The following is a 576,716-nucleotide window of genomic DNA, read 5'->3' on the forward strand; positions in this document are numbered from 1 at the left end:
TTTTTAATATAAAGATACAAAGATGCTATGTCAACATGGGTTGTGATATTTTATTTTATTCTCGAGACGGGGTCTCACTCTGTTGCCCAGGCTGGTTTCAAACTCCTGAGCTCAAGTGATCTGCCTACTTCCACCTCCCAAAGTGCTAGGACTAGAGGCATGAGCCACTACCCATCCTGGTTGTGATATTCTAATCTTAATGATTATAACTGACTGTATTCTTAATATGAGGAACACTGGGGAACTGGTTGTTTATTCCAAGTTGACATACTTACTCTTATTTAAGACTTGTAGTATACAGCTCACTCGCGGATGGCTTCTTTCTACTGTTGAGGTGAATCACCCTCTGAACAATACAATAGAAAATGAAAACTGACATCTCATTTTGTGATTCCATTTTTTTCCTTTATCTTTTAAATTTTAGTTTGGAAAGCCAAGTCATAGTAGTTAAAAATTATCACTGTAAAACTAGTTTGTTGACAAATGTTTTGCTGCCAAAATACTTGCATATTTGTGAGTTTTAAAATAAGCACATGCACACTTATTTAAATAAAAATTTTAATTGTAAGTAGTTTTTCAGAGTGATAGTTTTACATATGAGAAACTTTAAATCAACAATATCTACAGTATCAAATTTGATGACTTGAATGATGTATATTATTGTGTTTAAAATAATTTTATCTTCTATGACACTTTTTAGAAATCCAACTTACTACTTGTTAATTGATTTGAATATTAGATGAGTAGCCGTAGTATTTGTTCATTAGGTATCCTAAATCAATGGTCCCCAACCTTTTTGGCACCAGGGACCAGTTTTGTAGAAGACAACTTTTCCATGGATGATGGGGAGTGGGCAGTGGTTTCAGGATGAAACTGTTCTACTTAGATCATCAGGCATTAGATTCTCATAAAGAGCACACAACGTAGATCCCTCACATGCACAGTCCACAGTAGGGTTTGTGCTCCTATGAGAATCTAATGGTGCTGCTGATCTGACAGGAGCCGAAGTTCAGGCCGTATGCTTGTTTTCCAGCTGCTCACCTGCTGTGCGGCCTGGTTCCTAACAGTGTGGGTCCATGGCCCAGGCGTTGGGGACCCTTCCTCTAAATACAGAAAAATTAGAAATTATAATGTAGGCCAGTCTGAAAGATTAGTAATAGGTCTTGATGCTTTTTTGATGAACAGATAAGAGTATTTTTCTTACTGTTGTATATGGTTGTGATTTAATCATACAGGTGTTATATTGAGGTATTTTAAGATATTACATTCCACAGTAAAATTTAAGATGCTATAATTTTTTTGTACATACTGACATTTTTTAAGTATTACAACCAGTGGCTTCTTGGTCAACTATTTTGTAGTATGTCTAATCTATTTATGTTCACATATATTAAATCATTTATGAATTTTATTGAGCCTTAAATAAAAAGAAATATTTAAAGGTTTGATTATATCTAGGCTGATATAAATGTTTTCCTACTTTATTTTTAAATTTCTAAGAATCGAAATCAGATTTCTCGAAATCAGATTTCTATCTTTAATTCTTTTTTTTCATTTTTTCTAAGTTATGGCAATTGAATTTGTGGTAAGACTATAATCGTTTCTTTGAGATTTTCTACTTGGACAATCCTGTTTTCTGTGAATATAGTTTTATTTCAGCTCTTCCAGTCTGTATCCCTTTTGTTGTTTTGCTTTTGTTTTGCCTTATTGCACTAACTAGCACAGTGCATTGTTGAATAGGAATGAAATAATGGATATTCTTACCTTGTTTGTGGTATCTTAAAGGGAAAGTATTTAGTCTTTCATCATTAAGTATGAGTGTAGGTTTTTGTTGATGCCCTTTACTGAGTTGAGGCAGTTCCCTTCTAATCCTGGTTTGCCAGGAGTTTTGTTTGTTTTTCATGAATAGTTGGTGTATTTTATCAGAGGCTTTTCCTGCGTCTATTCAGTTGATCATAGGTTTTTAAAAAATTTATTCTGTTGAAATGCCTAATTATATTAGTTGATTTTCAAATATTAGATCAGCTTTAGTATCTGGGATAAATCCCATTTAATTGTGATGTATTATCTCTCTTTATAGTGTTGGATTTTATTTCCTGATGTTTTATTTAGGATCTATATATCCATAGTCATGAGAGATGTTGGTCTCTAGTTTTCATGTAATGCCTTTGCCTGGTTTTAGTACTGGCCTCATTTTGTTGAAGAAGGTTCTTTCCTATTCTACATTTGGGAAGAGTTTAGATTTGGTATTATTTTCTCTGTAAATGTTGTGTAGAATTTACCAATTTTACTACATGGGCCTGGAGATTCTTTTGTTGGAAGATCTTAAACTAAAATTTTAGTTTCTTTAATACACTTAGGACTATTCAGGTCATCTGTTTCTCCTAGGGTAAACTTTGGCTTGTGCCTTTCAAAGAATTTGTCCATTTTCTCTAAGTTACTGGATTTATGGGCAAGAGTTATTTGTATTCTTTTATTATCCTTTTAATGACTGTGGCCTCCATAGTGATATCCCATCTTTCCCTTTTCATATTTGTAAATTTTATCAGTCTGGCTAGAGGCTTATCAATTTAAAAAAAATTCCCCCAGTTTCCAGTTTCATTGATTTTTCTTTTTCTCTCTGTAGTTTTGTTCTCGGTTTCTTCTCTGTTCTATTGCTGTATAAGGAAACTTCCTTATACTTGCTTTGGGTTTGACTTGCTCTACATTTAATAGTTTCTTAATGTAGAAGCTTAGACTGATTTGAGACTTTACTTTATAATATAGGCATTTAATACTATAACTTCTAAACATTGCTTGGAAGAAATTTTGGTATGTTGTACTTTTATTTTCATTCAATACAAAATATTTTCCAATTTCCTCTTTGATCTATGGGTTATTTATAACTGTATTATTTAATTCAGAAATATCTGAAGATTTCCCAGATTTTGTTCTGTTACTGATTTCTAGTTTAACTGTTATGTTTCTAGATATACTTTACATAATTTAAAGTCTTTTAAATATGTTCAAGTCGCATTGTGGTTCAGAATGTGGTTATCTTGGTGAATGTCCCATGTACGATTGTAAACAATGTTTTAGGGGCCAGACACAGTGGCTCATACCTGTAATCCCAGCACTGTGGGAGACTAAGGTGGGCAGATTACTTGAGGTCAGGAGTTAGAGACCAGCCTGGCCAACATGATGAAACCCTGTCTCTATTAAAATACAAAAATTAGCCTGGCGTGGTGGCGCACACCTATAATCTCAGCTACTTGAGAGGCTGAGGCATGAGAATCACTTGAACCCAGAAGGTGGAGGTTGTCCTGAGCCGAGATGCCACTGTAGTCCAGCCTGGGTGAGGGAGTAACACCCATCTCAAAAAAAAAAAAAAAAGTTTTATTTTACTATTGTTGGGAGGAATATTCTATAAATATTAAGTTCATCAGGTTGGTTGATTTTCTTGGTTGCTTGATTTAAGCGTTCTATATCTTATTTTCTGCCTCCTTGTTCTTCATTGCTGACAGAGGAGTGTTCTGCATAGCTGAGAGTGGGGTGTTGAATTATGGCTCTTTTTCTACCATTTGTATCAACTTGTTTCATGCATTTTGAAGATCTCTTGTTAGATGCATATACATTTAGGATTATTACTTTTTCTTGAAGAATTGATCCCCTTAGCAACATGTGCTGCTTTATCCCTGATATTTCTTGTTCTACAGTTATTTGTCTGATATTAATTTAATTATTTCAGTTACGACTCAGGGTTTCTTTAGATTGATATTTGCAAGGTTTATATATTTTATTTTATTTTTATTTGTTTTTTATTTTTGAGACAGAGTCTTGCTCTGTCACCCACGCTGGAGTGCAGTGGTGCAATCTCATCTCACTGCAACCTCCACTTCCTGAGTTCAAGCACTTCTTATGCCTCAGCCTCCCAAGTAGCTGGTACTACAGGCATGTGCCACCATGCCTAATTTTGTATTTTTAGTAGAGATGGGTTTCACCATGTTGGCCAGGCTGGTCTCAAACTCCTGACCTCAAGTGATCCTCCTGCTTCAGCCTCCCAAAGAGCTGGAATTATAGCTGCGAGCCACCGCTCCTGGCCTCAAGGTTTATGTATTTTATCATTTTACTTTTAGCCTACTTGTAACCTTTTATTTAAAATATATTTCTTTCTTTGCTTTTTTTATTTGGATGGAGTCAGAAGTTTCGCTATGTTGCCCAGGCTGGTCTTGAACTCCTGGCCTCAAGCAATCCTCCTGCCTTGGCTTTCGGAAGTGTTAGGATTACGGCATTAGCCACGGTGGCAACCTAAACTGTGTTGTATAAACACTTTAGAATCGAATCTTGGATTATCTGACAATCTTTTAATTCAGGGATTCTCAACTCCTGGGCCATGGACTGGTGCCAGTCCTAGTCCATGTCAATGTCAGATCAGCAGCAGGCATTAGATACTCATAGGAGCAGGAACCCTGCCGGTACCTGTGAACCCTGGCTCATGTGGTGGCTCACTCCTGAAATCCCAACACTTTAGGAGGCTGAGATGGCAGCATCACTTGAGCCCAGGAGTTCAAGACCAGCCCAGGCAACATGGCAAAACCCCGTCTCTACAAAAATTAGCCTGGCATGGTGGCATGCACCTATAATCCCAGCTACTAGGGAGGCTGAGGTGGGAGGATTGCTTGAGCCCAGGAGGTCCAGGTAGCTGAGATTGCGCCACTGCACTCTAGCCTGTATGACAGAGTGAGACTCTGTCTTTTTTTTTTTTTTTTTTTTTTTTTTTAAGATTCTCATAGGAGCATGAACCCTATTATGAACTGTGCATGGAGTGATCTAGGTTGCCCAATCCTTATGAGAATCTAATTAATGCCTGATGATCTAGGGTGGAACAGTTTCATCCTCAAACCATACCGCTACCCCACCTTGTTCACCAGTGGAAAAAAGTGTCTTCCATAAAACTGGTCCCTGGTGCCAAAAATGTGGGGGACTGCTGTTTTAATTGCTGCATTTAGGGAATTTCCATTTAATGTAATTACTGATATGGGTAGATTAAAAAATCATCTTGCCAAGTGTTTCCTATTTGTTCTGCTACTTCTTTTTTTCTTGTAACCCTTTATTCTTTTGATTGACTTTTTTTTAATGAGGCCATTTTATTTCTACTATTGGATTATTATTTATAACTTAATTTTTTTAATAGGGCTTACAATATACATCTTTAATCACAGCTTATGTTCACATAATATGTACTGTACTCCAGTCTGTGGTTTGTGTTTTCATATTTCACTGGTGTCTTTGAAAGAGCAGAAGTTTTAAATTTCAAAAAAGTCCAATTTGTCAACTTTTATCAATTGTGCTTTTGTTGCCATGTGTAAGAAATCTTTGCTTAATCCAAAGTTGCAAAGTTTTTCTTCTCTTTTCTTCCTTTTAAAGAAGTTTTACTGTTTTTTTTTTTAAGTTTTATTGTTTTAGCTCTTAAATTTAAGTCTATTGTTCATTTTAATTTTAATGTATGGTGTGAGGTAGGAGTCTCTTCTTTTTTTTCATATGGCTATACAGTTATTTTCCTTGGCATCTTTTGTTCCATCAACATATAACAAAATAGGGATAGAGATAGGAGAGAAGGATCCAACTGGGGGCTTTGAGCCTTTCCTGCATCTGCCACTGTTTTCTCCAAGGAACAAGGATCACTTTCTTAGGATTCCTACCATGTCTGTATTTTTTTAATTTTTAAACTTTCTGTGAGATCCTTGGAGAAGAGCCTATGAATATGAATTCCCTTTGAGTCTGTGACCCTCAGGGTTTTTATAGATTCTTGTTAGCTTATAATAAACCTTTAGCAATTAGTTAAAAATTTTAGCTCACTTTTTCTTACCATTGTCCAGTATTATCTGTTTCAGGTAAGCAAGTGATTTTGACCCTTCTGTCCTTAGATTTTTGGATTAGTTGGCCCTGCAACCTCAGCTGTATAGTAAGTTCAAGAACCGTGGTGAATTTGCATATTGTCTGGTGTTTGTTGTTATTGTGAGGGTGGGAGCAGTGCTTTTTAAATCTTTCTACATTCTAAGCAGTAGCTGGAAATCTAGGTTCCTTTTTATTCTTGATACGAAATACTCATTTAGAATTAAAAGTATTGCATTTTCAAAAGAGGTTTTATTATGAAAAATTTCAAACATACACAAAAGTAGAGTAAATCATCAAAAGAACTCCCATGTACCTATCAACCACTACCTCATTTAAACAGTGACCAACTCAGGGCCATCAATACCCCATTGTTAAAATAAACTTTATTTACTTAAGAATATGTATTGCATATATGTTCATGTAAGTCTGCTTTTAAAAACATATTACACAAACATGTTTCTTTTTCTTATTTTGTTATTATATAGATCATATTCACACCTAGATGAAAAAATAGAACATTAGTATCTTAGAAGATCTCTATGTGACAACAGTTTCATCTACTCCTAGCTCTTTATCTTACCTCCAGAGGTTGCCATTATCCTGATTTTGCATTAATAATTCTCATGATTTAATTTTTTTTGTTTTTGATCTTCATTTAAATGGGATCATACTGTATATTCTGTTTTGCTTTTTTCACACAATATTATATTTTTTAGTTTCATCTACTTTGAGCCTACCACTGGTTAACTTTCACTGTTGTATAGCATTCTTGCATATGCAAATATAACACTTTATTTCTCTGTTTTCTCATTGGTACACTTTTGGATTGTGTCCTGTTTTCCATTACAATATAAAAATAGCTGTTTATGAACAATCCTGTACGTATCTCCTGGTACAGATATGCAAGAGTTTTTCCAGGGTGTTTACTTAAGAATGCAATCACTGGGTTGTCAGGTACATTTATATTTAACTTTACTAGATAATTCCAAATTTTTTGTTAATACTTGTGCCAGTATACACACTTACACTTGTTTATATCTTTGCCAACATTTGGGATTATTAGACTTAAATTTTTTCAAATATGGTTTTAATTAGTATTTTCCAGATTATTGAGCTGAGTATATTTTAACTTTAATTGGCTATTTTCTTTGTGTGTATGTGTGAAATAACTATTCATAATTGCTTTATCTGTTTTTCTGTTGGGTTGTTCTTCTGTTCTTAGTGATTTATGGGAATCCTATTGGTATTATAGATATTAACACCTAGTTGGTTATAAGTATTATAAATATCTGTTCTTAGTTTGTGGTCTGTCTTTTCACTCTTTTTATGGTGTCTTTGAATGTGCAGAAATTCTTAACTTTAATATAGTCAATGTGATGATCAGACAGCTTTTTGTGTCATGTTCAGGACATCCTTCCCAATTCTTACATATAAGTTAGAATTCAGTTTTAAACCTCTTGTGACTTATTTTTAGCCTATCAGGTAGACACAGTCTTGGTATCTAACATGGTTGTGGTGGACCGTAGTATCATAGAGCAGGTGATTGGAAACATAACCCATTGTATAGTGTTGAGCAAAATATTTATGTGTATTTTAGTGTTTCCATTTTAAGTTTGCCTACTTTACCAAGCAAGACCTTAAAAATCATGTATCAGAAGTAATATCAGCAAAGAATACTTTATGAGATTGCTGAGCACATACTTTTTATTGAAATTTATTGAGGAAGTCAATGGGAAACTGATATGCTGAGCACATACTTTTTATTGAAATTTGTTGAGGAAGTCAATGGGAAACTGATATAAGACGTATTGAGAAGGGTATAATTTTTAACTGCATGGTATTCCTATATAAAAGTTAGGAGAAAAAAAAAGTCCTTCAGGTTTTGGTTACTATGAAGAATTGTCCCACAAAACACCAGTCTCCATTTACCTACATCCTATGTTCTGTACAAGGATTTTTGATGACAATTTATGATGACTCTATTAAGTAACAGAATCTACCAAAAACAAAAACTGGGATTTTGATTGGATTTACATTGAATCTCAGGGTTGTTTTAGGGCGAATCATTATTTTTACAAAATTAAGTGTTTATATCCGTAAATGTGTCATGCTACTATGTTTAGGCTTTTTCTAATGTTCTTCATTAAAGTTTCATGATTATCTCCATGGAGATCTTGACCATCTGTTGTTGATTATGTTACTATGTACCTGTTCTCTCCATTTCTATTTATTATAAATGATGTTTAATTAAAATTTAAGATTTTTGCTGTAAAAAAATGTTCTTATGTATGGAATCCATCTAGTAAAATCCTTTTGAGCTCTCTTATTCTAATGTTCTAAGGATCCTTTGTAGTTTTCCATGAATGAAAGGTATAAACCCTAAATAATGGCAGTTTTATTTCTTTTTAATCTTTAAAATTTTTGCTTTCTGTTCTTGTTTTATTGTGGTCAGTAGGGCTTCTAAGTTAATGTTAAATTAAAATGAAAGATTATTTTCTTATAATGAGATAGAAATTGACATTTTAAAAATATTTTTTCTTTGAAAACATGGTAAATTTCTTTAAATTTTTTGTGTACTTCACTGAAGCTTTATATATTTTGCTGCATATAGATCTTAAACTTTTTTTTTTTACATTTGTGCCTACTTGTTTTATGGTTTTGAGGGAACATACGCAATTAAATCTCATTTTTTTCGTTTTATTTTAAAATTAATCATTGCTGGTGAATCAGAAAGCTTTGGTTTTTACATGCTGATCTTTAATCAAGCCACCTAACTGATCTCTTTGATTACATTACTTTTGGTACTTTTGGGTTTTCTAACGAGGAATAAGTCTTTTCCCATTCAATGTTATGCTGCTTCCCCTTTTCCTTCTCTTCCTTTTTGTTTCCTTCTTTTTTTCTTTTACTGCAGGGGCAAGATCTTGGTGCACAATTGAAAGATGGTGATAACAGACACCCTGTTCTCAGTAATAATGGAAATGCTTCTGGTATTTCACCATTCAGTATGGTGTATCAATAGGTTTTTAGTAAATGTCCTTTCGTCAGATTAAGGAAATTTCCTTCTATTTGTAAAGTGTTTGTTTTGGAATATTATGTGTCAGTGTGCTTTTGTCAAGAATGGAAATGAAATTCTATCAAACCGTTAATACTTTTAGAGTATTTATGAATGATTAAAAGATTTCTCCTATTTTATTTACTATTTTAATTATCTGTTATTTAATAATTTAATATTAGGAGATTTTATTTTTAGTTGACACATAATTTTACATATTTATGGGATACAGAGTGGTACTTCATGTATGCAATGTGTAATGATCAAATCAGAGTAATTAGCATATATTTTTTGTGCTGGAAGCATTCAAAGTCCTCTTTTCTAGCTATTTAAAAACGTACAATATTTTTAACTGTGATCACCCAGCAGTGCTACAGAACAATAGAACGTATTTCTCCTATCTAGCTGTAATTTTGTATCCATTAACCAACCTCTCCTGATTTTCCTTTACCCCATCCTTCCCAGCCTCTAATAACCATAATCCTACTCTTCACTTCTATGAGCTCATGTTTTTTTTTTTTTAGCTCCTGCATATGAGTGAGAACATGCAGTATTTATCTACATAGAAATGGTTGACTTATTTCACTTAACATAGTATTTTCCAGTTGTATCCATATTGCTGTGAGTTTCATTCTTTTTGTGGCTAAATAGTATTCTGCTATGTATATATACCACATTTTCTTTATCCATTTATCTGTTGATTAACATTTAGGTCGTTTCTATATCTTGGCTATTGTGAATAGTGTTGCATTAAAGATGGGGGAGTAGATATTTCATAGATATACTGATTTCCTTTCCTTTGGATAAATACCCATAGTGGGATTGCTGGATTATATGGTAGTTTTATTTTTAATTTCTTGAGAAACTTCCATACTGTGTTTCCTAATGACTGTACTTATTTACATTTCCACTGACAATGTATAAGAGGTCCCTTTTCTCTGTCTCTTCACCAGCATTTGTTATTTTTTGTCTTTTGGATAGTAACCATTACAACTGGGGTGAGATGATACCATATTGTGGTTTTGATTGACATTTTACTGGTGATTAGTGATTTTGAGCATTTTTTCGTATACGCGGCCATTTGTGTGTCTTTTGAGAAATATCTATTCATGTTCTTTACCTGTTCTTAAATTGTATTATTTGGCTTTTTTGTTTTTGTGCTGTTGAGTTCTTTGAGTTCCTTGTATATTCTGAATATTAGTCTCTTGTTGGATGAATAGTTTGCAAATATTTTCTTCCATTCTGTAAGTTGTCTCTTCCACTCTGTTGATTGTTTCCTTTGCTGAAGCTTCTTAATTGATTATTTTTGGATTTTTGCATATTGTTCATGAACAGCTTAGTTTAGTTTGTGTACGTGTCTGCTCCAGTTTTATCTCTCAAGTTTTGTGAGCCTTATACAATGTTAGGAAACTCCATCTTTTTCTATGCTCTAGAACAGTTCTTACAGAATATAGGGTTCTGTTTTTTGAAGTTCAATAGAACTTGTCCATAAAACTTAACTTCCCACTCTTAGAGTGTTTTAGACAGCCTGATTTGCTATTTTCTAGGTGCAATTAGATGACTTTTTTATCCTTTGGGTATTGTCTGGTCAAACTTTCTACTTCTTGAATCTATTTGATTCCTAGAAGATAATTCCTAGAAGATAATTATGTTATTTGAAAATTTTTTTAGATGATGCCTCATCCTATCAGCTTACTTTTTCTGTGTGTATGTGTGCTTCCTAAACCATATTTTGTATAAACATGTTGCTATTAATTAAAATTGGTTAATATGTTTTTGAGTATAGGCTATCTAAAGAATACCTCATGTGTAAAAGGTAAACATCTGCTATGTGCTTTAAATGTGAAACTCTAAAATTTTAAATATGCATATGTAAAACGTAACTCGTCAGCAGTAGATGGAACTTGTTTATTAGGAGTGTGAAGACACTGATAAGACAATGCAATCTTGAGCCACCTTAGTGTAAGCCATGTTTAAAAAGTGCCTTCCCCAGTTATCTCAAACACCTAACCTGTCACACCAGCAATGAAAAATTAAGCATTGCCTTTGCATCCTCATAGCTTACCTCCCACATATGAGTGAGAACATATGATGTTTGTTTTTCCATTCCTGAGTTACTTCACTTAGAATAATAGTCTCTGATTCCATCCAGGCTGCTGCAAATGCCATTATTTTGTTCCTTTTTATGGCTGAGTAGTATTCCATGATGTGTTTGTGTGTGTGTGTGTGTGTGTGTGTGTGTGTGTGTGAAAGAGAAAGAAACGTTTTATTCACTTACTGATTGATGAGCATTTGGACTGGTTTCATCTTTTTGCAGTTGCAATTTGTGCTGCTATAAACTTACATGTGCAAGTATCTTTTTCATATAATGATTTCTTTTCCTCTGAGTAGATACTTAGTAGTGGGATTGCTGGAACAAGCAATAGATCTACTTTTAGTTCTTTAAGGAATCTCCACACTGTTTTTCATAGTGGTTGTACTAGTTTATATTCCCACCAACAGTGTAAAAGCGTTCCCTTTTCACCACATCCCCACCAACGTCTATTATTTTTTTATTATGGCCATTCTTGCAGGTGTGAGGTGGTATCACATTGTGGTTTTGATTTGAATTTCCCTGATAATTAGTGATGTTGAGCATTTTTCCATATGATTGTTGGCCATTTGTATGTCTTCTTTTGAGAATTGTCTATACATGTCCTTAGCCTACTTTTTGATGAGATTATTTGCTTTTTTCTTGCTGATTTGAGTTTTTGTAGATTCTGGATATTAGTCCTTTGTTGAATGTATAGATTATGAAGATTTTCTCCCACTCTGTGGGTTGTCTGTTAACTCTGCTGATTATTTCTTTTGCTGTCCAGAATCTTTTTGATTTAATTAATTCCCATCTATTTATCTTTGTTTCATTGCATTTGCTTTTGGGTTCTTGATTTTGGGAATTTGGGGGAATGGGTTGGGGGTGGAGAGGGATAAAATACTACACATTGGGTACAGTGTATGCTGCTTGTGTGATGGGTGCACCAAAATCTTAGAATGACCACTAAATAACTTAAGTAACCAAACACCACCTGTTCGCCAAAAACTTATTGAAATAAAAAAATTTAAAAATGAACCAATCAAAAATAATAACTGCAACAACTTTTCAAGACATAGGCAATGTAATAAGATAGATAAATTTAAACAATTAAGTATTGAGCATCATACCACCTTTTCTGCATCTTCTCCAGAATGCACAAACCTATAATAACTGCAACAACTTTTCAAGACATAGGCAATGTAATAAGATAGATAAATTTAAACAATTAAGTATTGAGCATCATACCACCTTTTCTGCATCTTCTCCAGAATGCACAAACCTGGCTGAGATCTGTCATATGTAGGCTATATAGTGACAAGTTATCCCTAAATATTTTACATTTTTGATAAATGTAGATAGGTGGTGTTACAAATTTCAATTTCCATTTGTTTGTTGCTAGTATATAGAAATATAATTTTTATATATTGCTCTTGTATCCTGCAGTCTTGCTAAACTCACTTATTCTAGTATAACTAGACCAGTTACAGCATAACTATAGCTTCTTTGTAGATTCAGATTTTCTACCTACATGATAATGTCTGCAAACAAAGAATTTTACTTCTTTTCAATTTGACTGACTTTTCTTTTTTTCTTTTTCCCCTAGAACCTCTAGTACAACATTAATAGAACTGGTGAGAGAGTACATCCTTGCCTTGCTACTAGTAGCCTTATGGGGGAAACATTCACCCTTTCTGCTTTTGTAATATAGAAATTTAGTGCTGTAAGTAATTTTCTGTAAGTACAGCTTTAGCAATATCCCACAAATTTTGGTATATTTTGTTTCAGGTATATTTCACTCAGTTCAAAATACTTTCTAATTTCTCTTTTGATTTCTTCTTTGAACCCCATGTTATTCAGAAGTGTGTTACTTAGTTTCCAAATATTTGGAGTTTTTTTTTCTTTCTTTTTTTTCCTGTTGAGTTGTTGAGTTCCTTGTATATTCTGGGTATTAGTCTCTTGTTAGATGAATAGTTTCCAATTTTTTTTTCCCCAGTCTACAGGTTGTCTCTTCATTCTCTTGATTGTTTCCTTTGCTGAAGGGAAAGTAAACTGATTGTTACTGATTTCTAATTTAATTTCATTGTCAAAGAATAGTCTTAGTATAACATGAATAATTTTACATTTGAGACTTATTTTGTGGCCCAGAATATGGTCAATTTTATTTAATTAATTTATTTATTTATTTTGAGATGGAGTTTCACTCTTGTTACCCAGGCTGGAGTGCAATGGCGTGATCTCAGCTCACTGCTGGGTTCAAGCAGTTCTCCTGCCTCAGCCTCCTGAGTAGCTGGGACTACAGGTGTGCGCCACCATGCCCAGCTAATTTTTGTATTTTTAGTAGAGATGGGGTTTCACCATGTTGACCAAGATGGTCTCAATCTCTTGACTTCGCGGTCCACCCACCTTGGCCTCCCAAAGTGCTGGGATTATAGACGTGAGCCACCGCACCTGGCCGGTCAATTTTATTAAATGTTTCATGTGCAATAGAATAGAAAGTTTATTTTGCTCTTGTTGCATGTTATATTCTATCAATATCAATTAGTGAAAGTGTTGGATAATATCAAGTTGGTTGATATTGTAGCTGATTTTTCTGTCTACATGTTCAGTCAAGTATTGAGACAGATATTAAAATGTCTGACTATACTGGTGGGTTTGTCTGTTTCTCCTTGCTGTTCTATCAGGTTTTGCTTCATGTATTTTGATGCTTTCATATTAGGACCATAGATATTTAGGACTGTTCTTTCCTCTTGATTAACTGACCTCTTTATCATTATGAAATGATATTTTTATCCATAATAGTCTCTGTTCTGAAATGTACTTTGATAGCATAAATCCTCTAGCTTTCTTTGAATTAGTAGTAGTATATCATTGTCCATTTCTTTACATGTAACCTATTTGTGTCTTTGTATTTCAAAGTGAATTTCTTAGAAACAGCAAGTAGTTGAGTCTGTATACAATCTGACAATGTCTGCCTTTTAATTGGAGTGTTTAGACCATTTACAACTAATGTGATTATTGATATAAAGAAATTTTAATATACTGTCTTGCTGTGTTTTCTATTTACTCCATCTGTTTCTGTTTCCTTTTCTGTTTTTCTGCCTGCTTTTACTTTAAATGTTTATTTTTTATCTTAACATTTTTTGTTGGTTCACTAACTATAACTCTTTGTTTTGTTATTTAGTGATTGTTTTAGGACAACTTGTCTAACTCATTGCCTGTGGGCCACATGCAGCCCAGGATGGCTTTGAATGTGGCCCAACGTAAATTTGTAAACTTTCTTAAAACATTATGGTTTTTTTGCAACTTTTTTTTTAAGCTCATTAGCTACAGTTAGTGTATTTTATGTGTGGCCCAAGACAATACTTTTTCTTCCAGTGTGGCCCAGGAAAGCCAAAAGATTGCACACCCCTGTTTTAGGGTTTCTAGTATATATCTGTAACTTATAATGGCTTACCGTCAAGTGATATTATACCATTTCACATATAAGAAGTTTACAGAAGCATATTTTCATTTCCCTCCTTGCAGTTTTTGTGCTATTATTTTACTTCTATTTATGTTATATCCTCCACAATACATTGCTATTTTTGTTTAAACAATCAATTATTTTGTAATGATACCCTTTGTTTCTTTGTATAGATACACATTTCTATCTGGTAAAATTTTTCTTCTGTTGGAAGAACTTTCTTAATCTTTTTTTTTTTTTTGTAGTATGGGTTTACTGGTGATGAATACTTTTCTATTTTGTATATTTGAAAAAAGTATTTCACTTTTACTTTTGAAAGTTATTTATGTATCAAATTCTAGGTTGACAGTTCTTTTCCCCCCTTTGAGCGGTTTAAGCAATCCGCTCTACTGCCTTCTCTCTTCCATTATTTCTGTTGAGAAAACATCATCCTTATCTTAGTTTCTCTGTATGTAACATTTTTTCCCCCTCTAGATGCTTTTACAATTTTTTTTTTCTATCCCTGGATTTGAGCAATTTGATTGTGATTGTTTCCTCTTGTTATTAGGGTTTGTTGATCTTGGATTTGTGGATTTACACTATTCACTAATTTTGGGAAAATTTCGGCTGGTATTTCTTTAAATATTTTTTTCTGATATTCTCCCCCTCCTTCAGAGGCTCACAGTACATATGTATTAAACCATTTGGAATTGCCTCACATTTCATTAATAATGTGTTATCGTTGTTACTGTTTTCCTCCTTCTCCTTCTAGTCTTTTTTTCCCTTTTGTGTTTTAGTTTGGATAGTTTCTATTGCTATGTCACCAAGCTCACCTATCTTTTTTTATGCAGTATCTCATCTGCCATTAAACTCATTTTGTGTATTCTTCATCTCAGACATTATAGTTTTGTATCTAGAAATTTTTCAAGAACTTTTGTGTCTCTAACATATTCTTTCCTCTTGTGTTTTAAACATTTGGATATAGTTATAACAACAGTTTTATTGTCCTTGTGTGCTTATTCTAACATTTGTGTTGGTTCTGGATTGGTTTCTGTTGATTGATTTTTTTTTCTTATTACAAATTTTCCCTGCTTATTTGCATGCCTGATAATTTTTTATTTTATGCCAGGTATTGTGATTTTTTTTCTTTTAGGGGAGCTGTATATTTTTCTCTTCCCACAAATATTCTTTAACTTTGTATTGAAATGCAGTTAAGTTTCTAGAAAACACTTTAATCCTTTTGGGTCTTTTAAAATGTGTTAGTAGCAGAACAATATTTAGTCTAGAGCTAATTATTTTCTCTTCTGAGACAAGACCCTTTTAAACACAGATGATTTTTGGTGTAGTTAGATGTAATCCCATCCTAAATTGAGGAATATAGTGAATAAGTATCAATCACTTTCATACCATCCTAAAGTTGAAAAATCTTAAATTGAACCTTAGTAAACTGGGGACCTTCTGTATTCTATTTAACACCTTGTAAATTAAGAAACTTCTCAATCTCACTGGTACAAACAAGTACCATTCTTGCCCTTATGTGATCTCTCAGTATTACTCCCTTTAATCCTTTCAGGTGTCCTTTTCCTGGCCTCAGATAGTTTTCTCATATTCATGCACTGATCAGTCCTGATTCCCAGGGGACACCCACTGCTGATCTATGGAGTTTATCCTTACTACCCTGCCCTGCAAACTCAAGCTGCCTTTGTCTCCCTGGACTTTCCCCTCTACTTCTTTAACTTAGAGAGTCTACCAGGCCCTACTTGGGTTACCTTTCCCTATTCCCTGCCTGGTGTGATGTTAGTTAACATTTTGTATCAATTTGACTGGGTTAAGGGATACTACATAGCTGATAAGACATTGTTTCTGGGTGTGTCTGTGTCAGCATGTCCAGAAGATATCGGATTCAATAGCAAAGAAGATCCACCCTCACCAACGTGGGTGGGCATCATCCAACCTATTGAAGGCCTGGTTAGGACAAAAAGGTAGGGTCAAGGTAAATTAGGTCTCCCTTCTGGAGCTGATGCATCCATTTTCTCCTGCCCTCAAATATCAGAGTTCTAGCTCCTCAGACCTTTTGACTGGCACTTAACTAGTCCCTGTCCAAAACTATCCAGACTAATACACACAAAGCAAAGAAAGACTAGGAAAAGGAAGAGGATGAGAATACCACCACCAACAACAAATCTTCAATGTCACCAAACTGAGAGACAATCTCAACCTTCTAGGTCTTCAGACTCAGGCTGAGTTGCACCACTGGCTTTCCTGATTGTCTAGTTTGCAGTTGGCATATCATGGGACTTTTCAGCCTCTATGATTGCATGAGCCAATTCCCGTAATAAATCCCCTTTCATCTATTTTTACATACATTCATATTCTATTAGTAACAGAACCCTGAATAATATACCTGGAAAATTAAATAATCGGGGCTCTCATAGGATTCACTTTATTTCTCATCTTTCAGGAATCACTGCTTTTTGTTGCCTGCTGTCCAGTGTCTTGAAACCATTGTTCCATGTATTTTGTTTGGATTTTTAGGTATTTCAGGTGAACCAGAATTGAATATGAATACAATACTATATCTAGTCACCTGAAATACTTAAAAATATATACTCTCTATGACTCCATCTTAGCTGAAGCTGAAATTCTAATAAGATTTTAAGTTTCCAAGATTTGTTTTTGTTTTTTGTTTAATATGTACCCAGGAATCTCTGAAGATATTATTTAAATTTATTTTTGGTTGTATAATTCACTCTTTTTTTGATGATAATTTGTTGAGTTTGGGGTCTTTCTCTCATGGGCTTGGTTTTCTTTACATGTTGGACAGTTCTTAGTTGTCTGCTTATGTTTCTTTGCATTTGAGAATTAGTATACATTTCCCTGTGGATACTAGTTAAATTACTTACCCTGCTTCTTCTTGTTGTCTATGATGAGCATCTAAATAGAGTTTGGTGGCAGTTTGTCTTCCAGGTGTGATGTTTCTCATCTTTCTTTGGGTTAGTTGTTACTTGGGCACTACCCACAGCATTCTGACAGCAAATACTGCCTTTGGCTCCTTGCTCCTAAGCAAAAGCTGGGGGTTGAGGAAGTGTCCCATCAGCCCAGCTGCTCTGAATTATTTTTCACCTGAATGCCTGGGATCCCCTTATGTACTTTGTATAAGGTGCCACTGACTTCTGGAGTTGGACTCCCTTGCCATTTTTGTGATAAGTTTCTGCTACTACTTGGTTTCCTCCAAACTTATTTCTATGTAGATCTGTGTGCTTTTTGAAAATCGGCAGTTTGTCACAATTTCTGCCCCTCAGCCCTTTTTTTGTTGGTTTTTCCATTGTTGCTATGGACATATTATTTTTAAAATGTCTGTCTTTTTTGACATGGGGATAAGGAGATGTAGGCACATGTTCAATTATATAATGTTTTATTATATGATGATATACTCTAAGTCATTGACCAGCCATTATTAATTAAAATACTTATGTGGTATACAGTGTGTATAAATTATAATAAACATTCTTGAACATATATATTTAAATATTATGTAAATATTAATGTATGAAGCTCTAAAACATAGTTTTTTTATTTGTTTACATTCCATTTAAACACTAAAGATATATAATATTCATTTTATTCTCACATACAGGTTGATGAGGGTGTATTGGAGGAAAAAGTATTATTGATTTCAATTTGAAGAACAGTGTTTCGCCCCCTGACTCTTACCTTTCCCCATTAGTGAAGGAGAGTCAAAGACAATACCTAAAAAAAAAAAAAACCACAAAGAAAGTAACAAACCCTTTGAATTTACTAAGCATTTTGAAAACTTTACCAAATATGTCAAATTACTAAGATTATTAACTTAGGTGATGGATTAATTTATAATGAATATTTACAGCAGTGTCCCAAGTTTGGTGTTATATTCTAAGTACATTATTCAGTACTTTTCTGGTTTTCACACCCAAATATTTAATATGTGAAATTTCAATTATTATTGAGTAGAAATGTGTCGGTTCCAGAGGGGAGAGCATACTTATATCTCTCTGCTCCCAAATAACATGTGTAGTTAGTTAATGTTGAACATGTAATTGTTTTATTTTAGTTTAATCATACTTTCAAAGGAAATATCATTCACAGTTGTTTCTGGAGGATTAGTTCTTTATTGTTTTTTCATTAACTAAGGTTTAAAACTAAACAAAAGTTGTTTTAAAAATAGTAATGTGTAAAACAAAAACAAAAAAAAACCCCTCAATATAACTTAAACAAGAAAACTATTAATTTTATAGTGATTTTTTTCTTTAATTCAGAAATGTTGGCTTACCAAGTTTAATATAATACACTTTCATCAGTGCAATGTTTCTCTCCTATAAAACTAGAGATAATTAAAAATAAGACATTGAGTTTTTGTGTGTATGTGGTTTTTTTTTTAAGCTTTTTGTTGTACACATTAATTTGAACTCCTGGTCCTATTTACTTGTTTCTATTGAAAAAGTAAGTAATGTACTTAGGGATGCTATTGGGATCTTGTTCAACAAACGGAGAATCTAAAAGGCAAGATGGAAATGCCGTCTAGAAAAAACATACGAGAGAATCTTTATTGACCACACATGTAATCTCTAAGTGAAAGTTAATGAAATTTAAGCAATTAATGTATTTTTAAAATGTATAGGCTTTTAAATGGAAAAATTACTCTGTCTAGATGTTTATCATGATAAATAGTTGATGTTTTCAGTAGACTGGAAAATTAGTTAACAACCTGTAATATATTCCAGAATAAAAGGCCATCATTGTGTAAACACTAACACATATTCATATAATATAAATCCACTGAATCATTCATTGGCAGTCATTTGACATGATGTTAATAGTTTTTTCTAACTGAGTAGGCTTTCATTATCTGTTCCCTTGGAGAATTTAGAAGTGCTGAATTTCTCCTTGGACAGCATAGGAAGCATTGTTTTAGCAAGTTCTTCAATATCCATGTAGTCTTTATTTCTCAGTATCATATTCTTATTTCATCACTAAAACAATACCCTTGAGAGTTAAGTTCTAATCAGGTTTCATGTTTACAACCCCTGAAATGCTTATTTTCATTCATTCAGTAAACACCATTTATTTTCCAGGGACTGTGCCATGTAAGTACTCTGGATAAAGAACTGCTGACTAATTCACTGCCCCATATCTCCAGGAGCCTACTCGTTGAGCATATGGTAAATGCTTGACAAATAGTTATTGAGTGAACTTAGGTCATGGAAAAATCCCCAAATATTAAGAAATTAAATAAGATATGTCATCCAGGACCAAAGACAAAATCACAAAATAAATTAGAAAATATTTTGAATTTAGAAGTAATAAAAATACAATACAGTTGACCCTTGAACAGCAAAGCGGTTGTTCAGCGTATAGTCGAAAATCTATGTATAACTTTGTACTCCCCTAAAACTTAACTACTAATAGCCTACTCTTGATTAGAAGCCTTATCAATAATGTAAACAGTAGATTAACATGTATCCTGTATGTTCTATGCATTATATACTGTATTCTTACAGTAAAGTAAGCTAGAGAAAAGAAAATGGTATTAAGAAAATCATAAGGAAGAGAAAATATATTTACTATTCATTAAGAAGAAGTGGATCATCATAAAGATCTTCATCCTGTCTTCATGTTGAGTAGGCTGAGGAGGAAGGTAAGGAGGGGTTGGTGTTGGTGTCTCGGGGTGGCAGAGGCAGAAGAAAATTCACATGTAAGTGGACCTGTGATATTCAAACCCATGTTGTTCAAGGGTCAACTGTATATCCAGGTTTGTGGAATTCAACTAAAGCAAAATCTACAGAAAAAATTACAGTGTTAAATGCTTATATTAAAAAAGAACAGTCTACAATCAATGATCTCAGCTTCTACTTCCATAATCTGGAAAAAGAGCAGTTAAACTCTAAGTACTATGAAGGAAATAATAAAAAAAAACTGAAAATCAATAAAATGGGAAATGGATAAGAGAGAAAGCCCCAAATAACATAGAAAAGATGAACACAATAGAGAAAATTAATAAAACTCTCGCTAATTCCAAGATACTGGATGGTGGGAGATAAATAGGCTTTTAGGCAGATGGTTATGGAACAACAATATCATTATGGAAAAAATAAACTTTAACTCTTAACTATACACAAAAATTCACTCAAAATATTTTATAGATCTAAATGCAAAAAACAAAGCTCTAAAGCTTCTAAAAGAAAACATCGGGAAGAAACTTTTTGTGACCTTGGAGTAAACAAAGATTTTCTATGTAAACTTCAGAAATATTTATTTAAAAAAACATTGAAAATTGAACTTAATGAAAATTCAAAACTTTTGCTCTTCCAAAGAAAATACATTTAAAAAGGTTTACTATAGGGGAAAAGTTCTGCAATAGTTTAGCTGATAAAGGTCTTGTATCCAGAGCAACAAAGAACTCAGAAATTAATAAAAAGTCAACTAAAAAGACAAGGTTAGAAGATGAGCAGAAGACTTAAGCATTTTACAAAAAAAAAAAAAAAAATGCATGAATGACCCATAAATACATGAAAAAATCTTAATATTATTAGTCATCAGGGAAATGTAAATTAAATCACAGTGCAATGTCATCACACAGCTATTGAAATGACTAAAATTGAAAACTTTGATAATATGTGTTGAGAAGGACATGAAACAATTGAAATTCTCATACACTGCTAGTGGAAGTATATATTGGTGCAAGCACTTTAGAAAACTGGCTGTTTCATAAACATACATTTACTATATGATTCAGTTATTCTACACCTAAGTATTTACTCCAGAGGAATGAAGCCATGTCTATGGAAAGATTAATGCCTGGGTGTTTACAGTAGCGAATAATTCATAGTATCCCACAATTAGAAAAAAGTCCAAAAGTCAGTTTACAGGTGAGTAGATATATTGTGGAACCTTTCAACAATAGAACACTACTTAATAAAAAAAAAAGTAATCAACAACCGTTACTTGCAACAATCTGGGTGAATCCCTAAACCATTACATATGCTGTGGGTAAGAGGGCAGACATGAAAGCACATACTCTATACATATATAAATTTTAGAATACACAAAGTTAATCTATAATGAGAGTAGATCAAGGGTTGTCTGAGGTCACACTTTTTTTGTTGTTGGTTTTTTTTTCTGTATTAATGTATAAGGCACTTTGGGGGGTAATGGAAGAATTCTATATTTTGGTTTTGATGTTTATAAGTTGTACACATTTATCAAAACTCACCAAACTGCATTTTATTGTATGTAAATTATACCATAATAAAGTTGATTTAAAGAAATGAATTGGGTGACACTTTCTTCTGTTCTCTGAAATTTATATAAGGTAAACATAAGCCAATTTTTTTTTTTTACTTTTTTGTTTTTCCAGTTGTTACTGTTTAGTACCCCTCCATTCAGCCAGGGATAACAAACTCAATTCAGAAGCCAAATATGTAATTAATAGAATGAGACAGACAGAAAAGGAATAGCAGGGGCTGTGCCAAAGTGGATAATGCATCCCTCTACATAAAGGCATTAAAGTAAAAGAATTAAAACAACTTGCTGCCAAACCACCTTGTCTGTAGGCAATATTCAACTGGTTGGCCACCATTATGCATCCATTGACTTGTGACTTAAAACAGATACTACCATTTAGAGCAGCTCCTCAATGAGGAGGCAAGGAATATCTTAGGAATCTTTTTCAAATAACACTCAGTCCCTTTGCCATCTGCCCAATTGAGGACCACTAGTATACTATGTTAGTATCTAGAGCAAAATAATAATGATCAAGTTGATGGCACCATGTGGCTTTAGTTACTGGCCATTGCTAACAGTTTTCTTCTTGCCAGCAGAAAATGTTAATTTTGCTATGGATTTTAGCAAAACTACACTTGTGCACAATTGCATTATTAGAGAAATGACAAGAGATAATCATATGTAGCTCTCAAATGACCCATATTATAATGTCTAGTACTTGGGAGAAAATTCTGTTTTCTCATTTGTTATTCATTCATTTATTCATCCATTCAATAAATATTTAAATGTATGCAAAAATGAGTTCAAGATTTCTCTTCTCTGAAGATACTTAAAACTTAATATTGGGAGGGAGAAAAGCTAGCACTAGTATTCAGATGGCGAATGTTGCTGAGATGGGCTTAATGAAGGCTCTTAGGATCAGCTGGACTGCTAGCAAATGCTTCATTTCCTGTGGATTTCTTCCCTCACAAGCTGAGCAGAGCTTCGGCAGTTCTCACAACAGTTATCACCTGCTTGTTCGGTAGGTCTCAAGTTTTTTGGCATTTGTTGACTTGAAGGATTCATGGTATTAATCACAACTGAAGTTGTTATTTATCACCTGCTGGATGAGAAATAGTAATTTTGGCACGAGTGGGGCAGCAGGCCAGAGGTATCAAATTAAGTAAAACATCTAAACACTAGCAAGGATCATTTCTCTGATTAATGAATTGTTACAAGAAAAAGTGCTACTCATTATCTGGTCTTACCAATACAAAGTGGGGCATGTAAGAAGAAAAGTCCCAGCTTGCTCTGGCCAATTTTTCTGTTTATTTAATTCCTTTCTTTCTCTTCTCTTTTTGACTATGCACAGATTTGTGTTGCAGTCACACTATTTTTTTGTTTTGTTACCAAATAGAAATGAAGAAATATATTTTAATATTACACCAGAAAATATTTCTGGCTATTAAACAATGTTTTTAGTGACTTCTAAGAATTTGAAGTAATTTCAATAGGATAGGCAGATTACTTTTAATTTGTTGAATCACCTTCTCATATGTGTATAAATTACAATTTTTACTCTAAAGAGTCAATGTATTTTTCTTTTTCTACTTTAAACTGGATACTATTGCCAAATGGCTTGTTTTAGTAAGGGTAAATTTTCATTTCTACTTTTTTTTTCTTTGGCAATTCTGAATAAGAAAAACTCACTTTAACTCTGTCCCTTAGAGCAATTTTTGTCTTTCATAATGCTATCTAAGAACTTCTACCTCTAGTCATGATGAAGAATAACAAGGACTGGATTTATCCTCCTGCCTTAAACAATTGTAGAAATCAGACCAAATATATAAAACTGGTTTACGACATGAAACAATAGTCAGTTTAGGACAGTGATGCCTGCATGAAAAGAAACAAAATAAGCCCTCAATTACCCAGCTTCTGCTTAGAAGGCATTTCTAGGCTACTTCACAGGAAAGAGGAGAACCTGGGGAGAGCCTAGCAGTCTCCCTGAGTTGAGAATACAAGAATTCCAGGTCAAGAAGGCACGGTGGCTAGAATTCACAAAGCAAAGTACTGAAGAGAAGATAACTGCATATAGAGAGAACTCTGGAGACCTGTAGAAGGTTCTAGTCTTCAACTGAGTATTGATCATCACATGCATATAAAGAAACTTTACTAAGCCTGGGAAAGAACTATTGGAAAAGAGCAAGCAGAGCAAGACTTACAGTTCAGAGAGGGCTGAAAATAGTTTTTATTATCCTTAGAGTGAGAAGACCATCGGATACATGTGGCATTGAAGTTCTCAGAAGGGTATTCCCTCAGTATTGGGGCCCAGTTAGACCTAGACTAATGGCTGTCCAGACCTATCTAACAAAGCTTAAAAGCAAGCATCAAAATCAACATGGTAAAACCCTGTCTCTACTAAAAATACAAAAATTAGTGAGGCATGGTGGTGCATGCCTGTAGTCCCAGTTATTCAGGAGGATGAGGCAGGAGAATCACTTGAACTCAGGAGGCAGAGGTTGCAGTGAGCTGAGATGGCTGGTGCCACTGCACTCCCGCCTGGGCGACAGAGTGAGACTCTGTCTCAAATAAATAAATAAATAAATAAATAAATAAATAAAATTAATTCCAAGACTGCATTCCAGAACAAAGCCTTAAAATAGTTAAGGAACACAAAAATCTCCAGTACCCAGTAATTGCAAAATTCACAATGTCTGGAACCCAAGATAAAATTATCAAGTGTGCAAAGAAGCATGAGGAGAAAAATCAATCAGTAGAAATAGGCCCAGAAATGACATAGATTAGTAGACAAGGATGCTAAAACAGCTGTTATATAATAATATACTTTATATGTTCAAGAAGGTAGATACGGGAATGCTATCTAAAAAATTATTCTAGGTATATTGATATTACTAGAACTTTGAAAGTGTGCTAAGGACTACATAAATGCAAACAAGCCAGGATTAGTATGATTAACTTTTCAGAAGATGCATTTCAGTAAGTATAGAAAGGCTTGGTAAAAAATTTGTCATTGTATTTTCAAACAATAGGGGAAGGGAATTATCTTGAATAGCAAAATGCCAAATATCATATTTATGCTGTGTTTAAAATTATCTTATGATTTGTATTTATATATGTATATGCATATACATATATAAAGGAAAAAACAAAGCAAGGTCTGTATTCTTTGGATTTAGTATGCTATCAAAGCTCATAATATCTTTAATAATTACTATTGATTAAATATTTCTGCTTCAAGTGGTTTTCTAATAGGAGCTAGTGAACACCATCTCTGTATACACCTAATCAGAAAATAATATGCCAAATGAAAACTTGAGTTCTAAAATAGTCCAAGAGAAAGTTTACTTTAAACTCGTCCTTTGACAATAATTAATATATAGTAAAGTGAGTCAAAATTTATTAAATAATACATATCAAATTATATTCAGAGAACTCAATTGAGGGTAGTCAGGATATTTGTATATGGTCTTCTATTATAAGGCTGGAATGAAAATTTCAAATATAAAAGCCATCTGCTAACAAAACTCGACCAAAATGAATTCATTGCAAACAAATATTTACTGAACATCTTTTATACAGCATTTGTTCTGAAAGGCATGCAAAGGTAGATAAAGTCTCTACTCTCAAGAAGTCACTCTATATATGTGGGTAGATAAGCCAAAAATTTGTAAATATTTAAATGAGAGTGCAAAAAACAATTTAAGAAGGAACATAGGCCATGTTAAAAATGATGCTGAGTTTAAACATATGAAAAATTACTGACATTTAATGAAATCATTGTAGAAAGCTTCATCGAGAAGGTAAACAATTGCATTTAAAAGGTAGACAGGTAGACCGAACAGGGGAAGACTTTTAGAGGTCACTATATGAGTTATAATTGCCTAGCAAGTTAATGGACAGTAGATAAATCAATGTGATTGGGTCAGAAGGTTTCTGTAGAATAGCCACAGAAGATAAAGTTTTAAATACAAATTTGAACTAGATTACAAAGGGCTTTGAACACTCATCAGTAATTTGGACATTTAGGCAACATGCAGTTATCACAGATAAAATGTTGAACAAAAACTCCTCTGGACTTGGACTCCTGACTGCAGTTAGTGGCTGTGTACATGGTCTCGGGCAAGTCACCTTCTCCAAATCTGAGCCTCCTCATTTACAAAATGGAAATGTTAATACCTGTTCTGCCCACCTCACAGTCTTGCTGTGAAGATCAAACAAATTAATTAATGTGAAAGTGCTTTGTAGATTATAAAACACTCCACAAATCCAATGTATTATTTTCACTGGAGAAAAGAGTATGATATGATTAAATTGGCTGATGAGCAATTGATCAGGAAGTGATGTGTAGTGTGCCTCCTGTAGCTAGGAGTCAAAAATAGAAGGTCATTTCATTAATTTAAATTGATGTAATGAGTATGTGGATTAGGAAGGTCATAAAGAGGAAATAGAGGGGCAGATCTGAGAAAAATTTGGAAGGAAAAGCTAATGGGTGACAGCAGATTGGATGTGGTAAATGAAAAGGTAGGGTCCAAGATCTTGAGCCTCAACAGCTGAAAGGTATAGTTAGAAGAAAAGGAAATTGATGAGGGTTGACCTCATGGAGGCCAGTTTTGGATATTGAGTTGGGCATCCAAATGGAAGTGTCTATTAGACCAGCGGTCCTCAACCCCTGGCTACGGACCAGTACTGGTCTGTGACCTGTTAGGAACCAGGCCACACAGCAGGAGGTGAGCAGCAGACAAGCGATTGAAGCTTCATTTGTATTTACAGCCACTCCCCATTGCTCCTATTAACATCTAATCTCCACCTCCTGTCAGATCAGCAGTGGCATTAGATTCTCATAGGAGCATGAACCCTACTGTGAACTGTGCATGTGAGGAATCTAGGTTGTGTGCTCCTTATGAAAATCTAATGCCTGATAATCTGTCACTAGCTCCCATCACTCCCAGAAGGGACCATCTAGTTGTAGGAAAACAAGCTCAGGGCTCCTACTGATTCTACATTATGGTAAGTTGTAGAATTATTTCATTATATCTTTAACGTAATAATAATAGAAATAAAGTGCATAATAAATTTAATGCACTTGAATCATCCAAAACCATCCCTCTCTAACCACCCCTCCATCCCTGTCCATGGAAAAATTAAACCAGTCCTGGTGTCAAAAATGTTGGGGACCAGTAGACAGTTTTAAAAGGCATGGATTAGTATAACAAACCTGCATGATCTACACATATACCCCAGAACTTAAAGTACAATAATAAAAAATAAATAATGGTAATACAAATTATAGTAAAGTATAACTTTACTGTTGAAAGAAAAAAAGGCATGGATTTTTACAATTTAATTTAACAAATCTGCCGAATAATCTTCTGTGACCTAAGAAAGATCTTTAATAACCATGTTTTGTATTTTTAGGGTATAAGAGAACAAAAAGCCTGGGAATTGGGGAGGGATAAACTGGGTGTAGTTTAGCTCTGCCAACCTTGACATGCTTATTTAAAAACGTAAATTAAACTTGTCAGGATAAGCTCCTATGGGGCTGGCTGCTGGCCCAATCTTAAAAACTCTTCAACTATAAATTCACAAAATCCATCATGCTTGTTTTTCTGTAATTTTATTAAAAACATATGTATGTTTCCATTTTCTTTCCTCTTTTCATTAATAGAAAGAATTACAGGTAATCAGAAGTGGCAAATATTTATGGAAATTCCGTTAGCTGCCTGTTATTTTCAATTGAGGGTATTCAATTTCTGGAAATCATGTTGAGTCACTACTAAGATGGGCTTGATAGGTTCAGTTTTGCTTATTTCCATAAGCATTAACTGGGCCTAAGTGGAACATATTTTCATTTTGTAAGTTCATACACTTTTGTTTTATAAAATAATTTTTAGGAATTATTCAAAATTCACATATTGCTTTTTATTCAAATTAGGTAACTTTAGTCAGATTTTCAAAGTCCGTGTTTGGAAGAGGTTTTGTTTCTGTCTGAAGATGGCAAATGGTAGAGGATAAGAACTCAACATCACATGTCTTATTTGAGACCACCCACCCACTCATAGTTTAAAAAGGGAGGTTGGGGAGATATTTTTATGTCCATGTGAATTTTATAGGAAAACAAATCCATATGTTTCTGATGAGTCTACACTTAACTCATCAAAATATGGGTCTTTGTGCAAGCTATTTGATGTCTAAAAAGATCCCTTTGGGACAATCTTTAAACTTCTTAGTTATCCTCCTCTATTGCTCCCTCTTCTTCCCTGGTAAAAACAAAGGATTATAATAAGAGTGCATTATAATATGCTCTGCTTGAATCAAATGTCTAGATTTTGGAGAGCTCTTAAAAACAAACAAACAAACAAATGCTATCTCAGTAGTTTGAAATGATGTTTTAGGATCTCCCTCTTCTCTCCTATGAGTGTGCATGTATGCATGTGTGTATTGATATATATAAGAAAAAATCAATATAAGTGTTCTTAAAACTTTAGATCTAGAGAAGAGCTGCCTTGTAATGTCATTTTGCAGGGATGACAATTCCCTGGTCTGTATTAATGGCAAATCCCTAAAACTAATTACACCTAGTTGCAGGTGTAACCTTTTCTGTTTACAACTGGTGACAACAAATATGGCTTACAGTACATTCTCTTCCAAAGGAACAAAACATAGGTCATTTCTAAGGCATTTGGCACAGCAGTCAACCAGGGACAGCAAGGGTGCCCTTTGCTTTCCCCTTTATCAAAATATATTCATTCCAGTTTTCAAATTGCTGTTTTTGAGTCCTAAATCTCTACCCACACTAATTTCTGTGGGTCAGACTTTGACCCTGATTGGAACAAAATCTGGAGTCAGATATTCACACCGGAACGCCTCCACCTCCCCGCGTGTCAGAAGCCATATTGCTGCAAATGCTTCACACACCTTGGAGTGCGGCTTGTGGAACTGATGAGGTGAGAGCGCAGCACAGTGGCGCGGGCCTGGTAATCACGGGACTGAGGAAACACATACATCATCTGCCACACAGGTTGGCATTTCAAGTAAAAAACCTTCACACTGTGTAAGATGTTGGACAAATGATGGCCATATGCATGTTTGTCTGGGTGCAGATGGCTCTGCGTTCTCAGAGAGGAGAACGCTGAGCTCGGCTCTTTTTGCAGACGGTTTAATATTGGTGACACAGTTTATGTCCTCTGCAAAAACAATAATGGAGGAGAAGGTAACATAAATTATTTGCAAATCGTTTGACATATGCAGGGCATTGTCCTTGCAATAATCACCATCAGTCTGTCAGTTTAAGATACGAACCGTGCCACTGCCATGTTATATCACTGTGTTAAGCTTTCACATGTGGTAATTTTACAGATTTGTTCATTGGAGAACTGCTGCAACACAAATCAAATTGGATTATGTTTAGTCATGTACTGTATCGTGCACGTTGCTTAGATAAAAATAAAAAACGTATATTCCACAAGGTGGGGGATCTTGAGGCAGTCTTCCATTTCCTATCTTTGTGAGGTGATAGTTAAACAAAACTTCCCATCTATGCCATCACTCAACTTTAATTCACTTTTCAAGTTAGTGAGGTTATTTCTGAGAATGTTAACTTTGCTTTCTCATTATAAAGCCGTATAGAATGTGTATAAGATGAAAGTGATCTATGATAAGGATTTTTCTTAAGTATATTTTCTAATAAATTTAAGAAGTTAATGTATAACATTCAATGATATCTTATAGACACTTAAAAAATTTGTATATGGTATTACTGGATTTCTTTCTCAATTCCTCCAGAAAATGACTGTAAATGGTGATTAAATAGCAGACGATGTTGTCCCTTTTTCTAGTGTATGAACTTAATGCCATCTGGCATGTTTTACTTATCGAGTTCTTGATGCCAACTGATGTTGAAAGCTGGGTTTTACAGTTTAACCATACATAGCAAATGCTATAAATGCTTCTGAGTCATTGCTGTATCGCATATATTTGGACCAATTGATAAATGGACTTTAGAGACAGTTTGTCAATTTCCCAGAGTTTCCAAGAAAACTGTAAATTCTAAAACAGGGCATTTAGAAATTGAGTACAAAAATTTCAAGAGAGAAATATGATCTATTTTCATTTGGAAAAGTTACTTCCATTCAGTTCTATCAACAGAGCTGCATCTGCCTTCTGCCATTATGTAGCCCTTAAAACAAAGATTTATTACATTTCCATCTTTGAAATAACATCTTTTCTCACTGAAGGTAGACATTATCACAATGCTATTTTATATCTATACAGATAAGTGCAGTGAGGCAAGCATTTACAAATAGATTGTTTTAATCCATCTTAAATGATGCACTTAAAGGGTACATCAGGAATGTGACCTTAGGTGCAGATGATTTCAGAAAATCCTTAGAGTAGAATCAAATACAGATATTCTTTACTTAGCACCAAGGAAAAAATTAAATAAAAGTTTAAATTTGATGAAGATGCTGATAAAATCAAATATTGTATTTATAGGACTAAAGTGTAAAGATGGCAATCATTCTTTACTGTCTTCAAGCAAACTTAACCATTTTATTTTGAGGGTTGTTGTCTACATGTCGGTATGAGCTCTATACCTCTATGTTTAGCCTCTTATGGAATCTATTTAATTGGATGTCTCAGAAATACCTCAAATTCTACCTGTCCTTTCTAAACTACTGCTCCTCCAGTATTTCCGCCAACTCTTAAAATCATCATCTAATCAGTTGCTCCTTTGTTTGTATTCCTCTACAACTTTCATGCTAATTTCTCTTATAAAACACTTGCATATATTATAGTTAATTGTTTTAATTATTTATCTCTGCAATGAGACTGTTGAGTCTTTGAGACGCTGTAGGCACACAGCTGTTCAGTAAATTTCTGGTGATTTAAACTGAATCATCTTTAGCTCTCTTTTTCTCTTCATCCACATCTCATCATGTGCTGTCAGTTGTTCTCATTAGTCATCTCTAGAATTTATCTCCTCATCTTCATTCTGTTGCTGTTTCCCTAATTTCAGACCCTCAACTTCCTTCTCTTCTATTTTGCTTATTGTTCCCTCCAGACTGAGGTCTCCTGTTTCTGCCTTCTGCTTTAGCTGGGGGCATGTTTCCTCATGGCCCATGAACTGCTTTCTTCTTCCCGCTCCAGGGACCTCCTGGTCTTCTTATATTCCTGTTATTTATTCATTCATTTATTTCTCACTAAACAGGACTTATCAAATACTATCTCATTGCTAACCTCAATAGGGCTTTTGTGTTTTGCATAGACATTATTTTCATTGAGCTGTGGCTTTCACCAACTTTGATCTCTCTTATACATGCATCTATTTTTAGCACACATGTCTAGCTTTAGATTTCTTTATTTTGCTTTCAACTATTTACATATGGCAGTTTAAAAACCCTTTTATTATGAAAATTTTTAAATATACAAAAATCTAGAGAGAATAGTACAATGAACTCCCCTGTATCCATTGCCCAGCTTCAACAATAATGACCTCACAGACAACATTTTTTTTTTTTTTTTTTTTTTTTAGACAGGGTCTCACTCTGTCACCCAGACTGCAGGGCAGTGGCATGATTATAGTTCAATGCAACCTCGAACTCCTGGACTCAAGGGATCCTCTTGCCTCAGCCTTCTGAGTAGCTGGAGAACACACCACCATGCCTAGCTAATTTTTTGATTTTTAGTAGAGACAGGGTCTCACTTTGTTGTCCAGGCTGGTCTCGAACTCCTGGACTCTAAATGATCCTTCCACCTCAGTCTCCTAAAGTGTCGGGATTGCAGGCATGAGCCATCACAGTTAGCCCTCTTTCTATTTTTTTTTCTTTTTTCTCTCTCTTGGCATTTAGTTGTTGAAATAACAGTTCTTTTTCCTATTTCCTTTTCCGTAGTCTGGATTTGCTGATCATGTCTTCTTTCCCTTTGTTCACCAGTTTTCAAATTAATGGTTACCTAACATCTTCAAAGATGACTGAGTGTCTTTTTTCTTAGTATTGTTATGAATGCATGAACTTCAAAAAAATTGAGAAAGGAAATCAGTATATTTAAGAGATAACTGCACTCCCGTGTTTAGTGCAGCACTATTCAGAGTAGCCAAGATTTGGAAGCAACCTAATTGTCTATCAACAGACGAATGGATGAAGACAATGTGACACATGTGCCCAATGGAGTACTATTCAGCCATAAAAAGAATGAGATTCTGTCATTTGCAACAACATGGATGGAACTGGAGGTCATTATGTAAAATAAGCCAGGCACAGAAAGACAAACTTCACATGTTCTCACGCATTTGTGAGATCTAAAAATTAAAATGATTGAGAGATAGAGAGTAGCGTGATGGTTACCAGAGGCTGGGAAGGGTAGTAGCAGGGGATGGGGATGCATGGAGGAGAGTGAGGATGGTTAGTGGGCATGAAAATATAAGTAGATCTAGTATTTGATGGCACAGCTGGTGATTACGGTCAATGATAATTTATTGCACATTTAAAAATAACTAAAATGGTATTTAATATAATGGAAATGTTTGTAACACAAAGAAATGATAAATGCTTGAGGTGATGGATACATCTCAAAAGTTTTTAGTTATGTAATAAAGATTAAATCTGATTCAGATGTTGGTTTTGAGAGCATTAGAAAAGCATTGAAAATTTTGACATGTAAGTGAATTAATCATATTCAAATCTAGCATCTTCGTTTTCCCTTTGTTTTACTTACATTGTATAAAATAGAGTTGCACGTATAATGTATACATGGCATACTTTACATATATGCATACATATACCATATGTTAAAAACGTTATGACAAAAAATTTGTTAGTGTAGTCTATGTATTTATCTTTATAAATATGCCCAATTTTCTTATCTTCAGCCAGTGGGAGTGTCTTCAGTTTGGCTTCTGAGTCCTTTTGACTGGTATAATATTTGGTAGCTTTTGTTATGACCCATTTCATACATTTCCTTCCCTAGACTTGGAACCAGCTATATCTCCTAAGCGCTCTGGATCTTTCTAGAGGGAAGTGGTACTTAGAGGCCGTAATAGAGATGCTCATTGCTACTGGAGTTGATCATTGTTTCTAAGCATATAAATAGATTCATGTATATAAATGAAACACAAAGCATATTTAGAGAAGTCTAGCTTGTATCCCTGTCCAAAATATACCATATTCCTTATGTATTTATTTTCCTATTCTTCCTTCTATTGCAGAACAAGGCACCAATGAAAAATTGCATGTATATTTTTCCCCGTATTTTTGTAAATATACCTTTGGAATGCATCCTTAGAAGTGAGGTATACAAATTAAAGGATAAATGTGTATGTATATGCTGGCTCTTGTCAAATTCCCTATAGGTAGCCCAATTTTGCATTGTTACTAATAACTTGGCAGAGTCCCTTCCCCTCACAGCCTCAACAATGTTTTCTAACTCTTTGATATTTACTAATATTATAGATAAGAAATAGTATCTCAGTCTAGTTTTGAAAATCAGTTTTATTGAGATATAATTTACATATAGGAAGTGTAAATTTTAAGTATACAGTATTTAGGTTTTAAAAGAATGTATACAACTATCATCAAAATCAACATGCAGAGAATTTCTGCCATCCCCCAAAGTTCTTTATGACCCTTTGTAGTCAAACCTCAATGCCTACCCTACTCCTGGCTTGAAATAGCCACTAATGTAAAATCTCTTATTTACTTGGAAATTGTTCTGATGTGTAGCATGAGGAATACATCCATTTCATCCACATTTATCTTTTTACATATAACTCTCCAGTTATTCCAGTGCTACTTACTAAAAAGTCCATCTTTTTCTCCACTGACTTGACATGCTGCCTTCATCATATACTAGGTTTCCATATGCAATTGGGTTTGCTTCAGGGTTTTACGTTTTGTCTGATTGTTCTGTGTATTAAGCACAGTTGTGGTAGTTGAGGCACTGTGGTATATGTTATGCCAGGCAGGACCAGCTTCCCAATGTTGCTCTTTGATTTCCTGGATATTCTCGTTTGTTTATTCTCTCAGAATGAACTTTAAATCAACTCATTTAACTCCAGAAAGGAGTGCAGGATGAGTGGGAGGTACTTATTATTCAGAAGCTAAAAGTCTATAGAGAAAATTCTATTTCAGGAGCATTGTGAAGATTAAGTCTTCTGCAGCAGGTGTGGCAGGGAACAATAATTGGGATAAAGGTCATTTGGGAAGTTGGAACTGGACAGAGACATTGATGTTTTAGCAAACTGCTTAGAAAAACACAGAGAACAGACATCCAAAAATAACAATGAAAGAAATCATGATGTATCTTATTCTTTTTGTATTAATCTGATTTTATGTGTCCCATTGCAATTTTTAGAGTTGATTTGTACTAACTGGCATTTCTCATCACATAAAAGAAAAGGATTGTCTGATGCCCTTTCATATAGGAAAAGACCCACCTGATCCAATCTTAGTCAGATATGTGCACTAGACTGAGTAGCCACTAACGGTAATGGCCTGCTATAAGCCATCTGCCTTTGGTGTAGTGGGTGAGGCAGGGGGTGGAGGCAGATCACAATGCCTTAGCAAAAGCTCAGCCTTTGGAATTAATCAGATCTGGGCTCAAATCTTAGCACCACTACTTCCTAGTCATGTGACTTGGGGAAGTCAGTTTTGTCATTTGTAAAATGAGCATACTAATGTTTATCTCAGAGGTGCTGAGCTGGTTAAGTGTAACATAAATAGTAGTAGTCTCTCTTCTCTCATTCTTGTCTATTAATATTATCTTTCTTTGGTGTTTAATGCCCAGTTGACACATCCAGGAAGAATCACAAGTGTGGTCTTGGCTTTGTTTTTGTTTTTTTTTTGAGACAGAGTCTCACTGTGTCACCGAGGCTGGAGTGCAATGTCGTGAGCTCAGCTCACTGCAGCCTCCACCTCCTGGGTTCAAGCGATTCTCCTGCCTCAGCCTACCAAGTAGCTGGGACTGCAGGTGCCTGCCACCATGCCTGGCTAATTTTTGTATTTTTAGTAGAGATGGGGTTTCACTATGTTGGCCAGGCTAGTCTTGAACTCTTGGCCTCGTGATCTGCCTGCCTCGGCCTCCCAAAGTGCTGGGATTATATATGTGTGATCCCACCAGACCTGGCCAACTCTTGGCTTTTTAAAAAATTACTGTATTGATGAAGAAACTTTATTTAATTTACATTTTATTTTATTTAAAGTTGAAATGTTATAAGAAGAGAAAGAATGTGTTTGACTCTTTGACAAAATGGTATTTGAAACAAGAGCTAGGGAAGTAGAGAGTGGTGGGTAAGCCTCCTCCTTTCATAGTGAGAGCCTTCTTGAATACCTGAGTGGACCCAGGAATATCTGCTACTTTCCTCCCATAGATGCAAATGGAATCTTCCCTGGATGCAGACAAAGCCAGTATGCCATTTTGGAGATCTTAGAGCTGGAACCTCAAGCTAAGCTGGGGCTTGACTTCAGTTTTCTTAGATTCCAAATATAGAGATTTTTTTTTTTTTAAAGAACACTTACTTCAAATCTGATCTGATGAAATCCAAGCTAAAAGGCAGTCAACACGTTTTAGTAATATGTGTAACATGTTAATTCTTTTCCAAATAAATCCCATTGGAATCACTAATTCATCCATTTAACACAGCTTTCTGAGTACCTATTGGGTGAGTCAGGCACTGCCAGGCTGTAGGGGCATAAAAACCAATTCCAGTGAAGTTCTTGTGGTTATGTGATTTCTAGATAATTAGGGGGAGATTAGAAGTTAAATCTCAATTTTGTTTTGGAGTCGGTTTCTGATTTCCTGATGCATAATGGGAAATAATAGGATTCTAGGTATACTAAAGACCCTCAGAATGTCCAAGAAATATAGCAGATAGCCAAATAATTTCCTTAGACACAAAGATATTCCATGATTTGGAAATGAATTATACATGATGATATTTAATTGATTCCTCTTGGCATTTTTACTATAAATTAATTTCTTAATTTAAACAAATGCTTAATCAGAGGTGTTCTGTGCCCTTCACAGGCACCTATGTATAAAAAGATATATACATATTCTTCGTTCTCCGAGTTACTTATAATTTTATTATTTTAATTGGTGGGTTTAAAAAATAATTTGTTCAGATCAGTGCAATAATCCATGCTTTTCTGAGATTTATCCTATTGTAAGGAGCAAAACTCTCAAACATACATGTGGAGAGATACACCTAACCCCAAACACCACACAGCAAATAAACCAACTCAAAATTTTCCATCTCTAAGCATAAGGGCCTTATTGACAATCTCTTTCTTCCCTGTGTTAAAAATAAGTGAGGTGTATACTTAGCCCCTCGTCATTGTAGTCTCGTTAGAAATGCATCTAGACTCCCATTGAGGTGGCTTTCTTCCTGTTTCATAGAAGTTACTATAAAATGTGAAGTATCATGGTTTTGCATTATATTGACTCAAGGGAATTTAAAAAATAAAAGCATCAACTCACATGCAATGTCCTTCTACTTTAGGCAAGAACAAGATTATCACTGGGCTTTTCCCACTGTATCAAATCTACTGCTCTCTGCATAAGCACTAATGTCTCAGTGACATTGAACAGATGAATTATCTCAAATTTAGTTTCTCATCTGTAGATTAAATTGTGGTCTCCTTTTATGATGTGAGCTGATAGAGTTACCAGATAAAATATAAGATGCTCAGTTAAATTTGAATTTTAGATAAAAAATGAACATTTTTTAGCATAAGTATATCCCAAGTATTGCAGGAGTCATACCTATATTAAAAAAATTCATTCTGTATTTGAAATTCAAATTTAACTCATGTTCTGTATTGTTTATTGTAACTAAAATATCAAATTGTAAATTATAAGTTAATTTTATGATTAAATTATATTGTAAATTATAAATTCAAAATTGTATTGTAAATCGACAAGTTATAACCCTATATGTATATGGGGTAAAAGTGATGTTATGATATATGCATACAAAGTGAAATAATCAAATCAAGCTAATTAACATACCTATCACCTTAAATACTTATCACTTTTAGTGGTGAGAACATTTGACATTTACTCTCTTATTATTAATTTTGAGATATACAACAAACTATTATTAACTATAGTCATCATGCTGTGCAATAGACCTCAAAAAAAAAAAAACTTTTATGTCTAACTGAAGATGTTCTACATTTTTATTTGCTAAATCTAGCAACCTTAGTTATTGGGCTTCTTGGAAAGAGAACATTCTCACAATATTTGTACATACGTATGATGTTTAGTACAGAAGTGTGTCTAACCTATACTAACCTGTGTGTTTGTTTTAGGACAAGTGTTTTAGGACGTCAGTGGGTAAACCCTGTCTAGAGGCCTTGGTACATCCTACCTGTTCAGCAATTAGAACCTTTGGAATAATAAAATAAGATAAAGTATTCTGGGAATGAAAACACCCATAGGCTGCTTTCCTTTCTATCGCCCCCAGTCCACAGGGAGTCAGTCATTCTGAGCTGGATGACATGGCTACTTTCTGTTGTCTGGCTCAGTATGAGACTGGGTGTTTCCATTTCACCTCCAACAGGTCACAATTGAATCAAAGTTGCAAGTCCAAGTTCAATATTTGGCTTTTGTTAAATATTTTACAACTACTGATATTTCATGCCCAGAGTTTCATTTTATTGAAATTTGATGTCTGATTCTGTCTCTTTCATAGGAATTAAATCCACACACAAAGATTCAATTTGAAACTTGTTGTGAGGAATTCTCCCCCATAAGTCTGGGTATCCAGGACCACCAGCAATGGTATTGTTCTCCTATGTTGCTCCCATTGTAATAAGCTTACAATCCCAATCTTTAGATCTACTGCAAGTTTAATTGAAAGAAGCACTTCAGCACTAAGATCTAATTATTCAGTGAATTGAAGGAGAAGTAAGAAACTAACATTGATGTGTGTCTAGGGCCTACAAACATGCCCAATGAAGAAGTATGGATTTATTTATAATTTATTTTGAAAAGAGGCTTGAAATACAAAATGTTAAATCATGCAAAGAGGTTGATGTCTATAAATAAATCTGACATATTTTCTAGAGCATGATTCCCTTTTCCAAATAAGGGTCCACATCTACAAGTGTCCAGTCCTTAATTACATGGAGAAACAGAAGTGATAGACTGAATATATCCCATTCTTGGGCCAGCATCTGAGTAAGAGAATTACCATTATCAAAGGCCTACACGCTTATCACATGAGGGCAATATGTGTTTTAAAAATGGTGGGTTGTGTACAGGAGTGCCTCTGCTTAGTGATGGCTTCTTACCTGTCTGTGAAATTCATCTAATTCTTCTAAGAGGTCACTTGCCTATAGTAGACTGATTTTGGTCTTGATCAAATTGCTGGTAACCTTTACTGAATTGCAAACATGATTTCCACAATTGTTGCCCTTGTTTAGCATATGAAAAATTTTTGTCCAGAAGGAACTTCTCTTGGTCTTCTGTATCATCAAGAAAGAGGTCCTTCCACATCCACATGTTTCAGACAGTGGACTACATAGGGAATCAACATCTGTTATTGATTGATTTGTGATCTTTCCTCTGCCTTTTGTTGAAGGTTTTAGCAAGCAGCAAAATGACCAAAAAGCAAGGGATTAAATTTGACTCAGACTAATCAAAGTCTTACCCTTGTCCTAAACCTCTGGAGTTTGGGTTAGGGTTGTAAAACAGTTGTGTTTATGAATCTAGTTAATTGAGCTCTTAGTTAGAATGCTTTCACTTATTACAAACTATTGAAATGCAAGTGCATTTTAGAAGCATCTGTGTACTATATTCATTAAGCTGCATGTGTCTTCCACATGCTAGTGACATGCAAATCCAGGAAAGGCATTCTCCTTCCCAGAACTTGTGGTGGTTCCTAGGATGCTGAAGCCCCATAATTTTATTGATTCTGACTTTAAGTATTTCAAAGGCCATCAAGTTGAAATTTTGCAAAACAATTTCTATTCTAGATATATTTTTAAAAACTCTCTGTTTGATGTGCTTGGGATGCTATCTAAAATGAGAGTCAGGAATGTGAGAATCCATTACTGTGACAAGCAGACGAAGACCATGCTTTTTTAGGGGGGTTGTCTTGTATCAGCAAAGTCCTGGATAAGTTAAAGGCAGGAATGGGAATGTAGTGCAAGTTTCTCTCCCTTCCTCCAGCTATTTATGGTCGTGAGGCCTGAGGAAGGAAGTGGGTTTAGAGAAGGGATTTGGAGGGAGAGGGGAAGCGGACGCAGGGGGACAGCAGGAGCTGCAGCTACCATGTGGTGACTCTCTTGAATGGCTAATTGCCAGCTTCTGTCATGATTCTTGAGTGAAAGACCTTGAACAAACTTGTTTCTAGTGGCAGAAGTTGGGGAGAGAGCAGGGGACAATTTGAAGGAGGCTGCATAGGCCCTTGAAATACTGAGCTGGCCACAATCAAATATTAATGTTGGCTGGACATGATGGCTCACACGTGTAGTCCCAGCACTTTGGGAGGCCAAGATGGGAAGATCACTTGAACCCAGAAGTTTGAGACCAGCCTGGTCAGGATGGCAAAGCCCCATCTCTACAAAAAATACAAAAATTAGCCAGATGTGGTGGCACATACCCGTAGTCCCAGCTACTCGGGAGGCTGAGGTAGGAAAATCACTTGAGCCCAGGAGGTGGAGGTTGCAGTGAGCCATGATTGTACCACTGCACTCCAGCCTAGGTGATATCACCTTCTCAGTGAGTATAATATATATATTAAACTCTTTTGGTCTCCATAGGCTGGTGAGGCCAGTCAGTGGTCTGGGATGAGTAATATAACTTGTAAATAGCCCCGACCATCATGGGACATTCTAATTTATTGAACATCTTCTGTACTTTTCATCAGTATCATCCTTCAAAGGGATCCAAGCTATCTGGGGAACTGCTAATCATATGTGCAAGACACACTGCTGGCCAGGTGCACCTTTTTGTAAGAATATTATTGACTATAAGATTTTCAGCCTATCCTTTTAGAATAGTGTTTCCCAAATTTTCCAAAGCATAAAAACCATCTGAGTCATTTGTTAGCATACAAATTCCCAGGCCTGTCTCTTGGAGATTCCGATTCAGGAGGTGGGGAGGAGAGTGAGGCAGGGTGGTAAGTGGTGAGATGAGGTCTGAGGATCTGTATTTTTAACAAGCACTTCAGGGGATCTTTATGATCATCAAATTTAGGAGACATTTACTTTAGATGGGATTAATGTATAAAATGCCCTGGTTGACTGGATTTTGCCCAGAATATGATGCCTGGAATTTAATGAACAAGTACATCATGTTACCTTACTACTCTTCTCAATTTCATAGACTCTGGCACATTTTCCTCTTAGTTCTTATTAGGTAGGGGTTCAAATCTTTTAAGTCTTTTTTCCTGTGAAAACTGCTTCACCCACATTTCCAGCCATATGTGAATATTGAGTGTGAGGACCAGAATTGCACACAGTTTTTCAGATGTTGATGTATTAATTACCATTGTGTTCAGGAGGGTAAGAACAAGTCTTCACCTCTCTCCCCTCACCACTTCCAGACTGCATGTCTTCATCTCTGAATTCCAACCACATGGAAGAGCCTTCTTAGCACTCCATGGTCTGCCCATGGGCCTTTTTTCTTCCTTTGTGGAACACCAAATCCTCTCAACCCATCTACACCTACCAAACTCCCACCACTTTTTTTTTTTTGAGACAGTGTCTTGCTCTGTCGCCCAGGCTGGGGTGCAGTGGTGCGATCTTTGCTCAGTGCAAACCTTGGCCTCCCAGGTTCAAGCGATTCTCCTACTTCAGCCTCCTGACTAGCTGCAATTACAGGCACACACCACCACATCCAGCTAATTTTTGTATTTTTAATAGGTATGGGGTTTCACCCTGTTGACCAGGCTGGCCTCAAACTCCTGACCTCAAGTGATCTGCCCCCCTCAGCCTCCCAAAGTGCTGGGACTACAGGTGTGAACCACCACATTTGGGCCTCCCACCATCACTTCTTTTTTTTTTTTTCTCTCTCTCTCCACTTATTTCTTTATATTTAGGTTCATTTCTTGTTCTAAAGCATCAGTTTCCTCTTAAGTTTTTGGTTTTTTTTAACACAGTGAACTGACTAACAGCATTTTGATTTTGCAACCATTGCTTTAAACCCACTATGATAAACTATGCTATTGACCATGTCAGAAGGCAGATGAGATCTGACATTAGAAGGAGGTCTGTTTTGCTTCTTACAGTCACTCATTTATATATACATAATTTTACTTAAATTCTGGGGTACATGTGCAGATCTTGCCAGATTGTTACATAGGTATACACATGCCATGGTGGTTTTGCTGCCTCCATCCCCCCATCATCTACATTAGGTATTTCTCCTAATGTTATCCCTCCCCAATCTCTCCATTCCCTGCTATTCCTCCCCTAGCCCTCCATTCCCCAACAGACCCCAGTGTCTGATGTTCCCTTCCCTGTGTCCATGTGTTCTCATTGTTCAACACCCACTTATGAGTGAGAGCATGTGGTGTTTGGTTTTCTGTTCTTGTGTCAGTTTGCTGAGAATGATGGTTTCCAGATTCATCCATGTCCCTGCAAAGGACATAACTCATCCTTTTTAATGGCTATGTAGTATTCCGTGGTGTATATGTGCCACATTTTCTTTATCCAGTCTATCTTTGATAGGCATTTGGGTTGGCTCCAAGTCTTTGCTATTGCAAGCAGTGCCACAATGAACATATGTGTGCATGTGTCTTTATAATAGATCAATTTATAATCCTTTGGGTATATACCCAGTAATGGGATTTCTGGGTCAAATGGTATTTCTATTTCTAGATCCTTGAGGAATCGCCACACTGTCTTCCACAATGGTTGAACTAATTTACGCTCGCACCAACAGTGTGAAAGCATTCCTATTTCTCCACACCCTCTCCAGCATCTGTTGTCTCCAGATTTTTTAAAGATCGCCACTCTAACTGGCATGAGATGGTATCTTAATGTAGTTTTGATTTGTATTTCTCTAACAACCAGTGATGATGAGCATTTTTTCATATGTTTGTTGGCCACGTAAATGTCTTCTTTTGAAAAGTGTGTGTTCATATCTTTTGCCCACTTTTTGATGGGGTTGTTTTTTTTCTTGTATATTTGTTTTAGTTCTTTGTATATTCTGGATATTAGCCCTTTGTCAGATGGGTAGCTTGCAAAAATTTTTTGCCATTCTGTTGGTTGCTGGTTCGGTCTAATGATTGTTTCTTTTGCTCTGCAGAAGCTCTTAAGTTTAATTAGATCCAATTTGTCTATTTTGGCTTTTGTTGCCAATGCTTTTGGTGTTTTAGTCATGAAGTCCTTGCCTATGCCTATATCCTGAATGGTTTTGCTTAGATTTTCTTCTAGGGTTTTTATGGTGTTAGGTCTTATGTTTAAATCTTTAACCCACCTAGAGTTAATTTTTGTGTAAGGTGTAAGGAACTCCCACCACTTGTTTTAGCTTACTTGAGCCCAATCATCTGGGTATGTGTTCTTTTTCTGTATAGTATTATGTAGTTATGTCTGGGAGAATTTGTCACATTCCATCAATTTATTTGTCACCCTGTTAAATTTATAGCTCATAGCTTTGTATTTCCAACAGCAAGCACAGTGCATGCAACATAGTCTGTGTTCAGTACATATTTGTTGAAAGAATGAATGTTTATTTGTTACATTTTCTTGATGTCATCCAACATTCATGCACTTCTTTGTTGGCAGGAACATGGCAGGAGTAGTGCCTGCCGAAGAAGCCCTTGAACTCTAGGATGACTGAAAGCCCAGACCCTGCAGTTTCACAGGTACATTTTGTATGACCTCTCCTAAATGCTGACACTCATCTTTCAACTTATATCAAATCATAGTTGTGAGAGACCTTTTCCCTGTTCTGGCCCTTTCAGAGTTTCACATAGTGGATGTCTTGGCATCATCTGTGTTCTGGGAGCTTTCTCTTGTAGGATGTGTATAAAACATCAGATGGCCCCAATTCTGATCTCTATGGAAACTCTTTTTTTTCTCAGAAAGATGTTTATTTCTATTTGCTTTTTGTTTTTAGCTTCTATACTTCTCTATCTTTGAAGAAACAACAGGCTTTTAAGAATAGGTCTCTTAAACTCATTTAGAGCAATTTGGATATGAATGGTTACAAATAGGACATATTTTGTTGGATTGGAATGGGAGAAAAATCTATAAAAAATATATGGACAGGGACTCATAACAAATTAACATTATTTTGGGAACATATTTTATTTCAATTAATAAATTAAGACAGAGTCTCACTCTGTTGCCCAGACTGGAGTGCAGTGGTGTGAACGCCACTCACTGTAACCTCTGCCTCCCAGGTTCAAGAGATTCTTGAGTCTCACCCTCCTGAGTAGCTGGGATTACAGTGTGTACCACCATGCCTAGCTAATTTTTGTATTTTTTAGTAGAGACAGGGTTTCACCATGTTGGCCAGATTGGTTTCTAACCCCTGGTCTCAAGTGATCCATCTGTCTCAATCTCCCAAAATGCTGAGATTACAGGAGTGAGTCACTGCAGCCAGCCGAGAACCATATTTTTAAAACAAATGGATACTTTCACAATGTGTATGAAAATATCTATTAAGAACACATGTGAGCAAACTCAACTCAGAGTCCTTCTAAAGGCCTATTAGGTCCTATGTGGTCTGACCCTTGCTGCTTCTCTGAACACATCTCCTACCAAATTTCTGTCACCCACTTGGTCTAGCCAAATGAGCCTCTGTGCTTTCTTGTTCACTCAGCCTGAATAATTTTCTCACCTGTTTTCCTTCCATTTCTGCTGAAATATCACCTTCTCAGTGAGTTTTCCTTTGGCTATGCTATATAAAAACCCACCTCCCCAATTCTGTCTGGCAGTATTTAGCTCCCTCTTAGACTTTATTGTTCTCTAAAGCAATCATCACCTTCTGAGGTAACTTCCATGTATTTGTGCATTTGTTTCGTCTCTCTCCCCTGCTAGAAGGTAAACTTCAGAAAGGCTGAGGCTTGTCTGTCTTGTTTACTGCTATATATTCAGCACTTGGTCTAGTATCTGGCAACAGACTATGAGATCAATGAATATTTGTCATTTAATATTGAATTACATTTCTATCATATAGTATTTATAAAATCTGTATTATAACGAAAAATGAAATCATACTTAAGGAAAAGTGAAAAGTTACAGAATAATTACCTCTTAAACTATTGAGTTTTAAACAATTTCACTATTGAATTTTTAAAGTTTTTTGTGGACTATTTCATTTCAGTGCTATTAAGATCTTTATAAGATAAAGAAAATATTCATCGCAATTTATTATGGCGAAAAGTAGAAATAATATAGGAGTCCAACAATAAAGTTTTGCTTAATAAGCTAATGTATATCCATGCATTGTAGTCATATACAGTCATTAAAAATAATCTTACTATGATAAAATCCTTCTGATGTACTAAGTGTATAAATAAGATATAAATATGCAAAAAATGATTGGATTGGAAAGAAATGGAAAGAAACACGTCAAAATAATAATAAAACAGAGATACAGGTGGTTTCAGTGAACTGCCCAAGGTCACACCACTGTTGGCGGAGGAGCTGGGAATCAAATCTCAGCTGACTGCTCTGCCTTAGCATTGTCCAAACTGTGACTACTGCCTCTGTCTGCGTGGTGCTGTGCCCATCAGTCTCACCAGCACTGTTCCCTCCATCTCCTGAGCATCTCAGGGTGGGGGCTGGTGTCTGTAACCCCTGCACCTGCACATGTGTCAGCTCACCACGTAGTTTTAGATTTGAGTTACAGTCTAATAGAAGTTTGGATCTTATATATCTTCTCCCTGAGATAATAGGTTTAGATCTCAGCAGGCATAAATCGTCCTTTAGTTTGACCAGAAAAATAATAGCAATAGTAAATACTCTGCAGTGCTTTCAGTAATGACAATGAAAGAAGTCTACGAAGATTGAGTTGATTTTTTTTTTCTTTTCCAGAACTGGGACTACCGCTGTCGACTAATGTGGAGAGGATTTAGCTAAAATGCTGTCTATTAAAAAAAATCCCAACTGCTAAATTGTAAGTGTATTAGTTAATACTTTGGGCAACTCTTAGATTATGGCATCATTTCATTTGAGGGCAAGCTCAGATATAAAACATCTTCCAAATAATTATCATTGGAAGTTTATGTGGGTATTTAACCCACATACAGTGTTAGTAAATACAGCCCTAGACTAGAGTTTATAATCTCAGGAAAGTAGCTTACAAGATGGTCACCATTTATTCTTCTGTTTCCTTAAGCAGCTATCTTGATATCCAAGATGTCCTGTTTATAAACAGTTATCTAAGGGGCCAGGGAGCAAAGAGAGCTGTGTGATGGATTACCCTCAGCGGGCTGACTCTGCCTGTCGTTCTCACTGGCTGTAATTAAAAGACGGCTAAGTCAGAGGTCTGAGGCAGGGATGACAATAGGACAGCAGTCCCCAAAATAGCAGCAAAGGAAAATGGATGCCTTTGGGTGATTGCATGATGTCTGAATTAATGGCCAGGAAATGAGCGATTATTGCATACTTACAGCTAGGCTGTTTTATAAAGCTGTGGCATGCTCAAAGCCATATACTTGAACTTGGAGAAATTTAAGAGGAATTTGTTCAGTTATTGTTTTGCTGAATATAATGCATATCCAAGTAGTGCTTAAATAAGGAGAAAAACACTTTCTGTTACTGCTGTTTTAGTATCGATGTTTCTAAAATAAGCATAATCTTATGAAACTCATTTTGTAGACACATGTAGTCTCTAGCCGGTTGTTGACTTAGAGAAACAATTTTATTGCTACTGCTTCTGTTCCTGATTTATAATAATATTAGTTGGCATTTAAATAGCTGTCTTACTGTGGAAACAAAGCTGCTAAAATCTATCTCTTTCTTTTTTTTCTAAAAAAATATTCTCACAGCACTTTTATTTGGCAAATCGGTGACAAGCATCCTTATTTTACTGTGGCTTATTAGTTCAATAGGTTAAAGCATCACACAGAAGAGGCCACACTCCGGCGTTGGAGCCCCTTGCGGGGGTGAGCTCCCCCAGGCTGCACTCCTCACCCTGTCGCCATTTTGTAATGGTATCCATTCATCACAAGTGGAAACGGGTAAAAGGGTGAGGGTGGATTAGAGCAAATCCATCACCGCTACTGGAAACCCAACTGATTATGCCAGCCTTACAGCCTGAGGGCTGGGAGGGGTCCAGGGAGTAATATTATGCAAACAAAAGCATGGTGTGCAAATGGGAAAACTGAGGTATGGGTACATTATATTGCTGGATTTTTGTTTTAAAAATCCTTTTAATGAACTTTAAATCTATGTGATTTTTTCCGACTTTTTAGTCAGTTTGAATTTTTTAGACATAAGAACACTGGCCACCATCTAGCCTGCATCACAAATGGACACCTAATTATTTCTTAAACTATCATGTGTTCTAAAAATCCATCTCAAATTTAATAGTTCCAAAACAGATGTCAAATAAAACCTTGCTCACATATATCCTCTCACAGAGAATGGGCTACCTTAGAGGAGCCTAGAGGGAATAAAGAAGGAAAAAAAGACTGGAACATAACACCGACTTCAAAAGGCAGATGATTTTGGTTGAGGTAGGAGATGTTGTATTTGGCCTGGTTTTGTTTTGCGGGACAGTTATTCTTAGAGTGGCTGACCTTCCTCCTGTGGATTTCTTTTATCTGGGCTAAACTCCTCTGTTTTCTCCTCATTTATTTACTTATGTCCCACTGGTGGTGCCTCTGAGAGGCCCTGCCGCTTTCAGTCTTGCAGACTGTGCCATCAGATGCCCTCAAGGGGCCCTTGGTGCTGAGGTCCCCACCAAACGTTTCATATGTACCAAGCCCACAAGCAAATTAAATGGAATAGCTTTGTAGCTTTGAGAAGTCTGTTGCATCTTCATTCACTCAGTGCGGTGCTACTCTTTCTTCATAGCGTGTATTTGGTGAACAGTAACTGAGGGGAATAGGAAAGGCAGCCAAGGTCTGCAAATGCTATTTATATGCTTCCCTGACAAGAGCGATTTGGCTTCATCTTCCAAAGTGCTATATCCACAGATAACCAGAGTATGCTCTTACCGGTACAGGCAGCCTGCAACCTACATTTCTGGCTTATTTCCTATTTTTGAGTGGCCTCTGGGCCTGGTGTCACTTCTGTGGACACCGGCATTATCCAGCTCCATCTGTGTCCTAGTCAGGAAGCACATGATTTTCACTGTCTGAAGTTGCTCTTCCTTGGGACCTGCCTTCCCTGATTCCCCTGTTCCAGCTTCAGCCCCTCTACTTCATTGGAAAGGTAACATCTGGATTTATCCCCAGCACTTTTCCCACCCACACTCTCCATACCTTTTGATAGGAACAACAGCTTACTAATTATTTTGGGAGTTAGAAGACTGGAGAGGAGGCTTCTTATCTCAGGCTTTAAGGAGGTTGCTAGAGTCTAAGGCCACAGACCCTGGGTCAAGACTGCTTGGGTCAAACCCCAAATCCATTGCTTTTAACTGTGTGATATTAGATAAGTTACTTGACCTCTATGGCCTTCACCTTTTCATCTGTCAGTAGGAATAATGGTATCTACCTCACACGTCTGCAGTGAGGGTTCAGTCTATTGATATTTGTAAAGCACTTAGAACAGGTGGGCTAGAGTAAGTGCCATGTAAGTGTTACTCAAATAATGAGAAATCATTCCCCCTCAACTGCCTTGCCAGGAACTAAGCATCAGCTGCCCTCAGTTCCCAGCCCCTGGCAAAGGTGTAACTGCAGGGTTAGTACATTTTCCCTCCATGAGCCCTTGTAAAGCCTTGGCCCTGAAGTCTCACTGTGAACTTTGGGTCTGGGTCTGCCCAGCACAGGGCCCTGCTGGCTATGGGAGTTGTCAGGAGTGTGGGGGCTGAGTGTGTGCGCATGGTCTGTGACGTGTGGGGTATAGTGTTAAACTGGAATCTCTCTGGGATAAAACATATTTTGTATTCAAGGCAGAGATATTTTTAGAATGAGAGAAAGCAACTCAAGGGAACTAGAGAGAAACTGGAATAGAGTATGTGTGAAAGACAGGAAGACTCAAGAAATAAGGAAAAATTGGTTTTGAAGGAAATTTAGAGACCTTAGTTAACCTTCTCAGTATTAGCAACATGTACTCACTATATTTGTGACCCAAACATTTCCCTAATCTTGACTAATAAGCTTAAAGCAGTCCTTAAAGATGTGTGTGTCAAGGACACAGGACCAGCACCACCAGCTCCTGCAGGGCTCTGCAGTGTCGCAGCATCCCTCCAGACCTGCTCAGACCTTCTTGGAAACTCTTCATGTTCCTAATTAAACCTGCTCTTTACAAGTGCCAACAATGAAGAGCAAATAAATACACTTTTCCTAATCCATCTTATTGTCGTCTTTCACTTTTGTTTGGTGACTAGTTATGGGATGCATGAGGAAACTACTGTGTATATATTTTTAAATCATTTTGAAATGGTCCATATATTTAAATATAATTTCTGAATTCTGAAAAGACCAAGATTATTCTCCAATAGCCACAGGTCTCAGGCCTAATTTCTCTTAATTACTATAACTGTAGAAGTATTTGTTGCATGCAATTGCTGAATATATGGGCACATGTAACATCTATTGTATCATCAGATAAATGGGATTCTGAGCTGTTTTTTTTTTCTCCATTGGGTTTCAGGTACAGAGAAATGGATTGATAATAATTTTTGGTTTATGACACACTCTCATAGTTTTATGTTTTTTACTTGTTTATTGATACAATTTTATGAAGTAATATATAACAATGAAGTCACCATTCAGCAGAAAATCTCAGATGTTAAAAATAACCTACACCGAGCTTATGGTTTTCCTCATTCTATCACCCTGGCTCCACCCCTTGAGGGTGATCATCTAGAATTCTATGATGAATAATCATCTAAAACATTTATCCTTGGGTGGGGAAGGAGAAGAAAAAAACGTTCCCATGTTCCAAACAACTGGCCCAGAAATTTCTGAAACAAATCCACGTGCAAATTGGATACTGTCTGTACAGTCGGCATTGTTCAGGCCACTGAAGTATCTAGTCTGATCCCATTCATCTTGGCATAGAGGACTTTACAGGCCTGTGATGAAAAGGGTAGGGCGGGAGGAATTCCTTTGCCTTTTGATATTAAATGTTTGACAAAGAAATAATAATTGACTTTTTAAAGTATAGAATTAAGACATTTTATACTAGATTATTAGAACTGATGTTCATCTGTAGGCAAAGGCTATTAGTAGAAAAGTCTTCTATGAGAAGAGATTTCTCATTCACTATGTAAGGAAGCTTTGCCCCTTGTCCTTCAACTACTCTGAACCCTTCTAGTTGCTTCTTCTGGTAAGACTTCCGTATTCCCAGGTAAACACATGTGACTCTTTCTTGAGCCCGCAGTTTTCCTGATGACTTATTGCATAGCCACTGTGGCTAAGAGGATGTAGATCTCTTATACCACTCTCCAGACTTTCCCCATTGTGTTTGGTTAAATCCGTATTTCAGAGTTAATAAAATGGTGACTATCGATATGGTTGTCTGAGCCAGGAAGTATCCCATGGTTACCTTTCCTCTAGCCATGGCACTTTCACTTTTTCTGGAGTGACTAATTCCCTTGAGTTTCATTGGAATTTGTTTGCTCTGTACCCATTAATATGTCTTTGCATACTTCCTAATGGTCTCTCAGTACCATCTCCCTCCCGATAATCCATCTGATACTCTATCAGGCTCCCTCTCTGCCTGTCACCCTGGTGTTTTTCTCCCTCAAAACCTCTCTGGATCCTAGGCCTTCCTGCTTCTATCAGACCCAGCTGCCCTAGAGGCTCCTAATCCTGGGATCTTTCCTTGCCCCTTTCCTACATTCACCCCTTATTTTCTGAATGCACCTATATTCCTTTCTTATTTCACTATCTTGTTTCGTGAGGGAAAAAAAAAAAGCACTCCTGAGGAGAAAGGGCAGAGGAGGTAATTTAATTTGATATTCTGCATCTCTTAAAATATCTGTATTCTGCCCTCATATTGGAATGATAGTTTGGTTACAGGATTCAAAATTGAAAATGATCTTAATTGTCTTTTAGGTCCCAATGTAGCTTCTGAGAAGTCTAATGCCATTCTTATTCCTGATCCTTCATATGTAACGTGTCTCCCACTCTCCCATTTGAAAGTTATTACAATTTCTCTTTCTCCCCAGTGTTCTAAAATTTCCTGATGTGGACATTTTTCATTAATTATGCTAGGCTCTCACAGGGCCTTTCATTTTTCAGAAATATGTATTTCTGTTCTGGGGATCTTTCTTATATTATTTATTTGGTAATTTTCTCCCAACCATTTTCTCTTTTCCTTTTTTTTATTTTTTTGTCATTTCTATTTATCAGCTATTCCATACCCTGGATTGATACATGAATTTTCATTTTTGAGGGGTTTCTTTTGACTCTTTATTTTTCTTTCATTGTCTATTTCCTTAGGAGATTTTCTTAGATCCTTTTATTGCATTTTTTTTTTTTTTTTTTTTTTTTTGGCTATCAAACTTTTCTTCTTGGAACTCTTCATTGCTCATTACAAGTGCCGACAATGAAGATCAAATACATTTGCTTGTTCCCTTTTTAGAGCTTCTTCCTATTTCATGCAATATTTTCTCTTATCCTGCTGAGAATAGTAATTGTGTTTTGGGGGATGTTTTCTTCTGCCCTTTGCATTGTTTCTCTTACCTCTAAGATCCTTTCCTCCCTCCACCAAGTTTATTGGTTTAGATTTCTTTCCTTTATATTAGAAGAGTTTCTCAGATGTCTGGTACTTCTGTGCTATAAGATTATGATTAAAAAAGGTTATATTATTATTATTATTTTCTTTTTTTATTGCATTTTAGGTTTTGGGGTACATGTGAAGAACATGCAAGATTGTTTCATAGGTACACACATGGCAGTGTGATTTGCTGCCTTCCTCCCCATCACCTATATCTGGCATTTCTCCCCATGCTATCTCTCCCCAACTCCTCACCCCCGATTGTCCCTCTCCTATTTCCCCCCAACAGACCCCAGTGTGTGATGCTCCCCTCCCTGTGTCCATGTGTTCTCATTGTTCAACACTCGCCTATGAGTGAGAACGTGCAGTGTTTGATTTTCTGTTCTTGTGTCAGTTTGCTGAGATTGATGGTTTCCAGGTTCATCCATGTCCCTACCAAGGACACAAACTCATCGTTTTTTATGACTGCATAATATTCCATGGTGTATATGTGCCACATTTTCCCTGTCCAGTCTATAATCAATGGGCATTTGGGTTGGTTCCAGGCTTTGCTATTGTAAACTGTGCTGCAATGAACATTCGTGTGCATGTGTCCTTACAGTAGAAAGATTTATAATCCTTTGGATATATACGCAGTAATGGGATTGCTGGGTCAAGTGGAATTTCTATTTCTAGGTCCTTGAGGAATCACCACACTGTCTTCCACAATGGTTGAACTAATTTACACTCCCACCAACAGTGTGAAAGTTTATATTATTTGTAATATCTGTAACATTTTATTTTCTAAACAGAAATTATCTTTGGTTTTTCGATATGTTGGATAAAATATTTAAACAAAACAGAGGAATCGAAGTTTCGTCAGAATTCTACCTCCTACAGAAAACCACTATTAAAGAAAATCTGTCATGTTTTAACGCATGTATAAACATACATTTACATAAATAGAATCTTAACATACAGTGTTTGAAAATTGCCCTTTTCCACTATTTCTAGGCCATTAATATCTTTCCATTTCAATACATATATTATAACCTTTTTATTTTTTATTTTTATGTTTTGAAATAGAGTCTTGCTGTGTCATCTAGGTTGGAGTGCTGTGACACGATCTTGGCTCACTGCAGCCTTACCCCCGGGCTCAAGTGATCTTCATGCCCCAGTCTCTCAAAGTGTTGGAATGACAGGCATAAGCCACTGTGCCCGGCCTCCCTCACATTCTTAAATGGTTGTTTGTGTTACTTTTTCTTCCTTTAAACATCCTGAAGCTTAGACACAGCATCTGTACTTCTCAAAGACCACCACGGCTTCCTTTCACCAAACAACCATTCAGGTAACATACACTCAAAAGAGGAAACACTGATACTTAATTAACAAGAGAAAGTTGTGCATGATATCCTGTTTGCGCAGAGACAAAAGTCAGTCTTAAAATACAGCAAGTTGAAGTTGATGTTAAAAATGTATACTTTGACAGTGAGCACTTCTATATCTCTATGCATGAGATTACCTATGCTATTATAGTAAATAGGGCATTGAATGGGACATGATTAGGTGCAAGTTGTTCTGATTTGCACTAACACAAATGTGCATATTTTACAGTGAGAGATGACAATACAGATTCAAACAGGACCAAGCTATCTGCACTTTTGTTATAGTCCCATTGTTACTAATGCACAGTTGCACTTAAAAAATGAAAAACAAACAAAAGAAAAAAGGACAGGACACAATCACAAAATCACAAAGCCCAGCTGGGTAGAACTACTGTTGATCAGATTCTCTAGGCTGGGAGAGGGGCGCCTGTGCCAGCAGCATCCAAGGGATTCCTTTACGGACTAAGAGTTAGAACAACTTCCAGTTTCAGTGCCCCGTCATCTCACCAGGCAGTCTAGGCTGTGCCCCAGGTATAGTGCCCAGGGAAGTCTCTGGATTTCCATGATTGAATACCCCAACATAAGTACATTCATTTATTTAGGGGATATATATATACGATTACTTTATGTTACATGTACATTACATAAACCAAACAGAAAATTTACAAGATCTAAATTGTACTCATAAATAAAAAATTTGAATTTTCTATATGCACTATTTTGTAGTTATTCCTATTTTGCAGTGCACTGATCTAGAAAGAAGGTCCCATAGTCATCCATAAAATGAAAGGTCCTAGAATTTGCCTCTACAGCAAGTGAAGCTCTTGGTGAGAATAACAGGGTCTGGAGAAGCTTACGTGAATTATATTTTTCCCTTTTCAACAGCCATTGAGACCCCTCTGTATTATAGGTTGTCCTTCACTAATGGAAAACTCCTTAACTGGACACTAGGATAGAAACACAGCTTCCAGAAATGTGTTTCTCCTCTATGTGATTTGAAACTATTGTGCTGGCTATTTTTACGTTCTCAAAGTTCAGGATCAGAGATGGAATTTCCAGATTAGTTGCAGGTTCCCCCTTCTTTCTCCCCCCATCACACTTTTGTAACTGGATGTGCTTTAATTCAAAAGGAAACTTTTCAGACCATTAAGCTTCAATACAGTTTAATGCCTTTGGGCTGTGAGCTTGAAATCATAGAGATGCCTGAAAAAATGTTTTAAAATAAAATCTGAAACAAAAAGGCACTCTTTTTCTTTACTGCAAATTTGAGTTTTGTGATTTTCTGCCTTGTTTAAATAAAAAATCTTGCTCATGTCCATGCTGCAAAAGCCTCAATGAATGATGACCCAACCCAGCTTAGGGGTGGATGGGCCAAGTCTAAGGAGATTGGCTTGTCTTAGAGGGAGGAGGGCGGAGGGTAGTGACTCCTGCCTCTTCTGGCTTATACTTTTAAAATAATCCCAAATGACCAATTTGCATTCTAGGCCATAGTAACTCTTTTGCAGAATGAATAATATTTTCTTAAGCACTTTTGTCATTCACAGCCTGTTTTAAAAATGACTTAATGAGTAAAAATATGCTGTTTATAAGTCCCTACGTGCATATTTTTTAGAACGGCTAAAACAGTAGTTTTGTTTGCACACATATACTGCAATGGCCAAGAGGGATGTGACTGTGGTCAGACTCCCTCACAATGATTCATGAAGGAAAGTGCTATCTGCCTGCTCACCTTTTTTAGGATCAAATTGGAATTTAGCAATTGATTCACTTGAACTTGCACAGACCTTCAGCCTCACTTTTCAAATAGGGAAATTATGGTTTGCATACACGCCAAATGACTTGCTCCAGTGTAAGCCAAAGGCAGTGGGGCAATGAGGAACACAGTCAGGTTACTTGAAAAGGTAGCCAACATGTTGCCTATGAAGTATAGTGAAATCTCCATAGAAGAACTCTGGTCAGCAAGACAAGAAGTGGGCTCTTACTTCTAGACTGGGAACGGATTTGCCAAGCAAATTAATAATCCACAAAGAAAGTTTAGTGTACATACTATTTTAAGTCCGGGAAAACAACCAGTCATGTATAATTGGCGTGATAATTACAAATTATTTCTCTATTTGTTAGCCAGATCCCTAAATTATCAGTGCCTTGCTAGCTGTATGAGTTACGTGCAGTTTACAGAAATGAAACTACATTGATTTAAAATATTCTCGATTCACATTAGACTGAATGAAGTTCATGTAGCAAGAACCATTTGCTTCTTGTCCTAATATTAAGAATTAGCTTTGTTCATAAATTTGCTGGCATTTAAACTTTGTGGGGTTTGGAATACTTTTACTATTTAAAATTAACAATCATTCTACCTTTAAGTAGGAAACTGCTTTTAAAATCCATTTTCTACCAAGAAGAAACTTTAACTTTATTTTTAAACAGTATCTCCATGAGCCCAGGCAGAGATAAAATTTAACTGAAAAGTAAATTAGCTTCTAGGAATGGGCTATATCAAATCTTTAAGTGACAGTTTTAACATCTTATGTCCTTCTGAGTTAGATATTCCAGGAATAATCAAAAACCCTTGAAAAAACTTTAAAAAGATGTCCTTTGTTGCTTTTTAAATGAATGTGGTACTTTAGGCATTTCGGTAGAATGGCAGAGAACACCTCAGTATTTCTCAGTAGAAAGGAGGACCCAGTGATATTATACTTTATTATGATACCCTCAAATAAAAATGGAAAAATAACTAGGGGCTGTATACCCATACAATCCTTCAAATGCAGAGTCACTAATTGACTTGAGTTGTTTTAACAAATCTTCTGGCCCAAATTAATTCACATTAATCAGGCCTTGGCCACCAAAGACTGTCTAGAAGGATTTAGGAGATGTACTACTCAGGCCAGTCATGAGAGAATCAGAAGTCTTTTAAAGAGCTAAAGTTTTAAATTGTGAAGTATTGAAAGTGTGAAAACTCTTTTTTTTTTTTAAATTGGAAAACTGAAGTCTATCTAGAGCATGTCTTCTCAGCACAGAATAACATTGATTTGAGGGTTGGGAGTTCTTGATGATTAGTTTTCAAATAAGGACACCATTCTCTGCAATTGTGCATCAAGCCTGGTTTCATCTTCACCTTGAAAACTAGTTATTTTCATCCAGCAAAAAGCATTTCCTATGCAGTGGTAATATCACAATGAAATTTTATCATATGCCTCAGTAATATATAGTCATCAATGAATCTAACAAGGATAAAATTTTATAAGAAAGCCAATAAAAGAAAATGATTATATTGGTTACTAGAGCCAGCATCCAGAAATGAAAAATAGAAAGGAAAATATCACTTTGCATTGGACAGCATTTCAGTATATATAATATGCTAGGACCTTCTCTTCAAAGTTATTAGGTATCTAGCAGAAAAACAGGCAGCAAAGGGATAAAAATACTTCAGCCCTTTTTAAATGTCAAAAGCAACGTAAAAACCACTGTTTCATCCCTAATCTGTTGTCTGAATAAAGTACAGTTTTCTGTCCCACTGAAATGTTTATGTGTTTACGTCAAAATGTGCTGTGAGCCACTGTTTGGAGATGCATCTACACATGGGAAAAACTATTTAAATAGTGAAGTGAGAAAAAAAATCAATGAAGGAGTCTAGCAGATAGACATCTGGAAAACATGAGAAATGAATTATTGTTTAACCTCTGAGCATTGGGGCTCTTGTATTTATATGTCATCTGCTCAGTACTGTTTCTAGATGAAAGAATGAACTTGGTAAAGAATGATACATGTTACAAAGAAGAACAGAAAATACTTATGTTTGTAAAGCATAAGTAACACAAATGGAACTGTTATATGTAACACAGTTGAAACTCTCTTAAAAACCACTTCTCAATCCTTTGGCTATATGATTCCATCATAATCATCTCATTTTTTTTTTCTTCAAAATAGCATATTAGTTTGAAATTGTAAAACTTGAAATACTGTTTAACAAGTTTATTTGTCAGAGCAGAAGAACTTGAATGTTTAATATGTTTTATCATTAAACTTAGAATATGCATTAGCTATCATAACTGTAGCTGATTCTAAAATATGGATTTATTTTGATATCTTGATTCTATTAATTTTTGCCCCTTTAAAAAAATTTTTATAAATTGCCTTGTACAAGGCAAATCATTTTAAAGGGTTAAAATTAATAATAATAGCCTCTGACTCAATCTTCCCCTCCTCTGAGTCCTTTTCAATGGCAACCACTTTTAGCTCTTCCAACTTGTTCTTGTAGTATTTGTGAACATTATTTTGAAAAACATCCTTATGCCACTATTAAAAATCCTTCTTTTCAGCTTTAGATATTGTCTAGTAATATCTGGTAATCCTACTTGGGATGATGAGGGTCTGTTTTCTTCCACCTCTTTCCTCCATCTTCATTTTGCTTAGACCAATATTCAAAGTTTATGACTATGTAAATATTTTTCACAGCTGAGCCATATAATATGATACTATTTCCTGCATACTTTATTGGTCTCCCTGGAATTTCTAACTCTCCTTCTCTTTTTCATTTGCTTAGTTTTCTGTTTTTGTTCTAGTTTATCCCCAAGTCTTGGACAGAGTGGTACATTTTATCTGCCTTTAGTTAAACAAATCAGGTAACTTTTTTCTTAGGTACATCCCTCCAGAATCTATTTTTGCCTTTCTCTAGTCTAGACTAAGCTGTTTATTGTCCTAGAAGCTTCCTTTACTATCATTTTGTAGATTCCATTTGTCCTTCTCTGCACTGGATCCTTTGTTTCCTGGATCCCATACGTTTCAGGTTCTTGTTTTTCCCTTCTTTTGGGTAGTACGCCTCTATTCTATTAGCTTTCGAAATAAAAAATGCAGAGAAGATACTTTTTTTTTTGTCTTTGCATTTACAAAAATGATGTTATGCTATCCTAATATTTGATCATAGTTTGGCTGAGAATAGAATTCTACTATGTAAGTAATTTTCCCTCAATATTTTGAAGACATTGTTCCATTGTCTTCCAGTTTCTGATTTTGCTGTTAAGATTTTCTATGCCTTCCTTTGTAGGCGGCTGTTACAAAGCTTCCTGGGTTCCCTCTTTGTTTCTAGAGTTTTGAAATTTCATGATCATGAACTTTGATATTAGACTTTTTTCATTTGCTTTGCTGGGTACTTGAGCCCTCTTAATACATAAACGCATGTCTTTTTCTTCTGAGTGTTCTCTTCTGGCATCATTTCTTTGATGATTTCCTCTTCACCTCTTGCCCTAGTCTTCCTTTGTAAAGGTACTATTATTCAAAAGCTGGACTTCCTAAATGGATTACTTAAAATTTGCATCTGATTTCTCTCATGTTCATGTATTTATCATTTTTATTTGGTTTCTGGGATTTTTTTCTCAACTTTATATTCCAGTCTATTGGTTTTTTTTCTATGATTATAGTTTCCAAGAATTTACTCTTCTTTGAATATTTCTCTTAAAATAACATAATTTTGAGAATCTTATTTTTAATTTTTTTCTGATCATACATTGTTTCTGTTTTCTCCAAGTCAGATCTTTCTTTCCTCCCTCCCTTCCCTCCTTCCTTCTTCCTGCCTTCCCTGCCCTACCCTTCCCTTTCTCTCTTCCCCCTCCTTCCCTTCCCTTTCTCCCTCCCTCCTTTCTTCTCACCCTCCTTACCTTCTTCCCTCCCTCCCTCCCTTTCTTCCTTCCCTCCCTCCTTCCTTCCTTTTTATTCCTTGTTCCTTCCTTGTTTTCTATGTTAGAAGCATTTCTCACATGTCTAATAATCCTTGGCAGTCTGTTCATTTGTGGAATGAGTCTCTGTCATGTGATCTGGAAGCTGCGTGAGTGTGCCCAAATTCCCACTAGGCTTCACTCTTAGGTGACCTGACAGTATTCTTCTATTAGAGGAATGTCCAAGCTGTTTGTATGTATTGGTCTTTTCTTTAGCTTTGTCAGCTGTTCTCAGAGAGGAATCCTGCCTGGGAGCCATTAGCCAGGCCCCCAGCATACTGGATTCCACTGGGGAAAGGTACTGTTCCGTGTGTACACTTTCACTTAGTCCTTCAGTTTCCAGTAAGGAAATCCTATGCTCAGCCATGACCTGTGTTCCTGGATCCAAAGTCACTTGAATTCAACTTTCTGGAGGATTCTGGCAGGTTAGTAATAGTATATTGCCTAAAGCTGGCTGGAGAAGGAGATGTGTTGTATGTAACTGCCATAGGATACACTGCATATAGAATTTTAACCAATCCATTTGTTTTCAGTTCCCCCACAACCCCACTGCCAGAGGCGTCAAGTGCTCCATTTCCTAAGCCTTTTAGGGTTCTGTGGTGCAATATATTTGATTCCAGACTTTCCCCCACTGCTGGCTTCAGTTTCTGTTTTCTGACTCTGCCTAGAGAGTGATAACTTCTCTACTTGCTTCCAAAATGTTATTACTGTCATCTCCTCACTTATTCTCTTAATCCTTGTGAGTGAATACTTTTTCAAAATTATTTAATTACCACTTAAATGGTGATTTGGAAGGGCATAAATGCATCATTCTGACTACGTAGAAGGAAGTGACAACATCTATTACATCTACCATGTTTAAGCAGAAACATCCTTTTCCCTAACTCTTCATTTGTCCTTTTTATGTTAGATTTGCTCATTCTTGTTTCTTTTCAGGTTTCCTAGGGAGACTTCCTTAAAGCTCAGCCCTTTGTACTTCCTTCTCTTTGGTGTCTACTTTGAAGACCTCATAAATATAAACGTCTTTCTTATGCTATTTCCTTTAAAGACTGTATCCTCAATTTTATTTTTCATCTAACCTCAAATTCCATATTTCCATCTTCCCCATAGGGCAGGGACTAGGCGGTCCCGGTGCAAAGTTGAAGGAGGCCCTCACTTTCAGGGCTGTACTACCTGAGACCCTGAGAGTCAGCACCTTCTTGAGTTTGGCATCCTGGGCTTCTTACCCTCCCCACCCTAATCCCAGTCCTACTTCCTCCTACATAGTCGTTTTGGCTATCACAATGTCCCCTCTAACTCATTATGTCTGTATTAGTCCATTCTTGCATTGCTATAAAGAAATACCTGAGACTTGGTATTTGAAGAAAAGAGGTTAAATTGTTTCATGGTTCTGCGGGCTATGCAAGAAACGTAGTGGCATCTGCTTGGCTTCTGGAGAAGCCTCAGAAAACTTACAATAATGGCAGCAGGTGAAAGGGGAGCAGTCATTTGACATGGCAGGAGCAGGAGCAGGAGAGAGTGGGGAGGTGCCACAGACTTTTAAACAATCAGATCTCGTAAGAATTCACTGACTGTCATGAGAACAGCACCAAGAGGTTGGTGCTAAACCATTCATGTAGGATCTACTCCCATGATCCAATCACCTCCCGCCGGACCCCACCGCCAATATGGGGGATTACAATTTGACATGAGATTTGGTGGGGATTCTGATCCAAACCATATCAATATCTAAAGGCAACTTCACCATTTTTCTATTCACAATTCTTCCCTTTTTCCCCACCTCTATTTCTGGTTGTTTTCAATAGCACTACCATTCTCCCTGTCAGATTCATTTATCTCCTTTTCCAGTGCCCAATATACCAACTCTAAGTTTTACCTGTTTTCCTTTTGAAGTATGTTTTGACTGAGCACAGTGGCTCATGCCTGTAATCCCAGCACTTTGGGAGGCCAAAGTGGGCACATCACTCAATCTCAGGAGTTTGAGAGCAGCCTGACCAACATGGTGAAATCTTGTCTTTACGAAAAACATAAAAATTAGCCAGGTGTGGTAACACATGCCTGTAGTCCCAGCTACTCTGGAGGCTAACGTGGGAGAATCACTGGAATCCAGGAGGTCGAGGTTGCAGAGAGCTGAAGTCGTGCCACTGCAATCCAGCCTGGGTGACAGAATGAGACCCTGTCTCAAAGAAAAATTTAAAAAAGTATGTCTTTTATCTGTTCTGTCCTTTTCACATTTTTTTTTTTTCTAATTACTTCCAACAGAGATTTTGACTCTGAAAGCCTTGAACAGAAACTTTCCCTGCTTCAAAATTTCCTACATACTGTTTTCATCACCTCCCTCCTAGACACCTGTGTCTACTTCCTCCCCATTCAAATCTACCCATGCCTACCAGACTTTCAAAGCCCTCCATTACCCAACTCTACTTCACCTTGAACAAATTCATCTTTCTTTAAGGTTCAATACAAGTCATAACTCCTTCGTGAAGCTTTCAGTCACTATTCATTCCTTCACTGACTAGTCTGTTTAGTTTCCTCCTTTCAGTTCCTCTAGTACTAATTGTCCATTTCACACTTAATTTTACGCTGACTTGTGCCGTTCCATGCCTCACAGCCATCTTCCAATCGTTGGGCTGCAGCCAAGTCCCTCATCTTCCCACTCACAACTCACTTCTCCTTTTCTCACCTATCATTCTAGTTTCTGTCAGTGGCACTTCTTATCTCTAAGCCAGGTTCATGGATCTCCTTTACCTGCCCACCTGATACTCTGATTTAAAGTTCGATCAATTTCTCCTGTAAAATACCGCTCAGGATTGTGTGTCTGTCCCCTCCTCTGGAAGGTAAGCACCTGAAAGGCAGAATGCACATGTGAATATGGCTTCTTGCAGAGTTCTAAGCAAACAGCAGGTGTCCAATTTCTCCTTAACAAGTAAGAAAAGCTCCTCCAATATTTTATACAATAGTTACCCATGGGAAAGAAGGACTAATTTATCTCCTTATCAAAATGTATCATTTCCAAAGAAGAGGGTGTTGCAGGGTTATCCCAATCCCCTGTGGGAATTATCTTTCAGCATATATTTTAAAACTATTTGTACAATTAGATAAAATATTTAAAACTGAGTGCCAAAACTGTCTGTAACACTTAAACTTTATTCAAAGTATATCTCTGGTTACTATGATTATTACAAGGCTGCGCTGTGTTTTCCATAAAGGCTTATGTAATGAAAGACACCAAGAAACTTTCTAAACATCACCAAGTTTAACCCTATAGAATGTACTGACCCCAATAAGGTCTCTATAGCCCATTACCACTTCCCAGCTTCTTTCTCTCCTCCTTCTCTGTTTCCATGGTGAATGCCTATGGTTTCATCACTAAAACCAAGAAGTTTAAAAGCCTAGGGAGATCAAGCAACAATCACGATGATTTGCTGATAAATTTTCAGTCTTTCCAGAATCCTTAACTAGTAAGTCGTTCAGTTATTTCAACAAACAATAAACCTCTGCAAACTATAAAACTACCAGTTATTTGGGAAATGAGAAATTCAATTAGGAGACGGCAAATGGGGTTGAATTAGCACTTCTCTGGGAATATATGAGATCTGAATTTAGGCAGAGTCTCAGAGCTTTCTGGCCTTCACGGACATTTGATGGGGAAGAGTCAACAGATTATGGTTGTTTTCCTAATTGTTCAGGCCTGGACTTCACACTATTTAATTATCCAGTTTGGTCTTGCAGTGTTTGTGGTGGTGACCCAGTCATCATGAGATACCATCTCTGCATTCGCTCTTCTCAGCAGCTTTCTGACTATAATTAACAGGCAGATGCTGCTTTTGTCCTTAAGGCAACGCTGCTTCAATTTTATGTGCCTAGGAATCGCTGGGATCTTGTAAATATGTGGATACTGATTGGGTGGTTCTGCGTGGATCTGGAAGGGTGGTTCTAGGTGGGTCTGGAAAGTTGCATTTTGCAAAAGCTCCTACATGAGGCCAAATCTGCTTATTTAAGGAACACACTGGGCATAGTAAGGAGTTTGGAATATTCAGAAAAATGTATTCATGTTTCAAAGTATTCTTTTTAAGAATAAAAGTGCTGCAGGTTGCCACATTTCTGTATGCTGAATGTCCTTTTTTTTTTTTTTTTTTTGAGACAGAGTCTGGCTCTGTCACCCAGGCTGGAATGCAGTGGCATGATATCAGCTCACTGCAACCTCTGCCTCTTGGGTTCAACCAATTTTCCTGCCTTGGCCTTTTGAGTAGCTGGGATTACAGGTGCCCACCACCACGCCTGGCCAATTTTTTTTTGTATTTTTAGTAGAGATGGGGGTTTCACTATGTTGGCCAGGCTGGTCTCGAACTCCTGACCTCAAGTGATCCACCCACCTCAGCCTCTTAAAGTGCTGAAATTACAGGCATGAGCCACTGCACCAGGCCTGAATTGTCTGGATCTCTTACTGGTAATTACAGGCCTATGATTTTGCCCTTTATTTCCAACTCTTAGTGGCCTATGGGATGCCTTGTCTCATAATTGAAGAAGGCTGGCATTGCAGACAGGCAAGTTTTCTTTGAACTCATTGGGTCAGCAGCTGATCAGGGCTCCCAGGAAGCCAAAGGAGCTATTCACAGCCCCTTCAGATTCTGCTCATTTGGGGATTTGGGGTATTTCTAATGCTACCCAGCTCTAAGTAATTGGATCTTTATTTTTAAGAGTGCTGCTCTGAAGTACTTAGCTTTGAAGAATATTCAAGGGTCCCACTACTGGCCAGGAAGGCTGCACGTGGACTGCAGGACTCTCTGATTTATGGGGCTTCTCTCCTCCCTGTTCAGCAGGGAGTCACTTGCCAGATACTCAAACAGAAATATGACTCTTGGTGGTGATAAACATTCAGAGAAGAGAGCATGAAATGTGACTGAGCAAGGAACTGAAAAGGAAAATAACATTTTATTCACTGCACTATGGTCAGCCTCTATCTCCATGAGATCATGTGGAGGCCCTTCTTCTGGGTGATAGATACAAAAATACGAAGATCTGCATCACCAAGCACTGGTCAAGCAGGAGATTTTCACAATGGCTGTTTTTTGCCTGCTGCTTCAGAAGGGTTGATTCATTTTAAGATACAGAGAAGATGGCGATATCTCCCTTTACAAGTGAATTTTATTTTATTTTGTTCTTTCTTTTCTAGGACCAGGTTGAGTAGTCTTGTGCTGAAGTTGAAAGACATTTTATCTGAACTGATAATTGTCTATATCAAAAGGGATATAGACAAATTTCTCCTCTATTTTCAGTTTGCTAAATTTTTGTCACAAATGGGTGTTGATTTTTGTCAATTTTTTTTTTTACATAAATTGATAAGATCATATGGTTTTTCTTCTTTAGCTGGTTGATTTGTTGGATTATATTGATTGATTTTTGAATAATGAATTAGTTTTACATACTTGGAATAAATCTTACCTCACTGTGATACATAATTTAAAAAATATATTGCTGGATTCAATTTGCTAAAATTTTGTTGATTTTATATCTAAGTTCATGAGAGATTTTTATCCATAGTTTCCCTTTTTCTGTGCTGTTTGTCTGCTTTTGGTATTAGGGTAATGTTGGTCTCATAAAATAAGGTGTTCTCTCCTCTTCTATTCTCTGAAAAAGATAATATAAAATTAGTGCTAATTTTTAACATGTAAGGTAGAATTCTCCAGTGAAACTATCCAGGCCCAGGAATTTCTTTTCTGGAAACTTTTAAAGTATGTGTGCAATTTTTTTCATGGTTATAGGACAATTCAGATTATTTATTTCATCTTGGGTGAGATTTTGTAGTTTGTTATTTTCCAGGATTTGGTCTATTTTCTCTAAGTTGTCAAATCATGAATGGAAAGTTGTTTATAGTATCCCCTTATTATCTGTATTGAAACCCTTTGTAGGAACTATACTGAAATCTCCTATTTTATTCCTGAGATAGGTGATTTGTGTCTTCTCTGTCCTTGTTAGTCTTGCTAGAACTTAATCAACTTTATTGCTTTTCTTTTTTTAAAAAAACAGCTGTTTATTGGTTTGCTCTATTGTTTTCCTGTTTTCAATTTCATTGGTTTCTAGTCTTTTCTTTATTATTTCTGTCCTTCTGCTTAATTCGGGTTTATTTTGACCTTCTTTTTCTGTTTTTTGTTTTGTTTTGTTTTAGGTTAGTCAAGTGGAGCAGTGAGAGTGGAGAACTTTTTCTGTTTTTTTAAGGTAGAAACTTAGATTGTTGATTTGAGACTTTTCTATTTTCTCATATAAACATGTATTTCCTGCTCAGCACTGCTTTATTTGCATTCAACAAATTTATTATGTCATATTTTCACTTTTGATTTAGTTCTATGAATTTTCAAAAATTCTTTTGAGATTTTTCTCTTTCATAGATTATTTGGACTGTACTGTCTTATTTTCAAGTGTTTGGAGATTTATCTTTGACTTTCTGTTGTTAATTTCCAATCTGATTTCATGATTGTCATAGAACATATATCATTTCAATTTTTAAGAATTAGCTGAGGTTTGTGTTATGACCCAGCATATGGTCCACCTTGGCCTATGTTCCACAGCCTTCTGAAAAGAATGTGTTCCTGCTGCTGCTGTTAATGGAGTTATAGAAATATCATTTAGATCCTGTTGGTTCATAGTGTTCTTCCATTCTATATCTTTGCTGATTTTCTGTCTAGTGATTCATCAGTTGCTGAGAGGGGTGATGAAGTCTCCAACTGTAATTGTGGCAATATGTGTTCGAACAATCCTTCCAGATGGTTTTGATTATGCTGACGTTTGGGAACAAGTGCCTTTAACTATTTGCAAATTTCAACTTTATGAAAGGAATCCCCTTGAATATTGAGAAAACATGACTTCTTTCATGAAGTTGAAACTCCCTAGCTCAGGTCATTCTTCTAATTCATCCTTCTTATCATTAGGTAACTTAAAAAAAAAATCCAGTTGTATCACTGTCAGGGACACTTTCAATGACTCTCTGCTGCCTCAAGTTAAGCCTAACTATCTTAGCTTGAGAATTTGCTACCATCCTGTATGGGTTCTGTTCTCTATCAGACTGGACAAGTCATAGTATCTCACGCCCACACCATGCCTTCTTTCCTCTGGGTTTTCTTTATGCAATTTGTTTTTACTGAAATTTCTTCCCTTCATATGTATTTTTTCCTATCTTTCTATTTCAAATAATATCTTCTCATGAGGAGTTTTCTTAATATCTGAACAATATAGAATTTCTCCCTTCTCTGAGTCTCCATGGAAGTTTCTATCTTTCTTCCCTATTTTTTTGCATGTTTCTTCTTTAGAGTTATTTGGGATTTTATCTTCTCTCTCCTGCTGGATTAAAATTTTACTGAAGGCAAGGACTCCATCTTTGTATTTCCTGCAGCACATCACATGGTTTCTCAAAAATACTTTAAAATATTTGTTGAATTAAATTTTCTGGACAATTAATGATACTTAATTTGCCATTGCTTTGTTTCTGTAAAATTAAAGAAGATTTCTAAAATGAGTAAAGAGAGTTTTCCCTTTTAAGGATTCTGGAAGTAAACTCTTTCTATTTTTTAATGAAAGAGCATTCATTAGAAATTTACAGTGTTTCTAAAGTGCCCTTTATATATATTTTAAGCCCTTTTTTAGAGTAATGGTACTATAGTAAAATACATAGCAATATACATTTTACAGCCAATGCTCATAGTGATTCTAATGTCTAAGTGTATCTGATCTCTACTCTCTTCTTGTTCATCTCCGCTACCACCCTCAGGGGCTGTGTCATATTTTTGTGCCACTATAACAGAAAACCTAAGACTGAGTAATTTATAAAGAATAGAGATTTATTTCTTACAGTTCTGGAGGCTGGATAGTCCAAGATCAGGGGACTCACACCTGGTGAGGGTCTTTTCTCTCATTATTCCATGATGGAAGGTGGAAGGCAAAGGGGAGGGGAAGGGGGAGGGTAGAGAAGGAGGCTGAATTCATATTTTTATCAGGAACCCACTCCTGCAAAAACTAATCTACTCCTCATGAGTGGGCATAATCCATTCATAAGGACAGAGCCCTCATTACTTAATCACCTTTTAAAGATTCTGCCTGTCAACACTACTGCATTGAGGACTAAGTTTCCAACACATGAACTTTGGGGGACACATTCAGACTATAGCAGGTTGGTTCCAATAATCTATTGCTTGGACTATTGCTGTGTTTCCTAAACTTGCTTGGTTATAAGGATAGCCTGGAGAACTCACTAAAATACAGATTCCTTGACCTCATCCAAGATCTCCATAGAAAAATCTGGGAATTTATATTTTTAGCAAGCCTCCTCTGTGATTCCAGTTTTCAGGCCATGCCTTCTAATAGTTACAATTTGTCATCTCTCCAATCCATGATTTGTCTGTCATGTTACTTAATCATCAGTTATATTGCAAACTACTTTCATAAAGTATTTGTAATTTGTAATTGAGATGATGGTGTCTCTGAATGCTTGATTTTCTAAATGAAAGGGATTTTCATGGTAGTCTGGTTATTTATTAATCATAGAATGCTTAGTTTCCTCAATAGAAGCACAAAACATTATTTCCTCCTAACCAGAATACAATGTTGGATATTATAAGAATGAAAGAAAAAAATCTGTTTACAGTATAATATAGAAACGTGGCAGAAAGCAACATGAAATCACCTTACCTGTGCTTTAGGGCAAACTACGTTATACTGTGTATAACTTAGCTTGAGTGGCATAGCCACTCAAGTGGCATAGCCTCCACAGTATAATACCATAGGTATGCTAAAGAACTGATACAAAAGTACTTCAGGATGTCCTGAGAGTGTGATGGATAGGATAACTCAATCCATTTGGTGCTCTATAGTATAAAAAACTAGGTAATTGCAAATGGAATGAAGTAAATTTACTCCTAAGGTGATATAATGTCTACTAATGTTGCCATGCCATTGCCAGGTAGCAACTTTATATAATTTTTTGTTTTCTTTCTCAGATAATATGTATTTCACAAACATACACATGAATCACCAGATATTCGTGATCATATGTTGGTGGGATGGAGACCTGAGAAGCAAATGCGTATCTTTAAGCATATTACTGTAGTTATCAACTTCTGGGAGCATGCACTGAGGTGCCGTATTACTCATGATGCAAAAGGAACATGACTTTCCTTTTTTTCCAGTAGTTTCCTATTAAGCAAATGCTGCTGGCAGCTGTAATAATGTTGTAAACATAAAGCTTTCTTTGTCTAACATTCCTGACAAATGCTTGATTGTCCATAAAAAGCCATCTGTATGTATCTGAAATCTTATAGGATGCTATGTGTCACTATTTTTCACAAAGAAATGCCTGCATTGCAGTGTAGGTGTTCTCTAATGGATTTAAGTGTTGATTTCTTTGTAGCCAATCACAAGCAGATCCCCTAAATAAGCAAACCAGCATTCAATCCTTGAACCACCAGACCTATTAGCCATGGGGAGGATGAGCTTCAAAGTACAAAAGAGAGGGCAAAAGTGGTCTCTTTTCTTTCTCAGACTCAATAATTCTCTTGAAGTGGTGGCTTAACAGGTGGAAAATGATGTGAAACTTTAAGAACAACAAGTTAAATGCATGGCGAGGCTCCAGGGATTTGTAAAGGGATATGGACGTTTCTAGTGCAGATTACCAGGTCATCAGTTCAAATGCAGCTGTGCTCAGCTATCACTAAACATGATTATGCATGATGACTGCCTCATGTGAAGTGAGGTGGAGTTCTTGGTTCCCTTGTAGACAGCTGGCGAGATGAAAACCCAGTTAAGAGGACCACCATTTCAGTTGGCACTCATGGAAATTTGAACTCACCAGGAAACCCAGGCTTGCTGAATCCTGAACTCTCTACCTTCTTAAAGCATTTCCTGGGCTCTGCATGCCCAGGACATGTGCTGAAATAAAGCATATCCTGTGGCTATGTGAATGGCACTAATTCTGTCAGCCCAGAGAAACTCTTTTAGGCATGAATCCAGCTGGCTGATAATCAAGCTGGTGAATAGAGACTTGGCTTCCCAGTTTGACTTTTTCTCTGAAAAAGCCATGCAGTTCCAAGTTTCCACCAGGACCTTGTCTTACTCCAAAGTGCCAAGAGATTTCCCAGGAACTACCTCCAGGAGTCATCATGCAGTCCTTGGATGTGGCTCAGTTCTAATAGGATTTGTGTAAATATATATACCATGTTCACAGAATCTCCAATTCTATGACATATTTTTTAGGACTATGACTGTGTTGGAACCCAGTTACCAGGGCTCAGTTTCCCATGAAATAAAGAACAGTTTTTGAAAGACAGGAAAATAATCACATCTTTGGTAGTCAGGTTAGGATTATGATATTCAAGCCAACCTGCACAAAGGCAATAGCATCTGCTTTTCTTGTAGTTGGAGAAACAGACAAGCAGGAATGCTGTCTTTCTATGACCCCACACCTGCTCTGATACCCATCCCAGAGCAAGCAGTCCAGGGGCTGGCAGGAGGCAGCTGTGGCTAGGCAGAAAGAGCAACAGTCTGGGATTTTGGAACCTTGAGTCTTTGATCTGCTAAGAATAATCCTGGCTAGTCCTATAACCTCTTTAGAACCTCAGTTCCTCCATTGATAGCCTTTTTATTGCACTAGAAAGGCTTCTGATATGGTTTCCAAGGTGCTACTTTAAAAACAACTTGAACCCTTCAGAAGACAGGGCTATGAAAATAGAAATAATTGTGACCTAAGCCACTAATAGTAACTAAATTATACAGGCCCACAATGAATGAACAAAAATTTATTTGTTGTGTAGAAACCTCAGGATGTGTTTATAAAGTTTAAAAAGCAAAATCCATACTGGCATTTAAATGAGGATCGCTCTGTTAAATGTGTGCGTGTGACAAAGACTGAACAGAAAATGGTGAAAGGAGCCATGTGAGTGGGAGAAATACAGGTGTGGTTTTCATTTTATAGAAATTTGTTCTAACATTTTATTTATTGCACTCATTATTTTTTTCAACAACTAAAAACAAACTTCCAATGCACTTTTATCTTTAAATTTACTTTATGGAGGTAGTCACACTGCCTTTAGAAAAACTTTATTAGACTGCACTTACTACATTACCTAGAAAATAACACATTTATATGCCTATAGATTCACCTGCCCCCCCAAACCACACACACAAAAAATATAGATGTCTGGTTGTGTCTTTGTCTATAAATAAAAGGAGGCAGAGACAGTAAATACAGAAAGGTAGCATGTTACATTACTGAAACACACCAGAAACCCAAGGGGAGGATAAAAGTGCTATTTATCAACCCACTGAGAGCTATGATTCTGCGGATTTTCATGTCTTCAGTGTTACTGGGTTTAGACAATTCCAGAATTTTATTCTTTATCTTAGAACTTCATCTTTGGAAAGCTTTTTAGTAAAACAAGGAGGTAGAGTAAAGAAGGTACGAGCCTGATGCGGAACAAAGATAAATGAGTGAAACATGTGGAGTATCCACACTCCACATAGAAACGGCAGGCAGGGGAAATTTCAAATTCAAAGGGAATCCTTAGTGTCAAGATACTCATCATTTCCACATTCATGTACTTGTTTGCAACCCTAGCTTGGGCAACGGGACTGATTTCTGTTTAGTATCTTTCCAAAAGCACCATTCCGGGTCAGGAATTCATTTATCTTATTTTAAAAAAGAAATTTAGTAGAAAATAAAACAGAAGTAGATAATATTTATATTAATTATGTTTCTTTTCACCTTAGAAGAGTATATTTCATAGTCTCTCTGTGTTTCTGTTACCTCTCAAATACATATGCATGTATTTATTATTAGGTACCTATCTTTGTAGAAAACATAAAGATTTGTTAGCATTAAAGGAAACTGGATATTATAGAGTGTGAAGAATACAGCATTTCTCTCTTTTAATTCAAAAATTTTCAAAAAACAGTATGGTTTCTAAGAGACTATGATGAACATTTATTGACACTTAGCCTATTCTAGGCTCTGAGCTATGTGCTTTAAATATTTTACCCCATTACCCCTCATACCAATTGTCTGAGATAGATATTGTTCTCCTCAGTTCACGGGTGAGATGACTTGCTCAAGGTCTTGGAGCTGGGAGTTAAGCTACACCTGACATAGGAAACAGGTCGAAATTTTACAGTGTACAGTTTGTGAGAAAACAGTAGCTTTCTTTCTTTCTTTTTCTTTCTTAAAAAAAGATCTTTCTCTTAAGACACCATTCCACTGATGATGGAAGAAAAATGCATATTTGTCAATTAAGGAAACATGAAAAAGAATGAGTTACACTGGAAAAAAGGCCTTGAAATGCAAAGAGATAAAGATATCTCAGCACATCAGACTTATGCATAACAAAGTAGGTTATGGCTTTTGCACATCTGAGTCCTAGTGTATGAATTCTGGCTTGGCACGCTGGAAATTGTGGGTGGAGACTGTGATGGGGCCTCTGTGGAGAAAGTGTCCCTACTCTCTTCTCCTCACCCAAGCTTCAGCCTGGGTTGCCTTCTCAATGTCAGAGGCTCCCATAGCACCCTGTTCTTCTCATTTGCAGAACCCCTCAGTTTTTTTTTTTTTTTTGAAATAAAAAGAGTTTTATTGTTCCCTCTGAGGGATTAATGCCAGGGAGTGAATGGTCCCCATACCCTCCAGCCCTGGGGGAGCCTGACAGAACAGTGCTGGGCAAGGCATGGCCCCTCCAGTCCGAGTGTCCGAGCTGGACTTCCAACCCCTGCAGCCATCACTCAAGCTAAAACGAGCAGTCCTGGTCCTCAGGGAAACAGCCACCTGGGCCAGGCCCAGGACTCCAAGCCTTCACAGCTCTTAGGGAACAGGTCTAGGGGCCACCACGGTTGGGCAAGGTCCATCCCCGGCCAACAGCCACTCTAGAGGAGCTGGGCCCAGACCCAGGAGACTGCTCACACACATAGTGACGGCTGGGACAGAGCTGCAGGCCTGGGGGTACCCGAAGGTCCAGAGAGGGCTACAGGATCGGGGCAGGAGGGCCCCTGGCTGGAGCGTCTCAAGCTGAGTTGGGTCCGTCGGGCCAGGGCACCCCCTAAGGATCAGATCAGAATCCGAGGTGGAGATGTTCCAGGTCACGGCTGCGGCCCAAAGCTGGGGCCTACTTGTCAATGAGCCCTCCCTCCTTGAGCTTGAAGTAGAAGAACTTCTCCAGGGCGCTGGCACAGCGGCAGTACTCGCTGTCGGGGGGGTTGTACTCGCGGCAGTTGGCGATGACCCGCTGCAGGTCGGCCACAAAGAGCTTCCGGGTCACGTAGTAGCGGCTTCGCAGGCGCTCAGTCATGGTCTTCAGGTCAATGGGGAAGCGGATGACCTCGTAGTAGTCAGGGGCCTCCGACTTCTTCACAGGCTCCATGAAGGGCCAGGCACTGGGGTGCGACTTGATTTGGGCCAGCAGGTTTTTGAGGGTTGTGTAGAGCTGGTCAGGGTCCTTCAGCTCCTTCCCCTTCTCCTTCCCCAATGGCTTCCAGCCCGTCTCTCGAATGCCAGGGACGCTCTCCACAGGGATCTGCCTCACACCCTCCTTGAAGCAGCTGAGCCCCGGGTACACCTTGCGGATCTGGGCCTGTTTGCGTTCAATCAGCTTCTTGATGATCTCTTTCTGCTTCTTGATGATGTGGGACAGCTCCGTGTAGGGGATTCGGGGATTCAGCTCACACTCCATCAGTGTCGCTCCTTCCTTACTTCCTTTCCATCCATCTTCCCAGGCAAGTCAGAGGTTCCAGGCGTGCTGTGACCATCTCCCTCTTCACCATGGAAGACCTGGCATACAGGGCCTGAGGCAAAGCTGCCAGTGGAGGCCCTGAGCCTTGGGCCACCTTCTCTCTCTTCCCACACTGGACACCTCAGCTTTGTATTCAAGCTCTATCCTCCTTCACTTAACTACAGCTGGTTCTGTGCCTCCTCCTTGAGGCCATTTGGTCAGGGAATTCTGTGGTCTTGGATACCCAGAGCAGGGCCTAGAAATGGAGGAATGTGACCAGGGCAAACTCTGTATATTGTGGGGCCCAAGGCAGGGGCCCTGATTGCCTGAGTCTAGAGGCAATGTTGCCAGCATTCAAGAAGCGCTGTTGTGCACATGATGAACATTATTAAACTCCAGCATTACCACAGAGAAATAACATTAAGCCAACTCAGAGGACCCTGAACAGCAGGAAGCTATGTACAGACTTCCCTGGAAGAGAGGGCGGGTCTGAGGGGCAGCAATGGTAGAGCCTGGATGAAACACTCGCTGTAGCTTACCGTAATCTAGCTATTATTTTTCCATTACTTTTCTCTAACTTTTAAGGGCAGAGAATGCTCCTTTTCGTTGCAGAGAAAGTTCCATTTACTTGGATGTTTACTAAAGGATAATCTCAAGCTTCCCAGTAATTACTCAAACAAATAGAATTTGGACATTCTGAGAATAACCTGGACCCTCAGGTACTTTCCCTGTCTGTCACCAGTAGTTTTTAGATTCACGCAGCATTTCTAACGCATTTCTGATGATGTATTAAAGGTTCAGATTATTAAGTGAAATTTTAAAGTAAGGTAAATTCGTGTTTATACAGCAATGCCTGTGGGGTAGAGATCAATGAAATGGGGACATCCGAATGAAACAAATATAAAATCCAAACAGAAATTTTTACTGTATGGAAACAAAACCATCTTTTCTATAGCTAGACCAATGCTATGTGTCAGGCTGATTTTGCAGTTAAAGTTCAGGGCTAACAGGAAGTGAGAGCATGAGGTGTGAGAGAATTGTGAAGCAAGCAGAGACAGTTCCTGGGAATGAACCAGAATACCATTTGTTTTCCTCCATTGTTTTATTTTAAGAATAATTCTGAGAGATTCAGAATGTGCTTCATTTATAGAAAGAGAAAAAACAAAAGGGAATGTATATTCAGTAGACAGGAACTCCATTAGAAAAAGAATTGACAATTACTTAGAAGTCAGGAAGCCAATTTTCAAATCAATACCTTGCTTGAGAAGGATAACGTGATGTAGTGTCAAAGTAGGAAGCATTATCAAAGCTGCATTTACTTTGCATCAGTTTCTAAGTAGCCCTGGTCAATGCAGAAACATCTGAGAAATGAAGGTCAGACAAAAAGGAGTTACAAGCTGAACTAAATCTTTACGCTCTCTTAGCCAAAACCTACCATACAGGACAAAGTCAAAAATCAAGTTTAAGTTGCTTTTACACTCACATTTGCTTGGTTTTAACCTAACTGCTGAAGAACGTCTCCATCCAAGCCCTACCCCTGCCCCTCCAATAAACAGTATAACTATAAACAGGAACAGCCATAGAATTGGGTCCCTTGTGTCCCACTCAGATTCTTAGTGGCATTGCAAAACACAATCTGAATATTATTAAAGGGGACGTAGACAACAAAAGGAGGTTTAAAGTAAATTACATGAAGTGAATTTTTGTCATTCTGCTTTATTTAGTATGTGAGAAATTCAATGCCATCTACATATGTACATCACTGAAGAAGAATTTCGGCTTAACCAGCTGAAGGGGCAGAAATATATAATTTGTGGAATGATTAACTCTGATTTGCAGTATCATTATCAAACCAAGAAAGTGCTCAGTAAAGTACACTCTAAGATGAAGTAAAGACACAGACTGCTGGAACGGAATGACGAAGAAGGAACCAAATTTGTTTTTTCAATATTTGGCACAAAGCCTTTTCCCATTCGTTTTAAATTACTAGGAAAAGTAAACATTTTGGTAAATGCTTCAGAGAGATTTATAGAGGACCCTAAATGCAATCTACTTGGTGACTGACTCAATTTTAATTCCTTTGGTTCTTGGTTGCAGAAAGGGCAACATTGTTACCACTTGCCTGGTCAAAGGTTACACTTCCTGCCCTCCATCAACCTGGCTGGGACATGTGAGTGTTTTTAGATACTAGTCAGGTCACCTTCCAAGGGGAATCACTCAGGCTAACCATCTGATTAAGGGGCTTTTGTAATGAATACTGCGGCCAGGTATGCAATTAGCACAGTGCTAGCTCTCCCTTGCTTAATGAAATGCATGCTAGGTGCACATTCATGGAAAAGCTAAGTAAACAAAGGCAACTGGGAGCTAGGGAGCCAAATAGTCATTCTTCCTTTTTGAAACTTTTAACTACTATTTTAATTGCATTGTTTTAGTATAATATAAAGTTTTCTGTTCACATCCCAGGGAATCTGTAAATTCAGAGTGCCAGATTTGGGTTGTTGTTTCTCCTAAGAGGCTTCCGCAGGGATGGCTTTAGTCATTCACTTTCAGCTCAACGTTAATGCCCATGGCCATGCGTGGGTGCTCTTTCCTTGTGATCTCTGTTAACGGAGAACCCTTACTGAGTGCTTACAGGAGCAAGGACTGTCTCAGGCTCTTGACTTGCTTAAGACTGATAATTCTTTCTTTCTCACAGAAAAGGAAACTGAAGCCAGATGGCTGAGAACCTGTGCCCTTACCTGTTACCCAGACCAACAAGACTGGGCCAGAGCAAAAAGAGTGAAGACCTCTAAAGTTGTCCCGGGTTCTCCAAGAACCCCTCTCTACTTTCCCTGTAGTAGTGCCCTCTCCTGGCCCTCAGACACTAATATGCTGGACTCTAACCACCATCCCAACTCAAAGCAGAAGCCTGGATTTCCTAAGCTCAGGGCGGGCACTGATGTGGTACTACCCATGGGTGTTCACTTGTTAGCCTGGCCAATCTAGCTTTACATCCCCTGACTATAGGGATTGTTTCAGGGTGTGCGCGTGACCCATGATAATCCAATCAGAGTTGAGCTGGGTCCTGGGGACAACTGTAAGGCCCAGTCTGGCTGGATCTGCAGCTGGTTCTAACTCTGGACCAATCAGTTATGAATTCCCTTTTCGCTGAAGAAGTTTAGGTTGAGTTTCCTGACGTTTGCACAGTAAGGAGTCCTTGTATCAGAAGATTTCAGTGTTGCCCAGTTCTCTCCCATTTTCGCAGAGAGAAGCCACTGTGATCCTTCAAAGAAGCTGAAGGTTGGGAGGCCGAGGTGGGTGGATCACGAGGTCAAGAGATTGAGACCATCCTGGTCAACATGGTGAAACCCCGTCTCTACTAAAAATACAAAAAATCAGCTGGGCACGGTAGCGCGTGCCTGTAATCCCAGCTACTCAGGAGGCTGAGGCAGGAGAATTGCCTGAACCCAGGAGGCGGAGGTTGCGGTGAGCTGAGATAGCGCCATTGCACTCCAGTCTGGGTAACAAGTGTGAAACTCCGTCTCAAAAAAAAAAAAGCTGAAGGGTGGCGTGGGCGTTGTGACAGATGAGGGTTGGGGGAAGAGACCTAACATTGAAGAGCTACAACTTTGACACTTACTTTATCATTTAATGCCCTCAGTGATCTTGCAAAGGAGGTGGCATTCTCTCTCGTTCACAGATGAGGAAATTGAGGCCCAGGGAGGTCCAGTAACGTCACTCATTTCACACTGTTTGTAAGTGGTGGATTTGGCCTTCACACTGGGCCTACCTGGCTCCAAAGGCCACGAGTGACTTTCTGCTACTCGGGGCTGCTCTGGAGACTGCTGTGTAAGATGGAGGACCTGGGGGGTGAACGTGTCCAAGGCACCCTACGTTTGATGCACCATCTTCAAAGTACTCAACGTGTCATCTCATTTGCTGAGTGTCGTGGATGAGGAGGGTGAATATGATGGGTAGACGTTATATTCACTTCTTCGAGATGGGCTTCTGTCATTAGGGTGGATAAGATTTGGGCTAACGCTTTGGTTGTAAAGATTGAGAGGAAGGAAACAAATATGAAACTGTGTTGCATTCAAAGTAGTAATGTTTTGCTATTAATATAAGAGGACTCAGAGCAGACAATGTGGACTTGACGTGGCTCTTGGACATTTTTTGTTTTTGGTCTGGGAGGAGTCTGAAATACCACTGTCGCCTGGCAATGAGTATGAGAGCACTAATACTTCCTTCCTTGAGGAAGGAAGAGGGAATTTTCTTTTCTTTTCTTTTTTTTTTGACACGGTGTCTTGCTCTGTCACCCAGGCTGGAGTGCCGTGGTGTGATCTCAGCTCACTGCAACCTCCGCCTCCCGGGTTCAAGTGATTCTCCTGCCTCAGTATCCCAAGTAGCTATGATTACAGGCACCCGCCACCATGCCTGACTGATTTTTGTATTTTTAGTAGAAATAGAGTTTTACCCTGTTGGCCAGGCTGGACTCATTTTCCACATTTAATTGATGGCAAGGCAAATATTTAACGTTTTAGATGTCATACTGTGAGTGCAGTTCTGTACCAGGCACTTTGAGAATGTTAAATAAAAGGCAGAGAACTTTGTCAAGAAAGCCAAAATATACAGAATTATGGAGCAATTAAATAGCAATACATGAACAAGAGAAGATAAAAACACATGTATGCATATGTTTGGGGTATACCAAGGGTAACAGGAGTGATCATGAGTTAAGTAGTGCTGGCCAAAGGCAACTTTTTGTATCTCTTGAGTTTTAAGCTAAGATCCTGAGAATTAACCTCATCCGTAGAAGTGGGCAGGAAAGATATGTTTTATTATAGTAGGAGCAGATTGAGGTGGCCCTTTATTCTATTGAGCAAAAGAAAGCCATAGCTGGGTCTCTGGAGAAGGGGATGATGGCAACTGGGGATTGAGCCGGATTTCCACTGTGCCTGTATGAAACGCAGACAGGAAGAGGCAGCCTATCACAAGATTACTATTCAAGTCCTGGAATGACACTGGGAGGCTTTACTTAGAATGGCAGCTGGGAAAACATGGAAAAGGTGAATCCAAACGAATGGGGATTTGGGCAACTGTCCTTTCTGGCTCAGTTGCTCAAGGAAAGTGCACACCATTGGGAAGTGAATCAGACTGGGTCTTATTCATCTTCCCTTAGTGCCTGGCACTCTGGGGATATTGATATGTGTTTACTGAATGAACAAATGAATGAATGAATGAATGAACAAGCCTGACTCAACTGGGAGGGTACCTTAGAAGTAGGAGCAAGGTAATAGCTATTGATCAATGGCTGGAAGCTACCAAGAGTTCAAAAAGATGCAGAATGAAGTAGGGCCATTTTTCTTTACAACAGTTAAAAACTCATTAACTGGATGGGAATTGTGGTTTCTTTTGTGGTGGTGCAGGTGGAAGTTAAGATGGAAAGGATGGATCTCTTTGACTCATTTACATGGCCTGGTTACACCAGGTCTTCAACTTCCTCACCAATCAATATTCATATCCTTAATGCTCCCTGGTTTCCCTTCTCACAGAAGTAAGACACATCAGGAGTTGAATTCCAGGTACTTTGCCCTCCATAGACATATTTGCTTTGATATGAAAGTTATCTTGCTTGACATACCTTGGTATTCTTACCTCTGCTCAGCAGTCTCAGCAGTTTTTTTCACCAAACACGTTTAGAGGGTTTTGCAGACCTCTCTTAAAGGGACATTTCTGCTTCCTCCAAACATTTTCTAAAACATCTGAAAAAAATCAATTAAAAGAAAAAGTGAGGTGAAGGTGAGGAAGGCAGCAAATCACACTGCCATGTGTGTACCTATGCAACAATCTTGCATGTTCTTCACATGTACCCCAAAACCTAAAATGCAATTAAAAAAAAAAAGAAAGATTCCTTAACCAAAAACAAAGTATACATGGTGTGAGCCCATTCCTCTATTTGCATGTGCATAATAAAAGACTTGAAAATGTAAGGAGAGACTTTCTTTTTTCCCCTATGAAATGCTCTACTTTTATAATAAAAATTATTATTATTATTAAAAAAAAGAAAAAGTATCTTGTAGTTTCTAATGGTATTTGTGACTTTATAGGCAGTTAAATCTCTTCCTATATACATCCTAAATCAACAGAATCTCCCCTTCATCTTTCCTTGTTTCTCTCAACTCAGGAAATTGTTCTCATAAATGGAGTACCTCCCCCACGAATGCCTGGGATGACCAGAGCCACAGAGTCCTCTGATCATGCCCCAGGTTGTTGGTTCTGTGTGCAGGGGGTCCGCATTGCTCCAGTGGTTCCATAAAATGAAATTCCTTTCCCAAGCTGTAGTCCCCGGAATTTACCTCTTTCTTCTTGCATTCTTTGAGAGAGAGAGAATCTGAGTTAATCCCTTCAGGATTTTTATACATTTCACTCTTGCCTGTCCTGCTGCTGTCCTCCGCTTAAATACCCGAGACAAATTCCCTAAGCTCATTCCAGCACTGATCCTTATCTTCTTACATAAAGGGGGAATTGCATTAAAGGTAGAGTTTCTTTAAGTGAGATTCTTACGCAATTATATGTATTTTTTCTGTATTCGATGGTTGACTGTTATTCTCTTACGATGTCAAATCCTTTCTAACCTTGCTTTTCAAAACAAGCTTTTGTTTTCTATTTCTTGTAGCTTACTTTGGGGGAGAGAACTTTCATGGCCTTTAGAGGAAAGGATGCTTAGACTAGGAGTGAAAACACCAGGTTTTCCATTTCCCTTGTCTCTTGGGGAATAAAACATCTTGGCACAGGCACACTGCAAGGTGCTGCCAACAGACAGCTACTTCTAGAAATCAGTTCATTAGGCCTTTAATTTCTGTGACATTTGTCTTCCCAACTTAAATGTAAACTTTTTTGAAAGTGGGAACTGATTGTTTATTTCTCTTCCTTTTTTTTTTTTTCATTTTCTGAGCCAGCTTCAGGACTGGGTTCTCTAAATTGTGAGAAAGGCCTCCATATGTGTAGCTGGTACCTGGGTTGAGATAGCTGCTAATTCCTATGGGGTTGGCTCTGATTGTTAAAGTCAATGTTTTAAAATTAAAACATTTTGAAAATAAATTTGTGCCAATATATGGAATGTGATGGCACGGTCACTATAATTATTTAGGCATTTTTGTCTACAAATGTCAGAAAACCCTATTCAAAGTGGTGTAAACAAGAAGTGGAGTGTTCTCTGTTCATTTGCAATCTACCTTGCTTTTTCTGCCAAAATGATTATTAGCACTCCCTTCACTCTCAAAAGTGCCTGGATTTGGAAGATAAAATATTTGGTTATCTGTATCAATGCTCAATGGCTGCCATAACAAATGACCACAAACTTAGTGGCTTAAAACAACACAAATTTCCTGTCTTACGATTCTGTAGGCTAGAAGTCCAACACGGGTCTCACTGCGCTAAATTCAAAGTGGCAGCAAGGCTGGGGTCCTTCTTGATGCCCTAGAGAAGAATACTTTTTTTTTTGTTTTCTAAAACATTTATTTTTAAATAGACTCTATTTTTTAAAGCAGTTTTAGGTTCATAGCAAAACTGGGCAAAAGGTACAGAGATTTCCCATATAACCCTGTGTTCACACATGCATAGCCTCCCCCAGTATCCTTGCTTTTCCCAGTTTCTAGAGGTCACCTGCATTCCTTTGCTCATGGCCCCTTCCTTCAACAGTGTCCGGCCACATGCTCCTCATATTGCCATCTCTCTTTGTCCTCTCTCCTGGTTCTCTCTTCCACATTTAAATGCCCTTGTCATTACAGCACACCCATCCAGAACAATCTAGGATCATCTTCCTTTTTAAACGTCATCAGTCGAGTAGCAACCTTGATTCTATCTGCAACTTAATTCCCCTTTGTCCTGTAACAAAACATATTTGAAAGAGCCGGCGATTAGGCCACGGTCATCTTTGGGGGGCCTTTATCCAGCCTATCACATCGCTATACTCATAAAGGGCTTTATTATTATATTATACATATCAAGAAGTTCAGACATGAGATGACTCCAGGAGGGGAAGTTTGCAGCTGATGACATCATTATGAGCCCAACTTCTCAGGCCTTCCTGGTGAAACATCTTCAGCATGCAAGCTTGGCTTTTGGGTTGGGTGCAAGATGGCAGCTGCTTTCTCAGCCACTGCGTGCAGACACAGCCACAGCCAACTCAGTTAAACGAGGGGTAAAGAGAGGGCTGTTTTGTCTCCTGTAACTCCTTACTAGTGATGAAAATCTTTTCCACAGCTCCGCAAGAAGATGCTTGTGTTTCACTGGTGAGGACCGTAGCACACCATAGTTCACCCTCTGAAGCATTGTGGCTGAGGAGGGAGCAGACACCAGAGTAACCTGGGGTTTTCTCAACGGAAGGACAAAAGGGGAAGGACTCATGGGCAGGCAACCACCAATTTCCTATGCATTCACAGGAAGGCAGGAGCAGGAAACTTCAGGGCACTCTTGTGACACATCCTAGTTTCTATGCATGAAATTCTTTGGGACTATGAAGTAGGTAATAATTTTATTTAGAGTGACTGTTCCAGAAATCTTAAGGCACAGCAAGATTGTTTTCAGTATTGCACAGATGAAGGAAGAAGAAACTGTGAAACCAAATGGCATTCAAAGAAGGTGGGTCTGAAGTATAGCCCTTAGGTATCCATCGTTGGTTTGCACCTGAGCCTCATTGCAGCTGTTTGATATCTTAGTCCTGTAAAGACTTTGGTTTGAGTATAAATGTATGTAAAATCTTGAGGTACAAAAGCAGAACTTGTCAACGTATTTTTAAATATTTTATAATAACTTTGCAAGTTTTCTATATTATTCATGCTCGATGTTTCAATAACTATTGTAGCTAATAGTCTCATGTACTTTTGTGAATATATACAACCATATTGATAGCTATAGCCACATAACGCGGAGCAGTGAATTCCAGTAAACAACTGGGCTTTAAGATCCTGTTATTATTACTGTCAGCAGGAATATATGGTAAACATGAGAAGCCACAAGCAATAAAAATAGCCTCATGTCCCTGCAATAATTCAGGTGAAATAACATGCCAGGCATGGGTAAATATCCACAAGCTACCACAGAGCACCTCTTCACCCCTTGGTGAAGTAGGCTGTTAGCAATGGAAGAAAATTGCCACTGAGATTATTAGAATGGAGTAGTGACACCTGGTAGTGAAGTGGCCCATTCTAGTTCTTTCATTGCTGTGGATAAAGCATGGTTCTCTCACATAATTCTACAGAAAAAAGTGGATTAAAACATGAATATGCTATTTAATTATTACTCCAAATTATTATCTTCATGGAAACTCATTCATCTAATTAATAAGTGTTTATTGAGCACCTACTATGTTCCTTCTACCATTCCAGGCTTTTAGGGATAGATTAGTGAACAAACAAAGATACCTGCCCTTATGAAACTTACAGTTACACAAGAGATGGACAAGAAACAATAAATATAACAAATCAGTAAATTACATGATGTGTTAGAAGGTGATAAATGCCATGGGGAAAAAAAGCAGGTTAAAGGGGATTGGAAGTATGAAGGGAAGGACAGAAGAGAAGAGAAGGTAAAGTTACTGTTTACAACCTTAAATAAGGCAGTCAGAGCAGCTCTCATTGAACAGGTGGTATTATGAAAACAATGAGAAGTGAGGGAGTTAGCTTTGAAAGCAGGAGAAGCATAAATCAGATTACATCTCTCCCTGATATCCCCACTCACACTTAAAGCCTTTCAAAGCCTTCCCTTAGCACATACAGGGAAGTCTAACACTAACAGGACCTGTAAGGTAATATTTTCTTCCTCTCAAATCATAGCTTGTTCATCTCTTCCTCCAGCCCTTACATTGCTTCAGCCACCGGGTCAATCTTCTGTTCCTCGGGGGCTTCACCCTCTTTGTTGCTTGGGACCCTTTTCCTTGGAGGTTTGTCACGGCTGGTTCCTTGGCTTGTTTTCACCCTTCAGGTCTCAGCTAAAATGTCATCTCCTCGGAGAGGACTTCCTGAGTCCCTGTCAAAATTGGACACCAGTTACTCTACTGCGTCACCCTATTGATTTTCCTTATGGCATTTTTTTTTACTATAATCTGCCATTTTCTGGTTTATATATTTGTTTCCTTATGTTGTCTGTCTTCCTTCTTTAGAATATAAGTGCCCTGAAAAAGCCTTACACGTGGAAAATGACCTTATCCATTTTATGCCTTACTTTATCTCTCAAATTTAGCACACAGTCCACACCCAATACATTTGTTAAGTGATATGGTTCGACTCTGTGTCCGCACCTAAATCTCTTCTCAAATTATAATCCCCACGTGTAGAGGGAAGGAGGTGAATGGATTATGGGGGCGGTTCCCCCATGCTGTTCTCGTGACGGTGAGTGAGTTCTCACGAGATTTGATGGTTTTATAAGGGACTCTTCCTCTTTTACTTTCTCTTCTCGCTCTTGCCACCTTCAGAGGAAGATGTCTACTCCTCCTTCCACCATGACTATTGGTTTCCTGAGGCCTCTCCAGCCATGAGGAACTGTGAGTCAATTAAACCTCTTTACTTTATAAATTATCTAGTCTCGGGTATTTCTTTGTAGCAGTGTGAAAATAGACTAATAAGTGAACAAATGCATGCTTGCGTGTATGAGTATTTGGAGGCTTGTTGCTTTGCAGTAACTTAAGGCTTACAGAGTACTCACCAGCCACCACACCACTACCACCACCACACATGTGCATGCGTGTGTGTGCGTGCACACACACACGCGGGCAGATAAAACTTTTGTGATGTTGCTGGGGAAATTATTGGATAATTAATCTGCACTGCCCTGCTGTCTCTTGCCAAAAGACCCATTGCTAGGCACATCTGAGGGAGGTAGTGTGTTTACAGACAGATCAACCCTGGGACGTACTGCAAATGACCAACATTACAGTTGCTTAATAAAGCATCTGCTTCATTGCAGGTTAAATTCGGGCAATCATTGTTTATTGCTGTTTCAGGGGCTATTTACCTATCTATCTGAAAAATTATGAACTAGAACCTTGCCAAGGTTTGGAGTTTTTCCCAACAAAATCTAGAATAACTGGATATCAGCACAAGTGAGTTGCCACTTGCAGAGCTTGTAATTGTACAGCTACAGGTGGTAGCGCCTGCTTCTTTCCGTTGTTTTCAAAACAGCTGTCTTGGTCATAGGTTTTACTCTTCTGAAATGAGGTGAGAGAAACAAAAAAGAAAAGAAAAGGAAAAGACGGAGGCTATTTTCTTGAGTTTATTTTCTTTAAGCCTCTTTAGAAACTAAATCAAATGTAACTGGTCTGTAGAAGGCACTTTACTAAGAGAGTCTATGGGGGTTAAATGATATTAATCTTTTAAAAACGCAATGATTTTGTCAAACACTTTCCATAATGGTTGTTTCAGGATTGCATGGGTGGGTGGATGAATAAATAAAAAAAAAAGATGGCAGATTTACTTTATTTGGGAAGGTGGCATGTTGTGATAGAAAATTCAAGGACTTAGAATTGCTTCGTGACGTGTCTAAAACTGGAATAATCTGAGGAATTAATGTAACTTCTGAAGAGCAATATTGCATTTTAAAAAACATGTGAAAAAGAAACTTCCATCTGTTAGTTCAAACAAGAACGGTATGCCTATTTTTCATCTATCCATTAGCAAACACTAAAAAGTAATACAGTAATAGGCATGGTAAGGGTATTGTAAGACAAACACTCTCGATTACTGCTGGTGTGAATTGATACAACCTTCCTGGAAAGAAACTCAGTGACAAGTAACAAGAGTCTTAAAAATTTCCATACTCTTTATTCCAGTTATTCATCTTTTAATTGATTTTCTTGCTGAGCATGATTTGTATATGAAGAGGTTTATTGTAGTGCTTTTTGTAGTAGTGAAAAACTGGTAGCATCCAAATGTACATTAGTAATAAATGGAATATCCATATAATAGTATATTCTACAACCAGTAAAACTTGTCAGTATAATGTAATGTTAAATAAAAAGCAGAATGTGAAATTATATATGGACTGTAAATTAAACTATTAGAAAGAAAATATGCTGAAAAAATATTGGAAGGAAATTTGGGAACATAGCGAGTGAGTGCCTCTACAGGGTGAAATTATAGATTTTTTCCTGAATAGTATTTGTATCTTTCTATATCTTTTTCATTGAGCATGGATTATTTTGATTCTTTTGGGAAACAGTGTGGAAGCAGAACTAGATGCTAATTTAGGCTTTACCGTATATGAATTGTGTGATATTTGGTAAATTATTTAATCTCCCCCAGCCTCAATTTATGTCTGTAAAATGGGGACAATAGCATCCAATTTGCAGGGTAGCTGTGATGCTTAAATCAGAGCCGTATTTAAGGAGCCTTGCAGAATTGCTGGTCTATGTTAGACAGCCAATAAATAGTGCTTCTTATTACTCTGGGGTAACAGGTGATTACAACCTGGCGAGAGTATTTACTTTGCCAATTAATCTTTTATTTTTTGTTGCATACTTCAACATTTTACAGAAAAAAATGTTAATTACATATATATTTTCTGATTACTTTCAGTGTAGAGACCTATATTTTTATATAAATACCATTAGTAAATACAATGATTTATGTTCTATTAACATTTTTGAGTCTCACTTAAGCATTTTGCATACAATTATATATATATATATGAATGTTATTTAATAGCTACATAAGAATGTATGATAGCAACAGCAGTACACCAAAATTTACTAATTCATTTCCCAATTTTGGGGCTTCTTCTTTTTAAAAAACTTGTACAAATGGGATTGCTGGAAACATCTCTGTACAAATAGCTTTGTTTTCTTTGAAATATTTTCCTGGACACTTGCTACTCAAAGTGAATTAGTATGTCAAAAGATAGATTGGTTATTGAGCTCTTATTGTATTCTTTTAGTCCTTCTTTAAGGAAGAGCTAAAGAGACAGTAGAGAACAAAAGACTCCTTTCTACGAATATAATCCAGAAGTTGCTAACATCACATTGGCTCCCTTTGGAATTTAGTAACATGGTCCTATTAGCAGGAGAGGGGATGGGAAGAAGAATCTCTGGTGACTATGTGCTCAGTTAAAACCCATGTTGAGATGGAGTGCGGAGAGTGTATTCTAAAAGCAGGACAGAATGGAGAAGGGAGTTTTCCCCATTATCTGCAACACTTTGTGAAGTTTTTCCTGACATTCTTAGGCAGAAGTAGTTTCTCTCTCTGCTGGGTCCCATATTTATGCTAAATAATTTTTGCACATCCCTTTCTCTCTTGACTCTGCTGTTCTTGAGGACGAGCACAGTGCTTCCTTCTTTTTGGTTTTATCTTCTTATTTCATACTTATATGGGTACTACATTCAGTTTTCAGTGTCTGACATTATCTATCATGTTGACATCTCCCTTAGAAGGTGAAGTTCTAACTCTGTTTTACCTTCTTCCCATAATACACACACCCATCCTATGTCCTCCCTCATCCACCCAATACAGTTATACAGTAATTTCATTTATGTCAACATTGTGTTGTGTTTAAAGTTATGACTATGTAAATGCTTGTTCATGTATTGAGCAAACAATTAATGACTATGTAATGCTTGCTCAGGTGCTGTAGTGTAATACAATAAAATTTCCCATCCTGTCCAGTATGTGGTTTCCCTGGAGTTTATAGTCATGCTTGCTTTTAACAAATTATCGTTAAGTATCTATGTACTTATCATTGAATTCAATCCTAACTTTCTCCAAATTGCACAAATCTCCTTTTAAAATGTTTAATAAACACATTAAGCATAAATTACATGTTCTTGAAGAAAACAAGCCTTCTGATGTGCTCTACATGGGACAGTTTTTTCTGCCAAATAGCTACTATCTTCCCTTGCTATTCCTCAACTATTTTTTGTATTGGTTCCCTTGTTTTTGGGGTCCCATTCTCCCCTCTTTCCTGGTTTATTCCTTTTTTTTCTTTTGGTAGAACGTACCCCCCAGAAGCTTCTTGAGAAAGGATTTATGGGAAGTAAGATTTGAGACCTTGTTGATCTGAAAAAAATGTCTTTATTCTATTCTTGTACTTAAATGAGAGTTTGGCTGGGTACAGAATTTTGGCTGGGTACTGAACTTTTCCTTCAGAATTTTAAAGGGATTACTTCATTGCTTTCTAGAATTTGGTGTTGCTCTTAAGAATTCAGATGCTGTTCTTCTTGAAGCTTTGCAAGAATTTTGCTTTCATTTCTCTGGAATAGTGTAGGATATTTTCTTTGTCCTCAGTGTTCTGAAATTTCATGATAATATACCTTGATATGAATCTGTTATCTTCTGGGTAACTAGTAGGACTTTTCATTCTGAAAATTTATGTCCTTCACTTGTTAAAATTTTTCTTGAATTATTATTTTGATTTTTTCTTCTCAGTTTTTTTTTCTTTCTGTAATTCCTATTATTTGGATTTTAGACTTCTTAGCCTGGTCCTCTGATTTTCTTACATTTTCTCTCTTATTTTACTTTGCATTTTATTTCTGCTCTAATTTCTAATTTTCAAATGTTTATTGTTTTTCCATTTCTGTTATCACATTTTAAATTTACTTAGAAATAAAAAGCTCATTTAAAAATGTCATCATATTTTTTTTTTTAAGTTTTTTTCCTCCTTGCAAAAATCTTTATTTTCTCCAACTTGTTTGTTTCAGACTCCTTTTTTCATATTATGGGCTGTCATGCCTGGTGAGTCTTGTCTGTCTACTCATTTTAAGATTAAGGTCAGTAAGGCCAGGCATGGTGGCTCATGCCTGTAATCCCAGCACTTTGGGAGGCTGAGGTGGGCGGATCACTTGAGGTCAGGAGTTCAAGACTTGCCTGGCCAACATAGTGAAATACTGTCTCTTATAAAAATACAATAATTAGCTGGGTGTGGTGGTGGATGCTTGTAATCTCAGCTACTCAGGAGGCTGAGGCAGGAGAATCACTTGAGCCCTGGAGGCAGAAGTTGTAGTGAGCTGAGATGGTACCATGCACTCCAGCCTGGGCGACAGAGTGAGACTCTATTGCAAAAAAAAAAAAAAAAAGAGATTAGGACCAGCAAAAACCTCTGTGCATGTATGCAGCACTGTGGACTGGATTCAGAAACAAATAAGTTATATGAGGCAGAGCTGTAGCTGACCCCCAGCCAACACACAACATGAGAGAAAAAAATAAACCTTTATTATTGTAAGTCACTGAGAGTTGGGTGTTCTTTGAAATGACAGCAAAACATAGCTGAGGAACACAAGGGTTCAAGAGCCTTTTCTTTTACAAGAGTGCCCTCCAAATGTTTTTAAGAATCAACTTTATTGAAGTATAATTGATATATAATAAGTTACACTCATTTAAATTTTACCACTCAGTGAATTTTAATGGATGTGTGCACCTGGGAAATGACTTTCATAATCCACATACAGAATGTTCCCATTACCCAAAACATTCCTCATGTCTCTGCAATCCATTCTTTCTCTGTCCATAGCCCCAGATCACCAAGAATCTACTTTTTTTTTTTTTTTTTTTGAGATGGAGTCTCGCTCTGTTGCCCAGGCTGAAGTGCAATGGCACAGTCTTGGCTCACTGCAACCTCTGCCTCCTGGGGTCAAGCGATTCTCCTTTCTCAGCCTCCTGAGTGGCTGGGATTACAGGCACCTACCACCATGCTTGGCTAATTTTTGTATTTTTAGTAGAGACAGGGTTTCAACATGTTGGCCAGGCTGGTCTTGAACTCCTGACCTCGTGATCCGCTCACCTCAGCCTCCCAAAGTGGTGGGATTACAGGCATGAGCCACAGTGCTCAGCCTGATCTACTTTTATGACTGTAGATGAGGTTCCATTTTTCACATAAATTAAATCATATAGTATGTATTCTTTTATATCATACTTCTTTTATTCAGCATAATGATTTTGAGATTCACCCAAGTTATTGTATTAGTGATTCTTGGCTTTTTATTGCTAAGTGTTATTCTCCCATATGAATTTGCCTCCAAATGTTTCTGTTTACTCTCCTATATTATTAAAAATTTTTGAGCATTCATCCCTATATACATACATTTACATATACATATATTCCTCTATAAATATACGGTACTAATATATTTTATACATTATAAAATGACACAAACATCTTAAGAAAAAATGAGATAAAAATAAATATAATTTATTTTCTTCTTGCCTACTAGTGCATCACCCTGATTAGTCTCTGGGTGTATACACTTGGTGGCCATTATATTATGCCCCTGGATGCGCATCTCCATTTGGATGTACCTTATTGATGCCTCCAAAATGATTACTTGTCTTTCCCCTCAATTCAACTTGTCCTCCTGATTCCCTGGGCATTAAATTAGTCTTTTTACCTAATCAGGCAAGATTGGTAAGAGTTACCTTCAATGATCTCTTTTTTATAAACAATCCCCAGTCAAAAACTGTGCCTGGATGCATCCAACAGGTGGTCCATCACTCCTCTCTGTATTCATGGTCTATTCGTATTTACTGCATCTTCGTGGATTAACTGTGAGCAATTGATTGTCTTTTTCTAGGAAATCATCCATTTCCTGTTGTTTCCAAATGTGTTGCCATAAATTGTACATAATATTCCATTATAGTCCTTTAATCTTTTCTAGAACTTGTGACTATGTCCTTTTCATGTTTTCAATTTTATTGTTTTTCTCTTTTTTCCTTAATCAAAATTGATAGGGATTTATCCATTGTATTAGTCTTTTCAAGAAACCAGTTTCTAAATTTATGTAGTTCTGTTTTCTATTTTACTAATTTCAGCTTTAATCCCCCCAAGGTATAGTTTAGATCATATCATTCTTTTCCTGGTAAGCCCTCAATGGCTCCCCGTGGTCCTGTGAATTAAGTACACACTCTTGAGACAGGTACTGTTGGCCTTAAGGAGATGTGTATTGAATGGAGTTCTTTCTCCATTGTCAGAGAGGGAGAGTTAGGGTTGTGTGGAGAAGAAAACCATGTCTGCAAACCAGCCCATAATCTGTTGAGCTATGTTATATAACACCTTTTATGTTTAACATTGGGGCAGCTCCCTGACCTCTGGCAAGGCTGTGAAATAGTCCTTGTTTTCCTGAAAGTTGGGGATATAAATAATATTTATATATAAGGTCTGCAATACTATAGGATCAGTTTCATGAGCTGTAATTAAATAGGACTCTTGCCATAAATTCTTTAGTTCTTGACGGCATGCAACAGCTGGTGACCTTAGTTTTTAATCGTGTTTTCAGGGGAGGAGGAAAGAAAAAGAGAGGGTCATTAATATGGTATAACCTTTGAAACCTTTGTGAATATTTTGGTCTAGTATATACTCCCACCCACTAAGTGAAAAACATCTGTTCATTCTGTCTGCAGCAGTTGGTATTGAAGGCAGCCTAAATGAATGGATCATCCCAGTCATGGGCTATCCATATGATTGAGAGGCAGTATTTATCACTTTTGGTGGGGTTAGTCAACTGAGCTGACTTTTCCTTTCTTCTTCTCAGAGTAACACCTCAAAAGCCAATATTACTGACTGATCTGATATCTCTTTTTACTTCCTATGTGAAAACAATACCAACAGCTGCCATAATCAGGCTAGTGTGACTGGGGTCTCATGGGCTTCTGGGTTTTCCTGAGCAGGTTGCCTGAGAAGGCCATGGCTGTGGTCTCTTCCTCAATGGTGGTCACTTCCCACACTGAGTTATCAGGCTCACTGTGGGTTACTAGGCATGGCAGGTAACCAGTGATATAAGACGTTGAGGAGATTTATTGACATAAATATTATAGAAAACAAGAATGAATTCATGTGTAATTTGTACCTGAGGGTGTGATAGATTACTCCATGATGATTTTGCAAGGTAGTTATATGGGGAAAAGTGCCTAGCTAGCATAGGATATGAAGGTAAAATCTTGTTTGTGTCATTTCCAAATTTTAAAAGTTAACTATTTTTATTTGATTTGTTTCTGATCACAAAATTAATAAATATTCAGTGTAAAAATTTCAAATAAAAAAGGTGAAAATAAAACTCATCCGAATTTCAGAGAAAATCATTCAGTATTTTACTTATGTCCTTGTAGTTATTTCTGTTCCTACTTACATGTCTACTTAAAAAAATGCAGCCATATGAGATAAATTATTTAGTAACATGCTGTGATTGCAAACTTGTTGACACTCCTTTCATTGTTCTCTTGCCTTGTATTGGCAAGTTTGTGGCTTGCTTGTAACCAGTAGAATGTGACCAAAGTGACTCTATGGGACTTCCCAGGCTAGGTCAAAAAATGCGGTTTAGCTTCTGCCTTGTTCTTCCTAACACTTGTGCAGCAGCCTGGAGCCACCATTCAAGTTAAACTTCCTGAAGCCACCATGCTACAAGGAAGCCCAAGCTTTATGAAGAGGCCATGTGTAGGCACTGCAGTCAGCAGCCTTGGACTCCAACTCTTAGCTGACAGCTATCTGGGGTATTCAGCCCAGGAGGGCCTTTGATGACTATAACCCCAGCTTTCATCTTACTGTAATTACTTGAGGAACCTCATGTAAGAACTGTCCAGCTGAGACCTTTTAAACTTCTGACTTACATATTTTTTAGAAAAACAAAATAGAGTAATTGGGGTAATTTGTTATGTGGCAATAGTAACCACCACGCATGTTGAAAACCAACCAACCACCAGCTTGGCAGCATATTATGAACTCTTCTTTCATGTCATTCCATTTCCTTCCACACCATTTTAATGGTTCATTATGGAACCATTAAACGGTATGGAAATAATATACTGTTTTCAAACTAATTCCCTAGTATTGAATGTTACTTTGCCTTCTAGCTAAATATTTCAGTGAATAACCTTATAGTGAAATCTTTGTGCATGTTTATTTGTTTCTTAAGATAACTTCCTACAACTCAGAAAGTAGAAGGGCTGGAGTCATTATTTTTAGTGCTTTTTACAGATAGCCTCAAATTATCTTCTACCAGTAGTGTCCGGTAGTGCCTGTGAACCTGTATTTGCATACACATGCACACAGGCAGATGGAATATGGGAGACAGTGTGGGTTTTAGAGTCAGCAGGCTTGCAGGCTTAACTTTCAACTCAGCTCCACCATTTGCATGACCTTGAGCAAATTACCCAAGCTCTCTGCACCTCATTTTAATCACCTGTAAACTGGAGATAGCAATACTCATTTTAAAGGTTTGCTATGAGAATTAGATGAGACAGTATTAAAGTGCCAGGCACAGAGTGGCCATTTAAAATGGTAACTATTCTTATAATTAGTGGTTGAGAGTGAAGTAATCACTCCCAGATTTCTTTCTCCTACTCTCCCACGCCTACTTGGTGACTCTGCTTTCTTTCCGGTACTTACTGTGGCTCTGGTCATCTTGGGCCTTGTAGGTAGCTGGTTGGTGAATCCTGGGTGAGTGATAGCTGTCAAAAGTGAAAAGTGTTATTTCTGCCAGCTGTTAAGTGCATTTTAAGAGGCAATTCTAGAAAGCAGAGGCATTTTGAGGGCCAGTGGAGTGAGTCCCTGATGCTGGGGCTCTTGGCACCTTCCTGCAGAGGGAGCAGATGTTCTTGGAAGGAAGACCTATCATTGCACCTTTCAAACCACATGCCTCGGGCACTCTGCATCATGAGATTGACCCTGTTCTCAGGCAACCTGTATGGGCAGCTGGTCTTCTAAATATGAGAGAAGTAAGAAAACCAAACCATGCAGACAGTTCTTTCATGTTAAGTTTTGAATTACTCTGGGGAGACACCACGTGGAGCTCTGGAAAGCGTGAAGGGAAAAGTGGTCATAGATGTGGGGCCGGACCTGGGTGGTGGCTCTGCAGGCCCCCTCGAGCATGTTTAGCTCTGGGTAGCTGAGAAAGACTGATGTTCACAAATGACTTCTGCAGATTATCAGCAGATAAATGGGAATGAATGACGTGGTGAAGATCTGAACCATTTATATTTCTCTATTTTTTGTTTACTTTCACTTATTCCAGAAAACTAGATAAATTGAAGGGTAAAAAGGGACAGAGTTTTATCATTTTTAACTTTATTGATGCTTTTATATAGGAGCCAGGTCTTGGCTGGGAAGATGTTTACTTGTAGTAATATGGATAGTCTTGTAAATATGCTGTCATGTAGCGACCATAACACCTTCTTCAGAGAAGGGGCTAGGCAAGATTATTTTGAAACAATGTAAAAAATCGAAAATATAAATTATTTTCATTTTGGATATTTCCTTTTAATCTTTGTCTACATACCATGTTGTAAGGTCACAGATTTTCTCATAATATACTTAGCTGTGTGAAACACATAGTTTTTTGTTTATGTAAAACCAACTTGATCTTCCTCATAAATCCCCATCTGTATCCTGGTAGTCGGGGGAGAAATGTTAACCACTAGATTTCTGCTCACTGGCAAATTTAGTCTATTGCAATCATTTAAACAGTCTTTATAGAAGCTCACATGCTTTAGATAAAATGGGTTCTGACTCACACCTTCCCTGCCCTGCTTCTCTCTTAGCAATACCTGGGAATATGACGTGGAAGCGGGCGAGGGTCCTTGAATGTTTAGAGATTTCCTTGGGACCGGTATTGGTTCCTGTTCTGAAAGTGTTGTTCTGGTGGCTTCCTGGAAGGGTGACTGCTGGGGTGAGACCAGTCCCATGCTGGGTATTGGCTAGCAGTTGAGGCTGGCACCTGCTGCTAGTGTCATCTTTAGTCTGCTTGGAAAAGGCTGGAGGTTTCTCCCAGGCACTTGGCATCCCTCACCTCATCTCCCACTGGTGCTACAGGCTCTTTGAGTCTGTGCCACATGCTCCATTTGCCCTGGCTGGGTCTTTCCACTTCATTCATCACCTGGTGGGTCCCCAGGCTGTCTCTTAGCTCAGTTGTCACCTGTGTCTGCCTTTGAGGCATGAAAGCACCTCTGGGTCCTACCCAAGCCATACAGAATCCAGGGTGGCCCACAATAGCCTTTGCATTCACAGCTCATTCTGCACTGCAGTGTTTACTGGGATCGGTAACCTCCAGCTGAGTGTAGGCCACTTTTCTTCTAGAATCTAAAGATGAGGGGGCCAAAGCCTGCCTTCCCACCAGCCAACAAGCATCCCCTCATCCCTTCTTATTGGGTAGGAGTCTTCCTCAATTAAAATCATGATCTAGCTGGCGAGCCTTATCTTAGATATTTTAACAAGGGCACTTTGTTATTTAGACACTCCTCTCTCCCTCAAGCAAATCTTGCTTTCAAGACCAATGTTTTATGAAAGAAAAAAAGAAAATTGGTTCTGAGACTCAAAGTTAATTCATCGCCTCTTTGTTCTGACTATACATTCCACTGCAGTACTTACCTGCGTACCTTCCCTGGGGCAATGACCCTATTGGTTTAGCCTGGAAGTCAAAGGCAGAAGCAGCCATGATCCCAAGTGGGAAATAGAAATTCATGGGTTTAATATTTGCAACATATTATACTAGTAATGGAAACATTTCTATTATTATATTCAGAGTATATATGATTCTGTAATATGTTCTTTCGTCACTTGTAATATATACCTTTATACTCTAATAAATATCCAAGTTTCCACAAATTCATTTAAAATTGACATTTTTAGTGGTTATAAAATATTTCATTAGTCTGACCTTTCATAATTTAATTAAGTGTCTCTCTCTTGTTGGACATAGTATGTCTTTGCTAGAGTTGCTATAACAAGGTACCACAAACTGGGTGACTTAAACACATAGAAATACATTGTCTCACAGTTCTGGATACTAGAAGTACAAAGTCAAGGTAGCAGCAGAGCCATGCTCCCCCTGAAACCTATATGGGGAGCACGCCTCTTCCTAGCTTCTGGTGGTTTGCCAGCAATCTTTGGCATTCCTTGGACAAAGACACATCACTTCAATCCTCAGTTTTTGCCTCATATTCTCCCTGTGTCTCTTCATATAATCTTCTTTTTGTGCATGTCTGTGTCATGTCCAAATTCCATCCTCCATCCTCTGAAGTTTTTTAAAAATACATTTATTTTTTTAGAGACAGAGTATCTCTCTGTTGCCCAGGCTGGAGTGCAGGGATATGATCACTGCTCACTGCAGCTTTGACCTTCCTGGCTCAAATGGTCCTCCCACCTCAGCCTCCCAAGTAGCTGGGACTACGGGAGCATTCCACCACGCCTGGCCAATTATTTTTATGTTTAGTAGAGACAGAAGTCTCACTTTATTACTCAGACTGGTATTAAACTCCTGGCCCCAAGTGATACTCCTGCCTTGGCTTCCCAAGGTGCTGAAATGACAGCTGTCAGCCTGGCCCAAATTACCCCTTTTTATAAAGAAAGCAGTTATAGTGGATTTAGACGTGCCCTAAAGACCTTTCATCTTGACTACATCAGCAAAGACCCTCTTCTAAATAAGACCACATTCTGAGGTACAGGGAGTGAGGACATCAACATATCTTTTTTTGGGGACAGGTGATTGAATTCATAACATATTGAAGTTGTTTCTAGGTTTTTGTTGGTGGTGGTGGTGATGGAGTTTGTATTATAATAGATAAAACTGCTATGGATGTCTTCAGGTATTTAGCATTTTACTTCTGTTTTAAAAGAATGCTAAAACTTAAAAGCAATGAAAGAAGATTGTAGTAAGTATTTTTAACTTAAATGATTGATTTCTATTTTTTATTATTCACACATTTTCAATTGATACCATAAAGGGAAGTGGAATAGAGATCGTTCAGAGCTTGGAATCAAGTCATTAATAGTAGGCTCAGAATGAAATAAACCTTGTCTTATAGATAATAAAACATCATGGGCAAATAAAATTTTAAGAACTAGGAAGTTTTGACTAAAAGTTAAACCTTTGTCTAAAGAGTTGTTTTGAGAATCATGTTACCTTGCCATGTGTGGTAAAGTTTTTCCAGATATTTTTCCATGGAAGATAATTGGTAGTCATATTTTCAACATGTTTTGAAGTTCAGACATTGTCAAAGACTTCTATTTGATGAGGAGTAAGATCTTTATAATTTGGGACAAAGGGGTTCCTCAATCCCCAAGCCCCTATCTATTCTTGACAAAGGCACCCAGATCTTATTCAGGTTCAAGGCCTGAATCTTATTGCGTGAGTGTTTCTGTCTTGGTGTTTCCAGTTGCATCCCAGCTACTTGGTTGTGCTTCTCTTGGTTTAGCCTCATGAATAGCTAGAATTCAGGTAGACTCTTGGTGCTCTGGGAAGGACTGATATTTCCTGGCCGAGCTTGGTTATAAAGTTTTCCTTTGTGAGCCAGATTTTCCAACTCAATCTTCAAAATCTACACTACGAATCCACCATATTTCCATTGGTAAACCCTTCGTCTTCTCTGGTAGTTTTGGTACCATGATCTAATGAGAGGGAGTTAACATTGTACTTTACTGGTGTGCCAGGCATTGTGTCATGGTTTTCAGACACTGCTTACTTAACACTTTATCTTGGAAGCAGGCATTTTAATTACCACTAAGAATTGAGAAAATGGGGCTATGAGAAATTTAAAACATTGTCCAAGGGCCTTCACCAGGAGCAGATGCTGGTGCCATGCTTGTGCAGCCTGCAGAACTGTGAGCCAATTAAATCTTTTTTCTTTATAAATTACTTAGATTAGGTATTCCTTTACAGTGACTCAAATGGACTAACACAAACTCTGAAGTGTGTTTGTAGAGATACATGAAATCTATGATTCTGGGGTTCACTAAAGAAGGTAACTAGGCCAGTCATGGTGGCTCATGCCTGTAATCCCAGCACTTTGGGAGGCTGAGGTGGGTGGATCACCTGAGGTCAGGAGTTCAAGACCAGCCTGGCCAACACGGCGAAACCCCATCTCTACTAAAAATGCAAATAGCCAGGCATAGTGGTGGGTGTCTGTAATCCCAATTACTTGAGAGGCTGAGGCAAGAGAATTGCTTGAACCCAGAAAGCAGAGGTTGCAGTAAGCCAAGGTCTTTCCATTGCACTCCAGCCTGGGCAAGAGTGAGAGAAAACAAGAAAGAGAAAGAGAAAGAAAAGAAAAGAGAAGAAAGAAGAAAGAAACAAAAAATGTCCACACCTGAAAAAACAAAACCCAAAATGGGGTAATCCTGCTTTCACCAAATCTGGGCAAGTATTAACGTATGCTAGAGCTGGAGTTTTATAAGTTCTGTTTACCTTTACAGGAAGTAATAGAAAATAGCTACCTCTTTTCTCTCCAAGTTATTACTGGGGTGGTGTCCTCACCCCTCAGCTGACTGCTTCAATTCATCTTCCCAGTGGGCTGCTGTTGCTGCTCTGCTAGCCACGGCCAGCAGTTCCACGTATATAGATTACCATTTTGTTAGAACAGTCTTTATCAGCCTGTGTTAGCTTTCTGTTGAATCACTTGGGGAGGAGTTTTGAATCGTCTCTTAGAGTGTTCTAAGGATTTCAGATTTTAAAAAATGAGTTGGAGTCCAATAAAAGTGTGATTATTAACTTATGTTAATTAACATAAGTGTAATTATTATTTCAAGTATTTCATACAAAGTTGGATACTTCTGGGGCTAAGAGTTTGGAAAGAGCATCAGAAGACAGAACTGCTGAATTTTTGTGCACAGACACAAAAACCTAAATCAGCTTAATTTCACTGTGCTAGTCTAATCTCTGTGGTGTGAACAATATATATATCATGTGGCCAAGTGTTTTTATAAAATTCTCAACAACTTATTTTATATTATTTATACAATAGCCACATAAAACTTAGTGGCTAGAATATTAATACTAACTAAAAACATATCTAGTTACTTTTTCTTAGAACAGAAGACAGATGATTCTCTTCTAAGAACACTAAATGGGAAATACTAGGTAATATTTTCCCATGCCCCAGTAATAGGAAATATAATAGAATTTGGTAAAAAAGAAAATTTGCTTTTGGTATGACCGCAACTGGCCAAATGAAATCACATATCTGCCAATCAATACAGAAATCAGTTTGTGTGGTAAAAAAATACTTCCAGTAATCATGACCTGTTTTTTTTTTCCTTCTTTTCATTGGTTTGCTTTTTTTTTTTAAGAACTTAAGGTACAGAGCATAGGTTTCCCAGCACCCTTCATGAAATAATATTCTGGAGGTAATATTCTTTTTTCATGTGGGTAGGTCAGAGTTGTTTCCAAGCAATCATTATTTAATGACTTCTGCCAAAGTAGTTTACATCCTTGTCCTGAACTGATGGATGTCTCTTTCAGGAGAAACAGCTGTGGTAGGTTTCCTTATTACTAATTTAAACAAGGCCCAAGAAGAAAGGCCCAGTGAGACAGATGTTCCCAGTAGAAAGATTCCCTTATTAACAAATAGTAATTAAGTGTCCCATGTACTATGGAGTAAAAGAAAAAGGAGTAATTCTGATATCTAGAAAGTATATTGGCTTTGTGATCAGAAAGGATCAGTCTCAAATCCTCATTCTACCATTACTAGTTACATGAGCCTGGACAAATTCCCTAAGCTTTTTTTAAGCCTCAGTTTTCCTATCTGTGAAATGTGGATATTATCTTCCTCATGGAGTTTTTTTAAAATGATTTAAATGAAACAGAATATATAAATTAACTTAAAATAGACATTTAGTAAACATTAGTGTTCTTTCCACATGCACACTGCTCATTTTCCTCCCATCATCCTCTACAGCTTATATTACGCTGGGAGAGAGAAGGGCATTGATTGTAGAGTACTGTGCAGGGGTGTGTGATTGGTATCATATGAGATAGAGACCCAGTACTCTGTAAAGGATCATGCCAGCCTGGTGACTTAGGAAGAAAGATAAAATTGAATGGGGACTAATCTCAACTGTCCTGATTTGGTGGGAAACTTGTACCCCACTTCTAGTTCCAGATTATGCATGGGTCCTCATGGCTCACTCTATGCATAACTCTGGCTTAGCCCTTCTTACCCTGCAGTGTGTGTGTGTGTGTGTGTGTGTGTGTACACATTCTTGATTTCAGTGCCCTTCCCTTGTACATTCCTGTGTTCTCTGGTCCACTGTCATAGAGCAGGTAAAAATAAATGGTCATAGAATGAATGAATGGAATGAGTAAGCTGTACTAAGAACTGTCACTTTTGGAAGTATCTAATGGAGAAGAGCATTCTAGGAAGAGTGAATGCCTGCAACCAGCTTTCTCTCACCCACTTAAGGTAAATTTAGTAAAATTGTGCCTGCCATGCTTTGTTATTTGCTCTGGGCAAATGGTGAAGGGGCCACTGCAATGGTAGATTGTTTTTCTTTAGGCTCAGGCCCATGAAGAGGAGTTGGTTGGAGCACATTTCACTAAGATTCCACCAGAATCTTCCCTCCATTGTAGGAGCCTTGAGCAGGGTGCAGCTCTGCTCCTCATTTTACTGATTCAGGACCTGAGGCCCAGAGGGCATCGGCCACCGGCTCCCATTTGCCTAGCCCACAATGCTGGTCGGAATGGTGATGGATAGGAACCAGCTCTTCCAATTCAGCTTAAACAAAATGAAACAAACCATCAAACAAACATTACCATTTGCTTTCTATGAGTCATTATTCTGGCCGTGTTTATTTATGGCCGAGCAGAGACCAACTGGTCAGTATCGCTCACTAAAGGCCTCTTAACCACCAGCTGGGCTGCCAGGCGGAGAGACTAACTGAACTGGCAACCATAAAAATCAGACTGTTTCTGTCACTGACCCAACATTTATTTCAGATACAAGATAACAGCTTTTATGTGATCATAAGTTTGCTGGAACAAGAAGTTAGAAAAATGCAACTGTTGCAGGCATAAACTGGTTTACCCTGAAGTTAATGAGGCTTAAGCTTCTGGGCTTCTCAGTTGTACAGCCTCGACCCATGCAAGGCCTTGGAAGAGTCTTAGCAATATGCTCACGATATCATATGCTTTGCAACATTTCAAAAAGTTGGATATTTTTGTATTATTTTTCTTGAAAAAGGTCTTTGCTTCTGCCTCAACCCTGATGATATGTGCTTCAAGCTCCAGAAAAATCTAGATCTGACCCTGGTTATGGGTATTTGTTTTTCAAATTCTGATTGCTTAAAGAAAGCACACGTAAAAATACACCTTGGGCCAGAAATGGTTCATTTCCCCCTGATTTCCATGTTCTCCTCCTCTCTTTTAGAAACAGCATCCCGTAAGTTTTAGCTGGACAGTTTAACTCAGCTAGAGAGTGTATTTCCCAGCTTCCCTTGCAGTTCGGTGTGGTTATGTGACTATATTTGAGCCAATAGGATGTGAGAATGTGAGAATGCACTCATTCTGGGCCTTAAAGTGTAAGCTATGTGTCCTAAACATCCCCCTTCTTCCTTCCCACTGTCTGAAAAATGGTGATAACTTGAAGCCACAGGTGCAGGGGGCTAAGACTGCTCTCCCTATCCTGGCTTGTTCACTCCAGACACAGGTATGAGAGAAATTAAGTCACTTAACTTTTGAGTTTATTAGTTATGGCAGTTTAGACTGTACCCTAATGAATTCACTTCCTCTGTTTTCCTGTCAAAGAAAATAAACAAAACCGAAATCCAACCCAGTAAGAATTTATCTCCGTAATAATTCCTGATCCTATGAACTACAACTGAGTTTGTTTAAGGTAGGCAAAGCTCTAGAAGTATCCTCATTGATAGGTGATCTCTCAAGTTCTGTTGTCCTTACATTGTAAAGAGCACTGGACGAGCAGGTAGGCAATGAGGGTTCTATCATTTATAGGTACAGGGCAGGCACTCTGGCTCTCTGGGTTTTGTATCCTTGACTGTGTGTATTGTGAATAATTATGATTTCAACAGGGTCTTGGGAAGGTCAAATGAATCCATATATGAGCTAGAACTTAAATTTGGAATTTGTTGTTTTATTTTATTTTTGAAACATCTGGCAAACTTAATAATAACACAAACCTGCCAGTTTGTTGTGAAGATTAATCTACTCAGTGTTTAGCACCAGCCCTGTACCTTGTAAGCATATAAGTGGTGATTTACTGTTAGACAGTTAATAAGCATTCAGTAAATGATAGCTTTTGCTGTTTATAATTTGCTATTAATAATAGTAATTATATCAAGTATTTTAAAACTGTAAAACTCTGCACAAATGCCTGTTGTTGAGCTTATTCTTCAAAAAAAAAAAGCACTTATTGTCAGGATACAACAAAAGTAACTTAGGCAATATTTACAAGATACAAGTCTAGAGTGTAGCAGACGTGAGAGAGGATGGCTGTGCAGCTCACAGTGCCCTTAGTGACCCTGTCTGGGGTTTCTTCCCAAGCTCCTGACCACATCTCATTGGTTCAAGGATGGAGATTTTAGTCCCAAGCTGGGCCAATTGGTTTCCTTATCTTGAGAAACTGAAGACTGGTGGAACTGAGTCTGGGCCCTGAGAGGGAAGTTACTGGTACTGTCTGAGTTTGTGCTCTTCTTCTTCCTCTTCTCCATGAGCTGGATCCTTTCCATAACCTGCTTCTTGCATTAGCCAGAGTCTGTATCTCTGGCTTGTACCCCAAGAATCTTCACTGATACCTGTAGGAAAACAGTGTTTGCTCTTCTCAAGTGCTTGCACATGCCTCTAAGATTCGTATAGAGGACAAGAAGAATAAGCTTATTGACAAGGCTGAACAAAACTGGGGAAACAATATAAAACAGAACAGTTTTGAAAATTTTATTCAGCTTTCTTCAAGTTATTGACTTGGCAGGTATAATGAAAAATATTGAAGCCAATTAGAAATGTTTTTCTTATCAAATTATAAAACTATCTGAGACTAAACAGAATCAAATTAAGGCTAAATTAATGCATTTTGTGTGGAGAAAATAAATAAATGATGAAATGTTCCATGGGATCTTTAATTAAGACCACCATGCAGGGGAACCTTGACCCAATCGTACCGATATGTGAGCCACCAGCGCCTCACTCTAGCGCTCTTCCACGAGGGAGGAGTCTGGTGAGCTACGGGCCTGTCTTGCCCTCCAAGGAGTGCTTTATCGCTAATGTACCAAATGCGCTAATTATAGTGCCGTTTTCTCTTTAAGGCAGTTCTTGAACACCACCTCTTGAGACTAGTCTATCTTTGCCACTTGTAAAACTGCTATGAAGTGGGTTTTGAAACATAAACAATTACATGGATAATATATGTGGGAATAGACCGTTGTAAAAATAAAAATTATGTTTGCCTTCGGTGGTATAAAATGGAATGTGTCCTTTGCCCTGGTCACACTTTATTTACCCCCTCCATTTTATAGGGATTCTTTTTTTTCTGAAAGAAATCTTTTCCAAGCATAATAAAAACCTCATTGATCCTTTCTTTGGGGACGTTCATAACCAGATCTTTGATGAAATACTCCATAATGGTTCTAAATGAGGTGTATTGAACTGTTTTGTCAATTCATTGCAGGAACAGTGGCATCGCCAATATTAAGCACGAGGTAAACGATCTTATAAAAAGCATTACAAAAGCAGTATAAGCTTTACCTTTTAAAGCCACTGTTTTATATTTTAGATCTTTTAAACATAGTTTGAAAATGTTCAACACTATTATATAATGAAACTAAAAATGCCATTCAATGTAAAGCCCCACTAACAAGGCTTGGCTTTCTGTGAAGGGTATCGCCAGACGTTTCCTTTTGCCTCTCTACCTTTCACAGCTCCTCCCCAGACAATATTCATCCCTTCATTCATTCGCTTTGTCACCCATCCAATCATTCCTTCATTCATTCAACTATTGTTTATTAAATGCTTGCCACGAGCCATGAGTGGAACATATTTGAACTCAGCTTTGAGTATATCTTTGTTTCCAAAAAAGTGTGTCTCTCAAGATGCACTGCCCATGTGTATTTCTTACACTTACTGGTCTCCCCTGTGTTACTGGGAAGACTCTTTAACCCTCATTAAATGAATAAATCCCTGCTGCTGGTCGCAGAGAGGACACTGCAAACGCAGCTTCTCGAGAAGCAGTTCCATCTTGAACTGATGTTCACCGTCGAGAGGCCTGAATGAGTTTTAGTTTGGGCTGGCATCTGAAACTCTGTTTTGTTTTCTCTGGCTACAGCATGCTCACTCCTTGCCATGTCTCTGATTGGTAGTTATCAGCACCTCTCCTGTCTCATTTTTATCTGACCCCCGGGGCCTCCTGAAGTGACTTGCATGTTTGCAAGCCCCATGGTCTGTTTTTTCAAGTTGGGACATCCTAAACACATCCTCTAAATTTGATAAAAATTTGCCTAGCTGTTTTGGTATGATGTGGTGACAAAAAAGATAGAAACTTAACTTTAGATTTATGGAACAAAGATAAAGCGTGGTAGTATGCCACAGAGAATTCCTGCAGGTTCAAAATGAGTTCAAGTGTGTGGCAACAAGGCTCTTTCCCTTTTGATGTAGATTCAGGAATTTCGATGCCGTGAGTTTCAATAACATCAACTGTGGTTTCAAGTGCCCGTTTCAGGGCTCCTCTCTGCCTTTCCACCATCTGGAATCTGAGTGGTTTACTGGAGAGGCCATGAATACCAAGTCATTTTATCTTCTCCTTGTCCGTCCCCGCAGTGGGGTTTGTTCACATGAAAGCGATGTTCTGGAGGAAAGACATACTGCATCGAGGAGAAAAATGGCATTTCTTGTCAGTTTTGACTTTTTCACACACTTTCCCCAAATTCTACTCTGAGAGGCTGTGATAACTTTTTTTTTTTCAAGTTAGAGTCTGAAGGAAAAGCTGCTTTCCAGCTAGCTACAGGGATATTTCTTAAGATGTAAAGTTGTGATTACATGTGAAAAATCTGACCATACTATGAATTATTAATTAATATTGATGTCCCATCAATCAGGCAGTGCATTTATAGTTAGATATAAGTTAGAGCAAGTCAGCCATCCTAATTGGCACTCTGGAGGGAAGGAGACTCAGACAATCCCTCCAGAAACCCTTTCTGCACTAGGGATATGGAGTCTCTTTACCCTCCAGACAGTATTAATTCTTGCGAAGATCTGGACAGCTTGTTGTTCCAGTGCCAGCTCTCACAAATCGCAGTAGAGAGGAGGACCAGTTATTTATTGTTGGGTAACTAACCGCTCAGGAGATAGTGGTGTGAAACAACAACCATTGATCTCTTGATTTTGTAAGTTTTGCTGGGTTCTATTCCATGGTTTTGCTTATCTTGCCTCTTGGAGTCACCTATGTGGCAGTTGGTTGGTGGGTTGCTTTGGAGGCTGGCTGGTGGGGACTGTCTCATTCATATGTGGGTGAATTGCTGGAATGGCTTGCTGTCTGGGCCTCTCTCCTTGGTCTCATCCTCAAGGAAGCTAGCCTGGGCTTTCCTGTGTGGTGATAGTGGTGTTCCAAAGAGTGAGAGTAGAGGCTGCAAGATATCTTAAGGCTGGGCTTGGAAGCCTCACAACATCACTTCCATTGGTCAAAGTGAGTCACAAGGCCAGCCCTGATTCAAGGAGTAGGAAAATGGGCTCCATCTCTTAATGAAAATAGCTGCAAATAATTTATGGCCCTGCTTCATCTATGCAGGTAGGAGGGGTCAATGTTAGCGCCATTGGCTCCTATAAACTTGGGCTTCTGGGATGTTTGCTTAATGTCAGGTGAGTACTCACTTTGGGAAAGGGGTTGTAAAGTGAGCCCAGATTATGGCCTTTCTACTGTCAGATGAACGCTTGGCAACAAGCTCCTGCACTCTGGCCAGATGATTTTTCTAAGATTCAACTCTGATTTTGTCACTCGCAAGCTTATACTTTAGTGGTTTCCTTTCTTCTGGAGTCTACAATTCTCTCTCTCTCTCTTTTTTTTTTTTTTTTTTTTGAGACAAAGTTTCACTCTTCAATCTTGTTGCCCAGGCTGGAGGGCAATGGTGCGTTTTCGGCTCACTGCTGCAACTTTTGCTTCTCGGGTTCAAGTGATCCTTCTGTCTCAGCCTCCTGAGTAGCTGGGATTACAGATACCCACTACCACACCAGCCTATTTTTTTGTATTTTTAGTAGAGATGGGGTTTCACCATGTTGGCCAGGCTCCCCTCAGGTGATCCACCTGCCTCGGCCTCCCAAGTGGAGGATTACAGGCATGAGCCACTGCACCTGGCTGACAATTCTCATTCTTTAGCGTGGCCGTTCACAGTCTGGCTCTTGTCCACCTTTTGAGTCATCTCTCATGGTTTCCCCATGAGTAAGCTTTGCTTCTTGCAGTATCTAACTGTCTCGTGTGCTTGTATGCTTTGGTGCAGTTTCTGATGCCTAGAACCTCCTCTCTAGGTTCGTTAAAGGTCAAGTGGCTCGCAGAGCTTTTTGTAAAACAGCCTCTGCTGTTCACAGCATCCTCTGCGGGCGAAGGCTGGTCTCTTTGACCTCTCCTCCTCCAGACTGCAAGTTTCTTGAAGGCAAGAACTGTGCCTTATTTATCTCTGTTGCTCCTAGCCCAGTGTTAGGTACATAAAGGGAGCTCAAAATATGTCAGCAAACACATGAATTATGTAGTAAAATTGCTTTGGGATTTATTTCTTACTTTTTTGATAAAAAGTCCCCAGCTGTCCTTTGGGGCTCACTGGGATGTACAAATATGGACACACATCATGGAACACAGTCTCCAGGCTTATTTGTGGGTCATGACAGACTGGTGTTTCTCATCACTTCCAAGGCTCTGCCTGCCCCCTAGTCCCAGCACCAAGGGCTCTGGTACTTTTTCCTCTTCTTTATGTATTTTAGAATTATGCCATCACATAATCCTTAGCAGTGAAAAGCTCTGTTTGGGTGTAAAATAAACCATCAAGAAATGGCAAAAAGAATAGCAATATTGAAATCTTGGCCATGCGTGGTGACTCATGCTTGTAATCCCAGCACTTTGGGAGGCTGAGGCAGGCAAATCACTTGAGGTCAGAAGTTCAAGAACAGCCTGGCCAACATGGTGAAACCCTGTCTCTACTAAAAATACAAAAATTAGCCAGGTGTGATGGGTAGGCATCTGTGGTCCCAGCTACTCGGGACACCGAGGTAGAAGAATTGCTTGAACCCAGGAGGTGGAGGTTGCAGTGAGCCAAGATTGCCACTGCACTCCAGCCTGGGCAACAGAGCAAGACTCTTTAAAAAAACAAAAATCTTATCTTCAAGTTGCCTAGGGAGTCCACGAGAATCCCAGGAAGATGGCACATAAGTACTACTTCCCAGCCATGCATGTGACCACTGGTAAAATGAACTGATATGGAGTTGTTAATCAGGTGCCATGCATTGACCAAAAGTGGTCCTTTCATATCTATAGTGGACTAAGGAAAATCACTCTCCATCCACCTCAGGCCATGACTACTCTGATCACTCACTGAGGCCACCTGGGCCTTGTCACAGCCACTGGCAGCAAAGGCAGCTCATTGTGCTCTTTCAACATTCAACAGCTGCTCCAGGAGAAGGTGTGGCAAGGAGGAGTTAGGCCAGAGGAAGTGAGAGGGAAATGAGAAGAGGAGATGGCATGGGGTGAGAGATGGAGCAAGGAGAGGCAAGGAGAGGGTCAGGCCTGCTTTCCCCTTCTGTTGCCCTGAGTGTGGCCGATCTGAACTTTTCCTCTGTAGTTTCTCTATCATCTGGGCCTGTCAAGGGCAGAGTTTCCAGTTTTCTCTTGTACACATTATAAAGAATTGGGGACAGTGGAGTATTCAACTTGAAGCTCTATAAACTTTGCAAATTTCTGTTCATAACTGGTTTTCTAATAGTGCTCTTAATCTTTTTTCCTTTCAAAACCTTCAATCAATGTTAATTAACAAAGGCTTCTGTGTCTCTCCAAAAATAGTTGAACTCGCTCTTTGGGGAAATGTTTGAGTGAATATTTGCTCTTATATGATACTATACACTGATTAAGTCCTTAAATAAACCTGGGTCTAAATGAAACTGAAGGGAAGAATCATATCCTTTTACCCTATGCCAGGCACTGTGCTAAGTTTTTCTATGCCTTATTTCATTTGTCCTCACTTCACCTCTGTGAGGTGGCGTCTACTGGTATTATCTTTTGATGGGGAAATGGAATTTAGTGTGATTAAGTTGGTTTAGTAAGGCCACACAGATAGTGATGGAAAGAGCTGGAAATAACCTATTTCTGGTTAACCCAGTGTTCCCAACTGCTTCCCTAAGTGAAAATGGGTCAATATACATGCATACATACATCTATCCTCATCACCCAGTCCCAGTTTTTATTGAACATGTACTATGTGCCAAGGTCTAGACTAGATACCTTTCAAAGGTTTTTACATTTCATTAAAATAGCCACTCACTAGCTGAGTTTGTTTACAACTAATTCCCCTTCTCTACTAAGAGATAACATAACATGGTGGTTTACTACTTGGGCTTTGGTTCAGACAGCCTGGGTTCAAATCTTGACTTGTGTGTGTGCTGTTTATTGCATATTCTGGCAAGTTACTTAATTTCTCTGTGCCTCAATTACCTCTCTGTGACAACACATAAGAGTAGTATCTACCTTATGAAGTTTAAAGGACTTAAAATTTCAAGAGTGCCTAAAACAGTGACAGACACCCCCTAAGCTCTATAGGAGTTTGATTAATAAGTGAATTGGCTTTTAAAACGTAACTGAAGCTGCAAAGAGAATAGGGTGAATAGTGAACTCTTGCTAGAGAATAACTCCTGCAAGAAAAATCTTTAGAAGAAAATGAAAAAAAAAAAACCTATCAAATTACAAAATCCATCACAAGTTTAAAATGAGAATATTACCCACATGTGTCTATGGAGCTGTAAAGTGTGAGTATAATGAGCTAAACTGTCTAAGTTTATTCAAAAAACAAAAGTAACAGGTCTCTTAAAAGGTTTAAATAACAATGGCTCGCTGGTGATATTGGATCTTGGTTTTGAGAGGAGAATACTGTTGTCTACTTCTGAATTATTTGCTTCCAAGATGTTTTAGGATTGTCTAAAGCAGGGTTAACTGTTTCAGCTAATGAGTGGATTATTTATTGTAATTATTTATGCGCTGCCAGGAGAACATGAGGTGCTTTCCACACAGGCTCAAGCTGCCAAGGAACACAGTTGATCCTTGAGAAATTAAATAACCGGAGGCCAGTTTTATACTGATACACATATGCATTATTGATTCAGGCTTTTATGAGACAATCTAGGAATTTCTTGTGCCCTTTGAGTTGATCATGAATATCAGGCAAGCCTATCCTGAAACTTTTGTGGGCATGTATTCAACCTTCTTCATAATCTATATTTAATTTCCTTGACAGTCGTCCTTTCTCAGATTTTGCTTTTAATCCTTGCTATAAGAACCACTACCCATCAAAATGTCCATTTTCATAAGAGGTGGGAGGAAAGCTTCTTAGAAGGTAGTGTCTGCTTTGAAGGAGGAAGCAGACGGTTAGAGAAATCAAAATACCAATTATCTGTAAGGTCGGGTGCTGCAGAGCAAAGCTATTAAACTGTGAGCGTTTACTGCAAATGGGTGCCCCCTGCTGGGAACTCTTTGAACTGCATTGTCATCCGCTCTGAAGGTTTAGCTCAGCTGAGCCCAGAAACCTAATGCAGCTGCTGGAGAGGGGCCTCCTTCCCCTAACACACAATTCATGGTCCAGACATCTCTCCCAGATGTTTCTTTATGACCCGTCAAAATGTTTGCTAAATATCATCTGTTAACTTCCCAAACATCCTGGCTCTAGTTCTTTTATGTGTAACCTGATTCAAGATCTTAAAATAGCTGACAGTAAAATAAAATATAAAATAAAACACGAAGGTGCGTTTGTCCTGAAACATCGACAAAGTGTTCTGTTCAGTAGGATTTCCTTATTTTTCTGTTATTTTACGATGGGCAGACTGGTAGGTGTTTGGCGATCCTCCCTGATCTTCAGCTCTTTGATCGTGAGATTTAAAAAAGTCACCATCTGTTGGGAGAGCTATTGGTCTCAACCTCAGTTTGTTGTAGTGGCACTCACTCTCCTCCATCCTCAGCAAGTACCTCACAGCAGGACTTCGGTGCAATTGTAAAGAGGGCAACATTGCTGCTGTCAGCCTCTCTTCATGGATGAGGTCTGGCAATTTCTTCTCTGGGGCTGGTACCAGGCTCCATTTGATGAAAGAATTCACATTCTTCCTGAGGACTGTTTGCATTGTAAGGTGGGATTCCTGGATGGAAAAGTGCTTACTGCAAAAGGAGCTTCTAGTGGTGAAATACTTTCATTTGGAGAAATGGAAATAGTGGAACCCACCCATCAAATCACACACCAGGGTTCCTCTACCCCTTAGTGGATAGGGGATCGGTTGCTATGGCAACCAAACCTTCAGCCGTTGCCCTCCAGACTGTGTAGGCTGATTCCGGGAGGAGAGCTGACGTCAGGAGGTGGGAGGAAGTGGGGAGGAAGTCCACCCTGGAGGCCTGGCTGCTCAGGTCCTTACCACACCCACGGGTCCCCTGCATAGAGGGAAGTGGAGCCAGCTGCAGCTCTGCTCCAGGAAGCTGGGAGCATGCAGCTGGCCTGGGAACCCTTTGTGCTAAGGGAGGTCTGTGAAGACAAGCAGTCGCTGATTATAGGATAGTTCATCAGAGCAGCTGCAATTGATCAGCTCCTGACTCAGTGCCTCTCAGAAGGTCCACCCTTAGAAACTTCCCAAGCTGTGTGCCTCGCACATTATCTGAAAGGCTCTACTACTGTAAAAGTTGTTTTAAAAGAAAAGGCAACCTTAAACAAAAATTTTCCCCTGAGCAGCTGTTAGGATAGGTAACTGGTTCTCTGTGTTCCCTAGACCATCAGCATCATTTCACCTGGGAAACTGATGGAAATCTGCCCCATCCCAGACATACTGAGGAAGAAACTTTAGTATAGGGGCCAGCAATCTGTGTTTGCATAAGCTCTCTGGATTATTCTGATACACACTCAAGTTTGAGCATCATAGAAATGGGTAATAAGTTCATAATTTAGTTAACACAGGAATATATAATGGAAATGGGTAGAGGTGGGTGAAATGGTGACCCAAACCCTCTCTAAGATGAGACCAAATGTAGGTTCTTTATGCACAGAACTTACTGGTTTCCTCTTGTTCTGGAACCTAGCACATCTTGAGTGTCCTGTTAAGTCTGGGCAAATAGCAGTACTGTCCCCTTCTTTGACATCATTCTTTTTTGAAAAAATTTTTCTGAGTAAGGCATTTTTTTCTTTTTTTTTTTTTTTATTATACTTTTAGTTCTTATGGAAGACAACCACTTATTTAATGATGATCAACGTTCTAGTGGAGTTTCCAACAGCCCATTGCAGGGAAACACAGGGACTGCCAAATTGCTAGAGAACTTTCTAAAGCCTTTCACAAGGTATTTCAAACCAGCTACAGAAAGGAAAACCTTTGCTTCAGTAACTGTGATAACCTTCAGAAGATAGTTGTAGGATGGGTGATCACAATGAACTATTATTGTGAGGCTAACAATTTTTTCACAGGGCACTGTGGTGTTTAGAAAGTTGTTTTGATGCTTATCTGTTTAGCCATCTGAAAAGTTCTTGTCCCAGGTCACTCTTAAGGTGGAGGGCTTGAGTAGCAGCTGCCCTTGATGGAGGGCTTACTATCTACTAAACATGTACAACCATCCGACTTCTCACTCAGTTCTCACCACAACCCTATAAAGTAGGTGCTTTTAATTTCCCTCATTGAGCAGTAAAAGAAAATGAGCCAAATGAGAAGTAACTTGCCCAAATTCCCAAAGCAGATAAATGGCCACACCAGGATTAGAACTCTGAGTGGTCTGACTCCAGAGACCATGGAGTTAACCACAACCTCCTTGAAGCCCGGACAAAGGGTTACCTGCTTCCCAGATCTCTGTAGAGATCACCTCTTCCTCTTTATACCACTCCTAATATTGCTGCTGATAATTTGCAGAATTTTATATTGATTATCTCATTTGATCTTCACAACAGTCCTATAAAGTAGACAGTGGTATCAAGGTTCCTATGTTACAGATGAGGAATCCGAGGTTCCAGCTAGCCCAGCAGCCTACCTGAAATTACAGTTCATATGAGTCTGAGCCAAGGTTCAGACTTGGAAGCACATTCACTTTTAATATACTCCATTCTGCCACTTAGCTCATCATGGCTTGTATCCAAATTATTTATGTGCAAATCTGTGGTTATCAGCTATTGATGGCAGACTTTGAGTTAGTAATCACTTTTTTCTTTTAAATATTCAGGAGATGAGGACTTAGAACTTTTAAAAATCTATTACTTATTTTTGCTTTACAAAAGTGGTACATGTTTATAATAACAAGTCAAACAATTTCAGAAGCCTGTTCACCTTTTCATATTCTCCATAGCACCCAATATGTTGCTGTGGTATAAACTAGCTTTTTAATAATAAAATAGATGTAATTAAACATTGAATTGGTTTCTCATACAGGCACTGAGTTCACAAGTGTTCACTGAACACCAAAAACTATGCTGGAGGGCTGTGGGGATGCAGCTGTGTCCTCTGTCTTCCTGGAGCATAGGTGATTCAGGTGACATGAATGGGGCAAAGTGGGAAAGGCAGGCCCTGGAGAAGACTGCATTACGTGACCAGATTCTGAGATTTCCATAAAGGCTTCCCAAGGAACAATATGACTGAGTCCAGAGCTGAGATACATGACTGAATTCTGCTCACTTACCCCATTGTTATTAATTTAATCTACAACTGAATCCCCGATTCACTCATTATCCAACAAGTATTTTTTTTACTGAACACCTACTTCATGCTAGCTTCTGTACTTGGCCCTGAAGGATTTTATTGTTGTTGTTGAATAACAGCTTTATTGAGATACAATTCATATACCGTACAATTCACCCACATTCAATGTACAAGTCAATGTACAATTCAATGCCTTTTAATATATTCATGGAATTGTGAGCCCATCACGACAATGAATTTTAGAATATTGTTCATCACCCCAACGAGACATTCCACAGCCATTCCCCATTTACCCTCAAGTCCCTCTGTGCTAGACATCTATTAATCTACCTTCTTTCTCTATGGATTTGCCTATTCTGGACATTTCATATAAATGGACTCACATAAAATGTGATCTTTGGTGACTGGCTTCTTTCACTTGGCATGTGTTTTCAGGTTCATTAGTGTTGTAGCATGTATTAATACTGCATTCCTTTTCATTACTGGCTAATATTCCGCTGTATGTATATACCGTTTTTAATTTATTCATTCATCAGTTAATAGGTATTTGGGCTGTTTCCACTTTGTAGCAATTATGAATAATACTCTTGTGAACATTCAGGAACAAGTTTTGGTGTGGAAATATGTTTTCATTTCTGTTTCTTACTTAGGAGTAGAATCATTGAGTCAAACCCCCACAGAGTTATTGTAGGGAAGCTACCTGGGGCATAGCAAGTCAAACTAGCCAGAAATTCCTCGCTTAGGTGAGGAATAGAAATGTTTAACTTTTTGAGAAACTGCCAGATTATTTTTAAAAACAGCTGCACCATTTTATACTCCCACCAGCAGTGTATGAGGGTTCCAATTTCACCACATCCTGACCAACATGTGTTATTATCTGTCTTTCCAATTATAGCCATCCTAGTGAGTGTGAAGTTATATTTCATTGTGATTTTGATTTCCTGGCTAACCTGGAGAGTTTTGAATACTGTGGTAACACAACTTGGCCTAGTTTTAAAAGGATCTGTCTGGCTAAGAATGAACTGTAGCGGGAAGAAGCGGTGTGGTGTGGTGGGGTGGGGTGGGAGGGTGGGAAGAACTAGTTAGGAGGGTACTGTAGTCATCCAGGTGAGAGAGGTAGAAGTGGTGGGAAGTGGTAGAATTCCGGAATCTGAAGAGCTCCCGTGTAAGACATGAGGCAATTCCATGTTCTTTACAAGATTGGCAAGACAAGGATTCCATTGTTGTCCCTGGAAAACAAAATAATGCATGAACCTCACATTTTGTACTGAGCAAATGCTGTAAAGAGAGTGGTGAGCCTGAGAGCCTCTTTGTGATGGGATCTGGAACTGGATCAAATGCTGATGGCATAGGGAGGGACTGTGATGTTGAGCCTGGCCATGGAGTCTGCCAGAGAGCTTGTGCTTGAGACCTGGTTCCTGCACTAATGAGTGTGGGTGACTTTGGGCACCCCACTTAAGACCTCTCTGCTCTACTTCTTATCTGAAAAAGGGAAACAATTCCTGACCCTTCCAGAGTTGCTGTGGGAGAAATATTTCTTTTAATGGCAAAAACTGCATATACTTTTGCACCAGCCTAATGTTTGGGGTCATTCAAAGCATTACGGTGATTTTCTCAGAGCTTGAGAAGAGAAAGATCAAATTCGAGAGGAAGAGCTCTAAAAGGTTTGATTTAGAATCACCTTTGAGATCCAACTGTCATTCATATATTTCTACTCTCAAATGTTTTTTTTTTCTTTGACCTCCTGGAAAATGCAAACACCTCCTTCAAATAGTTCATGTGAAAATCTAAAATTTCTTTTTTGCCTTCCTGGGCCATATGACAGTTACATGACTTGATCTAAATAAATTGGCTGGAGGTGTGTCTCAATGGATTTAGGACTATAACCATCAATGGCTTCAATCTAACCTTGTACAATGTCACTCAGACACTGTCAAATTTCTGTAAGATCTAGTTGATCAATCAAATTAAGAAGGACACATGAGAGGCAAGGCAAGTTGCTATTCTTTGTTAATAGAGTATGCCCTTTACTGAGTGCCCTTTGTTGTCTGAAGAAGCCAAACACACACATGCTTCCTGGGGAGAGCAGAGGAACAAGATCCTACCCATCATATTCACATTTCAGTGGAACATACCTCTGAATATAATATCCATTGAGCTTGTAAAAGCAATTTTTAAAATGTCTAAAACATAGATTATTCACTTTTTCAGCTGAATGCTTTATTGCTTTACGTTTGGTTTCTGTTTCTGATTTGAAAAATAAAATGCACAAATCAATTAGATTATATACTTGATTTATTAGACAACATAAAAATATGTGAACATATATATCATTTTACAGTTACAAAACTAACGGTAATAGTACATATAAGTAGTGACATATACCTACTCAGTTCACAGAGGAGTGAAAAGTACAAACCTTCTGCATTCTTGCTATGATTACAGGTCTTGAAGTGTGAGCCCAACTGTTATCTTAGCCTTATGAGGTGAGAAAGTTTACCTAAACCCCACTAACTCCAGATTATCCCTATTTCTTGATTATTTTGAGTTGGGGATGGACTGGAGAAGGAAAAGACTAATTTGTCCTTTCCTTCAGGAACCTCTCCTTGAGCACTCAGTAGTCTTGTAGGTGCAGAGATGGCTTGGCTGGTGTAGAGGAAGCTACTCACCAAATCCATTTCTCTTTGTTTTTGGACATGCAAAGAAGGTACATTTCCTACCCTACCTTTCAATTATACATGCTCATGGGACTGAGTTTTGGCCAATGACATGTGAATAGAGCAATTCTTTTCCATTACCCATTTTTATATCCATTATTCAATTTTTTAAAAAACAACCTTAAAATAGAAGAAAATTCCTATAATGTGTTAAAGGGGTCTTAATAACTGGTAACTGTTATTTTGGTCATTCCATATCTTTTGGTAGCCAAAGGTCTTGGCAAGAACTTGCCTTAGAAGAGCATGTTACTTACTCACTTAAGAGCAACTCTGACCAGTGAAGTTTACTAAGGTGCAGATTCCAAAGACAAGAAGATAGGACATTATTTCACTTCATTGGAATTTATTCTCTGTTGCCAGAAGAACGTTGATTCCAGAATCATTCCTTGGTTGACTTTGGATGTAGCTAGCAGTTGAAAACCGTGAGGGTCCCCAGAGTTCGAAGCTTTCACCATGACTGCTGGGCAGGGGTGACGCTCCTTCAGTGTTGGTGAAGCCTTAAGGCTTTTCCTCATCTCCTTCCTGATGTTTGGGGCCTTCTCCACGGGCAGGAACTTGGGCCAGGGTCTCGGAAGAGCCTCTCCTCTCTCACAATCTCACGCAAGCCAATTAATGAAAACAAACTTTTTTTTTTAGTTTACTTATTTGACTTCCTTTATAAACGTTTCCTACCAGGTTTTATGCCCGGTAATGAAATTGTGCTATTTTTAAACTTCTAGAAATGTTTCAGTCATCCTTGAGTTGGCTGGAATTTTAATTTATTCAGGCATGGATTATTCAAAAAGAAGCTTGCTGTATTTGGCAAATGGTTAAGAACAAGGACATTGAACTATTAGCACTTTTAAGTACCATTGAGTAATATTTTTATTCCGTAAATGTAAAGCTTTGCATGAGAACTTGTCTAATAATTACTTGGTAGACCAGATTACTCGGGAGTCTCTTTTGGTCTCCTAAGTAAACAGTATTTCTTGTGTTGTAATTATTTATTTTCCCAAGAGGCCAGAAAGGCTGTAATCCTAACAACAGTTTTATCTGTTTCCTCTCTCTATAACGATTTACTGTGTATACCTAAGAGGCTGGGAAACCTCTTTGGGTTTCCCTAGTCCAGACTTCTAGAAGATGTTTCTCTTTTAAAGAACACAGGTGTTAAGCTAAATCCTCTGTTTATAGAATGTTAGTTATGACACAAGTCAATAAAAGCCTGGAAGTGCTGTTACTGCTGACATTGCACCCCTAACACACACCATTGTGCCTTTTATTTCTCCTTCACAATAGTGTGGAGTTAAGGAGGGAGTGTAAAACTTAACTTTGAATTTCCTGGCTTTTGTTGGTTTGTTGAGCAATCCTAATGCTATTGATTTTTTTTCCCTTGCTGGGTGGTGGTTTTTCTGGTGTGCAGTTGTGCATTGTGTTTTTCTAAGAATTACAATGGTTTAGACACGTCATATTGGTGTGAATGTAAACCAGAGGTTAACCTTTGGCATGATAAGGAGAGCAGAGGAATATATGTAAAATGTGTGAATTCATTTGAACCTGACAGTGATGTTCAGAGGGAGATAGTTTTATGTATATAGTTCATTGGGCAGCTCTCTCTTCTTTTAACCCATGGGTTGGATCTGCTTAGGGAGTTGCTATTATTACATGAAGGCAAAAGCCCCGATGCAAGGGAACACATTCTGCCAATCAGCATGGAAATTCCAAACTTAGAGATCTCACATTTATTCTTTGGGACAGCAGACACCCTACCAGCATACTCTTCCTAGTGGATTTACTACAGAACAGTGGCTCTGAGCTTTTTCCTAAGGCAAAATTAAGAGGTCTCTTTGGTTGCCATTTTCTCTTATTCCTTTAGTTATTAACAACAGTTTATACTGCTTATTTTTCTCAGTGCAAAAGCTATATATGTTCAATGGGGGGAAAACTGTTAAAAGCAAGTAAAAAGAGGAAGACAAAAGCATTCCTTATTAACCACTGCTAATAACTCAGCATATATCTTTGCAGGTGTTTTTCTTTTTTTCTTTTTTTTTTTTTTTGAGACGGAGTTTCGCTCTTGTTACCCAGGCTGGAGTGCAATGGCTCGATCTCGGCTCACCGCAACCTCCGCCTCCTGGGTTCAGGCAATTCTCCTGCCTCAGCCTCCTGAGTAGCTGGGATTACAGGCATGCATCACCATGCCCAGCTAATTTTTTGTATTTTTAGTAGAGACGGGGTTTCACCATGTTGACCAGGATGGTCTTGATCTCTTGACCTCGTGATCCACCCGCCTCAGCCTCCCAAAGTGCTGGGATTACAGGCGTGAGCCACCGCGCCCGGCCCTCTTTGTAGGTGTTTTTCTTATGCAAACTAATTTTCTTTAAAAAAGGAATCATACCATACATACTGTTTTTATTAAACCACAGTGTCAAACAGAATTACACAGCAATAATGTTTACGTCATTTTTAATGTTAATTATAAAGACAATACATATGTATAGTTTTACAAAAAGAAAACCTCACGAGGTGATTTATGCTAAAAGTTGCTAACTGTACTTTTCATCTATATACACACTTTTTTCATTTATATAATATTTTTTTGGTTAGATTTATTATAATTATGTGAGTACTCACCTCTCTTTCCTCTTTCCATTGGGCTGCAAGCTCTGTGGAAGCATGTCAGTTTTGTCGCCATTGTATCCCCAGCACCTGCATAGTGACTGGTACATAACAAGCTCTCAGTAAATAACTAATAAATAAATAAATAAAACTTTTAGATTCTTTTTCTCCATTATAAACACTCTTTAACATATAACTTTGGCCACGTGTATTTTGTAGATTTTGTATAGGTCTAGAAATAGAATTTTGAGGCCAGGTGTGGTGGCTCATGCCTGTAATCCCAGCAGTTTGGGAGGCTGAGGTGGGCAATTGCCTGAGGTCAGGAGTACGAGACCAGCCTGAGCAACATGGAGAAACCCCATCTCTACTAAAAATACAAAATTAATTGGGTGTGGTAGCACATACCTATAATTCCAGCTACTCTGGAGGCTGAGGCAGGATAATTGCTTGAACCCAGGAGGCAGAGGTGCACTCCAGCCTGGGCAACAAGAGCAAAACTGTGTCTCAAAAAAAGAAAGAAAGAAAAAAGAAAAAGAAATAGAATTCTGAGCCATGAACATGTATGTCAGAAGCCATACTGCTTGAATTTGCATCCTGGTTCTACTACTTACAAACTGTAGTGTGTGGAGGCTGGCACATGAAAGCCAATTATATGCATATCTCTTCCCAACTCTGAGTTCAGTGACTTCATGTTGGTAGCCTGAAATCACCTATGGTGGAGGTATTTATACCACAGAAATTGGCAAATGATGCAAATCAGGGCTTTTTATTTTCATTTTTCTTTTGTTTTTCTTTTATACTTTTCTTTCTTTCTTTCTTTTCTATCTTTTCTTTCTCTCCCTTTCTCTCCCTTCCTTCCTTCCTTTCTCTTTCTTTCTTTCTTTCTTTCTCTCTCTTTCTTCCTTTCTTTCTTTTTTTGAGCTAGTTTACTATTGTACCATTGCTAAGGCCTTAGGAAAGTTACATCACCTCTCCAGAGCTTAGTTTTCTTATGTATAAAATGGGGACAATTAAGTCTGACCTCATAGTCAGGGAGGCTGCATTGCACAGCTAGGGGAGGCATCATTCACATGGATGTCTGTGTATAATAGGCCTTCTGGAATTGTGGAGTGTGCAGTGCTGCACAGAGGGTGGATGTGAGGATTAAATGCTTAATACATCTAACTACAAACACTTAGCCCGAGCTCACGCTAAGCACTCAATCAATGCAAGCAATCATTATGTTATGTTATAGACATATATATTATCTTAGGTGTTTCCAAATATTCTCCAAAAATACCAATTTTTATTCTCACTACCAGTTTTCTTACTCCCTTGCCATAAGTGACTGTTATTGGTCTTTTTCTTTGTCTAATTGCTGCAAAATATCTAATTATGGCATTCATTTGGTTTTCATTGATTATTAGTAAATTCAGGCATCTTTTCATTTGATGGTTGGCCACCGGATTTCTATGAATTATCTGCTTGTGCTCCTTGTATATTTTTCTATTAGCAGCCTCTTTTCTTCTCCTCCTTTTCCTCCTTCTTAAATCAATCTATAGGAGTTCTTTGTGTACTTTTTTCAACATATGTGTTGCAAGCATTTTCCTCAGTTTGTCTCTTGACTTTGTTTATCCTGTTTTGTTTTTGTGTTTGCTTGCTACACCAAAAATATTTTAAATTAGTATGTAGTAAAAATCATTTCTGTTTTCTGGGTTTTGTATCATGCTTAGAAAGGTACTTTAAAATTATACATATAGTCTCAAAAACAATAATTATGGCAGAGTAGTTTGTGTTTGGACAGACATCTGAGTTATTTTTATATCTATCTATCCATCCTTTACCTGTTTATTTAATTTGCTATTATAATTAAGATAAACATATATGTATATATGACCATTGTAAATGCACATAATTGTAAGTAGCTCTTTTGTTATTATAAATAGCTCAGGTTCAATATCCTTGTGAGTATATTTTTGCATACATCTTCAATTATTCAACTAGGATAATGCCATATTGTCACCCAGAAAGATCTTTTTCACTGTATTTTTACCTTCACTATCAGCATGTGAAAATGTTAATATGTATTGAGAAAATAAGAAATCTGTGAAGCAAAATATTGTTCACATTGAGAGTTTGGGGTGCAGTTTGTAGTATTTTTCTCCTTTAGGTAAGAAGATGTCTCAGTGTCTTTCCAATTCTAATTTTGTCACATCTTTACCACATAAATTATCCAAACACAAGGACTGAAATGCGTTGCTAAGCTCCTTATCAGATTTGGGAAAATAGCAACAACTGGAAAGACAGTTTGAGCTGCTGCATAATGCTCATTATGGAGTCTTGAAAACAGACATTGCACAAATGCAAAGAGATGCTAAGCAAATAAAGATTAAAGTGATGTGCCTGCCAGAGAGCCAAGCCCACGAAACCTGAGATGTGAATTAGAGACAATAGGGATGTGAATCCTGAGCTGTTCAGGAACTTCAGGTTACTGGATGGATGGTGGGGAGTGCAAATGTGGTCTGAAGGCATCGAATATATTTCTGGTGTGTGCTGCCACACTGCAAATTCACCAAGGGCGTAGGAATGATTTCACACAACAGTTCACTTGGTGATTTACGTGGGTGCAGGCAATGGGGTCATATGATGCTGGTGAGCCAATAGACAGCCGACCTGCTTTGCCACTGACAACCGACACTGAGAGATGTTAGCAGCCAATATGACTGAGACCTGGGAAGGCATAATAACATTTACATTGATGTTTTCAGCTACGATTGCTACATGCTTTTTCTCTGCTATTGCAAAGATACAATATGTTGATTGTACAATAAATTCCCAAGCCTTCATTCTTTAAAGCTTTCTAACCTAAATTTGACAATTTCACAGCAGTGCTGTGGCTTGCTGTTACTCTAAAATGGAATCAATATCTATCTTATATATATGGTTTTTCAGGGACCATTGTTTCTATTTCTTGAATACCACTGCCATTTAATCAACAGGCAAAATTCAAGAAAAGGCAAGATTATATCGTGCTGAATATTAAGCAATATTCTGCATGCATTAGACATGAGTGAATGTTTCAAGGAGCACCTCATGACTAATCTTTGTCACTTTAAGATAAAAGATAAAATCTCCTATACTCAAACCTGAAAAAGATGATAATTTCTTAAGATTGAATTCTGCTGTGTAGATTGTGTACCACCATGTTCTTCAGAGGGAAAGAGAATAAAGGTTAAAATAGAAAGAAAGCAGGAGTATGTTCTAATTGTTATTTGTATTTCACACTCATAAAGATGCAACTATTTCCTAGACTGCAGTGTATTTTTTTAGATAAAGCTGACAAAAACAACCATCACAACCGAAAAATGACAACTGCAGACGTTTAAGCTTGATTGGTTATGGTGTCAGGGAGGTAATAGAGACAACTAGCTATCCATGATCGTCATTGAGGACTGGCTTGCCAAAATTTCGCTCCCGGGAGGGCTAGAATCTATTTGCCTTTTCTTACTCTCATTTGGATAGCTTGGGGAGACAGTGCAGCATTAACAGAAATGCCATTGAAGTCCAAAAAGGGCACTGGCTTTGAGCTTGGCTGCAGTGATAACTGTTCACCTTAAGAACATTGCTCCAATTTTTTTTTTTTTTTTTGGACTCCATGTCTTCATCTGTAAATGAGAGGTTTCAGATTCTGAGAAGAAAATTCCACGAATCTCTCCACCGATACTCACGGGGTAGGTGATCTTCTCTTTCATGCTGGAGGAAATTTGAGAGAACATATTGCCACTGTGTAGAGCAGGTCTGTGTTCTTTCTAGTCCAGAGTAGGGAAGGAACAGGAAAGAGGGCTGATGTTCAAGGACCTTAAGCCACGAGAAGGGCTGTGTGCCTCCCCTCTGGGGAGGCAAGAAAAGCCTCACCGTTTTCTCAAAATAGTATACTAACTGCAGGAGCCACGTGAATGTGACTCCACTGCATTCATGACCTCATCCCCAGAGCCTCACATGGTGTCTGACATGTGGTAGGCTCCAGATGCAGATTTATTGTAAAGCGAATAGTCCTTAAGCTGCAGGGTCCCTTCTATTTGCATTCTAAGAAATAGTTGCTTTTATCCTAATTTTGTATTTGCAGTTTTATATTTTTTTATAAGAAGGTCTCCCAAATAGTATAAACTTTAAGCCCCACAAAACCTGTCTGCCTCCCATAAGCATGCAATAAATATTTGTGGACCTAATGAGTAACAAAAAAAGTAGGAACAAAACCCTAAATCCCCCCCCCCCCCTCCGCCCGCAAAACCAGTGGCAACCGGGAGGATCAAATTCAACCTTGATCAGTCAGAGGCAGCATTCCTAAATTATTCCCAAGCAGCAATAGCCAATGATTTACCTCAATTAATTCAGCCAGTTAAAAGCTTAGTTCTTACTTGGCAACGAAAGGCTTGAAGGCAAATGTGTTTCAGCCTCTCTAAAGATCTTCTGAGTGATTGCAGGAGGATGGTGAACATCTCTGGAGGCAGATGTGAGTATAGAAAGAGCTTTGTGCTTGGCATTGTGCTAGGTACTTTCACATACAGTGTTTCAATTTATCGTTCCCATTTTGTGGATGAGCACAGAGAGGTAAAATAATTTCCCTTAAAGTTATGCAACTATTAACAGGTAAAGGTTGGATATAAGTCCAAATTACTATGTATGTTTTCCACTCTTCCACGCTATTCTACAGTGACAGAATGGAGGGCCTTTTCTTGTGGGTTGTAAAAATCTAAATAAAAAATAAGAAAAGCACAAAAAGAACAGTAGGAAACTAAAGTGAATAGGAATTAGTGGACATTGACAGCAATGTATTACCTGATTACTTCATGACCTGCGGCATCTTTTATTCTGCTGCTTATTAGAACAAAACCCATATAATTCGTTGTAGACTGAGAAGAATCTCTGCATTTGGGCCATAGGAACTTTAGGAATCTGTGAACTTAGAAAGCAATTTGAAGCAGAGACTGTAGATGATTCAAAGATCAAATCTGAGGAAATATAATCAGAGGGATCAAAAAAGTGCTTAGGGCCGGATGTGCTAGCTCATGCCCATAATCCCAGCACTTTGGGAGGCCAAGGTGGGCAGATCACTTGAGGTCAGGAGTTTGAGACCAGCCTGGCCAACATGGCAAAACCTCGTCTGTACTAAAAATACAAAATTGCTGGGTGTGGTGCTGCAGGTCTGTAACCTCAGCTACTCTGGAGGCTGAGGCACGAGGACCACTTCAATCCAGGAGGTGAAGTTTGCAGTGAGTGGGGATCATGCCACTGCCCTGCAGCCTAGGTGACAGAGACTCTTGTCTTGAAAAAAAACCAACCAATGAAACAAAACCAAAAAAGTGCTTAGACAGAAGTGAGAACAAATGACTTCTCGGTAGAATTTTAATTTTGTGTAGTTCTGCAGAGCTATTGGTGATTCATTCCTTGTAGTAGGAAGCCCTCAAAGAAGTCAGGTTTCTGGGCACTGCAATGTAAGGCTGTGCTAAGCATTGTGGTACATTCAAAAGAAATGCATGGTTGTAATTTCTGCCCGTAAGAGCCAACAGGGCAGTCAGGGAGTCAAAACAGGCCCAGAACACAGGAGATAGAATCATCTGTGATGATAGAAAGTCAATTATGAGGAAGGAATAGGAAATAAGGAAATAAAGCCAAATAGAATCTACTGCTCATTGACCTTTTCTCAGTGCCTCACAGTTTAGAATATGGATTTATGTGCATCCTTATGACAATCTTGTGAAGGAGGCAGGGGAAGTACTATTATTAGGAGACTCAGAGGATGAAGTGATTTGCCCAAGGCCACCCAGCTGGGAGTCAAGCTCACACCCGCTGATTCTCAGGCCAGTGTTATTTTAGACAGTAATTCTTTATAGAGTCACATTTTATTGCATGGCATTTACATGACCTAATGCATTTGAAAACAGTGGCAAGTTTCCTATTCACTGAATTGACAGTGAGTACACAAATTTGTCTCAATATTAAAAGCGTGAGAGTAGAAGTCTATGGCTTTGGATTCAGGCTAAGGATACATTTGGACATATTCTAGGACTTGACCAGTGGTGTGCTGATTCAGTGGCTCTGGAGAAGTGTGGAATCTGCTCTGTAGCATTTACTGATTTTCATAGTGTTGAATCCTCCCATCATAGCTGATTCTAAGCTACCAACCTAGTTTAAGATCCAGCTCAGGAAATTCCTGAATATCACTGCTGGCAGTAGTTTCTTCTCTCTTCTACTCTTAGTTTTGACACTATGAAGCATCTTGAGAGGAAATTTTAGACTCAACTTGAAAATCTTGAGTTCGGTTCCAGGGTTTTGCCTCCTCCTCTTCTTTATTTGTGCCTGTCGGTTAGAATACAAATTCATATTATGTATCTTATTGATGTCTTAGAAAGTGGTTTGACTTTATCTCTTTGATATATACAAGCTGACTACATTATTATTACTTCTTTTTAATTATTATTATTATTATTTTGAGACAGTCTCATTCTACCACCCAGGCTGGAGTGCAGTGCTGCAATGGTTCATTGCAACCTCTGCCTCCCAGGCTCAAGTGATTCTAATGCCTCCGCCTCCCCAGTAGCTGGGATTACAGGCACATGCCACCACACTTGGCTAATTTTTGTATTTTTGGTAGAGACAGGGTTTTGCCATGTTGCCAAGGCTGGTCTTGAACTCCTGACCTCAAGTGACCAACCTGCCTTGGCCTCCCAAAGTACTGGGATTACAAATGAGAGCCACCACACCCAGCATATTTCTTTTTAATTCTTAAACAGCAATGAACTCCAAGTGGATCTGAAGTCTTTCCAGGACCGATAAGAAAGATGTGCTTTCATTTAAACATTTTCCCTTTCCTTACACATGAACACATTTCTATAGGGAATTAATCCATTCAAGATCTCTACTTTTGCTGAATTTCATGTATTCTGATGTTAATCAACATCTGATTCTGGGCTTCTGATGCTTTGCCTTGATTCTGTTGATTACTATTTCTTGCCTTAGCGGCACTACTTTTCCATGATTATGTCAAAAGATTTGCTTTAATCATGTTGCTCTGAAAACTTGAAGCACAAGGTATCCATTCAATTTTCTTCTTCCCTGGTGGGCACAACTTTCACTGGATACTAATGAAAGTTACAAATGTGAGTAAAGGAGAAACTAGTGCCTTTGGAGTTGGGCTGGTTATTTAAAGATGTATTGCCATGGCACTTAAGGAAAATGATTTATCTGTTTTGTTTTGTCCTCCTATAAATCAAAAATACAGCACAGTGTTAAGCATTTCTCAATATTTATGCTAATATAAATTTGGGCTTACATACTTGACACTAATTCAGGAGGAGCTGTGGTATTAGAATAATGGCTACCTGTGACAGCCACAGTGTTATCCAACAAGTACTTAACTCTTTGTTAGGCTATGGATGCTCCTGTAGAGAAGAGACACAGTAAATTTCCCTGGCAGGAGCAGTTTCTCTGGTAGGTGCATTCAGATCACATTCTTTATCTTTTGCTTGGTTTTGTTTTTGACACTCGGTTAGCAAGTGCATTTATAAATTTCTTGCTAAGGAGATGGAACAGAGCGAGGAGGAGTCAGAGGATGAGTCCCATGGGAAATCAGAACCCAGAAAGTTTGACTCTATATCTGTAAGTCTTGAATAGTCCATGGATCCAGCAGGCAAACAAATAAAATATAAACATTTGCTAAAGGACAGATTTTTGTCTGCTTAACTAAGTTTCTTCCTTTTCTGTCATTGTGTTAGCATCACCGAGATGTGACTCTTTCAAGTTCCTCAACCTCTTTGTAATTCAGTTTTATCACAAGGGAAATGGGGATAATAATATAACTCATCTCAGAAGAGTCCTCCATCCATCAGAGTGAGAGTAAGTGAGACAAATGCATATAGGTCGTGCCTGCACGTGGCAGGTAGGCTCACTACAGGTTACCGGGTATGACATTCACCATGGACAACTGGGATCCTGATCATGTGTCTGAACTCTTGATATTGGAGAATTTGTGAAAGTCCACTGGACCTCATCAACCACAGGCAATTTTCTGAGATGCTTTGTTGGGGCATTCCCCAACTAGTCTGTAGTAGAGGCCCAGAGACTTGCTGGGGTCCACTGCATCGGGGGTGTCTTCAGTGCCTCTTCAGTCTATGAATTGGGCCAATTGCTGATTAGCTGCCTGGTTGACCTTTGATGGGGGAATGCTTCAGCTTTACTTTCCATATTTCTCAGCGTCTGAGTGCGTTTTTGACATTTCCTATTTGCATCTACCCGCAATGTGCCCATGTTTAATTTGGTAATTGGTTTCCTCTGGAAGACATAACTAATGTAGATACCATATCTCTCATGAAAATTTGGGAGTTCTTTGATTACTTTTGATGCAAAGTACAATGAGAATTCAAGACCTTATTATTATTCTTACTAACCAAGAGGCACACCAGGTTTAAAGTCAGATTTGTTTCCATGTTAATAATACATTTGTATCACCCTTCCTTGCAATCCCCCTCTCTACTCCTGCTATCTTCAGTGTGAGTTTGCACTTGTCAAAATGAATAATATGCAGCATCAATTCAAACTCCACTTTTCCAGTGTGTTCAGCTGTAATAGTTTCCCTTTGCCTTGATTCTGTTGATTGCTATTAAATCCTGGATTGCTTTAAAATCTGGGAGATAGTCCTTAAAGTCTCACTTATAAATTGTGTGCATTTATTAGAATTTTGCTTAGAACAAAGAGTATTCAAGGCCCTGGAAAAGATTGCCTTTTACTTCTGCATTCTAGATAGAAGAGGTTACAGAAACACATTTTATCTTTTGAGGAAAAAATTAATTGTTTAAAAAGTATAATAAATGGTTGTAGAGAAGCTCTTCCCTCCCTCCTTCCCTCCCTCCCTTCCTTCCTTTCCTTCCTTCTCTTTACTTCCTTCCTTCTCTTTCTCCCTCTGTCCCTCTTTCTCTCTCTCTTTCTATTTTTTATCTGCTGGGGAATATATAATCCAGACCCAACACACTTTAGTGAAGGGAGCAGATTATGGCCAAGATTCGCAATAAATTCTTTTGTGTTTGTATGCCATTGATGTAAATGAAATGTTAGTTAAATGTATTATGAGGGCATTATTCTGATGGGATATATTTGGATTTCAAAAGCCAGCCCCCAACTCTTTTATTCAATAACTATGGTTATTTTAGACTATGTTTCAAGAAATAATGCCAGATAAAGTATTACAAATATCAAATCTCTTTTTGTTTTAAGAAAATCAACATGCTTCAAATAAACATCCATCCAAAGTGTAATTAAGTCAGTTGAGCATGGTAAATGAAATCCAGTGGCTACCTGCAGGCACAGCTGCGTGGTAGGTGCTGGGCACAGGAGTCTGGGGAGGCACTGACACAGAACCGCTTACGGGAGAGGAAGAGAGGACGCTGATTTGTTGAGTGCCTGTTGTAGTTACAACTAGATGCAGGTTTACCATCAGGCTAATGAAGCTTGAGCTTTAGGGTCCACATTTGCACAGATCCTTTCTAAGACCCTGTGTAGGACCTAAGTAATATGTTCACGTGACCATGTGTTTTGTAAAGTTTGAAAAATAAGATATTGAAGTGCAGTTAGTTAGGATCACGGGTTTTGTTTGCTCCTACTTCCCCTCGTTATAGGTACCTCCTTTAGTATTGAGTAATGCGTGTGTTTTAAATGGCCACTGGTATTTTGGGGACCTAGTTAAGGGAAGTTGGGTTGGGACAACATTTCATTTTGATTTCCTGGTCTGCAGTCACTTCATGCCCAGCTATGTTATTGCTAACCATCCCAGTGTAGAAACAGCTTCCCAGAATACATGCACTGTCCACTGTGCTGACACCCAGCATGGGGGACAAGGACTCAGAGCCCAGGAGTCGTATCATAACAGCAACATGCTCTACAGGTCCTGGCATCAGAAATGTAAGGCTGGGCGCGGTGGCTCATGCCTGTAATCCCAACACTTTGGGAGGCCAGGACTGGCAGATCACCTGAGGTTGGGAGTTCGAGACCAGCCTGACCAACATGGAGAAACCCTGTCTCTACTAAAAATGTGAAATTAGCTGGGCATAGTGGTGCATGCCTGTGATCCTAGCTACTTGGGAGGCTGAGGCAGGAGAATCACTTGAACCCAGGAGGTGGAGATTGCAGTGAGCCAAGATCATGCCATTGCACTCCAGCCTGGGTAACAAGAGTGAAACTCCGTCTCAAAGAAAAAAAAAAAGAGAGAGAAAGAAAGAAAAAGAAAGAAAGAAAGAGAAAAAAGAAATTGGTGTCTAATGAAGGAGATACAAGAGTTGAAACATACAGAGGCAGAAGCTGGTCTCATCAATGATGGGTAAAAACGGAAGCTCTTTTCTGTCAGGAGTGTACTTAATAGTGAAACACATATCGCTGTGTATAAACACACCATATATTTTTCTTCTTTTTTGTTTGGAATGTAAGAAATAGAATGGATCACAATTCTTGTATTTTTAGGGTGCAAACCCATAGCCATATTATAAATGGAATTATGTCTGTGTTTAATGCTTAATGCATCCCAGCTACCAATAATAAAAAAACAAGTTTTGTTCAATTGGGCTAGAGCAAAGGCTAAATTACCTTTTTATTCTCTCTATAAAAATCATATTACAAAATCATTGTCATATAAAGAAGTGATAAAGACTGTGCAGTCAAATATGGGGAAAATATTATGAAGGTGCATCAGGCAATTAATTAATACAAGTATTGGATTATTTTTCGTATTTTGTGATGCATATGGCATTTGGCAGCTTAAAAATATATAATTTACGGTGATTCCTTTTCTCTTTCTAAGTACACATTGACTTTCATTTTCTCTTCTAGTCTTTAAAGAGTGCTCTCCAAATTGTAATAACTCTGAGCCCCACACAGTCTGGATCTGCCAGGTCCTGGCTCTGCCAGTTTCGGGCACATTAATCTTATTTCAGTGGCATCTTGGCTGGGCATGCTAGAACCTGGTCATCCCTTTTCCTACAAAAAGTAAGACTCAACAAGGTTGGGTCACTTTCCCGAGGTAAGAGGTAAGCGCCGGCCTGGATCCTGCCCCGGGTCAGCCTGGATTCACCACATGCTGGATTCACACCCAAGCCCAAGGCTTGGCAGTGAGCCCTTTCTCTTTTCAAGGGTGCCCTTGATGTCTGTCCTTTCACGTAGCACTTAGGAGCTTTCTCATTTGGCCTTCACGGTAGTTTCTTTTCTTGTTTCATTACACCTCCCTCATTTTCAGCAAACTTTAAAAAATCTGTTTCACACTGTGAGCAGAGGTCATCAGGTGGAAATCTCAACCCCTCCTCTTCCTCTGTCCCTCCTTGCCTCCCCACTGTCCTCCTTCTAGCCTGTCCTACTGGAACTCAGTGAAGGATGCTCCTCTGTTTCCCTCCTGCAAACCAGGAGTCCTTCCCACTCTACTCACTCACTCACCTCTGAATTCAGTCAGTTCCAAGATTTGTACCATTCAGCTCACCAATACCTCTCATCCTCTGTCCTGCCTCCCCCACCCTCTGCCCCATCATTAGCTCAGGCCTGGGTTGGGATTGGCTTAACTCAGTGGCCTGCTACTTGACCCCCTTGGTTTTGCTCTTCTTTAATCTGTTCTCAACAACGCTGCCATCTGAACATGAATCTGATTCTATTACCCTTCTGTTTAGAATCGTTCAAGTCATTCATTCATCCTCTAATAAATCCTTACTGAGATGCTACTTTGACCTGGGCAATGGGGATACAGAGAAAACAAGACAAAGTTCCTGCCCTCATGGAGTTCACATTCTATTAGTGGGAGACAGACAATAAACAATGTTAATAAGTTAAAAATATGATATTTATAAAACCTGGACAAAAATGTGCATGTCAGAGAGTGATAAACGTTAAGCAAGAAAATGAAGCAGGGTAGGGGGCTAAAGCAAACCAACAGCAGGGGAAAGGAATTTCTTATTTTATATATAGATTGGCTGAGGGAGGCCTCACTGATAAAGCAGGGATTTGTCTGAGCAGAGACTTGAATGAAGCGAGGGCGACAAGCCACGTGGACATGCAGAAGAGCACTCTTTGAGAGGAAGCCGTGGGAAGGAGCATGACTGCATGCTGGAGGAGCAGCAAGGAGGGCAGAATCTTGGTAGCTCAGGGGCATGGGTTGACAGCATGGTGTTGGTCGTGTGTCATGGGAGGCCTCTCACCATTGAGAGATTTTGCTTTTACTCTGAGTAGGTTGCAACGTTGTGAGAAGGTTTTGAGCAGAGCAGTGATGTGAACTGAGTTGTAGTTAACAAAACCACTCCTGGCAATGTGTTGGGAAGCGATTGTAGAGGGGCAAGAGTAGAAGCAGGGAGAACATCAGGAGACCGCTTCATGATCCAGGCAAGAGATGAGATGGCTTAGAGTGGATGGTGGGAAGTGGGCAGATTCCGGATATCTGTTGCATGGTTCTGTGTCCTTCAAGATAAAATGCCAAATGCTCAGCATATTACACAAGGTCCTTCATATCTGTCTCCTTCATATTCCTTAGCTGCCCCCAGGGCTTTGCACATGCTCCTCTGTGTTTCCGGAGCCCCTGGCTACTTCCTTGAATGAACAACTCAGTAGGCCCTCTCTTACTTCTCTTCCACCTCAAACCTGGGTGGACTATTTTTTTTTCAGCTCCCTGCACTTATCTCAATCCCTCTGTGATACAACTGTGTCTTTACTTGTCTCCTTTCTCCACACTGGGCTGTGAGCTCTTTGAAGGAAGAAATAATGTTTTGTTGTTGTTGTTGCTATTTTTACCAGTTGTGTTAGTCTGTTCTCACTCTAATAAAGACATACCTGAGACTGGGTAATTTATAAAGCAAAGAAGTTAAAGGGACTCACAGTTCCATATGGCTGGGAGGCCTCACAATCATGGTAAGAGATGAAGGAAGAGCAAAGGGATGTCTTACATGCCGGTTTGCAAGAGGGCTTGTACAGGGGAACTACTATTGTTAGAACCATCAGATCTCGTGAGACCTATTCACTACCACAGGACAGTGTGGGGGAAACCGCCTGCAGGATTCAATTATCTCCACCTGGCCCACCCTTGACACGTGGAGATTATTACGATTCAGGGTGACATCTGGGTGGGGACGCAGCCAAACCATATCACCAGTGCTTGGCACATAAAGAGATACTTAATAAATATTTGTGTCATAGTGAAATATATATACTAATGAGGCCTGGGCTTGAACTTTTTGTTTTTTTGAGACAGGGTCTCACTTTGCCATTCAGGCTGGAGTGCCAGGGCATGAGCATCACTCACTACAGCATCAAACTCCTGGGCTTAAGCAGTCTCCTACCTCAGCCTCCAGAGTAGCTTGGGACCACAGGCATGCACCACCAAGCCTGGCTAATTAAAAAAAATTTTTTTGGTAGAGATTGGTCTCCAACTCTTGGGCTCAAACGATTTTCCTGCCTTGGCCTTTCAAAATCCTGAGATTGCAGGCATGAGTCACTGTGCCTGGCTTGGCCTTGAACTTCTGATTCTTCAGGGAATAGCCCTAGAGAAGCATTCCCTGACTAGGGACATACATAAACAAAAACAGCAGTGAGATTTAACTTTAGAATATAGGCATTGCAACCTCAGGAACTTTTTAGAGTATGATGGGGTTTAAACAAACAGAAAAAATTACTTACAGTATAGCAAAAGGAGTGAAGCGTTAGTTAGCAGTTATGGAGTAAAAATACAAAGAGTTACTGTTTGTACAGGGCCTACTCTCAGTCATGCTCTCTACTAGCATCCGAACCATGGAGTCAGAAATTAAACTGGAGGTTCTGGAGCCCTGTGAAGCCTGATTGAGTGTGTTTTTTAAAAAGTGCTATTGTCTGAATGTTTGCATCCTCCCCAAATTCATATGTTGAAATATTAGCCCAAAGCTGATGGTATCAGGAAGCAGGGTTTTAGTGGGGTAAGTAGCTCATGAGGGAAGAGCCCTCACAGATGAAGTTAGTGCTCTCTTTATAAGAGGCCCAAGGGAGCTTGTTTGCCCCTTCTGACATGTGCGGTTACAGTAGGAAGACATCCATCTAGTAAGAAAGCGGGCCCTCACCAGCATCTGACCATGCTGGCACTGTGATCTTGGACTTCCCAGCCTCCAGGACTGTGAGAAATAAATTTACGTTGTTTATAAGTCACCCAGTTTAGTGTATTTTGTTATAGAAACCCAAACAGACTAAAAGAATAAGCTTCTGAGTTCACCCATCCTCTGAACAGGCAGAGGTAACAAACACGATGAAACTGGCATTTGGGAAAGAGTATGGAAATAGTCCCTTGCCTGTGTCTCCATGTGTCACCATATGCAAGTACCATAAAAATACTTATTCTTCTTGGCATCTCCAGCAGCATTTAGAGTTGGTATGACTTCTGGGTCCTTTGTCATAATTCACTTATTAGTCTTCGCCTAAGTGATCTCATCTCTGTGTTTAGCATTTCACCTGCATTGCCTCCTACCTTCGGCCCACCTCTTACTCTAGCTGCTGCTACTGTAATTAGCTTTATGCTGGCCAAATTTGACAAGGCCTCACCTCAGCGACACCATGGACCTCTTGCATCCTGTCCCAAGGCCTCTCTGAAATCAAGGGTGAGATAGGTGCCTGTGGAACCCATTCACATATGCAACCTGAAAGTGCAGGAAGGTAAAGTTTCACAGGCAACCCTTGATCAGTGGAAATAAGAGCTGGTAGAGAAATGCTTCCTCATCTGTTCCCCAGGCAAGCAATTCTGAGGCATACTTTTTTTTTTTTTTTTTTTTTTTTTTGATACAGAGTCTTGCTCTGTTGCCCGGGCTGGAGTGCAGTGGTGCAATCTTGGCTCACTGCAACCTCTGCCTCCTGGGTTCAAGCGATTCTCCTGCCTCAGCTTCCTGAGTAGCTGGGATTACAGGCAGGCACCATCATGCCCGGCTAATTTTTGTGTGTTTAGTAGAGACGGGATTTCACCATGTTGGCCAGGATGGTCTCAAACTCCTGACCTCAGGTGTTCTTCTCAACAAACCCTTCTCCGGGCTTTCCTCTTTTATTGTCCACAGTGTCTCATTTCCATTTCCTGGATTTGCTTCTCAAGCAGATGTAACCCACTGTCTTAGACTGCTTGGAAGTGGCAGCACAGGTGAAGGGTAGAAGGGAGCCGGGAGCCGGGCTCAGAACCCCATGCTTAATATCCTCAAGTCATCGGAACACCAGAGGTCCATCTTGGAGCCAAATCACATGTTTGCAAACAAAATATATAAAAAGAGCAGTTTGGGAGAAGCAAAATCATCAGCATGGCTGGTCGAACACCTTCTGTGCAAGGATTTGTTTTCATTAGCTATTCTAAATGTTACTTTCCAGCTTCAATAGGTCAATCCATTTCTTTCTTCTATACTATGGACACAGGGACCACTTTTTTTCAGAAACAAATGGCCCTGAACTGAGAATCCTTGTGGGGTAATCTGCTGCCTTATTACCTGATAAATGGCCTTTACCATAAAGATGTCATGGATTTACCACCAAAAATATTTTTAAAAAAGAATATTTCTCATTATGAAATATCCTGTGAAGACAGTTATCACAGTTTTGCTATGAACTGTCATAGCAAACAGTTGTTTTTGAGTTGACACAGCTTTATTTTGTCTTTTATTTATTAATTATTAAAATGAGGAAAATTTCATTAATTTCAGTCTTGTGTTTCTAAAATGTAATATTTTCTCACAGGGATCAGGAATTGGGCAAATATCTTTCATTTTTGTCTAAGATGGGTTTGAGTAGACAAAAAGTGAAATAGATTCCAGCTCTCACAAATACAAAGCTGCCTTATTATCGGAGTCCTTCTATTAAGCATTGTGCAGAGGTACAAAAGTAATCATAACATAAAAATCTTCACTAATGTTATTTATTTATTTATTCTCCACTTAAAAATCTCTCCTAGTTAACATCAAATTTGCCAATTACTTTAACAAAATAGTGTAAGTCTGCAAAGTGAAGTTGTAAATCTTACAAAAGATGTGGGATTTGTAAGTTGATAAAAGTGATGTTGATAATCATTTGAATCATATGCAAAGCTATCGAAAGATAGGTACAGCAAGCCACCATGGCACACGTTTACCTGTGTAACAAACCTGCATGTCCTGCACCTGTAATCCAGAACTAAAAATTAAAATTAAAAAAGATAGAAATTAAGAATTAGTAAAATGAACAATAAGAGAAAAAGATGATGAACTAGAAATTCATCATAAATGTTTAAAAATCAAATGATTAAAAGGGCCCTTGAGAAAATAATAAAGTCCTAAAATATTTTACTATTTTTATGATAGGGATATCACGATGTGATATTATTATACTACCATAAAATTTGATATAAAAAGTATGTGAAAAAATCTACTTGTTTCATTTTTGGTTCTAAAAAGTAATTTATAGTTGCAATTATAGCCCACCCTTTAAAATATGATAATGTAAACCTCTTTTGGTAATTTTTAGGTTTTTTTGTTTTGTTTTGTTTTTTTCCAAAGTGATGTTCCATTCAAACCTTATTCTCAGGCTGAAACTATTTATTCTGATTTTTTAGTTTTTACTGTAAATAAATTCACTTGAAGAAGCTCTTACCCATTATAAATTGTCCTGTGTATGAAGTCACAGAATCATGAATCGGGGCATTTTAGAACCGGAAAACATTTTCAGGAAGCCGTCTGTGTTTGTATGCTCACTTTGTGGCTGAACATTTTAGAAATTGGGTGGTAGAGCTGACTGTTAGGGATATGGCAGGTAGAGGGGAAAATGTAAGATTCTAAGTCTTGTGATTCCCAGCAGTTATCCCTACAATATGCTTATGCAATTTTACCCAAATCACCAAAATTCTTTGCACCTGAGAGCTCATGATTTATGCTTGATACTTGCTCATATCTATAAAGTTTTTGAAGATGATTGAGAAAAGGTGCCATTCAAAATGTGATTCTTGATTATTTGGGTCTCTGTATTAGAATGGAAGTACAGATAATTGATAAAAAAGACCTTGGATGCTTAAAAATACTTTAGCTCTGTTCTCTTTTATAATGTATGATGTTCTCAAAATTACATTATATTTTTACTCTGAAGGTTTTAAAATGGTTTTCAGCCAAAAGTGTTAAAGTTCTGACCTAATAATCTAAAACAGCAAATAATTTGAAAGTATTTATATTAAGCTTTGTAAAACCTTACAGAATATTCTGGTAGTGAATTTGTCTTTTCTAAATATATCTTATCTGGAAATATGTTTAAAATCAGTTTGTCTTTCCTCTGAGCACAGATCACTAGTAGTGGGTGGTAGAAGAAGTCAGTTTTGAATTAAAAATTTGTCTTAGATAATTCACTGAGCCAAGAATTTGCATTTAGATGTTACAGAGTTGCTTGTATTTCAATTTTTAAGGCATCAAGAAAATACTCAAAATTGAGAGATGCTTTTGGATCATTAAAAATACTTAGTATCAATAAAAAATACAAATGAAACACTCACCTTGTTATTCATTGAATTATACTTGATTCCCTCCCTACTTCTCCTCTTGAAATTACAGCTGGTTAACAGATGGCAGACACTAAGACTGCACAAAGAAGCAGTCACACGCACACATGCATCCTCTTAATGGGACCCCTGCTTCTTAGGGTGTCCAGTGAAGACTACTGCTGAGGAAGATCCAATTGGCAGTCTTCTTTCAGAGCTAATGTGGAGAGGGGAGGATTTCGAGATGTATGAGCTCTGTATATGTGTCCCACAAAACCAGTAGGTAAGTCACACATTCAAAGTGCTAATATAGTGGCACCTTCTCTGAATGTATGTGTGTGTATATATATATATAGCGTCTCACTCTTTTACCCAGGCTGGAGTGCTGTGATGTGATCATGGCTCACTGTAGCCTCAGCCTCCCAGTTCCAGGTGATCTTCCCACCTCAGCCTCCCAAGTAGCTAGGACTACAGCCACATACCACCACGCCCAGCTAATTTTTTTTTTTTTTTTTTTTTTTTTTTTGTAGAGACAAGGTTTTGCCATATTTCCTAGGCTGGTCTTGAACTCCTAAGCTCAAGCAATCCACCCACCTTGGCCTCCCAAAGTGCTGGAATTACAGGCGTGAGCCACCTTGCCAGGCCTGAATGCCTATATTCTTGAAGGAAACCTGGGTGGGGCATGTTGGGCAGGGAAGTGACAAGACCAAGTTGAAAAGACTGTTCTTGCTGCAGTGAGGAGAGTGAACATTTAAGGGTTGTGCAGAGGTAGGGTGGGGGTGCATGGAGGTGTATGGCTATTGAGGCAAGAGAGGAAGCACGGAGACTCATAGCTGGCTCTTGTGGTGGTTCAGGTGAGGGATGATACTGTCTGATCTAGAGAAGTGCCTAGATTCCAGAAAAAGTGGAGTTGAATGAACAGGACATTGTGATTAATTGGCAGTATGAGTGCAGGAGAGAGATGTCTCAAAGAAAGCTCCCAGGTTCCTGGCTTAAACATCTGGCTGGGTAAAGTCATTCACAGAAATGGGGGAATTGGAAAGGTGGAAGTTGGTAGGAGATGATCAAAAAGTCCATGTTGCACATGCTAAGTGTAAGATACCAGTAAAATACTCCTGTGTGAATGCCAGAGAGACCACCTGGAGCTCAGAAGAGAAGTGTAGAGAGCATGCTGGAGACTCGTGTTTTAGGACGTTTTATGTCTTTCAAAGCACTTATATGAATTTAATCTCATTTAGTCACATAACAAGCTCTTTATGAACTCAGCAGAGCAGATATCGTTATCCTATATTTCATAGGTGAAAACTGAAACAAAAAAACATTCAGAGACTTTGCCAAGTTCATATCCCCTGATCCAAGGGCGTCATATGGTAATGTTCTTCCATCTCAAAGTCTTACTGATTGTTTTAGTCTGATTTGAGACTTGCTTTCTAGTTTTCTACAGATCGATCAAGAAGCAGGGTTTTTCCTCTTTAAAGAGAGTCCCAGATTCCACAAGTATTAAAGGGTCGCAAGTCAAGTTATGGCTATCTTTGCCTTTTTTTTTTTTTTTTTTTGAGACAGAGTTTTGCTCTTGTTACCCAGGCTGGAGTGCAGTGGCGCGTTCTCGGCTCACCGCAACCTCCGCCTCCTGGGTTCAAGCAATTCTCCTGCCTCAGCCTCCCAGGTAGCTGGGACTACAGGCCTGCGCCACCACGCCCAGCTAATTTTTTTGTATTTTTAGTAGAGACGGGGTTTCACCGGGTTGACCAGTATGGTCTCGATCTCTTGACCTCGTGATCCACCCGCCTCGGCCTCCCAAAGTGCTGGGATTATAGGCGTGAGCCACCGCGCCTGGCCTATCTTTGCCTCTTGAAGTCCAATGAAGAAAGAAAAGGGACTATTTTCAGCTCAAAAGAGAGTTCAAAACCACCCATGGTTGCCATCAATCCAGACAGAGTAGGTACTGCGGAAATGATGGCAAAGGTATAGCCTATGGGTCTGCAGAAAACCGTTTGTGTGTGTGAGTGTGTGTATGTGTGTGTGTGTGTGTGTGTGTGTGTGTGTGTGTGTGTACATAGTCCGTGGAGGGACAGTGCTATCATCCATTGGGTGCTAGCAGGAATAACAGTAGACCCATAGACCAAGAGTCTGTTCTGTTGCTTTAGGAAGCTGGTCTTCAGGCTCTCACTCTTGCAGGCAGCTGGGTATTGGCCTAACTTATCAAGAGTGTCTGAACTTATCAGGAGTTCCACTACCCAGACATAAAACCCATCAGTTCTTTTAAAACATCCAGCTAAAAGTCAGTCACATTTCGAACCTATCTTTGGAGCCTATAAGAACTCCCTACTCTAACCAAGATGCAGTAGGCTTAACTTTTTGAGAGAAAATCTGGTGACCAGAGAATCTTAAGAAAAAGTGGTGTTTGCTAAGGGAACTCTATGCCCCAGGGAGGTACATGTCTCAGAAACCAGTATCAAGTTCCTTTGTCCCTTTACTCTAGCCAAGGTCCCTCTAGCTTTAAATATCTTTTTCTCTGTGCATACTTGAACGCTCTCTCCTCCTTTTAGCTCCAACATACTTTTTTTCTCCTTTCATTAACTTGACATTAAACATGTCTCCCTTCAGCTGTTACATACACTCTATTTTCAGTAGGAGAAGGTGAACATTGCTGCACTTTGGGTTCAACTAACATCTTGAACTATTTTTCAGATGTTGTGAGTAAACCCAAACCCTAAATAGCTTTAACTGAATACTTTCCCTTTAATTTTTATAGCCTCAATATGTATATAAAAGGAAATATATCCCACATGGTTCTGATTTTATTTATCCCTAATTCCTGAAGAGGTTATTTTCTGAGACATGGTGGAGGTTCCAGAAGGCTTATGAACATTTTTTCTCCTTCAGCAAAACACATCTTTCTCAAACTTAGAAGGCCACCAATCAGTGACTTCATCTTTGAAGTTTTCTTCTGAACTATGTAGACTTCAGGAATTAGGTCCAAAGAATGTCTCCACAGTTGTCTTCCAATCTTCAATTTTCTAGATCTTCTTTTGTCTATGTATTTAGGGCATTAAAAATGTGCATACCTGCAGATTTTCTTTCGACTTAATCTTTCTGGTTTCAATCAACCCACAAAGATGTACTTAGCATCTCCAGTAGGTCCATCCAATGCTGGAGATAGGTCCTTGAGGGATGTAGAATATAAAAGTAATTTTGAACAAAATGCCTTTCACTTGGGCCAGTAGAGTGAGGGTTATCTGTAGCCCATTACAAATACCGGGTTAGAAAGAAGGTACAAGAACAGGTGGGCAGTTTAGAAGTCATGAGACCAAATGTGCCCCCAGAGGAGTCAGAATCAAAAGAGAAAGAGGAGGCTGTGGGGGAAAGTGAGGAGGCACCACGGGTTGTGAAGCAATGGTCTGAGATGAAAGCTGGGAGAGCATCCAGTGCTCCGTGGGGCGCGAGCAGGAGTCCTTGTCCCCTGAATCCACATGTCTTGTCTCGTGATACTTCTTACAACAGATTATTGTTGCAACAGGAAGGGTTTGCTGATGGAAATCATTTTTCACATACCAGTTTATTTTCATACTGAAAGAAAAAGCTGGTAGAGAAATTTTCTCAGAACTCACATCCTCACAGGTCACTTGGGACTTGGGACATACACTATGAAAAATTTACAGGAACTAGTTTTTTCTTAAAAAAGATATTCCTAAAAGAATAAACTCAAGCAAAAGCACTAGATCCACTAATGACCCAAACACCAACTATTTAAAATACACCAACACTTAAACTGGGGGGAAACAGAGGAAATTCCAGGGAACAACTGAAAGAAAAGGAGAAGCACTTAAAAATAGGTGGGGTTCATTTCCTTAGTGCGTGAAGTTTTCTCCAACCCTTGCCTCAAGGCTTAGTGTTTCTGGTATTAATAATTCACAGGAAAAGGTAATGAAGTAACCCTAGCCTGGTCCGGAATGGAAATGATTTAGAGCTTTAATGAAGGACGTACCTTACCAGGGAGTTTTCTCCACAGCCGTATTATGCATCTCCTAACACACTCTCCTGGGTTTGTTCTGACTCAAGAGTGGTTTCATTGATGCTATAGAATAGATTGATATTTGGCAAAAGAATTACCACCTCAAGCTTGGGACAGCTGACTATAGATCAATTCTGCTTCCACAGCCAATTTCTGTTGGGCATGATTATCTGAAGGCAGCTCTTGGCTCGTGTATACGATTAGCAGGGTTAAATGAAGATTTAATGACCCAGGATTCAGCTGTTTAGTTTTCAGTATACCTACATCTTCCAACTAATCATTCTGACATGCCCCACCTTAAAGCAAGCAGTGCGTCTGGGACTCCCTTTTGTAAACACAGGGCTTGAGCACCAAAGATGGTACTATTCTGTAGGAAGTGACTCAGAGGCTGAGAGTGAGTGCTGTGGGACGGTTATTGCCACCTGTCCTCAGAACAGAGAGCATGGACTTAGCACCTTTATGAGAGGTCTGTATTTCTCAGCCCTCGTCCTGGTCCTTGTGGTAGAAAGAAGGAACAAAGACCATACCACCTGTCCAAAGGAAGAAAGTAAGTTCACGGCAGAAAGAGATTAACTCTCTCAACCTTCCATGTTCAGCTTGCTGGTTATTATTTTACAACCCATCCTCTGCTTTTGACTCCTGATATTCACAGAGAAAACCACCCTCTGAAGTGAACAAAACCTCTTCTTCGTAGTGGGTGACTGCTTTCTCCTGTATCCCCCCAGCCATGGTGCATCTCTGTAAAAGCAAATCGAGATGCTTGCTCTCCCTCCCTCCCTCTCTTGAGGCTTACAGTTGCATAGAGGCTGTGTCTGGCTCCACCAGAGCTGCTGGGGTCTCTGTAATGTTACTTGACTTATACATATTTTATTATGTTTGGCTGTTGGTGATATTTAGATTAAAATGATTTCCAGATTATAATAAGGGCTGTACTCTATTAAAGGAGAGCAGTTAGATCACTGACCATATTAAAATCCTTAAAATTGGGGACTATATATCAAAGCACCTAGGAAACAGGGGTTTCAAAGGTTGGAATGGGGATAACAGGGGAAACTCCACAACCCACATGTAGTATTTTTGGCTTAAAGGAACTGCTGAACCTTGAAAAAGATTTATACTGCATTTATTAAGATGCGGCAACATCACCAAGGATATAAACCAGTCACTGGCACTCTCTCAAAGAACACATCATTGTAACTCGTTATAACAATACTGCTGTGATATGTGCTTGTAATATTTATAAAGGCTAAGCTCTGAAAAGAGTACATGCCAACTGTCAGCTGTGATGTATCATTTCAAAAAAAGTGTACACAACATAATGGTTTAAATGAACTCCATAAAATGCGTTGTTCTGCTGAAGCAGTTTGGCCGTCTGGACCTCCAGTGTCATGCACTGCTTTCCAGGATTTTCTGTGGCTTGGCCTCCGGGAGCTCTTTCCCCTTCTTGTAGTTCCCTTTGCTGTTTTCAGAAATCCGGCAGTGTTCTTAGCAACCTGGCTTGACTCTGTGTCTGGTTACTTAGTGCCTTGCAGAGTGTATTGCTAAGAATGCTTGTAATCAATATATGTAGGCTGGTTGGATTTTTTTTTTTAAGACAAGGTCTTACTCTGTCACCCAGACTTGAGTGCAGAGGCGTGATCATGGCTCACTGCAGCCTTGACCTCCCAGGCTCAAGTGATCCTCCCACCTTAGCCTCCTGAGTAGCTGCAGCTATAGGCATGCACCACTACACCTGGATTTTTTTTTCTATTTTTGTAGGGATGTGGGTCTTGCCGTGTGGCCCAGGCTGGTGATTTGATTTCTATATGAGTGTGGGACACTTAATGGTCAGTCAGAAAGTGAGGCAATTGGATTTTGCTTCCTTGTGGAAACCAGCAAGACATGATTAACCAACACTACCCCAGTGAGACAGCTGCTGGGCAGGTGAAACCACAGCAGTACCCACCAGAGTGGGAAAGAGAATTGATAGTCAACTCAAGAAATAACTCAGTGACTTCTGAGGGGTGTGCAAGGTGTTCAGTTCATACATTACTTTATCTAGTAAAAAGCCAAGATGGCAGGTAAAATCCCTCCCCTCAATGCAGGATGGAGAGGAAGACAGGGAGGGCGAAAAAAGAAGGAAAGGAATTCTCTTACAGAGATGGCTCTGTCAAGTATGAGCTCTGAACATGCAGACACGGAAGATTCTGTAATTAGTGGATAAGCAATGACACACAGAAGGCAATGGAAGAAGGTAAACAAGACACATTCTCTTTGACCAGTCTTTGTTAAGGGTTCCAAACCAATCTGGAGGGAGTTGATAGTCAAACCATTGGGAGAATCTAGCTGAGTATGTTTGGAGTTTTACAGGTATTTACATGTAAGTGTAAATGATCTATTTAGCAAACTGTGTATTGTTTATGGGATAGTATAGGTTTACTTGTTTCAAATAATCTTTTATTGTTTTTGTTGTCCTTAGAAGTCTTGAGTCAAAACAACTTCTGGTATTTTGAAGCAGTGATACCTAAATGATCTAGGGCCAACAGACAACAATTAGAGTAAACAAACAAACAAAAAAAAAAAACTTTGCCCATCTTTATCACTCTTATAGAATGACACCTACCAAGTCATTCCTGCTCTGCAGTGCCAGTCACGTAATTGAGAGCAAATGCACCTAGAAGGGCAGTGAGGAAAGAGGATGAGAAAAGGGAAAGAGCCAAAGAGTGGGGCCAGGAGGCTCAGGCCAGCAAGTGGGGGCTGTGGTCAGTATGAGAAGATGGAGGCAGGAGGAGGGTAACCATAGCCGGGAGAGGGCAGACCTAGGGGATCGGGAGGCTCAGAGAACACGTTTCACAGATTGTTCTGGGAGGTTTAACTATGGTGATAGTCCTGTTGGCTGATCAGAATGTAGTGACTTGGTAATCTCTAGTTTCAGGAAGGTATCATTCTACTGCAGAATTCCTATAGAAATTCCCACTCTCGCCAGAGGCCTCATCAGGGAAGGAAGCTGGGATCTATGCTTTGAGAACTCTTCAAGTTAAGATGTTGTCTGGGAATGTCCATGTCCCTCCGGAGAAAAAGGGCCCTGTTTCTCACGAAACAATCATTCCTGGAAGCTGATTTGCTTTCTCCATGCTCTATCAATCTGCCACCTTTTAGGAGAACTAAATCTAGTCCAAACATTTTTATAATGCTATTTGATAGTTTGAAACTGAGTCATATTTTATCAGACTTCCATTGTCATAGTTCCAAAAGAGCGGCTAAAGAGCTGCCCTCTAAACATGGATTTTTTTTTTTTTAAATATGTGTTCCTCATTAGCCACAGACTTTAAATTTTACTGTTGGAAACTTCTCAACTTAGAAAAATGTTAGGTGAAACAGCCTTAAACATGGGCTTTCTCACGACTGTTAAAATTTGATGTGCATACTGAGAAATATTCTTGTTGTAGAGTTGGATTTGTGTCTCTCTGCTGTCCTCAAACCCCAAAACTTAAAGAACAATGAGAAGAGGACAAAGTGTGAACAAAAGAATTAGATGCTCTGAAAACCAGCTGTACTTTTTTAGGGTTTGGTACAGAAAACCCAGATTCTAAAATCTGGGTGATGAAGCCTTTTCTGCATGCAGGAAAATGGTTTGTTTTTGAATAGCAAATCATCCCATCCCTAGGTCTCCCTGGTTGATTTCTGCATGGGTCTCAGAGATGACATTGCTTTTCACTAAGGAGCAGTCATGGTTTTATTTTATTTATTTTATTATATATATATTATTGCATTTTAGGTTTTGGGGTACATGTGAAGAACATGCAAGATTATTGCATAGGTACATACATGGCAATGTGGTTTGCTGCCTTCCTCCCCATCACCTATATCTGGCATTTCTCCCCATGTTATCCCTCCCCAACTCCCCATCCCCCACTGTCCCACCCCTAGTTCCCCTCCACAGACCCCAGTGTGTGATGCTCCCCTCCCTGTGTCCATGTGTTCTCATTGTTCAACACCCACCTATGAGTGAGAACATGCAGTGTTTGATTTTCTGTTCTTGTGTCAGTTTGCTGAGATTTTTGGTTTCCAGGTTCATCCATGTCCCTACAAAGGACACAAATTCATCATTTTTTATGGCTGCATAGTATTCCATGGTGTATATGTGCCACATTTTCCCTGTCCAGTTTATCATCGATGGGCATTTGGGTTGGTTCCAAGTCTTTGCTATCGTAAGCAGTGCTGCAATGAACATTCATGTGCATGTGTCCTTATAATAGAATGATTTATAATCCTTTGGATATATACCCAGTAATGGGATTGCTGGGTCAAATGGTATTTCTATTTCTAGGTCCTTGAGGAATCACCACACTGTCTTCCACAATGGTTGAACTAATTTACACTCCCACCAACAGTGTAAAAGTGTTCCCATTTCCCCACATCCTCTCCAGCATCTCCTCACATCCATCTCCACATCTCCTGTAGTTTTGATTTGCATTTCTCTAATGACCAATGATGATGAGAATTTTTTCATATGTTTGTTGGCCTCATATATGTCTTCTTTTGTAAAGTATCTGTTCATATCCTTCGCCCACTTTTGAATGGGCTTGTTTGTTTTTTTTCTTGTAAATCTGTTTTAGTTCTTTGCAGATTCTGGATATTAGCACTTTGTCAGATGGATAGATTGCAAAAATTTTTTCCCATTCTGTTGGTTGCTGATTCACTCTAATGATTGTTTCTTTTGCTGTGCAGAAGCTGTGGTGTTTAATTAGGTCCCATTTGTCTATTTTGGCTTTTGTTGCCAATGCTTTTGGTGTTTTAGTCATGAAGTCCTTGCCTACTCCTATGTCCTGAATGGTTTTGCCTAGATTTTATTCTGGGGTTTTTATGGTGTTAGGTCTTATGTTTAAGTCTTTAATCCATCTGGAGTTAATTTTAGAGCAAGGTGTCAGGAAGTGGTCCAGTTTCGAGCAGTCATTATTTTAGATGTGCCCTCATTTAGAAGTAAATCATCAACACTAGAAATGCAAGATTTGTAAATGGAGATTCAGCTGGAGAAATTGCTATGTTACTTCTCTCCATTTGGACATTTTTATTTTATGTCCTTCATTCCATCACTGCATTACACATTTAAATAAAGAATTCTCCTGTGCAAATTCCTGAACAGACACTACAACTTTATTTCTAATTTTGAAATTGGAGGATACCTTAATCCACCCTCCAAGTTTACAAATGAGAAAAAGACCAGCAAGAGACCAAGTGACTCACTCATGCTCACATGAAAGAAATTATTTAATTTAGGGGTTAAGAACTCAACTTCCAAAGTGAAATAAAATGAACTAACCAAGCACCTGTTTTGTTTCCCATTGTGCACTGAGTGAAGGTTCAAATTCAAAGCCAAAGTTTAAACCTGAGCGGCTGCCCCTCTATTGCCCTCCCCAAACCTCCACTTCCAAACTAAGGGAAATTGGTCAGAAAAGATTCTTAAGAACTTTCCTTCACAGGATTGCATTTATGCTTTTCCTTTTTGTGGCAGTTAGAATCAGCAAATGGGTCGCTGCTGGCCTTGGTTGCAGACGGCGACAGGCTTTATAAGTGTATGGTAACACCAGGCAGTCAGGACTGGCTGAGGTGGAGCAGAAAAAGGAGCATCAGGAGGAGAAAGGTGCCCTGGCCCCGAACCTTGCTCTGAATTGTCAGCTGGAAAAGAACAGTGCCTGAGTGCAGTCACTCTTCTTTGAGCTTAAGATCATAGCTTCTCTTCTGGGATAGCCTGGCACTCCACAGGCAAGCTGGTGACCCTGAGGGAAGTTTTGGTTCCTTTCTCTTGGAAAGAGGCCCCGCAGCAGACTTTGAACATATTTTGCATGTTAATTATATCTATAGGACCTATTCGGTCTTTTATTGAAATTCGTGGTTTACTCTCCCTCCTCCAGCAGCCCAAAGGCGCCCAGCTGCAGAGTCCCCTGAAGGATGACTTGTGCCTCTTTCAGGGCGCGCCCGTGGACACCGGGTGCTCAGGGGCCGGTGGGGTGGAGTCCTTCTCCATCCTCTCTAGCCCTCACGCTGGCACTCTCCGCAACCTTTGTTTTGGATTTTCCTCCCTGTGAGCTGTCGCTGTTTCCTGCATCTCTGTCGCCATTCCTTCGGTGGCAGGCGCGCAGAGCACGCCTAGGCAGCCGTAGCCAGGGCACTGGGCCGCGTGCGGGGCCGGAGCTGCGGGCTGAGAGCGAGGTGGTCAGCCCCAACAGTGCGAGGACCGGCTGGAAAGGTTGAAGGAGACTCAGATGGCCAACCACGCCGGCTACTCCTGCTGCAAAGGGAATGAGGGCCCCTTGGGTCCCGGTCTCACAGCTGCTCCCCTCCTGGGGAGTGGGGCTTGCCCCAGTACTGCAAGGCCGGCGCCGCAGGCTGCCGGGGCGGCTCCCGCCGACAGCCCGGCCCGGCCTGCTCCCCTCTAGCGGCGCTTCCGTCCACAGCAGCCGCCCTGTGAGGGCTCCCCCGGGCCTCTCACCAACAATGCAGCGCTGGGGCCCGCCTCTGGCCAGGTGTCGGGTATTCTCTGGCCTGAGCTCTCAGATGGCGCCCCTTTTGATATGCTTGTCATTGTCAGGCCATTCACAAGCCCAGATACCTTCCTCAAGGAGACAAAGAAGCAAACGATGCTTCCCTCCATTCAGAGGGCCAGGAGGGGTTCAGTGTTCTTACCTTCATCCCTGGTATTGGACACTAATGAGGGAAGATGACCGTGTCAATTATTTGCTCCAGCTGGAAGCAGGGGTGCAAAAATAAAACCAAAACAACCTCTTAAAGTTTTTCTAGAACTGTGTATGAATCTATTGGATTTGGGGACATACCCCATTTGTCCGAGCAGAATGTGATAGCCACACACACACAAAGGACCCGAGAGATCATAAGTCAAAACAAAAACTCAAAAGCACCCAACCGAACAAAATCTACTACCCGATATCCCCCTGAAACTGCTGACCACCTTTATAATCTCCCACGCGTAGTGTTTCTCATGACTTGCAAAGGGAGGGCTCAGGAAGGATGATTCAGAAATTGGCCTGAGCCAAATGTGGGTGTCAGTCTCTGGTGATATTTGATGCGCCTCAAGTAACCACAGGCAGAGGAAGAACAGAGCCTTCAAATGAGTTCTGGCTTGTGAAAATGACTCAACTTGTTTGGGGGGTGAACTTGAAAGTGTGCAGCCCAGATGTCAACTTTAAGATCCACTCTGCCTGACACAGTTGTGATCTTCAAGTTGCCTTGGGATTGAGTGGGGCTACGCCCACAGCTGCAGCCAAGCGGTGCTATTTGAAACTCCCCTAGGGCCAACTGCTGCGAAAAGAACAGTTTATTACACAAAATAAAACAAAATGCCAGCTCATCTTTACAGTTTCTCAGTCTGCTTTGAGGAAAGTAAAAGGAGTTTTAGTTTTCACTCCTTGTGCACCAAGTGTGTTGTCTTGGGCCAGTTTTGGGAAGATCTGGGACATTCTCTGCTGTGTTGTTGACTCACTATCTGACCATGGACCTGCCATTTAACTTGGCCAGCCGCTGCTTCTCTGCTTGGGAAATGGAGAGAATGGCATTTGCCATCCACCTTATAGTGATGTATAGAGTGCTCTGGTGATGATGGTATGATGATGAATGAAATGTGTGATGCGTTATAATCATTTTATTCAAACAAAGATAACTTCAATAATTGTTTCAAACAAAGATAACTGAGTTTGGGGAAATAGTCCTGACATTAGCCTTAAGAAGCTCATTCAAGTTGATTCAAGGGCAGGCTTTAAAAGAAAACCATCTGAAAGACTATGAAATTGGAATATTGAGGCAAATATTAAAAGTTTTTCTATTCTACAACACAGACAAAAGAACAAAAATATCTTGTTATCAAATGAAATATCAAACTACGAGAACCGGAAGCAGCGTGTAATTCTCTTCCCTTTTGCGGCCATCACCTTAGCGGGAGCGGCCAAAATGAAGTTCAATCCCTTTGTGACTTCCGACTGAAGCAAGACTCGCAAAAGGCATTTCAATGCACCTTCCCACGTTCACAGGAAGATTATGTCCTCCTCTCTTTCCAAAGAGCTGAGACAGAAGTACAACGTGCGATCCATGCCCATCGGAAAGGATGATGAAGTTCAGGTTGTACGAGGACACTATAAAGGTCAGCAGATTGGCAAAGTAGTCCAGGTTTACAGGAAGAATATGTCATCTACATTGAATGGGTGCAGCGGGAAAAGGCTGATGGCACAACTGTCCACGTAGGCATTCACCCCAGCAAGGTGGTTATCACTGGCTAAAACTGGACAAAGACCGCAAAAAGATCCTTGAACAGAAAGCCAAATCTCGCCAAGTAGGAAAGGAAAAGGGCAAATACAAGGAAGAAACAATCGAGAAGATGCAGGAATAAAGTAATCTTATATACAAGCTTTGATTAAAACTTGAAACGAGGAAAAAAAAAAGAAATATCAAACTACTAGACTGAAGATAAAAAGTTATTTCCCCTTAACATTTAGCAGATAGGCTAAATGCCACTTATTTAGTGTTCAGAGAAAAATAGCCCCCTTATCTCTATTATTTCAGTGCCTAATAATTGAATTTGATCCTTTGAGCCCAGAAAAGTGAGTTTAGACTCTACAAAGGAGAACCCAGCCTGTGAGTGGGTACGACAGTGTTTCCATGGTACTTAAGCATCTGAAAGAAACACAAACTAAATTGATCAACCAAATGTTTTGTCTACACAATACCAAGCATTAAGATATTTCCCTTATATGTGGATCCTTGGTGTTATGTAGATGAAATGCTTGAGAGGACAATTGAGATTTTTTTTCTTTTTGTTCAAATATTTATCATATACAGAAACAGCTGAAGAAGTCTTCAAAGTTCAGAGGGAAGAAACAGAAGTACACAAAAGTAAATAAAAGCAAGGATGAGGATGCTGCTAGCTTTTGTGGTGACACTGTCCTCTGGGTGCACAAGCAGAGGGCACCTTTGTATGAAGAAAAAAGCACCACTTCCTGATTACAGCAACTTCATGCCAAGAGCATGCGACTTGGCCATTGGAACATGGGCTAAATTTTAGCCTCCTTTCTTTCCTCATCTTGGAGCCTTTGTGCAGTGCACTAACCCCACGACTGTGCATGCTGGCCCTGAAAAGCCATCAAAAGGTGTAGGGGAAATGGTCAGTAGTAGGCAGAAGTTGATATGAAGAAGAGATATAGAGGCTTTTCTTTGCTCATAGGCCTCCCCAGTGAATGTTCACAATCCAGAGGGCAGTGTGTGTGTGTGTGTGTGTGTGTGTGTGTGTGTGTGTGCATGACCCACTTGTTTGTTGGTTGGTTTATTTTTGAGGTAAGAAAATACTATGAATTCTGGCCATATATTTACTGCCTTCTCTATTTGATGCTGTGCCTGTCAAGTTTTCAGTTCCTCTGAGTTTTACCTCCTGTCTCCCTCCCTATGCTGTTCTCCCCGTCTGGAACACAAATGCCTTTTAAAATTTTTGCTAGTTTAATTAGTGCATGCATTCATTTTGATTGATGAATTGATGTGGCTTATTGGCATGAAGACTCTTCCACTCCCAGCGCTGTAATAGAAATGGCTTGTGTGGGGCGACACCTGCTTTGCCCCACACATTGATGCTACAGACATTCTGTTTGATGCGGAGAGGCCAGTCATTCAGCTGTGATTTTGTAGTCTCTGGGGAGATATTTTTTCATCACTGTTGGTGGAGTAGGAGGAGGTTGGCGGCAAATAAGGAGGGAGAGTGTTGTGGAAAGTGATGGCTGAGAAACAACATAGCTGAGGATTTAATGTTTATATTTTATTGGACTGATTTTGAAATAGTCATTGTTCACACCCCAGGCCCAGGAGGGAAGGAGACCTTGACGTTCTGCCATCAGTAGTAAGGCATTGTGAATTAGTGCAGCCAGTTGAAACTTTCCAACACCTCTTGCCAAAGAATTAACTTAGCTGAAATTAGTGCACAGTTGGTAACAATTTGATTTCTAGTTTCACTTTAATCAGTGAGGATTAATGGGTAAAATTTTTACTTCTAATCTCGCTTTAGCCTGACTAACAAAAGCTGTCACTTCCTTGAAAACTGCTAAATGAAGAGGGATTTATAAGATCTTTGAGAGAATAAAAGCTAAAGTGCTAAGGCCCACTTTTCAGACCATAAAATTTTCAAATTCCCCTCATACCCCCTACATAATGCTGAGAGCTGACTGCTGCCGGATTCAGTAAGGTTTATTGCTGGACAAAAGGTGGCAGAAAAACTTAAGAGCATTCCTAATGGCTTGAAAACGCAGAAGAAATGCAACAATCTTCCTGAGGGAAATTAATACTACAGAAGAAAGAAGGAAATAGGCTTTGAATTGTGAATCGAGCACTGCCTGACTATCATACATTTTAAATCCTTTTTTCTTGTTTCTGTTGGCTACCTTAGGTAGCCCTTTCTATGACCCACCCCTGACAATCAGTCCACAGCAACGTTGTGGAACTGGTGGTCTGCCCCAACTCTACCAAGGTTTTCCCTGAATATCTTTTGATCCGTGTTTTTATTGACTCTCACCCCCAAGAGGCCCTCACTGAAGATCTTTCTTCTTGGGGACAACCTCCTACTCCAGATTTTACTACGTTTTCTTGCCCTACTTTCCACTCAAAACCACATTGCTACAGACCTTTATGCGTTCATTTCTTACCTCCCTGTCTTTAGTGTCTTCAGGGTAGCTTAGAAGTCAAGATCTGAGTAGGTACCATTGATGGAGATGTTGGGGAAGGTGTTATTCGAGCCTCATGAGTAGTGAGACCAGGTGATCTTTCAAGTTCCTTCCACTTTCCAATTCTGTGATTGCAAAGCATCACCAGAAGGGAAATGTGGCCTCCTCAACCCTTTCTCTAGTTTGATCAGAACCAAATATGAACGTTTTCTCCAAGGCTTAATTATCTTCTGATAAATTTAATTCCCCAGCTACTGGGTTGCTCCCAAGATTATGCTGCAGAATGAACAGCTCTTTTCATAATCAACTGGGAAATAGAAATGAATTCTCCAGTGCTCAGATGCAAGAACCATCAATTCTCATAATTCTTTGTTTTTCACAGTCATATTCATTCTGGTTCCACTTAAAGCAGGTTCACTATCAGTTATTTAAGGGGTTCCTTCCACCTCCAATGAATTATATACAACCCTGGAATTTAGGTGGTGCCAAGGAAATTTGAAACACTTGTTTCTAGCTCATGGTATCTTTAATCTTTGTAATGAGACTTCTGCTAAATGAAGTGCTGTTCAGCACTGGCACACAGGGCTGGTTGGGTCAAGCCATAGGGCACCCTGCCAGCCCTCAGAGTCACGATTCTTACCCTCATTTACCACCCAGGTTGTCACTTGGGGAACTTGTCACAGCCCTTTGTTTCCTATCTTGTTTTGGGAGGATCCTTCTGTTCTCTTGGATTGGGCCATGTCCAGTTCTCACTCTTGTGGCCTTTCCCCGCTTAGTCAATTTAACTCATCTCCTCTATAATCCTTGAATTACAAAACAAGTTGTTTTTCATTTCCAGAAACAAGAGGAGCCTCCGTATTCTTTCTTAATTCTTAGGGCAGAGAGAAAGGCACAATTATATTAACTTGTAGCAGATGAAAAGGATTTGAGTAGATTAGTGAAATCCTTTATTCCTGCTGTTTTTTTTTTTTTTTTTTTTTGGAGACAAGATTTTGCTCTGTTGTTCAGGCGTGAGTGCAGCGGTGTCACCATAGCTCACTGTAGCCTCAAACTCCTAAGCTCAAGTGCTCCTGCCACAGCCTCCTGCATAGCTGAACTAAAGGTAGGTACCACCATACTCCACTTCCCTACTGAAATCTGTCTATCAGTCATTTAAGGCAATGCCTACATCTACATATTTACCTTAAGTTTATTTAATAGTGGATTATAACTACTGTTTGAAAGCTCTGTTAGAACGAGCTTGTCTAATAATACTATGTGTTGGCTGGGATTGCATGTGACTCTGTGTAGCTAGGGGTTTATTTTCCTCATGTTACAAGGAGTCCCAGGGTAAGGAGTTTAGGTCTCATGTCATTGCTCCATGTGGTCACCCCTGTTCTCTCTTTCCATGCATGGTGTGTCCTTTCATCCATGTGATTGAAAATTGGCTGCTCCCAGGCAGGAAGCAGGAAGACAAGAAAATCTATCTTTTCATGAGGCGCTGTCTTTGTATTTAGGAATAGGAGTATTCCCTGGGTATCTTGCTGATATCTATGACTTGGATAGTGCTGTGTGGTCACCCCTGGTGATATGGGAAGCTGGGTAGGTATATTGATCTTCCAGCCCTTCTACTGGAAGCAGAGGAAATGGTAGAAGGGAAGCATTGGAGTGGGTACTGAGTGAGTCATTCTACAGTATCTGTTAAAATGCATGAGGGGGTCTACGTTACTTACAAACAGAAAAGAAAAACTATGAGTTTTGTCTGTGTGACTGTGATTAAAGAGACAAATGCTTACCTAAAAACTATAGTTCACATCATCTTTGGATGAAAAGTTAATATATGGAGATTGACAGCAAGAACTAGGTCAGAGTCAAGGCACAAAGATTGTGGAGAGGCTTCCGGGTAAGAGGGCTATAGACAGAACCATCCTTTGCGAAGACAGGAGGAAAAGAAAACGCAAACCTGCATTGAGACTTGTATATTGTCCTGAGTCTCACTATGGAGGGGTGTGTGTGTGTGTGTGTGTGTGTGTGTGTGTGTGTTCTGATTCTGAGGCTGAACTGGGGAGATGCCTGTAGGAGAAAGAAGGGTACATCTTGATCACAATGGCTCTTGACACTGGCTGCACACTGGACTAACATGGGATACTGTTTTTTTCTTTTAATACTGGCTCCTGGGACCCATCCACAGAGATTCTGATTTAATTGGCCTGAGGTATGGTCTGGCTATCAGGATATTTCAAAGATCCCCGGTTAAGATTCTAATGCACAGCCAGGGTTGAAGCCACTGCATTAGATTATTCTGGAACGATCAGAGTAACCCAACTTCCTTAGAATCATGCCCACTAAATCAGACCTTGGCCTGATGCTATTGCAGACACCAGAGGATGAACTTGCCTGCAGGAGCTCTTGCTTGTATCTGCTGTCAGGATGCTGTTGGGCATCCTTTTTATGAGAAGCTATGAGAAAAACACTTCCAGTCTCAGTTTCAGGAATTGTGATTCTCTTGAACTTTTGGTTTGCTTTTGTCTTGTTGACATGCTAAGTCTTATAAATGATTGTTTCCCCTTTTATTGTGGCTGCTAAGATGCTTGGGAACAGCTCTACATTACCATGTGGTCGACATTCCTCTCTCTTAATATCATTTAGAGTTCATACTTCTCATCCAAAATTTTTATTTAGACTCCTTTAATTTTTAGGAATTATTTTTTGTTATATATCTGTAAGCCATCTCCAATCCTTGGTAGAATAGACAGAGGATTAAAATGAATCAAATGAAATACATATCCAAGCAAATGCCTAAACTTCTCACCATCACCCAAGCAACACCCTTTCATCCTTTTATTTGCAGCTTTGCTAAAGTTTGAATTTCTAAAATTTGATTTCTTTTTTGCCCTTAAAATTTACTTTAATCTGGGGTCTTCTGTGTAAAAATGTTTTCAATGGGAACTTGAGTGGTAGTATCACCAAGAGTAATTTGTTTCTGGGTCTCTCTACCCTCAAGAGATGGCCTTAGTTCTTCATAAGATTGCTTTGCTTTGGGAATACAAGGAAATTAAAATTTAGAGAACTAGACATTCAGCTTACTTTAATAGAGTCATTCAGCAGACAGTGTAATAGGTGTTGTTAGAAAATGACTATATTTGTATTTTTGCTTTTCATAGTTTCTTCTTGGGTTTTATTGTTTCAAGAAGCTGTTTTTAATCAAAAGAAAAGCGGCTGCTGTAGCCGTTCACTGTGAGACAAAGAACCAGAAAGCTGTCCTCATTTGATTTGATTTGATTTCATTTCATTTCACAAAGGCAGCACTCAAGCTCTGATTCTCACTGTTGCCCAGCATCAGTTGTTTACCAGACATGCTTTAGATAGCTACAACCCATTTGTAAGTCACTTATTTTGTACATTATGGGCTAACGTCTGCCAAAGTGGTTCTAAGTTGCCTATTGTCATAAAAGTTAAGAACTCTGACAGAGATCTTAGGAATCATAATGATACAATATTTATGAGGCAAACTACCAGGTAACATCTACTGATGGAAAAATAGCTAGCAAGCATTTTCAAAATAAATCTGCTGTTAGTCAGCCGTTGTTAACCTATATAGAGTTAGAAGGAAGCCAGATGCCCAGGATTAATTTCTAAGTATTTACTGTGTGTCTTTGGGTGACACACTTAACCTTTCTGGATTCCAGCATCCAAAGAAAAAAGTTAAAATGACATGAGTATTTTAAGTTTAACTAAGAAGGCAGAGCATCAGGCTCTCATAATTTAGTGTTCTGAATTTAAAATGGTAAGTGACAGGCTGGGCATGGTGGCTCACACCTGGAATCCCAGCACTTTGAGAGGCAGAGGCAGGCAGATTTCTTGAGCTCATGAGTTCGAGACCAGTTTGGGTAACATGGAGAAACCCTGTGTCTACAGAAATAGCTGTGGTCCCAGCAATTCTGGAGGCTGAGGCAGGAGGATCACTTGAGTGAGGTGGGAAGTCGGGGGGTGATTGAAACCAAATTTTTCATAGGAGGTGGAGGTTGCAGTGAGCTGAGATGGTGCCACTGAACTCCAGCCTGGGCAACAGAGCCAGAGCCTGTCTCAAAAATTAACAGATGCCCAATTCTTCTGCTGTTGACTGGTGCTGATGTGAATACAGCCCAGAGGGAAAGCAGCCTTCCTTGAGCAGCCTGCAGGATCCATTGCATGCATTTCTTAGACCTTTTGGAAAGCATAAGCAAGGAAAGGACAGATCTGGCAGAAGGAGGTAGGAATTCCACCTTTTTTTCCCCTCCACTTTCTCACCTCTCTGCTACTAACATTTATATGAGTCTTTTTTTTTTTTTTTTTTTGGTATTGAAAGTGGACAATTTGGTTTCAATCACACCCTACTACCCACCTCTCTCTCTTTTTTTAATCAGAAGACTCTGCAGAGAAAAATTCACAATAGTAAACTTTGACCTTCAAGGTATGAGATCATGCTAGGAAAATTGTAGAAGTCTCTAAACTACAGCATTGGCCATGGCCTTTGGGTAAATTAGATTCCTAGCTTTCAGGGCATGGACTGTCTCTTGCAGAATTCTGCCCACCCCTGCTGGCCTCTCTGGTAAGCAGCAATAATTGTCCTGAGTACTGCTGCTTCCCATTGTCTGAGTTCTGTCAAGAGGAAAAATGATAATTGTTACACTGAAGTTATTAAATTTTTGTGACACTAGCAAAATGTCTTGCAATATAATCAAAACTAAGAAGAGAAAGAGACCCTTTGTAATCAGAGATCCCACCCAGCTCCAAATAAAATTTTTTGATTGCAATGTGATATCCCAGTAGTAATTTGGTAGCAAAATTTCTGTGAGATTTTTCCATTGCTATTTTTTCCCCACTGTGTACCAAGGGAATGTAGGGAGAAGATACCTCTGCTCAGTCTGCATCCTCTCGCCTCCCCTCACTGTCCAGCACTGCAGGTGTCTGAGTTTTATATATTAAAGAACCCTTGATACTCAGTTTTCAATGAGATTGCCTAGACTAGCAAGTCTGCAGAGACACTTCTCCCCACCCCCTCAACTCCCTCTTCACCTCTCCCCCATTTCTGCTGGTTCAGTTCTGTCAAAAGGTACATGTAACTCTGCTAGTGACTGAGATGGGCTCCAGGACCTCACCAACCCAAGACACATAGAACCAGAAAGGGAATGAAGTGGCTGGGCTCTTGGAGATCGAGTAGGGACACTTAGCTTCTCTGGCTTCCTGAGGAAGCATACTGTGTAAGATGTGAAGTTTGAAGAGTGCTTTGGAAGAAATGAAGCATGTGGGTTTGTTACTAAAGAGAGGAAAATTGTACCGTACCTGGAAATGGTGAAATGATTTTTCTTCTGCAGATGTTTGTACAGGGTCCTGCCTAGGGATCTCTGATAGGAAATGAGAATAGCAGCAACCAATGGACATATCCTGAAACCCACAATCTCTTTTGATTGAACTTGAACACCTCAGGGATTTTTAGGGGTGAAGAAATGTCCTTTTTCCAGCCTACAATGACTCTAGCCTCTAATGTCCCTGGAGCATCTGAATCCATTTATTGATACCATACTCATACCATAGTAGCAGTGAACATGTGCTCCAAACCAGATGGCATAAATGGAATCCTGGAACTGGGAGATATGGTCAAAATATGTGGTTTCACAGTGAGGGAGGATTAGCTTCCCAAAGAAAAATTGGGGTATCCCAAAAAGAAAGGAGTAGCAGTTCTGGGGTAAGTTAGATCTAGGCTCAAATCCCAGCTCTATTAACTCTTAGTGCTGTAAACTTGAGCACTTTACACCGAAGTGTAAAGCCTCTGTATCCTGCAGTCACTAAAATGGGTAAATAGTATCTTTTTTGTGTATTCTTGAGAGGACTTAATGAGATTAAGTTGTAAAAAGGTGCATATAGTATGTGGGACACAGCAGGCTCTCAATAAAAGGGCATGTTAAAATATTTGGATCTAGCAGATCTTTTGCTCCCTCATGGTATGAGACATATTTCTCTAAGGTTCTTTGGATTTGGTTATCCTTTTCAGCATTCCCTTAGCCACTGAGGTTTCCTAAACCTCAGCATAAAGAATCTTTTCCAGTTATAGCTTTGAATCTGCCTTCTGTATCTCCTGGGAATGAAACTATATTTTTGGTATGTGTTTATTGTCATGGCTATGATTATTATTAATTTTCCATCAAAAGAAAGTGTATTCTTAATCTGTTACTTTCTGCATCTCATTGCACACATTTTCAAATCAAAGCATTGAAATAAGCAACTCAGCCTGTTGGTGAAACATGCTTTTTAGTTTGTGTAGCTCATGCGAAAAAAAGATTCCCCATGACCTGCCTTCCTAATAATTCTTGAGAGTTGAACTAAAGCTCATATAGTTACATCTGGTTCTAGAGTTAACAAATGGGTTAGAAGGAAAAGGAGAAGTGAGAAAAGTCATCCAATTTCCCCCACCCTCCCCCTCTGCTTTTTTTTTTTTCTTCCTCGGTGTGAAGTCATTTGCTTTTCTTTCTAGCCCATACCAAGTCTTCAGAAGTTGAGCCAGGCAGATGGTGAGGTTATAGCTTGGGCAAGATGTGTTCTGATGTTATCAGATTTAAAGGAGCACATGAAGCAGAGAGGAAAGATGGTTTGCGGTATTTTTGTTTATTAAATTTGATGGTTGGATTATGACATTTATATTTATTAAATGTACAGAATCTCATCCATCACAGTTGACAGTCAGAACATGTCCTGTGTGGTTGGCATAGCTGTCTCTTCCTGTGAGGAGATCTAACATTTATTCTTATTTGAGAGACTAAAAAGAGGTGAAGAAAAAAGGAGATCCACCCTTCAGTGCTACCACCCTGGGGACATGGGAGCAGGAGATAAGTGTTATTGTGTTTGATTCTGTCATGTTAAGAAGCATTTTCCTTGTTTGGGTTGTGAGTCGGTTTGATGGTGCTGTGTATGGAACACTCAGCAGCATGGGAGCGGCAGAGCCAGTGAACCTAGTACAGGAAAAATATCCATAAAGAGGGCTCTCAGCTTTGCCCCATTAAAATCCTGGCATTGCTATGGCTGAAATAATGTTGCGATGGCTTTGTTTAGTGGCTAGAGCACCTCAGCAGCTAGGTGTCCTCATTCCACTCTGTATTTTATTACCTACCAGATGTGGGCCTCTTGGATATTTCATTAGAGCAGCAGGTGAGCTGATGAAAGGACAGCACTCCAACTGCCTTCTGAATGACTCCTGGTTCACTGGAGCTTTCTTTGTATCTAAGAGGAGACAAGAGCTGGCAAGACTTAGGAACAAAAAGAAGGCACCACCACTCATGAGTCTCAATAGGTCTTTGGGTGGAAGAGATGGTGTGCTTGCTTAAGTTTATGGATCTTTTCTAGAGTATAACTTAAAGATGTTTCTTCAGTCAATGTGCAATTGAATTAGACACATGGATTCAATCTCTCTGGCATATATACTTCCAAGAATAAAAGGTTCATTTAGGTTTGAGTGAACCCAGTCAATCTGGAAACCAGATAATCTGCAAAACTGCCAATACAGCCTAGAAATCTTTGAATTTTAAGTATTTAAGATACTAACCTGAAGAAGAGATTAAATCCTTTTTCTCTCCCTATGCCCCTTGTTATTGTTTTAGAGCTAATGTTGGGTTCTAACTTTAGTCATTAGTGTCCTGCTTGGCATTTTCTCAGGCAGCAGCCTGTGTGCAGTTGCTATGTCTAAGAAAGATTTCAAGCAGTACCAAACATTTATGTAGGCCTCACACAAATTTGACTACCATGTATTTCTTCCCCTTAGGTTGACTTAGGACCTGGGAAGTAGTTTATAAGGGTGCCATGTACTAATCTCATTCCTTTTTAAATCTAAAAGTAATTGTTCATAACTATTACAAGTCATTGACTAAGCCTCTTTAGCGAACAGCTCTAGTCTATGTATTATGTGGGCTGTTAAACAAGTAAATGGCAGTTTATCTCTAAAGGGTTTAAACAAAACATACCAAAAGCCAGACCTCTGTGAAGAGGCACAATTTCCTGCTAGACAGTATGTGTGTGTGCATTTGATTACATAATGGATTGTAAACAACATTTCCAGAGGTGGGAGAAAGTGCAGGTCCTGGGTGTTAGCAAGGCAAAGGTCATGAGTGTGCCCCACATGGCCCAGTTGGGTTCAGTCTATCCCATGGCTGCAGCCACCCCTATTCCTCCCTGACTACTTTTCGGTTCACATGAGTGAAGCCAGGGCTTGCTGATAAGGGAAAAATACTAGTAGTCTTCTCTGTCTCCCTTTCTTTCTTGAATAAAAGCAATACTATGAAATATAGTTTTAATTCTTCTAACACCTTTACGGCTTATTATTACCTGCTGCTTTAGTGGAGTGAATACTTGTGAGAACATACCATGTGCTAGGGTACACATACATGTCACACACATACGTGCACACATGCATATACATGCATACATGTATATTTTTATTTGATTCTCACAACAACCCTCTGAGGTCTGTACTTATCGTCGACATTCAACTGCTAACAAACTTAAAGATCAGCACCTGGTATGTAGGAGGTGCTTAATAAAGATTTGTTGAATGAATAAAACTCAGATTAAAGCTCTTGCATTTGCTTGTGATTATAAAAGAAGTACAAGGCAATGATGGGATTCTAACCCTGTGCCTGCAGCTACAGTGCCTGCTGTTTCCTTGACAGTGCATGAGAGGGCCAGTACAGCTAGGTCTGTGCCTGCCTAATTCTCAGATGGGTACGGCTCAGGAAAGAGAAGCACATCTGACAAAATTCTCCATCCCTCCCCCTCACTGTTCTGTTGCAGACAAAACCATAGCTGTGGATCTTCTAGCATTTTATTTTTTGATCAGAGCTCTGGCTAGGGAACAGAGACCAGGAGAATAATGGGCTTGGAGCAATCATCTCCCTGGAATGACTTATATATAGCCAATGCAAGGTGAGAGGACAGAGGGGGCCAAGGACATGGGTGTGGAGCTAAGCACTGTGGGCCCAGGAGTACTCCTGAAATCTCTGATTTATATTTGTTTCTCGCCATTGCTAGACCCCTGAAGAACAGATTTCAGAGTTCTGTGGGTTGAGACACACCAATTCCACACTTGGGAGGGAACTGCTATTTTATTGCCCCAATTAACTGCTTTATTTGTTTATAAATTCTTCCCTTTTCTGTTTTATGATGCAGTTGTGGTGTGTTTAATGGAAGTGCAAGATTAAAACTGGCAAGCTGACTGCATGTTACATTTCCAAAGCTTATAAATGGTTTGAATCCAAAATGTTTGTGGCCCTTTCCAAAAATATTTGGTTTCTCTAAGAAGCAACAGCTGTTGGGAAATGGATAGAAAGTTTTTGGGCTTATTTTGTTTGTGTGTTTATTTGATTTTCAGGAAGAGAAAAGCCATTGGCTTTTACTATAGTGTGAATAGCATTTTGTTTAATGCTTTTATTCCGTTGAGGAATTTGCCTGTTTGATAACAGATGAAACAACAGGGACTTAGTAAAATATAAAAACTCACGATGTTAAAAATCAGCAAATTGAATGCTACTTTTAAAACTCACGCAAGAAAACCAAGAATCTCTTTCTAAAAAAAATACCTCTTGCTGAGTAGAAATTTTTTGTTTCTGTAAGAGTAGTATAAATTTTAAAATCTTACTTTCCACTAACATTTCTACTGTATTCTATAGTTTACAAAGCACACATATATTTAAAATCTGCATTTCACCACAATTCTACTAAGCAGCTTAGGGACAGTGATTTTCCTTGTTATAAATGATTCACATAAGTCCTGGAAGGAGGAGAGATCCAAGATGGCTGATTATTAACAGCTCGGGCACGTACCTCCCAGTGAAAGCGCAAAGAACGAGAGGACACCACACTTTCAGACGAATATTAGTTGCTCACGGACCAGGAGATTCCCAGTGGAGGAGCTCCACGGGTCACCAGGGCGACTCTTGTGGCCGGCGTGGCGGTTTTGCTGGTGACTTAGCACGCCAGTTCTTGGTGCAGAGTCCGGAGATTCCCGGGCAGAAAAGCACCATCAATCTTAACACCGCTGTTTTGGCCGGCTCAGTGGATTGCTCAGATTTCGGCGCAGGGAATCAACAAGTTGGACGTCAGAGACCCAGTTAGAAAGTCGGTAATTATAAAGACGACAGACGGACAAATATATAATGAAGGGAAGAAACCAGCGTAAAAAGGTAGAGAATACTCAAAATCAGAATGCCTCTCCCTCTACAGGGGATTGCAATTCCCCATCAGTAACGGAACAAGGCTTAATAGATTACACGTGTGTTCCAATAACAGAAGCAGGTTTCAAAACGTGGGTGATAAGAAACTTCTGTGAATTAAAAGAACTTGTTCTAACCCAATGCAAAGAAACTAAGAACCTTGAAAAAAGGTTTGACGAAATGTTAAAGAGAATGGACAATTTAGAGAAGAATATAAGTGAATTGATGGAGCTGAAAAACACAACACGAGAACTTCGCGAAGCATGCACAAGCTTAAACAGTCGAATTGATCAAGCAGAAGGAAGGATATCAGAAGTCGAGGACCAGCTCAGTGAAATGAAATGAGAAGACAAGAATGCAGAAAAAAGGATGAAAAGGAATGAGCAAAGTCTCCAGGAAATATGGGACTATGTGAAAAGACCTAATTTACGTTTGATAGGTGTACCTGAATGTGATGAAGAGAATGAATCCAAGTTGGAAAATACTCTTCAGGATATCATTCAGGAAAACTTTCCCAACCTAGCAAGGCAAGGTAATATTCAACTCCAGGTAATACAGAGAACACCACAAAGATATTCTTCAAGAAGACCAACCCCAAGGCACATAATCGCCAGATTTATTAGGGTTGAAATGAAGGAGAAAATACTAAGGGCAGCCAGAGAGAAAGGTCAGGTTACCCATAAAGGGAAACCTATCAGACTTAAAGCAGATCTCTCAGCAGAAAGCCTACAAGCCAGAAAAGAGTGGGGACCAATATTTAACATCCTTAAAGAAAAGAACTTTCAACCCAGAATTTCCTATCCAGCCAAACTAAGCTTTATGAGTGAAGGAAAAATTAAATCTTTTGCGAACAAACAAGTACTTAGAGACTTCACCACCACCAGACCTGCTTTACAAGAGCTTCTGAAAGAAGCACTATACATATAAAGGAACAACCAATATCAGCCTTTCCAAAAATATATCAAAAAGCAAAGAACTTTAACACAATAAAAAATTTACTCAACTAATGGGCAAAACAGCCAGCTAGCATCAAACGCCGGTATTAAACTTATATATATTTTAATTGGATAAAAAGCCAAAACCCATCGGTATGCTGCATCCGGGCCCATCTTACATGCAACAATACACAAAGACTCAGAGAGAAGGAGGAAGATTTACCAATCAAACAGAGAGTAAAAATAAACTAATAAACAAAAAGCAGGAGATGCAATTCTCGCCTCTGATAAAGTAGACTTTAAAGCAACAAAGATCAAAAGAGGCGAGGAATGACATTACATAATGGCAAAAGGATCAATGCAGCAAGAAGAGCTAACGATTCTATAGATCAACGAGATAGAAAATTAACAAGGATATTCAGAACTTGAACTCAGACCCGGAACAAGTAAACTTAATAAACATTTATAGAACTCTCCACTTCAAATACACAAAACATACATTACCACCTCACACCTATTCCAAAGGTGACTATATAATTGGAAGTAAATCACTCCTCAGTAATCGCATAGCATTTCATAGGTTTAAATTAAATATTGGTTGGCTGTTTGTTTGTTATCTTCTTCCCTTATTCCTTCCTGACTACATCATTAAGTATAATTATCAGTATAAAAGAGGTTTTCAATACCCATTACTAAATTGCATTCTAGCCTGGGCAAGAAAGCAATACTTTTATTCTCTCTCCCTCTTTCTTTTCCTTCTCCCTCCTCCCCATTCTCTCTCTCTCTTTCTCTTCCTTTTTCCTCCTTCCTATTCTCTCTCTTTAAAAAAAAAAAAAAAAAAAAAAAAAAAAGTCCTGGAAGGATGAAGCCACTTGCCTGGAGTCAGGCAGCTCACCAGTGGCAGAGCCAGGGTTAGGATAGAATTTTGCAATGACTAGCTCAGGGCTTTCTGTCATACCAAATTATGTAATTATTAAATGGTATCATTATCAGTTGAGTTAGGCAATGTGATCTGGCCAAGCTGTTGTCACTGCTCCTGCTGGATGCTGTTCTCACAGCTAGAAACCCATCGCTTACCCCTGGGTCAGTATCCTGGTGGAAGCATCAAATGGCTGAGTGTGCACACATGCTCAGGTCCTGACTACCAGGGGGCAGCACCAGAGAAGCCCTCTCTGCTTGAGCTACCCAGAGTAGCAGGGCACCGTGTCCCGAGAATACTATATACACATGGTGAATGGTTCGTCTCAAACAGGAGAGAAGGTTGGATGCTAGGTAGAGCAAAATGCAGTGATAGTGTATCTGTTTAGTAAGGCAAGTACAGACCAAATTGAACCTGGTTGACTAAAGTGAAGATAAACCTTCCTCCCTCTCCTCCCCCTTTTTCTTTCTTTCATTTTCCTCAAAATAGCAACCAAAAGGATTGATAAACTAGAGGAAGTAGTGAATGTAAGACTTACCCAGGAGCTTAACATACGTGCAGACTCCAAGACTTGAGCTCCGAGATTCTGATGTCATAAGCATTTTTAGTACTTGTCAAAAACAGGCAGGATCCCCTAAACTAAAACTGTCTGAATAATATCAAAGTAACGCTAAATAATTCTTTATTTTAAAATACAGGGGCAGTAAAAGAACTGTTTGGCTAAAGTCCTTTGATATTATAGAATTTCTATCTTACTGCTTTTAAAAAAGAAACACAAAGACACTAAGATAGTATCCTGAAGGCTATGACCCCTGATTTTGGCAAGCTGCTGAAATAACAAGTCTGGAATGAGGTTCAGGAATCTGTATTTTTAGTAAGCCCTTATGTGATTCTGATGCAGCTGGTCCACAGACCTCATTTTGAGAACCTCAACCTAAGAAGTCAGAGGGTTCACGTAGGCAGTTCTGTCTAGTTGATAGCTGGAGAAATCACAGTCCAGCTCAGCTAGGGCCCCTCCTCTGTGCTCTATTAAATGGGCTTCATCTCACCCTAAATTGCAGGCTTGGCCTCCATCTGTTGTTACTGAGCCTCTGCAGAGCGGTGACCTCAGGCATCTGCACCATCACCTGGTTTGGCCCTTGCTTGGGCTCCCAGTGGCTGGCATGAGTGGTCACCAGAGTGCAGGAAGATGGATAGAATCAATGTGCTCCAGTGGCAAAGAGAACTGGACTTGGAGTGAGGAAGTTTAGCACTTTGAGTTTTATGTATAAACCCTGCCACATCTTCTTCATGTGAGAGGTTGGAGGGTTGGTGAGAAAAAGAGGAAAAAGGAGAAAATGGAGTAAGATAATGAAACTGTATCTTTCCTTAATTTATGGCTTATATAGCACTTTCTGTCCTTCAAAGAGTTTCTGGAAAAAGGTAAATGTGAGACTAAACAGTCCGGGGCCAAAAGACAGTGCGATGGAGGACAGATGGGGCATGTGGGAGAGCATCAGAGGCAAGGAAGCATGTTGGGGTACGCAAGGCAACGTGCCCGATCCGGGGGTGCATCAGGGCAGGGTGAGCTCATTAAAATGCATTCCAACTTCCAAGAGGAGGGAAATTGTCATATTAGATAATGATAGATTGTTAAAAGTCCAGGGAGTCCTCTGAATTGATTATGAAACATAAGTCCACAACAGTCTGGTCTGGAATAGTTTAAAATATTGCACAATTTTTATTGTCATAAAAAATTGGAACCCATAACTACCATATTCTGGTAACCTATGCTCCCACACTCCACTCCCCACTCACTGGATTCTCTTTCTATCCTCCAGCTTTGGTTTCTTTGAAATTTTTTGTGTTGTTCTAGTATAAGAAAGCAGTGGGTCAGTGGCCCAGAACCTGTGTCCATCGTCTTGGCTTGGCTACCAACTTACAGGTGACCTTAAAAGAGTCATTTCATCTCTTTGGATTTCAGTTTTCTTATCTGTAAAACAAGAAGTGGTTGAAATAGCAGTCTCTATGCCCCTTCTATGTCTAACACTCCAGATCCAAATATATTCAGGATATTTTTAAAGAACTTGCTAACCTTTCCTTGAAAGACAAAATAAAAGTCCACTATTTAGAGCTAGTGATATTTTTATAAGACATAGGAGAATTCTTCTAACAGTAAACAGACTAGTGGCTTTAGTTTCCTGTCATTTTGCTAATACTGCCAGCAAACCACCCAGTTTCAAACGACAGAAATTTATTTTCTTATGATCCTGGAGGCTAGAATCCCAAGATCAAGGTGTCACCTGGGTTGGTTTCTTCTGAGGCCTCGCCTTTTGTTTTGTAGATGGCCATCTTATCGTCTGTCTTCAGATGGTTTTCCCTCTGTTGTGCCTGTTTGTGTCTCAATTCTCACTTTTTTTTAAAAGATGGAATCTTGCTGTCGCCCAGGCTGGAGTGCAGTGGCATGATCTTAGCTCACTGCAATCTCTGCCTTCCGGGTTCAAGTGATTCTCCTGCCTCAGCCTCCCAACTAGCTGGGATTACAGGCTCCCACCACCACACCTGGCTACTTTTTTTTTTTTTTTTTTGTATTTTTAGTAGAGACGGTGTTTCACCACGTTGGCCAGGTTGGTCTTGAACCCCTGACCTCAAGTGATCTGCCTGCCTCGGCCTTCCAAAGTGCTGGGATTACAAGCGTCAGCCACTGTGCCTGTCCTCAATCCTCACTTCTTATAAGGGCACCAGTCAAATTAGATTAGATGTCACCTTAATGGTCTCATTTTAAGTTAATTAGATCTTCAAAGTTACTAGGGGGTTAGGACTGTAGCATATAAATTTGGAGAGGTGAGGAGACTCAATTCAGCCCAGAATAGTCTCCAAGTCAGTGTATCTTTAGAAGTATGGTGAACATCTTATACCTCAGCTATCTTGGGTGAAGCCCCAGATTAGATGAACAAAGAGGAGGAGTCAATAAACTCTTAAAGACCTCGTCAATTCTAGGGATTTGTGACAATATATAAAGTTCTTCAAACCCAACACCCGATCACCAGGAACATAAACCAAGGCAGGGTGCAAAGAGCAAGGCTGCAGGAAAATAAAAGAGCGAAATGGTTTGTACTTTGGGGAAAGCAAAGATGGAAAAGAACTTTGAAGCATTTACATTTAGGGCAGTTCCATTACATCATAAGGGCAGAAGTATTTTATCACACAGCCATTATTGTTTGATCTGTGCCAGTAGGTGAACTTGTAGAGAGCATAGGAGTCTATTTCACATAAATCCCACTTTTAGCAAATGCAGAAGCAGGATCCTGCTGAGGACAAAGGAAAAATTCATGATGCAATTCCCACTTATCCTCATGGGTGCCTTTTTACGGCTAAGAAGGAGGAAGAAGAATTCCTTTCCAACACCACTGTAAAAAGAATACTTACAAATTACTCTTCCTCACTGTTTGGACAGTAAAAGCAAGTAATGAGTCTCACACCACATATCTCGAGTTTTTATTGCCCCGATAACCTATCTGTCTCCTCAGGTATGTTCTCAGCAGCACAGAGAACTAGAAAGAGAATAAATGCATAGGTTCTTGTGCTCAGGCCTGCCTCCAGGCCATCGTTCCCTGTGGCCTCTCAGGGCCCACAGTACACTGCTGGGCATCATCTCTGTTTTCCCAGTGGGAGAAGAGGTACATGATATTCAGTGTATATTTCTCCTGCAGTCAGCCATCCTCATCTGTAGAACATTACATGTCTCCCTCAAGGAACCTCACCTGTCTATGAAATCACATTTGTTTAATAACTAAAATTTAGATTTAAACACACACACACACACACACACACACACACACACACACAGAGAGAGAGAGAGAGAGAGAGAGAGAGAGAGAGAAAGAGAACCATTTTGATGCTATCTTAGACATTAGCCTATTTGTACGTCATAAACTGTCTGTGTCTCAATCCTCACTTCTTATGAGGACGCCAGTCAAATTCTGGAAACCACTGCCCAACCACACTTTTAACTCATTCTAGTGAGATATTACCCACTCTTTACTAGTTTCCTATCACTGTTGTAACAAGTTACCACAGACTTAGTTGCTTATACAGCATAAATATATTACCTTATAGTTCTGCAGGTCAGAAGTTCAATGCCGGTCTCATTGGACTAAAATCAAGTGTTGGCAGAGTTGGGGGAGAATCTTTGCCTTTTTCAGCTTCTAGAAACTGTCCATATTTCTTGGTTCATGCCCCCCCACTCCCTTTTCAAAGACAGAAAGGTTGCATCTCTCTGACACTTCTTCCATTGTCATGCTTCCCTATGACTCTCTGAGTTTCTGTCACTTTTTTTTTTTTTTTTTTTTTACAGTCCAGAGGTCTTTTATTTATTTATTTATTTAACACCTATTATGCCATGAATTCATAGGGAATAGGTTCCAGCAGCTCAGGCTCCTTCCCATTGGTTCTCACAAAGTGTGCTGCTCTGGGTGGAGCAGGCTGGCACTTCAGTTGGACCCAGGTACCTTTCTCTTTGGCTTCTTTCTTTTTCTGATCACTTTCCTTCACACGTTTTAGGAAGCTGTCTCGGCTCTTAGAGTGCCTGATGTGCTCCGTACGCACATTAATTCTCTTGGCAAGAATCTTGCCCTTAACTTACTTGTTTACAACAATGCCAACAGCATGCTGGGTAACATTGTAGACTCTTCCAGTTTTGCCATGATAACGTTTGTGGGGCATTCCTTTTTGAACAGTACCCATTCCCTTGATGTCTACAATATCACCTTTCTTATAGATTCGCATATACGTGGCCAAAGGAACAACTCCATGTTTTCTAAAAGGCCTAGAGAACATGTATCAAGTGCCTCTCCTCTTTCCCTTTGTGTTCGTCATTTTGGCGAATTACTGAAAGATGGCGGTTCCGGCCGAAAGGCTTTCTCTGTCACTTTTAAGGACCCTTGTAAGGACCAGATTGGGCCCACCTGCTTAATCCAGGATAATCTCTCCATCTCAAAGTCTTTAGCTCTTACAACATCTGCAAAGTCCCTCTTGCCATGTAAGGGAACATATTAAAAGGTTCTGAGGATTAGGACACAAACATCTTTGGAGGCCATATTCTGCCCACCACAGGCTCTCACCAATTTAGCTGTGCGTTTTGGTGTCTTTGTTTGCAAAGGCACAGAAAAAATATGTAATTACTAAGCAGATTATTTTTCTTGAACAACCTAATGAGGTTTCTTTCACATCATATAGGTAGGGAGTAGAAGGGGCCTACCTTTATTGCTCCACTGGGTGAGATGTGGGATCTGTCAGATTTTTGTCTTGCCCACCAACCATGCAAACCAGTGGAAATCTTGATCTCACTTTGGTGAGTCATGATCTCCGATGGGAACCTCATCCATGTGTGTATATCTGTATGTGTGTATCTGTGTGTGTGTATTTAGGCAAAGCCTTCCCGGAGCCCTCTTTGCCCCTAAGACTGGTTCTGATGTCTCTTGGCTCTCAGCAGAGCAGGCGTCGCACTTCATTGCATGTGCCTATCATCTCATCTGTCAATGCTGAACAACAGGAGGGCAAGCACTCAAACTTGTTTCTGTTGTGTTCCCAGTGCCTAGCACATGGCCTGGCAGGAAGTTGAATAAACATTTGCTGAATTAATGAATGCTCCACATCAAATCTCCTACTCAGAGCATTACTAGCCTGGCCTGTGACATAAGTGAGTGGCCTGGCAGACTACCAAAGATGGAGTGGAAATCTGAAGAGTATTTCCCAGAATTTTAACATTGAATTAATAAAACTGGGAAAATTCAGAGTTTTTTTTTTCTTCTATAAAACAACTTGGCAGACAAGTTTTACATATTTGATAATTAAATTCCCAACAGAATATTAAAACCTACCAATGATGAACCGGGGACGAGATGTAGAATTCAGGAAAGCCCTGTGACCTAGGATCACAATGCTTGAATTCTGGTTATATAGCTGTGTGGTTTGGGGCAAGTCATTTACCATCTCTGGGATCTTGTCCTTATCCTAAGTGATTCTATTTGATGCTTAACCTAGGTAATGGCCAAAGACCTTCTCAATGCTGAAATGCTGTCATCTCCATGGTCCTGTTATTCTAGTGTGATGAGACTCACTCTTTCCTGAAGTGTGGAATATGAAATGTAGGTCATCAGTTGGGGGTGGGGTAGATGTGACATGATTTTAGGTGCATAAATGAACATTTTAAATTTTAACAATTTATTGAGTGGACAGAATGCCATGAGGTGCGATCAGGAATTGCATTGTTTTTATCCCCTACTGCATCCCATGCTCTCTGACAGCTCTCCGTTCTGCTGCTGAATAATAGTCTAGACCAGTTTCATAATGTTTCTAATCACTTTTGATATTTGAACAGTCTCATGCTCATGTAATAAAAACTCTAGTCAAATGAAAATCTAGATTTCAATGTTTCATCCAATTCAGAGTTTTTGCCCTCCACCATTTGAATCCTTACTCTTCATCCTGAAGACCAATAATAGGAGAAGAGAGTGATGGCTTATTTTGCTTGATTCACTGACCCCAATTCACAGTGTTACCCCTGGCATCCCCAGAGTCAAGGCCAGGGGAGGGGAATTGGAGGACAACAGAAAGACTAGCTCACCCAGAACTGGTATAAACTTGCTGTCAGAGGCTTCCCCTGGACAGAGTCTCAACTTGGTTGTTTCTGAGGGCATTTTTACGGGTCCTTTGGAGATGCTCTCACCACCCCACTAAAGACCACTCTCTCCTGCAGGTGATAGATTCTCTCTCTGACTTTGTATGGCATCCATCATTCCCTGGCTCCTGTATTTGGGTAATGTATCCCAATCACCCTCTGTTGGGATTTGCTCACCTCAGCAGGTAAATCTTGGATAGCATCCCTTCAAGATGGCTCTAGTCCCACTTCTTTCTGGGGCATTGTCCATGGCTCATGGAAGCTCACATACCTTGCTCTGTCAGCCATTTGCAGAAGAGCAGCTTGCTTGGCCCTGTCTTTGTGTTATTGCCTGGTGGAAGCAGCAGATAATCTCTTGCACTCTGATTTCTTCAGTTGCCCAAGACTCCAGGGAATGTGATTTGAGCTTCCCCCAAGAATTCACAAATGCTCTGGAGCTTAGCTTCCTAAGGCTTGCATCCAACCAGGGAGTAAGAAGCCAGTGTCCACATCTGGCAAGGATCATCAGTCTATATAAGTGGTTTTCTTGGGACCTCCCTTACTTTGCTCAGGGTAGAAGGGGAAGACCCCACAGTATCCTCTATTCCAATGAGATATTCTTATCCTGATGAATCTTCAACCTTCTCTTCATAGTCCTAAAGGACCAGCTTAGCCACCTATTAGCACATTGCTTTAGATGACTGAGGCGCTTCTCATTTCTTTTTTAAAGCTTTAGAACTTCAGCCAAAATTTTGAGATGACAGGGAAAGTCCCCTTTCACATCTTGTTATGTATTTATTCTGCTGTGTATCAGCATATATAACTTATAAAATCTGATTTCATAGATACTATTTAGTATTAGAATGAATACAGAAAGGAGAATTAAATAAAAAGTAAATGAATAATAGTATAAGTGACTTATAGATATTGCAAAGATATCATGTATATTAGTCAGGGTTCTCTAGAGGGACAGAACTAATAGGATAGATAGGTAGATAAAGGGGAGTTTATTGAGTAGTATTGACTCACAAGATCACAAGGTCCCCCAATAGGCTGTCTGCAAGCTGAGGAGCAAGGGAGCCAGTCCAAGTTCCAAAGCTGAAGAACTTGGAGTCTAATGTTTGAGGGCAGGAAGCATCCAACATGGGAGAAAGATGTAGGCTGGGAGGCTAAGCCAGTCTAGCCTTTTCATGTTTTTTTCTGCCTGGGTTATATTCTGGCCACTCTGGTAGCTGATTAGATGGTGCCCACCCAGATTAAGGGTGGGTTGGTCTTCCCCAGCCCACTGACTCAAATGTTAATCTCCTTTGGCAACACCCTCACAGACACACCCAGTATCAATACTTTGCATCCTTCAATCCAATCAAGCTGACACTCAGTCTTAACCATCACATCATGGTAATACTCCGTTAGGCCTTCATGTCAGTGTTAAGCAGGACAGTGCAAGGCTGAGGCAGCATACTCGCTCCTTTCCAGCCCAACTGTGACACACAATGCTTATTCAGAATTAAAGACAATGTTTTTATTCCATTGTAGCTAATCTACAATGGGACATTTCCTTCTTCAGCTTCACAGTTAAATTTTTCCAAGTCCTCATTAAAAGTGAGAAAATACTAATTTCCAAGTTATAAGAGAATAACTTATTCTATTGGGGTGAGGAATTGTCTTAAAATATAAAATGGGTGCTAAATAAGGTGGTCACAATACAGAATAATAAAGCCCCCTATAATGATCTCTACTTAAAAAAAGAGATTTTCTGTATCTTCTTCCTTGATTACTTAAAGTAGTATAAAGCAACTGCTATGATCTGAATGTAGGTGTCCCCCTTCCCCAAATTCATATGTTGCAATCCTAACCCCCAAGGCAATAGTATTAGGTGGTTGAACTTTTGGAAGGTGATTAGGTCATGAGGACATGAATGGGATTAGTGGGCTTATAAAATAGTCCCAAAGGAGCTTGTTTGCCCCATCTGCCATGTGAGGACACAGGCAGAAGATACCATCTATGAACCAGAAAGCAGGACCTTACCAGACACAGAATCTGTCAGAACCTTGGTCTTAGACTTTCCAGTCTCCAGAACGATGAGAAATAAATGTATATTTTGGGAAAGCTACACAGTCTATAGTGTTTTGTTATAGCAGTCCAAAGGAACTAAGATGGCAACACATTGAAAATATCAAGGGAAATTTTAAAATATGAATTTCCATGGAGAAAAGGTTTTTTTAGGTGAAAGAATGCTGAATCTAGCATAAAAATTCCAACTCTGAAACTTACCTACAGAGAGTATAATCTTAGGCAAGTCCCTTGGCCTCCCTAAGCCCAGCTTTGCAGAATTATCCCACAGAGCCATACTGGATCTGTGCAAAGATCAAGTAAGATAATGTACAGTCTTGAATCACATAATAACAGCAATATGTTCTGAAAAATGCATGCTTAGATGATTTCGTCATTGTGCAAACATCATAGATTGTACTTATACAAACCTGGATGGTATAGCCTACTACACACCTGGGCCAAATGGTATAGCCCATTGCTCCCAGGTTACAAACCTGTACAGCATGTTACTGTACTGAATACTGGAGGCAATTGTAACATAATAAGTATTTGCATATCTAAATATATCCAAACATAGAAAAGGCACAGTAAAAAATATGATGTAAAAGAAAAAAAATGGTACACTTATACAGGGCACTTAGCATGAATGGAGCCTGCAGGACTGGAAGGTGCTCTGGGTGAGGCCGTGAGTGAGTGGGGAGAGGCTGTGAGGATCTAGGTCATGACTGTACACCACTGCAGACATTATAAACACTGTACACCCAGGATGCACAAATCCATAAAAAACTTTCTTCAGTAAGAAATTAACCTTAGTTTATTCTGACTTTTTTTAGTTTATAAATTAAAAAATTTAAAAACTTTTTGGCTCTTTTGTAATAACACTTAGCTTTAAGCACAAACACATTGTACGACTGTACAAAATATTTTCTTTCTTTACATTCTTATTCTATAAACTTTTTTCCTGTTAAAAATGTAGTTTTTTTTTTAACTTTTTTGCTAAAAATGAAGACACACACACATTATCCTAGGCCGACACGGGGTCAGAATCATCAATATCATTGTCTTCTACCTTCACATCTTGTCCCACTGGAGGGTCTTCAGGGGCAATAACACCCACGGAGCTGTCATCTATGATGGTAACACCTTCTTCTGGATGGCTCCTGAAGGAACCGCCTGGGACTGTTTTATAGTTAACACTTTCTTACAAGTCAAAGGAGTATACTGTAAAATAACGACAAAAGTATATTCTAGTAAATACTAGTCGATGGGAATTTTTCAGCTCCATTGTAATCTTATGAGACAATCACTGCATATGTGGGCCGTCATTAGGTGAAACGTCATTGAGTGTACGTGAAACAGTAATCATCTAAGGAGCCCAGTGCACTGCTTTTTTAGTCAATAGACACGAGCAATTGACCTTAACATTTTTCACTGAGATACAATTTACATTGACAATGTGCCAATTTTAAGGTACAGTTCAATGTGTTTTGACAAATACATGTAGCCATGTAACCAACACCACAATGAAAATTATAGAAAATTGCTACCACCTCAGAACATTCTATTGTATCCCATTGCAGTCAATTCCCTCCCTACTCCCACTTTCATTTTTTTGTAGAATTTTATATACAGTCATGTGCCATCTGAAGACATTTCAGTCAAGGATGGGCCACCTCTATGACAGATTATAATGGAGCTGAAAAATTTCTATCATCTAGTATTTACTGTACTACCCTTTTTGTCATTATTTTATAGTGTACGCCTTTTATTTATTAAAAGAAAACACCCACATTCACTGCAAAACAGCTTTGGGCAAGTCCTTCAGGAGGCATTCCAGAAGAAGGCATTATTATCATAGGAGATGACAGCTCCCTGCATGTTTTTGGCCCCTAAGATCTTCCAGTGGAATAAGATGTAGAGGTGGAAGACAGGGTTATTGATGATCCTAACTCTGTGCTGGTCTAAACTAATGTGTATGTTTGTGTCTTAGTTTTTAACAAAAAAGTGAAAAAATTTAAAAAAAATTTAAAAAGCTTATAGAATAAGAACATAAAGAAAAAATATTTTCATACAGCTGTATAATGTGTTTATGTTTAAAGCTAAGTGTTTTTACAAAAGAGTCAAAAAGTTGAAAAGTATTTTAAGCTTATAAAGTAAAAATGTTGAAGTAAGCTAACATTAATTTATTATTGAAAAAGAATGATTTTTAAAATAAATTTAGTGTAGCCTAAGTGAGCAGTGTTTATAAAGTCTGCAGTAGTGTACAGTCATGTCCTGGGCCCTCACATTCACTCATGACTCACTCACTGACTCACCCAGAGCACCTTCCAGTCCTGCAAGCTCCATTCATAGTAAGTGCACTATACAGGTGTATTATCTTTTTTTCTTTTACATCACACATTTACTGTACCTTTTCTATGTTTGGATATGTTTAGATATGCAAATACTCATTACGTTACAATTGCCTCCAGTATTCAGTACAGTAATATGCTGTACAGGTTTATAACCTAGGAGCAATAGGCTATACCGTTTGGCCTAGGTGCGTAGTAGACTCTACCATCTAGATTTGTGTAAGTGCACTCTGTGATGTTTGCACAATGACAAAATCTTCAGTATGCAATACATGACTGTAAATGGAATCATGCAGTGTGTATTCTTTTGTGTCCTGCTTCTTTCACTTGGCACAGTGCTTTTGACAGTCATCCATGATGTTGCCAGTATCAGTGAGTTCCTTTTTGATTGCTGAGAAGTATTTCATTATGTGGATACATAATATTTTATTTCTCTGTTCACCAGTTGATAGGCATTTGTGTGATTTCCAGTTTTTGGGTCTCATGAACAAATTACTGTAATTATTTCAGCACAAATCTTTGTATGGATATGTGTTTTCATTTTTATTTAGTGCATACCTAAAAGTGGGATTACTGAACTGTCTGGTAAGTCTGTGTTTAATTTTACAAGAAACTTCTAAATTACTTTCTAAAATGGCTACACCATTTTGCATTTCCACTAGCCACATATGAGATTTCCAGTTGCTCAACATCCTTGGCAACACTCAGTGTTATCAGTATTTGTAATTTTAGTTAATCTAGTAGATAGGAAGTAATATCTTATTGTGCTTTTAATGTACATTTCCCTAATGATGAGTGACATTCAGCATCTTTTCATATGATTGTTTTCCATTTGTATACCTTCTTTGGTGAAGAATCTGTTTGAATCTTTTGCCTATTTGTAAAATGGATTTGTTATTTCCTTATATTGAGGTGTAAGAGTTTTTTTAAAAATATATTCTAGGTAAATATTATTTAGATATATAAATGGAGATTTTTGCAATATAATTTTCTGGTCTGTGGTTGCCTTTTTCATTTTCTTTTGAAGTATAGACAGTGTTCATTTTGAAGTGTAAAAGTTTTAGTTGTAGTTATCCCACAGAGGCGGGATGGATCTCCTCCCCAGATTTGACTTAGATGTTAAGACTGATGATACCACACATGCACCAAGAAGATATGAAAAAGTTATGGCTTGTAGGATGAAACTTTCTTGGGAGAGCAGGGCAGGCTCCTAGGCAGGTTTAAAAATGGCTTGAGAGAAAGCAAGAAAAGAGATTGGCTTGGCTTTTACTGTGCTTAAGGAATGGGGCTGGGGTGAGAGTTCCCGGGCATGAGAGCCAGGGCTTGCATATTTTGAACTTCCCATTGGCAACAAAGGTAGGTGCACCTGGGTTTTCTTATCAACTAGCCCAGATGTGGGGCAGAGAGGAAGGGAAAGTGCTGGGGCTTGAAAGATGTCAACCATCAAAATTAAACATTCAAATGGAGTCAGACTCTTTATTATAGTTTTGATTTTTATAAAAAAACAATTTATCCTAGTGTTTTTGTGGTTCATTATTTTTGTGTGTCCTATCTAAGAAATATTCTCCTAACCATAATAAAACAGTTTTCCCCATGTTTTCTTCTAGTAGTTTTATAGTTTTAGATATTATGGTTAAGTCTTTGATCCATTTTGAGTTAATTTTGGTATATGGCATGAGGTATGGGTCTAAGTGTTTTTCTTCATATGGATGATCAATTATTTCAGGACCATTTATTGAAAAAGATTACTTTTTCCCACATTGAACTTTCTTAGTACCTTTATTAAAAATCAATTGACTATGGATATGAGGATCCATTTCTGGAATATATATTTTATATATATATAATATGTTATATATAATATATATAATTATATATATAGATATGTAATTTTATTTTTTAGATGGAATCTCACTATGTTGCCCAGGCTGGCCGTGAACTTGTAGGTTTAAGCAGTCCTCTTGCCTCTGCATCTCAAGTAGCTGGGACTACACGCCACTGTGCCCGGCTATAGTTTTGTAATATGTCTTGAAAATGGTTATCATAATCCTCTAAACTTGTTCTTTTCAGAATAATTTAACTTTCTACATCTTCTTTTTGCATTTCTGTATGTGTTTTAAAATCAGTTTTTCAATTTCTACAAAGATGCCTGCTGGGGTTTGATTGAAATTGCACTGAATCTATAGATCAATTTTGGGAGAACTGACATCTTAACAATATTGTGTCTTCTGATAAATAAACACAGTTCCTCTCTCCATTTATTTAGGTCTACTTTTAACTTATTTCAAAAAATGCATTGCAATTTTCAGTGTATGAGTTTTACATACATTGCACTTTTTCCATATATATATATACACATGTATATATATATATATACATGTATATATATATTGTTTTGAGCTGGAGTACAGTGGCACCATGTCGACTCACTGTACCCTCAACTTCCCAGGCTCAATTAATTCTCCTGCCTCAGCCTCCCAAGTAGCTGGGACTATAGGCACGTGCTACCACACCCAGCTAATTTTTTTAGTTTTTGTAGAGATGGCATTTCACCATGCCCAGGCTGGTCTCAAACTCCCAGGCTCAAGCAATCCACCCACCTTGTCCTCTCAAAGTGCTGGGATTACAGGCGTGAGCCACTGCACTTGGAGAGTTTTATATTTTTGATGTTTTTGTACTAGCATTTTTTTTTTCAATTTCAAATTTTAAATTGTGGAACTTTTGCTTCCATCCAAGGTGGAGTAAACAGAGATTGGATCTATCCCCTCAACTGAAAGAGCTAAAAAGCTGATCAGAATATATAAAACAATGGATTTCAAGTCTGGGACATCAGGCATGAAACACAGTGATTTCTGAGTGATGGGGCACAATGAGGTAAGCCCAGCTCACCACCAGGTTATGGTAGAGGAGAAGTAACCCAGGCAGAGCCCAACAGTTGCCCTGAGTTGAGTAAATAGAGATGGGGTTCAGGGAGTTCTGCTGGGCATGGTGGTACGTGTGTGTAATCCCAGCTACTTGGGATGCTGAGACAGAATTGCTTGAGCCAGAGGTTGCAGTGAGCTGAGATTGTGCCACTGCACGACAGAGAGACATTCAGTCTCAAAAAAAAAGAGAAAGAAGGAAAAATAATAGTAAATTTGAAAATACAATAGTCATCCAAAATGAAACTCAGAGATGAAAACTTATTGAAAAACAAAAAAGAACAGAGCATCAGTGGGCTATGAGACAACTTTGAGTCTTGATGGGGTGGGAAAAGGGTATAGAGAGGTAACAGGGAGGGTTACCAAGGGGCACAAAAACTTTTAAGGATATTGGGTATATCCATTTTCTTATTATGGTGATGGTTTCATAGGTGTGCATATATATGAGTGTGCATATGTGTGTATATGTATACACACATGCTAAAACTTACCAAACTGTATACTTTATGTACAGTTTATCTTAATAAAGCTGTTTAAAGGTTCCAATTATTTGTTGATAGTATGTAGAAATATAATTGATTTTTATGTATCAATCTTGTGTTCTGCAACTTTGCTAAATTCACTTGTTCTAATAATGCTTGTTATTGCTACTATTATTGTTGTGATTAGAATCAGCATTATCAATGAGATAATCATTATCTCATTATCAATGAGATTTAATGCAGATGTTAGGGCTTTACAAACTGTGAAGCATACTGTGAGTATGAGTTATTTTATTAACTATAATAGAAAAATCAAACTTCTATTCTTTTAGGTCCCTATACAGAGGGTGTTTCTCTGTAGAAGAAGGCCTAGATAAACTGGGATCATAGCAATCACGTGAGAATAGTAATGCACATAGAACTCTAACCTACTTATGGGCCAGGCTGCCATCCTTCTCTAACAATTGCAGGAAATAGACTCAGATCCCTCTTCCTTAGAGCTCGTGTGCCAACTCCCCTGCTGGGGAAGCCTCTGCATCCTGTCTGCTCAGTATGTGATGCTTGGTGATAACAGGCCTGCATACTCCAAGAGCTGGGAGCTGCTCAGGACAGAGGTGTTTTTGGTTCCCAGGAAATGCCCACTGTATGTACCCTGGAGACCGGCTGGAGAGCTTTCCCTCACAGTGCTGCTCAGCTCCTGGGCTGTTGTCGACGCCAGCAGAGCAGGGTATATAATCTTCTACAGAACCAGGCTCACTTTCCTGGCTTGCTGTCCATATGACCTTCTACAAAAGACCCTCTTCACCCACTGGCTCTGTCACCGCAAAGCTATAGTTCTATGTAATAGGAGTTAGTGTTGGAATAACAGACTTCATTTACCCTTTATGGGGAATTAATTATTCAATGTTGGTAAATTTATTAAGAATTTCCACAGGCTGCCAAGAACAGAGCATTAGACTAGAGAGCAAATTAGATGTGCTGAAATCCATGTACTTATTTTCCATTGTTTTCTTGAAGCCATGAGCAAATATTATTTCATATGGACATCACATTTCTCTTTAGTCCTGTCAAACATCTGATGTATATTTGGTGCATTTGAGTTTCTCCTTGTTTCTGTAGACAGCAATGTGACAAGCTAGGCTTCCAGCTATTCCTCAGGGGCCTTAGCTAAAATCACATACCTTCCATTTCTCTTGCAGCCTGATTTTTCTTCTTATGGAACTCATCTTTGCTCCAAATGTCTTCTTGAGCAACACAGGGAGTTTAGCAATGGGTGAACTCATTTCAAGTTCAGAAATTATTCAGACCTCAAGGTTTTTGAAATTTAAGGAGATTCTTGGTTTCTCATTAGGTCACCCATAACAAAGTGCAACTTCTGTTTTTAAGTGGGATAAAAATGCTTTAAAGAAGCTTATTGAAAGGCCTCAGAAGATTTTGTGGACATCAAATAGTTTTAAAAAACATTTTGATGGTTTAATTATAAGAAAATAGAAAACATGCAGATATTAAATTAAGGGCAAATAATTCTGACAAAACACATTTTTCGAATCCAAAACACATGAACAAAATCAGGAGGACTAAGAAATTCAGGTTATAGTAATAGCAGTTGGACTAATGAGATCTGTCATACAGAATCCTGAGAAGACCAGGGGCTGCTTCCCTGTGTTGTCTGGGACCTCATCACCTGGGATCCTGTTTCTCACCTCAGTTTTTAAAATTTTATCCTTTTAAATGGATAAAATACTAAATCTTTCCCCTTGTCAAGTTTTTGTGTTTTCTTTTTCTTAGATTCTAAAGAAAATTACATGCTCTTTGAATCCCTTACATATATAAAGTTTGTTCCCAAGTAGATTGGGTTCTCGTCTGAAGGAATTTGATGACTTTTACTCTGTTTGGCTTCCTAATTGTCAGAGAATTGGGTGACCCTATGAGTCATGTAATTAAGAAATCCCAATATTTATAGCCCCATGACATTGTGGTGTTTAATCATTTTTAGCTGCAGAAACTTTTCAACAAATAGTAGATTTATTAAAAGGCACCTGCCCTGGTGGGGCTGGGAAGGTGTCCCCTCCTCTCCTAGTGATCATCCTTCTATGGCACACAGCTTAGGGTTACCCAGCAAATATCAGATTTGCTGGAGGTACCTTGTTTCTGTGTATTTAGTAAGTTTTGTGCATGTATTTGTCATTGTCTTTGAAAATTATTTGTGGGAATCTTTGGGGCCTATCGTGAAGGTGCCTTTCTTCAGAGAGGTTTTGTTTCTGCCTGGCACTTATGAGCATTATTAGGCCTCAACCTCCTAAAACCAAGTTCAGGAATTGAGGCTCCCTGGAAGCCCCAGGCAATACAAACCCAGGTGCAAATTCACATCAGGGCTGGCCTGTGGCTATAACATCTCAGAGATGGATATTTTTTCTTTCTTTTTCCCCCACTTTCCTTTCTTTCTCTACTTCTGGATGTAGTAGAGGCTAGTTGACTTACAGTTGACAAGTATTCTGAGGGTGTACTCTTTGGGCCCAGTTTAATGTGAGGAAGGACTTTTTTCTCAGATTTCCTTCTTGCATTGGTGCTAAGCTTTAACAGTCTGTCTACCTCTGCATAAGACCAATAAAGTTCAGCAGATGTCTTCTGGATGAAAGCATCTGTGGTGCTCAGATCTTGATTTCCTCTCAAGCTTTCCACTTTCTCTTAGGTTTGGGCCTGGTAGTTCCAGCTTTGTCAGCTTGTTGACATTTTTGTGAAACGTTTTTTGTTAACATTTTATTCAATATATTTAGTTGTTTTTCTGCAGGAGATTTCATCTGAAAAAAATCTGTCTCAGCATCTCTGAAAACAGAACTTCTCTAGATGTAAAACTGAGCTGAGAGTTCCCAAGCATCTGATAGTTGGCTAAATATTACTGCAAGGCCCTGCGTTGAATCAGGGCTTTCAGACTTAGAACAAGGAGATCATTTTCTGCTTCTCCTATACTTGTTGGCAATGTATGTTCCACCATTCCACCATTTTTCATTAATAAAATTCTATATTAGAGATTTTATAGGAATCCTGTTTTATCTCAGCCCTATACCATGCAGTGCATGTGATGGTATAAAATATGATCCATTTCCATGTAATTCTAAGGAATTTGGGATGCTGTCTATTTTAAAGGATAAGTTTAATTGGCCTTTAGCTTTAGGAAGTAAAGCAATATGTTTTAAAAGTGAATTATATATGACGTCATTAATTTATTCTGAGCGGAAAACTAACTCTAAGTTAAAAACAATAGTGTCAACTCCTGCAATACAAAATTTCTCCCACTGTGCCCAAGTTGGTATGAAACAGGCTTTCATGCCTCACCTCTCTCATCAAGAGTTTAGCCTGCTGTAGAATGGTTGTGAGCTCAAGCTCACAGCCCACCATTTAAACCTCCAACACGAAAGGGGGTTCCAGGAAGTAAAATCAAAATGCTGAAAACAGAGAACAGAACACAGGCGCTTGTATGATATCTTTCTGGAAACAAGGAGGCTATACTTGAAGAACAGTGACTAGCAGCCTCAAAGAAAGGAAAATTTGAGGAGAAAAAGAATAATTTTCTGCACCCAATGATTCTGTTTCTGACAATGGGCCTTCTCATGGGCTAATCTCTGTACATGGGCCTCAAAGAGCAGCCACAAGGCCTGAAAAGCAAAGAAGCGCTTTGTGATAGGTGCTCAGTAGGATTTGTTCAAATGAATGAAGGAACAAATGAACAGAATGTCCTTTCCTTCTAGACTAGCAATCTTTCTTCTGCTCATCAGAGAGCAATTGTCTCCATGTTGCTTTCTAAAGTGCTTCTTGACTTACTGGAAGTACATTATTCTTTCTTCACAATTCATGCCCTATAATGGTATTTTTCAAAGTGTGGCCCACACACCATCTACATCCAAATTACCTGAGGTGTTGGTGAAAACTACAGATTTCTGGGTCCTATTCTACACTTACTGAATCAGCTTTTCTGGGGATGGGCTAAGGACTCTGCACTTTTAACATACCCCATGTGATTTTGTTTTACAAAGGAGTTTGAGGAGCATTGCATTATATGAACATTATCATCACCATCAGTAAACATTTATGAAGAAACCACTATGTTCATTGCAAATTTTAGCCTTCACTGTATGAAAATCTGTAGGAAGCCTGTAATCTATTTTATCATGTTGTTTGATGCTTTCTAATGTTGAATGCATCTGTTTGCCTTATTACCACAGTCATCTTTATTAAAAACATTCATACATATTCTATATCATGATAAGTTTCCTATAGAATGAGAAAAACAGGTAGAAATAGCTCCTTCTAAACTCTAGACAGAAAATCTGAAATATGATAGTACCGTTGAGGATGTAAATATTAGAACCTAGCTAAAGAGTTAATGGAGAAGGGAATTGCTCCTTTCAGTTTTCTGTAGTTTGGAAGTTGCTTCAATCCTGAAATAGTAATTTGTTTAAGCAAGTTTGTCTTATCTTCGTCCAATATAGCTTCACATAATAAAATGCAATCCCTTTTATGAATTCTAATCAGAATTCCTTTTATGACTTGACACAAGATAAGTCCAGACTATTTGGCTTGGTTAATTCTCTTTGGTAAGAAAAATCTCTTGGGTGGAAAAAAAAAATTTTTTTTTTAAGAAGAAAAATGTCTCTTGACATAGGTCCATGTTCCTAAAAAGTAAGCTTGCATAAAGACTGTTCTTGTTGCCAAGTTCAGGAGATTTCCAATGCAATGTAAAGGATGAAGCGACACACTGAAGAGAGATTTGAAAAGTTAACTGTGCTGCATGTGAACAGAAAGCCTTTGGCATCTCTATATAACATCCCTGCATGAAAGACACATGGATTAAAACCACTATGACTTAACGTAGTACACACTTTGTTGCAGACAATAGGTAGGTAATTGATCAGTTGTTCTTCGTTGAATTTTCAATCTCATGTTTATAGCAGTAAAAGTATAAGGCAGTACTCATGCAGATCTGGCAAAGAAGCATATTCTGGTGGATTTACTATTTCCTTTGTATAGGCCTTCAATTGGAAATCAGCTGAACTTGTAGATTTTGAGTGCTCATTTGTCCTATGAGGGGCTGGCCTGCCAATGCAAGCCATGTTGCTGCACAAACATAAGATCTCCAGGAAAACAGTGTTCTTACGAGGGCACACCCAGCCTAAGCTGGGGAAGTGCTTTAAGCATGCCTTGCCAAGGAAAATGGGCTATTAAACAAAGGCTGTCATGAACCTAGTGAAAAAGAGGCCACAGAGACATCAACCATCCTGGATGACCTAAGGTTCCACTACTATTAGGTGAGAAACTCTGTTGCTTCCCCAAAGGTTGGTACTATAAAGGAGAATTCACTATACCTCTAAAGATAAAGCACACTTTTATAAGACAGAATTGAAAGGACTCAAATAAAATGTAATAACCTTCAATTTGTAAAGGCACTGGTGGATCATTGCCTGGTGTCACCCAGAATCTTGTACCCAGTTATGAGGAATAAGTTCAATTGTTCAGAAAGAAAAAATATATTTTTAAAAATCGATTGTTTTAGGGATTATTTAATAATTGTTCATTGCAATAGTTACAAAGAAATCAATTTAACTTTAACCCTCATGTCTCCAAAAGGAAATAGAGGATAGTTTTATAATTATTAACTATTTTAAATGAAATCTTTAGAGCAATTTGTAGGCACTGCACATTTGAAACAATAAAGGAAAAATCTAAGGCATTTCCTGCTGTGAGATTCAATTGTGTGAAGGCAGAAGGGGCTAGGAGTAGTGTATTACCCAAATGAGCATAGGGTGTATATACTCAAAGCAACTAAGATTTCATAGGAGCCAGATTTCATTGATGAGGAATATTCTTACAGCTGAAAGCATCTCATGGTTAGAAAGTTTAAAAATAAAAAAGTCCATCCACTAGCTTGATTCAGCTATATGAGTATTGCTGATAACTCATCAACAAAACACATAATCTACTTAACTTGTAGAAAAGGGCAAGAGGAGAATCCTTAAATGGGGAAAACAAATTCCATCACAGATTCAAAAAGCCCAAGTAGATTTTTGTCTTCTCCTCTTATCTTTTTCTCCTGGCCCATCTTATGTGAAGATGCTGCCCCTGGCTTATGTCTTTGGTATTCTCTTTCATCCAGTGGCATTTGTGCTGTGCCTTAAGAGCTCTTCTGAAGCATAAGTAGCGTATTAATTAATTATTAAGTAAGTGAAACAAATTGCACATCAGTGTATTTTATAATTATTCTCCAATTAGATTTGGTTTATTGAGTTAGAGGAGGAAGAGAATGGGATTTCTGGTTAGACTAGAGGGAACAGCATGCAGGGTTATGTTCTGAATTGGGAAACATTCTGAGCTTTCTCATTAAATAAAATCAGGCATTACATGTATGCACAGCAGCTGGAAGAGTGTAGAGAGAATTTTATTCCAAGAATCAGATGCCATGTTCCTTCTTTGCAGGATTTCCCCAACTTTTGGAAAGGCTGCAGCTCATATGCAAGTGCGAAATGCTGTCTGGAGAAGATATGCTGGAAAGGGAAAGAGAAGGAGTTGACATGTTATTGGCATGGGGTCAATAATGCAAAGGGTCAGGAATTTAGAGTATTTCAAATGGCAGAACAATTCTGGATCTGGGATAGTAAGGAAGAGAAACATAGAAATCACAGTGGACATCACATTCAAATGGTCATATGCCATAGCGATCCCATTTGAGAAAAAAATTTTCACACCTTTGAAAGCATCCCACTTCTGTGACTGCTAGTACATTTAGTGTGTGTATTCCTGAAATATTTGGTTACAAGTTTTGGACTCTTTTCACTTGTAAGCTTTTCTCTCCTACACTAGGGATCCTCAACCAAGGTCCTCCATACTTGTCAACATCCTATATATTCTGGCCACTATCTTCTATCACATGTTACCCTCCCTGTGTTGCCTCCAGAAACCTCTGCACAGCCATGCTGCTCTGTCCTCTGAACACTTGTAATGCCTTCCTGAGCACTTGTTGAGAGCATAGCCCAATCTCTGCTTAATCCTCTTCTTATCCATTTCCAGATTCTACCCAGCCTTCAATGTCCAACACAAACACTGCCTCCCCCAGGAAGCCACCCCTGCTTTCTCTACCCCAAGAACCCATGGTACTTCTTTCTGAACCATTAGCTTGGCAACTTACTATATGCCATCATATATATTATTGCTTATATTGCTATTAACATTTTGAGGTATTATACCTTGTCTTTCTTATGTGGCTGTTTGTCCTTTGAGAGCAGCAGCTGGGTCTTATATGTTTACACCCTCCACAGGCTCTAGGACAGTGCCTGATACACAGTTGGAGCTCAATTAATGTACAATGATAAATTTGTAACCAACCAAAACAAAAACATAAAACCACAAAAAATTATACGAAACGTTTCTTCCATTCCTTGCAATTCTTTCCAATACTATTAGATTTATTAAACCAGTTTTTAAATTTGTTAGATGCTTAATTTAAAAAAATAATAAATTATTAGCTTTTAAGAAGTATTTAATTACTGTGAAGAAGGGCCCAAGGAATGTGAACTACTCTGTTTCTTGGCATCATACTTGTATTTTCTCATAAAATGCAATAGAATAATATTATCTTAAGGAAATTACTTATCTTCATTACATTTTTGTATTTATTCTTGCTTCCCTTCTTACTGTTACAGAATAACTCATGAACTTGCCACATGACATAAGTAATAAAAGGAGGAAGAGACAGATATCACACTTGCTTTCTGGCCGATTTCATACAAAAATGCCCAAATTTGGCCTCTTTTCTTCAGTTGACACTCACTCATTGCTTCTGCCCTCCTCTCTCAGGTTAGGGCTGCATAGGAGCCCCATGTGATATTCTGCTAAATCACTGAGCTATTGGAAATGCAGCACGCATCAAGAGGCAGCTAAGTGGTTAATTGCAGTTCATGGACCTAGCCAAACTAAAAGGCAGCTTGTTCACCAAGCCACCCTCCTTTTTCCTCTTTTCTCTGGAGCAATCACAGCTCTAATTAAAATGTAATATTCTCCTTATGTGAGTCCTTGGAAAAGTTTGTGGAATGACCACATAATACAGAGCAGGTTTTCCAGATGTTCCCTGTCTTGGCCGATATTCTCATGCACAGATTCTCCACCCCCAAATTTCTCTTCTATATACTTACCAGATGACCTCCTCTCCCCTCCCACTTCTCCCCTGCTGTCCCTGATATATTGTACATAACTTCCTGAGTCTTATTGTTGTGCCTTCAGTGTATAAGAACCATTACTGAAGTGCAGTGGGCCAAGAAAAAAGTAATACTTGCCTCCAAAGAGCACTTTAATGCTATTTACAATGGAAAAAACAACTTTGAACTGCTTCCAAAATAACAGGCATTAAAATCACTTCTGTTTGCAGTTGAGATGGATTTTGCAGTAACCTTTCCAAACCTGCTTCCTCTGAATGTTTTTCAGTCCACAGAGTGGCTTTCTCAATGAAAATTTAAAATGGTGCCCACATAAACACTTGACATACACCGCAAAAGGCAATTTTCCAATACTTACTCAAACAGTTGCTTGTGAAACCAGAGTCTGCAGTCACATGATCCCAGTGAAGATTGTACAAGCCTGGAGATATTATGAAACACTGTTCCAAGCTATGAATCAATAAAAGTGGCCACGATGGCATAGCCATCAGGTTTAGGCACATGTTTGATAAAGTGATCACTTAGCATAGTTCCATGAATTCAATTTCCCACATCTTTCCCCACACATATTTTCCATCAGCCTTATATCCCTTCAGTCTTTTAATCTGGGTTTGTAAAATGTTATGAGGATTTCTCAGCCAGAGGTTGCAAAATGGCCCTCTGTACATGAAATTCGTGTGATTTTTGTTTCTTTTTTTCCCCACAACTGATGAATCAGTACTAATGTTTTAAACTTCTAATATTCTACTCAAAAATTTGGGTTCCTGGTTTCATTTGAGATATCATTTTGCTCTAGCACTGTTCTGCTGGCACGAAATTGAAGGGCTGTCTCCTTCACAGGGGCAGGACCCTGCTATTCTCTGGAGCTTCTTATTCTAGTCATTTTTTCCTCATCACTTTCCTGGCATTGATTTTAATATTTTGAGTCATAACTTTTTCAGTTTAAACATTTTATAGCCCAAAACTGAGCCAAGCAAGACATTTAAAGCCATATGTTGCAAGTTCATTATTTAAGATCTAAATTCTTTCTACATAGTATATTTCTCACTTATTTATATTCTTGACATTGGGTTTCCAAGTAAACTGGGATTCATCACTTAGCAAACCTCCATGCTATGTTAAGAGCAAGGGCTTTGGAGTCATGCAGCCTTCACTTTCTAGCTGTGTGGTGCTAGAAAAATTGCGTAAACTCTTTGTGCATCTATTTTCTTATCTCTAAAATAGGAATACTCCTTAATGCAGTACTTCTCAATTAATTCTCTAGATAATCCAAATTATCTAGAGGGCTTGTAAAAACATTATTGCTGTTCCCATCCCCAGCGTCTCTGATTCAGGAGGTCTGGGATGAGGTCTAGAAATCTGCATTTCTACCAAGTTCACAGGTTATGTCACTGGTCCAGAGACCACACTTGGAGAATAACTGTGTAACCCATTGGATGAAAGTGAAACATGATAATTGTGTAAAACACAGGGTGTGGTGAACTAGTCATTTTGACTACAAGAAAAAGCTATATTTGTTAGAGGTTCAAAGTTTAACTCTTTATGAACCCCAATGAATTATTACATTTTTACAAATAGTATTGATTAGTGGAGATTCCACATGTAATTAAATTATTTCATTTCTGCTACCTTATTTTTATAAGGAAAAAGGTAAAACTCGCATCTTAACCGTGTTTTTGTCTTACTTTGGGTCTCTTACTCTTTTGCTGCAATAAGGGGAGAATTAATAGATTTGTCATAAGTCATTGGAAGGAGAGATGAGCAAGAAAGGAATCATATTAGATTGCCATGAATAAAATCGCTTTCTATTTTTCCACTACCCGCTCCATCCTCCTCCCATGCCCTTCTGGAATCTAGACCTAGTGATGGAGGATGACCCTAACAATGCAGGGTTCCCTCTTGTCTGCAGGGAACACAAAGCAATCCATGGTGCACTGGCTGTTTGTCTGCCCCTTCCCTCTCTCTGCATTGCCCCAGTGATGGGCATTGAAACATGCGATGGCCTCATAGCAGACTCAGAAATCCTGGGAGTGAGTTTCACATGGACTTAAAATCATTAAACAGATTTCTTCCTTCTTTCCCTCCCTCCTTCCCTATCTCCCTCCTTTCTTTGTATTTCTCTGTCCCTTTTTTCTATATTTGAACATTAAATATCATAGGGATATAGTACGCATTTTGCAATACTGGCAACTGACACCTCTTTAAAAGAAACTCTAGAATCCAATCCTACTTGGCTGATTCTAAAAAAGAAAGAGGTTCTAGCATGGTATTCAGGCATATTCTACTCACAAAAATAGCCCTGCTGCGTATGTAACAAATAGAAGCTATATAAATAACACCTGGAGTTGAATGTGTTATATCTAATTACAAATTTGTGGACCCCTAATTTTCAAAAAGCTTAACCAATGCATTGTACTCTACTTCTTCCTGTGGTAGACCACTTGGGATTTTAATGCCCCTTCATCTTGGAGAAATGGACGTGAATGTGAACTGCAGGGGTTTGTTGAGGTGCTGGGGAAAGTTTACACAAGTGATAGTCTTGTTGAATAGTAGATTTTGCTACCAAGGAAGTCTATGAAACCTCTTTTCTGAAGATTCCAGGGAATGCTCTAAGTGCAGTTCTACCCAGAGATAGCAGACTGGACTGAGTGACCTCCAAAGGATCCTTTCAAGACTGTGATTTTGTGAATATTTTTGTTATACAAATCCACTCATTGCTTCCTAGCACCCTAGATGCTTATGAAGCTCCACACATCTTCTCCACTACATAGTTAACTGCCATGCAGTCTTTTATGAGCACTTCTAATAAAACACCCACTCCAGAGAAGTAGAGTCCATCAGAGTCAAAAGTGGCTATGACTTAGAGCAACCTTTGAGATAGGAGCTCTCAATTGGTATTTAAATTTAAATACCGCATCATAATTCAGGATGCTAAATCAGTGTGTAAAAAGGGATCAATACACAGTAAAACTACAAGCAAGGCTGGCATAGACCACACAGCTTCTTTTTCCATCTAAACGCTCCCAACTTGTCTCCAGATCTGCTTGACACTGCCTCATTTGACATTACTTAGTCCATAAAACTTTACACATTTATAATGGGCAACAATAAGACTGGGCAGTTATTGTGGCATAAAAATGGGAGAAAGAAGTTACCAGACCATCAAATATGGACATCATTTTCTAGCCAAATGCTTTATTAATGATAAATTAGCAGTCCCAAATTAACACAGATGTGGTAAAATATCTACTTCATTGACAGGTTTTTATTATGAACTATACTTACAGGCTTAAATTGAAAAAACCCATTTCCACAAACTGCTTCTGAATTTTGAATAATGTTTCACTTGCGATAGGTAAATAGGAGGCATTTTAGAAACGTTTCAATAAATCTCATTTGGAGTGAGACTGATTTTTCTTAAGTAGACAAAGTTGAGTTGGAAGACTTATAAAAATAGATTGATTATTTCCTGGTGCCATAAGAAAGGAAAACCACAAGAAGTCTTTTGCTGCTGACATTTAAAAAATCTTACATCCTATAGCTGGTTTGACTTCATTAGGTTATACTAAATAGTAAGAAGGTACAGAGGAACAGTGAAGAAATAAAACTAGAGGAACAAGGATGTATTTGCATAAAAAAACTGGAAGGAATAAATGAATTATTTTCATTGAACCATTATCTGTTCTTTTCCTCCTGCTTATGAGCCAAGTCAGTCAACAGCTATTTACAAGACATAGAAGCTTAGAATTACATTGCTTTAAAGTATGAGGACTTCAATATTATGACCTAACAACTAGTCAGTATCTTTTTCAACAGAAGAGCAAGCAGTCTGGCAGATCTCTGGAGTTCTAAACCAATAGACTGAACTCCCCCCTTGGTTGTTTTAGGCCTCTATAAAGAAAGAAAGAAAGAAATGCAATACAATAACGACGATATTGGCAGTGGAGAAACACACCTAAACCCCTATTAAAGCTAATTCAGAGAGACTTCCTGTACCCTGTAATGACATTTCAAGGCATGTTTTTTTGACTTGTGGTGGATTCAAATGTATGTAATGGGTCATAGAATAATAAGATTTTATTGTCCTTGGAATTGGGTTGAAATATGTCCTTTACCTCCCACCTCCTTCATTCTAACACATACCCAAGCCCTCTATGCCCTATTCCCAGTATGACCTCAAAGCACGCGTCCCTCAGGACCAATGCACAATGAGAATTCAGCACAGTGCTCACGGCCTTGCCTCATTGGAGACCTTGGATAACCTTCCAGGTATAGTTTTGAACCTTTTCTATGAAGTAGTAGCAGTCTTGCAAGAATGTTGCCATGAAAAAAGTAAAATGAACTGGACTTCGTGATCAACCAGAAATAAACATGAACAGACCCGTTTTCAGACCAAATCAACATCTCTACTCCTGCCCTGACAACTATAAATTCAGAAGTCATCACCACATAAAGTGCCTCATGCACAAATACTTGAACTCTGACTTCCTTTCAACAGCCTTAATGGTACTGCTTCCCATATCATTTTAACATGTCCTGGTGTTGTAATGCCATAAATGACAAGCTCAACTACGATCATGGTTCTAGTTGCCAAACCTAACTCCACAACACCTCTGTCATGTAACAGGCAGCCCTGATGTGGCACACACGAGGGAACTCCCGGCCCCACTCCCAGAGCCTCAACTCTCCCAAGCCTTTCCTTCTCCATTAGAATGTGGAGGCCTACAACCCACTACTGCAAACTACAGACATGAAAATAATTAACCATCTCTTCTATTCAGCTGTAACTTATATTCCCTCCGAGGAGAAAAAAATGGAGAGAGAGAGAAAAAAAACTCCAGGCCCAGAGACCCACGTTTCATTTGGAACACTAGGGGTTCTTGGTGGAGATCATTAAAGTGTAGTTTGAAATATTTTCCTTTTCTCATCAAATCACTAGCCCTGTAATTGATGTCATAAAAAATATCTGTGTTCAGTTGCAGTGGGCTTCTCAGGTCCCTTCAAGTTATCAATTATTTACATCCCAATGAAATGAAAGGAAGCTGCAATGCGAGGTCCTGAAATGCCACCGAGGAGACTGAGGGTGGCGTCGTTAATCTTGTGCATTGCACCCATGAAGAGTGCGTTATACTCTGCTTGGGAAAGTTCATTTCCTCTTCTCTGTCATACATTATCTGGTGGATTTTATTGCTTCTCCTCATAAATAGTCTCATTGGGCTTTTTGTTTGTTCATATCCTCCACAATTTATACTCATAAGGATGAGAGGACAAACACCGATGCCTTTGGCTTTCGCAAATCCTTTTCTTTGTGTCTTGTGGGCTTTAGCCATTTCCTCCTCATTCCCATGGCATCCAGGGAGTTTGTTCACCCACTAGCATTCACACTGTCTGGATTTTAGGAAAAATTATATTTGCTAATGGCATAATTTAATTCGTATTAGGATTGATAGCCTTCTATGATTTCTCCTGTTTTAATTTCCCCCTTCCCAAACTTTCTTCCCCTATTCACACAACAGAGTAATTCTAGCAAGACCAGATAATCATACTGTTACTTGTCCTTGGAGGGAACAGCAGAAAACATTTGGTGATAAATTTTAACATCCTAACTTGGCCATTATTCCTTTAGTGAGATGAAAAGGAGTCTTGGCTAGCACGCTACCTTTACATTTTCTGGTAAAGACCTTCACAGGTATCGCTGGTAAAATCTGATACTGCAACTTGTACCAACACTTTATTTTCAGGCTTATTTGGGATTGTCGTTTTATAGGCCTCATTGTAACAACTAGAGGCAGTTTATGGAATCAGAGTTATATCTAAATTCTAGAGTGCAATAGGCTTTAGCTTTTCCATCATGCAAAGCGCGGATCGAAATCCACAGGAATCTGTTCCTAATCAGCCTATGTCTCTGATCTACAGACTATAAATTCGGTTGTTATCAATGATATGGCAGGCAAGTGTAAGTAAGGATTGCTGATGTGGAGAAACCACTAAGAATGTTCAAAAAATGTGGAAAGAAAGGAGCATGAATTTATAAGAAAAAAAAATGAGTACAAGCAAACCCAAGTAACCTTGTGTAGTATTACCTCTACATGTCCTATAGTTTCTGTTATAGGTTATAATAAATGGAAAAGTAGCTCTTTCCGGGACTGAGGAGGGCATATATTTTATTATTCCCCATCTAGTCAAAGGGAGGTTTTGAGAACAGGAGGGAGCACACTGGTTAGACAGGACTGCAGCCACGATTCTTTCTTAATGCTGCAGTTTGGTGTTCTATATTTACTATTCCCTAGACCTTTAGACATATAAATTGACACTAGGAGTGTGGGGAAATTCTGCCAATATCTGGATCCTGAAAACCTCAACAACTTGATTAACTTCAGAGACTTGCAGTCCTGTTTGCCAAATATTATGCCATCCAGAGTTTCACAATATACCTAGCAATATAGATAACTAATATTCCTCTTCCCTTCATTTCGTGCAAAGAAAGGACGCTTTAGAACATAAGAGGATATGTTCATCTAATGCCGCTACAAGGAAGAAGAGGGGGACATTTTTGCCAAGTGATCAAAAGCTATTAAACAATTAGGTGCCTGCGATGAAGGCCCCAGCACTTGTTGTGGTTTCAGCTTGGTGGTCCAGCTTCCTGTAGGATGGAGAGGCATCATATGGCTGACAGCTATGCTTCCTGTCCAGAGGAAGCAGAAAGGAGCCAGCAAAAAAAGAGAGTACAGGAAGGAGCAGATGGGTAGGGAAAGGTAAAGAGTAAAGAAGTCCTCTCTAGCTCTCTCTGACTCCAGCCATGGTCTGTGCTTGATGTTACTTTTAATAGATCGTGGTTTTGTTGAGGATAAAGCAAGTGCAGCTTAAAGAAGCCCCTGCAGACAATTTCAAAGCGAAAAAGAATTAGTGTTGCTTATGTGGAGAAATCACTAAGAATGTTCTAAAAATGTGGGAAGAAAAGGGCATCAATTTATAAGAAAGAAAATGGGTACAGGCAAACCCAAGTCACCTGGTTTAGTCTTAGCTCTCCATGATCTATATTTTCTATCATAGGCTAGGATAAATGATTTCATCTATGTAGAGCTTATATTTTCTTTTCTTTCTTTCTTTCTTTTTTTTTTTTGAGACAGAGTTTTGCTCTTGTTGCCCAGGCTGGAGTGCAGTGGTGTGATCTTGGCTCACTGCAACCTCCCCCTCCTGGGTTCAAGCGATTCTCCTGTCTCAGCCTCCCAAGTAACTGAGATTACAGGAATGTGCCACCACACCTGGCTAATTTTGTATTTTTAGTAGAGACAGTTTTCATCATCTTGGCCAGACTGGTCTTGAACTCCTGATTTTAGGTGATTCACCTGCCTCATGTGCTGTGATTACAGGCGTGAGCCAGCATGCCAGGCCTAACTTAATGTTTTTCAAAGCATGTTCACATGTGTTTTGTCAGTTGTTCCTCTAGTAAGTAGGTCTGGCTGCTATCATCCTTCCAGGTTTAAGGCTCGGAGGGGTAAGTGAGTCACTTGGTGTCCAGCAGTCCCAAGGACGAAGGACATCACTTAGCTTCTGTTTATGGCTTCTCCCCTACTCAGCTCCTCCAGAGTGGAGCCTCTGTCTCAGGGACTCCTCCACCCTTCCGTTGCTCAGCAGGGCACAGTGCTGTTCCCCGTTCTAGTGGCAGTTCTGTAAACACTGATTGATGAATTAATTGGCAACAGTGATAATGACTGCTCTCAAGTACCTACAACAAAAGTTGTTGTTTTCATCAGGGATCTGCCCAGAACTGATGTACCTAGGGTTGGCATTAGAAAAATAATGAACAATATCAGTGGATATTAGTGACTGAGGAAGCAGGCACTGATTTAGGTCTAGACACCACACTGAGATTCACACAATTAGAAGTTTACAGTCAACTGTTGGATGATACAGTCCATTAATCTTTCTAACAGTTACATGGTTCCATTTGGACCAGGCTCAACTCTTATAAAACACAGACTCATTACACTGACTCAGACGGGAGCCAGGAGAACACGTTCAAGGGCAGTGCCGCCCCTGGCATTCATACTTGAGGAATATTTTGGTATCTTAAACGTGAAATGGAAGTCAGGCAGGTTCCCGGAAAGTCAGTCCTTGCTTTTGCTTACCTAGTCCTTTGCTCCTCTGTCCTGCTTGTCTCGTTTACTTGGGCTGGGAATTCAAATACAAAGAAAAGGAGAGCATCTGTACCATCTGCTCAGAGAACATGGCCAGGGTGTTTTACCAAAGTAGATTTAAGATCAAAATCATCCTGTTTGGAAGGCAGTGGAATAGGCAGCCAGTGTAAATATAGCAACTCAGAGAATGAAGTGTGTTATTTGACCTCTCGAATACCCTTTGAGGCTTGAATATCTAGTTGTATTATACTGAGCAAATGAGCACACAGTTCTCAAATCTCCAGACTTAGAATGATGAGGAGAACCCTATTTCACCTATGTCCTTGCTATTACAGAGACATGCCTCTTGGCGTTACAAGCTTGGTGAATGTAATTTCATTACATCTGTATCGCCACTTCATCAGCTGAGAAACTGTCTTAGAAAGGTAAAATGACTCACCCAACATTACACGGCTGTGAAGTGACCAGGCAAGCATATATAAATGGACCCCAGGCTTATCCAGACCATGCTCTGAAATCTACCTTGGTGTTACCAGAAGTAGAGGCTATACTTTCAGCTGTTGTTAATAATTTTAACTCTAAAGAGGAGGAAAATGAAGGGTAAAAAATGAGGAAGTTGAGAGAGAGAAATGTACACATGACGTAGACTTGACCTACATCACCATTGGCCTGGACTGGCTGTGCAGTCAGGGGAAAGGGGAGTTTGGATGTGGTTCTATGATGCTTGAGAATGAGAATTAGGATTTGTTTGAGATCAGTTAACAAGTAGGCATCCTAATAACTGCTTAAAAATGCACATGAGGCTGGAAAACATGCAGGCTCTAGAAGAGAATGTAGAGACGCTCGCTGTAGGACAGTTCCCAGCCTGATTACTATGCTGCAGTGGTTTCCAATGACTATGTAGTTCTGATGCCTGTGGCATGGATGTTTCCAGTTAAAACCACTTTCAGGATCTTTTACACGCTCTCCTTGTGTTTTCATAAACTATAACCACAGTAATTAATATTTCCTACCAATAGATTCTGGTCATTGAGCACTGAGCCCGTTCTGAAAAGATGGTTCCTGGAATCCTAGCAGTGATGAAGTCATCTTGATCATCTGCATATGGATTGTTATGGCCCATTTTTTAATGCCATTCTGGTTTCTCACAGCCCAGAAGATCCTTCTAAGCCAGCTCCTTTACACTCTGTCACTGGGTGCAAAGGAGGGCACATTAATTTTAATATTGGATTTAGTCAAACCTCATTAGGAAGGTCAATATACTGCCAAAATCTCACTAAATAATACATTTAAAGCACTAAATAAATAACACTTACATTAGCCGCAGTTTTGGAACATCAAGGCAGCTTTTATTCTTCTAGTATTTATTTAAGACTGCAAAGAAGGAGTTTTAACCACATTACTTTTGGCTGCTATCCAACAATGTTGCAATATGATATTTAGAGCTTGTGAATCAAGAGACAAACATGTATGGCCAGGTGTGGTTTGGCATAAAATTTTCTGGGAGACAGTTGGTCTCTGTGTATGATAAATGGTCAATAATCCCATTCATTTCTAACGTCTGTGCTTTAAAAGGAAAGGTAAATATACCAAAGGCTTCCTTTTCTTTGGTTGGCATTTATCTTTTCAAGTGTGGAGGTCCATTTGATAAATGTCTAGTCATTTAAGGAAAAAGATGTCTTCTTTAAATTGCATGAAATATGAAACAATTGGATCATACTTCTGGGGAGTTTATATGTTCAATTACTTAAACTTTTTAAAACTTTTTTTTTTTTAAGTTTTGTGTTGTGTGCTCCAAGGAGACCCTCATATCCCCTGCATAACAATAGATGGGGCAGGGCAGGTGTGGTGGCTCTTGCCTGTAATCCCAGGACTTTGGGAGGCTGAAGCAGGAGGATTACTTGAGCTCAGGAGTTTGAGACCAGACCTGGCAACATAGTGAGACCTCATCTGTACAAAAAAAAAAAAAAAATTAGCCACATGTGGTGGTGCATGCCTGTAGTCCCAGCTAATCAGGAAGCTAAGGTGGAAGGATCACTTGAGTCTAAGAGGTTGAGGCTGTAGTGAGCCATGATTGCACCATTGCACTCCAGCCTGGACAAAAGAGCAAGACCTTGTTTCAAAAAAAAAAAAATAGATGGGGCTATTTCTGGATGTGGATCCTTCTTTAGTAGGAGTCTTCATCTGCTGGCAATGATGGCTTTGAATTCTGGCTATGCCCAAGTACTAGTGGGTAGTGGTCTCCTCTGGTGGTCAACCACATGTCAACCTATCACTCTTTCAAAGTTTTATTAGTTATGAACGGCAAATGTCCATTCTAATTTGGAAATTACATTCTACATTGTTGGCCATGGTACGACATCGAGGCTGCTGCTTCTCATTATGTTATTATCTAGTCTGGGTTTCGACTTTTGTTGTGTGTGTTGTCATTTTCCCCTAGTAGACTATCATCGTTTCAAACACTACATAAATAACCCAGTTCCATTTGCTAGTTTCCACAATTTTTAAAAATCAAGATACCAGATAAAATAATGTTTTGATGGCTAGAGTCTATTATCAGCATATGACACAGGCCTGGTCTTTGGAAAGGCATAAATCAGATAACGCAGTTCCAGTGATGCTGTGCTCTTCTGATTTTTTAATGCCTTCTGTCAAGGCTGCCTTTACCTGCATCTTTTGATAAGAGAATTAGATCATTGGCGTCATCACAAGGTGCATCTGGCAGCAGTGTTTCTTCATCATTATCATTACCAGGGGTTTGCGGTGTTGGATTTCTTTCAGTTCCATTTGTTTCATGTCTGTATGTTTCTGGGTTCTGATAGCACCTCTCTCTCTCTGTCTCTCTCTCTCTCTCTCTCTCTCTCTCTCTCTGTGTGTGTGTGTGTGTGTGTGTGTGTGTGTGTGTGGTTTAAGGAGACAGAGACATAGACTGAGAGAGACTAACAGAGACATTGACAGTGAGGAGGAAAGAGATTGCTGGAGAAGTAAAAGAAGTTGGAAAAGAGAAGATGGGTTGTGGCATGCTGGGGATTCCTTCCCCTGCCCTGATCATCCCACTACCCCTATTCTTTATCTGCCAAGTAGCCTATGAGGCCTAGTCAGCCATTCCTCAGCAGAGGGACGGTGTGGCTTCCTTTGAGACTATTCCTGGGTTTTCTATCCTTGCTCTATCTACCTTCACACCCTCCTTCAGAATCAGAGGCCATGGAATGTGTGGCATAGGGGATATCTCACACAGGAAAGCACAGTTTCCCTGCCTGTCTTTCAAACAGCCCATTCTAGACTTAGTGGCACAGGAAGAAACATTCTCTTTGTTTCTGTGTAAGCTATCACACCCTCTTTATGTGACACAATCAAAGATTCTGCTTTCGTTCAGCCAAGATGAGTAGAACTGACTTCCCACATAAAAACCCTTGAAGAGAGTTCCTTTTGCCTTCCTTCTTCCTGAGTACACAGCTGAACTGTTCTTCCTGTGCCTAGGGTATCAAAGTGGGATCCTGAGACCAAGTTTTGGCCAATAGAATGTGGGTAGAGTCTATGCTGGCCATTAGCAGATCATGAAACCTCCTGTGCAATATTCCAAGCTCTCCCTCTCACTGTCCTCGGGCTAGAAGTAAGATATTCTGAGACCCTAGAAGACAGAGGATTCCCATGATGGAGGGTGCAGATCTGTGTCTCACTGCTAGGAAGAGGTGTTCCCAAGTGAGCTGCCTGGCCAGGGACATTCACACTGGTCTCTGAGTGAGCAGCGCCAAAGATTTAGAGTTGTGACAACTGTTAGCATCACATCAGAGCTGCATATCTGTGATTTTTTTTAAAGAAAATAAGTCTGGTTGTGGTAGTTTTCCGAAAAGTTTTTTGATTTATAAGAAAGACACTAGGATGCTGCTATCTGTGAAAAGAGAATAAATTTGTGCAAAGCACTGATAACATCTTCAGATCTAATATCCAACATTGTGCAGCACGGTACATTTTCAAGAGAATATATATTTCCAGGAATAATCAGGACATTTGCATTATCCACAGTTTTGGCAAGAAATTATTATAAATGGTTCCTTTTGTGCATGAGTGAAATCCCTAATCCCATGGTGTGCTTGTCAAATGACTGTTCACTTGCAGGTATTCAACATTTCCAATATGAGTATTCCCTTACCTGCTTTTAAATCATTACTGTTTTTATATTGGCTTCATTATTTCTTAATTGTCCTAAGTTTTTTCTTACTTATTCTTGTTAAAAGCCGAATAAAATGTGAATAATTTCAGCATCCTAGGCATTCTGGAAACAAAATTAATTTCAGATTTATATCCATTTGTCAGTAAAAGGCAGAAGAGAAGGACAGGGTGGAAAATTCTAGATTAACCTCAACTGAATTTAATTGTGCCTTTATGCCACATCCTCACGGCACTCAGGAGGTGGTAATGTCAGTGGTATTCATTGATCATTCAGTCCTGATGAGGAAACTCAGGTCTAAAGAGGTCTGCACAGTTAGATAGTGATGAAGACAGGCTGAGTCTGAGGCCTAACAATTTCCAATTAAAGGAGCTGTGTGGAACCAAACCTGTTGATGCAAGTGGGTGTTCATGCTCTTCAGAACTCTGTTCTGTCTGCCTGGTTCCCCGCCTTGCCCCTAACCTAAGCTTCCACAGGATAAAGGCACTAACAAATACCACTGATGCATTGGGAGGTTAACATCTCTAGGTGCTTCTGCCAAACAGTGAGTCCAACTAAATCTTTTGACAGTAAATTTGTGAAAGTTTTTTCTATCACTACCCACCTCCATTCCCTATTTTTTCAATTTTCTAGTTATTCTTGCTTGAACCATCTCTAAGCAAAGCATGATAGGAAGAAATGTTTTATTCTCTGCAATTGTTAGGATATCACCCTCTTCTGTGTGGTAAGAGTCTTCTAATTAATTAGGAGAATCACTACCATTCAATCTACTTTTTCAGGCGTAAGAACATTTTTTCCTCCTCAGTTCAGGAATATTGAATTCTTGTCTCAGATGATCCTTTAACTAGCTATGTGACTTTGAACTAAACTCATCACCTTTCTGACCCTTAGTTTTCATCAGTTAAATTAGGGGTTAGTTTAGAATGTCACTGTCTCTTCCACTTGGAATTAATCAATCAGTTCAATCATATGTGACAGCCACTAAGGAAGGTCCTGAGAATTTAAAAAGAAGGAGAAGGAGAAGGGGGAGGAGGAGAAAGAGAGAGAGAGAGAGAGAGAGAGAGAGAGAGAGAGAAAGGGGAAAGGAAGGAAGGGAGGGAGGGAGGGAGGGAGGAAGGAAGGAAGGACGGACTTCCTGCTCCAATCTGGCTTGAAGTTCTTGCTTTTTCTAGATGGGGGATGGAAATTAAGGGGTACTTGGTTTCTGGGGTAAGGTCTGATTTCCAAAATCACACTTGGAAATGCAGAATCCAGGGACATCTCCCGAATCTGTCTGGATTTCCAAGCCTCCATTCTTTTTTTTTTTAAATTACCCTAGATAATGTTCTGGAGATTTGAATTACCTATCACCTGTATTAAAATTCCTCCTTTTTATGTTTCACTTGTCTCTTGTTCTCCTTTCCAGTTTTTTTTTTTTTCCCCACTGCAAATTGTCAACATTTAAGAATTTAGGCTGGGCATTGTAGCTCATGCCTGTAATCCCAGCATTTTAGGAAGCCAAGATAGGATTGTTGGAGTCTAAAAGTTTGAGATCAGCCTGGGCAAAACTGAGAGACCTCATCGCTACAAAAAATAAAATAAATTAGCTGGGCATGATGGTGGACCCCTGTAGTCCCAGCTACTTTTTAGGCTGAGATGGGAGGATCACTTGAGCGCAGGAGTCCGAGGCTACAGAAAGCCATGACCACACCACCACTGCACTCCAGCCTGGGTGACAGAAAAAAAAAAAAAAAAAAGAGTTGTATTTTAGATTCTCTACACAGGCCACCCATTGATGCACTTATCCTGGCGTCCACTTCTTCCTATTCAGACCTTGGTTCATTGCATATGCTTATATGTATTTACTACACTAAAATTCTTCTTATGCTTTATGTTATAGTTTTCTTAATATGTTGTTATCAAACTATACCTGATTGATCAAAAGAAAGCAGTTCTTCTCTCTGCCTCTGTTTCTCTTTGAAATGTTGAATATTTGCCAATCATAACAAACCAGGGTCAGAAGAAATTTGATGGAGTGGTAGAGGCAGCCCAAGGAAGTCTGCCTACCAAGAGCCTCCTGGAAGTCTGTGCTTGAACCTCTACGGTCCATTCTGTTTTCTCATCCCAGACAGCTCTGATGCTCTGCAAATCTAAAGCATGTCCACCAGCTGGTCTCCATTTTATGTCTTCTCCTTTATTTATTTGCTGTTGGCAGTGGATAAACCAGAGATTGTCTGTGTCATTTCAAACTTCAGTTTGTGCCAACCCCTCTCAGCCTGGATTTTTCCCAACATGACCTTGTAATCTTTCATCATATCCTTCTTCCTCTAACTTACTCTATATTTGGCACATGGACCCGGCAAGGAAAGGGTGTTGGTTCATCCAGGGCACAGGTGGGAGTTCTTTTGTGTCACCTACTGGACAACAGACTCAGACTTTATACTCACTAGCTCACTCTGGTTCATGTATATTATTTTGGAGTATACCCATCAGGACTGTCTTGGTTACAAAGGACAAAAAAGTCACCTCTAAGGTGACTTCAGTTTTTGTTTTCTTAAGATTTAAGAGATTATATAATCATTCTGAAAACTAGGTGAAGTTCTGGCTTTAGGCATGGCTAGACTCTGGAGTTCAAATCTACGTGGACTTAGTCTCACTCTGACTCTTCCTTTTGTTGGCTTAACTCTTGGAGGGGTCCCCTTCTTAGGATGGCCCCCAGCTGCTTCAGACTTATACCCTCCTGGGTTCATGTGCCGCTCAGCCAAGAGCTTCTGGATCTGATTGTAAATGACCAGAGTGGAGTCTTGTGCCTGTTCCTGAGCCAAGCACTGTGTCCAAAGAGAAGAAATATGTTCATGGCAGAAGCTTGGGTTACATGTCTACTTCAGTTGCTGGAGTATGCCCAATGTCAGTGTGCATTGAGGTTAGGGGAGGTGATTCCTCCTGGGAAACTGAAGGTATGGCTACTAGAATAGGGAAAAGGTGACTCTGGCCAGCCAGAACACCAGAGGTCTGCTGCATGGGTATATTGCCTGACCATGCATATTCTTGACTCATTTCTTTTTCAAGATTACACTTTGAGAATATCAGCCTCATATGTTTTCCTTTTGGTTTTCCGGTTGTATCATTATCTTTAATTCTAACTCCTAGGCAAGGAAGGAGTTCTTATCTTTTCAATTCTTCAGCTTATACTTTCAAAAATCAGAGATGGATTCTGTTATTTCAATCTGTGAATCAATAGAAAAATTTACCATTGTATAAGGTTTCAACGGTTTCTCCAATCCAGCACGCATGTGGCAATGACTGCGGGGTGTTTACGATTATAAACACAATATAACATTGTACATGAGGCAAAGAGCACATTTTGTAGTTCAGTTTCATAAACTGTTTTCTAGTTTATCAATTCATGTATTCTGTTTTCATCACGAGAGTTTTAACATTTAAACCCTGGGAAAAAGAAGCAGGCAGTGCACATCATAAAACTAACAAGTTTGGTAAACACAAAAAGAAAAAGCAATCGTTTTCATTTGCAATTGTCTAAACAGTCCACAGATGCGCATGAGCTATTGCCAAGTATATTTGTTTATTTACTTGATTTATAACATGGGTCCAATGCATAAAAACATCATAGCGTACATACAATAAAATATGTGTGTGCGTGAATCTGTTGGCTCACAGTATTATGTTTCTTTCTGTACTTCAGAATTCCCTTGGCACGTGTTTGACACTCAATGTATGTTCACTAATAGTGACTCTTGCTGCAATTGCACATAAACACCAAACTAAAGGAGTAACAGAGAAAATATACCTGCAGAAATATCTTTACAGTCATTGTACTTTTCTGGATCCTTCTCAAAAAGCCAAATGGAAGTGAGTCATTCTGGCATTTCTTCCTTTCCTCTCAAGAGATATAATGTGTTCATAAGACCTTATAATATGATGGGATTCTAGGAATACTTTCTGATTGTTACTCTGATTTTTCCATTTTTCCAATCAAATATTAACTTTCTACTTCCGGAAGTGGAACTTAAATCAGGCTTTTCTTTTTAATGAGGGATCCTTTCAGACCCACAGACATGCTAAAGCATGAGCATGTTTTAATGCCATCCTCTTTCTTCCCATGACCCAGTGGAGAAGGAAATGGAGAAAGTGTATGTATTTAAAGAAAAATGTAAAGGACTTCTCACCATCCAGACAGGGCATAGAGCAGCCTAATTAGTTACTCCAACTACTTGGATGTCCCCAATACACTGAGCCTATATTTCGTGTTCTCGGATGAAAGGATACTTTGGATCTCAGAGGTGCCGTGGTACCAGCCATGCATGTCCTGTTGCCTCGTGCCATCCCAGAGTAACCACCAGTTCCTCTTTTCCAGCTGGATATAGCTCCAAGTTACAGAGTGACCAGCCTTTCAGAGGTTAGGCTGCCTAAGTACAAATAGCTATCAAATCCCTTTGCAAAACAGATTTGCTAAAACCCAATCACTTTCATACAGTTCAAGCATCCTATGGTACATTGCCATATTAAAATTATGTTGTGTCAGCCAGTTTTATATTTAAGGCCCATGAGATTCAACTAATTTAGAATTCAATCTTGTAACTAGGGAAAAAGCCTCGTTACAAATAGCCTTTGCTTGGCAGCTTTATGTCTCATAAAGAGGATTGTTCTTACCAAGATAGTCTCCTAGGCTGAAACAAAGAGATCACTGTTCCAAATGTTGGTGTCTACCCCAATTCTTGGATTTGATTTCCTCAGCTACAGCACTGATACGGCAGTACTCACGACCAAATGTATTCAGCCTCTCAGGAATGCTCTGACAGCCAATGAAACAATGCCCTAGGTTCTCTGAATTCTTTGGCACTTCCCTGAAAAGCACCCAGAAAGGAAGCAATGCCTGAACACATGTAAATTTTACATATCCTTTCTTTAATTAAATGGAAAAGTGTAAAAGGCTTGGATATTATGAGTATGGACAAAAGCAGCATCCACTAATCTTTGGGGGATGTTTCTAAGCAACCAGCACTGTGTGATACAGAAATCGTTACATCTGTTCCATTATTGTGCCTTGTGTTCCCAAGGGGTTCCGAAACCTCAAAACATTCCAAACATTTTACAAAGAATCTTCCTTTTGCCTTATTAATAGGGACTGAGGACATTTTAGAGGCAGAGACATTGCTGGCACAACGTCTCTGAAAATGGAAATCTTACACATTTTAGGCTTAGCCAACAAACTGATTTGTGATGCAAGTGCTATTGTCTAATGTCTCTCACATCCCGGGAGTCTCCAAATGTGTGTGTACAGGTGCGTGTGTGTGTGTGTGTGTTTTAATTTCAGTCTGGCATTAGCACTCTCTTAGTTTATGATAAACTACCATCATCCATTCCATGTGGATATTATTTCCTGCCAAGTAGCACAGGCTATCACAACTACCACACTGACCAGGGGATTCCCCAAGTGGCCTCTGGATGCCTTCATTTAAGTAGCTGAAATTTATGAGTTCTGGCCTTAGAATAAGAATTTCCATTACAAGGTCCAGACTGTTTTTGGCTGAAATTTTGATTTCCTGTGATTTCTTGTGGAATGCTGGCAACTGTCAGTCTTGTTCATGAGAGCAGGTCTAATGAGTCCAGAAATTATTTGTATTTCACTGTTTTGGGATCTACTCCTGATGGACCAACTGTCCAGTACCTGCAATAAGTAAATGCACATTCTGCCATTTCTCTGGAACACATCCTGTCATAATTCTCTGGACTTTTAAAATAAGAGGCTAGCTGTCTACCGCTGGAGAGGACATAAGCTGTGGAACAGAATGACCTTTTGAGCTCCTTTCTAACTCTGTCCCCACGATTCTGATTTCCTTTCTGGAAAGCAGATATTAACATTTGACGAGGTTCCATGCCTCTTCGCTTTCTCAGCTTTTGTATTTCAAACATCTATTGATCGTGCAGTAGTTGCACGCTATTCCTTTGTTCTTTACATCTTTACTGATGCAAAGCAGTGCCAGAAACTGCTTTTTAACAGTTATTCAATCCCTGATGCCCTTCATGTATCAGATTTGGGATTTCATTTCTTAGAACTAGTGGGCTGGCTACACAATTAATTGCTTCTTATTAATAAGCCATTAGATTCACCTGACCAGCCATCAACAGCTGAAGAAAAGCACTTCCCCCTCCCCTCCTTTGCCTATATCTCTTTCTCTTTTGATGTTGAAGCTATTCTCCTATGCAACGGGAGACTTGCTGGAGTGTCTGGAGGTCTCTGGCTCATTAAAAGTGACAGGCAATATTATCTCCTGATAATAAACAGGTTTCTGTGGTCGTCACTGTGACCTTTATCCATTCACCCATCAGAGAGATCCCAGAAGTCCACTGACACTTAACTCTGGTTAATCAGTTGGCTCTTAAGGAAAGGGGTTGTATGTTTGTGTGTGTTTGAATTTCCACCCAATGGCATCAGCAGTCTGTATTCAGGAGGAGGCGAAGCATGCAGGGTAGCATGGCTAGGTCTGGGGAGAGACAGATGTTGGTTTCAAATCCAGCTCCACCACTTATTAGAAGACATTAAACAAGTTACTTCTCCTCTCCTAAGCTTCAGTTTCTCCTCCCAGAAAATGGCAGTCATAGTACACCAACCCAACTTGATTGCGAATGAAACAGACCCTGCATGTAGAAGACATTCCATCCACATTTGCTAGAATTGCTCTCTTTAGCCTGCTGCCAACTGACTTATATTCAGCAAGAGATTTGCATGGTGTAATGGGCCATGAATGGCCTTTGGCGTCATCAAACAGACCTGGTTTGATCCTCAACTGTGCCATTTACTCTATGACTTTACTTGCTGAACCTTATTTCCCCTTCTCAGAGGGTGAGTGTGAGGAATAAAATGAGGTAATGAGTGCCTGGCATGCAGCAGGCCCTTAAAAAACATGGGTCTCCTGACTAGAGACCATCAGGACCCATTAGACTTTCCTCTCATGAGAACATGGGGCTAGGGCTAGCCCCAGGTTGATTCTGATGACCATTTGATGACTCCCATAATCTGCTGGCTCACAGTATTATATAAGCACAGGCCCCATCTGTGCTCCACAAAGGTGGACCTCTTGCCCAGACTGTGGCCTCTGCTCTGTGCTCCTGGTCCTGACACTCCCAGGCACATCGTCCTCTTGGCCCTCCCATTTCAGGTCTAAATGATTTATCCAGATCCTCGAGACCAGATGTGCTTCAGAGTTCAGAATTTTCCATGTTTCAGAAAGATCATTCAGAGCTCTGTGTTTGTGGTACCTGATACCCCCAGTGGACTCTGGGCAGCACTCCATAATCAAACACATTAATATTTCTGCAATGAAATGTATGATTAGTCACCTTAAAGTGGGATAATGGTAAATATCTTTACATCTTTTCAGATCAGGTTTTGTCACCAAATGTATTCTGATCAAGTCAGCATCAGTGGCCAAATGAGTTTGGGAAAAATGTTCAGTTTTCAGAGATTTTTCAGTTTGGGGATTGCTGATTAGTGATTGTGGACTCATAGAAACCCTGGCGCTAGAATCGACTCCTCAGACCTCGTTTGTTTTTGTCCCACTGATGTACAAGCCATTTTCAAGTATTCCATTCTCCTCAGCTATAAATAGCCTTTCTTGTCTGTGACAAACTATAAAATTCTCATTTTAAAGCCTTTTCTTCAGGACCTGCTCCTTGGTAGATACATTCCATTCATCCAGTTAACCACCTCCGTCGTTTATTCCTTTCCCCACCAACTCTAAACTTGAATATTCTGCAAAGGTTTATACAGTTGGCCTTGAATAAAAGAATGATTCCTTGATTTGTCCTTCAGGTACGCATTTGCTTTTCCTCTTTTTTTTTTTTTTTTTATGTCAGCCCACAGAGCAGGAATAATGTTATTAGATTCCTTACTAAACTCACTGCCCACAACCAGGGGCTTCCATGGGTTGTACGCATGCTAATGGGAGGAGAGCCAAGTACACCAGACAGCAAACCTCAACGGAGGCTTCAGTCACTTCCATGGCCACAGGCCACAGTCCTAACCTATGTTCAAGCTTCTTACAAAAGGGACTGAGTAAAAGGCAGTGAGCAAATTAGTATTTATCGCTATCTTTGTTGCCATAAAAACAACTTAAACTGTTGTTTCATCAAAAGTGAACATCATCTTAAAACAATAAAGAACTGAAAACTGTGCCCCAGACAGTGTTACTCTTGATGGTAACAGTGATCTTTATATAAACGACTGTTCCAAAAGGAATATCTCACCTCAACTAATAAATAATAGTGACTGACAAGTGGAGTCTTTGACAAGGTAATCAGGGAGCTGCTTACACTTGCTGGCTCTATGTCTCACACATCAGTCACTGAGATTCGGCTTAATTTGTCTTCCCTCATCAGTGCAAATGGTTCTTCCAGAGTCACTGGTGGCCTCCAATGGCTGGATTTAAGGGCTATTTTTCAGTCCATTTTACTTAAACTCTCAGAAGTATTTTATGTCACAGCCAGCCCCTCCTACTTGAAATACTTTCTTCCTGTGATTTCTATAATCATGTGGAAACTTAGTTATCTCCTTCATCTTTTACCTCTTCTATTCATTCTCCTCAGCAGGTCATCCTTCAGTACCTAATCAAGATATACGGGCATTCCATAAGACCCTCTTGCCTTTTCCCTCAGTGATCTTTCCCTAGGTGATCTCTCTAAAGTCAGATGACTGACAAATTTATATTTCCTGTCCAGACCCAGACTTTTCAGCTCCAGACTTGTATACCCAGTCATCTCCTTCCAATCTCTTCATAGGGGTCAACATATCCAGAATGGAGCTCATGACCTCCCCTTCCAAACCTAGTCTTCTTTTCTCTCTCTAGATACAACATCATTATTTGTTCTCTTTTACAAGTCAGACACATAGGGGTCATCTGGATCCCTCTGTCTCCCCCGTTGCTGATGTCCATCTACCACCAACTTCTGCTGGTTTTACTTCTTAGGCAGTTCTCCTGCCCTCTGCATCCCTTCATCTCGACCACTGTAATCCTAGTCCAAGCTTCTATCACCTCTCACCAAAAACTGTAGTCCCCTCACTGTGGAGGGAGGAAAGAGTGGAAATTGGAAGAAAACAAAGTCTCTGTTATAATACCTGTAGGTTTATAACTGTGAGGATAAGTATAATAATTAATAAAACATTATGTGTCTCAAATTTGCATCTTTTTGTTTGATACTAGACCATTTAGGACACCAGGGAAGGGTCTCATTTTTTCAATGTTTTTAGCAAAGGAGTTCCTAAGACCTATGTCTAACTGATCACTGTGATGGCGGTGCTGTGTCTGTGGGGAGAGGAACAGTGTGGCTAAGTCACTCTAGAAGCCACTGAAGTCCAGGGATGCAAAGAAAACTGGATATGCTTGCTTCTTCTCCCTGGTTTCTTGAGTCCTGCATTGGCTCTGATTAGAGGATTTCCTTAGTTTCTATATGATCTAGCCCTTCCTTCTGTGGGACAAGATTAGAAGCTCTCCTGTCCTGACGTTCCTGACTCCTGCTCAGCAATGGACATTGCCCCTGGAGGATTTGTAGGAGGATCCCAACTCAAAGCTGCATTAACCTACATCAAAGGAATCTGACTGGAATTGAATAGGTCTTGGTGGTTTTGTTCTTTATCCTCATTACCTACTGAATTTGATGTTTATGATAATATATTCCAAGTCTCATCTTAGAAAATAGTCTCAGACAGTTGCAAGATCAGCCTCATAAACAAACAACTGTGGTAACAATTCCAAACAGTGGCTCTTACCTCCCAATTCTGCTTTTTTGTTAGTCTTTCCCATTTCTGTAAATCACAAATGGACCCTGGTTGTTCATGCCAGAAACCAAGGAGAGTCATCCTTAACATCACCTTCTCTGTCACCACTTCTACCATTTTCATGAAATCATCAAGTCTTTTTGTTTCCACCTACAAAATACTCCTAGAGTCTTTTACTTCTCCCAAATTTTACAAGCACCACCCTAATCAGAGCCATGATCTTTCTGCGCCCTGCCTACAGCAATAACCACCTAGCTGGTGTTTTGCATCACCTCTTCATCCCCTCCATGTATTGTCTACAAGGAAGACCCAGTGTGTTTACATGCATGAGTTCTAGTAGTCCCTCTCCCTTTGCTCTCACTCCACTCACTCCTTTCAGTTCTTTCAACATCATCATCCTCTTTCCTGCCATGGGGCCTTTGCAAATACTGTTTCCTCTCTCTAGAACTTTCTATCCTTTTCCTCATCTGGCTAATTGCTCACTCACTTCTAAGGCTCAGGTTAAATGTTGCCTCCTTGGCGCCTCAAACTAAATTGAATCCTGTCATACTCTTCCAAATTTACCTGTTGATTTTTCAGTTTCACTTGTTTTACCTGATAATTGTATACTTATTTTTATAATTGTTTAATATCTTTCATCTCAACCAAAGTACGAGTTCTACGAGGACAGGGACTGCATCTGAGCCAAACACCAGTGTGGACTGGCACTTAGCAATGTCTTTAATAGAGGAGGAGCTCAGGCTGCCGTAATAAATTCCCATAGACTGGGCGGCTTAAGCAACAGGAATTTTTCTCACAATCCTAGAGGCTGGAAATTCCATATTAAAATCCAGAAGGGTCAGTTTCTAGAGGGCTCTCCTCCTAGCTTTCAAATAGTCACTTTCTTTCTGTATCCTCACATGGCCTTTCCTTGGTACATGTGTGTGGAAAGAGAGAGCTATCCTCCCTCTTCTTTAGGACACCACTTCTATCATAGTAGGGCCCCATTATGACCTCACATAACCTTAATTACTTCTTAAAAGCCGTATCTCTAAATGTAGTCACATTAGGGGTTAAGGTTTCAACCTATGAACTGGGGATACAGTTCAGTCCATAGCAGAGTCCAACAATATTTCTTGAAAATATGAATATAAAGCACAATCACTAATGAAAAATGACTTGCCTTACATTGACAGTGGATTGCCTATTGTAGTTGGGTTTGATGAATATAGAAGAATTAATTTTTTAAGACTTAGTATTCAAGCATAACTATCTTAATAAGCATTTTGTGTTTATTTTTTATTTTTCCCTTTCTGTCATTGTTTCCCAGGTAATAATGTGGTATTGGCATCTGGATATGTATGTGACAAAATGAAAGAAAAAACATTTTTCAAAAGTTTGTCAGAATTTAGGGGAAGTTTGAATGTTAAGTTTCTTTGGCCACTTGAAGAGAGATTAATTCTAAAGTCCTTTTAATTCTGGTTGTGATCCTTACTTCCTAGTTGTGATGGCTAATTTTATGTGTCAACTTGACTGGGTAAGAGACACCTGGATAGCTGGTAAAACATTATTTCTGGGATATTTGTAAGAGTGCTTCCAGAAGAGTTTAGCATTTGAATCAGCAGACTGAGTGGAGAAGATTCACTCTTACCAATGTGCGCTGGCGTTGTCCCATCTCTTGAGGGCCCAGATAGAAGAAAAAGATGGAGGAAGGACGAATTCCCTCTCTCTCTTTGAGCTGGAGCATCCATCTTCTCCTGCCCTTGGACATCAAAGCTCCTGGTTATGGGGCCTTCAAACTCACATGAGTGCTTCCCATTCCCCATCCCTCAGTGACATATTAGGACTCAGAATTAATTACAGCTCTGGCTTTCCTTGTTTTCCAGCTTGCAGATGGCATATCATGGGTCTTCTGGGTCTCCATAATTGCATGAGCCAATTCCCATCATATATATATTATAAATATATCCTACTGGTTTTGTTTCTCTAGAGAGTGCTACCTAATGCACTAGGCAAATCATTGGCAGGGAAATAATCCTGGCTGATTGGAAGTGCAACAGGAATGATACATCTGACAGATCATCCCATTGTTCATGCTTAGTGTCTATCCTAAAAGAAATACAATAAGAACCTCCACAAAACCTTTTGACGGTACTTTGATTCTCACTTTTATTTTCCATAGTGAATAATTCCTCTGGGTATATTTTCAGAGACTGCTTCTTATGGGGTTTTTTTTGGGGGGGTGCAGTATGGGTGTAGGGGTAGAGGACATCTAGTAATTGTGGCTTCATTGCAACTAAAGAAATTCCTCACATCTATTAATGACAAACTGCAATACTGTTGCTGGACTGGAAAACTATCTGTTAGAGTCAGTACAGCTACCAGGGTTATTAAGGAGCACATTTGTTTTTTTTCTCCTGAGTCAGTGCCCAAAAGACATTTTATGTAGCCTCAGCTATTTTGAGTACAGTTACACAACTGGCTTGAACTTATTTTGGCAAAATCTTAGTGTGTGTGTCATGGGCAATTAAAAAATTCCTGGAAAATATGTTTTCATACAAAGTACCATTACTTACACTTTCTGGAAACTCATGTAAATCACAATGAACGTTTGATATATAGTCTCAAATAGCTAGTTGACTCTGACCAGAGATTATGTGGCTATATGGACAGAAGTTGGTCCAAAGAGATGTCTCAAGGGCTTTCCTGAGGTAGTGGTTGAAGCTATCAGCCACACAAGGCATGCCTGTCAAGGGCTGGCCTCACAGTTAGTATGCATTCCATCTTTTGGTATAGCACTTTGTCAGAATGCAGCAAGTAGAGAAATCCCATTGTGCAAACATTTTATGGCTCTCAGTGGTTAGTAGGATCTGAACTTAGCAGACATTTCACAGGGCACAAGATGGTAAAACATCCTATAAGGAGAGCCTGGGTAGTGAGGCTCAGAGCTCTGAGTTCTAGACCTGCATTTGCTGCTGAGTGACTTGAAAGCAGTCTGCCGCTTACAGGTTCTGTGACCTTGGGCAAGCTACTTGACCTCTCTGCTTCCATTTTCTCGTCTCTGATAGGAATAATATGAGTGCCTGCTTCGTAGTATTGTTTGAAGATTAAATGAGTCGATGCACAGAAAACGCTGAGAATAATACCTGGCATGTGGTTAGCACTTGATGTTCGTTGCTTACTTCTTTTCCTATTTTTTGTTTTGTTTTGTTTTTAATTTATTACAAGATTATCCCACTAACTTGCCTCCAATGAGTGTGGTTAAGTATAAACTACTAATCCTGTCCTAACAAATGTCTCATTTGATGAGACAATGGTTAGAAATGGTCATTTGATGCAATAGTTTATAACGTAAGTGAGAAGGGAAATATTTTCAAATATGAAAACTTTTGGGCCATGTAGTTCAACTCCTTCTTCCATTTTTAAAAATTCTCCTCTAGATGCTTAGGAGGGGGTTAGTACCCCATGTTTAAGCTCTCTGCTTAAACCTCCTTTCCACTCCAACTCCCTCGTTTTCTTTAACTTTCTCCCGCTTAGGAAAGTGAAAGAATAACAGCTCCAGCTAGAGACGCTTGCTTGAAATCGCACGGGGCCACGGCAGCCTCCTCTGCAGGGCTCTGCCAGCGAGCCCCGCCCCGCCTGCAGATCCTGGTCATGCTGCTGGGCACGGAACCGACCCTTGCCGTGAGGCTTGGCGTCCGGGCCTGGGCTGTTCCGAAGATAAGGACGATCTCCCTCCCGGGGCCAGGCAGGCACAGCCCGTCTTGCTATCCTTGCAGTCTGTGCCAAGTACGACATCAGGAAAATCTCTTTTTCATTGTTTGATTTTCCACGCGCTTTGAAAAAGTTCCCATTTCATACAGCCAAGTCCAGAATTAAATTGGACCTCACTGATCGTTGCTGAAAAAAAAAAAATTCCCATTCCACTTCCTGAGGCTCTTCCGCCTGGATTTGTTTGTTGGCCTCATGGATGATGTTTCTGACGAGCGCCCAGAGCTCCTCACTCAGAGCCCTTCACATACGAGATGACCTCGCACTCTGCTTTGTGATATAAATTATTCATCTGATTTCTTCGGCACCAGGCAGGCATGGCCGAGGACAGCCTCGCTTTCCTAAAGTGGAGTCATTGACGTTTTTCTGTTTTCCTGCGAGGTGGTTAGGGAATGATTAAAATGGACCTGAAGAGTCAATTTCTATTAGGACTGTAGCCCGGCAGTCAGCAGTCTCCTAGGGTGGTCTGAGGGCCCGTCAGTACGGAAACGCTGCCAAAGCTGTGTCTTCATACTTCTCTCTTTCCTTCCTACCACCCTTCTGTACTCACGGAGGGAGAATGGCAGTGATGTGAGCATTTGATGTTTAAAAACAACAGCAACAACAAACTCAACCCCCCAAATCCCCTGAGATTGCTTTCAGTTCCCCTCCCCCTCCTTATTGCCCACGCCACCACCAACAGTGACACCTAGTGGTCAAATTTAAATTAGTCCCTTCATTCTGAATTGACTAGCTTTCTACAGAAAATAAAATTTCCTGTAGAAGCAAATAAAGACTGAGCTTTACTCCTTCCATGAACATGGAGAAAGATGGATAATGAGAAGCTAAAATACATTACTTGGGAGAGGAGGCAAGTGCATTTTTTTCCTTAAGAACATATTTAAGCTTTTTATCTTAAAAATTAGTTTCTACAGACAAGTGCTTATTTTTTCTTTTACAATGACCACTTTAATTTTATTATAATTTTAAAAGTTAGCAGCTGCTCATCAATGTTTTAAATTTCAACCCTTATAATTGTTGTGTTTAAAATATTTTAAAATATGTGATAGTACAAATCAGTTATTTGCATAATCCATCTCAAATTCTTGGAACCACATTTACTGGCAAAAATGGTTTCCACTTTAGTGATGTGGTCTCCAAAAAGAAGTGAAAATTTTTATTTTAATAATTTTTTTCAGTAAGTGAGGAAACAAAAGCATTTATATTTTTAATGAAATCTTTTAGTGGTTAAAAAAGAAAAACCTTGAATCTTTTTTAATTTTTAATTTTTAAATAATTATAGATTCACAAGAAATTACAAAATAGTACAGAAAAGCCCTGTGTACCCTTCACCTAGTTTCCTTCAATGGTAACATCTTACGTAACTATGATACAATGTCAAAACCAGGAAATTGACATTGGTGCAATTCCTGGAATTTATTTAGATTTCACCTGTTTACTTGTATGCATTTGTGTGTGTGCATAGTGTAGATGCATGAACTACCCCTACAATCAAGGTGAGAAATTGGTTCATCACCACAAAGATACCTTGTGCTACCCCTTTATAACATTGAAATATGTGCTTGAGCCCATGTACCTTGTCTATGTCAGGAAGAAGGCATGTATATGTCATCATCACACACATTTATTGAACTCTATGGGTCTGTGTTGTGTTAATTGCTTATGCAGTAAATACTACTTACTTTTTTTTAACAACTGAATTAATTTAAGAGGACAGCAGAGAGAATTAATAAAAGAATGACAATTCATCTGATGTCTTGTCCTCTAACACAGTGGTCCCTAACCTTTTTGGCACCAGGGACTGGTTTCGTGGAAGACAATTCTTCCATGAATGGGGGAGATGGTTTTGGGATGAAACCGTTTCACCTCAGATCATCAGGCATTAGTTAGATTCTCATAGGAGAGCACAACCTAAATCCCTCGCATGCGCAGTACACAGTAGGGTTCACGCTCCCGTGAGAATCTAACTCTGCCGCTGATCTGACCGGAGGCGGAGTTCAGGTGGTAATGCCCTCTTACCTGCCGCCCACCTTCTGCTGTGTGGTCTACTTCCTAACAGAATGGTCCGCGGCCCCAGGGCTGGGGACCCCTGCTGTAACACACCAGATGGAGTTTTTTCCAACTTTGTTTTATATTTGATACAGATCTAATTCAACAAATATAATTGGACACTGAACTGGGTGATGAAGGAATTACAGGTGCTGACAAAGTGCGCTGCTCAGCACCAATCCTCCGGTCTCAAGGCCTGGTCTTCTCCTGGGACCCTCAGATAGCCAAGGCCAGGCTCAGCTCTCTGGAGTCCCAAGGACAGGACCAGTTCCAGTTGAGAGGCTTGGCACAAGTCACTTCCACTCTTTTCAGTCCTCTTTGCTAGGTTTTTCTTAGACAATTTACTTCTTCAATACTTGAATATCTGTAAAGTCACAACATATTGGGAAATACAGATAATCAATGTGATTTGAATTAGCTACTCTGAAGTAAGGAAAACCAAAAGGCAGTTTAATGATTGTTTTCATCTGTCCAAGCAGGCAATCTAACTCACTTGTGATATGATGTGAACTTTGAGTGTCTTAGATTTCCCATATAAAGAAAAAGAGGCTTAGCAGATGATGGCCAAAGTACTTTTCAGTGTTATCTTTATAAAGCAAATATTAAAAGATTTCTTTATGGTTTAGGCTTCTAATTATTGGGTAGGTGATAAAAGTTAATTAGAAATGTTCCAAATGACTTAAAATAGACTTCCGTCTTAAAAGGAATGCTTTAGAACTATGGATTCTTATAAATGTGCCTTGTAAGGTCTACATAAGAGTTTCCTCTGGAAGTCACTCTCAATCTTGAACATCCAGTGAAATTTATTTAGTAGTAAATAATGTGCTAACGCATGGTATCATTCGAATGCAACGTGTCTGGTGGGCAGAAATCTCACTCATGAGGAAATTGCGATGCTAACTTCCTGATGTAAATATGTCTCTTTCCGGCTGTGTGATCTCGGCAAGTCATTTGACCTTCTTGGGTCTCATTTCTCCTTCTCAGTTTGCTATCTAAATACTGAAATTTTCATAGATGTCATTCAGGAAATTTCTAGATAAAGCTGAAAATACAGGAAAACACTTCGTAGTCAAGGGCAAGTGAGACACTACCTCAATAGTGTGTGTGTGTGTGTGTGTGTATATATATATATATATAAATCAGATGAGTGATTTATTCCACATGCAAAAGAGAAATAACCTTTCACAACTTTGAAATGGTGGTTCTCCCTCACACAGGATCTCAGGGCCATTGTTCACCGGGTGAGGCCCTACTCAGCCCATACTGGTCCCTTCACAGGAAAGCCTGCACCGATCATCCAGCGGCTATGCTGCACAGCCAGGTGGGGTGCCCCCTTCCTCCACCTCACTTCCAGGCTCCCTATGGAGAGGAGTCCCCAGCATGACCACCTGAGCCCCACCTCCTGTCAGATCAGTGGCAGCATTAGATTCTCATAGGAGCATGAACCCTGTTGTGAACTGCACATGGGAGGGATATAGGTTGCCACCTTTTTGTGAGGATCTAATGCCTGATGATCTGAGGTGGAACAGTTTCATCCCAAAACCATCCCCCTCAGCATCTGTGGAAAAACTGTCTTCCAGGAAACCAGTCCCTGGTGCCAAAAAGGTTGGGAACTGCTGCTATACAGGCCTCCAAGATGTCCTGAGGTGCGTAATTTGAAATAATTATTTCAAAGTGCTAAATCTACTAAAATTTAGCACTTTTAATTAGTACGACTGGCAGTACCCTACTTTTGGACATAATGCATTTCCAAAAATATGCTTGAAATTTAAGTAGGTAAAGTGGAATAAAATACTCCATATTTTAAGAATGGGAATGTCTGTTTCCAGAGAGTTAAACATTTTAATTGATTCTATGATTAGTTCATTCATTCAGTCAATATATATTAAATGAGCACATGCTATGTGCCAGGCACTGTGCTAGGTATTGGTGAAATTGCAGGAAACAAAACAGGTAAAAACCCCTGCCTTCTTGGACTTAAATTCTAGGAATGAGTGGAGGAAACAGAAATAGACAAAATAAAAGAGAAGTGTGTTTAGGCTCTGCACAGTGGCTCATGCCTGTACTCCCAATGCTTTGGGAGGCTAAGGTGGGAGTACCCCTTGAAGTCAGGAGTTTCAGACCCTATGTCTATAAACTTTTTAAAAAATTAGCTGGGTGTGGTGGTGCTCACCTGTAGTCTCAGCTACTCCGGAAGCTGAATCATGAGGATCACTTTAGCCCAGGAGTTCGGGGCTGCAGTGAGCTGTGATTGTGCCACTGTAGTTCAGCCTGGCTGACAAAGACCTTGTCAAAAAAAGAAAGACAAAGAGAAGGGAATTTTCTTTATTAAGAGATAATACATGAGAGAAAATAAGTATGGGGGAATAGGGTGTGTGTGTGTGTGTGTGTGAGAGAGCGTGTGTGCACAGGAAGGGTGCAATTTTTGGTACAGGAGTCCAGAAAGCCCTCTGAGAAGCGGTGATGTGTATGAGTCTGAAAGGCAAAGATGGATCCCAGCTACCTAGAATTAATATGTAGCTTTATTTCCATACCAAGAAAGTTTCCTGCTGAGGAAGGTCCTAGAGCTGGACTCAGAAGGGAAATGATGCTGAAACTCACTGTCTTCTCACACCATGCAGAAGCTGGCCAGCGGCAGAGAGGCTGAAGGGGGACTCCCCACAAGTGCACAAGTGTCTTTTGTGGGCAGCTCTGGTGAATGCCACAGATCAAGGAATCCAGGAAAGGCTTATAATATAGTTAGAATTTTTTTTTTGGGGAACTGGTGGGGGATTGAATATATCCTAACTCAGTAATTCCCTTTTCTCTTAGCTGCCAGTTTGCTAGTCTGTGCATTGTGTGTACACTCGCCATTCTCCACAAAGGGCCCTGCCATTCTCTGTGTGGTCAAGCACAGACCTGTGCCTTCCCTACTCCCGTCTGCCCTCTCGTCTCAGTTTCAGGAAGTGTTGAGTCCTCAGGTCTAATGGATGACCAACCCAGCAATGTTAAAAGAGAGAATGTATTATTAGAGCTCGGGATCACTTGCTTGTTTCTTTCCCATATTGCAGAGTCAAGTAATAATGGCCTTTTATAGAGCAAGAAATAAAAAGATAAAAAATGAAATGAAAGTTCAACTGGTAAGAACCGTAACTGTAGTACTGAATGGGGAGCTCCAGGTATCCCTTTTTTTCAAGTATGAGATCTGCGTATCCACCCTCACCCCCGGGAGCCTATCCAGCAGCACAGAATTATTTAGAGTCTCCACAGAATTATTTAGATTCTACTAAGGCAATCTTGTGAGTCTTAGCATGCAGGGAATATGCCTCTCTAACCTAATTCCTGAGGCCACTCATTCCATTCCCTAATTCCCTGATATTAAAACAATGTCCCCAGAGAGGTAAAAATTGACCTAAAGTTATGCTTCTGTGTAAAAGACTGATCTTAGATAAGAGCAGATTGTGTTGGGGGAGAAAAAGGCCCCAACGATGGATAGAAGAGGGTGGGAGGGAAGAGACTCAGGGACTGGGGCATAAGGAACAGAGCGTTGTTTGGAAGGACAGCAGCACCTGCTTCATTGTTTTGCCCCAAGCCAGGCTCTGTCTATGCAAGGCAAGAAGGAACTGTGATTAGAAGAAGAAGGTGACAGACTTTGGAAGGGGATATATAGAAGTGGAAAGCAACATTAACTCTGTTCTGTTCCCTGAAAGCCTCTAGAGTCTGTAAGCACCCCAGGACATCTTGGAGCTAGAGAGAGAGAGAGAAGGAAAGAAAATGTGTGTGTGTGTGTGTGTGTGTGTGTGTGTGTGTGTGTGTGTCTGTGTGTGTGTGTGTCTCTGTGTGTGTGTGTGTGTGTCTGTGTGTGTGTGTCTGTGTGTGTGTGTGTGTCTGTGTGTGTGTCTGTGTGTGTGTGTGTGTGTGTCTGTGTGTGTGTGTGTGTGTGTGTGTCTGTGTGTGTGTGTTTAGGCAGCTCCAGAGGTAGAGGCAGCTCAGACTCCTCTCCCTTGGGAGTCTGGAAGTGAGGTAGAGGAAGATGGTGACCACACCTGGCTGTTCAGTGTAGCCACAGGATAATCGGTGCAGGCTTTCCTGCTGAAGGAACCAGGGTAGGCTGAGCAGGGCCTCACCCAGTGAACCATGGCCCTGAGATCTGTGTGAAGAAGAACTGGGAGAGCTGTTTGTTCAAGGCAGCTAAGAAGAATACAACCCCAAGTATAGTCTAGGCAAACCCAGTTGGAGTAAGACAAAGTCAGTGTTGTCACTGGGAAAACTGAGAGGCATGGTGATGTCAAAGAGTAAGGCTAGAAGCAGTAAAGTTGAAATAAGATGGGACAGGGGTAAGGAATAATCTGGGGTAAGAATTCAGAAATGTGTTGGTTATAAAAGGCAGCATGGTTTGGGGATTTGGGAGAATCTGGAGCAGGACAGAAAGTGAACGCCAGGATCTTCCAGGCAAGCCCAGGCTGACCACAGGAAAGGGGCTGGACTCTCTCCCAAAGCATGTTTCATAGCGTAGTAGTCCAGTGAGATGAGCTGCTCCATAAAAAGGCTCCCATATGCCCCCACTAAAAAGGAATTGATGAGACTGCAACCTGCACTCTTCTTACAGATTCATTAGTGTAGTAAAGCTCCAAGAAGTCCTGAAACAAATAAACCTCTTCAGCTTTACTTAACTCATAATTTCTCCAATAAATTTGACCTTGGACCCCTTTTCTTATGTTATAACTATTCTATTTCTAGCAATACACTCTGGGAAACACTCTTTTATGGCTCCTTTTCCTGGTTTGATTGCAATGGCCACTCACCCGAAGTCTCCCTGGTCATGAAGGTGGTGCCTGCAGAGTCCTTTCTATAAAGTAGAGGTCTCCTTGCCTTCCCGACGTCCAGGCCTACAGAAAGGTGTGGATACTTTATTCATAGCCTCTCCCCTCTTGCTGTCCTTGTATGCATTTGGGTGTCTGTTGAAATTGAGCTCAGAGAACATCAACAAGGATCTTCTGGGCAAGCTCAGGCTGACCACAGGAGAGGGGGATGGAATCTCTCCCAAAGCATGTTTTGAAATCTTTATTAGCCTATGTTGGCTTGAAAACTATTATGACAATGTTATAAGAACACCTTTGATCCACTATGAAAAATATTTTTCTTATAGCTGGAAAGATATATCCTTTTCTCCCAACTTTCTACCTGTACTTTTAAAATCTGGAGGTATTTTTCCTTACGGTGATTCTTGATGCTACCTCAAGCCATGGCTGTCAGTTAGCTGTACTTTATTGCCAGGTGCTGCTGGCTAACAGACCATGAACCGTTGATAGCTAATATCCTTAGTTATATCCCACCCCTACTACATACAGGAGCCAGATAGCTAAATTTGTTCTTCCAAAGGACATTGATTAAAAGAGTTGACAAAGCCACTTGAATGTGAAATTTTCAACTGTCTAAAATGAAAAGCTTTCTCGATCTTCATGTCTTGGGCTGGGGAGAAGGTTTATTTTCCTACTGGGTGTAAATAATGGATTTTGCCTTTTCTGGAAATCCATCATTGAAGAGTATGTTGAATACTCAAACAATGGCAGTCTAAATTGTCCTGCAGTGACACTAACTAGCTGGAACTAATTCAGAAATGTTCAGGGAGCATGATGAGGATAACTTCGTGTGTGGGGAAGAAACAACATGACTCACCTGCCTCCATCATAGCTTAGCGCAGCTCAGGACGAACGCTGTCTCATCCAAAGCTGCTCAGGAAATATAGGATCCTCATTATAAACTACAGCCAGCTTTGTTTTTTTTCTTTTTCTTCCTTTCTTTCTTTTTTAAAAGAGGCTCTTTGTCAGAGAATGTCAAAGCTCAAATACTTTTTACTCATTTTCTTGCTGAGAGCTGCAAGCATAACCAGCAGCAACAGCCAGTAATTAATCATAGCTCTGGAGATGGCAGCACACATTCAAAGACATTTTCAACCCACTGAAACACGTCATGGGTTTAAAATTCTGCCATAGAGCAGAATTTCTGGAATGAGCCTTTACATTCTTTCTGATTTTGATATACCTACGGAGTGTGGCCAAAGGTGGCTCTTGGTAAGACATTAGAGGTGGCAGAATTCCTCAGGAAGCATCTAGTGTGGGCAAGCATCTCTGGAGCCCAGTGGCGGAAAACCAGAAGATGGGCAGAGATAAGCATGGGACACCAGGCAAAATATTAGGTGAGTATTTCGGTTATGATCTTTTGTTTTATTGAATCAAGACTTGGAAGTTATGCAAGGGATTTATTGCAAAAATGCTTGTGGAACAGCATTGGAAATGGAAAATGCTTAGGGTTGGAGATAGTTCTAGAAATCACCTAGCCTCTCTATTGCTCTCAGGAGCCAAAGAATTGCCCGCTATTAGTTGATCCAATTACTTAATGATGACTTCTGTCATCACCATTCTAGTCTCTCCGTGGACTGGCCTAAACTTTCCCTTCCTTGTCACTTCAGCTTGCACATGTGCCCTTTTGCTCCATCCTGTCTCTAAATCCTTTTAAAACTTAAAATCTTATTACTAACTGGCTCATTCTCTTGACATTTTCATAGTTCATATTCCTAAGAGAGCAAATTTAGTTGGTTCAGATTACAGTTAGGGGACAAGCTGCATCATTGGTTGCTGGTCAGCCTATGAATGGCCTGCCTTGGGGTCAGGTGCTCACCCCTGTTCTAATCAACTGTGACCAGGTAGAGTAGGGTTACAATGTTTAACACAAGCTCCTCTAGACCTGCTCCTTCAGCAGGGCTGTGATCAGGGCAGGCACAGTGACTGACATCTGAGGTCACCCTTGTATTCCTGTTCCATAATTAATGAGGTGTCTCAAGGCAGCCCATGCTACGTTCATCTACAAGCCCACGCAACTACCATGTTAGTGCTCCAGACTCTCCCAAATCCCCTAACCATGCTCCCTCTTGTAACCAACTTATATCTGAATTCTTACTGCAGATTCTTCTTTGCCCCTGTCCCATCCTATTTTCAACTTCCCTGTTTGCAGTCTTACTCTTTGACATCATTGTGTCTCTCAGTTTTCCCAGCGACAACATTGACTTTGTCTTACCTCAACTGGGTTTGCCTAGATCATACTTGTATCACAGTCTAAATAAATCTCCAATCTATTCAGTTCTTCCCATCTCTACAGCCACTACCCTACCGAAGGCCATAATTACTCCTTAACCAGTTTTCCTGCTAACAACCCTGTGCTTCTCCAATCTTGCATTCATCTTTCCTTTTTTTTTTTTTGTTTTTTTGTTTTTTGAGATGGAGTCTCACACTGTGTGTGACCTAGGCTGGAGTGCAGTGGCATGATCTCAGCTCACTACAACCTTCGCCTCCCAGGTTCAAGTCATTCTCCTGCCTCAGCCTCCCAAGTAGCTGGGATTACAGGCACTTGGCATCACACCCAGCTATTTTTTTGTATTTTTAGTAGAGATGAGGTTTCACCATGTTGGCCAGGCTGGTCCCAAACTCTTGTCCTCATGATTTGCCCACCTCAGCCTCCCAAAGTTCTGGGATTACAGGTGTGAGTCACTGTGACTGGCCCTCTTGCATTCATCTTTCAATGGTATCAATCTTACTGTGCTTACAACATTCAGTGGCTCCCTTTGTCCACAGGTTAAAGTCTAATTCCTTGATATAGTTTCAGAGGTTGATAGACTTTCATGATCACCTGGTCCCTCCCAGCCTCTTCCCATATCCGCTCTCCCCAGCCCTCCTTTGCTTTATACGCTCCCCCTTACTCAGCTCCTCTCTGGTTTTTATATATGCCTCATTCTCTCTTGACTTGGGGACTTTGTACCTGTTTTTCCTTTTGCCCATTTTCCAACTCTTCTCCTTCTCAGTTGAAAGTTCATTTCCCCAGATGTTTCTGACTCCCTAGACATGTGTGGTGAGGAGGAGGAGCTCATCTGCCACGTTTGCAGCTGTATCCCTGCACTGACGCAGCTGGTGCGTGGTGGATGATCTCTGAATGTTTCTTGTTGTTGTGATGTTAAATCCCAGTGCTCCAAGAAATTATCATTTCTGTGTGGGAATCAAAATGAAGGCAGCTAAAAGGAGTGATTGGAAAAGGGAAAAGAGGAAACAAGTGAAGTGAAATAGAGGGATAGGTAGTATAATGATTTTGAAAAATCACAGAGTATAGACAGACCCTCGAAGGAAAAAAATAGATCTATGAACTTTGATTGCTGAGAGAAATATGCAGCCCCGAGAAGGATCACTGAAATAAAAAATTCCTTGCTGAGGAATCCATCTCAAGGTTATTTAGCCATTAACAAAGCAGGATTTTGGCTCTAAATTAATTTCTTTAGCAACTCTTTTCTAAAATACTTGGAACAGCTGTGGTAATTCTGATGGGTTATGAACCCAGACACCTGTTACCTGGGGCTTCCTGGGACAGTTTGCATTCAAGATGCAGTCTCACATTCCTAGTGTTCAGAGTTCTCTAGTGTTTCTTGATAAAGGTTCACAAACACCTGCAGAATGGGTTATTTGCTGTTAAGAAACTTGGCCTGTGCTCTCCTCCTTGTACTCTGCCCTTGGAACTCAGAGGAGAGAAGAGGGCTGGCAACCCTGTTGCACCTCTGTGAAGGAGACAGGCTCAGCCCTCTCTGACATGAACTTTCTCTAGGACAGTCCTATAGCCATATCTGTTATCTGTACCCTACTGGCACAGGGTAGGTAGTGAGTTTCCACAATAGCTGCCCAAGCATGCAAGTGACACCATTCTTTCATAGGTTTGAATGTGAGAGTCTAAATTCCTGATGTGGCAAAATATACTGGAAGCCAAAATGAGAGTGGCTACTGCATGATATTCAGCCAGTGGGAGATAGGGCAAGAGAGGAAGATGGCAAATGGCTAGTCAGTAATGCAGCACCACAGAATCCATTTTCTTTAGGCACCCAAATTAGCCACATGCCCCCAGTGGATCCTTTCCTACTAATGACAGATGGTGATCACAGAACACAGTTTTGTCACAACCTAGGAAGGAGATGTCTGAAGTCAACATGTACTGCAAGAACTGGGGATGCATCTCCTTTGATGGGGTCAAAGAAGGAAGAAGTTGATCCTGGAAGTTCACATAAATGTTGTGGCCTGAAAGGCTTGCAGACCATACCCCACCACCATGTCCTTCTTACCGTGCCTCCATGCCAGCCATGAGGTTTGGTGGAAAGCAGCTTTTGTCCTTCCATCCAAAGACAGTGTGGGTGGCCCATCAGAAAAGCATGGATCCAAGTTCTTTTTTTTTTTTTTTTTTTGAGACGGAGTTTCGCTCTTGTTACCCAGGCTGGAGTGCAATGGCGCGATCTCGGCTCACCACAACCTCCGCCTCCTGGGTTCAGGCAATTCTCCTGCCTCAGCCTCCCGAGTAGCTGGGATTACAGGCCCGCGCCACCATACCCAGCTAATTTTTTGTATTTTTAGTAGAGACGGGGTTTCACCATGTTGACCGGGATGGTATCGATCTCTTGACCTCGTGATCCACCCACCTCGGCCTCCCAAAGTGCTGGGATTACAGGCGTGAGCCACCGCGCCCGGCTTCTTTTTTTCTTAATAGCTCAGTCTGGAGAGATTCAGGATCCTCATCTCTTTGCCATCCAATCTGAGACTGATACAAGTAAACATTCACTGCATCATTTAAGTCTTCTTTTTTTTTGTATTTTTCTCTGAAAAAACAAAACAAGCAAAAACCAAGTTGGGTTACCTATCTGAACCTGTTTTATTTTTTTATTCTGCAAAAGTAGGGGATTGCAAAATTTTTGAAGCTTTTTTTTAATCTGCAAAATTTCTTGAAAATTCTTCTATGAGGGCTATTTCTAATGCCTTGTTACATTTCATATAAAATAGTCAGGCTACAGGAAAGAGGGGAAAACACATTATTTTCACTGATGGGCCAGCAAATAAGAAGAGTAATGAGTATTCGGGTGCAGGGTGCACAACAAGCCTGACTTACAGACACAAGATGCCCAATTAATTGGTGGCCTCCCCAAGGTCACAGCCTCCTTCCTGGTGGTGTCTCCTTTCCCCTCAGCTCCTGGTACTCTGTAATGCCATGTGTGTCCTGGACTCCCTGACAGCTGTTGACTTAACTCTTCACAGACTTTGTTTATATTTCTCCAAGTTGGATCATAGACCTAAGGCCCAAGCGGGTAGAGACACAGAATTGCTGTAGATATTTGCGTTCATTCTTTTCTCGTCATCACTGTTTAGACCAGCACGTCTGGTGAAAGCGAGATTTATGAAGAGCCGTCCTCCTTTTGGCTGCCTGGCTTCCTTGCTCACAGTCAGGCCGCCTTGGGATGTTGATTTTTGTTCTTTTGCCATTGTTTCCAGGCTCCCTATTTCTAATTTCTTTTTTCAGAGGCTGACGCAGTTATTTCCACCCCAAGTGCTTGGCCCTGCTCTCCAGCTCTGGGCTTCGTAACCCATGGCAACAAGAGAAGAGAAGCAGGTGATCGCATACCACACACATACACGCACGCGCGCGCATACGCACACACACACGCACGCACACACACACTCTCGCATGCACCATATTCTCCCCCACCCCCTTTTTTGGCTCTGGCAGTCCTACATGGGGCCCACAAAGCGGGGAGGCTTTCCTGGCTGTAGTGCCAATTAGACACACAGGCCTCATGGTGCTGGGTGCTCAGGGCTTCTGGGTCACAGTGCAGCAGCTGTGGTGGAGCAGTGTGGCCTCCCCTGAGTGCTCCAGTTCCTCACATGTCTCTGGGGCAGCAAAGTAAAATCAGGCCTTGCACACACAGAAATGCCTTCACAACAGTCCATTTCCTGCTAGCTGGGAACCTTATTTTATGTCATCATGGCAATTGGCAGAATTATGCCTGTTAGTAATAGGCACAACTACGTACATATATTTACAGTAAGGAGATTTTTTCCACATGATTTTACAAGTGTACATCATAATTAAGTTATTTAAAAGCTAAACTCTCACTCCTCTGCCTCTATCCCATATTTGTGAGTCATGGGAAGCTTCAAACCAGATCCACTATTTTCTGTTCCTTGCCAAATTTTCTAGCTGGTTTCACCAAAGGATTGAAGGAATCAAGGGATGGACTTGTGCTCAAGTGGTAAAAATCTCTTTTCTGTCCACAGACTAGAAATACATGATGACTGCATTCTTGTCTGTCTTGGTCAGGACTAGTGGTAGTAGGTTAATAAAAGAGTCATTTGAAGTGAAGCATCGTAAAAAGTGACACATATAAACCCATGTAACATTTTCTTTTTATTTAAAACTTACAAATATACATTCATCTCCCGTGCTTTTGATGTGAGGCCAAGGTCTGATGCTTAGAGTTCAAGTCAACTTTCTTGTATGAGCTGCATCCATAATGCATCATCTGTAACTTCCAATTTTTATTTTGTAGTGCTGTAAGAATTTAAAGACACTTGAGAAGCCCAGAATCTGTCTAGTTTTTATGTCCCACCCCCGATACATTACAACAGTTTCATTCCTACCTCATTTACTCAAAGCAAAGTAACTTGCCTTATTCTTTCCAAATAATGAAGCTTATTTCTCATTTAAACCACTCTATTTCCTTTTTCCTTCATATTGCACTGATTTATATATATTCAACAAAATTCTGAATTACAAAACAAATGGAACTGACAAAAACTGGTTTGGGAATAAACACAAGTGCTCTTGATGAGTTGGATATGCAACTGGTGGGAGTAGAGATGTGTGGACATTGACGACAGCAGCAGTGAGCGTTATAAAGCAACCAGGAGCTGGTAGCCCTTCCAGTGCATGCCAGTTGGATGTGATCACATATCTTAAACCTGCTAGAATGTGACTCCTAATACTAGAAAGCTAATACTGGCATAGCGCTAGGCAGCCTCTTTCACTGATCTCCTCCACACACATGCTCCTGAACCTATATCTTCATCCCTAAGATCAGTTCTTCATATTTTATATTTAGACACCTCTGTTTGTCCCATTTGCCCCTTGCCTGAAAGCAAGCCATTCTCTTCTTTTGAGATAGAGTAGAACATACTGATTTTGCTAGCAGAATTCCTTCATCAAAGGAAATGTTAAGAAAGGAAGCCAAGATGAGGGTCCAGGGCCCAGCCCCTTTCATGCCCCTCCAAAAGTAACCCCAGGACCCTTTGAGGATCTCTAGAATTCTTCAGAGCACTCTGGAATAGGTACATAATATAGGTGTTGGAGCCAGACAGAGCTGAGTTCAAATAATCACTATGTCACACTTCATCTGTGTGACTTTAAGCAAATTGGCTATTATCTGAGTCCCAGTTTCCTCAGAAACAAAGTGGGAATAATATAGTTACCAATAAAAACTGTGAACATAAGATGAAATGGTGCCCGAAAGTACTTGACATGCTGAGGTGCTCAACAGTGTCTGCAGATCAGTTCATTGCTTTGACGATCTGTGTTGTTTAATGATACCCAGTTCCCAAGGTTTTAAGTCTCAGCTAACACTGACTTTTCCTTCCTCTTGGACTACCACCCTCCTCCTGTATCCATCTAGATATTTGGAAAGCCCTCAAGGGAGGCAATGCCTTGGGCGAGAGCACAAGTCTGTGCCGTTTACCACTTGAGCATAAGTGCATTAAGTGCTGTAACATGTAACCTTACTTTCACTTACTTTAACAGGTAACCCTTACTTTCACTTCCATTTCCTTCCTGTTGTTATCACTCTAGCTCATGCCTCCATTGTCCTCTAACTTCCTGCTAATCTGTACCCATGCATTCAGCCTACACATTGATGACCAATGACCTTCTTGCATCACAGAACTCATTGGGCAGATGGTGCTCAGAGTCCCTCAGTGGTACCCAGTGGTCTACCACTTAAAGTCCATATGGCTGAGGTTGGCATTAAAAGTGTTTCAAGCTTTAGCCTCTTGTTTTTGACCACTTTGCCACCCACATCTTTTGTCCAGCCAAAGCGACTCCTCTCTGTTCTCTGAATACAAAAATCTCATTCTTTCCAAGTCTGTGACCTTGCCGGAGGCATTCCCTTCCTCGAATGCTCTCTTTCTATACGTCCGGCTGTTTAAGTTCCACCGAGATTTCAAGCCGAAGTGGCACTCTTTTTTCAATAATGTTTCAACTATTCCTGTTTTAAACACCTTCCCCTTCCCCTGTTCTCTAAAGTTGATACCCGTCTTCCTGAATTGTTACTGTTTATATGAGATTCCCTCCCTCATGAACCTGGCCTGGAACCTTGCTATAGTAAGCTTCAGGAGAGAGCTCTTGGGTAAAACTTTTTGATAGATAAGATCTCAATATAATAGATAATATCCAGATGAAGAAACAAAAATGAAAGCAGATACCACGCCTCGCCATGGGTTCCTGGTGTACCATCTCAGCAGCCGTCTCTCAAAAGAGGGCATTGTTCCCCTTGAAGTCTTGGTTTTCCTCCTAGGAGGCTGCATGTGTAGGCAAGACAGAGATTAAGCCAAATGAAACACAGTTTTCCTTGACTCTATGTTTTGTTACAAGTTTGTTCATGTCTTTTGGAGAGAGAAAATAAAACTTCTATAAATTGCTGCATTGCTGTAACAAAAGAACATCCACGTACTCTTCCAGATATTTCTTGCTGTCGTTTTATTTTCTGTCTTCCAAGCTTGGAGTGGGAGATAATTGGCCACAATTTCTTGAACACATATATTGGAAATTATGACCCCAATAACAATTTCTGACTTCTCTGCATCAAAGATTTTCCCCTTTCCACTACAACAGATCAAAAAATTTTTTACAATCTTTCCACGTTGTAACTATCGAAAGCCCAGAACATGACATGAGTGGTAGAAAAGAAATCAGTTGGCATTACCAAATGAGCACAGCCAAACTTCCCTTATCCTTTTTTATTCAGCTGGTCAGACTGGCTAATGAAGGTATGCAGTGTTGGGCTCCGACAACGCAAGGAAGCCACCATTAGCAAACAAACATCTGCTTGCTTCCCTCTGCAGTCCCTGCCAGCTGCAGCCGAGGCACAGTAAATTACTCTGCTAATCCTATTGGCTTGTTCCTGCATTTCTCTAATGTAGAATATTGATCTGTGCCAGAAAGCTTGGGCTTGCAAAGTTCCTAAAGGTGTAAATGGGCAATGCCTGATATTTTTTAACACCAGGAAGACGTGTGGTATGAGGGAACTGTTGCTGAAGTGGAAGCATGCCCAATGACGAAAACTGGAAGGAAAAAAGCTAAGGTTGAAAACAATGTGTCAGTTCATTGACAGAGTCCTCTTTAAGGGTGAAGCAGTGGGAATCACATAGGAAAATGGCTACCCTTTAAGTTGTTAGTGGAAGACAGGATGATTCTACCCATTTTGAAGGATAGTGGAAATGAAATAAGAAAATATAGTCTATCTTTATTGATCATTTGATGTGGAAATTCTACTCAAAAGAAAGAAAACCCTCTATAACAGATACCTGTTCTTGATTTTTAGAGGCACCATGGTGTGTTGGCTGAGATCACAGATTCTAGGATTCCCTACTAACTTAGTAGTATGATGTAGGTAAGGTTGATCTTGTTTCCTCATCTCTAAGTGGCAATAATAACACATAGACTTGTGAGAATGAAATTTTGCATAGAGATCACTTATCACATCTTCAGGCACATTGTTGGATTAACTTGCAGGGCACTATATTTTTCATCCAGAAATCTTATAGACAGTGGATGTACTCCTCTGCAGATTTGTTTGAGAAAAATAGAATAGGTGTTTGAAACTGGTTCTCCACTGAGAAGGTATCACCCACCAGTACCCTCCAGAGTTTACTAAGCTCTGACTTTTCTGGCTGGATGGGGTATGAGAGAGCATACCCTGAAAGAAATTAACCCACATATGTAAGGCCAATGGCAATAATACCATCAGGCATTCAGAAGTTATCAGATTGCTTACAAAGTGTGAGGGGTTTTACATAAGCCCCCTGCCCACCCCCACTGCCCTATTACACCTCCTTCCCTAATTTAATAGCTATTGAATTTCAAAGAATTATTCTCTGTATCTTCCTGGTTATTTTAAATTGTACTACTGTCCCTGGCAGAATGGGATGTAGAAACAAGATTCAGGTTATCTTTCAAAGATAAAGCTGACACTGATCTCAAGCAGATATTCTGGTGGGATGTCCTCACCTCAAGGACAGCTGGCTTGTATTCAGTGTGGCTTTTCTGTAAGCTGATGGAAGTTCAGAACACTGAAAATTGTGGGGCATCTCAGAAGGTTTAGTAGAACCTCAGGCTCCCTCCTTTCTGAGTTCTTAACTATTGACTTTAAAATGAATGTTTTGGGAACTGCCTTTTTGTTATATGGGGACAAAGCCCTGTGTGAGGCACTCATCTAATCCACACAACACTCCAAGAGTAGACACTATTATGCCTATTATATAGTAGGAACAGTAAAGCTCAGAGAAATTAATGCATTCAATTGTCTAAGAATTCACAGCTAGTGAAGTGGTAGAACTAAAATGGGATGCATCCATGTCCATTTGATTTCAAAAACGATCCGAAATTGCCTATGCTATAACATATTGCAATAGATGAACCTCATGAAATTGCTGAAGTTCAACCAATTTTGACCTCCAAAATGGCAGTTTCATATACTACAGCCAAATTCCTCATTTGACCATGGCATGTATTTCATTTGACTTACAGTGTTGATCTAAACTTTTTGTATTGATATTACAAAGTTATCCAAAAAGGAATTCAGTTAAATGTAGTCGAAGACTTTAGTTCAGCTCTTCTCATTTTTCTGCTGCAAAATACCAGGGGAATCTGACTGCTCCTATGTCAATGATTCATACATTACTTGATGTTTTCCAATAATTTTGTAATTAATCCTTGTAATTTTTTTAACAGCTTTATTGTGTTCTGACCAACTGAGCTTATAGTTGTTTTTCCCTCTTGTTGGCTGCTGAACTTCAACATATTTTGCCATTATGACTTTTATATTACTTCTCAGTTCTTTCTATTCTCAGTTCTGCAATAGTGCTGGAGTAATTATTGCTCTTTATACCTTCCAAACATAAGCATATTAAAAAAACATAAATTATATGAAACTTTATTAAATTCTCTGGGATCTAGAACATACTCTCAAGGGGGAATGAAATCTAAAATTATATGTACCTAAGATACATTGGTAATATTTTGCTAACATTTTCAGGTAAGCATGAAATGGTAAAATACATTACATATGGTATATACATATACAGATAGATGTTTGAACATATAAACAATTCACTTAGGAATATTTATTATCTGTGTTTCAAACTTACTAATCAATGTGTTGGCTTTCTAAGCTTTTCTCCTTTCCTCCCCAATAACTCTGAATCTACCTTTATCACTATGATCAGGTAGTCCTTTTTAACAAGATTTCACCATTCTGCTCCCATGTCTTCACTTTCAATTTTCTTCTATAAACCTTTTGCCCTTGTTTTCTGCCAACTCTTTTGAAAGACATATTTTCTCAACTTAGAGTTTTAGAGACATTCATAAAATGAATTCAGTTATCTTTTATCCAACTCTCCTTTTGTCCCAAGGAGAATGTTGATGAAATAACATTTTTTTAAATTTGCTTAGCACCTTTTATTTCTAGAGAGAACTTTCACTGTTGCTATCATTTGACTTGAAAATTACGTGTATGGTACCCATGTGTGTCTAGGCACTTTTTTAATTTAAAAAATTCTGTAGATGTATTTATGAACACATCTGTAGATGTGTTTTAAGCAATATCTGGGTTAGATTGTATAAATAAATTTCTCCCCCGCCCCACACACTCTTTTTTGGTGATGGAGCCTCGCTCTGTCACCCAGGCTGGAGTGCAGTGGTGCGATCTTGGCTCACTACAACCTCCGCCTCCCGGGTTCAAGCAATTCTCCTGCCTCAGCCTCCTAAGTAGCTGGGACTACAGGTACACCCTGCCACACCCAGCTAATTTTTTGTATTTTAGTAGAGATGAGGTTTCACTGTGTTGCTCAGCTGGTCTCGAACTCCTGAGTTCAGGCAATCTGCCCACCTTGGCCTCCCAAATTGCTGGGATTACAGGCTTAAACCACCATGCCCAGCCCTAAATTTCCAATTTTTCAATAATTATTTACTTTCACAATCTCTTCTAGTTTTTAAATTTTGAAACTGCTCATATGGGCATTCTCTATCATGTTTTACTTGCCAAGGACAGCACAAGAGAAGCCAGTGCTCTTTTTAGCTATGATGTCTTGGAACTAAACTTACTCTGACAAATGCAAACATTTTCCTGCTCTGACAAAGTCCCTCACTAGTGAGTGGTGTGCTGGCCACATTGTCAGGAAAGCTTACCTTAGAAGCTAGAAATTTCTAAGAGGTCTGACAAAGCTGAAATGTTTTCAGGTGGTCTTCCTCAAGATCATTTAGATTTAAATATTTGAAAAGAACCCTCTAGAGACAACCTGTTTAAAAAAAGCTCATCTCACAAATGATGAAGATGGGGTCAGAAAACTCTCAAAGCTACCACCACTGCTGCAATCATTGTAACATCCTGTTTTTGTCTTTCTCCTCTAGCAGCTGCCTCAGTAGTCCCAAGGCGTGTTCCTGCACACTTACTGCAGGATGCCATAGCCATTTCCTTATTTTGTGTAGCTATTTTTATTAGGTTGTGGACAATGTGCATACTGGTTTGTGAAGGGTTAACACTGAGTTGTGCTTAGTCACAATATGTTTCCTTTGAAGCAAGGGTGCAGTGCTTCAAAAGACAATCACTATAATTCTATGCAGATTTTTCCAGATCAATGAATAGGAATTTTCAATTGAATCTTTAAATGAGTTAGGACAATGTAAGATGGATATAATCCTTAAATTTTTTCATTAATAGACATTTCAAATTTGAAAAAGTTGGGCATTGTATACATATCTGATTTATTGCTGTATGTGTTCTTAAGTCATAAAGCTGTTGCAAAAGTTATATAATGCTTGCAAAAAATAGTGTGGTCTCTTTGTGAAGCTAAATGAAGTAAAGTATAAAGTTTGTGATACATTAAATCACAAACATAAATACGTACTTTATGGCCAGCTGTTATTTCTAAATGTGCACATTTTAAAACAGAAACATTTACCCAACATGCTGATTAGCAATTTCCCAGTTTCAAAAGCCCAATTGCATTTAAGATGCAAAAGATTAAAATGCCTAAATAGATAAAGTTAATAGTTCATCTTCCTAAATGCTTTTATATGTTTTAAGTCTTACAATTCCTTCCAACCCCGTAGTCTCAAGGCTGGAGCTACTTTGATGTGGATTTGTGTTTTATGCACATGCTCTCATCAGAAACAAATCTGACTGCATCTCAGACACCCAGAGAAATGTTCCGCACACAAACATATCGAAGGGTCGAAGGGACACCATGTAGCTCCATACTACTTCGTGCTGTGTATGCAGGTTCTCAGAGAAAGTGAACTGTTCTTCCATTATAATTTCTCAAATATTCAACCTTCATTTTGACTAAAACTCATCTCGGTTGCTAATGTTCCATTTCTCAATGATTTTACTCCTCTCCTGCATAAAAATTGTTCAAGGAGAACATGCAAGATTATGTTGATTCTAAAATACAGTTTCCCCAGGAGACCTTATTTGCTCATCCATATAGCATCTCTATCTTTGTAGGTAGAGCAGAATTTGCAAATGCCTCCAGTCCTTTAGGACACATTGGCAATTGGCAGTTCAAAAGTTCATATGATGCCATATGTCTGAATAATTTTTATCTACATCTAAAACAATACGGGACTGTCAAATAAAATCCTGCATGCAAACAAATGATGGAATGCAGGGGAACTCTCTGCTTTAGCCTTTTCTTCTTTGTCCGACAAGCTAATGCAATAAGGCCAATAATAAAAGGTTGTGTATTAGGCCTAAAGCCTGTGACAGATAAAAAGAAATGTTGGAAACCAATGAAGCTTTTGCACAATTAGATTTTTTGAGGCTGTGCTGTAAGGATTGCCCAGAGCCTGTTCAGTCCTGATTGATGGTAAAATCATAACTACATCATATTAGCTGTAGAGTTCACTGACAGGTTACTACAGATTAATATTGCCACTGCTGTTCACTTACCATCAAACCAGGGGAAATATGAATTGAGCTGTTCTTCTAACAAACCCCGCATATTAAAAGGCAAGGTGTTCTACTGAACAATCTCCCCCTGTCACCAAGGAAAGACACAAACAATATCTATTTGAGAGATATGCAGATACCTTGCAGCATACTAATTAGTTCTCTGCTAAAACAACCCCATCACATCCGGCTGGCTAATGACCGTTCATGTGCGCTTGTTTCTTCAGAGCTCTTGGCTACAGGTTTGCAAACGACACCCTAAAACGTGGAGCTGCAAACCTTGGTGATTTAAATGCTGGCTGCCAGGCAAATTGCGGTGACATAAATTTGACCCATATGTTTTGCATCGTGTGAATATGAAACAGGGGGACGCCATGGAGCCGATTTTTGTTTGTACTGGACTCTGGAGGTTTGGTGGACTATTTTCAGAGATGCCATTCATGACAAGGAAAAAGAATCCTTTGCTTTATTTTAAAAATGTTGAAAATGCAAGAAATAAGTATGTTGCTCTCCAATTAGATTGTGCTGATAATAATGGCATCCTAAGATGAAAGCATTTTATCTTTTGCCACCTGAAGCCTTGGATAAAAATTCAACAGTGAAACAAAAACAGGGCTGACTATACAGAATATGAAATGGAATGACTCTTTCTGATTAGGATACGTGAATAAGGAAGCACTGGAGTAAGAGAGGTATTTCACATCCTGCCTGTTGTGATAACGAGAGGCCTGGCCTGGCATCAGGCAGGAGGCCTGAGGCTTTGGCCTCTTAGTCAAGGTGCTTGTCATCTCAAGACTTGGAATGTGTATGCGAGGGATTGAATTAGGGGATCTCCAAGGTCTCTTTTGGCACCATTATCCCATTTTGCTGGCCCCAGTGTCTTGTATCCTAGGCCATGTTTCTTTATAGGTGCTCATTGGATTTCAGCATCAGCATTCCCCGGGTAGCTGGTTAAAGATGTGGAGTCTGGCCCCACCCTATGTGGTTCAGGTGCATGTTCAATTTAAGAACCACTGTCATGAGGGATGGCAGGGACTTGCCTAAAGTCACTATAGACTTTATCATTGTTTTAAAAAATATATGCAAAGAGCTAGCGAGTCAGCCAGAGCCTGGGGAAGAAGATAATAATATCTTTCTAGAGATTTTTAAAAAGACTTGTTAATCGATATTTAAATTTATATTATCTATTTATTTGAAGAGAAAATGATGACCCTGGCAACAGTAAACATAAACTTCATCACATTAGTGGACAGATGATATTTGCAATGCTTAAAACTGACTCTGACCAACAAAACTTGACACAATTATTATCTAGAATCTACAAAAAAAAATCGACTGGAAATAAACAAGAAACCCCATAGAAAAAAGTACAAACAGTATGAAGCTCAAATGATAAACTGGTGTTGGAAAGGGTGTTCAAATTCACTGATAATCAGAACAATTGGCTACTCTAGACACAAGAGAATGTCAGAGTTTAGAAAACTGAATAACGCCAAGTGTTTGCAAGGATGTGGGGTTGTGAAAACTCTTTAATTGTTGAGGGAAGAGGAAATGAGCATGATTATTTCAGAAATCAACCTTGATGAAATTAAGTATGAGTATGTCCTAAGACTAAGGTGACAAGAGACCCTTTCTTATCTAGGGTAGCAGGGAAAGTCTCAGGTTCTGACATAATTATTAATAGTGCCCTTTTCATTTCCCAGGATGTTCTTGGGAAAATAAATTATATAGTCATCCAACTACTGCAATCCTACTTCTGAACACATATCCCAGAGAAATTTTCCCAAAGGGACCATATATGCAAATGTCTTTTTAGCATTATTTGCGATAATGAAGAATCAAACTTGACGTCTTCCACTAGGGGAATGGACCGGTACCCTGGGTACCCTGGGTGGTCGCAGTCTGTGGAATACCATGCAGCAGGTAAAGGCGATATTTTCCATGTAAATATAGCAATGTGGGTAAATTTTTAAAGTAAAACTATAAGTGATAAAGAGAGAAATAATGATATTTTAAGTAAAATTCCATTTGTCTAAATTTTGAAAACAAATATAAAAATTTGTTGAGTACAAAAAAACAGTAGATATACAAAAATATATGCACAAAAACATTAAATTGACCATTATGAGAGTGAGAAGAATGGGAATGAGGATCTAAGTCAGGAGAAAAAAATAATAAAATATGAGAAGGATCTCTTGTGGAGTTATGTGATGATGTGCTATACAAAGAGGTGTAGGATGATTATAGGCCTCTGCCCTTGAGGTCAAAAATGAAGAATAAAAAACTGACTGTAATCTTAATTTCTGTCTCTGGGAAAGTAATGGAAACATTTTCCTTCAAATTAAATATGATTGTTAGCAGGAAATGATAATTCATAGATAAGAAGTGTTTTGAGTCTGTCCTGTATAACCTATTTGCCAGGAAGATGAAAACTTTAGTCCAGATAATTCTACTGTCTAGTAATCTCCTGACTGGTAACAGAGCCTCTGGCATTATCAGTGAGTCAGTGACACAGATTTCACAGCAAAGAGTGTATGTAGCAAATAGTATTTGCAAGGTATATATGTTTATAACTCTCCCCTACAACTTTCAATGAATTCCCCATTTCTTGTGAGATAAAGTTCAAAGTCCTCAGCTTGGCAACAAGGACCAATGTCTACCATCTGACATGAAATATTCTCTTTCAAAGTCTTCTTTCCAAGATCACGCTTTGCTTGTCAGAGAAGGACATATATCCTAGGAGCCCCTGGGGCTTCAGCTTACACCTTATGGACAAGAACTGGGTCCCATGGTCATAATTCGCCACAAAGGTATTGGCTGTTTTAGAGCGATTATAGGAGGCAGGCTTGTTAGTATGGAAGAAAGGGGAGGGGACTTGTGGTAGGGTAGGCAACCAACAGAGTTTTCTACAGGACACATATGTATTGGATATCCAAGAAACTATGAACCTTTTCTGCAATTTCATGCCACCACCCAGTGGAATAAAATCACGCTTGTGTGGACAGGTTCTCGCCATGTCAGACCTGGAGTCAAACTTCTTTGCTGGGCGATGAGGAGTTTCTTTCATTTGTTTTCTCGATTACTCATTTGTAATATATTTACTGAGCATCTAGCAGATGTTCTTAAATTTGTTTGTACTACAAACCCCTTCGGCAGCCAGATGAAACCTGTGGATGCCTACTCAGAATGTTTTTTAAAGCATTCAATAAAATACACAGGATTACAAAGAAAGCCAATTACATTGAAATACAGTTTACTTTTGGACCCTGTGGCCAGACACTGTGCTGGTGCCAGGCTACAAAATAGCAGGAATTATGGGAGGAACATTGTCCGCATGCAGCTTAGGGCCCAGTGGAGGAGCCTGTGAGCAGGAAGCAAGTGAAGGCTCCGATAAGAGAGGCTTGGGGTGCGTCGGAGCACACATGAGGGCACCGGGCTGCATCTGGGTGCAAGGTGAAGGAAAAGAGAAAGATTCCTGAGTATCTAAGAAGGAATCCAAAGGAACTGACGAGGAAAGAGGGAGTGGGAAGATGCTTGTGGCAAAAAAGAAAAGTAAGAGCAAAGAGGGATGAAGAGTTTGGAGAACCGTTGTAGTTCAGTATTTCTGGAGTGTAGAGGCAAAAGGGGTGCCGAATTTCTGGGCAGAGGTGAGCTCAGGACAAAACACTCCTGAGTCTGCTGCTGTGTTGAATGAGTTTATTGTACAAGGCAGCTTTGCCCAGTAAAGACAAGTGACAAGACTGCAGTGACCTTGTTGGGTTTTGCTCACTGTTGCATCTGCAGTCCTGAGCACAGTGCTGCGTTAAATAATGGTTACGTGAAGGAAACGCAAGCCCTCTGGGTTTCTCATTCCTAGGCCATCATGTTATAGTGCATTTTGTGAGGACTTACGGCTGTGTATGAGAGCATGCTCAGTCAGTTCCTATTACAGAATTTTCTACAACTCTCATTCCTCTCCACCTCCACATTCCCGGCTTGGAGTGGCTGCCCCACCCTTCTGTCTTTGGCCAAAATGTCAAGTTCTTGGCTGCATCTGTGGGAGTAAGGCCTACGGTGTGAATGGAGCCCAAGTATTGAGGCTCACCTAGGAACATGTGGGAGGCTGTGGGCACTTGTCACCAGGGCCACCATGCAAATTCAGGGCTGTCACCCACTCTGTCACCAGGCTTCACAGAGCCATCCAGTGGCTGTTTCCATGGTCTTCTGGTTTCCTTTAAAGGTAAAAGAGTCATGCTCTAGGTTTCAGGGGTTTCCTTGGTCTCTTCTAACAAAAATCCCCACCAACAATCCCTGGAGTTCACAAAAATGTGGCTTGCAAGGTACCCTACTACACACTGAATACATCTGTTTCCCAGTGTTTAAGGGATGAGATAAAAATAGAGAGAGCACCCAGTGGGAATAGGGGACACAGGTATTCCCTGACAGGAGGTAATAACTAGTCAGATTCCAACTAGAGCTGGAAGGGAGCTTAGAATGTGGTTAGCCCAACCCTTTTCCCTCATTGAGGCCCATTTACCATTGAAATGAAAGGGTTGAATTTTGTTATGTCAACTGTGGCCTTGAATAGGGTGGTAGAAGTTAAATAAGTTGTCTAAACTCTCAGAATTTAGCAACTTCATCCCTAAGATGAATGGTTTGGAATATATGTCTTTGAAAGTCCTGGCTAAGCATAAGTGCTATGATTTTTAAATCATATCAGGCTCTCTATACACAAGTATAATTTTCACTAAAAATGTAGCCTTCCTTTTCTTGCTAAGAGAGATTGACATATAGCTACAATTTTTAAATTGATTCACTTTTTGTCATATGGACACTATTCTGTTATGGTTACCCTATGATTCATGAATCAATTTGCAGCGCAAATCTCAGATGACATAAGTGAATTATTCACATTTCACAGTGGAAACATAGTAGTTTTTAATTTCCCATGTCAGTTAAAATATCTTCTATATTCTATGTTCTGTTTGTTTGTTTGTTTTCTTGAGATGGAGTCTTGCTCTGTCACCCAGGCTGGAGTGCAGTGGTACAATCTCAGCTTTCACTGCAGCCTCTGCCCCCTGGGTTCCAGCAATTCTCTTGCCTCAGCCTCCTGGGTAGCTGGGATTACAGGCGCATGCCATGACGCCCAGCTAATTTTTGTGTTTTTAGTAAAGACGGGATTTCACCATGTTAGCCAAGCTGGTCTTGAACTCCTGACCTCAGGTGATTCACCCAGCTTGGCGTCCCAAAGTGCTGGGATTACAGGTGTGAGCCACCGCACCAGCCAATGTTCTGTATTTTTTAAAAATCTAGGAACATGCACATATTCTCTGTTTTGGAATATGTTTGAGAACTTGGCACCGTGAACAATGTGTTTGTGAGAAAGTAACTGATCCAGGTGAAATTCACATTACCTGGTATTCTCTATTCCAGGAGCTGAGAAATGTCACTCTGACTGATAGAAAGATCCTAATGTCAGTAGCCTCCTGATTTGGTTTAATCAGAGCCTAAGCTATCAGTTAACTTCACTGTGTCTGATCCTTCATTCATAAAATGAGAGATAACCTCTCTGACAGCCAGATAAAGAGGAATAAAGTTTGCAAAGCACTTAAGACATCTACAGAATGAATTGAAGAGAAAAAGATAATAATCCACTTGGATTATTCTTTGATGACATGGCAGATTGGCCTAGTGACATAATTTATAGGCCTCTTTCTTTGTCCACAAAAGGATCTTAGGCTCTGTAACTGTATTTCCTTAGAACTGTACTAATTTTTGGCATGTATCAGGCCCTGACCATGACGTAGATTTTGAGCAGAAGATCAAATGAGCCCAGACTAGACCACTAAAGTTTTCCTGCATCATTTTTTCCTCTTATACCACAGCACATACATATTTAAAAGAGAAAAACATGAAAAAAGGCGTCTCTAAAGCAAAAATACATTTTAAAAACTTTGTGTAAGAATCCTTGCAGATGGGCACTGAAAGTCAACAAGGCAAGCTGTCCTTTTGTAAGAAACTTATAAAATATTCGTGGGACAATGTATATATCGTACTTCTACAAAAGGATCTAATAGAGAAAGTCAGGCGCATAAGTATGGATTTCCAAAGTATGAATGTCATCGAGTAGAACAGTGCAAAAATTCTACAAGTTTCTAATTAGGATTTTGACTGTGGGATTTGCCTTTGCCTGGAGCAAGAAGCCCAGCTGTTTTACAATAGGGTCTTTTGCCTCCTAGCAACACAGCAGACAACGTGCGCCTTAAATAGCAAGGCTGTTTTCAAGGGGTACATCTCTTGGTTGTCTACAATTTCAATAACATTTTCTGGAATTATAATTCATGCTGCATAGCAGTTATTTCTTTTTGTTTGTTTATTCAAAATTTTGACCTAGCAATAAACTCTTATGGATTTTAGTTTTTGATGCATTAAGTTTAATTGGTGCATAGGACCTCCATTTTGGGGTTCTGGTAGTCTTTAAAATAATCATTGGGTCTTTAAACTGAAAGGTTTGATGGAATATTAAATTTGATGAATCATAGCAAGTGTCTGCGTTTGTTAGCTTTTATAGACCATATTAAAGCATTCATTAATAAAGTCACACTACATTGCCTTGAGTGGGTTCTAAAAGGTTAACGACTTGATGCAGGCTGGTGTGTTTACTGTTTGAGGGTGGCTTGGGCAAACTTAGTTCACTTTAAAATTGGAATACAAAATAAAGATTATAATTTGAATCTCAAAGCCCAGAAATTTCTTGGTCCCATTCTTCTTTTCCTCCTCCTTTCTCTTCTTCAACCATCACCAAAATTCTTGCTCACTCAGATGTATGTGGTTTGAAGCCACTGGCTAGTTAGCTTCAACATAACCCAGGAGGGGCAGTAGCATCACCGAGAAGTCACCCTCCCTCCTGGCTGCTCCTACAGTGACCCTCCAGCAAGCAGATGCTGACCCAACTATGAATCACCCATTTTGAAACAAGAGCTGCTATTTGAGAAGTATATTGTTAACTGTTTTGATTTTTCTTCCTTGGAGGCTCTGTTTTGGAAGACAAAATATTTGCAAACTTCAAATACAAATAACTTATACAGCACCTATAACAAGATCATCTGTCTAGAGGAACCCATTACATATTTGTTGACTGACTGAATTCAAGACTCAGGGAGGCACATTCTCCTGTTCTGTGACTAGAAGCATTTGAGTAATTATTACATTTGGATTTACCCCAGAGATTTTCTGAGTCAAACGTTTATTTTATGTGTCAGAAACAGCATTAATTTAAGCCAGACTGGGATTGTGTGGTTGCTTAAAAATATTGCTAAATTGTAGAATTCCTTAATACTAAGTAAAGGTTCTACAGATACTTAATGAAAATCCGTGAAATCTATAGCCTTCTCAGAGGAAACTCTCTCTTGACAAAGTCAAGTGTGAGGGTAAATTTCTCTTAAAAAGAGACTCGTCCAGTGCCTTGATTCTTTTGGGAGTTGTTAGTAAAATAAATGACTCAAATTGGTTTTGTGTGGGAACAAATGAAAGCATTACCGGGGGGTGCCGGGCTGACCTGCAGTAGTTTAACCATTTCCTGAGCAACTAGAAGCTGCTAGATTGGATGGATGATAGTTCCCGTGCTAGTCATTGTGGAGAGAAAAATAAAAGTTCATAAAAAAGAGGCCACCAAGGGTTATATGGCTGCGGTTGTTTCCAGGCTGAAACAACTTTGTATCTGTTTGTTATTGTCAGTATCTTGTTATATTGTTCTTTCAGAATCAATAAAAGCTAAACTCCCTCCATGGTTTTACTACTAAACTCTCCTGGAAGGATGTGTAACACTGAAAGTCAAGAATGGCAAAACAGGGAAGTAGGCAGAATGAATGATGATGAGTAAAACGTAAACCCACTTTAGTTAACGACATTTTTCTGAACGTTTTTCTATTAATGTAAAACATATGGAAAGATTCTTCCTGGTTTGTTTTCATTTTTTTCTTAATGTGTGAGGTAATTTTTTTCTTCAGAGGAAAGAAAAGAATAAACACATGTAGTAGTGATATTTTTATTTTTTTTTTAAGAAAGGCTATTTTCAGAGGATTCTTTACTCTCAACTTTTCCACACTTCTAAGAGGCACTTGCTGGCAGTCATTGTCACGGGAGGTTGAATTTATCCTATTTAATAGTAGTTGTTATATTGAATGAGAAGGCAGTTTTATTAAAACTGGTTTAACAAGCATAATCATTTGCATTTCCTCCTGCTCTGTATTACATCACTCATCCATATCTATTTATGGCTGAGCACAATAGTCACTCTTAAGTATCTAATGCTTCTTGATAATTGGAATTTCCAGAAATAGCTTTCACTAGCATTGGAGTGTAAGGCTGGACCACAGTTCTGCTAAAGTTGTGGTTTGCTGGTAAATATTTAACAGCCAGCTCCTGGTAGTGGGGAATAGGGAGAAGAAGAATTTGCCAATATCCAAGGTGTAAATACTCGCATCATGGCAGATTTGAAATTGCCCACCTTCTATTGCTGAGTAAAGCATTGGGAAGAGATGTACACATTGGCCCTTGCCAGCCAGTTAGGAGTTGGCTTGAGTATGTTACTGTAGACACCCCACCAAGTTACGTAATGATGATTCTCTGATTATTTAACAGATTGGAAAAGGAGAGCTCTGTTGGTTTTATTATTACTTTTTTTTTAATCTAAAAGTTATGAAAACAATTGTATCTACATGTTGTCCTTGGCTATCAATGTGCTGACCTTACCCAAGCACTACAAGAAACCAGTTCTTGCATTTTTCTTTTCCTAAAAACTCTTGGTTATAGCAGAATGTTCTAGGTAAAAAAAAAATTATCTCCATAAGGAAAAATACATTAGTAAATTATTATTTTTTCTTCCTAGTTTTATTGAGGTATGATTTATAAATAAAAATTGTATGTGTTTAGGTGATGTAATGTAATGTTTTGATATATGTATACGTTGTGAAATAATGACCACAATCAAGCTAATTAACACATCCATCATCTCCCATCATTATCTTTTGTGTGTGTGTGATGAGAACACTTGAAATCTACTCTCAGCAAATTTCAAGTATACATTACTATTAACTATAGTCAACATGCTATACATTAGGTTTCTAATACTTAACTCACCTTACAGCTGAAGGTTTGTACACTTTGACCAATATCTTCCCAATCCCTCCACCACTCAGTCCCTGGTAGTGAACATTCTACTTTCTGTTACTCTAAGTTTGCCTTTTTTTTTTTGAGATTCCACATATAAGTGAAATCATCTGGTATTTGTCTTTCTATGTCTGGCTTATTTCACTTAGCATAATGTCCTCAAAGTTCATCCATGTTGTTGCAAATGGCAAGATTTCCTTCTTTTTTTTTTTCAGGTTGAGTAATAGTAGAACAGTAAATTGTAGTGGGTGATCCAGCCCTAAATTTTAAAAAGTTTGTTTTTAAAGATATGGTCTGATTCCTAAAATCACAGCTTCTGTAGAATGGGGCAGCTTTGAAGGATCCATTCATAGGTTCAATAAAAAATGATGGGCCACCGATGTCTCTAGATCTTTTATAGACAAACAGGAAAAATAGGGTCTACCATATATATACATACATAAAATACTTTATATAAAGTACTTACAATATATAAATATATACCATATATATATATATGGTAATATGGTTAATCATATCTCCAAAGTACTTTAAAGAAAGTTATATACAGTGAAGCTTATTATTTGCAGCTGTTAAAGAGGAATGCCTGCAATGTGAGCAGCCCAGTTTGAAGATAATGGATTTATGAGTTGCAGGAAGCCAAATGTGTGATCACTTGGGCCAGAATCTGTTAAGTATCATGTTGCTATTTCTCTCCTTTCTTCCCTGTCTTAGGTCACATCTCAAATATGAACATCACCCAGAGGTTACCCAGGTGATCCCAGGCCATCCCGGGTGTACAGCTGTGCAGAACTTGATCTTGAAGGACAGATGGCATTAGGGGGAATTCTTTTATACCTTGCACTGACCAGGGCTAAATTTCTGACATTTCTGACTGCAGACAACAAAAGGCTTTCATCATGAGCTGCTTTCTGATGCGTGCTTAAAACCAAGTTGAACGCATTAAAAGGGCGAAGAAGCAGAAATCTATTCCCTGTGCTCTGTGAAGAATTAAATAAAATTTTGATGGGAGTTGAAGGAAGGAGAAATCAATTTTTAAAAATCTTTATGCTCTCTCCTCCAAAAAATTGGATTTAATGTGTATTTTGGGCTAATTCTAAGTCTCATTCCAATATACATTATGCCCTATATTTCCTTTAAAAATAGACATTTTAAATAAAATGTTTAATGCAAATTACATTTAGCTGAGTTTGAACTCCCTTTCTGATTTGAATAATGTTACGATTCTTGCAAGCCCAAACCTTCCCTCAGCAAAATTTAATGTCACCAGGACATGGTATGCTTTCATGAATCCCCCTCCAAATTTTTCCTTTTTCAGCTAGAATATTTTCTCAGGCCTCCTTCTCTCTAATGTTACTAGGATCCTTTGAAGTATTATCTGATTTCAGAACTAAGACTTAACCATGTCCTTTTCAGTAAACTTAAAATAACTCTAATACCCTTCCAATTTAGTACTTCATTCCACCATATATATCCACTTTGGTCCTCTTGACCCTTCATATTTCTGAAAAGTACAAGGCAACATTTCTGAAATTTAGTTGTTAATTGTATTACATAGAGGGTATATGCTTGAGTGAAAAAAATAGTATTATAATAACTAACATTTCTTGAGTTACATATCTGTCCCAGTAATTATTCTAAGTGCTTTATGTGCATTTTTCATGTAATCATCACAATAATCGGGAGGAGATAGGTCATATTCTTATTATAATCCCCATTTTCCAGATGATAAAGCTAAGGGATAGAGAAATCTTGAGACTTTTGTAAGATCAGAGGACAAGTCAGTAAAGTCACGATTTGAACTCAGGTTGTCTGGTTGGATTATTCACATTTCTGTCCACTTTGCCATGCTTCTCAAAGTGATCTTACTATTTGTTTTGAAAGCTCTATTCAAGGCATGTATAAGATGGATAGGACACTGGACCAAGGACCAGAAGATGGGTCCTTAACCTGATTTTTTTTTCATGAATTAGTTGTGTAAACTTGGACAAATCAACATCTCTGGGAAAAAAAGGTAGTCAGAATTCATTTCATTAAGTCCTTTTATAAACATTTATTTTCAATAAATAATGCTGTCAGTGGGAGGCCATGTAAGCAGAGCCTTTAGGATCAATATTGAATACAGATTTTAGGGTGAGACATTGTGGTTGACACAGGGCTGTGGTTGATGCAGGACTCCTGTGTTGAGTCCCTTCTCTATCTCTCACCAGATGTGAGATGGAGCCAAGTTAATCACACTGTCAGAGCTTCTGTTTCCTCATCTGTAAAATTCAGATAATTAAAAAAAATGTTCACTTCAGAGAGTTCCTGAGGATAGATGAAGAGTGACCTTAAAAGACTTAGCACAGCATTCACAGGCTTTGCTGTGTGATCCTGGAAGGTTACCATTACTAGCTCCATTGTACAAATGAATCAACTGAGGCCTAGAGAAGTTAAATAACTTGTCCAAAGTCATTCATCTTGTAAGTGGTGGAGTCAGCATTCTAACTCAGGCAGATGAGCTTTCAGCGAACACACCCTCTTTCTCCCAGGACTAGGAGGACACTGTATACTATCTATTACCTGAGCTAACTGTTCATTTTCCAGAATATCCTTCCCTTCCCACAATTCAGTAGCCAAAGAATTGAACTGATATCTGCAGAAGACTTCCTGGATTCCCTCCCCAAGACCCACAATCCACTATGATTGGATAGGCCTACCCTCTGATTGATCAGTGCTATACAAACACACACGCACACACACTCACACACACACTCTCTCACTTACCAAGCCTTCGTTTCCTTTTATAAAAAGCCAAAGAGGGTAAAGGAATGCCTTCCCATGTATGTTTCTACTTTTCCAATTCTACAGGCTTATTAGGCATCCAGCCTCCCGGCACTACCTTTCTTCCCACATGCCCACATAGATTAACTTGCTTTGATAAAAGCTAACTTCTGATTTAGCACACAGTATTAAGAATTAAAGTCGGATGAAGCTATTACTGTTAGGAATAGCCTTGGGCTATATTTCAGTTCACTTATGTCATATGTCAAGTGATTAAGAAAATCAAATGCTGTATCCAGGAAAATAGAACATGAAAAGACAGGAATAATGTTGTATGTCTTTAGGACACACATTTAAACACAAAAGAATTAGGGCCCAGATTTCACTATATGTCAAATATGAATTTGTTTCTATAAAAGGCTTCAGAACTCTCTAAGTTTTGCATTGTCTGAAGAGTGCTACAAAGCCATCTGTGACTTGTAGTGGTTGCATCCAGATCTTTGAAAATGCTTTTTCTTCTTAACAGTTAGGATATTGAATTTTCAGAAGAGTGGGATCTCTAGATTTTTAAACTTGCCTGATTTCTTAAAGCTTCTAAAGGTGCCTTTTGACTTCCTAATTGACTCTAACAAACACATGGCTTCAGTCTATCTGGGTTCCCCTTTGTCTAAGAACACTGACATCAGGAGTTGCCAACTGGCACCTCTATGTGGACACCTTCCACCTAGAAACCATGTTGAGTTTTTGGGTTTCACAATGATGCTGATTTGAGTCAGCACTGCTGGAAAGGAGGCTTTTAAAAAAAAAAATGCTTAAGATTCTCAGTTATTCCTACCTCTTCAGTCCTCAACATCCACTGGGGCAAAACTAGAGAGCTGCACTGTTTCTGTGTGAGGTGAGCCTATGTCCACAGAGGAGCAGTACCCAGGTTCCCCACTCATGGCCTGTGTAATTTATTTCTAGCAAAGCTCCATCCTTAATTCACTGTTATCTTGTCTTTCTGGCATCTTCCTTCCCTCTGTGCTATGCATGTTGGGGTCAGTGAGGGGAGCAATGACCCAGAGAGGGGCATCTTTAGCATGGCAAGGTCCTTCGGATGAGCTGAAGATTCCTATCTTGACTGAAGTTTTCCAGTTTTTAATTCTCATCTTTCATTTTGTGATGCTTGATAAAGATAGTAAAATAGTGTGAGTTAGTAAATAAATGTTAACACGTGCTGCAAATACAAAAGCAGTTTCTTCTGTCATTGATAATGGAGGAAAATGCGCAATAATAGGATTTAATTTGCACTGGTAGGTGAGAGCCTTCATTGCAACACAAAATCTGATTTTTGTTTGTGACCAGCATGAATGCTGACCTCTGACCCTTGAATGATCTTTCCGTCTCCCAGAAAGTTCATGAAAAGGTCATGGAGCTGCGCCGACTTCCTCTGTGTGTGCATGGACGTGTCTTTGCTATTGATCCGGGAAAAGACCATTCCATGGTTTTGTTCATTTTATTTTCACTGAAAACCTAATCAGTAATTATAAAATGTTTCTAGTGGAATTCATGCCTGAGTAAGTGAAGAAAGCTAACCTCATTTCATGCTGATTATTTAACCTTGATCATAACTCCCAATTAAATGCATTTCTTGAACCCTTAACAAAGCAAAATATGGCACTTACTGGTCACAAGTTCAAAGCAGGAGAGAGAAAAAAATGGCTTAATAGCCAGAAATAAAAACATCAGTGAATTTTTCTTATGGATTCCTTCATGTCAAATTCATATCATGAGTGACGCGCAGTTTTCCCTTTAGATCATCTTGGCATCATCGAGGAGCAAAAATAAAAATGATTTCTAGTATATTCTTGAGGTGATTCCTTCTTTTGATGCTGCCTGTCACTGTAAAAAGGGTTATGAATCTTCGGAAACCTTCTGTACTGTCGGCAGCATAGGCACCAGTTTTCAAATCAGACTGCAATAACTGGAACAGTTGGGGGGTTTTAAATCTCTACGAGAAAACTATTGCCATTTACAAACAACAAGGATTGTACTGAAATGGTGAAAAATGCACTTGCGTCATATTTAGAATGATTGTGTGTGGGGGGATATAACAATACTTTTCAGGACTGTAAGCCATACGTATATTCATATCTTGCGCTATTTATCTTGTAGATATACAGCGCTGGAAGTTCTCTGCTGCTAGCTGTTAGGCTCATAGCATTGAGGAGGAAAGATCCCAAGGCTTGTCACTGCCGTATATCACTGCAGCTGTGCCCTTTGATTACACTGGGGCGCCACCAGTCATTAATAACAGGGAAAGCTTTTTGTCTGGCAAATGCATCGCTGTACAGTTCTTTCTTAACACCTAGGCATCTTGGCGGGGTAGCAAAGGTAAATTAAAGATGAAGCTTGTTTATTTTACAGCCACACTTGTGAAAATGGAGTGGCCTTTCCAGAACCATCCAGGAAAATGTATTTTTCCCTTGTCTTAAAAAATTGAAATGTTTTCATATTTTGCATTTGCTGAAAGAAATTCTGTTAATAAGTCTCACTCAAACAAACAATTTGAGCACAATGTAATTATGATTTTAATTCCATCACTGTCACACTCATTTGGCTACCAGAGGGTTACAAAACAAGAGACCATCCAAGACAATTACTGTATGGACTTAAAAACGCAAGTGTGTTCATGGTTGAAGATTCTTGAAGAGCATAATGTGAATGACACTTGCATAGAATATTTTCCAACGTGGAAAAAAAAGCACAGTCAAACTTGATATTTACCGAATGTGTGGCTTTGAAAGGTTGATGCCAGAGGCCTGTTTTCTAGGCAATAGTGCTTTCCTATCAAAAGTCATCCGAAAGCGGACCAATTTCTGAGAAGCCTGATTCACAGTAAACTAACTCACAAGAAATGAATATATAAATGCCACCTCCCTATTTCAAATATTGTATGCTTTTTTTTTTTTTTTTTTTTTTTTTTTAGATAAGCTCTCTTACTCTGTCACCCAGTCTGGAGGGCAGTAGTGCAATCACAGCTCACTGCAACCACAAACCTCCTGGGCTCAGGGGATCCTCCCACCTCAGCCTCCTGAGTAGCTGGGATTACAGGTGTATACCATAGAATTCATTTTTAAGGCAAATGGCACTGACTTCCCTATGATGTTCATTATATAAAGTTTATTTTCAAATAATGTTAGGAAAAGGAGCAGTCAATTTAGAAAACATTATTGAGGAATTCAGAGTACAGAATAGGTACATGGTTAGAACAAAACATCGTGATTGGCATATGCAAATTACCAAAGTATTTACTAAAATTTGGACAATGCTGTTAGTTAATTTTTAAAACTACTGCCAGGATAATGATTCTAAAATATGAATTAAATCCCACAATTGCCTCTACATAAAATCGCTCAGCGGTGTTCCAGTGTCTACAGGATCTGATGCCTGCCTCCTCTTCCAAACTCATCACTGTCCTCAACGCCACTCACAACCAGATTCTGCCCCTTCTGTGAGAATGCTACTCCCTTTTTGTGGGTTCCTCCTTACCCCTTACTTCTCAAGCCTCAACTCAAATGTGAAGACTCCAGCCCCCAACCCAAGCATTCAGGCAGTCTTTACTCCATTCTCCCATAGGACCTTATTTATACCATGGGGATACCATTTATTACAATGACCTTTAAGGGTTTCTGTTTTTATATTTTTATTTACCCTAAAGCCCAAAGTGCTTTATTCATCTTTGTCTCTTTAGCACCTAAGATAGTTCTTGGTGCATATACACGGTGGGCACGAAAAACATTTAAGGATGAATAAATTCCTCATAATGGAAGATATACTTGGCTGGAGAGCAGGATGAAATATAATTTAGGAGCAAATTACAAATCCTAAATTTGCTTTATCAGCACAGAGAAGGTGAAGGGGGATTTGAAATTAATAACAATATTAATAGTCATAATAATATTCACCAATATTTAGTAAGTGCTTACCATGCTCATGGCCTTCTACATACATGATCTCACTTAGTCCTATAACAACCCCATGAGGGAGGAGCTTTTACTTCCTCCGCATGGCAACTGAGGCTCTGCAAGCTGGGTAGCTCATCCACCGTCAACAGCTCTTTAGGGGTGGAATTGGGATGCAGAGACAGGGCGGTCTGCCCCAAACCCCTCCTCCTGGCCTCCTCCAGCCACCGTGCTGTTTGTGACTGCCTTTCTACTCTAGACAGAGTGGAATGGGCATTGAGAAACTGTTTCCCTGGGTTCTGCCCTCCCGTTGATCCCAGCAAGGTCCGTGCCTGTTGAGAACAGCTCTAGCATTTTTGTCCCACTGACAGCTGGCTCACAAGTTTCCCTAACACTCTGCTGCCCTAGCCCCAGCCCTTACAGTAAACCCTCAGACTTTATTCTGCCACACTGGTTTGGCCACAGGCTTCCTGCATAACTGCCTGGTTCACAAAAGGAGCATCATATATCGGTTAAGACAAAGCTCTTGGTTAAGACAAAGACCAGACTGCTTGGCTGTGCAACACAGCTGCCTGACCAGTTACTTAATGTCTCTGTGCCTCAGGATTAAATAAGTTATTACTTCAAAGTTGCTTAGAACCATGCCTGGCATGTAGTAAATGTTATGAGTGTTTGTTATATAAAGTGCAAAGCCTCTGGATCATGTCATTTTCTGCTGTTCCAGGTAAATATTTTGTCCAATGGAGTCTTATCCATCCCTCACTTCATTTAGATGCCCCACAGAGGCTGTCACCAACTTGAATGTCTTTGTCAGGACACTGCCTACCTTCTAATATGTTATAATTTATTTCATTCTTAAATAATGCTCATTTTGGGGCCAGTACTGTGCTCAGTGCTAGAGGACAAGAACATATGAATAGTATAGTCTTTGTCCCCAGGGGGCTTAAGATTGATCAACAAGCAAAATAAAACCAAAAACACTGTCTCTGTCCTGTGGCATGCTGGGAGTTCCCCACGGGGAAGGGAGAACAAGTGTGAGCATGTAGGGTCAGGGGAGTAGGGACTGAGGGTGTCACAGAGGCCTCAAGGCTGGCTCTTTCCCGGGAAAAGCCAGCAGTTTAATCTGCCTAGTGCCGGAGGCTCGGCAAACTCAGGTATGACCTGAGCAGGGTCACTATTTAAGGGTTCTGGGTTAAAAGCAGTGGGGAAAGGCAGCACATTGCAGTGGGAACCTCAGGTGGGGATGGAATAGTCCAGGAGTCAGGTAAGATGCTTCAGTGGAAATCATAGAGGTCTGCTGAGGTCAGCAAAGGCTGATGTCTCCACAGCATCCCTCCTGTTTCAGCCTGTTTGGTGCCCATGCTGTGACTGACTGTTTAAACCAGCTAAGGGGAAGACTGTGGGAGGAAGTAGGAAGGTTTGAGGGTCCTGTTGAATCAGTAATCAACCCTGGGCTGTAATCTTTGCAAAGACCTTGAGGAGAAATCAAATGTTAGGGCAGAAGACGCATCAGAGAACCAAGCATACAAGATGGGAATTGAGTGAAGAGGCCGCATCTCAGGCATCAAGAGGCACCTGAGTCTCCGTTCACCCTGAGTCCTAGTGAGGCTGGACCTGCCAGCCAGTTCCAGGTCCTGTGCCAGCTGGAGAAGCTCCCCAGATGTGAAGGAGACCTGGTTCTTATTGGCCCCCACCATGGTGGTGCTGGGCCTCAAGAAGGCACAGCACAAGCAAGGGCCTTTGAGATCCCATCAAAGAGAAGCAAGGTGTTCCCCAATTGGATTCATGGCAGATTTCTAGATAAGAACAATCTAAGCTTCCCAAAGCCAGGGGCTTACGTTTTCTAGAAAAGATTTCTTCTTCTTGGGGGTGATCATAGGAAGAGTGGCAATAAGCTAGGCCTGGTGAAATATTAGTACTCATATGACTTCAGCAGGTAGAGCTGGGCAGGAACACAATCCCTGTGGACAGAAAGGAGAGAGCAAAAATACAAGAACAGGAAAGCATGTGCTGAAGGGGAGATTTACTTAGAAGAATTCAGGCATAGAAGCTGGAGAAATTGGATAGTAAAATTGGCACTGTCTTTTAGAATAATTACATCATTTTCTCGTTCTGGAGATGATCTTGACCCGTTCTTAATCTCCAGAGGAATTCACTGCTTATGTAGCCCTTCTTGATGTCAACCCCCTGTCAGTGTGTCCATGGTCCTCAATAAGGGAAGAGGTGCAGTCGTGGTGGTGGGGCAGACATCAGCACTGATGAGTGGAGATTCTACTTTGAAGAGGTTTTACTCCACTACAACCCTAGATGACAATCAGTCAATTCCTGCTCTCAAGAGGAACAACCACTAGATGCTGGAACTCAGTTTTGATCAAACATAGGGTTGTGCTGGAGAGTATTTAAGATTCCTTCCAGGCTCAGATTCCAGGACTGTCTTCTCAAGGCTTGTTCATGCTGACAAGGTCATCTCCAAGCAAGTAATATTTAAGGGGGCTAGAAATGTTATGATTTAACTAGAAGAGTAGCCCCCACTTTCTCCATCTCACAATAGAATATTGATATTAGCCACCCTGAGAATGAGTTACAAATCATTCCAATAACTATATATTGTATATTGATTGTATACATGGAAGGCCATATGTCAAGACAGCAAGAGATATAAATGGATGTGACATGACCCCTTACCTTGAGGAACTCACAGTCTGGTGACACTAATATTTAAACACAGAAATAGATGTGTCAATGTAACACAATGGTTGAGAAGGTGGGCCCTAGACAGTGCTACATTGCTAAATATTTAACAGCTGTTGATCGTGAATAAAATGGGGGGTGCAGTGGGTAGGGTATGTTGGCGTGTAGTTCATGCCTATTTCCATGGTGTAAATACTCTCACTAAAGCTTATTTCAAGCTACCAACTTGACATCACTGAATGCAGAGTTAGAAAGAGACCCAACCATGGACACTCTAATGCTGATATGAACTGGCTCTGGTGATAATGTATTTGGTCTTGAGTCTCAGCTCTGGCATGTACTTGTGTGGTCCCAGCTTTGTAACTCCTCAGCCTTCAGTACCTTCATCTGGCAAGTGGGATGTTAGTGGTGCTTTTTCATAAGGTCATTTGAGGATTCCATGTAAAGTACTTAGAACAGTGTCTGGTGCATGGTCTCAGTAAGCATGAATGTAGTTACTATAATTAAATACAAAGAGGATGGAGAGATGGCTACCAGGTGGGGGATTCCAGGACTTAAGAAGGGGTAAATTTTGCTACAGGTGGGGATGGTAGGGATTGTCCCCCATCTCGAGTTGGAGGACAGCATGTGAAAGCCAAGCAGGTAAGAAAGTACCAATAATGTTTGGAAAATTCCTTGTAGCTCAGTTTGGCCTGAATACAGGTTTGCCTTTTAAGGGAGATTATGTGCTTAGGAATTAGGGTGGGCCATATTACGGGAGTCATGCATGAAGGAACAATGGACTTACTGTAGGGGGCAGTGAGGAGCCTCTGATTGTTTGGGGGCAGCAGAGTGACAGGAGGCCTGGTATTCCCAACAAAACTTCTTTAAACTGAGGGTGACACGAATGTCCAAGTGAAGTGAGGTGACTGCTTCAAATTACTCCTTGGGAATGCAGACTTAATCTATGATTTAAAACAAGTATTTACTGGCTACAGCCAAGCAAGTCTGGCATACAACTAAAGAACATCAAGGCAAATTCTGGGGTTCAGTACAGCGTTCCAGACTCCAACTGGGCCAATGAAAGTTGTCAAATGGATATATCTTCCATAATCATTAACTCATATTAATGAAATTTCATATCAAGTAGATGCTCCATAAATGTATGATCTCACTGAGTGGAATCACCAGTTCCCAGAAACTCTAATACAAAATAAATTGCTGCCTTTAGAAATTACTTGCAAATAGAACTTCTACAAATATTATAGGATAGGAGGAAAGTATCACTTTCTACAAAGCTGATTGAAAGAAAAATTGCTCCGTTGATATTGTTTTCTAGAAATGTCACCCCTTTAGAAAACACTTTATTTCAAAATGGCTCATTTGCTTTGCATCTAATTTCTATCACTTCAGGCTTTATTTTGTAAACAATGTGCAAAGAGCCAAGTTCTTTTTAAACAGCTTACAAATTGCCCAAATCACACTATTGTTTGTAACAGCCTTCACATTTACCAGTTTAGAAGGTACAGCGGCATATGTTGTTTCCTTTCATCCTCGTGGTAGCCCTGTGACAGGGAAACTGCAGGACTTTAAAGTTGGAAGGGACCTGTGAGATGACATTAAAGACCCTTTTTCCTCATTCATTCATTCAACAAATTTTTGTTATGTACATACTTGACAGAAGCTGTGCCAGGATTACCCATGATGAATCAGAGAGAAGGTTCCTGTTCTCCAGGAATTGACCTTCTTAGTGGGAGGCCAACTGCAAACAAATACACAAATATATTATCAGGATAGTTAAATTGTGGTATATGCTCTAAACGGAATATACTGGTTCTATGATAGAGAGGATTTGGGTTGAAATTATACTTTCGATATCACGGTCAGGAGGTGATATTTGAACTGAGATTTGAACAGTAAGAAGGAGCTAGTCGTTGAAGACCTTGGGGCAGAGCATATAAGGCAGAGAGAACAGCAAGGACTCAGGCCAACAGTGAGCCTGGTGTGGCTAAGGAAGCGGGCGGGGAGCAGTGTTGCAAAGCAAAATAAGCAAAGGGAACAGTAGTACAAGATGACATAGGAAGCTTAGACACAACCCAGATTCTGAGGACTGAATTTCAACCCAAGCCACGGAAGTGTTCTAAGCAGAGGAGAGAGATGTATCTGCTGGGAGGTGAATGGACGTGTGGAGGTATTAAGAGTGTAGGCAGTGGGACCAGTCAGGAAGCCCAGAGAGCGAAAGTAACTTGTTCAAAATCACCCAGATGGTTGCTGGCAGAATTGGTTCTAGAACCAGGTTTTTGCCCTCAAGTTACAAGTGTTCTTGTCATTTTGCAAATAAAGAAGTGTCTAAGGGATTTTAATAACTGTATAGGAGCATCTATAAAGTTTATAATCATCCCAGTCTTCAGAAAAAAAAATATTATGTTGCAGAGATTTTTAATGTGTGCACGTGCATGACTGCATGTGTGTGTGTATGTTAGAAACACTGAGATCACTCTATACTTCATAGACACTAGGTGTGTGGGTGTGGCAGATACACCTTATTGTCTAATTAATCTCCATCCTTTTCCTTTTTCCTGACCAGAGACTCCTCATTTTTTTCCAGATAACACTGTACTTTCCAGTTTCCTTTGCAGTTAAGAGTAACCTAGTTTTGACCAATTAGAATTTTGCTGAGGTTTTCTGGAAAACTTTTACTTTTCTCATAAAAGCCTCACGTTTCCTACATTCTTGTCATTTTCTCTTTCCTTTGTGAAACCATGAAAATGAAATCCACATGTTAAGATGGAAGAGCAAGAAGCTGGAAGGAGCCTGGTCCTTAATGGTTTAAAAGCCGCGGCACCAACTCTGTGCATATTACTCCTGAACTTCATGGCAAATAAGAAAATGTTAGTTAAACCACTGTGTTTGGATTTTTGTTAAATGTGGCTGAACACATGAGCTAATTCACTGGCCTGGAGAGAGATGGAGAGATAAGTTAATACACAGTCACTGCAATCCAATATAAACAGCTCATGAAAATATGAAATGGTATCAACTATTTGCTAGAGTCAGGAAAAGTAAGAGTTGTGGATTTTCCTAAACAAAAGAGGTATTTTTCTAAGCAAAGATATGGTAGCACTTTCTTTAGGAGGAATTAAGCCATCAGCTTTTACAGTAAAATTTCGTATTCATGTGGGCCCAAGAATCAAGGAGACCTAGAACCATGGACATTTGAATTATACCAGGAGAAGGAACCCTGAGAGGGTGTTCAATCAAGCTGCTGTCAGTCACCTGCCAATTCACTTAAAGAGATTGTCAAGAGGTCTAGGCAAGTTTAACCCTCCTTTACAGGTTATGAGTTCATGAGAGGTTGCATCCAGAGTCAGCTCAAGGACCTCTTGATCCCTTTTATAGATCAGGCTCAGAGCCCATCTTCCTTCCAAGCTACTCACACCCAAGATGGTGATGAGCCTCTAAAGGTCACCCTATTTTCAATCTAGGGATCTCCATGGCTGATCAAAGGAGATGTAAATAAGAGCTTTCTGTGTCATTTCTTTTCATGACTACCTGAAAATATTGTCCTTTGACAGCTATTCAAAGGCACTATTTGGGTAAAGGAGCAAAGGACGTACTCATGCCCTCCTTTTCTCATGTTAGAGCTGCTTTTAGAATCTGCATTTTCTCTCTTATACATAGACACACATAGACATTGGACTGGAAATTTGAAGGCAAAGTCTATTGGTAATGGTTACTATGCAATGCCAAGCCCCAGTATGCATAAAGTACTATGTGTTATTCCATAAATATTTATTGTGTATCTGACTCAAGGAAACAGAAGTTCTCACAGCTTCCATAGAAAAGGCTAGATAATAGATCACTAAGCAGCTATATAGAAGCAAGAGGAATATCAGGCTCTCAATCCCCCTAAAAGTTTCCCAAAAGCATAACCACTGGATACCCACCATGAGTAGTCTTCCCCCAAAATAAACTAAGAAATCCACCTGGGCCTTATCCGTAACAACAAGCTGTGACATTGAAAAAGTATTTTCACTTCCTAAATTTCTTGTCCTTGCATTTTCCACCCACCACTCTATCTATGTAGCACATATTTATTGTTTTCAAGTTTCAGTTATTCTCAAATTCTTTTAGCTTGTGTGATATCTGGAAAAATAGAGCATCTGAAAGCAAAGAAAGCCTGACCATGAACTAGCAGTCTCATGTAGCTACAACCCTGCAGGCCATACTGTTACTCTAAGAGGCCAGTCATGGAGGTGGCTCAATTACCACCAAGGGGTTCCCTGCTGAGTGATGGAAGCACCTTTACAGGCTTCAGTAGTTACAATATCCCCTCTTAGTGGCTGACACTTTGGTATTAAAAACAGAATTTGTGTCAGAAGTAAAAACTGGTCATGCCTAACGTTTGGGGAATACTGTTGCCACGCTAATTTATTTTTCTTTAAAAAAATATATCTTAACGTATTTTTTGACATTCTTTGGTCTCTTTTCCAAATGGTGCCCTAGAAGACACTGGCTTTGTGGTCATAACTGGTTTTGAGCTGGTGACTTGCAGTGATTTTTCAAGCTTGGTGGGGGGAGAGGAAGAAGAGATGAGTGAGTTTGTTATCAGGCGTCAGGGATATAGTTTTCAAAAATGCACAGCATCTTGGAAGTTTGGTTTCCCATCACCATTTATATTCCTGAGGAATAGTCGTGTCTCTCACTCTGCAGCAGTGTTTCGTGACATTTGGATTTACAATGTTCAAGTTGAAGTCTCTAGCCCCTTGCAGTCTGTCAAAAACAGCTTCTTTGTCCATTTATTTTTGTCTTCCACACCCAGTCTGAATATCTTTTGTAAATTTATACTTGACAACCCTCGTATTTCAGTAGCTGGCTTTGGTTTCACAATCTACCTTGCTTGCTCAGTTACATTAGCTGAAACAACAAATTTAATCCATGATGTCAATAGTAAATTATAGCGGAGAGGTAATATATGTCTGACATCATAAAGGTCAAGGCTATGGTGAAAACGCTGCAAATTCTGGAGCCATTGTTCAAGCAAGTGGTGGGCTTTTGCTAAACACTAATATTATGAAAATCAGATTATAAAAGCTGCATTTGGCTAATCGTATTTTTTTAATGGAAAATTTCTAAAAGCAGAAAGCTCTCATATCTATACTGCACTGTGGATTTTGTTCCCATGGACATTGGCTATGTAATTATATTTTATATTTGGTAGTGGATAAATAATTAAAACGAGAATTACTTTCCTGAAAAGATTCATTTAGAGCACACATTTTCTATTACCATAGCTGTTAGGTGGGGGAGGGGACATTGCCTCCTACCTACCTAAACCACCTTGCCATTAAAGTATCTAAATTACCTCGGTGAATTCTGACCACAGAAGTGGTTGATGAATTGCTTTTGCATAAATGCAGTTTCCCTTTGCTAGAATCCAATTTTATGAAACACACTCGTGTGTGTGCCTGCGCGCGCACACACACTCACCAAGAGACACACATATACCAAAGCAAGCACTGAACCCTCTCGAGAAGAAAAATTGAAGGCTAGAATTTTCTCTATATAATGAAGTTTTTTTAAACGTTGCCAGTAATATAAGCATTGCTGAGGAAAGCCCAAATGGTTTCATCTCCTGTAGGGAAGAGGAGTTCATGAATCATTGTTTCCATGCAAAAGTGTTTCATTCCTTTAACTGGTGCTATCAATTGTACTGGCTGATTTTTTTTTTTTTTTTTAAGTATCAAAATTTGATTCTGGCTTAAACTCATTTCTTACAAGTAGGGAAAAAAATCTTTCTGCAGAGTAAGCCAAATGCCATTCTGCGGATGAAAGGGTCTGAGAATCCCATCCCTTTTGTCCTTATGATATGTCTAAAAGGTTTGATCCATCATGGGCAACCCCAGCAAGCCAACGAGGGTTCTTAAGCAGTTATATCTCTCACTTGGTGCAGATGCATTTTTATTTGTTAATTAGAAGCATTTATTATAGTTGCCATGTGTTAGACTCAGAAAGAAGGCAGTATCTGAGCCCCAAGATATGATGTGGTAGAATAGTCTGTGTTAGGTGTTAACTCAAGGTAGCATCATTTTCATTTGGGTCTCTGAGAAGTGAGAAGATGACTTTAGTCCCCAGAGTCAGGGATAACCAGCTGCTCATGAGATGAGAGTTGGAGCAATTGCTCTAAGTAATCTGAAGACCAACAGGCTGGCAGAAAGGAAGTCCCCTCCAGTGGTCTCAGCCAGAGTCTCTCTGATTCGCCTGTCTCCATTATTGCACAGCACATGATAAGTTTGACTTGGAGAGAGAAGGTGGCCAAAGTGGAGGAATGCCACATGCCTAGGCCACTTTCTCTGCCTAACTGGCAATCACTTACCATGAGCAAGCTGAAGAAACCTACTCCTCAAACTGGCCTTCGCTCAAGTTCATAAAGCACTTCAAAGAAAGAAAACGACTCCTGGATATGAAGGTTGTTGCCGTTAATAACCGGCCATTTTTATTTCTGAGATTTCTTTAATTTGGTAGTTGAAGCCTATGAATATGCCCAAGAGATCATGAACAAGACACAGTTTCTGCCTTCAAGAACCTTAAAATTGAAAATTATGACCAAAATACAAAGCCCTCTGATCTGGTTTGGATTTGTGTCCCCAACCAGATCTCATGTCAAATTGTAATCCCCAGTGTTGGAGGAGGGGCTTGGTGGGAGTTGAGATCATGAGGTGACTTCCCCCTTGCTGTTCTTGTAATAGTGAGTAAGTTCTCACAAGATCTGGTTGTTTAAAAGTGTGTAGCACCTCCTATTTTGCTCTCTCTCTCCTGCTCCGGCCAGCTTTCCCTTCGCCTTTCGCCATTGAGTGTAAGTTTCCTGTGGCCTCCCCAGCCATGCTTCCTGTGCAGCCTGTGGAGCCGTGAGTCAATTAAACCTCTTTTCTTTATAAATTACCCAGTGTCAGGTAGTTCTTTTTTTTTTTTTTGAGATGGAGTCTTGCTCTGTTGCCCAGGCTGGAGTGCAGTGGTGTGATCTCAGCTCACTGCAACCTCTGCCTCCGGGTTCAAGTGATTCTCCTACCTCAGCCTTCCAAGTAGCTGGGATTACAGGCACCCACCACCGTGCCTGGCTGATTTTTGTATTTTTAGTAGAGACGGGGTTTCACCATGTTGGCCAGGCTTGTTTCAAGCTCCTGACCTTGTGATCCGCCCGCCTCGGCCTCCCAAAGTGCTTGGATTATAAGCATGAACCACTGTGCCTGGCCAGGCAGTTCTCAATAGCCATGTAAGAACAGACAAATACACCCTCTAACTAGTCTCTCAGCCTATAATCCCTCTCGATGTCACACTGCTGCAAGGGAGGATGCGAGAGTGGAGAACAGGGTGTGTCATTCACGATGGGCTTCATCACAGGGTCTACCACAGTGGATATTGCTACATTGGCAGCATTATCATCACTGATGTGTGTTGATTTATATGCCAACAAAAGACCAGTGGGGTGTGGCATGTGTCTTGCCTTATATCACCAACATGCAACGTTGATATTTTTTCTTCATAACAAGAGAGAAAAATTATTTAATTTCTCTAATTTTTGTTGCAAAGTAAAGTAATATCCTACAAAGCAGGTTTGATTATTTCTGGAAGCAATCAGTTTTTTTCTCTACTTTAATCCAATAGTACATTTTGTTTCTGAATAAATGAATAAGTAAATTGTAGCTGGTACTACGATCCACCCACCTGTACTTCTCTTTGACTCTGATAGTGAATAGAAGTTTACAGTTTACAAAAGTTTACCCTCCTAGTTTGGCCTTAAAGACATAGAAACTTGGTCTCTGGGTTATTTGATGCTTTGGTTAAACAATAGCAATAATTAACCATTGCTATGTCCCATGTCATAGGTACCATGCCTGGCACATCATTTGCTGTGTCTCATTCTGTATTTGCAATAGCCTTTTGAGTTAGGTATTGTTATTTTCCCATTTTACAAAGAGAAAACTAGGATTTAGCAAAACTAGGTAACGATCAAATGCTACCAAAAAAAAAAAAAAAAAAGGTTGATTGCTAGCCTAGGGATTGATTTCCTTTGGGTCAGGTGTCCACTCCTGCTCCAAAAATCCATTCAAGGATACAAATCCAACTGCCTCCAAATGCAATGTCTCTTATCACTGCCCAGTCCTGCCTCATTGATGGTTCACATTACAAAGTTCCCTTGATGTGGATTATTCTCCCTGTTAATTCTCTCAGTCCTAGAGTGACAACTGCACTTCCTTTAGCAATTAGAAAGCAGTGGTTTCCTGGGCTCGCTTCATCACCTCAAGCAAGTCTGTTAGATACTGCTCTTAGCAGGGGAACTGGGAGCATGACGAATGATGGCCGTCTCCTCCAGGAATAAACAAACTCTTCATTATTCCATTAGTAATTTTTCCATTTCCTTCCAAGCCTAACAATTTATTAGCACTATTTAGGCTAATGTATGGCTGTATTATTTTACATATTTACTTCATATTCTTCATGTGATGACATATTTAGGTGTTCAGATCCTCTGTGTGGTTTTCTGCAGACAGAATTGGATGAGTTTGAAAAGATAACTCTCTCAGCACTAGCAAGACCACTACTAATTCCTCTTTGTGGAGCAACTTTTCTTCAAGGATTTTAAAAGAAATGTGAATGGCATGGCCACTGTGAATCAAATAGGTTTGAAATGTAATGCATTAGGAGGAAACATTTCTGTGTGCTTCTCAGTCACCCTCTGCTGAAGGTAATTCTTATGGGGTATGTTGAAAGCAGCACCAGACAAGACCCCAAGACCCCAGTTTCCAGCCCTCTACTCTGTAGGGTTTTTACAAAAATCAGCAAAGGCATGTGGGTGATGACTCTGAAAAAGTGACTCTTAACCAGACTCCTTTAAAAGAAACACCTTCAGTGCAAGATCACATGTGGACTGGAATTTGAAGAAGAAAGCAAAGTCCCAGGAGACAGAGGACAGCCTAGGTCTCCTCTGACCACCTCTCTCTCCCTTTCAGGTGACATGTTCTTGCTCTCATGTGTCTGTTCTCTATGACCCCACTGTCCTCTTGGTGTGGCCACTGCTCTTTCCACACTGATGCTTCTTCCTTCCATCTCTTCCAGGATGTAGAAAATGGTGGTCAAGAAGCCAAATACAGCCTAAAGTTGTGCTTTATTTGGCCAGTTTAATATTTAGATCAATTTTGAATATGAGTGTTTTTTGTATTAATTTTTGCCATATAGTTGCAAATTCATACATTTACTTTTTTCAGATGAAGGCATTTGAGTTTAAAACCACTGTACTCTATATATAATTTTCACTACTTCCTTCTGTTTATTCATAGTTTTTGCTACTTCTTAACTTTCTATGACTTCTCATGCTGTCCACCCATCTACAAATAATGTGCTCTGCTACATTTGTATGTCCTCTCACTGTTAACCCTCATTTGATCTGTTTATCTCCATTTACAGTTCTGAGAAAGAACCTTGCTCTCCCATATGACGTAATAGGTCAATCCAAGACATCACTCCTGACATGTGTATTGTAAATGGAGAAGTTGTAGGGTATCCATTATTATTACTGTTACTCTTATGTGGTAGTATATATTAGGGCCATATAATAGTTGCAACTCCAAAACAATTTCTCTCCTGGCATATGTGATGATTTATTGCTTTGGAGTTTATCCAAAGACCTTAGCTAAGAAGCACAGCAGTTAAGCTATGGACCTGTTTACTTTAACTGATGTGAACATACCCTTGGGTCTTCTGTACACATCTATGAGGGAATAGTTTCAGATTCAGACAAATGGCTCAGATTCTTGGTTGAGTGAGGCAGTCTGTAGGTACAGCCAAGGCATCCTGGAGATACAAGGACAGGCATAGGTCATTTGGGGATACCTTGAAAACAGTTTTTAAAAAATTTTTGGATACAACAAAGCCATCAGTGTTGAAGAATGTTATGTGGTCCTTACTTACGCTTACAAATCTGGCCCCTTCTTCATCTTTGATACACCTACCTTCTATTCACTCAGTCATTTGCCTGTTTTAATCTGCTCCAACCTCCTCTGTCAAAATGGACTCAGGTTAAAAATAAAATGATGTAGACAAATAAGGGAAAATAGACCATCTTCTGCTTTCTGTCAAGTCGAGGCACCAGGGCTGGATGTGTCTCTTTCAGTGTCTCATTTTATAAAGAGATAAAGACAACCATTATCAGAGAAGCCAAACTTCTAGAATAAAAGATTTTGTAAATATTTAGACTTAACTAATAAAGTAGCATATGTTTACAAAGAATATAGTCTTGGAGATCTCATAACTGGAAATAATTAAGGTTGGTAATTAACTTTGGAAAGAACCCAAAAGCAATGAAAACAATCTGACAAATGATAGTCCAGGAGATGCAAGATTTTGCAAGTGGCTATGACTCAAGCCAATGTCTCTTAAGCTTTCTACTTTAGACATTATACTGAAATCTCAAGAGGCCAGATCTTAGCCCATGTGTTATCTGCTTTGGCCCAATTCTTAGAAGTGCCATAAGATAAAAGAGATCATCAATGTAAAGGTATATCAAGCATTTAGAAAGAAAGGTACTGTATATACCTAAGGTATTATTAGCATTATCACCATTACCTGTTCTAGCAGGCTTTTTTCTTCAAGGATGCTGGAGTGTAGTACCCAGTTGCAAAAAGCCTAAGTAAAAACAAACATGAACAAGACCAACATGGCAAACAACAAGTCTCTTGAGGCCATCCAGGAGTGGCTGGAAAATCATCCTTTCATGTGTGTGGGAACTCTGCCCTTTTGAAGGCTACAGAGGGGGTTGGCACAGAGCTACATTGTAATGGGACCAAATCACTTGGCTAACAAACTTGTGTGTGTTTTTATGAGGGGGTGTTGATTAAACTCTCTTGGTGGCCATAAGTGATGCAAAGGTCCCTAACCTGAGAAGCACTGAGTCTCTGTAGATGTCACCTGACCTGCCCCATGTCTTCAGGTGGTAATTCCTTTACACCAATGTCAAAATAGCAGTGAGTAGAGCAGTTAGTAAATGTTAAAAGGCGTATTTATTATCAGTATCATTTGAACTTTTGCATCTGCCCAGGATTCTTTTTTAACAGTTTGTTTTCTAGGTACCTAATGATTAACTGGAAATGCCCAATTTAAATTAAATATTTTGTTTTAATTTTAGTAGTAGATTTCCTTTGAGAGGAGGATGTGGACAATATGGGCATTTGTAATTTTTAAGGAACCAGTTGTTTTAACAAGGATGATAAGGATGATTCACGGTTATACCCAGCTCACTCTCAGCAGTGTTAAGTTAATGTTTGTGGGAGACTGTGTGGAAACAATGTTGAGTTAGGACATAATGATGAGAGAAAAGGAGGATACAACAGCAACTTGAAGAGATGGTAGAGAAGAAATTTGGAAATTGCAGTCATTACATCAGAAATTCCAAGTTGAAAAGAATCCCAATTATCACCTACTCTGGTTTCTCAAATTTTAATGTGGACAAGAATCACCCAGAGGTCTTGTTAAAATGCAGATTCTGGGCCAGGTGTGAGGGCTCACACCTGTAATCCTAGCACTTTGGGAGGCCGAGGTGGTTGGATCACTTGAGGCCAGGAGTTCAAGAATAGCCTGGCCAATATGGCAAAACCCTGTCTCTACTAAAAATATAAAAATTAGCTGAGCATGGTGGTGCACACCTGTAAACCCAGCTACTAGGTTGGCTGAGGCATGAGAATTGCTTGAACTTAGGAGGTGGAGGCTGCAGTGAGCCAAGATTGGTCCACTGCACTCCAACATGGGCAACAGAATGAGACTCTGTCTCAAAAAAAAAAAAAAAAAAAAAAGCAGATTCTGGTTCAGAAGGTGGGGCAGTGGGTTGCTGAGTTTCTGAATTTCTAACCAGCTCCCAGATGATGGGTCCATAGCATAGACCACCTAGGGAGCTCTACTCTAGCTCCTTTCCTGGAAAATAAGTCCATTCAACCACACAATGTCTTTTACATCTGGTATGGGCTATACGGGGTCACAAAGCACTTTCATATGTCTTCTCATCTGATTTTCCCAATCCTTACTTTATATTCACCCAATGTACTTCCTTGGCCCATTTTACAAATGAGAAAACCAAGGCTTAGATGAGTTGGACAAGGTCTTGTGGTTACAGAGGGCAGACCAGAACTGAGGTCTTCTTCCTCCTAGCCTACATCTCTTATCTCAGGGGGACTGTACTTGGGTGTAGATACTGGATAAATAAGCAGAGAATGACAGCTAGTTAGAGAAGTGTTCCAGTAATTTTGGGAGTGTTTCTTCTATGAAGTTCAAAAGTTCTTTGTATACATTACTATACAACCTAGTATGAGACTTAATTCTCTTTTAGTATTATTTGTATAATGGGCCTTTTTGAGAATATGTTGAAAGGTATGGGTCCTTCTCAGAATATTTCACTCACACTCAAACGTTAAGAGTTATGAACTTTCTTGAAACCTACGTCACTACAGCCAGGCTAAGGAGTCTGTCTCTGCTAGAAGCTACCTTTCAGTTTTTTTCTCGCCTTGTACCTTGAATTCTCCAACTAGCAAAAACATAGTTCCCTCTCTTTGTCTCCTTCTAGTCTCTTGGAGATTATGATTACAGGTGACATATAATTTATGCACAAATTTCTAGGTGATAGCACTCAAGGTATTATTATGTTCCCTTCCCTACCTCATTCCTTTCTTCCTTTTTCTGTCTCTCCTACCTCCCCGCTCTCTCTGTCATATCACACTCCTGCCTTGGGCTGAACTTGTCATCTATGCAGATCTATTTTTTACATGATTCCCTGCCAAGCCAGTGTCTTCTCCTGGGTTCCCCCCAAAGTAGAGTCTGATGACAAGGACTTTGTGTGCAGCAGGTGTCTTTGGAGATGATCCTAGGGATCAGGAATGAGAACCAGGGAAAGAGGAGAAGCCCATCAGTGTCTTATGGAGTTGGTTCCCGGTCCTGTACTCAACTGGACCACTTGAGGATATAGAATGCTTCTCAGAATTGCTCACAATGAAACCCATTGAAGACAAAACACATTTATCCATCAGCTGTCATGGCTGTTGGCTAGGAGTTGCCCCAACTACTATTGCATATGACCTGAGCAAGCTTCTCTAGGTGAGGTTCCCAAGAATTCCAGGGTTTTATGTTTCTTCAAGGTTATCCAATTTGTGGGCATATAATTGTTCACAGTAGCCTCTTATGGTCTTTTATATTATGTGACATCAGTTATAATGTCTTTTCTTTCATTTCTGATTCTATTTATTTGGATCTTATTTTTCTTAATTGAGCTAAATTTTTTCCATTTTAACCATCCTTCTAAGGGGAAAAAAGGCAGTTTTTCTACAGATGGGGTGGTGGTCGGGGGGATGGTTTCATCAGGCATTAGATTCCTCTAAGGAGTGCGCAACGTAGATCCCTTGTGTGCACAGTTCATGACAGGGTTCTTTTCAAAAAAACAACTGTTAGTTTTGTGATTTTTAAAAATATTCTATTTCATGTATTTCTGCTCTAATATTTACTATTTTCCTTTAACCTGCTAAGTTTAGTCTTAGTTTTTCCTTTTCTAGGTCCTTTAAGTATAAAGTTAGGTTGTTTACTTGTGGTCTTTCTTCCTTTTTAATGTAGGTGCTTATCACTACACAAGCTCATAAAAGTGTAGAGTAGAAGTGTGGTCACCAGGAACTTGGGGAGAAGGAGATGGAGAGTTGTTCAGTGGGTGTAGTTTCAGTTATGCAACATGAATAGGTTCTGGAGATCTACTGTACAACACAGTACATATAGTTAACAATACTGTACTAGGCACTTAAAAATTTTAGGGGAGTAGATCTCATATTAGGTGTGTTTGCCACAAAAACAAATAAACATACAAACAAAAAAACAAACAAAATAATACCGAGTCACAAGGAAACTTTCGGAGAGGTTAATGATGGATATGTTTATTACCTTGCTTATGGTAATGGTTCCATGCGTGTATGCATGTATCCAAACTCATCAAATTATAGACATTAAATATGTGCAGATTTTTGCACATCAGTTTTACTTAATAAAGCTAGAAGAATGAGAAGGAAGAGGAGGAGAAGGAGGAGGAGGTGGGAGGAAGACAAAGAGAAGGAGAAGGAGAAGGAGGAGGAGAATAATAATCCCAGAGCAGAAATGTGAGCTCTTTAAATGAGGTTCTGTTAGAAGTGTCCTGCAGAGCTTCTAACACAGTGGTCCCCAACCTTTTTGGCACTAAAACCTGTTTTGCGGAAGACAGTTTTTCCACAGCTATGGTGGCGGTCAGGGGGATGGTTTCATCAGGCATTAGATTTTCATTAGGAGTGTGCAACCTCCATCCCTCGCATGCACAGTTCACAATAAGGTTTGAGCTCCTATGAGAATCGAATGCTGCCACTGATCTGACAGGTGGTGGAGCTCAGGTGGTACTGCTCACTCCCCCATGGCTTACCTCCTGCTGTGTGGCCCAGCTCCTAACAGGCCATGCACCAGTATCCGTCCATGGCTCAGGGGTTGGGACCCCTGTTTTAGAGAATATGTGCTGCTGGAGCAGCAGCTGGAATTAGAAGTGAGGCTAAACCAGGCATGGTGGCTTGCACCTGTAATCCCAGCACTCTGGGAGGTCGAGGCTGGAGGGTCACTTGAGACCAGGAGTTCTAGACCAGCCTGGCCCACATGGTGAAACCCTGTCTCTACACACATACATACATACACACACACACACACACACACACACACACACACAGACACACTTGCTGGGCTTGGTGATGAATGCCTGTAATCCCAGCTACTTAGGAGGCTGAGGCAGGAGAATCGCTTGAGCCCGGGAGGCAGAGGTTGCAGTGAGCTGAGATGGCACCACTGCACTCTAGCCTGGGTGACAGAACAAGACCCTGTAAAAAAAAAAAAAAAAAGGTTTGAAAGATACAAGGTGATGCCCAAGAGACTCTGATGTATAAGATCTTCCTCAGCCTGCTTTTGTGTAATTGACATGTTAATCTAATAGACGAATTGAGATTTATTCCTCTTATTTTCACCTTATTGATTTTTGCCTAGCAATTTAACCTAGAGAATATTTCAAATATTCTGTTTCCTTCACTTACAGTTGTGCCAATCTTGGTCAGTTTTGCTTGTCCACTAGGTCGTTTGCCTTTGGATGTGGAGTCTGCTGGCTTGGACTCAAATCCCAGTTCCATCAACTAGCAGTGTGACTTCAAGGAAGTTATTTGACTTTTCTCGATTACAAATTGGGGATTTATAACCCTATGGTGAACTGTGCATTATAGTATGTACACAATAAAACTTTTGTTCTAAAAATTAGATGAAATAATGCTTGTAAAACAATTAGCTTAGTATACAGGTTATATAAAATAAATGCTTAATAAATATAAACCATATTTTTAAGTCTGATAAGTTTGTAACCCCATCTAAGTCATTGGTAAAAGGATTGAACAGGAAAGATTCAAATGAAGACCCCAACAGCAATTTTTTTGAGCCTTTCCTTTAGGTTAGTATCAATCTATGGTATCTCATAAAATCTGTTTTGAGTCCAACCACCAATCTCGTGCTTGAGTTCACCACCAGAGATGACCTCAGTTGCTTTGGTGAATTAAAGGAATCCTTTATCTACATAGCTGTGCTACTCAAAGTGTGATCCATCAACTATTACGAGTCTGAAATGAGATGTACAGAAATTGAGAGTAACTGGGTACAAGTTTTTGTAGGAATTTGAAATTGCCTTAACATTCAAATGCATGGTCAATGGACTTACTTCATTGAACAGTATATAGACCAGATCAGGGAGTATTGAAATCATAAAGTGAGCTAGAGATGGTGAGTAGTAAGAACATGCTAAAGCACGTAATATTTTAAGTTGTCAACTGTAACTCAAATATCTATAAATACAAAATCCCTGTCTGTTCAAAAGTTAATTTAACTACAACTTTACAGAATAAATTGTTGGAACTACTTACTGATAAATAATTTATTTGCAGCAGTGTTCACAATAGCAAAGACTTGGAACCAACTCAAATGCCCATCAATGACAGATTAGATAAAGACAATGTGGCACATATACAACATAAAATACTATGCAGCCATAAAAAAGGAAAAGTTCATGTCCTTTTCAGGGACATGGATGAAGCTGTAAACCATCATTCTCAGCAAAAACTAACACAAGAACAGAAAATCAAACACCGCATGTTCTCACTCATAAGTGGGAGTTGAACAATGAGAGCACACAGACACAGGGAGGGGAACATCACACACTGGGGTCTGTTGCAGGGTGGGAGGCTAGGGGAGGGATAGAATTAGGAGAAATATGTAATGTGGATGACAGGTTGATGTGCAGCAAACCACCATGGCACGTGTATACCTATGCAACGAACCTGCATGTTCTGCACATGTATCTCAGAACTTAAAGTATAATTTTTTTTAAATGCATGGAAAAATGGAAAAAAAAATCTAAATATTTTGCACATAGAGCATCACTTGCCACATTTTGGGAAAAAATGTTAAAAATGAAAATCCTGTTTTCTTTGCCATGAATGTATCTCTGTAAGACTGGTTTGTCTATTTTGTTATCAAAACATAAGACAGTTTTGATATACATTATCCCCTATAAGTAGCACTGTCATCAATCTAACCTAGATTAGATAAGTTAACATCAAGAAGCAATCTCATTCATTACATGAAAATTATACATTAATATACAAATTGTTCATTAAAGTGTGTACATAGGTGTTTAATATGCAGAATTTATTCCATTCATAATTTCACATTATGATTGAAGAATTACAAAAATTATGAGTGTAGCAGTCATTTTCTCTATTATTTGCCTCTCCAGATGTTGTCAATGAACAATGTATACAGTTTATAAAAATTTCTTTTTTGCTTATGTTTGGTAATATTAGTTGAAATGTAACTTTGTGTCTACTGAATCCAATATTAAAAGGGGTCATGCATTTTGCATTCTTTAACATTTTCTTAAACTGACACATTGTAATTGTATATATTTGTGGGATACAATTTGATGTTTTGATACATGTAAATGTTATGTAATGATCAAATCAGCTTAGTTAGCATATCCATCACCTCATGCTTTTATCATTTCTTTGTGTTTAGGACATTCAAAAACCTTTCTTCCAGCTATTTTATAATACACAACACCTTATGTTAACCATAGTCACCCTACTGTGCAATAGGACACCAGAATTTTATTCTTCCTAATTGTAACTTTGTACCCATTGACAAACCTCTCCCTGTTTTTCCCTCTCATCCCCTTCCCCAGTCTCTAGTAAACACTCTTCTGCTAGCTGCTTCTGTGATAACTATTTTTTTTTAAGTTTCCACATATGAGTGAGATCATGTGGTATTTCTGCGTCCGACTTAGTTCACTTAACATAAGGTTTTCCAAGTTCATGCATGTTGCTGCAAATGACAGGATTTCTTGTTTTTAGTGGTGGACTAGTATTCTATTGTGCATATATATTGCGTTTTCTTTATTCATTTATCCATTGCTGGACACTTGGCTATTGTGAGTAGTGTTGGAATAAGCAAGGGAGTACAGAAATCTCTTCGATATACTGATTTTTATTTTTGGATATATACCCAGTAGTGGGGTCCCCAGATCATATGGTAGTACTAGTTTTAATTTTTTGGGTTACTACCATAGTTTTCCATAATGGCTGTACTAATTTATATTCCTACCAATAGTATGTAAGAAAAGACACTTTTCCTTTGTCTCTGTGGTAGCAGCTTTCTAATTGGAGCAAGGTGGTATCTCGTGTTTTGGGTTTGCATTTCCTTGATGATTAGTGATGTTGAGCATTTTTTCATACGACAACCATTTGTATGTCTTCTTTTGAAAAATAGTAGTTTATTTTTATTGGTTTTACAAAAGTTGCCAACCTCTTGGAAATTTTTTATAAAAGCTAATCTTCCACAAGAGATAGTTCGAGCAGCTCTTCTCTATGCTATTCACTCGATTCAGCAACCTATCCCAGAGAAAGGAAATGAGTAACTCTCATGAACCAAATATAACCCTTATAAGATTTTATTGTCTATAAAATGACTGCAACTATCTCACACAAGACACTGTAAGGCTGAATTATTGTTTATGAATTAGCTTTGAAGACAGGTTAAAAAAACCCATCCATTTTTACAATCATAACAATGTTCACCAATCTCTTCTGTAATCAGAGTGTAGAAATGGAAGGTATCAGAGAATACATCACATCTTTCAAATTAATGGTACACAAGATCACAATAAGCATCAACACCCACAGAAGGCAAGGAGTACCCTGGAAGGTGAGGTGGGTGGGAGGAAGTGCAGGAGCAAATGAAGAGCTTCACTCTGGGTCAGTTTCATTGTTTAGTAAAATTTTCCATATTGACCCCATAACACAGATAATATAGCCTGGCCTGGCAGCTCCAAAACTGGAATAAAGCTATAATTCATTAGCCAACATTTATCAGTTCTGGAGTATATCCTGTGATCACCAAGACTTGAAGAAGGCACTATATAAAAGCGTAGCAGGAAGGAAGTTGATAGTAATAACAAAACTCAGTATATGATTTTTTCGGGAAAAAATAGATAAAAACATTTATGATTCAAAAACATCTTTACTGAGATATAATCACATTAATAACATAAAACACACTCATTTAAAGTATACAATTTAATGGTTTGTAGTATACTCACAGAATTGTGCAGTGATCACAATTTATGTTTAAAATATTTTCATACATTCACTTTTATTATATATAACTATTGTGCACACATATATATGTTAAGTTATTGAATAAAAAACAATGCCTAATAAAAGGAGCTTAGCTTCTTGTTACTTCTCTGTTTACTGCTCCAGAGGGGAGGTGAATGAGCAGCCCACAGCCGAAGCCCTCACCTCCCCATCAGAGGTGGGCTGGAGTAAGCGAGGTGACCTTCCCCCACCATGACCCTGATCCTGACTGTGAGTGGTACTGGGCCTCCTGGGGAGGTTTTGGCCAGTAGCTATGCCTCACCAGCCCGAGTCAGTGGTTCTAGTGGTTTCTCAATGTTGACTCTAGTCTGGTTGGAACAACCAACACATTTTGATGTTGCCACATTACATCAGATAATGATTTTACTTCCCACTAACCTGGAGTAGGTTCAACTGGATGTCTACAGAGGAGAGCAGGGACGGATATGTTTCCCCATTTCTTTTCCTATATTTCAAATCCTAAATTCCTTGAACCACTTCTTCCTGCTTCCAAATGAGTTTGTCTTTCTAGTCTCCTGCTTCCCACAATTCTCACTCTTTTCTTTGACTCTTTAGGAAAACTGATTGCCACGCTTGGAAGAGTATCTAGGATAACTGTTTTTTGATAAACTGTTATTATTTTAGTGGCTAGACACTTAGCCAACAAAGTATTAAATGCAAATAACACATTATTTTCCAAGTGCACCACTCCAGAGCATCCCAGCCACCAACTATAGCCCCATGTGGACCCCTTCATGGATTAAAATAATAAATGCATTCATCTGGGAAGAGGGAAGAAAATGAGAATGCTATTTTATTGGAAAATCCAAATGATTTAAAAACACATATAAGGAAAATATTGCTCCCTAATGTAAACTTCACTGTGAAAAGGCAAATATAAAAATGTGGTCTCTGTTTCAGGTGTTCTGGAAACAAATTCATTTTTAGGGTTTGAGGACCAAGTCCAAGCACTGACAGAATGAAGAGAGGAATCTGTTTCTGTAATGTTTTCCTTCCTTTGTTAAATAATCTTTTCTATCTTGCAGAGGTTTTAAGATTGCAATTTTGGTTCTGATAAACAGTGATTTCACTAACGTGTATTTAAGTAATTCAAAATTTGAAAATGATAGACAAAGAGCACACCGGTTTACCTTCTCATTGTGTACAAGGGGACTGATCATATAAACAATTGTGTAAAAACACTGGTAACATAAAATCACAACCTGAACAGAGCTCTTCAATATTTTTTGAGTGCTCACCATGTGCCAGCACCGGGCCAGGGACACCATGCACCCTGCACGTACAGGGTATGCATTCCAGAGCAGAAACAAGTGGTAAGCAGCTATGACAAAGATGAAGGATGCTGTGCTAGATAAAGAGCATGGTTCTATGAGAGTTCATGGCAAAGGCACTGCCAGAGTAAGTGCCAACCTCATGGCAAATGGAAATCACAGGTTTCTAGAGGCAAAATGATTTTAGCTTCACTGTTTCATACTTGGAAGAGCAGACGCCCATACAGAATACAAACCGGCTTCTCTGTTCCACTTAAGTTAGAAGCAGCTCCTCAAATACAGGAAACTGCCAAAATAGAAATGGTGCTTCAATGCATTTGAAAGGAATTTTTCAACAGGAACAGCAATTGCATATTTTCTGAACAGGAGCAAACTGGCAATCTTTTCCATTTCTCTTTTTTTCTCTAAGATGCTGGCATCTGTTTCTGCTCTGTTTACTAAGGTTTTCATTAGAAAAAGTACAATATATACAACTTTTCTCTATTATTAATATAATACATATTGTCTTTTGTGAGTGATGAATTCAGACAAGTAAAGTGTCTCTGGATTTTCCATCATAGTTGGTCATAAATCCTGCAGCCTGCAAGTGATAATGTGTTTTGGCTTTATGTAATTGTGCTGGCTGGAGCTCTGCATGCTTGTGTCTCCAGTTTTATTGTGTTGGGAAGACAGACAACTCTTCCAAGTTCCTGATGGAGATGTTGGCAATGGTCCAGCTCTCTTGGGTGATGATATGTGGGTTGCTTTCTCTAAGGAATTGCTTCTCTCTGACCAGCAGTTTCTCTCATGGCAGTGTGTCCATCCTTTGGAAGACCATGAAAAAGTACAAATATTCCCCCTCTCCACCATTCAATGTGAGAATGAGGGTAGGGGGTGGAAATGGACATGTTGAATTTAAAAGCGTAAAAGAAAATAAATGAGTCACATTAAATGCATACACATTAATTCAACCACTCCTCCCTCCCTTCCTCCTCCCTCTCTTCCTTTATACCTTCCTTCCTCAATTCCTTATGTATTTATTAAATACCTTACATGTTCTGCACTATATTGAGTGTCATGAAAGTCCTAAAGGAATTTCAAGTTCTGACATGGAAAAGACAACTATAATGGGAACTTCGGAGAGTGTCAGCTTTGGCAGTATATGTGTTAGAGTAACATTACGGCTGCTATAACAATAAACTTAAAATACCAGTGACTTCACACAACAGAAGTTTCTCTCTCACTCAGATAATAATCCAAAGCAGATGTTCCTTATCGGTGGGAGATTTTCCTCCATGTGGTGATAAAGGATTCTGCCTTCTTGAGGCTTGGCCTTTCCCTATGGCTTCAGAATCATTTCCAGTCCCCAGAGATACTGGAAAAGCCACAGCCACTTAGAAACTCTACTTTTGCTCATTTTCCATTGGCAAGAACTTGTCACATGACCCAGCTAGATGCAAAGGAGGCTGGGAAGTGCAGTCCCTGGCCAGGCAGCTGCATTCCACAGTATGGAGGGAAAAACAAAAAACTAAGGGACAGCCACAAGAAGAACAGAAATGAATTATCTCTCTTCTCTGTTTTTTAAACAACGATAGTAGAACACTTGGTAGGAAAATACTGATGGACCTACTGAGATAAGCTAGAAAGAGAACAAGGAGATTTGAGAGTTTAACGGCTGGGATATAAGCAGATCCAACCTCCTGTTTTTCAAGCAAGAAAACATTATATTGTTTATGCTACTTCTCATTTTCAGATCCCCTATCGCAGTGTGATTTGGTTCATTTTCTTACCCTTTTTTTTTCTTGAAGTAATCATAAAAATTAAGTCTAAAACAAATGCAATTCTTCAGACGGCAGGTTTGGTTGCCCTTTAAGATACCCAATTTACAAAGCTCCTTTTAATGGGTGCCATCTTACAGCTGAGGAAATGAGCCACTACCATGGAAGTCAGATTTGTTAGCTTTTTTGCCTGAATCCCCTCCATTTTTCTCCCAGCCTCAGTGAGCACAGTTTCTTTTCATCCTAATATGGAGGGGGATAAAATGAAAGGAAATTTTTCCTTAAACCAATAGTGAAACTTTCCAGTTGTGAAGCTCTTTGAAACACAAACTAATTAATAAACACAACTCTCTTCCAAAGCAGTAAGGACTGCCGTTCTCATTTTTCACAGCTGAGAAGGCTGCAGTTAAAATAGTTTGCCCCAGGCTGCGTACCTCGTCTGTGGAAAAACTTTGAGGCACCAGCCCTGTATTCTCTCAGGATGGCATGTTGCCTCTCTAGAGAGTAATTGGCTTTTATATGGGTTGTAGCTAACAGTGACTTCCTCAATGACTCCACAGTGCCCCTGGCACCAGCTATGCAATTAGTAATGCTCTTGTCACAAACTGTGAGTGACCCACTAAAGAAAAAGTAACTCACTGGATGGCCCTATCTCTCATAAACACTTCTTCTGGAGATTGAAGAAATAGTTTTGCCATCAGAAGTCCCGTGCTAAACTGGGAATCCAAAAAATTATAAGTATTTGTTCATATCCTTATGGTACTAAGACCTGAGGGCCAAATTATTACTGCCATTTCACAGGTAGAGAAATTAAGAACCAGAGATCATTGCTCCCAATGGGAAATCATTGCAAGTCTCTCATCTCAATGCTATCATTTTGTCTTATCTCACTAAAAGACGTATGCTTGTATACAACAGCACTGCAGCTATTTCAGTAAGAACAAAATTATCACAGGTGACATTATTGTGTGAGAGTTTGCCTTGACCACACCTTTTATGATGGAATAATTGGTTCTGAATTGTATCATAGATGCATAATCACAAACTGGCCTCAGTGGTGGTGGAATCTGTAGCCAATCTGGGAAGCCCAAAATGCTTTTACTATACCCACGGTTAAAACATTTATATTTACAATACCGTATTATAGTTTGCTTGTGAAGTATACATCCTGTCATAAACACTGGTGGCTGTCAAATATATAAGAGAAATACCTAGGCCATAGATCTTTACAGAATCTTTGTTTTCCCTTCTTGAAGCATATGCTGTTTATGTAACTGAGAAATTAATCATCATGAATCAATCCAGTCAGAACACTCTGGGTTAATTTTCATTTGTGACCATGGTGAGATTTAATGTTGATGTTATGAAGCTGGACTCAATAGAGCCAATAGCCACATGTGGCTATTGAGCACTGCAATGAGCTAGTACAAACTGAAACATGTACGTGTAAAATGCACACCAGATTTTAAAGACTTCATATAAAAACAAAATTGCAAAATAACTCATTATTTTTATATTGATTCCACATGGAAATGATAATATTTTGGAAATACTGGGTGAAATATAATAGATTATTAAAATGGATTTCACCCGTTTTTTGTACTGTTATTATGTAGCTACTAGAACATTTAAAATTTTATTTGTGAATCACATATTTCTACTGGAAAGTGCTGTTAGAAAATTCTCTCCTTTCAAGAGCTTCCTAAATTGAAATCTTATTCAATCATTCAGTCCCCCAGACCACCAGCAACAGCTTCCTGCCAAGTGCACAGTGTATTAGGCAGTTTGCTTTGCTATGAAAAAATATCTGAGGCTGGGGAGTTGATAAACAAAAGGGGTTTAATTGGCTCATGGTTCTGCAGGCTGTACAAGCATGGCACCAGCATCTGCTAGGCTTCTGATGAGGGCCTCAGGAAGCTTGCAATCATGGTAAGAGAAGTGGGAGCAGGCACGTCACATGGTGAGAGCTGGAGCAAGAGAGAAGGGGAGGTCCTAGACTTTGAAACAACCACATCTCTCATGAACTAATTGAGCGGGAACTCATTTATCATCAAAGGGATGATGCAAAACCATTCATGAGGGATCCGCCTCCATGGTCCAGTCACCTCCAACACTGGAAATCAATTTCAGCATGAGATTTGGAGGGATCCAAACCATATCACATGGGAAGAGAATATTCAAGGGAGAAAATGTTTCCTGGCTTTAAAATCTGTCTTAATTGTTTTACTTTCTAATATTGGAAAAGACACTATAAAGTATTTTTCTCATCTCTCTCCTTTGACTAACTCCTACATGTCCTTCAAGACAGCTCCACATCACTGCCCCTGGGAAGCCGTCCCTCACTACCACATCCCTCTGTTCCTGGCCATCCAGTGGCATGAAGATGACTGGGTTAGGTGCTCCTATTCTGTGCTACTCTAGCCATATTATAATCCTGTCTCATTAGAATCTACTTGTCTCTTAAACCCATTTCCTATTAATTCCTATAGTCACAATCTGTCTTTTATTTTTATATTTCCCTTATGTGGTACCATACCTGGAAACATTTCACAAACAATCATTTGTTGAATGACTGCATAACTGAAGAACAAATAAATAAAGATAATTCTTGGCTGGGCATGATGACTCATGCCTATAATCACAGCAATTTGGGAGACCAAGGTGGAAGGATCACTTAAGGCCAGAAGTTAAAGACCAGCCTGTGCAAAATAGCAAGAGCCCATCTCTTAAAACAAACAACAACAAAAATTAAAAGAATTAGCTGGGTATGGTGGTGCATGCCTGTAGTCCCAGTTACTCAGGAGACTGAGGCAGAAGGATGGCTTGAACCCAGGGGTTTGAGCCTGCAGTGAGCTATGGTCATGCCACTGCACTCTAGCCTGATAGACAGAGCAAGCCTTTGTCTCTAAAAATAATAGTAACACTGCTTTAGTTGACATTGTTATTTCAGAATTATAAATTATAGTAGTTTACTTTATTTTTTTTTGAGTCAGGGTCTCCCTCTGTCACCCAGGCTGGAGGGCAGTGGCATGCTCACGGCTCACTGCAGCCTCGACCTCCAGGGCTCAATTGATCCCCCCACCTCAGCCTCCCAGGCAGCTGGGACTACAGGTGTGTGCCACCATGTCTGGCTAATTTTTTTTGTATTTGTATTTTTTGTAGAGATAGTGTTTTATCATGTTGCCCAGGTTGGTCTTGAACTCTTAGTCTCAAGTGATCTTCCCACCTTGGCCTCCCAAACTGTTGGGATTATAAGCTTGACCCACTGTGCTTGGCCAGTAGTTTGCATTTAATTGACACTATAAAAAGTTATGTTAGTTGATTCTCATAAATGTATTTGAAGGAAAATACTTCATCATTTTATTAACCACAATTCTTTGTAATTACTCTCCCTCAACTCAGGAGTGCTGTGAAAATTATATCAATGACTACAAATTGCTATGTGAAAATTATAAAGTAAAACTGCATTTGTATTTGTATATTACAAATCAACTAAATTGATGGTAGAAAGGTTACTGGTGATACACATGAAGCATTTGCTGGGAATTGAGAAGGTGCCTATTATAAAATATATCTGGGGTGTCATATAATTTACTGACCAAACCCAGAAACTTTGAGAGTTAATGGTAGTGCTATAATATTTATTCTGGGACAAAAAGCATAAATGGGACTATCAGGAACAAATCAGGACATATGGGCACCCTAGTTTTATTAAATGAGAAACGTTTCTTGGGCAAGTAGCCCACGGTATAGATGTAATGGATGGGCTGTCCTCACAGGTTGATAGGAAGAAAGGGACCCTCACTCTTAATGGAAGTCCCACGAGTTAGAATCAGCAGTTACAAGATTCTGTCTTTTCTGCTGGCCACTCTGTCACGGGTGGATGAAAGCTTTCAGTAGTCACCTTCCAGACAGAGCAACTTCACGAGTCCTGTGAGTGGCAGCTCTATCACTTTGCCCATCAGCTCGCAAACTCAGAAAACTGCTGAGATGGATCTGTTCTGTTGGGTGTGGGGAGAGTCCTTCCTTGATCAATGCTTGATGAGGCAACTCTGTCCTCTTGCTTTCTGTGCTCCCCATCAGAGAGGTTGGAAAGGGAGGAACTGTAGAGCTGCAGCTCACTAAGGCCACTAGCCTCTGTCATTGTTCTCTTTGTTCCTCCTAGCCTTGGGGAAAAACTCAAAGCTATGTTATCTTGATAAGAGCTTTCCATTAAAACCAGTGCATACATTATTATTATCTCCTGAGAGATAAAGAAATGGAGGCTCAGAGACATTAAGAGATTTGCCCAGAGAGAGAATCGTGGTGGAGACTTCCGAGGCCCAGGCTGGGGCATTTTCTACCCTAAAACACTGCTTCATGGAAACACCTCATGAAGACTGCATTGCCTTAATTTAATTTACAATATAAGCTTGAATGTTTCCAGAGAAATAAAATGTGACGTTCACACTTTGTTTCCTACAGGGGTGGTTACCCTGTACCATTCCTTAGGTTTGCTGTCTTTGGGCAAATGTGATTCTGCACACTTAATAATCACAGCCAGTCTAGTGGAGGCCTTTGCTGCCTGAGAGCTCCGTGGATGCCGACCAGCATTATTTAAGTTTTCATTCAAACTCTCCTTTAGGGTGACTTCTGTGCACCTGAAGTGCCCGTTCAAGAAGATCAACAAACGGCTGAAGACAGATTTTTCAGCCAGAGGAAAGAATTATTACCTTACCATCAGTCTAATGAAAACAGAGGTGAAATACCAACCTGCACTAGATAAACAGCCCACCAAGCCATCCATCACATTCAGCTGCACTGAGCGGAACACCCTAACCGATTTCACCTGACTTTCCTGTGCCTCTCGCAGACAGGCATTCACAGTATCGGAGAGCTGGGACCTTTTCCGGCAAGCTTTTGTCAGAATAAAAACCTGATCAGGAATCCTTTAAGCCATTCCCTCTCCCAACCTAAATTTCCCTCTCCCTCTAGCTATGAACAGCAATAGCTTCTTAAAGACTTGCTTCTCACTCGCAAGCTCTGCCAAGCTGGTGTTCCCTTCCAGGACTTGGTTTCTTTCTTTCTTTTTTTTTTTTGAGATGAAGTCTTGCCTCGCTCTGTTGCCCAGGCTAGAATGCAGTGGTGCCCTCTCGCCTCACTATAACCTCCACCTCCTGTGTTCAAGTGATTCTCCTGCCTCAGCCTTCAGAGTAGCTGGGACTACAGGGGTGCTCCACCATGCCCGACTAATTTTTGTATTTTTAGTAGAGATGGGGTTTCACCATGTTGGCGAAACTAGTCTCGAACTCCTGACCTTGTGATCCACCCGCCTCAGCCTCCCAAAGTGCTGGCATTACAGGTGTGAGCACCGTGCCCAGCCTTGGTTTCTATTATTGGATCTACACAGCACCTCCAATGACAACTCTCTTTTTCAGAACCTCCTAGTTGATAATTAACATAACCATTCATTCAGCAGAAACACCTGCCCATTACTAGGCTCTCTGGGTATAGAGATACAAGGCCCCATCTTCCAGGAACTCAAAGTCAAGAGAAAAAGGCAGCTTGCCTACATACAGACCTTTTCTTTCGTTTTTCACTTATATCCTCACTCATTTTGCCTTAGCAACGCTGAATCAAAGAAATCAATGCACATTTTGTTAACAATAGCCTGCTGTAGAACATGTTTGAAGGGCTCTAACAAATTGGGCTGATGTCTGTTGATCTTCGAAATAAGGAATCAAAATAGAAACAATAAAACTATGAAATAGATTTGTGGAATGCTTCTGATGTGAAAGCCACTAATCATATTTTGTTTAATACTTATGGAAAGCCCACAAGATTGTAGTATCCCCAATACATAAGTGAAGAAATGGAGCCCAGTCTAAGAGTATAGATCTAGTGAGTAGCAAAGCCACTATTTGGACCCAGGTATCTTTCAGGATTTTCAGAGATGGTCGTACTGTATCTGGTTAATTCACAATAAACTGATGAGTAGAAGAAAATTTTGACTTCCCACAGTGGAGGACATCCCTTTCTGGGGTGCAGAATACCATGCTCCTATCCATGGCAGCACCTTCCTTGTATCACATTTTTATCCAGAAATCTGCAAAGGGAGAGTGAATAGTATCAGAGGATCTTCCATACAGACTGTGGTGACAGATGAGATGACACTTCAAGTCATACACATATGCACACACACACACACGGACATGATCTCTGGTGACGGTAGTGATCTCCCCTTCACCCCCATCGCCATCTCTCTATGGCAATTGTACACAAGTCACAAAAGTCTGGCTCTTTGATTATTTACTTCGTGTTCCAGTACAGATCATCCATTGTGAGCTTCTTTCCTTAGCTTGGGGCAGGCTATATTCCCAGTTAAGTATGCTTTGTAAATTAGCTCCTTAGTACCTTAATGAGTATGACTTAAAAAAAAAAAAAAAAGCAAGAGGTTGTGTGACTGAGTTCTATGGTTTAAAAAATTTTTAAGAAATGCAAATGTAAACAAAGTGGAATCGGCATTGTGACTATGGAAGATTGTCCCAAACAGATCTGAGAAGCACTGTAGGACTCATGTTCCTTAGGACACTGGGATGTACTCCTGCCTCTTCTGAAATCACATTTTAAAAAGGTAAGGAAACATTCTGCCTCCTACAATTATGCATGTATTTAAGTAACTTTATGCTTAGAGAGCAACTACTTGCCCTACTTCCAAGCTTCTGAGAGGTACCTCCATGTCACCCCCAAGAACCATCTAGCACTTATTTATTTCTATTGCCTCTAACACTTACACTTAGTAGAGGAATAAACTTTTAAGTAATCATCGTTTTACTGGAATCACCGTGTCCAGTCATATTAGCATCTCACCCATTGTGGTTGCTCCATAAAATGTCAAACGAGGAGTTGAGATTTTGAACTTTTCTTCTGTGGTTGTGAAACTGGGATCTAATCCAGCTGTCGGGTCAAAGACAAACTTCACCTGCATTGTTTCAGATCCATCATGAGTACGACGTGCAAAGATAAGGTTACACCCAGTGAGGTGCTGACACATAGGAAATCGAATCAACCCAAGGGCCGTGTTAATTAAAGCAGAGCTCTGCCAAGCAAGGCTTATCAACTGAAGGGGCCAGAGACTCCCTAAATGTCGCCAGCTCAAGATCAAACCCAGCGAATCCTTCCCCTTGGCTGCGAGGCACTCAAGGACCTGTTTGAAGTACAACCTGAACTTTGCTGGCACTGACCCAAATGCCTACACAGGGCTTTGATCATGTAGCTCTAAGTGCCACAGGATTTCAGTACAAACTGAGGCTCACTAACAACCACAGAAGGTGGAGATTAGAGGAAAGCAAGGAAGACCCAAAACTTCAAGCACGTGCCAAGGAGATAACACTGTGTTGAGAGACAGTTGATACCCTATGAACAGTGCTTTGAGCTGCAGTTCAGAACAGAGGCATCAACACCTCCTCCACAGATACGGTCTTTTTGCATTGCCCTCTTGTGTTTTGTATGTTAACATTTATTTCTCTAGTGCATTTGTGCTCTCTATGCAATGTGCTGTGACAATAAGAGAATTTTGATATGGTCTAGATTCTGGACAAACATCATGATTTGTTCTTCTTTGTTATGATGGAATTCAAACTAAGCCCTACACTGGAAAGCTGTTCTCATGATAAGTTTACTGGTTTTGGAAATGGATGTGGTATTTGTCTAGCTCTTATGTTTTGTGTATCTTTTTTCTTAGGAGGCTCCATTCATGGGTTCAGTGAAGGGCTGGGAGCCAAGTGATGAGAGAAGGAAAGCTGGTGTGCGTGATGTATGCTGATAGAGCAAGGGTGGCCAGGGGTGGCCGGGGGAGCCCGTCAGCCGTGCTGAGTGACATTCCACACAGCCTCTGCAGACGTCCTGTACAGAGGGCTTTGTGGCACCCATACAAGTTATGAACTCTGGAGGCTGTAGCTATGAAGAGGTATTTCAAGAAAGAAATTCCTTCTGCTTGCATCCCCTTTCTGGTGCATCTAATACTCTTTCCCTGTGCATGAAGGAGTTTGTATGGCTCTAAGTATCACCTGATGAAATAGTTACTTTAGGCCGGGTGCGGTGGCTCATGCCTGTAATCTTGGCACTTCAGGAGGCCAAGGTGGGTGGATCACTTGAGGTCAGGAGTTCAGGACCAGCCTGGCCAACATGGTGAAATCCTGTCTCTACTAAAAATACAAAAATTAGCTGGGCATGGTGGCACATGCCTGTAATCTTAGCTACTTGGGAGGCTGAGGCAGGAGAATCACTTGAACCCAGAAGGCAGAGGTTGCAGTGAGTGGAGATGGTGCCACTGCACTCCAGCCTGGGTGACAGAGAAAGACTCTCTCTCTCTCTCAAAAAAAGAAATAGTTACTTCAATTGCTAGTTAGTTATACTAGTAGTGGTCAAAGAATAGTGCCTCTGAATGACTAGATGAAAACAATAAGAAAACCACAACAATTTTCTATGTTGTCATAACTGGATAATCATTCAGGGTGATGGTGGATTCTAAAACTTCTTTGATAGCTGAAGTTACCTCCTTTCATGTTCTTTTACTTCTTTGCATGACTCTCTTGCTTAACTATGGCAATCTGCATAAGACTTGCATTTTGCCTAAGATGTGCACATGTTAAACAGGGAAATCTTTCCCCATTGCTTGTTTTTGTCAGATTTGTCCAAGATCAGATGGTTGTAGATGTGTGGTGTTTTTTTCTGGGGCCTCTGTTCTGTTCCATTGGTCTATATATCTGTTTTGGTACCAGTATCATGCTATTTTGGTTACTGTAGTGTTGTAGTATAGTCTGATGTCAGGTAGCAACTTTTTGCTTAGGATTGTCTTGGCTACATGGGCTCTTCTTTTGTTCCATATGAAATTTAAAGTAGTTTTTTCTAATTCTGTGAAGAAAGTCAATGGCAGCTTGATGGGGATAACACTGAATCTATAAATTACTTTGGGCAGCATGGCCATTTTCATGATATTGATTCTTCCTATCCATGAGCATGGAATGTTTTTTCATTTCTTTGTATCCTCTTTTATTTCCATGACCAGTGGTTTGTAGTTCTCCTTGAAGAAGTCCTTCACATCCCTAAGACAAAAGTCCCTCGTATTCCTAGGTATTTTTTTCTCTTTATTGCAATTATGAATGGGAGCTGACTCATGATTTGGCTTTCTGTCTATTATTGGTGTATAGGAATGCTTGTGATTCTTGCATATTGAAGTTGCTTACTGCTTAAGGAGATTTTGGGCTGAGGCGATGGGGTTTTTGAAATATACAATCATGTCATCTGCAAACAGAGACAATTTAACTTCTCCCTTTCCTATTTGAATACACTTTATTTCTTTCTCTTGCCTGATTGCCCTGGACAGAACTTCCAATACTATGTTGAATAGAAGTGGTGAAAGAGGACACCCTTGTCGTGTGCTGGTTTTCAAAAGGAATGCTTCCAGCTTTTGGCCATTCCATATGATATTGGCTGTGGGGCTGTCATAAATAACTCTTATTATTTTGAGATACATTCCATCAATACCTAGTTTATTGAGAGTTTTTAGCATGAAGGGGTGTTGAATTTTATTAAAGGCCTTTTCTGCATCTGTTGAAATAATCATGTGGTTTTTGTCATTGGTTCTGTTTATGTGATAGATTACATTTGTTGATTTGTGTATGTTGAACCAGCCTTGCATCCCAGGGATGAAGCTGGCTTTATCGTGGTGGACAAGGTTTTTGATGTGCTGCTAGATTTGGTTTGCCAGTATTTTATTGAGGATTTTCACATTGCTGTTCATCAAGGACATTGTCCTAAAATTTTCTTTTTTTGTGGTGTCTCTGCCAGATTTTGCTATCAGGATGATGCTGGCCTCATAAAATGAGTTAGAGAGGAGTTCCTCTTTGTCTGTTGTTCGGATTCGTTTCAGAAGGAATGGTACCAGCTCCTCTTTGTATCTCTGATAAAATTGGGCTATGAATCCATCTGGTCCTGGACTTTTTTTGGTTGGTAGGCTATTAATTATTGCCTCAGTTTCAGAACTTGTTGTTGGTCTACTCAGGGATTCAACTTCTTCGTCGTTTAGTCTTGGAAGGGTGTATGTGTCCAGGAATTTATCAATTTCTTCTAGGTTTTCTAGTGTATTTGCCTAGAGGTGTTTATATATTCTCTGATGGTAGTTCGTATTTCTGTGGGATCAGTGGTGTTATCTCCTTTATCATTTTTTGTTGTGTGAAAACTGGGTAGTCATATGCAGAAAACTGAAACTGGACCTCTTCCTTATACCTCATATAAAAATTAACTCAAGACAGATTAAAGACTTAAACATAAGACCCAAAACCATAAAAACTCTAGAAGAAAACCTAGGCAATACCATTCAGGACATAGGCATGGGCAAAGACTTCATAACTAAAACACCAAAAGCAATGGCAACAAAAGCCAACATAGACAAATGGTATCTAATTAAACTAAAGCGCTTCTGCACAGCAAAAGAAACTATCATCAGAGTGAACAGGCAACCTACAGATGGGAGAAAATTTTTGCAACCTAACCATCTGACAAAGGGCTAATATCCAGAATCTATAAAGAACTTAAAAAAATTTACAAGGAAAAAAAAAACCCTATCAAAAAGTAGGCGAAGGACATGAACAGACATTTCTTAAAAGAAGACATTTATGCGGCCAACAAACATATGAAAAAAAGCTCATCATTACTGGTCATTGGAAACTATCATCAGAAATGCAAATCAAAACCACAATGAGACACCATTTCAGGCCATTTAGAATGGCAATCATTAAAAAGTCAGGAAACAACAGATGCTGGAGAGGATGTGGAGAAGTAGGAATGCTTTTATACTGTTGGTGGGAGTGTAAATTAGTTCAACCATGTGGCAGACAGTTTGGCAATTCCTCAAGGATCTAGAACCAGCAATCCCATTACTGGGTATACACACAAAGGATTATAAATCATTCTACTACAAAGATACATGCACATGTATGTTTGCTGCAGCACTGTTCACAATAGCAAAGACTTGGAACCAACCCAAATGCCCATCAATGATAAACTGGAAAAAGAAAATGTGGCACATATACACCATGGAATACTATGTAGCCACAAAAAAGGATGAGTTCATGTCCTTTGCAGGGACATGGATGAAGCTGGAAACCATCATTCTCAGCAAATCAACACAGGAACAGAAAACCAAACACCGCATGTTCTCACACATAAGTGGGAGCTGAACAATGAGAACACACAGACACAGGGAGGGGAACATCACACACTGGGGCCTGTTGTGGGTGGGGGGGTTGGTGGGGAGATAGCATTAGGAGAAATACCTAATGTAGATGACGGGTTGATGGGTGCAGCCAACCACCATGGCACGTGTATACCTGTGTAACAAACCTGCACGTTCTGTACATATACCCCAGGACTTAAAGTATATATTTTTTAAAAAGATGTGCTTATGATCTGCATTTTGCATAAGATCCCTGGGTGGGACTTGATTGTGTTGGGATCCTTTTATTTAACAAACTTTTGATAACTGAACTTTGTTCCACTTTGAATTACTATTATTGTTTTAAATCATTAAAACTGTCATTTAAAATAGTCTTTAAAGCAGAAAAGGACACAGCCTAGTCTGTCCATCTATTTGGATCTTCCAGTCTGAAGCACACATATTACATAATAACAAACAACAGTCCTCTGTAACCACTTGGTTAAGTGATGATCAGTGTCCTTTCCCCACTGCCCTCAATTCCTTTTTGTTTCTTTTTTTTTTTAAGATGTGCACTTTTATTCAACTGGTCTCAAGTCAGTGTACAGGTAAGCCCTGGCTGCCTCCACACCTCCACCCACTCCCACAGAGACCAAAAGCATTCATACATTGCAAGTTAGGGGACAAAAAATGGGGGCCACAATGGCTAATTATTCAAAATAAAAATTAAAAAGTATTAAAGTGAAGATTTAAAAAATTTCGCATTACGTAATTTACATGAAAGCAATAGTATCACCTCCCCTGTGTGGGGCTTGGGAGAGGACTCAGCCATTCTCCTTAGAGAGAAGTGCGGTGGTTTGTCCGATGGCAAGGGACTTGCTGTTAACAATGCATCTCGCGATATTTGGAATGACTATTTAAAAAAGAACACTGTACAATCAAAGTCCTTTTTGTTGTGTCTCTGCCAGGTTTTGGTATCAGGGTGATGCTGGCCTCATAAAATGAGTTAGTGAGGAGTCCCTCTTTTTCTATTGTTGAAAAACCCATGTGGTTTTTGTCATTGGTTCTGTTTATGTGATGGATTACATTTATTGATTTGTGTATGTTGACCCAGCCTTGCATCCCAGAGATGAAGCTGACTTCATTGTGGCAGACAAGGGGATGCTCACTCCAACTGACTGCTGTCACTTTCACCATTCCAGTTTTTAAATCCTGAGGCAAGCTCAAAACAAACAAATGAAAACAAAAAATAAAAATATAAAGCCTTATCAATCCTATCTTGCCTTTTGCAAAAGTTAAGCTTTCGCAAGAAAATGATGTAAGTTTTCACAAGAAAAGGGTGTAAGTGACAGTCTGCCTAGAGGCATTTGCAGTGGACAGTGGAGGGGCCAGACTCCTATTCCTGCTTGCTGATCCCCATCTGCTGGAAGGTGGACAGTGAGGCCAGGATAGAGCACTACCTCCGATTCTGACTTCACTTCCTACCTCCCCTCTCCTTGCTCTTTATGCTCCAGCCCCAGTGATCTGCTGAACGTGCCAGGGCACACAACAGGGACTTTGCACTTGCTGTTTCTTCAGTCTCATGGCTCCTCTCCAGCTATCTGCGTGACTTGTCCTCACTTCCTCCCGGTCTTTGTTCAAATGTCATCCTCTTAGTGAGGCCTCCCCTGGCCGCTCTGCCTAAAGTTCAGCTTGTACCAGGCACTTTCTGTTCTCCTTCCTTGCTTTATATTTCTCCTACATATTTATTGCTATACTATAAACATATACATACTATATTTTTTAGTTTTGGCTCATTTTAGTGTTGATCTCCCCAAGCGAAATGTGAGGACAGCATTTTTGTTTGTTTTGCTCTGTTGCATTAGGGCACGTGGTATTTAACATAAATTTTTGAGTGAATGAATGGGGGCCAGGCTCTCTGCTGGTCATAACTGATCAAACCTGATCAAGTCAAATATGGTTCCTCATTGCAAGAGGTTTATGTCTCATGAGGATGGCAGATATTTAAGTAATTAAAATAAAATGTGTCCACACATAAATCTGCACACAGATGTTTATGGCAGCTCTATCCACAATTTCCCAAATTTGGAAGCAACCATGATGTCCTTCAGTATGTAAGTGGATAAATAGGCTTGAGTACATCCAGACAATAAAATATTTATTCAGCACTAAAAACAAATAGCTATCAAGCCATGAAAAGATGTGGAAGAAAGTTAAATGCATTTTACTAAGTGAAAGAAGCCAATCTAAAAAGGCTATATACTATAATAATTCCAACCATATGACATTCTGGAAAAGGTAAAACCAGGAAGACAGCAAAAAGATTAGTGGTTCCCAGGGCTTGGGGGAGTGAGGGATGAATAGACAGAGCATAGAGGATTTTTTTTTCCAAAAAAAAAAAAGCAGTAGAACTACTCTGTATGATACAATAATCGTAGATACATGTCATTATACATTTGTCCAAACCATAGACTATGAATGAATCCTAATGCAAACTATGGACTTTGGGTGACAATGATATGTCCATGTAGGTTCATGAATTGTTTTAAATGTACTACTCTGGTAGGGGATGTTGATAGTGGGGGATGTTGATAACGGGGGAGAGGCAGGGGCATATGTGAGATCTCTGTACCTTCCCTTCAACTTTGCTGTGAAGTAAAATCACCTAAAACAAAAATCTATTAAAAATGTGCAACTAACTTGTGAGAAAATCTAAGTGTCTCCAAGATCATGAGTTTGAACTTGAAAATGGCAGTGTCTATATTAAACAAAAAAGCTCACTGTGTGAGAGGAAACAACAGGAGAGCCTAGTCTGGTCTTTCTGTAGATGTGATGTTTACATCAACACTGGAAGCTTTATGTGAGGTGCCAGTTCCAGGTGGCTGGAGCTGGGGCGCAAAAAGTGAGAGGGGTCCAGATGTCCAATGAAGCTCAAGGTGGCAGGGGGTGGGGGTGGGGGTGGGTGCAAAGGTCTGGCATGAAATCTTCAGGAGACTGAGCAATGGGGAGCCGTGGAGGGGTCTGAAGCAGGAAAATGACATGACAAGAATAGTATTTTAGCCAGATTTGAGAGAAGCAAGAATAAAAGTTAAAAGGAAACAGATCTCAGTGCGTGCAGACTGTCAAATCTGTCCTTGGAGAACTGGTTGACTCTGGGCAGACAAAAATAGTAAGCACATAGACTACAAGTGGAAGTTTCCTGGGGTTCTTATAGTTCTGGGAACACTGAGCCCATCCCTGCTTCAGCATTTCACTTACTACGGCCCCCTTACTGAAAACCTTCTTTTCATCCATTCACAGCTACTTATCCTTCACAAATACAGTTGCAGTCCACCTCCTCTGGAGAACTCTTTCTGTCCCATTGGTATTTCTTTCCTTTGATCTCCTAAAGCACTAAGGTGTACATCACACAATTAAGCACTTAATGGTCTACCTCACTGAATAATCTGATACCTTAGTACCCCAAGTAGAATGTTTTCTCCTTACTAACAAAGACTCCACACCATCCACCTCCTCTCCACCTACCAGGTTCTTCCAAAATGTACGAATTAATTTAGGTCCAGATTATTGAATATAACCTGGCAGTTTGCAATCTTAGAATGACTTTGAAGAGTCACACTTTATAAAGAGGACATCTGGGCATAAGTAGGTCATCAGGGAAAGCCAGGAGTACTGAGCTTTAGAGTTATTATCTAACTATAATTTAGTTGAGTGACCTCACGCCAAAAAAAAAAAAAAAAAAAAAATCAGAAAGCCCTCTAAGACAGTTGAGCATTTGTGAAGAACAAAGGTAGAATATCCAAAATGGAAGAACAAATCTTAAATATTGTCCAAAATTAGGCAAATGCCACATGAAAATACCTAGTAGAATCTCAAAAACAAACTTCAGTGAAATTTGGTCAACCATGTAGATGACCACAAAACTCAGTATGATCAGTATTGATATCAAAAATAATGGAGTAAAATACATAAAAACAGCTCTATTTCTAGAGTAAGATATCAGAATATTTCCTTCCTTCCTTGTCTCCCTCCTTCCTTCCTCCATTCCCTCCTTCCTTCCTCCTCCCTCTCTCCCTCCCTAACTGGTATTGAGAATATTATCAATAGACCTATTAACAATTACTGCATTCATGTATTCTTCCAGTGTCTTTTTATTGGCTGTCAAGGACCATTAAATGGATCAACATAAAATAGTGTGCTACCTCTTGACTCCAGTTTCAAAATCTCAGTATATTTCAGTAAACTATCTCTTTAGTGAGAGTGATGACGTTTGACTACAAGGTCTTGTCGAGAGTGACAATGAATGGGTTCCACATTGCTGATCTAGATCAAACAGTTTGTCAGATGTTACAATATGCTTATGCATTAAAGTTATACTATGCAGCAATCACCCTAAGTTTATTTTGTGTCAGTTACAGTATGATGGGGATGCCAATCACATAGCTCTTCTTACAGGTAGGTTAGCATTTCTATTCTAGGTCCCTATATTCAAAAGAGCTCATAACTTGATCATAAAAACTAATCATGCAATGAATCTTGGCATATAAAAGTCACTTCTCAGAAGATTTAAAAAAATACAAATAAGAAAAAAGTCCCAAGTGCTTTGCCATTCTGATGTTACCCACAGGCCCCAGAGTGAATTAGCAAGTCAGCAAGTCCTTTTCCCTTATTGTTTTCTTTCTCTAAGGAAATTGTGTACTTCAGGACCTTTGGGTCAGTTTTTAGCCTGACTTGTCTGGAAAAGGGTATCACCTGGAGGGAAAGAAGTTCTTTTCCAGGCTGGGAAATATAGTGAGACCCTGTCTTTATTAAAAAAAAAAGAAAACTTTAAAAAGACAAAATCAGCCAGGCATGGTGGCTCACACCTACAGTTCCAGTTACTCGGGAGGCTGAGGTGGGAGGATCACTTGAGCTCAGGAGTTCGAGGCTGCAGTGAGCCGTGATGGTGCCATTCTACACTCCAGCCTGGGCGATGGCAGAGTGAGATCCTGTCTTTAAAAAAAAAAAAATAGAATTCTAATTAAGTTCTTTTGTGCTACACAAAGCTATTTTCCTTCAGGTGGTGATGGAAGGAGGGAAGGTTGGCTAACGCTGAAGTCTCAAGTTTGAGTTCAGGGCTGTATTTCTGAATATCAACCAGATGCGATTGAAACTGTTCATTTAGATGCTCTCTCTCTTTTGTTTAAACAACCTCTAAAATTTTATGTAATGAGAAACTGAGAACAAAGATTCAACCTTGTTTTTCCCTAGCAACTGTAGTAACAGATATTTACTGACAGCAAACTGTTCCAGATACTTTGTGAACATAAGGCCATTTAATACTCATTTTAATCTTGTATAAAGACACCAGTTACTGCCTTTATTTTATAAATGAGAAAACTTGGGTTCAGACCAGTTAAGAAACCTGCCAGAGGTCAGACACTGAAGTTGCAACCCAGGAAACCCAGGCCCATGATAAGTTAAATATGTGTGTTCTATTAGACATATACACTTTTTAGCATGACATACAAAGGTAGGTCATGCTAAAAAGTGCCAATACATAAGTGGAACAAACTCCTCACAGTTAAATATATACTCTAAAGGCCTTAATGTTGTTAACATACAAGTGTCTAAATGGCAACTGCTAGGGCTCTTCGGGGCTAGGCCCAAGTAAATGCTGATATAGGCAGCCCCTCCACTTAGCCCGCCCATTTTTGCCCACATTGTCTTTGCCAATTTCTGTAATCATCTCCAATTCTTAAAAAAGTCTGTTGGCTGGTGTGGTGGCTCATGCCTGTAATCCCAGCACTTTCTGAGACCAAGGTGGGTAGATCACGAGGTCAGGAAATTGAGACCATCCTGGCTAACATGGTGAAACCCCATCTCTACTAAAAATACAAAAAAAAATTAGCCGGGCACGGTGGCACCCACTTGTAGTCCCAGCTACTTGAGAGGCTGAGGCAGGATAATCGCTTGAACCGGGGAGGCGGAGGTTGCAGTGAGCCGAGATCGTGCCACTGCACTCCAGCCTGGCGACACAGTGAGACTCTGTTTTTATTTATTTATTTATTTTTAAAGTTTACTACAAGAGTTAATTGATCTTGATGGCTGGTGGGTAGCATTAACTCAAATACAGAAATGCTCTTGCTCTCCAAGATGACTCCTATTTTAGGGCCTGGCCACCAGTAGGCTAAGCTTGGTGGGTTATCCTCAAATGATGATCTATATTCATGTAAGGTGAACTTGTCCTCAAACAGCTACTGGCTATTAAAGTTTAATTTTGATCAGATCCTCTTTCAACAGTTAGTAGTAAAATTCCAACTCACTGGGTTTTCCAGGTTTTTTAAAAATCACCTTTCCTTTTCATGGTTAGTAATTTTAATTGGAGAAAGAAAAAAAATCTCAAATGCACAAAATATTTTAGCATGTTTCATCTTTTTAATAATGTATTTATTTTTATTCTAAGTCCAACAGGCAAAGACCAAGTCAATTTCAGTATTTGGCACAGAGCCTGCTGCAATATTGATGATATAATATCAATCCTGATTATAAGATACTCTGTTATCATTATGTGAATATTATTTTATAAGCTTTAATAAGATGCTTGAGCATTTAAGATGAATGGTTTAAAGTCTAAATTCATATTCATGCCAAATATGTAGGACATATTTTTCATAATTGTTCTTGTCCCTTGGGTCAGTAATACATTTTATAATCATCATAAAATTTCATTCTTAATTCCCTTTAATTTATCAGAAGGAAAATATGGATGGTTATTGCCCAATTAAAATACTCCTGATGCTTTTAAGGTAGGTATTATTGGGGTTTTGGAGTTTCACTGAAGACAATTTTAAAAAGAGCAGCTGCATGACTTCAAAGTGTTTTTAAGTGCTCTGAATTTTCAGAGCTATCCAGCTGTTTAGCAATTCCCTGTCCCCTGTGTCCTGTTCTCGTATCATCTGTGATGTAATCAAGGAAAGACTGGAACATTTTACCCACATGAAAGGTGCAGGAGCATGTGACTAGAGACGGAATTTTCTCTTGGTACCTAGAAAATCCATTCCAATACTTATACACACTTGGCTTACAGGGGCCAAGAGCAGGACCTAGGAAGAAGGTCACCAAAAAACTTGAGATAAATGCATGAATCTGAGTCTGACTCCTTGCCTAGACATAGTACCACTTGCTTTGCAAGAGACATAAGAGGTGTGCCCTTGGAATGGATACTTTTTGAAGGTGTTTGCTAAGGGCATTTTCTCTAGACGATTCACATGATACTGGCTAGAAAGCAACCTGGTAGGTGCCCATACACAACCCAGTAGAGCAGATTCTGTTACAAAGGCTACAATTTCTTCCAGAGAAATTAAATGAATCAAAGGGATTAATATCCATAAAAGAAAACATATAGTAAGAAAAAACTTCATTTCAATTTATTATGAAAAAATTACAAACAGAATTCAGCTTGACCCTTCTTCCTTTGATGCACTTGCTTTCTACTTTCTTCTTGATTTCATCAAGGTCTTAAGCCATAACTGTATTGAAACCTATTTTTATTTTATTCCCCTCACTTATCAAAATATTGCAATTTTATATACACGTGTCCAGTTCTCTGAAAAGAAATCCCCCAAAGTTCATAAGCTTCTAAATGTTTACTTAATATTAAGATGAAAACACTCTTAAGGAGGGATACTGTGAAGATGCCTTATTTGTGTCTAGGCTTTCAAACAATTGGTGTTCCTCTCCAAAAAGAGGAGAGCCTCTGCAGTGGGAGCACAAGGATTAGCTGGTGGATATGGTGAAGGCAGACAAGTTTATTGAAACGTGTTATAGTTTACAAAGAGCTTTGGCACGCACATGTGGTATCATTTGGTAAAACTCAGCAGACCGCCATTGCTAGAAGCAATTTACAGTTGTCTTCTAATATACTGTTCATTTGTGAATGATATTTTCTTTTTAAATAGGCAAATTTTCACTTGAAATATTGAAGTGTAGGATTCATATCATAAAAGTGATAAAGTCATGCATTCCTAAGTAAAAATAACACCACATTCTTCAAAGGACATTTGTTTGTTTATTGCTTAAATGGATTTCAGCCACTAGGGTACATTTAGTACCAGTTGCTGTGTTTGCTCTAGCCTGTGACTCGAATGCCTGAGCACTAGTTACTCCGGTTCTAAAGAGCTATGAATTTTGATATATGGCTCTACATTATGAAAGCTTACCTCTTTATGGCTTCAACCAGGTGAGTATATGGCTCCAGGCTTTTCTTTTAGGCTCTTTGAGTTAGAGAAATGAAGCTTGGAACAGGATCTGCAGGCACTGACTTGTAGAGGAGGGTCCCAGAGCTGCAGGTATCACGCATTCAATGAGCTGGGAAACTCTGGCTAGGGAATGTGGTCACTAAGTCTTTCAAAGTAGGAAAGGAACCCCAACTGTTAAGGCAGCTAGCCAAGCAGGTGACAAACTGTTGTACTTCAAAGACAGGAAATCCCGTCAAACGTTAAATTGTAAGGACACAAAATGACCTACATTCAGGAAAACAAGGAGTCAGTAACTCCACCTCAGGCTTGTTCCAGTTTATTGGAGTGTGTCTGGTGGGTATTAGCTGGTCCTAAGGATCCTATTCTAAGTAGATGGCAGCCTTTTCCACCAGAAACCCATATTTTCAACATCTTATTTTAAAAAAGTCATTTGAGTTCACATCAGATTGAAGTTACTATGTAAGGACTCTCTCTGGGCCAGTTTTCAACCTTAAAATTAGTCTAGTTTAAAATTACAATTACTCAAGATGTTTAAGAAATCTTACTAAACATCAAAACTAAGAAAAGGCATCAGTCTACAGTGTAGCCTTAGAAAACAACTGAAGGATTGCTTAAAATTGGAAAGACACCCTAGAGGTGCCCCAATATCAAGGCAGAGGACTCCCCAGTGGTTTTTCCCAGCTCAGAAGGCAAAGTCTGGATGGATTTCCTGCCAATTCCCAAAAGTACCTAGGGCTGTGGATACAGCAGTTTGAACCATGTGTCAATGCCAAATACTTGTCCAACTGGCTTGGAATAAAGGGAGGGCTGGGGGTGGGGATGGCTGAAGGGGGCAGAGAAATGGCATATGCTATTTTCTCAAGGCAGAGCCTCTGTCCCCTAGTACTCGAATAATTAGTGAACAAATGTGTAAGTGGGAAGGAAATGGATGGGTGAAAGCCAACCTCATCTCAGGACTAAAAAGTTGTCCTTCTGTGCTTACATTTTCAAAATGCAAATAATCCAAAAAGCATTGATATTGGAAAATTCCTGGGAAACCCAAAAGCTTAACCACATTCTGTAATTTTATTAATTTAAGACTTTTCAAGCAGGGAAGTCAAACTTAACTCTGCTTCCAGCTTACAAAGTAAGTCAACTTATTTTGTATGTATAGCTATAAACTATTTGCAAGTTTCCTCGGTCAGGTACTCGGGATGAATTATGAATGGAATTAGACAGCCTGACTTGGAATTTCCTCACTTTTACTGGTCTTTAAACAAGATTTTTCTACATTCATATGTAATCGATGGAGCCAACACATGAAATGGCCCTTCACATAAAACACTCTCTTTTAGAGTAATTTTGCAGTTAAGGAAACCTAAATATGAACTTCTGACGTGGAAAAGGTAGTTTTTATGTGCTATTTAGAAACTGATCTGATGAGCTGACCACAAGATTTCTGTCAGAAGCTGAAATTAGGATTATATTTTAAAACACAACTGTAAATGCTTGCTTTCTTTCATAAATCCAATCTGCTTCTCATATTCCTAGCCTTAGTCACATTGAAAATATATAAATTTGGTATTTGGTTATTGAGTTTTAAAGTTGCAAGGCAGAATCATTTAGATATTCATAAATATAGAGCGTAAGAAAATCCTCCCTGAGTGCAAGACTACCTTTAAAATCATCATCCAAAGGAGTGAATGCCATACCTCCTGATTTAATCTTGGCTATTAGCTATTTCATACCTTAATATACATTCTTCCATATTAAACTTGCACTATCTTAAAACTTTCCTACAAACTGGCATGTCTAAATTATATGCATAAAAAAATAAGATGAAGATCGATGCTAAGTTTTCAAGAGAGAAATGAATTTGGATTGCTTTTTACACCAAAAAGGCATATGTTCAGATTTATCCCATGTATACAAAAAGATTAGTATATTTCTCAACTGTTGATGCAGAAAGTAGTGTGGAACAAATTCCAATAATTTTTATCATATAGCTGATATAGCTAAATATTGGAACATTTAAAAGAAAAGTGCTAATTAAAATACATATACAATTTTCAAAGTTTAAAAAGCAGTTGGAAAAAATACTTCTACCACTTAGAATACAATTACCAGCACAGTTTAATAGTCTTACAGATTTCAGTAGTAAAATGTGTTTAGAAACATCTTATTTTTTTCCATTCCTTCAAACATTCAGTGGGCTTTGAATATAATTCTACTTTCTTCATAATATATTAAAGACTATCCACCAGATTGAGAGAACTATCTATTATGGTAATAATTTTTGTATCTGATTATAGCATTTTTTGACTATGGAAAATACTCTCTGAATTCTTTTGGGGGGAAGGGAAATGGTGTAGAAAAACTACTTTTAAAACGCGTTTCTATCTTCATTTAAAATATATAAATTCTCAAATTTCTTAACAAAAAGGTTTGATCTCACTATGTTATATAGACTGCATTTACGAGCTTGGAAATCCTGTTCTCTCCATTAAACTCCTTAAACAGGATTATATTAATCTTACTTAAGAAACTACTTACAGCAAACATGTGGCTCAAAAGAATTAAAAATAATAGTTGCAATGTTTTAATATTTATGAAAATTTTTTTTGAAATACAGATGAACTTAAATCTGAAAGTGAACACAGAAAAAAATAATGCAAGTATAAAGTTTCCTTTTGAAACTTTTCCTTTAAATATTTATCATACATTTCCACATGCAAAACTTTTAGTGTAAACTATTGAGAACATCCTAGCAAGTAAAACATTTGTTTCTGTATGTCCACAAGAACTTGCTGTACATGTGCAGAGGCAGCCCTGGCCTACCATATCCACAATTGCATCTGCAGAAGGAATGGCTCCATGCCAGTCACTGAGTGTCATCTGCCCCTTCCCCAGGGGCAGGGACATTGAGTCACAATGAAATTTTACACGGATTCCTTTAAATTCTGTTTTCCTTAGGCTCAAAGCTTTGATAGTAAATGTCGAACCACACTGAAGTTGACTTGTTTGCCTTTTTAGCTAGCCTCACTGCTCTCGGCTATTTCAAATTGCAAATGACAATAAACAGGTGGGTTTTTTAAAATCACTAAAGAACATCCCTTTTCATATGACTCATATAACAAAAAAAAAGTCTAAAACATGCGCATATATTTCCCACTGTAAATTAGTTATATTTATTTCAGCCTTAAGTATTAATAAGAAGTGAATATTGCTTATTGAGAGATGCTTGGCTGTTCCATTTGCTCTTGAACATTGACCTTGCCACCTCAAAACTCAATGTCCTTGCACTTAGTCTAGAAAATTAAAAATGCAAGTCGTCCTCATCGTAGTAACCTGTGCAGGTCTCTACAAGAGACTGAAGGATCTGCGAGGTAACTAACTTTAACTTACTTCTTCTAGGCTTTATTAATGAGTTTATAAAAAAAAATATTAACTTTCCGGCAAGATGTGGCTAATTCTTAAAAGCAGCTTAAAACTTTGGACATCCCCTTATAAAAATGATGCCACGAAATGTGACACTGCCCATTTATTTCCCATTTCACTTAACGCATTAATACTGACCCTTCGGACAGCAGCGGGGGCATCATTTTGGAGCTGCAAAGCAAGACGTGGCGCGTTGATGAGCTAAAAAGCACCCATCTTTCACTGGGCCCCTTACCAACATCTCTCTCCCTAGGAGACAAATACTTTTCAGATTTCGCACCCCTCTTTACAAACCTGAGCGGGGCTTTCGGGGAAGGGGTGGCAAGACTTTGGTGAGAGCTGCTTGTCTTCAGCAAAGCGAGGGCCGGCTGCAAAGGCGCAGGCTGGCAGTTCGGGTCATTTCCTGCCGGTTCCCGAGTCTCCTCGGAGTAGCTTGGAGAGGAAATCGGACTTCTTTTCCAGGCGGAGTCTCCACGATGGGCGCAGGAGCCCCGTGCGTGGGTCGGGATCGGGGCCTGGGAGAAGCGGGGACCCAGTGGCTCGCCCTCGCCCTCGCCCTCGCCCTCGCGCCGCGGTCACTAACCGGAGACAGGCGCGCTGGGTCGGGCCCCAGGCGGGCGGCCCAGCGAGGCCGGGAGGGCTAGGAAGAGGGGTCCCCGGGGCCGCGGATGCGCTGAACTCCGGGGAGGGGCTGGACAGAAGAGAGAACGCGCTCCCGGAGCCGCGTAGTCCAAACCCGGACGCACTTGAACCCGCGGAAAAGCCAGTGGCCGGCGGCCTTCGGAGCGCACCCGCGCCCCGCGCAGAACCAGACGCCGCCCTCGCCCGCTCCTCGGCCTCCCTTAGCGGGGCGGCCGGTCCCAGGGCGCTCGCTGAGGGCCACACCCCGTTCCCCGAGTTTAGCACTGCCCCGGGCAGGGCGCTCTGCTCCCGGCCCCCGAATCTGAGAGCGGAGACCGAGGGCTGCCTGCGGCAAAGCTCGACTTACACTTCATTTTCTTCCGATTTGGAGAAAATGTCACAGGCGAGAGCGAAAAAAAACTCTAACTGTAAATATGATTTGGAGGGGGGCGAGGGCGCGGCGTGTGCGCGGCGGCGGGCGGCGGGCGGCGGGCGGCGCGGGCACCCTTGCGGGGATTCCCGGTCTCTCAGCGCGCCCTAGTGGACGCCCTGCCCTTCGCTGGCTCTGGGTGCTCGTTACAATCTGCAATATATTATTTCTTCCGAAGTATTGACAATGTGTGAGACTCCAGTAACCCCGGAGCTCTCGTCTGTAATCAGCACATTTATTCACATTTAGGGAGAAAAATCCGAATTAAATCCCCGTGACCCTGGTTGGGTTACAGTGTCATTTTCCCTGGATCCTCTTTTAAATCCACTCCACACTGCTTCTCTATTACATGCTAATTTAATTTTACTGTGGAAGATATTTTCAGCATTTGCTGAGGACAGTAAATTTTGTAGTTTATGTTATTTCACTTTTTATGACTTTTTAACACTTAATAAAATTTTATTAGAGCACTTTTGTGTTTACAAGGCCACAAAACTCTTGGCAGGTTGTCAGAAGTCCTTTTTATTATGATCCTACTGATATACTGCGAGTAATGAAATAATCATGTCCAGAAATGTATCAAAGGCCAGAGGGATTATCCCACTTAATAGCTCCACAGATGCGCCCAGAAGAATGTGGACACACGGCAGGACGGACTGAAAGGCTGCGGGAGGAAGCAGGCAGCCCCCATCCTGGCTTTACCATTTCGGTTGCTTTCCTAAAGGCTACATGCAGGGTCATGTGACTTTCCGCGGTCTCAATAAAAAAAAAAAAAAAGAATTTATTCTATTGCAAAATGTGCTTTTCTTTTTATTCTCCTTGTGCAGGCATTTAAGGCTGTTCTAGTGGCAGTGGGGCTGGCTGTACATATCCATGTCAGTCACCGCGCCCGGCCCCACTTTCTTCTCATTTCTAAGTGTACTTTCGTGGCATTTAAGCAGCCGATGGTGACAGTGGTGTTGAGCAGCGTTGCTTCCACAGCCCACACTGAAGGCATTGGGAGGGACCCAGGAGGGCACAAGGTGTTTTAAGGCCCTTTCCCACCTGCCAAACACCTTTTGCTGTTGCTTTTTGGTTTTATTTTGTTTTGCAAAACAGGGGAATAGTGACTTAAGGACTAGGCTTTCTGCCTTGTGCCAGAGAGCCACAGCACGCTGCTTTTATTTTTATTTTTTGGTAAGACTTGCAATGAGAGGGACTTAGAATATAAAATATTCATTTCTTTTAAACAAAACCATTTCTTTTTCTTTTAAATAGATATGTGATCATTTAGCACACGGGTGTTAAGTTCATTCTTGCTGCAAAAGAAGGCCATTGTATCTCCTGACCCTGAAAGCAAGGTGGGTGGCTTTGTTTTATAATTAAGTTTTCTGTCTTCAGCTTCATATTTCTCTTTCTCTGTTATTTCCTAAAGAGTGTGTCAAAGTGATAAAAAGAGGTGAAGAATGGACTCATAAACAGAGTAATTTTGAAATTACTGTTGGTGCATCCACAGCACGTGTTCTTCTAAACTTTGGCTTTTTAAGGATTTCAGCTGGGTTTTTCACAAGCGTGTGTGTGTGTGCGCGCGCGCGCACGCGTTCGTGTGTCTGTGTTTCATGTTCCAACATATCACATTAGGATTTTGTAATCTGTCACTGTTTAAAGCAGCCTCTGGGAAGCACGCCTCTCTCTGGATTGCCTCCATTGCACATGTGTGTTCTCTCCCATTCCAGAAACACAGAAGGCTGCTCATGAGGCTCTTTGATTTCAACTTCAAGGGAGCGGTTTAGTTTTTTGTATGTCGTTTGCTAACCATGGACAAAACCTAGTGCCTGGTCTCATAGTCTCCTGCGTGTCTGTGATGGTCTAGATTCTGTAAAGAGTGTCTGAAGGACTGCAGCCCTCCCTTTAAAAAAATTATGTCCTGAGATCATTTGGGCAGCCATTGATCTCCTTTTCTGATATTTTCCATTTGCAAATATGAGTCAATTTTTCTTTTTTTCTCTTTTTCAAATTATTTCTCTAACAGTTGAAGAACTAAGAAAGAAAGTGATATTAGGCTTGACTAAACATTCTTTCTTCATTCTGCTTGCTATTGATGGCTCGTTTTCTTTCCCTTTTACCACACGAGACATGAGACATGAGACATGAGACTGAGCAGAGGAAAAAGATTCTGATCTTAGCTCTCCAAATTCCAGGTGTTTTGCATAAGATAATTTATGCTCAAGTTCAGGAATCAAGAGGAGCATATTAATTTTCATTCTGCTATGAAGTGACAGTTCAATTTTATGAGTAATTTATGTCTAGGACAATTTAAATAATACTTAAAAGCCTGCAGTAGCTTTCAAGTTAGAAATCTGTTGTGTTTGATTATAAAGTAAACCTCCCCTAAGGTAGATCCTTCTAATGCATCAAAGTATGTTTTTAACGCCTATTCAAAACAGCAAGAGATTGGCTTACATATGATAACTAATGACACACAGCTTGGTTAATGGAGGGCTAACTAGTGTCCACAGGGACTTTACAGTCCCTTCTCAAGTCTTCAGTGATGAAAGGAAAGAAGAGAGTGAAGCCTCACTCTTTGTATCTAGGGAATCCATCTTCAAAAACAGGAGTAAAGGAACCACACAAGAAGCAGTCAATGGTCGCCTCATAAGACAAAGTGCTGTTACAAAGTAATAAGGTATTGGTATTATTGAGGCAGACCCTAGAACCACTTTGCTTGGTTCCAATCCAATTCTGCTATTACTGTGTGGCCCTGGACAAGTTATGTAACCTGTCTGTGATTAGTTTTTTCATCTGTAGAATGAGACTGATGCTAATACCCCCCCACACCTAGTTTTCTTGAAAAGTTAAGAGTTAATTCATATGAAATGCGGAAAACAGACCCTGAGTGCTTCCTAAAAAAAACCTCCAGGAAGACTGACATATCCCTCACCTAGCACAGTGCCTGGCACGTAGTAGGTCAATCAATATTTGCTGGATGATTGTTGAATATTGTTTCACTGACTGCCCTAGTTGGTTCAGATATGACCCATGAAGTGATAACGGAAGCACTCAGCCTCAGGTGTGGACTTGACTGCTGAGTGGACAGCACTCCAAGAGAAGTTTTATCCAAATGCCATTTTACTTTTTCTATGGGTTTCTATGTTGTCTGCTTGATGAGCAATTAGGTTATAAAGTTCTTGAGAAATGAGAGCATCCAAAATTTTGGGGGGTCTCTATAGCACTCACCACAGTGCTTTGCACGTAATAGACAACTGGTAAGACAATTAACATACCATACACAGCAAAGCAGTATGCATTACAGTCTTTTATTCAATGAACAGTAATTATAGGCACCATGCTAAATGTTTTGCATCCGTTGTTTCATTTTATTCTCACACTGATTTTCATATAGGTAGTTATCACAATCCCTATTTTATAGGTAAGGAATATGAGGCTCAGAGAAGTCTAGTGACTTTCCCAAGGTCACACAGCTAGTAAATGACAGATCTGGATGTTTAGTCCAAGTCTATGGGAATGTCAAACCTATACAGTTAGCGCTACCCTGCATTGCCTCCCAATCTTTGGCTTTAAAGAGTTCCTAATCAATCTGGTCATTTACCATTAATGTGTAAACCATAATGAAAATGGAAATGATTAAGGCTGGGACCCACACATGTTATTCTTGAATGAGTCTTGTGCAGTGGTTGGAATACTAGAACCACTGCACAAGACTGTCTCCCAGGGCCTTTCCTGTCCTCAGCTCATTCCACCACTACATGTAGCTATTTGAAAAGGGCCAGAAAAAAAATCAGGGTTGCTTACGCTCTTTGGAAAAACATGATGAAGCTGAATTTACCTCAACTAGTATTAAAACATCAAGTGAACAGATTTACGTATTGATTAAAGATGACGAAAGCAGAACCCAGACAAGTGGGTGGCACAGCAGTTTTTCCTTTCAATCAAGCATTCTTCCTTTATGGCCTTTAAAGATACACATTCTTCCAAGATACTTGATGGGTGTTCTGACCATTTCAGGGAACGAAAAACAGCCTGAGACCATAAGGAAAGCCTTGATTCACATAACGGGTTTCTTTAATGAGTAAACAAGAGTCATGCAGGAGTTCTCTGCTGTAGCCATGTGATTCATTCTGCACCCCTGAAACAAATATATATAGAACCCCAAAAGAGGAAGCTAAGGAGCCTATGAGTTATTCCAAGAAATGTTCAACACCCCCTAAGTAGAAACTCCATCCAAGGATAAATTTCAAAAGTAGATTCTGAAAAGATGGAAGTCACTGGCACTATCTGGTAAATTCTATACTATTCCTGAGAAGGCAAAAGTCAGTCTTAGATTTAGAGAGACTCTACTGCAGCCAAAACAGTTTGAATTAATCTTGGACTCATGACTTTGTGGCTGTTACTCCTGGAACAGCGGGGAGGGAAATGGCGGGGAAGAATTGAGGAGTACCTCCAAAGAACTCACAAGTCTGCAAAGACTAAGCGCACTGCATAAATACAGCAGTGGCAGACTCCAAACCTCAATTTGCTGCTCCGGGAACCCCAGGCCGCACCAGGCTTTGGTGGCTTTGCTGGAAAAGAGTTCTGGGGTTTACCAGCCCTCTCATACATTTAACTCCGGGCACTCAACTCACCTTAAGTCTGAGTTTTCCTTATTGAAAGAGAAAACTAATCAGACTTTTAACGTAAATTTATGGGTTTTTTGAATAAAGGATATACTTCTAGTTTTGAGCTCTTTACTGTGACGTCAGATTAATTTTTTAATAGATGAGGAATTTGTGTCTTGATGAATATTTGATAAAAACAAGAGAAAACGTTAAAAAGCAGCATCAACTGCAGACTTCAATCCCACCAAAATAAAAATGTAGTCAAATATACCTTGAAACGAAGGTTAGAATCTCTAGGAAGAACACAGAGGAAATGCATGCTTAACCCATATTGCAGCAGACATAATTTTAAGCCACCAAAACTTTAAGGTCCTTTGAACCATTTTCTTCAAATTCCCCTTGCCTTTCTTTCTGCATCTGTGAATTTGCCAACTTAGAGTTTATTGCTGTAACAGGTTTTGAATGATAGTGCATCTGTTTTGAAAAGGTCTGAGTACTTTTCAATTATTTGACAGAAAGAATGTTTGCTTTTTCTTTTTTATGTATCTTTCAAACCAACTGCCTTGATATAAGTGATATCTTTCAAAAAATATATTCACCCTTTTTATACTAAGACCAAACATTCCGTTCCATGAAAGTCATGAGTGGTTGCTGAAAGGAGGTTACGAATGAAACGGTATCTCCACTCCGATGTCAGCAGCTAGCTTGCATTTATTCCTCAGTTTTCAGAATCTAGAATAAACACAGTGATTAGCAAGGCCAAAATACAAAACCCCGGGACACAAAGCTGTGAGCAAGGGGAGGCTCCCAGGACAGGAAGCCACTGGAAGCCGGTTGCTAGGAGACACTCGTCTTTTGCTGGCAGCAGGAAGATGTCCTTGAGCATGGTTTCCCCTGTGGCTGGCTTTGGACAAGCCGTGAATCAGACTGTCCTCGCTAGTGCCGCCCTCCCAGCAGGGCTGACCAGCCCACCATACAGGTGCCACTGAGGGGCAATGGTGGGTCCTGTTCCCTGGGAAAGTTTCTGACACGTGCCCTGCTTTTCTGATGTGCTCTTCTGAAATGAACAAGCATTTGATGTCTACTGTGGGTTATAAGAATATGGAAAAAACAGCTTTGTGGACAGTGCTTACACCTGTGAGGATTTAAAAAAATAAAACCATACCTTAAGTTGTATGAAACAGCCTACAAGAGCCGTAGGAAAAAAAAAGAGATAAAATAATGAGTTAATGGTAATTGAAAGAGAATTCAAAGAGGAGAGGGCACCAGAGCTGGAGGATTCACGTGGGGAGGAGGGTGCTGGCAGGGGAACACACTGTTTACAGTCAAGAGCTGTCTCAGAGGCCCCTCGACAGCAGTGAACTTGTCTTTCTTGCTCTCAGAAGCATCCCTGGCACATAGGACAGCATTTGTCAGAGTGTTTAGTGTTCAAAGGCTGAACAAATACAGGAGAATGAAGATGCCGAAGATGAGTGGAGGGGCTTTGTGGTCACTGTTGGTGTTCCAGGGAAAATCCAATGGAAATAACGAAGACTGGCCTCATTGTTAAAAGAGTCTCTATTGGAAAATGGTGAGAAATGAGGTGGCTGGGTAAGGTGCAGACCAGTTATGAAGACTCCTAGAAACCAAACAGAAAATGGCTTAAATAAATTAGAGAGCTACTGTGGGATTCTGAGCCTGGTAGAGATGAAAGTTTTATGGTTTACAAATGCTTCTCTTCAAATGCATCATCGCTTAACATGTGCGGTTTATTATATGTCCATTATAACTCAATAAAGCTGTTAAAAATACATGATCTCATTAGGTGTTCAATATTTGGTGAAATGGAGCTTATTCTTATTTCATTTTTACAGATGAGGAAACTGAGACCTAGAGAGGTTCATGGCTTGCCCGAGTTCAAACGTTTCAGATGACAAGCCAAGACTTCTGGGTCTTCTGCCTCCACATGCCCCGTTTGCTTCTTTCTGAACACAGCTCTCTGCTGAAGGACTTGGAAGGAGGCTGGCTTATGGTTGGGGTGGCCAGTTGGGAGGTGGTGGCAGGTGGCTGCTTGCAGTTTCTATCCCTCTCTCTCCCTTGCTTTCTTGTCTATGCTTCCCTCACCTTCTCTTCTTTTCTCCTCCATTCTTTCTTCCTCCCTGCCAGTGTCTCAGACCTCTGGGTGGCATCCTGCTAAGCTGCACGTATGGGGTTACTCCTTGACTGTCACAGCTGCTGAGGGGCCAGCTTTGGGGCGGTTCTGTGCCATCTAGACATGAAGGGCAACACCTTTGGAACCTGCATCATTACACCTGTGGTACCTCTTTGGAGAGGTCTGATGTAAAAGTGAACACAAAGAATGAGATTTGGAGCCCCTGAAATATTACTAAGATTCAGACAATATGTGGAAATGTGGCATTTAAATATGCATTTAAAAGTTTGTCTTAATAGTCTTCCAGACCTAGCTAAAAAAAATTCACCCAGTTCTCACATGTGTAAGTGAAAATCACTTAGATTTTGACTTGAATATTAAATGGCCTCAACCAAAAGCAAGTCAATCAAATTAGAAAGAAGGCAAAGTGATGTGGGCTTTGGAGCAAGATGACTCTGAAGTTCAACCTGGATTCCTCTATTTACTAGATGTCACTGGTTCCAGATGCTACTTAATCTCTTTGGGCTTCAGTTTCCTCATCTGTAAAATGGGAATAATAAGTCCAATTTAACAGGTGTGTTACAGCAGTTAAATACCAAAAGTATTGTGCACAGTGCCAGGCATGCAGTGAGCCCTCACCATGTGAACGGTAGCACCAGCATCCACATCAGCTCATCATCTTCATCAATGGCATTACCTGAAACACTGTCCTAGTCCATGACATTAGAGAGAAACAGCCTTGTTTTCCTTAGGTTTTGGATTCTCCCAAGGCTGAAACTTTTGTAATGTTACAACTTTGATAATTTTTCCCCTTATGAGTTCCTTCAGCAGCCTTTTTTTATTATACCAACTTGCATGTGTAGAGTTATTCAGTAAATGACACCAAAGAGTTCATAGTGAATATTTGTTGAATGTATGACTGTATGAAATGCACAATACCACCAGCTCCAAAGCAAGTTTATTTTCCTCTGTTGCTCTAATGAGGATGTTTTTATGGGGTAGGTGGTGGTGGTTGGTATGTGGTTTTGATAACTAGGAGTGACATGGCACAGGTGGTTCTGTGGGGTCAGGGACTGCTAACCCATCAACCCAATCATTTGGAAATTCCTTTTCATGATACTGCAAAGCAACCAGCTGGAAAGGAAAATCTAGTTAACTAGTTCTTTTATGGAAAACATGGAAGTTGGTAGAAGTTTTTTTCACTGAATATCTCCCCGCACCTCCCCAATGGCCTGGCTAGATTGACTCATTATTTCCAACCGACCAGCTTGACCCGACAGAGCTTCTGTGACAGAACCCCTGCCCAAAGCTCCTTCTGTCCCCAAAGCGCTCTGCTGGCTGCTCTGGAGAGCGCAGGTTTGACGACTTCCAGTCTCCCCTCCACTGAGTCTTAACTGCTTCTAACAGTCATCTCACAGCTGAACCTCAATTTGCATCATGGGTATAGACAAGGTGTAGAATATTAGTATCAAACAGTTGAATACATGGCAAATGGGAGTAGAATTAAGACAAACAAACAACAGTAAAGAGATCAAGAAGCCCGCTAGGGTGAAAGGCAGCTTGGGCCGCTAAGTCACATCTTCCCAAGGGGTAATATACAAGCAACTGGAAACAAGAGGTGTCATCTTAACAATAGAGTCAGACATATATATATACACACCCTTTAGTCTTTTAGTTATACTTTGGGTTTTAAAACTGTTTAAATATTAGGTTTATATTTTCATTTATTACCAGAGGCTCTTCTTCCAGATTCTGCCAAGAAAGCTAGTACTAACAATAATGTTGAATAGATTCTAAGATCGTGGAAAATCTCACTTCATTTCAAAGCCCCCTCATTGGAAGCTCAGACTTCCATGCCAGCACCTAGTTTCAGGCCCATGTTGGGAGTAATTACTGCCAGTGGGTTTGTCTTGAGCCGTCTCACCTGGCGAATCTGCCTCTATATTTCTTGGAATGTGCTTAGATCAAAGGTCTCATCCTAAAGGAATATCAGACTAGACCACCAGAGCTGTGTCTGAGAAACACCTTTTTTTCCCCAGCACACATTTTCCCATTCATCCATTCATCCATCTCAACAAATAACCTTACACAGCTTCCACACCCGGAAAGGTAGATACCACGTCTATCTACTTTATCTCCAAATCATAGTCCGTAGCTAGCAGAGGGTAACCACTGAGGGAATGTTTGTTCAATAAATGAGTGAATAGTTATAAAATGCCCACTATATTGGCATTGTCATACATAGATGACAAAGCACAGTCCCTGTCTTCTTGATACTCACAATTATTTTTCAGGATGTCTTTGTACCCCATCAGAAAAAAAAAAAAATAGATTTCAAGGCCGCTAATGCTCTTTCTATATTCCATTGGCTGGCTGTGTCAATATTGACTGTGTAACACACTAACAGATTCGCAGTTCCCTTCAGAGAGAAATGAGAAAAAAACCAAACAGCTTCACATCAGACAAATTCTGATTATTTCTTTCTAAAGTGCACAGCACCTCTAGTCACTAATGGTTGTAGGAGACTTTGGGGACACTAATCTTAATGCGCCATTTCCTACAGGTCTTGTTAGTTCCTAAAACCATCTGTAAGAAGTTATCGTATTTGGCTTTCTTAAGCCATATTTTTTAAGCACGACATTTAATTAGTGCTTGTTAAGATGTTTCAAGTGCTCTGACCACTTCTCTCACCCCTGCTGTTTCTTCTTGGTCAGCATATTTTCTGGAAGTATTGTTTTCAGGAAAGAGCATCAGATGCGTCTGTGTCTGGAGAATTGCTCTGTGTATCCACATGAAGCAAGTCTCTGAGAGCAACTGGAGGGACTGTCAGGCTGGCTGTGCAGAAAGGGCCTCCTGCTCACAGCAGCTACTTTGAAAGGCCTCCAGTTTTGACATCGCTTGGAGAAAGCTGAGACCTCAAAATGGGTTTGGAACCGACAGCAATAGGAGGGTACAGCCCTGGAGAAGAATGTCACATGAGGGAAATGTTTTGAAATATTTAATCTAAGAACCTTTGGATTAACTTCATTATAACTGGTTTGCTTGAAAAGGCATAATTTTTAGTTACTCGAAGAGCCCTTATGAAAAATGCAAAATGGTTGATGGTGCTGAAATATCCACCCATGCTCACTAAAAGAATAAATAGGTTGAATATAATTACATTTTTTTTTTTTATTGAATTTTAGGTTTTGGGGTACATGTGAATAACATGCAAGGTTGTTGCACAGGTGCACACGTGACAGTATGATTTGCTGCCTCCCTCCCCCTCACCTATATCCGGAATTACATTATTTTTGAAACTAATCCCATAAAATTAATTAAAATGTCAAACTGCTTTACAAAATAACACATTTTTACTAAGTTTTTCCTCAAAATTCTTTATCCACATTTGGATTAGAATGGCTTGTTACTTGTAGTAGTTTACAAAGTGCAAATTCATGTCAAATCTGGTATGCAAAAGAAAAGTATTTCAAGATAATTGGGATTCTGAAAATGAAGAAATATGTGTATTTAGCTAGGTTAAGAAATGCTATCTAATCTACCAGGAGAACCTACTCAATTTTTTTTTTTGAAACACATATTCGAGGAACAAAAAGCTTTATGCCGATCATTGCTTTAATGATAATTAAATTTTCTTTCTCTTTGAATTTTAGGTACTCTTCTAAGGTAATTCTTGATTAAGGAGGAAGTATAATAAATGTAAATAGAGTTAGTCCATTTATTAATATTCCACATGTAAAGTAACTTCTACTGGAGCCTTTTTTGCCTCTGTAATCCAAACATGAAAGTATATTAAAGGTTTTAGTGAAGGACTAGTGTTTGGCACTGGGTGTCCAAACATTTCCTGCTGGGCCCTCAACCACTAACAAGCTTTTTGTTTGGTTAGGAGGGAAAGGGGAGAGTAAGGAGTTGAGTTGGCTAATTCTTAACATCTGAAATCTTTTATCAGTCACAGCGACTTTTTTGGTTTGTGTTGATGATTTGTGGTATTGTTGTTTATCTGTATATCATTCACTTGGACTCGGTGTTTAGATGCAAAGATCTCAAGACCATCTGCAATCTTGATGGGTAGTTATAGCAGCCCGACCAGACATCTGGCTGTCAGTTATAATTGCATTTCTGCTCCTAAAGTTGTTGTTAGATACTCCTGATTCCCTTTGAATGTATTACCGTGATATGCCACCGTTTCAGGCCATTGATGTGAGAGACCGAGTTAATTCCCGTCTTTCATCTGGTTAGAACCAAGATTTATAAAATGAACAGGAGTATCCATTTTGCTGGAATAGTGGCTGTTTTTCTCTGCACTGGGTTTAATGATGCATCAGTTTCCTCCGCAGCCTGTACAACTCATTCTTTGAACATGGAGAGAAATAGTGCATCCGAAAATTATTTTCATGGTGTTGCCATGTTTACTATTTCCTGTTGTCTTTGTCTGAAAGTGTTTTAACAAAAACTAAGGTTGAGCATAAAAACATTTGAGGCAGGGGATGAAAGGAGTTGTTATTATGTTTCCTTTCCAGGTTAATGTGGTCGCCTTTGATTTAAGCACAACATACATAGGACAGGATATGACACCAATTAAAGACATGAAACTTAATTTTTGGACTAAACAATCACATAATCCTTCTTCTGGTATCTGGTTGAGGTTTACTGACATGGCATTTATTTCTCAGTCACGATCCTAAATTTATTGGGTTGGCTTTATTTAAGGTACATGGGGCAAGTAATATTAGTGCACGTAAAAACCTTGTAATGTCCCAAATTGTAAAGCAGCTATTATAAAGAGAACATATTTTTTCCCGATGACTGCCAACATGAGGTCAAGAACGCATGCACACTCACTCCATGAGCCCTGGGCTCACTCACTTTGTTTGGAGGCAGATTTTGATTTAAGATCTAAATTTCAAAAAAAATCAATTTTATCTCATAGAGTACAACAGGGAAAATTGTTACTAATAACCTCTCCTTAGCCTTAAATTTAAATTGCATTTTTGTTAGGAGAATTTTAGTATTTATTGAAAATCAAGTTTAGATAATAATCACAAAGTAATTCACTAACATCTAAATAGATGAAAAGTACTGTATTTGGGTAACACGCTTAAGTCATAAAATTGAATATTAGTGTTTAATTTTAGTGCAAGAAAATAATTAAAATAAAGGCATGCAAATATAATGAGCTAGGTTAACCTCCCCATCTTTCCACTTTGACACCTTGTTTAACTCTAGCTAATGATGCTATGAAAAAAGTATTAGTGGTTTCAGTTCAGCCCCTGGTGGTCTATGTCACATATTGCATAACCTGCTGGTGGGTCCTACAGGGCTGTTTCTCTTTACAGACAGTAGCCTTTTATAATTCTGTCTGAAAGTGGGGGGATCGCGGAGGGAGGGTGTCGTGTTTTAACCTATTTATTGTGCACTTGAAAATAGTGAAAATGTTTATAGAAAGAAGTCAAATTAATTTTGTAAAACACATTAGTGCATTCACATGTTCAAATCTGAGCCTTTGACTCTATATCAAGTACTCAAGTCGTTATAGTTAAAAGAAAAAAAGTCACTTATGACTTCTACTCCATGTGGAAAATTACCAAAGACTGCAGTTTTTCTAACCACGAACATTCTCATTTCCCATGTGCAGTTGGTTAGCTCCTCACTGTATCCCCAAGGAGTCTGCGTGAGTCTGAAGCACTGCAGAAAAAAGAGAATTTTCACACTTTAAAAGAGCCAAGGCAGCATTTGTAATGATTAAAAATAAGAGCAGAAGAAATAAAAGAGGAAAGAAATATTGGTCCTTGGTTTTCCTTCCCCTCTGTAAAAAGTGAGACAGTGGAGTTCCCAGGTGAGAGTCAAATGTGGGCTTGCTTTTAATTTTTACAGGACATTAGGAAAGAAAAAGAATATCAACTCCTTTCAATTTCCTAGCTCAAAGTTGCTTGCAGTGAATACTAAAATGAAAGGAGTTATCAAGGCCAAATTCAGCTTTTGTGAACTGTTAGAAGCAATTTCTAGGACCTGTGCTTTTTACGTAGGTTTGCTTTCACTCTCAGCTTGAGTGTTAATTTTTGACTAGTTCTTTCTATCCTTCGTCAGATGTGCACAGCCAGTTCTTTCAGCATCTCATACACACACAACACACACACACACACACACACACACGTGCGTTCTATATATAGCTATAAAAGCAAATACCTCTAGCCACTTGGTAACAGTATTTTTAAAAGCAGCTTGATAATCTGGCTTAGAGAGTAGAATACTTTCAGACAACTCTCGTGGGCACAATGTGTTCACTGTTTTCTGTGCCACCATTTTATTGTATGCGAGCAGACGGCAAAATGGTGGTTCCAGCATTTTGTTGTATGAGGACTCCTTTGCATTCAGCCTCTGATCGAAGAACCAGTTTGTATACCAATAGAAAAGCCAAATTTCTCAGGCTAGGAGACTGACTAAACAAACCACATACGCAAATCTTCCTCCACTCACTGCTTTGCAGATGCTTAAGCAAAATTTTGCATATATAAGTACAAAGAGAGACAATCCTTATTAAAATTAAAAATGGAACAGAAATGATATTCCAGTTAATTATGTAACTCAATGTTGTTGATAAATACATACATTATTAAAAGGCTTTTCAACGTTGCCATAAGTAAACTACCTTGAGAATAGATCCAACAGAGAGTTAGCATAGAGAATGTGAATGTTTTACTTGTGCATAAACGATCTTTCTAGATCAAGGTTGAGGTCATCGGCAAGATAGTTTAGGTGAGCTCATTCCACAGTTATTTGCACATGCAAATTGGGGTTTCAATTTTTAAAATATGATTGCTTTTTGTTCATGAGAAGAGCTTTGATTAAATTCTTAAAATAAGAATATTACAATAATTGAATAATATACCTGTGCTCATAATATTCAATTTTAATTAGCTCCTAAATAGAATCAAAGCTGAAATAGATTTTGACGTACCCTTAACTGGATCTCAAATTGAGGAGAGATGAATTTGACTAAGAGAAGATTTTTACATTGCCATCTGTTACAGCTGAACTACCACTCTCTTTTGTCTGAAGAAAAACATTTTCTTTTCAATGAGGTATATATTTTTAAGGCTGAAGACAACTGAGGCTTATAGCATATAGTATTTGGTTGGGTTTTTTTGGTTTTGGTTTTGTTTTTTTTGGTTTTTTTTTTGCTTTTTGACTGTAGTTGCCAGACATTTGAGATTATAAAAACGATAGTACTACATAAAATAGGGCTGCAGCAACACTGTTTATGGCGCACACAACATATTATTTTCTGCTGTTTGGTGTGCAGGAGTTATAAATAGGAAAATGCGTAAGCCATTAAATCTAGTAGCAATAGGACTCAAAGCAAGGTTTATTATACCAATGCCTGAAAAGCTTTACTTTTTTATCTCTGTGTGTTAAATTTTCGTGTTTGCAACAGTATTTTAGCTCTGGAGCTATTTATCTGGTAGCATCTTTGAGAAAAAGGAAACGGACACATGTCCATAAACAAAGGGCTCCACCTGGTGGTAAAGAGGAGGTATGAAATGTTGATGAAGAGAACTAATGCTGCAAAAGCAAACAGATGGAAGAGCAACATTGTGTGTGTGTGTGTGTGTGTGTCTGTGTGTGTGTGTGTGTCCTATAACGAATACGTTTGAAAAAAAGAGAATGACAAAATCCTCCAAATTTGGATTCCAGTGTGGATATAGCCTTACAGCTAACATTATTTGATTACTTCTTTCACATTCAGTCATTCCAATGTGTTTACAAATTATTTTATTTGAAATACATACATCTGAACAGATATTAACATATGACCCTGACAGATATTAGGCACAATCGAAGGCAGACTATCCATATCGCCTGATCATCCTAGGTTTTAGTAGGATGCCATCTAGTAGACCGCTTTAAACAAAGAAAGCGTTTGTTCCAATGAGGGCGTCCTTTAGGTGGCTTTGTGGCTCACCTAGTTAGGGAGACCTGCAAAGAATGTGGTGCAGACCTCCGGGGAGGGAAACAAGGGTTTCAAATCCGTGACTAAAAAACAGAAAATTGCTCATTTTTAAAATGTCATCTGTGGCTGAAGTGTTGAAGAATTTGAATCTACATACTGTGATTCTTCCACCTTTCAAACTCTAAAATTAGGCCAGGAATTACATATATCAAATACTATGCAAAATGTAAAACAGGCATGCCATTTATGGCTCTCTACGTAAGGTGGAAATTAAATCTTCAGCCTCCAATAAAATTGTATTTCTGTAATAAAACTGCTGCACCTTGACTCTAGACTACATTGAATCCCAAATTAAACACTCCATTTGCTGTACTGTAACAAGCAAAAGGGTTTGCTACACTGAACAATATTACAGATAGGAAAATCATATTCTCTTTTGCTTTACCACCTATGCAGAGACCACCAAAACCAGCTCATTTCCCATCTCTTCTTTCCAGAATACAACATGTTTTGATATGGAAATTTTAAAATTCTGTCCTTCATTGCTAAAATTTATATTTCTTCCTAAATTCTGTAAATCAGCATAGGTGGTTAGGCCTTAAAAAAAGTCAACCAAGTAGGATATTTATTACAAAATGTCTACTGCATTTCATGGATAACTCAGGCTTATAAGCAGAAACAGCTGGTGTGCTAAAGGCTAGGTACATTTCTTTATGCATTATGTATAATTCCATATAACGTACATGCACCGTTCACTCCACATTCATATCTGAAGTGCACACATACTGCTACATAATCTATGAAACTTTTAAACTTAGGATCTGTTAATACATATATATTTATCTCGCCCAGTGTTGATTCAGAAGAATTAGACTGGATGTTAATTTAAGCAGTCTAATTCTATAGGTTGATTTTTCCCCCCATCATGCCATGACCCAGCCAACACTGACTTCTGACATTTGTAAAGTGTCTCTAATAGAAATGAAAGCCTTCCCAGGGTGAGGAATAGAAAGCAATGAATACTAATGTTGCTTCTTCTTACCAACTAAAGTGCAGGCGAGCAAGACAGGGAGCTCTGTCCGTGGCCCTCTCTGCCTTGGCCATCCCTCGGCTCTGCCAAGCCACCCTCTAGTGGACTGAGCAGGGAATTTCCTTTCCTGGCTGCCTCACTCAGCTATTCATTTAATAAATAAGCTTCCCTCCCCCTCTCTCAGGAGATGGTGGATATTATTAACCTTCAAGCACGATACAGCGAGATGAATGTTAATCATGAGGGGATTTCTCATCAAGTTTAATGGTGTAAGACATCGAGAAGTTGTGTTAGCAGTTTCAATCCTGCTAAAAATGCTAATTGTTATGTTTCATATGATAGGTGAGGATGGTAGGAAAACAGCAACAGCTTTAGCGTTTCCATTTGGAAGTTGTTGCCCATAACTTTGAGGCAAATCTAGAGGAAAAAAAAACAGTCATTGATATGAATAACTTGCCAAGAGGCTAATTTAGGGCTGCTTCTTTGGAGACATTGGAGATTTGAGGCTTGACATCTACTGAGCTCAAGAAAAGAGAATTTTCTGCTCGGAGGAACTGAAGGCAAAAGCAGAAATTTTGGACCTAGAAAGAGCATGAGTCTATGGTAAGGGATACAGAGGTTATAGTGTTGAGTACTGATCTTTTGAGCACTTTCGATCTTCTACATTTTTCTCTGTATTTCACTGTCACTTTTGCCAATATGTAGAGGTAATCTATTTTTAAAAGCAGTTATTTCATCCTGACCTAAAAATCATAGTAAGTACACTTAAGAGTCCTAGATGAGCCCCAAAAGAAACGCCGTTTTTGTTTTTCTCGACAAGTCCGTTTTCTTGCCCCATGAGTTGTTACCCAGGCTCTGGCATAAGGACGCCCTACTGTCCCCAGCTTCGGTGACCCCAGTCTTGCAGAGTTGGCATCTCACGTAGCTCTGTTGGTTGTCCTGGTCCCTAAGTGTTTGAGCTGAGGTTCTTTCAGGGCACATACACACACAGAAGTGGGGAGTCTGGAATGTTATCCGAACAGTGTCTTCAGTGTATACTTTTACTTGACTTTGATTACCCTGAATTCTATCTCTCAACCCTAAACTTCCACATGAATTGGAAAGCATTTTGCTACAGGGAAGCTTATCAATTGGATGTGGCTCTTGAAAAATTTCCTTGTAATTTCATGGTTTATGTGTTTAGTCTAACTTCAGAAAGCATCTAAGTGATAAATGCAAGTTCAAAAATAATCCATTAAGGATACGCGCCTATGTGGATATGGACCATTTTAACTGTATTGTCCCAGTTTCCGTATATAGCTTTTGTCATCATTCTTTTTACAGACTCCTATAAAATGGAGTCAACATTGAGAAGATATGTGGTTCTCCAGGTGCCAACATGAGATATGATATCAATGCCCAACATTATTTTCCCATCAATAATGATAATTACACTAATTAGTCCAGGCATCACACCTGTGTAAAATCCTTATCCCTATTTTACAGATGAAGTCACTGAGACACCAAAGGTTAATTGCTTGCCCAAAGTCATGTAGCACCTTGGTGAATACCACTATTTAAAATCTTACACTCTTGCTTCCTTAATGATGGAACACCATTATTGCTTGTATCAGAGGAGACTGGGGTTGGTGAACAATGGAGCAAAGGGGTCGCATGTTGCTTGTTTTAAAATTGTACATTCTTTCTTATATTAATGGAGTCTGTTACTATGTTGTCCAGGTTGAAGTTACTTTAGTATCATAAAGCTCCACATTTGTACTTTTGGCAAAATCAACAGTCATCCTGTGCAAACAAAAAGATGGTAATTAGAGATAGCACAGACCCCAACATATTCTTCATTTGAAGATAGAACAAATTCAGCAGGATACCTGATTATTTTCATCTTCTTTCACAAAAACATATGGGATTTTTCCCCATACCCAAATGTTTTAGTGAAAACTGCAACTGTGCATTAAAAGGCAGTTTTGCATGCATGTATTCAGAGAACAATGTGGGGAATCTATCCCTTGGGATAAAAAAAAAATCCCAGCAACAACAAACTTGAAAACAGATGGTTCTGATACAGTCTGATAAGAATGTAAACAGGAAAATCTTTGTTGACTTATTTCTTAGTAATCAGTAATAATTAGTTATTGTCTAGAGGTGAATCGCAGATTTCACAAGCATGGCCACAAACAGCCTCTGAAAAGTGAAGCTAAATTTGTGAATTTGTGACATCAGTGAGGAATTAGTGACCCCTGCCAAACCCTCCTCATTAACATTTTTCTTGATTGATATAAAAGAATGAAATCCTGGAAAATGATAATTTCTGCATTCTTTGTTTTTTATTTTGTCATCATTTGATTTAGAGATATTAGACCCCTCTGACTAATCCATGCATTTTAAGTTCTTAAGAACTTAAAATTTCTCTACAGCCTAGAGAACTAAAGCTCTCTTTATTTATTTCCTTCCTTCCTTCCTTCCTTCCTTCCTTCCTTCCTTCCATTTTGAGGTGGAGGTGGAGCTTTTTTCTTAGATGAAGACAAAATATTCCCTCTTTAGAGTATGGACTGCTGTTTCTATGTTCTCATATTTCTTTGTCAAAGACTTTCTTTCCTGATGGTTATTTAGATTCAGTAAACATCTAATGAATACTTCCTACTTGCCAAGCCCTGTGCTACGCACTGGGGAAACAAAGATGAATCAAACATACTTTGTTCTTTTATAGGGTCCATAGTTTAGTTGGAGAGGCAGGCTTGTATATAAATAACTATCACCGAGTTTGTTAAGAAGTGGGCAAGGGCTGGGTGCCATGGTTCATGCCGGTAATACCAACACTTTTCAGAGGCTAAGATTGAGGAAGATCACTTAAGCCCAGAAGTTTGAGACCAGCCTGGGCAACAAAGTGAGACTCCATCTCTATAAAAAATGTAAAAAAGATTAGCTAGGTGTTGTGGTGTATGCCTGTGGTCCCAACTACATGGAAGGCTGAGGCAGGAGGATTGTTGAGCCCAGGAGATCAAGGCTGAAGTGTTATGATTGCACCACTGCACTCCAACCTGAACAACAGAGCAAGACACTCTCTCGAAGAAAAAGAAGAGGAAGAATAATAAAAAGAAGGAGAAAAAGGAGAAGAAGAAGGAGGAGAAGAAGAAGAAGGAGAAGAGGAAGAAGGAGGAGGAGGAGGGAGAAAGGAGGAAGAAGGAAAGAAGAAGGAAGATAGAAGGAAAAGGAAGGAGGAAGGAAGAAGAGGGAAAAGGAAAGAAGTGGGAAAGATGGCATGGAGAGGAGTCAGGAAAGGACTGAGCCCTTGCAGAGGAAATATTAGACCAGGTATTATGTAGTGCTATTACCGAGTCCTGACTGCAAAGATCCCCAGGTTGTTGGCTCTGGCATTCTGAATGAATAATGAAAATTTAAATTGCTTGCCAATTCTTTGGATCAGCTAATTGTACACCATCAGTTGTGTGGGTAGCTTGCAGACAAGATCATGGGATCCTGCCATAATCCAAAGGTTTGGAGAGGTGCCCTTCTTTTGTAATACTTGTAAAATAAAACTTAGGCTGTATTCCTCCATGATAATGTGCTTTTGGAAAGAGTAGTCCTTTCTTTAATATGTAATTCAGCCATCTGAAAATACTTGTTATTAAAATAAACTCACACAAATAGTTTCTGAAAAACAGTCTAGGCAGTACATCCCGGAAGCCCTTGGCCTTTCTTTTATGCAACAATATTCAAGAGCTATTTAGTAAGTGCTTATAACTTGTCAGACACTGCTAGGCATGTGAATTAAAAGAATGAATGCTCTATGTAATTTCACCTTTGTAGAACACAAAATCTGGTTGGGAAGGACAATATCAAACAGAAAATTACCCAAATTGTTTATAAATGAAAATGTGACAAGTGCTATTAGAATCAATAAATGCTGTTGTTTTGTTTACCCCAACTCTATTCTTTCTTCTGGTGATCGCATCTTGATTTTGTGTTTGAGAACTCTCCTTCACCATTGCATGCAACCTTGATGAGACTCTCAGTCGAGAGGCACTGCCCCTAGCTTGTGATCCAAGCCGGGGCCAATAAGATGCCCTTTTCCTGTAATGAGTGCACTCGCTTGCTCTCTCTCTCTCTCTCTCTCTCCCCACCCCCCCTGCCTCTCGTTTCATAGTATACAGATCTTTAAAGTTTAAAGTTTGTATTTAGGTTGGTCCAAAAATAATTGCATTTTTTATCATTACTTTTAATGATTCATCCTTAGCTTTATCTTTAATTTGAGAGTGACCCTTATATCTTTCCAACAAATTTCTTAAATTAATCTTTTAAGTTAACTGCTTGTAACCAGTTGTAGTATTTATAGCACTGCCTAAAAATCCAGGACTCAAATAACAAGTAAACTAAATTGTGGCATGATTTTGAGAGTGTGTTAGAGTTTAAGAGTAGAGAATATATTTTACTGACTGTGATGCTTGGAACATTCTATTTTTAATAGCATGAGTTGGTGACATAGGATTAATTTTCTTCTTCTTGTGTCTGCAATAACATTTTCATAATATCGGTAGTCATAATATTTATAAAACAAAATATAAATGTTATAAACTTTGACAGTACAGAGCTATAGGCTGACAGAAGTCCAGAGATGATGAGGTGTGTTAACTTTTTTGTCTGATAGTATTAAGGTAAATAACTCTTCTCTAAAGCTACTAGATCCAGAAATGAATACCGCTATCCAACTGAAGAACTAAAAAATCATGAATTTTAACCCAAATTGGGGAGCAGATGGGGAGGGAAAAATGGTATGTAAATGAATAAAATTCTTCAGCTTTCCTGCAGAGAAGTCAGTAGGTACTGGCTACTGAAAAATCAGGACAGAGAGATGCACACATATTATTTATCTAAAGTTAAAGTAGAAACCGACCGTAAGAACTAAAATGTAAATTTGTTAACAGTGACTTCCTTTGGGGAATAGGTGGCAGGAGAAGGGTCTAGATAGAGGGTATAATGTGACATAAACTTGGCTGCAGAAGATCTGGCATTCCAGGAATATGTGAGTCATTAACCTAGTGATGGCATTAAGAAAGCGATATTATCCTGGGCTGTGTTAAGACACATATTATTTGCAGCTAGAAAATAATCCTTACATCAAATTTATTGTAGGTTGGGTTTTTATTTGAATATTATTACACTTAGGATCTGTAGCTTAAAACATATGCAGGAAAATTGCATAGAATTCATGTATAAAAGAGGAAAATGATGACAGGGATTGGAGACTAGGTACACAAGGAAAAGAGGTGGGTTATTTATTCTGGAGAAGAGAAGGCTGAACAGAGACAAAATTAACAACCTATGGGCAGTGAGGTGGAGCCTTGGAGAACACCAGCCAGCCTTCTCCATCTCACTGGACTGAGCAGAAGAAAATGGGTTTAGACTGCATCCAGAGAAAGTCTGTTTTTAAGACACAGGAAGACTTGATGACCTGTGGTTGCGACTGAACATGGGAGCAGGATGCCCCAAGAACTTTTGGAGCATTTTAGAAATAAGATAGAACTATTTGTTTTCAAAATAAGGGTTTGTAGTAGACTTGAGGCCCCTTTAGGGATATAGGAACCACATTCTATAGATGTCTGTGAACTTACATATGGAGAAAGGTTAATGAGCAAGTGGTCTAAATAGTCTCACCTTGGCTGTGATTCCCAGGTAATATCTCATCAGGGAGAAAAAAATCAATATTCATAATTTTTTTCTTTAAAGTACTATGCTATCTACTGGTTCTGTTAAAATATATATGCATGCACATATATATGACTTTATATATCGTATTTTAAGGGAAATTCATATAGTCTTAGGAGCAATTTGAAGTCTGCACCATTGTTAAAATATTTATGGTTTATTTTTCTAACAATAAAAGCAATAAGATTTTAATGCTGAAAATCTTCAAAAACACAGAAAGCACAGGAAATACCTTTTTTTTTTCCGTTAAAATGTGAGCAAGCAAACAAAAACACAAACAAATTTGGTCCTGTCTTATCATAACCACTGCTAAGGCGGTCCAACTGGGTTTCCCTGTAGCAAGAATCTGGTCCCCTATGCTCATTCTTTCAAGAAGGAGGTGTGAGTGCCTGATTAGCCGTGTCTTCATCTTTCCTCCTCTTTGCAATTGGATCTCACTTACCCAGTTTCTGACACTTATGTATTGAAACAATTATTAGAAATATAGTGATGGAGTATTGACTTACCTGGCACCTAAGTCGAGGCTAATCACTTTTGAAAGCTGGTTGTATAATCTGTGCCTAGGCATCCCTGGTGCTGGCACATTTAGTTAAGGTACTAAAATTAACATCTGGATGTTGGTTCAGGCATTTGTGTTTAACACCTGGATAGGATTCTTCAACTTTGGTCTTTGGGTCTGAAGAAGAACCCTAGCTACCTGAAGTTTATGGTTGCTTGAGATTTGGTGTGGGAGGGCAGAAAGAGAGGCGTGAAGGGAATGACTGTTAGTTCCTTAACCAATAGTGACTGCCACAACGGCATTCCCAAGCTAAAGGAAGTCTGAAAATTTCAGACCTTGCTGATCGCAGGTGATAGACACCTTGCAGGACAAATCTTCCTATCCATGCACATACTTGAGTGATGGACAAACATACCTCATTTTATTGCACTTTGCTTTATTGTGCGTCACGGATTTTTTTTTTTTTTTTAACAAATTGAGGGTTTATGGGAACCCTGTATTGAGCAAGTCTGTCAGCACCGTTTTTCTGACAGCATATGCTCTCTTCATGTCTCTGGGTCACATTTTGGTAATTCTGACAATATTTCAAACTCCTTCATTATTATTTTATCTGTTATGCTGATCTTGTGATCAGTGATCTTTAATGTTTCCATCGTCATTATTGGGGTATCACTAACTGCACCATATTAGTGGGCGTGTTCTAACAATATATTGCATATTGTATATTTCAAAGTGGCTAGAAGAGAGGACTCAAGATGTTTCCAACATATAGAAAGGATAAATACTTGAGGTGATATGATGGACACCCTAAATACCTGACTTGGTCATTCATTATATTATATATACTGTGCATGTAATACAATATGAAATATCTCATGTACCCCATACATATGTACAAATGCTGTGTATTAATAAAAAACAATGTGGTTATTCAAAAGTAGGTCCAGCCTCAGGCATGGTTAATCAGGCTCCAGCTCCTTTGCTCTGAGGTTCTCTTTATTCTTTGCTCTTCCACAGGTCAGCCTCATTTTCAGGCTGACTCTTCTCATGGTCATTAGAAAGCTGCTGTAAACTTTGGGGCTGCAGCTTCCACATTCACCTGCGGGATAGAAACCTCTGGTGCCCACAATCAGAGAACAAGTGTCCTGAGGTTTGCTCTGACTGGACTGATACAAACTGCAAACCAAGCACAGCAGCAGGTGGGATAAGATGATGAAGATTACCTTAGACCAGCAGGGTCCTCCTCTGAAACTAATGATGGGGTCAGTGTCACCTAAACCCCATGACTGTTGTACAACAAAGGAAAATCTGGAATTAATAATAGAGTGGAGGGGAAAGAATCTTGGGAGAACAACCAACAAATGTCCACCATCTTCTGGGCTGTGGGTGAGGCTTCCTGACTGGGAAATCCCTGGGAAGGTAGAATCCTCTTTACTGATAGAGATAGAAGATTCCCATCAGCCTGGTCAGGTGTCAGGGGCTGGGTGTCAGACAATTTGATTAAAGAAAGTAAGTAAATGGATATTTCTTGTGAAAAAAAAATGTTGTATGTGTTCTGACTGCTCCACCGATTGGCCCATTCCCCAGTCTCTCTCCCTGTACCAGAGCCTCCCTAGTCTCTGAGATACAACAATATTCAAATTAGGCTAATTAATGACCTACAATGGCTTCTGAGTGTTAAAGTGAAAAGAGTCACATGTGTCTCCCTTTAAATCAAAAGCTAGAAATGATTAGTGAGGAAGCCATGTTGAAAGCTGAGACAGGCCAAAAGCTAGGCCCCGTGTGCCAAACAGTTAGCCAAATTGTGAATGCAAAGGAAAAGTTCTTCAAGGACACGAAAAGTATAACTTTGGTGAACACATGAATGATAAGAAAAAGAAACAGCCTTTTGCCGATAGGGGAAAGTTTAAGTGGTCTGGGTAGATGATCAGTTCAGCCACAACATTCCCTTAAGACAAAGCCTAATCTAGAACAAGGTCCTAACTAACTGCAGTTCTGTGAAGAATATGTGTAGCACATGCTACAGAGAAATCTTTCATGAAAGAGTCAATGGATATGACAAACTTCATTGCTGTCTTATATTAAGAAATGGCCACAGCCACCCCAGCCTTCAACATTCACCACCCTGGTTGGTCAGTAGCCATCAACATCAAGGCAAGACCCTTCAATGGCAAAAAGATTACAACTCACTGAAAGCTCAGATGATTGTTACTTTTTTTTTAAGCAATAAAATGTTTTTAAATTAAGATGTGTACATTGTGCTGTTAGACATAATGCTATTGCGTACTTAGTAGACTACAGAAGAGTGTAAACATAACTATTATGTGCACTGGGAAACCAAAAAATGTGTATGACTTGTGTTACTGCAGTGGTCTAGTATCCAACCCACAATACTGCCTATGCGTGTCTGCATTCCTCTCACCTCCTCAGTGCACTTCTTACTCTGTCCAGCCTCTTTCCATTCTTCTTGAACCTTTGCATCAGAATGATGCTTTGGTTTTCTTAATTTTCCCTGGAAAAGAGACACTTTCTCTGTAACCCCTCCTATGAATAAAATGGCTATAAGGAATATGTAGGACCTGCGGCTCTCATTTATTCCACTGCTACTCAACGTGCTTAAATTTTTAACCCTTCTGCCCACTCACTATTTGCTGGTTACAGAGATTGGACCCACATCTGTCCTGCACAAACACATGGATACACATCATACAGTCACTCCCCGGCTCTGCATACTGAGCTCAAAGAATTTGAGAGCTAGAAGGAAGCAATACAATTTTAAGCTTTTAATTTGCAGATGAAAAATCAAGACCCAGAGAGACTGAATGTATTGCCAAGACCAATAGCTGCTTACTGCAGATCTAAGGCTAGAACCCAGGTCATGTATTTCCTAGGATCCTGCCGCTTCCTCCAGAAAGGATGGTCTGAGACGCCAGCAGCAGCAGCTGGATGTTCTCATCAGTCCTCCCTGTTTGTTCTGCTCTGAAGTTGTCAGAGGCGTGGAAGGATTCCCTGGTGAGCCACTGGTTCCCACAGTTGATAGTCTAATATTTAAGAAAAGCCACTATTATGAGGTATTTCCTGTAACTTAGCATGGTTACTAAATAGATCTGTAGTGCTAATATTTACATTAAGTAACCAGTGGCTTTTAGAAGAAAGCATATGCAGATAAAAGTTACTTTGTTATGACACCAATTAATTCTTTCTGTCTCTCATTTTAGTTTTTAAAAATCTCAAAAACCAAATGATTCTTGTTCATTTAATTTCAGTTTTCTTATCTATCAAATAAAGCAATATGAGGTGCTCTCTAAGATACTTTCAAAACCCCCAAAATGTGGATATCTGCATTTGGGTTTTCTGACGAGTTAAGATTTGGGTACTTTGCCTTAATTTTGAATACTTCATAATGAAACCTTCCTAAAGTATTCTCCCTCCCTGCTGCCATACACCGTGTAGGCAGAACACTTTGAATCTTTTCTTGGTATGCCAGGATCAGGTGTATGGGAACACCCATAGGGCTGAATTCTGCACCAATGGCATTGTCCTCAGGGATTAAAACAACATTCAGACTGCTGGTTTTTTGAGTTCTTTTATCAGAAGTGATGTAATTTCTGCAAAAGCAGAACAACAAGGAGATAAGTGGAAAAGACTGAAAGGCCGCTAATGAGTGGGAAAATTGGCTAGTGGCTAAAAGCCAAGTGCCTTCTTGCAACTAAAAAGCCTTCTTTTTTTTTCTGCTGCTGAAGGAGGTAGGTAGGACAGAACATCTACGCTTACCTCCTGAGTAGCTTTCTCACAAGACTGTGAGATGTTCTGTTCTATCTTCTCGACTGGAAGGAACATAAAGAGGCAGACACATGTGAGCTTTAGGGGGTAGGGAGCCATCAGGAGGATGGAGGGTTGCTTCCAGGGTGGAGAAGACACTCCTAGGGGTGAAAGGCGTGTTGTCCAGTTATATTGTCAACCAGGGTTTGTGACAGCCTGGCTCATTCATGTAGAATTTTTATACATGATATAATTCACAGGACTCTATGTTCTCAAATATCCTCTGTCATCAACAGTTAATTCTAATCTCTTCTGTTCTTGGAGCTGCTTGATCTCCTTCCACCACTCCTGATGTCACTTGTGTGAGGAAATGCCTTGATATGCTCTCTCTTTAGTGGGGGGTTGGGAGGGGTGGACACTGAGGACCAGGACAGCAAAAGATTACCCTCTAATCATACCTCAAATCTGTATCTGTGACACAGCCAATCTACTCATCTAGTTATTTTCACAATTTCACATTAGCTCCAGTTATAGAGGCTTGAAAACATTAAAGATATTCTTTACACTCTAGATAGAAAACAGATATATACATACAATGCGTATATTATATGCAATGTATACATATTTAGTGTGATATATGTATGGGAGATATACATACATATATGTGCATGTGTGTGTGTATATATATCACAGACAAAGGTAGAAGCAGAGATGCAAATTCATGAAGCCCAGAGACATTGTTCTATGCCCCTTTTACTGCTTTCCACAAGTAATAATCTACATCTCCATGAATTTTCCTTGTTTTTGGAGTCTGAATTGTGCTTTTAGAGACCCTCACCCTGAGGAGACTAACTTTAAGTTTTTATTTATATTCATTAACGAGAACATAAAAGCACCCTACCGAGGACCTCTGAAAACTGAAGTTGAATGCTCAACACCCTGCCCCTGCTGGCTTGGTTGCAATAGTCACTTGTGGTCTAGTTTACTGAATAGCTAGAGAGGTTAGCACCCCCTTTGACAAGGATAGAAGAGGCCCTCAGGCCTTACAAATAAAATTTAAAAATCTGTAAAACCAGTAAAGATTGTACTAAATGCTGTCTCATGAAAAAATAAAAATTAAAAAAGTATATAAAGAAAAGCAGGAGCATTCTAACCAGCTGTCTAATTTTGGAAAATCATATAACCTCTCTGGGTCTTGTTTTCTGTTTCTATAAAAGGAGCTTGAAATGTTCTATGATTCTAAGCAGCTGGGCATTAAGCTTATTGACGACCACACCTGTGGCACAAATGTGTTTTTGGAATAGTAGTAGGTGCTGAATTTGTCAGAAATTGTTCGGATGGATAAGGTGATTTCTGCCCCTCAAGCCAGAAAAAGTGTGTTGACTTTTGTCACTTGCAGGCATCGATTAGTGTATCAGAGACTAAGCCTGCCCTTCTAGCTTTGCTATGGAATCAATCTCACTGTAGGGCATGGTCCAGATCATACCAAGGAAATGGTAAGGGAGCAGGACTACATTTTTGCCAAGGAGAACCCAGAGCAGTCTTATGCTTCCTTCACTGGGAGGTAGAAAATTCCATTGCAATCAGCAAGGTTCTTTCTCAATGCATAGGATCCACTTTGTGTTGGATTTCCAGGTACTCTCCTTTGATCAAGTTTGTTGAAAAGCCTCTTCCTTATGATTTGGCTTCCCAGCTAGATCCATCTACAGGAAGAGAAGAAGCTGGAGGATTTTTTTCCTGTGACAGTTATACTTCATTGTAAATTTTTAAAAAGAAGAGTAGATGGTATTACCATGGAGAGGGAATTTAAAGAGATAAAACATACTGGAGGAACAGTGAAGAGTAGAGGAGGGGCAGAAAATTGGACTAAAAGAGCACCATTTCGTAACCCTTAGAGAAATTTCGTAGATCATGGGAATACAAGTTGGAGGTTATTAATATGTCGTGTTGCTGGTTTGTCCATACACACGTGGTGCAAACATCAACAGTGGATTTGCTTTGTAATCAAGGTGGCATTTTGCAATTCATCTCTGACAAAGAATTTGAGTAGTTTATTAAAGACTGGTTTGTATAGTGAATAGTAGTTACTGCAAATAAATAAAAAGCACAGTGCTCACACACAGAATGAGTAAGAATCTGTTTAAAAATGGAGCTAGCATGACATTGCTGAAGACATACCTTGATCGAGCGTTATATAATCTCTTCTTTGTGGAAATATCTCTGTATTTATAGATTGACCTACTTCTATATACTTCCAGTTGGACTTGTACTAATGATGGAAGAACTTGAACGTTTCAAACGTTGAACAGTTTTACAGAGACTTCTGACAAGATACAAAGCATTTGGTAGTTAAGTGGGTATATATTTCCTAAAGGTCATTTTTAAATGTTCTAAAACTATTACATAAGTATGTAGATTTATATCTGTCTCTTAAACTCCAAACTAAAAATCTTCAGGAAGCACAAACACAAATTCCCTCAATCAGAAAAAGGCTGCTTAGCAGACTAAGAAGAATATAATTAAAGAAGCCCGTTTTAGGCGTATATGCAATTATTTTAAGATATGTTTATAATTTGCATTTAGTAGCAAGATCGGGTTATTAAGCATACAACGTACCAACCTTAGTAGTCACATTAACAGAAATAAAATGTCTAGAAACTTTAGAAAGTTGATTAGTAATCTACATTTTGTACTAATTATGGGGGCACATTATAGGTTATAAATACACAAGATAAAAATCCCAGGTTTTTGAGTGCAAAAAAATAAACTTTCATATATTTTGACAAGCACTGCCTGGTCTGAACTATTTATAATGCTTTAGAGTGTACTAGCACTTTTTTGGTAATATAAAAAGTAATAGAATCTTAGTAATATGAGGTCCCACTAGAGATATTTGCTATTAAATTGTTGCTGAGTGTGCTGAGGTTTGGGAGAGAATTATCGAGTTTGCAGATTAGCAAAGCAGGTTCTGGCAATGTTTTAAAATTGAATCAGTGATGCTTTAAAATGAGGTATATTTTAAGGATTCACAATAAGAATTTAAAAATAGATGAAAAGATGGGTTTGTTATCATCAAGCAGTGTATGTTAATTAGTGCCTTTATGCAAACTAATTTCATGTTTGTCTACAGGTTTAAGTACATACAACAAGCAAAGGGTTGGGGGTGAGGCAGAGTTCAGGAAAGACTAATTGAAAATGAGATGTGACAGTAATTTTAAATAAGTGCTTTCCCATTTTCTGTTTTCTTTTTATGTTTTAAAAAATCTTTTTCCTTCAACCATTAGCAGAGCTGCAAGCACAGGATGGCCCAATTTTGTGAAATTAGGGCTTTTGCCTGTGTTTCTAATTCAGAATTTGATGTACTTTAAATGTCACCCTGAGTGTTGTGGTGGAGAGTCCTCTTCTTTTGGGTACTGTAGTCTTGGTGGGGTCACTAAAAGGAGGGATGTGTCACAGGTAACCTTCTCCACTTGCTATGGGAAAGCTTTCCTTTGTGTTCTTCCAGCTGTGAGCAAAGTTGTCAAACATGATAAAGCTACTTGATGGCAGAATTGTTAAGTCTCCTCTCTTAACTGTATCCACCAGTTTACCAATGAAAAGGTCAGTGGCATAGAGAGGAATTCTTTATAGCTGCCAAACAACTGCTTTAATTCACCTGTGTTCTATCCCAGAAGTACCAGTGGTGAGGAGATAGCTACTGTAAGGTCAAGAAATAAATCCTAGTAATAGGGCAGTAATAATTTTCAGCAGTCATCTTCAATTTATTTTGAAGCAATTATTTGAACCTGAATTAGTTATTAAGTCACATATAAGGTAGGTAGGTAGCTTATATGGTATGATTATTCAAAGGAAATTTGTAATTAATTATCATGAAATACCTACTAGAAAAATAAGTCTTTTATAAATTGAACTAATTTGTATGATACTAGTAATTATACTATACATATTAGAGGTGGGGCCTTTTTAGATTTGCAAGGATCCTGAGAGGTTATCCAATTTAGCTTTTTACCTACAGAGAATTAAGCTAACGTTCTACGTGTTCCTTGAAAATGATTCCTTCTGTCCCAAACTTTGGAGAAGCTTTTCTTCCTTTGAATTCTGTGCTGTATCTGTGCTGGACGTTTTGGAACTTAACAATTGATTGATCTGTATTGCAATTTTATGCATTGTGCTATCTCCTGAACCAACATGTCAGACCCTTTCAAATTAAAGACTGGATTTGAACATTTTGCCTCACTTCCCCCACATACTAAGGCAGTGGTCTCTCATGGAAGATGTTCAGTATGTACTGAGGAGGATGATCTAAATTTATCTTGAGAATCATGTTAATCCTTAACAATCTTCTCTTGGTATTCGATCAACAACTTGAATTAGAAAGTATCAGCAATGTTTGGGACCTTAGATCTATGTTCTAATCTAATCTAATCTGATTCCTGTTTTACAGATCACAAAACTGAGTAAGGGCCAGAGAGAAAAATCACTTGCCTAAGACACATTGCTAATTAGTTGACAAGATCTTTCTTTTTAGGATGCCACCTGCTATTAATACCAGTGTGTATGCCCTATATTAGGGTCTACCTTCACAGGTAGGCTCTTCTCTCCTTAGGTTTGTTCATTTGAATGAATGAATGGCTCTTTGTAAATGTCTGAGGTGCCAGCCCAATGTTTTTTCTTTGTATATTCATAGGTTAGCAGCAGCTTATAATGCTGCAGACATATTCTGATATTAGCCAGTGGCTCTGGAACCTAATTTACAACATCCGGGTATTCTATATTCCCTTGAACATGTGACTCCCCCCCCCCCCCGCCCCGGTTTGAATATGGTATTTGGATTGCTCATGGTGGAAGGTTTGGGACATAAATCATCACCATTTGCTACTGATCCAATTTGGGAAAACTAGGTCAGTGAATTGTACATCTGTATTAGTTGGTGTGGAAGGACCATTTTAAGCATTCTCAGACATGTAGCTAAGCAAGTCTGGGGCTCTCTGACATTACATAATTTCTCTGCTAAACCAAAGATCTCATTGAGTTTGCTGTTCAGCCACGTCTTATGTTGGATTAGGGGTATATTTGTTCAAAGCTCGGTTTCATCATTTGTCCAGCTTCACAGTATTTCCCCAGATAGGGAGGCTGCCTTACAGGCTTGGCTGGGTTTTCATACATTGCTGGGAGAGTTTTCAGTGAATGAATACAATGTAGAATTTTCATTCGTCACAGATGTTATGTCATTTCTAATTTTTGTTCAAGTTATTTTAAGGAAAAGCACCACCCAGTTTCTCTGACCAACTTAAAAAAAAAGATGAAAAGATCTTCTCAGCATGAATATTAGCAAAAAGCACATGATGGTCTAAGCTTTTGAACTCTCAGATAGGTGGAGTGCCCAGAATTGGAGTGATTTTCTTCAGTGACTTTAGTGCACTGTGAGTGTGGGATCGGAATTGAGTGTGTGATGTGAAACAGTCCCGATGTCATGTGGGGGTTTCCATTCCTTGACTAAATAGACTTTCTGGTTTGAAATTAGCATCTCGTCATGACAAACAGCACCATGTACAGGGAGGTCGGCAGAGGCCTTTGCCATCATTTGAAACGTGCCCTTGGTTTTGCTTCCCCTAACCCCAGTGCCTTGGAATGCTGTTTGAATCTGGGGATCAAGTGATTCCAAAGTCTCTCCAGGAAAGGAGAATTCAATGAAACATTCATCGGCAAAAGTTTGGTTAAAAGTGCAGCCTGTGTTCATGTAGGAATGAATTAGAAACACCTGTGAAAACCTCACCTGTGGTCACTATCACACCCAGAAAGTTGCAGACATCAGGAGGACATGGTCTGTGTTTTTGCTGCCTTGTTGCAGGCAGTCATGAGAGTGATAGGAGGTTACTGTGACTTGTAGTTGTAGGTCCCACTTACTCTCAGGAGAGCGGGCTGAGAGGCTAAGTTCTGTGGTCCATTGATTATTTTACCTTGGCTTTTCGTAAACTGGCAGTTTCCAAAAATAGTTTGAGAACTAACAGAATTGCTAACTCCCTCCCACCGCACTCCTGTAAAGACAGTGAACACAACCAGTCTCTTTTTTCCTTTGTTTCATAGAAGAAGGGAAATTTTTATACTGTAATATGAGAAGGTCATAATCTAAGAATAAAATCTTTCTTAAGAAAATTTCCTCATTTTGCTCTGGATTTGTGAAAATGTTTGCACAGACGTGCCTTTGGGAAATCACTTCTCTAGGGTGAGCAACATTATGAAACTCCCTCTGTATGGCCATGGCGTAGCTGTGTTCCTAGCTCAGGCTAACATTCTTTGTGCCTGATGCTTTTTAAAAAAATTCTGGTTGAATGTCACTTAGTTCAGGCTGGAATTGCTCAGTAGTTTCGGTAGATGCTGCTGGTATTATCATAATTAATTCATTTACTTGCTTATTTAACAAACATAGCCAGACTCAGGCTATGTGCTGAAGAGTTAAAATAAACTCACTACCCTCAAGGAGCTTGAAACTCCTTTTCAAGAATCTATTATTTAAATTTTTTTAAAAATCTCTTTTTGTGCCATGAGGGCTTATATAGAATACAAGTGGAAATTGTGAAATGAGTATTTATCTGTAGATCCTGAATAAGGGTTTATTGGAGAAGATTTTTTCTCTGCCTCTTTTTTTTTCTCTGTACTATTCAAAGAAACCTTGTTTCTGATAAAGTAAGGTAGAAGTTACTCAGCTAGATACAATTCTGACAATAAAGTTTAAATTACAGATCTAGTGTGATTCTGGGGCATCAAAAACCAAAGAACATTTAGAGTATGCCTAGCTCATAGAATCTGTTCCTTTGATCTACTCAGCTCAGCTAGATGATTGTTCAGCCCTCCCCCACTTTCTCTCAAAATATCTCAGCTACTAACAGCAGCAACAATAAATAAAAAGGAAAGGAGGAAAGAAGAAAAATCTCCTTAGGGGCATAAATTATTTTAATTTGCTTTCTGCAATGATAAAACTAAGAAAACATCAAATAGCTACATTACTTTGCATTGGGTAAACTCCCAGACTTCAATTGCTGGGTAACATTTCTTGCAGCTGATGAGGCTAAGAAACTAGTTTTGCTTTGAATAGATTGGTATATATTCAAAATCCTACTCAGTGAAATTCAGTTGTTTATAAACTTAAAATCGAAAGGCTTTGTATGTTTGTCTTTGAAATCAGGACCCATTTCAAAGGCATATTACTCGCTGGATAAATTACAGGTTCACAATTCCAAACCAAAATCAAAGGGGTCTTCAGGCAACTTTGACACTGTTAAGTTCCTGGCACTGTGCTGCTACGTGACGAGCACTAACTAAGTGTTTGGTTAATGCATGAATGCATGGATTCAATTAAGCATCATATCAGCCTGCATTTGTATATTGCTTTATAACTGGTAAAGTGATTTCACCTTTATATTCACTATAACACTTTGAATAAAGAAAAAGTTAACTTTGTATGTTGGATTCTGCTTTAAAGCTTTAAAGCCACTGATACGCCCTTGGCTTAATGTGAACACTAATTATTTAACTAATAAAGTAAAAATAAGCTAGGGATCAAAACAGTGGTTTAAAAGATTATGCTACTATTATTTTTATACAATCTGGGGCAGAGTTGATCCTTAAACCAGAATTCCACCTCCGATTAATGTTTACGGTCGTGTGGTTGTGTTTTGTGTGTGTGTGTGTGTGTGTGTGTGTATACACAGGCATGTATACTGTAGCTTTTCTATTCTCCCCAGAAATGTAACCAAAAAAATCTAGAAAGAAACAATCAAATATTTATACCAGAGCTTTGGTGCAAGTAACTAAGATAGCAGCCATTCACCCAGCTAGACAATGGCCTTTTATTTTTTCCCTAGTCGGAGCCGTGGCCTTGACCCGGCTGAATGTCAGTAAAAGTAGTGTTGGGCAATGCTCCTAGATATTTCATCTGAGGACCTCAAAGCTGGCCCTTGCACGCAACTCTCCTTCCTTGCAAAGCCTGTAGATTACAGAAAGGCTTCCTTGAAAAATGAGAGGCAAAACAAATAAAATCAAAACACAAAACAGATAGCAACTCACTCTAGGTTCCTGGACATCCCAGCTTTCAATTTTGTTTCAAGAGCTCAGACATCAGCCCTGATGATAAATTGCTGTAAATTCTAAGATTTCTCATAGAAGAGAGCAGTTCGGTTACCCTAGGTTGGCAAGTGTTGCACAAGGCTTGGTGAATATTGAGTTAGTAGTAAATTACTGAATTCCTTGTTTTTATTGTTCTTGTTGTTTATTTGTTTTCTTGGATAGCTTATTTGTTAAATTTACAGTAAAATGGTATTATAATAAATTCATAGAGAGATTACCAAAAGCAGAAAATGTTCCTGCATAAATTGCCAGGTATAGTGAGTCAGGCCTGTAGTCCCAGCACCTTGGAAAGCTGAGGTGGGAGGATTGCTTGAGCCCAGGTGTTCAAGACCAGCCTGAGCAACATAGGGGGACCCTGTCTCTATAAAAAATTTTTAAAAAATAGCTAGCTAGGCATGGTGGTGCACCTGTGGTGCAAGCTACTAAAGAGGCTGAGGCTTATCCAAAAAAAAAAAAAAAAAAAAAGCGTAAGTTTTTGAAAAGGTGTGTTCCTATTTGTGTGCATGTACCTTTTAATTCCTGCTTCTGATTCCCTGACTTCACGATCCTGAAGTATCCCCAAGCTACAGTCAAGTTCCTCAGGATCTTATTCTCTCAAAATTAAATGCAAAAGAGACTAAAAAGAAGAGATCGCAAAGAGAACTAGAAGCCAGGCAGTAGTCAGTGAAAAATCATTTGGACTTCCTAGAGACCTTTGTTTACCAAGATGCTCAGGACAATTGCAAGGAAAGCCATTTTAAAGCTCGTATCAAGAGGGATTGTGATTTAGTAGGAGAAATGTATAGCAGCAAGGGAGTTGGGTTTCAGGTTCCTGTTCTGCTGCCTAATAACTGAATACCATTAAACAAATCACTTAATCCCTTTGAGCCTCAGTTTCCTTGTGTGGAAATAGGTATGCTCATACAACATTAGTTTTTGTGAAAACAGGATGAAATAATTACAGGAAAAGTCTTTATAAAGTGGTGTCAAAACAGGTGTTATTACCAGTGGTAATATTTTTATAACACTTAGTATGTTTTTTAATTATAAAAATAATTTTTATTGCAGAAAAATTTTACAATTATGTGAGTTGTTGTGTGTTGACCACACAACTGAGGGATTCTGCAGTATCAGCAGATCCTTAAATGTCTAAAGCATCTGTCCAATGTTACTGGGATTTGCTGCCATGCCTGTTTAAACTGCTTTGGAGCGCTCAGTCACTGCAGACTGCCCATAATGCCTACACTCCAAGGGCCACTTAAAGAGATTCCACCAAAAGATTCCTTAGAAGTAATTCTACCAGCAAAATCGTAGATGCCTGTAAAAACTGTGGCACAGCCTGTGTACTGGAAAGAGACCACTGGAATGGAAATCAGGGGATAGAGCCTTAGTCTCAATCCTCTGTTAACGCTTCATGGTCCTGGGCCTCAGTTTTCTAATCTGCAAAATGACCAGTTTGAACTTAGTATTCTTTCAAGTAGATTCCAGGCACAGCATTTTAAGTCTTTGCTCAGTCTGTTGTTTCAGTGGGCTCTTCAAGCACCAACAGAGGCCAATCAGGAAGGTAGAACCCACCTGATGTCAGCTCAGGGCACAGCCCAAGGTATTTCCAGGTGCCTTCAGGAATATAGAGTACCACTGTCACTCTATGTCACCTGTGAAATGGGAGAAGGGAACCCAGTCAATAAAGATTATGAGCAAGACCAGATGTGGTGACTCACGGTTGTAATCCCAGCACTTGGGGAGGCTGAGGTGGGCGAATCCTGAGGTAGGAATTTGAGACCATCCTGGCCAACATGGTGAAACCCTGTCTCTACTAAAAATACAAAAATTAGCGGGGCATGGTGGTGGGCGCCTGTAATCCCAGCTACTCAGGACGCTGAGGCAGGAGATTGCTTGAACCTGGGAGGCGGAAGTTGCAGTGAGCTGAGATCTCGCCATTGCACTCCAGCCTGGGCAACAAGAGCAAAACTCCATCTCGAAAAAAAAAAAAAAAAAAGATTATGAGGAAACCGTTGCCCAGTTTCACATGTCTCCATTTTTCTCATTTCCTTGAGTGGATGGGAAGAAGACCATAAATATGGCTAGGAAGCCAGAAATATGAATTGGTTACAGATTTTTTTCTCTAAGAGGATAATAATTAAATTAGATAGATTGAGTGTAAAAGATAGGACTAAATGGGTCGGGGTACCGTAGAGAAGCATCTGTTGGGAAGGACCAGAATTCCTTTTGTCTCTAATGGGAACAGTAATATGTTGCAAGGTATTTAAATATTGCTTCAGACAATGGGTTTCAGCCTATATGAAGCCCTTGGAGTGCTCTGTAATAAAAAGTTCTTCAATGGAGTGTTTAAATGCTAACACATAGTTTAATGGTGGGGTTCTTCAACTCGAAATCAGCATCAGCCTTGACACTGATTAAAGCAAATGTTTACAGGGGATTTGGACTTTGCCAGTATTTGCCCTATTGAAAATTAGGATCTGCTTTTGTAATAACACAATAAAGAATAAAATCTTTTTCTCTTAAACTTGTCATCTAGAATGTTTGCTCTCAGAATATTGTGTCAGATATTAAAATGTGATCCATTATTAAAATAAAATGGTTTTGCTTTCACTTTACTGTGAGAAGAGTATATATCAAGCTCTGAAAGACTTGAGTGCTAAAAAACAAGGGTGGATTAAAAATGAATTCTTAAAAGCATAAGAAATCTAAAAAGTGGATTTCTTTAGAACATAATGAAATATAGGTTGAAAAGATAACTTGCCAAAGTGACACTGCTCTTATTACTGGAAGAGTCTTCGTGGGTGAATCAGTAATACGTGATTTAAAAAAAAATTAAAGGGAGGCTGATGTACTGACGTTAAATTCCACACAAATATTCTGGTTATTGAATAGTAATTTATTGTAGTTTTACTGGAAATTTTCTCCTCTTAGTTCTTAAAAGGTTTTCCAGGCTCAATTAGCACCTTTACTCCTAATAATCAATATTGATTTTACTGTATTCATTTTAGATTTAAAAAATTTTGCCTAAACTCAAATCTTAACCATTTTTAAAGTAACATATTTCATTAAAAAAAAAATCAGGCTTACCAACTAGGCCTTCTTTGCCGTCTGAAAAATGATAAATTTTCATTTATTTGAGATGGGCTCTTAAATTCGGAGAAGTAGTTACAGTTCTGGTAATAGTACAGAGCTCTTTGGATTCAGAACGTTTGACAAGATGTTAATCAAGAATATGTGTATCATTTTCCAGTATCTTCTTAAAATTGGGGAGCAGTGGTTATTTTTAATAATATTGCAGACTTTGTTTTTAGCCTGCATATTAATTTCTGTGCTTCAGTATATTTAAAGTGTCTAGGAGCTGATTATATTGGTTTCACAGGGCATATTGCCTGACATGGGACCATGGAGGTGGCCCCCAGTGTGTTACGAAATGTTCTCATGGGGAGAGTGAGCGACAGTCAAGGGTGATTCCTGTTTATTCAATGTGCTATGAAGTGAGCTGGAATTATCTGCTTTTCTACATTACTCGCATTTTCCCTCATATGACAAGCTTTCTCTGACAACATGGGACCCATTGCATCTGGAAAACAAACCTTTCATCCAAACCCTTCCATTAAATCCTGTAAATTGTTTTGTGTAAATGTTTCCTGTGATTTTTCATGCAGCATTCAATTTCATCTTCTTTTGAAATTTGAAAGATCAGTTTTTTGGTTGTTTTTAGCATTCACTAGTAGAAAATTAAAAAGATTTCTAAGGACTACCTTTTCCAGTCACACATTTTACAAACATTTGAGCTACTACCTTGGGTTGGCCAGGAAATGTCTGCCGCCACATTAGCGATGTGATAATGGGCTTCACATATCACCTGGACATTAATAGAATGAAATCACTTACTGCTCTTGAAAGCAGCTTTGTTCTCAGCGGGTGTCCTGAAGGCACTGCAGGAGCACAATGGACTTCTATCACAGGGGTGAAAGTCAGAAATAACCTAAACCCATCTTTATCTCTGCTTGGTGTGTGTGTGTGTGTGTTTCATCTTTATTTAACGGGTCCACTGATATTTGAGGGAAATGACCAAAATTCACCTCGTTGCATAAAGTATTTCTGGGTCTCCAATCTGCTCTGATCTGTGACATGTAAAACTTCTAATGACTGGGGACCCCTAACTCAGTTGCAATAGCCCATCAAAGGTGCGACTTTATTCTCTCATAACAGCTTTGTAATGTGATCAGCAGACATATCTGCTAACTTTTCCCTGAGCTGTGCAGATGTGGCCGTAAAAGAGGCACTGTGCCATTGTGTATTTCCTACTTTCCTTCAAAAATGAATTTGCTTTTCGATTACGGCAGAACGGCTGCCGTATAAATTTTCTGTATAAATTTTGCTGTATAAATTAAGTGCACATCCACTTAAAGAAAGCCCAATCTATGAAAATTGGAACTACAAAATAAGAACGATTCAGGGTTATTATTAGCTTTATTGAAATGCCCTTTGCTTTGTAAAGGTGTTTGTCACAGAATTCTATAAATAAAAGGCATCTTTTGTGCATTTGTGTTATTCTTCAATTAATCAAAATTAGTATTTTTCTGATAGATACCTGTTACGTAAATTAAAACATGGACATTATTAAATAGTAAGCCTTGTGATTGTTTTGGTGTGTGTGGTTTTAAGGAGTGGAGAGTTTAGTAGGCAAGAAAGATGGGAGAAGGTAGAAGATAGAGGCTCCCCTGTACAGAGACAGAGACGGGGGGCTCCAAAGCCAAGAGAGGGAACCCCTGATTTTTTTTGTTGTTGTTGATGAGAAAAAGTGTAAACTGGGAGTTGATTTGCTGTATGATAGGTTTATTTAAAACTTGGACACACATTTTAACTGAAAAAAATCTGACTTTGAATTATTGTTTACAAAATAAAATGTATGGTTTCTAAATTTTAGTTTTGAGTTTTTAACCTATTTCTCCTCTGAGGAATACAGGCTCATGACTAGCATACATTCTTCATATCACATGCAAAGTCTAATCTGGTTTTTCTAGCAACCACACAGATAGGTGTAAACAGATAAACAGTCACCGTGCTCTATTGACTGCCATGGCTCATTTTTCATCTTTTGAAATAAAAGCCCAAGAGAATTTTTTGTCAGGATAAATTGGAGATAAAAAAAAAAGGTTCTGTTTTGAAGTAGATACTTTGAACATGGTAGATTTGTGAGAAATTTTCTTTTGCCTTTGATGCCTTTTAACACCTAGAGGTCTCTACAAAATTAGAATTTTGGTTACATAAACAGTGTTCAATCTGACCCTAAATTAAAGAACTGCTTTTGAGCCAGGTCTGAAGCTGTTTTGGCTTTTGTAAATTCAGATATATTATCAAGTTTAACACTAAACTTAAACATTATAAATTAGTTGACTTTTCCCTTAATCAGCAACAGCTATGTTCCCATAGAAAAGCTGAAAATATGAAGTTACATTTTCCTCTAAAGGAGTCTAATTACATTATTATCTGAAATAATACCTCCTTAACGATTCTTTGAACAGTACTGCCTATGTTTTCTTCCACTATGCAGACTTTTCATAAATAACACAGTCTACATCAAGACAAACAGTACATTCAGCAAGCTGGAGAAAGCAAATGAACCAACTCTCTGTATTCATAACAAGCTTCTGTACCCCTTTAATGTGGAATTCACAATAGATATATACATTGTTCATTGGACTATTTTAATATTTTTTCATGCAATTCTATACATCAAATATCCAAAGAAGGTCAGTTACTTGCAATGAAGAATCTAAAGAATCCCAGAAATACTAAGCCATGTACGGTGACATCATGAGGCTAAAATATGCAGCAAATAGTAACAATAACACTATTAACTACTATTAAAGAAAATACAATCACCAGATCAGTGGTCGTATTAAAAATGGGCCTTCTTATTTAAGGCCAAAAAAAAAAAAAAAGCCCCTATCCATTCTGACCTATCTTCCTTATTTAAAACAAAACAAAACAACGCTTCTAGAAAATCCCTCTAGACGTTTTAAATCCTACATAAGATATCCTGGAATAAAAAAGCATTACATGGACTTCTGGATGGCACTGCTACAGAATTATTATCCATTGCACTGTAAGGAATGACTTCCGCTCTAGTCCAGGGTTTATTTTTCCCCCATAATCAATGTTTAACAATTTCATGAGGCCAGATGTGTCAGTTTTACTTTTCCAAAGGAATTCTGTTTAGGGAATTACATTGAACATGGTGACATGCATTGCTCTTTAATACAAGTTTATTTCCAAAATTCAATTTCATTCTATATGTATTCATTTCTTTAAGGACTACTTGAGTTCACTAAAAAAAATAAATAAATAAAAATGCTTATACGTGCTACGTGCCATGGACCTGTGGGCATAAATAACACGATGTGAATTCAGATACACATCCTTTTCCCATTTGTTTCCATTCTCAGTGCCAACTTTGGTTCAATAAACAATGACTTTCAACTTGGTATGAAGGAAGCATCTAGTACATAATGCACAGAGCTGTGCCCCTCCAAAGAATGAAACCCTTCAGAATGGCTAAGGGTGAGAATAGAACCAAAGCTCATGAGAGCAGAGTACAAAATAAGAGTAGTTTCAAATTCACCTGAGGTAACAGCAGCAACTATGGCTGAGTCAGGGAAATATTTTCAAGCAGTTTTGCTGCTCACTTTTACGCACATGACCAGTAATCAGTCCAGAAGATATTTATTAAATGAGCATTGAAATTATCATAGAATTGAGCAAGAACTGAGATCACCTGATTCATTCCTTATGGCACATGTTCCTCAGCTTCTCCAGCAACAAAAGGGAAGCATTAATCCTTACACTTTTCTCAAAAGCATGTTTCAAGGATTAAAGAATTCAAGGTGGCAAAGGATCAAATTACCATTTATGTAGGACTCTTTATAACCAGCAGGGCATCATGTAGTACACTGGAAGAGCTTATTTATTGAATCCCCAATTGAATTGGCCTCAGAGAGTTAATACAACATCCACGCTGACAAATTTACTCACTACAAATGAATTGCATTAGTTCCATTATTTGTAAAGCACTTTACCATCTGGGAAGAAAGTTGTAGTATAAATTCCATTCTTTTCAGTATCTTGGATAAGGAGGTTCCAAAGAAACTAGCTCAACATTTTATGAGACAGAAAAGTGAGGGTTTTTTTTTCTTCTATTAATTTGCTAAGCGTCTCTACCCCATGGTTTTGACACAGGAAAGATGGCTGGTGGCAGAGGGTGCCAGCAAAGGAAAAGATGTGGTTTTGCAAATTTGGAGTTGATACTGGCTCAAAACAAGGGTGCCAAATTAACAAGCAGAAGAATCATTTAGTTGAGACTTACCTCCAGAGCAAAGAGCATCTCCAAATTTTAGCAGATTCAGCATAGTCTCAGAGCTCCAAAATCTTAGGTTTCTTTCCTCAAAGCATTTCCACAGAGACAATATTATGTAATGTCAGGTACAGATACTTGGGATTCCAGTGATCTGAATTTGAGCCACAGTGCCATTATTGTTCACTGTTTGACTTTGGCCAAATTAATTTCACCTCTCTGAGCCCCAGTGCTATTCCCTGTAAACTGGGAATAAGAACGGTAGCATGTTAGAGGGTTATGGTAAGATAAAATATGATAATGCTTAAGGCTTCTAGTATCGTGCTTGAACATTGTAAACCCTCACCAAGTGTTCACTTTTATTGATATCATCAAAAGTGTGACCCAAAGTGTCTGCTTCACTAGAAACAGTGCCCTGAGTGGTCTGGGAGAGTCTGGTAGACACTAGTTTAACTCCCTGACATGTAAATAGTGGACTATCGATATTTTTGTTGGCTCCTATTGACACATCCTGCCCATTAATTTTGACCACTAACCTGTACCCATTCATCCATTCGCTCAGAGAGCACTGAGTTAGGGCCTCTGTGGGCAGGTCTTGTGCTAGTCCATTGAAAAAGGGAAGACAGATCCCTGTCTTTTGGAAAAGTGAAAGTACATGGAATTACTTTTAGAATAACGTGAAGCATATTTGTGCATAATGAGCTAGTAATGATTTGATTTTTGATCACAGCTAATACTTATTGAGAACTCATCAAAGGCTAGAGCCACTGTGCTAAGAGCTTGATGTAAACTATTTCATTTGATCCTTACAAGGATCCTGAAAGACCTAAAAGACGCTATTATTATTCTAAACTTCAGTCCCAAGGATTCTAACACCAGAGTCGGTATTCTTGACTACTACTCTAAACTGCCATCCTAAGGTAATGTAGATTGCTAACCCAATCAGTATTGGGTTAATCTAGTACTCAATAATCCAGTACTTAAAGTGCTAGATGCCCTTCTAGTATAGCCTGTCCTTGCAGACTTAGACCTTATACTTTGCTACCATGCTGTATTGATCAAACACAGTTGGCAACTGCATTTATTAGCAGTTGTAATCCTGTACATTTTGATCTGCAATTTTCCAGTGAATAGAGAGGCATTATACGTTTTGTTATTTAGACCTCATGCAGGGTTCTTGTTTATGTAATCCTAACTGGAAGGTCACTACTCTCCCCATTTTGCTGCTAAGGAAGCTGAAGCTTGGATAGAGCCACTCCACTGATGAGCAAAATCAGGTATAGCTTGAACTCAGGTCTTTGATCCAAAGAAATTATGAAATCATAGTTTGTCTTTTAAAATTGGAGTAGTGCTTTTTATGCAACGAAAGCAAAGTGACTTTCAATTTGATGACTGAACCATTGCATCATCCCTCTGTAGCCAGCTCATTTCTTGTTCATTCAGTCAAGATCACTGAGCTCCTCCCAAATACTAAGCTTTGTCAGGAAGGCAAAAATAAACCAGACACAGAGCCTGACTGCAAAGAACTTATTTGAAAGAGGAAATGAGAATCTTCAATTAAAGACAAAATAGATAAATAAAATAAATAAATATATAGTAGAGGCCATAAAAGAGAAATTGAAGTTCAGGGGATGAAGGGCGTCTTTGCAGCTAGCTGGCTTGCAGCCCCTATCAAAGCGGTGGCTGCCTTAAGAGGGGAGGGCATTTATGTCAAAGAAGTAATAGGCTGATTTACTCAAATAAGGAGCTGGTTAGGTAACTGGAGGGAAGGGGAAGTGAAAAAGTGCAGTTTGGCACAAAATTGAGCATTGTTGTCAATTTTATCTTTTCTACCAGTTGTTTTGTTTTCATAGATACAGTATGAGATATTTTATGAACTCAAATGAAAGGTTCCACACACCAGATGAAAACATATAAAGTGCATATTTTCAGTTTTTTCATATTTAGCATTTCAGCTCTTCTATGCTGTTCACCTACTGCATTAGAAATAACTCTGTAGCACACTTAGGCGCTTTCCCTTTAAGAAAAGATTCCAGGCCTGTTTTTCAGATGGTCATTCAGTGATACAAACCTGTAGGACTGAGATAAATTGCTCCTGGAAACATTTTCCTCTTGGAAAATCACAGATGAGACTAAATGAGACATTTTATATATATAGTAGCAAACAGTCATAGGTACATTTCATTTTGAAAGTCCCATCTGTCTTGTAACCCAAACAGGTTTTGACACTGCAGAGTGATTGCAGTACTTCAGGACACACGAAACACTAGGAATGTTCAGGACAGGATGCCAAAGAACTTGGTACATTTTTATCATTTGGATCTTTTTTAAAAGCAACAATATAATTAAAACTGTAATTGTTCTCTTGATATATGTGACCACTGTATTTTGCAACATATAGTTTGAATACCGCAGCCCCACATTTAAATGCAGCTTTTACAACAAAAGAGAACCAGCAAAGCTTTTGCCAGGATTAGGATTTTAATTGATATCATTATAGCTAAAAGTTTAAACATTATGGGAATAATGACTCTGGTGTTTTTCAGCACCTTATTATTCATTTTACATCTTTCTGTCAGCGATGTGCTCAAGTCCACGGTGTCTGTAATATTTAAATTAATAATGCAAATTTAACTATTGCCATTAAAACAAAGAGCTAATTAGGTCCCTGCTTGCTGACTGGCAGTATGATGCAATGAGTAAAATGATTTGAGTTGATAGCTAACATTACCAGGAAAATGTGAATTGAGTTCACTTGAGATTAAACAACGTCTAAGACTCCAAAGGAGGGGAAAATAAAAAGTGACTCATCCCATTTTTCTAAATAAAAAAAAAATCCATGAAGAGACACAAATAGCTCATCAAGCAGCTGAGAGCAAGGTTTCTGAGATGTTGTGCAATTGTTTTTTACCTTTCGTTCAATGGCATTTCTTCCAAACACTCTGGAGAAGCAATTTTTCTCAGGCATCAGAATGTGTGCCTTCTTCCATAGTTTTCGCATTCTAAGCCAGCAAGGCAAGGCAAGCAAGCTGAACTTTACCGTTTTATTGACATCTCTTCTTCTAACTAAGCCCTAACATGAGAGAAAGAGAGAGAAGGAGGAGGAGGAAGAGGAGGAAGAGGAAGAGGAGAGGAAGGGAGGGAGGGAAAGAGTCAAGGAGAGAGAGAGAGGGAGGGAAGGAAGACGAGAGGGAAAAAGAGACGGAGGGAAAGAAAAAGCAAGCAAGCTGAATGGCATTTCTGTTTGTCATTATTCTCATTTCAGAAAAACAACCCAAAAATAAATTAGATAGAAGACATGGAGAGGAAAATAATGCTTGTTTCAAATTCAGGTAGGGAAAATCTGTCCTGGAATTTCTAAAAGCAGAAAAATAGTGCAAAAGACATAAGGACATATTTCATTTAATAGAGTAAAATCTTTGATAATTGCCAGAAACAAAGTAGAGGTTTTTTGATACTGGAAACAGTATGGGTTTGCTTGCTGCTACACGCTGGCTCAGGATAGTTGCTGCTAGCACACGGAGCAGCCCAGCCTCTCCTCTCTTAGCTGTTACAAAACTAGTGGGCTGTTTGAACATCTAACTGGAAGCCAGTTTCATCAGGTAGTCCCACCTGAAAGGTACGATAGAGCAATAATTGGGTGCAAGACAGAAAAAGGCAATTTGGTCCAACATGCTTTTTAAAAATAAGTTTTGAATGTAATAAAAGGTGAACATTTTGTTCATTGAGGGATAATTTCATATATTGTGTGAAAAGACTCCGTTTTTAAAGAATGATGGTCTTACTCTAAGGAAACTGCTTATTTAATTGGATTGCTACAACCTAACACTATTAAATATTTGCCTCATTTAATTTTATCAAATGACAGTTCATATATCTGTGCTAATGAATTCATTTGTTAAGGTTATGTCCTCATAGCAAATTTACTTATGTTCTGTTTTCTAAAACCTCTGTCCCTTTCTCCTGCTTCCAATGTGTCATAACGTGATTCTCCAAGGATAAGTCTCTGTAGTTGTCCCTCATTACAGAAGGCTCTCCTACGGCAAATAGTGAAGAATTCCAAGTACCAAGAGCACTGTTCACCTTTATCTCCATCTTGACAAGGAACTGGCATTCATGTGACAGAAGAGGCGTATTAATTACTGAAAGGCTATGCTGCTGAAGATATTGATTAAACTATTCTTCTAGAACTTGTCTACATGGCATCAATGGTTTGTGGTTCACACCAAAAATTACTTTTTATTTTTTTAAAATTGGATTATTTAGCATTGCTAGAGGCAGCGTGGCATAGTGGTTTGTAAAAATGCCATGTGCTGTGTATTGAGATGTTACTCTGGCTTCACATACATGATGTCATCTAATCCTCAGGATAACCTCGTGACTGGCTTTGAAGTCAAACAGATCATTTGTATTGCTGTGGAACTTAGCTTCCTTATTGATAAAATGAGGTAATAATACCTCATGAGGTTTTTTAAAGATAAAATAAAATTATATATGTAAATTGACTGATAGCATAGCCCATACTCTCAATAAGCAATGCATATTCTACTCATTTATCAGGAAACATAAAGTTGTCCTCCCTGCACTCCTGGGATTTGGTAGCTACTCTCAAAAAGCCATCTACTCACTGTGCCCATGCTGAAGCAAAGTTACCTGGCCATTTTGAATATATCCTTCTTCAAAAGAAGGCTATATCAGGAAAGCCATTAAGGTTGTTCTTTCAAACCTACCTCCCAGGTTGAACAGCTGCAGAATCCTTCTGACATTCCCAATGGAACTGCAGAATTGAGTTACTACTATTTCATTACTTTGATGTATCAATATGAATTTAATCACAACTGTATCCATAGATATATAGGTTGATGTCAACTTTTAAATACGTTAAATAGTATCATGGTCGATATATCCATATTTTTTCCTACATTCTGGATGATTTCCTTGAGAGTGATCTCCAGAAATAAGGTAGATGACTGAGTTGGAAAATGTGAGCATTTTTTAAGGGTCTTGATATATATATTGCCAAATTGCTGTTCCATTTCCAATGCATTGTGTGAATATAGTTTCATCCAACTTCAGCCTAGACTTGAGTCCTTTCCTCCTACAGAAACTCTCCAATTTAAAAATATTTGCTAAAAGATAGCACTAGATTGAATGATGCAAGTACTTGTTAGAAGATGCAAAATAAGATATGTGCCCAAGCTCCCAAGCATCCTTGGAGGTTGGTAGACAAGGAAGAATTGCCGTGTTGGACTCAGAGCCTATAGGTTGGAGTGAAGAATAAAACAAAACCAGGCTGGCTCACAGGAGTCACAAGACCAGTAACCAACATTTGTTGAGGTCTTCCTATGATAACCAGGTCTGTGTTTAACTCTTTACATGGATTATTTTATTGCATTTTCCCCAAACCCTCATTTTACAGCTGACAAAGCTTTACTAGCATTTGGAAGTGAACATCTGAAAGCAAATATTCCAAGGGGAAGGAATAGTCCAAAATAATCAGTCCAATTTTCCTGTTTTTCATCCAGATTAACAATCACAGTATCTTCTCCAAAAACCACGTGGGGGAAGAGGGATCTCTTACGGGGAGAAACAAAGAAGAAAGGGAGGAAGAAGAAAGGCAGTGAAACTGATCTCTTTCCAGAAGCTTTCAGAGTGTCATGCCATCTTTGGTCGGTGACCCTCTAGGCCAGCAGTCCCCTCTGCAGGCTGTCAGGGGGCGTGATAGGAGTTCATGCCAATAAACTGGCCTTTCAAGAGACATTTCTCCATCTTGGAAACACAAACGCATATACACTCCTGTCCAGATCAGACACACGGGCTTTCTGGTTCACCTTTTCTTTCCTGAACAAGCATATTTATCATGGTCAATGTACAAGAAATGCCCTTTTGATGCAGCTCCCCTTTGTCCCTCTTTTCATGCCTTAAGCCATCAAAAGAGCACAAAACTCAGTGACATTTTGTAGGATTTACCTCTGAGACTCTGGTGTCACACATGCAGCTGGGAGTATTGAATGTGTCCTGGTACAAACCAGTGTCCTGAGGGTTTTTCCATTGATTTTACTTCTGAGTTCACAGGAAGACCCAGTGTGCTTACTTTGACTCAGTACTGAGATATCATTATCTTAGGACAGTTCATATACAGGGAAGAAAAGGGAAATTCAGGGGAAGAGAGACAGTACAGGCCAGATTTAGAAGTACAACTATGAGGTAGAATGAGCTGAACTTTCTTACCTGCCATATTTCAAAATAAAACCTTAGTCCTGTCCCCTTAAAATACTATGCTGTGAAGTCTCCACTGCTCTCGGGATAAAGACCAAGCTCTCCTCTGTGGCACACACAGCCATTCTTGATCCTGCCTCATCCTCCGGTGGCCACTACTTGCCCTTAACTAGATATGCACCAGTCTCCCTGACTCATTTTCAGTGTTGGGATTGTGTAACTCTCTTGCCTCAAAGACTCCTACCTGCTGATTCCTCTGCCTTTAGGGACATTCTCCTTGTTCCTCCCTAGCTTGGCTACCTGAAGTGTCATCTCTTCCAGGAAACAACCCCTGACTACTCAAGACCCGGCTACACACCTCTTTTCTGGGCTCCTAGAAATACCTACATATTCTGTTCTTATTAAAATGCTTCTCCCACTGATTGAAATTTCCTGTTACATATCTGTTTCCTCTCTGAGCTGCAAGCTGCCTGGAGGGTAGAGGCTATATCTTATTCAGTGTTCTCATATCCAGTTTTTAGAACAGTGCTTGACTCAGAAGTCACTTCATAGATGTTTGTTATCATGGAAATCCTGAACATCTTCTTTAGATGACATGCAATTACACTTCAATTCACTAAGTGGATGGAGATGGGTATCCCATGCCTTGTTTCACTGAATGGCAGGCTGTATGAATACCTTCCTGAACCACGATACGGTTCACTCTGTGTTTCTTATACACACTCACATGATTATGCAGTTACACTGTAGAACTAGAATCATGCCTGTAACACTACTCTATGCTCTGAAGGCATTATTTACATATCCACTCTACATTTATCCAGAAACCACAGCTGCTAACTCTACTAACCATTCACACAACCTTGGTAAGCAATTGGTATAAGCTCATAGGTGGCTGATAATGTTCCATCCTCTCAATAGCTGAGTTTGAGTTCATAAGCTTAGAGAAAGGCTCCTCAGAACCAGCTGGTGGTTTGGAGAGTAGAAAAGCCATGCATTTTTATTGTGGCTATTGTTTCCAAGACTCAGCTAAGACCTGAATAGATAAACAAAAAATATATCATAGAAGCAGCCTATTATTCTCAGAGTTGCTATGACTGTCCCCAGGGCCTTACAAATTATCAATGAAAAATACAACATACTTTCACAGAATTAAAATGCTTGTTGGGCAAATGGCTCAACTTCAAAGAGTGGCTTTGTTTAGAGCCACCTAGTGACATTTTCTCAGTCCTCCTCCCTAGATGGAGAGTGGGAGCCACTACTTACCACCTACCTCCTGCCCTCTTAACCCACAGCTTGTTACATTAAGCTAGGAAAGTTTTATGTGTATAATTTGTGAAGTTCTCTTAAGCAGACAGTGCTATATATATATGTGAAATGCTGTTATTAATAATAAAGGTTGGCTCACCTAAGAATACTGTAGAATTAAAGTAATGAGATTCTATTTTTAGGCAGCCTTGCCAATAACATGCAAGTATGATAAGGCTATGATTTAAAGCTCACTTGAAGCTTCCATTGCTCTAAAGAGTACATTTTCTGGGCTGCCTGCACACAGTAGTCAGCCGCACAGAGCTCTATTAATGCTAATGGTGGCTCCACACTCGAATCCCAGCATGTCCAGCTAAAAATAGGTCTCCGTCTTTCAGACATGGGAGTGTATCCTGCAGACAGCTTGCTTTCACAAAATAGAGATCGGCCTCTTCAGTCACCTTGCAAATCCTCATCACTGTCTTTGAAACACTAAAAAAAGCCTCTAGAATGTGTTTTGAAATTTTTACAGATCTGTAATTATGTGAAGATAAAGGATATGCTTGGGAGGCTCAGTTGTGTCTATTTTCGGATCTGAAAAGGTATTTAATAAAGTCCTCGATTTAAGTGATTCATAACTAGAAAAGAAGTCCCACTCCTCAGGAAAAGAAAAAATAATTAGCTCTTCCACCACTAATGTTCAGGTCAATGCTTTGTCAATAACAGTAACTCTTCTTCACCAATTTAGTGCAGCCTATAAAGATCATTATGACTCATAATTACAGATGCAGATTTATGTCAAAATGCATATATAAATCTCTAGTTCTGACTATGGGTCACCTCTTATCAGGCAAAAAGATTTGTATAAGGAGACACTCTCCTTGATCCCTTTGATCATTTTTCTCTTTCCATTTTGGGGGTAGAATTATAAGGGTTTTCTATCACTGACCCAAATATAACCCAAGGCGCATTACAGAGCCACAGCTGGAGGGAGTGAGTTGCTGTCTGGCTTTGGTGGTGGGAATGGGAGAAGGATGAGGTAGTTGTGGAAATATACTTCCTGAGATTATTGCTCTCTGGTTAAATGAAGAGCCCCTTTTCAACACCTGCAGCTCAGCCCCTGTAAATCAGAGGGAGATGATCATCTGGACAGAGGGAAACTGGGTTTTAAAATGACTAAGACTTCTTGAGGCTGAAGTCTGCTGCTCTGTGCTATACCCAGGGCAGTAGTAGTCCTGGTAAGTTATCAAAATCTGTGGAAGCCTGAGTGACCGAATGGGATGTCATGTTGGCCTTGTCCAGGATTTTTTCATGTTAAGATTTGGGTTTGGATGCATTTCCTGCTAGGAAGTCTGAGTTTTGAAATATCACCTGGTCTCCAGGGAATCACCCTGATGGTAGAGGAGCAGGATTTCCCCAGCACCTGTGGAGGATGTGAAAAATGCACCCACCCTCTACGTGTGCACAGGTAACTGCTGAAAAATTGCTAGTTCTTCTATTTAGAAACAGCCTGAATGCTGGGTTTGGGAGATTACTATGAGAATGCCCAGAGACTCCACCTTTTTCCTACTGCAGAGCTCAACCTGATATACTTAGAAAAGACAATCTATGTTTAATATGGCAACTCTCAGACGGTGTTAATAAAAAATACATAGTTAAACACACACCTACCCCTATGCCCAAGCAATTCAATTTCTGGAAGCACACTCAAAAGAAGCAAGCACATATGTCCACAAGAAGACCTGTACAGGAATATTCAACACAGCTTTATTCATAACAGCCCAGGCCTGAAGACAACCCAAATGTCCATCAACAGGTGAATGAATAAAGAAATTGTCATATATCTCTGCATTCAGCAATAGAAAGCAATGAATTACTGATTCCCACACAGCATAGATGCATCTAAGAAATGTTGCATTAAGTGAAAGGAGCCAGACACAAAAGAATCCATTGTGTGTGAGTTCATTTATATGAATTTCAAGGACAGGTAAAACTAATCCATCAAAATAGAAATCAGAATACTAGCTATTTCAGTGGGGCTGAGGGTTATTGACTAGAAAGGTGCACAAGGGAACTCTCTGGGTGATGAAAATGTTTTATATCCTAATCTGGGCAGTGGTTAACATGGTATATACATATGTAAAAAAATTCATTGGGCTGTATACTTAAGATTTGAGCAATTTACTGTTTGTAAATGATAGCTCAATAAATAAAAATTTTTAAAAGCTAGGTGGAAAAAATACATGGAGAAGAACTCATTTTTCTAAGAGCCAGCATCAACAAAGACAAAATCAGGAAGATATTCTAAAGAAAAAATGAAAAGGAATAAATGAAAAAATATGAGCCTTTTACTCTTCGTACTTTTATCACATGACATGAAAATGCTGGGGCTCAGGAAACCAAAATCATTATATACAATGCTTGGGAATCTGAATGCTCCTCTTAAATTAGGAAGTGTTTCATTTACAAGGTTTTCCTTAGGAAATGATGTTGTTTAAACATAAACACCTGTAATGCCAGCACTTTGGGGGGCCGAGGTGGGTGGATCACGAGGTCAAGAGATCGAGACCATCCTGGTTAACATGGTGAAACCCCGTCTCTACTAATACAAAAAATTAACTGGGCATGGTGGCGTGTGCCTGTAATCCCAGCTACTCGGGAGGCTGAGGCAGGAGAATTGCCTGAACCCAGGAGGCGGAGATTGCGGTGAGCCGAGATCGCGCCATTGCACTCCAGCCTGGGTATCAAGAGCGAAACTCCGTCTCAAAAAAAAAAAAAAACAAACAAAAAAAACAACCAGGAAATAGATATTTTTAGTTGATGTGTCACTCGTCTTAACAAGAGATCAATTAATGATTATGACAAAAAATTGATATTAAATATACAGGCCCCATTTTTCATACAATTCACCTCAGTTCTTTTGTGTTTGTCTTGTGATAAAGACTTTTAAGTTGTTAAAGGAAGTCTTCCTGAGGTACTTGCCTTCCTGTGTCATTAATGAAACAAATTTATTTTTCAAGAAGGATCATGACAGAACTTCCACATAGCATCTGCTACTCCTTATTCAGTTGACATTTTCATTTCTGTAATTCTAGAGTTTGTCTGAAATTGTTAGTGATATTTATAAAATGCTTGCAGAATTTTAAACTGGACCTAGAGTTCGCCAAGTCCTTCCTCCCTCACTTAAGATGAGGAGACTGAGATCAAGAAAGGTTAAGTGACTTATTTGCCTGGGTTTATCTTCTCTGGCTGACTTCTTGTGTAGAATTTGGCTGTCTTTCTTGAACTCCATGATAACAGCAGATTCTATGGTCAAAGAAATAGTGCCATTGCATTTGTAAGCACATACACATTTTACAAAATGGGAATCAAGATGAAGATCGTCTTTGGGTGGGACCCAGAGTATTTTCCAGTCATGGAATTCTATTTCTGATCTCTATATAGTTTCCCCACAGTAAAACTTCTGTCACTAACTTTAGGCTAAGCTGTCTATCCCCCTTACCATTAATAACTCCACAAAAGCTCTATGAACCTGTGTCATGCATATAATGTGGCTTGGGAGCTGCATTGCCTGGGTTCACTTCTCCTTTCCCTACTTGCTAGCTGTGTAGCTAAATTACTTGCACTGTAAATATCAGGTTCCTTATTTGGAAAACTACGATAATACTATTACCTTACCTCTTTTTTTTTTTTTAATGGTTTAACTTGAATTATGTAAGTCAAGTCAGCCTGGCTGTTAATAAATATTCAGTAAATATTATCTAATAGATAATTACGGAGTTTTTAAAAAGAAAACTATACACCATCTTCTTTTGGTTGGTTTTCCCACATTTTTGCATATACAGTTCTCTGAACTGAATACTCTACTCTTTCCGTCGTATCTTCTACCAGGTCTCCTCTCAACTCCAGCTCCCTCCATCGTTAATTACTTTGTCCTCTGCATAACTGCCATCTGCCTGGTTTTCCGTGGCATGTGTCGCTCATCATACACATTTTAGCAGTGAACTCTTTTGGTCTTATAAAGCTCTTTGTTTTACCTGATGTCAGCTTTCAGAAGGCAGGGGCCATATCATGTATTACTTTTGCATCTTTAATGGTTTCTAACGTGATGAGGGACATGTAGCAAATGCTTGAAAATTATTGTAACAAAGGAATTCAAATAGAGCAACTTGAAAATACTAAGGCTTGGTTTTAATGATGGCTGGCAAACTATTTTGATGGTAATATTCTGTAAAATCATATTTAAAACATTTTGTATAGCAGGAGTATTGTAGGCCCTCCCCCGAAAAACTAACTAAATAAAAAACCTATAATCCAATCGTTAGAACCATAATTTGGAAAATCTGATGTTTCCTTTCAGTTCTGTTAGAGTGCATGTAATCAAGTATCGAGACCCAAGCCCTGCTTTTGATTTATGCATCAAATAATGACCCAAAACCAAAAAGAAAATATAAAAACTTATGTCCAACTTGTGTTCATAGTCATAGTCTTTTTAAATACCAGGAAGTTACAGAGCCATCAAGAATATACAACAGCACTGGTAAGGCCTATGGTTAACATTATATATACATCAGAACATAGAGATTTCAGAAAGCATCCCCGATACTTAGGCTTTATGGTGATTTTCTACCGGAATCCTTTCATCCCCTTTTTGATGCTGTAATTCCCTAACGTCCATTTCACAAAAGATCATTCTCAAGTAGAGCTACAAATGTAGAATTGTTTGGATAATTTGGCATTTACACTGCAACTTTAACCTTTTCAAGGCATTGGTCCAATTTTGTGATTTATTTAAAACAATAACTATTTTTTTCTGTTTACATGAGTTCATTGCTAATTCAGGCAATTGATTTTTAAATTTTGTGTAATTCCTAGGTAGTGGCTAAGATATCTTAAGTGCCAGGATAAACGATGCCAGGTAATATGTAATTCCTGCACGTTATGTTCCTAACTTGTGTACTCAGCAGGAATAAGACTTGTTGGGACACCACTCTGCAAAGAGTTTTGCTTACCGGGTTTGCTTACTCAGGGTACCGGCATTCAGTTGCAATTGTCAGAATAATGTGTACATGTCTGCACACAGCCATGCAACTGTAATATACAGGGTGTTTCTGGTATTTATTATTATTATTAATTGATTCATGAAAATTATGTATATTTATTGTGTACAGCATGATGTTTTGAAATATGTATACATGTGGAATGGTTACATCAAGTTAATTTGCATTTACATTACTTCACATACTTTTTTTTGTGGTAAGAACATTTAAAATCAACTCTCTTAGCAATTTCCAAGTATAAAACCCACTGTTATTACCTATAGTTACCACGTTGTACAAGATGTCTCTGAATCCATCCCTCCTGTCTAACTGAAATTTTGTATCCTTTGACTAACATCTCCTCTAACTGTTCTCTCTTCTCCAGCCCATGGTAACCATTATTCTACTCAATGTTTCTATGAGTTCTATTTATTTAGATTTCACATATAAGTAAGATCATTCAGTATTTGTTTGGTGTGCCTGGCTTTTCTTCACTTAACGTAATGTCCTCCGGGTTCATCCACATTGTTGCAAATGACAGAATTTCCTTATTTTTTAAGGATGAATAGTATGCCTTTGTGTATATATCATATTTTCTTTATGCATCCAACCATTGATGGACATTTAGGTTAGTTCTGTATCTTGGCTGTTATGAATAATTCTGCAATAAACATGGGAGTGCAGATAGCTTGTTGACACATTGATTTCATTTCCTTTGGATATATGTGCAGAAGTGGGATTGCTGGTCATATGGTAGTTCTATTTTTAATTTTCTGGTATTATCTTCTTCTTTTTCATCATTTCTCCATCAATTCAACAAATATTAAATGTCAACTATGTACTACTTTGGGACACAGCAGACAAATAACACAAACGCCCTGCCTTCATGGAACTTAATTCTAAGATCTTTTCTTTTAGCCTCTTGGGCTTTGGTTCATTGTACCTTTGCCTAAATTCCCACCATTTGGTTTTGACAACAGTAGCAGATAGCTCCTTGCATGCCTGTGGCCTGTCAGGATTTTAGTTTTAGCATTACTTGTTTTAGGCTGCATTCACTATACATGTCTCATCCTTAAAATATAGCCCAAACATATGTTCATTACTCTTTAAATCTGATATGGTTTTTCTTTTCACAGCCTTTGCAGTGGAGGGGTTTTGTTAATAAAATGTGTAATGGGAGAATTTTTTTTGAGTGAAGAATATTGAGATCATTTCAATTTACCTTATATGCCTGAACATCTATCCATTTTGACAATCAGTTAATGAATTGATGGGTCTATTAATGTTTTGTAGAGGCTAGTTTTTTCCTGGTATATTGTCTTTTACTTTTTTATGTTCAAACATATAATCTATTCATTGTGCTATTAGGTCCACCGATGTTTCTCTTTGCTATTGTAATAAATGCTAATGATAGTATTTGGAGTCCAGTGGTGATAGTGTGGACTTGTATGTTTAAATATGACTGACGGGCATCACGTAAAGCTCATGGCTAGGTTTTTTACTCACCTCAAGGATGATTAAAAGAGTGTATATTTCACTTGGTAGCAACCTATCCTGTGCTAGGTGGAGAAGTAAGGACATCCTAAAATATTAATTATTTCTGTGGGTAATGATGGTTTTATGAAGTATTGAGAAGGTGGGTATAATGATCAAGATTAAGTGGAATTTCTCTGCCATATAGAGAGAAATTCTCAGAATCATTAATGGTATGGGTTCATCCCTGCAGCCACACAGTGAGATTAACAGAAGTTGGAGAAATCTTTGCTAATTGACTAGGTTCAAAAACTGGGGGACACACAAGCCCTTTCCTGTTTTAAAGGGCAATTTTTTAAAGCACTACTGGTGACTGCCCCATCATTCCACCCGAAAGAGCAATTAGTTGTTCCTATCATATATATGCAATCCAGGGTAGAGAGCTATATAGAAATGTAATTGAAGCAAAGATCAGTTGAGAAGTCATGAATTGCGATTATAAATGAGAGTTACGGATTGCAGCTAAAAACCAGTTTGATCCATATTATGAATATGAAATAAATTTTGGAATATGCCTCTATTTTCTAAACAGCCTTTCCAAATAATTTCTTTGATTTCTTAAAATTCATAGTAAGATGAGTTTCTTTATTGGTTATGGGGCTGAACTGAATAAAAATAATAAAGTAATTAAAAATAAAACAGTAGCATTTGTGGAATGCTTTTCATTTGTCAAGCATATGTGAAATATCAGTTATTTTATTTAACTTTTATTTTAACTCTCTGAGATGAAGACATTTTAATATCCCTTCAATAGCTGAGGAAACTAAGGCATGGAGAGATTAAAAATAACATTTCCAAACTCCCATAGTCAGTAGTTGGACTGGGGCTCCATAGCCCACTCTTTTAATCATCCTTTTTTACAATGCCTCTTGGGCTTTGGCAAGAGAAAGGGAAATTCTGTATTATTCTCTTTTTTTTTAAATCTCGTATCATTTATTAAAAGGTCAAATTCACATCTCTTGCAGACAGACATTTTGTGGTTCTTTTTAGAGGATGGTTCATGATTCTTTTCAAAGACATCTTTGACTTAAGACACTCATATCCAACTTCAAAAGTTGCCCCATCTGAGGAGCTTAAAATTATCTGGTGGTTACTTGCAACCTTTTTAGTAAATGCCCTTCTGGCATAGGGTAACTTTGGTATTTCATATTTCGTAAAAGTGTCTGCTACCTGTCCTTAGAAAATATCTTGGTTTTATGTCTCCCAGACTGCTTGTTGCTAAAGGCAAAATGTGGAATGGAGAGTGGTGGAATTTCACTGTGCTGTGGGAATTAGGTGCAACTACTACATTAAAAGCAACGGCAGGTCCTATAAATCTGAACTTTGTTTGGGGGAGAAAAAGAATAAAAGTAAAACATGTGACAGGATAGTCTTCAAATTGCCAAGGGGAAGACACTTTCCTTAAAGAAATAATTAAGCCTTTCTACAAAGAAATCATTTTTTATTTTGGATTGTGCTTAAAATGTGAAGGTATAATTCAGATTTCTAAGTAATGAATCATTCAATTTCTTCAAAGCCATTTCATTTTCTTCAGGGCACCTCTCTTTTCCCATTGTTAAAAAAAAAAAATTCTTAACAAAGTAATTCGTGTTTATTGTTGAAAATCTAGAAATACATGAATAACCCAAATAGCACAATACAGAAATAACTACTGTTAACATTTTAGTATATGTTCTTCCAATATTTATTTTACACATATACAATTTTTAATGTAATCTATTCTTTTCAATTATCAATATATCACAGAATGTTTCCATCTCATCAAATATTATTTGACGACATTGTTTTTAATGGTTGTTTAGTATTCTGTGTATCAGTATATCATATCTTACCCAGATCATTATGCTGGAAATTGAGGTCGTTTCCAATATTACACTATCATAAACAATGCTGCCATGAACACTTATGTAGCTGATTCTTGGTACACATTCATGATTATTTTTCTTAAGACAAATTCCTATAATTGGACATGCTGACACCATGGGTTTGAAAAATACACTGGAGAATTTCTCCTCCAGAAAGATATAAGTTTACGTTCACAAAAATGTAATGTTTTACATGTAAATGTTAAAAAATGGCATTTCTGATTATTCTTTGGAGTAGCTTTGGTGAACTCTTATTTCTATACCAGTAAAGCAGGCCCTTTATCTGTACATCTGGTGGACAGTAGGTGAGCTGAGACAGCTTGTAAGTCACTTTTCCATTCATTTCCATATCTACCTCAGGCTTTATATTTTGCTTTCCTTTACTTTGGTAAGTTTGGTGCAAAAGAGAGAGAAATGGTAGGGGAGCAGGATGGAGAAAGAAGTAAACACACTCTCCTAACTGGACTCTTGTGGAAATAGTGCATTCCCTGTGATAGATTTATTACAGAGGAGGAAAAAAATCCCACTTCTTATTTTCATTCATTCATTTTTGCATGTCCTGTATCTCTTCTTTTTTGTTTCTTTTTTGAGACAGAGTCTTGCTCTGTCACCCAGGCTGGAGTGCAGTGACACGCTCTCGGCTCTCTGCAACCTCTGCCTCCTGGGTTCAAGTGATTCTCCTGCCTCAGCCTCCTTAGTAGCTGGGACTATAGGCACTCACCACCATGCCCAGCTAATTTTTTTTTGTTTTTGTATTTTTAGTAGAGACAGGGTTTTACCATGTTGGCCAGGGTGGTCTCAAACTCCTGACCTTAGGTGATCCGCCTGCCTTGGCCTCCCAGGGATTACAGGCATGAGCCACCATGCCCGGCCCTGTACCTACTCTTAATGTAGAGAAATGCAACTGTTTCAGATTTCATAGCAAGCTTTATTAATGTGTATTTTCAGTGTGCCTTTACTTTGATTTGCTGACTGTAATCAGCCCTGTTGTATTCTCAGTACAGTATCTTCATTGGTATATTTTAGTGGTGGAAGAATTGTATCAAAACATCAAACCGATCACTCCCATTCCTAGGAGAGAAGATGACTTCAGAGCTGCAAAATACACTCTCATCATGAATTTGTTAATATCATTAGGATGTCATTACAGACTATAAACCAAGCCAACCAACAATTTCACATATTTGAGATTAGAATAATCTTAACAGGCCTGTATTTTGGAGAATGGTGACCTGAAGTCAGTCAAAGTAACATGTAGATACCCAAAAGAAGCATCTTCCCAAACAAGAAAATTAAAAGTTCTTATTCACTTATATCTCAAGGAAGTGGATATAATGATGAAAAGAAGAGCAGGTTAACCTTTTTCGACCATACAAAGCTTCTCTGGCTCTTTGAAATAATAGTAAATACTTCTAAACTCTGTCTAGGGCTGGAACTTCTAATGAAGTCAAGTCCAAGAAAGAGAATCACGCAAAGCAGTGGTTCCCAAACTCTGATAACACTGAAGTGCTAGAAATTTGGCTGAGCTTCAGCAGAAGGTTCTAGGGGTGGAGGTAATCCTCCTTCAGCCAGAGCAGCCATGCTTTTATCTGAGCTCTATCTTGAACCTCTTTCTAAGTGCTCACTCAAAGGAAGGCTTCCTTGGCAATAAGAATGGTGACAACAACAACAAAGAGAAATACCAATATGACTGTAAAAATGTCTTCTGATAATGATTACAATATGGCCAGCATATTCACCCAGCCTCAGACATCAGCACTGAAAGATGCTCTGATACTCTCTTTTTTTTTTGAGATGGAGTGCCACTCTGTCACCCAGGCTGGAGTGCAGTGGCACAATCTCGGCTCACTGCAACCTCTGCCTCCCGGGTTAAAGCAATTTTCCTGCCTCAGCCTCCTGAGTAGCTGGGACTACAGGCGCCGGCCACAAAGCTGGGCTAATTTTTCGTATTTATTAGTGGAGAGGGGTTTCACCGTGTTAGCTGGGATGCTCTCGATCTCCTGATCTTGTGATCTACCCACCTTGGCTTCCCAAAGTGTTGGGATTACAGGCGTGAGCCACCGCGCCCAGCCTCTGATACTCTTACAGACTATTTTTTGGAAGTGAGATTAGAGACTCCCTCCTGCCTAGCACAAAATAGGCACTCAATAAATGTTTGTGGAATTAATGAATAAGCCAGTGGATGAGAAAGGGAAGAATGTTGCACCAGCAGTTTAAAGACCTAGGTCCAAATCCTGATTTCTTGAGGTACCTTGGGGTTTTCTCCGAGCCTCAGTTTCTGAAGCTTCCTGTGATGAGTTTAAACTAGATTAGTTTTGAGATCCCATCCAATTCTGCTTGGAATTATGACTAGAAGAATGTAGGCTGTGTTAGAAAGGAATTGGAAAGAGAAAGAACAAGTTACAAATCCTGGAGGTCAGGCAGGTAAATAAAGATCAGCTACCAACAGCAACTACAATAGCCAGCACAGTCTGGCCTGAAACCTGTTTATCATTGTCTGATGTTCACAGGGCATTTGACACACATTCTTAGAATACCTTCAGGCCCATTTTATAAATTGCAAAACTGAGGTTCAGCAAGGCAAGTCATTTTCTTAATGTTACCCAGTGGCAAAACTGACATTGGGAATTGAGTCTTCAGATAACATCACCCCATGGACTCAAATATATAGGAAGCTTTATAACCTGGTCACCCAGGTAGGTAGCAGGGACACATAAAGTGGCAAAAGGATTCTACTAAGTTGGGGTGGCCTAGTTCTCCTCTCCGGAGAAGGAGGCCTATAATCTAAGTCTCATAATTTCTGATCCAGAGTTTCATGTATGAAACTTTATGGCCTCTTGAAAGGTGAATGAGTAGGTTTGATTCATTGGAAGTCTGAAACAGCTTTTTAAACATTTGGGAATCAAGATAGGTAGTTAGTCTACCTTGTAAAATTTTCTTATGGATGTCACCACCAGAAAAATTTATCTTAGCTTAGTATATTGCAAAGCTTATTCAAACCCATCACAGGTTCAGATTCAGTCATTGTTAGTTGAGAGTTTTAGCATTAATCGTAGCCTATCTTAATTCATGTGGTCTTGGAAAGCAACGATTTGTTTTGCTATCACTGAATTCCACCCATGTAAAATGGGTCACCAGGATGTCAAATTTTATGAGGTTATTTATATCACCTCTCTCTTTTTGGACTGCAGCTTTCCAGGTTATTTTTCTTCTGTGTATTAGTAAGAGGAATTCAGAGTACTGAATTTTGTTTATTGAAGAAATTGGCAACTGTGAATCCTGAGTAAACAAAAAATATGAAATGTGAAATATTAAAATAGTTTATCTGGCCACGAAAGGGTACATTCTAATTTCATAATATTAATCAAGAAAATCTTAAAATGAAAAATGTTCTTCATTTCCTAGTTTAATTTTAAGTTGATGTAATCTGTACACATAACTTTCAGAATCACCCAATTATACTTTAATAATCTTATATAAGTGTATATATGTACATGGAATATATATAAATATATAAATATACACACACATTCCACCATAATAATCAACTATCAATGCCTTTTCTTTTTAAGAAAAGTCTTATCCAATAACAATAATTTTTAGATATATGGACAAGATAACTTTATACATATTAAAACTAGTTAACAAACAGCAGCTGCATGTTCACTAACCTACAAATAGCAGTAAGTTCTATCTTGTCCTAATTATTCCTAATACTCTCTGTTGAGACTGATATCTCAAAAAGCACGTATGTGTTGATGATAGAAAGCAGGTTGAAAAGCACTGATTTATTACAACCCTTCATTAAGGTTAAAAGCATTCCACTGAGATGAAGACATCTGCCTTGTATTTTCACATTGCAGAAGAAAAGTTAAGAACAGGAAGAACGAAAAGAAAGAAAACAATGTTTTAAGGTGAATTCAAAGCCAGGTTTGAAGAAAACAATTCTTGTTTCATATCTGTTAAAGTTTTTGAGAAGGAATCCCCCCTGCCCATGACTGTCCACTTACCATGATGCTATCAAATTTACTTAATACCATATATTGACAATGGAAATCATGCTCTATGTCCCTAAATTATTTTTCAAAATTTTACACAAAGTTAATGAACACACAGATCTCTCAATAGTTTCTTTCTTTTAAAAAATTAACAAAGAAAGCTACTACCAGAGAGAATTAAGAGGGTTAATTATACAATTTACAGGAAAAAGATTTTGAAATGGGCAATTTCTTACCTCTTCTTTAAAAGGTGGGACTGGTTATATGGTTTAGTGAAAAGTTTTACTTGCTATTTTGGGAATCAGAGGAAAAGGCCACTGGAGAGAGGCTGAATTTAGCTGTTGCAGGATTTTTATCTCTCTAAATGAGTGCTACTGACAGGAACCATATGTGTTACTTACTCTAGCTGTGGAAGAGAACATGGGTGGTTTTCCAAGGAGTTGTCACCTGCCTGTATGCTTGTCTTATTGAGCTCGTAGACAAATCGGATATATTTGTGATTTCTTGTGTATAATAAACACTTAGAGCCACAAGTGAGCTTGGGGACTGTGTGTTTCTCTCACTCAAAGGATTATATGTGAATATCAGGTTGCCTTTGCTTTAGAATTAAGATCAATCTTTGTACTTAGTGGTGTTTGTCACTACATAAAAACATTTGTGAATGCACGAGGCCCCCTTTGAAATGACAGACGAAAGATAAGGTAGTTCCTAATTAAGCATGTATTTATCAGCCTACTCAAAAATAAGGAAAAGTTCAAGCACAGCTGATCACTCAAACTAGTAAGTTAAGGATTTCATTCAGGTAATCAAATGCGTTTACTTCATATTGCAGTGTCAGCATTCTCGAATAGCAGGTATTTTCCCAGGAAAAGCAGATGGAAGTGACATTTTAGTTTGCATTTCTGTGGTATATCTTTCCCCAACCTTTTGCTTTTAACCTTCCTATATCATCGTATGTGAAGTTAATTTCTTGTAGAAAGCACACAGTCAGAATTGGGGGGAACATGATTTTTTTAAATAATCAATTTTTATAATCTCTGTTTTTGAGTAATATGTATAAACCATTTATATTTAATGTAATTATTGATCCATTTATACTTGTCTGTCTTTTTATTTTTAACTTGGTTTGTTCCTTTTGTTTTTCATTCATCTGTTTTCCCCTTTCCTGCCTTCTTTTTCATTATTGAAACTTTTTAGATTATTTCATTTTAATTTACTGTGCTGTTGACTATATCTCTTTGTGTAGTTTCTTAGCAGTTACTCTAGGGACTATATTATATATCCATAACTTTTCATAATCTACTTAAAATCAGTACTTTACCATATTAGGTAGAATGTAGGAACCATACCACCATATTAATCCTTTTATAGTCCTTTTCCCATGGTGTTATGCTTGTTATATAGTACAGCTACACACATTGAGAACTCTATCAGACATTAGAAATGTTTCCTTCTCAACCATTAAACATCTTTTAAAAAGAGAATAATCTACTATCTATACCCTCATATTTGCCATTTCTGTTGCATTCCTGTTATTCTTGATGTTCCAAGTTTCTTTCTGCTATCATTTTTTTTTTCTGAAAAACTTCCTTTAGCAATAAATTATCTTAGTTTTCCTTCATTCAAGACTGTTTATTTCACCTTCACTCTTGAAGGATATTTTCTCTAGATATAGAATTCTGTGATAGCTCTTTTATTTGAGCACTTGAAAACTATTGGGCCACTTCTGATTATTCTCTATGGTTTTTGATAAGAAATCTGCAGTTGTTAGAATACTTGTTCTCCTATAGATAATACGCTATTCTTCTCTGGCTCCTTTCAGGATTTTCTCCCTGTAGTTTTCAGCAGTTTACTTGTGATGTGGCCAGGCGTGAATTTCTTGAAGTTTATTCTATAGAGGGTTCACTGAGCTTCTTGATGCTTTAGGTTTGTGTTTTTCATCAAATGTGAAAAATTTGCAGCCATTATATTTTTCAATTATTTTTAGCACCATACTTTTTTTCTCCTCTTCTTTTTGAACTCTAATGACATAAATATTAGGTCTTTTTTTAGCATCTCACTGATACTCGAGTCTCTTAATTTTTTAAATCTTATTCTGTCTGTTGTTCGGTTTGGATAATTCTGTTAATCAATCTTCACATTCATAAATTCTTTTCTTTGTAATCTCCATTCTGCTGTTAAATCCATCCAGTGAGTTTCTTATTTAACTTATAGCATTTTTGGTGCTAAAATTTCTACTTAGTTTTTCTTTATATTTTTTGTTTTACTGTTGAGACTTTCTGTTTTTCTGTTTGGTTTTAGAGAGCTTTTACTTGTTTGTTGGAGCATTTTTATAATGGCAGCTCTAAATTCTCGTGTTATCTTGGCATTTGGTGTTTGTTGATTGTCTTTTCCTATGTGAGTTGCATTTTCCTGATTCTTCATGTACCAAGTAACTTTAGATTATATGCTGGAAATTTTGAATATTATATTATGAGACTCTGGGTCGTGCTTAAAACCTATGGAGAAAATTGATATTTTGTCAGCAGGCAATTGACCTGATTATGTTCATGGCACAAGTTTCAACTTGCCTTCTATGGGCTGTGGTCCCAGTGTCAGTGAACTTTTTAATGCCCAGTGCTAATCAGATTTGTCCCATGGGTATGCCCCCCAGTGACAAGTCTGAGAACTGAGTGGGAGTCTGTCTATTCACCTTTCAAACTCTTTTATGTGCTGATTAGAATGAAATCCATGAATGTGCAGTTCTTGGAATCTAGGAGTTAATAAATAATCTTATAGGGTTGCTTTCATAAACTCACCCTTTCCACAATCTCCCAGTACTTTCTGATTTCCAAGGACTCCCCTTTTAATGCTTTGAGTGAGAAAGCTGGGGCTCTGCATACACGTCTGCAGCTATGCCTGCCTCCAGGGCCATGTGCTGGGAAGAAAATAAGGGTAAATGCATACTAGCTCAGTGGCACTTTGAATTTTAGTCCTCTTTCCAAATTTTCTATTTCTTATTCTTTTTTCAAAGCTCTCAAATGAGTACTCCACATATTCTCTCTCTGTTTTATAGCTGCATTCAGAAGGGCAGCAGAGCAGGGTGGAGTGTGTTTTCTCCATCTTACCCAAGAACCTGAATCTTGGGAGTGACATTTTAAAATGATACATTTTGTTACAATAAACTTGTCAATTAAATTTTCCGGTGTAGTGTCCTCAATAATTGAGGACATTCAATTTTCAGATAGTTAAGTCCTAAATCCCTTAATGTTATAAGGAATGTCATGCTTAAGTAATGAACCAGGAAATAGCTGTGACAAAATCAATATAGTGTCATATAACAAGATAGGCATGACAGTATAGATTTATTCATATACCTGCATAGGATACATATGCAACTCTACAATTTGCTCATTCTGATTCTTGTGGCATGTCCACATGGTGGTTCTATAACGTATCAAAATATGATATCATAATGTGGGATGTTTCTTCTGTTTATGTGAATGTGAGAGTGCACACACACACACATATATATTCTCTCACACAGCTATGTTTTAAAAAATGATCTGTTTGGAACTAGATTTCTCAAAAACAGCAGTTCTCAAACTTTAATATGCTCCACCTTTAAAGGTTTTGATTTGTTACTTCTGGGATTGGGCCTAAGAATGTGCATTTCTAAGAAAACAATACCAGATGATGCTAATGCTGCTAGATTCAGAACCACTCTTTGAGAATGGCTACCACAAAGAAATGAACAAAGCACACCAGAATTTCATGTGAGCCACCAAAAGGCAGAAATTGAAAAGTAAATTGAAATGTGTGACTTTCTATTCATTTTGGGAGATTTACCAAGCAGAAATCTCTTTTGGCTTTGTGTTGATTTCTTATTACAATACTTTACATTTAAAGTTTGGATGACCATAAGTACTTTCAGTCAGTTCAATGGCTATTACACACACTCTAACCCATATGCAGTATATCATGTTAATAATACAAGTTGAAATAAAAATAAGTCATCCAATTAAATAAATTATTTGGTTCCTTCAGTGTCAAAACTTTTTAAAAGTAATTATCTAAAGTAAGCAAAGAATAGTTTTTAGATTTTTTTTTTTGAGATGGAGTCTTGCTCTGTCGCCCAGGCTGGAGTGCAGTGGTGCGATCTTGGCTCACTGCAACCTCTGCTTCCCAAGTTCAAGCGATTTTTCTGCCTTAGCCTCCTGAGTAGCTGGGAATACAGGTGCTTGCCACCATGCCTGGCTAATTTTTTGTATTTCTGGTAGAGACAGGGTTTCACCATGTTAGCCACGATGGTCTCAATCTCCTGACGTTGTGATCCACCCATCTTGGCCTCCCAAAGTGTTGGGATTACAGGCTTGAACCACGGTGCCCAGCCCAGATTTTTTTAAATGTTGGAAAGGAAAGAGAAGGAAGAAGGAGAAGGAGGAGGAGGCATAGAATGTATTTGTGGCCCACAAGGTATAGAATAGTTATGATTCAACTATTTATGGGGAAAGTTTATGGACGCAGATTTAGCACATGGTCTGGTTTGTCAAAGCAATGTATCGAGAGATGGTATAGGGTAGCGATTAAAAGTATGGTTTTTGTTGTCAGATTGCCCTTGTTTAAATCCTGAGTTCACTAACCACTTATGTAGCCTTGGACAAATTAACACAATCTTTCTGTGCATGTGTATCCTCATCTACAAAATGTAGATGATAAAAGTTCCTAACTCATAGGTGATTTAATTAGTTAATACATATAAAGTCCTTAGAGTAGCACCTGGCAAAAGATCAGAGTCAAATAGACATTAGCTACAATCGTCTACTTGATAGAATACTGTGTAAACATTAAAAGTGATTTTACACCAACCATTCATAAAATATATCTAAATGTTTCTATTTAATATTAAGAAGAAAGAAAGCAAAGCACAAAATGGCTCACAATACTTTGTAGAACAAGTAAAACATGAAAGCTATGCACTGAAATCAAAATACAGGAAGGAAATACTCCAACTTATTAGCAGCGGTAGTGCTAGTCTGATGAGACTATGGATGATTTGCCCCCTTCTGCCTTTCTACATTTTCCCAAATTTTCCAAAATACACTGTGGATTTCAGTTTAGTGGCTGTACCTCGGGTGGGGTATGCCTCTGCCAAGGGTGCTTATCTCTGAGACAGAATAACAAGATGAGCTAAGGTCGCAGTGCTCACCATATTTCTGCCAGTATTTATTTTGGTCCCTCTGAGTCGGGCCCTTCACATTCTTTGTACACAGTTGTATTTAATTAGAACTTGAGCTAGTCATAAAATATGCATTAATTGTCTGTTGTTTCATGAGTGATGGCCAGAATAACAGCCCTTGATAGGAACAGTTTGGGGGTGAGCACCACTTGGTCTGTTCATCTTCCAAGACTCCCTGCCCAAGAAAGAGATTCCTATTTGTTATCTCCTTTTATCCTGGAGAATTACTAATCCTGCACTACCATATTAAGTACCAATTAAGCAGAGATTTGTCATTCCTGCCCGAGAACATTGAGCTGGGCTGCGGCTACATATTTCACAGACTTCTGACAGAAATTATTTTAATTAGACTGCTGCTAGCAGCATTTAAAATAGTCTGTATGGTCAGAGAGAGGAAGAATGGCTCCTCAGTCAGATAATTTACTTATTTTTCTTTTTCGCTCACCATAAATCTTAGGACTGTGGTTATTAAACCCTTGAAGTGGGAAGGGCACAGTCAGGGAAAGAAATTGGCTAAACTTTATCTTACTTTAAATCCCAGAAAAGAGAAGCTTCCCATGTATTTACTGAAAAAGACACTTTTAAAAGAAAAAGGTGTTCAAGCAAAATCTGATAGCAACAGGCTGTTTTCACATGACGAATATCCAAAATGTCTGAACAATAAAGAGAATCCATGCATCTTTTGTATATAAATAAGGTGGTTGGTCCTTTCCTTTTCACTTTTGTTATGCTCCCAAAACTGATGCCATTGTTTGATAATTATTAGGTTAAACTGACATTGAAAAGCAAACTAAATACATAACTAAATTGAACTCCACACTTAGCATACCTTGATTAATCAGAACACAAGTTTTGCAGTTTTACAGGGATATATTCAATTTTATGTATCCAATTTATGTATTCAATTTATGAATTGAATTCAATTTATGTATTCAATTGACTAATATGAGAAATTGAATGAATATAAGCTTTTTTTCTCTTAAAAATTTTTTTAAATAAGGATATTTCCTCCTACCCTTTAAAATTTCTGGTCAATACTCAATTAACTGGAATATTATTCAGTATTTTATTTCCAAACATTCTGACTTATTGAATCAGATCAGATATATTTAAGTACATATTCTAAAAATTTGCTAAAATATTGAGCCATAAAAATGAATATTTTTCACCTGACTTCCTCACTCATGCATATGGTTCAATCTTCACTCTATGAAGCAGCCACAACCTTATTATTTTATCTTTAATTGAATTTTAATGCTTTATGGCTTACTTGGGAGGTTTCCCACATGAAAGCCAACAAATATCTGAAATACAAGATAAATCCAAAGGCTGTAGCTACTACATGTTCTTGAAGAACGAGTTAAAAGACTCTTTACCTATGTACCACTTACCACTGAAAATGAAAAAATAAGTATCACATGATTTAATGGAAAGATTAGAAGATAGAGCTGCTTTGGATGTAACAGTAAGACAGATCTGCCCATGGGCACACAACAAACCTCAGTAAATCACAAATGGGCTTACAATTCCCTTCATTCTGGCTGGCTACTACACTATTTTGACTATTGATTAAAAATATTTTTTAAAAGAGGTGACAAGAAGACATAGCTGCATTTCTTAAAAGAAAGCATTCAAAATGTAGCTTGCTTGACTCTTAGAGAACTTGCATTTAAAAAACAAATACGAGGTTAGGCTGGTCCAAATGTAGTGAGTTATCTCAATTGATAGTTCCTCCTTGTTCTACCCTTTCCCCGCTTTTCACTATTGCAGTTGACTAGTCTTAAAAAGTAAGTCTAAACACACACACACACACACACACACACATACATACACACACACACAGAGAGAGAGAGTCAGAACTGCTATTGAACTGTGAGAATCCAAAGGTGACCAGAAGTCAAAGAGTGGAATGAGACCAAAAGAGATGGTGGCCACACTCACTGGAGCACTGAGATGGTCAATCTGCCACATTTATGTGATGACTCTGTCTGCTCCAGGAGGCAGTGAGAAAACAGGCACATGGTCTGGGAGAAATGGCAATGGAATTGAAACCTAAACTCCACCTTAAAACAGTTATTACCTAGGAATTAATGGTAATTGGAATGGTAATTAACTCACAGTCTTTATCTGACTTTTTAACTCTTCACAGCCAAATTCTTAAAAGTCTTAATTTCTCACAAAAAATTTTAAATGCATTTTATTGTTTCTAATTTATAGTGCTTATCAAAATTTTAGTATCATACACATAGCAAATTTGCACTGGCTAATATGCAAATTCCAAATGAGAGCTTATAAGTTCAGTTGTCAGTAAAACCCAAGTGAGAGAAGGATTTGAACTTGTGATCCCAAGATAAAATTCCACCATGCTTTAAAACCAGCTATTATCTCTCCTTATTGATGTATGCCTTATCTGGTATCTTCTTCTAAAATAAACCAATTCTATCTACATTGAAAATCTGTGGAGGGAAGTCACATTCCTTAACGATCAACCCAAACATCTTGGGAAATAATTTAGCCGCCACAATATCTCATACTCTGCCCCAGTGCTTACTTCCACCATGTGTAGATTCACGTGGTCCTTGAAGCAGAAGAACCAACTGTAAGTGGGGAAAAAAACCAAAAAACATTTTATCAGGTATACTATCACCGTGAAGTCAGGAACAAACCCTGAGATTTCTTCTGAATCACTATCAGAAAAATAGGATGCAAATCTTGAGGCTGATCCTCTAGTCCAGTGGTTCTTAAAGCATTCCCTGAAAACAGCAGCATCAGTATCAACTGGTAATTTGTTAGAAATGAAAATTCTTGGCCCTCACCCCAAACCTAGTAAATCAGAAGCTCTGGAGGTTGAGCCCAGCAAGCTGTAGTTTGATAAAGCCTTCAGGTGATTCTGACGCTAAAATTTGAGAACCATTGGTATAGCCCAAATTTGATTGTACATTGTAATCATATGGGGAGCTTTAAAATTGCTGATGCCTGTGTCCCAGCTCAAGAAGTTCTAATATAACTGCTCTGGAATGTGGCCCCAGACTTGTATTTTTTAAAAGCTTCTTGGGTGATTCAAATATGCAGTGAGAGTTGAAAACCACTGTAATATATAGCACAGACAAAAAATGACTATTTCATCAGTTTCTGGCAACAATTGTCTATTGCCTAGATGCATAGCTTTCCACACGTCAAATAAATACTCATTGTCCTTTTAAATTATTCTTACTGTCAAACGATTCATTCCATATTGAGAATGAGGTTTTTTTTCTCAACACTTTTACTATTTTAGCTCTTTCACATTAAAAAAAAAAGTTTATTATTTCCATCATAATCATACACTTAGCATCTTCAAGATTCTCAGTGAGTTTGTGTTTATCAGTTATGATGAGATGAATAGCATTCATCAATGCTTCAAAACGAACTGCAGATACCCTGAACATACTTTTGTGCCATCTATTCGTGGTACGCATATTGACGCAGTTCTGCTTTGGAGAATCATTTTGTTCTCCTATCAAAAATTTTCCATTAGACGAGCTACTTTACATGGTTTATTTCTACATTACCATTGGAAATTACATTTAGGCAGGACAAACATGCTTGGGGTGGAGCTACACACAGACCAATTCTCACCATAAGATCCCCACACAAGTCCTTTGTACTTAATATCACACTATTCATTGATCTATTCAACATATATTCATTGAGAAGACATCACACACACATTGAATTAACCATTTAAGCAATAGTACTGTATTATCCAGGCCATTGATGGTAGTTCAACAGAAATTAGAAACCAGCTGCCATTATAAGCCAGATTGATAAAAATTTAATTAAGAAAGCACGCCCATAGAGCCATATTTTAGGTTTCTTCTTATGTAGCGATGGTGGTACATGATGTTGACCCCCCACAGAATGGCACAGCATGAAGGCACCCATTTTTCATTGCCACAAAACTAAGGCATAGAGGCTTAGCCTTCTGCCCTCCAATATATAGTCCCAACCCAATTAATTAGATATTTATTGAATATTTACCAAATATGTATTAAGCATCTTCCATTAGATGGCATGGTACTGTTCCCAAGTTGCCAAACTGTAATGAGAGAAAAGAACTGTTCCTGATATATTACTACAGACAGGCATTGGTGGCCCCAGTTGGGTCTGGGCTAATGCATTCCAGTTTCCTGGGTAGCCATACCCACTTGACCATGCCTGGACTATTTGGTGGTAGGGGTTGCTGAGAAGCATGTGAATAAATGCATTGTATATTATATCCAGGTTTCACCCTGTGTGAAGTAAAGAAACGGAGAAATTGTTAATGAAAGAGGTTATTCACTGGCTAGTGGTCCAATGAGTTTGGGGAATGTCTGCTCTCTTACTCTCCTTTCTGGTGAAAAGTCAAGAATATGCACATGGGAAGATTGTAATCTGAATTAACATTCCCACTGACTTCAGCCCTCCCTTTTCCACTCCCCCAAAACAAAGCAACCCACTATTTTGATGCAGTGGTGTTCCTCCTCCCTCTCGGGAGGTGAGGATCCACTGGGTGGCTCTGACCTATTTCTCGGCTTCGGGAGGTTAGAGGTTGATAGTGTTTGGTGCCCCATAGTTTCCATGATTCTCACCCCTCAACTTAAAACACTGTGTTTTGAAGTTAACACAACTGAATTGTGGGCGTGTGGCCAATGTGGAGGCTGGGGAGACAGGGATGGGTGTCAGGGGGATGCGGCCAGGAGGAAATAAGAGCAAATTCCTCCAAAACGATGTGACAGGAAATGACAGAGTATCAGCCTCCTACCACCTCACTCAGCCGCTTACAGAGGGAGAAGTCCTTCCTAATCACGGAGCTGTGCCAGAGCGCAGTAGGTGAGGATGATGAAATAATAAAGCATTTCCCGTATGTGTTTTTCATTAGGAGTGTTTTGTTTTTCTTCCAAGTGCTGGGGAAACAGAACAGAAGCCCCGCTTCAACCGGCACCACAGCGGCCGCTTCCCCTGGGAATAGCAGCTGCACTAATAGGAGGGGTGCCCTTGGTGGAATGGGTTCTAACACCTTCCTAATGGAAATAATGATTTGTAAAGCCCTCTTTATACCCTTTGCTACATAATTAGTAGCCCAAAGAGCTAAAGATTAAAAACGCTGTTCTTACTCCCAACATTTTTGAAAATTTGGCAAAACATTAAATGTTCCGTTCTGAGAGCCAAACAGGTAGAGGTCTTTGAATAGCCCCAGCCCTGGCTGGTGGTGCCGGCCCTGAATCACTCAACACTTATTACATAGAAATTAACTGGCTTGGTGTCAATTAGTGAGAATTTGTTAGCAGACATATCCAATGGACCTCCCCTAACCCAATTTGGTAGTTATTGTGGAAAATATCGAAATACCCACATCCAAGCTAACTTAGATAGTGTTAGGAGAGGCAAGTTGTGTCAGCCTCCTTTATGTTTTGTGTGTCTGTGTGCATGTGCGTGTGTGTTTAAGGCCAGGGCTGAACATCAATTTTTACCTATCTCTCAGAGAAGATAATTAAGAGGAGCTCAGAAGGAGGCTGGCTGGAAAATTCTCTCTGGCCCTAAGAAATAACCAATCCAAAATGCCTGTTGTTAAATGGGTCATAAAAGCATTGGGAAATCAATATTTGACTTTCTGTTTCAGGAATGGTGGCTGCTACACGCAGTTTTAGACCAATCTGCTATTGTCATTGTACCCAAGACTCAAATAATTTCTGTGTTAACTCTAGACACTTTGAAGGTAGAAATCTCACTTGTTTATCTTTTTATAAGTAATTGCTCCCCCATCCCAATATTGGTTAGCCCATGTAAAATAAACCGTGTGAGAAATAAAATAAGGACTCATTTTATTAAATATCTAGGAGAAGCGCTTGGGTGACCTGAAAATGTAATTAAACCTCTAAATAAGCAGATTACTGGCTGAAGAGCGAGATTGATAGATGAACCCCTTCAGCTAAAAGGGATTGCTTAATGGACTGAACGACAATCTTGGACTCTGTCCACCTTGGAATCGCAGGTCCAGAATCAGGCAGGCTCCACTCCACCACTTCCCCTCCTAAGATAAATGAAGCTGCATGAGGCCGCTGTGAGGAGAGCCCAGAGGTGAGACCTGCGGCTCCGTGTGGACAGGCAGATGTGCAACCCTCCTTATAAAAATAGCCAAAGATGCCCAGAGCGGTGTTTCCAAGGCTCTTCCTGACTTATTATACAGTAGGCTTAAATAACTCATTCATCTCAAAAGGTTAAATTTATTTATGGATTTTTGAACGTAAGATACTAATTTGAACATAATATACTAATTGTATTAGAAAATGAAGAACAGAAAATGAAGTTAAAGCTTCAGTAGGACAGACTGAACTCAAATAATGAAAAATTACCTGTTGTTATTATAGTTGTACTCCTACCATTTTCTTTTTTAACAGACCAGAGTCTGCCTTTCTTTTTTGACAAATATGACAAACTTTCCAACTCTAAACTTTTAACCTTCTTTTTAATGAAGGAGGTTTTGGTGAACCTCCTTCAGAAAAAAAGGATACCATAAATTTTGGCCCCAAATCTGTAAAACTGATATATTTCAACTTTAAATAATAATTGCAGCATTTTGGATTTATCATCTTGGTTTTCTGCTTTGTAGCATTTAGAAACTGGAATTAACTGAGCCTTTCCCTGTAGCTGTGTGACAGTTTCAGAAATTGACAATGTCAAAATATAATGTCTTTTCTTTGATACTGATAGGGGTTCTATAACCTACATGACTGATGCAATTTATCTTAAGATAGAGGCAGCAGCCCTGACTCCAGAGAAGACTGAACCAGTTGCAGTTATGTTAGTTTGCTGCTATTGGTCATCCAGGCCTCTTTGCTCTCACGGCTAAAGATCAGTCCTTAAGCCAGCATCTCACTGGTAAATTCACTCATAGTGGTTTTGTCTGCAACATTTACCCCTAAGAAGTTAACCTAATGGATCCCCCTTGATGAAACTCAGTTTTCCAATCTACTTGTGCAGGACAAGGCATTGCTGTTTCTCAACCTATGAAAGGCAGGATTCTGTCCTCTTCTCACTTCTGGACAAGGGTATGGTCCTCATTCCCATCTAAGTCCATGAAAAAACATCCTGGAGGTCATGACCACTGTACTTTACTTCTTGATGATAATACATGACATGGAAAAAAAAGTAGATTCAAGGCACACAGGCCACTCTATAGTCATGTACTCAGCCTTGAATAGAGCAAATAATTACTCTGATACTAAAGAGAACTTACCCTCCCAGAGTTCATCATCCATAAGATCAGCATTTCCCGAAGCACCCGAATCTATCTTTTGAGTGGAGTAACTTCGTTTAGCTCTGCAAGTACCCATCTTATTCTTTATCTTTAATCTCAAATAAAGGTCAACGTTCTTCATATGACTCCATTATGAACTATGAGAAAATGGCTTGATTCTAGAATCGATTTCAGAATTAGCAATTTCCAGATTTGGCACAAGAGTCTGTCTGTGATTTGGTAACTTCGAGAACTTTGCCAGACCATCTATGAAAATGGAGCCCTTAAAGAGAAGAGACAGTCTGAATGTTGCAGGAATTATTCATAATATTATTCAGTTATTACCAAATGTGTATACTTACAGAAAATAGGAAAGAGACTAATGAGATTTGGGAAAAGAGTGATTTCTTATTTCTTAATTTCCTAAGCTTTATTTCCTAAAGTTGATCAAATAATGAGCTGTTAGTATTGTGAGCACATGAATAACTTGATATTTTGGCAACTACTATTACATACTATGTTCTTTAAGGAAATACGATGTGAAAGGGTGCACGTTGGCTCAGAGTTTAGTCCAGATCTTCAATTTCCCATATGCCATAAAGACATACGTATTGACTAGCTTGAATTTTCAACAGCCTGAGATGTGGTTAAGCATCATGATTCAGCACATAGACCCTGGAGCCAGACTGCTGGGGTCCGAATCTCAGCTATGCTACTTAGAAGTAGCTACTTAATGCTACTTACAAGCTGGTGTATCCTGAGAAAGTTGTGTAGCCCTGTGTGCCTCACTTTTTCCATCTATAAAAGAGAGTTAACTCTTTTTTTTCATTATTGCATTTTAAGTTTTGGGGTACATGTGAAGAGCATGCAAGTCTGTTGCATAGGTGCATACGTGGCAGTGTGATTTGCTGTCTTCCTCCCCTTCACCTATATGTGGCATTTCTCCCCATGCTATCTCTCCCTACCTCCCCACCCCCTAGTGTCCCTCCCCTATTTCCCCCCAAAAGACCCCAGTGTGTAGTGCTCCCCTCCCTGTGTCCATGTGTTCTCATTGTTCAACACCTGCCTGTGAGTGAGAACATGCAGTGTTTGATTTTGTGTTCTTGTATCAGTGTGCTGAGAATGATGTTTTCCAGTTTCATCTATGTCCCTACAAAGGACGCGAACTCATCGTTTTTGATGGCTGCATAATATTCTATGGTGTATATGTGCCATATTTTCCCTGTCCAGTCTATCATCGATGGGCATTTGGGTTGGTTCCAGGTCTTTTCTATTGTAAACTGTGCTGCTATGAACATTCATGTGCATGTGTCCTTATAGTAGAACGATTTATAATCCTTTGGATATATACCCAGTAATGGGATTGTTGGGTCAAATGGAATTTCTATTTCTAGGTCCTTGAGGAATCGCCACACTGTCTTCCACAATGGTTGAACTAATTTACACTCCCACCAACAGTGTAAGAGTGTTCCTGTTTCTCCACATCCTCTCCAGCATCTGTTGTCTCCAGATTTTTTAATGATCGCCATTCTAACTGGTGTGAGATGGTATCTCAATGTAGTTTTGATTTGCATTTCTCTAATGACCAGTGATGATGAACAGTTTTTCATATGTTTGTTGGTCTCATGTATGTCTTCTTTTGTAAAGTATCTGTTTATATCCTTCGCCCACTTTTGAATGGGCTTCTTTGTTTTTTTCTTGTAAATCTGTTTTAGTTCTTTGTAAATTCTGGACATCAGCCCTTTGTCAGACGGGTAGGCTGCAAAAATTTTTTCCCATTCTGTTGGTTGCTGATTCACTCTAATGACTGTTTCTTTTGCTGTGCAGAAGCTGTGGAGTTTGATTAGGTCTCATTTGTCTATTTTGGCTTTTGTTGCCAATGCTTTTGGTGTTTTCTTCATGAAGTCCTTGCCTATGCCTATGTCCTGAAAGGTTTTGCCTAGATTTTCTTCTAGGGTTTTTATGGTGTTAGGTCTTATGTTTAAGTCTTTAATCCATCTGGAGTTAATTTTAGTGTAAAGTGTCAGGAAGGGGTCCAGTTTCTGCTTTCTGCATATGACTAGCCAGTTTTCCCAACACCACTTATTAAACAGGGAATCATTTCTCCATTGCTTGTTTTTGTCAGATTTGTCCAATATCAGATGGTTGTAGATATGCTGTGTTGCCTCTGAGGCCTCTGTTCTGTTCCATTGGTCTATATCTCTGTTTTGGTCCCAGTACCATGCTGTTTTGATTACTGTAGCCTTGTAGTAGAGTTTGATGTCCGGTAGTGTGATGCCTCCCGCTTTGTTCTTTTTGCTTAGAATTGACTTGGCTATGCGGGCTCTCTTTTGGTTCCGTACGAAGTTTAAGGTGTTTTTTTCGAGTTCTGTGAAGAAGGTCATTGGTAGCTTGATGGGGATAGCGCTGAATCTGTAAATTACTTTGGGCAGTATGGCCATTTTCACGATATTGATTCTTCCTAACCATGAACATGGAATGTTTCTCCATCTGTTTGTGTCCTCTCTTATTTCATTGAGCAGTGGTTTGTAGTTCTCCTTGAAGAGGTCCTTTACGTTCCTTGTTAGTTGTATTCCTAGGTATTTTATTCTCTTTGTAGCAATTGTGAATGGCAGTTGGTTCTTGATTTGGCTCTCTTTAAGTCTGTTATTAGTGTATAGGAATGCTTGTGATTTTTGCACATTGATTTTGTATCCTGAGACTTTGCTGAAGTTGCTTATCAGTTTCAGGAGATTTTGGGCTGAGACGATGGGGTCTTCTAGATATACAATCATGTCGTCTACAAATAGAAACAATTTGACTTCCTCCTTTCCTATTTGAATACCCTTTATTTCTTTTTCTTGCCTGAATGCTCTGGCTAAAAGAGAGTTAATTCTAATGCTGTTTCACAGAATTGTAAGGTAAAAGAGTTCATGTAGGTCATGAGCTTTGCTTGCTATTTGGCACATAGGAAGTTAGCTTAGGTAGGCATTGGCTGTTACTATAACTATCTCAGCACCACTCCCAGCAGCAAAGGCCTGCTGTTCAGGAGAGTTCAGAGAGTTCGGGAGAGATCCTCTCCGACAATGACAGCCATGGTGGCTGACTATGCATAGCACACAGTGAGACTTCTGAATGTTTCTCTTTACTAGAAATTTCTTCCCACAGTCCCCTCCTCATAGTAGCTACTCATTTCAGCTTTCAGAAAGTTCTCAGTTCTTCCCTCTCTGGCCAAGACCCTCTCTCCTTCTTCCCACCTCTCAGACCTTTTGTCTTTTCCCAGGCAGCTTTGTGTCCACTTGTGTGTAGGTCCAGTAAGTCTCTGAGTTTCTCCAACTCTGTGTCTCTTCCTATTATTCCACCCTATCCATTACTCCTCATACAAAATGATCCTCTTTAGAAGGCAGGAGAGGGAGAAAGGTTGTGAATAATTATATTTGTAATATTCTTATCTCTGTCACAGTAAATACTTTCTAAAACACATGAATATGATCCTATGACTCTGATCTGAGAGCAATACCTAGAGTCTAGCCATTGGCATATATTGTGGTGCAAATTTATTTTTTAAAAATATACTATTCACTGTCAAGCACACTGGCAGTATGATAGAATCATTGCTTTATTATTATTTGTTGTTTTTAAATTGCTATAGCAATCTACATTAAGAAACATCCTGAAGTCTATATTTCTCTTTTTACTGAACCATCAGAATGGATTGAAATTAATTTCAAATCATTTCTTAAAAAGAGTATTTGGTGTTTCCTTGTTATTCACTACTTGGCTGACAAAGACTAATTCTATTTGGAAATATTACGTGACATTACCTAATACTCCTTTCCCATAAAGAAAAAAAAAGTGCACTTATTTTTCTGTTTAACGAACTAAGGTAACTGAAAGCTACAGCACTCGATACATCTTGTAGCTTTTATGATATTGTCCAATTTTGCAAGATTCATAATTTACAACTCAGAGAAAGCAGAGGTGGGCATGAATAGAAATTAGAAACCTGTTGGGTAGTACTGCTGAGTGTGGTGACTTGATGTTAATTAGGATGAGAGGTTCCATGCTTTTCTCCAAGTGTGCACCAAATGGGCAGCAAAGACAGATTTGCTCCACCTCCATTACCTCTGAAGAGGAAACGTCTACAAAACTCCCACAGGTTGCCAAAGTTGGCATTTGCTGCCCTCTCCCTACTGTTTCCTTTTCAAATGCATTCTTCTCTGGGTGGCAGCCCAGATTCCTATCTCCTATCTTTTTCTGGCCCAGTCTGTTCTCATAATGACTGTGATGATGGCTGCCCACCAAAAATTTGTGCCCCTCCTATAGGACTCTGTGAAGTGGATGCCCCAGGGATTGTATTTCCCAGTCCCACATGCATCTTGGTGGAGCCATGGACTACTTCTTACCATTGGTCTATGGGCAGTAAGGTGTATCCAGCCCTGACTGAGGTATTTAAGACGCTTTCTTCATGCCCTCTCTTTCCCCTTCTGCGCTGTCAACAGAGGACTCTTAAGGATGCCAGGGGACCACAGTGTGAAAGGAGACTAGATCTCTTAGTTTCCACCTAGAAGAAAGCTGGCCACTCACCATGACACCTACCTTTTACTGTTACGTGATTAGAAAGTAAAATATTTTGTGATAAACCACTGACATTTTATGGTTTGCTAGAGCAGTAAGCTTTATCCCAGCCTAGATAATACATTATGGTCCCTATTTCATTCAAACTCTGAGTGATGTAGTTGGATATTTGTCCCCCCAAATCTCATGTTTAAAGGTAATCCTCAGTGTTGGAGGTGGGGCATGGCAGGAGGTGATTGGATCATGGGGGTGGATTTCTCATGAATGGTTTAGTGCCATCCTCTTGGGGCTGTCCTCATGACAGTGAGTTATTTCCCACGGGATCTGGTTGTTTCAGTATGGTCCCTCCCCACTGCACTCTTGCTCTTGCTTTCACCATGTGACATGCCTGCTTCTGCTTCACATTTTGCCGTGAGTAAAAGCTCCCTGAGGCCTCCCCAGAAGCTAAGCAGTTGCGGGTGTCATGCTTGTACAGAACTATAAGCCAATTAAACCTCTTTTCTTTTTAAATTACCCAGGCTGAGGTATTTTTTATAGCACTGCAAGAATGACCTAAGACAGTTGGCTAAACACTAAAGCCCAGGATTAAGTCAGGGAATGATGACACCCTCCTACCGGAGGACTTGTGTTTTGCTTAGGGGAACTACCTACCTTAGTCTCCCATCGAATGATAATGTGCATGGTTGTACATGCCAGGCACATGGTGAATGACTCTGCCATCTATCAATATGATGAAGAGAAAATAGTGTTGGTTAGAATCAGGGTTTCTGGATCTGAGTTCTAATAACGTTAATACTTAGCGGGTACTGAGCAGGTTATTTAACTCCCTGAGCCATGATTTTCTCATCAGGAAAGTGGGGTTGGGGGGATGTTGTCATGTTCAAGACTTTGGAACCTGACAGTCCCCAGTTTGTGATCTATGAAATCTTTACGAATTCCTTACTCTTTGTAAGACTTGGTTTTCCCATCTGCAAAACGCAGATAAGAACACCTTTCTTGTGGGCTTACTCATTCATTCAGTAATTGATTTAGTCATTCAACAAGCATTTACTGAGAACCTTCTCTGTGCCAAACATAATTATAAATGCAGGCATACAATTGTGAACAAGACAAAGTCTGTCCTTATGAAGCTTATAGTGGCCATGGGAGATAAGAAACAATGAATAAACCTGTATTCAACGAGTGTGGTGAGGTGAAAGATGATTGTAAGTCTCTTACACGGTGCCTAGTACATGGTGAACACTAAGAAGGGGGAGCTATTGTTAATATTAATTGTAAAGATGAAAATGCTGAGTAATTACATTCAATAGCATCTAGTAGGGCTATTGTGAGGACTAGATGAAATTAGTATTTATAAGCTACTTATTTTATTTGTTTACTTGGTGATTAGTTGAAGCAAATATAAAGAATATGTTAAGTTTCCCCTCACTGTTTCAGTGAGATTGGGATATTTTTGGTTGGCATAAGCCACTTGTTTCTTGAGAGCAGAGGAACCACAGTCAGAATGTAGCCCCCACTCCATGCCAATCTAAATCGCTTTGCTGAAAGGCCTTTGAGGTGTTGTGTCTGCCCTTGGGCAGAAATAATTTAACTTTGGCTAAATTAAATGAGAGAGAATTGGACCCTTTGAATGGCCTCTGCATTCTGTCATTGGCACAAAGGGGAAGATAAGTGCCTGGACCCTAAATAGAAGCTCTCACTTGACTGGCACCAGTGTCCATCTGCTGGACAGCGCCTCTCGAAACCCTGGTGTGGAATAACAGTATACTGCCTCTGAGTAAAAAACAGCTTCATTGCGTGGATGAGAAGGGGAGTATGTGAGAGCAGGCAGGTAAAAGGATTTGCAAGGTACCATCTTTTTTTGAGATTCTTGCATGTGATTTTCCTACAAACAGGTTTGCAGAGCACACCATTAGCTAGTAGTTTGGGTTGCATAAGTAGATGAGCATAAAATTTACCATCCAATGTGGGACACTTTTGAGTGTGAAAGGGAACGGTGTTAATAATTATGTCAGGACAGCAGGAGTAAGTGAGGGCTGCTCTGGGCAGCAAAATAGGACACATGTTCACCCTGAGCACATATCCTCAGGAAAAAAGCTCTGATTGATTTTTTTTTTTTCTTTGAGATAGAGTTTCACTCTTGTTACCCAGGCTGGAGTGCAATGGTGTGATCTTGGCTCACTGCACCCTCCGCCTCATGGGTTCAAGCAATTCTCCTGCCTCAGCCTCCCTAGTAGCTGGGATTACAGGTTCACGCCACCATGCCCAGCTAATTTTTGTGTTTTTAGTAGAGATGGGGTTTCACCATGTTTACCAGGATGGTCTCAATCTCTTGACCTCGTGATCCACCTGCCTCAGCCTCCCAAAGTGCTGGGATTATAGGCGTGAGCCACCACACCCAGCCTGATTTTTAATAATCATGAGGAAACAGAAAATATACAAAAGTAGCCTATGATTTTAATCTCCACAGAAGTTTTATTAATGTCTTAGATGCCTTTACAACACATAATACTTTGCACACTATGTACTTAATATGTAATGTGTTGTATAACATGTGCTTCTTTCAAATATAGAGTTGTGGTATACAAATGTTTTTGCAACCTGTTCTTTAATTTTAGGAACATGTTGTAAACATCATGTCCAGTCTTTGAATTTAACATACAGTATTTTAAAATATAAGAAAAAGAGAGAGAGAAGCATATCATTTTCCTCTAAATGAGTTTGCCTTTACACAGGGATATAACATGGTAAGTGGGAAAAATACAATAAAGCCTTTTGATGCTTCATATTTTCTGAAAACCTAGTGGGGAAGAAAGGGAAAGTACTAAGGGGGAGTTAATGATCATAGTTTACCATTTTCCACCAATCTAGAGCAGAGAGTAGCCCAGAATTTGCCAGTGGAGGGGTGTGGACAAAGTATTCCCAATAGGGTCCTCTGGAAACTGAAGTTTTATAAGTGGGCCTCAAAGAGGGGAACAGAAATAGCAGGGAGGTGGTAGTGTCCTGTTGCCTTGGGCCATTCCAGAGCAGTGACTATAGGGCCCTCTCTTTTCTGGAGCAAAGTGCACAGTCCTAACTCTGACCAAGAAGGGCCAGGTTGGTTCTCCTGAAAGCAGACTGAGAGACGGTGATTTTCCTTAGGACATGAGTTGGGGTGTGCCCTTGAAGTAATACCTGTGAAGGAGCAAGGGCAGCAGGACTGGACAGAGGAAGGAATTGAACTGTGATGCAGTCACGAACAAAGGCCTCAGTCGATCCCTGGACTGGGATGGCCCTTCAGAGTTGTCCTACATTAAGGAAAGAGGCTCAAACCTTTGGATCCCTGTCCTTATCTCCATAGATCAATCTCTATATGCTACCCCAGAGAGGAGACATGGCCTTGGATGAGGTAGCTCTCTTTAGCTGAAGGCAATGCTGGGAGAGGAACTCAGCTGACAGCTGGCAGCTACTAACACTCCTAAAGCCTGGAGGAGTGAGTACTACAGTCCTGGGTGGGGAATCTGGACCCACTACCATAGCATACCCTACCCTAGTGGTTCCCAAACTTTAGCACTGATGCATCCCATTCACCTGGAGGGCTTGTTAATATACAGACTTCTGGGGTCCAACCCTAATGTTTTTGATTCAGTACGTCTGGGGCAGGGCCAAGCATTTGTATCTCTAACAAGTTCCCAGGAATGCTGACCAAGGAGTCCCACTTTGAAAACCACGGTAGTACATCAGGCCTTTAGGAACTCATGCTCAGGCACAGATAGCTCACCAATCCTTTAAAAATATATAGCTAACAGCCATTCAAGTCTGTACATTCCAAAGGTGAATCAGGCAGCTTTTACTCTCTGTAAAATCTCAGGTCTCTACTTTAAGTGACAGTTTAGGGACCAAAAAAAAAAGAAAATCCTGTTGCAATGCAGCATTTATTTGGAGGGCTTTAGGTCTCAGTGTCATAAATTATCTCAATTTTCCAGAGGCCAGTAGCTGCTATTTGAAATTGTCATGAGCAATACATTCCTTTAACTTAAGCATAGCATCCTAGAAAAGAGAAAGAAACTGGCTGCTTATCTTAAAACATTTCTCCCCACAGCTGCATCTGTGCTACCCTACATCTGTTCTCCAGGGAACCACTCCTCTTGCCCCTGCTTGTACTGTTTCATCCAGGTCAGAGGGATCATGCCCTCATGGGACTGTGGCCTCCATAACTGGTTTAGATTCCTTCAAGTCCTTTTGCAAGACTTGTATTTGGAATTGAGAGTTGAGAACCTTTCCTCTTTAATAATGAGGATACGAGCCTCAATGAGGATAGAAGACCCTATGGCCATGTCTTTTGCACAGTGAAGAAGTCTATAGGCAATGTGGGAATGGGAGACCAATGGGAAGAGGGATTGAGATAAGATACAGTTGTACTCAGCTATTTTCCTGCCCTCCTTGATGATAGGAGCCAATAAACCTTCCTTTCCTTAGGGAGCTCAAGGAACTAAAGGTAGGTTGTTGCCACTTGCAGTCAAATGAGTCCCGTCTAATGCTGCCTTTAAATGCAAATACTATGGAAAGCAGAATACATGGACCCAATTTTCAATCCTAACAACTTAACTGCAGATAAAGTAGATAGAGAAGCCCTGCATGAAGCCTTGGTAAAGTCCAGTTAGCGTGCAGCAGTAGGGATCTTTTAAAGCTAGGTTTGCTTAGAGAATACTGGGGAATGAGGGTAGGAATGGAAGACAAATAGAGCCACAAGTGGATGCTCACTGTATACCTACACCAAGTGCCCTGTTATGTGTGAAACACTCTCCATTCCATGTAGTCCGGGACGGCAGGTAACATAGAAAAAGAAAGTGAGGCCTAGAGAGGTTTTGTGCATGGCCATATGACTAGTAAGTGGCAAGGCCATGGTTCAAACAAAACCTTTCTTATTGCAAGTAATGTGCACTTCAGCATAGCCCTGCCCTGTATATGACCTGCCCCAAAAGCAGAGGCCACAACAGAAGAAGGAGCAGATTCATAGTGGCAAGAAGGCAAATTTTACCCATTTCACAGCTTTGCCAAGGTTTCACCCAGAGACAGATCTGAGTCCCTTTCAATGATCCAGGATCAATTTTGAGAGGTCAAGTACATTACTTAAAAATCTTAAAATCCAGGAAGTCAAGTTCAGCACTGAAGAATGTTAGAGTAAAGCATATCATAATAAATTTATATTTATGTTGAAATTGACATTTGTATTCCTTGTCAGTCCACCAGAGGTGAAATGATGGGTTTTATTATTTTTGTTACTTGTTACCAAGATGTCCCATGCATCCATGATCAAAATACTCTATGAAACTCTTTCAATTAAACATTATTAACTCATACTCCATTAATTTGAACTTTTCCTGTAACTCAGACAATTTCTATGTAATGCTTATTTAGTAAAAAGCTTGAAATTATTTTGTATTTTCCAATTCCTGAGGCTTCCTCTCAAGTACAGAGAATGTAGTCTAAAAACAGTATAACATTGTCAAAGACTCAGAAATTATGAATTTCTTCATGACACTTTCACCACTGTGTCCAGCAACCAAGTCTTGCATGTTAGAAGTTTTATGTTTAGGAGGCATTAATATGTAGGAGATGCCTACATATTAAATGGTCCTTATTTAATCTATTAGCACTCATTTATGTCTTCATTTCTAATATATGCTGCAATTAAAAATAATTAACACTATTTCTTTGAAAACCGTTCTGTAATTGAAGCTTTTCTCTAAAGCACTAAAGCTTTCCCACCATCATCGAATGCACAGAAAATGTCTTCACTCTGCTTTGCTGTACTGATGCATTAACACCAACTGGATGGTTTGGAAATAAGTCTTGCCTGAATTAGTCAGACAAGTGTTTTCCTAACTTGCTTCATCAGAAGGTTTACCTCTGAGATTCTGCTTCAGGTCTTGGTTAGAACCCAGAAAGCTTTATTTTCAACCAGCGTGCCAGGATTCTGATATAGGCAGTCTATGGACAATGCTTTGAAAAATACTGAATTAGATGATGCCTGACTTCTTTATTTTCCTTTGAAATAAATCTGAATTAAGCTAAAAGAATATAATGTAGCAAAAGTGTGTATTTATATCATCCATATATGAACATATGTCTGTAGTTGACATGTATGATTAGAAACTTAGAGAAAATTTCATTCGTCAAAAAGTAAAATTCCTTTATAAAGAGAGAATTTATGGTGATTTTTCTCATAACATTTCTCATTTTTACTCATTTCTTTCAAGGTGGGACTTAATTTCCCATGACAATCATTTCATCAAATGACACACACTCACAAACACATAATTTTCCTTTGAAAAATTCAATATACTGTTCACCTCTAGGGTCTTTTCTTTGCAGTGGAATGATTTGTATAATTTCACACCTTAGCTGCATTCTTTGAATTCTTACTGATAATTGTGCATGATTTGTTATGATAACAAACATACATCAATAGGAGCATTGAGTGCACAAATTGTAAACACAACTAAAATTAAGCAATTGTCTATTTCTTCTAGCTTGTCCAGCAAACACAATTTATATGCTTCTTTGACCTTGAAAATGAAACTAGGTTTTAATCAATTATTCAATCATTTTGAGACAGAATTGAATATGGCCTTCATTCAATTTATTAATTTTGAAATTATAGTATTCCAATTAAATAAAAATATTTTAAAAGGCCACTGTATTTTGTTCTCTAATTTTCAAAGTACCATATTTAATTGTTACAGTAGGAGCTTATTTATGTCTCCTTGTTAGTTCACAAACTTGCTCATTTTCTTCTGGCTTGCAACAGAGGTGTGTGTGTGTATATATATATTATTCCACTTTAGGTTCTAGGGTACATGTGCAGAACATGCAGGATTGCGCAACAAAGATTTAATGAACAAATTCAGGAATACTAAGGTATCCTAAGATGAAAGGTTTACAAAATTCACCACCAGACATTTACTAGTAGGCAATATATATTATCATTAGTAATTAAAACTACATTACCCTTGTCAAAATGAATGGAAAAATGAGTCCATGGTGTGCTGCTCTTGTATTTTATCATGTTTGTTTAGCATCTGTCTACTGGTATGTTTCATGGGGCCTCCCATTGCAGTTGCTGCATAGCCCAGTAACAATATTAGAGCACAACATGAAAGAATATGATGAATCCATCCCTTGTTTATGCATCAGGGATCCACTGTGAAAAAATCTTGTAATCCAAGGTGAGTCTCCCCCTTGTTGTTAGTAAGCAAAGTTCTGCTTTCCTTATCACTTTAGAAAAGTAGTCTAAATTCTATTCTTTACCCTTCAATTTCCGATACACATATATCTCCATTGTTCATGAGAAATTTTCCCTGAAATAAATGGTGATGAAATAGAGACAAAAGATATGGTAACCAGGCCGGGCGCGGTGGCTCAAGCCTGTAATCCCAGCACTTTGGGAGGCCGAGGCGGGTGGATCACGAGGTCAAGAGATCGAGACCATCCTGGTCAACATGGTGAAACCCCGTCTCTACTAATACAAAAAATTAGCTGGGCACGGTGGCGCGTGCCTGTAATCCCAGCTACTCAGGAGGCTGAGGCAGGAGAATTGCCTGAACCCAGGAGGCGGAGATTGCGGTGAGCCGAGATCGCGCCATTGCGCTCCAGCCTGGGTATCAAGAGCGAAACTCCGTCTCAAAAAAAAAAAAAAAAAAAAAAAAAAAAAAAAGATATGGTAACCAGTCTTTCCTTTCTATAACATGCTTCCTGTCTATTCAACCAGCACTTACTGAATACCTGCCATGTGTCAAAAGCTGGATAGGCAATAGAGAGAGAAGATTAAAGCCAATGAGAAAGTTTCTGCCCTCCAGGAGTTCACATTCTGATTGGAGAAACAAATGCATAAATAAATTAATTGGAATAGAATGTGGCAAATGCAGTAATGTACACACATGATCCCTGCACAGGGCACACATGTGACACACATGCATGGCAGTGCTAAAGGAGCACATGGAGAACATCTGACCAGAGCGTGACCACCCATGAGGCTCCATGGCATAACAGTCATTGAATTGAGACTTGAAGCACAAGCAGAGGGAACTTAAAAGAGCACGACTTATGGGGTTGGGGCGAGGTTGGCTGAGTAGCCAAGTGTAAAGGGAGCAGGGAAGAGAGAGGCTGTATTGAAGAATGGGAAAAGCTCTATGTTGTAGACTAAATCGCATCCCCTCACCTCCCCAATTCACATGTTGAACCCCCAATTCCCAGGGTGATTGTATTTGGAGACAGAGTCATTAAGGAGGTAATTAAGATTAAATGAGGTTGTAAGAGTGGGGTCCTCATCCAATAAGACTACTGTTGTAGTAAGAAGAGAAAGGAAAGGGACACCAGAGATCTCTGGTGAGAGAAGGGGCCAGGTGAGCACACAACACAATGGTAGCCACCTACCAGTCAAGAGGAGAGGTCTCTCAGCATGAAACCTATCTTACTGGCACCTTGCTCTTGGGCTTCTTAGCCTCCAGAACTGTGAGAAATACATTTCTGTCACTGAAGTCACCCGTTCTGGGGGTATTTTGTCATGGCAGCTCTAGCAGACTCCTACATACTATGAGTCAGGGTTAAAGGGGCTTTGCCTACAGTGCTAAGGAATCTGGACTAGAAGTGCCAGATGGCTAATTTGCAGAGCAGTGTCATGGTCAGATTTGGGCTTTTTGAAGACTACTATGTCTGCAGTGGGGATGGCAGGTGAGAGCAAAGGTAGACTGAGGTCATAAAACATGCAAGGAATAGGAACATAAGGACGGATCAAAGACCTCTGTCTCGGGAAGCAGAAAGGGGCTGTATTTTAGTCCAGCTTTTCTACTAGCAGCTGTTTGACCTTGAGGCAATCACTTTACTCTTCTGGGCCCCTGGTTCCTCTTCCGTAAAATGAGGAGTGTTAACTCTTAGGTAGTCACTATGGCCTCACATAACGGACATTCTTCTCTGAATACTCTCCCCTCCCCTTCCCCACACTGTTTGAACCTCATGATCCTGTCCCACAGGCTAGAGCTGACTCGATCAAAGGGGCCACCTAACTTAGTCTGGCTTAGTCTGGCTCTTTCTCTCAAAGCTTTGGTCAGAATCAGTCATGATGTCTGGGTGTTGGGAACTGCTATGGTCTGAACGTAAGTTTCCCCCCAAAATTCACTGCTCAAATATAAATCCCCAATGCAATAGTATTAAGAGGTGGAGCCTTTAGGAGGTGATTAGGCCATGAGGTCTCCACCTTCACGAATGGGATTAGTGCCCTTATAAAAGAGGCTTGAGGGAACCTGCTTGCCCCTTCCACCATCTAAGGTCACAGCAAGAAGATGCCATCTATGAGGAATAGGCCCTCAGTGGGCATCATATCTGTTGGCATCTTGATCTTAGTCTTCCTAGCCTCCAAAACTGCAAGAGATAAATTTCTGTTATTTATAAATTACCCAGTCTAAGTCATTTTGGTACAGCAGCTCAGACAGAATAAGACTGGAACCAGGTCACATTAACAAGAGAAAGTTTTTCGGAATCTTACTCATGTGTCCTCAGAGCGGCCCCTGTTCATCATCATATTCTTGAGACCTGCTTGTTCAGATTTCCCTTGGGTTCTCCTTGATTTCTCACTTCTGTATATTTAGATTATTAATTTTTTCCCTTAAGCTAGCTTGAGTCAGTTTTTGTTATTTATAACCAGAAATGTATCATCCAAATGACTTCCTGATCTAACATTTGATGAATCTGACATAAAGACATGACACGCATTTGTAGTTGGTCTAGGGCAAGCCACATTCCATCCAAGAAGACAGAGTAGTTGCTGGGGTATAAGATCCTCAGTCCTCCTCGAAGATTTCTCTACTCATCTGTCGATGTGTCTGAAAGTCCCACTATAATAGTCACGCCTGTGGATAGGGAATTTCTGCAATGCCACCGTCAGTGGATTATAAGACTCATTACTTATTTATCATTAGAAAACAAGGTCCCAAGGAGGGAAGGTTTCGAGGATGGATAAAGTTAGAAAATATATGAATCTTAAAAGTCAGCAGGCCAGAACAGAGATTCCAGGGTGCTAAGATCTGTTGGTGGTAGTTATGGGGTTCAAATGACCCTGGAGGTAGGAGAAGGGTGCACCAGATGAGGAAATGGAAAGAAAATTGATCAGTGAGATCATCCAGTGCAGAAGTGATCATTTAACTGTGGCTCAATCTTGGGCCAGAGTGGGGCTTCTAGGAAGTTCTGTGAGTCCAGCTTGAGTGTTCATGTTCTCCGTGAAGAACTGTTCTGCAAAGTGTTTTCCAACGTGTATGAGTAGAGAGCCCTCTAAGAAGCTGGACTAAATATGTTCTAGGCAGTGTGCTGGGATGAGCACAGGCTTAGGTTAGAAGCTGCCATCCCAATGCTTGCTCTACCACTTGCTGACCAAGGGCTTCAGCCAAGGCCCTCAATCCCCTGTGCTTCCCTTCCATTTCTTGTAAGGAAGCTGTGAGTAGAAGTTAAGTAAGGTGCCGTAAGGAAAGGTGCTTAATAAATGTTCACAATGAAAGAAAAAACACATATCTATAGCTATCAAAGTCAAAAAATATTTTTCACAGGCAAAAACCTTCATCAAGATGCCATTAAAAGAGAAAACTAGAAATGGTTCGCATAGCACAGATTTTTATGTTTTGCTCCAAACTGTAACTTCAGTAATTTGTCTGGGAATAGGCCTGCTTTCTCAGACTGCCTTTTGTCCTGCTACGATATTGATGTCTCTGCCCACTGGCATTTTGTTGGTTATTTAAACAAGACTGCTCTGGCTGGAAACTTGGAACCTGTGTTAGAATTCACCTCCTGTGTACTCTAAGATAGATGCTCTACCTCTCTGTGCTGTCGTTTCTTTATGTCTGAAAACAAACTCATGCCTGCTGCCCTATCTTATGGATTCTCCATGGAAAACAATTAACAAAAGTGATAACTAAGCACTCTTCCCCCAATCAAGTGCAGTAGTTCAGTTTTGTATACATTAACATCATGGTATTTTAAATCAACCAGGGAAATAGTCACTCGCCTCCTCAGCCAAGCTGAATGGAGAAGCACACTGATATTTTTCATTTCACCCATTAACTTGGTTCCACAAGGAAGAGAGTGGACTGCTTAACAAACATGTGTGAGCTCATTTAAATGGTATAGACACTTATCTTCATGTAAAGATAGTAGTATGTATGATAGATGATCTTAAAATCATATCCAGCCCCCAAAGTACACAATTTTGTATACTTTTTAGGTGATTAAGGAAGAATTCATTGATAAAAATGGGAATCCTTGATTGCAGGCTGGCACTGCTGCTGCAAAATGCTGCTCAGCCCACAGTGCTCTCAGTTGGGTTGACAAAATCATCTCCATCCAGAGCCTCAAAGGCCACCTGACATTGTTTTGGTTGGAAACATGAATGACAACAGCCATCTAGGCTCCTCAGGGTGCTAAGGTGGTCCGTTATGCCTCCCCCAGTCCTTCGCAACACCTCCAGCACACCCAGTGGCCACTTCCCAGTGTGCCTTACACAAAGGTGGATATCAGTTCTGAGGAAGGAGTGCTTCCTGTGTCCTCCTTGGAACAGAGGGTGGCCCTGAGTAACTTGCACCATGTCAGGATACATAGGCAGAATTCTGATTCAGTGATTCTGTGTCTATTGAGCTGATGAAGGTCTTTAAGTCTAGTAGAAAAAGCTTAGGCTCACTTCTCAAAAGAACTGAAGTGCAATTCCTAACTTAGTCACTAGCTCCACTAATTCACTCTGTTATCATAAGCTCATTGTTCAATTTTCTGAGCCTCAATTTCTTCACCAGTAAAACAGATAGCTGGAAACAGGGTTGTATTAAATAAAACAACCAGTCTAAATTAAGGGATTTAATAAGTATTTGGTTTCTCCTTGATTATTAAACCCATTGGATTTATTCAGAGCTAGGTACAGTTGTTAAGCTAGTTCTTTCCATGAAGCAAGTACATTACCCACAATAAAATATTCTTTATTGACTGGATAGAGATGAACTAATATAGACAATGCAAGCATATTTTGGGGATGAGCCTGCCAAGTTCACTTTGATGTTTTTGTTGTACAAAAGCAAAGCCAGATGGGAATGATGAAGTGGCTAAGCTGGGTGCTTATATATGAGGCCAAGGTATTTTTTCACTAGTTTTTAACCATGAAACTATTTGGCACCTTCCCTGAGTTATAGGAGAGAGCTTCTGCTCAAAGTCCCTATCTGGACCCCAAAAGTCCTTTAGCAAAACCTGACTTTGAGTTAAAAGCAGAAATCGGATGCGAGCATCTGCTCTGGAGGCGTCAGATAACACTCTTGCTTATCAAACCTTGATCAGAGAGGATGCCAGAAACATATGGAAAGGCCTTGCCCCTCTGACCTTCCCACTATAATGTTTGGAAATGAGGGGGTTGAGGGGTGCTTTAGGGGAGGCCTGAAAAAAGAGGTTAGTGTGCCTAAGTTCAGTCCTACACACATTTATCAAGCTGGTCCCGAATGGTAGACATACTGCCAGGAGCCTGGGTGGCATTAGGACCATCACAGAGACCAGAAGGCACTTAGTCTCTGGAGCCACAATCTCCAAAGAACCAGAATCTTGGTAAATTCATATTCATACATTTGATTTACACATGACATGCTCTGTGCCTCTTACAAACCGGTCCAGCAACAATACAGCCATTAATATTTTTCGTTGTTTTCTATGTGTGAGCTCACAGAATTCTAGGCATTGTATAGAATATAATCATAGTAGTTTCATATTCGGTATTGCATCAGATCTGAGCTCTTAGTTACCTAATTTAAACCATAGTCTAATGTGGTAAATTATGACAAAGAGAATGATACACAGTAGAAACTCATAATTTGTAAATTTTGGAACTGATTTGAGGATTAAATGGGATGATTCATGAAAATTACCTAGTTCAGCGCCTGGTCCATTGTAGGTCCCTTGATTCACATTGGACATTACCAAGATCTGTACCAAATCAGCAAATGGTCCCTCCAAATAGGCCAGCAAGATCATGAGTATAATTAGGCAATAATCAATACAATTATGGAATTATTGTGTTAGAAGGGAATTTGAACATTCATCTGATCTCTCCTTGTAGCAAACATAAATATGCCAGCCTTACTTCCAAGCCCAGTCTCTTTACCCTGTCTAAGCATGTTCAGGATGAATCAACTTTTGATTTTACTCTTCATGAGTGCCTAAAATCAAAATTACACCTATATATTGTTTTTCAATAAACTGCATATAGTAGCCAGGGAGAAATGTTTTTCCTCTAACTTCCCAGTCCGACTTCAAACAAAAAGTATCCTTATAAAAAGCCTGGCCAGACACAGGTATATATCTCGGAGGGTTGTCCTGGTTTCTTTTTAAATTAGGCAATGAATATACTTCTTGACATGCACACACAAGATTTGTGGCAAAACACCTTTCTTTCATGTAACTGATTTTCCTTTAATCCCAACCTTAATATATATCATTCTTGATGCATAATCTGAAATGGGCTTTGAACTAGCAAATGCTAACTTTGAATAATGAAGAAAGAAATGACAGTTTACTTTATAGCTAGGCTCAGGATACATGGGGTTGAGGGGCATTGGCAGTATAACTGTTCACCTTTCACCTTGGCACAAGCAGGTAAAGTACAAAAGGAAGTGATTAGTAAGAGGTGACAATAAGTTAAAACCCAGAGGCCGAGTGTTCCTGATGCATTTGCATTCCTCGATTTGTAAGGCAGTGTTTAAAATAAAAAACCATCACCAAGACAGAAAAACTGCTATAGTTATATCACAGCACACTGAGTTGCAAACCTTTTAATGAAAGACATAATTCTTGGGTTGTCTACATCATACTATATTCTCATGCAAAACACTTTAATGCCTGGTGTAAATTACTTTAGACTTTCTTAGTGTGTATTGCATTTTTTAATCATGGATGTTCAGTTCTATTTTCCATTTGGAGTCCAGGAGAGCAATATCCAAATAAAGTCAGATGAGCTCCATACCTCCAGCCTCTCCTCTGCTCTCACTCTCTCACCACTACCCTTCTTTCCTCCCTACCTCTAGGACAACTACAGTTGCTGGTTCATCTTTAGTTGGAGGGTATTATCTGGTGCTTGGTCAGAAAAGTAAACAAAGGCTGCTTTTCCCTGGACAGGATGTTGGACAAAGGATCACCAGCAGTGCTCCAGCCCACTGTGCACCAGGTCTATCTGCAGAAAGATGAGGTTTGCTGAGCAGAGTTCTATCCTCTTCAAAGCAGGATATGGTAGAATGGTCACAAAAAACTGCTCATACCCCATCTGCATTCTGAGAAGGACATAGCTGAAGGAAAATTAAAATAGTCATATAATATGGCCTAGGCCTGGGCCCAGAGTATGTGCTAATTGTTCAGTTTTCTGAGTCTCAGTTTCTTCACCAGTAAAATAGATACCTGGAAACAGTATGCATGTCCTGCCAGCCCAACTCTGACTCTTACCATGGTCATCTTTCTAAAATACCAGTCAGACCAAACCTTTCCCAGCATATTGACCATCTTCCATGTTTCCCTCTAAGGCAGACTTAATTATTCACATCAGCCCCTAAAACACTGTCTATATGCCTTTTGTTTGTTAGTTTGTTTTTTGAGATGGAGTCTCACTCTGTCACCCAGGCTGGAATGAAGTGGCACGATCTCAGCCCACTGCAACCTCTGCCTTGGGGACTCAAGTGATCCTCCTGCCCCAGCCTCCCAAGTAGATGGGATTATAGGCGTGTGCCACCAGACCCTGATAATTTTTTTGTAATTTTTTTTAGCAGAGACAGAATTTTGCCCTTGTTGGCCAGGCTGTCTAACTCCTGACCTCAGTTGATGTGCCTGTCTCAGCCTCCCAAAGTGCTGGGATTACAGGCATAAACCACTGCACCGGGCCCCCCATATGCCATTTTTTTTTTTTTGAGATGGAGTTTCACTCTTGTCACCCAGGCTAGAGTGCAATGGCATGATCTCAGCCCACTGCAACCTCTGCCTCCTGGGTTCAAGCGATTATCCAGCCTCAGCCTCCCAAGTAGCTGGGATTACAGGTGCCCACCACGATGCCCAGCTAATTTTTGTATTTTTAGTAGAGAAAGGGTTTCACAATGTTGGTCAGGCTGGTCTCAAACTCCTGACCTCAGGTGATCCACCTGCCTCGGCCTTCCAAAGTGCTGGGATTACAGGTGTGAGTCACCATGCCCGGCCCCCTATGTGTCTTTTTAACAGCGTCACAATGGACCATAGGTGGTACACAATGTTTTCTTTTACAATCTGTAAGCACGTCTGGAACCCAGATTTATTCAGCTAAGAATCCCAGGGCATAGCATTGTGCTGGCATGCTCAAAGTTTACTAAATGAATGAATAATATATCCTTTGGAGAAAGATGCCAGATTTATACATTGCCATTTAAATCATGTATATTTTCACTTCACAGTCTCAAAATTGTGTAATGAAAATAGAAAACACCCTGTGATGGTGACAGAATTCCATATTCTGTGTTCTGTAAAATATGTAATAATAGTAAAATATTGAATGTGATTATTCATTTTTAATTCAGGAGATTGGCAACATGGCTGCATTTGCGATATTTTTGGTGGTGGGAGTGAGGGTGAATGAAGAATTTAATATATTCTGTTCAGGGTTCCCCTTTTTTTTCTGATGGAAAAAAGTAGCTTTTACTTATTTATCTGTAACCTTTGTAGGTCTCTATTTTTTCAGCTGGTTCTTCCTATCCAGCTCCAGGGCCTAAATAGGGGGTTGGTCCAAGGCTGGCTAAAGCCCTGGATGGGATGAGTGCTGGCACTTATTCCTGTGACTATTGATTCTGGAGCTGTGCCAGGTCTCCGGGGATTGGAAAGATTCCCTATCTGAGGCTACTTGGCTACAAAAACTTGTCCTCTAGCTCTTGCCAACTAAAACACAGTAGGAGAAAATGTTGTGTGGCAACCGGGTATAAACACAACAGTTGGAATGCTTCAGAAAGAAGTTTGGATTTCCTGGCTAAGTGTATTCAATGTTAAAACAACAATAACAGTGTTAAAAACACATTTGGGGATTGTTAGAATGCCTTACCCACTGGTTCTGATTATTATGCTTAGAGGCTTATTGGATATAGTGGTGTCTCTGAGAAATATTTTCTTAGCGACTATGTTCAAGGTTATGTCTACACAGACAAGTTAAGGTGAAGAAATGAATTAAAATAGCCTCCCACATAAGGCAGTTACAAGGTTTGTTAACCCAACACCTATGGAATAATGAAATGGGAGTAGAGAGATGTGGGTTCTACTTTTGTCTATAACCTGATGAGCTCTGAGAATTCAGGTAAATCATGTCTCTTACTCTCAGTTTTCTCATCTGTAAAGTGGGTAGGTCACTCATAGAAGTCTCGGAAGTGCCTCCTATAGTTCTAAAGCCTGATGAGCTTTGCTGTCCTCTGAAATTGACCAAATGTCTTCAGTCCAGTATGTTTGTGCTTGAGTAGAGATGAAAGGCTCTTAGTTTTTAAATCATGGCTTTTGATGTTGGTGCAAGGACAGAAAATCTCATTAATTTTTCACCCAGGGAGTACCTAGTGGGGCAAGGTCCTATTATGGGTTGAATCGTGTGTCTCCACCACCGACCCTTCCCCCAAGAAAAGATATGGTATATTGAAGTCCTCTTCCCAGTTCTTAGAAGTGTAACCTTAATTGGAAATAGGGTCTTTGCAGATAAAGCAAGTTAAGATAAAGTTAACATTTCACCTCTCTGCACGTCTCATCTCTCTTAATCCTCACATGTCATCATTGCTCCCATTTACAGGTAAAGAATCAGAAGTGCAGAGACGTTAAATAATTTTCTAAAAGCCTGTGACTAGTAAGGAATAGAGCCAGAGTTCAAACCCAGGTATATCTGCCTCCAACACCTGGGTTCTTAGCCACTAGTCCATCAGCCTTCTGTAGAGAGGTTATCTGGCCATGTGTAATTCAGAAGCCACTCGGATCTGAGAGTGTATCTTGTGTCATGCCCAGTCAAATCTCCAACCAAATAAAATTTTCTGACCAGGTCAAGATGACTGATGTAAAGATGAAATCATAGCCAGGTGCGGTGGCTCAAACCTGTATTTCTCAGCACTTTGGGAGGCCGAGGCGGGCAGATCATGATCAAGAGATGGACACCATCCTGGGCAACATGGTGAAACCCTGTCTCTACTAAAAATACAAAAATTAGCTGGGCATGGTGGTATGTACCTGTAGTCCCAGCTACTCAGGAGGCCGAGGCAGGAAAATTGCTTGAGCCCAGGAGGCAGAGGTTGTAGTGAGCCAAGATCGTGCCACTGTATTTGAGAGAGACTTTGTTTCCAAAAAAAAAAAAGATGAAATCATATAAATTTGAATACAAATAGATTATTTTCCACATTGTCAAAGGCTGTCCAAACAACATCGTTTAATATTTACCAAATGCCCACTGCAAGTTGCGCAGAGGAGACACTGTCATCACACACTGGCATTTCTCAGGGTTTCAGTTTTGGAAACAAAATAGCAGCTATTCTCTAGTAACAGGTAATGATCCTGAGAGATAGATATTATTCTCACTCTATCCCTATCTATATATCTATTGGATAAGAGGGAGCATTTCACAGATACAATTCATATTTATGGGTAACATAAATCCAATTATTCTTAAATACGATTTGTCTTTGTTGTCTGACCAGCTCTGGAGCATTCTTAACTCTTTGTCTATGTTTACCTAGCCAGTCCCATTTGGTAAACACCACCCAAGCAACGCTCTCAAACACACTGTCTTTTAGAAATCAATGTAAATGTAATTCTACCAACATCAATTAAGATAATAAGATCTGAAAGGTCTTAATGCTACCAGACATGCTATGAATAATAGCTGTAAATGCAACTCAATGATTGATTCAACCGATGACAATGAAGGTCCTGGGGAAAACGAGCTATTTGATTTTCTCCTATACCCTGGTACATTCTAAAGCACCTTTAAATTTGAGATTGGCTCTCAGGCTCATTGTGGTATCACTACACACATTATTGGAGTGAAGCCTGCAAAAGGAAAAGACGCTGCAAAAGTAGGGGAACTTGATTTCATTGCTGTGTCCCACTCCTCTGTCATAGAATGACTCTAAATCATCCACATGTATGTTTTATCTATTCCCTTTAAATACATCTGCTTACTTCCTAAGGTTGCTGTAACAAAGGAGTACCAACTAGGTGGCTAAAAGCAACAGAAATTTATTGTCTCACAGTTTTGGTGGCCAAAGTCCAAAGTCAAGATGTTGGCACGGTGAGCTTGTAGATGCATCACTGCAAGCCTCTGTCTCCACAGGACTTTATCCCTGTGTCTCTGCGTCCTCACACAGCTGTCTTGCAAAGACATCAGTGATATCCATCCTACACCAGCACAACCTCGTCTTAACTAATTACATCTGCAATGACCCTATTTTCAAATAAAGTCATATTCTGAGATGCTGAGGTTAGGACTTCAACATCTCTTTTGTCAGGGGATGGACGTAATTCAACCTAAAACACTCAAGTAAATAAACATTAGAATTCATAGCTCTGTAGCAGTTAAGTTAAAAGTCAGGCAAAATATTTACCAAAACTATAATAGAGAATATGGAAGTTTTGATTATAAGTAGTATTTGGTTATAAGTATCTTTTTCTCCTTTTACATTTTAAGTTATAGTTAATACCAAAAAAGAAAGTAAGAAAATATCAGATAAGGAAAGTACTATACAGTGGATTAAAATACGGTGATGTGACAAAAAATAACTGATTGGCTTCCTTGAATTAGAATATTAAGGAGGGATTCTTTGGTGTGATTTAAGCCAAGATCTAAGTGAAAAGAGGGAATCAGCTATATGAAGATAAGAGGGAAAACTTTCCAGATTAAGGGATGAGAATATTCAAAGGCTCTAGACAAGGTAAGCCTGGCAACTAAAAGGTTGGTGACTAGAATTTCATAGGTGAGGACTAGCTAGAATCACAGTTTAGAATGGGCTTTAACTCTACAGAAGAGGGTTTATATTTTGTTTTAGGACCAATGAGATACTATTTGTGTTAGTCCATTTTGCATTGCTATAAAAGAATTCTTGAGACTTGGTAATTTGTAAAGAAAAGATGTTTATTTGGCTCATGGTTCTGCAGACTGTAAAGAAACATGGTGCTTTCTTGTTTCTGGTGAGGCCTCAGGGGGCTTTAATCACGGTGGAAGGTGAAAGGGGAGCAGGCACATGGCAATAGAGAGATCAAGAGAAAAGAGGGGAAGTGCCAGACTTTAAGCACCTCTGAATGAATAGTATGAGAACTCACTCATTACCCTAGGGAGGGCATCAAGCCATTCATTAGGGACCCACCCCCATGACCAAACACCTCCCAGTAGGCTCCACCTTCAACACTGGGGATCACATTTCATTATGAGATTTGGAGGGGATAAATATCCTAACTATATCACTATTGGAGGGTTTTCATCAGGTGAATAACATGACCTGCCATATATTTCAAAATAACTGTGGTTACCATGTGGAGAATGGAGATAGGGACAGATGAAATGCAGGGAAACGATGAGGACTGGATTGGTAGAAGTGGAGATGGGCAAAAGCACCGATTTGGGATGTGCTTTAGAGGTGGGCTCTACAGAGTGTATTGAAGAAGTGGATGTGACAACGAAGGAAGATGATGCCAATATTTTTGGTTTGGACAACTGAATGGAATATAGTGCATTTTAATGAGATAAAAAAAATTGTGAAGGAACAAATTTGGAGGGGATGTATGAATCACAGGATTTCCTTTGCTAAGGTTGAAAAATGCACATCAGACAATCGTGAATATTTTAATAGGCACTTTGTCATATAAGACCTTGTACTTTGTAAAAACATGAAAAAATGTTCTCATGTAATATAGTCAACTCTACATTAGTCAAGACACATTCTCTAGTTGGTAAATTTTGTCAGCCATTTTTTGTGGCCTCTTTCACTTTTCTTCCTGTTTACTGAATACTCAGTCACTTACTATTTGTTTTGTGTGTGTGTGCTGGCTATGTGGATGAGCACAGTACTGGTGGCTAACACTGCAGATATAGGTGATTTTCTATGAATGTTTGCAGAATAATTGAATGAATGAATATACTTCTCAGGTTTCTATGAGGCTTAAGTCCTGATAGAATGACTACTCTAGTACAGAAAATAATAAATATACTTTAATAACTAAAATACGAAGTAAAAAGTGGTGAGTTGAACAGGAAAAATCCTAATTAAGGATTGTGGGAATTCAGAAGAAGTTAGGGGATTCCAGAAAGACTTTATTAGAAATGTGGCATAGTGACATGATATTAATAGAATACTATTCAGTAATGAGAATGGAGAAGCTAAAACTATATGCAGCAACATGGATAAATTCCAGAAACATAATTTTGAGCAAAATAAACACTGTATGATTTCAATCATGTGAAGTTCAAGAAAGGCAAAACTAAACTATGGTGTTGGAAGTCAGGAGAGCAGTTACTCTATAGGGGAGTTATGACTGGTAGTGAGCACCAGGGGAGTTCTGAGGTTCTGCTTCTATTCTGATCCTTTGGTTTTGTTTGTATAAGTGTGTTTACTTTGTAAAAATTCACCTACTTGTATAATTTTGGTTTGTGTACTTTTTCTTCCCTTCCCCTTTATTTTTCTTTTGTTTTCACTCAATCCTCTCTTCACAAAATGTGTGTCTTTTAAATGTGTATTATGTCAAGAACTATGAAGGGTCTAAGATTTTATCGTATTTGCAATCCTGGAATAGTTTCATAAACGCTGGCAGAAGACATGATATTCCTAGGCCAGAGACAAAATAGTTGATGACTCATAGCATGGCAAATAGCGTGAGCTTTATGTTAGCTCTGGTTCCCTTTGTTCTTCGTCCCCAGAATTGCACAGAAGAGGCTACAATGTATGCTGTACATGTAATGGGTTTGTGTCATGGCTGAGGAACCTCAGGTTTAGAGAACCCAAATCCTTCATAATGAGATATAAGCAACATGCTCTACCTTTGCCCTGGAGGGAGACGATGTCTTTGCTATGGCAAATAATAAACAAACCTGTCCTATGCTTGGGAGGGAGATGCCATCAATCTTGCAAAGCTGTTCTGTATACAAACGTCCTTGGAAAGATAGTCCAGAACGAAAGTTGTCAGTGCCTCACTGCTCACAGGACATGCAGAAATATGAGAGAATTCTGGAGAATTATCACATAACAAAACATACATCAATAAAATGTTTACACTTCAAAATTGATTTAGCTAGGCCTTATTTGGGCATAATCAAATTGAGGGAAAATGACTTTTACATGAGGGAGGGTGAACAGTAGAGCAGGGGCGTTTTCTGACCTGAACGGTCTTCTGACATGGGAAGTTGAGTAAAATGAAACTCAAATCGCCAATTTTACTATCTTTTTTACTGCTAAGGTTTGTAGAAGGGAGGAAAATCGCATTAAAGAACGAAACAAAAATTTAAGGAATCATCTGTGAATCTCATTTATATTTTGCCTTACTCCTTAAACTGGGCAAGAATTTGTATTATTTCAGAGTTGAGATTTAGAAAATATTTCCATCACACTATATGCACAGTTCAGTGGATTTTATTTTGAAAATAAACCATGAAATAGAGAAAATAATAAACTCAAAATGCCTTTAAAAGTTTTTTATTTTCATAATTGAAATTTTTATACCAAAATTATATTGGTCCTAATTAACTTTACTTTGAAAGACAAATCTCTAAATTCCTCTTGTCTTATTCACAATAAATCTAGATGATCCACTAGCATTTAAGCAGAAATGTGATCTACTTAATGCTTAACAGTTTCTTAATATTTTCTCTCTGAAATATCCATTTTTATGCTACCTAGGTAAGAGTATGGAAGTGAATATTAAAATCCCATAACCATATTTTGGTGCTGATGCTGCATTTTCGCGTTTTATGATCTTGAGCTGTTTGATTGAACGGCAGTCTGCTGTTTAATCAAGAGCCATGTGTTATTCTACGTAAGTGTACTGTATTATAAAAGTGAATGTAAAATTAATTTCAGGATATATACGTTTAATTACACAGTTTCATGTTACATATCTGAATCAAATTGTGCATTGCCTTTTAATATCTTTAAAAAGTTTGAAATTAATTTAAGCAATGAAGCTTGAGATCTTTTAAAGGAGGCTTTTCTCAGATCATAACTCAGTTCTTGAAGTTGGGTCCTATGAGGTTTTTGCAATTTAGCTTCTCGGGTGTGGACGTCAAGGGATATTACATTTATTGAATGTTTGTTATGCACCAAGTAATGGGATAAATGGTTTATATATATCATCTCATTTTAAAGCCTAACAAAATTCCATGAGGTGAGTGTAATTATTCCCATTTTATAGATGAATAAACAAATCAAGAGTGAATTACTTTAGGTCACCCTGTTAAGTGGTGGAACCAAGATTTATATCCAGAACTATATGACTCCATACTAAAATCATTTTTTAAAAATAGGACTTGCATATGGGTAAGGAAAAAAGATTGGAAGGATGAATGTGTACCATTATGTTAGCAGTGGTAGTTTTAAAGGTAATTTTTTTTTTAAGATGGAGTTTTGCTCTTGTTGCTCAGGCTGGAGTGCAATGGCACAATTTCAGCTGACTGCAACCTCCACCTGCCGGGTTCAAGCGTTCTCCTGCCTCAGTCTCCCAAACAGCTGGGATTGCAGGCATGTGCCACTACACCCAGCTAATTTTGTATTTTTAGTAGAGACAGGGTTTCACCATGTTGGTCATGCTGGTCTTAAACTCCTGACCTCAGGTGATCCACCCATCTTGGCCTCCCAAAGTGCTGAGATTACAGGCGTGAGCCACCGCACCTGGCCTAAAGGTAACTTTTAATTCATCATTTTGCTATTCTACATTTTCTGAATTTCTGATAATGTATAAGTATATGTATTTATTTAAATGTAGTACAGGACTTAAGATAATATTGAGGCATCGTTAAGGAAGATAACAATGGCAAGGACTCCCCTAAGCTTTATCTTGACCAGGGAAATTTGAGCCTGGTGGTCTTTTGAAAGTCAGAGCTATGAGGCCATTGCTGGAGACCCGATGATCATGGGCTGAGAGTGTACCTCCCACAGAGACCTCAAAGGCCAAGTTTTGAGCAAAAGATAACCAATTCAGGGCTCTACTCCAAGCTGAAAAAGTTCTAGTGGGTGGGCCTCAGATGGCTTGATTCTTATTAGGTCATGGAAGCAAAAACAACCCCTGCTTCCCTACCACCACCACTTTTAAAAAATTGCCCTAATTTATAGAGATCACCTGGAATCATTCCACTAACCTGTCTATTAGAGGATGGTCTTATAGTTTATTTAATAATTTGCCCTGTACTTTGTGTGTATCCTTACTATAGTTTGGATGGAGTTAATTCATCATTTCCTTTCTTAAATGTATCATTCATTCCCCTTAATATTTCTGAAGCTAAGTTTAATTGTTCATTTGAAGATATGGGATAGAAAGAAGGAAAGAAGAGTGTAGTCAATGCTGTGGTGAGCCACCCAGGTGATCCCCTTTAAGCCAAAATATCATTTCCCAGCTGCCAGGGATGTTGTCTGCAGGCAGCTCACAGCTGAGACCCTCCTTAGGAATTGCCTTCTATCAAAGGGAGCTGCCTTGCCCAAGGTTACGTGCTCTCTGCAGGAGCAGCCAATATCAAATGCGTGGAGTATAAGTGAGTACAAGTAAAAGACCCACCACTTTGCCTCAATTTAGGGCATCTCTGGAAAGCCATTCCAGCTCCAAACTTCTCTGCAGGATCATATGAGACTTCTTCTGCAACCCCATCACAGCTCAACTTCCTCCTCTGCCCAGGCCTCCTTTCCTCACATCCTCACAGGTACTGCTTTTTACAGCAATCACCCATGAGCTTTCTACATATAAATATCTGTTTCAGTCTCTTTCCATGGGAATCTGACCTAAGATTCACTATCATTCCTAGGGCCTCCACTTCACCACTGGTGAGCTATAGAAAGACGAGCGTTCAGAGGTGAATATTATGGTAACTCTTCCAGACAGATTCCCAGACAGATCACACTTCTGTTTGGAGGGACTGAGAAAGGAGTTAGTCACATAGGCTCGTATGCCAAGTTTGCTTAGAAAGAGGCTATAAACCTGCTCTCTAAGCCCTAGGGTCAAAAGCTGTAGTGTTTGTTAGCCTCGAGCTGCCTGTAGTCTCTATGGGGTCTGAGTTAAGTGAGCACTGGTCTCAACCCAAGCTCAAAGCCTCTGTGTCTGATCTCCTGAACTTTGGGAGCCATGGGGTGTGTTGACAGATCAGTGTTTAGAGTTTTCTGGGAAAGCAGAGAATTGCAGTAGTGGTGACAACACAGAGGTCTCTATTTTAAAATGAAGTGAAGATGCCACTTCACAGTGACCCTCCGTGATTCAATGCCTGTCTTTTGGGCTCGGCTTCGCCATTAGTCACATTCAAGGAATCAGAATTGAAATAGACTCTGACTGCTCTGGGTTTGGGTGACTGGGTAACTCAGCCTCCTATCTTAAATTTGCAAACACTTCCATAAAGCCCACAAAAAGCAACAAAGAAGGATAAGATGGTGTCAGAGGACACCACAAAGAAGCATGTTAGTTCTTTGTAACAATTCTTTATGAAAAATATACTAGATCAGATTGCGGTGGGACAACTTAATCAATAAAGACTTAGGGATTTTTTTTTTTTTTTTTTTTTTTTTTTTTTTTTTTTTTTTTTTGGTGACAGTCTCACTCTGTTGCTCAGGCTGGAGTGCATTGGTGCAATCTTGGCTCACAGCAACCTCCACCTCCTGGCTTCAGGTGATTCTCCTATCTCAATCTCCCAATAGCTGAGATTACAGGTGCACAGGATCATACCCAGCTAATTTTCGTTTTTCTGGTAGAGATGGGGTTTCACCATGTTGACCAGGCTGGTTTTGAACTCCTGACCTCAGATCATCAGCCCACCTTGGCCTCCCAGAGTGCTGGGATTACAGGCATGAGCCACTGCACCTGGCCCCAAGACTTAGAGATTTAATAACCCATGTGGAATAACTTAAAAAAATCAATCAGACTAAGTTATTTTCTCCAGTACTACAATGGTTGTTACACATTTTATAGACGCCCCCACCCAGAACTTCCTGAGAAAAAAATCTGACAACCACCATCCATATTAATTAAATGGAAAAAGACTGCAGGAGGAAAATCTTTAAACATCATGAGTGGTGAATTTCTCTCCTGCTAAATTTACTTCTCTACTTCTCAGCTATAACCTCCTCCTGTAAGCATTCAAAAAACATAAATAATTTCATTCAACCAGTAAATTGATTTAGTTTCGTTGAGGGTAAACTTTGTGGAGGACTCTTCTTGTTAGGATGCAGTGCTCCTCAAAATTAGATTATTGAATTTTTTTAAATGCTCTAAATAGCCAGTCATCTTCTATTAGCATTATTATTGCCAAAATTGAAACAAAACCATAAAACTCACCAGGTTTTCCTCTTGATTTGACTACTAGGAAGCTCAGAGCTAAACTTAATGTTTAGTTACAATAACAACTCTTGGCTTAGATTTTCCAAAAAAAAAAAAAAAAAATCCTCTTCCTTTTCAATTCTGCCTTCATCCAATCTCCCAAACCCACAACTATAGAAAATTTTTAAATATTTTAAAGAATTTACACTGGACAAAAAAACCCAGAAAGTCAAGAAACATTCTGGAAATCATATCTATTTCTGTCTTGTTGTTCCAATACTTTAAGGCTGATGTGGGGGAAGCAGGTAATATATAAGTGGGCAAGAACAAGAAGAAAGATGTTTAAGTTCAACATCTCTCCAAAGATCAATGATTTGCTGGTAAGTGGCTGAATGTGGATTATATATCCACCATAGTAAGGAAAACAGTCTCTTCAATGTGGAATCTATTTTCTGAAACTGAATAGATTATGCCTCAAGTAGTTCCATCAGACAAATTGTGCCCTAAATCTTCTTTGAACTACTGGGCTTAAATCAAATTTAGATATAAAAGATTTCACTTTGCATAACCTATATTTAAGGCTTCTATTGAATGTTCAATATGATTTGCTGCAATGCATGTGTTTTGGTATGAGTCCAACTTCTTAACCTGCCTGTAGTTTCAGTGATAAAAGTTCACATTAACTTAAATAATATGCCAACATTGAAAGCTCTCAGGCTAGTTATCGATAGTCTCCATGTCTCTAGTATATTAAGGTAAAATGAGCTGAACTATTATAAAAACTGACATTAATTGATATGATTCTCTATACCAATACTTCAATCAATTTTAAAATATTATTTCATAATCTGTATATGTTGGAATTTGAGATAATGGAATGTATGTCAGACAGCATAGGCCCTAATGTGGTAAAACTATAACCCCAGAGTCCCAGTGACATAATAAAAATTTATTTCTTATGCTAGTCCCAATGTGAGTTGGTTATTCCTTCAGGGTAACTGCTCTCCATGCTGTGACACAGAGATCCAGGCTGTTTGTACCTTCTAGCTCCACCATCTCAATATATCCCCTTCTTTGTATCATGGCAGGAGAAAAAGGGATCAGAGTAAAAAATTGACTCTTGAATACTTCAACCCAGAAATGGCTCTTGCTCATGGCCCATTGTCCAATCCTAATCACTTTGGAGCTAATGGATTTCCAGTGAACAGCAAATGCCTCTGTCTCAGGGAATGTTCAGCTCTCAGGGAATGTTCAGCATTCTGAAGGAGTGTGCAAACTTGTGGCATCTGATTCCTTGAAAATGTACATTCTATCAATGTCACTGTGTTTATATAAAATCTTGCTTAGTAGTGTCCTATCTGAATGTGCACATAACATCTGTGCATATGATTATATGTCTAAAAGTAGAACGTAGTTTTGTTTCATAAAATAACTCTATGTTACTTATAAGTGATTCTTGTTACATGGATACTAAGATTTATTTTTTGCTAACAGCATTGTTTTATTGTTTGGGTGATAAAGGCCAAAGACATACCCCATGGAGGCAGGAAGTAGGGTTTCCCTTGAATAAGAGACTACTTGTGGTGCCAGGCTCCAGAATTTTACTGAGCCTCTGAGGAAGAAACAAACCTCCACCATTCAGAGGGAAATCAGGAATGAGAGGCATTGCTCAGTGAGGCAATAGAATGAGGATGCTTTTCTCAGAGTGGATGAGACTACTGAGATAACTTCTCTTGTGTCTTGGGAAGAAGGGTGACAATAAGCAGACTAAGGACGGGGGAGCAAGGATCCTAGGGGATACCGACCCTTTAGAATATGAACACAAGTGTATAGAGGAGGACAGGCATAGAACCTGGCACTTTGCTCCCCATCTCAGTTCTTGAAGAAGGTTCTGAAGATCTTAGAGCTCTTGGGGGTACCAAGAGCCTGGTTTACTTTGGGCCAACATTTATTTATTTTGAGACAGGGCTCACTGTGTCACTTAGGCTGGAGTGTACCAGTGCAATCAGAGCTCACTGCAGCCTCGACCTCCCAGGCTCAAGTAATTGCCCTCTGCCTTCGCCTCCAAGTATTTAAACTACAGGTACATGCCACCATGCCTATTTTTTTTTTTCCCAGTGGAGATGAGGTCTCACTATGTTGCCCAGTGGTCTCAAACTCCTGAGCTCAGGCAATCCTTCTGCCTCAGCCCCCCAAAGTGCTGGGATTACAGGTGTGAGCCACCATGCTTGTTTAGGCCAGCTTTTAAAAAGGAAGCAGAAACCCTTGTTAGTTTAGATGGAGATTGGAATAAAAGAAGGGAGAAGACCCCAGTGGAAGGCTGCATACATTCTGGGAGAGAAAGGGAGGGCTCAAGTCATTGAGTATGGCTATAATATTTGATACATCAGGGGTTGGGGAATGGGAGTAAATGAATGATGAATGTGGGGACGTGGATAGTGGCCAGACCATAGATTTGCTTCCAAAATTAATGTAGAGTCATTGTGGGATTCATATTATAACACATGAATAGATTTTTATTTTAGAAACAATAGCAGCCATGTAGTCTAGAGATACTGATTTTACGAACTAAGAGTGGTGGAAAAAAGAGATAAAATATTTGGCAATAGGCTCTATAGGACTTGGTGAACTATTGATAGTGGGGGGTGGGAAAGTTGTAAGTGAATTGGACTGACTTCGAGGTTCCAGGCTTGGGAAACTGGGTGATGATGGGGCCATATTCACTGAGAGACAGCAGAAGCAGGCTGATGTGGAGGAAGTAATGGGACAGTTCTGTGCATGGTGAATTTGAGCTATTTGTAACACAGAACAGATACTCATTAATGATTCTTTAAATATGTGAATTCCTTTCTCTTTCAAAAAAAAAAAAAAAGAAATGACTATTTCCCAATATTAAGACCCATATAGAAAGAGTGCTAAGGTCTTTTGAGTGGTGTCATCTATCTATTAGAAATTAAGATAATAAAGGCTCAATTTTCATTTAACATAGACCTCTACCAAAAATTAAAGGCATGCGTCATTACTCAGATCCTGATGCTGTGTTCTACACGTTGGGTTAGACCTCCTTGTCCTGACTCCTTGAGTCATAACTGTTTCCTAGATCCTCTGGACTTTGTGTCTACACCAGCATCTATAAGGTAGATTACCACCCACAACACCCAATGCACAGGTCTTCTACCTAGCCTCAGTCAGTCTCTCCTGTCTCTTCAGCAAGATCCTGCACTCAGAGTTATTTGACTGGTTTCCTACAGCAGTGATCCAGATACTGCCACTGGACGTTCATAGGCAATTGCTTCATGTGATTGGAAGTCAGTCCTCCTAAAGTCATGCTCATGAACTACATTAGTACTCTCAGAATGTATTATTGTTCTACTCCCTTAACTTCAATGAGACACCTAATTCAGTGCATAATACATGAAAAGGACTCAGTCAGTGTTTTTTGAATAAAAGAATAGATGATAAATATATTAAATGGAATCCATTTAAAAAAAACCCTCTTATTGCTCTATCAATGTAACTTATGCTTACACACGTGATTTCTTAATTGTCCCCATGCCAGTGACACATATGTCTCATCTAGTGATGAACATAAATGTAGTGATGAACACAATTTTCACTAACAACAGACTTTAAATAGCCAAAGCCACTAAGTAGCTGTGGTGTAAGAGCTCCACATCCACATGTCAAACGAGAAGCAGATGGGTCAACCTCCTTTGTGACACAACTTCCCAAAAGTACTAAAATAATGATTCCTATTACAGACATGAAAAACACAGCAGGAAAAGGAATAACACAATTTTAATTAGAAACATTCAGATTTACTCTGAATTTAATTCAGCTGCCCAGCAGCCACGGTTAGATTTGCATCATGATGTATTTTCAATACTATCTATTTTCATAAATGTAAACTTTCCTGAATATGGTTCTGATGGATCCTGACATTTTAAAATATGTCCTATTGTCCTTTTCTGTGCAGTAGACCAAGCATAGAGTGTTCAATCCTATATCATTGTCACCGTACTATCAGACCAGATGGCTACTTCATCACAGAATCAAGAATGAGGAATAATTTATGCTGTTCCTCGCTCTAGAATATGAAAATAGAAAGCATTTGCTGCACACATACTCATGAAGAGCAGCTTGACCCAACAGTAACAGCCTTATTGGAGGACATTTGGTGCTGTGGCTGCACCGTCTATAGGAACTGGATTTCATTCTTTGGAGCCTTAAGCTCTCAGGTCACAGAGAAAATTATTGAAGCACGTGAGTTGACGCTTCACTTAGTAATCACATTAAGCCCAGAGAACCTCTTTGTTAAGGAAAACAAGTTTCAATAAAACAGGTCTAAAATGGGAAAGATTGTATCTGAACCTTTCATTGTTTCATATTCAAGGATTTCTCCGTTTCGTAGGAAAAAAATTACGAATGTTGGGCTTAATATTCAGAGCAGTTGTTTTTGTGTCTGTGAACATTAAATGTTAGAAACGGAAGAGCTATTTATCTTCAGCTGGCTGAAGAGAACAGTGGAAATTTCTCTTTATTGGTCTATAAATAAGCAAAGTCTGAACACACCCTTTATTGGGAGAGGAGCCACGGCAACTCATTCCACATATCAACTGGCTCAGCAGGGTTTCTGTATTTGATATGGCCATAAGCATGCAGCTAGTGACATAGACGAAATGTTGTCCTCTCAAACTATCAAACGTATTTAGCCCTAGGACCAACTAGTATTTCCCAGAAACTAGTATTCCCCTAGAAAGAAAAATGTATATAAAATTATAAACATTTCTGTCTAACAGGTGTTATTGTTGAGAAAAAGCTAGAGGAATCAGTGACATACCATTTAACAAGATCAACTGAATGGCAGTTGGTTTCTTTGTAAAATCACTTATTATCAACAAAGAAATGTGAGACCCTTGGGCTTTGTTTACATAGTGCCAGAAGCAACTGGTTAATTCAGTAAAAAACAAACAAGCAAACAAAGGCCTCTCCTAAAATATCAGTTAAGATGCCTATTTGAATTCTACAAACCAAAGATCTGGTTGCATTAATTTTTATTTATCAGTTATTTGTGGTTGTGAACATGTAGGAAAGCCATTGAAAATGTTTCAATTAAATGGGCAATATAATCTGTTCTCCCTATATGAATCTGTTTAATTTGTTCATGTATATTAACTTTTTGAGATTAGATAGCCCACAAAAATAGACAGTTGCACTAGGGGAATTTAGTTATGTAGGCAAAATTAAAAGACTATCAGTGTGAAAAGTGAGAACTGACAGAAAGCCTAACAAATTGGAAAGAATAACAAGCAGCTAGCAAGAATCACGTTCCCTTTCCAAGAAAGGAACTCTTTTTGCCTGCTTCCTGTATGTGATTTGAGGCTTATGCTCATATTAATGATGATACCTCTTCCATCAATATCTTGGATTATTACCAGTGTCTGGGAGAAATTTTATTGGCTGCTGCAGTTCATTGAAAATTAATTGATATGACACACTTACTCTACATGAACTTGGAAAAAAGTCTATGGGGTGAGTGATTTAATTCATTTTATGTTAATTATAAATTTTGCCAGGAAACACTATTACGGATGGACTTGTTTCCAGCTCACATTGCATGTGTGAGCAGTTTGTACTTCCGACATGCCGAATACCCTGACTTTGACTGACTAACATCTTAGGAAAGGCATTCATTTGGCATTCTCACTGATATTTGCAATGTGGCTTGTTCTTAAACAAATTAGGCCAGGAGGAGGCAGGAAAATGGCCCACTTATTTGTAATTTAACCAACATTATGGGAGACAACATCCAAATTGGGCAATTTAAAACTTTTACTTGCTCTCTGTAAATATGTAAATATATAAATAATCTCCTAAGTGTTTCAGAAAACTGAAAAGGAAGAGGATGGGGGTGGGTGAGGAGCAGCTGCCAAATCAAACGGAAAATGAAAGATGGCTTTAGAAAGAGAATGTAGGGTGGCTGGTTGCACATTAAGGCGGTATCCTGAAGAACTCTTTATTTTCATTTCCTGTTTGATAGTGCTGATGAGTAGATTCCTCTCTATTCTCCCTCTCGGTGAGCTCATACTAGTACTTTTATTAAAAGGAGTCCATCAGAATGGGGTAGTTGTTATGCAGGAGCAGTAGCTCACATAATGGGGGATGGCATTTCTTTCCACTCGTGCTGGTCCGCTGGTTCTAATAGCAACCTGGAGCTCAATTTCCTCCTCAAGAACATTGCATTTCATGTGGAATGTCAATTATTAAAATGCAGTGTCCCGTGTCTTACTTCTCACTAGATGAATTCATTTGCAAAACTTGCTAATTTATGCAAATGATCCTTAACCTGTAACTGCCTGGAACCTATTTCAGCGTTTCTAGCATTTGGCAGCTTGGAGCCTAGATGCGGGAAGGAAATCCATTAATGCAGAATTTGTCAGTTCTGTCATCATTATATTGGTTATTGAGTTGTTAAAAAAGAAAACCACCACCAACAACAAATAAAAATGTGTTATTAAGTGGAAGCCAACCGACAGCTAGAGCTGAAAAATCTAGAGATTAAATTAAAGATAAACCAGGATGAGAGGATCTGATACCTGCAGCTCCTGACACCCCTGAGTAATGTTAGAAGATAATGACCTCTTTTCTGGAAGAAACTAACTGGTTAATAACCCAAAGAGGTTCTATCAGCTGCTGACTAAGACAGATACAGATAGTGAGCAGATAAGATTTCTTATTGGGAATAAGCGCCAAATTGGCCTGGGTTTTAGTAAATACAAAGCACAAAAGGAACTCTTTACAGGTTTTGTTTTTATTTTTAGTCATGGTTACATGAAAGAGGAGTCGGCAAAAGAAAAAAGGGATGCTGTCAAAAAGGGGGTTGCTGTGTGTGTGTGCACGCTTGTGTGTGTACTTGTGCTTGTGTGTGAGAGCATGAGGCAGACTGAAGGCCTGCTGGTATTTCTGTGCCTGAATGTGTGTTCCCACAGGTACCTCATACATCACATATCTTGCAGCTTTCCTCTGAATCAGTTGAGCTTTGTACATGCCTACATCAATGAGGCTGTATGTTAATCAACAGTTTTAAAAAGATATACTACAATTTTTGCCCCCCGTAGCCCTCACGTGCTGTGATACAGTCTTTGTTCATGAACTGTGGTGAGAAAGGGCTTTCTGCAAACCTCAGAGCTGCAGGTCAGAAGGATTCAGATTTCTGGCCTGGCTTCTGAATCCACAGGACATGGATCTATCATTTTTATTCTGTGTTCTTCATTCTAGCAAGTCTACAAAGGTCAGTGAGCAGGCAGAATTAGATTTAGATTAGCCAGGGGGACTTGACAAGGGAAGCAGAGTGTGTGTGTGTGTGTGTGTGTGTGTGTGTGTTGCACAGGTGAGCTCTAGTCTGGACACTCAGCCTGGGCCATCAATGCAGACTCTACCAAGCAGCGCCTCTAGTCTCCTGCACCGCACTAGCCATTGGCCACTGTTTTTGGGGATTTCCTTTGTTCAGCTGAGCATGGCCTCTGACTTACCCAAATCCATGCTGCACATACAGTTACAAGCTGCCCTTGTAACCCACTCTTATGACTGCTGTATTTTTGTATTTTTTTTCTTTCAAGTATACCAATAGTTGCAAAGTGGGTAGGGGTATTTGTTGTGGATATTGGGATGAATTCTTTCAACTCCTCAATGGATTCCAATGAAAGAAGGAAAAAAAATCTGCTCTTGGTAAAATGGACAATTGCCACTTCGAGGAATCTGTCCAAAGTCTGGAAGATCATAAAAGAGTACATATTTGATGGCTCATTTTGCTCCTGTTTCTTTCAGAACTGTGTCTCTTTAAATCTACTGAGGAAGATATTCCTTCTGGCCCACAGGATGCCAAAATGACTTGATGATTTATTTATGCAGCACTTGGCAGCCTATAGTCCAGATTGTGGCTGAAGCTGTATTTTATGAGCCTTCCCCTAGAGAGTATATTTTAAAATTATATTAAAAATATATTTTTTGAAAACCTCAGTCATGTTTGGCCCAGGCTTGGGCCCTGAGAATGATGGTGATAGGACTAAGGAATTAATATTGCTAAGGACCTAGCTGGTGAAATTTTTATTGTGAGAGCTTAAAAGAGTGTTAAGCTTCCATTTAGGGAAAGAAAAAAAATTGTATTCAGATGTAAATGCTTTAGTGATATCAAATGTGACCTTTTCTATTTGTAGCAATTCCTCTGGTCATTCAACAGCTATTTATTGGGCTTCTCACTGTGTTCCAGGAAGTATTTGAAGTCCAAGGGATTGTGGTGAAAAAGACAAACGCTGCCCCATCTATCCTGAAACAGACATTTTAGAGGAGGGAGATGGATGATAAATAGGTAAGTAAATACTGTACGTGAACAGAATGGTTTCAAATCACAATAAGTCCCATGTAATAAACACGCAGACTGTGTCACAGGACTTTCAGCGGAGACCCCTTTGAGATGCAGTGACTTTCCATGTTTGCCTGAAAGGATAGCTTCTTTAATGTTAAATCAGAAAAGCAGGCTGGGCACAGTGGCTCCTGCCTGTAATCTCAGCACTTTGGGAGGCTGAGGTGGGAGGATTACTTGAAGCCAGGAGTTGGAGACCAGTCTGGGCAACAAAGGCAGACACTGTGTCTACAAAAAATTTAAAAAATAGCCAGGAGTGGTGGTGTGTGTCTGTGGTCCTTGAGGTAGGGTGGGAAGACATAGGGAAGGCATGGGAAGGAGCATGTCTTGTGTCCAGCAGTTCAAGGCTGCAATGAACTAGGATCCTGTACTCCAGCCTAAATAACAGAGCAAGACCCTGTCTAAATACAAAAGAAAAGAAGAGGGTCTAGCAAAACAATTCCCTGGACAATTTTACTCCTGCTAGAAAATACGTTGTCTAGCTCAAATGAAAGGGTTTAGACCAAGAAACGTGTTGATACCAAGGTGGGCAGGAAATGTGATTCTAGAAGCAGCATGTAGTTTGGCATCGTGGGTTTAACCTTTACAGGATTAGTGATTAATTTTTGTAAGGAGGCCCAAGTTAACAAAGTCTGACATAAGGCCACAGGGGCAGGGTTTTCATCGATGAGTAATCAAAAGTGGCACAGCAAGGATAAGAACTTAAAATCCTGGGCAGTCTTCACTGAGAATTCTTCACAGAAATACCTCATACTTGCACAGCACTTTTTTTTTCTTTTAAGTACAATTCACATTTTTATGGCCTTTGATTTCCACATCAATCCTGTAAGGTATGGAAATCCTCATGTTAGATGAAAGAACGTTGTGGAAGAGCCATACAGCTTTACAGTGGTGAAACTGATCTCTTTACCATAGTCAGGCATTCACTCAAAAATACAGATGTGATACCTCACAATTTTAAAGGAAGAATTCTTTGTGATTGCAACGCACTCAGCTTCTGTAGCCAGTTGAAAGTCAAAACCACTGGTAGTCCATAATTTTGTTCCAAGTTTTACTCCATTTTTACATAGATTTTTTTAAAGCTGAAGTTATGCTTTCAAAATACAAAAGCAACCACTTAAATAAGCCAATGGGCACGGCAGATGCTCCACTTGATCCTATCTCCCAAAAAAGCTGCTTAAAACTACAGCTTGCTGTGGAGTCAAGTAGACAAGGAGTCAAGTTCAAAGACATAGTCTGGCTTTCATTGCTGACGTAGTGAGATAGATTTTCCTTCACTTAATACTAAAACTGAAGATGAAAAGGAGGCCTGCAATTGTGTCTAAGTCAAGGCCAGAGGCTATCGGGGCATTGTCATTACTGTTAAAAACCACAACCAAGAACAATCACCATACTCTAGACCTTTGCTGAAGAACCGCTGGCTGAGGAACAAAAAATTAATCATTCAAATTAAACTCACTTAAATCACTTTACTATCTCTTTTGGTAAACAGAGACCTTTTCTTAAAACATAAAATTTTAAGGAATTTATCCTTTTTAATGGAAAAGATGTTATTATTACCATGTAGCATTGACTGAATGTCAAAAACATTTAAATTTCTTGGGCAGTAGTAATACAGAAAGATATGCATAGAACATGAAATTAGACACTTTCCATGAGTGTCTAGTCATCATAATTCAACAGACACAATTACTTAACACTCTTTTGCTAACATGAATCTGTCATCAGTAAACTTTATAGTGATTACCTTTTTTAAAAAAGTTTCATATTGTATAATTAAGTAAGATTGCTTTATGAGAGAATTATGTGTGTGTTATTGTGTGTTTCATTGAAGTTACTCAAGCATAAATTTGAGCTATGATTACAGTCATTTTATAGTGCAAAAGTATTGTGGCAGAAGTTTCCATCTAATAGGTGTCCCTTTCTGTCCCATACACAACGACATGCTATGCTGAACTGACTGGTTGGGAAAACTTGGGTGTGGTCAAACCTCGTATTCTTGAGAATGTGGAAGAATCCTTTCTGCTCTATTCCAGTCAAGGCTCAAGGTGCCCCTTCAGGGTGATGATAGAGTCTGGACTGCATGTATGCCGCTGTTTCCATTCAGAAGCAGTTTTGGACAGGCAGATTCATCTAATTCCAGAGGAGGCCTCTTTAACTCACTGAATGTCTAGATCTCCTGGGGCTTTATAAGAGCTAATCTCACCCGTTACCAAAGCCCTTTGGGTTTTTTCCTACTGTTTGAGACTATACTGCATTGGTCTCATCCCTCTTCTATGTGATGTTTCTTTGGCTATTCTAGAAGATCCCGAGTAAAAGCTCCAGGCAGCAGTCAGGAGTTCTAAGCAGCTGATAGTCATAGTATTGATGGAAAGGGCTGGCTTTGGAATAGCTAGATTTGGATTTGAATCTCAGCCTTACCACTTTCTGTGTGAACTTCGGCAATTATTACACTCTTCTCTGAGGGTCAATTTCCTTACTTGTAAATAGGAATAATCATGTCTAGTGTACAGGACCTTGTGGGGATTAAATGAGGAAAAAATAACCCCAGCACACAGCATCTCCTAAGTGCTCAAAATGGCAACCTCCCTTATTTCTTGACTCTTGAGGACCCTGCCTTCTAAATGTATCTCCATCTTATATGTCACTTCAAGTCACAGGTATACAGGTGGTTTTAATGATTGTTTCATCTGCTGCATATTTCATCTAAAATTTCTAAGTACTTCACTGGTACAGTGAAGCCTTCCTCTAATGCCATCCTTGGATTTCTTGCTCTAGAGCCATTGTATAATTGGAGAAGTATAGAACAGTATTAACTCCCCTCTAATAGGGTTTAAATTCAACTCACCTACCTTATCCTATGGCATATGGTGTAATATATTATCCTCCAAGGTGATATTCAATTCCATTTTTCAGTTAAGACTTGATTAGGGTCTTTGGCATGCTAAAGCCCCAGTTGAAAAAGTAAAAACTTGGGCTGACAGTTGAGGAGGGCTGACAGTTGTTGTTAATACCATGGGAAATGATCAAGTTTATTTAACTAATTCATTATTTTCCTATCAAGGGCTTCCTTGTCACTTTTGCAGAGAGAGAGATTTAGTCCCTTTTAATTAATGTGATTTTGTAGAGGCAGGATTCTGAATAGACTCTGTGATTCCTATAGCACAGTCTATTTTCCTAACAGCTATCTAGACAGGATCAGTGTTGTTACTTCAAGAGTTATACAATGGAATAGTGGGGAGTTATAGGTAATCCCTTCTTCTGAACTAGCTTGAAATAAAAATTAAATGGGCCTTGAGCATTTGTGAATTGCAGTGTTTCATGGGGGCCATGGAACACTAAGTGAGGCTCAGAAACAGGGTGTTAATTCAGGCCTAATCATTTAATTCCACTCTGTTATGTGCTGTATTTATTGCCCTCCTGGATCTGTTTTCTATGGCCTGATAAAGAGACAGTGATTCTCTGAAGCTCAGTCAGGGACCATTTTATTTATATCGTTAGTTAGTCCAATAAAAGCACTGGCTTCAGATTCCTGCTGTTATTTTCTGTTTTGTAGCCCTGTCATTAACTATGAAAATGCTGATGGGGTTTTCATCTCCTGGGCTGGAGTTACTTTAGTTAAATGGGGGCTCCTAAGGAGAGGGGAGGGTCAGGACTGGATGGACTATAGAAAAGCTAAGTTTGGTGTAACCAGATGCAAAGTGACTGGGAGGCAACTCGGGTTTTAGGAGCAAATATGAGCCTTTCATTATTACGTGTTAGTGTGGTGAAAACTTGATTGACACTTTTAGAGCGAACTTAGGGCTTTTAAGTTGCGATTCTGTATGTGAGCCAGACATGTTTCAAAGTTTTAAAAAGTCAAATCTTACTACAACTCTCCACAAAGTGAAAACTGTTCTAATTTTGCACAGAAGGGAATAGAATGTAGCTTTAAAGTTGTTTATGTGTGTCAAAGTGATGAAAACAACAAACATCAATAGGATCACACTTCAGATCCTCTTTTTTTGAAAATAGTTTTTACTGTATGCTTTTGTTTAGCCAGCAGTCTTTAAAGTGTTACAGACAGTTCCAAAATAAGAAAATGATATTGGGAAACAGATTTATAGAGGTCACTAGAATTAATAATACGGCAATCAGAAGATAACACAGGTGCACTAACATAACATACTGTGTAATTACTAGTGTTTCCAATGGAGTTAATGGGTAGTTATCCATGTAATAATAGACATTATTTCATAGCAGATATGCAATTAGCTCATCTCATTGGTGTGTAGAGCACAAATGAAGCAAATCATTATTATTGTTTCAACACTATAAGGTGAGGACATTTTGAGGACTGATGGGTCTCTTTATTAGACATATTATTACCTTTTTAAGACTGTTTAAAGCATACATTCAGCAAGTAAATGTGAGAAATGTTTACAGTCAATGGCTTCCATACCTATGCTTGTATTTAAATGTTTGGGGCAGTTATTTTGGAGCAATTACTTTGGTAGAAAGTTGTATTGGGGTATGTGATTGAAATTGCATGAGCAAATTTGCATGGACGTATACATCAATAACCAAAGTTATCACATTCTCATTGAAAGATAAAAAATGTTCATTCATTTTACCAACAAATATCTGTTGACTGCTTTCTATAGGCAATAAACAGCTAACAATTTAGGTCATGCTTCCACTCTAACTCTCCTAAGCACAGCAAGATGTATCTTTGAATTGCAGGGGCTGGAGGGACTGTACTATATATAAGGACATCACTTAGTACTTTAGAATTTATGAATCAGGCCAGTCATGGTGCCTCACGCCTGTAATCCCAGCATTTTGGGAGGCGAGGCAGGTTGGTCACTTGAGGTCAGGGGTTCAGGACCAACCTGACCAAAATGGCAAAACTCCAGCTAAAAATGCAAAAAAAAAAAAAAAACTAGCCAGGAGTGGTGGTGCGTGCCTGTAATCCCAGCTACTTAGGGGGCTGAGGTAGGAGAATCGCTTGAACCCTGGAGGCGGAGGTTGCAGTGAGTCAAGATTGAGCCACTGCACTCCAGCCTGGGCAACAGAGCAAGAATCCATCTCAAAAAAAAAAAAAGAATATATGAGTCACTTTATTATGCAGTATTACATTTGATTTTCAAAACAACCTTGTGAAGTAGGAAGACCAGGTATCTTCATTTATAGATGTGGAACTTGAGTTTCAAAGAGCACATATGTCTGATCCAAGGTCACTCATCAAGAAAACACTAGAGTCAGGTCTTCTCATCCCTAATCCAGCACAAATCCACTAAATAAAGATTGAGAGAAGCTCCTGTCCCCATGAGTTCTAGCTTTTTATGATTCTACAGTAAGTGTCAAATCTTGAATTTTAGAGAGGAAAAGAGCTAGAATTAAAAAAGATTTCAAAGATGTAAGGGGTTTATGCTAGAGGGCTGGAGAGATGGTAAAGGCATTAGAGGGCAAATAACTAGGGTAGGGGAGGAAAGGGTGGTGGCCAGACGTGCAGCCCCGTGGGTATCAGAGACAGTGCCAGGTGCAGTGGGCTTTCATTGGAAGCTGTGGGAAGTATGTATTAAATAGTAAACAGCACCCAGATGGTGGAGGCCCTGACACAGAATTTACTTGGGAGGAAGTGAAGAGTCAGTGACAGTTTGGAACAGGAGACTGATGTCACAAAAATGAGTTTTTGAGAGGATTAGTTTAGTGGTGTGCAAGAAAAAGTAGCTATTGTTGGCCAAGACACAAGTTATGATCCCATAGCAATTGTCTAAGCATGAGACAGAACCTAAGACTACAAAAGAGGGCATACAGCCACAAGGATTTAATAGTTCTCTGGTGAATTAAAAAAACTATTTTTAAATGTTATATTCAAATAAATCAATCACAGCTGCTTGCCCTTCTTGAGAAATAGGTCCAAATTAAACTTGGCTTTTAGCAGACGTGAAAAGCAAAATTAGGCAATCAGCTAAAGTCCAGGACACGCCCTACACTTCATAGGGGCTCAATTTATTTTTCTTATAATGTTGGTGACAATACTATCTAAGTCAAGAAAGAAAAAATTTCTCTAGATTGCTAGCTTTTCAGATATCAATACTTATTAAAATATAATTTATAAGGTTGCTTTCATCCTTCTATGTGTTTTAAATGTATAAATGTAGATTAAATGCGTGCTAAATTTGGAGGTCAATAGAGGATTATTTTTCCTTTGTGAGCTAAGGAACAGTATAGGATAATAATAGGAATAAAGGAATAAATTTAGTGTTTCGAATTAACTGTTCTAAAGTCTGGAGTCTTTATTATAGAAAATTCCACAAAACTTTGATATTTGCCAAGAGTCACAATATCAATTAATCTAACATCATGGTTTTAAGATAAGCAAGATCTATTGTTCCTAGAGAGCCTCAGGCTAAATCCTGAACTAAGGTAAATTTTAGACATACCCAGTTCTTCAGTACAAATTGTTATACTGGCTGAGTAAACTTGATGAGCAAGTTACTTAACATCTCTGGACCTCAGTTTTCTCATCTGAGAAATGGGGATTATAATAGTACTGCTTGGCCTCACGGATGAATTCTACAAATGTTAGTCACCATTGACATTCATTCCCAATCTTCTCTCTGTATCCCTGTACCCCTGCATTTTGTACATAACGATCCCGGCCCTCAGGATGTCCTCTCAGCAACACTTCATTTTCCCATCATTCGTGCTGCATACCCTGAATTCCAGCTCACCCTACTCAGTGCCCTGATTTTGACTAAGTTGAGAACCTGCTGCAGGCTGAGATGTCAATGAATGTTCACATATCTCCTTATCAACTCTTCCAGGCATCTTGTTTGCATTTTAACAGGGTTTAAAAGCCTTAAGCCAAACAGTGAAAAATATTAATTTTAGGTTCCTCAATTTGTTAGTGAGGAAGATCATGGCAGGGACAGAGGGAAGAAGGGCCTAAATGGCTCCCGCACATAAGGCAGACTCTGGGGAAAGTCTGAGCTTCTGGTGGTCCCTGAGTGACTCCATAATCAACACCTGATATTGTGGCTGTTCCAGCCATAAGCCTAGTTCCTGGACCCTGGAGACACCAAGGTTGGTTCTATCATCAGGAACATTTTTCTGGTTACTAGAATATGCCACCATCCCTTTCACATTCAGTGAACACAAAGACGCATCTTCTAGCAAAGGGCTGCGTTTTGGTGTCTAATGTTCCAGCTACAGTAAAAGTCCACTGGGTCTTCCTCCTGTGTTTATAAATACAAGCATTTAATCCACAGCTATGCCTCCATTTGCTGAAGAGAGCTGCCCTGCATCCCTGCCTAACGGGCTCTTTTCCTCTCAAACCAATTGTGGCACTTGCTTCCTTCGGCCCTGGCGACTACCTACAGCTGTGCTTACTGAAGTGAGACTGTAATTTGCTACAGCATGCCAGAGTATTAATAGACAATTATTTATTGCAAATCTGAACCATTTATACTGTTTACTGGCTGACACAATGTAAAATTTTGATCCGAATGTTAATGTGTCCATGACATTGCATAATTCTGTTCCATACCATGGTTTTTCTCTTCTAAATGAATCGAATTTGCAGTACAAGGAAATGGCATTTTTAATGGATGAATGATTTACAGCCTCAAACTTATAAGGCTATTATTTGTGTAACTGAGGGAGAATTGACTAATTGCAATAACACAGCAAATTAGACAAATTTAGGATTGTACTGGGAACAAATTCATAGGGAGAAAATGAAAATAACTTGCAAAGTTCTTAAAGGGTAAATGAATAAATCTCACTTTAGCTTTACAGGGCAATTGTATTTGGGGGGGAGATCAGGTATCTTTGAGGCCAAACAGACTTATAAATATTCAATTGAGTAGAACATAGATAAAAATCACCTCTTCATAAAGAACCATATGTGTAGGAGAGAGCACTTCCAATTCTCCAAATGTTTACTGAAATTGCCTACACAAATGTTTTCAGCATTTGCGTGAAAACAAAGAGCTTTATAGTTATGTTGTTTTCATGAGAAAGACACCAGTTTTAGCATATTTACCTTCTATTTGTTGAGCATGCAGCACAATGCCAAGGAAGAATGATTTCCTAATGGAGATCTTCATGATTTTTCAAAATAAAAAATGTACATCAGCAAAAATAATATTTCTATCTTTCTGAGGTATTCCTCTTAGGCTGTTTATATCGATTCCTGTTATTTTTTACCTCTACTCACAGAGAGATTGTTAAGATAAAAAGTGCCTCAACACAGCTCTAATTAAATCTCTGAGAGCTACACTGGATGTCTAAATGCAAGGACATTCAAAGTTAAGACTCCTTTAGTGTTTTAGTCCATGAGGCTCCCACAAATTAATAATGAGAGAAAACTAATTTGGGGTTACTCCAAAAATATCTCACAAATAAAATATTTGTCCATTCAAATTTCAGTTAACTCTTGAACAGTGCAAGGGTTAAGGGCGCTGAGCCCCATGCAGTCAAAAATTCTTATGTGGCCAGGCACAGTGGCTCACATCTGTAATCCCAGCACTTTGGGATGCCAAGGTGGGTGGATTGCTTGAGGTCAGGAGTTCAAGACCAGCCTGGCCAACATAGCAAAACCCCATCTCTACTAAAAATACAAAAATTAGCCTAGAGTGGTGGCATATGCCTGTAATCCCAGCTCCTTGGGAGGTTGAGGCAGGAGAATCACTTGAACCCAGGAGGTAGAGGTTGTAATAAGCAGAGAGTGCACCACTGCACTCCAGCCTGGGCAACAAAGCAAGACTCCATCTTAAAAAATAAAAAATTCTCATGTTAACTTGACTCCCCAGAACTCCACTGCTGATAGTTTACTGTTGACTGGGAGCCTTGTGGATTATGTAAATACATATTTTTGTATATCACATGTATTATACACTGTATTTGTGCAATAAAGTAAGCTAGAAAAAAGAAAATGTCATTAAGAAAATCATAAGGAAGAGAAAATATATTTACCATAAGTGGGAGGAGATCATCATAAAGGTCTTCATCCTCATCATCTTCACATTGAATGGGCTGAGGAAGAGGAGGAAGCAGAATGGTTGGTCTTGCTGTTTCAAGGGTGGCAGAGGCGGAAGAGATGGAGACAATGGAAGAGGAGGCAGGAGAGGCAGGTACACTCCATGTAACTTTTATTGAAGGAAATCCACATATAGATGGACTCTTGCAGTTCAAACCTATGTTGTTCAAGGGTCAGCTATGTATACAAAACGGCCTTCTCTTCTCCCATTGGAGGGAAGCAAGACCTTCCCTCCCATTGGCTTTAGAGATTGTTTCCTTGGTTTTTTTCCCTGCTTCCTGCAACCAGTAGCATCCTCTTCCAGACTGTTCTCCACAATTCAGCTAATGATCGTCTTCCTCAAATATATGTCTTGTCTTGCCTCTCCCCTGCAAAAACTCTCCCCAGAAAGATCAGCATAGAGAAACACTTTCTCATGGTATATCCAGTTCTTTTGGACTTCACAGCAGATACCTTACCACCATCTCTCTTGCTGGTCCCTGCTTCTCTTGTCCTCCAGTAAGCTCCAGGTGACTTGTAATTCTTGGAAACAGGCTATGTGCTTATCTCTAATTTCAGGGACTTTGTCCATTCCTGTTCCTTCTCTCTTTGTGATACTTTCCCCACTCTCTTTGCTTGGCTCTTACTTATGCTTCAAGAATGGTTTTGGATGACAAGGCTTCCCTGGGAAGCCTTGGCTGAGCCCACCAGTCAGTCAGCTTCCCCTTGGCTTCCCCTACTTTCCATCACTGTAGTGCCACACTTGGTTTAGAGCACTGGGTCTTTAATCACTTTCTCCACCGAGCTTCTAGCTCCTGGAAGGCATGACTTGTCTTCTTTACTGGGCTTAACCACAGGGTAAACACCCAGCAAATATATGAGGAATAAGTGAAATGTATCTTGAATACCTACTTTGTTCCAGGCACTGAACAAGGTCCTGGGGGAATACAAAAATGGTTTGTGTGTCTTCCCTTCTTTTAAATAGAATATCTTATAATTCAGTAAAGGTTATATAAGAAATCCAGAAATAACAGCAGAATATGATAAGGGCCATGAGAAAGGCAAGAGTTGCTATAGGGGTTCAGAAAATTGACATTCATTCTTTAAAAACCACTGTCTTCTCTTCATTTCTCTCTGTCTCACTCATTTAATGACTTTGAAATCAAGCAGACCTGGAATTAAATCCCCATTCAACCACTTATTAACTATGTGACCCCGGACAATTTACTTTACGTAAGCTTCAATTTCCTCATCTGTAAAATGAAGATAATAGTATTTCCCTTTCAGGGTGGTGTGAAGATTAAGTGAGATTGTGCAAAGGGCCAAGAGCATAGAGGACTCAACAGTGGCATTGAGAAGATTATTTCAAGGCAATGTGTCACTTGCTGTCTCAGAGCTCCTCCACTGTACTTCAAGTTTTATTAGCATCTCATATTTCAGCTATTAAAAAGATATCTTTAGAGTAGGGATCTTATCTACACATTGCAAATAGCTTGTTTTCAAAATAAGACAATATACTACTCAGTCTTTTCCAATATTGATTGTAAGTTAATATTTGGAAGGGCTTCCTTGCTACTAATAAGCTTGAATTTGGGGCTTTTTGAAATTTTAAGGACCCAAGGACAGAAACTATAGCTTACACTCCACAGGTATTCAAAGACTTTTTGCTGAATTTAAATTGCCAAACTTAAAACACCTGATTTATTTATGCAGCATATTTACTGGGTTCTTGGATAGACCCTCTTGCTGTATCCATCTTTCCTTCCACAGACTCCATCTCGAATGGAAAAGTATTGGGGGAAATGGAAAGCAGCAACCACCTGCAGCAATGTAGATAAGCAGTGAAGTTAAGCAATGACTGGTTGAAATTAGATCAGATTTTAGTGTCAATTGTAGTGCCCATGTCAGAGTAAGGACCAAACACCATTCTGTAACTTATATGATAAATTAAGCCAAGATAATTATCTACCACATTAATAGTGGATTCAGCATTGTACACGGGCCAAGGATTTGGGTTGCAAAATTAGAGAGACCTGTATAATTGTGATTTTGTACGAATTACTTAGTCTTTTTAAATTCCAAATTCTTCAGCCATTTCATGGGGATTATAAAATCTACCTGTGAGGTTGCTTTGTAAGTCAATTGAGATAATGCATATAAAACACTTAACGCAGAGATAACTCAATGCATGGATATTTTTTATTATCATTTTGAATATGTCGTGGACATAGTGGCATTTTAAAAAACATTAAGTTAAGGGGGTCACCTGTTTGAGAGACAAGATGATTGTATTATTGTTACTCCGCTGAACGCTTAGTCCATACTCATTGGACAGTGCGATCTTGTATTCCTGCAGGTTACCCAAGAATGGGGCAGGTGTGAAACATGAATTCGAGAAACAGGATCAATAGCTCTGAAAGTCTTAACTAAATCAATGCAAATAGAAAGTTTGGATTACTCCTAAAATAACCAGCTACCACCTCTGTACATGCAAAATTGGAACATGGAAATATTAATATTAATTAAAAACGGAAACAAACATTTTTAGGCTTTATTATGAGAAGCCAGTTGTTTGGCTCAGTCCTCTGCCTTTAGGAAAAGCCTTAAAATTAGTTTTTGAGAATTTTATTACTATCTGCAATTACAAAAGCACACACTGACAAGGCTGAAAGAAAATAAACATCAGAGAAATTTCAACTCAAGTTCCCATTTCGAACATAAGGTTTGCAGTCCACTATATTAAGAAAGATTACTTACACATCGTTTAAATGTCTTTGGAATAATACAGTCATCTTGTATTAAATATTTTGTGTTAAAGGCATTACATTTGTTAATTTGATTCATTGAAAATATGCAAGTTCTATAACCCTGTTTAGATGTTTCTTCACTTTTCATTACTCAGAGCCTCTAAAATTAGGAGTAGCCTGAGCCATTCTCTTGACACTATAGTGTCACGGCCTTTCCAGTACATTCATCTGGTTCATGCCTGATTTTGATCAACAGGGGAAACTATCCCCTCTTCATAATAAATATATATATTTTACTTTCACATCTCATTCAAGAAGACAAGCCAGAAAAAGGAATATATTGTTTAAGAGCCAGTTTTAAATTGTGTCCAATGGAAGAATTCCATGGGCGTTGCGTAGGGCTGTGTCACTGATGTGCATCAAGAGGAATTCAGATTTTATATTATTTGTTCTAAATCAGAACATTTTACTTATTATTCATAATACATGTTGAAAGCACACACCAAAGTGGCTCATTTGGAGCCTTTTCTTCTCGCCCGCTAATGCACATTAACGCCAGTACACATTCTGTATTACAGATCCATAAAATGCATTTGCATAATATTGAAATTATAATCCCAAATGTGTACTAAAAACCTTTATGAAAAATTGTTACTGCTCAGCTACTATACAGAGGCTAATTTTTAATCTTCAGCCTCTCTGCTGCGAGTAAAGATGGGGTATTCTTTAAATAAAAATCTCAGGAGAAAATCCTGGAATCTTAACTCTCCCTTCTTTAAAGTAGGCTGTTTTTAGGGGGAGAAATATTCTACCCAAAGTGTTAAACAGCTGCCTACATGGTGACTCTGGTTTTTTGTGGACTTATGTCTTGACTTTTTAGATTAGGTGAGAGCATCTTTAATTAACCTGCCTTGCATCACCAATGGGATGAGCGAAAAAACCCTCTGGAGCAGAATCAAAGTGGCTGAGGTGGCAAATAGGTTAGCAGAGAATACCACTGGCCACTGCTTCTTGAATGCTGCCTATGTTCTCAGTGCTGTAGTGGACTTTGGAATAAATTATAACAATGAACCCTCACAATAATAGCTAGCTAGCTATCCCTGATGGTGAGACGTTGAGACTGAGTCTCAGAGAGGCTAAGTACTTGCTACGTCTCTCATTTCTCTGATACAGACCCCAACTGTTGCATATTCCAACCGCTGTATCCAAGAAGTGTTTAATATTTATGTTCGAGTCTTCAAATTATTCCACAACTGTGCTTTCAAATACTTCCCAGAAAGTTCTAGATGAGACTTTCCAAAATTAACATCACAGAGTTACATTTCTAGCAGGCCTTTTTGACATATACTTTAATAAGGGGAACCCTGATAGATGGGCTGAATTCTCACCTTGTGCATGGTGGGGTCCAGTCGGAGAGTGGCCCTGCATTTCCTCTGTGGAACTGGTCAGGTCACAGGAGGACCCTCCTGCCTTTCTCCATGACCCTAGGGAGGAGTTCACCTTCTGTGTACTGTCAGGCAGTTCCACTCAGTTCACCAAATTGTGAAGTAAGGAAACGTTCCCTGGTGCCCTCATACCAGACTCTACCTCCTTCTTCCTCTTCTCTGTCTTCTGAAAGGTATAGCTGCAGGAAGGGAACAAGAAAACCTAGGTCAAACAGGCACGTCCATGTCCCCCACTCCACTCTCTCCCTGTACTCTGCCATGGCCATCTGATCCTAGTGGCTTCCTGATAAGAATGAAGGAGGGAACCACAGATAAGACACAATGAATTCCCTAGTTCATTTGGGGGGTTTTGATTTTTGAAAAGAATTCCCTTATTTTCTCTTAGTCATTTATTTAATATTCATGTATTTGATATTAATCGATATTACACATAGTACCAATGCAAAAGGTATAATAGTTCTAAAGTTATTTTTTATGCTGTGGAAAGTATGTCTCTCTTCTACTCCTTTTGGAAAACACACAAACTATATGTGATATTTTGCACCTAATTTTAAAAATGTGTGTCTTAGAAATCCTTTTTTACAAGGCTATGTAGAGCTGCCTCTTTCTTTAACACAGATATGCTATAACTTATTTAACCAGTCTTCTTTTGATGGATATTAAGATTGTTTCAATTATGTGCTATTAAAAATATTGCTGCAATAAATCATGAATCCATAGGTCATTTTGAATTGTATAAACAGATCTAAGAGATAAATTTCTGGAAATATAATTGCAGGGTCACAGGACAAGTGCACTTTTAATTTTGGTAGATTTTGAGGAATTGTCTACCACAGAGATTGCACCAATTTACACTCCCTAACCCACTAACAGCAGTACACCAGAGTCCCTTAGTTTAACCGTTTAGATCAAGAGGTTCTGGTAGGATATGGCTAAGACTTGAGAGAAGACGGACTTACAGGAAGGTCGGGCAGAGCCTGGCTTTGTAGACTGAATGTCTAACCTGTTCTCAGGCAAGCTACAAAAGAAAAGGACTAGGACTAGGACTAAGCCCATTCTATTCGTTTCAAAGACTCTGAAATAAACCCAAACATATGGGTCTCCTGTCTGCTGCTAAAAATCTCCAGGAGGTAAATTCCACAGCCTTCTTGGGTAAACTATTTGGCTTCTCACAACTCTTCTGAAAGTCAGGACATTTTCCTGATGTCTAATATAAATCTTTCCTGCCTGCACCCACTTGTGAAAAACATGTGCTAACATTTCCCTAAAGCAATGCAAGTTCAGCTGGCTAGATAACATTATGGTATAATTTCATGGCTAAAATATGTATCCTCCTTTTTTGGCTTTAATAACAGACATCTCTTAAGTCATTTCTGGAAACCTTTAATACCTACACAAGGGATAGCATGAGCCCTTTTATTGTGTCCTATCTTTGTTTTAGCTACGGACTTTACAAAGACGTGTGTGTGTGTGTGTGTGTGTGTGTGTGTGTGTGTGTGTGTACTTTAAAATTCTAAAGTGCTCTCTTGTTTTTTTCTCATATATTATAATCATAGGATTGTGATACCTTCTCATTAAATACTGATTAACACACAAATTTCTTAGCAACACATTCAATATCACTTCTGCTGAAGAAAACAATGTCTGTAACTGAGAGGCGTGTAGGTCATTTCTGAGTATATCTTTCTCCTGCTGTCTAGATAAAATAACTATTTTAGGAACATTTGGTATCCAAAAAATCCCAGCATTGTGCAAATTAAAACATCTGCTTATACTTTGACACTCTCATTCTTCAAAGGTTAGTTGGATTTGCGGTTGCTTTGTTCAACAAGACTGCTCTTAGAGCTCAAGGATGCACATTTAATTATTGGGAAGATCTGTTTCACAGAGCTGTGGGGAAAAAAAATCACCCATCATATTCAGACTAGCATTAACATTTTTATAGAACAAGATTGCCTGAGAGTCAAAGAAGAGGGGAAAACTCCAGGAAAATAAATATGAATCTATTTGGTCACTGGTCTTCTACTGATTTACAAGACTCCAACCAACGACTCTTTGCTCTGTTCCCCAGAACTCATCAGCTTGCTGTTAAACTGGCATTTCTGATTTCTGCTGAGGTTAAAGACAGCAAAGTAAACTCTGCTTCAAACAATAAATAACAGAGGGAGTTTTTCTTTTCATTCAAAAAGGCTTTAGATCACAGCAGACAGCTACAACCAGGTGCATTTAGCTACATTTGTCATTGCCACAAATGCAAAACATGTAAAGAATCTGTGGCAAACGTGTCAAGATCCAGCATTTTTCTGCCTTAAATATTTTTTCATCTGTACTTGTTACCATTGCCATAACGAAGGCCAGCTGGGGTGCCGGTAGTAAAGCCAGCATCTCCTGATTGGTTTATTTATTTATGCAAGTCATTGACGCCAGGTAGCAGATTGTACACTGGAAGGCTTTCTGCATCTCGGGCCAAAGACTAGTAATCTTCTCCCTGGGCAATGCCGAGATAACACATGTCAAGAGGCAGCAGTGACTTGCAAGCCAACTCATCACTCACCTCGTCCCAGTCCCATCACCGGCCTGGCCCCCTCTCATTGCCATTCTGAGGGGGCCTACAGACCTTAGCTGTTGCACAGGGAAGGGATAGGAGAAGGGGAATGCATAACACATGCAGCAAGAGGGATTCGGTGAGGCAGGAATCAGCAGGTAAACAATGACTCATTTGGAAACATGCAGCTGGGTGTGTGTTATTTGCATATCAGAGACCCTTTGTCAAAGTGGCTTGCCCAGCTCTGTGGGCACATTGTTGGGGGGTGGGGGTTGGTCAGAAGCAGAAGATGAATTCTCAGAGAAAACAGAGTGACTTCCTATCTAATTGGTGCACAAGTTGAGGACAGCATGCTCATAGGGGACCTACTGCCAAAAAGCTGCGTGCTTCTGAGATTTATTTTCCTTCTGCCAAGTATATTATTTCCAAACTCACCTTTTCAAGATCTTGCAAATTCCCTTGAAAAAAATGATTTAAAAATTTAAGGAAAACAACAGCAAAACAAAAGCCATGTTGATGAGGGACAGAGATAAGTTTGGGTTTGGAATGAGTGACGAATCTCGTAATGAGGTGTGCAGCTTTGTAATGAAGCGATTTCTCTGTGGTACTTTTCCAGATGTGATGGAATACATTTATTTTTGTGCTCATCTGAACTGAAATAATACAAATGAGATACTAAAAGATATCATTACATGCAGAAGTAGGCGAAGAATTTAGAATCCCAATTCTATAAGTTAACAGCTGTGTGTAAAGCAATTTGGAAATGCTTCGAGTCTGCAGGTTGTCTGGGAATCTCTGTCTAGCTCGTATAGACCGGTGATGATCTACGTGTGAATCCTGCATGTTGATAGTTCAAGGCTACTTTATTTCAGGCAAAAATAAATAGCTGGTAGTAAGAAGTCTGTCTCCACAGAAAGCCTGCAGTACAGCTGAATACAGCCACTGCAGTAGTGCCGTAAAACAGGATGAGTTTAAAACTACCAGATGGTACCCTGTACAGTGCCTGAAATAAAATGGAGAATTAGGGTGCCCCAAGGTGTGCACAGGAAAGGCAATTACATGAAATAAATGTGCCTCGGGCCTACAGGATGCTCAAGTATGCTACACAGGAGACATATAGTACATCTGGTGAACAGATTTTATCACACACTGGAAAGCCATAAAGCACGCCGTTGAATATCGGAACCCCGTCTTACAATGACATTTTACCTGTGTTGCTATTCAGTGCTGTTTATTTTAAAAGGTGCTGTAATCTCGATGATGTGTTTTAAAAGCCTCCTTAACTGTGTTTTCTACTATGTCCCATTTTGGGGGGTACAGATTGATTCAATGCAATGAAAGTCTGTGGACAAATAGCCGCTCTGGTCACACGAGATCATGTTTTTATTTCATTTATCTCATTGCTGATGTGATTTGAGTAATAGGATTATACTTGTCAGCACTCCCCATTTGGGAAAATGCCAACATATTTTTAATGCTATTTCCCACATCTCCGTTTTATTGTCTGTAGCTTCACTAGAGTTTCCCTCTCCACCCACTCCCCCTTTTTTTAACGTTCAAAGAAAAGTGATTTTTTCAGTGGTGGGGGTTTGTGAGGAGGATTTGTTGGCACGGAGCCGTTTCTTGCTTCTTCCTCCACAAACGTGAATCTGCTTTCTGTTTGAAAGTGGTGTGCTCCTCTTCCGTTGTAAAAATGGCTGAGGAACACATAACATTCATTATTGTTTTAAGAGTTGCTGTAATAAAATCCTCACAGTACTTAAAGATAGTTTTAGTGTCCCTCCTAGGATTCATTCTAGCTTTGATAATTGGGTAATTGCATCCCCTCCCCCATCAATAAATATTTTCACCCAATTAAGTTTAAAACTATAATAAATTTTAAAAAATTATAGTCTAAAAATTCATACCCTAGAACCAGTATTAAGTATGAATATTTATCTTAAGCCATCAGGAAGTGCAGCCTGTTTAGATGCTCTCATACCTTCTGCACAGCATCCTAGCTCACGAGAGCTGCTGCCGATGGTCGGGCTTCCCTGAGTGCCGGGAAAACGTGTGCCCTTCACTGCCTGCATGGTTTTTGGACAAAGCAATCCTTTACTTTCACGTTCCTGTCCTTCTTTTTTTCCAGGCAGCATTATTAATTTGTTCACTCACTCACTCACTCATTCATTCATTCCTGTCTTTAGTAAGTTCTAACTGAGTGATTGGGCCCATGCTTATGGTTGAAGCTGGGTATGGAGAGATGCATAGATAGACCAAGCGGCTGCCCCGACACAGCCCACAGCTTATTAATACCTTCACTCCCTCCCATTCACTCCACAAACCAATGCATCGAGATACATCTTCCAGGCCTTTATTACATGTTCACCCTCTGCTGCACACGAGCATATACTTCAATGCTAAAGGGCAACTAAATGACACAGGGCACTACCCTTATTGCTCAGATGTGTAGTAAATGCAGAGTAGCACCCAGAAGACAGTCCAGGAGTTCACATTTCAAACTCCAGCCCAACAGAGACGCCAAACCTCCTGTTCCCTCATGTTGAAAATAGAAATTCAATCACAGCCCCCAAAGCCAGTAGCTTTTGGCAACAGTAACACCTGGAGCTCTGGAGCCAGGAGCAAGGACAAAAGGGCACTACTGGCAAAGCTGAAGCCAAGGTCTGGGAGAAGGGAAAAGTGCAGCCGCGGCAAGAGTGAAAGGGGAATTGATGACTAGAGCCAAAAGAGACTAAAGAGAGCCAAAAGAACAAATCAGTGGGCCCAGCTGGTGGATGAGGAGAGGGTGGACCCTGGACTCCAGCGCTATGTTGGGCACCCACCTGGTCTCCCCACCACCATGGCTTTCCTCAGACCTGCCACCTTCTTTCATCCACTTTGTCCCCTTCTCCTAAGCCAGCCCATTCTATCCTACTGCCCACAAATGCCCAGGTGTATTCTTCCCTGATCACCCCCTCCACCTCCACCATCAAGGTTTAACCATCTCTGTCCCATTTCCACCCATCACCGTGCAGGAAAAGAGCATGGCAGCATTGCTGGCCCAGGTGGCCATATTTCAGAGGACACATTGTAAGAACACAATGACATAGACACACAAAAACAGTTATGCTGAATCCCTAGGTAATGTGGGTTTGGGTGCTGAGCTCTATTAATAAAGAATATTTTAATGATAATATTCAGCTGGTGAAAAAATAAGATAATTTTTTTAAAACCTTTAGTTTCTAAAACCCTATGTATATTTCAAGAATTTCTGAGGATGTCAACAGGGAAGTTGGTTTTAAATTTCAGGATCATAATACCTGAAAAAAATCAGAATCCAGTAACTTTTCCTCTTCAAAAATCTTTCTGATGGGATTCTAGGTGGGGGTGTTGGTGATGGTGGCAGTTGGGGTTCACCAAGAAGAAACATCCAAAAACTTGAAGTTCAAAGCTGAGCTGGAGCTAAAACAAGTCTGGTATTTGGTTCTTTATCTCATACACAGAACTGGTCAAGAGGATCATAGCTTTTTAAAATTTACTCTGAAATAATTAGTTTCAAATATTTTATTTGATGAAATGAAAGTAATACATGTCAGAAAGTCCTCTAAGTGAAGGGCAGGCAAAGATGACAGGGAAGAATTTGTGAGAAAAGTATTTGTGTCTATGTTTGCTTTTTACTATATTCAGATTTTTCATCAGTTCTTAATCAGCCCTGTAAGCAGAAGTTGCAGGCAAGGGCAGGAGAATGGCATTGTAGTTCCATTAGGAAGCTATGAGGGAAAAGTATGTGGGGGAGGAGTTCTTGGTATGAACTGTACAAGTCTGTTTCGATGCTGTTTCTCCAAGGGTAGGTTGGGCTACAGGTGGCTGCTTTCTGGCTGATGCCAGTTGGCATGTCATCTGCCCTGAGGGTGGAGTTTTCAGAAGGAAGAGATCAGATGAGAATTAGCCAAGGTTCCAGGGAGCCTCCCTTAGATAGATGCAGTCTGAGCAGGTGTGGAGAAAGGTCGTTTCCATGGCAGCTGTCACTAGGCGCTCTGCCAGGGAGGCTGCCTGGTACTTAGCAGACTGAATGCAAGATGTCAGCATCTCCAAACTACCCTACTGTATGAGCAATCTGAGAGCAGCACTTGGCTCTGAGCAAGCAAGGCTTTAGAGCATGGTGGGTAAAAAAAGAGTGAATGCACTGAACTCCTGCTGCTGTTGTTGCCCAGCTGTGCAATCTCAGGCAGGTTATTTTATCTCTTTAAGCCTCAGTCCTCCACTCTATAAAGTGGGCATGAAAGTAGTAGTGTTTTCCTTATAAAACTGTAACGAAGAATCAGTGAGATAATCCACATAAAAGTACATGGCCTGGCTTATAGTAAGGACTCAAACATTTTTAGCTATTGTTACAAACAATAACTCTGTAGTCAAGGCTAAATGAACTAGAGTTGTAGAGAGGAGCAGAGGGAAATGTGACTCTCTTTGGAACATCATAGAAAAGCATCAGAAAACTTGTAAAGGAAAAAAATTAGGGGAAGGCGCAGGGCAGGTAGAGAACATGCAGGTGGTGAGAAAGGAAATTAGATTGGACCCACTCTTCACCTACTGTTGCAAGATTTTCTATCATTAAGGATCCTCCGCCAAGGGATGGGAATCTTTTGGGATAAGCAGAGGCAAGCGGTGGGTGTGGGAGAGCAAATCAGAGACCATTCTAGAAGTTGGCCTGGTGACAATAACTGATGAGAATTGCATGGGTGCTTACCCAGTAGTTGTTGGGTGTGGTAAAAGGTGGGTCACAGCTATTATGGTACACGTGGATATAAAGACAGGGGAAGTGGGAAAAGGGGCCCTGAGGGTAACTGTTGGCTATTAGGATGGAAACCGAAGTCAGGACAACCTGGGTTGTGATCCCAGGGACTTTGCCAAGGCCGATTGAAGGTCCTTAGACACCAGAGGTTCTATAGGGTCTTAACATGTGATGGTGCAAATGGGAGCATTTTGGGCTTATAGGAAATTGGTGATGTTGAGGAACAAAGAGAAACCTATTCAAAAAGCCTTAAATGACATCACATGCTGGTATTCAATTTTTTAAGGCGATAGAGTAAAATCCATTTTAATATTCAGGAAAAATAAGAAACATAGTAAAATATGAAACTTGAATTGACCTAGAGATAATTTCAGAATGTTCTTAAGATAAAAATGATTAAAAAAATAGCTGATGTATCAGAATGCACCAGCAGTGTAATGTAGGATAACCCAGAAATGAAACCAGGCTATAGAAATATTTCCATGCCAATACCATTAACTAAACAAATCTGAGATTTGTGAGGCTTAGAGATCAGAAAAGACATTGCTGTAGCTAACACCTCAGGGCTGAATAAGGGAATGATAAGAAAATGAATTTTCTAGGCTACAGATAGGTAAGAAATAGGAAGAGAGAAACTAGTAGTACATGAGAACAGCCTCCACACATACAAATCCATAGATGCATAGAATATTTTCATAATATCATTCTGCAAGAGACTTCTAGTTTCTCATTTCCCTTTCTCACCTTACTCTCTTGAATTCTGAGTTCTATCTCTTTGACTCTACTAACTCTCTTCTTTCAAAAATCAATTGTCAAATCCACTTACCTGTGTACATATACACATTTATCCCATGCATATTTACTAAATAGCAGCTACATATGGGCTCTACGTTAGGCATTGGGTGATATGATCCCTGCTCTTGGAGGGTTTATAATGTGGGGGGAAGGCAGATGTACTCCAATAAATAAATATAGCACAAGGCAGGAGATGAATATTAAGATTGTGCTTTGAGGATATGACAAATGAATTCTCACTGGGTAGGCTGAAGGGGCTTCTTGGGAGCTTAGAACTTCAACAATGAGGGGAGAGAGGTAAGAGGATGCTCTGTGCAGAGGGGAATAGGAATGAACTGAGATGGTTTCAGGAAACAACAGGAATTCTGGTGGTGGGGAGGACAGGATAGTGAAAGAAACACTTTCCAATTGAGGAAGACCGGGCTTGACATATAATCAGTTGTACAGATAACAGAGATATTCTCTCAGCAATATGGAGCAGACAGAGAGACAAATAGTCCTGGGCTGGGATGATGATATCCTGGACCATGGCTACAGGAGAACCGATGGAAAGGAGGTGTCCAGTTTGAAAACATGATGGAGGTAGAACCAACATGACCAAATGACCTGTTGGTGTGAGAAATGGAAAAAGGTTGGCACCCAAGTTCCTCTTCAGAGTTCCTATCCTCTCTAACCTTTCCTGCCCACATGACATTGCTAACATTCCCAGCTTCTGGAAGCTCCTTCTGTTTCTTTAATGAAGCAGCACTGCCCTGCTTCTCCTTCTGGTCTTGAGCAAAACACAAATGACCTTTGGAGAAATTTAGCTCTTCATTCCAACACTCATCTTTCCAAAAGATTAAGTGATTTATGTGACTCCGGTCAAGTTTGAGTTAAGTAGTAGGTCTGAGCCCATGAGATTTACCTACCAAGCTGAGTTCCATGCCCTGGGGAGAAAAAAAGGGAAGAGATTTGGTTACAGGTGTGTACATATGTGAGCTTAGAGAATTGAATGTTCCTAAAACTCTCTGCAGGAAACTTAATGCTTCATACCAGCAGGCAAAAATAGTTTGAAGTTCTTTCCCAAGACAGTGAGTTTTAAATAGAGATGTGATTTGGAATGGTCATCATATAAATCTTCCTCCCAGGCTTCCACATGAAGCATGCATTTGATCCTATAGACAGCAATGAGTCTTTAAGAACCGTAATGGCCCATCATGCCAGAGGGTATTTATGGATTTACAGAGTCTTCAGATATCTGGATCTTGTGCAAGCATAATAAAAGCCCTCTGAAATTTTTGCTCAAAGAAATAAGTGCTTAGCTAGCTGTGTTTCTTAAATTAAATGACTCAGCCATTGTTCACTTGTAAAATACCCAAGGGTCCTAGTCTACATTTTGGAGTAATGTGCTGCAACATTTCTGTTGGAAGAATAAAGTGGTTTAGGAGCTGTAGGAAATTACTAACTTCTATTTTTGTTTTTCACATTGCTAATTTAATAAGAAATATACTGCTGAGTACAAGTTTGATGGCAGGCATTTCTCAAGCCATCTCTCCAGTGACCAAGAAGGGTGACGGGAGTAAGATAGTTTTCTATTTAAAAAACTGATTTGGAACATAGGTCAATAATTTTAGAAACCAAACAGATTCTTAACTGATACAACGTAGAAGCTAATAGTTGTAGAGATGGGAATCTTGTCTGTAGAAAGATTGAGTTTCTCATTGAGTTTTCTCATTCCCAGTAAGGAGCTGAAGAATTTTTACTCTCGCAAACCCTCTTCTTTGATAAGGAGAAATATCTAAAAGTTATTTTCTGTGTCTTTATGAAATGCCTGTCATGATACGGAATTAACATATCAATTTTCCTCTAATATTTAAAACAAAATATTTTATAAATTGTGATAAATACAGCCCTGTGACAGGTAGCTGGTACAGTTAACTCTGTCAGAGGATCCTCAGGTTTCCTGGCATCTTACATATGCCATAAGCCGAGGTGCTTTGGCTTAACCAAAAACCAAAGGCCAAAGGTTTACTGATCTGTGTCAGTTAGGTAAATCTCAATGCACAGGGGTCACTGATTTTAAAAATATAAATGTTTTCCCAATATATACTTCTTTGTGAGATATGTATTGGGGAAGAGCTGAACACAATGTATCTTTCTTGGTTTGGGTTATTAAAATGGGAGCATGTCATATAATGATGGCCACATCTGGAGCAAAGAACAATGGCTAGAGAAAGGCTGCTGCCACCAACATTACCACAGTGGCCTTCCCAGGCAATTTCTTAAATTCCCATCAGAGAGGCAGAGTCTTCTAGCTTGCTGATGTGGAGTCAAGAAATGGAAAACAATGGGGAAGAACAGAAGGACCTGTACCTGCCTCCTCAGCTAAATGACCTGTATTGACTTCAAGTGAAGCCCCTTAGATTTGAAAAAATAGTTGTTTTTGTAATTGTCAAGGGACAACTCAGTTTTTCTAAGAACTCTGAAGGTGAGCAGTCTCAACTCTTATTTACACATGATTTAAATGAATATTCAGGGAACACTAAAAAGCCATATGTAATTGAGGCTCCCTTATAAATCACACAGATTATTTCAATCAGATAATCAGGCATGCACTTAAAGAAAAAGCAGAAGACTGACAAGTCAGAAGCATGGAGGCAGCAGAGAGGAAGACATGGTTCCAAAAAAAGAAGATAATCAATTGGAAAAGCTGAGCCCCAAGTCCTCTGTATTACAGCTGCTCTTCTGGAAGACCCCAGAATCAACATTAGGGATTGATATGGTTTGGCTCTGTGTCCCCACCCAAATCTCATCTTATAGCTGCCATAATTCCCACATGTTGTGGGAGGGACCTGGTGGGAGATAATCAAATCATGGGGTGTGTCCTTCCTGTGGTGTTCTCATGGTAGTGAATAAGTCTCACGAGATTCAATGGTTTAAAAAATGAGATTTTTCCCTGCACAAGCTCTCTCTCTTGCCACAGCGTAAGAAGTGCCTTTTGCTTTTTGCCATGATTATGAGGCCTCCCTAGCCACGTGGAACTGTAAGTCCATTAAACCTCTTTATTTTGTAAATTGCCCAGTCTCAGGTATGTCTTTATCAGCAGCATGAAAATGGACTAATACAGTAAATTTGTACCAGTAGAGTAGGGTGCTGATGAAAAGATACCCAAAAATGTGGAAGCAACTTTGGAACTGGGTAACAGGGAGAGGTTGAAACAGTTTGGAGGGCTTAGAATAAGACAGGAAAATGTGGGAAAATTTGGGACTCCCTAGAGACGTGTTGAGTGGCTTTGATGAAAATGCTGATAGTGATATGAACAACGAGGTGGTGTCAGATGGAGATGAGGAACTTGTTGGGAACTGTAGCAAAGGTGGCTCTTGTTATGTTTTAGCAAAGAGACTGACAGCATTTTGCCCTGTCCTAAAGATTTATGGAACTTTGAACTTGAGAAAGATGATTTGCAGTATCTGGCAGAAGACATTTCTTAAGCAGCAAAGCATTCAATAAATGATTTGGGTGCTGCTAAAGGCATTCAGTTTTAATATGGAAACAGAGCATAAAAGTTTGAAAAATTTTTGTCAGACCCTGACAATGCAATAGAAAAGAAAATCCTATTTTCTGAGGAGAAATTCAAGCTTGCTGCAGACATTTGCATAAGTAATGAGGAGCCGAATGTTGATCACCAAGACAATGGGGGGAAATATCTCCAAGGTATGTCAGAGACTTTTGCAGCAGCCCCTCCCATCACAGGCCCAGAGGTTTAGGAGGAAAAAATGTTTTGTGGGCTTGGCCCAGGGTCCTTATATGTGCAGTATAGGGACTTGCTGTCCTGTGTCCCAGCCACTTCAGCCATGACTAAAAGGGTCCAAGGTGTAGCTAGGACTGTTGCTTTAGAGGGTGGAAGCCCCAAGCCTTGGCAGCTTCCACGTGGTGTTGAGCCTGCAGGTACACAGAGGTCAAGAATTGAGGTTTGGGAACCTCTGCCTAGATTTCAGAGGATGAATGGAAATGCCTGGATGTCCAGGCATAAGTTTGCTGCAGGGGTAGGGCCCTTATGGAGACCCTCTGCTAGGACAGTGCAGAAGTGAAATGTGGGGTTGGAGCTCCCACACACAGTCCCTACTGGGGCACCACCTAGTGGAGCTGTGAGATGAGGGTCACCATCCTCCAGACCCCAGAATAGTAGATCCACTGACAGCTTGCATCAAGTGCCTGGAAAAGCTGCAGACACTCAGTACCAGTCCATGAAAGCAGCCAGGAGTTGGGGCTGCACCCTGCAAAGCCACAGGGGTGGAGCTTCCTGCTGCTGTGGGAGCCCGCCTCTGGCATCAGCATGACCTGGATGTGAGACATGGAGTCAAAGGAGATCATTTTGGAGCTTTAAGATTTGACTTCCCTGCTGGATTTTGGACTTGCATGGGCCCGTAGCCCCTTTGTTTTGGTCAATTTCTCCCATTTGGAACAGCTGTATTTAGCCAATGCCTGTACCCCTGTTGTAGCTAGGAAGTAACTAACTTGCTTTAGATTTTACAGGCGCATCAGCAGAAGGGACTTGCCTGGTCTCAGATGAGACTTTGGATTGTGGACTTTTGAGTTAATGCTGAAATGAGTTAAAATGTTGGGGGACTGTTGGGAAGGCATAATTGGTTTTGAAATGTGAGGACATGAGATTTGGGAGGGGCCAGGGGTGGAATGATAAGGTTTGGCTCTGTCTCCCCACCCAAATCTCATCTTGTAGCTCCCATAATTCTCCCATGTTGTGGGAGGCACCCAGTGGGAGATAATTGAATCATGGGGGTGGGTCTTTCATGTGCTGTTCTCATGATAGTAAGTTTCACAAGATCTGATGGTTTTAAAACCAGGAGTTTCCCTACACAAGCTCTCTCTCTCTTGCTACTGCCATAGAAGAAGTGTCTTTCATTTTCCACCATGATTGTGAGGTGTCCCTAGCCATGTGGAACTGTAACTCACTAAACCTTTCTTTTGTAAATTGTCCAGTCTTCATATATCTTTATCAGCAGCATGAAAACAGACTAATACAGGGATTGAACAGTTTTTCAGGTATATGAAGCCATAAACATTTCCTTGCTGTGAAGATGTTTAGTCTCCAGGCAAGAGGGTAAACTCATGTGTCTTTCCCTTATGCATTTTTTTTTCAATCAGACTCCTGGGGCAATCTTTAGAGGATGTGGTAAAAAGTGTTCCTTGCATTTTCCAGCTTCTTCCTAGCACTGTCCTCTAGTGTCAGACCACCAAATTTCTCTGGATTCAGAGGTCAAGGGATTGACAATGGTTCATAGGTCTAAGGGTTATCCTTTTGATTCTGACCACTAGGCTTAATTGGGTAAGCAATGGGAACCAGCTAAGACCCAGTAGAGAAATGGCATGATTAGGGTTGTGTTCTATAAAGCCCACTCTGGCAGCAATGTGGTGGGATGAATTAGAGCAAGAATAGGATGATGGCAGCAAAGATTGTCATAGGTATCCATGACTGGTGTGGTGGCTCACAACTATAATCCCAGCACATTTTTAGGGAAACTGAGGTGGATCATTTGAGGCCAGGAGCTAGAGAGTAGCCTGGGCAACATAGTGAGACCCTTTCTCTACCAAAAAAAAAAAAAAAAAAAAAAAAAAAATCCCAAAGAATAACAGAAAAATGAGTCAGGTTTCATGCCGTGTGCCTGTAGTCCTAACTACTTGGGAGGCTAAGGCGGGATAATTACTTAAATCTGGGAGGCTGAGACCATGGTGAGCTGTGAGCACATCACTGTACTCCAGCCTGGGTGATACAGCAATGCCCTATCTCAAAAAACTGTAATACAATAAAAAGTACTTTGAGAGAGGTTAAGAATTTGAAAGACAGTGGCAATTACATTGACAACCATAGTCCTAACAAACTTCCTTCTTTCCCCAAACCATGTCATCCCCACCTTGGTGGCTTCAGTATCTATGTTTGCCTAAGAGCTGCTCCACACCTTTCTCAGATATGAGCCTACATGTCATAAGCATGTCTACTTCTAATATATTTTAATGTGCATTCCTTACTGTAAGAGATTTCTGGTAAATTTATAGTTTTGGCATAGGGCCATTTCCTCATTCTGCTCATAACTAAACCCAGCAAGATCTCTTTACCTCTATTACATTCTAATCGCTGATCACAAAGTCAGGTAGTACAGGAATAGACACATGCTGACAGCCTAGAAAACACCCTCTCTTTTTCTGGATGAGTAAAGTCAGAAAGGGACTCTATACAGTTGAGACCTGTGTAGGTTCAAATAATAATAATAATTAAATAAATAAATATTACAGCTTTATATTTTGTACTGAGCACTTGCTTTATACTGAACTGTGGGCTTAATGTTTTACGTATATTTTGCCATTTAATCCTCACAACAATCTTATGAAGTGACTACTGTTAGCATTCCTATGAAACAAACAGAAAACTAAATTTTTTTTTTTTTGAGATGGAGTCTCGCTTTGTCACCCAGGCTGGAGTGCGGTGGCACAGTCTCTCTCAGCTCACTGCAACCTCTGCCTCCTGGGTTCAAGCGATTCTCCTACGTCAGCCTCCCAAGTAGCTAGAATTACAGGTATCCACCATGCCCAGCTAATTTTTGTATTTTTGATGGAGACGGAGTTTGACTATATTGGCCAGGCTGGTCTCTAATTCCTGAATTCAAGTGATCTGCCCACCTCTGCCTCCCAAAGTGCTGGGATCATATGCCTGAGCCACCATACCCGGCGAGAAAACTGAATCTTAAAGAGAGTTTAAGAAACCTTCCTGAAGTTTCATAGCTAGTAGGTGGTGGCAAGCAGGGCTTCAATTCCAGGTCTATCATGTTCTTGAGCTCAAGCTCAGTGATGTTGTGCCCCAAAGAGTATCATCATTTCCTGCACAGATGATCATCTACTTCTGGTCCAGTCCCATGACATAAGAGCAAACTAAACCAAACTGCAGGAATTTCTCCCAGTCCAATTCAAAATGGGAAGAAAACCCTATCTTAAGTCATAGAGGTTGCTCTTAGATTTAATTTAGCACTTGAAATCTGGGTCTCAGCAGAAGGGAATTTGTGGAAGGATCTAGACCAGAAGAGCTCTCAGACTCATCAACATGGGCCAAATCTAGGTCCTGTGAGAAAGGAATAGAATTTATCCAGCACCCACAATGCCCCGCCTTCGAGAGTTGGTGACTATACTCATCCCAGTCACCTTGCAGGAAATTCCTGGCACGAACAGGCTCCAGTCCCAAATTTATGATACTTAGGCGGCAGACAGTCTTTGCAACTTGAAAAGAGACATAGATGAGGTTTTGTACCTGGGCATTAATGTTATTTTAGCTACAAGAACTTTAGGCAGCCATATCTGCCAGGAGAAGTAGGTTTTTCAAGCAAGGGTCTAAGACTGCTCCTTTACCTGCCATAGTAAATTGTCAGCTATAAAAAGTTATTCAGTTCCCAGTGGAGAAGCTACTCCTGGTCATCAGTTAACTCACATTACAAAGAACATTTTAAAAGTATGATGGCATAGAGAAAGTAAACAAAAGATTAATATCCAACATTTTTATGCAAGCAATACATCATTAATGATCATTATGGAGAACTTGCTTAGTTCAAATGAGGTTCCAGAAGACTGGAAGCATTTCACCGTAGCACCAGTATTTATAATAGCCACTCTGGGGAACAGCAGGCCCATCAACTTGACATAGCTAATATGCAAGGTAATGGAAATAAGTAGAGGTGAAATGGAGCCACACGGACACTGAATTATCTCGGGAGCCAACTTCCATGCAAATAATTAGAAACTGCCCTGATTATTAGTAGAGTGGAGAGGACGCTGCCTCAAACACCTTAGGTCACATTTTAACTTACTATTTAAAACTGGCACATAATGTTGTCCTGCTGCTTAAAATCACAGCGAAGAACACTGGATGCGATGAAATTTGAGGAAGGAGTTTGTTCACATGGTTTGGGAAGCAGCACAATATTGGAGATGACGGTTGTCTGGAATTTAGTCACTGTCCCAAGAGACTCACTGTGTACCATTTTATTATAAAACTGCTTTAACCTTTTATTAGTTTTCTCAACTGTAAAATGTGGATAGTATTGCCTAACCTCGTCTCATTGTTTGTGTAAAACAAGAGAGAAGACCCTATATAAAAATACCTGGAAGAGTGTAAGACAGGAAAGGGAAATGCAAATGCCTAAATGAGCCAAATGGCTGCATAGAGGACGCTGAGGGATTTTGCAAACTGGTGAGACATGCCCTCTAAAAGGTCTCCTCATCTCTAACCCATTGTTCCCTTGCAGGAATGGAAGACTTGTATTACAGGCAGTTCTTCCCATTTTAAAGTAATATTGAAAACAGCTTTTGTTTTCTGATAAGTAATCTATTTTAAAATGCAGCAATGAAAACAAAAGTTTCTAAAACTCTGTTCATACAGATTGCATCCTATTCATAGATTATTAGTCCTCTCCCCAATGGGTCATACAGTATAAGGGTAATTGGAAATTTTATTAGTTGATAATAACAATAATTGCTAACATTTATAGAATTATAGAATAGAATATTAACTGTGTGCTAGGTTCTTATTTTTACTATGGAAATGAGGGTTTTTTCATTAGCTTTATTGAGGTATAATTGACATAAAAATTGTATATATTGAAGGTATACAACATGATAATTGGAGAGGTACTTTTCTAAACGTTATATAACGTAGTCCCAGGAAGCCCACGAGAAGGTATTATTATAATCTCCATTTCACACATGTGGAAACTGAATGAGATTACCCCTGGTTAAAATTACATGAATTTTATGGAAGCCTTAATTTCTAAAAAATTTATAGAAATCTTAATTTTAAAAAAATCTGGCAGAGGATGTGATGTAGAAGACCCCGACCCTCAACTTTTTTAAAACCAAACCTTTCACTATGATCATTCCAAGGAAGTATTTTCTCAAAGCATGGTTAATTATGGATCTTTCCTAATCTGTAAACAAGTACAGAGAAGTGATTGCTTATATCTTATTTTAAACCCACTCCATTCTAGTCTATCATAGGAAACCAAGGTGATTATACTGGTTTAAAAATTGGTTCTCTGTTTCCTTATTTTAAAATATGTTGTTGGAGGCCAGGCACAGTGGCTTATGCCTGTAATCCCAGCACTTTGGGAGGTGGGCTGATCACCTGAGGTCAGGAGTTCAAGACCAGCCTGACCAACATGGAGAAACCCTATCTCTACGAAAAATACAAAATTAGCCGGGTGTGGTGGTGCATGCCTGTAACCCCAGCTACTCGGGAGGCTGAGGCAGGAGAATTGCTTGAACCTAAGAGACAGAAATTGCGATGAGCTGAGATCACACCATTGCACTCCAACCTGGGCAACAAGAGTGAAACTCTGTCTCTCTCTCTATATATATATGTTGTTTGTTTGCCTGTATGTTGATCAAAAGAAGCAAGCTACCTGTTACTGTCTAAGTTGATTGATCTCTGAGGATTTTCTAGCTACACTTGGGCCTCTACAAAGGAAATTTCCATCGTTAAACTGGTGTAAATGCATCTGAGTAAATCCTTAGAAAGACAAGGGAAAATCATGGAGTGGCAAGGGCTGAATGCAGTGGAGGAGGCCTCTTCACCTTTGTGTTTCATGCCAGTTCCATTCTAACTGGGACAGAAACTCAGCTGAGGACTTAAAGGGCTGCTCATTTGTAATCATAACTTGTATGCAATGCATTTACAAGGCTAACTGACATACTCAGAACAGCACTGTGAAGTATATGTTACTTTCCCCTTTACAAAAGGAAGTGGAGGCTCAGAGAGATTTGGGTCTTGCCCATGGTACCAGAAATGAAGCCGCCGTTTTACCAGTTACCAACTCAGGTTTTCAGATTCTAGCTTCCCGTGTTCTCTCCCTATGTTTAGCTATAGCTAAAACATTATTTCTCCCTAGTTTGATTCAAATAAAAACATGTAAAAGAGAAAAAAAGGTACAGAGAATTTGCCAACATTTCCTCTCGTACATTTACTTTTCTTTAGCTTACCTTGACCCATGGAGTTAGTTAACTAAATAAAATGAACAATTCATTTTTATTTAACTGAACAAAGCAGGGAGTGACCAGGGAAGGTAATTTCTTAGCCTGACCTAGAGCTAACCATGAAGTGGGAAAGGTGAGCTGCCCAATGTCAATCCTAGATCAAGTACAAATTCAAGAGTCCAGAGGAAAAACAATAATATTTCATCTTCTTGTTATTGCACATTAAAGACTCTGCTAGAGACCTTTCATTCTGGAAAATAATATCTAGAGGGGATCTTCAAGTTTCAGAATGATATTTCCAAGGAGATCTAGAAATAAAGAGATAGGTTCCCCACAAGAGAGAAAAAAAACCTCGATTTCTCTATTAGTAGATGAAATGGTAAGGTGAATATTTGAAAGATGACTAAAACATAACTTCATTTTCCCTTTCCCCTGTCCCTTTAGCAGGTCTTTGCCAGTTCCTTTGCTTATTAGTGTGACTGCCAGAGAGTAGACAGAGCAACCGTTAAAAAGCAATGTTCTTATGGAACAGTTAGAACACAATGATCATCTGCAGTGATTACTAGAAAAGCGCTAACAATGAAAGACATTTCTGATTGCCTAAACGCCTTAAACACACAGGATTGGCATTAGTATTATTTGCCAATCCAAGTTTATATTCCTACTCCTCCTAAACTCTCATTTCCCACATTTCTGCTTTCCCTGCCCAGACATTTCCAGCACTCTCTCTCAGAATGAAGATGAAGGGCTTCCAAGTGATGGCAAGCAGTTAAAAATACCAGAAGGAGCTGGCAAACGAAAGTTATAGTTAAGGGTAGTAAGAAATGGAATCTTACCAAGGGTCAGTGTGTGGGACTCGGATGATTCCGGTGCACGTGAATGACTAACTTGGGCACAAGAGAAAATAAAATGGGCAGCCCAGATGCCAAGGAGCCTCACGCCAGCTCCCTGTCCATGACTTGGGGCCTGTGTCCCTTGTCTTCCCGTCATGGCCTGAGTGTTTCCCCAAGAAGCCAGGGAATTAGAACAGGATGTGTGTAACCCTGCAGGGAATTCTAAACAAAAGCAAAACAAGAAAAGAAACTTCCCTTTATGTGCCCTTCACTAAAGGAGCATTCATTCTGAGAAGTAGAGTTCTCTTCAAATGGCGTTTCCTTGGCCTGTGAGAGGGAACTAGTCAGTGATTCTCAGAAGCAACCACAAAAGAAGAGTCTTGGAATTATAACAGTTTATTGCTACCCTTCACACTAATCATGAAAAAGGAAGCGGTAACCATTAGAAAATTCCCAAGAACAGGTTATGCTGGGACAGAGTGGAGAACAGTACTTATATTTAAAAAGTGAGCAACATTCATCCACTCCACATCCCCCAAAGCAGCCTACAGAGTCTGGGGATCCTAAGCCTTTTTATCACATTCAATTGTGTACGTATTCATAGGGCTTTGGAATGTACCTACCACTATGCTAGGAGTTTCTTTTAGTGATCATTGAGAGAAGGCTTTTTCATTAAGCAAAGACATCACATTTGGGAATGAAGTTAGCAGAGTCAGGAGAGATTTTCTTAAGGAGGGTCTTACGTGTTGGCCCTTGATTCAAGACAGGAGAACTGTCCTGTGCACATTCCAGAAGTGGGTATCCCAGAGGTGAGGACATTTAAGGCACCTCAGTTATCGAATAAGTACGGGCTATTAGACAACTTGCAGTCCCCTGTAGGCTCAAACGTGATGCTCTGTGGGGAACTAGACCCAATTAAATTGGGGACTGCCTTGCAGTTACCAACTTCCATGCAACTTCTGATGGATTTGGAATGAAGAGTAGAGGCAGGCCTAGAGCAAAATAAGCTGAGTCGGGGAAGGGAAAAATAGACTCAGAATGTAAAAACAGGGTTCTTTGATGGGCTGAAGAACTGACACATGGAAAATGTAATGCATTATTGACAAACACGTATGCTGGCTGCAAAAATAATTAACACAAGCAGAAAAGAAATAGGAATGAAATGGAGCAGAAAGACTTTGAAAGATTGTGAAGTGGCCGCTGAAATTGCCAAGCTAATGTCAGAGAGATGATTAAAATTTTCCAATAGAACAGGTGAATAGGTACTTAGGAGAGTGTGGTGTAAACCAAGAGAAAGTGGATCATTATATGAATCTGCACTGAGGTACTAATCAGCATTTTATGTGCAACTTTGCGGTGCACATTTTAGCAGATGGAGGAAGCTCTTAAAAGCTGATAGCTAAACCGAGTCTGACTGCCTTTCTGTTTCATAATAACCATCCCTGGAATGGGTACTTGTTCCTATGAGCACTGCAGAATCAGTTCCCAGAATACAATTCCAGAAATATTAATACGTTCATGAAGTAAAAATATCTGCAAAACTCTAGGATCAAGGGAGAGGAAGAAGAAGGAAGGTAAAGCTTACATCTTCCTAAACAGAAGTACCTGGATGAACAGGCTGTAAGAGTTCTCAGTAATCAGAACTCAAAGTAAAGATCAAGGAGCAAAAAGGAGAAAGTCTTCTGCAGGCCAAGCTGTATATATGCAGGCATGCACACACACATTCTTGTAGAAGCTGTATTGCTGCAATAACAAAAACAATTAGATGGTGGATTGTGGGTATGTTAAAAGAGAATAATTTTTCATGATCAGAATGACTTTTTTGCTCATTCAACAGAAAAAGACTCTTATTTTTTATTTGTTGGCAAAGCCAAATTAGAAAAAATATATATCTTTACGACCATAGGAGACAAATGAGTGATACCAAATATCACTAAAAATGCTATTAATCTACAGTGATATAAAATTACCATCTCAGCACAAAGAAAGCCTATATAATCTGAATTTCTCTGGCATCATAAAAACGAATGAGAAGCGAAATTGAGAGTAAGTATGCTTTTGAGATGCTGTTAAGAGTTACATGCATTGTTAACAAATGTGGCTAGACAGACTGGTGATTTACCTTGAGTAACAAATTTATAGAGATACAGAAAATTTCCAAAAGGGACCAACTTATTACCCTTCGCTTTGGTTGATGACACCTTCGAGGGTGTTATTCGCCTTTCTTGGATATTAAAGTGTGGCTGATTAGCCATTGACTTTATGGATTATTTCCCCGATTTTATTTGCTCATTTTCTGCATATAGCAGAAGCCAAAAATAGCTTGAGGTGGGGTGAGGGTGTGGCAAGGAAGAGGATACAGGTCAGGAGTTTCTTCATGTGCCAGAGGAGCCTAAGTGACATCACTGGGTGACCAGTGAGGAACACAAAGGAGTTTGGCTTCATCACTATGGGGCCTTCCTCAAATCTGAACAAGCCCCGCTCTCTGTTAATCTTCTATTATCTTGAACAGTCTAGGGGAGTGGAATGTCAGCCTAATTCCAGGATATTTTCACAAGACCCTGTAAGAGCTGGACAAGGGCGATGGCCAGTTCAATAACTAAGAGGAAGTACAGGGCAATATCTGACAGGAAGTAGAGGGCAGTATTTAACAGGAAGTAGAGGGCAGTATCTGACAGGAAGTACAGGGCAGTTTCTGACAGGAAGTAGAGGGTAGTATCTGACAGGAAGTAGAGGGTAGTGGCATTGGGCTGTTGAGGGGTGGGAGGACAAGGACGATATGGAGGAGGAAGGTTAAAAAGATGTGCAAAGGAGGGAAATGAATGTTTTCACATCTTCTCCCATGTTTAAAAAATAAAGAAAAAGAAACAAAAAGGAACTTCACTACCACTACCAACAACAACACTTAGGGGAAATTTAGAAAGGAACATGTCGATTTTCAATTTGTCTCAAAGTTGGTGAGGGAACAGTATATGAAGGTGACAAAATTCATGGGGATGCTACCAGTAACATCTGAAGTTTGCTGCTAGCCAGGGAAAATATGCAAGGAGTGGTAGCAATGGCATTTTTCTTTTTGTCAGCTGCCTTCTATGAAGATCTTAACATTTATATAATACTAATGCAAGACATCCCTGTGAGATTAGCAGGGGATCTTATTTAGAATCCCATTTTCCTGAGGATTACAGCCTCCTTCCCAGGGGAACATAAGTAGAACAAGGTGAATCTAGAACTAGAATTGAAGTCCCATTCCAGTCGATTGTTCTTTCCATGAAATTGAACCAAGCACCTTTTCATAACATCCCTCTAGGCAGAAACTCCAGCTATGAGAACATGTGGATACTGGGCATGGCCTTTTATGTAACAGCAGAAGTTCCAAGATTGGCCCCCAGGATAGTTCCAGGTCTGTGGGACCTAAAGCTTAAATTTGTGGGTCACTCTTTAAGAAAAAGAATTTTAAAAGGTGAGTTAAAAAGTAATTATGAATGGGAGAATTTATTTCAAAAAGAAATTGCATCAAATCAGAAATTTTTTAAAACTCAGTGCTATATTTTGATTTATCTGACTCTCCATTTGATACTCAGTGTTGGAGGTAGGACCTAATGAGAGGTGTTTGGGTCACAGGGTGGCTCTCTTATGAATGGCTTGGTGCAATCTTTGCAGTAATGAGTTAGTACTTGGTCTATATTAGTTTTCCTAAGAGCTGCTTATTTAAGAGTCTGGTACCTCCTCCCTTTCTCTCTCATGCTTCTTCCTTCACCATGTGATCTCTGCACAAACTTGTTTCTCTTTGTCTTCCACCACGAGTGAGAGCAGCCTAAAGTTCTCACCAGAAGCAGATGCTGGTGTCATGCTTCTTGTATAACCTGCAGAACCATGAGCCAAACAAACATTTTTCTTTAATTACCCAGTCTCTACTATTCCTTCATAGCAATACAAATGAACTAAGACACTGAAAATTATCACAAAATTTTAAAAAATCAGTAACATTATGTTTTTGGTAATTAAGTGCCTAACTACAGTTCTATAATGCTTGTTTCCCTTCATCTTTGCCTTTATACTTTTTGATTGTCCCTTTATATGATGACAATTTTGGGATTTTTCTAGAGAAAAAAACATAATTACATAATTCAGTCTTTCCTCTACTGTGGTTGATCAAAATGTGGTCATTATTGGTATCAAAAAGTGACTTTTCACTTCAGCCTTTTATTGGCAATGCCAAATCTATAAATTCCTCAGCAGTTTTTGCCTGAGTCAACCTTCTAATCTGGCCAGTCAGCCCCTCACTCCACCTCCCTGTCCCCAGTTACAGATTCACACTGACCCCTTCCTCACCAGGTCTGACCTGAGGTAAGAGGACCAGGAAGTCTGGGTGCTCTAGGTCAAAGCAGTAATGAGGCCTATGTCAAAGTAGTAATGAGCAGTGCCTGGTTCAGATTCCTATTACTAAAGATACGAATGGGTCAGGATGCTCATGGCAGGCCCATCAGAAGAAGTTGTCTTAGGTGTAGGCAGAGGGAGAGAATTTTCTGAGCCCACCAGGCCAGCCAGCAGCCCCAGGCCCATGACAGACAAGGGCAGTGATGCCCCCAGGCTGAGTTAACACCCTTTGTCTTCTTGCTGGGGTGGCTGCTTTCTCCTGCAGATGACATCTGAGCCTTGAAAAGGACCTCGAATTTTAATTTTCTCCATCTATGCCCTGTGTCTGCATCTAATTGGGCATCAGCAAATTATGAAATAGAAGGTTTACTTTCCAGAACGCCTTTTCTCCTTGGAGCATTTTCTGTTCTTGGAGCATAACTACAGAGGAAATTCACAGACAGGGAGTTTACATAATAAGTTTGAAGCTCAAAAGTGCTTTTTAAATCTATCAACAATAAACTATCAAATTTTGATCAATCCTGTTAGGGGAAAGACTGAATTATCTTTCTAGGCTCTCTGTAACAAATATTACAAAATTATCATATGAAGAGTCAACCAAAGAGTATGTAGTCAAAAAGTGTTGGAAACAAACCCCAGCCCCAGTACCCAGAGGAGATTTCCCAAGCCCCCACCCCCATCCTGTAGGACTTGCTCTTGGCTTCCTGGTAGAGCTCATTAAACAACAGCTCCCTTTGATTAAATGCCTGGGAGCTACTTAAGATGCCCCACACCTTGGGTGATTGAATTTAGATCAGAAATTTTTAAAACAAAATTATTAAGACTTTAAAAATTTAGGTATAACTGTGGAATTAAATGGAGCCAGTAGGGACAATATTATGATATTGGAGAATTTCTCCTCAATTAAGCCAAGAGATAGACATACCCATAACATTTATGCCTAAAGCCAATACCAAGTCTGAGTTTACCAGGTGTTGATCATTTATCAGGTGTATGACCTGTGACAAATTTCTTAGCATTTTTATTAGTCCTAGTCTCATCAGTTAGAAAGGGGAATGATGCTATGGTCATACTTAGCTTGCAAGGTATGAAAGCACCTATTACAGTGCCCTATATATTGTGCTTAATGAATGTGATTTCTTCCTATGGTTTTACAATATGAGTTCTTGAATTTTATAGATAGTTTTCTATGGCGGCTTTCATCTTTACTAAATAGTCCATTTATGTAACTTGAGCTCCTGCTGAAACCCAAGAGACCTCATTGTTTTTAAGTTCTTACTAATTTCTGACTTTTGCTTTATCTCTTTCACCTGAAGACCAAAACCTGAACTTTTGCTTCTACACTATAGTACCTCTGTGTGACATTGATACTAATCCTTGGAACAAATTAGCTGACAAGGTAAGATCATTTCTTTACATAGATTTTGATGCTCATCTTCCTAGAAAGACTGACTACATCTCTCAAAGGGCAAGTCTGAGGCATCATGATACATAATACCTTTTATCCTGCTCAGATTTCTCTGGGCTGCACATATTTCTAATTTTAGGAGTCGCTGCAAGCAATTAGGAGTCTTGCACTCACATATTCAGTGGTCTGTGCCAAAGCTGTCCATGTCTGATAGGGTGATGTGTACTCAGTTATTTTAAATTCTTTCCTTTGAAATGAATGCTTTACTGTTTCCACATTTTCTGATATTCTGAAATATACTTTTCCAGACCTCTTCCTAAAGCATGTCGATTTTAAGGTCTGCACCAGAGCTCTGTTCTGCTCTTAGCTGTTGAATATATCTGGCTTACTTTAAAAAAATTGTGTTTGCTCATAGAGGGGCAGAGAACTGGGGAGGAGAAGGTAGGTAAGGTAGGATTCTGATTCCAAATGAGCTGAATAATAGGTATCTGAGATAGTTGTTTTCAAAGGTGAAAAGAGATGGCTAGAAATCAATGGGCAGGCATATTGGAATGTAAAAGTGATCAACATGAACACAGGCCATATCCTCAATGCTCTCTGAATGCAAAAGGAAAGAGAACTACTATGCCATGGCTTCCTTAGGATTGATGTGTGTTTCCAAACTTAGAGGACAAAGGGCAATGCTTGCAGGGACTTTAACTTTAAAAAAAAAATAGGTTTGTGGCATTAGCATAGCACGTTGAGTTCTTTGGAGTCAAGGTGCTGGCTAAATTTCTCCTGCTAATAAATGCTTTTATCACAAAGTACACCCAATTCCACTATCTGTGTGATACATACCAAGTTTCTTTGGTTTGTAGCAAGACCATTTTACATTAAAGTTGTTCAAAAAATCACTGATCCATTACTAAGATGCATCTTCATAAGAAATAAATTCTTGACCTGCATAGAAGTATATGGATGGTTAAAAGTAACTTGGAAATTGGAGTTACTGAAATAATTTAATCTAATCCAGTCTTTTTACAGATGGGAGAGCTGAGGCCCAAGTTACTTGTGGGACTCAGTCAAAGAAAGCTAGCATTCTTTGACCAGAATTAACATGTGTGTCCTGATATCTACTCAAAGTCAAAATATGACATGATTATATTTGTACACCAGTTACAGAAATGAACTAGAAGTGATATAGATTAGATATCCCTTCCAAATCTCATGTTGAAATGTAATACTTAGTGTTGGAGGTGGGGCCTGGTGAGAGGTGTTTGGGTCATAGAGGCAAATCCCTTATGGCTTGGTGTTCTCCTTGCAATAGTGAGTACTTGCAAGATCTGGTTGTTTAAGTGTGTAGCACCTCTCCCCACCTCACTCTCTCTTGCTCCCACTCTGCCATGAGAGACGCCTGCTCCCACTTCACCTTCTGCCATGAGTAAAACTCCTTGAGGCCTCCCCAGAAGCCAAGCAGATGCCAGTGCCTTGCTTCCTGTACAGCCTGCAGAACTGTGAGTCAATTAAACTTCTTTTCTTTATAAATTATCCAGGCTCAGGTATTTCTTTATGGCAACACAAGAATGGCCTAATACAAGGGAGAACTTGAGGACATCTATATAAACAAAGTGAAAACATTTACATTTTCTTTATATTTTATTATGTTAATAAAAATAAAATAAGAGCATTAGAGATGGTTATTGAATATTGAATGTGTGTAAAAGCTCAAAATAAAATCTTTTCCAAGAATTTTAATGAGAAAGTTGAGCTTGCTTCTATGCACATAACTATTTTATACCAAGTTTTATGTTTGAAATGGCTACAAGCAAGTCCTGATCAAGTCTTTTTAATGATCTCTTCAAATTCTTGATAGTCACCATTGATGAGAAATTTTGTTCACATAGTAGGTGATAAAAAATTTAAAACCATTTTTTACAGCCATTCAAAAATTTACAACAGTTGAAATTATCTTTAAAGAATCTGAGCTCTTTCTTTTTATTTTCTTTGACCTATGTAAATGTTAAAATTTCCTTTGGTAATGAGAATGGATTTCAAATTCAGTCAAATTTTTTCATTCCAAGTATTTCAATAGAAAAGCACTTGAACATGCAGAATGTGCTCGCGGTGCTGGAGCTCTTGCCCTGCTGTTTGTATGGACTCCATTGAAAGGGCACCACTACTGCAAGTACAGGTGTAAGTATCCAGCATTTATGAAGAAACAGATGCAGGGCAGCCCTTAAACTCTACCTTGCTGGATTCTCACCTGTCCTCCCTATCTCTCATCTCCCACACTCAATTCAGACTTGGACCTCATAGCAAGCTCCTCAGGCCCCTGAAACAAGAGGTCTCTAGCATCTCTGCAGATCTCTTGCCCACAGCGGGCAGCAGCGTGCCCTGAAGCAGACTGCTGAGACAGACAATGAGGAGCACTTTCTTGGCAGCACTCAGTGTGTTGCAGACAAGCTTGTGGTATTTGCCACCTGCAGGGACTATGGGACATGCTGTCAGAACCCCCTCAGACTGCTTTCAAAGAGTCCTGGACTGGTGACCAGCTCAGGACCTCAGTTACCTCAGGCCTCCTGGGCCAGGGGTTCATTAGATCATGACATATCTGTAACCACGGCATGGCACAAAAATTAGGAAGCCCAGAGAACACAGATGTCTGGCCCAGGTCCGTAAGTGACAGCCCAGACTAGAAGGGATTGTCTACCACTCAGTCTGCGTTCCTTCCCCTTTCCATAGTTCATCTCATTTGTAATTCGACCAACATACCATCCTCAAGGATAGAAGTATGTCTCCTGAATTCTACCAGCAGACCAGTAAATGTGGTAGTTTTACTTCTCGTGTATAATAAGTAGTAGTCCTAGAAATTAACGTAATTGTATCCATTTGAAATTTATTTTATAAATAAATTAAAAATAGTAAATCCTTTTACATCTATTGTGAGATCACAGAGATACTGTTGCCCTCTTCCCTAAAATGTTCAGAATCAGTGAGACTTGTACCACTGGCCACTTTTCATCTGTCACCATGGATGGAAAAATAAAAAGAAGCAATTTTTTTAATCATCTTTTTCCCCCAAACTCCATTCATTATCTGACTTTGCATATGCTTCATCCATTTTAATTCCCCTGGGCTGAGCAGTTTATGTTTTAAAGAGCTACAGACTAGACTGAAAATGCCCTTCTTTCATCTTTCTTTTATAAAAGAAAAACATTTTTTTTCCTGTGCCTGGGAAGAAGTGCTGAGTGGACAACCCTGGTGGCTTCTGTTTATACTATGAGCAACTGAGACACAAATCAGTGCCAGAGTTCTTCTGATTTCTGCCTGGAATGATATTATCCTGCAGGGACCCACTCTGGGAATCCAAAGGGTGATATATCCCTTTCTATCATAGGTATGTGCCTAAGAGGGCAATTTTAGCCCGTCTGTTGCTGCCAGATACTGTGAATAGTGAGAGGGTGGAGGAGTGGCACCATGTCACCACACTTTCATCATAACTCATCACTAACACACATTTATTGAATTCCTACTATGTACAAAGCCATGTGTTAATACTACGTACTAAGCCTATGTGCTAAATCCAACCTAGGATAGAAGAAATAATAATAAACATTTGTTGAACATTTCCTATATTCTGGGCACTAAATCAAATATGTTGCATGCATCATCTAATTAAGCTTCACCATGATCCAATGAAGACTGTGTTATTATTCTAATTTTCACATAAGCATATTATTATTCCCAAGATTATGATGCTTCTATGTAAAGATTCTCCCTAATTATTTTATCTAATGCAAATATCTTTTTCTCCATTTTAGCTCCTTGTTTGTTTTCTTGATGACACTTCTCATATTAAAAAATAATTTTTTTCATTTGTTGGATTTTTTTTTTGCTGTCTCTCTTCCTAATATGTTATACTCTAAGGTTAGAGATTCTGTGTCTTTTGTTTCACTGCCTAGCAGGGTACCTGGACACATTGTAGGATCTTAATAAGTGTTAGTTGTGTGAATGAATAAATAGGTGAGTGAATGAATGAAACTGATACAAAGAAGTTAAGTACTTTGTCCAGGGTCACAGAGTTAGTGAGTGACAGAGTTGGGATTCAATGTCCATGAGCTTATGCACATAGCTGTTTTCCTAAATATAAGATAACCCTGTTTGGGATTTGAGATGTAGACACAGAAACCAATATAGAGAATTCAGGGATTCTGCATCCCAGAGAAAATCACTTTTTCAGGTATACTGTGGAACTGCATTCTATTTTAGCTCCCCAGCCGAAAATACAACAGGATTCCTGATAGATATACTGACCCACTGACGACATTACCCTTTCCTGCTCATCTTTTGATTTTCTCCTCCACTTCTCTTTGCCACTCAGGGACACTGGATTTTGCGGATGCTCCTTGGACACACTGGAATGTACCTTGGGTAGCCCATGGATCATTTTTCCCAGTGTGAAGCATGGGAGGAGCTGGAAAATAAGCTCATGAGCTGGTTGAGCCAGCACAACAAGCTGGAGCCAGGTAGGCCTATTCATGATCCAAACTACATTTGTTATCTGACTTTACTCCCAGAAACCACATAGCCAGAAGTCAGTTTTTCCCATTGATATTGGACCAACTGGAAGAATAGAAAGATTAAATTGGTGAAAGGATTGGCTTTGTCATATGGAGCTTTTCTCTCATCTTTGGCTGAGAAGAGAGAATAAAACATAGTGCTCAAGGCTTCAATCGGAGTAGGCATTCAACTAATATTTATTGCATGAATAAATGAATGAATGACTGGAGAATAAATGTTTCCCTTCATGAATAGTTCGTCTTTCCCTTAACTTGTTTAAGTTCCTTCTGTGAGAATTTTTAATGAGAAACTTTGAATCACAATGTTGTAAATATCACTGTTGTTCTCTTACATAGACCAATTATTACATTAAAATTGTAATATTTTTTACCCCTCTTTCTTGGGGAAGACTTCTCAGGGACAGTGAGACTTTTTTCAGACAACCAGCTGCTTTGGGATTCATAAAACTACTGATATTTTAAACTCTACAGATGATACCAAAATGTTTTTTTAAAAAATTAAAAAGAGTAACAGATGGAATTTATTATCTCATCTTGGGAGGAGGGGCAGTGCAGCAAAGTCTCCTTCTGCATGAGTTAGATCAAGAAATTTCCTGAGTTGTGAGTGGATGTGACTCACTTTTTATACCAAGGCCATGGAATATTAAGGGACCTTTTCCATCTCTGTCTTCCTGAAATGGTATCATCTCTATATCACTGATGATAAATTTATCATGTTTTCTGTTAAATATCATATTATCTGGGGAAGAAAAGAGGCACTGGTGTTATCAGTGGTTAGAAAAGAACATGTGTATATCTCATAAAGTTTTTACATCTTTAATTGGGATTTTTCTTTTCTTTTCTCTCTCTCCACCCCCTTCTTTTCTTTCTTTCTTCTTCCTTTCTCTCTCTCTCTCAATATATATCTATATCTCTTGAGCAATTACATGTCTTTGGTAACTCTCACTAATATAAATTGGCAACATTATTATGAGCCTGTGAGTTTTCATCCTGAAGTGATGCAGTGGAATTTTCACTGAGGCAATATCTCGGTGATAGTCTCCTTCCAGTAGGGCTGGGTCGTCTGTTAGGCTAAATGTGCAATTGAAGAGAGACCCCACCCCCATTCTCCAGAATCATCAAGAAAGTTCTGTGGGTATTGACAGCAGGAATTGAGCCAGCTACAGTTGACTTTCAACACATGCATAAAGCAACTAGGATGTCTCTGTGGCCTCATCAGCACGTGCATTCAAATGAGCTCCCATTAGCATCATTATCCGAAATTTCCTTCTCTTGTCCCACCCTGCTCAAGCGTCCCTGACAAGGCCTCCCAGTGTATTCCTGGGAGTCCCCAAGGAGTGTCTTATCTCACATGTCTGCCCGTCAGGTCCTCAAGCAGCCTCACACCTTCCTTTCCTGGATCCTCCACTCATGCCAGGCTGGAAGGAACCTCACTATAGCACCAGCTGGTGGTGCCTATGGTGAGAACAAAGTGTTTGTAACACTGGTGACATCTCCCTAACCCACTAATCTTTAAGGAGCCAGAGCTGAATGGATGCATCAGAGAAGTAGGGGAGAATGGTCCTCACCCTAGTTCTGTGCCATACTTTGATATGCACAAGAGTGGCCATGTTGGGGTCCTGTGCATATCACAAGCTCCTTCAAACTCTGGCCCTTGCTGTTCTCCCTGCCAGGTGATAACCCAGTCCAGGGGATGAGTTGCAGATGGAGGTTAGATCGTGGCTTCAATTCTCCATGTCTGTGCCCCCATCTCAAAACTATGCAAAACAAACAAATGAAAACAAAGAAACCGCTACCACCACCACCAACACACTCTCCTTGCTCCAAAAACAAGACCTCTTGTGGATATCAGATTATACAAAGTTGTACACAGAATAGTCATACTCTATGCTGTTCTACAAGCAGCCAAATTCTGACCCTCCATCTGTGCTCAGCAGAACCTCATGCTACTGTGCATGAAGGTTGTGCTCTACACCATAGCCCCCACTTCCCATGCTCTGCACAGCTCTGATAGAGACTCTGCCATTCTACTTACTCACTGTGCCTTATAAGCACAATGCAAAGAGCATTCCTTACCTCCTTCACTTGTTTATTCAGCAGTTCTTCTGATATCAGCCACAGCTACAGTAATGTTGTTCATCAAACCACACTCAAACTCCATGGCTTAACAGAGCAGTCATCTATTCTACCTCATATATTTGGGTTTGGCTGATCCAGGCTCAGTTCAGCTGGACTTGATTTCAAGCTACAGATTGGGGCCAGATGTGCTCTTTATGTCTTCTTTGCCCTCTTTGGACCACCAGGCTAGCCAGGACATTCCTTCTCATGGCAGAAGCAGAATAAGGCCAGCCCAACTGCACATGCACATTTCCAGTCTCTGCTTATATCAAGTCTACTAGTATTCCATAGAACCAAGCAAGTCACAGGGCCAAACCCCACATCAGTGGGGCAGATAGGTACCTCTGAACCTCCACAGAGGGGCGGGAATTGGGGAAGGTGGGCAGGGAATGAATATTTGCTAAATGATAATCTCATCTACCACAATGCTCAAGCCCTAACTTAAATGGTCAGTAAACTAGTCATTGGATGTAGTCAAGAAAATACCAAAGGAGCTGTTTTTGCCTGAAGCATGATGCTCTAACAAGTTTATGTGGAAGCATACATCCATGTCTTATATTGTGGGACCATGTGCAAAAATATTTCACATGAAAGCATTATCACTTGCCTTCTTTGTCAGGTCCCAGCTGATTGTTTGAAACAGTCATGACTTAACCCAGTGAGGGATCTCTGGTTTCCAGAATCAATTCTTCCTTGTCTTTTAAGAAATTATTCCTGCTTTCTCTGCCTTGTTTTTTATGATGTTTGAATTGCCTGAACTTCCTCTTTCACTATTGCCCCATTTCCAAATCTCCTGTGTTCAGACTTTCCTGCTTGTCCCAAAATGTTTCTGAAGAAGTCTGTAATAGCTTTCCAAATTCACAAAAAGGAAAAAACAGAGGTCCTTTTCTATCACTCTTCTTCCAGCTCAAATTATGTGTGTGTTTGTTAATGTCTATGTGTATGGGTATATTTAAGTGTTTGTATCTGTAGAGAGAATATGTGTATGTGTGTAATGTAATTATTACTCTTATTGCTGGTGATGGAGCAGAGGTTAAACAAACAAAAACAGCAAAGACATATACAGTGCTCACCCCTTCCTGCAGGTGAGGAGAATTGCAGCACTATATTTGGGACCCTTCTTGCTTCTATTGTTCTGCGTTCTCTTTGATCTGAAATAGTAACATAGAAACTTTCTTGCACAGGGACAAAGATATCCCTTTTAGCCACATGTTTAATTCTTCAATGTCAATATTGGCAGAAAACATAAGCACAGCATGACATTGCCTTGGAGCTGTTGATTAATCCCATTCAGAAGCTTCCCTAAGTTTTTTTTTTTTTTTTTTATCTTCAGCTCATCATTAGTCTGGTAATGGTGTGTGTGCCTCTTTCTGTGAGTATATTACCGTATTGCCCCAAAGCCTAATAAGGACGACAGCGAGGCTTTATTCTAGATTAAGTTGTACAGACTTCCTCATTCCCATCCAGTTCCATGGGAGGAATGACTTAACTCAGCTTCCTTGGGAAACAGAGACCAGCCATAGATGCCTCAGAAGAGTAATGATGGCACTGATGTAATCTCTAACCTAGATATGCCAGGGATGTTTGTCACCTGTTTAAGAAGCTAAAATGTCACTATGGAGTCTGCAGTTCTTTGATAACCATTTTATCGACAAAGCAAAGGAGGTACGTGAACACGTGAAATGACAAATAGGAGACACGATGAGCCAGGGGAGCCCTGGATGCCCTCCAGGAGTCTCTATACCTCAGGGCTCTGAGGTCCTCTCCCAGGGCTGGGCACCAGGAGTCTCTCATTGTGCTCACCCCTTCCCTGCTCCACACTGGCTTTGAGATGAGAGTGAGTAGAATTGAGAAAATATCAGAAAAGTTGCTCCATGAGAGAAAGGCAAACCATTTTCAGTCTCCTAATCACTCTTCTCCCTTTCTTGAGGTTTAAACCAACTTTAATCACAAAGCCATGAGGTCACTGGTGTTTCCACCCATTTGCTACAATGTGGGATGAAACACTTTCATTTTTGTGTCTGTTTATATGATCACTTATGTAGCCTGTAGACTTTCAGAGAGATGAAATATTGGTTTCCTTCAAATATTCTATTGGGCTTTATTCTATTTTATTTTCATCTCCAAAAATATAAAGTCTGAGTGTCTTAGCTTGGGATCACTAAGTACCAAGAAATTAGCTGAGTGAAGTGGCTCATAGAACTTGGGACAATTATAGCTTCTTGTAAAGCCAAAAAGAACTTCTGAGCCATGATCATTCAGTAAATCTCAGGCTAAATAAAAATTTCATTAAGTTGTGTAAAATCTTTTTGCTGGATAAGAAGTAAAAAATAACTTACAAACCATTTGAAAAACCTAAAGGTCAATCAGGCTTCTCTGAGCAATGGCTTTATCAGGCTTCTGCCTCTTACTGGAAGTCAAAGCATCAAATGTCCATTGATTCTTGAGCCCTCTTGATTCCCCACCCAGAGCTGAGCCCAAACATCTCACAGTCTGCCTGTTTCCAATTCCTCTGTGCCAGCATATCTGTTAATGTCCCAAGCGGCTTCCTTTACAGCCGCGTGATCATCTGTGTATTATTAACTAACCGCAAATTAAAGTCATTACTTGGTGCTTAATTTTATGTAACATTTCTTTGTAATGTGTATAAAAGAAATTTGTTTTTAACAGGAGTTTTGTAAATAGCATGTGCCATGATTAATTAGAGAATATGAGTCTGCTGATTTGAAATTAAATTCAGTGCGACCATTTTCTTCAGAAATAATTTCTGAAATAACATTTCAGGGTGTATGAATCTTTAAAAGAAAAGAAAAAGTAAGCTTCTTGCATTGATTGTCCTAACGCCCCGTCTTGGTTAGACTTTACCTGCTAGAGAACTCGCTTTTATTTTTCCCAAATCTATAGGCACTGTAAGGAACAGTGACATTCGAAGGGCTACTATAAACCCTTTTTGGAACAAGGCAGAGTGTAAATGAATAAACTAACAAATGAGCAAATCCTCAAATACTTGGAGGTCAATTATGTTTCAGTACAGCTTGCTCTCCTCCAACTACTGTGCTTTTTCTCTTCCTCTTACACCTCAAGTGCATTCCTGCCTCCAGGTCTTTGCACTTGTTCCTTCTGCCTGGACATCAGTCCCCCTGGGACTGTGGCTTGCACCTTAGTCAGGGACTTTTCTGATTATCCTAGCTAAGGAAGTTCCCTGCCCCACCTCATCACATCACAGCATTTAATGTTTTATTAATCACTCTGTGGTATTACCTGGCTTTGTGGTGGTTTGTTTCTTTTCCTCTGTCTCTTCCTATGAAATGTAAGCTCCTCAAGAGCAAAACCTTGTCTGCCTTGTCCTCCCTGTATCTCTAACACCAAGAACAATGTCTGGCACATTAGTGGGTGCTTAATTAATCCCTGCGAAATCAACGAATGGATTGCATTGCTCTCACAAGCCAATAATTAACCATGCTCCTAATGGAGAGAAAGCATAATCAGCTTTCAAGGTTTTCTTGAAGGAGCAGAAAGAGAAATGCAGTATTTGTTGCCTAGCCGTGAGATACCTTGCAAGGAAATGAAGAATTAAAATATGAAAAAAATAGATGATGGGAAAAGCAGGAAGTAAATGTTGTAACTAATTGCTTACTTTGTGCGAACACCAGATGCTCCCTGAGAAGTGAAGCCTTCAATCAGTTGGCACGTCCTGCCTTTATGAGCCCAGCGACCAGTTGAATGGTTCCTATTAAAATGACTTGGCCAAGCCACTGTCTTTGCTGATAATAAATTAAAAGATCTGAAGAATCTTTCAACCTTCATGTATTTAAAGCCGAATTCTTAGGGTTGATATGGTGTTTCTGAGCAAGAATTAGATGAGAGTGCTGCTGTGATATCACAAAGAGTTTCTGACCAAGAGAATAAAAAGTAAGAGGTATAAATTGACATGCTGTGCATTACTACATTTTAGTTTTGTCTTCAAAATATACCAAAGTATTTCTTTTTCCCCAGAGTGTCATGCCTTTTAAAGCTCTTCTGTAATAATTCTTTTACATTAAGTATAAATTGAATGGATGGGACCTTGCCTACCACTATTCATAAGATTTTAGCCTGGGTCCAGTGGCTCATGCTTATAATCCCAGCACTTTGGGAGGTGGAGGCAGGGCATCTCTTGAGGTCAGGAGTTCTCGAGACCAGCCTGAGCAATATAGCAAAACCCCATCTCTACTAAAAATTTTGAAATTATACAGGTATGGTGACCTGTGCCTGTGGTCTCAGCTACTCTGGAGGCTGAGGCAGGAAGACTGCATGAGCCCAGAAATTCGAGGTTACAGTGAACTATGATCACACCACTTGTCTCCAGCCTAGGTGACACAGTGAGACTCTCTCAAACAAACTACAACAACAACAAATGAATATATTTTCCAATTGTGAGTAGAGTCTTGAAAATGTTTATTTTCTGATTTTTCTGTGTATTTAGGGTGAACAGAAATTTAGGTGGAGTAGCTCAATGTGCAATGAGTTGCAATTGCCACATGTTCAGTTCCATCTCTGCCATTTACTAACTGTATAAACTTGGGCAAGTTGCTTAAATCCCTCTGATTCCCTCTGAATCTCAGTTTTCTTATCTGCAAAATGGGCTTAAGATAACTCTCGTGGATCAAATGTCAAGCATTTGTTTTCATGTAATCACAAGTGACAATTCTGTTACTTTTTACTTCCGGATTTTAAGGTGTAATCTAGAGAGTCATCTCCAATCCAGGTTATAGCTTAATTCACCCAGGGTTTTTTCCCTCTAATATTTTAGATGTTTTATCTTTTACACATAAATTTCTCATCCACTTAGAAGTTGTCCTGTTATATAGTCCAAGGAGTAGCTTCAATTTTATCTCTTTGCTTACAGCTGTCCAGCTACCCTAACATCACTTATTACAAGTTCCATCTTTTACTTACTAATTAGATGCTACTTTTATCATATATTATTCATATGCAACTAGATATACCTTTGAATTCTCTATTTTTTCCATTCTTCTGCTTATTCATTCATTAACACCAAACTATTTTAACTTTAGAGGTTTATTATATGTTTTAATATAACACCATTGCTCTTCTTTTCAGGCATTTTCTAGCTATTCTTGAATGTTTATTCTTCCACACACTATATAATGAATTTGTCTAGCTCTAGAAAAAAAAACGTGATGAGATTTTCACAGGGATTGCATTAAATATTTAAATAAGCATAGAAATAACTAAGGTATTTATGATATTGAGTTTTCTTTGTGAATATCATTTACCCTTCCAATGGTTTACGTCTAATTTTGTACATTTATGAGTGTTTAATAATTTTTCTAATATTGATTTTGAACATTTCTTGTTAAGTTTACACTGAGATATTTCATTTTGTTTTTAGCTATTAGACATGTGGTCTTTTATTCCATTGTATCTTCTAACTGGCTTTGTTTGCATCTATTGATTCAGGAATCATGCTGTTATGGTAGTACTGGTATTCGTATTCTGAAGCTGTTGTGTGTGTAGTGTGGGGTAAAGCGAAAATATGTATATACTGGTATCATTGAAAACTGGGATTTCTAGCTTGGGAGAGAGTAGATACAGCTGTAAGATCAATGAGGTAAAATGCTGTAGTTCTGAAAATAAATCTGAGGTAGCAATACTTATTCATAATGTATTTTATGGTTTAAAAGGTTTAAAAGCGCACATTTTCTAGTTCTGTCCACTGGAAAGACCTAGAAACAATGGCCAACCTATTACTACTAACAATGAGCACCTCCAGAATCCTGATTGCATCTCTAAATACTATTTTCCACCAACAAGAACCCACCTCTTGGAAAGATGGCTGATTCCAGATCTGAGACAGGAAGTTTATTAAATAAGTCTGGAATATATTGTCATGCTAGGTATCAAGGATGCTATGAAAGAGTTCTGTCGAAAGAGGATCTGTCCAAAGAGGATCCAACTGGCCAAAGAGGGGATACTTTGAGCTTCAGTGGAATGATGAATGAAATGAATTCAATGGAAACATATCAAGTATATTTAAATGTAAGTTCAGAATGATATCAAAAATCTAAACTCATTAATCATCTTTAAAGAACGCTAGAGAATTAATTCATTGTGCTAAAAAAAAAAACTGGTCTCAAAGTAATCAAATAATCAAGGGTTTCTCTTTATAGAATTTTTCCAGCTAATAAATGAACGAGGATGGATAAAATTGAGATATCACCATGTTGCAACCTTCTAATGAATTAATGGCTCTGGATAGTGTTCACTAATGGTTGCTAAGCACCAAAGAGAGACACTTAGACATTACATACCTCCTAACAGAAGTGCAGAACACTACATATGCATTATTCTTGACCAAAAAAAAAAATGGATCTGAATCTGGTCAAGCTTCTAAATCCAACTACCAGTTTACAGCTTACAATGACAGAGAAACATGTTAAACATCACAGGGATGCCATCAGTAAACTCCAAACTGTGGGAAATTCCAAGACAGACAGTTTCTTTGACAATAACTTAAAAAAACAAATTACAAGGGGGAGGTGGGAGATATGGTTGAGAAACTCATAAATTTTTTGGCATGCAAACATTTATTTGATTGTATTTTAAAGGCAGAGAAGAATCATATTCATTTTCTTAATAATATCATGAACAGACTGGATTGCAGAGCTGGAAACTTTTGAATGGTTGACCACTAGCAGCCCAGCAAGCTTTTTCCTTCCCTTCCAGGCCCTCCTGCACTTTAACAAGGAGGAGGCAGGGTGTTGGTGACAACTGATGCTAAATAAATAGTGTGTGGTTGTGCTTGCCATGCCCTTTCCACCTCCTTCACAAGCCACAGTGCGACTTGGCTTATTCTTTATCTAATGTCTCTGAGTCAACAAGTGGGTTATCAGACACAGATTATAGAGGAAAGCTTCTGTTATAGATAATTTTCAAAGTTAAGAATGGATGAACTTGGAGCTTAAGTGCTCCATTCAGTCCCTCCTTTTCCTGACCAGAGAGAGGTTTGCTAGCAAGAGAGCTCAGATGCTTGGTCCATTGAGGCATCAGTGTAATATATTCAGTTCCTTTGATTTAAAAAGTACTGGAAAAACCATCTCTGGGTGGAGAAGAAAAGTGAGTTTATTACAATGATGGTACTATAAAAGGCAAATCAAAGCAGTAAACAGCAGGCAATGCCCCTTTCCTCTTGAACTCCAATAATCAGTCCATTCCTGTCAGTTTTACAGGCCAAGCAAACTCAACTGGGAGAGCAGAGGATGATAACTGGGGCAGAGAAATAAGAAGGCCTTTATCAAGACCTGTGGACCACTTTGGATCTTCTTGTTTCCCGGCACTGTGTGCTTTGTAGTCCAGGTGATTATGGGGGATTTGAGGTTTAAGAATCAATTTTCTGGCCAGTGCAGTAAAATGGCATAAACAGCTGATCCTATAGAGGTATACCATGCAGATGTCATGTTCTTTTCCAATGGTTTAGAGGCATAGATAGCCTCTCCACTGATGCTCAGCTACTTCCCAACAGCAAGAAGCCTTTCTTGGAAGATGGGAACAGTCAGATCATCTTTAGTTGGTCCAATGTTGAGAAGATAGTTGCCTCTTAAACTTGATATCTGAAGCAGTTCCAAAACCGTTTCAGATTCACTTGCAAAGTCAGACATTGCCATGTTGCAGCCATTGCCCCAGAATTTCTTGTCAGTGGTGGTGCACATCTCTCACTTGTGGTCTTGCAACTTCCCTGGCTTAAGTTTCTCTTGACAGTTGTAGTAGTCTCCATGGTGACAGGAGCATTTCAGACCCCATTGGTCATTTAATCCCACCTCTTCCTTGATAGAGCTATGATTGTAGAGCCAAGTTCTAATAAGAATCAGGATATTCTCACTCTATTAGATCAAATCATATCAGACTTGTGCCTGTTAACAAGATCATGTAGCCCTGGCATTGTTTTGCATTGCCAAAATGCTATGTTTTGAAGCCATTTTTTAAGTCAAGTAGCTAGAGTGGATGGAACCATTCTAAGAAGTGATAGAGTTTATGGTGTATGTTTCTCTTCCAGACAGTTGTTTCCAACTCACCAACCAAACTGGTGGGGCCCCACATCCTTAAAATTCAAGTTCTAAGACATGAGACTCAGCCAGTTTGTGATGCTTTGTGTCAGGATTACGTACTTGGTCTCCAAAGCCTGGAAGAGATTGGCTCACTTGTCTGTTCAGATGGAAGAAGCCCACTGTGAACTGAAGCCAGGTGGGTAATGGTGGTACATGAAGCACTGGTGGTGAGTCTGTCTTCACATTTCCAGAGTCACCAGCACCAAGAACACTCCCCAGTGCACAATATGCCCCAGTGCACAAACACCCTGAACTTAACCTCATCAAACCAGTGTGGCAACAGCCAGGAGTCTAGCCTTGGCCAGTCCATGGTGTACCTGCCTGGAGCCCAAAGCACCCATATGGTGGCTCCATGCACCAGAATAGCAGTGGCAGCAGCACGGGGGCCACTGCCAGCAACCTCATCTAGTGAGCTCTGAAAGCCTGCAAAATAACAGAGATGCTTAATTAAACCTAATGAATGAATCTTGTTTGAATCTCAGTCAAGCAAACAAACTTATGTTTGTCATGCTTTAAGGAAAGCAGCACTAGCATGTTCATGGAAGCAGATGGAATCTGTTGTGGAAATCAAAGAATTAAAAGAAGTGGGGAGGGTGAAGGTGCAGGCCAAGTGAGCTGGTGGTGGTACTTGTGGTGGTAGTCATTACAACCTCAGTTATTATCCATTGTCTCCAATTTGCCCCTCAGTGAAATTGTTTGGTCTAAATAAAAGCTCAGAATAAGGATCTAGAAAAAGATTAGCTATATTAACATGCACTCCAGTTCGACTAGAGATAAAACAAGAGAGAAAGAAGGCATATCTCCAAATTCAATTCTCCTAGCTTCAGTTATGTTTTATGGAGAACTTATGTCATTCACAAAAGAGATGTAGTTTCCCCAGGGGAGACAGCAGGTGTACATTTTCTCTCAAGGTTATTTAATTGCTGTCAGGAAGACATATGATTAACAAAGCCAAATGCTGGAAATATGAAGTATAGACAATTTTAAAGTTGTTTATATAGTTGATTACAGTATATCATACAATGTGTTTATTTGCCATAAACCTGCCTGTTGCAAACTGTTTCCACACCTGTGCATCTGCAATAAACAGCCTACTGCTTAGCTGTGTGTGACTTCCCAGCTATGTGGATGGCCAGCAGCTGGACAAGGGGCAGCTTTCACTGGTGGCCTCTGAGCCTCCAATATACTAGCTTCACACTAGGGCTTTAACCACTCCAATCTAGAGCTGAGACCTGCTGGCCCATGGTGTCCCCTGCTTTGATGAGAGCAGTATGGAATGAAACCAGTATGGAAATGAAGGGCCTTTGGGTTCTTCACTGTTCTTTATGACATTCCACTCAACATCAGGCCCACCATCCGTCATCTGTGGGATGCTGTTTGGAGATAAGTAGGGAGTTGAGAGAGAGGAGGCATTTAGAACTGTTCAGAGACATTGGTAGCAAGCATTTGTGTATGTTGAATCTTAAAATTTTGGAAAGAGACTTGAGTTTTATATGTATTGGTTTTTTATTTCACTTTAAGTTACTTTTATTACATTTTGCCAAATATCATTCTGACCAATTGGAAGTAAAAAACAGAATGGATCCTTCCCTACAGATAGTTTGAGAAGCACTGCTGTAGAGTGATGGTCCCAGAGAATGCTGCATCCCAGGGCCTTACCTGATACTCGACAGTTCCAAGGGGACAGTGATGGGAAAAATGTGACCCACAAAAACGGCCTTCCAAAGAGTCTGTCAAAGATAAGGAGCAAACATTGAATCTACTGCACATGTGTTTGGTTTATTCCAGGGCAAGGCAGATCTAACAAAACCAGTCAGCTGACTCCTAGTCACAGCATAACTCTTAGGCTTTTCAATACTAGCAGCAGCAGTAGTAGTAATAGTAGTAGAAGATGAAGATACAGCTAAGACTTATATAGGAGTTAACTGTGATCCAGATTCTGTCCTAAATGCTTTATCCTTGCAGCATGCATTTATGAGAAGGGGCAGAAAGTCCCTCTCTGTTTAATACAGAGTCCAAGAAGGCTTATATAGACTTACTCTCAGCTACAAAAAAGCAAATAGTATTTCTTTCTCCTTGAAATGATGTATATTCTAACCTACACATGTACAGAGAAGTATAGCATCAAAATCTGTTTACAGTGATTCCTGGTATAGCCATGAACATTTACTGACTGACCCCTTCTTAGGGTATTTTAAAACACCATGCCAAATATACTAGATATATTACATATGCCAAATATACTGGACACAGTAATTAAAGAAATTTAATACCCAGGAAATAGTTTGTGTCCAGATATTGGTCATGGAGCATATCTGGAAAATTATTAGTACAGAAACAGCATTCAATTTTAGAAAATGCAGAGATAGTTTGACTAATGTTTGACTCTTTGTTGCACATTTGGAAATTCTCAGGTATGAAACGAGACAAAAAATATGTAAGAATCAAAGACAACAAAAGATGGCTGATCAGGAGCAGCTCAAGATTGCAGCTCCCAGTGAAAGCACAAAGGGTGAGTGGACGCTGCATTTCCAGACAGATTTTTGTTACCCACAGACCAGGAGATTCCCCGGTGGAGAAGCCCCACGGGTTGCCAGCGTGGCTGTTTTGGCTGGCATGGCTGTTTTGCTGGTGCCCCGGCATAGCAGTTCTCTGTACAAAATACACGGGTCTGGGTACCCTTTTAGCTGGTGAGAGGAGCTCCGGGAAGGCAGAGTCACCCATTCATCTGATTAAAAAGGGGACTGAAACAGGGAGCCAGGCCAGGAGATTCCCAGGCAAAAAAGCACCATGAGTCTCAGCACTGCTGTTTCAGCCGGTGCAGTGGGTTGCTGCATGGGAAATCACACAGATCCCAGCACCTTTTCAACAGGTGACTAGAACACCTGGGAGAGTAGACCGTTCAACTGAAAAAAAAAAGGCTCTGAGGCAGGGAGCCAGGTGATCAGGCTCAGCTGGTCCACCCCCCACAAAGAAACAGCAATTGGAAATGCTCTGGGTTGAGAGCTTCACAGCAAGCACAGCTGAACCCGGGAAGGTCCAGCTCTGTGGGGGAGGGGCATCCACCATTACTGAGGCACTCCACCACTATGGAGGTAGTCTGCCATTGCTGAGACAGCCCGCCATTGCTGAGGCAACCTGCCATTACAGAGAGAGTCCGCCATTACAGAGTTGGGCACCATTGCTGAGGCAGTTCTAACTACACCCATATAAACAGGACTGCAGGGAAGTTCACACAGAAGCTGGGCAGAGCCCACAGCAGCTCAGCAAAGTCTCTGCAGGCAGTGACTAGGCTGCCTCCTTGCTGGGCAGGGCAGCCCTGAAAAAAAGGCAGCAGCACAACAGAAACTCATAAATAAAGCCCTAACTAACTCCCTGGGACAGAGCATCTGTGGAAAAAAAGGGGTTTATGAGTTCTGCTGCAACAGACTTAAATGTACCTGCCCAGCAGCTCTGAATGAACAACGGAGCTCACAGCTCAGCACTTGAGCTCCTATAAAGGACAGACTGTCTCCTCAAGCAGCTCCCTGACCCCTGTATATCCAAAGAGTCATCTCATAAAGGAAAGCTCAGACTGACATTTGGTGGGTATCCTTCTGGGACAAAGATAGCAGAAGAGGAAACTGGTAGCAACCCTTACCATTCTGCAGCTGCTTCAGGTGATCCCTACACAAGCAGGGCCTGGAGTGAACCTCAGCAGTCCTACAGCAGAGGGGCCAGACTTAGAAGGAAAACTAAGAAACAGAAATAACTTCATCATCAACAAACTGGATGTTCACTCAGAGACCCAATCTGAAAGTCAGCAACTACAAAGATGACAGGTGGATAAATTCACAAAGATGGGAAGAAACCAGTGCAAAAAGAATGAAAACACAAAGATATTCCTCAAGAAGAGCAACCCCAAGGCACATAATCGTCAGATTCACCAGGGTTGAAATGAAGGAGAAAATGCTAAGGGCAGCCAGAGAGAAAGGTCAGGTTACGCACAAAGGGAAGCCCATCAGACTCACAGCAGATCTCTCAGCAGAAACTCTACAAGCCAGAAGAGAGTGGGGGCCAATATTCAACATCCTTAAAGAAAAGAACTTCCAACCCAGAATTTCATATCCAGCCAAACTAAGCTTCATAAGTGAAGGAAAAATAAAATCCTTTGCGAACAAGCAAGTACTCAGAGATTTCATCACCACCAGGCCTGCTTTACAAGAGCTCCTGAAAGAGGCACTCACTACACATAGAAAGGAACAACCAGTACCAGCCACTCCAAAAACATACCAAATGGTAAAGAGCATCAACACAATGAAGAATCTGCATCAACTAATGGGCAAAACAGCCAGCTAGCATCAAAATGGCAGGATCAAATTCACACATAACAATATTAACCCTAAATGTAAATGGACTAAATGCCCCAGTCAAAAGACACAGACTGGCAAATTGGATAAAAAGCCAAAACCCATCGGTGTGCTGTATCCAGGAAACCCATCTCACATGCAAGGATACACAAAGGCTCAAAATAAAGGGATGGAGGAAGATTTACCAAGCAAATGGAGAGCAAAAAAAAGCAGGAGTTGCAATTCTCATCTCTGATAAAATAGACTTTAAAGCAACAAAGATCAAAAGAGACAAAGAAGGACATTACATAATGGTAAAAGGATCAATGCAACAAGAAGAGCTAACAACCCTAAATATATATGCACCCAATACAGGAGCACCCAGATACATAAGGCAAGTTCTTAATGACTTACAAAGAGACTTAGACTCCCATACAATAATAGTGGGAGACTTTAATACCCCATTGTCAATATTAGACAGATCAACGAGACAGAAAATTAACAAGGATATCCAGGACTTGAACTCAGACCTGGAACAAGCTAACCTAATAGACATTGACAGAACTCTCCACCCCAAATCCACAGAATATACATTCTTCTCAGCACCACATCACACCTACTCTAAAATTGACCACATAATTGGAAGTAAATCACTCCACAGCAAATGCAAAAGAACGGAAATCATAACAAACAGTCTCTCAGACCACAGTGCAATCAAGTTAGAATTCAGAATTCAGAAACTAACTCACAACCGCACAGTTTCATGGAAACTGAACAACTGGCTCTTGAATGTTGACTGGATAAACAATGAAATGAAGGCAGAAATAAAGATGTTCTTCGAAACCAACGAGAACGAAGACACAACATACCAGAATATCTGGGACACATTTAAAGCAGTCTCTAAAGGAAAATATATAGCAATAAATGCCCATATGAGAAGCAAGGAGAGATCTAAAATTGACACCCTATCATCAAAGTTGAAAGAGCTAGAGGAGCAAGATCAAAAAAACTCAAAACCTAGCAGAAGACAAGAAATAATTAAGATCAAAGCAGAACTGAAGGAGATAGAGACACAAAAAAAACCTTCAAAATATCAATAAATCCAGGAGCTGGTTTTTCGAAAAGATCAACAAAATAGACCACTAGCCAGATTAATAAGAAAAGAGAAAATAACCAAATAGATGCATAAAAAATGATAAAGGGGATATCACCACAGATTCCACAGAAATTCAAACGATCATCAGAGATTACTACAAACAACTCTATGCACATAAACTAGGAAACCTGAAAGAAATGGATAAATTCCTGGACACTTGCATCCTCCCAAGCTTAAACCAGGAAGAAGTCAAATCCCTGAATAGACCAATAACAAGGTCTGATGTTGAGGAAGCAATTAAGAGCCTACCACCCAAAAAAGTCCAGGTCCAGATGGGTTCACAGCCGAATTCTACCAGATATACAACGAGGAGCTGGTACCATTCCTTCTGAAACTATTCCAAATAATCCAAAAAGAGGGAATCCCTCCCAAATCATTTTATGAGACCAATATCATCCTGATACCAAAACCCAGCAGTGACTCAACAAGAAAAGAAAACTTCAGGCCAATATCCATGATGAACACAGATGCAAAAATCTTCAATAAAATACTGGCAAGTCAACTGCAACAGCACATCGAAAAGCTTATCCACCATGATCAAGTAGGATTCATCCCAGGGATGCAAGGCTGGTTCAACATACGCAAGTCTATAAATGTAATTCACCACATAAACAGAACCAAAGACAAAAACCACATGATTATCTTAATTGATGCAGAGAAGGTCTTTGACAAAATTCAACAGCCCTTTATGCTAAAACCCTCAATAAACTAGGTATTGATGGAACGTATCTCAAAACAATAAAAGCTATTTACGACAAACCAACAGCCAATATCATACTGAATGGACAAAAACTGGAAGCATTCCCTTTGAAATCTGGCACTAGACAAGGATGCCCTCTCTCACCACTCCTATTCAATATAGTACTGGAAGTTCTAGCCAGAGCAATCAGGCAAGAAAAAGAAATAAAGGGTATTCAAATAGGAAAGGAGGAAGTCAAATTGTCTCTATTTGTAGACGACATGACTGTATATCTAGAAGACCCTGTTGTCTCAGCCCAAAATCTCCTGAAACTGATAAGCAACTTCAGCAAAGTCTCAGGATACAAAATCAATGTGCAAAAATCACAAGCATTCCTATACACCAATAACAGACTTAAAGAGAGCCAAATCAAGAATGAACTGCCATTCACAATTGCTACAAAGAGAATAAAATACCTAGGAATACAACTAACAAGGAATGTAAAGGGCCTCTTCAAGGAGAACTACAAACCACTGCTCAATGAAATAAGAGAGGACACAAACAGATGGAGAAACATTCCATATTCATGGTTGGGAAGAATCAATATCGTGAAAATGGCCATATGACTCTATAAAGTAATTTATAGATTCAACACTATCCCCATCAAGCTACCTATGACCCTCTTCACAAAACTGGAAAAAACCACCTTAAACGTCATATGGAACCAAAAGAGAGCCGGTGTAGCCAAGTCAATTCTAAGCAAAAAGAACAAAGCGGGAGGCATCACACTACCAGACTTCAAACTATACTACAAGGCTACCGTAATCAAAACAGCATGGTACTGGTACCAAAACAGAGATATAGACCAATGGAACAGAACAGAGGCCTTGGAGGCAACACAATATATCTACAACCATCCGATCTTTGGCAAACCTGACAAAAACAAGCAATGGGGAAAGGATTCCCTGTTTAATAAATGGTGTTGGGAAAACTGGCTAGCCATGTGCAGAAAGCAGAAACTGGACCCCTTCCTGACACCTTACACTAAAATTAACTCCAGATGGATTAAAGACTTAAACATAAGACCTAATACCATAAAAACCCTAGAAGAAAATCTAGGCAAAACCATTCAGGACATAGGCATAGGCAAGGACTTCATGACCAAAACACCAAAAGCATTGGCAACGAAAGCCAAAATACACAAATGGGACCTAATCAAACTCCACAGCTTCTGCACGGCAAAAGAAACAGTCATTAGAGTGAATTGGCAACCAACAGAATGGGAAAAAATTTTTGCAGTTTACCCATCTGACAAAGGGCTGATATCCAGAATTTACAAAGAACTAAAACAGATTTACAAGAAAATAACAAACAAGCCCATTCAAAAGTGGGCGAAGGATATGAACAAACACTTTACAAAAGAAGACATATATAAGGCCAACAAACATGAAAAAATGCTCATCATCACTGGTCATTAGAGAAATGCAAATCAAAACTACATTGAGATACCATCTCATGCCAGTTAGAATGGCGATCATTAAAAAATCTGGAGACAACAGATGCTGGAGAGGATGTGGAGAAATAGGAACACTTTTACACTGTTGGTGAGAGTGTAAATTAGTTCAACCATTGTGGAAGACAGTGTGGCGATTCCTCAAGGACCGAGAAATAGAAATTCCATTTGACCCAGCAATCCCATTACTGGGTATATATCCAAAGGATTATAAATCGTTCTACTATAAGGACACATGCACACAAATGTTCATTGCAGCACAGTTTACAATAGCAAAGACCTGGAACCAACCCAAATGCCCATCGATGATAGACTGGACAGGGAAAATGTGGCACATATACACCATGGAACATTATGCAGCCATAAAAAATGATGAGTTCATGTCCTTTGTAGGGACATGGATGAATCTGGAAACCATCATTCTCAGCAAACTGACACAAGAACAGAAAATCAAATACTGCATGTTCTCACTCATAGGCGGGTGTTGAACAATGAGAACACATGGACACAGGGAGGGGAGCACCGCACACTGGGGTCTGTTGGGGGGAAATAGGGGAGGGACAGCAGGGGATGGGGAGTTGGGGAGAGATAGCATGGGGAGAAATGCCAGATATAGGTGAAGGGGAGAAAGGCAGCAAATCACACTGCCACGTGTGTACCTATGCAACAATCTTGTGCATGTTCTTCATATGTACCCCAAAATATAAAATGCAATAAAAAACAAACAAACAAAAAAGAATCAAAGTCAACAGAACTAAACTTGCATTACTGCGTAGACATTATCCAAGACCAAGTCATTTATCTACTAGTTTACTCTCTCCAAAAAGATAGAAGACTGAGAAGCATTTCAGATATTTCCATGTTCTTCCTGCATCATTAGGGTTTTAAAAAATGTCTGAGTTTTCTAAAGTTTGTATTTAACAGTATAATAGAGAGGCTATTCACCCAATTCCTCTAAGAATGAGCCTTCTTAGATTCTATGGAAAGAGAGCTACTTTCTGCTTTCTCCAATAATCTCTGCAACAGCCAGAGGTACCCCTACTATTGTTGGCAGCCACATTCCCTGCTTGGCCTTGAGGTGGTCAAAAAATAGTTAATCACACACAGATTTTCCATGTATGGTTGTAGGGAGAGTTAAGGAGTTCACTCTGGGGAAACATAAACGGTGGTAGCAGTGGGGACTAGCTCCCTACCTCACATTTCCATGGCCTCTGTCCCGCATCAGGTTCTGTGGACAAGCTGGTGCTTGACTCTGCAGGCACAGAGGATAGTTTCAAACCCAAGTGAGCAGGGAGGGAGAAGTTTCCCCTTCCAACCAACTGACTAAAATTTTTTCTTCTTCCCACAAATTTGAAACCAGTAGCAAAATGGTAATGCTGAATCCCAATCAATTAGTATTCACTGGAAGCCCATATCATTCCAGCACCATGACTCCTGCCCTTGGGAACTTTACCCTAATGAATTATGAATCACAGGACAACCTTATTCACATTAACCCTGTGCATCCCTTTAGATGAGGTCATGGTTGTAGGTCTACCCTAAAGGTGGAGAATCCAAAGGAGAAGGCGGCCAAGGCAATGCTGCCCAAGACTCAAGGTGTGCTAGTGAAATGCCAAGAAAATAAAGACACTTACTATTTAGTGGAGATATTTCCAAGAGAGAAAGTCCCAGCGTGTACAAACAACACAGGAGGTCACCAGCCACAGGCAGATGGCAGCTGTGAGGCCACACCAATCCTTCTGCCCTCATATTGGCAGATAGAGGCCTCTACTCTCGAGCCTTGGTAGGGCCCTGGGCACATTTGGGAGGCTGAGCTGGAGACGCAGCCACATACTGGTGCTTGGTTTGAGCCGTGGGCTTTGACTTTGGCCAGCAGAGCCTGAAACCCTTGATGATGCAAGGATGAGCACACTACCTGAGCTCGGGGTGGTCAGTGCAGGAAAGTTGATGATTGAGTGTTGCACCGAATGCCCTGTGGGATCTTGGACTTGACCTCCTTGGATTTCACAAGGCCCCTGACGGCCTCAGTTGGTACACTTGTGGCCTTGGCATCATTGACCTGCCTCTTCTTCCGGCCCTTCTTGTGCTTCTTAGCAAAGTGCATGTTCCTCAGGAACTTGGGGCCCACCCTCTTAAGAGATTTACACCTTTGACATAGGGGTTTCTTGATGCCATTTCTGTTCCATTTTCAGGACTAGTGATGCGTAGTGTGGTTCTTGGACTTGGCCGTGTTTACACAGTAGCCCAAGACTCCCAAAGCAGCTGGGAGCGGTAAAGTAAAGGAGTCCACCCTGTTTCTTGGTGCTATTTCTTACGTCTCTGTTATAAAACAAGAAATAAAGTAACTTATAAAATACCTTCAAAAATTGTTATCGTATCCTCCTCACAAGGTGATAAGATAGATACTACTATCTCTATTTTACTTACAAGGAAACTAAAATGCAGGAAGAATACGTCCCTTCTTGAGGTTACGCAGAATCAGGACCTTAACTGAAGTCCTTTTCCTTCAAGCCCAGTGCTTTTTTGCCATTATAGCTGCATTTATGATCTATTTACAGGATTTTTTCTTGTGAGTGTTTCATAGTCATCTCAAATTGAATTTATCCTAAGCAGAATTCCTGATTATTTCTTCAAATGTGTCCTCCTTCTGTTTTCTCTATAAGAAATCTGGACATCACCCTTGACACCTTGTCTTTCTCACTTTCCCGTATCCAATCCATCACCACGTTATGCAAATTATACCTCCAAAACATCCCTCTTGCTACTTCTATCTGGTTTAAGCACTCCAGATACTTATCTGTTGGATACGTGTTGAGGTGGAATGTGTGTAATTAAGAAGGATACCAAGAAGACAAAGTAGTTGGGAAGCAAACTGGATTTCCTCTTAAAAATAATGATTTTGAAAAGACCTTTCAAAAAAAATAAGAAAAAATTAAGCTCGTGGGTCATCATATTTGCTTTACTATTTGTGTAGTATTAATACAGGTAGTCATAGTAATATCTTAAATTTTTGTTTTAGCTTCCCTAGGTGCAACTGGAATTCTTTCTGGAACAAAGTTTAAATTAAATGCATTGTCTAATAATAAAAGAAATGAGGCCGGGCGCAGTGGCTCATGCCTGTATTCCCAGCACTTTGGGAGGCTGAGGCGGGCAGATCACCTGAGGTCAGGAGTTCAAGAGCAGCCTGGCCAACATGGTGAAACTGTGTCTCTACTAAAAATACCAAAAAAAATTCGGGCACCTGTAATCCTACTGAGAAAGCTGAGACAGGAGAATTGCTTGAAACTGGGAAGCAGAGGTTGCAGTGAGCCAAGGTCGCACCATTGCCCTCCAGCCTGGGCAATAAGAACAAAACTCCATCTCAAAAAAAAAAAAAAAGAAAGAAAGAAAGAAAAGAAACAAAATCCTTAGATTATCTAGTTTTCTTCTTACAACTAGACTCTTAAGAATAGGCAATCAGATGTTATTATAATTTATGGATCGAAAACTGATGTTCAGAGAGGCAAAGTGACTTACCCAAGGTCACACAGCTGAGACTAGACTCCAGAATACTCATGCCAGCATGAGTGTTTTTTCCTAGTAAGCTCTGATAACTTCTTTAACACATCCTTTCCTCATATTTTAGTGCTGAGGCAACACCAAAATAGAGAATAATATAGGAGACTCACTGATGTAGGAGAAACCCGTGGCGCACACGCTGGCTCGGAGAACACAGCTGTTGTTCTTCCTCCTCCCCATCTTCCCTCTCATCTTCTAGAGACTGTGTGCACACTCCACAGATGAAAACAAAGACCTTAATAAGAAATTTTCCTTGTTGGTAAAATGACAATTCTGAGTAGAAAAGAAAAAAAAACCATCATGGCACACTTCTATGAAACTCTTTTGCACACTGATTCTTACTGCCCTGGATACAAATCCTGCATTGACTATCAATCTTGCTGAAACTTCACTCAGAAATATCTTCCGAAAAACTGTCTTTCCTTATGGTCCTTCTTGTAGTTAGAACCTATGTCTTCTAGAGAATTCAAGAACCAATTCAAAGCAATTTTTAAATTTACTGTTTACAAGGATTGGGTTGGGTCCCTCCGAAAAATCATCTTTTTTTGTCAGCTCTCTGTAGCCTAGGCAAAGTTTTGTTTTTTTTTTCTCTCCGAGTTCATGTCATTGAAAAATTTACTATGAGATTCCTAAAACCTGGGTCTTATACTAAAACGCACTCCTAGCAGTGCAGACAAAGGTAATGAGTTAGAAAATCTCTCAGTGCTGTAGATGAGAATGAGTGGTTAGAGCAATCCCTGCACAGCAGAAAAAGACCCCAGTGCTCACATAATCCCAGTGTGCATACATGGCTTCTGCTATGATTTTTTTTGTGTGTGTTAAAACTTACCTGGCTTTGCTCAAGGCCTCAAATGCAGTGAATTCTAGATAACACCTAATATTTATTCATGCCATTGTCAAGAGCATCTTTGCAGTTCTTGCCAAGGTCTGTCGTCGAATATGTTTATCCAGCTGCATGGCAAAATCATAATACACAGTCATCATTTTACTCAGTCACCTACTCAATATTTTCTTCTATGATTAAATTAACTCATAAATATTACACTTTTAATGCCAGAAAGCCATGGTTCATCCAGCCAGTTGAATGGTTGTTTGTCCATTATCTAATGTTGCCGGGCACTCAGTCATTTCATTATGGAGTCTGAAATAATGAAAATCATTGCATTTACTTAACATGCACAATAAACAGAACAGGATCCTTCCAAGAGCTCCTTTATTAGGCAGTGCAAGGCCACAGAGGAAATTTTGTAAGAAGCACAAAGAACTGTGGGGGCTGTGTTGGAAATGATTTGGGTGTATACAAGCAAATCTGCTCTAATTGTTTAAAGCCAAGGACAAAAATGCTGGCTCGATTTGCAACTGGCACAATTTCTGGCTCAAGCAAGTAGAGTTGAAAACAAATACACACGTCTTGATCTTGCTTATACCTGGTTTACTACCAGACGGTGCCCTTGAACCTTCTAGGCTATTTCCATGTACTATGGCATTTTTGAGACTCCTTCTCTAAATATCCAAACCCAGTCTGGTTTTTTAAAGTAACCTACAGCAGGTCTTATATATTCATCTCCATAGTATAAAGATTGAAGCATGAGGACAAGAATCTGCCTTTGCCCTCTAATGCTAGCCCTAGTGACAACAGCATAATATGCATCACATGGATACCCAGCACTGGAAGCAAGAGACACATTCCATAGGATCATTATAAAATCACCGTCTGAATGAAGTATTTATAGCTGGCACTGCAGGGCAGTTATCTTTTCTAGAATTATATCCAAATTTGCTCGATCATTCTGGGAATAGCCTTGGTTAGCAATTGCTCATAATGTCAGTGCTTTTGGAAACTTTTTACTGTCATTTTATTGTTTTTATTTCAAAAATAAAATTTAAAGGAGCTTGAAAAGTAGATTTTTAGATGATCACACAATGGCCTGATTTCAGTAGTTTCAGTTCTGTGCATTTTACTTTATGTGCACCCACTGAAATTAACCAAAATTAAGCCATATTTGAACAAAGACTATGGATACAAATGAGCCCTAACTCCCGAGACTACTCAGTGCAGTGCACTAGCTGAAGTGTTTGGAATGCATTGGCCCTGGGAGGCGAGGAAGTTATAGCAAACAGCATATGGGCTCTAAAATCTGGAACTATCCAAGACAGAACAAGAGAGCTATTTTCGCTTTCCTTGTTCCATTTTTTTCCTCCAGAAGATGAATGATTTCTAATCACATTTTATTCTCATCTTTAGAGCTGAATCCTGAAAGAGCCAGGTTGGTTTAAAACGGCTGGTGAGTTTGCAGCCCTGTCTGATGATTACCTCATGCATTTGTGTCATCTGCTTTCCTTGTTGTGTGAAAACACACTGAGGAAATGTGTGAGTCCACTGAATTGTTCCCAACTCTTTTATTCACCTTTCAGCATGCTAGTTCCTTCCCTTGGCATTGATACCATTATGCATTTGTCAAAGATAGACTGTCACTTTAGGGCCTCTATTATGTGCAAGAATTGGCAGCAAATTTTACCACTGGGATTTGCTTATATCCTCTGTATGTTATTGTACTTCTTTGGCATTCAGTAAATTCCGTACACCCACTTCTTTGATGTTCATTCCAGCCCCTAAATGTGGAAACAATGACTGAAATTTTGGATCAAAGCATCCCATAGATGGCAAGCAACACAGCTCTCTGATAATTCACTAGAACAGAGAGCACCTCCCCTCCCCTCCCCCACTAAATCTAGGCCAGTAGTCCTCCAAGAACAGCTCTGGCTTCCCCAGAGTTCCAAAGGCACGCGAGGAAGTTGAAGAAAATGACTCCAAGGTTTTAGTAAAAAGAAAGAAACTAAACTGAATAGCTCTTTGGAAGCTCATGGCCATTTCTAACTATAGGGATGGCAAACCATTGTTCCAGTTCCTTCACCAGGACCTTTTTACTGGTCCTCCTCTAACCAGCACTTGAACTAGGCCAGCCTTTTTTCAGCTTGGAAAAAGATCTAATTTCTCTATCATGCCAGCCTCACAAAATGGCCCTGATTTTTCTTAAATTAATCTTTAAAAGAAGAGTTAAAGGGTCTATGAATTAAAGAATTTTTTCAGTAATTGAAAAACCACAGAACTACCAAAATCTGAACTAGTAACTTTTGCAAACTGGAATTAGCTGTCTGGAGCACACTTTCAATGTTTACTTTTGCTTTACTCCTGGGATGCCGTGCAAATAATTGTTTCCTTCAGTTTATTTCACAGGTCAACTTTGACTCATAAAAGTTTTAAAGCAGGTAACCCCCAGGGATTCTGGGAAGACAGATGAGCAAATAGATATGAAACTATTGTGAGCAATTGGTGGGGTGGGGGTGGGGGTGGGGGTGGGGTGGTATCTTATAAATCTAGGTTATTTTATGGTTGTTTCCAGTTCCCCCCATTTGGTATCCAGAATGTGCTAGTTATAATTAATACACAATGTTGAGAACTATTATAAAGTGCTATATTCCTTTTAAATACAGTGAAGAAAGTAATTGTCTTTGAGGATTCTCATCCTGTATAAATAAGAAGAATTCCCGGTAAAGTGGCATAATTGAGAATAGGGCTGACTGCACTGAATGGGGACGAGTCATCTTAGCACAACAGCACATGTTCCATCAAAAGGTAGTGCATGAAGGCGGCAACTGACAGCTCTTAAAAAGTTTCAGATTCTCCCTCTAGATAGGAAGTTTTTACTGCCTGACGTATGCAATAGTGACATCCAGTGGTTGTAGAGATAATTACAAGTGTATCTCATTTTGAAATACAAAATGTTTTAAATTAGAATCAAATATTCTGTGTTGTCCAAAATTGTCTATATTTTTTATTTGGCAATATGCAAGTCAATAATTCATGCTAGATGCCAAGTAAAGCAAAATGCACTCTGTTTATCTACTAAGCAAAGTCCCAAGTCTGTCCTGTTATTGTTATTTTCTTGTCTTTTAATTTTACTAAAATTACAGTAAGTCTACTCTCCAAGGTCTCTCTGGCCCTCCTAAGCACACCTGGTTATTTTTACAGGCACAAATGGGATGATGTGTATACTACACACACAGCACAAATGAGAACTGCACTTGACCAGTAAATACTGGAGAAAAGGCCTCTGTGACCCTGAACATGTTCATTGCTGCAGAATTGTTCTAAGAAGTTAATTAAGATAATTTCTAAGTCATTGAAGAGAAATAAGAAGGATTTGGAAAGAAGAAAAAAGGAAAATAAAGGAAAAACGAAGGAAGGGAGAAAGAAGGGAGGGAGGGGAAAAAGGAAGGAGGAAAGGAAGAAGGAAAGAAAAGAAAGGAAGGAGAGAAGAAGGATGACTACACATTGATCTTTATTAAGGTTTGGCAATGGAGATATTAGCCTCCTAAAGAAATTGTTTTAAATTGCACTTCTTCAACTGCCAGGAAATTAACTAAGGTAAAAAAAAAATTTTTTTTCATTAAAAACAAAATTTTGCTGGCATCTACCTGTAGTCCCAGCTACTCAGGAAGCTGAGGCAGGAGGATCAACCACTTGAGCCCAGAACTTCAAAGCTGCAGTGAGAGATGATCACTCCACTGTACTCTAGCCTGGACAACAGAGTGAAACCCTGTCTCAAAAAATAAAAATAAAAAATTGAAAACAACTGCTACTACCACAAAGTACCCAGAACAGAGCCATTTATAGGAAGATGCTTCAAAAGCATCTCTCTCCTCCACTATGCAGAAGAACTTTAACAGAAGCCTGCGATGTCATATTGGCATGTATGTCAATGCTGAGCACACCAGGTGACTGCACACCAACTTCCCAGAAGCCACACCAGACAGATTGTCATCTGTGTCAGGCTGTTCCTCAACCTTAGAATCCCTAACTATTGGAGAGCTTTTCCCCTCAATAACCTGTCTTTTAAAAAAGTTCTCAGAGTGGGAAGACCTTAGAGGCACCCTCTTCCATTTCTTCCTTGCTGGAGGAGGAGAAAAAAATCAAACAAAATAAAACATCAACTCCAATAGAAAGTACTAAAATCGATATGTAACTCCATAAACACACACACATACACACAGAAAATATGTTAGATTGATAGAGCATGTGTGCAGGAGACCTGTGATTTGCATTAAGCAAAGAGCCCTAGGACAAAGAGAAAGGAATGGCCTCCTTTTGCTCTGAGAAATCATTTCCATTTGTGTCAGTGAGAGTTAGGGAAGAGGTGCATTGAGACAGAGCAGGTGAATCTGCAGCCTTTAACCAGGTTGGTGTGCTTTTACAAGGGCTTTGAACTGTAAGCTGGGTTATGCAGATACTGAAGTCAAAGAATGCTGCCCTCCTACACACTGCTCTCAGAGTACTTTCCCTTGGAGATTGCTCTGGCTTCTTGCTTCTTTTAGTCATTTTCACAGCAGGTCTTTATCGGGATATATGAAAGATAAGCACGCCTGGGTGTCACCTCTCCCTTTAATTCTGCAGGAGTCTGGCTGGACCAGCTCTTATCTTGTGCTCCCTGGAACCCTGCTGGATGATTTCTGAAGTCTAGCTAGAGCCCATCTAGAGGGAAGGTGAAACTTTCCCTCAGCATGCAGGGCCTCCTGTACCCACACTGCCACGGGCACCACATTACCAGCTCCTGCCAGTCTGAGGAGCAAGAGGCTGGCATGAAGAATCAGTTCCATTCTTTCCTCCCTAAAGAAAAAGCCTGTCTTGCAAAGCTTTCTTGAGTGTTTCAGGACAAAAAAAAACACAAAAAACGTAAGCAGTTGCACAACATGCATATCTTCCCCTGGACTGCAGCTCCAGGTATAGTTTTACTACAGCATATAATCTAATAATCCATTTAATTTCTTTAGAGAGATGTTATATATACAGGTGGCATTTGGATGGAATCACATGCCATAAACCTGTCTGCTCCTATCCAGGTTCAGAATGCAGAAGAAGAATCTGTTTTACAGGCCTTCTAGAATTTTTACATGGTCAATTGGCTGGTTTTTGTATTCTGGAACATATGAGAGCATCTGCAGGGAAAAATATATATAAATCCTATAAAATGGTGGCAGGATTTCTGATTTACTGATAGTGCTGGTTTGAATTTTCACAAAAATATTTAGCTATAGGACAATGTATTAGGCGTATTCTTAAAGGTAAATAACTGCAGCCAATAAAAGTTCGGCCTATAAAGGGTCCCATCTTCTACTAGTTTTCTGCACCGAGAATTACTACCAGTATAATCATGGCTCCCTGCACACTAATATTTCCTCTGATACAGTATGATCAATGTTGTGGAAAAACATTTATTATATTTCTTCTAGCTACTTAAAGGCATTACTGAATTATGGGCATCACAAAACGAATCCACTGTGCATTTTTTCTTTATGTGACGTTTTTACAATCTTCATTTTCTGCTTTGCAGCCACTGAGCTATAGAGATCCACACTTCGTCCCTCTTACAACTGCCACTGGGGCCACCCTCTCCTTTCTGCTTTATTACGTCTGAAATGCACTTCATATGATAACATTCCTTTTCATTCTGTGCTGGACGCTCATTTGAAAGGAAGAAGTTATGAAAGAAATTAAACAATCAGTGTTGTTAATAACAGTTCTTAATCTCCTTACTTAACAAAGGTTATGAAGTTTAGACTGAGAAAAGGACAAGGGGAGGAGATGGTATTTTACAGATCATTCCAGAAGAGCTGATGAACTCTGAATGGGTGTGGGTTTTGCAGTTTTGACATTTAACGATTTTATTAACATCTTTGCTGCTTATGCACCTTAATCCACAGGATGTGCAGCAGGGAGCGAGTGTCCAGCCAATAGCCCGTGTCTCAGGCCCTGCCAGGGGATGAATCAATTAGCAAGAGAAGCAATGATGCAAATGCTCTGGGGTCACTTGGGATGCTGTTTGCCTTTTTGATAGAGAAAGCACGCCATAAATAACATCACACCTCAGGAAATCATTCCAGGAGGCCTCGATGCCGGCAGGGCTGCTGTCGGGGACGGAAGGAATCGTTTGCTCATTGTGTATATTTCCCCCAGCTCAGTCAATGGAAGATTTGTAGTAAAATCAAAGTATTTAAAAGGAGGACAGTATGTGGTAACGGAGGCATGTTTAGTAATTTTTTTAGTACCAGAACCTGTGATTTATGACCCAGAGTTACAGCCAACTTTATTATAAAAATGACTTCACCCATAATAACCTTATTCAGGGCCCTCTGGAGAATGATGTAGTACCCAACAGCATTATAATGTAGCAAATATTCACAAACAGTTCCCGCCTCCACCTCATTTCCAACCAACTCCTCAGAAGCAGGCTTCCCCCTTTACCTGCTGGGAGAAGTGGGGTCCCAGACTAGGCTTTGTACTCTGTCCATGGGAGTTTGCCTGGATCAGGCATTTATACTAAGCCAGGTCAGAAAGCCGCCTCCTGGGTCTCAGTCATATCTTGTCCAACCTTGTGCCCTGAGGAGTAATGAGCAGAAGACACCCACTCGCCCTTCATTTCCTCTCTGTGCTAAGCCTTCTTCCCTCCCTGTGTTCCCCCACTCCTCCAGAGCTCATATCTGCCCCACCTGAAGGGAGCTCCAGGAAGCCCCCCTCCCCCCACATTTTTAATTGCCATGGTAACTGAGGGCTGCACTAAAACCGCCAGGGCTGGGTGTTCAAGCAGGGTCCCCCGGGCGTACCGGGATCTAGAAACTAGCCCTCCATCTTATTAAACTCCAATGTCAATTCCTAGCAATTGTTTTAAATTTACACCCTCAGAGTGGCTTAGTGGGATTACATGTCCATTTGCATTAAAACAGGTTTCTGTCATTAAACTGCCATACAATAAGCTTCCTTGGGACAAATTAATGAGCTCTAAATATCATCAAGTAGAAGTTCACTTCACCAAGACAGGCAATGAATGGGGCCGGAAGGAAGTGGCTGTTTAGAATCTCGTGGCCCAGGAGAACGATAAGTGCCAACTAAAGACGGGTCTTGTCCTGTTTCTTCACTGTACGATAAGTGGTCCTGATTTAGAGCTGACTGGGGAGATTTGGCGACATTCTCCCTGTTCGCCAAAATCCTGTAGCTCATCTCCTCCTATGCCCTCTTCCAAATGTGACTTTACCCTTGACTTTGCTGAAATTTGCTGATGAACCACTGGCCTCTTGTCTCAGTGACAGTGTCTCAGCCTCATTTTCTTTGTCCTGTTGTTTCTCTGTCCTTGAGGAACTTGTGTGCATCTGCATGGCCTAGAAGCAACATGCCCACAACGCAGCATCATGTGTAGCTTGAAGGAGTGTTCCTTAACTTTGTTCCCACACACCTTGTTAAAATGCAGGTATGATTGCTACTGCACTGTCTGGTCCTTTGTCGTCAGGACACTGGAACATAAGTCCTGATAAGGAGCACCTTTCCTGGTCATCCAGAGCAGAATAGGAGCAGGGAACAGTTTAGCTTTTAAGACTGAATTTGCCCTGCTCACAAGAATCGCCAGAGCTTGGCCTCACAAATACGGATGTGCAAATAACCCCCCTAAACTTCTCTTATGTAAAGGAGGTAAGACTGACTGCCAGACAGACTTCTTAATCCACAGAGGCTGTGATCTCATTTCTGTATAGCCTTAACAGGGGACTGTAATGTATGATTGAGACACTGCTATATTTAGGAATGACAAGATGAACATTATTAATAGCTTAATTGACATTAAGGCAATTACCCCTACCCTTATTACAATTTGTAGAATTACATAGAAAATATTGGCTGGGGCCTTTTTTTCCCTAGAGCTACCCAAGGATACAACATTTTATTTCATGCCAGATCCTGGCTTTGACATTAGATACTTAGCCATAGAATGATTCCAGTAAATCATTATAAATGCATTATAATAAAGATGTTATGAGCTATCAGATATTAACCCCCAACCCCTAAAGAGAGATAAATAGTCCAGTTGCATGATTCCCATTTTTGTTTCATAAGAAATAAGCTTTTGCAAAGAGCAACTGACTAATGAATTATAAAATGGTGTGTTGAGCTCAGATAATTAAACAATGCATTTTAGTGTCTAGTGCAGGACGAACATTAAATCATACACAAATGAAAAAGGTAAAAATCTGAGCCCCAAGCCTAACTCCTATTTTCAATAACATTAAGGTTAGTCTACAGTCCAGAAATGCTTCAACTATTTTCTTATCTGATTAGAGGGACATGTCAAGTATAAGATCAAGGCACAAGTAGGTAAACTAAACCAGGAGTCAGAGCAAAAACTGTGAAGGTGCTAATTTCAGATAAGCCTACAGGTTATTTTAATGGAGATTTTACATGGAGATTGCTTTTCCCCCCAAAATGTTAATGGGACAAAAGTCTAGAAGGACCTGGAAGTTTTCAAGTTTCCTTATACTTCATATCTCTGAACTCATAATAAAGCATTTTAGTGGGAGCGGGATCTATGGTATTGCTGGTGGTCTTAGCCTTGTAGTATTAGAAAGACAAATGCATATCCTAAAATCTTCTCTAGGTTGTGGAGGTGCACGAGTGGGTGGGTGGTTTGAGTTTCAACCATTGAACCCAGGTAATGTTATCACACCCAGCAAGCCTTCCTCTGATCAACTTGGATCACCATGACATTTTCACCAGCGGCCCCCACACAAGGCTGGTTTGCCACTGGCTGCCATTTCCTGGCACGTCCTAGATTTGCTGCATGATTTGAAGCTGTGCTTCAGCGCATCCTGAATGTGTTTTTACATGGTGACCACCTCAAGGTAGCCTCCTATTTCTCCGTCAAATAGCACGCCATTAAGGACTGTGTGGCCATAATTAGAGATGGCCTTGGACTCTGAATGGTCAGTGACCACCTGTGCTGATAATCAGGACTTCCCTGGAGCACCCGGGAAGGTACCATGCAGCCAGTCCTCTCCTGTGCTCTGGTCAAGCTGAACTGCACAGCCCAATACCCCATCCACTTCTCTAGCTCCATGTGTGAGCCACTGCAGGCTAACTGATCTTTCTAAGACTTATTTTCTTCAAATGTAAAATGAAGATAATAATAATGCCTACCCATAGGGTTGTGTGAACGTTAAATGAGATCAGTTATATAAAGATCTATCTATGCAGTGCCTTTTACAGAGTATGCCCGAGTATGCTCACAATTAAATGTTTCATTTCAGTTATCTATGTTTAGCTATCTGTGTATTTTCTCGATCCTCCTCCTTCTCACTCCACTATACTCTTACAACCTAATTCTCTCTCTGTCTCTCATACACACACATTTTGCCATGTCTAGCACAGTGCTTTGCTTGTGGTGCACACTCTACATGCTTGCTACCTTGAATAATATTAATGGAAGCAGCTACTAGTAATAGTTAATGTTTTCTGACCACGTAGATGAGCCAGGCACTATGCTAAGTATCATTACTTCCTTTAATTCTCACAAGTATAGGAGACAAATACTATTTTAATCTCATCTATGGGAAGTTAAAGATTAAAGATGTTCTATAACTTGCTTAAGATCACACAAACTCTTAAGTGGATAGTCAAGATGCAAACCCAGAACCAGCCTGGATTTGAAATCTCAGTTCTTAACTATCACTGTGTCAAGCTGATTTTGTTAGCTTTCTCCTCTTTTAGACTGGTCCCTATCAAGGGATCAGTCATAAGCATGTACCCACTCTTAGATGAATGATCCTAGAACCTTGAGCTTTGAAGTTCCAGGAAGTCCAGAAGTATATGCTAACTCTAGTTTATAGCTGTATGAAAGTCACTTGTCTAAAAATTTCAGGGACATTATGTAAAACCATCCAAAAAAATCTTATTGCACACCCTATAAAGTTGATTTCACTTTGAAAGAATGTGTCTGAGGGAGGTGATGCATTTGGTTACGTATTCAAGTTGGTGGCCACTATAGATGGAACTGTGCTGTTATCCTTGACACCCTGGCTTGCTGGCAGCCTCATTCCACCTCACTGGCACAGGCGAGGGATGGCCTCCCAGTCTTGACTCAGAACACTTAAACTTCCTAATGGTCCAAGTCTCACAACTGCACACCTCCCTTAATTAAAAAACTAAATTAAAAGGAGTATTTCAACTTAGGGATGAATTATCTTAGTAATTTAAGATTGAAATTTTATTGGATAAAAGGACATGCATGAGTTTATTTTAAAATACTGCCTTCAGGCCGGGCTCAGTGGCTCACACCTGTAATCCCAGCACTTTGGGAAGCCAAGGAGGGCAGATCACCTGCGGTCAGATGTTCGAGACCAGCCTAACCAAAATGGAGAAACACCGTCTCTACTAAAAATACAAAATTAGCCGGATGTGGAGGTGCATACCTATAATCTCAGCTACTCGAGAGACCGAAGCAGGAGAATTGCTTGAACCCAGGAGGCAGAGGTTGCAGTAAGCTGAGATTGTTCCAGCCTGGTCAACAAGAGTGAAGCTCCGTCTCAAAAAGAAAAAAAAAAAAAAGGCTGGGTGCAGTGGCTCACCTCTATCATCCCACCACATTGGGAGGCCAAGGCCAGCAGATCATTTGAGGTCAGGAGTTCAAGACCAACCTGGCCAACATAGTGAAACCCTGTCTCTATTAAAGAAAATAACAAAAAAAATTATCTGGGTATGGTGGCACATGCCTTTAATCCCAGCTACTCAGAAGGCTGAGGCAGGAGTATCACTTGAACCTGGAAGGTGGAGGTTGCAGTGAACTGAGATCCTACCACTGCACTCCAGCCTGGGCAACAGAGTGAGACTACTTCTCAAGACAAACAAGCAAACAAAATACTGCCTTCATGAACAAGAAACCACAGAAGAGATTGCCCTAAGGTTGCAAGGGGTTGGTATAGCCAGAGAAACACTTGCAAAACAGACACTGGAGGGGCTAGGAGTGACAGGCCAGTTGCTGCAACTCACAGGTCAGCCACTTCTACACTTGTCCTTCAAGCACACCAGCCTGACATTTGGAGTTTTCTATGGTCTTCAATTCCAACTTGATCATCTTGAGTGCTGTGGTGAACACTACTAGTGTCACAAAGAGTCCAGCACCCTCTCCTTCCAGGTATATAAAGGCAGCACTGCCGGGTTCCTTTGCAGTTGGATAGGCCATGTAAAATTGGTCTGTTATTGTGAACAGTTACTATGTTTCACTTCTAAGCCAAAGCATTTGATTGTCAATGGAATACCCTCCAACTCTCTCCTTCCCTGCAGAAGTCATCTTGGAAGCATGTGTTGAGATGAGAGAATTTCAAATATCCTAGATTCCTGAATGACGTAGTAGAGCTGAGTCCTCCACAGGTCCATGTTGGACATGCAGCATCAGCGAGAACAAACACACTTTTGTTAGATTAAGCCGCTGATGTTGGAGACTGTTCATCACCACAACAAAATGCAGCCAATCCTGCCTAATCTAGGAACTAACCTTTCATTCAGAAAATACAGCCCTTCTTTATAAATCATAAACCCATATTCTCTTTCCAATAGCTTATTAAATGGTTCATGTGTTTTTTCCATCCTGTTGGTAAAGTCTCAGATGCCTAAAATTACCACAGTGACCTTGGATTGAACAAGGTAGTTGTCTTTTAGCCATTAATAAATACTGCTACTGTGGAATGAGTGAGGGAAACAGAAGAAGACAAGGTTGGCCTTTCGAAAATAATATGGCATCATGTAACAATGAAAAAAAAGAGGAAAAATACAGAAAAAGGAGAAGAAGAAGAGAAAAATGAAAAGCAAGTCTATAAAAGAGAAAACAAAGCAATAGAAATGCTGGGCAATTCGTTTCAGGTTCACTATAACCAGTTGCTTGTATTGGGTTCCACTCCAGAAGGCATCTCTCAGGACGTCTTTGACCCTCAGCACCTTTTTGTGTATGTGCGTAGCATATGTAGGTGCTCAAGAAATGCTGATTGAAAGGGTAAATAAAGGAATAAATTTCTATTTTATAATCTTGAAAGCACATATTCCTTTAAATGGCCTATGACTATGAATGGGCATTCCATTGCACACTGAAAGGCAGTGCAACAAGTGAGGAGAAGGGAACCAGAAATAAATGAGTTTGAATAGCTCTTCATAACCTTTAAACCTGAGTCCTTGCAAAGAGTAACTATGAGGTCAGAGCAATAATTCTTTGTCCTAAAAACAGGACACCACTGATAACACAGAGCAGTCTGTTGAAGAAAGTGTTGTGAATAAACTGGTTAGAAATGCCCTTGTTTTGTTTGCCTCTGGATGGGAAGAACTAGGAGTGCAATCAGCACCTAGGTGTCTATAGCCTTGATGTGCTGGGAGATGAAAGTAGGGGAACTGAATAAAATTTGCTGAATAACTTATTTTTTCAAGACCCTGGACGGAGAGAGAAATACCAATGTTTTATCCATAAGGATAAAAAGGAAGAGCTGTGAGTCTTTCTTCTGCTGATGCCAACTGGGAACCTCCAGTAGAATATTTCCCTGGTGATGAAGTAATTCACTGTTTCTGAGGTTAACAGTCTGTAGTAAGGCTGTTCCTCATTCGAGGTTGTTCACAGGTAAAGTTAATAAAAGGCAGTTCTAGGAATTCAGAAGGAAGTTTGTCTTTCCACTGGGAGAAAGCATGCATTCAGGGTCTCTAGTCTGTGTGTCTGTGTGTGTCTGTGTGTGTCTGTGTGTGTGTGTGTGTGTGTGTGTGTGCTCATATGCGCAGCTCAGATGTCCAGGACTTGAGGTGAGAATGGAAAGCACTGAATAAGAAGAAAGCTGCCACAGAGTAGGCTGAAGGAGGATGACTACAACCTTTAGGCTGAAAAAGCATACTACATGCTGGCATGTATCCTTGTGGATCACATGGAAACACAACAAAAGTATTGGTCCATCCTGACTGCAGTTTTAAAGGAAAGGAAGATCTCCTGGCATGAACATCTCTTGGAGATGAACGCAATATATATGCAAATTCAAATCTATGATCTTCCACCAGTCAACACAAGCTACATTCCTCTTCCATTTCTTATCAAAGGAACAAAGATTTTTCTTGTTTCCTGGGCTTAACTTCTCAAAATCATGAGCTTTTCTTCCCTACCTTTCCCTTCATTCGAATTTTTCCCCTTCAAAATGTTTATTGAATTCACTCTTATCCTCTCCCTGCCCGGGGATTTATCTAGCTGGTCTACTTAATTCTAGATCATTGCCTTTCTACAGGAAATATAAAACACACAAATAATGAAATACCCATAATCCAAGACAGAAAACAATGGCTTCAAGAGCTAGATTGCCCTGGCAGTTCATTTTTCATACAGTTTTATTATGTTAAATAAAATCAATTTGAACAATTCATTATGCTGAAGGATAAAAAAGTTTAAATATCACCTGATTTTTTCTTTCATTTATTTTTTCCCTTTTGACCTTCCTTCTTCCCCATGCAAGAACATGTCTCTGCTATTTAACTCAAGGAAGGAATAAGACAGTATTAAGAGAAGAATTCTCTTTCTGGCTTGCATATTTCCAAAGCCAAGCCCCACAGGGAAGTAAAGACTCAAGGCAGAGGCAAAAGAGTTGGTGGGAAATATGTTAATTTAAAGTAGGCTTTACCCCTCCACCTCTTACCAAAGAAAAGATTCCCAGGATTGATGGAAGGGGAGATTTGGAAGGAAGCAATGGGAACACAGATGTTGGTGGGTTTATGTCCCCCCAAATAAGGACCTGAGTCCTGTCCACCAGTTTTAGATGTAGGAAGGTCGCAACTCCTCCCCACATAGTGGCTTATGGGAGTAGAGATAAAGGAAGTAAAGCTTAGTAAATTGGTTTTGGAGGTTGATTTGGCATCGTTTGGTAAAATTGAAACATCGGAGAACTTTTCACACACACACATAAAAAACTTTGTACAAAAATGTTTATTGCAGCATCACTTCTAGTGGAAAAAAAAAATCTTCCCAACAACTTAAATATCCGTTAATAGAAGAGAGAATAAAATGTGAAATATGTTGACTGTAGACTATTGTGTAGCAATTTTTAAAAAGTTGTTAAAGCAATAGAAGAAAGTACAGAGGAATTTAGATCTTAGAATTTAACTGTCTTGAGAGTTAAAACCTTAAGAGTTAAACTCTAAGTACCTCATTTTACAGATGAGAAGGAATGGGGGACCTGACGGCTAAGTGATTTCTTGAAAGGAGGATGTTGTTTAGACTTCCAACCTGGCTTTTCATCCATGATGTCATTAGATGCCCCAAGCTACCTGGTATAGGTCAGACTATTCCAGGAAGCAGAACACAATCTCCTCTGATCTCTCTATTATTCTAACCCAGCAGAACAAAAAGAGGAGGGGAAACGGGGAAGAAAAAAGAAGAGCTTGCCCTTGTTCTTGAGATCACAGTTCAGATGAAAAAGAATCATAATATGAAACCATAAAAACCACTTAAGTGACACAGTTCTCTTATTTCCCATATTCACAGCTGAGTCTTTTGATCATCTATGGATATCCATTTTCTTATTAGCAAAACAAGGGATTCAGCTAGAAAGAATTATCATTGACTCCTTTAGTTCAAACTATTCCCCTTGTAATGAATCTAACTTTTAGCTATGGAATCTAAGCTGTCTTGATTTCACAGTTGAAATCTACACTCACAAAATAGTATTTCATGCACTTTCCCAAATCTTTTGTCTATACCTTAACAATTTCTTCTGATTGGTGAAACCTAGAGACCCCTATCTGATGCTTATTTTCCGCTATAATTTTTAATTCTCTGCACTCCGATAAACTTGCGGGAAAAATCTTCTGCCTGCCTTTTAAAGATAAGCACTATATTAAAATCTCAACAATAAATAGCAATCCAGGCACTTATTTTTTAAAGACTGAGAGCCCAATGTCAGTGAAATGGCCTTGGCTTCATCACTCTGCAAGTCTGAGGTGGGAGTGGACATCTCCACCTGCCAGCGCTTACCTCTCTGCATGGTCTGATGGGCTGAATGGGAGTGGGAGTCAGGAACTCCACGGTAAGTACTAATTGTGTGACTGACTTGGGGCTGTGATATCAGAGGAAACTGTTCCACTTCAGGCTTCTTGGACAAAGGAGGAGAAAGTTGTAAAGAGAAAATTTCTCTGAAAAGTACACCATGCTCCAGAGGCCAAATGTGACAGTCATTAAGAGAGCAAGAGAAGATGGCTTCTTCCCCAGCCATGACGGGATCACTCACGGCGTCCCCACCCACGCTGCCAGTGTATCACAGTGAAGCCACAGAAACACAGCGACTTTCATGCAAATAGCTCAAAATCACTTTTCACATTTAAAGTAACACATTTTGTAATTATTAATGGTTAATTCGTGTGACCACCCATGAGTGAAGGGCATTTCCGTCTCCCACATCTTTAATGGCAAATAATTAATGATGTGTTAGAAATTAACAACAATTAACAGTGCATAGGAACAATGGCAGAAGGTCAGAGACTCCAAAGAAATGCAACGTTTAGCCTCTCAGGCAGAATCTGCAGTTTCAAGGAGGGAGACTCCAGGCATAAATGTTTTCCTCAGGTACCAATACAACTCAACTCTTGCTCCACAACATGGGTCCAAACACAATCACTTTTCAAGATTTAGCATGTAGAAGGAAGTAAACAACCACACAGCACTTCTATTAAGCTTATTAGTTTGCTAAACAAGCAAAATGGTATGACATATTAAATTTTCAGCTTAGTATTAATAAGCATTGCCTGAAATATAGAACAAATTTCTAATTTAGCAATTGCATGATCACTTTAGAATGTGGTAGGGTCTAGTGAACTTCTAGAAAGAATTTCTTACTTTGAGTAACATTGTAGATATAAATCACTTACAGAAACTGTATGTGTATATCATATTTTTTGTGTTTATAGGATCTCTGCAAGTATTATTGCTGTATATAGGCAAGTTAATAAATAAATTGCCTTAACTTTATCTACATGATAAGTGCCAGAGAATGTTATTATTGGAGTGTTGAATTTCCCAGCCTCATTCTATGCACTTTTTCCCTGTTTTCTAAAACACAACCAGAAGTCCTTGGGCCAAAGTCTCACATATGTCTCAATGTTGAAAATAAAATCAGAGAAAGTGAGTCAAGCTCAAATATACGAATTGATGATCTACCCAAGGATATCCACCAAGGGTATCCTACTATAGAACAGGCATGATATATATATATTCTGCTTCCACCCACAAAGTAATTATAATTATAATTACATTACCTGTAATTATAAACATAATTAATTATATTCCTGCAGTGCTTTAGATCTTACAAAGTACATTCACATACATTAATTATTTAACCTCATCTACACCTGGGAGGCAGGCATAGCAGAAAACCCACGGAATAAAACCAAGGGCTTCCCAGTGAGCTCAGATCTATTGCTTCCAGGTGGCCACTTCCTTCTTTCCCTCTTTTAATTATCCCCTTAAACCAAGCTTATTCTGAAAATGGGGGAAGAATTCATTTTCTAGAAGCAATGTTATTTCTGGCTTCTTGGTCAAGCAACTTCCAAACCAGCAAAAGTGATTTTAAGGGAAGGAAGAGCCCAGAATTTGTGGGGTGGGAGCACCAATCACTCAAGGCTCTGGTTTGGCTAAGGTGTACGAAGAGCTGGTGGGGCCTGAGCCTCCCCTCTGTCCACGTTTTCATAGGCAACTGTAATTCAAAAAACAAGACTTTTGGAGCTAGAATTGCAAACATGTCCTGCACATCTAGGAAATGTGCGTTGCTAAAAATGCAGAGAGAGCCCGAGCTCCACAGCAGCTTATGGAAGGAACCGTCATGATGAGAACTTGCAGTTCAGCCCTTGTGCTTTGCAGGTTAGGGGATCAAATGTGCGCTCTTCTGCCTGCTTTTCAAGGTTCCACACCCCCAGCCCGCTCAAAATCCCCATATCATATTGAATATGCAACACACAGCTTTCTAGCCCCATTTCCCATTGCACCTTAATATCTTCATCATTCGCCCTCCGACAACTGTGCTGCTCTCCGTTCCTGTTCCGCTTCCTGGGCTTCCCATTTGCAAGCAATTGCCTGCTGTTAGTGGATTTAAATCCTGCCCGATCTTCAAGGCCCAGCCCAAGGCCCACCTCCCTCCACGAGCTTTAAGGGAAAGTAGACTTTGGCCCTTCTGTGGAGAACTTAGAGTCTTCTCAGAGAAGAGATTTGTATTCAGGTAGCCATAGCAAAAGTTGGAAGGTGTTCTGTGAGTGGCCCCAAAACAGAGCTATTAATGTATGGACCAGAAGATCAATATCACCTGGAAACTCATTAGAAATGCAGAGTTTAGGGTCCTACCCTCGACTTACTGAATTAGGATCTCTAGGATCAGCCAAGGAGTCAGAGGTTTAACAAGCCTTCCGGGTAAATCTGACAAAAGCTAAAGTTGGAGAGCCCCTGCCTTAAAAGAAGTGAATTCTGTGGGAAGTCAGAAAGAGTAATTGACTTCCAGGGAAGTCTTCTAGAAGGAATTGGCATTTGAGGGTTGGCCCTTTAAGACTGTCAAGATTCAGCCGGGCGCGGTGGCTCACACCTGTAATCCCAGCACTTTGGGAGGCTAAGGCCGGTGGACCACGAGGTCAAGAGATTGAGACCATCCTGGCCAACATGGTGAAACCCCGTCTCTACTAAAAAAACAAAAATTAGCTGGGCATGGTGGCTTGTGCCTGTAGTCCCAGCTACTCGGGAGGCTGAGGCAGGAGAATTGCTTGAACCCGGGAGGCGGAGGTTGCAGTAAGCCAAGATCGCACCACTGCACTCCATCCAGCCTGGCGCCTGGCAACGGAGCGAGACTCTCTAAAAAAAAAAAAACACTCTTAAGATTCAGACACCTGGAGAGGAGTGGTAGGCATCCCAAGCGTAAAGATAGTGTGAGCAGAGATCCAAAGCACAGGGTGGCTGGAAACAGCAAGGACTTCCATGTGGCCAGTGCCCAGTATGGCTGGAGAGGAGTTGCTGGTAGTCAAGTTTCAAATAATAACAACAACTTTTACTGAGCTCCTATTGTGTGCCATGTAGATTTCTAGATGCTTTATTTACAAGAATTCCCTCATCCTATTCCCATAACCCTATTGAGAAGAAAGTGTTATTACTTCATCCCCATTTAAAGGTCAAGAAACTGGTAGGACACTGTGGTTCACGCCTGTAATCCCAGCATTTTGGGAGGCTAAGGCAGGCAGATCACATGAGACCAGGAGTTCGGGACCAGCCTGGCCAACATAGCAAAACACCACCTCTACTGAAAATACACAAATTACCCAGGCGTGTTGGCCCACTGCTTGGGAGACTGAGGAATCGCTTGAACTGGGAGGTGGAGGTTGCAGTAAGTCAAGATCACCTAGGTGACAGAGCAAGACTCCATCTCAAAAAAAAAGAAAACAAAACAAAGATGAAGAAACCGAGGCTTAAAGAAACTAATTAAACTGCCCAAATCGCACAACTTGGTTTTGAATTTTCATAGCAATAAGGATATAAGTTGAGCCTTGAGCTTGACAGCTCCAAGATTTAGCTTGACTTCAGGGCAGTTTGGGAGCCATCTAAGGGGTGGTTGACAGACAAAGCAGGTGGTTGCCAAGGAGACCAGTGTGGTGGCTGTAATCTAGGGGAGAGATAATGAGAGTAAGGATTAAAATTAGGGCCAGGGGCATGAAAAGGAAGGGACAGATTCCAGATAGTGCAGTGTCAGAGGAGCAGGACTTGACCAGGGATGAATGAAAGGGACAAAGGAGAGGCTAGAGTCAAAAGTATCCTGGGAGCTTAGTCTGGGAGGAAGCTGGAGTCATTAACTGAAGCAGAGAACAACAATAATGACAACAAATAGACCATCCTCTTTTTCATATTAGATTGTATTTATCACATACTTATATACCAGGTACTGTTCTAAGAGCTTTACATAGATCAGATCATTTAACTTTTACAACAGACTCCAGAGGTAGTTACTATTATTCTTGCCATCTTACAGTTGAGAAAACAGAGACTTTAAATAACTTTCCCAGGACCACATAGTATAGCCTTCCTAGTCTACTCTTGCTATAAAATAGCACTGGCATTTTGTCAGGGATTGGAATTCCTCAAAAGGATTCAAATAGGTTTCTTCCAAACTTGGAAGCAAACAGAACTTAGCCAAGCAAAGCAACAGGTTAATGAATCCAGTAGTTCTCAACCTTCACCTTGTGCTAAAATCACCTATGGTACTTTACAAACCTACCAATGCTGGGATCCCACACCCAGAAATCAGGATTTAGTTGGTCTAAGCCAATGCAGCATTTGTTGGTTTGCTTGTTTCTTGTTTAAAGCTCCCCAGGTGTTTAATATGCACACAGCACTGAGTCTACTGAATAAATCAATTGACAAGCAAGCATTTATTGCTTACCTACTAGGTGGTAAGTGCTGTACTCTGTAGAATGGTAGATTCCAAAGGTGATCAAGATACACACCAGCCCTCAGAATTGATATCTTCCAGGATCTGCATAAGAGTAAGGAAAAAGATAGAAGCAATTTGGGAGCAGAGCAGAGGTGGTGAATTTAGCTAGTGACCCAGAATTAATCCTTGGAGCCTGCTAGGAGAAATAGGGAGCACTGGAGAACAGTGTTTACACTTAATAAAACAGAAAAAGAAACCTTCAGAGATTCTGGGTAAAGTTATGCCTTCACTTTGGAGGTCAACTGGTGTAGACCAATTTGTCATTCTCTGTCTCCCTTCTATGCAATAGGAACTCTGAATGGCTCACGTATCCAGGCACAGATCAGGCACTGGCGCCAAACCACCGATGGCGAAGCATATCTTTTTTTTTTTTTTTTGGCCAATGGGAAAAGAAGAAAAACATTTCGGCTGCTGCTAAGTTCCAGTGTCTTTATTTGAACTGGAACAGGCAAGTTAGTGGTATTTATGGCTTACAAGAATTTCCATCTGTAAGTTTGTCTTCTTGTTAAAAATCAGCCACCCCTCTATCCAAAACAACCAAAGACAATAAATCAAAGCTTCAGTAAGAAGCAAAGACTTATCTCTAGAAGTAGGAATCCCCATAGTTGCTAACATAATATTTTTTACTATCAGGCATCATAAGACGTTAAGCGATTGGGAGGCAGGGATGAGCTTCCCTTTAACTGGGTATGCAGAAGCCATGGAAATGAGACCAGATGTTGTTCAAACTAAGGGAGGAAGAGCTGGGCTAGCATTTTCCAATGAATTCCAGCAGCTCGTGCCACGCTTTACCTCTCCCAAATGACGCACACTGTGCTGTTGTTATTCTTAACTGATTCTGCCAATTGATGACTACACTCTCCAATCTGGTTCCTTTCTCTTTTGCAGAAACAATGGTGTCAAAACAAGCCTGTCTCATTTCTGAATACTGAACGGATGTATCATTCTATCACTGTCAGCGAGGGAATGACAGCGGAGTTTTGGCAGCAGCCTTAGGCCAGTGCCATAAGCTGCTAATATTGAAGCAAAATGTAAAAGAGGTCGTACTTGGTATCCACTGGCCCGCTCTGTGATCTTCTTGTCCACACCTGTGCTCCAGTGTGGTATTAGTGACAGGCCCAGACAGTCGTCATTCTACCCTAACACCCAAGTTGTTCCCATTGCCCACCTACCATGCATTGCACGAGTCGGGGGTGTCATTTACTTACTGCTCAAAAGCAGCTTGAATCACAGATACAGTAGAAGGAGCCCATGGAAGTAGGCCTTTTCCTAATAAATACGTTTATTGATCAAGTTACCACATTGTCCAACATTTTTCTTTTCTAAAGAATGTTGAACATTTTTTTTCTGAAAAATCTTGATCAGTGTTTTCTTTTGGAAAAACGTGGGAGGACTGCTTAATTCCTCAGAACTTCTCTTTTAAAATGCAGTTAATCTTTGGAATTTAAGGTCCACATCTCAATGCACTTTTATTATTTATTCCCCATCACACAGAAAGTTTTCCAGGAGTAATAAACACAGAGACTACAGAATTTAAAACCTACAAATCATGGTCATGGAAATTCTTTGTTCTCAAACACAATCCCATATGGGCAGATAGGGTCCTAATCTCCCTAGTATTGAATGTGGCTGCCCGGCAAAGACATAGAATCAATCTAAATGCCCATCAATGACAGATTCGATGAAGAAAATGTGGTACATACATACCATGGAATACTATGCAGCCATGAAAAACAACAAGATCATGTCTTTTGTGGGAACATGGTTGGAGCTACAGGCTATCATCCTTAGCAAACTAATGCAGGAACAGAAAAACAAATACCATATTTCTCACTTATAAGTGGAAGCTAAATGATGAGAACTTATGAACACAAGGAAACAACAGACGCTAGGATCTACTTAAGGGTGGTGAGTAGGAGGAGGGAAAGTAGCAGAAAAAATAACTATTGGGTACTACTGGGCTTAATATCTGGGTGATGAAATAATCTGTACAACAAACCCCTGTGGCATGAGTTTACCTATATAATAAACCTACACATGTACCCCCAAACCTAAAATAAAAGATAAAAATTAAAAAAAAAAAAAATGTAAAAGCCAAAAAAGAAAATGCTGCCTTCCTAAGAGTGCTCTTGCTGTCTATGGGGTAGGCCGGGGAGAGGAAAGAGGGAAACAAGCTGTCATCAGCAAAAGTTTCCTCCAGAGGAAGCTAAGCCTGACCTCAGGATTTCTTTCTGTCATAAGGGGAATGCATATTGCTTTTGTCCTTCAGGGTTCAAAGAGAAATCTATCTTACTCTTTTCCTTTGAAAAAAGATTTCTCCTACTCCCTCCTCCTTTGCTTGAAAAATTTGAAAGATACAGAAAAGTTAAACTTTCACATTCATACTTCCCAGAGTTAACAACTGTTAACATCTGGTCATATTTTCCTCCAGTAATTTTTTTAAGAAATAATATATTTCAGATTCCAAACCTAATCCCCTCTAATCAGACTACTCTCTTATACCCAAGAGAAACCAGTTTCATGAGCTGGATGTGGATCCTTCCAATCCGTTAAAATATAGACATTGTATACACTTCGGTATGCCACAAGTAATACATAGCATTGCTTTCTGTACGTGCAGTGTTTCATTATTTAAATAAGTAGCATCAATCTTGATAGTTACTGCAGCTTGCTTTTTTTTCTCCTCGACATTGGGTTTTTGGTGATCTGTCCATATGGAGATATGTAGATATAGTTCATCACTTTTCTTGTGTATATATCACATTTCCAATCCACTACTGATAAATGTTCAGTTATTTCCAGTTTCTTACTGTTTTCTACGATGCTGCAATAAACATTCTTATACATGTCTCTTGGTGTAAACATGTAAGTGTTTATGTAGAAAATATACACAGTAGTGGAATCCATGGGGCTAGGATATATTTCCAGTTTGCTTAAGTGCTGCCAAAAGACTCCCAAAGTGACTGTTAAGCACCAACATGAGGTGATGGAACCATTTCCCCCACATGCTGGCCAAAGCTTGATGTTCTTGGACGCTAAATCCATTTCCAATTTGATGGTTAAAAAATAATGGCTGAGTATTGTTTTTATTTCTCATTTCCATGCCTGTTAATAAGTGTAACTACCTTTTTTGCAGGTTTATTGGCATAACAATTTTCTTTCATCACATCCTTTGCTTATTTTTCTGTTAGATTATTTGTATTTTTATTACCAGTTTGTAAACGTTCTACATGTATTAGAGAGTAACCTTTTGCATGTTATATACATTGAAAATGTCTTCTTTTCTTATTTTTGAATTGGTAATATAGTCATATGATACTAACTTAAAGAGTAAAAGTGAACAGTGCAAAGTCTCCCTTTCACCTCTCCTCCTCCTCCCCCATTCAGTTTCCCTTCTTAGACAAAAACCAGTGTTGCAGTGCACCCTTTCAAAGAGGTCACACATATACAAAAAATAGTCTATGTGTTCCTCTACAGTTGTTTTTAATAAATTTAAAAGATTCATTCTGCATGTTGCTTTTTTCACTTAAAAATATTTTAGACATTATTCTGTAAGCTCCATTCAGTTTATATGGAACTGTTTGTTTTTCTTTCGTTTCTTTCATTTTATTTTATTGGCTACAAAGTCTTCTTTTTCTATTTGTGGACCAATTAGTTTCCTACTGATTGACACTTCCAATTTTGTGTTATTAAAAATTTGCTTCTTATCAGAGGCTGGGAAGGGTGGTAGGGGGATGGGAGGGGAGGTGGGGACAGTTAATGGGTACAAAAGAAATAGGAAGAATGAGAAAGTCCTACTATTTGATAGCACAACAGTGTAACATTAGTCGATAATAATTTAGTTGTACATTTAAAAACGACTAAAAGACTGTAATTGGATTGTTTGTAACACAAAGGATGAATGCTCGAGGGGATGGATACCCCATTCTCCATGATGTGATTATAATGCATTGAATGCCTGTGTCAAAATATCTCATGTACCCCATAAATATATACACCTACCATGTACCCAAAAAATTAAAAACAAAAAGTTTTAAATAAAAACAATTGTGATTCAGTGACAATTCATATTATTTCATATATGTACAAATATCTATAGCATAAATTCACAAAAAGAGGAGAACTAAAGACTAAGTGCCTTTAAAAAAATAAGTATTGCCACATTGTCCTCTGTGAGGCTGTACCAATTTATACTCCCACCAGCAATGTATGTGTCACTTGTCTTTTTAAAAAGATTAATATAATAATAACAGATAACATTTATTTTGTGTTTATAATAGGTCGGGCATGTTTCTAAATCCACGACTTGTATTTTGCAGAAATCATTATGGAAAATGTCAAACATGAGTAAAATAAACTAAAATAATAGAGTTAACTCACTTATACCCTCTCTCAGCTTTAGTAATTAAGAATATATGGCAAATCTCCTTTCATCTGTACACCCACCCCATCTCCCTTCCCCACAAACCTGTTGGATTACTTTAAAGCAAATGCCAGGCACTGTATAATTTTATTCCCAAATACTTCAGTAGTTCCACTAAAAAATACGAATCTTTAAAAATTACCACAATATCTTTATTATGCCTTAAACATTAACAATACTTTCTTATAATTTCTTAATAACCAGTCAGTATTCAAATTTCCCCAGCTAACCCACAAACATTCTTTTACATTGTGTTTCTCTGAGTTAGAATCCAAAGGCTGTCCACGTGTTTTATTTGGTCACTGTGCCTCTTTTTTTGTCCCTAACAACACTCATCCCTTTTGTTTTCTCACCATTTATTTATTAAAATAAATAAGCATCATATGTCTTATTCAATTGTTTATAGTGGAGTTGAGGATTTGTTTGGTTTTATTTGCCATAAAAAGAGCAAAATTTTGCTATTGTCAGATTTCAGTACCTTTTCCTCCACCATATGTGTTTTTTGTATCTTGTTAATGACATCTTTCCCTATCCCAAGGATGTTTATGTGTTTTTTTCTCACAGGGGCAGAATTACATTATTTACATTTTTGGCCTTTAATCTATCTGGAGTCTATGTTCGTATATGGTATCAGATAAAAATCTCATTTTATTTTTTCTCTGGTATACATTCATTCTCAACCCTTTCTTCATTGGTTTGCAATGTTGTCCCTAACATAAACTAAGTTTTTTCACATATACCTGGCTCTGTTTACAAGCTCTCTCTGCTGTTTGACTAATCTACGTTATCTGATCCTATTCCAATACTATGCTGCTTTAACAACTACAGCTTTTTAATATGTCAGGACATTGTTAGCACAGATTTGCTTAAAATTTTTTAAGTACAACAAAATCAAGCTCATTAGAACCCTCCAATGTTCAAGCAATGATGAGCTTTGATTTCAGGAAAAAAAAATGACATTTGGCAGACTGTTGAAACTGAAGTGGGAACCTGTGTTGTCCTAATAAATAAAATTTAAAAGCTAGATTTATTTTATTTGGAAAAGTTGCATGCAGTTCTTCTGCAAGTGCAGGACTTTCACAATGGCTTCTCAGATCGACAAAGGATTTGATCTTTTCCTTCCCTTCTTCTTTCTCCAGCCTTCTCCACATCAGTGCGGGCAGGGAGAAGTGGAGGCTGAAAATTCATGAATCCAGGAGTTAGGTAAGGGTGGGCATTCAAATCTTTGCTTTACAGATTAAGAATAAGAGGCCCCAGAAGTGGGAGATGGACAAACCACAAATTTCAGGACTCTTGTTATTTGGGTCCTGCTAACTACTAAATTTTGTAGATTTAAATGCTTAAAGAGCCAATAGCTGACTGTTCAGGGTTAGTTCATCTGACATGTACTGCTTGACCAATCTTGAAAGCCTGGGAGGAATGGCTACGGTGAATGTACTGATCTGCTCTCAAATGAGAGAGGAGTATTTTTGCTGCAAAAGAAAAAACATATAGAGTTCCAGAGACAGACCCATCCCATTTCCCTGAGACTGATCAAGGAAACTACTTCTCTCCTGTCTCAGTATAAGCATCACTCCACAAAAGCAAACACTACATTCTTTAAGGCTTCAAATATCTTTGCCCATCTTCACAAGGCTGACTAAATACATTTTGATGGTAAAGTATGAAGAGATCCAGACCCAAAGAAAATACACTTGGTGAAAATTAATTAGGGGTGCCACATAGCATATGAAATATGGTTTGATACATTGTGCAGAGAAAAAGACCTGCTAGAGATTTTCAGTCTCTGATTTGACAAAGTCCAAAAGATAGTAGATAATTTCACAGCCAAGATGGGTAAAGGAGATGCTGTCTCTTTCAAGACATAAAAGGTGGGGTTAAAAAGTAGAAAATCAACTGATGTTGTATTTTCTAAATGGTATACAGCAAAGAATGATGCTACCAGTGATTCACTATGTGGGGAAATGTAATTTTTGTTGGACACAATAAGGCCAATGAATAGGACTCTTATTTATTCATCCAACAAACATTTACTGATCCCTACTAATTAATCCATACTGAATAAGACATTCATGGTGCCATCATTCATGGAGTTTCCCTTCTAGAGCTGAAAGGCAAACAAGTAAAAAATAAATGACAAGTTGCAACAACTTGTATGAAGGAAGCAGACAAAAAAAGCACTGAGATAGAAGAAAGCACTGAGATAGATGCCAAATACAGGGAAACTATGTTATGGGTGGTCAGGGATGGCTCATCTGAGAAGCAACGCTTCTATTAAGACATGAGGGAGGCTGGGCGCAGTGGGTCACACCTGTAACCCCAGCACTTTGGGAGGCCCAGGCGGGCAGATCACCTGAGATCAGGAGTTCAAGGCCAGCCTGGCCAACATGCTGAAACCCCATCTCTACTAAAAATACAAAAATTAGCTGGGTGTGGTGGCATGTGCCTATAATCCCAGCTACTTGGGAGGCTGAGGCAGGAGAATCGCTTGAACCCCATGGGGTGGAGGTTGTAGTGAGCCAAGATTGTGCCACTGCACTCCAGTCTCGTGACAGAGTGAGACTCTGTCTCAAAAAAAAAAAAAAAAAAAAAGTTCCTGGCAGAGCAAATGGTAAGTGAAAAGGCCCTGAAATGGCAGAAGCTTTACATATTCAGGAAGCTGAAAGAGAAGCAGCAAGCCAGGGCTCTGGTGAGCTGACTGGGGATGCAGTGGAGTGCGGGAGGTCAGGGGTGGTGCTGGAGATGAGCCCTGGGTGGGTCATGCAGAACCTTGTAGGCCAAGGTAATTCATTTGCATTTTTATCCCAAAAGCAACAGAAAGCCTTGTACAGTTGTAAGCAAGAAAAATAACACAATCTTATTTGCATTTTATGAAAATCTATCTGCTGCATGCAGAATGGATGGAAAGGTGGATATTTAAATGAGAAGAGATGGTGGCTTGGACTGAGGTGGAGAGAGGTGAAATCAGATAACTCTTAGTTTCTTCGTGTGAACGACTGTATGGATGTAAGTGGCTTTTACCAATACAGGAGATATTGGGGGAGAAAGGGCACAAAAGGAAAGTGGAAATTAAGTGTGGTATTTAGACAAGTTCAATTTGCAGAGATATAATTCTAAAATTCAGAAGTTTGGCCTGGAGATTAAAATGTCGGACTTGTTAGCATGTAAAAGATACTGAACATGGGAGGAAGGTGACCACCAAGGGAGAGAGTTTAGAGATGGCCAAGAAGGACCAGAACCAAAGACCTGAGGAGCATTGATGTTTGAGGTATCAAGGTGACAAGGAATAAGGCGCTCCACAATGGCCTGGGGGTGGGAGGGAAGAAAAAGCGTAGAGCATATTATGATGATCAGACAGGGAGAACATCTCAGGAAGGAAGGAGGGCTTGGCTTTGCCAAATCCTGCTAGGATTCTTGAGGAGTAGGACTGAGATAATTAAAGAAGAAGAATACACCTGGGATTCTGGTTCCTAACACCCACTTTCTCAGAAGACTTCTACTCCTCTCCTTATGGCCTGTGCGCAGAAGTTCAGGAATTTACTGTCCAGTAGGATTTGTCAGCCAAAGGACTATCACTGCCCATCTGAGGATTTCCCACTTGGAGGCAAACTCCAAAAGAGTCCATCATGGGAGGTCAGGAACTCAACACCTCTCCCCTGGATCATTGTACTGGATCCTTTCTGGCTGCCATGATTCTGGACTTACTAAATCTGACACATTAGCTCAACATTATTTCTTAAAACACTGCTCAAAATTGGCATCACATTTTTCAGGGCAATTTGTCATCATCTATTAAACTTTAAAATGTTCCTGCACTCTGACCTGGCAATTTTTCCCTCTACCTGTCTCTCAAGAGCTAAGATAAATGTTGAGGAATGTTCCAAAAAAAGTTTTGTTTGCCACAGTTAAAAAAACAAATTGGAACAATTTAAATGCCCACCCATAGAGAGATGGTAAATATTAAGGTATAACCTGTCAATACAGTTGAATATTATGTAGCCACAGAAAAAAACATGTAGTCTTTCTAGATGTGCTGACACGGAAAGGCAACCATGACACTTTGTGCATGTTGAGGATGCAATTCCAATTTCCTCTCTTTGCCTTCTAACAGATCTCCAGTTTTCCTCTGGTCTTTACTTCCTCCCCTTGGCAACCCATGTGCTTCAGACTACCCAATCCACTTATTCCCCCAGACACCCAAAATGTGAAAACCAAATCTGTCCTTAATTCCATAGCCAGAGAAAAGTTTAAAAATCTAATCACAGCACCTTCCTCTCCTTGCCCTTAGAATAAAAACCAAGATCCCGTGCAGAAAGGTCTGCACAGCCCTGTGTAATCTGACCACTGACTGCCCACCCGGTCACGTCATCTCTCTCCTGCTTGTTCTTCAGGCTTCTGCCACACTGGCCTTCTTTCTGTTCCTTGAATGGCAATGTTTCTTCCTACCACAGGACGTTTGAACATGATGTTCTCACTGCCATCATCCTTCAGAGAGCCCAAATGTCACCTTTCAGGAGAGACTTCAAGCCAATGCAAGCTAGATGAGATCTGTTTTTATGCTCAAAACCATTTTGTGTTTTTTCCTCATGGCCCGTCTCATAATGTGCATGCGTGCACTCACTGTTGGATGATTCCTCCCAACCCCAAGACCTCTGTGGGAATGACTGTGTCTGTCTTGCTCAAAATTTCAGTACCAAGCACAGCACCTGGGTCATAATCAGTGTTCCATAAATGTTTATCAAATGAATGAATCTAAAATTATGTCTTACACATAGTAGGCACTCCACTGATAACAATTAAATGAAACTAAGTTGAAAATGGTGATTTGTATTTGTCCTGTTAATTTTGATCAAATCAATGTATGTGGCTTTAAGATTTAAACACAACATATTCCTCCTTCCTCCATCCAAGCCATCAGCAAATCCTATCAATTCTACTACCTCCAAAACATATTTCCAGTCTTTCCTCTCCCCTTCATCTCCACCACCACCACACTATTCCAGACCACAGCCAGCTCCTATCTGGACTATTGCAATGCTTCCCAATGGGCACCTGCCTCCACCTGCATTTTTCTGTAGTCATTTTCAAGGAAACAGACAAGACAACCTTAGAAGTAAATCAGACAATGCCAAGCCCTTGCTTAAAACTGTCACTTCCCAATGTAACTATAAACACACCTGAGATGCATTTCAAATTCTTTACCATGGCTTTGTTGGTTCCTGAAACCTTTTGACATAATCTCATAATGTTTTCAGGAACCACCTGTACACTCCAGTATACTGCCCTTCCTTCTATTCTTTGTATATTATCATCTGTTGCCATCTTAGGGCCTGCACTGGCTGGTACCTTTGTTGGCAGTGCCCACCCAGTCCGTCATGTCACTCTGTTGTAAATCTCCACCTGGCATTTTTCTAGTTTATCTCTTCAAGGGTCTTGTTTACTGCTATATTCTCTGTACCTAGAGCAGTACCAGGCCCCTAAGAAGCTGATGAATTTCTGTTGGATTAATGAATGTTTTAAAAAATCTTTACAAATTGATTTCCAACCTGATATAGTTTAGATATTTGTTCCCTCCAAATCTGATGTTGAAATTCGATCCCCAGTGGTGGAGGTGGGACCTAACAGGAGGTGTTTGGTCATGAGTTCTCAAGATAATTAGTGAGTTCCTGCTGTATTAGTTCCCATGAGAAGTGACTGTTAAAAAGAGCCTGAGGCACCTCCCTTCCTTCCTTTTCTGTCTGTCTGTCTCTCTCTCTCTCTCTCTCTCTCTCTCTCTCTCTCTCTCTCTCTCATGTGCATGCACACCTTCTCTCTTGCAGTGTGATCTGCACACAGCTTCCCTTTGGCTCCACTTTGCCTTTTGCCATGAGGGAAGCAGTCTGAGGCTCTCATCAGAAGAAGAGGCTGGCACCATGCTTCTTGTACAGGCTGCAGAACTGTGAGCCAAAGAAACCTCTTTTCTTTGTAAATTACCAGCCTCAGGTATTCCTTTACAGCTGCACAAAACAGACTAACTCACAGTTCTATTACTTCACTGAAAGTACTCTCTTTTAGACACTTCCAGAAATGGCTTTTTTTGTTCTCATCCTCTTGAACCTTCCTCCTCCTCCCCTGCTGTAAGTTGGACACCTCCTTTCTTTTCTTGTTTGCTTCCTTTTTTTTTGTGAAGCCTCTCTCTCACCATCCAGCTGACGGCTCCTTCTCTGCCCTTGTAATAGCGTCTCCATTATCACACTGCAAATCCTCCATGGTTTTCATTCCTCTCCCTCTCTTAGAAAGAAATGCCATCTGTCCCAAGACTTCCAACAAAATCTCTGCAGCTATGACTCAGCTGCCTACACCTCTTACCCTAGCCTTTCACTCACATTTCCATCTTCTTTATTGCCCTACAATGTTTTCAAATTTCACGTGTTAAATCTTCCTCTTTCCCAACTGTTTTGCTTTAAAAAGTCCTCTTTAAGGTCAAAAGCACTAAGACTCACCGTAGCCTCATAACCCAGGAGTTGAGCTATGATTAATTCTTGCTTTCCCTTTGGCCTAAACAGCACAGCTGTCATCTTGGCCTTCTGAGTCTTCTCTATATTTACTGGATTCAACACCGTTTCCATTCCCATTTCAGGCCCGCTCTGCTTTTACCTACAATAATGCAAACTCTCCCAACTTTGAAAATGCCCATTTTAACTCTGAAAACTCAGAACCTCAGGATAGTAGAATTGGAAATATTCTTTGAGGTAACCTGTCTCATTTTTTGAAATGGGAAAACTGAGTTCCAAAGATAACTAGGATTTGCTTAACAGTGCAGCTAAGCATTCACATTAGAGATTTTTCCACCCATCCTTCCGCTGTCTTCTTTGTCTCCAAAACATTCTTTCTAACTTGGCTTTCTTTTGTACACAGCTGCCATGTTGGTCTTCCTTAATGTGGAAGTAATCCTGTCGTTCTCCTACACAAAAAAACTTCAGGGACTTCTAATGCCTCAGTTAAACTGAGAAGTTTACTCAGAATTCCTAGATATACTGCTCCCAGATTTAAGCTCAAACTCCTCTAGCTGGTATCTGGCATTCGGGTTTTTTCTGCTAGCCTTGGAGAATGGAAGGGGAATGAGTAAGTAGAGTATTGGAAGACAAATTTCAGAGCAGTATGGAGAGTTTTCTAAGTATTAAAATTCTTCTTCAATGGCATGTGTTTTCTTGGGAGCTGGTGAGCTTCCTATGAACCTTAGTGTTCAAGAACAGGCTAGACAATACTTAACAATAAATATTAGAAAGAGAGCCTCCATCATGGTAGAGGGCAGGGAAACTGGTTGAGTTGAGTTCCGACTCCTCACACCTCTGAGCACTAACTCCCAGCATCCTTCCTGTCTGAATTGACTTGGGCTGGTATAAGCACTAGGGTGGCTTGAACAAGAGAAATTTATTTCTCACAGTTCTAGAGACTGGAAAGTCTGAGTTCAGAGTGTCAGCATTGCTAGGTTCTGGTGAGGGTCCTCTTCTGGGTTGCAGACTGCTGACTTCTTGTTGTATCCTGACATGGTAGAAAGAGAGTAAGCTGCCTCTGTGGCCTCTTCTTATACAGGCTAATCCCATTCATGAGGGTTCTACTCTCCAAATATGATTACACTGGGAAATAGATTTCAACATGTGAATCTGGAGGAGACACAAACATTTAGTCCATTGTACTCCCCATTCTGGCCTACTTCTGGATTCCTTGCACATGCCCCTCCAAAAAAACTAAACTTCCAGCTTGCCCCATATGGCCCTCCACTTCCTATCCTTTTATGCCTTTGTTAATTATATCCTTGCTGCCTACAATGTCTCAACCATCTCCATGAAACACATTTAAATGTCATTTCTTCTATGTCGTCTTTACAGATACCTCCAATTTAGTGTCTCTGTGTCACTCTCTCTACCTCTATCTCTGTCTTATCTCTCTTAACCTCCCTTAGCATGAAATCATGTAATTATGTTGCTCAGGATAGATTGGAAAGAACAATAATGGGCATCTGGTCCAAATACCTATGATTTTATTCTCTTACTGTCTCCTCTCCCAGGGAGTCCTATATGTCATTGCTGGGTAAATCTACAAAGTCTTCCTTTTGTTGTTTTTTTTTCTCTGTTAGGGAACCTCCAACAATTCCTGCCTCAAATCTGTGCCTCTTCATCCTGCAGCCAACGTCTCCATCAGTAACTCCGACTCCTGACTCTCCCAGCAGAGGGGACCCTCTCCTTTGATTGAATGAGCTCCATCTACTCCTTTACTCACATCCCTGCTCCTTCTTCCCTGTATGTTCAGGCAATTCTCTCAGCCTGAAATGCTTTACCCTTTCTTCACTGCTAAGAAATGTATTACATTCCTCTCCAGGAAGGCTTTATTAAATAAGAGGGCTACTGTTTTTATTTTAAATTTCTTAATTACTTACATATACAGTAATCAAATGCCTGTCTCAATACTGATGGTGAACTGTTTTCTAGCTATTTTGAGTATTGGCAATCTCTCTCCCTATTGGAAACATGAGCCACCTCATCTTTCTCTGCCCACATCCACCCACTCAATGAATCACATACACAGGAAGTCATAAACACCTGTTGATATTTGTTAAACATGTTACAGCTTTACGGTGGCCATTTTATCAAACAATAACCAAAACTGTATATTGTGCTGAGGAGCAAAACCGGATAGAAAGGAAAAAAAGTATGTATTTGGAAGGGGAGACCATGAGGAGAAACTGAATATTAGCAGTGAAACAAAGTGGTAATAAACCTGTTTAACAATTTTCTAAAAGAGCAGGCATGATTGCTTTAATTGAAACAGAAAGACACAAACACCAGAGATGTGATCCTTTAACACCAGGAAGATGAATTAGAAAAGCTGCCCCAAATATTTTTTCTTGAGTGATGTATTATGTGATGAGAAGCTTGTAATACGTTATGGTTGCACCTTTGACATATGATTTAACCCGTTGATGCAGTGTCTGGATTTCTGGGTTCACCTCTGTCTGCCTTTGGCTATTAGAAAGGAGATTCTAAAATGAGAGCCGGAATGGATCCTTATAAGGGTTTGATGTAGAGGGTGAAGTCTTTCTGCAGATTTATGCCGAGAATTTAGAGTAGCTTAGGAAGAATTGCAAAACTGAACACTGCAATATGAAAGTCATTCCTTAGAGACAGATCACTCTGAAGTCTGGCTCCAAGTGGTCTTCTTGCTTAAGCTTCCAGGCCAAATGACGGCAGAAAAATATATTGCTGGAAATTGGAGATGTGGCATTTCACTCTTCTGAATGTTTCAGAAAGGCAACTTTTACTGCAGGAAAGTCTTTCATAGCAGAACTAAGCCAAGGTGTAGACCCTCATCTTTGCCCAGGCTTAGGGAGGTGGCCCATGTCTAACAAGGCAATCAGAGGAATCTGTAAAGGGGGCTTCTGAACATTCTGACATAAACTTAGTGAATTTGGGTTGGGGTGGAGAAATGGGGTTCTCTCTCCTTGGAACCCTCAAGCGTGTGCTTCAAAGGCAATTAGCACCGCTGATCAAGCAATCAACTTGTACCTTACTATCTTTTATAGAAGAAGTGTTTAAAATTTTTTAACAAAACACATGCTCTCTTCATGTCACCGCTATGCTGGTAACTCTCATTTTAAGTGTATTATGACTTCTAAATGCTTTTCTGCTGTGCTTGCATAGAGCCAACCCAGCTACGTCTCATATTTGGCAAGTTTAATGAGTTTCCTCTCCTATCTCTGTCTTCTATCATTAACATTATTCTGGAAATGTGCAAGCAGGAGTGAGCTCAGCCCAACACTCATAAACTTTGCCCTCTTCTGCCTTTTGGGTCATGCTGACCTGGTCTTGGGGTAACCACTCTGTGGCCACATCCTATTGGCTAGTTAAGCACCCATCTAATGGTGTGTTTGTGTCTATAGCATCTCCTTCAGATTACTGATGACTACAGCACATGGGAGAGTATCAAATGCCAGGGTACAATGCAATCAGAAGTCAGCTGCTTCCCTTCAATTCACCAGGCCAACCCTAAAGTCCTAAGTCCAGACTAGCCATGAACTATTTTCTCACCGTTACCCTAGTCTCCTTACAACTGTTCTCAAAACTATTTTTCTACTACTTTGCTGAGTTTAGAATAAATATCACCTTGCATTTGCTAGGTCTTTGAGCTCCAATTGTGGCAATTAGCTTTAGCATCCTCTTTTATGTCCTCTTATAAAAACGATCTCACCATATAGTTCATATCTCAATTTTATCCCGAACATGGCTCCAGACTCCTCCTTCCCTCTGTCTCTCCTTCTTCCAGATTACAGTCCTAGAGTGAACACAGAGCAAATTTCAGACACTAAGCTATTTCTTTTATACAGTATCTTTTCCCAGCATCGGACAAGTTCATAACCTATCTTTCTCTCCAAGATTGTTGCTTTACAGAAATGTACATGGATTAAATAATAACAATCCTCACCATCAGGCTTGGGAGGGTGTGGGGGATGCAAAGTGCCTGACTCAGGCCTTCCCACAAATCTGAGAAATGAATCTGGAGAATTTTGTTACTCTTTAACAGCTGTCTTTGAAAGGGGGAAAAAAAGAGAGAGAGCAGATGTTCTGGGCTCACCCAACAAAGTTGACCTCCTTGAGTCAGGTGCCAGGCCAGATGGACCCATAGGAGAACAGGTTGATGTGACCTAACAACACCATCTAAAACTTTCACCCCAGGATTGACTAACTGAGCATTTCCTTTGTTTAAAAAACATTCCCTTTGAAGTGGGTGTTCCAACAGCATGTGGGACTCTACAGCTCAGACAGAGAATCCAACTTTTGTCTAATACTAGGAGTTTCATTGAGGAAAAAGACAGAATAACTGATTCCAGGTTAAGATATTCAATGAAACCTCAAGAACACTGTAGCTTCTTGATCCATTTAGGACTGAAATGATTAGCCCCAAACTCTAACAGATTCAACTGAGAGAAAAGCAAGTTAGCTTATTTAAACTCCTTTCTTATTAACAGTAATAACAATTAATTACAAACATTTATTCTGATTTATGGACACCTGCTTAGCATCAACAACACAGACCCACCCCTCCAATTATTTAGTGCTACAATGGCACATTCATTTTGCTCTGCGGAGTCAAGCCTTTTCTAATTTCCTGTGTAGCCACCTTCAGCTCTGTGTATATCTTCCTATTCTAAATTACCAACAGGCCTCAAACATATTTGCCTGGTTTTGAAAGCAGCAGGAGGGGCTTTTTGAAGTTTCTGAAATACACACGCATGCATACATGCATATGGGTGCATGCACTCACATGGGGCACTCAATCCAAGTATAACATGATAAGACCCTTTTCATACAGAAGTTTTCCAAGTACTTACTCACACCCAGACATGCAAAACTTCTATTTTTCTCCCTTATTTTAATGATCTATCATAATTAGATAATTTCTTATTTATAACACTATTTTTGCAGTCACAAAGAAAAATACAAGATAAGTGATGACCAAAATGACTTTAGAAGTCAGCCTAAGACATTATTTTTCTGCTATTAGTCCTTTCCAATGTCAAGTGCAAAATTTAAATTAACAAGCACTTCCCTTATTGGCATGACTTCAGCACTTTTGCTGTCTTCCATTGATTTCTCTTTACTTTGGCAGCTGCAGGCTAGAAGAACGTATTTCTGTGCCTGAAGAAACAACATAAGACTTCAGTAGGGTAGATAGATGCGAATGCCATGATGAAATGTTGCTGCGAGGTTATTCTAAAAATTAACATAATACAAGAGGAGCACTATTTATGTAGTGTTTCTACAGGACTTACCTTCCTGTTAGGGTTGTGTTAGAGTCATCTCCTGGCTCTATTTCTCATATTAACAACTGGTCTATAGTCCTTTAACCTAACAGTAAATATGCTGTCAAAGCCATTTTAATACTAAACAGCTTACCTGCAAATATGTCATATGCCAGATATTCTGGACCAGAGGTAACCTTGACCCCAAGCTAAGTTTGTAGGGAAAGAAGCTATGCTTCTAAATCATGAGGTTACTGTTGGTGACAGGTGTGTATAAAGGACATTCTTCATTAGAAATACCAATAATAAATATTTCTAAGCTCAAAGTTGGCTTTAAGAAGGTATGAAAATCTATAGAAGGGTTAAAGTAAGCTTTGGACTCGTTCAGTTTTTTTAGTTCTTTGTAAACCGTTAGCCTCAAGTTTCTTAGAGTTGAAAAACCCATGGAATAAAAACAATCAGAAGATACTCCCTTTCCTTTTTTCATCACCTACAATAAATATCCAATCATATTATGGCATATTCAATTCATCTTCCAAAGATAACTAGGCAGAAATATGAGCTACCACATTTTTCTTGAACCCCTGTCTCCTATATTCTGACATTTCAAATATTTGCCAACACCCACTGACTCCACCAGCTTTATCTATAATACAAAAGCAAACAAAAGTTAAACCAAATTAAAAAAAAATAAGCTCAACTCTAGAGGACATTTCTCAGAAGATATTTCTCACCGTGCTTTAAATTAAGACTGTGTTAGTCAAAGGTCAACCTCAACTCCACCTTCTAGGACAGAAGGAGATGCCTAGGTGTGACCTTGATATGGAGGAAGATCACTTCTATCACCATAACCAGAAGTTTATCATGCCTCTGTTTTCTTATAGAGACAAATGTTTCTAATAAAATCCTAATGAGTACTATGAGAGGATGGATGCAAACCCACTTTGGGGACCAAAGCTTCCTAGCCCTACCATGGTGACTCTGGCCTTGCCTGACTCCCTGCCTAGCCTTTCACAGGTTGCGTCCACAGGACAGGATGCCCCAGAAGCCTGTTTGGTTGAAATCTGGGTGGGAGGAGGGGTATGTTGATAGACAGGAGGCAGTTAATTCAGCTGCAACTCAACCAGAGCACCCAAACTACCCTGTGAGGTAGGAAGGTGGGGGGTATGGGCTCCTTTAATGACCCCAGATAGTCAGGACCTCTGTTTTATGTCTTATCGCAATTACAGAGAGACCAGGCCTGGTAAGTCGAAGCAGCTGCAGGGCCACATGCACATTAACGACGGATGTGCTGCCCCTTCAGATCTCGCCCGCACAGGCACTCCCCCCGACCCCTCACTGGGCCAAATCCATTTCTTTGAAGCATTATATACAAAAGCCACTTCTTGGAAATTCTGAGTTACTTGTGAATGATGCTACGTACTTACTCTTCACCACTTTGAGACACTGGCTAATGATACTCACAGAAAAACATTAGCCAGTCTTTGTATAAGTGGGCAATTTCTAATGAGGAAGTTTCTACAGCAGTAAATATCTCATGGTGTCGCCTGCCATTGTGGTAGATAATTTCCTAAGCAACCTCACTATCGTCTATCAGCAGGCATTATTCTGTCAGGCCCTTGCCGTGCCTCACCTCCACATTCTCTTAGCCATTCAACAAACCTGTCCTGACTCCAACGTGGAGATGCTGGGAACACGACCATGAGAGATTCTGACAAGTCTTGCTTTCATTCAGCTTCCCAGTCAAGGGACAATTAGTTACTGTGATATGGAGTGAGTGTGCAGGAAATAAGAACCTTATTAACAGTGACAATATGGTTCTCAGGACAAATACAGAGACACCACCTTCACTTTATAAAGGAAACTTTAGAAGGGCAAAGATGGCTTTTGAACAATTTTGGGTAAAAAGGAATGTGTAGTTTTCTGAACCCAGACACAATGCCTACCTATAAATTTACCACGTTAAAGAATGAATCTAAATGTGAACTTCTGACACCTTAGAATATAGCGAGGACTGGATTTTGTCAGGTCCTGCATCTGGTTAACAATTTCTTTATAAGTTGCATTCCTGAAATTCATTAGGAAATAGTATTTGGGGATCCAGAATGTATGTATCCATTAAACAGGTGCCATGGTAGCATTTCATTTTATTTGTTCAGCAAGTATTTGCATAGACTTCCCTATAAATAAATAATAGGTCTTAACCAATTAAAGCCTCCTTGGAACCCTATGAGGGTTCTTAAGATGCTGTTCTTATCCCCAGATGAAGAGGCTGAACGTTGAGAGGTTAAGTAACTTCTACAGGGTCACATAGCAGATGGAAGTAGCAATTTCTACAGGATCCTTGCTAAGCTGTCTGGGCATCAGTTTGCCAGGGAAACTCTCTGAGAACAACAATCTAAACAGCCCATTCCTATCCTCAAGGCTTCCCCTTCTCTGCTGCCTGCTAGGAATGTTCTGACCTGGATCCTATGTCCAGGGCAAACACTGCTCCAGGCCAGGAGGAGCAGCAGATCTTTAATGCGGACACCTACAGGTTCCCTGAAGCCAGGGAAGGAAGATACAAAGCAGAGTTCATCCCATGTGGCTCCTTGACCCTAGCGTTTTGGGAAGAGACTCTTATGCCAAAGGAGATATCAGGAAAGACAAAATCTCATAATTAGGGGATGCCAAGCTGAACTTTCCCCAGCGAATCTGCAAAAGCCACTGCTCCAGAGTTGGGCCACTGAACAGCCAGAGCAGGCTGGAGGTGGGAGAGTGCAGCTTGGGCTCACACCCATATTGGCTGTCAAATGCCAGGGTCATCTGAACCACAGCACCCCATCTGCAGCAGGGGGTACACAGCAGTGAGGTTTCGAGTAGGAAAGGACAAGCACCTGTGTCTTTCCCAGGAGTCTAGATATGTGTAACTCTGACCCTGTCAGTGTGGTAGACACGCCATCAGTCAAATTACCATGCATTTGATGGAGAACTGCTCTTACAACATGGGCAGTAGGTATTTACAGTTTTGCACCACTAAGTTAACCTCCTGCCGTTATCATAACAGAATGAATAAACATTCAAGACAAAATGCAGGTGAAAGTTGTTTTCAAGGGTAACAAAGTAAGTTCTCCAAGACTGGAAGTGTTCAAGCACCACTTGGCCCAGATATGATAGAGGGAATTCAGATATCTAGGTTGTTCAACTAGATCAGTCTTTTCCAAATGTAGACATTCACCACGATCTCCTGGGGAACTTTAAAAAAAAAATGCATTTTGTCAGGTCCAATGCCATATGGTAAGATTCATTAGGTCTGGAGTGGGACTTAAGGAATCTATAAGATTCATAAAATTCACAGTGATTCTAGAGCTCACCAGGACACTGAATATTTGAATAGGATGACCTTTGTGATTCTGTTAAACTAGAGAGTCTATGATTTCTTGCCAAGGCTCTGGGCCTCACCTACCACAAATTTACAGGTAGAAAAATGCCTGCGTAGATTGCCTGTCATTGGGGAATAGTTTTTACCCCCACACAATGCAGTGGTGTGCATATTTGCTGATGATTCCCCCCCAAAGCATGTGGGAATGAATCATTATTGAAACAATTTACTTTCAGTTAGTGCATGAATGCCTTCCCATGATGCTCTGATGCTTTGTTTGTCCTCCTATAAAAATTATTTATGACCCAAGTGTGATCTTTTAAATCAGAATACTTATTTCTGAAATCAAAGCTCTAGCATGCTAATGCAAGTAGAAACCTTGATAATTTTTCAAAGCCATGTTGAATATTCAAAAGCTGGAACTGAAGGAAAGGAGTTAACATTAATTAATATTTGAAGCAGTAAAATAAAAGCAACAGTGAAGCTAATTTTGCAGGACAATTAATCATGAGTCTTGCTAATTACACATGGGATTTTGCAAATGATTTTTTTCTCAGGTAGCAAAGTAAAAATGATAATCCACTACCCATCAAAATCACTGGCTTCTCACCAATGTCCCCAGCAAGAGCAATTAGTGGAAACAGCAGAGCCCTAGTAATTGCATGTCAAGAGAGGAGAATGTTAGAATTTTAATTGCTCTAAATAAAGACCACTTGCTCATATGTACACCTGATTGTCCTAAACAGCTCTGTAAGCCAGAGCAAGTGTGCCACCACTTCCAGGTGCCCGCATAAAAATAACTCTTTGGGAACAGTATTCTCCCAGCAACTCATGCGGTTTCTGGAAGAAAATATCAATATGCATTCACATTCTGAACTGCAGTGTCATCACTTGAATATAAGAACTGCAAAAAAAAAAAAAAAAAAAAATCACCCACTTGGGAAAATGTGCATATTCTTTATATTTGCCAAATATTTATTGCTGACATTTTTTTTGAAGAACTTTAACTATCTACAAGGTGCCAAGGGCTTCAAATTTACTGAATTTTAGGATCCCCAATAAAATGTTTTTAACAAGACATCTCAAGAGGGCATAAAATAAAAAATTACCATATTCATGAGTGTAAGCCTCTAAGATTGCAATGCTATAAACTGGATGTTTATAATTTGCTTGTGGCTTTCTTAATTAAAAACTGGTAATTAGAAACTCAAGTACTATTTTTACACTTCATCTTCTACACTTTACATGCTACTGTTACTTTTCAGTTTAATATATGTACACATGGATGCACACAATTGCAAATGATCAATAATATTTAACTGTGTGTCTAAAACCTAAATGATGATGGATACATTTAAATATTGCTTTCCAGGAGATTATTATTCCAATGGCCATGTCGTGGCTTAAACACTTAGTTTAAACAAGACAGCTACCATTTTTTGCTCTTCCCAACATGCATCATTTACTCTCATTTTTAAACTGAATTGCTGAATTGCCTTCCAAGTACTTCTAGTATCTATTGTCTCCCAGGCTAGCCTTGCATCTTTTAAGTGCACCATATTGAGGTGCTAAACCACCATGCACTTCCTGCTATTAGCCTTGTGGGCTGAGTGTTAGGTGCAGAGCAGTAACCTTAACTTATCACCATGTCTTTCTTGCATATTCAAAGTTTTGTGCATGGCTTACTATACCAGAACTACTTAAAATAAACAAGCAGGATGTGGGGAATGCTGCTTCCTTTGCTGAATTACCAACAGATCACAGGTGTGTACCTGACTCCTGGAGGTGATTCAGGTAATAACACTAGGATGGTGATTTAAATGGTTAGGAGCTTTTCCATAGAAAGTAGTCCTTGAATCCTATAATTTTGCAAATATTGCTCACAAATGGCGACTTACTTACCTGGTCTCCTTAAGTAGTTGCATTTTATTTGTATTACGTTTTAAAGTAGAAAACTTTGAAGATGGGTGCTTTTCTGTCAAGGCACAGCCATTATGCCATCCTCAAGTTAGAATTTCTTTGTGAGGTTATTATATATGCATAGCTCATGACACCTTAATCTAACCCTCTCCCCACTCTTTTTTCAAATATCAATTTAGGGTCAAAAAAAGGATGTGAGTCAGAACAATCATTATGTGCTTAGAAGCATTTTACCAAGACACAAAGAACATGCTCTTTATTTACCCTTGTAGGAAGATTTTTTTTAAGAGGACCTAGCATAAAATGACAAAAAAATAAAAACAAAATAAAGCTATAAGCAGAGCAAAGCCTGTTGGGTAGGATAGCATCTATGTCTCAAGTGACATAAGAGAATCTGATGTGAATTATAAGATGATTGATTAGAAAAAAATATTTTTTACAAATAAAGATCGCAAGGATACACTATTATGCTAAAGGGCAAAAGGAGTAAAGTGCAGGACTCTGGAAGTTTCCTCCTTGGGCTATAGAAGTTCTTTGAGCAGCATCTAGAATGCTCATGTAGACATAATGTTCCCCAAGTTTTCTGGCATTAACATCAAGAGATTGCTAAAGTGCTATTTATATTGCTGCTAATGACTGGGTGGGAGAAGGACAGAAAAGCTTTTTGATCAAAATGTATAATTTCCCAACATTAAGTGTTTATAAAAGGGTGTTGAAGTAATAAGAAGTTAGGTGTGCCAATAGTTTCTAAATAAAGGGCCACACTACTTCAGAGTGAACTTGGCATAAATACTCATAGATTATAGCTACCCATTAAGGGAACAGAGTAGATCTTGGCTTGACCTTTGCCCCACAAAGCTCCCAGGACCTTTTGTGGTTTTTCCCGACTGTAGCATCTGCAGACATGTTGGTAATTTTTAACACCGTGGCAGACTTCCATTGTAATAAAGCTCGATTATATTGGTCCTTTGATGGAGTTTATGGTGCCACATCAATTAAATGAGGCAGAGAGAGACAGTGAGCAGACTTCCTATCACCCTTCATTTGGGGAGAGATTTGCAGTAAAAGAATAAATTTTGTGCACACATATCAATTTGACATTAAAGAAAAAATGATAAGAGCAAGTAACAAAGAAAGAAAGGAGAGAACAGAAAGAAAATGATGAAGCTGAATGACTCACACTTTTGAATTTCAGCTGCCACCTCTGGTGTTGGACCAAAGTAGGGGCTCCCTAAATCTGGGTTTTCTCAATTCCCTGTAGGATCCACTAACGGGCTTGACGACACCCATGAGTTTCCTGAAATTATGGGCCAAATATTGTGTCTATGCATATACATATTTTTCCGGGTTCAGCTTTATAGTTTTTATGAGATTCTCAAAAAAGATCATAATCCAGATAATGATAAAAACTACTAGAAAAAAAATGGTTGCTTAGGCCTTTGCTACTTCTAATCTTATAAGGAACAATTCGATAATCCTGTTTCTAAATAAAGCCTCCTCCAAATGGCTCTGTTATGTCCAAAGAATCCCAAGCTTCAAAATCTTGTTTTTGTTGTATCATTTAATATAATTGCCTTCTGTGGTTGGCACACATCTAGAAATGTGAGATCCCTCAGCAAACACTTCACAAAGTTTCACTTTAGTCTTTGCTGTTCAGCCTTCCTTCAGTGCAGTATTTAACTGAGCTATATCAACAGCCACAAAAGGAAGAAAAAGGAGCTGAACCTTTTCCTCCATAGCCAGCTGACCCACTGAATGTCTCTATGGCCTGAACGGTATAGCTCGTTTATGAATTGGTTACACCTTCGGAGTTAGTGAGTTTGGCTGAAGTTAGCTGTTACTGTTATTATAACAACATTGCAAATTTTGTCTTGTTCCTTGTTGAAAATGAGCTATTACTCTGGGCTTCACACTGGACAGTCTTTCTGGGCGCTATATTCTCAAGGTTTCTTCAGCTTATGTTAAAGGAATTCTGAAATCAAAGATGACCTATGTCTATTAAAAAATAAAAGGAAAAGGGATTTGGGAAGCTGAAAAGAACTGACCAAATATATGAATGGACAGGCAGCCTGGAATTAGCTGGAAATGACCCTTCAAACATATCTGACAGAATGACATGAAAGCATACAACATGAATTATTCAAAATAATTAGAGACAGCACTAACGATGTTTGCTCTGATAGGACCACAGCGGAATTTGAAGGGTAAATCAAGGCAGTCAGAGAGAAGCAGACAATAAACCACTTGGATTCTTAAATGGCAGGCCCTAATTTTTTCAGTGTAAACATGGAGGTGTCTGTTTCCTGAATTGTAAATTGAAGGGGTTATCTAAACAGCTCTCTTTAGCACTACCACCCTGGGAGTAAGTCACTAAAGATGCTAAAGAAAATATTACTCCTGGGAAGATATGAAAACAGTTTTTAGTGAAGTTTGTACAATGAGATGTTATAGAAGGAGGAAAGAAATGTAAGCAGGATACAATAAGATGTGGGAGCAGACTGGTCTTCTCTCACTCTGGACCCTCGCAACTCCCAGCTAGGCAGGACGGGGCACAGTCAGTACTTAGAAGAACACTTAGGTACTGCAGGAAAGAATTGCCATTTGGTATAGGTTTAGTGACCTCAAATTCCTATGATCTAGTACACCCACATGAAAGTACATACATGAAAATGTGGCATTTTCTCTTGCAAAACTTTGCATGCTGACCGAAATAAAATAAAGCCTTAGGCTATTAGTAGTTGAGCTTGGGGGCGGGGGGAGTCAAAAGTTGTATGTGGATTTTTGACTTTACCGGGGCCAGCACTTCAACTCCCACATTGTTCGAGGGTCAACTATACATTGTGTGTGCTAAGGCAAAAGCAGCCCCTCTATAATTATGTCTGCGACTGGGGGTGGGATATTGGTGAGTTGCCCTAGGGAGCAGAGTTACACCCTTCACAGGGGAGATGGAGATGCCTGGGGCCACCCACAGGGGCCAGGCCATCACCCCCTTTCCTCTCCAGCCACAGGATTGTCCAAGGGCCATGAATAAAGGCCCAGGTGCCTTTAAAGTAGCCAGGTCCTGCCTTTCGATGAAAACAGGGCCAAAGAGCAATAAAGGAGAGAAGAAAGAAACATCCACCTAAGAGTTGTTTAGAGACAGAGGAAGAACCCTGATGATCTACGGTTCTTCATCTTTTCATTTCCAAAATTTATCATCTTCAGAAATTCAAAAAAACTTTATTTCTTTCTTCCTTTATGCAGTAAAGGAGGTCAACCTGAGCCACATCTTTGTCTTCCCAGCCTTTATTCACTCCCCCTTCCTTCTGTCCTCTGAACAAAACATACACGTTTTCTCTTGTCCAATGTCAACTCGTCCTTCTTGGGAGCTCTTATCTTAGAAACAGCTGTTTCCTGTCTCCACCCATACTTCTGTTCCTCTTCTTGCTGGCTTTTTATACAAGCTGTTAACCTATTTTCAAATGGAGAGCACTTAGAAGACACAGAGGAAGAAAGAGGTGCAAAAGAGTTCAGATCACCAAGAAGAAATGGCCAAGTAACTGTGTCCACAGAGACCTCCAGCGACATCTGTAAAGGCCCCATTCCCAAAAGAGCTTAAGCACCATCACAGTGCAGATTTGAGGCTGGTATCTAACCGTCTCTCTTCCCCTCTCACAAACTATAAAACTGGTCGAGATGCCTCAGCACGCTATGTGCAATTCTCCACTAGGAATACCAAGCAAAAATAGAGACAAGCTATCCTCTGATTTAGAAGACACACTTTTTTCTCTTTTTGGTTTTGTGGATTAAATTTTCATATTTTCGACTTCACTCTGCCAGGGATTATCTGGTCAGTGAAGTGTTTATAAAGCATTTACAATAGTGCAGAATTTTGCATGGCAGTTTAACTAAGTGTGCATCCTATGAGGTATATATGCAATTCGTCAAAATGAATTTTTTATCAGAGATTTACAAAGATCTTGAAGCATTTTATAATTATATCATGTTTGAGAAGGAGAGTAAAAATATGTCTTAACAGCTAGCACCAAAATGCCTCTTAGAGAGTAAATTATTTTTGTCAGGAAAATACTTTAATAAGCTTTGAGGGGGGAGATAGTGAAACACAAAGACCCAGGGTTAGCAGGAGCTAAGGTGGCTAAAGAGAGTGAAACTGCTCTTCACGGGGAGGGGGAGACAACACAGGACAGGGAAACAAAAGGAGGACAGAGAGACAGAAAGATGGCACGAGAGGACACTCGGAGACAGAGTGACTGGTGAACTTGTAGTGATATGATGTGGGGGGATAGATAACTCTTCAGGAGATGAATAAATTCGACTTAAGGTGATTTACTTCACTGTGATGTAAACCCCTCCTGTGTCCCCAAAAGTCTCAAGTAATGTGTCCTGAACATATGCCTTGGATTTCTTTTCTTTTGGTAGAAATCAAGGAAGGCCTTGATGTGATGCAGGCAGAAACTCCCTAAAAGATTCAGTACATGGACTCAGGGGAGGGCAGCTAGAGATGGCCACGAGAATGCAAATCCTCTCCCCTGCCTTCCCTCAGAAATTCACAGAACTTAAGAAATCCTTTGGAATTAGGGGTTCAAGTCAATCCTGAGGAATAGGAAGACTCCAGATAACATCTGAGATAGGCTTTCCTAAATTACTATCCTTTACGTATAAGACTGATAGGAGACCTTCAAGAGAGCATGCTGTCGCTTATTTTTCAAACTATCCTTGACTATTCCATCTTGCCTACCTGCTGCATCCATTTGTGAGGTATCATTATAAGAGTTCGAAATGCAACAACTAGAATACACAAAGTTAACTCTCCAGGCTTGGGTTCTGTTACATACATAGCCATAGAGTCAGTTAGTCAACAAAGATTTATTTATGATTAATGTATCCCATTAAATTAAGTATCATCAAGCTCTGGCAATATGTATTAATCAGTACCACAATCATAGCTAGATATCTTATGTCAACCCTTATAACCATCAAATTATGTATTAGGTTGGTGCAAAAGATTAATTGAGGTTTTTGCCATTACTTTCAATGGCAAACTGCAATTACTTTTGCACCAACCTAATAGTATTAGTATTTTTGCATTTCATAAAAGGGGACCCTAAAGCACTTATATGTTTCCTAAACTCATATAGCTAGTAAGTAGCAGATCTGAGATTTGAACCCAGGCATTTTGATGCCAGATCCCATGATCTGTAATCCAACAGTACCTTCCTTCTTTGCTAATCTATTGTTGCTATTACTGCTTCTGAGGAAGTCACTCAAAGTGTATCGACTAGGGATTGGACATCGGTTTCACCTTAAGTCTTCCAGAGACAGTAGGTTTTCGTGGTTAAGTAACAGACTTGTGTCTGATTACCTAGGTTCAAGTCCCAGCTCTACCACTTACCAGCTGTGGTGAAATTTAACTTCTTTAATCTCAATTTGTTTATCCATAAAATAGAAATGATGAAAATAACCTTAAAGACCATATTAAATTTTAGAATACTATTTTAAAATAAATAATCTATCCAATAACCTTCATGGTCATGGACACAAAAACCCCCAACAAAACATTAGAAAATCTAATCCAGCATTATATAAAAAGACGAATACATCACAACAAAATGTGGTTTACCTTGGAAATGCTACACTGGTTCAACACTCAAAAATCAATTAATGTAATTCATTCCATTAAGAGACTAAAGAAGAAAAATTACATGACTGTGAAGAAAACTACGAATGTCTAGAATATATAAAGAACTCTCAGAACTCAACAATAAGAAAACAAATAATCCAGTTTAAAAATGGGCAAAAGATTTGAATAGATACTTTATGGAAGAAGATATATGAATGGCAAATAAGCATATGAAAGAGGCTGGGCATAGTCATTGGGAAAATGAAAATTAAAACCACAATGAGTACCAACATACACCTATTAGAATGGTTAAAATTTTTAAAACATGAGAACACAGACTCCTTAACAGGATATGGAACAAGTAGACCCTCATACATTACTGTGGAAATGCAAAATGATAGTTACTTTAAAAGCAGTTTTTGGCAGTTTCTTACAACCCAGCAATCCTACTCCTACGTATTTACCCACATGAAATGGAAAACTATGTTCACACAAAAACTTGTTATGACTGCTTATGGCAACTTTATTCATAATTGCTAAAAACTGAAAATAATCCAAATATCCCTCAACTGGGAAACAGATTAAACAAACTGTGGTAAACCCGTAAAATGGATCCACAAAACTACTCAACAATAAAAGCCTCAAACTATTTGTAGTTTGTTAAGGCTGCCATAACAAAGTACCGCAGTCTGGATAACTTAAGCAACAGAAATTTATCATCTCACCGTTGTGGAGGCTGGGTGTCTGAGATCAAGATGCCGGCAGGGTTGGCTTCTGCTGACCCCTGTCTCTTTGGTTTTAGATGGCTGCCTTCTCCATGTCTTCATGTGGTCCTTACACCATGCTTGTCTGTATCCAGATTTTCTCTTCTTGCAAAGACACCAGTCACATTGGCTTAGGGCCCCCTATTTACCTGATTTTAGCTTAATTACTTCTTTAAAGACTATCTCCAAATACAGTCATGTTCCAAGGTACTAGGAGTTAGGATTTCAACATAGGAATTGGGGCGAGGGGCACAATTCAGCCCATAACAATATTGTTACAGGCAGCAACATAGATGAATCTCAAATGCTTTAGGCAGGATAGAAGAAGCCAGTCTCAAAGGCTACATACATAATATTCTAGAAGGGCAAAACTACATGGACGAAGAGCAGATCAAGGCTGCAAGAGGTTGAGAGTGGGGAAGGGTTTGATGACAAAGGATTAGCAAAAGGTAATTTTAGGGCAGTAATGGAATCTTCTGGCCACTTGATTTGGGTGGTACTTACATGACTCTATGCATTTGTCAAAACTTAAAGAACAGTAGACCAACCTGCATGTAAATCAAAAATTAAATGTAAAAGCATGGGCTCAGAATCAGAATCAAACATGTTTTAAATGAAGCAGTCCGTCCATTTAAAGAAAGGCACACTTGTAGAGCAAATGGCTGAAGTTTGCTTTGCCCCCATCACAGATGAACCCAGCAGTCTTTATGCTTCCAAACTTGCCTCAGCATTTTTATGTGAAGAAATCATGATTAAAGACAGAGGGTTCACTTTTAAACTTCCTCTTAACATGAATTCCTTTGAGGAAGTCAAAGGTTATCCATTTCCATAGGTATGTGGTCTCTACAGTGGGCTGAGGACACCCAAGCTGACCGCAACCCTCAGCAAAGGGAGAGATCTATTTGAAATCCCAATGGACAAGTGCACAATCTCTCTCTTCCCCTCCACTTCTGCTCTTCATTGAAGAAGGAGACTCCAAATTCCAGCTGTTGCCATCTCCTCAGTTCTTCATTTTCCCTCAGTTTATCTTGATGCAAGCAGCTCTTTTCTACTCTTCTACAAAAAAAGGAAACGGTTATTTTTGTCATACTGGTATTTATGGCTATTTCCCCCCACATCATTATCAGTTCATATGAAGTATCAATGTGTCGTTTGTATTTGTTTGTTTATACTTTGCCTACTTCCAAAAAGGATTTCAGATGGCTTTAGTTTAATTTTATTAAGTAAATTGAGTTCCTACCATATGCTGGGAGTGGGGATATGGGATGAAATTGCAGCCCCTGCTCTAGATGCCCCACAGTCTAATAAGGAGATGGATGGGAGAATTGACAGTCCCAAAACACTGCAGCAAGGGCCATGGCAGCGGCAAACATGGTCTGTTCTGCAACCTTGGGGGAAAGGGCATGTAATCCATCCAGGAATCACCACAGGTGTCAGAGATAAACCTTGCCTTTTTTTTTTTTACACAGTCAACACAACACAGAAACACTTCACCTCTCGTCACCAAAAGGTGTGTGGGTTTTTTCCCCCCACTAACCAAGCACTTCTCCAAAGAACCTTAACTGGGAATTCTATAATTCAATTCAATTCTGCCACGATCTGCCTAGAGGTAGCATCAGATCCCATAGTTAGGGGCTCATTCTCAAGACTGCCCCCACTTCAGATGCTAGTCACAAGAGTAGGTTGTCACCTAGACTTCTGACGCATCCAGTTACAAATCAGAGTTCCCATGACCCCCTTAATGGGTTCAATTAATTTGCTATGATGGCTAACAGTACTTGGGGACATATTTATGTTTACTGGTTTATTACAAAGGATATTACAAAGAATACAGAAGAACAGTCACATAGAAGAGATGCACAGGGCAAGGTATGTGGGAAGAGACATGGAGCTTTCATGCCCTCTCCAGGTGCACCACCCTCCAGGGACCTCCACATGGTCAACAACCCAGAAGTGTGCTGAACCTGTCCTTTTGGGGTTTTATGGAGGCCTTTGTTAACATAGGCACAATTGATTGCATCACTGGTTATTAGTGATCAGCTCAAACTTCAGACCCTCTGTGCTTCCTGGAGGTCAGGGGATAAGGCTGAAAGTTTCAGCCCTCGAATCACATGGTTTATCTTCCTGGAAGCTAACCCTCCCCTTGCCCATTCTAAGGCTATTCAAGAATAAAAGATTCTTCTAGTGCCCCTACCTACAAGGGTTATAGGAGCTCTATGTCAGGATCTAAAGGCAGAGACAAATACACATTTCTTCTTATTTCATGGAAGGCTTCAGAAAGTTGGATTTTGAAAGATGAGCTGAAGTAAGCAAAGAAGAGTAAAAAGGGGTGCTAAGAGGGCTGAAGTTGCTCAAATGGCTGGGACACATGTGGTGTGAATGGGGAGATGCTGCTAGAGACAGGCTGAAACCAGATAATAAAGGACTGTATGCCCCCATAAAGAAACTTATTTAACAAGCAAGAGGATGACAAGGTCAGGTTTATAAGGATCTCCCTGACAGATCTGTGGAGGATGGGTTTGAACAAGATGGACCTGGAGGACTGGAGACTGGTTGGGAGACATTTCTGAAACATTTCAAGTAAGAGGAAATAAGTGGCTTGACCTGGACAGAAGTTAGGGAGAAGACAGATTCAAGAAACATCTGAAATCAATTGGACACTAAGTGCTGAACAAAGTCCAGATGAAGTACAGCTCCATTTACCCAGACTTCTGATCTAAATACAATAAGTAGTTATTATATAAATAGTTCCCATTTTCAATGGCTCACATTTCATTGTCTCATTCATTCAATCTTTATAATAAACACATGTAGTCATTAATGTCTATCCACTCATTAGAAGATTTGTAAGGCAGCATCAAGTATTTCGTAAAGAATGTGAACTCTAGCGTCAGACAAACCTTGCTCTGGATGCTTTTTTTTTTGGAAACATGTTGAGGGGCCAGGCATGGTGGCTCAAGCCTGCAATCCCAGCACCCTGGGAGGCCGAGGCATGCAGATCACCTGAAGTCAGGAATTTGAGACCAACCTAGCCAACATGGTGAAACCCTGTCTCCACCAAAAATACAAAAATTAGCCAGGTGTGGTGGTGCATGCCTGCTACTCTGGAGGCTGAGGCAGGAGAATCATCTGAGCCCAGGAGGTGGAGGCTGTAGTGAGTGGAGACCGCACCACTGCACTCCAGCCTGGGAGGAAGAGCAAGACTCCATCTCAAAACAAACAAACAAAAAAAGATGTGGGGGGTTGAGAATGTGTATGAGTGAAGAGTAGGCGAGGCTCAGAGATGAGGATGTGATGAGGGGTGGGGTCAGCCACCATTGCATTTAACCAGAAATCATATGATTATCACATGTGCTCATCTCTGAACGGGCCATTCATCATTTTGGGCAGAGGGTCTTCTCATCCTTTCAGGATTCTCTTGCTTCTTAGATACACTTTATGTCAAATTCTTTTATTTCCCCCTTAAAGCTATAACAACCACATTCACTTCCTTATAATGAATAAATACATGTAGCTTTTTCATAATGGAACTGAGTTCTGTTTTGCATTTGATACCAGCTCACTACAACCTCTGCCCCCCAGGCTCAATCGACCCTCCCACCTCAGCCTCCTGAGCAGCTGGAATTAGTCACGCACCACCACACCCTGCCAATCTTTCTGTATCTCTATCGGAGATGGGGTGTCACCATGCTGGCTAGGCTGGTCTCGAACTCCTGACCTCAAGTGATCCTCCCGTCTCGGCCTCCCAAAGTGCTGGCACCACAGGCATTAGCCACCATGCCCAGCCACATCTGCTTTTTTTTTCCCATTATTATTATACTTAAGTTCTGGGGTATATGTGAAAATCTTGCAGGATTGTTACATAGGTATACACATGCCATGGTGGTTTGCTGCCTCCATCCCCTCATCACCTACATTAGGTATTTCTCCTCGTAACCTCCTCACCCCCTGCTATTGCTCCCTTAGACCCCAGTGTGTGATGTTCCCTGTGTCTATGTGTTCTCATTGTTCAACACCCACTTATGAGTGAGAACATAAGGTTTTCTGTTCTTGTGTCAGTTTGCTGAGAATGGTGGTTTCCAGATTCATCCATGTCCCTACAAAGGACATGAACTCATCCTTTTTTATGGCGGCATAGTATTCCATGGTATATATATGTGCCACATTTTCTTTGTCCAGTCTATCCTTGATGAGCTTTTGGATTGGTTCCAAGTCTTTGCTATTGTAAACAATGCCCCAATGAACATACATGTGCATGTGTCTTTATAATAGAATGATTTATAATCATTTGGGTATATACCCAGTAATGGGATTGCTGGGTCAAATGGTATTTCTATTTATAGATCCTTGAGTAATTGCCACACTGTCTTCCACAATGGTTGCACTAATTTACACACTGACCAACAATGTAAAAGTGTTCCTATTTCACCACATCCTCTCCAGCATGTGTTGTCTCCAGAGTTTTAATGATTGCCATTCTAAGTGGCTTGAGATGGTATCTCACTGTGGTTTTGATTTGCATTTCACTAATGACCAGTGATGATGAGCATTTTTTCATATGTTTGTTGGCCACATAAATGTCTTATTTTGAAAAGTGCCTGTTCATATCCTTCACCCACTTTTTTGATGGGGTTGTTTTTTTCTTGTAAATTTGTTTTAGTTCTTTGTAGATTCTGGATATCAGCCCGTTGTCAGACGGGCAGCTTGCAAAAATTTTTTCCCATTCTGTGGGTTGCTGGTTCATTCTAATGATTGTTTCTTTTGCTGTGCAGAAACTCTTAAGTTTAATTAGACCCCATTTGTCTATTTTGGCTTTTGTTGCCATTGCTTTTGGTATTTTAGTCATGAAGTCCTTGCCTATGCCCATGTCCTGAATGGTATTGCCTAGGTTTTCTTCTAGGGCTTTTATGGTGTTAGGTCTTACGTTTAAATCTTTAATCCATCTGGAGTTAATTTTAGTGTAAGGTGTCAGGAATGAATCCAGCTTCAGCTTTCTGCACATGGCTAGCCATTTTTCCCAGCACCATTTATTAAACAGGAAATCCTTTCCCCATTGCTTGTTTTTGTCAGATTTGTCAAAGATCAGAGTTGAGGTGTGTGGTGTTACTTCCAAAGCCTCTGTTATGTTCCATTAGTCTATATCTCTGTTTTGGTACCAGTACCATGCTGTTTTGATTACCTTATAGTAGCCTTTGTAGCCTTATAGTATAGTTCGAAGTCAGGTAGCATGATGCCTCCAGCTTTGTTCCTTTTGCTTAGGATTGTCTTGACTATGCAGGCTCTTTTTTGATTCCTTATGAAGTTTAAGGTGATTTTTTCCAGTTCTGTGAAGAAGATTAAAGGTAGCTTGATGGGGATAGCATTGAATCTATAAATTACTTTGGGCATTATCACCATTTTCATGATATTGATTCTACCTAACCATGAGCATGGAATATTTTTCCATCTGTTTGTGTCCTCTCTTATTTCCTTGAGCAGTGGTTTGTAGTTCTTGAAGAGGTCCTTCATTTCCTTTGTTAGTTGTATTACTAGGTATTTTATTCTCTTTGTAGCAATTGTGAATGGGAGTTCACTCATGATTTGGCTCTGTTTGTCTGTTATTGGTGTATAGGAATGCTTGTGATTTCTGCACATTGATTTTGTATCCTGAGACTTTGCTGAAGTTGTTTATCAGCTTAAGGAGACTTTGGGCTGAGATGACAGGGTCTTCTAAATATACAATCATGTCATCTGCAAATAGAGATAATTTGACATCCTCTTTTCCTAATTGAATACCCTTTATTTCTTTTTCTTGCCTGATTGCTCTGGCTAGAACTTCCAATACTGTGTTGAATAGGAGTGGTGAGAGAGGGCACCCTTGTCTGGTGCCAGTTTTCAAAGGGAATGCTTCCAGTTTTTGCCCATTCAGAATGATATTGACTGTGGGTTTGTCATAGATAGGTTTTATTATTTTGAGATATGTTCCACTGATTCCTAGTTTATTGAGAGTTTTTAGCATAAAAGGCTGTTGAATTTTGTTGAAGGCCTTCTCTGCATCTATTGAGATAATCATGTGATTTTTGTCTTTGGTTCTGTTTATGTGATGGATTATGTTTTTAGACTTGCATATGTTGAACCAACCTTGCATCCCCAGGATGAAGACTAACTGATTGTGACAGATAAGCTTTTTGATGTGCTGTTATGTTCAGTTTGCCATATTTTATTGAAGATTTTTGCATCAATGTTCATCACGGATATTGGCCTTAAATTTTCTTTTTTTAATTGTGGCTCTGCCAGGTTTTGGTACCAGGATGATGTTGGTCTCATAAAATAAGTTAGGGAGTATTTCCTCTTTTTGTGTTGTTGGGAATAGTTTCAGAAGAAATGGTACCAGCTCCTCTTTGTACATCTGGTAGAATTAGGCTGTGGACCCATCTGGACCTGGACTTTTTTTGGTTGGTAGGCTATTAATTGCTGCCTCAACTTCAGACCTTGTTATTGGTCTATTCAGGATTTCAACTTCTTCCTGGTTTAGTCTTGGGAGGAGGCAAGTGTCCAGGAATTTATCCATTTCTTCCAGATTTACTGGTTTATGTGCATAGAGTTGTTTGTAGTAATCTCTGATGGTAGTTTGTATTTCTGTGGACTCTGTGGTGATATCCCCTTTATTGTTTTTTATTGCATCTATTCTATTCTTCTATCTTTTCTTTTTTATTAGTCTGGCTAGCAGTCTATCTATTTTGTTGATCTTTTCAAAAAACCAGGTTTTTTTGTGTGTGTCTCTATCTCCTTCAGTTCTGCTCTGATCTTAGTTATTTCTTGTCTTCTGCTAGCTTTTGTATTTGTTTGATCTTCCTCTCTAGTTCTTTTAATTTTGACAATAGGGTGTCAATTTTAGATCTTTCCTCACTTCACATGTGGGCATTTAGTGCTATAAATTTCCCTCTAGACACTGCTTTAAATGTGTGCCAGAGATTCTGGTACATTGTTCTCATTGGTTTCGAAGAACATCTTTATTTCTGTCTTCATTTCATTATTAATCCTGTAGTCATTCAGGAGCAGATTGTTCAGTTTCCATGTAGTTGAGTGGTTTTGCATGAGTTTCTTAATCCTGAGTTTTAATTTGATTGCACTGTGGTCTGAGAGATTGTTTGTTATGATTTCCATTCTTTTGCATTTGCTGAGGAGTGATTTATACTTCTAATTATGTGGTCAATTTTAGAGTAAGTGCGATGTGGTGCTAAGAAGAAAGTATATTCTGGGATTTGGGGTGGAGAGTTCTGTAAATGTCTATTAGGTTTGCCCTGATGAATGGATTAATGTCATTATTATGGGAATGGATTCATTATCTCAAGAGTGAGCTTGCTGTAAAAGCAAGTTCAGCCAGTTCTTGCTCTTGCTCTCCCCCATTTCTTGCATTTCTCCCTTTCACTACAGGATGATGCAGCATGAAGGCCCTCATCAGATGCTGGTGACATGCTCTTGGACTTCCCAACCTCCAGAACTTTGAGCCAAATACATTTCTGTTCATTATAAGTTACCCAGCCTCAGATATTCTGTTATAGCAGCATACAGTGGACTAAGGCAATATTTAAGTGAGATCATGCAAGTCTGTCTTCCTTTGCCTGGCTTATTTAAGTTAGCATAATGTCCTCCATGTTCATCCACATTGTCACAAATGACAGGATTTCCTTCTTAAGGCTAAAAAATACTACTTTGTATATTATGCCATATTTTCTTTATCCATTCATCTGTCGATGAACACTTAGGTTGACTATATCTTGGCTATTGTGAATAATGCTGGAGTGAACATAGGAGTATAGATATCTCTTTGACATACTGATTTCATTTGATTTGGATATAGACCCAGAAGTAGGATTATTGGATCACATGGTAGTCCTGTTTTTAGTTTTTTGAGGAAATTTCATACTATTTTCCATATTGGCCATACTAATTTGCATTCTCATTAAAAACATAAAAAAAATTCTCTTTTCTCTATATCCTTACCAAAAGTTATTATTATTTTTTTGTAATAGACATTTTAACAGGTATGAGATGATATGTATTTCATGGTGGGTTTTTTGTTTGTTTTGGTTTTTGGTTTTTTAAGATAGGGTTTCTCTCTCTCACCCAGGCTGCAGTGCAGTGGCATGATCTGGGACTACAGGCACACACCATCATGCCAAGCTGATATTTTCATTTTTTGTAGAGATCAAGTTTTACCATGCTGTCCAGGCTGGTCTTGAACTCCTGGGCTCAAGCAATCTGCCCACCTCAGCCTCCCAAAGGCCTGGGGTTAGAAGCATGAGCCCCATGCTTGGCCTCATTGTGGTTTTAACTTATGATCCTCTGATAATTAATGATGTTGAACATTTCTCATATACCTATTGGCCATCTGTATATCTTCTTTTAATAAATGTATATTCAGGTTCTTTGCCCAGTTTTTTTTTTAAAGTTTTATTTTGTTTTAATTGACACATAATAACTGTGCATATTTATGGGTTACAGTGTGATGTTTTAATACACGTATACATTGTATAATGACCAATCAGGGTAATAAGCATATCCATCACCTCAAGCATTTGTCATTTCCTGGTGGTGAGAACATTCAAAATCCTATCTCCTATTTTGAAATATACAATACATTTTCATTAACTATAGTTACCCTACTATACTTTGACCATTTTAAATTGAGTTCTTTGTTTTCTTGGTATTGAGTTGCTTGAGTTCCTTGTCTATTTTGGATATTTACCCCTTATCAGATATATGGTTTACAAATATTTTCTCTCATTCTGTAGGTTGTTGCTTCACTCTGTTGATTGTTTCCTTTGCTGTGCAGAAGCTTTTCTGGTTGATGCAATCACATTTGTCTATTTTTGCTTTTGCTGCAGGTACTTTAGGGTCCACAGCCAAAAAATCATTGACCAGACCAATGTCAGGAAGCCTTTTTCTCTATGTTTTCCTTTAAGTAGTTTTACAGTTTCACGTCTTATGCTTAAGTCTTTAATCTATGTTGAGTTGATTTTTATACACTGACACAGTTTGGATATTTGTTTCCGCAAATCTCATGTTGAAATGTAATCCACATTGTTGGAGGTGGGGCCTAGTAAAAAGTGTTTGAATCCTAGTGGCATATCTCTCATGAATAATGTGGTGCCATCGCCTTGGTAGAGAGTGATTTCTCATGAGATCTGATAGTTTAAAAATGGGTAGCACCTCTTCCTTCCCTTTCTCTCTTGCTCTTGCTCTTACCATGTGAGATGCTTTTTCCCCTTTTGCCATCCGCCAAGATTGTAAGCTTCCTGTGATCTTCACATGTGTTTCTCTTTGTGAAGTATTCTTCCCTAGATGCAGTATTCTTTCCCTAGATGCAGTATTCCTGCTTTGTTTCCTTGAAGTCCTGACCCCTAGTAACTATGATATTTCTCCTTTAGTTGAGACAGGAAGACTGGAGGGGGCTGGAGTAAGAGGAATTTCCTTTCCCTAGCTGGAATAAGGCCCCGGAAAAGTCTTTCCCCTGGAGTGTAGTCCTTTATTATGGAGAAGGTTCTGAGTGTATTTCACAATGATTACTCTTCCTCTCCCCTGCCAAAGCCATGAGGGGATCTCTCTCAGATCTTTGCTGTGAGTACCTGGTGAGGTTCCTGGAGGTAAGGTCCATGAAGACTGCAATCACCAGTAATTTCTCATTCTCATAGTTATCCACAATCTCAGTCTCCAGCAATTTGTAAAATTTACCATTTAAGTGGTCCCATGAGTCTATGACTCCATGGCTTCTGCTCCAGGCAAGCTGACCTCAGCTGTGTCTCTCTGAATGTGCTTGTTTCTCTAGACTTAAGGGTTGTGTTTAGCCCTGTAAACTCAGTTATCTGATGGGTCCAAGAAAAGTCATTAATTTTTAGTTTATCTAGCTTTTGTTGTTCTAAGTTCAGGAGCGGTGACTTCCAAGCCCTTTACATGTTGGAGATGAAATTGGAAGACTCTTTGCTCATTCATTTTTTACTTTTTTTTTCTTGTTTAGCTCAGATAATTTCTATTGACCTATCATTAAGCTCACTGACTTTTTACTGTCTGTCATCTCCAGACTGCTATTCAGTCCATCCAGTGAGTTTATTTCAGTTACTGTATTTCTCAATTCTAAAATATCTCCTTGATGTGTATTTATACCTTCTGATTATTTGCTATGACTTTCTACTTTCCCATTCATTTCAAGAGTGTTCGGGGTTACTTGTTGGAAGATTTTTATAATAGCTGCTTTGAAGTCTTTGGATCAAATATTAGACCATCAATGTCATCTTTGAATTGGCTTTCATTGATTGTTTTTTTCCCAGTGAAAAAAAAATCTTAAGTTTTCACCCAAAATGCCAAGTAATTTTGACTTGCACCTGGACATTTTTAACACTGTCCTATGAAAATCTGGGACTGGTTTAAATCCTGTGGAGAATGTTGATATTGTTGTTTTACCTGGCAATCAACATCATTGAGTTCAGGCTGCAAGTTCTGACTCATTTCCTGTGGGCTGTGGTTTAATTTTGTTCAGTTTTTTAAGCCTTTTTCAATGATATTCAGATCCATCCCACATATGCACCACCCAGTGGTCAGTCTGAGACCTAGGCAGCAGTCTATCTGTTACTTCATTTCCCAAATAATTCTATATGCTGATTGGGACAGGATCCATGCGTGCCCAGCTCAGGGGTGATCCCTGGAGTTCATAAATAATTTTATAGGGATTACTTCCCAAAGCTCCTTCCTCTTCATAATCTTTCAAGTGGTTTCTGGTACTGGGAACTCCTGGGAAAATAATTCCCAGTACCTTCAGTCCTTTGGCCAAAAAGCTAAGGCTTCAGTTACTTCAATCTACATCACAGCAACAGGAGTTTGCCCTGTCAGGAAAATTCTCTTAGGACCACAGTTCTATAGATCAAAGGAAAGTTCATCTCTCTGAAAATTTTGGCTCTCATACCCATGCCATTACCACAGAATTGCTTCAGAGTAGACTGTAAGAGAAAGGAGAAAATAGATTTAAAAGAAGAGAAAAAGAAGTGATCTTCCCCACCCTCTCTGAGTGCTAGGAATTCCCTCTGCTGCTTCTCAGTCCAGAAGTAGAGGCTTTCTCCTGAAGCTCTCTCTGCACCATGCACCCTCTTCTGGGTTTTAGGTTGCCTCAAGTTTGAACCAGAGGGAAAAAAAATCAATGACCTGATTAGTGACACTTCAAATTCCGGTGTTCTTTCCCAATTCACCAACTACTGTTCACTTTTAGGGGTCCTCAAATAACTGCTCCATGCATTGTATTCAGCTTTTATAACATCATCACTGGGAGAGACAAGGTGGTTTGTGCTTAATTCATCCTAGTCAGAACCAGAATTTACTACACACTTAATAATCAGATAATTTCCAAGCCTCAGTCTCTTTATCTGTAAATTGGAATAACAATAATTTTTATGACTGGAGTTTTCGGAGAGCAAAAGAACTAATAAACATTACAGTGTGCTTTACAAATGTTAGCTGTTGTTATTATGTTCTTATTTTTACTAGATGCTGCTGCTGCAGAGCTGAAAAGACACATAGGAAAGCAGTAGAAAGAGGCAAGGGAGAGGTAGTACCATCAGCAAACGTTAAAACAAGCAAGGAGTGTATGTTTTCTATTTCACACTTAAATCGGGCATTTATACAGGACACATTTTGCTTTGTCATGAAATGTTACATCTATACGAACAGTATGTCATGCAAATGCCTGTGGGCAGCAACAATGTGTTATTGTGTGACTCCTTATACTAAAGTACGTACAATGTTTTCAGGTTTTATTCCTTCTGCATTGTCTCGAAGAAAGACAAAGAGGAGAAAGTCTCCCCCATGTGTCATTGCCAGGATGGAGACATGGAGTCGATGGAGATAAATATAGAAGCGGAAAAGTCTTTACTCCCTTCTCTCTGCCTAATTCATTCCATCTACAAGATAGGTTTACATAGTCATTCTCTTTGGTACAAATTTCATCCATTTACCCCAGAGGTGACATTCTCAAAGTAAGAATAATTTTATTCTTTTTTTATTATTCATGTAATACCTTTTAAGTGTTATTTAAAATGTTACAGGGCAGTGCTAATAGATTATAAGTGCTGGGCGGTGGTGTTGTGGGAATGAATCTAGGCCTTTCATTTCTTTCATTCTGAGGAAAAGAATTGCCTTTTATATGTCTTTTGGCTGTAAGTTGGACTTTCCTGGAATGTAACTTTGATGTACAATGTGGTTCTCTGCACTGAGGCTCACTGCTGTATTGACAGCCTATATATTTCCCCCAGGGACACCAAAGCAAGGGAGGTGGCATCCTTTCCACATCAGCTGAGCTTGGGTAAACTGTTTAGTTGTGGGGACTATATGGTAGGATGAATAGGAATGTTTTATCACAGTTGGGTCAAATTCTGGCTCCTCTACTTTTTGTATGTGAAGTTAGGTAAGTTATTTAAACTCTCTGAAACTCAGTTTCCTCATCTGTAAAAGGAGGTTAACGATACTTAGCACAAAGAGCTTATTTGGCAACTAAAAGGAAAATATGTATGTATCCTCTGTACATAAGTACATATATTGAGGGTACCTTGCGTAAAATGCAGATGCCCTATGCATGCCCATTTAGTAGAGTTTAGAACTCAAATACTATTTCAATGAATATTTATAATTATTTAATCTTTGTGTTTATGACAATCCAACTTAAAATCCAATTTCTAATAGAACAGCTGACTGAAAAGTAGGGACTTCTATACTGTTAAAGATGTTTTTAGTGCTTCAGTAAGAAGGCCAGCTTACTGTTCAGAAAATAATTGCTATAAGTGGAATTCACTATAAGGGGGCCTTGTGCCAGCCATAAACATGTCATTTGGCCTTGACTTAACGAACACTAGTCTCTGTTCCATGAGACTATCACAAAAGAGAACTACAGGGTCTGTGACTGCTGCCTGCTGGTGGGAGCTTCCTTTTCTGTATCTTGACCTCTTTGTACAATGCTAATGTAAAAGGGGCTATATGTATATCTCCTTACATATATGGATCCTTAAGAATAAAGACTATTAAAATAGTTACTCTATATAGGGTGACTACTTCCATCTGCCAGGGTTCTGCTCAGCACTGAGCTAACATTTTCTCAAATAATCCTTCTGACACCTAAATACTGAGCCACTTTACAAATGAGGAACCTAAGGCTTAGGGCCTTTGAATAACTTACCCAAGGACATGCAATTGACACACTGCAAACCAGGAATTCAAGCCAGCTCTAGCTGACCCTAAAATCCATACTCTTTTTTTTTTAAAATTATACTTTAAGTTCTGGGATACATGTGTAGAATGTCTAGGTTTGTTACATAGGTACACATGTGCCATTGTGGTTTGCTGCACCCATCAACTCATGATCTACGTTAGATATTTCTCCTAATGTTATGCCCCCAACCCCCGGCAGGCCCTGGTGTGTGGTTCTCCTCCCTGTGTCCATGTGCTCTCACTGTTCAACTCCCACTTATGAGTGAGAACGTGTGGTGTTTGGTTTTCTGTTCCTGTGTTAGTTTGCTGAGAATGATGGTTTGCAGCTTCATCCATGTCCCTGCAAAGGACATACACTCATCCTTTTTTGTGGCTGCATAGTATTCCATGGTAAATATGTGCCACATTTTCTTTATCCAGTCTATCATTGATGGGCATTCGGGTAAAACCCATACTTTTAACTACCACCCTACCTACAAATTCTTCAGTTTATTACCTCTTGCTGGTTGAGTCTCACAAATCAAAACTGAACATTCTGGACCTTGTATAACCATTGTTTATACAATGTTCTCCTGTTTTTATCAACAATAAGAACCAAAGTTAGTCCTTTTATACATAATAAGGTCAAAATTTATTACAACTCCAAGGGTTTCCAAATTCTTTTGTCACATTTACATTTTGTTGAGTTAAAGAGGCATTCACCTGAAACTTGACTTTTCTTTTCTTAAAGTGTTTCTAATAGGATTTGTCTCAATAAGATCTTCATGACACACAGGAATAAAAGGCAAAGAACCTAGCCACTGCTATTTAAGGAAGTGAAAACAGTTTATCCGAAGTATTCCTAAAGGATGATATAGTTAGATAAATTTGATTAAAATCTTCCATTTTAAAATCCTTTATAACATAAAATGCTTTTGCAGCTGGTGGAGAGTAGAGTTTGGCCCAATATAAGCTCTTCTGGAAGGAGAAACTCAACCTTAAACAATTAAGTAACTTACCAAGCTCATGTAACTCCTAGGTGGTGAATCAGAACTGGAAAATGGGTCTTCCGAATATAGATCCAGTTTCCTAGAAGAAGAACAAGCAGAAGTTGTATTTCCCAGAAGTTAATTTAAGTAGAAAACACTATTGCAGATGCTTTTTGCTACAAAAATAAGTTTAGTTGGAATTTGTTGTTACTCATTTAATGGGTAAGATACTCAGTAGTATCTCCTGTTATCATTATACAGTTACAGTATTGTGGTACTATTATTTTATAAGTCAAGACGTAAGATAAAAAAAGATAACCTTGGCCAGAGAATGATGAAAATAAGTGACAGATTGCAGATGAGAACACAGATACATATCTTGTTATTCAGCAATTGACATTTTAAGGAATTTTCTTGGCTGAATATTGGTATGATTCTAGATGACTATTTCTCTTTTATAATATAAACTACATGTCATTGTTTAAAAATGTTGGCTTCAGTCAGTCACAGGCCATTGTGGAGAGAAATGCATAGCACATACTGTATTAGGACCTCGCTTTCTATTTTGGGAAAGAAAAGAATTATTTAACATGAATGTGAGCTTTTTACACACATAAAAAGATTAAGAGAATTATGTTGGGTAATGGAATATTGCACTTAAAGATTTACACACTTCAAATAGAAATGCATTAGCTATGTTAATATGCCTAAATACACAAAAGGAATTTAAATATGATAATTAATTATCACCTGTTGACAAATAACATTTTATACTTAATGTTAGTGAGGAAATATTTTTCATGAAATGGCCAGTTCCAATAAATATGACAAACGTGCCTGTAAATAAAAGGCGATAATGTTAGTCAGCACCTTATAAACTCTCTGAATTCAATCTACTCTAAGTAATGTGAGTGCTAAAGAGAAGGACAATAATAAGAGCACAGTGACAGAAGGAAGAGCTACAGCTTTCTCCTAAACTGAAGGGGGAGATGTTCCAGGTCTGAAGACAAAGGCACATGCATGGTTTGGTTCACCACTTTTGCTTTCTTGAAGCTATAATTAATTTTCAAGAGGAAGTCACAAAACATATATCTGCATGTTCCTGGGTATAGACCTAAAACTCCTGGGCTTTATCACAGGCTTGGATAAAGTGTTTCTTTAGTCAGAGGCATGTTTCCTTTCAAGAGAAAGCTTACGTTTTGACTATTAGGTGTAATTTCGAAATTGTCTATATATTTGATAGCATAGATTGTTATTAGCTTTTAGCTGTGAGTATTTAATAAATCTAATGAATAAATAAATAAATAATTTTTTCTGGCCCATTTTTCTATTAAAAAAATACTAATGATTCACCCCACCAAGTTATGACCACTAAAGGACCAAGTATAGAAAGAACAAATACCACTGTGAAATACAGTTCCCCCAACTCCAGAAAAATAGGAAAAATGACTGATTACTTTAACGTGAGCAGGCTACTTACTCCTCAACATTAAGTAAATTACAAGTGCTTTTAAGATTATCCAACTGGAATGCAGGGACAACCCAGCCTTTCCCTCTTCAGCTTCACAGCATTGAATTAAAAAAAAAAATCTATCATATATAAGATTTGCTAGGGTTTATCTAGATTTTTTAAAACAAAAATTTCTATTACCCAGTGATATGGTTTGACTGTGTCCCCACCCAAATCTCATTTTGAATTCCCACGTGTTGCGGGAAGAACCCAGTGGGAGATAATTGAATCATGGCAGGAAGTCTTTCCTGTGCTGTTCTCATGATAGTGAATAAGTCTCACAAGATCCAATCATTCTATAAAGAGGAGTTCCCCTGCAGCAATTCTCTCTCTTTGCCTGCTGCTATCCATATAAGATGTGGCTTGCTCCTCCTTGCCTTCCCCCATGATTGTGAGGTTTCCCCAGCCAAGTGAAACAATAAGTCCAGTTAAACCTCCCTCTTTTGTAAATTGCCCAGTCTTGGGTATGTCTTTATCAGCAGTGTGAAAATAGACTAATACACCCAGCATCCTTTTATATCCACAGGACAAGGATAATTGATGTTTCATAATGATGATCCTAAAGAGGAATAAGATTGTGCAGAATGTTATAAAACATTAAATCAATAATAAATTATGTTATCACATAGAGCTAAGTATATTTTATTATAATTTGAAACTTATCTGAGTATTATGTACATTTTAGTATTGTTTTCAGAACAATTGATGCATCAAGCATGCAAGTAACAAAACTTGGGCTGTTCAGAAAAGTGGTGAAGGGTAAACCTGCCAAGTTTGATCAATTTGCTTTAGAATCCCAGTTCTGCTTCTTACTAGTTGTGTGACTTTCAGCAGTGGTTACCCTGGGGTTTCTCATCTTTAAAATGGGGTTGATATTAGTATCTACCCTATAGAGTTATAATGAGGCTATCAGATCATGGAGGCAGAACATTTAGCACAAAGACAGGCACAAGATAGATACTCCAAGAGAATGACTAATATTCTATTTCAGACTTACTATTGTGGGAATATTAGAAAATGTCTAATCATTTGTGTAGTTAGGGAGATACAAAACAAAAATATGCTCAGATGGAACTGACACAAGGAGGCTCACTCTGAATTTAATACCCCACAAAAAAAGAAAGAAAGAAAAAGAAAGAAAGAAAGAAAGAGAAAGAAAGAAAGAAAGAAAGAAAGAGAGAGAGAAAGAGAGAGAGAGAAAAATACAACCACCTCAAACCTAAAATAAGTTAAAAAAATTTATACTTTGAATAAGGGGATAAATTTATCTCTTCATATAGTGCAAAAGAAATTAGCATTCCATATAAATAAGCTCTTTGTGATGACTTTTTTTTAAAAAAAAAAGAAATAAAGGGAATGTCCAGCCCCAATTCACTGAGAGCTGCCAAGGTCATCGCAGCATTTGAGGAGGAAAGCAGGTTGTGTGAGCAGAGGGGAGCAGGTCAGGGCTATGGATTTAGGCCCAAGGCATTGTTCACAGAAGGCACAACTGCAAAGAGGCCCTTCTCCCCTTGCTTCAGGCTGTTAAGTGAGCAGAAATGCAAGAACTGTAGCTTTTCACTAGCTTGTTTATTTACCCATCAAGAACCATAAGGACCTTTACTGCATAAAATGCCAAGTGTGGTAGTAATTGACATCAAACGATCCATGTCTACCAACAAATAAAAGACTAAAGTAATAAACACAGAGAGATGAGTGTTTAATGACCTTCAACAAATTTTTATTGTAAGATCCATAACAGTTAACTATATACACTGACATCTCTGGCCTGGAGCAGTCTCTGTTTTCAAAGACAGAGGAAGAAGCCCAAATCCTGCCTTGCTACAGTGGCTCTTGAAAACTGGCTTAAATGTATCAGCCTGGCACAGGCTTGCCAAAATTACCAGTCCCCTGAAACTTCCCTAATCATAAAGGTGGAATTTCTCCATGTTGAGTATCTCCCAACCCCCTGCCCCAATACACACACACACACACACACACACACACACACACACACACACACACTTTTAACTCTTTTCATAGCTGGATAAAACACTCAAATCAGCAGATACTTTTAGTCTATTTCTTCCCAAAACCAACACACACAAATGAGGCATAATACATGCCATCAGTCAAGATGCTCTTGAATCTCCATAATCCCCAACAACTGGCCATAACTTTGTCCTACAAACATCTGGCTATACCTTAAAGTGAATGGTCATTCTGTCAGTGTTCACAGAACCTTAGAGTGTTTTCTTGTGTAGAGATTTTCATTTGTAAACAGAATATAAAAAAAGACAGAAGAAAGCAATAATTGCCCCCCTGTTAAACATCACGGATTATAAAATCACCACAGCACAAAGCTAGAAAGGCGGCACAAATATGTTAATTTCCTTTTAGGCCCACTGTCTAGTTTTCCTTAAACACCATAAGGCTTCATTTGGGTCCACAGTCTACGTGCCCGGGCTTAAATTCAAGCCTGGATTTGTAATTCTTCACTGAAAACAGGGGACCAGTTTTTAAAACTCATGAGGCTCAGACTTATGAAGATCCTCAAATAAAAAGGCTGCTTCTCTCTCTTCCTTTGGCTTGTCCAGCAGCAGGTGGTTAGCTCTGAGACAGACCTAATATAACAAACAGTCAGTCTTCCAGTAGTGTGGGCTTTGAGGGAAGAGGTTACTTGTTATTTTGTGGGAGGTAGGGGATATGACACTAAGGTACAAAGTAAATGCTTAATAAATATTCACTAAATTCAAGACTATGATAGGTTTCTTTGGAGATTAAACAGAAAAATGGTGATAGTTTTTATATTCATCATTTACAAAATATAAGGTTAATATGTTAGCAAAATAATAAAGTAAAAGTATTTCACATGCCTATAATCCCAGCACTTTGGGAGGCTAAGGTGGGAGGATTCCTTAAAGTCAGGAGTTCATGGCCAGCTTGGGCAAAATAGTGAGAATCTGTCTCTACAAAAAGAAAAAAAATAATTAATTTAAAAATTAGCTACAGATGGTGATGGGCACCTGTAGTCCTGGCTACTTAAGTGGCTAAAGCAGGAAAATTGCTTGGGCCCAGGAGTCTGAGCTTGCAGTGAGCTATGATTGCACCACTGCACTCCAACCTGGTGACAGGGAAAGACCTTATCTCTAAAAACAGAAAGAAAAAGAGGGATTTCAGAAGTTATGAATTCAATTGACAATGGCAGAGGAGTATCAGTTTAGAAGAAAAGATAAGCATCTGTGTACTCCAAGATCACCAGAGTCAGTTTTCAAATAATGTAGGCTTTGGGCTTAAGCATGATCCAATTTCCTGTGGCTCACAAACTTCTGTAATTTAAGGAGGATCTTTCCAAAAGCTGGGTAAAACTTAGGGAGAAGCTCAGTGTCATGGAAATCCATTCTTACATCTGCCCAGAACAAAATGCTTCTCTAGGAAATGCTCCTTTTACTGTGTATTTTAAAAAGCAGTGGCCATATTCTGAGAGCTCTTATCTTCCACTTAAAGTAGGTCTAGGATCAGCCACTGAAGCAATATTGACCAATTGTCCAGAAAAATCCCTCTGGCTGTTATAACTGATCTAGCACTTGACCCAAACAGGTCAATCAGAGTGCTTTTTGAGATATTTTTACTTTTAGATAAGAAAGTAGGTTTTAGAGTCTCTATGTCTCTCTGGCAGTGAAATCAAAGATGGGAGTCTAGTAGTTACTGACTACAGTGTCCCAACCATATAAAGAAAATGGTCTGTAGTAGAAAGGAAGATATTAACAAGCAAAAAGAGGTAGAGCATAACAGGTGTTGGTGGCATTAGTCCCAGATTCCAGTTATCCTCCTCCTTACAAGCTGATATTCCCACCACAAACATATAATAGATATAAACAAATTCAAGAGATAGGTAACAGCAAAATATAGTAAAATAATTGGGAAGAGATAGATTGTTTTATGTATTTATTGCCTTTGTTCTTAATGCAATTTATTTAATTGAAATATATATATATATATATACATATATGTATATATATTAGATGGAGTCTCGCTCTGTCACCCAGGCTGGAGTGCATGCCATGATCTCTGCTCACTGCAACCTCTGCCTCCCAGATTCAAGTGATTCTTTTGCTTCAGCCTCCCAAGTAGCTGGGACTACAGGCATGCGCCACCACACCTGGCTAATTTTTGTATTTTTAGCAGAGACAGGGTTTCACCATATTGGCCATGCTGGTTTCAAACTCCTGACCTGGTGAACCATCCACCTTGGCCTCCCAAATAGCTGGGATTACAGGCATGAGCCACTATGCCTGGCTGAAAGTTTATATAATTTTTAATGACTGTTTTAACAACTAGCTTGAAAAATTTGCCATTCATTCTGGTATGATACAAACATATGAACATATAAGCTCTGGTATGGATGGTACAAGCATATTCATGGAGCACTGGTGACCTTATGTGCATATATATATTATATTATAGATTTGTTAATAAATTTGTATATTTATTTTTTTTATATTTTATATATTTATATATACTCAAGTTTTAAATTTTTATGTACTTTATCAAAGTTTTGTGGTTTTGGCATTTGGTATTGTATTAGAAAGGTCTCCACCTATTAGAGTATTGTCAAAATATTCATATTTTCTTCCAGCATTTCAATAGTATTATTTTTTTCACAACAAAATTGTTAATTTATCTGAAATTTATTTCCATTTAAAGTGTGAGGTAAGGCTCTAAACTTTTCCCCAAAACATTAGCCTGTTATCATAATGTCTTTTATTTAAATAAACCATCCTTCTACTTTACCTTTATGATATATTAAATTCTAATGAATACTTAGATCTAGTCTGTGGACATCTATTCTGGCTCACTGATTGATCTCTACTATTATGACCAGTATCACAGTGTTCTAATTAGTGACTCTTTAAAATACATTTTTATCTCTTTTAGAGCACCTTACCCATTACTCTTTATTGTTTCTGAGCTATTTTTGTATAATACTATTCCAAATGAATTATAACTTTTGTCAGATTTCAGAATTAGAACTCTGGTTGCATTTGCATTACATTTTTGCCTCCTCACAATATTGAATTCTGCCATCCAAGAACATGGTATTTTATATCTATACCTATATGCCTGTAATTATGTATTTATTCAAATCTTCTTTTATTTCTTACAGTTAAATTATATATATATATATTAATTTGGGTATTGTACTTTTCTTGTTTATTTTTACAAATATTCTGTTTTGTCGTAATTACTAATGAAATTTCTTATCCTGTTCAATCAGAAACTTTCAGTCAAAAGTACAAAAGGGTAAATTAAAAAGACTATTGCTTTGTTCATATACTTATAACCAACCACTTTTCTGGCTCTCTTAATGATTCTATTAGTTTTTTATTTGATTCCTATCTGCAAATAAAATGTTTTTACTTTATTTCCAATACTTAACACCTCTTACTTCCTTTTCTTGTCTGATTGCATTGTTGAAGACTGCCAAAGAACACTGAATAACGGTAAAAGTAGACATCCTTGCCTTGTTTCTTCTTTTCACACAAATTTCTCTAGCTGTTGCCTTCAGATACTTTTTTATTATTTTAAAGTCTATCATTATAATCTCATTTAACTAAAAGATTTTATTGGTTGAATGTTAACTTTTATCAAATGCTTTCCTGCCTTATGAGATTTATGTGGTTTTCCCTTTATTTTACTAATAAATATTCTAATGTGGACTTGTCCTGTATTCCTGAAGCACACCCTACCCTTAAATTAGCATGATGACTTTCACAGAATAGGCGCAAAATATACGGATTAATTTGCTAATCGATTGATTGGGAAATGAAAATGAAAGTCGCTGGTCCTCACTGTTGTAAGGAGGTGAAATTGCTATGGTTATTTTCTCCTCCTTAGAACAATAAGAAAAACAAGGACCCAAGTTAATTAGCTCCAAGAATGATGAATGCCAAGGAAGAAATTTCCCTGGATATTAAGTTTCAATTCCTGAGAGAAAGTAGTTACTGGCTTCTAGGTAGATTTTTACATCCCTTGACTTGATAAATGTTGAAGTAAGTATAAAACAACAGCACTCAGAAAGTTGGCCTAATTCAACTACTGTTTACAATGGGTGGAATGTTGGATAGGTTAACATCTGAAAAACAGATGTTCCCTGTTGTGGGAACCCTTAGGAGGTATTATTACTCTGTCTAAGAAAGTTTAAGTGGGCTAACAACTTTAGTAGTGACAATTTCCTGTGGCAGAGACTGCGTCTGCCAGATCCATGCTAAAAGTGTGCCAATACGCTTGCTTTTGCACTCCATCCACCGTGAATGATTCTCCTTGCTGTTTCTATGCTCCAGCCATGAAATCCGAGCCCAGAATGGGGACCACCTCTTGCTCTCTCAGCTCCCCTCCTTCTGGGTAGAACTAGGTCTGACTCACCACAAATACCCTAATATTCAAAATCTGTAAAGAAAAATGGCCTTACCTTGAAATACAATGTCTGGATTTTCACATTTCTCTCAGCCAAGAAACACTTCCTGACAAGTGGCTTCTATTCCTCAAACCCTCTTTCTCTTAAAATTAGTGCTTTAAATTGTTTTCAAAATGCTTGAAAAAGGTTCTTGCCCTTCTAGGTAGCCTTCCTCATTAGGAATGAAGCTAACTGAGAAACTGGCTACACAAAATCAAATTCTCCCAGCTTGATTCAGCACCTACTAAGAATCAAGTACCAAAGCAGATGCTAGAGGGGACTGGGGAGGAAAAGATTAGGAAACCCTTAGGATAAAGATGAGTTGGACCTGGTTCCTGCCTTAAGAAGCTTGTGAGTTACCTGAGGAGCAAACACTGGAAACAAAAGTATTCCCTAAGGGCACTTTCCATGGATCGTGACTTCCAAAGAAGAGTATCACATATGGGGGAGTGTTATCTGCAAACACACAATACAAAGCATTTCACGCTACTTGATGTTTATATGGATCATTTTCCAAGAAAATAAAAGTGATTTATATATGTTCCCGCAACATCTACTCAATTCCCTCACCTGCCAAGGCCTCTGCTTCCCTTCACACACACATAGGCCTTTTATTGACTTCAAAGGGAACTTGGTGCATAAAGGGAGAGGCGCACAGAGGCTGAAATGGACACACACTGCCATTAATCTCAGAACACTTCTCTGCACTGGGGAGGCAGGAAGTGCTGTATAGCCCTTTAAAAACAAAGGAATTAGACGTAAAGGTTAATCATCTTTCCCAGAGCCAAAATGGTTCTCAGGAGTTGAGCGTGGTGGTGAGGTGCTTCAGCTCTGAAGTCAGACTGCTCAAATTTGAATCCTGGTCCCAACACTCATCACCAGCACAACCTCAAGCAACTTTCTTAACCTCTCTTTGGTTTCTTCATTGGTAAGATGGAGATTTTAAAAATGTCCACAATGTAAGGTTGTTTTGAGGGCTAAGCAATTTAAAACATGTAAGATATTAGAGTACTAATTACCATATATTAATTATTCAATATGTATTTATAAATATTATTCTGGCAACAATAGTGCAAATAGCTCCTAGTCTTCTGCATAAGTATTAGATTTAGATTACAGCCAGTCGAGCAAGTGAAACCTTCCAGATAGAATTCACCCCAAGCCATCCCACTGAATTAGAAATAACAAAACCGGCTTCAAACTAGCTCAGCAAACCTCAGACTTAAATAAGGGCCTCTCCTTCCCTCCCCTACCATTTTTGTTTTCATTATCCTGAGTCTCCAAAACTGAAATTTGCTTCAGCTGAAATTACACACTTCCACTGCCATGTTTCTCCTCTTTTTTTATGTCAGGATCACAAAGATGACATAGGACCTGAGAAAGTTCATTTTGCCCCAGGAAGATTACCAGGCTATTTCCAAAGAGACGTTGCACATAAGTCTTGAGGACGGAAAGAAGAGCTCATTCTTATCGCCAAGCTGTAAAAACTGTTTACACCTAAATCAAATTATCAGGTGATCCTTCAATTCCAGTTAGTTTCATAAGAGATAGATTATTATATGGTCATGATTACAAACTATCCTCTAAAACATCCATACATAAAACAAAACTGGATATTAAAAACCTCAATCTGTAAAAACCTGCATCCTACCCGAAACAGAAGTAGCCATCATATGGGAATCTATACTATAAATGTACTGCAATGTAATTGAAGAGTAATTAAAAATCCCTAAAGTAGACCTCCGCCACCACTCAGCAAAGCCTCAGATTAGCCTCTACTAACTGTAGGTTAATACTCATCATCCCTCAGTAAACTTCTCAATTCCACCTCTATTTGAATCGTTCACCTTACCCCTTTGCATGGTTACAGATGAGCATTACTGGCCCCAGCCTGACTGACACAGGTCATAAACTGATGTTGAACACACCATGTCCGTGTTCAAGAACCATTAGCATCAGACGAATTTTGACTTCAGGTGACTTGTCCAAAGTCACAAAGAAAGTTTTAGCAAGCAACTCATGTGTCTGTTCCCTTGGAAACATGTTAAACATCATCCATTATCACTACTAATGGAGAAAATGACTTAGGACACATACCAACTGATAATGCACTGGGAGTCAATGGCATTAAAGGAAGTACACAGAAATGATATTGTTTATATTTTTAATTTGTTTAGTTGTAGACGAGCCCTGTGAATAACTGCTCTGACCCCAATAACCACCCTTGTCTGGGAGCTGCTTCCCTCACTCACCAGGGTAACCCGTTGGCAGCTATGTTTGCACTATATCATCTCTAAAGAAAAGGCAGAGATGGCCTAAGTTGGGCCAATCATATTCTCTCTCCTGAGAATCCGGTCTCTTCTTGATGGGTTTGCAAATAGTATAAAGGGGACTGGAAAACCCAGTTGGGGAACTGCATGTTGTCATCAGGATAACAATGCCTTGCTCAGAAAATCACTAGTCTTCTTGCAGGGAACAATGGTCTGCGACTGGAGATCCAGTGGCAACACAGGAAGGTGGCCCTGCCATCAGCTGTCTGTGTGAGGAGCTGAAAACTGAGGCAGGGCTGCCATTCAGGAGGAGGATGCAGTATCCACATGGGAGGGTGACTCCACCTTGTCAGGAGGGTCAGGAAGGTTGCTCCTTGATCTTCCTGGCTCACCCCCTGGGGCCACTTTCTGCACTTTCAGGTATCATCTACAGACATTTATTCAGCAATTTTCAAGTACACCATACCTTGTTATTAACTTTATACTCTCTGTGTTGTACAATAGGTCTCTTGGATGCATTCCTTCTAACTGAAATTTTGTATTCTTTGACAAACATCTTCTTCATCCCACCCCAGACTTTGGTAACCACTATTCCACTCTTTGCTTCTATGAGTTCGACTTTTTTTGATTTCATATATAACTGAGAACATGCAGTATTTGTGTCCCTGTACCTGGGTTGTCTGTGCCTGGCTTATTTCACTTAACATAATGTCCTCCACGTTTATACATGTTGCAAATGACAGGAGTCCCTCCTTTTTTTAAGGCTAAAGCATACTCCATTGTGTATATAAACCACATTTTCTTTACCCATTCATCTGTCAATGAACACTGAAGTTGATTCTGTATCTAGACTACTGTGAATAGTGCTGCTATGCACATGGGAGTACAGAATCTCTTTGAAATACTTATTTCATTTCCTTTGGATATATATTCAGAAGTGGGATTGCAAGGTCATATGACAGTTCTATTTTTAACTATTTGTGGAATCTCCACACTGCCTTTCATAATGGCTAATTTACATTTCCACCAACAGTGCACGAGTGTTCCATTTTATCCACATCCTCACTAATACTTTATCTTTTATCTTTTTGATAATAACCATTCCAACACACGTGAAGTGATATCTCATTGTGGTTTTAATCTGCATTTCTCTGATGATTAATGAGGTTGGATTTTTTTTCATATACCTGTTGGCCAGACATTTACTTATTCATAGAAAGTCGTGAAATCATCCTCTTTTTTCTATTTATTTTATTATTATTACATTTTAAATTCTGAGATACATGTGCAGAATGTGCAGGTTTGTTACATAAGTATACATGTGCCATGGTGGTTTGCTGCATCCATCAACCCATCATCTACATTATGTATTTCTCCTAATGCTATCTCTACCCTAGCCCCCCACCCCCTGACTGGCCCTGGAGTGTGATGTTTCCCTTCCTGTGTCCATGTGTTCTCACTGTTCAACTCCTGCATATGAGTGAGAACATGTGGCATTTGGTTTTCTGTTCTTGTGTTATAGTTCGCTGAGAATGATGGTTTCCAGCTTCATCCATGTCCCTGCAAAGGACATAAACTCATCCTTTTTTATGGCTGTATAGTATTCCATGGTGAATATGTGCCACATTTTCTTTATCCAGTCTATCATTGATGGGCATTTGGGTTGGTTCCGAGTCTTTGCTATGGTGAACGGTGTTGCAATAAACATATGTGTGCATATGTCTTTATAGTAGAATGGAAATCATCCTCTTTAAGGCATTAATTGTAAATAATTTTAAATGTTACTACTTTAATGGGTATTTACATTTCTATAAACATTGCTAGTAGTAGTAGTAGTAATAGCAGTAGTAGCAGTAGTAGTATAGTGATAACTGCTAAGAATTCAGAGACCTCTAAGCTGCTGCACACCCCAGCCATCCCCTATAAGCTCCATTACTGTGCTTAAGTACCCTCCTACATAGACACCCACCCTACTCCAAGCACAGTCTCCAAAAGTCCTGATGAAATCTCTCTCAAGCAATCTCTTGGATTGTCCCCTTTATTGACTTTATTCAGATGTCTCAGAATCCAACACACAAGGAACTGACAGAATGGGATATAGGATTAGGAGTCATTGCCTGAAATAGAACCTATGGGAATAGATGTGAAATCCCAGAGAAAGAGCACAGAGTGGGAATAGGGCCAAAGACTGATTTCAGGGTAAGGGGAGAGCTAACAGAAAACAGGGAGAGGAGGAGTCAGACAGCAAGAGGAAAGACCAACAGAAATCTCAGTGAAGCAGAGGTGGGGAGAAAGCTTTTAAGAAAAAGGGATGGGCTATAGTGCCAGAGCCTGAAGAAAGATGAAGGCTGAGAATGGCAATGGGCAATGGGCAATGGGGCCAGCAACTGGGAGACATCAGAACACTGGCCTCATTCATCTCCAGACATGTGCAGATGACAGGATGAGCTTCAGCTGGCAGGGTGGTGCAATATGCCAGGGAGGAGGCAGGAACCAACAACAACAAGAGGCCAAAGACTAAACTAGTCTCATGGAGCCACAGATATTGAAGTTGTCAAACTTAGAAAAAGTCCATCAGTGTTGTATGGAAAATAGTTAAAAGACAACTCATCAATGTCCCTCCTGCCTTACCACCACCATTATGCCACAATTAAGGGACTGCACACTGTCTTAGAGGGATGAATGCTACTGTGCCTGTTGACAATAATGATATCAATACCAACATATTGACCAGCATAAACCCAGCTATGTGGACTCTTTAAACTGATTTTATTCATCTGTCCTCTACTTCTAAAACAGAGAGAAAAATTGCCAAAACAAATTTTCAGAACTTTCCTCAACAAAGAAAGATAAGATTTATACTGATTCAACTCCACTGCCTATCTCTTCCAGCCACACAGAAGAATAAGAACTGATATTTGAGATAATAACCCTAAAATAAAAATCTACAATCACTGAAGAAATATTTATGCTTGAATATTTCACTGAACAAAAATTGTATACTTTCAGAAGCTCTATCCCACTTGACAACAATGCTAGGAGGCAGATATATCTCATTAGAGTTAATCAAATTCAAATGAAGTAATCTTTGGATATAGGCAGTCTAACAACAAATCTACTTTGGCAGTGTTAGGCTTGGTACTCCTAAGAGTTTCAGAACTCAAAAATTAAGTCATTTATGAAGAAACTAGCCTCATGTGCTCAAAGAAAAAAACACTTTTAAAATCTTTTATTCCTTTATATAAATATTTTTAAATTACTGAGATATGAAATGGGAAAAAAGAAGCAATGGGTTTGGGGTAAAACAGCATTCCCCTAGGCTCAAAAACAACACATTTAATAGAATTTTTAGTCTATAACTTGGGTGCAGGGGTCTTACTGAAATATCTGAACCCCTTGACCATCTATCAGGTACAAATCTAACATTAAGGCTTTATCTGCAAGTGGTCGGGGAAGATATCACTCATTTTCACATGAAGCCAATGAAACACAGATATCTGTGTTTCACAAACATCTGCCTGTAAAGGCAGATGCCAAAATTATAACTCATTTCTCTTGCTTTCCTTTCTTTTTTATTTTACTATATTATTTTTCTATCTACTAGAGTATTAGACTTATTAATAAAATTAAGATGCATTATTCTAATATAATATGTTAATGAAAATTTGCATATACCATGTATGAAACCCAAATGTTTTCATATATGATTAGGAGTTACAATATCCAGCAAAGATGAAGAGTACTTCATATTCTCCCTCTCTCTCTCTCTCTCTCTCTCACACACACACACACACACACACACACACGCACACGCACACACACCAACCAGCTGTTCTGTCTCGGATATCTTTGTGAAAGTCTGCTGATTGTTGACTGACAGTTGACAGACCCCTCTGGGTACCCAGCAATGGCTGACTCCTTCTCCACCAGCCAAACCATGTTGTCCGAGGAAAGATGGTCAGCTATGAAAAAAAAAAGAATTGCTCCAGGAAAGAGCAAACATGCAAAGGGCAGCTGTTTCCCTTCTCTCTCAGGACATCCAAGTGCCATTACCAAATTTCCTGTATCCAGAGCTATGGAAAAGTTCATTGCCCCTGGCAGGGCATGGGGAGTGGGGAATACCTTTTCCTTTCAAACCTTCTTTCTTCATGCATTATAACTAGAGGATCACCACTCACTATGTTGTCTTATAAATTATTCTTATAAGATTTATTCTCATTTCTATGCTTCAAGTCAAACATTCTTTTAAGGCCAGAGTAATTTACAGGATTTGTGTCACTAAACTATCTTATAAATAGTTGCTCTCTAGTTCAAGGTGAGTAACAGTCTGTGGCAGGCTAGTATCAAAGAATACTGATTGCAATTCAATTTTATTACCTTTGAGGATTCACCCTGAGGAATAGGGCAGACTGGTCAAAAATCTATAGGCTGATCATCATGAGTTTGTACTGGAAAATTCTTTCCTAGTAAATACCTCCTATAAGGATTTTTTTTAACCTCCTCTCTTCATTGATGCCCACGTATATTTTTTTTTCCTGGAGATGCCAAGATGACAGTGTTGCTAATCATACCTGCAGTTATAGCAAAGGCAGGCAATGAACGTTCTTTCTAGCCCTCTTGCACATAAAGCCTGATCTCTCTAGATTGTTACTGCAATCTTGTTTAGATCCTGACATGCCCAGTAAACTCACTCTATCTCTGACACTGTTGCAAATAGAAATAAACACAACATTAATGTCATTATAGCTTCTCACTCTTGATCATTTCATCTGTCATTTAAAGCTCAGATGAGATGCTGGCAAGATTTTCAGGAAACTAGATATTCTGTCTGGGTAGATTTAACTCTCACTGTGCTAGAAATACTCCCATTAGCCTATGATCTTTGCTTTGGCATGGAGTCTAATGACACATTGATACAATTTTCTGCCTGTTAACCTACCAAAGGACACAAAATCCTCTTCGTTTCCCTAGAAGTACATGGAATATTTAAAAATTTATCACGGGGCACAGCCATACCAGGAAAACGATGGTAAGGTAGTGAGATAACATGAAGAATTCTAGACCATGAAACTCAATTCTGGTGTTCTGAGGATTTTAGTCTGAGGAAACACGACAAAGGTAAGCTAAGCTTGCATTTGTTTGATTTCTTTAATGTCATTAAAACCTAGAGATTATAGAGCCAAAGTCAAAATTTAACTTTTTGCTGAAGTTTCCTTTCTCTCATAATCCCACTTTTCAAGTCTGAAGCTCTTCAGACTTTAGTGTTTCTGCAGAACCAAACTCGGTATTCAGGAAACAAGATTTTGCTAAATGTGTGTACGTGCTGTCTTAGCAGCCATATGCTAAGGAAAAATTAAAGGCGAGGAAGAGGAAATGAAGTGCAAATGGAACTGTAATGTCTATGTTATTGGTGATGTGTGTGAGAGAGGAACCAAGTCATTACCGTGGGGTGCAAAGGATTTGTGTTAATGTAACAACTAGGTAAACTTTATTAAAACTACCTTGCAGCTTCCAAAAGAAGGCTACTGCATTAAGGTAGCTAGCTACCTTAATGTTCATTCTGTTATATTGCTGGTTGCTATGGCAATATCCTCCTAGGTATTTGTAAGGTCACAAAAGGAAGAGCTAACCCTCTTACTCCTGGAATAACTAATGTGGTTCTGTTATTTGCTTGATGTAAATGGTCTCAAGTGACAGCAAACTGTACATATAGTCAATTACAACTGCTCAAAGGAAATGATTTGTTGTAACAGCCGCTGTTCAACCTCTGTGACATCAATGTTTCTATGGAAACAGTTGCCTATTGCACTGCTTTGAATTGAGTATTGATCAAACTAGGGCCAACACTATTTCAGAGACTTGCTACTTTACTGTGTGGCAATTTACGATAGGAACTCATAACATCACTGTATATTTCAAGCCCCAAGGAACCAATTTAGCAGACAGTTACAGTAGAATATTAACAGAGGTCAATAATGGAAGTCTGATTATAGTCCTAGGACAATTATTCAATGCTTTTGTTGTCTGCCCTTTCAACATTCCAGCAGCTATTATGGTTTTCAAATAATAATATTCATGCCTGAAGAAAGTGTTATATTCATTCATCTTCTATTTTAAACTTTATTTTTCATCGTTATATTATCTATCAATAAAATTATTCAGCTATATTAACCAAGCTATGACCCCTCAGAAGTAAATAACTATTGATCAAGGAGTAAAGATCTACTGGTGCACAACACTGTTTCCATTAATGATAAGATGGTTTTCTCCAAACAACTGAAGATACAAAAGTAAAGAATAACATAGGCCTAAATTCTATGGAAAATAAAAGCTCAATCCCTCTTCTCTGTTGAAGATTGAATCCTCTAACATTAGTTGAAATAGTAGAGAAGATAAAAACAATCCCAAGCAAAATCTATCTGTAAGCCCTTATGTGATATTTCCATTGTTCATAAATGTTTTATTCAGTCTTCTTTGGAAACAGTCCTCATTATGGTCTCATCCAACCCTCTCATTTTACAGATTAGAACACAAGAATCCCGAAAAGTAATGTGGCCTGTATGATGTCTCTCAGGAAATAAATGTTATTCTTACAAGTATATGAGTGAAAAATGTTATGCTAGGAAAAATTCATGATTTACACATTTGCCATTCATCTGAATGAAAACACACATGCCAATTATCTCTGCTTTAAGATTGATTTGTCAAGGACCTCGGTTAACCAATACTATAAAATTGTTTTTTTCTACCCTTCATCATTCCAAAACAGAATTTGAGGCACAGAGTCAATCAGTTCATTGTAGTGACATTGGCCACTGTGCAGCCATTTTTCTGACAGTGAAAATTAATTTTTGCAGCTGAAGTTATAAAACTTCAGAAAGCACTTGAATATCATGGCTATATGCCAAAGAAGGGGAGCTATCTATGAATGAAATCTGTTTCAATATATGGATAAGAGCACTAACTTTTTTATTATCATAATTGAAAAATTATGGCTTAGAGAATGATTCTTGTCAGGTAATAACAGATTCATCCACCTGCTCAAAAGAAGCTTTTCCATGTATAAGGGAAAGGATATTCTCCTGGCTTAGCTATTAATTTTTAAAATCCTATCTGGATAGCTTAAAAATAAAAATCAGTTAAAAAAAAAGTCAGCCCAGGTAAAGTCCAAAGTCACACTAAAATAAGTCTGGGTATCGTTATACTTTTTGAAAAATCAACTAAGATTTTAAGTTAGTCTTCCTAATGACAAACATTATCTATATTAGGAGGAATGTTTCTTGTTCATACAAAAAATACTGAGTACCTACTGAATGCAAGGTACTGTTCTGAACACTAGGACACAAGTGAACAAGGATAGGCCCTGTTCCCAGCAGAAATTATGTGCTAGCAGGAGGTAAGAGTCACTTGCCAAATGGCATAGGGAGTTCAGAAAAAGGGAGGTCTCTGATTCCACATTTGATGTTTTCCCTTTGTCTCTTTTACCATATATGTACCACCAGTTTGCTTATGTATGTATGTATACCTGCTTTGCTATAAAATAACTTAAAGAACTTTACAAAAAAATAAAAGGTAACAAATTATGGCAGATGGACACTGAAAACAGGAAAAGTAGACTAAAGCCAAGAATTAAGTTAGTAAACAAAAGCTATTCCCAGAAGATCCTATGTACATTCTATAAGTAGGTACACATCAATTTGATTGTGAGCTTCCTAGCAGCCAGTGTAAAAAAAAAAAAAAAAGAAGGAAATATAATCAAGCACATAATTCAGTTGACTGGGAGATTAAAACAAAGGAAAACAAAACACAGGAGTGCAGAAGAAGTACAATGTCTCCTGCCATTGACATCAGATAAAATTCTCTCCAAGTCCTTAAAAGCCAAATTCTAATGGTGTGGCAAAATATCATCCTCCTCAACACTGCCTGTAATTATACCATTTGTTCTCTACAGGGCTAGAACCATAAGGCTTTTTGAATTAAGCTCCTCACTACACACCAAAGTACAATTTAACAAACACAATTTCGCAGGAGAACCAAACAATGCCTTTCCTGAAATATTACTTCATGCTAACATCTAGGTATCAAGTAGCCTTAGAAAACAAATAAAATTATTGGTAAGCCACCCATATATACCTAACTTGGAATAATGTACCTTCCTGGTGTACCTTGAAGATCAATCAGGTGGAAAGATTTACACCTATATAAATAGATGAGTTGGCTTACTCTCAAATCTGTATCTGTATCATATAACTATGTCTATATATATACATGTGGGTAAATATAAATACATATACATATGTGTGTATAATTTTTAGCTCTATAAGTGAGAAAATGTGGAAAAGCTTTTACCAAATATTAACACTGATTTTAGTCTATGGATCTTGAACATTTTTGGGGTGGGCCACTCCCAATTTACCCAAATCTGGTCATCTTTATTAAAAAAAAAAAAAAAAAAAAAAGGAGGAGGAGGAGAGGACAAAAAAGACTATACTGAGGTAATCCTGGGTCTAGCTAATCCAAAGGTGGTATTACTTAAAAGCATATTAAATATAAAGGGGCTAGGATATATCCCTGTTCTACTTCCATTTAACCACCAAAAGATCCTTAATTGAAGTTACGTTGTTTAATCCCTATCTAGAGTCAAAGCAAGAAAAAGGCTCGACAAAATCCCACCATGAATCTCCATTATTTCAATAGCTGACAGTGTAGAGGGGTGAAGGTCGTATCAGAGGTCACACAGGAACAGCCATTAAAGCCTACTTGTTCCTCAAGCTCTTTGTGATTTTACAGGAAGGAAACAGAGCAGCATTTTACTTATAAATGTGTAAGTCCACGATCTGTTGGAATCCAAGGTCAAGGCAGTGTAAGAAGCTACAAAGCTCAAGGTAGTTAAATAGGGAACAAGGAGTTTCTCAGGCGCCACCAGGAACTAGACTTTGCTAACCTCATTACCCAATCCATACACACCTCAAGTAATTATATCTCAGAAATTGCTCTTGTCATTGGACCAAACAGCCAAGGTTAGCTCTATCCTCATCCCTCCCCAACCAACAGATTTATTACTCACATCTTTAAGTGAATAAAATGATTGTGATAATATTTAAATTTAGTAAGATTTGGGGTAACCTCTTCTTCCAATATTGGTTTCACAATCACCTAACTTTGTTAGGTTTGCTTTTTCTTTCTACATTTTTTTTTTAATTTTCATGGGTATATACTAGGTATATATATTTATGGGTTATATGAGAATATTTTTATATAGGCATGCACTGTAGTTATCACATCAGAGTAAACAGGGTATCCGTCAGCTCATGCATTTATCCTTGGTGTTCAAAACAATCCAATTATACTTTGTTATTTTCAAATGAACAATTAAAATTTTTTTTATTATAGTCACCCTGTTGTACTAGCAAATACTAGGTCTTATTCATTCTAATTTATTTTTGTACCCATTTACCATCTCCCCTTCTCTACAATTACCCTTCCCACCCTCTGGTACCATTCTTCTACCCGCCATCTCCACGAGTTCAAGTGTTTTAATTTTTAGCTCCCACAGATAAGTGAGAACATGTGATGTTTGTCTTTCTGTGCCTGGCTTATTGCAAATGACAGTATCTCATTCTTTTTTAATGTCTGAAGAGTATTCCATTGTGTATATGTACTACATTTTCTTTATCCATTTGTCTGTTGATGGACACTTAAGTTACTTCCAAATCTTGACTATTGTGAATAGTGCTGCAATAAACATGGGAGTGCAGATAACACTTTGATATACTGATTTCCTTGTTTTATGCCAGTATCATGCCAGGTTTGCTTTTTCTATGCAGTACTTCTGACCAATAATAGGCTCTGGCAAGGCAAGGCCCCATTTGCAAGGACATAGCATGGATGTCAGTGGTTTTTAAATGCTTCTCAAATCTATTCATGGAAGTAGATTTAGTTCTAAAAGGTCCACAGAAAACAATCAGTCATAGAACCTGTAAGCTTTTTGATCCATTTTATACTTTTCAGCTCCCATCCCAGTATAAGGACAGAAAGACCCAGGGTTAAATTAACTGTTTATCACCTATGGAGATATAATGTCTACCCTATTTTTCTGCTTTCTTATGGTGCTAACCAAGACCAAGATTCCTCTAAGAACAATAGATACAATCCAACTTTTCAGAAAAAAAAAAAAAAAAATAGAACCACATAGTGTTTTCTTTTAATCAATTAGGTAATAAATAAATTTGAGCTGGGCCTGGGCTTCATTCTATACTGTTCATATCAGTCAAATCAAGGACTATTTGATGCATTCTCTTTTCAGAAGAGAGGTAATCCTTTTTTTAAGATGAGCTGTCACCACTCACCTTAAACTATTTCTGGGTATCTAACTCATCCTTATCAGTGGAAAGTAGTATGCTTCACGTCACTCATTTTGCATCTTCTGGAATTATTTGTTGTTTGCAAGCCTGAAATCAACTGGTCTACAGAGAAAAGAAAGATGGGTTAAGAGCCTTGAAATTACATATGTAAGGGGAAAACCCATTTAAGGGCTTAATGGGGCCCAATATGGTCATTGGTTCAGGTATTTTCCGGGTACTTTCTTTTGCCTTCATACATTTCTTCTTTCTCCCACAGAAGCAAACATTGGTTATTATTTTTTTCAAGTGTGAATTAGGACACCTTATAACTCCACATGTTCCAATGTGTAAAGAAGAGTTGTGCCCTCTATAGAACGCTCCAGATGCAAAATCAAGAAAAGGATGTGCTTAAAAAGGGGGCTGGGGTAGCAGAAACAGGGAACTGCTAAGAGAGCTGCTGCTCTTAGAATAATCAGGCCAAGTGCGGTGGCTCACATCTGTGATCCTAGCAGTTTGGGAGGCCGAGATGGGTGGATTGCTTGAGACCAGGAGTTAAAAACCAGCCTGGCCAACATGGACAAACCCCAGCTCTACTAAAAATACAAAAAATTGGATGGTGGATTGCTTGAGGCTAGGAGTTCCAAACCAGCCTGGCCAACATGGTGAAACCCTGTCTCTACTAAAAAATACAAAAAAATTAGCCAGGCACAGTGGTGGGCACCTGTAATCCCAGCCACTCTGGAGGCTGAGGCAGGAGAATCACTTGAACCCGGAGGCAAAGGTTGCAGCGAACCGAGATCGCACCACTGCACTCCAGCCTGGGCAACAAGAGTGAAACTCCATCTCAAAAAAAAAAAAAAAAGCAGCAGAAGAAGAAGAATCAGACAGTGGTTCTCATCTTTAGGCACATATGTTGGAATCCTCCAGGGAGCTTTTTATAATCCTGATGCCCTGGTCCCATCCAAGACTTACTAGATCAAATTTTCTAGATGTGGGACCCCAGGCATCAATGGCTTTTTAAAGCTACTCATCTCAAGTGATTCCAATGTACAGCCAAAATTGAGAACTGTGAAAAAATATGCCCAACTGGAAGCTGGTTTTTACTTCCTTTTTAAAAAGTAGATTTAGGGGTAAAAGTGCAGTCATGTTACATGGAAATGCTGCATGGTGGTGATGTCTGGGCTTTAGTGTATATCACCTGAACATTGAACACTGCACACAATAGGTAGTATTTCATCCCTCATCCCCTCCCACCCTCCCACCCATTGGAGTCTCCAATGTCTATTATTCTACTCCACATGTCCATGTGTACCCATTGTTTAGCTCTCACTTATATGTGAGAACATGCAGATTTTGACTCTCTGTTTCTGAGTTATTTCAGTTAGGATAATGGTCTCTAGCTTCATCCATGTTGCTATAAAAGGCGTGATTTCATTTGTTTTATAGCTGAATAGTATTCCATTTATATATACCACCTTTTTTAAGCCAATTATCTGTTGATAGGCACTTAAGTTGATTCCATGACTTTGCTACTGTGAATAGTACTATGATAAACACATAAATACAAATGTCTTTTTGATAAAATAATTTCTTTTCCTTTGCATAGAAACCCAGATTGCTGGATTGAAGGGTGGGTCTATTTTTAGTTCTTTGAGAAATCTTTAAACTGTTTTCCATAGAGGTTGTACTAATTTGCATTCCTACAAACAGTGTCTAAGCATTCCCTTTTCTCTTCATCTTCACCAACGTCTGTTGTTTTTTCACTTTTTAATAATAGCCATTTTGACTAGTTTGAGGTGGCATCTCATTGTGGTTTTGATTTGCATTTCTCTGAGGATTAGTGATGTGAAGCATCACTTTGTCTTCTTTCGAAAAATATCTGTTCATGTACTTTGCCCACTTGTTAATGGGGTTACTTGCTTTTTTCTTGTTGAGCTGTTTGAGTTCCTTGTAGATTCTGGATGTTAGCCCTTTGTTGGATGTACTGTTCATAAATTTTGCTTCCATTCTGTAGGTTGTCTGTTTTCTATGTTGATTATTTCTTTTGCTGTGTAGAAACCTTTTAGTTTAGTTAAGTCCTATTTGTCTTTTTGTTGTTGATGTTGTCGTTGCATTTCCTTTTGCGGACTTAGTCACAAATTCTTTGCCTTTGCCAATGAGTTTTTCCTAGGTTTTCTTCTAGGATTTTTATAGTTTATTGTCTCACGTTTAAGTCTTTAATCCATCTTGAGTTAATTTTTGTAGAGGGGTATGGGTCTGGTTTTGTTCTTTTGCATATAGCTCTCCAATTATCCAAGCACCATTTATTGAACAGAGCATCCTTTCTCTAGCATATATTTTTGTTGCCTTTGTTACAGACTGGTGGCTTTATTTTTGGGTTCTCTATTCTGTTCCATTGATCTATGTGTCTATTTTGATACCAGTACCACGCTGTTTGGGTTACTATACCCTTGTAGTATAATTTGAAGTCAGGTAATGTAATACCTCCAGATTTGTTCTTTTTGCTTAGGATTGCTTTAGCTATTCAGGTTCTTTTTTGTTCCATATGAACTTTAGGATTTTTTTTCTAATTCTGTGAAGAATGACTCTGGTAATGTAACAGGAATTGCATTGAATCTGTAGATGGGCAATATGGTTGTTTTAATGATATTAATTCTTCTGATCCATGAGCATGGGATGTTTTTACATTTGTTTGTGTTATCCACAATTTATTTCATCAGTGTTTTGCAGTTCTCCTTGTAGAGATTGTTTGCTTAATTTCTACTGTTTCCTCGTACCTGTGGTTTGATTCCATCACCCAACCTTTCTTACTAACTATCCTCCAACAGCCAGAACAGTTGTTAGAGCACAGAAAATGGGAATTCCTTTAATCATGGAAACAGAGACACTTGAAAGGATCCTCTGAATTAACATTGTGCTGAAAATTATACTAGGTACCAGTATCCCAGTTTTCTAAAAGGGACCATTATCAAATAGGGAAAAGTGATGTTTCTGAAGTGGAATATTGTTGCATTTTTAAGGTATGGACTCTGGAAACTCGTCCCCTTAGCATTAGACCTACAGTACTGGTAGTGCCACCTAATGGCTATTATCAAATCTCCAAATTAGAGCACCCCATTGGCCTGAATAACTGAGACATATTATAAGGACTATGTTGTTTAATCTTTTTCTCTGCTCAAAAACCTCTTTATGAAAACATCAATATCAATTTATACTAAATACGTGTTCATTACATTTACCTATTAAGCATAAGAAATAAATGCAATTTGAAGCAAGATTTAAAGAAATTGTACATCTGAGGCAGGTTAGTAATTACTCCCTAGTTGGTGTTATTGTCTTATTTAGCCATTCCTTAACCTTCTCTAGCCTTGATATTATGTTCTGGACCCAAGACAGAGATTTTTGAACTGTATTTTTAGAGCTAATAATCTTAGAACTCACGGAATTTTAGAACCACAAGGACACTTAGAGATGACCTGATTCAGCCTTCTCACCTGGGGCTCTGCAGCCCCAGGCTCTATGAGTCTGATATTCTGGGCAACAATTCGGCCAGAGATTACTCTACTATATAGAGAAATGCTCAGCACAAGTAGGGCAAGGTTTCCTTGCCTCTCTGCTATACTGTGGAGTGGATTTCAAACCTGGGTTGTTCAGCCAAAAATTGTTTCAGAATTTAGTAAAAATTGTTTTTGGTTTTCTGTTTTATTCTTAGAGTATATATCATTTCCAGGTTGGAATGGGTTCCAGTAACAGCCGTCACATTATACCTGGAACTCCCTATCATCTTTTTCCTAGAGACCTATTGCTAAGTCCACCTCATGTTCAGCTGCTTCTCCTACAGTGAACAACCACTTGGGGCTCCACTTCCCTTTTTGTGGTTTGGAATCACTAAGTTGCTGCAATTACTCACACTCTTTGAGTTAATTTTCCAGAAAAAAATTTAGTTCATCCTATTAGACAATCCAACAGAGGAAGAATGGGGGAATGTGACAAGGCTCCACCATAGCTAAATCTCAGTTTGGGCCTTCCAAGCAGTGCGGCCTGGAGAAGCATATGACTTCTATATATAAAATGCTTTCAGTGACGGAGATTAAGAACTCAGTCCTAGTTCCTGAGAGTTCTAGACAGTACTCTTTCCACTACAATACACAGGCTTCTGCTTAGATGCAGTCTAGTAATGGTTCAGAGGAACCAACTGCTCTGAGTCAAACTGTTTTGGATTTTGTGCAAAACTGCTTAGAAACTCAGTGCCTAGTGCTCCTGTCAGCTGGAGCAACAGAAGGGCCTGAATGACTGGCTTCAAAGTATTCCCTGACCCTTTGGGAATGGTTTTCCACAGAGGAAGCACTAGGGGAGCATTTTGGAAATTTGAAGAGAGGAACATATTTGATTGTTCAATGATCAGTGAGGAGAGCAATATTGAAATCATTGGCCAGAGCCAGGCTGATAGATATCTTGCAAATCACGAAACAGCCCTACTCAACAAAGAATTGTTCCATGTCCTGAATGATTTTTTTTTTTTGAGACGGAGTCTCACACTGTTGCCTGGGCTAGAGAGCAGTGGCGCAATCTCAGCTCACTGCAACCTCTGCCTCCCAGGTTCAAGCGATTCTCCTGCGTCATCCTCTTGAGTAGCTGGGATTACAGGCACCCACCACCATGCCCAGCTAATTTTTTGTGTTTTTAGTAGAGACAGCATTTCATCATGTTGGCCAAGCTAGTCTCAAACTCTTGCCCTCGTGATCCACCTGCCTTGGTCTCCCAAAGTGCTGGGATTATAGGCATGAGCCACCGCACCTGGCCCCTGAATGATTTGAAATGTCCCACTGGACATGCATGTGTGTAAACAACCTATTTGAAATCATGTGAACCTAGAATCTACCTCCATTTTACACATAATCACAAATAATTTATCACACGATTCTAATATATGCTGAATTTTCTGGAAATGCAGCTAGTACGAAAATGGAAAAATGATGATACTGTTGTTTGGAACTTGACTAAGAGATGTTCATCATTTTTCTTTTAGATGCTCATCTTTTTGAATGTCACCAGTGACAGTGCCACTCATGGCATTTGAGTCACCAGTATACACACCCTTATGGTCTGAATTCATAGTATTCTGGACCTAAGACAGAGACTTTTGAACTGTATTGTCAGCACCCATGGACATTCTATGTATGTGTGCAGGCACCTGGTCACTTCATTGTAGCTTGTGCTGTCATGCCCAAGCATTTACACATTGAAATTATTATACATTATTATAAATGCTTTGCCTTTATATTTTACAAAAGTATAAAAAGTCCCCTTTAACTACAATTGAGGCATTATTTTAAAACATTGTGTCTGTAAGTATGTAGAATTTTCAAGATAAGAATGGAAGCATTACAAAAATACGGGTGTTTAAAAGTGGGTGTGGGTGGTTGAATCCACTTGGATATCTTCCACTGCCTGTTAACGCCTACTGCCCAGCCTTGTATCTGCAAGGCAGGCCAGCCTCGTGCAATTTCTCCCCTTCCTCAAATTTGTCCCTAAAAAGTACTTTTAGTTTTGGTGGGGAGCAGAGGAGTTAGGGTTAATTCTTTAGCTTTTTCTCTCTCAATATATAAGGTGGAAAAACAAGAGACCAGGTCACACCATTCAGTGACTCTTACTTTCCAATCAGGTTATGATACCTGGGCAACTAAACTCACCTTGTAAGCTCCTAACCTCTGTTCTCCCCCTCCCCTTTTCTCAGTGATTGAGACTGTGTGAAACAAAGAAAAAACACCAATTACCTGGATTCAAGCCCTACCTCTGCTTACTACTGGTTACCTGACCTCTGACAAGTTACAGCAAGTGACCTTTCAAAGTCTCCTCATGTAGTAAACACATTATAAATACATACCCTTCCTTCCAGTGGGTTGTGAAGATTCAGTGAGGTACTATATGTGAAAGTGCTTTGTAAACTACAGAACATTATTTAAATTTGAAAGGATATTCTATTGAAGCTTTTTTTTTCACCATCTGGCTAAATCTCAGAAAAACATGGTGGCATTTGGGGTTTCTTTTTCTTTTTATATATTTTTTTATTGCGTTTTAGGTTTTGGGGTACATGTGAAGAACATGCAAGATTGTTGCATAGATGCATACATGGCAGTGTGATTTGCTGCCTTCCTCCCCTTCACCTATATCTGGCATTTCTCCCCGTGCTCTCTCTCCCCAACTCCCCACCCCCCATTGTCCCTCCCCTATTTCCCCCCAACAGACCCCAGTGTATAGTGCTCCCCTCCCTGTGTCCATGTGTTCTCATTGTTCAACACCCGCCTATGAGTGAGAACATGCGGTGTTTGATTTTCTGTTCTTGTGTCAGTTTGCTGAGAATGATGGTTTCCAGGTTCATCCATGTCCCTACAAAGGACATGAACTCATTGTTTTTGATGGCTGCATAATATTCCATGGTGTATATGTGCCACATTTTCCCTGTCCAATCTACCATCGATGGGCATTTGGGCTGGTTCCAGGTCTTTGCTATTGTAAACTGTGCTGCAATGAACATTCATGTGCATGTGTCCTTATAGTAGCATGATTTATAATCCTTTGGATATATACCCAGTAATGGGATTGCTGGGTCAAATGGAATTTCTATTTCTCGGTCCTTGAGGAATCGCCACACTGTCTTCCACAATGGTTGAACTAATTTACACTCCCACCAACAGTATAAGAGTGTTCCTATTTCTCCACATCCTCTCCAGCATCTGTTGTCTCCAGATTTTTTAATGATTGCCATTCTAACTGGTGTGAGATGGTATCTCAATGTAGTTTTGATTTGCATTTGTCTAATGACCAGTGATGATGAGCATTTTTTCATATGTTTGTTGGCCTCATGTATGTCTTCTTTTGTAAAGTATCTGTTCATATCCCTCGCCCACTTTTGAATGGGCTTGTGTGTTTTTTTCTTCTAAATCTGTTTTAGTTCATTGTAAATTCTGGGGTTTCTTAGATGTAGTAGAATTTATTTGAGCAGAACTTCTTTAAAGAGACCAACACAGGGAGGAAAGGCTTAGGCATGTAAGTGACTCCACTGCACATGCTGTGGTAGAAAAACCATGGGTCTTAGAATCTAACTTTTCTAATGGGCTCTAGCCTCATGGCCACCCCTGTGTGAGAACACCCCTGTGTGAGAACAGGCTGCGTACTTGGCCCTCTGAGATTGTAAACTCCAGTTAATGATCCCCAGCCCGAATAATCCTCGTGAAGAATACTAATGAATGACATATGAGGGCACTTAGCACCCAGCAGGTGCTCAGTAAATGAGAGCTCTTACTATTTTACAGAGAAAGGAAACAATAAACTGAATAGAACTATATAAACCTTGCCCATAATATTATTCACTGCACAAGAAGATTTAGGATAAGAGGGTTTAATCTTAGAACACTGGAGTGTCAAAAGGTACCTCCAGGATCTACCTCAATGAGATTTGCTTAGTAGAGGAGGTACTACCTTCACTCCCATTTCAGAGTTGAGAAAATCAAGCAGTTACATTAGTTAGTGAAACAAGTTAAATGGGATGGAAAGGTCTTCTGATAACTGTTGTTCTTGTGTTTGTGTTTCTACCACAATCCCCTGCCAAGCCTGCTGTAAGGCAGCCCATGACAAGTACACCCAAGCATAGCATCCTAACAAAACTCCAGCACTAGAGAGCACTGCAGATGGATGCTAGCTGTCAACTTTGGGAAGTCTGAACTGGCTATGATCATCTAGAGAGATCTTAAATGAGCATCTCCCTTTACAGGTCTTGGGAGAAGTCATTCTAAAAATGTCAATTTTTAGTTCAATCCAGAAAGCAGGGGGACCCCTTCACAAGATGGATAACTTGCTATGTCCTCCCCCAGGTCTTCCAGCACCCCAGCTCACATAATTCCACAATCTTGGCTACATTAAGGATCCCCCAAAATCGATCCAATCCTAGACAAGGCTTAAAGCATCTCTGAAGCACAAGAATTCTGCTTGTTTGAATTAGCCAGTTTGAAGGAATAGAGGGAAAGATTACAGGAAAAAAATAGGGAAAGAATTATTAAAGCGACCTCGGACAGGAGATTTCAACTAGATGTCACTGCATCAGGCCTCTTTGAGCTTATTGCAACGTAGATCCCTTCTCCCATGTTTGGTCTTCTGGACCTCAGAACCAACTTAGGATCTAAGCATGCAGGTCATAGACCTAAAGGGCTGACAGTGCACACTTCAAGTCATGGACTCATCTAGACTAACAGTTGAAAATAAGTCACAAGCATAACCACTGGCACAACTGGAACTATCTGAAACCAGCTCCATTTCCCCATCTCTCACAAACCTCCTATACACTTTAAAAGCTGCAGTCCTCCTTCAGAAAAGCTATTCCTGAGATGTGCCCCCAGAAATTCACAGCAAATTTAAACAATAAGGAGATGCTATAAATTCTGGCTTATTTACTAATTAACATAAAGGAATAATAATGGAAATCTAAACTAATTCTGAACTTTTCAATAGGACACCTAATATTTTCTGGCCATTTAATATGTCTTGATTTCATAATTGTCTTACATCTTTTTCCAATACTTCTTCCTACCTTCTAACTATTGCCTTTAGGAAGGTAATCATGACTAATCTTAACCTTGGAAGTGACTAGTAGAAGGCTGATACACACATAGCCCAACTTGTCTTTGTTCCAGACTTTTGAAACAAATATTGACTTGAAAGATCCTTATGATTTTTCTCAAAAAACTGATGAGGTCATTGGATTGGGACTAGAGATATGCCTTCTCCAAAAGCCATTCACTAGTCACAATAGCAAAGACATAGAATCAACCTAAATGCCTGTCAATGATAGACTGGATAAAGAAAATGTGGTACATTTACACCATGGAATACTATGCAGCCATAAAAAAAGAATGAGATCACGTCTTTTGCAAGAACATGGATGGAACTGGAAGCCAGTATCCTTAGCCAACTAATCCAGGAACAGAAAACCAAATACTGTATGCTCTCATTTGTAAGTGGGAGCTAAACAATGAATACACATGGATACATAGAGGAGAACAACACACACTGGGGCCTATTGGAGGGTGATGGCTAGAAGGAGGGAGAGGATCAGGAGAAATAACTAATGGATACACAGTTTAATACCTGGGAACAAAATAATCTGTACAGAGGCTCAAGTAAAAGATCACTTACTGTAGTGTCTATGTAGTGCCCCATAACACGACACAAGTTTACCTATATAACAAGCCTGCACATGTATTCCAGAACTTAAAATATAAGTCAAATAAAATGTTTTAAAGGTGCAATTTATGCTGCAACTATCTCAAAAAATACAAAGTCCTTGAGAGTATATCATTTCTTTTATTTTCTTCTGCCTTAGTTGCAGACATATAAATCATAAATTTTTAATGTTCTGTGAATCTCTCTAGCCTCTGATAATATTGCATTCTACCACAACATTATTCTAATGGATGTAAGGGTGAAGCCTCATCCCATAGCTTACACATCCTTCCTGATGGAGAAAGGCTCAAGTAGTAAAGATCACTTACTGTAGTGCCTTTTCTCAACTCTTTTACTTTCCATTAGGTTCTCAGACCTGACCTCCACAGAGAGAATAGCTGGACTGGATGGGCAAGAGTTGAAGTTCTCTGTGTGTGGGGGGGCGGGGGTGGGGGGGGCGGGGAGGGCGGGGGGTAGAGGGAGGAGTTGGGCTAGGAGTGGAGGATAAGGATGAAACCTGAGAGAAAGAGCAAGGGATTCTTTCAAACGCTGAGGATGTGGAGGAAGGAGCCTGCAACACTCATTTCATTGCATGACAATTGGCTCACAGAAATTCATGACTTCCTATAATCCACTTCAAATTCAGCACATCATGGACAGTTGGCCGCAAATGCACCGTGAGAGGTTTCTTTCTCAGGGTTACATGTCAAAACCATACAGGTAAGAATAGGAAATCCTCAAAGTCAGAGGTCACTTAACAGTGGTTTCTTACAAACCTCTGTCTTCCCATTGGGTCCTACCTTTCAGGGGTGGACATGAACATTCTGTGTCCCAAAACCTCATCCTATCCTTGGCTCTTCCTTCACTCTGGTCTGGATCACCTCATTAGGAAAATGACTTACAGCTCAGTGATACATTACTGGGTTTTTCTTATTTATTTGGTTCTCAAACACAAAAGCGCAGATCCCGGAATGGCACAATAAACTCCCCAAATACAAAAATAAAACTTGATATTTCCATAAGGTCACAAAGAAAGGCATTGGGTCTGACTTAGCTATTCCCACGAGTTCTCTCCAGAAGTCAGAGGTAAGGAAAGCTGTATTTCCCAGCATGGACGTAGCATACACCTTTATCACTGAAAGAGGATGTTTTTATTTGCACTGCATTATACCCATAAATTCCATCCACTCAGCAAGTCAAATTATTGCTGGCCTCCAAAATACATTAAGTTTGGGTTTAAATCAGTCACTTTTGAAGATATATTGCAGCCCACTTCCTAGCCATATTTGTAATATATTCACCCTGCAAATGTTCTTTAAAATGCATGGTTTGTGGAGTTGTCTTACTTCTGTCAACCATGTGAAGATATAAGGAATATAAGCTCTAATTTGCAGTTTCTTTGTGTGTGTGATTGTTTGTGGTCTCTACCCATAGGGTTAATGGGTGCCAGAATGCTTTCATGCTATAAAGAGAAAGAGCCCTCTGAATCTGAATCAAATTAGAATTCGTGGTACAATAATAAGCAGCAATGGGAAAATACAGGGCCTTGAGCAGTTTGTGCTAGAATTTGGTGACAGCAGACAGGCTTTCCCAGATAATGTTAGGAAAAGGGAAGCCGAGGAATTATTTGGAATGCTTAACAGTGTATGGCAAGATGAAGGTATGCTTAATTGAGATACTCAGTTTTCCCCTGATCTAGACTTCCTATTTTACAAAGTTACACATTTGTGTTCTTCATCAATTGTCATTCAAATAATTTCAACACAATGAAGTGATTCAGAGAGTGTGCAAAAGCTAGGTCAATTATCATTTTAAGTTGCTAACAAAGGGAGATATAGGGAAATAGAACTACAGTTCCATTGTTCTCCTGGGAAAAAAGACCTGTTTTCTCTAAGCTTCCCTTTGTCGAGCCACTCTGTTTGATGAGGAGGAGATGCATGCAGGGAGGGATATGCGTGGTGGCCCCTACCAGAGGCTCGGCTTTTCTCTGGGCTTGGAAGGAAACTTTGGCCCTTAAAGCCTGTGCAACGCAGTTTACAATAGCAAAGACCTGGAACCAACCCAAATGCCCATCGATGATAGACTGGACAGGGAAAATGTGGCACATATACACCATGGAATATTATACAGCCATCAAAAACGATGAGTTCGCATCCTTTGTAGGGACATGGATGAACCTGGAAACCATCATTCTCAGCAAACTGACACAAGAACAGAAAATCAAACACCGCGTGTTCTCACTCATAGGTGGGTGTTAAACAATGAGAACACATGGACACAGGGAGGGGAGCACTATACACTGGGGTCTGTTGGGGGGAAATAGGGGAGGGACAGTGGGGGGTGGGGAGTTGGGGAGAGATAGCATGGGGAGAAACACCACATATAGGTGAAGGGGAGGAAGGCAGCAAATCACACTGCCATGTATGCACCTGTGCAACAGTCTTACATGTTCTTCACATGTACCCCAAAACCTAAAATGCAATTAAAAAAAAAAAGCCTGTGCAACGGAAGACATTTGGACAAGTTTGCACCTGTCACTATTTTTGCCCACCTTATTTCAAAAGAGTATATGTGTGTGTGTGTGTGTGTGTGTATACATACATACATATACATACATACATATATATATATGTATGTATGTATATATTTTAAGATAAATCCTGCTAAGACCTCACCAAGAAAGGAGGCACCATGGCATTCTGCACTCTGAAGGCACCATCTTTAAAACAATGTGATATAGACTGTTCTTTTATTTCCCAGAAATCAAGCATATATATTTTTCCTTTCCAAGGCAATTAGTGCGGCACTTTCCCACCTATTTCTCACTAGGCATACAAGCCTAGTAAAATAAATATCTGGTGAATATTAAGATATGAATTTCACACAAGTCACATGCCAGGGCCAGTTGACACCTATGATATTCCAAATTCATCGATAATCATAATATTTCTGCATAAATTTGGGGGTTAACACATTTAATCTCAGTATATAATAATATTAATAGCAACTACCACTTTGAGCACTTATATAACAAGAACCTTGCTGAACACTTTATTATCTTTCTTATATTGCCATCAACCTTATGATAAATATTATTTCCATTTTGCCACTGAGGAAATGGAGGATCTAGATATTATGCTTTCCAGAGTTTCCTTAATCATTACCCATGTCTATATCACCACAATTACAATATACTGAGGGTTTTGCTGGAGATGGTGTCTATCCATTTCCGAGATGATTGTTAAATTTGTAGGAAGTTGGTGAGTTTGTGACTGTCATGTTGATTGCTCAAAATTGGCCATGGTGGAGTATTTGCACCTAGAAATCAGCAAATGCTACAATTAGGGCTTTTTTTGAAAGAGTGTGTGTGAAACTTTTTCAACAATTACCAGCATACTACTGCCAAGGAAGAACACTTTCAGTTCTTAGAACATTTTCAGTTCATAGAACTACCTGACCCTTTCTTGCCCTCCACATTTTTTGTCTCCAGAACATTTAATGTGACAAAGCAGTAAAACAGAACAAATACCCTGAGGAATGGTGGCAGCCTCTAGGATAGGTGTGGACTTCCCTATACAGTTTCTGCTTCAGTGCCTGGCTGGCTTGATTCTGCCCTTTCTCTTCAACTGCAGTCATGCATCACTTACCAAAAAAAAAAATGTTCTGAGAAACATGTTGTTCGGCAATGTTATCATTATGTGAACATCATAGATTGCACTTACACAAACCTAGATGGTAGAGCTTACTACACACTTAGGCTAGATGCCTTAGCCTATTGCTCCTAAGCAACAAACCTGTTGTTGTACCAAATATTATAGGTAACTGTAACACAATGGTAAGTATTTATGTATCTAAACATATTTTTAAATTGCATTTTAGGTTTTGGGGTACATGTGAAGAACATGCAAGATTGTTGCATAGGTACACACATGGCAGTGTGATTTCCTGCCTTCCTCCCCATCACCTATATCTGGCATTTCTCCCTATGCTGTCTCTCCCCAACTCTCCACCCCCTGCTGTCCCTCCCCTAGTTCCCCCCAACAGACCCCAGTGTGTGATGTTCCCCTCCCTGTGTCCATGTGTTCTCATTGTTCAACACCCGCCTATGAGTGAGAACATGTGGTGTTTGATTTTCCGTTCTTGTGTCAGTTTGCTGAGAATGATGGTTTTCAGGTTCATCCATGTCCCTACAAAGGACACGAACTCTTCATTTTTGATGGCTGTATAATATTCCATGGTGCATATGTGCCACATTTTCCCTGTCCAATCTATCATCGATGGGCATTTGGGTTGGTTCCAGGTCTTTGCTATTGTAAACCATGCTGCAGTGAACATTTGTGTGCATGTGTCCTTATAGTAGAATGATTTATAATCCTTTGGATATATACCCAGTAATGGGATTGCTGGTTCAAATGGAATTTCTATTTCTAGGTCCTTGAGGAATCACCACACTGTTTTCCACAATGGTTGAACTAATTTACACTCCCACCAACAGTGTAAAAGTGTTCCTATTTCTCCACATCCTCTCCAGCATCTGTTGTCTCCAGATTTTTTAATGATCGCCATTCTAATTGGCATGAGATGGAATCTCAATGTAGTTTTGATTTGCATTTCTCCAATGACCAGTGATGATGAAAGGATTCCCTGTTTAATAAATGGTGTTGGGAAAACTGGCTAGCCATGTGCAGAAAGCAGAAACTGGACCCCTTCCTGACACCTTACACTAAAATTAACTCCAGATGGATTAAAGACTTAAACATAAGACCTAACACCATAAAAACCATAGAAGAAAATCTAGGCAAAACCATTCAGGACATAGGCATAGGCAAGGACTTCATGACCAAAACACCAAAAGCATTGGCAACAAAAGCCAAAATAGACAAATGGGACCTAATCAAACTCCACAGCTTCTGCACAACAAAAGAAACAGTCATTAGAGTGAATCAGCAACCAACAGAATGGGAAAAAATTTTTGCAGTCTACTCATCTGACAAAGGGCTGATATCCAGAATCTACAAAGAACTAAAACAGATTTACGAGAAAAAAACAAACAAGTCCATTCAAAAGTGGGCAAAGGATATGAACAGACACTTTACAAAAGAAGACATACATAAGGTATCTAAACATATCTAAAAGTAGAAAAAGCAATGTGTTGCACTATAATGTTCTGAAAGCTACAAGGCCACTAGGTGATAGGAATTTTTCAGCTCCACTCTGATCTCATGGGACCACCATTGTAGATACAGTCTGTTGTTAACCAAATCACTGATATGTGGCTTTTGACTGTATTTAGGTCGCTTACACTGCCAGTGAACCCTATGGTTAGTGGCAGAGCAAATCACAACATTTGATATTTGCTTCACTGAAAAAGTTCTGTAAGGCAAATTCAATTCTTGTGACTCAAAATTAATGACCTCAGCCTAAAGCACTAATTAGTTTTTTTCTCAACTCTTACTTTGCATCAGGTGAATGTAATGCAAATCCAAAGGAAAGATATATTCTGAACACAGAGGACATCTCTTTATCACAACCTGATCTCCACTGGGGAGCATCATGCTTAATATTATTTATTATTATACCATTAACATTTATTGAGTGTTAATAGTGAGCTTATATATAACAAAGAGACCATTACTGTACCTGGTTTCTTGGTAGATTGTAGGAACAGCACGTTTTTTATATCTTGGATGGCACCAGGCTCGCTATTATTTCCCAATGAAGTCAGTTGCTCCTAATTTCCTGAACATCTGTGCATCAAATTCATTAAATGGCTAATGAATCCAGACATATAAGGTTCATAAAGATATTTATATCTGACATTAACAAAATTGCACTCTCGCTTTGTTCCTGTACGTGACACCCTTAGGACAATCAAGTTTTTGTCACTGGCTAGAACATAGTAGGGGAAGGTAAATGACTGAAATCAACACCTTCATGTTTCCTCCATGGGACAGAGAGATAGAGAAACCAAGGCTTCAGGTGGGCAGTGAATATAGGACAAACGATAGAGGAATAGGAGCTTGGGATACAGTCAAAGTCATAAGATGTTCATATTCCATAAAGCCATTTACATTAAAATCTCAGCAAATATCCATGGGCAGGATTTTGTGTGAACATAGTTTTCCATTTCTTTGAATAAATACCAAGGCATGTGATTGCTAGATTGTATGTTAAGAGTATGTTTTGTTTTGTAAGAAATAACCAAACTTTCTTCTAAAATAGCTGTACCATTTTGCATTTCCACTAGCAATGAGTGAGTTTTCAATGAGTACATTTTTAAGGCAGTGAAAATATTTCATATGCTATTACAATGATGGATGCATGTTATTACACATTTGTCCAAATCCATGGAATGTATAACACCAAGAGTGAACCCTAATGTAACTACGAACTTGGAGTGGTAATGATGTGTCAACACAGGTTCATCAGTGCTAACAGATGTACTCCTCTGATGGAGGATGTTGATAACGGAGGAAGCTATGCAGGTGTGGCGCAGGAAATTCCTGTACCTTCTGCTCAATTTTTCTGTGAACCTAAAACTGCTGTTTAAAAAATTAAGCATTTCTCTTTTAAAACAAAAAAAGACTGTCAACTTTAAAGAAAATAAAACACTGCCAGCAAACCAACCTAGACTGAAAGCTCACTAAGAGTAGAGTCTTGTCCGATGTGAGTTCGTGACCACACATTGTCCCAACCTGCTGCCCTGCTATTACCTGTGCTTTCACCATTACCACTGGCCAGGGCAGGGCATCCCCATGCCACATCTATGCTTACAAAAATTAATAATTACAATATACTATTCTTATAAATTTAAGCATTAAGACAAATATCTAATGCATGCAGGGCTTAAAACCTGGATGACAGATTGATAGGTGCAGCAAACCACCATGGCACATGTATACCTATGTAACAAACCTGCCTGTTCTGCATTATTGTATCCCAGAACTTAAAGCAAAATTTAAAAAGAAAGAAATTTAAGCATTCTACAGACAACTGAAGAGACACTATGGATGATCCCTGACATACAATGGTTCAAGTTAATGACTTTTCGACTTTATGATTATGCAAAACCAATATGTACTAGATCTTTTTCCAGACTAGTGATACACACTGTATGATACTCTCCTCTGATGGGCAGTGGCAGCAAGCCACCGCTCCCAGTCAACGATATAATCCTGAGGGTAAACAACCAATATTCTGTTGTGGTTTTTTTTGGATATCATGTTTTGTTTTCACATCCCATCATGCCTACAAAACGCCCATCTGTGTATTCAACACTTTTATAAAACAGGCTTTGTTTTAGATGATTTTGCCCAACTGTAGACTAATATAATTATTCTGGTCATATTTCCGGTAGGCCAGACTAAGCTATGATATTCAGTAGGTTAGGTGTATTAAACACATTTTTGATTTATACTATTTTCAACTTATGATGGGTTTGTTAGGATGTGACTCCATCAAAAGTTGAGGAGTGTCTGTATTTGCCATGAACTCTGAACTAAGAGTCCAATACTGTGTCTTTCCTCTGGAGTTTCATATTCTCTGGTGAGGAACTTTGGACCTGTTATTAGATTTCACTGTTGTCTCAGGTTCTCCCATCTCCATGCATGAAATGAGTGGGTTAGGAGTTAGATTTCCAGCTGCTTCCAACTTTGAAACATTCTCAGCTTCTTCTACTAAAAAGGAATGTGGGATGTTGGCAATTAATGTGTGCCAATAGAACTTTAGTCTGAAACTTAAAAACAGTAGCTCATTTTTTGTATTTGCACCATTTAAGGAAAGGGCTTCAGAGTCTAGCAGGGGAGTCCTCCAACTTCAAATTCTCTCTTGTAGACATCTTTCTTCTTCCCACTAGAGGTCAAGTTTGCAAAACAAGGGTAAATTTGGTCAGTAAACAAACAAACAAAACACAAGAGTTCAGAGAATCAGGAGCTCTCAAACTTCTTTCCCTGGTTCACAGAGAAGAAGCTCTTGCCAGGAAGTGTTTCAAGTTAAATGGAGAGATTGGGCAGCACGTGACCTCATGTGGCCTCTTACGATCCTCAACAGAGAGAAAGGACCTCTTAAAGGACTTTGTTCACCACCAGGACTACCCACCACAAGAGTTTAGGAGAAGACTTCCAAATCAAATTTGCTTAAGCAAAACTGTCTTGATGACCAAAAGTAGCCCCATTTTAATTTACTGCTTATTCTGTTAACTACTGAACCTCAAAACATGTTCTTCAGTTATCTTTTCATCTCAAGCTATGAAATGCTGAAAGCAAAAACCTTCCATAGAGAAGGAAAAGCATAAGCAATGGTGGTGAGAGACCCGGAAAGACCCCAATGGGGGGTGCTGTAGCTTGTGGCTTGCTCACATGGTCCCACCTGCTGGAGGGGTCCCCTCATTCACTTCCAGACCCTTCCAAGTGCAGCTCAAACCCCACTGTAGCTCTCCTGGCATCATTACTGCCTTAGCCAAGAGTAATTGCCTCACCCTTCTATAAACTCTTGTAGTGCATATTTCTCTCCAAATACAATCAATTATGTAATTAGAAACTGCTCTGTGATTCTGGTTTCTACCTTCAAGCTATTATTCAAACATATTATTATTATTGTCATTTACATATGCACAGTTTACTTCCCTGATTTGGTTATAAACTCCTTGAGAGCAAGTTTTGTGTCATGCACCCTGGAGTGTACCACAACAGCATGGTAAGTTGCCATAGCAGGCTCTGTACCTGAGCTCCTTCATCTGTAGAATGGGAATGATGATAGTACATATATTATAGCTCCCTTGTGAGGAGAAAGAGAGACTGTGAAGAGTAAATTTTGCCTGATTCATTAAAAGTCAGCTTTTTAAAAAAATTATACTTTAAGTTCTGGGATAAATATACAGATCACGCATGATTGTTGCATAGGGTATACACATGTCATGGTGGTTTGCTGTCTACATCCCCCTATCACCTACATCAGGCATTTCTCCCAGTGTTATCCCTCCCCAACCTCCCTGACCACTGCTGTCCCTCCCCTAGCCCCCTATTCCCCAACAGACCCCAGTGTGTGATGTTCCCCTCCCTGTGCCCATGTGTTCTCATTGTTCAATACCCTCCTATTAGTGAGAACATGCAATGTTTGGTTTTCTATTCTTGAGTTGGTTTGCTGAGAATGCTGGTTTCCACATTCATCCATGTCCCTACAAAGGACATGAACTCATTGTTTTTTATGGTTGCATAGTATTCCAAGGTGTATATGTGCCACATTTTCTTTGTCCAGTCTATCATTGATGGGCATTTGGGTTGGTTCCAAGTCTTTGCTATTGTAAACAGTGTCACAATAAACAAACATGTGCATGTGCCTTTATAAAAGAATGATTAATAATCCTTTGGGTATATATCTAGTAATGAGATTGCTGGGTCAAATGGAATTTCTATTTCTAGGTCCTTGAGGAATCGCCACACTGTCTTCCACAATGGTTGAACTAATTTACTCCCATCAACAGTGTAAAAGTGTTCCTATTTCTCCAAATCCTTTCCAGCATCTGTTGTCTCCAGATTTTTTTTTCTTTTTTTTTATATTGCATTTTAGGTTTTGGGGTACATGTGAAGAACATGCAAGATTGTTGCATAGGTACACACGTGGCAGTGTGATTTGCTGCCTTCCTCCCCTTCACCTATATCTGGCATTTCTCCCCATGCTATCTCTCCCCAACTCCCCACCCTCTGCTGTCCCACCCCTATTTCCCCCCAACAGACCCCAGTGTGTAGTGGTCCCCTCCCTGTGTCCATGTGTTCTCATTGTTCAACACCCGCCTATGAGTGAGAACATGCAGTGTTTGATTTTCTGTTCTTGTGTCAGTTTGCTGAGAATGATGGTTTCCAGGTTCATCCATGTCCCTACAAAGGACGCAAACTCATCGTTTTTCATGGCTGTGTAATATTCCATGGTGTATATGTGCCACATTTTCCCTGTCCAATCTATCATCGATGGGCATTTGGGTTGGTTCCAGGTCTTTGCTATTGTAAACTGTGCTGCAATGAACATTCGTGTGCATGTGTCTTTATAGCAGAACGATTTATAATCCTTTGGATATATACCCAGTCATGGGATTGCTGGGTCAAATGGAATTTCTATTTCTAGGTCCTTGAGGAATCACCACACTGTCTTCCACAATGGTTGAACTAATTTACACTCCCAACAGTGTAAAAGTGTTCCTATTTCTCCACATCCTCTCCAGCATCTGTTGTCTCCAGATTTTTTAATGATCGCCATTCTAACTGGCGTGAGATGGTATCTCAATGTAGTTTTGATTTGCATTTCTCTAATGACTAGTGATGATGAGCATTTTTTATATGTTTGCTGGCCTCATAAATGTCTTATTTTAAAAAGTGTCTGTTCATATCCTTTGCCCACTTTTGAATGGTTTGTTTTTATCTTGTAAATCTGCTTGAGTTCTTCGTAGATTCTGAATATTAGTCCTTTGTCAGATGGGTAGATTGCAAAAATTTTTTCCCATTCTGTTGGTTGCCGGTTCATTCTAATGATTGTTTCTTTTGCTGTGCAGAAACTCTTAAGTTTAATTAGATCCCATTTGTCTATTTTGGCTTTTGTTGCCATTGCTTTTGGTGTTTTAGTCATGAAGTCCTTGCCTATGACTACGTTCTAAATGGTATTGCCTAGGTTTTCTTCTAGGGTTTTATGGTGTTAGGTTTTACGTTTAAATTTTTAATACATCTGGAGTTTATTTTATCGTAAGGTGTAAGGAAGGGGTCCACTTTCAACTTTCTGTACATGGCTAACCAGTTTTCCCAACACCATTTATTAAACAGGAAATCCTTTCCCCAATGCTGGTTTCTGTCAAGTTTGTCAAAGATCAGATGGTTGTAGATGTGTAGTGTTGATTCCAAGGCCTCTGTTCTGTTCCACTGGTCTATATCTCTGTTTTGGTACCAGTACCATGCTGTTTTGATTACTCTAGCCTTGTAGCATAGTTTGAAGTCAGGTAGCGTGATGCCTCCAGCTTTGTTCCTTTTGCTTAGGATTGTCTTGGCTATGCAGGCTCTCTTTTTGTTCCATATGAAGTTTAAAGTGATTTTTTCCAGTTCTGTGAAGAAGTTCAATGGTAGCTTGATGGGGATAGCATTGAATCTATAAATTACTTTGGGCTGTATGGCCATTTTCATGATATTGATTCCTCTTAACCATGAGCATGGAATGTTTTTCCATCTGTTTGTTTCCTCATTTCCTTGAGCAGTGGTTTGTAGTTCTCCTTGAAGAGGTCCTTTGCATCCTTTGTTAGTTGTATTCCTAGGTATTTTATTCTCTTTGTAGCAATTGTGAATGGGAGTTAGCTCATGATTTGGCTCTCTGTTTGTGTGTTATTGGTGTATAGAAATGCTTGTGATTTCTGCACATTGATTTTGTATCCTGAGACTTTGCTGAAGTTGCTTATCAGCTTAAGGAGACTTTGGGCTGAGATGATGGGGTCTTCTAAATATACAATCATGTTGTCTGCAAATAGAGACAATTTGATTTCCTCTTTTTCTAATTGAATACCTTTTATTTCTTTTTTTTTCCCTGACTGCTCTGGCTAGAACTTCCAGTACTATAATGAACAGGAGTGGTGAGAGAGGGCATCCTTGTCTAGTGCCAGTTTTCAAAGGGAATGCTTCCAGTTTTTACCCATTCAGAATGATATTGGCTGTAGGTTTGTCATAGATAGTTTTTATTATTTTGAGATACTTTCCATCGATACCTAGTTTATTGAGGATTTTTAGCATAAACGGCTGTTGAATTTTGTCAAAGGCCTTCTCTGCATCTATTGAGATAATCATGTGGTTTTTTGTCTTTGGTTCTGTTTATGTGGTGGATTATGTTTATAGATTTGTGTATGTTGAACCAGCCTTGCATCCCCAGGATGAAGCCTACTTGACTGTGACAGATAAGCTTTTTGATGTGCTGTTGCATTCAGTTTGCCAGTATTTTATTGAAGATATTTGCATCAGTGTTCATCATGGATATTGGCCTGAAGTTTTTTTTTTGTGGCTCTGCCAGGTTTTGGTATCAGAATGATGGTGGTCTCATAAAATGAGTTAGGGAGGATTCCCTCTTTTGATATTGCTTGGAATAGTTTCAGAAGGAATGGTACCAGCTCCTCTTTGTATGTCTGGTAGAATTCGGCTTGAACCCATCTGGACCTGGACTTTTTTTTGGTTGGTAGGCTATTAATTGCTGCCTCAACTTCAGACCTTGTTATTGGTCTATTCAGGATTTCAACTTCTTCCTGGTTTAGTCTTGGGAATGTGCAAGTGCCCAGGAATTTATCCATTTCTTCCAGATTTACTGGTTTGTATGCATAGAGTTGTTTGTAGTTATCTCTGCTGGTAGTTTGTATTTCTGTGGAATCGGTGGTGATATCCCCTTTATCGTTTTTTATTGCATCTATTCAATTCTTCTCTCTTTTCTTTTTTATTAGTCTGGCTAGTGGTCTGTCTGTTTTGTTGGTCTTTTCAAAAAACCAGCTCCTGGATTTATTGATTTCTTGAAGAGATTTTGTGTCTCTATCTCCTTCAGTTTTGCTCTGATCTTAGTTATTTCTTGTCTCCTGCTACATTTTGAGTTTTTTTGGTCTTGCTCCTCTAGCTCCTTCAATTTTGATGATAGGGGTTGATTTTAGGTCTCTCCTCGCTTCTCATGTGGGCATTTATTGCTATAAATTTCCCTCTAGACACTGCTTTAAATGTGTCCCAGAGATTCTGGTATGCTGTGTCTTCATTCTCATTTGTTTCAAAGAACATCTTTATTTCTGCCTTCATTTCATTGTTAATCCAGTCGTCATTCAGGAGCAAGTTGTTCAGTTTCCATGTAGCTGTGTGGTTTTGAGTGAGTTTCTTAATCCTGAGTTCGAATTTGACTGAACTGTGGTCTGAGAGACTGTTATGATTTCTATTCTTTTGCATTTGCTGAGGAGTGATTTACTTCTAATTACGTGGTCAATTCTAGAGTAAGTGCAATGTGGTGCTGAGAAGAATGTATATTCTGTGGATTTGGGGTGGAGAGTTCTGTAGAAGTCTATTAGGTTTGTTTGGTCCAGATCTGTGTTCAAGTCCTGGATATCCTTGTTGATTTTGTCTTGTTGATCTAATATTGACAGTGGAGTGTTAAAGTCTCCCACTATTATTGTGTGGGAGTCTAAGTATCTTTGTAGGTCATTAAGAACTTGCTTTATGTATCTGGGTTCTCCTTTATTGGGTGCATATATATTTAGGATCGTTAGCTCTTCTTGTTGCATTGGTCCTTTTACCATTATGTAATGTCCTTCTTTGTCTCTTTTGATCTTTGTTGGTTTAAAGTCTATTTTATCAGAGACTAGGATTGCAACCCCTGTTTTTTTTTTTTTTTTGCTCTCCATCTGCTTTATGTTGGTAACTCACGGCGCTTTTCAGCCCGGCTTTGTTCTCCTGGACTGTGGGTTCAAAGACCATGGAAAAATCACAGTATCTGAACCGGAGTGCCAAGGAGGTAAAGTCCCCAATCTTCAGGCCAGTTGCAGTTCCCAGGTGGGGCAGCGCCCCACCCTGCCTCCGTTCACCCTCCTTGGGCTACACCCACTGTCCAACCAGTCCCACTGAAATGAACCTTGTACGTTGGTTGGAAATGTGGAGATCACTCGCCTTCTGCATCTCTCTCACTGGGAACTGTCCTCCGGAGCTGTTCCTATTTGGCCATCTTGGTGAAAGTCTTTTTTTTTTTTTTTTGAGTTGGGGTCTTGTTCAGTCTCCAGAGTTGCAGTGCAGTGGTTCAATCACACTCACTGTGGCCTTGACCTACCAGCTCACTTAGGACCTACCTAAGTGATCCTCCTGTCTTAATCTCCTAAGTAGCTGGGACTAAAGGCATGCACCACTATACCAGGCTACTTTTTGTATTTTTTGTAGAGACAGGGTTTCACCATGTTGCTCACACTGGTCTCCAACTCCTGGGCTCAAATGATCCACCTGCCTCAGCCTCCCAAAGTGCTGGGATTACAGGTATGAGCCACTGCACCTGGCCACATATTTTATTAAAAGTAGTAATATTATATTGGTGCAAAGGAAGGGATATAGTGCCAGAAATGAAAAAACCTGAAATCTGGTCCCACCTCTACTAATTAGTAGCCCTGTGACTTTAAGAAAGTCAGTTAAATACTCAAGCCTCAAAGTTTTCACCCATAAAATTAGAAAAGCAACATTCCCTGCCAACTTTCTGTTGCTGTAAAGATGAAATCACGCTTTTAAGGTACTATACAAAGGTATCATTTATTGGTACTCAGTAAATGATTTGAGAATTATGTTGTCCTTATCACAAACACCTCCCCATTCTGGCTAAAAGGAAATCAGACATGCATCTTTTGGGCTTGGAAGGAGGAAAAGGATCTTTTGAATCCTCTGAATTTCCAACAGCTAGTTTATGTTCAGGGGATTCACAGCATCTTGGCCTCCTACTGTTGTATTCCAGGCATCTCAGTGTTTAAGGAAATATTTCTTTAACTCCAGAGCAACCCAATTAAATGTAAAATATCTACCAGCCAGCCTATTGTTTTGTTTTTTTAAAAAAGTAGTATGTAGTTTTAAATAGTCAACTGAGGCTGGGCACAGTGGTTCATGCCTATAATTCCAGAACTTTGGGAGGCCAAGGCAGGAGGATTGCTTGAAGCCAGGATTGGGAGACTAGCCTGGGCAACAAAGTGAGACCCCATTTCTACAAAAAATAATAATAATCCAAGTGCTGTGTCTATAACCCCAGCTACTCAGAAGGCTGAGGCAGGAGGACTACTTAAACTAAGGAGCTTGAGGCTGCAACAAGCTATGATAGCACCACTGCTCTCCAGCCTGCGTGACAGAGCAAGGCCCTGTTTCTAAAAACATACATACACAGATAGCCCAACAATCAATTATGCTAGCATGATTGGTTATATCCATGAGCAGAAGGGAATCATAAAAGATCATAAACAAATTATGGCAGAACCAGAAAATACCACATACCCCAGAGATCGTGCATAGTGTCTCCCTTAGGAACAAAAGCCTCCTCTAGTCTATACACAGAGGGGCCTTGGCACAAGCTCAGAACAGGTTCCTGGTCTATGACAAGATGAAACTATCACTTTCATGAAAAGCTGGTACCAGATTAAATTGCATGATTTGATTTTCTGACTTCTTATGAACTAAATTTGCTCCTCTACCTGCAAACCACAAATATGATCATTCTTACCTTTTCAGTCTCGTGTAATCTAATATCAAGTATCAGATGGTTTCAGATTGCAGA

At 39.3% G+C, this 576,716-nt stretch overlaps 1 protein-coding gene, 2 long non-coding RNA genes, 1 other non-coding gene and 2 pseudogenes across 9 annotated transcripts; 2 read left to right on the forward strand and 4 right to left on the reverse strand.

The window, feature by feature from the left end:
* Nucleotides 1-70,168: 70,168 nt before the first annotated feature.
* LOC135273620 (histone acetyltransferase KAT2A-like) lies at nt 70,169-71,288 on the reverse strand. The gene has a single exon (XM_064372855.1). It carries the CDS (start codon nt 71,277-71,279, stop codon nt 70,716-70,718), a length of 564 nt encoding a protein of 187 aa, XP_064228925.1. The 5' UTR covers nt 71,280-71,288; the 3' UTR covers nt 70,169-70,715.
* Nucleotides 71,289-163,823: 92,535 nt separating this feature from the next.
* Nucleotides 163,824-164,309, reverse strand: LOC105730584 (large ribosomal subunit protein eL21-like; annotated as a pseudogene).
* Nucleotides 164,310-173,237: 8,928 nt separating this feature from the next.
* LOC105730615 (uncharacterized) lies at nt 173,238-441,087 on the forward strand. The gene is made up of 4 exons (XR_010341457.1): nt 173,238-173,369; nt 294,536-294,618; nt 405,138-405,236; nt 440,752-441,087. It is a non-coding gene; the product is annotated as an uncharacterized LOC105730615 (long non-coding RNA).
* On the forward strand, nt 319,928-320,049 carry LOC135273751 (U6atac minor spliceosomal RNA). The gene has a single exon (XR_010341560.1). It is a non-coding gene; the product is annotated as a U6atac minor spliceosomal RNA (small nuclear RNA).
* A 15,718-nt stretch (nt 441,088-456,805) lies between the features above and the next one.
* Nucleotides 456,806-457,848, reverse strand: LOC105730586 (tissue alpha-L-fucosidase-like; annotated as a pseudogene).
* A 44,937-nt stretch (nt 457,849-502,785) lies between these two features.
* Nucleotides 502,786-507,348, reverse strand: LOC135273621 (uncharacterized). 6 transcript variants are annotated; one of them, XR_010341367.1, is made up of 4 exons: nt 507,197-507,348; nt 506,528-506,609; nt 504,157-504,325; nt 502,786-503,395 (listed from the first exon to the last, which is right to left on the reverse strand). It is a non-coding gene; the product is annotated as an uncharacterized LOC135273621 (long non-coding RNA). The 6 variants fall into 6 exon arrangements; XR_010341371.1 differs by lacking the exon at nt 506,528-506,609 and adding an exon at nt 505,824-505,899 and having other exon boundaries at nt 502,786-504,325; nt 507,221-507,348; XR_010341369.1 differs by lacking the exon at nt 506,528-506,609 and adding an exon at nt 505,948-506,283 and having other exon boundaries at nt 502,786-504,325; nt 507,221-507,348.
* Nucleotides 507,349-576,716: the final 69,368 nt, after the last annotated feature.

The sequence above is a fragment of the Aotus nancymaae genome, unplaced genomic scaffold (genome assembly GCF_030222135.1).
Source record: "Aotus nancymaae isolate 86718 unplaced genomic scaffold, 86718_ANA_hifiasm-v0.15.2.pri h1tg000008l, whole genome shotgun sequence".
In the NCBI taxonomy this organism is placed as follows: Eukaryota; Metazoa; Chordata; class Mammalia; order Primates; family Aotidae; genus Aotus; species Aotus nancymaae.

Coding starts and splice junctions, on each gene's coding strand:
- LOC135273620 (XM_064372855.1), bottom strand. CDS start 71,279: ATGGAGTGTGAGCTGAATCCCCGAATCCCCTACACGGAGCTGTCCCAC.